A 576,716-nucleotide genomic window follows, 5' to 3' on the forward strand; every position below is an offset into this window, starting at 1 on the left:
CCATTTTGGAGCGAACATTTACAAGGCCATAGAACATATTTTATGGTCAGAGAACACAACTTTTCAATGCTAAAAATTAATTAATCAGTACTTCTTCTTCTTATTATGTGTTAGCCATCTGAGCTAAAAACTTACACTAATCCTTATTTCTTGGGTGGTGGTTTCTAAATTTACATGGAATGGTCCATTGAACCCTTCCATGGGAACAAACCATCCTATTGATCACCAGGGCCATTGTCCATTTTGGGGGGAGAACTCACCAGATACCTTTAAAAAAATACATATTTTAAAAGGTAGAATAGGAATTATTGTTTACTGGGTAGAGTTTCAGTTTGGGATGATGAAAAAGTTCTGGAGATGGATGGTGGTCATGGGTGCACAGCAGTGTGAATGTACTTCATGCCAATGAACTGTACACTTAGAAATAGTTAAAATAGTTAATTTTATGTTATGTATAGTTTGCCCAAATAAAAAGACAATAATTCATGTCTTGATAGCAAATTTCATTAGAAAGTGCACAGCTAAGTACTTAAAAATACATTTGGAACTACAATATCAAGAAACCACACACTTACGGGGTATCTGGCTGGCTCGGTCAGTGGAGCATAAGACTTCTGATATCAAGGTTGTAAGTTTGAGCCCCATCTTGGGGGTAGGGATTATTTACAAATAAAATGTTAAGAAAAAAAGGAACTACACACTTATAACAGTACATATTCTTTTCCTTAGTAGCACACTGTACAAAAACAGTTAAGAATGACTGCTATGGATTATTACTTGCAATAAAAACAAACACCACTAAACACACTTCTCAAATAGCACTGATTAGGCAACTTTAAGTGACATTAACGTGACATACAAAACACTTAGAAACAACTTACGTTATTTAACAATTTTCAGTGAAAGTAGTATTTTTCTGTATAGAGGCTTATGTGATGCTCACACATTTTTAATAAGGAAACTGAAGATCAGAACATATAATTTGTCCAACTTAGTGTTGAACAGGTTCAACCTCAGGTTCTTTTTGTTTTGTTTTACTTGAAACCCAGTTCTTTGGCCATATGTCACCTGAAATATAGACATGCCTAAAATATAGACATGGATGTCATACCATAAACATCACTGTTTCTGATTTCCTTGTTCTAATGGTTTTCAGTTGCAATTACAATAAAATCTGATATCATTTCTGTATTTTCCTAGGAACTGGGGGAATGGGCCCTCAATCACCTCTCCAGGCTCATTCCAGGCTCCTCTCTATACTTTGGATTCCCCAGCACCAAAGACACCACTCATTTCTAATACCTTATTACCACAGATCCTTTGTACATTCATTCCCTGTGTCTCAAACAGTTTTCCAGGACATTTCTCACATTACTGACTCCTCATCCCTCAGACGAGCCTTTCCTGACCACTCTGTTGATGTTGTTTTTTTAATCTATCCTACTATTTTCTCTCCCAGATTTCTGTTCATAACCTTTATACATGTTTTCCCCCAAAATGTGTGAATTATTTATTGTCCCTCCTTTCCCCACTAGTCTGTCAGTTCCATGAAAGCGGGCCTTTTTCTGTTTCCCACTAAGCTTTGTCGCTCAGCATTTGTTTGCATTTCAATGAATGTTTGTTGACTGAATGAATGAATACAATGGAAGAAATGGAGATAGGAAATACAGCGGTAAACTTGGTTAATAAAAGGAATTAATGCCTAATCTGCACAATTTAGAAAGTTGATTTGAAACCAAAGGGATTTTTAGGGTCCTACTTCTGCCTTCATTTGACGACCATGGAGTACTCATTGAGTACTTACTTTCAGGCACTACACTAGGCCTGACATGTATTATACCATTTAACCCTCAGAGCAACCCTGTGGCGGTAATCAAACTTCATTACTCTCATTTCTTAGAGGCAATTTGCCAACACCCACTAATGGTGGAGCCATAGCCAGGTTTAAGTAGGCCATATCCCATTAATCCAATGTAATCGACACCCCTTCAGTCAACAATAGATGTTTTATCAACGTACTTTTCAGAGAACCCCCTAGAATTCCCCATTTTACCTGACTTTCAGTATCTTGGGACCGAAACCTACTAGGTGGTTGCTAAACCCTCGGGGGTTTTCCTGGGGGAATCTGAGAGCCCTTGTTGTAGGGGCAGCCGCTCAGACAATCGTGCCTAGCTCTGGCTAGGCAATGTCAGGACTCCAGGGGCCGCTGGGGAGGAAGGAGGAAACAGGTCGGTTAGCCCAAGACAGATCCCGACGCTCCTGGTGGTGAAAGGGGAAGGGAAGCTGTGTCTCACCCACGCCCGCCTCGGGCTCGGGATCTCCCGACCGCAGGGGGAACTAGCGCGCATTTCCCCAACTACTGCTTGCGTCACGGGTGAGCGCGGCTCAGCCCCGCCCACCTTCTCCGCCCTTTGAAAATCAGGCGCTAGGACCCCACGACCATCAAGCCGGCGCTGCTCCGCCCCCTCGGGCTGGGCCTGGTTCCCGATTGGCCCTTGTGGCCCGCGATCCCCGCCCCTGCCCCTCCGTCACTGCCAAGATGGCACCGGTCGCAGCGGCGGCGGCCGCGGCGGCTGGAGCCAGAGAAGGAGGCGGAGGCAGCAGCGGCTGCGAGGGGAGGGGGAGTCCCGTCTGACTGAGACGGCAGGCCTGGGCGGGCGGGGGTGCCGCGCAGGGCGGAGCGCCGGGCTGGGGATGAGCTAAGCGGGTTCAGAGCGCCGCGGCATCCAGCCCCTCGTGTCCCGCCGCCGTCGGGAGGGGACAGTGCACCACTCTCCAAGCTCGACCCGTTGCTCGCGCTGGAGCCAGCGGTGAGGTGAGTGCGGGGGTAGCGGCGCGGACAGCAGCTGCATGTGGAGCTGTCACGGCCCGGAGCGGTGACAGCGGTGGTCTCGAGAGCGGGGTCGCCCGGGCTCGGAGAGGTGGCACGGATGGCCGCGACCTCCGCCCGGGGGCGTTTCAGAGCCGGGCCGTCCTCCGCGGGCTAGGTCCGCTCTGGGATGGCACGGCGGTGCTGAGAGTAGCGCCCGCACCTCTGTGTCGGACGCATGGGGGGCTCTGGTGTTTTCATTCCAGATTTTCTATTCCGGGCTGGCTTGGGGCTCCGGTTGTTGGGAGGTGGGAGTGGGGTGGGGGCGGGGGCGGTGAGAGGGGAGGTCCTGGAGCTCGGATTTTTGACAAGCCCGTTACGTAAGACGAAGGTGGCCTTCCGGAATCCCACCTGCTCGATATTTTAAACGGGCAGCAGCGGGAGCCTGGCGGGGCCCCAGAGGCCCGATTTTCTCCTAGGGGTCTGCTTAGGTAACCCCGGCCAGCGTGGGCCGGGCTAGCGTTCAAGTTGGTCACTAGCTTTTTTTTTTTTTTTTTCGTTTTTTTTTGGGGGGGGGGAGGGGGTAAACGTTCCTCGTCGCCACCATTCCCTTTGAAGTTTATCGCTTTCGGGAGGGTGGGGGGAGCTTGTGATCTAAAACTGGGTCGCAGCGACAGTTTTTCATTATCGTGCTTTTAAATGACAGATGTGGTGGAAGATTTTTGTTATTGTTCCAGAGTGCTTTTAATTCAAACGTATGGTTACGCCTGGAGCCTTAGAGAAGGGTTTTTGTCTTACAGGACAGTTATTTGTTGTTTGCAACAGCAGGACAGGCATCAGTCAACAGGCATGTATTTATTTGAGGAGAAAACGCGTGTCAGCCAGCTAGAGACTCGTGAGGACAGAAATTGTATTGCTCCCTGAATATGTTATTCTTTAAAATGCATTATACGTTAATGAAAATAATAGCCCAAGTGTAAAAGAAACAATTTTACAAGATTGTAAGCTGTTGTTTGTTGTATATAGTCACTATTTTCTGCTTGCTCTAGCCTACCTCTTCTCGTCTTGGGGGAAGGAGGCAGAGACACCTGTAAACAGCGTAGCCCAGGTTACACTAATCTATTGTAGTACACTTGAGATTATTGTAAAAAGTAGTCTCTGGGGGACCCAAGGTTAGGTAATAAGTGAGGACTCTTGGGCAAGTTACTCAGTTTATGTTTAGAGCAGATAGTTCTGGGATTCAGCTTTTGAAAACTTAAGTATACAGAATTTCTAAGCTATTTGAACCCTGGTTGAACTTATAATGAAACAAAAGATTGTATGTGGCTTCTTTTATGGGAACTTTGTTTTGTTTTGGCCAGAATTAGACATTTTGGGCAACGGTTACTTCATTTTCACAATTTCCCTTTGAATTGCACCTCTTAATAGGAGTCCACAATAGCATATATCCTCCTTCTCCTCATCATTATATATACTATATGTTACATAATTTTCTTTTTCTGAATGAATAAACATAGACTTACTTCATTGTGGAATTTTTAAAGAATGTACTTTTTAGGAAAATTAATTGATCTTGACACCAGCCCAATTGAACTAAATATGAGTAAATTTTGGCCTGAGTTTTAAATTTATGTACACAAATTTGCACTTTTGAAAATTGGTGAAGCGATATAAATTTTTTGTTTGTGCAAGAGAGCCAGGAAGCTGATGCTGATTTGTTCTGAACTTTTCCACATGAATTACCGCTGGCTTAAATAGTTATTGATTCTTAAGCTCCTGGAACTGTTGGCCTATTTATGGTAACTTGAAGAATATTTGGAATAATTGGGAAGCTATAAGAGGGAATAGAGTATATGACATTTATTAACTTGTTCAAAAATAATAAAAATCATGGCAGAATTGTAAAAGAAAACTTTTCTTTGTCGTTGAGTGATATTATTTACACTATCTTTTTGTTTGCAGATTTTTTCTAAGCCATCCACTTACCATGGAAACCTGGATTTAAGAACTGATACAGATAGAGATGTATATTACAAATCTTATATTATTCCTATTTAAGTTGATGGCTCATTATTCCAAGTGGAAAACAACAGGGGCTGTAGCAAGAAAATTGACTTGTTATTTTCATCCTCTCTGATGTCAGAGACTTATCTTGGGACTTTCCTCTTGCTTACTAGATGTGAAAGATGAAATGACTTAAGAAAAGTTGATAAAAACTTCTTACTTGTTTAATACCCTAGATTATTGATCATTGCTCAGTAGAATTTGTGACTTGGGGGAAGTGAAGCACTCCACATTTTATTATCGTACATCATAGCTATCACTTTGAATTCTAAAACAGTGGTGTAGAACTTTACACTAAACAGGATTAATTTACATAGTTTATTACTATAATGGTGAAAAATTTACAGTAGTCAAAATACCATATAATAGAGGAATAGTGAAACTAACGATAATCCATGCAGTTATTAAAAGTCACGTTTTTGGAAATATTTACTGGCATGAGAAAGTACAATATAATGTTGAGAAAAAAATCAGAACATAAAGAATATGCTTTGTTATTATTTATAACATATCACATACAAATGGCAAAATCATTGGCAGGAAATAAATATTTTAAGAAAATATTAAAAGAGGTCTGGATGATGGGATTGTAGGTGATTTTTATTTTAGTGTTTATACTTTTTTCTGTCTTCTGAATAGTATTACTCTGGTAATCACAAAGGTGACATTAAAATATTTTCAAGGGTCATAGGAGAAAATCCTAAAAATCCCACAAAGCCACTGCTCCAATAGACTATCTTATGATTCATTATTAGAAAGATAACTCAAAACATGGTGCTTACGCAGTACACGGTAATGGAAGGAGCTAATAATTTAGGTGAAGGCACATGGTTACCAGCACCAACTTGGTAGTGGTTTTACAGATGTAGTTGCTTATATTAATGCACATTGTTACTGTCCAACCTCTTTTCTGTGTGGATCTTACACCCAAACTACTTTATATTGACAGTGCCACCTATTGATGGACTGCTTGACTCCATCGTTTCCTCTGTACCTCATCAGTGAGTAGGCAGCGGGTTTTGAATGTTTATGAGGTGCCAGGTATTTTGCTAGTCACTGAGGATACACAGGTGAATGAAGCATGATTTCTGTCCTCAAACTCTGGTTGAGAACCCCTTCTTTTCTTCTTGGGCCGTCAGTGCGTACTGTGTACTCTGCTTTCCCAGTATTTTTTTCCTGGTGGTCATACCCTCTTTTAACTTTCTTTATGGGAAAATATATTTTGAGTTCCAAACAACCAATTTAGGAATAAATTTTTGGAGCATTATTTGTGTGCTGGGGAATTTTACATTCAGAAGGGCCACATGTATGTTCATCTGTGGCTATTACTGTTAATTTTAAAGTGTATGACAATTTCTCAGTACCTCCTTGCTTCCTTCTTTTAAAAAGCATAAACAAGTAAAGACCAACAGAGAGAAGAGACCAACTATCAAGGGAAAAGGGGGGGGGGCGCCTGGGTGGCTCAGTCAGTTAAGTGGCCAACTTCAGATCAGGTCATGATCTCACAGTTTGTGGGTTCAAGCCCTGCATCGGGCTCACAGCTCAGAGCCTGGAGCCTGCTTCAGATTCTGTGTCTTCCTCTCCTATGTCCCTCCCCTGCTCATGCTCTATCTCTCTCAAAAAAATAAAATAAACATAAAAAAAATTAAAAAGGTGGAGAGATATCAGGGGAGTTTTCCTACTGGTGTTATACTTTATTTTCACTGAGAATAGTCAGTCATCAAAATGTATAGTATGATATACTGTTTCTGGTATGCTTTTAGTATCTCTTTGGATCCTTATAAAAATGGATTTTCCATATACATACATACATTAACTCACAGTTTAGCTTTTTTCCTTTCCAAATAAAAGCTGAAATAGGAAGATTGGAAATTTCTTAAATTTCTTTTTATTTTTCCTGTAATATTTTGTAGATGAGACATTATTATTTTTGAAAAGCTTTAAAAATGTAGAAAATTACCCAAAAGAGTGGTAAGCACACATATACTCACCATAAAAAGTGTTAACATTTTTTCATTTTTGCTTCAGATATATAGACGTAGGTATAGACCTATATGTGTATATGTATATTTAAGTTTATATATATGAGTATAAATATATATACATATACTCATATATATGAGTATAAATATATATACATATATATATACTCATATATATGAGTATATATACATAAATATATATATAAGTATATTTAATTATATATACATAAATGTATATATAAGTATATATATTTATGTGTGTGTGTGTGTGTATATATATATATATATATATATATATTTAAGTTTATTTATTTTGAGAGAGAGAGATTGAGAATGTGAGTAAGCAGGGGAGGGGCAGAAAGGGAGAGAGAGCATCCCAAGCAGGAGCCTCACTGACAGTGCGGAGCCCAACGTGGGGCTCAAACTCATGAACCATGAGATCATGATCTGAACTGAAATCAAGAGTTGGACACTTAACCCACTGAGCCAACCAGGCGCCCCCAGATATAATTTTAATATAAAAGATTTATGTATATCACAGTTATCACACTGAAGACTAACAGAGCAGGTAGAACTTTATACTGTACTCAAACACTGCTGATCAAGTTAAGGCCCTTTTGTTCTCCCCAGTTTCATCCTTCCTGCCTCTCTCTTCATAATCCCTCCCAGAGGCAATTGTTATAATAAATTTGATGTGTATCCTTCCATTTTACCTTTTCATAAACTTCATATGTGAACAGTACCTGGCATTGTTTTCAGTGCTTTTGAAGAGCTGTGGGCATTGGAGCCATACTCCCTTGATTTAAATCTTGACAGCTATTTAATAGTTTTGTGACCTTAGGCAAATTTTAAAATCTTTGCATGCCTCCAATGTCCTCATCTATCAAATAGGGATAATGGATCTACCTATCTCACAAGGTTGTTTTAGAAAGCAAGTGAGTCTGTTTATATAAGATGCTTAAAACTGTGCCTGGCGCTTATTATTATTTTTTTTAATGTAACTTAAGCAGCTGTTAATGTGATTTTATTGTGGTATACATATTTTGAAACTTGCTTTTTTAATTTTTACCCCCCTCCCCCATCCTTGTCAGCCCTCTAGGTCTAGCTCACTTATGTTGACTGGTGTAGTGTTCCGTTAAATAAATATACTGCAATTTATCATTTGCTAAATCTAATTTAATATTTAGATTGTTTTTTTATTTTTTATGTATTATAACAGTGCCTCATGAACATCCTTCTATCTTCTGAAGCACATACCAGTTTCTCCACGTCATATACCTAATTGTCAAATTGCTGGGTCTTAGGATAGAAGCCTCTTTCCCTGGATAGGATATTTATGGGATATTGACGAATAATTTCTGTTCCTTCATATCCTTACCAACATTTAATGTTGTCATACTTTTGATTTTTTCCCATCTAATTCATGTGAAATCGCATTTCATTTTCTGTTTTTATTTTCTTTCATCTTTCTTATGCATGAGCATTTTTAGTTACCTCTTAAGTGATTTGCCTATACCTGTCCTTTACACATTTTCTATTGGGTTGTATTTTTTTCCTTTTTTTTAATGATTTGTGGGTGGTTTTTTGGTTTGTTTGTTTTTAAATATATTAAGATAGTTACAAATGTTAGTGAAGTTTGTTTGTTGGTAAAGTTTGTTTTTATGTTTTTTGAAGTTTCTAGATTTTTTGAACAGTGACCATTAAGGACCCAGGTTTTTGTAAATTTTATAGTGTAGTATATTATTAGTGAATTTTCCAATGTATTTTCTTACAGTATGTAGCTACATTTTTCTCCTTCTGAAAGTATGGGAAATGTTTCAGCAATGTACTGTGAATATATTTTGCCTAAAACTATTTAAACTTTTAGGACCTCAAAAACCAGGTAGAATCTTTACTAATATTAGTATGACAATTTTTTTTTCTTTAATCCAAAATATGAGTCCTGCTTAGAGGAGAGTTTTCTGCTCCTAAAGTGCATACCAACTAAAAATGTACACAAATTAAATGACTGTAGTTACATGTCCAATATTAGAAACTATTCATCAATATTGAGATTGTTTTGCACAGTATTAACTTTATTTCTCTTGCTGTCCAACCTACTATACATGACTTACAGGACTAAAATCAGTCTGGTTAAGAGAATAGCTTCCCTATTATTACTGTTATTTTAAATAAACCTAATTTTAGAGTAGTTTTATATTTACAGAAAAGTTTCAGGGAGTTACCACTTACCCTGCACCCAGTTTCCCCTGTTGTTAATATCTGACATTTCTGTGTTACATTTGTTACAACCAAGCAACCAACATTGGGACATTACTATTAACTGAAGTCCATATGTTACTCCAATTCATTAGTTTTTACCTAATGTCTCTTCTGGGTTCCAGAATACCACAGTACATTTATTTGTGCCATTTCCTTTGGCTCCTGTGGGCCGTAACAGCTTCTCAAATTTTCCATGTTTTTGATGACCTTGACAGGTTTGAGGAGTTTGGGTCAGATATTTTGTAGAGAGTACCCCAGTTTGGGTTTGTCTGATATTTTTCTCAGTGTTAGCCTGAGGTATAGGTTTGGGGGAGGATGACCACAGAGGTAAAAATGCCATTCTAATTACATCATCTGAAGGGTACATACTATCACTATGACTTAGCAGTGTTATTTTAATTTTTTTATTTTTAAAAAATGTTTATTTATTTTGAGATACAGAACGTGCTCACACGAGTTGGGGGGAGGGTGCAGAGAGAGAGAGAGAGAGAGAGAAAGAATCCCAAGCAGGCTCCGCTTGATGCCAGGGCTCATTTTCACAACCTAGAGGTCAGGACCTAAGCCTGTATCAGGAGTCTTGGATGCTCAACCGCCTGAGCCACCCTGGTGCCCCTGCGCTGATATTTTTAGCCTCAATTACCTGGTTGAGGCAGTGTTGCCAAGTGTCTCTACTGTAAACTTTTCCCATACTCTACTTTTTGGAAGCAAGTCATTTGTGGAAACCATACTCAGTGTGTGGAGAATTGGGTTCCAACTCCTTGAAGGGGAAATATCTGCAAAATTATTTGGAATTCTTTGTAAGGGAGGTTTTTCTCTTTTCCCCCATTATTTTTTATTCAATCCATATGTAGTGCTGGATATTCATTTTATAACTTTGGGTTATGATCCTCTACCATTTTATGTTATTGCTTAAGTTGTTCTGCCTCTTTCAGGTTAGTTCCTGTGACCAGTAAGACATATTGGTATTATTATTATTATTATTATTATTATTATTATTATTATTGGCACTTCTTTACTTTCTGGCACTAGGAACAATATGCCCCAAACTCATCTTGTGTATTCCCTGCCTCAGTCCCCCAGTCAGCTATTTCTCCAAGGATCCCTGGTTACTTCTACTAGAGAATGATATTAGAAACCAAGATCTGGTTTCTGGGTGTGCTCATTGCTGCAGGGATATCATCGCTTTTAGGCTTTCTCAGTGCACAGACCTAGGAAGTATATGTATGCATATTAATGCACATATACAAACATACAACTCTTTTTTTTTTTTTTTAATCTATCTGAAGCTAAACATGAATTTATACTGTTACCTTTGACTCTACTTCACTGCCTTCTGGTTCATCCTACCTGTACACTCTTGCTTAGCTATAACCTCTGTCTCCAAAAGTAAGAAACCGGACTCTCACCGTTTGCCATCTATTTACTTATTTGGCCAGTCCTGTCATACATGTACAATAGAAACAACTGTACCAACTAGAGCAGATTTTTTAGAGTTTTTATTTATTTTGAGAGAGGGAGAGAGCATGTGTGTGTCTGAGTATGGGAGGGCAGAGAGAGAGGGAGAAGAGAGGTGTCCCGCCCCCCCCCCCCCAAGTAGAGCAGTTATATGTACAGTTCTTTTGTCTCTACTCTTAGAGTTTCTAGTGAAAACACTGTTTTTCACAGTTACTGAGGTCAGAACTTTGCAGAACCTTTTTTCCCCCATCTTCCATATTTTAATTTTACTTTTTATAAATTAGTCTAAATTACACAGTAATTACATCTTATCAAAAATTTACCAAAGCTCAGGGGCATCTGGGTGGCTCAGTCAGTTAAATGTCCCACTTCGGTTCAGGTCATGATCTCACAGTTTGTGCTTAACTGGCTGAGCCACCCAGGCACTCCTGTCTTACAGTTTGTGAATTCAAGTCCACATAGGGCTCTCTGCTGTCAGAGAAGAGCCCACTTTGGATCCTCTGTCCCCCTTTCTCCCTGCCCCTGCCCCACTCGTGTTCTCACTCAAAAATAAACATTTTTAAAAATTTATCAAAATTTAAAAAGTCAACAAAACTTCCCTTGCTTAATTATAGACCCTTAGTTTTGTATGGCTTCCCTCCCCTGCTACTTTTGGGGCCAAAAAAAAAAAAATCTCTGAAAGTAATGTTTCTTGAGGTTTAGTCAGAACGGTACTCCTTCATTTGGTTATTAGTTGACATCTTTATGATTTGGACTGAGAGTTTTCATAGCTTCAAATATTTTTAATAGCACATGTTGAGATGTGCCATTAAGTGAAGTAAAGTTTTGGAGATGATTGCAAGCAAACAATTATATAATTGAGTGCTCAGAATGTACCTGTATTCTTACAGTAATTTTATGCGGATTAACTCATTTAATTCCCTCAAGAAGTCTATGAGGTAAGTACTTTATTATTTTGCCTCTTTTAAAGATGAGGAAGACACCGAGAGATTAAGCAGTTTGTCCAATGTCACATGGCTAGTTGGTGGCGGAGCCAGAATGCGAGTGCAGCCAGGCTGACCGCGGAGCCTGCATTATCCATCACTTTGCTGTATTACCTCCAATTAAACAAGAGAGGTGGAAAGAAGGATAAGAGTTATGAAGGAAGTCAACCAGGATGAGAGGAGAGAATGACCGAGAGAGGGTACTTCCTCCGGAAGTCCTTTCTCAGGAGATGATATTGACAGATGAGAGAGTCAGTTATGTGACGAGCTGAGGAAAGAGGGATCCTTGTGGGACAGCATCAGGTGCAAAGCCTTGCAGTACACAGGAGTTTGGGATGAGAATAGAAAGGCGCTCAGGGTGGCTAAGTGTAGTGAGCAAATGCAAAAAATAATAATAATAAACCTGTAGTGCTTATTATATGTGACGCTCGATGCAGTAAGTCATTTAGGAATCCAAATAACCCATTGTCTCAATTTTATAGATGAGGAAATTGACAGAGTACTCTGCGTTGGCTGAAATTACCTCTTCTTCTCCCACTTTTTGTTTATCCACTGCGGTCTACTTTCTACTTCTTCATATTATTATGAAGTATTAATTTCTACTTCTACTTCTTCATATTATTAAACTTGCTCTTGCTGAAGTAAAGAATAATACTTTGGGCCCTTTTCTCATGAAACTCCACCCCTTGGCTTCCACCATGCTGCCCTCTTCTGCTTATCTTGCTTATCCCATAAGAAGCGGTGTTCTTGGGGTTGGCTCATTGCGCTTCTCAGCCTTCACATTTTCCTTGGTAGGTCACAGTTACCTCTGTGGATTCAGTTACCATATATCTACCAATTACTTGCCAAGCTGTTTTCCCAGCATTAGCATCTTTCCAAAGCATCAGATATCTTATCTAACTCCTTACTTATCTTCACCTCAAACTCCACTTGTCCAAACTGAATTTACCTGCCTAAAATTTTGCTTTGATCTATTGTCTTCCAAAGACATCATAATCTGCTGTTGACTTCATCATCCAAGGAACTTAGGAGTCATTCAGGATTCCTCCCCCTCTTTCTCTCTCATTCCCATCCATTCATTTTCTGAATTCTATTGGCTTTATCTCCTAAATATATTTCTGAATCAGTCCCTTCCCTAGCATCCCTGTTTTAACCTCTGCCTTATTAGGATCTACTTCCTTACTTTTGCACTGGTTTTCCTGTCTTCAGTTTCATCTCCCTGAGATTCAACTTATCAGAATTGCCAGATGGGTGTGTCTAACATGCAGTTTGAAGGTTCATCATTGACTCCCATTGTCAGCTGGATAAAGTTGCACTCCTTACCATGTCATTAAGACTGACCATGGTTTGGCCTCTGACTGGTTCTCTAATCTTAACCTTTATAATTTCTGCTTTTCATTTTCCACTCTAGCCATACAGAACTACTTGTTGAAGATTCCTTGAATGTACAGCTATTTCTCGATTGTTGACCATGGCTTACATAGTCTTTCTGCTTGGAATGACTTCATTTTCTCCTTCCCTTTTCCTTTTGCGTATCTAACTCTTTTGCATCTTTTAAGACTCAGCCTAAGCATTCCTTCCTCCAGAAAGTCTTCTCAGACCCATACTCTTGACTGGATTATCAAGTCCCTCGTGAAATAATCTATTACTAACTGTGTTATATCTCAGGCACCTAGAAACAGTGCCTGGCACAGGGAAGGAAGTTACTCCATAAGAGTTTTTTTTTTTTTTTAAGTTTATTTATTTTTGAGACAGAGAGAGACAGAACATGAACGGGGGAGGGTCAGAGAGAGAGGGAGACACAGAATCGGAAGCAGGCTCCAGGCTCTGAGCCATCAGCCCAGAGCCCGACGCGGGGCTCGAACTCACGGACCACGAGATTGTGACCTGAGCCGAAGTCGGACGGTTAACCGACTGAGCCACCCAGGCGCCCTCAAAAGCGTCCCTCCATAAGAGTTTTTTGAGAGACGCCCAGGCGTCCCTCCATAAGAGTTTTTTGAGAGAATGATTGTAGTATTGGAGAGGTAATATAAAGTAGTTGGTTGTGAACCCAGAATGTCAGGGATTGAAACCTGACCTTGCTCTTTGATTATCTGTGTTATCTCTCTGTACCTCCATTTCTTCCCTGGTAAAATGGGAATAGTGAATTCTTCCTAAGATTATTGTGAAACTTAAATCTGTTAATTCAAGTAAGCACTCAGAACAGTGTCTGGCACTCAGTAAATATTCAGTAGATACTCTTTATAGCTCCTGTTGCTATATTTAAAAAAATTTTTTTAACGTTTATTTATATTTGAGAGACAGAGAGAGAGAGAGTGTGCGCACGCACACTTAAGCAGGGAGGGGGCAGAGAGAGAGGGAGACACAGAATCCGAAGCAGGCTTCAGGCTCTGAGCTGTCAGCACAGAGCCCTATGCAGGGCTCAAACTCCCAAGCTGTGAGATCATGATCTGAGCCGAAGTTGAACACTTAACTGACTGAGCCACCCAGGAGCCCCAGGATGTTTAACTTATATATCTGTGTCTCCTCACCAACCTGGAATTAGCAAATGAATGAACAAAGCAACTAATTGTGGGTTTTTAAATGAAAGATACATTACTAGCTTTTGAGACTGTCATGGCAAGTTGACCATTAGTCTTTATGGTAGCTCCAACATTTGGTGTTTTATTACAAATTTGAAGTCGGCATTAATGAGGATTAGTATTTCTTAATTTTACTTAATTATTTAAATTTCACCACACTTAAAAACAAATTTTGAGTATACTTAACACACAACTTTACATTAGTTTTGAGTGTACAACAGTGATTTGACTTCTATATTATGCTCTGCTCACCTTAAGTGTAGCTACATGTGTCACCAAACAACACTATTACAATAGCATTGATTTTATTCACTGTGCTGTGCCTTTTATTCCCGTGACTTATTCATTCCATAATTGGAAGCCTGTATCTCCTTCTCCCCTTCACACATTTTGCCCATCCCCCACTCTCATGCCTCTGGCAAACACAAGTTTGTTCTCTGTATTTATAGGTCTGATTCTGCTTTTTTTAAATTTATTTACTTATGTATTTATGTTTTCTTAGATTCCACTTATGAGTGAAATCATATGGTATTTGTTTTTCTCAGTCTGACTTACATCACTTAGCAAAATATCCTCTAGGTTTATCCATGTTTGTCACAAATGGCAAAATCTCATCCTTTTTTATGGCTACATAATGTTTATACACACACACACACACACACACACACACACACACACACATCTTTCTTATCAATTCTTCTATAGATGGATACTTAAGTTTAGCACACTTTTCTTATTAATCACACTGTTTAAACTCTAGCAATGCCCTTTATTTACTCTTAGTATTCATATAGCCTGTACTATAGCATTTAACCAGCCTTTCCTGTTACGGATTAAGGTGTGTAAGATTGGGCTTTTTATTAATTTTGGAGACGAACTGAAGCATGTTGTGGACAAAGATTGAACAAGGGGGCACAATTGGGTAATTGGAAAACTTCTCAGCTATGGGGTCAAACCTGCACAGTATCCCTTCGGTATTTGGTTTAAAATAAATTCATGGAATATGAAGTACTCATAATCAAATGTAATTTCAACAAAAATTCTAGAAGCAATAAAAATCATTAAAAACTATTGACACCTCTGCTGCTTTCTATTATTGTAAAGAATTGAGACTTGAGACTTGTTTGCTTTAAATCTTTTTTATGGCAATCACTGTTAAATTTTTCAGAACTTTTCCTTTTACCCTAAGTTTGTCTCTCATTTTTTTTTCCGAATGCCACAACTGTCTATATAATCTTGGTGAATTTGATAGAAGTACTGTTTGTTTTGTTTGTTCTTATCTCCAAACTTGCCGTTACATTTGTAGATTTTCCCAGTCTTGCTCAATTTTGATTATGTGAAACTAGTCAGTTTTTCTTTAAAAAGTTATGTTTTGAACTTAAGAATAGTACAAGGTACTGCTATTCATTGTTCTCCACTATCCATTTGAAAATTATTACTGAAGAAACTAGTTGTGTGTTGTTTTTTTTTAAAGTCTGATTTGCCAAAGAAAACTTTTTACTAATGAGCTAATATCAAAGAAACATGAAAAACCTAGTATAACAGTCTTGTTTAAAAAGCCAATGCCAAAAAAATAAATAAATAAATAAAATAAATAAATAAAAAGCCAATGCCATAATGGCAGTACTGTTGTGAAATGATTCCTTTTTTTTTTTTTTTTTTAAAGGTTACTGTCATCTACCACTAAGTATTTTAGTTGAGGACTCTGAAGTAGTATGTTTTTTCAGAGAAATAGGTTTAGATGGATGGGGAAAACTACATAATGATATTTAGGCTTTATTACATAGGACTGGCTATGAGAAGATATAACTCATCTACTCTGTGGTCAAAATTGTAGTAAGCAGTATTATTTTTCTTTAAAAAAATTTTTGTTCTAATAGTCTCTAAAATATTCCCTGTCCCTTAATCTTTGGTTTTTTTTTTCCTGTACTTTGAAATAGAATTTTATTCATACTGACTCACAACTGTGCTAAAATTGGATGTATAGGCTGCTGTTAGAACCTGTTATGGTTGGTGAATAGTTTTCATTTTCTTATGCTGAAGAATGCCTGAAGATACCAATGTAACAGCCATTTTTTAACAAGCCTTTCTCTTCCCTCCTATGATTAACTGACATTTTTATATTTCTAGTTGACCTATTCTTTTTTGAGGTTTTTAAAATCAAATTTGTTTGTAACAGAAATAAAATTCAAACCACTGTACTTAAGAAAAAAAAAAAAAAGAGGAATTAATGTTAATAGCAAGGATCCTGGGGATGTCACAGTGCCTTGAAGATGAAAGTACAGACAGGCTTCGTGAAGGGGAGGGCAACTGGGAGCCAGAAACTCCTTGGTAACTTAGGTAGCCATTTTCTCACCACCCTGGGGCAGCATGATCTCTCTGCCTCTCTCTACTTACCCGGTTCATTTTTCTCTATCTGCATTTTGCTTTTTACTACTGGGCATAGCTGAACAAGTCCTCCAACTCATAAAGTCATACATTCACTCATGGTTCTGTGACCCTATTCTAACCCTCTGGGAGAAAATCCAGTCTGAGGCAAGTGTTTATGTCTAGTCGAGTCAGCTATGGCGGATGAAACCAAGGTTTCATAAAACATATCAGGCCCCATTTTTATGGTTGGGGAGGAGAGCAGGGAATATAACTCTTAGAAGGTAAGTATGTTAGTGTGAAGGTGGTGATTACAAAGGAATACTAAGTAATGTGAAGTGCAATTGGCATTTTTTTGAAATAAAAAAGAGACCACTCACTCATTGGCAATATAACAAAACTATTTCATCCCCAATCCATAGGTGATTATTTTGAAAGCTGTAAAAATCTCTCCCTTTCTCAAATAAAAACCAAGGGAGCTGATTTTTTAGCTTCCGCGTACAGAATTTGAAGTTTGAGTCATGCTTTTTCATGAACACAAATAACCTTATATTAATATCATTATGAATACATCATGTCCGTCTCTCTTCAACAAGAATTTGCTGACTGCCTGTTCTCTGCTAGAGACTGCTGAAACATATTTACAGAGATAGAGATGTAACATTGCCTACTTTCAAAGAATTCCTAATCTAGTTGCAAAGAAGCAGTTACAGTATTCATGTGATAATCATAATAGAGATATGTACAGGGTGCTTTTGAAGCATAAGAGGAGAGAATAACTCTCTTCTGGAGAAAAAGGTTAGGGAAGGCTTCAAAGAGCAGGTCTCAAATACTATGCAGAGGCTGGCCATTTTAACAGGGGCATTCTGGCAGAAAGAAATTAATTTGAGGGGCGCCTGCATGGGTGGCTCAGTCGATTAAGCGTCCATTCTTGATCTCAGCTCTGGCCTTGATCTCAGGGTTGTGAGTTTAAGCCCTGCATTGGGCTCCATGCTGGGCATGAAGCCTACTTAAAAAATAATAATAACTTAACAAAAATTTTTTTTAAAAGAAATAAATTTGTAAAGGTGGTGTGAGGTTTGATATGACTGAAGTGTATTTTTGCACCATTCAATTTGTGAAACTGAAATGACTTATTTTTTCATATCCTTCACATGGTAGTGAATACTGCTTTCTTCAAAGGAGAATTATAGATTTTAGAATATTCAAATCACTTTGTTCTAAAACTTTGATGTCACTTTTGAGAATGACATGTCACGGATCCTTGCTTTCAGCTTGCTTTATCAAATTTTTCTTAGAGTGGTTTGGTTGGTTTGTTATTTTATTTTATGGTGATTTTTTTCCTATTCAAGCATAGATGTCCATACAATGGATGGCTGAAAATGCTAGAGCTTATAAAACCGAGGAAGATCATAGTTTTTATAAAAGTAAACAGTGAAAATAATATGTAAGCCTATAATATATAAATAGTATAAGCCTAATATAATTTTAAAAGGTAAATTTCTAAAAGCGACCTGCGTCAACACTGAAATTGTATAACTTTAGAAGAGTGCGCGCGCACACACACACACACACATACATCAGTTTTTTCTTACCTTTTTTGTACCTACCTTTAAGCAAAACTAGTGTAAGCAGTTGGCAGAATGCCCTGTGCTTCACTACTCTCATCTGTTGATTAATACCTTTACTTCTGTTTTCAATTCCTTTATCCACTCATTCATGATTCCTACACCACCCCCATCACCGAGAAACAACCAAACAACCAAACCCTCCCCCAAAACCCCAGCACTCCCTAGTTGACTGTTCTGAGAAGTGACTGAGGTAGGTGAGAACGATAGAGAAAAGGAAGGTACTTGTGGCCAGCTTTGCGGTGGGGGCAGTAGCGGTGGTGGTGGGTGTGGGTGTGTTTCAGGCATGAGGTTCATTTTCATACAGCAGGCTCAATAACACGACTGTTGTTACCCAGGTCACAAATTATGACTTTCTCATCCCCTTCCACAAGCCCTTTGGTCTGCCTTGTGTCATTTTTGTCCTTCAAATATGCTTTTGCTACTGTGTTGGAAGGAGGTGATGAGCAGGGAGATTATAGGCCTTTTACTTGTTGCTCCTTTTGTTTGTAATGACCTTCCATCTCTCCTCTATTACCCTGGTCATATTTCAAGATTTAGATGACATCCCTTACTTTTCTGACTCCTCAAGCCTAAACGGTGTGTCCTTCTTGTGCTTTCTGTGATTATTCCTGTTATAGACTTACCATTTATTGTAATTGCCTGTTTACTTGCCTTCTCTATCAACTCCTGTAAAGCAGGGCCATATCATTTGTTTTGTGTTCCCAGTGCCTAGTACAGGGCATGGCACATGGAGCGTTACCATTCTTGGTTGTAGACACCAGAAATCAATTCCGGTTAGCTGAAGCAGAAGAAAAGTTATTTATTGAAAGGATATTAATTAGTTTACAGAAATGACTGGAAGCCTGGAGAACCAGTCTCTGGGAACAAATGGGAAAACAACCAACCACCCTCCAGGCTAGGCCATAATCATAGTCATGCCATAGAATTATCCTTTTCCTGTTTAAGACTGCATTGACTCCCCTGCAGGACACGGGATGCCATTGCTTGGACACTGCCACTGTGTGTTGTGTGTTAACTGCCCTAAAAATGAATTTTAAACTGTCTTAGCAGCTATAGGCCTAGATTAAAATTCTGCATGAAAGCATCTAATTGACCAATCTGTGTACCTGGTCCCTAAATAGGGAAGCAACTCTCTGGCCTTTTTGGCTTACATGGTTGATTCTAGGGCCCAACTTCCTTTCAAGACACACACAGTGGCAGATTTCTTTAAGCATTGAAAGGGAGTTCAGATGGTGGACAGTCAAAAATAAAACTGACACGTGTCCTTTTCAGTAAACATTCAATAAATATTTACTAGATGAATGTGAGAGAATCAGAGTCATAATTTCTTATCTTTAAACATTTACATCATCAAGCATTGAAGTGATTATGGTACCACTTCTGTAATTCACAAGAAAATAAATTCCAAACCATAAAATAAGGAAAATATAAGCAAAATCAGCAAAGTGTTTTTTAAAATGATGCTGCATTGTTAAATTATTCAAATAAAATTATTTGAATTAAATTTAAAACATTTTTTGGTTCCCCTTTTTTGTAATACCCAAAGCACATAATTACTTGCTTATCTCATCATCTGACACTGGATAGAGCCTGGATTTGAGCTTGTCAAACTGATTCCAGAGCACTTAACTCCTGTTTTTATAGTCTTTGTATAGTTTTCTTCAGCAATGAATTAAGGCAAACACAACACCAAACTAATATTTAAAAAAAAATTTTTTTTAACGTTTATTCATTTTTGACAGACAGAGAGAGACAGAGCATGAGTGGGGAAGGGGCAGAGAGAGGAGGAGACACAGAATCCGAAGCAAGCTCCAGGCTCCGAGCTGTCAGCACAGAGCCCGACGCGGGGCTTCAACTCACGAACTGTGAGATCATGACCTGAGCCAAAGTCAGACGCTCAACCGACTGAGCCACCCAGGCGCCCCCAAACTAATATTTTAGCTCGGAGGAATATTTGTGCTGGTGGAAAAAAGTTTTTATTTCTAAGCCATCCAATATAAGGTCTTACTTGGGACACATTTTGGCATTATGTACCAAAGTTGAATATAACCATAGACTGTATTCTAGCAGTTTTATTCATAAGTATTTTTTAATGCATACACTTGCACATCAAAGACATATAGAATAATTTATACATGATTTTGTAATTATTTATAATGGCCTAACATTGGAAACAAAGCCAAGTGTCTGTTAACAATAGAATGGATAAGTAAAACTGTGTTATAGTCTCAAAATGAAAAACTATACAGAAATGAAAACGAACAAGCTACTGCTACGCATATGAGTATGAGCATCTCAAACACATACTGTAGAATGAGAAAAGCTAGACCAAAAGAATATATTCTGTGTGAATCCTTCTGTGTTTGGTTTGTATAAAGTTCAGAAACAGACAAGACTCATCTAGCCTTAAAAGTGGGGTAGTGGTTCTTTTTTGGGAAGATTGGAGGAGGACGGAGGGCTTCCTGTTACTGGTAATGTTCCATTTCTTCACCTGGGAGATCTTTATTACACGTGGTACGTTCACTCTGTGAAAATTCATGGAGTTGTGCCCTTTCTATATGTATGTTATATTTGAAGAGCGAAGAACAAAAACCAGACATGGGTATGGACTACTTTGGGAAGCATGGCTCTGTGATCCTCCTAAAGTCATGAAGTTTTATCTGAATATGTCAATGTATTTTAAGGGAGAGAAGATCCTTAACACTACTCAGATTCTCAGAGGGGTCACGACTTTAAAAATGTTAAGACGCTACTTCACCAAAGCCTGAATATTCAGAAAAAGTATTGTTAAACACATAAGCTTGTTTTTACAGTGAGGTAAGCCCTTGCCTCTATAATCAGACTTTGTCTTTACATTCAATCTTCTCACACTTTCTCAAGGCTTTTGCTTTTATACTCATCCTCTTTTTCTCCTTCGTCTTCATTTTGTCTCCCTCTGGACAATTGCTGTTGGCATAACCCCCCTTAATTTCATTCATCTTTTTAAATTTTTTTTTTTTTTAACGTTTATTTATTTTTGAGACAGAGAGAGACAGAGCATGAACGGGGGAGGGGCAGAGAGAGAGGGAGACACAGAATCAGAAGCAGGCTCCAGGCTCTGAGCTGTCAGCCCAGAGCCTGACGCGGGGCTCGAACTTGCGGACCGCGAGATCGTGACCTGAGCCGAAGTCGGACGCTCAACCGACTGAGCCACCCAGGCGCCCCTCGTTCATCTTTTTAAAAACAGATCTGCTGATTCCATGTCTTCTGCCAATTATCACTCTGCTTCCCAACTTCCCTTCACATCAAAATGCCTACGAAAGGTTATGTGTACTTTCTCATCTCCTCTTTTCTCCTCAGCTCATTCCAGTTGGGCTTTCCATCTTACACAGAACTGAAATGAGTCTTCTCAAGGTCACAGTGATTTGAGTTTTGTTAAAACCAGTGGTTAAGTCTCTCTCTTTGAGGGAAGCAGGGTGAGAGCGCCTCAGGTATAGAGACTTCATTTAATCATTATTTCTCATTTCATGGTACGCTTTCATCATTGGCCTGTGCTTACGCGGGGGCCCTGCTTTCATTTTATCTTCTTATATGCTCCACCTTCATACTCGAATTCCCTTTCCCCTGTAGATATCCACTGTAATATATTTAGCATATCATCCTGAATTTAGTTTTGAAAACTACAGTGCTGTTTTGAATATATGTTTTTAATTTATATAAATGATATTTTGGTATATATTCCTTGCTGTTTCCTCTTATCTTCAGTAAATTAAAAAAATTTATTTGTGTGGCTGTGTACATCTATTTAATTGCTCCTAACTTCTACATGGCATTCAAATCATGGTATCTGCCACATTTTAAAATTATTCCTTTACTTATGGGCAACTCAATTTGTTTATTCATTGCTTCAACAAATATTGGCCACACACTATTCTTCAGGCACTGTTCTAGATACGAGTTATAGAGCAGTGACTAAAACCAAAAAATTCCTAAAACCCAAAACTTCCTACCTTCATTGAATTTACAGGCTTGTGGAGTGACAATGAGATAATAAAATGAGTGAGTATATGTACATGTTTGATAGTGAAAAGTAATAAGGTGAGAAAATCAGAACAGGGGAAGAGAATATGAGGTGTTGGATGTGGGAGGTTGAAATTTCAAATAGGGTGGTCATGGAAAGCCTCACTGAGAGGGTGGCCCAGCCTGAGGATGGGCTGGCTGGGCTGGCATCAGGGAAGGCTAGTCCAGACACAGAGAGCAGGTAGAAAAGCTCCTGAGACTGGAACATGCCTGATTTGTTCAAGGATCAGTAAGAACCCTGGCATGTTACCTGCAAGAGGGCTTTCTACGAGTTTCTTTAGTATGCTAAATTTTTTTGTCTTTTACTATTATGTTAGGATTTATTCCCGCCATTTTATTTTGTATTTTCTGTTTACCCTAGTTTCTTTTCCTTTCTTCTTTCTCTGTTACTATTTTCTAAAGAAAAATAAAATTTTTGGTGGCAGTTTAAAAGTTATGTATTCTATTTTTATTCTTCTGGCGGTTACCCTTGGATTCATATTTGTATTCATTCTTGTCTGTCAGTTTTTTAAGGCTTATTGATTATTGGTCATTATTTTAAGTACTTCCTCACCTCCATTTTTTTTTTTTCTCACCTTCTGAAAGACCTGTTATTTCGATGTTGCCTCTAATTTTTCTAGCCTCCACGTTTCGTAAGGGAGGGGTTCAAAACTAATTCTTTAATTTTTTTCTTTTCAATTACATGTTAATTTTTAGAGCAGTTTTAAATTAACAGCAAATTTGAGCAGAAAGTACAAAGTTCCCATATACTCCTTCCCCCAACACAGACACAGCCTCCCCCACAATCAACATCCCACACTAGAGTGGGACTACAATCTCTGAACCTATACTGACATATCATTATCACCCAAAGTCCAAAATTTACGTTAGGCTTCACTCTTTGTGTTGTACATTCTGTGGATTTTGACAAACATATAATGACATATATATGTAGTGACAGATATAGAATAGTTTTACTTCCCTAAAAATCCTCTGTGCTTACCCTATTAACCCCACCTCTCTAACCACTTGGCAAGCCCCGATTTTTTACTATTTCCAAATTTTGCCTTTTCCAGAATGTCCTATAGTTGGAATCATATGGTATGTAGCCTTTTCAGATTGATTTTTTTTTTTCACTTAGTAATATGCATGTAAAGTTCTTCTGTGTCCTTTCAGTGGCTTGATAGCTCATTTCTTTTTAGAAGTAATATTCCATTGTTTGGTTGCACCACAGTTTACCTGTTCACCTACTGACAGATATCTTAGTTCTTCCAAGTTGCCCCCCTCCCTTGTACTCACATAAAGCTGGTGTGAACATGTTTTCAGCTCATATGAGTAAATGCCTAAAAGTGTGATTGTTGGATCATATGGTAAAATTATCCCTAGTTTTGTAAGAAACGGCCAAACTGTCTTCCAAAGTGACTGTATGTACCATCTTGCATTCCCACCAGCAGTGAATGAGAGTTCCTGTTTCCCCACATCTTTGCCATCATTAGGTGTTGTCAGTGTCCTGGATTTTGGCTATTCTAATAGGGGTGCGGTGATATCTCATTGTTATTTTCTTTGAGTTTCTAAGACATATGATGTGGAATGTCTTTTCATATGCTTACTTGTCTTCTGTATATCTTCTTTGGTAAGGTGTCTATTCAGGTCTTTTGCTCATTTTTTAATCAGGTGGTTCGTTTTCTTATTGTTGAGTTTCGGGGATTCTTTATATATTTTGGATAACAGTCCTATATCAGATATATCTTTTGCAAATACTTCTCCCCGTCTGTGGGTTGTCTTCTCATTCTCTTAAGCCTCCATATTTTAAAACTTTTATAATATATTTTTTCCATTTATTACGCCTTCCTAATGCCTCATTTTGATCATCTACTTACTGATTTTATTTTTGACTGTATCCATTTTGTTATTTAACTTGTATATAATAATTTCAGTTATTATATTTTTAACACACAGTATCTATAGTTGGTTCTTCATTATTCATTATTATTTTCCTAATATCCTACTTTAGTTTCCTGAATGTGTTTGTTATGCTTATCTAAGAAATGTGTTTGGTCTGGACCATAAATTCTGTTTCCTCTGGGATAGGTTGTTCTGGTTTTGGCCTTCCCCCCCCCCCCCCCCCCCCTTGTACTCCTGCAGTGTTTATTTTTTCTTTCCTGGAGTTCATACTACCTTCAGAATATCAGCTCCTATGACTGATAATATGTATAGGCAACATTCCATGTTCAAATTGATCCCCTTCCTGGTGAATTTATACAGTATAAGTGTGTGCATGTGTGAGAGAAGTGTGTTTGGGTCTAATGATGGAGCTTTACCAAAGAAATAGTTTAGTTTTGGCTATTAGATATACAGGTAGAGTTATCAAGTAGGCATTTTGGGTCTCAATGGCAAGTCATGGTTGGTGATATAAATTTAAAAGTGGGGAGCAGTCAGTGGGACTAATACATTTTCATGGGAATAAGAAGAAGGGGAAAATCGTGGAGGTTGGTTTGATTGCTGAAAATTTGTTAAGGGATTTTAAAGGATAGAAGATACCCTTTGTCTAGGACTGGTTCTGGCCATCAGGATGTTTAGAAAGAACAATGTGTCATATAGCCTCACTAAGTTGATCTGCTTACCCTTGTCAATTCTGGGTCATTTTTTCCGGCTTCTCTGGAATAGTCTACATGGCATATGTATGCAGTTGACCCTTGAACACCAGTTTGAACTGTGCAGGTCTATTTATTGTAGATTTTTAAAGTACAGCACTGTAAATGTATTTTCCCTTATGATTTTCTTAGGAACATTTTCTTTTCCCTAGCTTATCTTAAGAATACAGTATATAACACATATAACATACAAAATATGTGTTAATTGACTTTATGTTATTGGTAAGGCTTCTGGTCAACAGTAGGCTATTAGTAGTTAAGTTTTGGGGACTCAAAAGTTACATGCAGATTTTCAGCTGCATGGGGCACTGATACCCCTAATCCCTGCATTGTTCAAGGGTCAACTACAGTATCAAGAGATCTAGGATAAGGAGTTTCAGGTCCTGCTCTGCTACTGATGGAGCAGTGCTATTTTGGGCAAGTCCTTTCTATACTTTAATTTCCTCCAACAAAATGATGAGGTTGAATCAAAAGATTTTTAAGGTCCTTTTAAATTCTGAGTCTTTAAAGACATACAGTTGTAAATCCAAGCCAACAGATTGATTTTTTTTTTTTTTTAATATTTTCTTGAGGGGTGTCTGTGTGGCTCAGTTGGTTAAGCGTCCAACCCCAGTTCTGGTCATGATCTTGCGGTTTGTGAGTTCGAGCCCCGTGTTGGGCTCTGTGCTGACAGCTCAGAGCCTGGAGCCTGCTTCAGATTCTGTCTCTCTCTCTCTTAAAAATAAATAAACGTTAAAAAAAATTAAAATATTTTTTTGAGATGATTTCACCAAAATTGAATTAGTTGATAAGAGTATAATTAGTTTTAAGTTCTTGCTGGATTACTTTTCAGAAAAATTATTTTAATTCAGTGCCATCAATAATTTTTAAGTGTGTTTATTTCCCTCTCAGTACTATCAGCACTGGATTTAATGTTTTTTATTCATATTTGTTAATTTACTGGATATGATGTAATACCTCAAAGTTTAATTTCTTTAATTATTTGCAAGGCTAACAGTTCTTCCATGTGTTTTAGTATTTGGGTTTCTTCGTGTATGAATTGTTTGTTATAGTCATTGATCATCTAGTAAGTCCTACAATTTAACAAATCATATTAATCATTATTAATTAGAAGAATAACAGAATTCTCAAAGTTGTTTTCAAGTATTAATTCTCAGAAGTCCTCTTTAGGTGTTATTAACAAATAAATGTATTATTATAGTTTGTGAGGGAAAGTAAAAAAGGATTTTTAAAAAGGCGTTTAAAGTATATTTATTATTATTTTTTTGAAGTATATTTATTTATTGAGAGAGAGAGATTGAGAGAATGAGCAGGGGAAATTGCAGAGAGAAGGGGAACAGCGGGTCCAAAGTGTGCTCCGTGCTGACAGCAGAGAGCCTGATGAACTCAGGGCTCAAAATCATGAACCATGAGATCATGACCTGAGCCGAAGTCGGACACTTAACCAATTGAGCCACCCAGGTACCCTTAAAGTATATTTAAATAGGTGGTAAGATGAAATAAGTCGAAATGCTCAACATTAATCAGATGACAAAACTGTAAATCTTACATGTCTACTTTTTAAGAAAAGTGATTATTTTGGGGACACCTGGGTGGTTCAGTTGGTTAAGCATTCGACTTTCACTCAGGTCATGATCTCACAGTTCAGGAGTTCAAGCCTCACGTAGGGCTCTGTGCACACAGCTCAGAGCCTGGAGCCTGCTTCGAATTCTGTGTGTCTCTCTCTCTTTGCCCCTCCCCCACTAGTGCTCTCTATCTCTGAAAAATAAACATTAAAATTTAAAAGAAAAGTGATATTTTATTCAATTGATTTCAGTTTTATTATATATTTATATAGCTGAATTTTAGATTGCTTGTTTTATATAAATGTATTTTTAATCATGCCAGTGAGTACTGTTTCAAATAGCTTGTGTATGGCTCTGAAAATAGAGAAGGAAAACCAGATACTGTATTGTTTGAGAGAAACTTTTGGGAATATTCCAATGGAGGCAACAGTTCACTTCAGACACTAGCTTAAAAAACACTTATGATAATTTAAAGAGGAAGCAAGAACTTTGAGATGTGGGAGTGGTATGCATATGGGAAATTAAGTAAAAAAAAAGATGGTGCAAGAGACAAAATTTAAAACCAGACTTCCCTTTCACTCTAGACTGGTGTGTACCATATATTTGCATTTCATACACAGTGGTGAATATGAGCAGATTTTCAGTACAGGATTGGGAGTTGGTATTTGTTGTCACCATTAGTTTATATGGAATCTAATTTCACTCTAGGAGTGGTAAATTTCATAATTTCTCTATGTTAAAAGAATGCAAATAACATTACAAATTCTCCAGATAACATTTCCTCATCCCTTTATTTATTTATTTTTTTTAAGATTTTATCTTTTTTTTTTTTTAATTTTTTTTTTTTTAACATTTATTTATTTTTGAGACAGAGAGAGACAGAGCATGAATGGGGAAGGGTCAGAGAGAGGGAGACACAGAATCCAAAACAGGCTCCAGGCTCTGAGCTTTCAGCACAGCCCGACGCAGGGCTCGAACCCACGGATCGTGAGATCATGACCTGAGCCGAAGTCGGCCGCTTAACCGACTGAGCCACCCAGGCGCCCCAAGATTTTATCTTTAAGTAATCTCTACACCCAGTGTAGGGTTTGAAGTCACAACCCTGAGATCAAGAGTCTCATGCTCCGTGGACTGAGCCAGCCAGGCTCCCACTTCATCCCTTTTAACCATTTCCTACTTTTCTCCTTCCCATTTCTGCACTTTTTAACTGTTATTCTTTTTATACCTTTCCCTCCTCATCTTTTTTATTTTCTTGCTGTATCTCATTGTTCACCTTTCTTCCTTTTCTCATGTTTTTGGTCACTGTTCCTTTTCTTACCTGCTGTTTGCCATATATTCGTCAACCAGCTTAACTTCTCCCACTTACCTATTAATTTTTTTTTGTCCATCAAAGCCCATGTTCACTAGTTAACACTTAGATCTCCCCAGGGAATTACTTTCTTCTCTACCATTCTTGAAGCATGATGTAGTAGAACTCCAAATTAAAAGTCATGAGAATTGAGTCATAAATTAATGTATTTAGTCTTGGACAAGTGATTTAACGTTTATGTCTCAATTCAGTTACAGAAAGAAGAATTGCACCTAAATCTCTAAGGACCTTTCCTGGCTATAAAATCCTATGATTCTGTGGTGTCTTAACTTTCCCATTTTTTTCTACTGTGCTGACCTCATTCATTTAATAAATATTTACACACCTATCATGTGTTTATAACTACTTTAATTTATATGAGAGAATCAAAGGAAATAAAAGACAAGGTTCCTGCCTTTGAATTGTTTATAGTCTGTCTGGAGAGACAAGAGGTATCTGTACATTAACACTTAATAATTTCTAGTCTCTTCCTGTTCTCTCCAGACCAGATCCACATTCCCAAGGGAATACCAGCTACTTAGTTCCAACTAATATCTGGGTGAAGGGCAGGGTTGCACCTGAACACAGTAAAAGTCTCCTTTTTATGTTCTTATACACCTAGCAATCCCCGTTGTAGTTGTCCTGTAGCACTGTTTTATATTGTCCACTCAATTCTAGTCTAGAATTTATCCGTAATAGGAAAATTTATCTTAGAACTAAGAAGATTGGTCTTCATTGTATGTTAGTAGAGATCACTCTGTCTTTCTTATATTTTTGTGTGTGTTCATATGTCTGTGCATTTATGTTTGTATAATTATGTTCAAATATAATGTTCCAGATGGCTAAGTAAATGTGACCAACAAGTCTCTTTCACACCGTATATACTTACATGTTTTCTTTGGTTTGTTTCTGCACCTACTTGGTAAGGGGGTATTGCTTTTGGAGACATTATCTTTTCCTTTCATAGACTATATATGTGCTCTCCAGTAAAAAATATACGACTCCACAGGGGTTAAGGATGGTGGTTGAGGGGAGTGGGAGGAAGGTGGGCATACTTATGAAAGGTCAACACTAGGAATCCTCGTGATAGAACTGTTCTGTCTTAACCGTGCATGATAATACATGAAGCTGCGGATGTGATAAAACTACATAGAACCATGTATACGCACATAAACCCACATGAATACAAGTAAAACTGAGTAAATCAAAATAAGATAGGTGAATTCATCAATGCAGTATCCCAGCTGTGATATTGTACTATAGTTTTGTAAGATATTGTCATTGGGAGAAACTGAATGAAAGATATGTCAGATCTTTATTATTTCTTTCAACTGAATGTGAATCTATAATTATCTGAAAATAAAAGGTTTCACTAAAAATAATAGCAATTTATAGGCGTCTGTGCTGAAAGATAATTTAACATATATAGTTGCAGGAAGTACATTGACATATCACGCTGAGTATGAATTCAGTAAAGTTGCAAGATATAAAGTTAATATAACAAATCTATTGTGTTTCCATACACTAATAATGAACTATCATAGAAATTAAGAAAACAGGTGCACCTGGCTGGCTCAGTTGGTTAAGCATCCGACTCTTGATCTCAGCTCAGCTTGTGAGTTTGAGCCCTGCATCTACTCTGCCAGTGCAGAGCCTACTTGGGATTTTCTCTCTCTCCCTCTTGCTGCCCCTCCTGCACACTCTCTCTCTCTCCAAAAAAAAAAAAAAATCTGTAATAAAGGGGAAATACTTTCAAGTATTGACTTCTTTGAAATTTGCTAATGGAAATTACTTGAGTCTATGAATTGTCTTAAATATGTATATTTTATTGTAGGAGTGAGATACTATACATTATGCCCCAGAAATAGGCATTTTTTTTCTTTCTTATACTCCTTGCTCCTGTACACATTTACTCTTTTGTGTCATTATTTATTCTTTTATTTTCTGTCTGTCATTATCTGATTTTTTTGGTTTTTAAGTGTGTTGCTATTCTTGACTGAAAGGTGTTTGTGGAAGAGCTGGTGTTTGAAAATTACTTATTGGGTCTTAAGCATATGCAAATAATATATGCAATAGTTTTCTTTGAAAATTATCATTATTAACAGAACTTTAAGTATCTATGGGCATCTTAGGAGGAAATATTTCAATGGGATTAATTTAACTTCAATTTTTATTCTTTTCAATACAGTCTTTCTCAAATTCTGAGGCTTGCAGAATTCACAAATTGAGATTTGGCATCATTTTCAGAGAAAGACCTTCAGTAATGTGTAAGTAGTTTTTTTTTTTTCCCATTTGATTTGTTTCTATTAGCTGTTTTCTGTGTTGAACACTGTATAGTTAATTTACCAGTCACTTAACAGAATTTGGTCTGGGACCTCATCAAGATAAAAGACTTCAATAATGCAAAGGAAACATTCAACAAAACTAAAAGGCAACTGACAGAATGGGAAAAGATATTTGCAAATGACATATTGGATAAAGGGCTAGTATCCAAAATCTATAAAGAACTCACCGAACTCCACACCCGAAAAACAAATAATCCAGTGAAGAAATGGGCAGAAGACATGAATAGACACTTTTCCAAAGAAGACATCCAGATGGCCAACAGGCACATGAAAAGATGCTCAACGTCACTCCTCATCAGGGAAATACAAATCAAAACCACACTGAGATACCACCTCACACTGGTCAGAGTGGCTAAAATGAACAAATCAGGAGACTATAGATGCTGGAGAGGATGTGGAGAAATGGGAACCCTCTCTCCCTATTGGTGAGAATGCAAACTGGTGCAGCCGCTCTGGAAAACAGCGTGGAGGTTCCTCAAAAAATTAAAAATAGATCTATCGTATGACCCAACAATAGCACTGCTAGGAATTTACCCAAAGGATACAGGAGTGCTGATGCACAGGGGCACTTGTACCCCAATGTTTATAGTAGCACTTTCAACAATAGCCAAATTATGGAAAGAGCCTAAATGTCCATCAACTGACGAATGGATAACGAGGATGTGGTTTATATAAACAATGGAATACTACGTGGCAATGAGAAAGAATGAAATCTGGCCATTTGTGGCAACGTAGATGGAACTGGAGAGTATTATGCTAAGTAAAATAAGTCGGTAGAGAAAGACAGATACCATATGTTTTCACTCATATGTGGATCGTGAGAAACTTAACAGAAGACCATGGGGGAGGTAAAGGGGGGAAAAAAAGTTACAGAGAGGGAAGGAGGCAAACCATAAGAGACTCTTAAATACTGAGAACAAACTGAGGGTTGATGGGGGGGGGGGGTGAGAGGAAAGTGGGCGATGGGCATTCAGGAGGGCACCTGTTGGGGTGAGCACTAGGTGTTGTATGGAAACCAATTTGACAATAAATTATATATTTAAAAGAAACCCAGAATTTGGCATATATTCACCACATAATGATGACGAATAACAAGTGATACAAAATACCTTAGGGGGAGCCTGAGTGGCTCAGTCAGTTAAGCGTCCGACTTCGGCTCAGGTCATGATCTCATTGTTTGTGAGTTCAAGCCCCGCATCAGGCTCTGTGCCAACAGCTCAAAGCCTGGAACCTGCTTCGGATTCTGTGTCTCCCTCTCTCTCTGCCCCTCCCTGCTTATGCTCTGTCTCTCAAAAATAAAAATAAACATTAAAAAAATTAAAAACAAAAACAAAACACCTTATTGTAAGATGTCTTATGATGTGCCCTGGGTCACTATTACTGACCATTATTGGAGGCATCATCCTCAAGTAAAGAATACTGTATTAAAGAACTTGAATTCTTGCCTTGTCTGCCTCTAACTAGCTAGGTATTTAGTTTCTTTGACTCTAAAATGAGGGATTAGTCTAGGATGAGTAATAAGATCCTTTCCCCTTAATAATATCCCCTTAATAAATGTCTATTCCCAGCTTAAGTTTTTTGTTGTTGTTACAGTAAATCTAAGGTTAATGATCGTCCAAAAGGGAGCTCTCAAATTACCTAGTTTTGTTTTGATTTGTGTGTGTGTGTTGGTTTTTGCTTGGGAATAGATATTGAGAGAGAAGGTGGCTCCAAATTAGGAAATAAGTAAGCCCCCCTTGCTCAAGGAATTTACCTTGCATAGTCCATTGACTTGGGTTAAAATGCTTATTTCTTTTTTATTTTATGAAAGGTTTTTTTTTTTGTTTTTTTTTTTTTTAATGTTTATTTCTGATAAGAGAGCATGAGCGGGGAAGGGGCAAAGAGAGAGGGAGATTGAGGATCCGAAGCAGTCTTTGCACTGATAGCAGCGAGCCCGATGCGGAGCTCGAACTCACAAATGCGGTGTGATCTCACAAACCATGAGATCATGACCTGGGTCAAAGTTAGACACTCAACTGGCTAGGCCACCCAGGTGCCCCTAAAAAGCTTATTTTTAAAAATTCATGTTTGGGATGCCTGGGTGGCTCAGTTGCACTCAGATGACTCTTGATTTCAGCTTAGGTCATGATCCCAGGGTCATGGAATCGAGACTTAACATTGGGCTCCACGCTGAGTATGGATTCTCTCTCTCCCTCTGTCCCTCTCCCCCTCTCGTACGTGCTTGCTCTCAAAAAAATTTAAAAAAAAGAAAGAAAGAAAGAAACTCACCCTATTGTTAAATATACAAATAAGGTTTCTTTCCTTTCAGAATCTCCATAGAATGCTGATACTGAAGGAGTGCCAGTTTTCAAGGAGATGGGGGAAAGGGACAGTGAAGTAAGGGTCACGTCTATGCATGGGGCTTTTGGGGGGAAGATCGTACAGAACTTTGGGCAGGTTGAAGGCCAGCGCTTGAAATCTGGAAGGGTGATAGGAGAAAAGACAATGAGAGGTGGAATAAAAATATAGAAAGAAGGAAAGAAAAAGTATAGAAAGAGATGTGGAAAAGTAGAATTAGACAGGAAACTCCTTAAAGGCAGAGGCTATTGCTTTCATCAGTATTGTCTATCACCAGCTTCTAGAATAGTGTCAGATCTGAATAAGTATTTATGAAAATATCGTTGAATGAATTAATGAATCACTTACTCGTAAACTTCTAATTTTGCCTAAGGCCCTGATGGTTATGGTTATTCGTTACTAGATTCAAATCATCTATGTTATCTATGTCTGCTCTACATTCAACAACTACAGACAGTATTTAAGGTATCGAGGTTCAGAAAATTAAGTATGAATTATAGAAAAAAGACCTTACATTTAGTATAATATGCTTCAGGGATTTATTTTTTTAGTTTTTAGTTTTTTATATTGTTTTTATTTTAGAGAGTGTGTATGAGTGTGCAAGCCGGGGAGAGGAGCAGAGGGAGAGAGAGAAAATCTTTTTTTTTTAATTTATTTTATTTATTTCTGAGACAGAGAGAGACAGAGCATGAGTGGGGGAGGGACAGAGAGAGAGGGAGACACAGAATCCGAAGCAGGCTTCAGGCTCTGAGCTGTCAGCACAGAGCCCGACGCGAGGCTCGAACTCACAAACTGTGAGATCATGATCTGAGCCAAAGTCGGTCGCTCAACCGACTGAGCCACCCAGGCACCCCTATACCACATCTTCTTTATCCATTCATCAGTCAGTGGACATTTGGGCTCTTTCCATAATTTGGCTATTGTTGATAGTGCAACTATAAACATTGGGGTGCATGTGCCCCTTCGAATCAGCATTTCTGTATCCTTTGGATAAATACCTAGTAGTGCAATTGCTGGGTCATAGGGTAGTTCTGTTTTTAATTTTTTTAGGAACCTTCATACTGTTTTCCAGAATGACTGCATCAGTTTGCACAAATATTTTTTTTAAGCACCTGCCTATCATACTTTAGGTACTAGCCAGGAATGTAAAAATGTGGTAGTAGTTATAGTGTATAGTTCTATTTGATGGAATATTGTATAGCCCCTTAGTATAATTATGAAGGTTATAGCAGTTTAGAAAAATACTTATTAAATAACCGTATAAATATTGATATCCTATATTGTAATTGTGCATGAGGATGAGAAGGATGTTTTTTGAGGGCACCTGGGTGGCTCAGTTGATTGACCATCTGACTTCGGCTCAGGTCATGATCTCATGGTTTGTGAGTTTGAGCCCCGCTTCAGGCTTACTGTGTCAGTGCAGAACTCATTTCAGATCCTCTGTCTCCCTCGCTCCCTGCCCCTCCTCTGCTTGCACACACATGTTCTCTTTCTCAAAAATAATTAAACATTCAAAAAAGAGGAAGTTTTCTGTTCTCAGAGAAAACTAGGAAACAAATATAAACCAGATTTATTGTTGTGAATGGAATTGTTGAATTTCTTTTCCTTTTGGTTATTTTGTACAATTCATAAAGTTTAAATGAAAATCCAAATAAACTTAAGTTTAAAAACAAATATGATGAATATGTATCAGCCAGAAAGAGGAAATAGTGTTTTGTGAAAGAGGAAGAGAGCAAAACTAAATTTGTCAGACAGTAGATAAGTTGGTTGGAAGAACAATGAGAGATGAAGTTTAAAAAGGATGGAAATGAGGGTCTCTGGTTTTGGTAATGTAAGAAAGGATGAGCTAGATTACATTCTTAACTGTGGAATTACTTTGTAAAAAAAGAAAGTTTTTTCTAGCTTGTTTATTCAAGTGAACTGGAGTGAGGGGTAGTTGAACTGGTCCATTGTGTTATCGCCCATTTTCATATGTAAGTTTTGAGCGTGTGACTTTTTATCATTCCCTAAGAGACTTTTGTTCCTTTTACCATTTGAGTAATAGTTTATAATTTTGCAAAACTTCTATGCTCAACTTTGTTTTTCATATATCTTAAAAATGTTACCTCTGATTTCCACTCTTTTCTTGTCCTTAAAGTTAGCCTAGGTAGCAAATGCTTAACTACTTTGACCTACTGGAGTGATAGAAGAAATACAAAAGACTCTGAATTGATTGGGCAGATATTTAAAGTGAGAAGAAGAACAGGGGCATCTGGGTGGCTCAGTTGGTTAAGCGTCTGACTTCGAGCTCTGTGAGTTTGAGCCCTGTGCTGACGGCTCGGAGCCTGGAGCCTGCTTCAGATTCTGTGTCTCGTTCTCTCTGTCCCTCCCCCACTTGCACTCTGTCTTTCTATCTCAAAAATAAATAAGCATTAAAAAATAATAAAGGGAGAAAAATAAACCAGTCTCTATTAGTTGCTGAATGGGTAAGAGCTTTCTTATAATGATTTCTTAATTTAGTTCTCATAAACCTTTTAGGAATAGAGAGCACATCCTTCTTGTTTGCGATTCTTAAAGAAAATAAATGTACTTTGAAGTGAAATACTAGCTGAGCAGGTATCTGAAATTTTAAGATGGCTGTAAACATTTTATAAACTAACTCCTTAAGCTATCTATATCATGTTGAACAAAGAAGAATTAAAAAACAATGACTGGTTAATGACATAGTATTATCATTATTCCAACTTGAGTAAAGTTATGTCAGGGTTTTTCTATTACTGATTATTTACAGAGCTGTTGGATCAACTCCTTATTTTGTGTGGCCCCCAATTTAAATGCATTCAAAGACATTTACTTCCAGGGGAAAAGAAAAGAAAAGAAACTTACCTATGTACCCTCTAATTTTTTGGGGGGGTTTGCTCTCATGCACTACACTAAAAATCCAAGTTTTGCGTGTAACTAGGAATCCTTTTTCCAAGGAACTGTGGGTAGTTCTTGGCAACGCAAGGCATTTTGTCTTAATATATATGTAGTATTTTTCATGAGGATTGTAATTTTTACACACCAATGGAAGTCTGTTGCCTAAATGGAATTGTCAAAAAGTACAGTTGTGAGATTGTCAGTTAAGTGTTCAACTTTGGCTCAGGTCATGATCTCATGGTTCGTGGGTTTGTGCCCTGCATAGGGCTCTGTGCCGACAGCTTGGAGCCTGGAGCCTGCTTCGGATTCTGTGTCTCCCTCTCTCTCTCTCTCTGCCCCTCCCCTGCTCATTCTCTCTCTCTCTCTCTCTCTCTCTCTCTCTCTCTCTCTCTCTCTCTCAAAAATAAATAAAAATTAAGAAAATACTGTTGTTCACTTTTATATTAAAGATTTTCAGTATTTTCTTTGCCTTGTAATTTTTAACGATATCTTCCCTCTAGGTTCTAAACCTCAAACTTACTTTGATAACACTTGATTTAAAATAAAAAATAGAGATGCATTTTCAGTATTGTAGACTTTATAGACTTTTTTTTGAGTGAATTAAAGGGCATTTAGTTCTTGCAAGAAGTCACCTGGAATGTCGCCAACTATGTCCTTGGCATTATATACTTGGTCAGCAGTGCCTTAAAATATTTTGTTTACCTTCCTAACCACTCTCCCCAAATGAATAAATGGAAAACAACAACATCAAGGCAAGAGAACTGGGATCATTTACTTCTCTGTCAATAAATGTAAGAGGATTTTAGTGCCACTTTAAAATTGATTATTTTCTTATATGTGTTGATGAAGAACAATAATTTGTTCCCTGTTAGTAGTTAACTGTAGTCAGTAAATGAGATCAAATCATTAAAATTTGTGAGTCAGAAAGATATAACAAAATGAATTTTTCATACAAATTTCTCTCAAATATCTGCTTATTAGTATAATAGCTGTTTTTATTTCCAACAGTTAAGGTAGTAGCTTTCAAAAGAACGTATTAAATACATGTATGTTTTCATCATGGTACTGTTTTCATCCTCTTTCCCTTTTTTCTGCATAGAAATACATAAAACTATATAGTATGCAATAGTGACTATATGCTTTAGTTTAAATAATACGAAGTTAGGGGGGTGCCTGGCTGGCTCAACTGGAAGAGCATGCGACTTGATCTTGGAGTCGTGAGTTCAAGACCCACGTTGGGTGTAGAGATTACTTAAATAAATAAATAAACTTAAATAACATGAAATTAGTCTAGGGAAAAGGAGAGTATTTAAATGTCTTCATTATAATGAAAGGAAAGTGTTTTACCAAGGTATTTTTAAGATTTGTATCTACCATGAGCTTATAGCTTAAAATTCATGCACACGTAAAAGCAAATAAACATACATAGAGGCTTGGTTACATAACTTTTGACCTAGAAATTCTAGTTCAATAAATTTATTCTGAAGAAATACTAGGAATTGTAGCTAGGGCACTTAGGTGGCTCAGTCATTAAGCATCTGATATTGGCTCAAGTCATGATCTCAAGGTTCATGAGCTCGAGCCCCACTTTGGGTGAGCCACACCTCTCTCTCTCTCTTCCTCCCTCTCTCTGCCCCTCCTGGGTTTCTCTCTCTCTCTCTCTGCTCTTGTTCACATGTGCCCTCTCTCTCTCTCTCTCTCAAAAAAAAAAAAAGTTGTAGCCATAGGTTTATGTTCAAGATTATTCATCATAGCACTTAAAAATATTAGCAAAGTAAGTAAAAGTAAAAGCGATGAACAATAAAGAAAGAGCTCAATAATGTTCTATTCATTAAAAAAAAAAAATACTCTGCAGGGGCACCTGGGTAGCTCAGTCGGTAGCATCTGACTTTGGCCCATGTCATGATCTCACAGTTCAAGCCCCGCATCAGGCTCTATGCTGACAGCTCAGTCTGGAGCCTGCTTCAGATACTGTGTCTTCCTCTCTCTCTGCCCCTCCCCCACTCATGCTCTGTCTCTTTGTCTCTCAAAAATAAATAAACGTTAAAAAAAATTTTTTTAAATACTATTGCAGCCATTAAAAAACACAAAGACTATGTAATGAAATGAAGAAAAAAGGTTTAATACAGAAGTGCTTTAAAAAAAAGGTGCTTTTGTTCTCCTACTTTTTAGAAATGGATAGATGATCAATTGGGTAAAACTACATGTTTTTATGCAGCACCTGTTACATGTAGTCAGCTGACGGTGACTACTCTGTGTTTAACTCAGGAGACAAGTTATTACTTTCTCTTTACTGTCGGGCTAGGAACCATTTCTGAAAAGTTTAAGCCCTTTATTTTGTGCAGAAATCTTATGTGTAAGGGAATTGCCACATAGGAGTCATATACATATAAAGGAAGTAGGAACATTTGATCCTCTTTAGGTTTGTTTTCTAAGCAAACAGCAGGAATATTTACAGAGTATATTTGAGCAATGGATACAGATTCTAAGAAATGTGGCATGAATTCTGAAAACTCATTGCATTAGCAATATAGGAAATTTGGTAAGTTTTGGGATTATGATGAAAATGGTGATAATTATATTATAAACAAGTCTACCCCATAAAAAATTGTTTGCCCTCAGTTATTTTACAAAGGAAAATTCCTACAAAGGAAATATTCCTTTGTATTCCTACATATTCCTAATATTCCATATTCCTACAAAGGAAAATGATTTAGCATTTTCTAAAGCATGTTTTGAGGGTGTTTTTTCTAGTTTTTAAGTGGGAAAATAGGGTTCACCAGTTGTTCAAATAGACTTGGGAAATCCTGGGCTAAGCAAAGTTAACAGGTACCTTTTTCAAAGTACTGTTGAGACATAAATATTTTTATATATTTTATTATAAATATATGAAAGAGGCATGAAGTGTATATACCCAATTTATTTGAACACGGAATCCTTTCTTTGCATTTATTGAAACTAAGTTTAACATGAGACGTGTGTTGGAAAATATCTGCTCTATATATTAAACTTTTTTCTTATAACTGTTACATAAGCAATGACAGCACTCTGGGGGGGGGCATATTCTCCTAAAGAAACAAATAAGGTTTAAATGACACCTGAAGGAGATTTTGCTATAAAGTGTTTGCAAACACATAATGGAATTTTACTTTGCGTATTTTTTCTTTGAATTTTTTATAAGCATGTATTAACTTTTAACATCTCTGCCCTAAGTACTTGTAGTATTTGAAGTTCCTCTGTTTGTTGTATCTGTTGAGACTCATTCAGGGTGGATTTTTCTTTGTATGTTTTTATAGTTTTGGAATAGGAGGTCATCTTCAGCTGGGGTTTATCTGTGGAAAACCTGGGTTGAGGGTGTTCCCTTCCAGAACTGTTTTGTATTTGCTTCCCCCAGGGTACCACTAGCCTGGGAACACAGTTATTGTTAATATCTGTTTGGAGCTTCTTGGGACAATGGAGATGGCTTAAGGTCAAACTTCATATCCAAGTATGAGTAGGCCTGTTGTTATACCTTCACATAGGAGACTTTTTACCTCCTCCCTTCCAAAAGCTGGGCCCAGATTGAGGCCCAGTATTATCTCACTGTACCAGCAGATGGATTTTTTAAATCCACTCTTTAATGGGGGATATAGCCCTTTGCAGCTCTTGTCTTTATGCAGATGTTTCAGTTCTAATTCCCTATCTTATGTGGTCCCAAAGCCTTGTCTCCGGTCCCTGTAATGCCTTTTAAAACACAAACCCCCTGATTACCGATGAGACGAGATCAGCAAACTTCCCCCACCCATTATCAGCTCATATGCTGCACTCTGGTCTTTGGTTTTCTCAGTGTTTTGAGGCCCTGGGGATTTCATTTTTACAGGTTAGTCTGTGCATTTACAAGATGTGTTTTGTTGTTGTTTGTGCTGTCTACTTAGGTAATCCAAGCTTCCACGTTGTTAAAAATGGAAATTCATGTATTCAGAAATTCTTATATTCAGAAAATAGTGCTAAATCCATTCCTATTTCTTAAAGAGGCCACACATTTTACATATTAAAATGAAATGTGTAATAACAGTACTGTGTTTATCAGGGAAGTGGTGTTCTTTTTATAGATTTTCATTTTTATTTACGCACAAACCACTTCTATTTATTTAGTTTATTAGAGGAGAATGTTAGTCTTTCACTTTCTTTTTAGATGTAACCTTCTGTAATGGAAGATGATTGAAGATAAGGGGCCTCGTGTTGCTGACTACTTTGTTGTAGCTGGATTAACTGATGTTTCAAAGCCTCTGGAAGAAGAAATTCACTTCAATGATGCCTGTCATAAAGTAGCTAAACCAAAAGAACCTATTACAGATGTTGCCGTTATTATTAAATCTCTTGGGGAGGAAGTGCCACGGGATTATATCTGTATTGATGTTACTCCAACTGGATTGTCAGCTGATCTCAATAATGGAAGTCTTGTGGGGCCACAGATTTACCTTTGCTACAGAAGAGGAAGAGATAAGCCTCCACTTACAGATCTGGGGTAAGTTGTTTTTTTTTTTTTTAAGAATTGTTGTTATTGATCCAAATAATATGTCTTGTAGATTTTGAAGTTCACTGTTCAATTCATTCATTAATAGATATGTGGCAGCTTTAGAAAAATAGGGGCATGATTAGAATCCTGTGTTGTCTTTCTGTGTTCCTTATACCATTTGAGTGTTCCTTTGTCCTGCAGGTTCCCAGCACTTTCATCTTGGTGGAATTTCTTTCTGTTAAATAAACTTTTTTTTTTCTTTTGAAAGTTTCAAACTTCTACAGTAAAGTACCAGAAAACTAGTGTTTTTTCCTGACCGTAAAAATTTTAATCATTTAAAAAGTACTAGAAAAGGGTGGCTTTTGAGCATCAGTTGTAATGATCATTGTAGGTGGATACTTAAATCTGTATGCATCAAACAAGGATCTTGGGGTAAATTAGTGCTCTACTTAGGATATGATACAGAACTTAGGGCTTCTTTTTCCCATAATAGCTTTATTGAGATAGAATTCATATACCATGAAATTTACCGATTTAAAATGTACAATCCAGGGGCGCCTGGGTGGCTCAGTCGGTTAAGCGTCCGACTTCAGCTCAGGTCACGATCTCACGGTCCGTGGGTTCGAGCCCCGCCTCGGGCTCTGGGCTGATGGCTCAGAGCCTGGAGCCTGCTTCTGATTCTGTGTCTCCCTCTCTCTCTGCCCCTCCTCCGTTCATGCTCTGTCTCTCCGTGTCTCAAAAATAAATAAACGTTAAAAAATAAAAAAATAAAAAAATAAAATAAAATGTACAATCCAGTAGTTTTCAGTATAACTTATAAAGTTGTGCAACCATCACCACAATAAACTTCAGAACATTTTTATTATGGCAGAAAGAAAGCCTGTACTCATTTTAGCTGCTGTCCCATTCTGCCTGACCCCCTCAGCTCAAGGCAATGCTTACTCTGCTTTCTGTATCTATGGATTTGCCTACTCTGGACATTTTATGTAAATGGAATCATATTCTAAGGCAAAAAAATAATACATTTTGTGCCTGGCTTCTTTCACTTAGCATTATGTTTTCCAGGTTTATTCGTGTTGTAGTATGTGTCAGTACTTCATTCCTTTACATGGCTGACTAATATTCCATTTATGGATGCACCATAAATTGTTTGTTTTCACAATTTATTCATCAGTTCGATGGACATGTGGATTGTTCCCACTTTTTGGTTATTATGAATAATGCTGCTGGAAATAGTCATATATAAATTTTTATATGGTCATATGTTTTCATTCATTTCTCTTATATATATATATATATACTTAGGAGTGCAATTGCTGGGTCATTTAATAACTCTGTTTAATCTTTTGAGGAACTGCCAGACTGTCTTCCCAAAAAGCTGCATGACTTTGCATTCCCACTGGCAGTGTATGAAGGTTCCAGTTTGTCCACATCCTAGCCAGCATTTTGTATCATTGTTTTGATTGTGGCTTTCCTAATGGTATCTCATTGTGGTCTTGATTTGCATTCACTTGATGGCTAATAATGTTGAGCATCTTTTCGTGCATTTACTGGCCATCTGTAAATCTTTTGAGAAATGTCTATTTAGAATCCTTTACCCATTTTTTAACTGGCTTATCTTTTTATTGTTGAGCTTTGAGAGTCCTTTATGTATTCTAAATGCAAGTCACTTACCAAATATATAATTTACAAATATTTTCTCCCATTCTGTGGGTTGTCTCTACACTTTCTTTATGGTATCCTTCGAAGCTGAAAAGTTTTTAATTTCAATCAAGTCTGATTTGTCTATTTTTTCTTCGGTTGCTTGTGTTTTGGCATCCTCTCTAAGAAAGCTTTTACTAATCCCAAGTCATGAGGATTTACACCTAAGTTTTTGTCTAAGGGTTTTATACATTCAGCCTTTATATTTCGATCTTTGATCTGTTTTGACTTAATTTTTGTATATGGTCAAGGAAGGGATCCAGCCTCAATATTTTGCTTATGGATATCCAATTGTCCTAGCACCATCCCTTGAGGAGATCATTCTTTCCCCATTTTCAAAAATTAGTAGGTCATAGACATATGGGTTTATTTCTGGACTTGCAACTTCTATTTTATTTGTCAACATGTCTGTCTTTGTGCCAGTACGCAGTTTTCAATACTGTAGCGTTGTATTAAGTTTTTACATTGGAAGTGTGAATCTACCAGCTTTGTTCTTTTTAAAGATTGTTTTGGCCACTCTGGGTCCCTTGAATTTCCATATGGATTTTAGGACCAGCTCATCAGTTTTTGCAAAGATTGGGGCTCTTTTTAAAAGATGAGTATTTGTGTGTGTGCATATATATATACATATACACACACACACACACACACACACATATATATTTACATTTATATATTTCTCTTTTACATGTATATGTAGTTTACATTTTTTAAAAGGAACCCAAATATTTGCAGAAGTTGACATTATATACATTATATAATATGTATTATATATACAAAAGGAGAATATATAAGTGTAAAGGTATCTACATAAGATATAGATATAGATATATCCATATACACATGGGACAAAAGAGGAACAACACTTTAAAGGTAGAAAAATAAGATGCCCACTGAAAAACTGAAAGAAAAAGGCCAAAGGAAAGCTACAGGTAGCTCTAATAATGTCTTCAAAATAGATGAAAAGTTTATAAGGAATGAAGATTAGCTTTATTGTTTTCATTACTCAGTTGCAAAAAAGGCATGAGTTTAACTTACAATCTTTGAGTTAAAATTGGGAAGGGGGTGCCTGGGTGGCTAAGTCAGTTAAGCATCTGACTTCGGCCCAGGTCGTGATCTCATGGTTTGTGGGTTCGAGCCCTACATCAGGCTCTGCGCCGAGATTGGGGAGCCTACTTGGGATTTTCTCTCTCTGCCCCTCCCCCGCCTGTGCTTTCTCTCTTTCTCTCAAAGTAAATAAATAAACTTCAAAAAATAAAAACAGAGAAGATATCAACATCCCTACTGATGTTACCAGTAGGGGCTATAAAAGTTTCATCTCCTATTATATTAAGTCTGAAAGGGGATAGTCATGTTTACTAATGCCTAAGGGGAGATAGAATGAATTGGAATTGGAAGAGCTCCTGAAATTTCTTCCACTTTAAAAATTCTGTCACTTAATGTTTGATATCAAAAAGTTATACTAAAAATCAATTTTTGGGCGCCTGAGTGGCTCAGTGAGTTAAGTGGCTGACTCTTGATCTCAGCTCAGGTCATGATCTCGGGGTCATGGTTCAAGCTCCATGTTGGACTCCATGCTGGGCATGAAGCCTACCTAAAAAAAAAAATAATAATTTTGGTTCTATTAATTCATGAATGAATTATAGTAATTTTAAGTTGGTTTCAGAACAGCTACTATATTGCTTCTTCTAAAGCTTATATATTTAGTAAATGGCTTGGGAAAGTAAGCCAGCTGTTAGATCTTCTTTTCAAAAGATTAGGTAATTTGCTCCTATGATCACTGATCATCATCACAATTCTAACTTGTGAATAAAATGAAGGGAATGTTGCAGATTCTCGTTAAGGTGTTGAAGTTTCCTAGTTTAGAGGTGAGGACTTTTCCAAGCACATGAAGGATTCTCCAATAGTGAAGAACTTAAACTGGAATGTAAATTAACCATCCTTTTTTTTTTTAATTTTTAAAAATTTATTTTGAGAAGGGGGGAGGGGCAGAGAGAGAGGGAGAGAGAATCCCAATCAGGCTCCATACCCAGAGCAGAGCCCAACTTGGGACTCAGTCTCATGAACCATGAGATCATGACCTGATCTGAAACCAAGAGTCAAACACTTAACCCACTGAGCCACCCAGACACCCCAAATTAACCACCCTTACAACTATCCTAACTTGTTGTCATTGGGGAGGATAGAGCATCATTTTTAACAGCCTTTGAAAAGCTTAGTTTAGTTAGACAAGAAAAGTTCCTAACAATTTAAAAATCAAAAGTAGTAATGCAAGTACTGGATTTAACAACACAATACCTGATTAAAGAAAATCGTTATCAAATATATATTCCATATCTTTAAAAAATTTGAGGTGATGGTAGTTTGTTGGTGGTGGTTTGTGTTATATTTAGATTTCTTATTTTCAGTTGAGCAGCTGTTTTCCAGTTCTGTCAAGATCCTGTGAGTTAGATTATTTTTAATGTTTATTTATTTTTGCGAGAGAGAGAGAAAGAGATTAGGGGAGGGGCAGAGAGAGAGGGAGACATGGTATCTGAAGCAGGCTCCAGGCTCTGAGCTGTCAGCACAGAGCCCCATGTGGGGCTTGAACCCACGAGCAGTGAGATCATGATCTGTGCTAAAGATAGATGCTTAACCCACTGAGCCCCCCAGGTGCCCATGTGAGTTAGATTTTTCAATGTTGTAGCCTCTCTGATTAGTGCAAGGCTCAGAGAGGTTAAATATCTGCCCAAGAGAATACAGCTAGTAGCCAGTAGTAGAAATTTGAATTGAAGTGTGTTTAATTTCTCTCTGTTATAGTACCTTTTTTTTTTAAAGATTAAAGAAAACAAAACAGAAAAGCAAGATCAAAAGGGAGAGAGGGAAGAATAAGCATTTAAGCTAACATTAGGATAAACATAGTTGCTATAATTCTAACTATCAAATCTAACTCCAAATTTTCAAAATAGAATGTTCAGAGAAAAATTTCTTTAAGTTTGCAGATGGTCATGACATAAAGGGAAATTAAAAATTATATTACAGTGAAATAATTTGACCAGTTTTTGGCACTTAATTTTATTTGAATTATGGGATTTTATAAAAGGAAATACTGACTGATGTTGAGGATATTGCCTGTTACAACAGTTTTTATAGCAAATGCAGAAACACACTTAGTGTAGTAGAGCTTTAAATTTTCATTGGCTCATGCCAAGTACAAATCAGTGAATTCTCTGAGGGAATAGACTGATGTTACTCCAGTATGACATTTTCCTTGTATCCCCAAGTACTTTTTAGAAGACTTAAGGAACAGATGCCTGGCCTGCCCTTTAATAAAATCCTACCATTTTACCACAATAAAGAAAAAGAAGAAGGAAAAAAAGCCTATGTCTTTCACCCATCCTTTCGATTAAAGGTGGATTTGAGGTTATTTTCTCTTTTGAAAACCTAAAACTGTCTCTTAAACCTGAGGGAAGCGTTGGAAGTAAAAGTGTGTAAGCAGGTTCTATACTGTCTGGCAAGGAGCCTTTTGTAAAAGTATAACTTTGGCTAAAACCAAGTTGCTTTTTCTAAAAAAGATGCTTGGTTTTAGAGACAAAAATAAACACATCTGTTAAATGGAGTGCCACAGCAGGTGCGTCTGCACTTAATCCTTGCCTTTCTGTGGTTTATGCCAACAAACCTAAGAGGTAATCTGACTTTTCCTTACATTATTTTAATTTTGGGCAGGGAAACCATTACCCTTTAGTTTTACACGGGATGGTTCAATTCAGACTTGCTGTAAGATTGGAATATCTGCTACGTTTAAGGATCAGTTGATGATACCTGAAAATATTACCTATCCTATTTGAAGATGTTTTGCATTTGTGTAGTTATTTATGTATTTTTGTTTTAGGGTTTTATACGACTGGAAAGAAAGATTGAAACAAGGGTGTGAAATTATTCAGAGTACTCCATATGGACGCCCTGCAAATATTAGTGGCAGTACCTCATCACAAAAAATTTATATCACTTACCGAAGAGCCTCTGAAAACATGACTCAGAATACGTTGGCTGTCACAGACATATGTATTATCGTACCCAGTAAAGGAGAAAGCCCACCACACACATTTTGCAAAGTCGACAAGAATCTCAATAACAGTATGGTAAGTGACTTGTTTTGTACTGGTAAAATTAGCCACTGATGAAAAGAACATGATTTAAAATCTTTGAAAAACAGCAGAGCATAATAACTGAATTAAAAAATATGTTTTTAAAGATAGTGGATCTTTCCTTTTTGGGAAAATAGTTGTACTTTGAAAAGGAACTGTGCAAAAAGCAATTTGGCTTTTTTTTTTTCTTCCAATTTAAAGATTATTTTTCCCCTTACTGGAAAAGTAATACACTAGCCAAGGTTAACCCCTTCAGTTGTGCGCTAGATCCCACATACTTACGTATTTGAGGACATGGCTTCAGCAATGTTTCTACTTTTTAGGAATCATTGGTCTTTCTCTATTGCATTATTTATTCCAGCACGCAAAGCCTACTGCAATATTTCCCATCTTTACAAAACTTCTTGACTCGTATGTTTGCCTCTGTCTATTGCCTCATTTCATTGTTCTCCTTTACAGTAAAACATCTCAAAAGACGTGACTATATTCTGTCCCCTTCCTCACTTTGACTCTCTCTAGCTTAGGGTTTTGTCTCTACCATTCCACCAATATTGCTCTTGCTGTTGAATTCAGTGGTTTTAATTTGCAATTTTTCAGTAGGTTTTGACATAGCTGATCACTTCTTTCTTGAAACAGTGGCAGGAAGGTAAGATGGATTCTCTTCCTGAGTACTCTGTAGCTCTTTCCTCCTACCTTACCCATCATTCCACTTCTGCCTTTGCTAACTCCTTCCCTTTGCCCTAATCTCTATATGATGCAGTGAAAATTGTACTCTTCTAGTTACTCAGGCTAAAAACCTTGAAGTAATCCTTAACCTTTCTCTTCTACTTTTCATCCAGTTCTTCTGTAAATTCTGTTGACTCCAATTTCAGAACATATCTTGAACTTGACCAATACTCAGCCTCTCCATTGCTACAACTCTGGTCCAAGCCATAATCCCCTTTTAACAGGATGGTTGCAATAGTATTCTAATTTAGGAGACAGGCAAATTTTCATTTAAAGGGCTAAATAATAAGTTTTGTGGGTCATATACAGTCTCTGTCACATATTCTTTTTTTTAAACCCCTAAAAATTAAAAACTAGTCTTAGCTCAGGTGTACAAAAACAGGCCTTGGGTCAAATGCAAGCCATTGTGTGCCAGATCCCTGGTCTAACTGATCAAGGCTTCTACTTCTTCCTACAGCCTATTCATCATGTAGCAGCAAGAGCGATCCTTGTAAAACATAAATTGCATCCTATTCACTCCTCTGCTTACAACCCTTAATGGCTTCCCATCTCACTCTTAGTCAAAGTCCTTTCAGTAGCCTTAAGGCTATGCATGATCTGTAATTGTCTTTGTTCTTTTATTGCTGTTTTAAATTTTAAAAAGAAATGTGTGCCACCCCCCAAAACATTGAGAGGGGGAGCAAATTGTAGGCCTATGAAGTGAAAGTTCTTGTTCTTACTTTGATCTTTTGTAATCCCTTTCCAGGATTACCAATTACTGATTTGGCTTGTGTCCTTTCAGGCCTTTTGTCCTTTCAGATATGTGTGCAATATACATAATGTGAATGAATTCATCCTTTATTTTTCAAAAATTGGAACTTTCTATATATTCTGATAGAAGCTTTTTTCCACTATCCACCTTCATGAGTTAATAGAACTCTCTATTTAATTCTTATAATAATTATATACTATTCCAGAAAATAAGAATAAAAAGTAATGATTACAAGTTATTTCCAGTTCTTCCCATTATTAGTGATGCTGCTTTGATCAAGCCTGTACCTTTTTCTTTGTGTATTTTTTGGAGTGTCTCTGGAAGAATAAATAATTATAAGTGGAATTGATGGGTCCCTGGGTATGCTGTACATTTTGAAAAGTGTTGACACATTGCTCTGAAAGGGTTGTGGCACTTTCATTAAGAATTCCCTTTCCTGAGGTACCTGGGTGGCTTAGTCAGTTAAGCGTCTGACTTTGGCTCAGGTCATGATCTCACGGTTCATGGGTTCGAGCCCCGCATTGGGCTCTGTGCTGACAGCTCAGAGCCTGGAGCCTACTTCAGATTCTGTGTGTGTCTCTCTCTCTCCCCTCCCCCCACTCACACTCTGTCTCTTTCTCTCACAAAAATAAACAAACATAAAAAAAAAAAAGAGAGAATTCCCTTTCCCTTGGGGTGCTTGGCTGGCTCAGTTAGAACATGTGACTCTTGGTCTCAGGGTCATGAGTTCAAGCCCCATGTTAGGCATGGAGCCTACTTTAAAAAAATGGTTGTTATCAATCGCTTTTTAATTATTGACTAATAAAGCAAGAAATCATTCTAATTTTAATTTGCATTCATTTCATTACTGTGGAGGTTGAGCATATTTTAATATATAACTGCATTGAATGGCATAATATTACTGCATTAAATGGATTTTGCCACAATGTATTTATTCCATCTTCTATTGTAAGACATTTAGATTCAATTTATTTATATTATAAGCAAAGCTGTTATGAACATAATCACAACTAAATTTTCCATAGAATAATTTACATTTATTGAGCTCTTATGTGCTATTCACTATTCTGAGTATTTCATATCCATTAATTCAGTTAATTCACAACCCCCTGGGTAGTGTTTCCCACCCACATTTTACAGAGAAGGAAATTTGAGAGTTAAAAAGGTTGTTTGCCCCAAGGTCATTCATACCTTCAGTAAGCAGGTGAACCAAGATTCGGACCCAAACTATAGAACTCTAGAACCAAACTCTTAAACACTATACGGCATTGCTAAATTATTCCCTTATGATATGTCCTGAAATTTGTAGATCAAAGCTTTACTTTTAAGATTTTTATCCAGAAAGGCTTAACCAATTATAATCCTACCAACAAAATATGAAAGCTGGGTTTTTTAAATATAACTTTGTAAATAATTGGATTTTTAATCACAAATTTTCAAACTTAATTTCTTAATTATCCCAAAACAGATATGTACATTGTCCTGTTATAACTATGTAAATGAATACTTTGCTGAGATTTAAGATATTTTTTAAATGTTTATTTATTTATTTTGAGTGAGAGAGAGTGAGTGCGTGTGAGCCGGGTAGGGATAGAGAGAGAGAGGGAGAAAAGAAAAGAGAGAATCCCAAGCAGTCTCCTCAGTGTCAGCATAGAGCCCAACGCAGGGCTCAATCGCATGAACAGTGAGATCATGACCTGAGCCAAAATCAAGAGTCAGACACTTAACCTACTGAGCCACTCAGGTCCTCCAATATTTAAGATTGTATACATACTTATTAAGTTTTTATTATGGGAAGTTGATTTTTTTTAATTATTATTCTCTTTTCTGTTAAGCTAGCAACATGAGAAACACTGAAGGTTTAGATAAAGCTAGAAGAGGAAGAACTGGGGTGTATTGATCTGTGACTGGATATAGTACAGATTTTGAGACCCTGAAAAATATTTTTAACTCCCTCAGTAAGACAGTAAAATAGATTGGTGTTATAGTGGTTAAGGTCAATATAGCCGAGTGGTTCAGAGCACAGACTGGAGCCAGAGTGTCTGGCTGTGAATCCTAATTCTGACACTGGCTCTGTGACTTTGGGCAAGTAACTTTGTCTCTCTATGCATCGATTTCACAATGGTAAAATGAGGATGATAATAGCATCTAAGTTATTGTGATGATTAAATGAATTTACAACTGTGTCCCAGTACACATGGGATGTGTGAAAGCACTAAATGTGTATTATCTGTATCTTTCAATTCTTTAAGAAAATTTTCTTTAAGAAAAACCTGCAACTTTAGGTAGTATCAGTATCTGTTTAAAATTTTTATTTTTTTTCAACGTTTATTTTATTTTTTGGGACAGAGAGAGACAGAGCATGAACAGGGGAGGGACAGAGAGAGAGGGAGACACAGAATCGGAAACAGGCTCCAGGCTCTGAGCCGTCAGCCCAGAGCCTGACGCGGGGCTCGAACTCACGGACCGTGAGATCGTGACCTGGCTGAAGTCGGACGCTTAACCGACTGCGCCACCCAGGCGCCCCTCTGTTTAAAATTTTTAAATAGGTAATTCAAAAAATAGATATTGACATGATCCAAATTGTATCAAAAAAGAATAGTCTGCAGCAGTGTTACCCCTAATTAGATGACCTTTTTTTTTTTCTTGTCAACAGCCATTCACACACAAAATGCCCTATCCTTTTGTGCCATCCTTCCATATTATTTTGATTTGGTGATAACATGTGATAGTTGGAGAGATTATGATGGAAAAAAAAGATCATGGTAGCAAACAGTTTTACAAGCCTTATGTGGTACTGATAGTGATGTCAAGAAGAGTTTTTTTTTTTTTTTTTAATTTTTAAAGCTTATTTATTTATTTTGAGGGAGAGAGAGAAAGCATGAGCAGGGAAAGGGCAGAGAAAGAGGGAGAGAGAGAAAATGCCAGGCAGGTTCCATGTCAGCACAGGGCTCGAACCCATGAAATGTGAGATCATGACCTGAGCCAAAGTCTGATGCTCAATTGACTGAGCCACCCAGGCACCCCGTAAGAAGGGTTTTTAAGCTTTTATGACACAATGTCCTGCTTAATATCATTTCAGATTTGGGTTGGAATTTTAGCAAGATTATGCAGGCTCACAGGTAACTTGCCATTTTCCCATTGGTGAATTTTCCATTTATTTTGTGGATTTGTTGGGTTTTGACACAAAGTAAATTGATAATGTCATCAGAACCGTTTCTAGGTTTTATTAGTTAATCAGGGTGCTCAAGGTAGACTTACTGCATTGAAACTGAACCCAGAGATAGGAATTTTCTATGTTTTCTTATCCTGAAACATTGGTCCCAATGTTGTCAGCATTTATTCTCTACTAAAAGAAGGAAGAGGAATGTAACACAGTGTGAACAGAAATGGACTCCACCTAAGCTAGTGGATTTGAAATCCAGATATGTGATTAGACAGGTTCCTTGATTCTTTGTGCCTCAGTTTCCTCGTCCACGATATAGGGATAAAGTTGTACTTTATTTTTGTGAAGATTAAATGAATTAATATTTTTAACTAACTTAGGATACTGTCTGGTACACAGAGAGTGCTATATAAATATTAGCTATAAATTTGGTTAACTCTGCTTCATCAGTCCCTTTTATGTGTACTTAATGTCTGGGGAAAAGCTTTTGTTTCCTTTTTTCAATTGAGATACAATTGACATTCAGCAAGGAAGAGCTTTTTAAATTTAATTTAATTTTTTAAATGTTTATTTTGAGAGAGAGAGGGAGAGAGGCAGGCAGAGAGAGCAAGAAAATCGCAAGCAGGCTCTGCACCCTCAGCACAGAGCCTGACACAGGGCTCCATCTCATGAATCGTGAGATCATGACCTGAGCCAAGATCATGACCTGAGCTGAAATCAAGAATCAGACGCTTAATCGACTGAACCACCCAGGCACCCCAAAGAAGAGCTTTTTAAATTTTATTTTTGCCCAGTACTTAAGCTCCTCCTAAAATTTTTAAGAAATATTACCGGAATAAAATCCCTTAAATGTTTATTTTCTTATCCATACATGTATCGGTCCTGAGTATAGGGAAACTTGCCTGATCTTAGCAGTTGATGTCTTTTTTTTAAGTAGTGGGTTGTGTTTATTTTTGTTACCAATCTTTGTTTCCATCGACTGTAAGGTAGTAAAAGCAAATTTTGTTCTTTGAAGCAGATGTACAGGGACTTCTAACTCAGAAAATTTTAAATAAACATCCAATATAGAAGACTTATGTTCATATCTGTCTAATGTATATGTAAAGAATTAGGAAGTGGTAGGGATTAAATTAATGATGTGTTGATAATACCCAGCAATAGTTACGTAGCTGACTCTTTTTTGAAGGTTAGGTAGCTTGAACAAAAGTCATCTATCAGGTTTCTAAACCAGGGAAAAAAACAAAAGACCAAGGTAATGGATGTGAGATGTGTGGTGAATCTTTCCTCAAATTCCTACCTGATATTTTGTACCAGGCTTATAGCTTTGGCCTCAAAAAGAATCTTCCCCACCCTCCCATTAAGCTTGTGGAAAGACTTTGCAAGAACTATTTGTTTTCAAGTTTTGGACTGTAAGACTTAAATGATTTAGACTTTGACTGACTTACAATGGAAGCATATTTTAGAGCCAGAAAAGATCTTAAACTGCTCATGTGGTTTAAAACTGCTAGTCTGGATGCTTTGATTCACACAGCTAATTTCTGGCAAATTTGTGACCATCTCCTCACTTTTTGACTCATCGAGAGTATTTTTTTTAAATATTCTATCCAAATGGCTTTTGTTTTACAACCATTTAAGAATGTTCATATTTGAGGGGAGCCTGGATGGTTCAGTCAGTTGAGCGTCCAACTTCAGCTCGGATCACGATCTCATAGTTTGTGAGTTCAAGCCCCATATCAGGCTGTCAGCACAGAGCCTGTTTCAAATCCTGTGTCCTCTTCTCTCTCTGCTCCTCCCCTGCTCACTCTCTCTCTCTCTCAAAAATAAATAAACATTAAAAAAAAAAAAGAATGTCCATTAAAAAAAAAAAAGATTTATCAGGATTGTTTAGAAAAGTAGAGTTAGTAACTAAGCAAGTAATTAAATCATGTACCTATTTCCTAAAAAAAAAAAAAAAAAAAAAAGACATTTGAAAGTGTGTACCACAAATGGGTACTGAATTTATAAATTAAACTTTTATTTTATTATTACTATCTTTATTTTTTATAGAGAGAGAGCAAGTACAAGCAGAGGGGAGGGGCAGAGGGAGGCTAAGCAGGTTCCATGCTGTCAGCACAGAGCCTGATGCCATGCTCAGTCTCACGAACTGTGAGATCATGACCTGAGCTGAAATCAAGAGTCAGTCACCCAACCAACTGAGCCACCCAGGTGCCCCAACTTTACGATATGTTTCTAGTTATTAAGAGACTACTATAATAGGGTGCCTGGGTGCCTCAGTCAGTTTAGTGTCTGACTTCAGCCCAGGTCATGATCTTACAGTTTATGAGTTCGAGCCCTGCGTCAGGCTTGCTGCTGTTAGCACAGAGCCTGCTTGGGATTCTCTGCCCACCGCACCCCCCACCACCTGACGTGCTCTATCTCTCTTTCAAAAATAAATAGCCATTAAAAAGGAATTTTAAAAAGAGACTACTATAACACCCTGTGCTCATCCTCTATATTTAACAAATGTAAACAATGTAACATATTTGCTTCAAATGTTTTAATTTGTAAAAAAAAAAAAAAAAAAAAAAAAATTTAAAGGTTTAGCCAAAGCCTCATCTTCCATCCTTTTCTGTCCTCCAGAGTTAACAACTAGCCTGAAGCTAGTGCATTTCATTCACATGTATTTTAAAACTTTCTACTATACATCTATAAATATATATTATTACTTTGTGTACCTTTACATTTCACATAAACGGTGATATACTAAATATATTCTTCTGTGATTTGCTTTTTTTAACTCATTAATATGTTTTTGAAAATTAGTAAAGTTGATACAGATTTTATTTCTTCATCTGAACCAGTGGCAAGCATTTCATTAATAAATGAACCACAGTTTATTTTAATCATTCACCTACTGATAGACACTTGGATTGTTTCCCTTTTGTGGGGAGGATCTATTATGAACAATGATGCAATATGTTGACTCTTCATCTAAAAATTTTTCTTGCTTTCCTAAATATTTTTCATGTGTCTCCAGCAGACCAGTATGTTAAATTGTGCTCACGACATTAAATTATCCTCATTACCGTGTTGGCATTTTGTTTTTATAAATGGTTTAGTATTTTTGCATCAAAAGAATGGATGTATAAAAGTCAAGTGGATATTATGAATGTAGGCGAACTAGGCTTTTAGTTTCTGAGATGTGTACAAATGTATAAATAAGACTTTCTATTGATAAGTCCCAACTCCAATTCCCAATAAACCAGTTTTTCAAGATAACAAAAAACCCTCAATGATAACCTTTGTGATGATAAGAAGGGAACTATATGACCACTTGAATATGGCAGAAAACAAAAGGAATATTCAAAAATAAAAAACAAGGACTTGGAGATAACAGTAAAAGTTATGGGACTCTGGAGGAAAAGAACCACAGATATCAAAACTAAAAGAGGGTTTTCTGAAGTTTTTCACACACAAGGTTCAGCAAAAAGAAAGAGGAACCATTGTTCTGGAAATGCTTTTAATGTTTAACTTATAGAGTGCCTGGCCGGCTCAGTCAGTAGAGCATGTGACTCTTGATCTAAGGGTGGTGAGTTTGAACCCCAAGTTGGGTGTAGAGATTACTTAAAAATAAAATCCTGGGGTCCCTGGGTGGCTCAGTAGGTTTAAACCTCATTCGGCTCAACTCTTGATTTTGAGTCAGATCATAATCCCAGGGTCATAGGATTGAGCCCCGTTTTGGGCTTTGCACTGATAAGTAAGACAATATACAATATGCCAAGTAGTAGTAAGTGCTGTGGAGGAAGAAGAAAGCAAGAAGGGATGATAGGGAAGACGGGACAGGGTAGAAGGAAGATTGTTATTGCATGTAAGGTGATGAAGGAAGGGCTCTCTGATGAAGTGTTGTTTGGAGTTGAGCCCAGAGGAGGTAAGGGAGTGTCTGTGTGCATGTATCTGTCATCATCTAATGTCAAGTAGCAAATCTCCCAAGTCACATCTTCATTTCAGACCTCACTTTAGCTCCATTTGATTCTTCACTTGGATGTCTAATAGATGTTTCAAACTTATGTCTAAAACTGAACTCCTTTTCTTCACCCCCAACCCCCAAGTCTGCTTTATCCACAGTCTTCCCCATTTCTGTTGCAGCTGGGACTAGAAATTTGAGACTCCTTTGGGAGTAGCTGTTCTCCAAAACGATGGGACTAAATGTATGAGATCATTCACAGAAAGAAAAGGAAAGAAGAGATCACATTTAATGATCAGGGAAAAGGGGAGGAGGAGACTGAGGAGTAGCCAGAGGTTTGGTGGGAAGGCACCAGGAGAATGTGATGCCTCAAAAGGCGAGAACATGTTTTGGGAGTCATTAGTGCTGTCCAGATCTGTGCTGAGAGGTTGGAGAAGATGTAGTCTAGGAACCAACTGTTAAATTTGGCATCATTAAAGTTGTTAAATTGTTCTTTTAAGGAATGGTGTGATTAAAACCTGATTGGGAATGAATTCAGGAGAGAATGGGAAACACGGAAACAGATATAGGAAATTATAACTCTTAAGTTTTGGTATAAAGAACTATAGAAAGAGGCTGTGGAATCTAAAGGAAGGTATACCCATGGGTAGATATTTCTTTTTTTTTTTTTTTTTTAATGTTTATTTATTTTTGAGACAGAAACAGAGCATGAACGGGGGAGGGTCAGAGAGAGAGGGAGACATAGAATCTGTGCTGAGTTGTCAGCACAGAGCCTGACGCGGGGCTCGAACTCACAGACTGTGAGATCATGACCTGAGCCAAAGTCAGACACTCAACCAACTAAGCCACCCAGGCGCCCCTAGATATTTCTTAATCATTTCTGCCCAAAGTTTGGAGTTGGAATAAAATCTAAATTGTCATGACTTAATTATTTTAAACAAATTTTCCTTAGGTTATTGCTGTTACAGTGGGGAAGAAAACATGAAATATTACTTCTGAAAGAAAAGTGGGCAAAAACTCTGATAAAATCATGACAAAATAACCAACTGAAAATAGCTAACAGAAATCTGTTACTACATCTTAGACAATATGTACTGGAGATATCAAAGAGTCCATTTTATTAAGTTACTACCTTTTAAAGTTAAATGATATTTCCTTTTTTTTTTTTTTTTGATTCAGTGGGGATCAGCAGTGTACTTATGTTATAAAAAGTCAGTGGCAAAGACTAACACTATATCTTACAAAGCTGGTAAGTATAATTTTTCATGCAATACTTAATATATACATGTATTATGAAGGCTAGTAAAATTTAAGGAAAAAGAAATCTTATAATGTATTAGTGTCAGGACTGTCACCACAACCCATGGGTTTTGTTTTTTTTTTTCTGTTTGTCTCATCCTTAAATTTATTGGATACTCAATGGAAGATTGATTTTAAAAGAAGATGGGTAACCGTGTTGAAAATGTCAAAAAACGAGTTTTTCATTTGCTTCAAGGTAGTATGACCACAAACTAAAGTTTTAGGATTCTGTTTGTACCTGTGTATGTTTCTTTAGGATAATCTTTTCTTGTTTGTCTTACTTAGCCTTCATGGATGAAGCTTGATAAATATTAATTAGTTATTATGAATAGTTATAATGTTTGAAGATAAAAATCTGGATGTATTCTACTGAAACATTCAGAGCTATTTGATGAACATGTATGTAATATAATGTTAAGTAGTTATAAAACATTTTAGCATCATTCAGATTTTGAGTACCTGAATTCAAGAGATGATGACCTAATATTTATTATTGTTTTTATAGGTCTAATTTGTAGATATCCTCAAGAAGATTATGAGTCTTTCTCACTCCCAGAATCTGTTCCCCTATTTTGTTTACCAATGGGTGCAACTATTGAATGTTGGCCACCAAATAGCAAATACCCTCTCCCTGTTTTTTCTACATTTGTGTTAACTGGAGCCTCAGCTGAAAAGGTACTGTGTGTTTTAACAACTGTCGACAAATTTCTTGTACATTTTCTTTTTTTTTTTAAGTTTATTTATTTTGAGAGAGACAGAGACAGCATGGGTAGGGAAGGGGCAGAGAGAGAGAGAGAGAGAGAGAGAGAGAGAGAGAGAGAGAGAGAATCCCAAGCAGGCTCCATGCTGCCAGCACAGAGCCTGATGTGGGGCTCAGACTCAGAAAACTGAGAGATCGTGACCTGAGCCAAAACCAAGAGTTGTACGCTTAACCGACTGAGCCACCCAAGTGCCCCTCTTGTACATTTTCAGGTCTTAAGTTTTATATAATGTAAGGAACAGTAGGAAAAAAAAAAAACTGGTTAAATTGAATCTATTACACATACCTCTTCCACTTGGTTGAAATAACTATATTCAGAGATAAAGGAAAAGAGAAATTTCATTCTGTCCCATACACCCCAGTGCTTTTTTGTGAATATGGCAAAAGATTTTTTTTTTCATTGTCAAATGATGATCTTTCATTGCTTCATTTTGTGTCAACCAGATGCTTTGAGAGTAATACAAAAGACATTATTATATATGCAAAGCTATTCAGAATCATAGAGTATGATAGTTGGAAAAGACCTTGGAAATCATTTAGTCTAACATCCTCATTTTATAGATTGGGAAATTGAGGTCCACAGAAATTTAGTGAATTGCCTGAAGTTGGAATATATATTTCCTTGTCTAGAATTCTGTCCCATTGTCTACTAAATATTTTCAGTCATTTTGTTATAGAGAATATTGATTCAATTGCTTTCGCTCTTCAGAAAACAAACTCGATTTAATTGAAACATCTTTTTTTTCAATAATGAGATGTGAGAGTAGCACTGTGTAGTGTTTTCTGTTTTATTATTATTATTTTTTTTTTAAACATACTCCGAGAAACCAAGAGAGATGTTTGTTCACCACTGTGTTCCTGCTACCTGGCACCTTGCCTGGCTCATGGGCATCTAAAAGGCTTTTAATGGCCTAGCTCGTAATGGCTCCTCCATTAAATATTTAATGATATGATTCGAATAAATGATATAAGGTGTATTTATTAAATATATTTCTTGTTTTCCAGGTCTATGGTGCTGCTATTCAGTTTTATGAACCATACTCTGAGGAAAATCTCACAGAAAAACAGAGACTTCTCTTGGGTTTAGCATCATCAGCAGATGGGAAATCTGATAGTTCCAAAACAATTCACACTAATAAATGCATCTGTCTTCTTTCTCACTGGCCTTTTTTTGACGCATTCAGGAAGTTTCTGACTTTTCTGTATCGTTATTCTATCTCTGGACCTCATGTCCTTCCAATTGAGAAGTAAGTCAGAATCCTTCTTGGTTCAAAATTTAGCAGATAATTCCATTATGTGTGGTATATTTGAACTGGTAATTCAGTAAATTTTATATGGAAACTAGATTTCTCGAGAGTTATTTGAAAAAAGAATTTGGTTATTTCAATTAGGTAATATTTCTCTATTATACTTTTACAGCCACATTATTTTAAATATATCTCTAACAGAATGAAATGAATATTTCATTTTTTGATGCTCTTGTGAAGTTTGGAGATCCTAACTGGTTTTTTTTGTTTTGTTTTGTTTTGTTTTTTTGCTGGTTTTGTAATTCTTATTTTCCAAATAATTTGGGTTTATCATGAACTTTTAAAAATATTCCCTACTACTTTTAGACATCATGAATTTAAAGAAAAAATTAGATAAATGTATTCTTTATTCTTTTTAAAAATTCAGTGATTTACCTTAAAATCACTAAAAGTGAATAATGTTTTATGCAATAAGATCTGTTGCAAATGAGATCCAAATATCTTCATGCCTATTTGATTATTTATTCTATACCATCTGTCACTTAAACTCTTTTGTATTCTTTTTTTTTTTTTAATGTTTGTTTATTTTTGAGAGGGAGGGAGAGAGAGAAAGAGCAGGAGAGGGGCAGAGAGATGGAGACTAAGGATCTGAAGCAGGCTCTGCCCTGACAGCAGAGAGCCCTATGCAGGGCTCAAACTCACAAACCGTGAGATCATGACCTGAACTGAAGTCAGACGCTTAACTGACTGAGCCAACCATGTGCCCCACCTCTTTTGTATTGTTAAGAAGTTGTTCAGTGATTGTTGGGAAGTGATAGAATTATCATAAGAACATTCAGTGTACAATATTAATATTACTCTTTTTCACTTTCATCTCAGTATTTTGCTCTAGCAGTTAGCAAATTTTTTTTTGGTGTCAGGACCCTTTTATACTCTTAAAAAATGAGGACCCCTGAAGAACTTTTTTTATGTGTTATATCTGCCAATATTTGCTACAATAGAAATTAAAATGGAGAAAATATTTAATATTTTATTTTATTTATTTATTTTTTTTAATTTTATTTTTGAGACAGAGAGAGACAGAGCATGAACGGGGGAGAGTCAGAGAGGGAGGGAGACACAGAATCTGAAACAGGCTCCAGGCTCTGAGCAGTCAGCACGGAGCCCGACGCGGGGCTCGAACTCACATACCACGAGATCGTGACCTGAGCTGAAGTCGGACGCTTAACCGACTGAGCCACCCAGGCGCCCCAATATTTAATATTTTAAAATAATTTCATGTTAACAAGTATTTTTTTTAAATAACTCTTTAAAAAATTAGTGAGAAGAGTCATTTTTTACATTTTTGCAAATCTCTAATGTCTGGCTTAATTGAACACAGCTAGGTTCTCATGGATGCTTCTGCATTCAATCTGTTGCAATATGTTGTTTGGGTAAAAGTATATGAAAAAGACCTGGCCTCACACAGGTATGTAGGTAGGAAAAGGGAGAGCCTTCGAATAGCCTTTTCAGAAAATCGTGTGGAATTTCTGCTTTGACACTGCCCCAAATTTGACAAGTGAAGTTTGTTATAGGTTATTCACAGTGTGTAATCTAAAGCTTTAGTAATGGACTTTTTCTGTTACATTAAAATCTATTGATTTTTCTCACTCTAAGTGGAACTTTTACACATGCATGGTTTTGTAGCATCATACGTTGGTCATTTGGAAATACCAGTTCATGGCGTTTAACATAGATAAATTTCATTTGTTAATAGAACCACCTATTTGATCAGAAAATTTTTTTCAGTATCAAGAAGTTATCAAGTACATGGTGGCAACATTAGAATTTTCACTTAAAATTTTATTTATTGAATTAGAATTGAATTGAATTTACTGGCTATAATACCATGAGTTCTTTTTCTTTTTTTTAAAGATTTCATTAAAAAAATTTTTTTTTAATGTTTTCATTTTATTTCTTAGAGAGACAGAGTGAAAGCAAGGGAGGGACAGAGAGAGAGGGAGACACAGAATCTGAAGCAGGCTCCAGGCTCTGAGCTGTCAGCACAGAGCCCGATGCAGGGCTCAAGCTCACAAACCGTGAGATCATGACCTAAGCTGAAGTCACATGCTTAACTGACTGAGCCACCTAGGCTTCCCTAAAGATTTCATTTTTAAGCAATCTCTGCACCGAATGTGAGTCTTGAATTCACAACCCCAAGATTCAGAGTCATACGCTTCACTGCCTGAGCCAGCCAGGAGCCCTTATGAGTTATTTTTCTTGAAGCAATAGGCTCACCTTATTCATTTTTATATAGAAAAAATTTGCTGAGTACCTAACATTGGATAACTTTATCAATTGTTATTTCAAGGAAAAATGGCATTCTGTGACAACAACAAAACAATCATTAAGTTCTTTGATCACTGTCCACATAATATGTTGTATATTACCTACTGAGGAAGAGGTAAAAGTTAAACTGGCTTTTGAGATGGTGATAACACAAACATTATTGAACCTGAGGAACTATTCATATGAAAAGCCACTGGAGTTAGGTAGAAGCAACTTTAATGGGACAAATGATTTTTGGAGTTTGTTCACTTGTTTTTGTAGTACCAGGGATTTCGAAATTATAAGTACACAGAGCATTTGACTCAACTTGGACTTGTGGTGACATGCTGACCTTTATAGTATATGGTGTTCACTTTGGAATCAATTGGGTTTTTGTCTGTTTGTTTTTAAGGCATATTTCTCATTTTATGCATAAAGTTCCTTTTCCATCTCCTCAGAGGCCGCGGATTTTAGTTCAGGTAAGATTTTCTTGATGTAAGTGCCTTATTAAATGATTATTAGCCCTGTCAAAACATACCATAAGAATAACAATTTTAAATGGAGGAAAAGATCAAATGAGAACCAGATGGTAGTTCATGTTGGAATTTGGGCCCTTATTGTTTTATTAATTGTCTCCCAGACAGACATCTAATGTTTCCTCTTAGGTAAAAGGTTGAAGAGTTAAAGTAGACAACAGTAGACATTTTGAACACACCAAAAGGGACTTCTTTCCCTAAATTTGTTATAGGTAATTGAAAGTTTGTGTTTTTGGCATTTATTCCCGAAGGGGTGCTTGTGTGTGTGTGTGTGTGTACATATTTTTTTCTTTTTTTTTTTTAGAATAAATAGAAGAAAAAGTGGTGTGCTTTCATATATTATGCAGGGAGAAGTGTTCATATCTTTGTGATGGGGAAGTTCAAAATGAATAATTTTTTTCCCTATTTCTTTTCCCAATTGACTATCTTTTCTCTTTTGTTTACATTTCTTATTTATGGTCTTGATTTGTAAGATATCTGCTTATTTAGTCACCATTTACAAAGTGATTTATATAAAGAAAATATTTTTATGTGTTATCACTATATGTGCCTTACTGTATTTATCACAACCCTTAATGGGAGTGCGGTGTCATTCAAAATTAGAAGTATTTGGCAAATAGGTATTTACAAATTTGTGGAAATGTGCATAAATTTGAAAATGTAGATAAAAATAATTGCATTATTATATTGATACAGATAAAATGTCTAGAAAAAAAGTCATTTTTTTAATCTTTATAATCAGTCTGTATATCCACATATCCTCCCTCTCTTCTTGATATTTAGTGCCAGGATATACACACACACATATATATATGTTGGTAAGTTTTTCTTTTGAGGACCAAACAGTACATATTTTAGTCTTTATAGGCCATCCTGTCTCTGTCAAAACTACTCAGCTCTTATTGCACAAAAGCAGCTATAGATAATTCCTAAACAAATGATCATGGCTAGTGTTCCAATAAAACTTTATTCATAAACACAGATGGCCTGTGGATTTGCCCTGGAGACCATAGGTTTACTAGCCCTGACTCTGTGGTACTAAATGAATAATTTAGTCTCCCAATAAAATTTTGTTAAAACGACATTAGGGGAACATTGAGGAACAGGAGAAAAGAGAATTCAGAGTAGGGGAAGTTAGTAGTTAGGTCAGTGGTTAGGATGTACTTTTCAAGATCTTATTAAGTGATATAAACAGTTCCTATACAGGTTAATGGTTATTTTGAAACTTGATGGATGTCAGCATTAGCCAAAAAAAATTTTTTTCCAGAAAGTGGTGTTTTAAAGCTCATCTTTATATTTCAAACACTTTATTGTAAATCTTCTTCCAGTTATCACCACATGATAATCTGATTCTCAGTCAACCTGTTTCTTCACCTCTTCCACTAAGGCAAGTAGAATTTCCTTTCTATTTATGTTTCTCTAAATCTAGTGTGAGCTAAAGTGACATTCAAATATTTTCTCTTTCCTAGGAAAAATTGCAAATGTTGTTGGAAAGACTTCTCATTTAATTGTTTGTTATCTAAATTCCTTTTACTTAAAGAAAAAAGAAAAACCTTTACAATAGTTTGGTATTTTGTGTATCCATTTATTATCAAGTACTTATTATTGCATAAATAAGTATATGTGTATATAGATTATGAAAACAATGGTTTTTAACTTTAAATACCCTCTGAAGAACATTCAAATGTAATTAATTTTAAATTTAACCCCCTAATAAAATGGTACTCATAAATACTAACCATGGAATAAAATAATGTATTTCATCCCTTAAAAGTTCCAAGAAATTATGAAATAAATTTTTTCTAAAGTATCAGTTCTTGAAATTTAATTAGCAGTGTAATTTTCTAGCAGAGAAATCGTTACAATATAATTAAGTTATTTTGTAGCACATACCTGAGGGAGACCAGCTGCCATCTTTGACATTAATTTTGTAAGAATTGCAGATTATTTCATCACTAGGTCTCAGTCCAGAGCAACCAGTGTTTTCTTAACCTTTGTTTGAGTGAAAAATAAACTAGAAATACTGACTGTGACTATGTATAAAAAGATCCTAAATTACCCAAGAGGCCTTTTTTTTAATTTTGGTAACAGCTTTATTGATATAATTCACATACTGTACAATTCACCCAGTTAAATCGTACAATTCAATGGTTATATTCACTCTGTGAATAGAGATATATGGAGATCACTATAAACAACATTTACATCACTCTAAAAAGAATTTCTGCCATTTCTACTCACGCAAATACACACACACACACACACACACACACACACACACACACGTGTGTGTGTGTGTGTGTGTGTGTGTGTGTGTGCGCACAGACAAACACACCTCTCCAGCCTAAGGCAACCACTGATTAACTTTCTGTCTCTACGGATTTGCCTATTCTGGAGATTTCATATAAATGGAATTATATAATATGTAGCCTTTTGTGTGTGACTTCTTTCACTTATTATAATGTTTCTGAAGTTCATCCATGTTATCATACTTTGTTCCTTTCTGTTTCCAACAAATATTCCATTGTATGGATAGATCACTTCTATTTATTCATTCATTAGTTGAGGGACATTTGGGTTGTTTCTACTTTTGCCTACAATGAATAATGCTGCTACCAACATGCACAAGTTTTTTGTGGATGTGTTTTCCTTTCTCCAAGAGAATTGTTACTAGTTTTGCTTTATTTAAAAAAAAGTTAAGTGGCGCCTGGGTGGCTCAGTCGGTTAAGCGTCGACTTCAGCTCAGGTCATGATCTTAGATTTGTGAGTTCAAGCCCCGCATTGGGCTCTGGGCTGACAGTAATCCCTCTCTCTTTCTCTCTGCCCTCCCTCACTCTGACTCTGTCTCTTTCTCTCTCAAAAATAAATAAACATTTAAAAAGTTTTTTAATAAAAAAATAAAAATAAAGTTAATTTGGTGAAGCCAATTATTTAGCCAATTATATAGACAACATACTGATTGGCTTACTGAATTACTTAGTCCAGTATTTTGTTACCACACAGAGTGTCTCAGTTTGGGTTATAAATTTGCTTTGTATGTATATACCATCACTTCGTACCTCTCAATTTCATATTACTCTTTTCATTACAATAGTAAAGATAATCTATTTGTAAATCCAAATCTTAATGTATGTGCTTGCCTTAAGGGAGGTGGGCCTGTAAGTCATATTTTTTCTGACAATTAACAATGAAAGGTGAGCCATTTAACAAAAATTTCATTAAAAAATTTGCTTTCAACTAAAGCATCCCTCTATAGATTGAGTCCTTTATTCGGACATTATCTACCCAGCAGATCTTTTTCTGAAAAAAAGAATGACTTTTCATTTTTCCATATTGAATACACTGTAGAAAAATCTGATGATTTTGAAACCTCAGAAAACTTCATTGTTTTCATAGTATATTTCTAATGTTTTCCACACATAAGGACAGCAATCGCGTCTAAAGTTGAATGTATAATATAATCCTAACCCAATCATGACCTTGTTTCATTATTTTGGATAATGAGATATTTGAATATATACACTTTTAATTATATATTTTTGTTTGGATTGACAGTGGTGGCAAGTTTTCAACACTACTTCAAAATTTAGGCCCTGAAAATGCTGTGACACTACTTGTGTTTGCAGTAACAGAACATAAGATTCTCATCCATTCCCTACGCCCTTCCGTGCTTACTAGTGTGACAGAAGCATTAGTGTCTGTGAGTATTACAGGTTTTGTCATTGGCAGTCAATTTCATTTTAAGCATAATTGATTCATCTAATTTAAAGTTACTTTTTAAAAGCCTAACTAAAATTCAGAGAGTAATGAATTTTTATGTTGTGAAAACAATTTTAATTTTCTGACACTTCATATTAGTTGTAATTATTTCACTGGTTATCAAGTGTTAGGCTTTAGGTATGAATACTTAAATACAGTTTTTTGTGTGTGCTGATAAATTATGCTTCAATGCCAAACAGCTAAATATTCTCCTGTCTTTTGTTTATCCAAGATGATTTTCCCTTTCCACTGGCCATGCCCATATGTTCCTCTCTGCCCACTGGCTTTAGCAGATGTCTTGAGTGCACCATGTCCATTCATAGTAGGAATTGATTCAAGATACTTTGATCTCTATGACCCTCCACCAGATGTCAGTTGTGTTGACCTAGACACCAACACCATTTCTCAGTAAGTACATTTTAGTGATTCTCTACTCAGTAATTTACAACTTAGTAGTATATGTATGTAATTGTATATTTTATGAATGCGAATTAGAATTCTTTTGAGCTGTATTGTTTTTGTTTTGGGGTTATACCATCTTTGAATCAACCCGTTCTGTTCTCCAATGGAATAGATTTAGGGTATTAGAGAGCTTGTACTGTAAACAAATTATACCTTTAAGCCTCAGATCTTTAAATATTTAAGAAACATTATAATCTTATGTAGAAATTTAGCAGAAGGGAAATGGAGGTTAGAAACAGAAAAATTTAGGGGCGCCTGGGTGGCTCAGTCATTTGAGTGTCTGACTTTGGCTCAGGTCATGATCTCACATTTTTGTGAGTTCAAGCCCTGCAGTGGGCTCACTGATGTCAGTGCAGAGCCCACTTAGGATCCTCTGTCCCCCTTCCTTTCTGTCCCTCCCCCGCTAGCACTCTCTATCTCAAAAATAAATAACCATTAAAAAAACAAAACAAAAATTTATTTACCATTTTCCAGATGAGTACAGGTGAAATCACAAATTGAATTGGAATACTATACCAAGGTATAGTATTGGTATTCCAGTATCCAAGGTGTATCCAAGGTATATATCCAAGGTATAATTGGTATTCCAATTGAATTGGAATACTATACCTTGGTATAGTATTCAAATTCTGTTTCTAGTCTTGTGTAATACTATTAGTATACTAGTACTTCAAAAAAAATTAAACAACTTTTAAGTTATAAATGATTTTATCACCTTTATACTTTTAGAATATAAGGGTTTTATAAGTCTTCCTCTCTTTTTATTGGAATAATATTTAAGTTGTAGCTACTGGAGCTATCTTTTCATAGTTTTTTTATAATTCAGTTGTTCGCTCATATCCCTTATTTTCAGTTGAATCATACTTATGCTATTCAGGGAAAAGGAAATTGGTGCACTGAACACACTGCATTCACAGGACATATTTAAAATAACTACAAGTTAGTCTGTTAGTAAAGCCCAAAAGCTAGTACACCTTTTACAACTTAAATATGTATATGTGCAATAGGTTCTTCTCCATTTTTACTAAGCGTGTTTCATATTAAAGCGTTTTGATTGAATTCTCTAACCTTACATTAATTCTAGTCTTGTCACGTATGTCAAATCCTCAAGTGCCTAAACCATTAGAAAAGATGGTGTTCTATTAAATAGATAATATAAAAATAATATAAAATGATAATATATTACAGCAAAAAAATACTTCTTTTAAGGTTTACATTCAAGAGAGAGAGAATGCCTGTGCGCAAGTGTACAGGGGAAGAGCAGAGAGAGAGCAGGACAGAGGATCCCAAGCAGGCTCTGCGCTGACAGCAGAGAGCGCAATGCAGGGCTCCAACTCACAAACCGTGAGATCATGACCTGAGCTGAAGTCGAACGCCTAACCTACTGAGCCAGCCAGGCACCCTGAATACTTTTCTATTATAAAGTATATACGTTGTCAAAAAGCTTTTTTTCAGAGAATGCCTAACCAAGTAAATATGGGATGTACTTTGTGCATAAAAGCCATTTTATACATGGGATTGATAGAGTCTAATATTCTTTATCAGGAACATTTCACTCATTACCAGGAATATTTAATTCTTTAGATATTAAAGTATTATCTTTTTTTTGGCCAGTTGTTGATGTTACATGACATAATTTTTTTTAATTTATTTTTTTTATTTTTAGGGAGAGCATGAGGAGGGTAGGGGCAGAGAGAGAGGGAGATGGAGAATCCCAGGCAGGTTCTGCACTGTCAGTGCACTGTCAGTGCACTACAGTGTATAGCCCTGTATAGGGTTCGAACTCATGAATCATGAGGTCATGACCTGCGCGAAAACCAAGAGTCGGACGCTTAACCAACTGGGCCACCCAGGCAACCCCAATGACATAGTATTTTTAAAAAATGAAATTCAGGGTGGTGAATTGGTATATACTGTATTTATTGTGGTAATAAATTACATTTTCCCTCTTCTTATACTTTCCTTCCGGTTTGTTAAAAGAATTTTTTTTATTTTTGTCTTTTTCTTTTGATCACTAGTGAGTTAAAGAATCAAAGAAAACATGAGTTGTTGGCACTCATTAGTAGTATTCCTTCTTGATATTATCACCCTTCCAAATGTATGGAAGGACTAAGCTAGTGAACTAACAGCTTTCTAGTTTCCTTTATCCAGAATTTCTGGATTTTATTTTTAAGTAATCACCACATCCAACATGGGGCTCGAACTCACAACCCCAAGAGTAAGAGTGACACACTCCACCGAGCCAGCCAGTCACCCCCAAAGCTTAGATTTTTAAGTAATTTATCAGAAGGGGCACATAGCATCTACTGCCCGCTAGATTTTGGAACCATCACCATCCAGGTTTAAAACTAATTCCTCTGCCACCGATTATTGGTTATTTTGGGAATCACCATGAGTAAAAACATGAGTAAATAACAGTAATTAGGTGTAATGAATGGACACCAAGATTCTGTTCATCTATCTTCAGCACCCTTTTTTGATAGGTACTGGAAATAAAGGGGCAACTTGGTGTACTTCTTTCTCTTAAGTACACTTAAGTACACTTCTTTCTCTGAAGTTGCTCATAATTTAGTTTTATAAGGCCAGCATGCACACAGTGAATGATAAAGTACAGTGGGAGTGCTGTGTTGCAAAGTTTTATCCAGAAAATAATGTAAAAAGTGTTCCACATTGTCTTCTCACTGTAATGCAGGATTCCGTGCTCCCGGCCACATTATAAAATAAAACCTTCGCAGTGGGACATCTGCAGGTGGCCCTGTTCCATCTATCTGTATTTTTATCCTCATTTGTGGAAAGATAGGGTAGATTCCAAGACAGTGGTTCTTTTTAGCCTAAGCTTTCCCATCCACTCCTTTTTCTTTGTTTGGTTTCCAAGGTGATGATTTTGCCCTTTTTGTTCTGTGGGAGGTACAGGGAACAGAAAAATAAATTCAACTTCCACTACACACGTGTGCTGTGTTGTTTTTGGTGGTTAGTACATGAGTGATTCACTTTTCTTCTCCTTTTTCTCTACATTTTTCAAGTTTTCTAAAAATATATATATATGGCTTCTGAAGTACAAAGAAAGATTTAATAAGTAAAGAATGGAATCAAAAAAGCTATAGTGAAGTCCAAAAGGTTTATGGTATTTTATCACCATGCTCTTTTCTTACTGCACGTGTGGTTGGAAGAACAACTGTGTCCTAATAATTTTAATAAAAGAGATTATAGGAGTTTGTTGTAGAAACAAAGATAGCACTTTCAAGCAGATATCCTCTTTTATAGTTATAAAAGTACTTTGGAGTATTATCCTTTGCTCAAATAATTTAATATCATGGATTAGTTATTTTCTGAAAGAAACAAAAGCAAATTTTACTTCCACTTTTAGGAAACTAAGAAACTAAATACTTAAATATACCGCAGTATTTTGATAAGCTTTCTGGATCCTCAGTTCATTTTGTCTTTACAAGTGCAAGTTTTCCACAGTGCTTGTTCTTAAAGTCAGAGTCTATAAGAAAAAAACCTCCTGTTGCTAGGATTTTCTCAGTATTGAGGTGTCTAAAGACTCTTAAATGGGGTTTGAGAGTAATGACCACCATATTAAGTTTGTAGTGATTAGCATGATTCCACTGCAAGTCGAATTTACCCAATACCAACATAATTATAATTTTTTGCGCTATGTTTGTATAAGGTTCTACTCTTGTGTAAGTTAATTTTTAAATATTCTGCATCCCAGTTTATCCTTGTAGTATTTTTCTCTTATTATAATATTTTATTTTTGTATATATGTACATACATTTTGTACGTATGTATTTTATTTTTTATTCAATATATGTTTTCTTTTACCTTTTATATATATATAGCAAAAAAAAAAACAAAACATCTAACAAATACATTGTTGTTGTCATTTAATCTCAGAACTGGTGACAAGAAAAATGTAGCCTGGAAGATACTTCCAAAGAAACCATGTAAAAATCTGATGAACACACTGAATAATTTGCACCAGCAGCTGGCAAAATGTAAGTGTATAACTTAATTAAAGGAAGTAATTTAATCTGAGAAAGGACTCCAGTTACTTTGCCTTGCTAGTGAAAGGATATTGTTTATTTTATCTAAGGGAAATGTTTTTATAGTCTTAAGGGAAAATGAACATTAAAGCAAACTTTGTTAGAAGCTGAATAGATTTATAAAATTTATTATATTTTATTTTATATCTGCTACATGTTCATAGAGCCATTTTAGAATAGTAAAATTGAAAAAGAGGTTGAGGTAATTGTTTTCCTTACTTTTACCATTACTGAAATACCATGGAAAAAATAAGGGTTTCCTTCCCTGATGAATGTGGATACAAAAACCCTCAACAAGATATTAGCCAACCAGATCCAACAATACATTAAAAAAATTATTCACCACTACCAAGTGAGATTTATACCTGGAATGCAGGGCTGGTTCAGTATCCGCAAAACAATCAGTGTGATTCATCACATCAATAAAAGAAAGGACAAGAACCACATGATCCTCTCAATAGATACAGAGAAAGCATTTGACAAAATAGAGCATCCTTTCTTAATAAAAACCATTAAGAAATTAGGGATAGAAGGATCATACCTCAAGATCATAAAAGCCATATATGAAAGACCCAATGCTAATATCATCCTCAATGGGGAAAACTGAGAGCTTTCCCGCTAGGATCAGAAACAAGACAGGGATGTCCACTCTCACCACTGTTACTCAACATAGTATTGGAAGTCTTAGCCTTAGCAATCAGACAACACAAAGAAATAAAAGGCAGCCAAATCGGCCAGGAGGAGGTCAAACTTTCACTCTTCACAGATGACATGATGCTCTATATGGAACCCCAAAAGATTCCACCAAAAAAAACCTGCTAGGACTGATCCATGAATTCAGCAAAGTTGCAGGATATAAAATCAATTCACAGAAATCAGTTGCATTCCTATACACCAACAATGAAGCAATAGAAAGAGAAATCAAAGAATCAGTCCCATTTACAATCACACCCAAAACCATAAAATATCTAGGAATAAATCTAACCAAAGAGGTGAAAAATCTATACACTGAAAACTATAGAAAGCTTATGAAAGAAATTGAAAAAGATACACAAAAAAATGGAAAAATATTCCATGCTCCTGGATAGGAAGAACAAATATTGTTAAAGTGTCAATACTACCCAAAGCAATCTACATAGTCAGTGCAATCCCTATCAAAACAACACCAGCATTCTTCACAGAGCTAGAACAAACAGTCCTAAAATTTGTATGGAACCAGAAAAGACCCTGAATAGCCAAAGCAATCTTGAAAAGGAAAACCAAAGCAGGAGGCATCACCGTCGCGGACTTCAAGCTGTATCACAAAGCTGTATTCCTCAAGACAGTATGGTACTGACACAAACAGACACTCAGATCAATGGAACAGAATAGAGAACCCAGAAATGGACCCACAAGCATATGGCCAACTAATCTCTGACAAAGCAGGAAAGAATATCCAATAGAATAAAGACAGTCTCTTCAGCAAGTGGTGCTGGGAAAACTGAACAGCGACATGCAGAAGAATGAACCTGGACCACTTTCTTACACCATACACAAAAATAAACTCAAAATGGATGAAAGACCTAAACATAAGACAGGAAGCCATCAAAATCCTCCAGGAGAAAGCAGGCAAAAACCTCTTTGATCTTGGCCGCAGAAACTTCTTACTCAACACATCTCCAGAGGCAAGGGAAACAAAAGAAAGATGAACTACTGGGACCTCATCAAAATAAAAAGCTTCTGCATAGCGAAGGAAACAATCAGCAAAACTAAAAGGCAACCCATGGAATGGCAGAAGATAGTTGCAAACAACATATCAGATAAAGGGTTAGTATCCAAAATCTATAAAGAACTTATCAGACTCAACACCCAAAAAACAAATAATCCAGTGAAGAAATGGGCAAAAGACATGAATAGACACTTCTCCAGAGAAGACATCCAGATGGCCAACCGGCACACGAAAAAATGCTCCACATCACTCATCATCAGGGAAATGCAAAGGAAAACCACGAGGAGATACCGCCTCACACCTGTCAGAATGGCTAACATGAACAACTCAGGCAACAACAGATGTTGGCCAGGATGCAGAGGGAGAGGATCTCTTTTGCATTATTGGTGGGAATGCAAGCTGGTGCAGCCACTCTGGAAAACAGTATGGAGGTTCCTCAAAAAAACTAAAAATAGAACTACCCTACGACCCAGCAATTGCACTACTAGGCATTTATCCACGGGATACAGGTGTGCTGTTTCGAAGGAACACACACCCTCTAATGTTTATAGCAGCACTATCAACAATAGCCAAAGTATGGAAAGAGCCCACATGTCCATTGATGGATGAATGGATAAAGAAGATGTGGTACCATAAAGAAGATGATATACCATTGTATATATACAATGGAATATCATTCAGCAATCAAAAAGAATGAAATCTTACCATTTGCAACTATGTGGCTGGAACTAGAGGGTATTATGCTAAGTGAAATTAGTCAGAGAAAGACAAATACCATATGACTTCACTCATGTGAGGACTTTAAGAGACAAAACAGATGAACATAAGGGAAGGGAAGCAAAAATAATATAAAAACCGGGAGGGGGATGGACATAAGAGACTCTTAAACATGGAGAACAAACAGAGGGTTACTGGAGGGGTCGTGGGAGGGGGGATGGGCTAAATGGGTAAGGGGCATTAAGGAATCTACTCCTGAAATCATTGTTGGACTATATGCTAACTAACTTAGATGTAAATTAAATAAATGAATAATAATAATTAAAAAATAAGGGTTTCCTCTTGTATAACATTCTCTTCATACAGAGAATAGAAGTTTAATTTTGAAAATTTAAGACAGATGGTTTAAATTAGAAAGTGCTGATGATTTTAGTGGGGTGAGAGCTGGGTTTTAAGCTTTCACCTTCAGTGGATCTTAATGCCGTCCTTACCTCAAATAATTTGAAAATAGAAGCCTACCAAATGCATTAGGAAATTAATCAAAATGAAAATTGATTGGGATATAGAATGTTTCAGTAAAAAGCTTATATAAGAATACCTTGACAGTGATCCAGAATTACCGATAAGAAGAATTAAACCTTCATATACTTAATCTCTTGGTATTTTAGAACAATGGCCCATTCAGGGTCCATGATTTAATACTTACTGTTTAAAAAATGGTCAGTAATGGTATAGCAGTATTTGAGGTTCTCTTTTGTGTATTAGGTGAAATACAGACAGCGGAAGGGGCCTATATCCTTGAGGGTTCAAAGTGACCATAGAGTTGGAAATAGACATGGAAGACGACAGTGTTTCCCAAGTAAACCTTACAACAAGCAGAGAATCTGGAAGTGGCTCATAAGTACTGGAATAGGAAAACAGTGACATGAAATAGAGCAGCATGTCATCTTAGGTGGCAAATAAATTATGTATAGAATTTTATTTAAGCTGACTAGTTAACTGCTTTCTAACAAGGCATACACTTCTTGTAAATAGCTGAGAAGTCCAGCAGCTTTTGTAGCAATATTTAAAATATTATTAAAATCTGTGAAATAGCCCGTCCAGCTGTATTGAAGGGCAGAACCTTAAAGCTGAAAATTATAAACTTTTAAGCAATACTGATAGTTGAGGACTGTGTAACACTTTATAGCTTCAGAACACTTCCACATATATTTTTTATCTTTACAACTCTGAAGATAAATTGAGGGAGGTTAAATAGCTTGTCAGAGATTATACAGTTAACCCGGATGAAGCTAGGATTAAAATCTAGATCTTCTGTATAAAGGCCCATGTTCTTTCTAGTACTGTTACTTTTTTCGACAATAAGAACTCCAGAAAAAACTTTGTAAGATGATTTATTGTTCCTCGTATTTTGAAAAGTTTTTAAATTTTGAAACAATCACAAACATGTTCCCTGATCTTTGAGAATAGATGCGCCATCACCTCCAAATGGAATATATCTCCTACCCAAAAATACATTCTCCTCCACCACTACATAACCATGAAAATCAGGAAATTACCAGTGAGCATTTCTGCCATCTTTACCTGCAGACCAGATTCAAGTTTTATTATAATAATGTTCTTTCTAGCAAAATAATCCACTTCCAAATCAGATGTCTTTAGTTTCAAGTCTCTTTAGTCTCCTTTTCTGCAAACACTTCTTCGATTTGTCCTTCTTTTTTTTTTTGAGACTTTTGAAGATGGTATTTGCTATCATAGAATGGTCCATGATGTGGGTTTGTCTTGAGCGTCCACATGGTAAATACAGGTCATACATTTTTGGCAGGAATATCACAGAAATGACACTATGTTCCTTTCCTAGCATCCTTATCAGATCGTGAACTACTTTGATTTGTCCCATTATTGATGAAGGTGTTCACTTTGTACACTTGATTAAGGTGGCATCTAGCAGGCCTCTTTTACTTGCGTTTATTCTTTTACTACCTAATGGCTTTAGCGTTGAGTTGTTCAGGAAAAGGAAGAGCTGTTTTTCACATTTTAATCCATGTGTGTTTTTCCTGTCGGCACTTACATTTTTTTAAAAGGGGGGGAGGGTAGAACTAATGCATTTAACCCTGTTTCCTGTTGATATGGTTGCTATGATTTTCTCTTATTAGTTTATATATAGTTACTTCAGAACATGATTTTTTTTTATGGTAGTCAGACAAACAGGAATAATTTTATATTTACTTTGGTTGAAACGAACTCAGCAGAGGCTAACAAATGATGTAGCAAGCTTTGCTGGGGTTTACATATTATGAAGTTATGTAAACAAAGAGTTAAGTAGCTTGAGCCCTTTTGAAAACAATAACTTACTTCTTTCAATTTTTTTGAAATCTAATTAACATACAGGACTGTATAAACTTAAGGTGTACAGCGTGACTTGACATACATATAGAACAGATTTATATTGATACCATTATTAACATTGGTTTCAATAGTTTGGAGAAAACCTTCACCCTGTATTTTTTCACAGTGCAGCAGAGACCAAGAGACGATGGACTAATGGACTTAGCAATGAATGACTATGATTTTAATTCTGGAAAGAGGTTGCACATGATAGATTTGGAAATCCAAGAGGCATTTTTGTGTTTCATGGCCTCTATTTTAAAAGGCTATAGATCATACTTAAGACCAATAACACAAGCCCCATCTGAGACAGCCACAGATGCGTCCTCTCTTTTTGCCTTGCAAGGTGAGTGATTGTACAGTTTTACAGCTTTTGTATCACTGAGTTTAACCTTATGATGATACAGTTTTTCTGTGTTAGTAGCTCTTGTTTATCAAAATACGTAGCTATTTTTGAAGTATGTGAATCTACCAATTTTGTTGGTAATCCATTTCCACACAGCTAGTTATTTCTCAGACAAATTAGAAATAATCCCATTAACAAAATATGTCGAAGAAACTATTTGAAAAGCACAGAGCTTTGTAACCATGTACTGCTTCACTCTTTTGTGCCACAGATGTGTTAGGATATTGACAGTTTTAGTTTTCAGAGCAGCTGGGCAATGTTGAACACTCAGAGGAGCCTCTGGGATGGTCACCTCCAAGCATGCACAGCCTCATTCATTTTACTTCATTACACTTTATAAATATTCCTTTCTTTCTGTTTGTGCCCTGAAACAAAAGAAGTTGGAGAGCCCCCGAGTGCAGTTTGTGTCAAAATACAGATTTATTTTCTTTTGTAGTATATAACATTTGGAAGAGAAATTCATTTAATAAGCATATATTGAGTTCCTCTAAATGCTAGGTATATAGTGGCATGCAAAAGATACATGGTCATAAAAGAGAGAGAGCGAGAGGGAGAGAGAGACATGGTCACTTCTCCCAATGAGCTTATAGTCAAGAAGATAAGCAATTTGAAGGGCACCTGACTGGTTCAGTCAGAGGAGTATGTGAATCTTGATCTCAGGGTCAGGAGTTCAAGCCCCACATGAGGTTTAGAGATTACTTAAATAAATAAAACTTAAAAAAAAAAAAAAGATAAGCAATTTGAAAATAGTATGAATGAGGGGCACCTGGGTGGCTCAGTCAGTTGAGCATCTGACTTCTGCTCAGGTCATGATCTCACTATTCATGAGTTCGAGCCCTGCTTGGGGCTCTGTGCTGACACCTCAGAGCCTGGAGCCCACTTCGGATTCTGTATCTCCCTCTCTCTCTGCTCCTCCCCAGCTTGTACTCTGTCTTTCTGTCTGTCTGTCTGTCTGTCTCTCTCTCTCTCTCTCTCTCTCTCTTTCTCTCTCTCAAAAATAATAAAAACAAACATTAAAAAAATAATATGGATGAACAGTTTATTTCACAACTTCAGATCACAGAAAACCCTTCTGAGGAATTTATCTCTGAGCCATAATCTCAAGGATGAATACAAATGAGCCAGGCAAAAGAAAAGTAGAAAGTTTTAGACAGAGAGAACATTTGGAAATAGTTTGAATTTATGGGCCCAAAAGAAGGCCCAAGTGTAGTGTAACTGATCATAGTAAGCAGTGTGGAGCGCAAAATCAGGAAATAAACTTTTCCTCTGTTTCAGTAAGACACAGACATAATCAAACACTAGAGAGGTTGTAACTGTTGCTCTTTAAAAATGCTTTCACATTTACAATTTTATATATAATCCACAAGGTAATGAGAGGACAACAGAGACAAGTCTGGGTGAAGATTTGAAAGATCTGGGTTCAAGTTCCTTTCCTATTGCTGTCTTGTCAGGTCACTTCCCCAGGGGTCTTAGTTTCTTCTTCTGCAAAATGGTAGGTTGAGGAAGTACAGATGACATGATTAATCAAGTTCCTTCTGGCTTAAAATTCTATGAATCTTTGAATGATCCTATATTTTGTGACATTATGAATTTATGTTGAACAGCTTTCTTAAGAAGCCGGGACCGATCACATCAAAAATTCTATAACATGATGACCAAAACACAAATGTTCATTCGCTTCATCGAGGAATGTTCTTTTGTCAGTGATAAAGATGCAAGCCTGGCATTTTTTGATGACTGTGTAGATAAAGTAAGTAAGAGTATGTCTACAGTGCCCTAAGTTATTTTGTGTGATTGTTTTACATGTTATGAGTTATAGTTTCTATTTAACTTTTATCAGCGCTTAACAGAATCTAAGTTCATTTCATTTCATCATTGACTCTTTATATTATTAAAGTTTTGTTTGGACTGCTAGATATTATAAACCACAAACTCTTAGGAGTACCTTGCAGGATTTTACTGAATCATGAGTTTTATTTTAGCAACCAGGTCTATAACTTTGCCTGCCCACTTACAGACTATGGGAGTTCTGTCCAAGTCTGTGGACCTCCAACTTGAGCATCTGTAGTTTTCACCTCTCCTTATTGTACATTGCCACATGCTGAGAGTAGGTATAGTGCATAATGAATATATCACTTGAATACTTCTACAATTTGGAAGTGAGTTTATAGCATAAATTAAGTGAATTAATTCTATTTTATTTTTTATTTTTAAAAAAAAATTTTTTTTAACGTTTATTTTTGAGACAGAGACAGAGCGTGAACAGGGGAGGGGCAGAGAGAGAGGGAGACACAGAATCTGAAACAGGCTCCAGGCTCCAAGCAGTCAGCACAGAGCCCGACGCGGGGCTCGAACCCACGGACCGTGAGATCATGACCTGAGCTGAAGTCGGATGCTTAACCGACCGAACCACCCAGGCGCCCCAATTAATTCTATTTTAAATTCGTGTATGAAACCTTCTCTTCCCCTCAGTCCTAATATCATAAGGTGGTTATCTATGCTGAACATAGAGGAGGTTGGGGAACAGTGATCTAGAGTGGGGTGTTGAAACCTGAATGGGGTGAAGAAGGAGGAACAGACTAGCATTGGGTGTTGGAGCCCAAGCCAGGTGAAGACAGCATCTATGTAAGGGGTGACCTAGCATGGAGAATCAGAGGATGAGCAGGATAAAAAGAGTGCCCAGGCTGGGGGACAGACAGCTGCAGGGGGTCAGAATAAACAAGATGAGAAGAGTATCCATGCCAAAACAGCATGGAGTATCAGAGGCTGAGCAAGGTGAGGAGAGTGTCCCCACAGGGTAGGGGCAGCAAATGGAGTATCAACGTTTGATCTAGATGAGGAAGATGCCAGCTTGGTGGGGACAGAGGGTAGGTCTGGAAGTAGCTGTTGAGGCCAAATTAGGATGAAGAAGTTGTATGTGTGGAGAGGGGTGGTGGTGGAAATGGGAGAATGTAAAGAGGAGTGGATCAAATAAATATATTAAAGATAATGAAGTTACCGTCAGAGAAGGGACTTACAAATACAGAAAAGGAGAAAACCAGAATGAACCCTGTGTTATTAGAGTGGAATAAGAGGTTTGATATATCATTGGTTTTCAGTATGTATAGACAAATATAGAAATAAGTACAGATGTAAGTATGTATGTCTGTGTGTGTACATACATATATTCCCTAGCTCTGTACACCTAGAGAATCTGGAAGCAGCCATACCCCAATAGTGGTGAGTACACCTAATGAACAGAATTTGGCTTCTAACGCCGATTCTCCACTAAAAGGAATTAGGACTCCTTGGAGAATAATTGGGTCTAGGGCAAGGAAAGTACAGGATGAGCCCTGAAGTAGCTTGTGCTAGAACATAAGGAATTGCTCCAAGAAAAATGGAGATATGTTTTTTAAAACAACAACAACAACACACACACACACACACACACACACACAAAGGTAAGTCAGCTTGAAGGAACCCCCACTGGCTATATCTGAGACAATTTGAACATCAAATCTAAGTAACAGATTATAACCCATTGAATAAAATAGGAAACTGTGAGTTTACACAGGTACTGAGAGTCTGATGAGAAACAGGATTTTCGTTTCAAAGTACCTCTGCACAAAATACGTATTAATTACAAAATGGGCAAGAGGAATTTTATAGTGGAACAGAAAGCCTGGCAGACACCACTTTTATGTAGTCATCAAAGTGAACATTACAAGTAGGGAAACAAATCAACATCACATGCCTATAATAGTCCACGGTGAGAATACAACATCAACTCTGTGATATTTCTGCCAAGGATGCATGACCTATAGAATCTCAAGGACGTATGAGACAAACTCAAATTAAGTGACATCCCTCAAAATACCTCTTCTGTAATCCACAAATTTTCAGGGTTAAGAAAATAAAGGAAAAATTAAGAAACTGTTCAAAAGTGAAGGAAACTATAGAGACTTGACAAGCAAATACAAGGCTCATCATTCAGAACTGGATGCTCTTGGCATACCATCATTAATATAATCAGTAAAGCTCGGATGTAGTTTGAGGATTAGACAGAGGTAGTAGTATAACATGTTGGTTTCCACAATTTGTTGTATTATGGTTAGATAGCAGACTGTCATTGTTTTTAGGAAGTACACACTAAAGTATTGAAGGGTGTTGGGTCATCAGGCCAGCAATTTACTCTCAGACGATGAAACGGAAAACATTATATGCCCTTGAAAAGTTATTGTACTTGTAACTCCTGTAAATTTGTGAGTATATATGCATACAGTGTTCATGATTTTATGCCCATGACCATAGAAAAAAGGAGGAAAGCAAAGTTTTGTCATGTATTTAGTCAACAAGTTATACTTGTAAGGTTTTTTAAAGAGGTCCATCACGTTCAAATTTATGTGACTTAAAGAAAATGTGATTGATTGATTATTTTTTAAATATAATTTATTGTCAAGTTAGCTAACATACAGTGAATACAGTGTGCTCTTGGCTTCAGGACTAGATTTCCATGATTCATTGCTTACCTACAGCACCCAGTGCTCATCCCAACAAGTGCCCTCCTCAATGCCCATCACCCATTCCACCCCCCCCCCACCCCGAATGACCCTCACTTTGTTTTCTGTATTTGTCTCTTATGGTTTGCCTACTTCTCTGTTTGAAACTATTTTTTCCCTTTCCCTTCCCCCATGGTCTTCTGTTAAGTTTCTCAAATTCTACATATGAGTGAAAACATGTAATATTTGTCTTCTCTGACTGACTTATTTCACTTAGCATAATACCCTCCAGTTCCATCCACATTGTTGCAAATGGCAAGTTTTCATTCTTTCTCATTGCCAAGTAGTATACCACTGTATGTATATACCATATCTTCTTTATCCATTCATCAGTTGATGGACATTTGGGCTCTTTCCATAATTTGGCTATTGTTGAAAGCGCTGCTGTAAACATTGGGGTACATATGCCCCTGTGAATCAGCACTCCTTTATCCTTTGGATAAATTTCTAGTAGTGCTATTGCTGGGTCATAGGGTAATTCTGTTTTTAATTTTTTGAGGAACCTCCACACTGTTTTCCAAAGTGGCTGCACCAGTTTGCATTCCCACCAACAAGAGAAACAACATCTGTTGTTTCCTGAGTTCTTAATTTTAGCCACTCTGACCGGCATGAGGTGGTATCTCCTTGTGGTTTTGATTTGTATTTCCCTGATGATGAGCAATGTCAGGCATCTTTTCATGTCTGTTGGCCATCTGGATGTCTTCTTTGGAAAAGTTTCTATTCATGTCGTCTGCCCATTTCTTCACTGGATTATTTGTTTTTCGGGTGTCGAGTTTGGTAAGTTCTTTATAGATTTTGGGTACTAACCCTATTTTCTCCCATTCCATCAGTTGCCTTTTAGTTTTGTTGATTGGTTCCTTTGCTGTGCAGAAGCTTTTTATCTTGATGAGGTCCCAATAGTTTATTTTTGCTTTTATTTCCCTTGCCTTTAGAGACATGTTGAGTAAGAAGTTGCTGGGCTGAAGTCAAAGAGGTTATTGCCTGCTTTCTCTTTTAGGGCTTTGATGGTTCCCTGTCTCACATTTAGGCCTTTCATCCACTTTGAGTTTATTTTTGTGTACGGTGTAAGAGAATGTTGCTGTCCAGTTCTCTCAGCACCATCTGCTAAAGAGACTGTCTTTTTTCCATTGGATACTCTTTCCTACTTTGCTAAAGATTGGTCATACGTTTATGGGTCCATTTCTGGGTTTCCTATTCTATTCCATTGGTCTTTGTGTCTGTTTTTGTGCCAATACCCTATTGTCTTGATGATTACAGCTTTGTAGTACAGGCTAGAGTCTGGGATCGTGATGCCTCCAGCTTTGGTTTTATTTTTCAACGTTACTTTGGCTATTTGGGGTCTTTTATGGTTCCATACAAATTTTAGGATTGTGAAAATCAGTGATTTTTGAGGGGAGGGAGCACAACAGCCAAAATACAACTCATCCTCACATTCAGAAATTGCCTCAGTTCTTTTTGTTTTTTAATTTTTTTTAATGTTTATTTATTTTTGAGAGAGAGAGAGAGAGTGTGTGTGTGAGCGGGTGAGGGGCAGAGAGAGAGAGACACAGAATCCGAAGCAGGATCCAGGATCTGAGCTGTCAGCACAGACCCCTACGCAGGGCTCGAACCCATGAACCATGAGATAATGACCTGAGCTGAAGTTGGATGCTTAACTGATTGAGCCACACAGGCGCCCCAGAAATTGTCTCATTTCTGAGTTTGACATGAAAATGTCCTTTACTAATTGTTAAATAAGTACCAAAAATGTCTTATAAAAATGAGATATGATTCTGACTATGCCAGATGTAATAGGAAAAACACTGCATTGGGAATCAGGACAACCTGAGTTCCAGCTCTTACACTTGTAACTTTTGTTGAGTCATCTAGTCTTTCTGTGTTGTTTTCTTATCTATGTTTAAAATATATTGTGAGTAGAGATAATTATGCACATCTCACAGTGTTCAGAGTAGTGTAGTATGAACCGAAAAGTAGAAAACATTATGAGTCTATTTATATTTTGCTGATTTTTATTTGAGTTTATAGATTGGTAGTTTATTCACTATCTTAATCAAATCTGTAAGTTTGCCTTAGTTGGTGCTTAATAGAAAGAATAAATAAATAGAAAGGTCTGTGGTAAATAGAAAACTGTGCTTTAAAACATATTTTCTTTAAGTCCTTTTTTATAGGAATAATTCTGTTGGTTTTGTAGGTAAAAATGATTATTTCTGGGGGCACCTGGCTGTCTCAGTGGGTAGAGTATGCAACTCTTGATCTCAGGGTCGTGAGTTCAAGCCCCACATTGGGCATGAAGTCTGCTTTTTTAAAAAAGTGGGGTTTCTGACTAGCATTATGCACTTCGAATGTTTTTCCCCTGTGATGCTGGACTTCCACTGGTCATCTTTAGGTGCAATTCAGCTTGCTTTGTGAACTGTGGCATACATTTGTATAACAGTTTTTTCCTGTGCCAAACTAACTGAATCATAAGGGACTAAACTCACGATCAGAGATTGGCTAATAGCATACTTTAGCCAATACATTGATTAATCTACATGGGAACACTGAATTTGTTGTAGGAATCCAATTAACTATGCAGAGGACAGAAATCTTGTATTGTTCCCTTTTATTTTTACTTATTTTGTGCACCTTGTTCATAAGTTTGTATTTCAACTAAGAACTCATACAGTAGTGTCCGTATCACATGGTTTTTAAAATACTCATTAATATTGTAAGACACGTAACACTTTTCCTAGGTACCTAGGGCATCGTGTTCTGAGGAGGATATTTTATTATTGATAATTACTACCTTATATTGTCTAGGAATTTCTGAAAGTAGGACACCTGCTATTTACTTGATAAGAGTCTGTGCAGGACATGCTTAGAATAATTGCACAAAGAATGTAAGTTCTGTTGAGAAAAGCCAATCCCATTAAATGTGTAACCATTGTTTCCAGGCAGATTATTTTCCTGCAATGCTATTTACCTATTCAAACTCTAGATCCAACAAAAGATCCAATGGAATCACGTTATAATTAAATGTTTTAATGACTAAGAAAATTAACACTGAAAATTAACTCATTAAAACATAGTTACTTGTATTTCCTTTATTATATAATTCAAAGGAAGTTTTTTATTAGAGAAAATAACAAAATGTCACAAGATTCAAAATATACCTAAATAACCTTCATATACACTTAGAGGTTCATTGTATTTCTAGTATCATTAAGCAGAACTCTCTGAAATAGTAAATATGCAGTACTGTTGCTACCTTTCATATTTTAGTACCACAATTTAAGTATTAGTACTTGCTTTTAATCTGCAAATGTTTTCTGAATATCAGTAATACCTGAGATTTTTATAATGTTTGTTTATTTTGAAAGAGAGAGAGAGAGCACGTGTGCAAACAGGAGAGGGACAGAGAGGGGGAGAGAGAGAATCCTAAGCAGGCTACACACTCCGTGGAGAACCTGACGTGGAGCTCGAATCCACAAACCGAGAGATCATGACCTTAGCCAAAATCAAGGGTTGGATGCCCAACTGACTGAGCCACCCAGGCGCCCCTGAATATCAATAATAACTTAAAAAATAATCATTTATGTTGGGGTTCTTAGTTGGGTGACTTTTTTTTTTTCAAAATGTATTTATTAATTTTGATAGAGAAAAAGCGTGCCAGTGTGTGCATGGGAGGGGGGCAGAGAGTGACAGGGGGAGAGAGAGAGAGAGAGAGAGCAAGGATCCCAAGCAGGACTTGATCTCACAAACTGAGGATCATGACCTGAGCTGAAATCAAGAGATGCTTAACTGACTGAGCCACCCAGGTACCCCTTTTAACTTAATATTTTAAATGAACAGGTCCTCTTACTTTTGGCAATTTAGCTATGGAAAATAATATTTACTTTTATATATTTATATATAAATATTTTATATCAAATATATATTATATATAAAATGTTTTTGTTATATGTATATAATAATGTTATATTATGTTATATATAATATATTATTGTTATATTATTAATTATATATATATATAGAGAGAGAGAGAGAGACTACCTAAGTCAATCTATGACTAAGAGTGAACAGGAATTAGACATATCTTTTGATCTTAGCATATTCAAACAGAAAACATTTCCCCAACTTTTTTAAAGTTGTTTTTTTTTTGTTTGTTTGTTTTTTTAACATTTATTCAGTTTTGAGAGACAGAAACAGAACACAAGCAGGGGAGGGACAGAGAGAGAGACACACACAGAATCCAAAGCAGACTCTGGGCCCTGAGCTGTCAGCACAGAGCCCAACACAAGGCTCGAATTCATGAACTTTGAGATCATGACCTGAGCTGAAGTGGGCTCAACCAACTGAGCCACCCAGGCGCCCCACATTTGCCCAACTTTAAAAAGCTAGGGTGGGTAATGCTGAATAGGAATAAGAAAAACAGTGTGTGAGAATTGTATGAGTTTCGTTTATGACTAATTTAGGAACCATGTGTTCTTCATATGATTATGTTTTGAATTCTTACAATCAGTTCCTATAGGATTGTGCTTAATTAAAGGCAATTTGGGGTTTTTTTAAATGTTTTATTTTATTTTACTTTTTTAATTTACATCCAGATTAGCATATAGTGCAACAATGATTTCAGGAGTAGATTCCTTAATGCCCCTTATCCATTTAGCCCATCCCCCCTCCCACAACCCTTCCAGTAACACTCTGTTTGTTCTCCATAATTAAGAGTCTCTTATGTTTTGTCCCCCTCCCTGTTTTTATATTATTTTTGCTTCCCTTCCCTTATGTTCATCTGTTTTGTCTCTTAAAGTCCTCACATGAGTGAAGTCATATGATATTTGTCTTTCTCTGACTAATTTCGCTTAGTTCCATCCACGTAGTTCCATCCACCCTCTAGTTCCATCCACATAGTTGCAAATGGTAAGATTTCATTCTTTTTGATTGCTGAATGATATTCCATTGTATATATGTACCACATCTTCTTTATCCATTCATCCATCAATGGACATGTGGGCTCTTTCCATACTTTGGCTATTGTTGATAGTGCTGCTATAAACATTAGAGGGTGTGTGTTCCTTCGAAACAGCACACCTGTATCCCGTGGATAAATGCCTAGTAGTGCAATTGCTGGGTCGTAGGGTAGTTCTATTTTTAGTTTTTTGAGGAACCTCCATACTGTTTTCCAGAGTGGCTGCACCAGCTTGCATTCCCACCAATAATGCAAAAGAGATCCTCTCCCTCTGCATCCTGGCCAACATCTGTTGTTGCCTGAGTTGTTCATGTTAGCCATTCTGACAGGTGTGAGGCGGTATCTCCTTGTGGTTTTCCTTTGCATTTCCCTGATGATGAGTGATGTTGAGCATTTTTTCATGTGCCGGTTGGCCATCTGGATGTCTTCTCTGGAGAAGTGTCTATTCATGTCTTTTGCCCATTTCTTCACTGGATTATTTGTTTTTTGGGTGTTGAGTTTGATAAGTTCTTTATAGATTTTGGATACTAACCCTTTATCTGATATGTTGTTTGCAACTATCTTCTGCCATTCCATGGGTTGCCTTTTAGTTTTGCTGATTGTTTCCTTCGCTATGCAGAAGCTTTTTATTTTGATGAGGTCCCAGTAGTTCATCTTTCTTTTGTTTCCCTTGCCTCTGGAGATGTGTTGAGTAAGAAGTTTCTGCGGCCAAGATCAAAGAGGTTTTTGCCTGCTTTCTCCTGGGGGATTTTGATGGCTTCCTGTCTTATGTTTAGGTCTTTCATCCATTCTGAGTTTATTTTTGTGTATGGTGTAAGAAAGTGGTCCAGGTTCATTCTTCTGCATGTCACTGTCCAGTTTTCCCAGTACCACTTGCTGAAGAGACTGTCTTTATTCTATTCGATATTCTTTCCTGCTTTGTCAAAGATTAGTTGGCCATATTTTTGTCTGTTTGTTTGTTTGAGAAAGAGACCATGCATGGGGGAGGGGCAGAGAGCGGCAGGGACAGAGTATCACTGCCTACAGCAGCGAGCCCAATGCAGGGCTGGAACTCAGAAACCGTGAGAACATGAATTGAGCCAAAGTTGGATGCTCAATGAACTAAGCCACCCAAGTGCCCCACTAAGGGCAGTTTTGTGTAACAGATAGTCTGGTAAGATTTTTCTCAGTCTCCCAAGCATCTGTCTGCAGTGTTTTCTGAGCATATTAATGTGGAAAAAAATATGAAGAGAATATGAAAATTCTTTTAGTTTTATCCTGTCATGGGTGTTGGATTTCTTTTTCTCCTAATGGGCAGACATCACTGTGCTTTCCAAAAGACAGAAATGGCCAACTGATGCATGTAGGACGTATAGCATGGCTGTTTTTATAATGTTGAAATGAGATTTTACTGGTATACAAGTTAAGAGAAATATCTTTTCCCAAGGTACTGAATCTGTGGTGCAAAATTTTAATATTTTAATAGACTTTATGATACTGAGAATTAGAGCAGTTGTGCTCATAAACAGGTTTTTTCTTTGTGAGCAAAATGGCTGGGGAGTAGGAAGTAGGCACAGGTCTGGAGAAGAAGAAGCTGTTAAAAAATAAATAAATAAAAATTTAAAAACATATTGTGTCCATGGGGGGATCTGGGTGGCTCAATCAGTTAAGCATCTGACTTCAGCTCAGGTCATGATCTCACAGTTCATGAGTTCAAGCCCCACGTCAGGCTCTGTGGTGATAGCTCAGAGCCTAGAGCCTGCTTCGGATTCTGTGTCTCCTTCTGTCTCTCTCTCTCTGCCCCTCTCCCTCCCTCCCTCCGTCCCTTCCTCCCTCTCTCTCTCTCTCTCAAAAATAAACATTTAAAAATTATTTTAAAAATAATAATAAAATAAAAACATATGATGTCCATAGACAAGCAGTTCTCTTGTAATGTTCCATCATGGAGACAGGAGTGGTTGCCAGCTTTCTTTCCAGTGACCTTAGGTATTTGTTTTAACCTTTTCATTCTGGTCCATCTCTTCTTTTTCATTATCAGTGGTGCCCTTGTAATTAGATTAACCACATATCATCTGCATAAAATATTTGTGGGTAGAGCTTCTCATTTGTTCTTGGGTTGCCCATGGACACCGTATCCTACTTAGGCATACCTATGATTTTGAGTTATAATTGACATATTCCTAATGTTTTTAAAATATTGTTAGTTTGCTAATAAGGGCTCAGGTGCTCTATGATTTTATTAAAAGTTTAATTTTTAACACTTTTATTAAATGTTGAAGAAACAGTGTGGGAAATAAAAGTGAGAAAAAAACTCTGTAAAGCCTGGTACCCTAATACCATTTCACATTTACTGTCAGTGTTTTTTACATAATTATCATACATACTTTCCTAATTTTTTACATAACCAGATCTTATAAGCATTTTTAATATCGCTGCCAAATCTCATAAAAGGAGATTTTCATTTTTAACACAGCAAAACAACAGTTTAAAAAGTCAGATAATTGTCCAAGCTTCAGGCCCATTCCTTCCTGCCCCTAGTCTCTACTCCCCAAAGGCAACCACTTTTCTCTTTCAGCAATTTCTTCATTTACCTTAAGATTTCCAAATAATGTGATTTTATTGTTGTTTATTATTTTATGTATTGTACATTAATGTCTTATCTACCATACCACCTGAATTCTCCCACTGTCATTATAATGAATTTTGGTCAAGAGGTGTTCAGTGCTTGTGGTTTTTTGTTTTAATGTTTATTTGTTTTTTGAGAGAGAGAGAAAGAGAGACAGAGCGTGAGCGGGGGAGGGGCAGAGAGAGAGAGAGAGAGAGAGAGAGGGAGACACAGAATCCAAAGCAGGCTCCAGGCTCCGAGCTGTTAGCACACAGCCTGACATGGGGCTCACACCCATGAATGGTGAGATCATGACCTGAGCTGAAGTCGGACCTTAATTGACTGAGCCACCCAGGTGTCCTGGTGTTGTGTTAATATTACTGTTACTTTGTATGTAATCCCAGCTAGACCACATATGTGTATTTTGTAATATATTATAATTAGATGTACTTTCATGCATGGATTTTATTTTCTCTGAAGTTAATGCTGTATTTCTTGTTTTATGTCTACTATTAATTCATCTCCAAACTCTTCCAAACTCACAAAAGTGAAAAATCTAACCTCAATTTTTCCAACATATCCGTAATTTTTTTTTCCTGGAAATTTCCATGTGTATTCCAATCTGAACTGATTGCTTTCTAGTCTGTCATCCTGGGATTTTCCTTCACCATCATCTTGGGACTTATATTGATTTCTCTTCGGAGTTGGTACCCCTGCTTTCTGGCTTCAATAACTTCTTTCTTGGCATATTTCCTTTTAATGGTGGAGCACAAATTCTGGTAGCTTAGTGAGAGAGAGTATGTGGGAGATTCACATTTTTTGATGCCCTACTTATCTGTAAATTTCTTTATTCTCCCCTAAGATTTGATTGCTAATTTGGTTGGAAGTAAAATTTTGAAGTCTTCTAGCTTTGATTGTTACTGTTGAGAATAACATCTGGTCTAATGCCATGTTCATTTCTGACCTTTTATACCTGATCTCTTTTTCTCTCTGAAAGCATTTAAGATCCTTGATACTCTACTAAGGTTGCACAAGGATATGCCTGGTAGATGGCTTTTCTTCACTGAGTTGAACACATCCAGGCCCTTCTACTTACTCTGTGGCCCCATTTTCTTCAGATTCCGGGCAGTTTTCCTACATCCCCTTTCATTCCTCCATTTCTTTGGTTCCCTTTTCTGAAGTATGTGTTGTTTTGATTATTGGCCTTCCTATCCTGATCCTCTTAATTTTCTTATATTTTTTCATCCCATTTCTGTCTCTCTGTTTTTCATCTCCACTTTCTGGGAGATTTCCTAAAGTTTATCTTTCATCCTTTATAATAAACTTTTTATTTCTGCTATCATATTTGTAATTTTTGTTACGTCTCTTCTTCATAGCATCTTCTTATCATGGATGTAGACTTGTTTATTTTAGTTGTTTTGAAGGGTTTTTTTCCTCCTGCATTGTGTCTATTTTTTACTCAGATGTTACTTTTAATATTTGTTTGTTTTGTCCTCCAAGTGATTGGCTTTCCTCATGTGATCTTTGGTTGGTATTTCAGTGAGGAACAAAGAACTCATTGGAGCTTTTCTGGGAAGCTGAAACTTGGAGCTTCCTTAGGTATGAGATTGATGATCATAGAGGAACTCAACTATTCATTCATTCACTGCCCTGTTTGAGCAGTGTCTATAATTTTTTTCTTTTAGGCTATTTTAGTTTCCCCGAGAGGTATCTACAGTCTTTAGCCTGAGGACTGTCAGCCTGACTGCCAGTATTCTCCCAGCTCAGTGGGGAAGGTAACTGAGGTTTTCCCTTGTTGTAACATGTAGGCTTTTACTCACTTCACCTGTTTTATTAACCTCCTTCATCTCCCACAGCTCTGCCTGATATCTTCAAGTCTAGAGTCCCTCTGGTTCACGTAAAAAGACTCAACCTCGTCTCGGGCCACAGTGGGGAGAGGTAGTAGCCTAACTGCACTGGGCTGAGTCAGGGATCTGGGAGTCCTTGAATGTAGGCTTTTAACTAATTCTCCTGCTTCCGCCCCATGTGTACTCCAGTCTTCCGGGTCATCAAGCACTTTTAATTCCCGACCTTTCTGGGACTCTGCAGAGCAAATGGCTTGCTTTTTTGGCTCTCTCCTTTATCCCCTCCCCAGTGCCAGAGATGTGGCTTTCAGCTTTCACGGGTCACATCAGTCTACTTTTCAGCTTCTGAAATGTTCTGAACTCCAGCTGCGCTACTGTCCTCTCTCCAGTTCATTTTGTCTTCGTTGGGTTTTTTTTTCAGTCCCTTACTTCTCATTTTGGTGAGATTTCAAGAGGGATTGAAGGTAAATTGTTGTGTTTAATTTGTCTTACTCAACCAGAAGTCTATGTGATCTTTACTATTTTAATTTTTAGTGATTGTATTTTCCAACCATTTATCATAGTTTATTCATTTGCCTGTTTTTTGAAAACATAGGTAACTTCCAACGTATTCTTTTTTTTTTTTTTTTTAATTTTTTTTGGGGGTGCCTGGGTGGCTCAGTTGGTTAAGTATCCAACTTCGCCTCAGGTCATGATCTCACGGTTTGTGAGTTCAAGCCCCACCTCAGGAGCTTGCTTCAGATTCTGTGTCTCCCTCTCTCCCTGCCCCTCCCTCCACTGACACTTTTTTTTTTTTTTTAATGTTTATTTATTTTTTGAGAGACAGTGTGAGAGGGGTAGGGCTAGAGAGAGAGGGAGACACAGAATCTGAAGCAGGACTTCCAACGTATTCTACTTTAAGTTTTTATTCTGAGCATTTATTACTTTTGTAATATTTGAAAAACCAATAAAAGTAATACATATTTAGGAGCTCCTGGGTGGCTCAGTTAAATGTCCGACTTCAGCTCAGGTCATGATCTCGTGGTTCGTGAGTTCAAGCCCCACGTCAGACTCCGTACTGACAGCTCGGCGTCTGGAGCCTGCTTCAGATTCTGTGTCTCCCTCTCTCTCTGCCCCTCCCCTGCTCATGCTCGCTCTCTCCCTCAAAAAAAAAAAAAACATTTTAAAAAATTTCCTTAAGTAATACATATTTATTATTTTTTAGCTGAAAGATAACAATATAAAGAAGAAAAGTAATTGCAGTAATACCATTACTCAGAGGTAACATTTGATAAGAGTGTGTATGAGAGAGAGAAACGAACAAAAGTATATATGTGCCCATATATACAGAAATATGTATTATATATGGCATATATATTCACTCCTAAAAATTAGAATCATACTATATATATAGTATGCTTTTTTTTTCAACTGTCATTATTTTGTGAACATTTTTTCATGTCGTCATTCTACACCATCTTTATTGTTATTTAGTTCACTTTACGGATTTACCATTAAAAACATTCTTTAATCTTGGAGATTACAGCATGTCATACTATGAAATTATAACCAACACTTAATGTAAGAACACTCTGAATGTTTAACTTTTTTATAAGAGTTAGAAAAATTTAAAAGCTATCCCTGTCCTTTTTTGGTAGATTGTGCCCTGAATCCTTATCTTAAAGATTTGACTTGTTGGAGCACCTGGATGGCTCAGTCGGTTAAGTGTCTCACTTTGGCTCAGGTCATGATCTTGCTGTTCATGAGTTCGAGCCCTGCATCAAGCTCTGTGCTGACAGTTTGGAGCCTGGAGCCTGCTTCAGATTCTGTTTCCCTCAAAGTCTGTCCCTCCCCCCGCTCACACTATGTGTCTTTCTCTCAAAAATAAATAAACCTTAAAATTTTTTAAAAAATAAAGATTTGACTTGTTAATAATTCTTGTCCTCCCGTTTATTTCCAAGTGATACTTGATATTCTCTCCATCCTAATAAAGTGCTGTGGGTTATTTTTGTGATACGTATGACATTTTGGTTTTCTTGTTTGTTTTTTTTCCAATGGATGTTGATGTGTGCTTTTTTGTTCATGAGCTCCTTTTGGGCAATTTGGACTCTGTTTTCAGTTTTTTTACTATTACCTTGCCATAGAGTATCTAGGGGAAATTATACTACTACAGTACTTTTAATACTGATATGACTGGAATTTTAACTCCGTTATGCTTCCACCTAAACTGGAAGAACTTAGGGAAATATGTTATATTGAGTATAAATGAAACAAAGATCCCAGTATTCTCAACAAATACACACATGTATTTGTGGATTTTTAAAAATACTACTTCTTGAGTACATTCTCATGATTCAGAATGCAAAATAATATAAAAAGGTACACATTGGGAAATGTGGGTCCTATCCCATCCTTGTCCATTCTGTTCATCTCCCCTTCCCCATACAGGTAATTGCTTTTCATAATATTCTTTAATATTTCCTTATGTGAATACAAACAAAAATATGAATATGTGTTTTTAGTTTTCTCTCTTACTCAAAAGACAGTACACTATATACAGTGTTCTACACCTTATTATTTAATTATCTTGGAAGTCTTGTTTAGTGGTGCATAGAGAACTTGCTCTTTTTTTTTCTTCTTAATAGCTCTTTAGTATCCAGTTATGTAAATGGTTTATTTAACCATTCCCCATAGACAAACTCTTGGCTAACCAATGTATTATTTTAATGTATGTTTTTTAAACTTTTTCAGGTGGATATGGACAAGAGTGGTGAAATGCGACTTATAGAACTGGATGAATCTTTCAAAAGTGAACATACTGTTTTTGTAACACCACCTGAGATCCCCCATCTACCCAATGGTGAAGAACCCCCTTTACAGTACAGGTATTCAAGAGGCAGAATGTTTGAGATTGAAAGAGAGAAGCAATCCATCATCTGTGACGTAGCTTTCTAAGGACTGTGGTATTTTCAAAAATCCAAACTTTACAGATTCCTAATTTTTAGGTGGTAAGCAAGCTTATCCCACATCCATTATTAAGTTTTGAGGTATAAAAAGAAAAGAATTATAATTTTGCATAATCTAGACTTGGGAAGCTCTATATATCTACATAAGTATCTGTTCTCATAAATGTTGGCTAAATTCAGTTAGGACTCACCCCACCAAAATGCAGCACTTTTATTATAGATTTTGATTTTTGTTTCTCACTAAAGCTGATTTCCTCCCTTTCATCCCCTTCCCCACACACATATTGATTAATGTAATCTGTTTACAAAAATTGAAATAGAGTCAATATTTGTGGCCTTGATTTTGACGATACAATTTTTTAGGCTATTAATTTTTTTGTGAGTGTTTCTTTTAAGCTGTGGAAATTCAGAACTATTGGGAATTGATCGTTGTTAACTCAGGAAGTTTGTTCAGACACTGTGCTGAGTGCTTGGGACATAGACTTGAATGATACATTGTTTACTGCTTTCAAGTCTAGTGGAAAAGAGAGGAAAGTTCTGAGATAGGGTTATGATAGAGTTAGATATATTATAATCTGTGTATCTAGAGGTATATTATGTGCATACACTTGTTATCTACTAGAGGTGGTTTCCAGTATGCATTTATTTTTACTTAGAATGGTATTTCCTTCTAATAAATGGTATGTATGTATGTATTTATTTATTTATATTTTTGAGAGAGAGAGAGAGCATGCAAGTGAGTGAGGGGGAGAGAGAGAATCCCACGAGGGGCAGAGTGAGAGGAAGAGAGAATGTGGAGTCAAAAGCGGGCTTGAACTCACCCGATGCAGGACCTTGAACCCACAAACCGTGAGATCATGAACTGAGCCAAAGTCAGATGCTTAACTGACCTAGCCACCCAGGCACCCCTATTTATTTATTCTTTAACATTTAAAAAAATTTTTTTTTAATTTTTTATGTTTATTTATTTTTGAGAGACAGAGCATGAGCAGGGGCGGGGCAGAGAGAGAGGGAGACACAGAATCCAAAGCAGGCTCCAGGCTCTAGGCTCTGAGCTGTCAGCACAAAGTCTGACGCGGGGCGGCTCCAACCCACAAACCATGAGATCAAGACCAGAGCCAAAGTCAGAAGCTTAACTGACTAAGCCACCCAGGTGCCCCTATTTATTTATTTTGAGAGAGAGAGAGAGTTGGGGAGGGACAGAGAGAGAGGAAGAGAGAGAATCCCAAGCAGGCTCTGAGCTGCCAGTGCAGAGCCCCACTCGGGGCTCAATCTCAGGAACGGTGAGAACATGACCTGAGCTGAAATTAAGTGTCAGTCACTTAACCGATTGAACCATCCAGGTGCCCCTAAACTGATATTTCGTTTTATTTATTTATTTTTTTAATTTTTTTTTTTAATGTTTATTTATTTTTGAGACAGAGAGAGACAGAGCATGAACGGGGGAGGGTCAGAGAGAGGGAGACACAGAATCTGAAACAGGCTCCAGGCTCCGAGCTGCCAGCACAGAGCCTGACGCGGGGCTCGAACTCACGGACTGTGAGATCATGACCTGAGCCGAAGTCGGACGCTTAACCGACTGAGCCACCCAGGCGCCCCTGATATTTCGTTTTAGATAATAAATGATTTCTTTCTCCAATAATATTTTCTTACTTTAAAGCCATTTCACATCTATCACTGATTAGGTCATAGTTTATTTTCATTGAAAAAGGATTTTTCAGAACATCCTTATTTGTAACTCGGATTAAATTCTTCCTTTTACAGACAAAAAAGCGGTGCAACAGGTGTTTGTGAATGTCAGTTAATTCATAGGCCGCTTGGCTCCTGCCCTTACTTTTTGTCTATTGATGAAGTTGCTCAGATCACTTTTTAAAATTCTGCCTTTTGTCAAAGGTGTTCAAAATCTCTCTCCTAATTTCTTTCTCACTTTTTTTTTTTCTTTCTAAACAAGATCTCATATCTTTGATCCCTTTGGTACATTATACTTCTAAGACTTTTGTGGGGAGACATTTTTCACTAATAAAGTTTTGTTTTTTTATGATTTGCTTTTAACTTTTTCAAAATTTAACTTTTAGATTTACGTTAATAAAAAATTGCTTAGCTTGGAAAGTTTCTATTTTTTAAAGAATCTAAGTCACTCTTTGAATTGAGACTAACAATATAATTCTGGTGTAATCATACCAATCATTGGAAAAACAACTTAAATGTCTTTAATGAGTACAGTGGGTCCTCTTAGTGAGAGGCGACTCATATTCTTACATTGTCTGTGTAAAATGATAAGGTAGCAAGCAAGTTTCCATAAGACACACAGAATGGTCTCATTATCACACATATACATACAATGAATTTTTTAAGGGGCATAGTTTTCCTGAACTCCTTTGCTATTTTATTCCTACTTAACATTCAATATTTATCAATATTTTTTCATTTTACTGAATTTGCCTATAGTAATGTATAATAGATATAGTTTACTATCTTTTATTATAACTGGTTTTCTCAGTTAATTGAAACTATTTGTATGCCCTTAGGAAGATTTTAAAGTAGGTTCATTGTGATGCTCAGGGGCTTCTTCTATTCTTTTCAAAAGCATGTCTTTTTCCTAGCTGCTGCTACCTTTTAAACTCCCAAAATACTTTGCTCTAGCACCCACATTAGGCCCACCTCCTCATTGAGCCGCTCATTCTAATCTTTTCTTCTTCTCCAACCTCTTCAATTTTCTTTCTCATAAATGAGGGCCTGAACCTACTTAACTAACGTGATAAACCAATTCATAATAATATGTTTGTCCTGGAGCACTAATACGTTATTTGTATCTTTTTAAGGGGACAGTTCAACAGTAATATTTTAATCTAAAGCAGCGATTTTAATGACTGTCCTGTCTGAAAGCGTATTGATCTGGTGGACCTTTTACCATCATATTATCTGATATGTTTGCTGTGTATCTACATGAATACTAACGTACAAAGCTTGCTTGATTTACTTTAGGGTTTGATGTTAAGTTCAACAAAATTTAAATATATTTTGCTTTTTTAGCTCTAAAATATATACTTGAGTTTGTATTTGACTATTACAAGGCAACATTAGCATGAATATTTGTTAAGTATATATCATTGTCTGATGGAGAAAAATAGTTGAAATATTGGTCAGAATATTTTTTAGATTGTAACCAGTATGATCATCTATGTGTGCTTGAGATTTTTTTTTTCTTTTCAAAAACAGCTATAATGGATTTCCAGTTCTTAGAAACAATTTATTTGAGAGACCTGAAGGATTTCTACACACACGAAAGAACAAATTGCCTTCAAAATCAAGTAGTCCTAGTAGCCCTTCTCCCATGTTCAGAAGAACAAAACAGGTAGTTTGACAATTTTGTGCTTTTCATATATTCAAGTATTAGAACAAAATTAATGTGATACTCTTTCTTAATATATTTTACTGCCCCATATATATGAGTAGGTTATCATGCTCCACAAGGCGTCCTGAATTCATAGTAATGTGACTTCAAAACATTAACTAATTTTCCTATCTTAGAATTTTATTTTACACATCTTATAATACACATTCAAGCAGAGGCTTGACTGTATAGTAATTACAGACAGATTTTGTGAGCGAAATATTATAAAAGCATATGACCTGCCCTTATTCAGCATTCAGTTAATAAATAAGAATACTTAAATGTGTATATTTATTAATGAGATCCTTGCATTGTTTTTCTAGGAAATTAAATCAGCCCATAAAATTGCCAAGAAGTATTCTTCCATTCCCCAAATGTGGTCTAGATGTCTACTGCGTCACTGTTACGGACTATGGTTTATTTGTCTGCCAGCTTATGTGAAAGTATGTCATTCAAAAGTCAGGGCCCTGAAAACAGCATATGATGTGCTTAAAAAAATGCAGTCAAAGAAGATGGATCCCCCTGATGAGGTAACAGTTTTTTTCAAATGCATTTTAGGAGCACCTGGGTGGCTCAGTTGGTTAACCATCCAACTGTAGCTCAGGCCGTGATCTCACGGTTGGTGCGTCCGAGTCCTGTAGCAGGTTCTGTGCTGACAGTGCTCTTTCTCTGTCTCTCAAAATAAATAAATAAACTTAAAAAAAGTAATACATGTATTTTAAACATGTTTTTTAACGCATTATTTTAAAAACTTAAAAACGGGAGAAACAATAGCAACTATAAAAAATGAAATAAAAAGCATTACTTTATTTTGGATTTATGTTCATGCGTACTTTGTTTCTGTACACTCTGCGTTTTGTGTTTCAGGTGTGCTACCGCATTCTCATGCAGCTCTGTGGACAGTATGATCAGCCCGTGCTTGCAGTTCGAGTGCTTTTCGAAATGCAGAAAGCTGGTATTGACCCCAATGCCATTACTTATGGTTATTATAATAAGGTAATTACTTTGATTTAGTGGAGAAAAAGTATAACTTTTGTGATTATACACCCTTAATTTGTTGGCAGAAATCATTGATTCAGGCCTTGTTTGGCATTAATTTTGGAGTACTAAAGTATATTTTGTAAACCAAATAAGATTTTTTATTCTATTTTGTGTTGTACAATCGATTTAGATCTTCTTTAGCTTAACTATAAAGCCAATGTACACTCACTTATCAATGTTATTTTACTAATTATTTTATTTTGTTGAATGCATAGGCTGTTCTGGAAAGTACTTGGCCCTCAAGAAGTCGTAGTGGCTATTTTCTTTGGACAAAAGTAAGAAACGTTGTTTTAGGAGTAGCACAGTTCAAAAGAGCTTTAAAGAAACACGCACACTTATCACAAACAACTCTCTCAGGTAATTAAAGGTTCTTAAAGGATGTATATGTTTTACTTTAAAAAAAAAAATTCATTGACTAGTTACACTTTACATTTCTTTAGAAATTTTACATAGTTTCAAAATATTAAATGTTTTCTAGTTTTTATTGCCATTAAGCAAATTCTAATATTAGAGTATTTTCCCCTTTGAAAGACACCAAATTTCACTTTTTTCCTGGAACTGTTAAATTATGAAGCTCTGGTGATCTTGCTTTAGTGTTCAGTAATAATTCACAATAGTTATAGTTGGTATAGTTGTATTTTGCTAATTATGTGGCACATTTCGTGTTCAGTATTAGTGGATTATTAGCTTGAGCGACAACTAATGTGTATTTTTGGTATCTCCCTGAGTAGTAAAATGCTGTCACATTGTGTTCTTAAGCAGATGGCAGTGACCTGGATGCTATTAGTCATGGCAGCATGGATAGTGGTCATGGGACACAAACTGTGGAGCAGGCACCTTTTAATACGGGTTTAATCAAAGTATATGCTACTGATGATAGATCTAGTACAGGTTTGTGTGTGCTTATGTATACATTTATTACAGTACATTTTACAAACTAGATTTGCTCATCTGTCTTTTTTAGATTTTAATTTTCAATGATGTATTTAAGTTAACTGTCACTTTTTAATTTTATATGATAGGCATTTGGTTTGATACTGTGTTTAATAATTACATGCTGTTTTATTCATTCTTTATTTGAATAGAAATAAAAGTTTGAGAGTTTATTCAAGTATTTAGCCGATGATAATCCAATTAACTCTGGATAGCACACAGATATCTTTATCATGTAATTTTTAAGGATAAATTCTTCCTTGTAATTGTGAAAATGTTATTAGAGGTTTTTTAAAGAGAAACTTTATAGCCCTGATCTGAGTTAATAGTACATATCAACATCAACTTCCTGGTTTTAACAGTGTATTATATTTCATGTCAGATAGTATCATTGAGAGAAGCTGGGTAAACAGTACACAGGAACTCTCTGTACTGTATTATTTTGCCAGCTTCTTGTGACTCTTATACTATAGTAAAATAAAAAGGCATTATAAAAAACTTTTCAAATATATATAAAGCTTGTAGTCTTCTAGCACTGAAGATGCCATTAATTTCATTAAAATATCAGATTTGTACACAATCTTCCTCTAAGAATTAAAACTGACACACTGAAATTTGTTGAATAATTCTGTTCTTTTCATTAGGACATTTAAAAAAGATACATGACTTTTGTGCATAGTGTAAGAGCCACCTCTTAACAGACAGAAATTTTAAATTAAAAATCTAAGCATTAATAACAAAATATGAAGGCTTCTTTCTCTACATATGGTAACATTATTTTGGTCTGTCTCCTTTTATGCCTACTTTTTGTGTTGCAGTGTAATTTTCATAGTTGTTCTTACTTGGCTGGTTTTATATTTTGATCATGCAATATGAATTAATCCGGGTTATAGTAGTCATCTTCAGGCATTCTCTCTTAAAAATGAAGAAATCAATTTTATTTTTTAGTTTTATTTTTATTTCAGTAATTTCTACACCCCACGTGGGGCTCGAACTCACAACCCTAAGGTCAAGAGTCGCACCTTCTTCTGACTGAGCCGACCAGAGGCCCCTCTATCTTTTGTTTTTAAGTGTGGCTTTTGAAAAGTTTATTTTAAAGCATTGCAGAATCTAACAAAAGCATGAATTTCCATCATGATCATCTCCATATTTTTAAATTTGTATTTTCTGTACAAATGGAGCCAAAAGTTTGATTAGAAAAAATACAAACTCAAAATTATAATTTTAAAGTAAATACCTAGTGATACTTAATACAGTTTCTTTACACAGTTCTTTATAGGTTTATAAAACCGTTCAATATATAGCCTCTCTCATATAGTCATAACTGCTTTGTGTGTTATAAATCTGGAGACTTGAAATCCAAACCAAAAGGTTGAGTGGTTTGCTTAAAATCGTGTCTCCTAAGATGGAGAAATAGGATTTAAAACCTTGTATTTTGATGCTATTCTAGTGAAAACAATTTGCTGAAAATTACAGAGGACTTCTTGAACAGCAATGTATTAGAAGTTTTCTTCTATCAGTGCAGGGTTTGCTTAACAGTGACACATTTTTTTCTCATTCCCATGTATCTGTACTCAAGTGCAGTTCAGTAATTATTCCGTTGAACTTGCAGAAAAATAATTACCTATCAATAAAGTTAAATAAACCCAAACCTAAATGATTTTTGGGTAGAATCATTTATACATTTGGCTTCAGTGATCTGCGTGTGAATGTTCTGTCAGGAATTCCCTGCAGATTTTTCTTCTCCATTGCTTAGCTGGAACTTAGACTTTAACCTGGAAAGGTCATGGGCTTAAAGAACATCTGGTTAGTCTGTACCTTTAGGATCCCAGACAGTAGTGTGAATGTACATAGTCTCTTTTGACTGCGGTGTGGAGCCAGAAATGTTACTTTGCGATCATACCTCTCTTGCATTAGTAGAGATGGAGGAGGGGGGCTGACAAAATAATGCTTTCAATTGTAAGTTATCCAGAAAATTTCTCATCAGGAAGTCTAAACACTAGTGTGTTGCTCCTAAATCCAGTTGTTCTCACTAAAGAAGCTTATGATGAACAGCAGAGGGTTTTTGTTTCTTTTTTTTTTTTCTCTTTTTCCTAGGTGGCCAGTCTGATCTTGGGTATAATTCATTATCTAAGGATGAAGTTAGAAGAGGGGATATATCTACTGAAGAAATTCAAGAAGAAAAAGATAAGAAAGGGAGTGATTCTAGTTCCCGTAGGTATTATTTAAGTTGATATTGTATAAATTTGTGCACGTCTATTAACGGAAAACACAAGTGGCTTCAAGTATAAAAGTACTGATTTTATTTTCCAAGTTCCCATTATAACTCCTCTTTCCTCACATTACAGGCTCTCTTCACCACCTAATGTTCCAACACACAAATACTTTATGTGTAAAGTGTCTCGTCTCAGTGGCACAACACTCTCCAATCAAATTCTCTTCTCATAGTACAAATATACTACAAACAGTGGCTCTTTTCTAAGGTTTAACAATATTTTTATGTAATGCTTTGTTAATGGTCTGTGACTTCTATTTTTCCCCTTTGGCCACCTCCATCAAAAGCAGTGTTTCACAACCAAAAAGAAATACAAAATGTGTGGACCTCACACATGACCAGTACTTAGTAATTTGATACACGTCTTGAGGCCTCAAATAACTGCAATCATCTACTTGTGATTGACAAATAGATGTAGAGGTGTTTGGTATTTTCTAATCACCTATTTTAAGATAGAAATATTTAGGGGGTGCCTGGGTGGCTTAGTCGGTCGGGCGTCTGACTTTGGCTCATGTCATGATCTCACAGTTCGTGAGTTCGAGCCCCGCGTCGGGCTCTGTGCTGACAGCTCAGAGCCTGCAACCTGTTTCAGATTCTGTGTCTCCCTCTCTCTGCTCCTTCCCCACTTGTGCTCTGTCTCTGTCTCTCTCAAAAATAAATAAATATTTAAAAAAAAATTTTTTTAAGATAGAAATATTTAGAACTGAAAGCTTCTTCTCTTTATACCTTCTATGAAGTACATAGCTTTTATCTTAATGATTCATTTTAATCTTACAGTATCAGAGAGCGAGAGTGCAAAAGGAAGTGCTGATTGTCTTCCTGAGCTTAATTATCAAAGTTCTTCCAGTATAGTTCGCCCCAGTGGCACCGGTAACAGTGGTGCTGATAAAATATCAGAAGAAGGCGCTGCTGGTAAGTTGAACAGTACACATCTTTTGAGTTTGGAATGATGGACTTTCTGGAAGGGGGAAGTGGGAGCAAGTGAGATGATCCATCTGAGGGTACCTTACACTTACCAGTTTTTAAATGAAGCATATAGTTCTTTTTGTTGTTGTTGTTTTAAGTTTATTTATTTATTTTGAGAGTGAGAAAGTGAGCACGAGTGGGAAAGGGGCAGAAAGGGAGAGAGAGGATCCCAACACGCTCCGAGCTGTCAGTGCAGAACCTGACATGAGGCTTGATCCCACAAACCATGAGATCATGACCTGAACCGAAATTGGGAGTCAGACACTTAATTGAGCCATCCAGGAGCCCCTGAAGCCTATAGTTCTTTAATCGTCATTATTGTCCCTGTTTTCTCAGAAGCAAGAGGATAGTCTTCCAGTTAGGTTAGATAATAATACCTAATATTTTTTTTTCTTTTCGGAGTGCTTTTTGCATATTATTTTGTATTTGTTAATAGAACAATGCTTAGATTAAGGAGAGAGGATATAAGCGCTCTTTTATAGATGAGAAGACTAAGGCATATTCTGACAGTTGACAGGTCATATAAGTTATCACCTAATTAATGGAAAAGAGTGTTTAGGATTTGGGATAATATTTGGTCTCACAAGTTTTCATCAAATCATTTTTGGGGGAGGGGCGCCTGGGTGGCTCAGTCGGTTAAGCGTCCCACTTCAGCTCAGGTCATGATCTCACAGTCCGTGAGTTCGAGCCCTGCATTGGGCTCAGTGCTGACAGCTCGGAGCCTGGAGCCTACTTCAGATTCTGTGTCTCCCTGCCCCTGTCTGCCCCTCCCCTGCTTGTGCTCTGTCTCTCTCTGTCTCTCAATCATAAATAGTTGTTAAAAATTTTTTTAAAAAAACAAAACATGTACTGTCTCTCAACAGAAAAAGTTTGCAGCGCCCCCTGCTCTAGCTATCAAAAAAAAAAGTTAAATGATCTATAGCCATCTTACTTTGCATTTCTTTATTAGATAATTGTTAAAACTAAAATGTTAACATTTGTTTCATTGGCGTTGTGGAATTGCCTCACCACCATTTAGTCCCTCCTAGTCATTGTCTAATTATAACTCTTAATACCTTGCCTTTGGTAGTCTTTGCTCTGTAGTTCTTCCATTACTATCTATTCATGCTTTCCTTTTTCCTAAGATCTGCTTTTATGACCTTGCTGTTTTAATATGATTATAAACCATCCTTTGATCCTGACATTTTGTCAAAGTAATCAGCAGCTGACTCATCGTCTGACTTTTGTCTTTGCTGAACAAGTCAGGTTTTAAAAGCCTATGATAGGACCACCAGCCACATCTATCCCCTTTTATCGGGAAAGCAAAAACTTTTCCAGAAACCCTCAAAGACTACTGCTTTAACATTACTGGCCAGAATTATGTCACAGAACTGCCTGGTCCAAGGAAGTTACGTAGTTTGTGGCTCTGTGTCAGAGGCATGAAGCATCCAGCGTAGTCTGGTGGACCTTAGCATTTATATGAACCAAGGATTGGACTGATTTAACTGTAAGTAGCCAGATAGTATTTTAGGCCTTGCAGGTCACACACAGTTCTGTCACCTAATCTTCTTTGTGGGTGTGTGATTTTTACAACCTTTTAAAAATCTAAAAACCAGGGGTGCCTGCGTGACTGAGTTTGTTAAGCATTCCACTCTTGATATCAACTCAGGTCATGATCTCATAGAGATGGGATTGAGTTGCCGGCCGGACTCTACGCTGAGCTTGGATCCTGCTTGGGATTATCTCTTTCCCTCTCTCTCTGCCCTTCCCCCATGTGTTCTCTCTCTCTCTCTCTCTCTCTCTCTCTCGCGCGCGCGCACGCGCGCGCTCTCGTTCTCTCTTTCTCTCTTAAAAATAAATAAACTTAAGAAAAATGAAAAAACCAGGGGTGCCTGTGCAAAAACAGTCAACAGACCAGATTTGGGTCAGAAGCATAGTTTGCCCTCCCCTGGTATAATTTGATAACCAGCTTTATTTGCCTTCAGGCTGTAGCATGGTTTTGACTTTGCAAGGGAACCCTTACACAGCTATTTAAATGCAATCCCAGAGTACTGTCTTTGGGTTGTAAAATTCCTTCAGGTCCAGGTGCCTGGGTAGCTCAGTCGGTTAGGCCTTCAACTAAGGTCACAGTCTTGCGGTTTGTGAGTTTGAGCCCCGCGTCAGGCTCTGTGCTGACAGCTCAGAGCCTGGAGCCTGATTCAGATTCTGTATCTCCCTCTCTCTCTGCCCCTCTCCTGCTCGTGCTCTGTCTCTCTCTGTCTCTCAATAATAAATAAACGTTAAAAAAAAATTCCTCCAGGTCTTTGATAATATATAATCTGTCAAGCAGGAGATTTCTCAGAATATTAAAAGAAAGCATATTTTTTATTTTTTATGTCCTTAATCGTAAGGTGATATAGAAGCAAAGAATAAATTTTACCTTTCTGTTACGCTGTTTTCCCTGTTAATGATATATGCTTATTATATTATTACTTGTTATATTATTACCTTTATCTCCTATCCTGTTAAATGAATGCATCACATGGCAAGAAAAAGGCACATTTTTAATAATTGCCTGGTGATAGCACACTAATTCTGTTGGATAAACATATAAAAAGAATAGTTAACAATACCATACCTAGGCTACCACTTTAGAGAAGACTCCCACGTAATTAGAACAATTAAGGTGATCAGAAATCTAAATGTCTGCTTTCAGCCTTGGTATCTAAGTAATTTGGCAAAAAGCAGTGAAAAGTGTTTCTGAGTAGAAAGTAGCCATTCACATTTGACTGTTATAAACTTGCAAACCATATGTAAAACAAAGGTAAAATTATTTAGCCATATCTATAGTCCTAGGATTTAGAGCTTTTTTTTAAAATAATTTTTCTATATGGGGTAAAACTAACGTAGCTGCCTTTTATTTGGTTTGGTTTAGCATTTTTTGTTTTGTTTTTCATTTTTACAGGCAGAAGTCTTAGAATCTCAAGGTCATCTAGTACAACCACGATTGCATAACTGTTGCTTAATCAACTTAGTAGAATTAATATAAATTTATTATTAAATATAAGAAAGGTACATTTACAATTTTTTTTTTGAGTGCGCACAATGTTACAATAGTTTCAGGTGTACAACAGAGCGATTTAGCATCTCTAGACGTATGGTGTGCTCCCCACAGTGGAGCTACCGTGTATCACCATACGACACGATTACACTATCACTGGACGTATGCCCTATGCTGTGCCTTTTATTCCCATGACTTCTTTCTTCCATGGTTGAAAGCCTGTATCTCCCACTCCAAGAAAGGTAAATATTAATCTTAATTTATCAGTTTTAAAAAGCAGTACACGCTGGGGGCCTGGGTGGCTCCATCAGTTGAGCATCGGCCTTGGGCTCAGGTCATGATCTCATAGTTTGTGAGTTCAGGCCCCACGTCAGGCTTTGTGCTGACAGCTCAGAGCCTGGTGCCTGCTTCAGATTCTTTGTCTCCCTCTCTCTCTACCCCTCCCTCACTTGCACTCTATTTCTGTCTCTCAAATATGAATAAACGTTAAAAAAAATTTAGGGGTGCCTGGGTGGCTCAGTCGATTGGACATCCAACTTCGGCTCAGTTCATGATCTCACCACTCGTGAATTTGAGCCCCACATCGGGCTCTGTGCTGACAGCTCAGAGCCTGGAGCCTGCTTCGGATTCTGTGTCTCCCCCTCTCTCTGCCCCTCTCCTGCTCATGCTCTGTCTCTTTCTCTCAAATATAAATGTTAAAAAAGATTTTTTTTTATTTAAATAAAAATAATTTTAAAAAGCAGTACATGTTAATGTCTCAGAGCATACCTTTCATAGTCAGTCATGTCTGGACTTGAAATCCCACTTCTTTCACTTAAGGGCTGGGTAACTTTGGGCTAGATAATTAATCTCTCTGAGTGTCAGTTTCTTCTCAACCCGTAAGGATGTTGGAATGATTGTAGTAAGTAATGCGAGGGAAGTGCCTAGTTATGGTGTCTGTCAACTAAGACGGTACTCAGAGGAAATAATTCAGTGAGTACTTGCTATTATCACTTTCATTACTTAGTATTTTCAAAATGTAAGACACCTTACATTTGCACATGACATTTTTCGTGGCTAAAAACACTTGACTTGTTTTTCAGAAAGCACATCTGAGCTGCTCTTAATGTCACCCTTTGAGGGTCCAAATGAAACAGGAAAGAGTCCAAGTAGATGCTTCAGGAAAAGACATAAAAGTGACAACGAAGCTGATTTGCAGCAGCGACTCTCCTGGGGAAGCAGAGAGCGCAGTCTTAGCGGAGGAGTACTGGTGGGACTTGTGCTCAGTAGAGTGAACCAGGAAGCAAATCCTGGAGACATGGCCGAAAAACTAGGAGCTGACGCAAAAATACTTTCAAATGTGATCTCAAAAAGCACAAGACCAACTAGTCTTGATATTGGAAAGCCACCTTTGAGATCAAAAAGAGACAGTCTAGAAAAGGAATCTAGTGATGACGATACACCTTTCGATGGTTCCGATTGTTTGGCAGATAAAGTGGATTCTCCCGTTATTTTTGATTTGGAGGACTTAGACGGCGAAACAGATGGGTCAAAAGTGGGATATGTTGCTTCACAAAACCCCAAGAGGACTCAGCGTCTCAGCAGCAGCTTTTCAGTAAAACCCTCTGAGAAAACGGATGTCGCCACGGGATTTGATCCCCTCTCCCTTTTGGTGGCTGAGACTGAACAGCAGCAAAAAGGGGAGGAGGAGGAGGATGACGATGACAGCAAAAGCGTTTCAACACCATCCGCTAGGCGTGATTTGGCTGAAGAAATTGTGATGTATATGAATAACATGAGCAGTCCGTTGACGAGCCGCACGCCAAGCATTGATTTACAACGGGCATGTGACGATAAATCAACTGGTAAGAAAAGTCCAACACTGGTCAAGGCGTGCAGAAGATCCAGCTTGCCTCCTCATTCTCCTAGGCCGATGAGACTTACCAAATCTAAAAGTTACACGAAAACGGAGGAGAGACCAAGGGACAGACTCTGGTCTTCTCCGGCCTTCTCACCTACTTGCCCATTTAGGGAAGACTCTCAAGATGCATTAACCCATTCGTCACCTTCATTTAATTTAGATACACTGCTAGTACCTAAACTAGACGTTCTGAGGAACAGTATGTTTACTGCTGGGAAAGGAGTTGCAGAGAAAGCCAGCAAATGGTATTCAAGATTCACCATGTATACCACCTCATCTAAGGTAAGTTCTGTTTGTGTTTTCTACTTTTCCTTTTACCCTCCTCCACCACCAAAAGCCCCTTCCTTGCAAAGATGTCCGTTTTCACCATTCTCCTTAAACACAACTTGACCAAAAAGGAATCTTGGGATGCGTAAGGTTTGTAAATATCAGAACCTGAACTTGAATAATAACTTCGAAAGAAAATTCACTAACCAAGGGTTATGTTTTTAGTTCACTTTCGAACGAAAATGATTGTAGCTGGAGTAAAAATTAGTGTTATATGAAAATGCCTACTGAACTTCATTATTTCCTTCAAAATGGGGATTTTTTTTTTTCAGGTACTGTCTAGCATGCCTTCAAAATTATCAGCCGACATAGGATTTTTCCTCCTAGTTAGGATGCAGTAGCTTGTGATGGACCCACTACATATCTCTCGAGAGCAAAAAGCTAAAGGAAATATAAAGTATCTGTTTAAAGTCATCAGACATTTGCTAAAGCAACTAGAAAGTACTGGGGCAAGATCGTAGCAAGAAGAGAATAGCAGAGAGGAGCCGGACACACTACAGCTACGTTTCCCCTGAGGGCATTTGTTGAATCTGAGCTCAGAACTGGGAGTTGCAAATCCCTTATCAGAGGACTGAGGAGAGGTGAGGGGCCACAGAGCTTTGGGGATCTCGTAAAACTGGGAAGACAAAATTAGAGGCTTGAGGGTCCTCAAATAGCACCAATTTTTTTCCTTCAAGATATGTTCCAAATACTGATAGTGCATGAGACAAGAGGCTAAAAAGGTAAGCCGAAAGTCTCTGACGAAAAAGAGTTTTCAGCAGTTTCACGGTGTCGGGAATACAGTTGCAAAGAGTTCCTAAGTTCTTAGGGGGCGGGAGTGGAGGCAGGGAGCTTCGATAAGCACACGGAGCCCTTAGTCAGAAGTCCTACAGAGCCATGCTGTTGGCAAACCAGAGGTGGACTACACCTGACCAGAATGGCACCCCGGGCTTGTCTCAGCTCAGCCTGTGATTAGATGAAGATAATCAGCCTTATCTAACACATGAAAGAGTGTGCCCTTTCTAGAGGAAAAGAATATCATTAGAGTCCTCGTGATTTTTTACATATAATTTTTTATATTCTATCATTTAATGAAAAATCGCTATACCAAGAGATGGGACCGTAACTAAAAAACAAAAGAAAAACAGGGAGTGGGAAGAGACCTTCAGGTGGTCCAAATAGTTAACTTAGCAGGAGACTTTTGAAATACTTTTAGTATGTTCAAAAAATTGAGGAAAAAGTGAAAAACAGCTGCAAAGGTAGAAAGTTTCACTGGATAATTATCCATTAAAAAGAATCAAGTATAAATTCTAGAACTGAAAAAGATTTGAAATTAAGATTGCAGTAGTTCAGTAGTTGGATTTAACAGCAGACAAAGCACAGAAAAAGAAAGTAGTAAACTAGATGGAAACTCAGTAAAAAATATCCACTCTGAAGCACAGACGGGAAAACAAATGGAAAATACAAAAACAGAGGTGGGATTTAGTGACAATGCCTAACACTGATGTAACTGAGTTCCAAAAGAAGAAAGAATGAGATAGAAGGAACATTTAAAAAGCGAATTGCCAAAGATTTTCCCGAAGTGACTAAAGATGGCAACTCACATATTTAGAAGATCTACAAATGTCAAGCAGAATAAATGCAAAGAAAACCATACTTAGGCATCTCCTGTTAAAATAGATGGAAATGGAATACAAAGAGGAAATCATAGAAGGAGCCAGGGACAAGAGCTGTCTTACCTTCAAATGGAACAACAGTAAGAAACCGACACTTGTCTTCTGAACAGAAACTTTGATGTCCGGAGATCCTGGAAAGACCCTTTTAGAGCGCTGAGAGAAAACTGTCACCCTGTTTTCCTACACCCAGCAAATATCATCTCTAAAAATTAGGGTGAGAGTCCCAGTTCCACTGTGGTAATTTAAGGCCACCAAAGCCCATCCCTCCCCCTGAATGTAACTAAAATCTCCAGACAAAACACAAAAAACAACTAAGAATTCTGAAAAAGCAGGCAGGTTGTGGGGAGGGACCCAGACAGAGGTGAATTCCCCATTTTCTTTTCTCCTGCATCTTCACCCCAAGAGCAGGTCCAGTCACTGTGTGGCATGACAGCCCTGGCAGCTGAGACTTCAAGAGAAACCCCACAGTTCCTGGGCAGAGGAACCAGAGAAGGGGGGCAGCTGTGAGCTGGAGAGTTTGAGGGGAATCTGAGAGAAGGGGATTCCCAGATTCTGTGAATGCCCCAAACAAGAGTCCCTTGAGCGACACGTGCACGGGATAAATGCAAACCAGCAGAGACGAAGCTTAGAGGACTAAACTAAGAATTGTCACTGCCTATAAAAATTGAAACACAAATTATAATCAGAACATAACCTTATTGCCAGCCTGCTGTAGCAAAAGCATGTGTTCTCCAAGAGATTATAACAGTACCCAGACTCCAAAACATAACGTTCATGGTGTCCAAAATAAAATCCAGAATTGCTTGATAGGTAAAGAACCAGGAAAATGTGACCCAATTCTCAAGGGAAAGACAACCCTGAGATGACCCAGATGTTGAAATTATCCAACTGAAACTCTAAAGTAGGTATTATAACGAGGTTTCCTGAGGTTAAAGAAAAACACATTTGGATAAATGAAAAGGAATTCTCAGCAAGAAATAGAAACTATTTTTGAAAAACACAATGTATAACTAAAAAAAAAAAGTCTGAAATAAACTCATTGGATGGGCTCAGCAGAATGGAGAGGGTAGAGGAAAGAGCCTCAGAGACTTGTGGGACAATATCAAAAGATCTAACATATAATTGGAGTTCCAGAAATATTAGAGAAAATGATTGTGGTAGAAAAGATATCTGAAGAAATAAATAATGGCTCAAACTTCCCAAACTTGGTAAAAGATTTAGATTTACAGGTGTAAGAGGCTCAGTAAACTATTAGGATAAACTCGAAACCACATCTATACACACATAAGCAAAACTGCTAAAAAGCAAAGATATCCATCTACTAATAAAATGACTGCTGGGGGTGGGGGGAATTAATAGAAAATATCCTGAAAACTGTTAAAGACAAATGACACATTACCTACAGAGGAATGAGGATTTGAATGACCATATATTTTTTATCACAATCCGTGGAGGAAAGAACACACTGGAACCACACCACGAATGTGCCAAAAGACCTGTCAACCAGAATTCTTTATCCAGTGAAAATACTCTTCAGGGGTAAAGGCGAAATAAACACATTTTCAGATAAAGGAAAAGAATTCATGGCCAGCAGTCCTGCTGTATAAAATATGCTAAAGGAGGTTCTTCGGGCTGAAGAAAATGATACCACAAGCAAAACTGTATCTGCAGGAATGAAGGAAGAACAAAATACATGGTAAATAGTTGTATAATATAAAAAAATATACTTTTTTATCTCTTAAATTCCTTAAAATGCTTATAATTCTCCAACCTAAAACTTATGACATGTTACGGAATATGCAACATAGGTACATGTTTTACAGTGGTGAAGGGATTCACTCTGCTGACATTCATTAGTTATTATATATGAAGTGGTATGATAAGAACCTGAAGTAGGCTGTAAATGATTAGGTGTGTATATTCTAATTCCTAGAGCACCCACTTTAAAAACACAATGCGATGTAGCCAAAAAAAGCCAATAAAAATGTTCAAATAATCCTAAAAAAGAACAACTCAACACACACACACACACACACACACCATGACTAAAAAAATGTAAATTGTATTATCTGGGCAGTAGAATTATAGATATTTAAATTTCTTTTAAGTTTATTTACTTATTTTGAGAGCAAGAGCAAGCTATGGAAGGGCAGAGAGAGAAAGGAAGAGAGAGATTCCCAAGCAAGCTCTGTGCTGCCAGTGCAGAGCCCAGCCCAAAGTGAGGCTTGATTCTGTGAACCTCAAGATCATGACCAGAGCTGATATCAAGAGTTAGACGCTAACTGACTGAGCCACCCAGGCACCCCCCCCTCCAATATTTTTCTTTATACAAAAATTCATACCTATCAGACGTTCATATGTATTGTTGATGTAACCAGCAAAATATTTAACTTAACATTTTGGTGTTGTCAAAAATGAAAACTGGAAATACATGTCTTTGAAACCTAGGTTATTATGGAAAACAATAAAATGTAAACATAAATTTTAATAGAATGCAATTCTAATGGTATCATCCTGGGCTGGGATTTGCAGGGAGGAAAAGGAACAATAAATGAAGAGATTCAAAGTCAGCCAAGGGTATCTTACTAGCAGGTATCTGCTTTGATCTAACTCCAAATGTTATCTAAATGATTTCCAGCCCGCTGTTTGTCCAAATTAGTAGCCCTTGTGAAATCGGTTGTTTTCTTTCTGTAGACATTGTAATGTTGATTAATCGATCATCTGAGTAATTAGGCATTTCCTCTGCCTTAGGAGTGACATTTTAAATAATTAACTTTAAATATGAAGGAAATTAAGCTTATAATTATGTCCTCAGGATCAAAGTTCTGATCGTACCAGTCTTTCTTCAGTGGGAGCCCAGGATTCTGAATCTACCTCTTTAACAGATGAAGATGTTTGCCAGGAGTTGGAAGGAGCCACTTCCTCCCAAGAGAGCAGTGCCACTTCAGGGACTAAGGGAATTGATTTCAGCAGAACAAGCCTGGAAAGTTCTGCCTCCTTAGAAGGTGTGTCCACACAGCTTGGTCATACTGCATTTTATATGTGGTGCCTTTACTTGTTTTCCTTTGTTTTAATTTTGTAAAAGATTTGCGTAGCTCCAGATCTCCAAAACAATAAGAAACCCAGGCACTTTTAGAGAGGTGTGCCTTCCAGCCCCACCCCTTCATCTGGTTTTCTCCCTGTGCCTAGAAGTAACCATTTTTATTCATTTTGGTTTATCCTTCATTGCTGCTGCTTTAAAAATATAGGGATGTGTGTGTTCTTACTGCCTCCTTGGCTTCTTACTCAAAAGTAACCTACTTTCCCACTCCTTGTTTTTTTCACTTAACAATGTATCTTAAAGATCATTCCATATCATCACATAGCATTGTCCCCTGTTCATTTTTACAGTTGCATGGTCAATCATCTGTGGATATGTCATAGTTCATTTTAATCACTTCCCTGTTGACGGACATTAGGTGTCCAGCCTTTGACTAGTATCAGTGATGCTATGATGCATGTATGTCATATTATATTTTTGACAGGGTATCTTTGGAAGATACTCAAAAAAATTCTCCCTTGAAGTGGTATTGCCAAGTTGCCTTCCTCGGGGGTATGCTGTTTTGCACTCCCACTGGCAGTATATAAGAATACCTATTTCCCCACAGCCTTGTCAACAAAATATGTTAGCACACTTTTGGATTTTTTGCCATCTGATAGGTGAGGACTGTATTCCAGTTTGGTTTCATTTATATTACTCTTGTAAGTTGAGTAACTTTTTATGTGTTCAAGGACTATTTGTATTTCTTTTTCTATGGACTATCTTTTGCCTGCATTTCACTTGTTGGCCCTTTTTTTTTTAAGTTTTGATAGTTCTTTTTTTATATTAGGGAATCCTTTGTGTCATATAATTGTCAGATATTTCCTTCCAAGTGTGTTAAATTTCTGTGGGTATTTTTGCCACACAGAAGTTTTTAATGTTATGTCATCAAATTTCTCAGCATTTCCCTGACTACTTCTGGATTTTGAGGTATTAGGAAAGATTTCCCCTTCCAGAGTTCGCCAGTGTTTTCTTCTGACATTTGTTTAGTTTTCTTTCTAACATTTTCTGAGTTCAGCAGACTTTCTCTGTAAAGGGCCTGCTTTAAATAGTTTAGGTTTTGTGGGCCACATACATCTGTCACATATTCTTTTTTCTCATTTTCTTTAAAAAAAAATTTTTTTTAATGTTTATTTTTGAGAGAGAAACAGACAGAGCATGAGCGTGGGGGGGGGGGGGGTGGGAGGGGAGGCAGAGAGACAGGGAGACACAGAATCTGAAGCAGGCTCCTGTCTCTGAACTGTCAGCACAGAGCCCGACACAGAGCCCGAACCCACAAACTGTGAGATCATGAGCTGAGCCGAAGTCAGACACTTAACCAACTGAGCCACCCAGGTGCCCCCATCGTTTTCTTTTTATAACAACAGTCTGAAAACCATTCTTAGCCCTTGGCCATACACAAGTAGATTTGACACCCGATTTAGATATTTAATACATTTGAAATTTGTCCTAATGTATGATGTGAGGAATGGACGCATTATAGTATTTTTTTCATTTGCACCTTTGCTATTTTAAAAAGTTTTTGTTGTGGGGATTTTCAAATGTACACAGGAGTAGAAAGAATAGCACAATGAATCCCCATTACCCTTCACCCAGTTGCAACAATTGTCAACAAATGACCAGTCTTGTTTTATCTTTCCCCCTCCTATAGTCCCAACATTTTTTCCTTCCCCACTGGATTATCTTAAAATAAATCCCAGGGGCGCCTGCTTGGCTCAGTCGGTGGAGTGTCCGACTTTGATTCAGGTCACGATCTCATGGTTCATGGGTTCGAGCCCCGCGTCGGGCTCTGTGCTGACAGCTCAGAGCCTGGAGCCTGTTTCAGATTCTGTGTCTCCCTCTCTCTCTGTCCCTCTCTCGCTTGCACTCTGTCTCTCTCTGTCTCAAAAGTAAATAAACATTTAAAAAAATGTTTTTAAGTAAATCCCAAACAGCATATAATTTTATTCATCAGTACTTCAATATGTAGCTCTAAAATATAAGGACTTTAATGTTTTATATTGTTAAAAAAACGGAATTCAACCAAGTAAATTTGAAGATCTAACTGGCTTTCTTAAACGATTCATGAATTGGGCAGCATGCCATCTAGCAAGTAGACGGGAGCTCCAAATTATACAAAACAGAAGGTTTTTATAGAAGGGTGGGGCAAGAAAGTTATTAGCAAAAGAAAAAGAATTTTCCAGGCGAAGTCACTTTCCCTTGGGAGAAGCAGTCTTACCATGCAGATGACTTCATCTTCCTTTGTGAGATGGAGGGGCCCATGTGGCAGACTCCTTGGCACTGGTTGCAAAATTCCTGACTGACTGGTTAAAACTATACTCTAAGGGAGGTTGAAACTGCAATTAGATTAGATATAAAGCCCTTTTGGGAATTCAGCCTTAGTGATGCGTTTTGGGGCCGGGGGTTTTCTTTTCAAAAAAATTTTTTTAACATTTTAGTAAAATCATGTATTTCATAAACTTATTTTTAATTTTATTAATATGCATGTAATGCGTATACTTTTATGTATGTAAATACATTTCAGGTTACTCAGTTATCAGTACTCAGGTTACCCCTAAGTAACCAGCACTCAGATCAAGAAACAGAACATTAACAACATCCAGACCCTCCTGTCCTGCCCACGTCTAGTCACTGCTCCCTTCACAGATGAACGTTGTCTTCTAACACTATATGTTAGCATGGCCAGTTAGGAACTCTTATAGCATGTGTCTTTTGTGAAGCATTTGCTGTTTGAAAACATAATTATAATATTATATTTTAATGTGATAATATATAACATTTTATATCAAATATTCACTTAGTTTAAATTTTCATATTTATCTCATAAAGCTCTTTTTATAGGTGGTTTGTTCAAATTGGGATCCAGACAAGGTCCACTTGTCGCATCTGGTTAATATGTCTGTTAACATATGTTTTCCTAAGATATGTTTTATCTTTGTTACCTCTCTTTTTTTCCATCTTGTCATCCATTCATGAAGAAATCGGCTCCCCCCACCTCTTTTGAATAGACAAGAACAATTTATTATGCTAAGAAATAAAAGTTACCTTATGGCCTGATTCGTATTTATCACAATGAATATTTATTCTGTGCTCTAGATTAATTAGATACAAAAGGTAGGCTGCCCACATAAATAATTACAGTACTCAAGCCTAATAGAAGGTATGAGAAGGCAGTTTTCAACTAGCTTTAGCAGAGAGGAATTACAGAGGGTTATGGGGAACCATGCAGGAAAGGACTGCAATACCACCAGCTCTCAGTAGCTTAAAGGTTGATGTGAGGCTTCAGCTCTCCCTGTCCCTCTCAACGCACATGTGAGGCACAACCTAGGACCAGTGGTGGCAGATCTAGAACAATTTTTTTTTCATCGTCATTTATTTATGGAAGCAATCAGGTCATTCGTCTGGATTATGCCGATTGCATCCCCATGACTGGTGTTTAACACGTTTTCCCTTCTTTATTTCTTGTGAACTGGTAGTTTATCCCATGACTTATTTTTACCTTTACTTTATAAAAATGAAGTGTTTATAACATTTTGTAACTATTGAGAAAAAAAAGAAAAGAAATGGTATGGATTACCTCCAGTTTTACTAACAACATATAATAGCCACTGTCAACAAGTGATTTGACCACAGAACTCCCCTTTGTTGTTGTTTTTGTTGTTGTTGTTTTAATACCAACTAATATCCATTACTCTGAAGAATACATTTGGAAATTCTTCCCTCATGTTTAAGAACAAGATTACTGCACCAGATCTTAAAAGATCCTTACAAGACAGAGAATTGCTAGTAAATCTTTTTTATGATGGGAAATAAAATTAGCTATTTTACATTTTAGACCTTAAAACTGAACACATTCTTGTATTTTTTTAATGTTTATTATTTTTGAGAGAGAGAGAAAGAGAGCACAAGCCAGGGAGGGACAGAGAGAGAGGGAGACACAGAATCCGAAGCAGGCTCCTGGCTCTGAGCTGTCCACACAGAGCCTGACATGGGGCTCGAACTCATGAACCGCAAGATCATGACCTGAGTCGAAGTTGGCACTTAACCTACTGAGCCACCCAGGCGCCCCCACATTCTTGGATTTTAAACATGGAAAAATAGAAACAGCGAAATGGTAATGACAAATAACTGGAATGCCTTGTAGCCTGTATGCACAAAGCGCTTCCTCAGTGAGTAGTGAATGAACACCCCTAGCATGTGGGGATCTGTAGGATTAGAGCACATGTCCTTAGGTTTGTACTCAAAACAAAAATGTATGCCTTGAAAAGCATTTTTTCACTATTTATTTGGTTTATTTCTTAAATTGCTATTTTAAACAGAACAGTTTGACATTTTATCAGAGGATTTATGAAAGTGAAAGATTTTCATAGCCTTTGTCATTAATTGTAATGGTTTTGCTTTTTGTTTTTTAATCATGAGCAGGATCCCTGTCGAAGTTTGCCCTACCTGGGAAGTCAGAAGTGGCATCTTCCTGCAACACAAGTAATACAAATATCTTCCAGAACTATGCAATGGAGGTACGATTTGAATCAAAAGAGCATCTTCCTGTACTACTTATACTACTTAGAAAACTTCTGTTTCTTAAGTATTCGTGGCTTGGGGTAGAGTAACTAAAAAGTTAAACAGAGCATCTGAAAATTTCAGAATGTATATGGCACCTGAATAAACTGAAAGTATCCCGTTCTTCAGAACACTGAAGTCCTACTGCTTTACCTTTTTAGAAAAGTCCCATGCTTCCTTTGCATTTATTAACATATAAAAGCATTTTCATTTTCAGTATTTCTAGTTATCCCTTGTTATATGTATGTTCCCTTTGAATTAAAAAAATAATTTTTTTTAATGTTGATTTATTTTTGAGAGAGCATGCAAGAACGGGAGGGGCAGAGAGAGAGGGAGACAAAGAATCCAAAGCAGGTTGCAGGCTCTGAGCTGTCAGCATACAGCTGGATGAGGGGCTCGAACCCACAAACCGTGAGATCATGACCTGAGCCGAAGTCGGACACTCAACCAACTGAGCCACCCAAACTCCCCTGTTCCCTTTAAATTTTTATTTTACATCTGAATCCCTTACAAACCAGCTTTGCTGTGCAAGCACGTGGCATAGCAGTGTTGAGGAGGGGCATGGAGCAGTTTAGCATTTGTGTGCCATTTTTCCATCATGTTTTTCATTCTTTGTGTCGGTTTGACGTGAATAACTGTTCAATATGCTTCTTGTATGTCCTATTTGCTCACAAGGAAAAAGTTACACTTTTACACTTTAAAAGTTGTCCCTAAGTTGTAAAAATGTTTTTAGTGTTTTTAGTTTATTTTGAGAGAGAGAGAGAGAGAGAGAGTGTGTGTGAACGGAGGAGGGGCAGAGAGAGAGGGTGACACAGAATCCGAAGCAGGCTCCAGGCTCTGAACTGTCAGCACAGAGGCCAGCACAGGGCCTGAACCCATGAACCATGAGATCAGGAGCAGAAGTTGGACGCTTAACCGACTGAGCCCCCCAGGTGCCCTGTCCCTAATTTTTGTGTCAAATTTACTTCCAAATACATTTGTGAGTGTTGTTGCTTTTCTAAGCCAATTGGCATAAATTTGGAAAATAGATTTGTATGTGGCTGGAAAATAAATGATGAGCACTGGTATTACAATTGGCAAAGTTTCTGATGGCTTCAGGAATTTCCATATTAATGTAATCACAGCATTTACATTTATCTATGGCAACACTTTTTTTTTTTTTTGAAAGAGAGTGCACATGCTTGTGCAAGCCAGTGGGGAGGGGCAGGGGGGAAGAGAGAGAGAGAGAGAGGGAGAGAGAGAGAGAGAAAGAGAATAAGCAGACCCCATGCTCAGTGCGGGCTCTATCTCATGAACCTGAGCCAAAATCAAGTGTCAGACACTTAACTGAGCCACCCAGGTGCCCTTTGTTGCTGTTTTTAATTTCCAGTCTATCATGGCTAGTAGTCTTATAAAATACGGTATGTTGATCACAAACTTAAATATTGAAGCAATGACCAATTCTTTTAAAGTTTCTAAGTCCTCTTCTTAGTTTCTTTACTTACCCCTAACCACTAAGAGTTTGTGGACCCACACTTGTCTGGTGACCACACTGTGAGTAGCACACAGATTCATAATGTGTAAGTACATGTACTGATTTGGAGTATTAGCAAATTAGTGTTTGGGTTCACTTTTTCATTAATACAGCCATGGCAGGCTTAACATTAATTATAATGGTAAAAATGCTTACTTAAGTGCAAGGTTCCCTTGAGGTAAAAATTTTGAAATAGATTTAGCTGAAATAGTGAAAGATGAGTATATTATATAATACACTGAATGTAATCTATTTTTTCTTTTGTTTGTAACTTCTGAATCCTTCTGAGTTTTAGTTTTCCAGTAGATTTATGGATTGAAATAATTTTTAATTCATAATATCTCCAACAGGCTCACTTTATAATGCTGTTTTCTCCCATAGGTCCTTATCTCAAGTTGCTCTCGGTGTAGAACTTGCGATTGTCTTGTCCATGATGAGGAAATCATGGCTGGCTGGACAGCAGATGATTCAAATCTCAATACTACATGCCCGTTTTGTGGCAATCTTTTCTTGCCTTTTCTGAATATTGAAATAAGAGATTTAAGACGACCTGGAAGGTAATGATTTATGCTTTCTCTTTCCTTCATGTTTAAGGATCATATTGCCCAGAATATTTCTTTTCTCAAGAAGTTCCTTTGATTCACATTGCAGGTACTTTCTGAAGTCAAGCCCATCTACAGAAAACATGCATTTTCCATCCTCCTTTTCAAGTCAGACAAGGCAGTCTTGTATCTCAACATCAGCCACTGGTCTTGACACATCTGTTATCTCTGTTCAAGGGAATTTTGATCTCAATAGGTAACTATGATCATGGGGAACTATATTTTAACAACATATATTACACGTTTCTGAAAACGACAGAAAAATCAGCTGAACATGTAAAATTTCTGTGTATAACAGATTCGTAATCAATCTTAAATTTTTACACCTCGTTAAAACATTATTAAACTCTCTAAAAACCTAAATGTTTGGGGTGCCTGGGTGACTCATTTGGTTGAGTGTCTGACTCTGGGTTTCAGCTTGGATCATGATCTCAAGGTTTGTAGGTTCAAGCCCTGAGTTAGGCTCTCTGCTGTCAGTGAGGAGTCTGCTTCAGATCTTCTGTCCCTCTCTCTCTCTGCCCGCCCTCGCTTTCTCTCAAAAATAAAATAAACATTTATTTATTTGGTCACTAGCAGTTTCAAGTTTTATTCTACCAGTTTAACATCAGAGGAATGAGAGCAACTCCTTTTTTGGGGGCGGGGATGAGTAGGGGGTGGTAAGAGCTTTCTTGGTATATAATTCACACGTTAAAGTTCCCCCAGTTAACATTCTCCCATTTATATAAACCAAAGGTTTTTTGTATATTATTCACAGAGTTATACAACCATCAACACAGTTGGGAACAAAAAAATAAACATTTAAAAAAGAAAACCTAAATGTTTAAATAGTTATGGTTTATGCTTTATGAATCCCCAGAGTTTAAGCTGTGTAATTCTTTTTATTATTATTTTTTTAGACAGAATGCGAGTGGAGGAGAGGGGACAGAGAGAGAGAAAGAGAGGAAAAGTACAGAGCCCAACATGGGGCTTGATACCCCAACCCTGAGATCATGACCTGAGCCAAAATCAAGAGCCAAATGCTCAACTGACTGAGCCACCCAGGTGCCCCTAAGCTGTATAATTCTTGTATGACAATGTTTACTAGTGTTTTAAAAGTAAAAATTCTAGGGGCGCCTGGGTGGCTCAGTCGGTTGGGCGTCCAACTTCAGCTCAGGTCACGATCTCATTGTCTGTGAGTTCGAGCCCTGCGTCGGGCTCTGGGCTGATGGCTCAGAGCCTGGAGCCTGCTTCCGATTCTGTGTCTCCCTCTCTCTCTGCCCCTCCCCGTTCATGGTCTGTCTCTCTCTGTCTCAAAAATAAATAAACGTTAAAATAAAATAAAATTAAATTAAATTAAATTAAATTAAAAAAAAGTAAAAATTCTAGGGGTACCCAGCTGGCTCAGTCAGTGGAGCCTATGACTCTTGATCTTGGGGTTGTGTGTTTGAGCCCCATTATTGGGTATAGAAATTACATAAAATTGTTTAACAATTTTAAAAATTACAAAAATGAAAGTAAAAATTCTAGGGACACCTGACTGGCTCAGTCAGTAGAACATGTGACTCTTGATCTCAGGGTGGTGAGTTCAAGCCACCCCATGTTGGGCATAGCACCTTCTTAAAAAAAAGTAAAAATTCTGTAGAACACTTGAAGTTTACAGTGAACATCTTTCTCTTATCCCTTGTCTCTTCAGGAATTAAATGAGTACTAACTTACTTCTACTTTGGAATATTTAATAATCTGAGAAAACATTTGGAGCTGCTAGAGGAACTGTAAAATCAAACTAACACTTATACAGTAAGCCTAATATAAGTGAATTTACACTGAAAACAAATGCAGAAATAGACTCCATTTTGGAGGCGTGCCAGATACTCAATCTATATAGCTGGGCAGGTTGAGTCATATAGGTAACTGCATGTGCAAGAGAAAGTGCCTGCTTAGTACTAGTAGGCTGGCGTGACCTGTTTGATCCTGAGTGCTTAGGCAGCAAACCCACAAATCTGTGTGCGCATCTCCTCTCATAGGTTAAGTACAGCCCTTTCTCTGACTGAGACTAGCTTGTGACTAGCTTGTGACTCCTGAAGTAAGAGGTGCCCATTTTCTCTGCTTTGTATCCTCTGGGCCTGCTGTGGCTCCTGCTGTGATAGAATTGTCCACTAGGGGCGCCTGGGTGGCTTAGTTAGTTAAGCATCTGACTCTTCAGTTCAGGTCGGGATCTCAGGGTTTGTGAGTTTGAGCCCCACATCAGGTTTAGCGCAGAGCCTGCTTGGGATTCTTTATCTCTTTCCCACTCCCTCTGCCCCTCCCCTTCTCATGCTCTCTCTCAAAATAAGTAAATAAATAAATAAATATTTTTTAAAAAGCTGTCCACTAAATGTTTTTAATAAGTGAATAACTTTTGAGTATTTAAAGTTCTCTGGAAACTTAACATGATCAGACTACTTAAAAGGGGCACCTGGGTGGCTCAGGTGGTTAAGATCTGACTTCAGCTCAGGTCATGATCTCCCAGTTTGTGGGTTCGAACCTGTGATATATATATGATATACATGTATATCATATATATACATGTATATCATATATATATGTATATCATATATAAATATGATATACATATATATCTCTGTTTTATATATATATATAAAATATATGTATGTGTATATACATATACATATATACATATATGTATATATATATATATCCATATCCTGTTTACCAGATGCAGCTGAAGTAACATCTTTCCTTTGATAACTTTGCTGCATATCCAGTTCTGATACTAAAGAGCTGGTCTTTCTGGATAAAATAAAGTAAATCTAAAGAATGATGTGCTTTTTTTCTTTTGTCAATGCCGAAGCAAATCTAAACTGCTGGAAAATACATGTGCCCGAAGTATTCAGATCCCTGCTGATAGATCAAAAACAGCTGTGTCAAAATGTCCACTATTTCCAATGGCCAGGAGTGTTAGTACTTATGGCCCCTTGGATAAGGAAGACCCTGGAGGGCAGAAACTCATTTCTACAGGCAGCCTGCCAACTACTTTACAAGGAGCTACAGTATGTATTTTGGTGTCTTTTTAAATTTGGACATTGATGATTTACATATGATTTTGTTCCCTTTGTCCTAAATAGCCTTACAAGCTTCAATTTTGTGATTCTCAAGAAGAGTTTCTAGTCTCATGATACAATTATAGTATATTTCCATTTATATGGAAATTATTGACAGGAATTCTGTTTTGGTTTTTAATTGATTTAGTATCACCAATCTTGTATTTTCCATTTATGTTTTTTTTAATTTATTCAACAGGATTCTTTAGGATTAGAGTGGCATCTCCCAAGTCCAGATCCTATCACTGTTCCCTATCTTAGTCCTTTAGTGGTATGGAAGGAACTCGAAAGCTTATTGGAAAATGAAGGTGATCATGCCATAACAGTGGCAGACTTTGTGGACCATCATCCAATTGTGTTTTGGAACCTGGTGTGGTATTTTAGACGTCTTGACTTACCCAGTAATTTACCTGGATTGATTCTTTCTTCTGAGCACTGTAACAAGTATTCAAAGGTATGAAAATGAAAATTCAATCTAAAAGGCAATGCTATCATCACCATTGGAATATTTGCATATTCCTAATGACCAAAAAAGTATTTTTATGCTAAATATTTTAAATAATTATCGGAATCATTAGATCAATAAAATGTCTTAGTCATATTTACAGATAATGTTTCTTCTCACAGCCTAGCAGTAAGACAAGATCATGTTTTTAGACTCCTTGTAAAATTTACACAAAATGGGCTGTGTTTTCATCATAGCCTCAAGAAGAAACTGTAAATGGCTTTTATGAGAAGAGTCTGTGAGTTGGCCCCAGTCATGTCTCCTACCTCCTTCAAAAACGAGCCTTACACGTTTTTAGGAGGATGTCTGTAATTCCTTTTTCAGCCGAGTGCTACCATTCTTTTCAGTCCTTTAGTCTGAGTTTTTGCTTAACATTTAGATAGGTTGTTGTATGTTTACTTGTATTTTTGATATATTGTCCTATAAAAGTGTTTTACTTCTTCATATGTGTCACCACCACTAAATCGCCAAGTTTCTACATTCAGGAACTTTTTCTGCCTACTTGTATTCATGTCTGTGATGGTGCATGTGCTTTGGATTTTCAGTACATGATGAAGGAATGACCAAGAGGTTATCTCAGTGAGTTATCTAGGGTAGGGTCGTGGACTGATGTATCATGAGGCTCCTGGATTCCTTTTTCTGTGGACCCCTCAATCATAAGCTGGTCAGGATTAGACCTTCATGGCACCCTTTCTTACTGATCTCAGTCCTTAGTTAAATCTGTTACTTTAGAGATCATTAGCTTCTTGGCTGATCTTCCTTCAGTAGAGACAAAACCAATCATTTTCTGTTCTCTTTTCTCTCTTGCACACATTTGTCCTAAAAAGTATTTGTAAGGATCATTAATGAATATTTGTTGGTTCTTCAACACAGATTCCTCGCCACTGTATGTCTGAAGATAGTAAATATGTTTTAATACAGATGTTATGGGACAATATGAAATTACATCAGGATCCGGGACAGCCCTTGTACATCCTCTGGAATGCCCACAGTAAGTACTGTCACAGAATGCTGACTTTGTTCATATGAGAGTGATCTCTACTTGTTTTACAAGCCTAAACTAATGCATAATAACGTTTATTTTACTATACTACTTTTTGTCTTACAGGTCAAAATCGTACTCTTTTATTTGAGAGTGAGTGTTAAGTTTGATGTTTTTAGTGCTACCTTCCGTGGAGGTCAAGGGTTTTTTTGTTTTTTTGGTTTTGTTTCTTGAGTGGTGCTTTGTATGTGCTGAAGGGGTTATGTTTTGTGGAGTTTGCTTTTAGCACATTGCTTGTCCCAGCTGCTTCTTTTTACACATTTGTTTCCATCCCAAGCTGCTGACTTAGAATTTCCTCCAGGGGCTGTATTAAGGAAAACAGCCCTTTTAGTTTTTGTCTGAGGCCACAGAAAGCTTTAGGCCTATTTTTATCATTATGTGTCTTATTTTGTTTCCCTTTTCTTTTCTTTCTTCATTCTTAGATTTCTGTTCCTTTATCTATTGCCCTTAATTTGTTTTGGGGGCTTTGTAACTTCTTGATTAACTGTCAGTTGCTGCTTAATTATGTTGTCCTTTATACACGTTTTCCTTCATTTGCTCTTTTGTTCTTTTGTAGCCCAAAAGTATCCAATGGTCCATTTATTGCAAAAAGGTGATAATTCATTTAACCAGGAACTATTGAAAAATATGGTAAAAAGCATTAAAATGAATGATGTCTATGGACCAATGAGTCAGATTTTAGAGACCCTGAATAAATGCCCTCATTTTAAAAGACAGAGGTAAGTCTGTCTTAAATGAATGTATTGTTCCTCCAAGCAGATTCCTGTTACTGGCTTAGTAATTTGTTTGATTATTTCACGCTTAAATTAGCATAAATATTTTGTACAGAATATAGAGACCAATGAGTAATAATATCTTCTCCACTCCTTTTCCCCCCCTAGGAGTTTATATAGAGAAATACTATTTCTCTCTCTTGTGGCACTGGGAAGAGAAAACATTGATATAGGTAATTCAGCATAATATCTAACATGTAATATTTATAGATCATGATACTGTTTTCAAATTATTTTTATATTGATAGTCTTTATTATTTTTATATTAAATTATACTAATAGTATATAATATATATTAATATTAGAAGAATTCTTTCTTTGATTTTTTAAATTTTAATGTAATAAATAGATACTTTGATAGTTTGGTCACGTTAGTGATAGTAATGTTAAATGATAAAAGCTAACATTTTTTGAAGGCTTACTATGTGCCTTACACTGTAGGAAGTACTTCCCATGTATTATCCTGATAATTCTCCCCAAAGCCATATGAGATAGGTACTGTTATCGTTTCTGTGTTATTAGTGAGGCATCTGAGGATCCAAGAGGTTAAGTAACTTGAACTTGGGTTTCACAATAAATAACAGAGCCCTATTTGAACCAAGCAATTTTATAAAGTTCTTTTTTTTTTTTTTTTAATATTTACTTATTTTTGAGAGAGAGACAGAGTGCAAGTAGGGGAGGGACAGAGAAAGAGAGAGGGAGACACAGAATCTGAAGCAGGCTCCAGGCTCTGAGCTGTTAGCACACATCCTGATTTGGGACTAGAACTAACAAAATGCGAGATCATGACCTGAGCCGAATTCAGACGCTTAACCAACTGAGCCACCCAGGCGCCCCTTGAATCAAGCAGTTCTAAATGCCCATCCATGCTTTTCACAGTTGGGTCATATCAAAAATTACATTAAGCTTGTTTCGGAAGGGATATAAGGTAGCTAAATATATATGTCAGGAGGTCCTAAACTTTTTTAACTGATCCTCTCCTTCTCCCAGTTACTGTGCTTGACTTCCTTTTGGTTTCTAAGTCTCAGGAAAGGGCAGAAATAGCCCCCGACAGACAAAAAGAAGAAAGAGGTAGCTGTCAGGCATCGAGAGACTCAAGAGAGTTTTGGCGTTTTGTCTGGGAAATTCTAATATGAATAAGTTGATGAAAATGATAATGATACATATAATTCACCTGACTTAAGTGGTATCTAACTTGGGTGCCCTACTTAATTAAACCCACTCCCAGTTAATGAGAGAGTATGCAACAGGCCATACCTTTTAGGTGATTGTATACTATCTTAACAAAATATATCTAGTTATTTAGTGCTAGTCAACACTTCAGTTGACTTTTAGAGTGCCCATGACGTTTGCCACAGATATTTATTAGTCTCATCAGAGTCATATACATACATATATCATTCATACATATATCATACATATGTATATCATATGTATAGTAAGGTTAGGCCCTATTACAGGCTACTCAGCCAGACCTTAGGGATCATGAATAGAGAACAAGAGTACTCCCTGTGGTGCTGGCTTCCCAACAAGTTCACTAAAGGATGGGAAAGAGCAGGAATTAGTGAGTGAAGTAGAGGGCTTAGAGCAGCCATCCCTAACTGGGTCGCTCAAGAGGTTATCACGTGCCATCTCACCAAAGGTGACTCATATCATTGGGAATTGTCTGCTTTGATGCCAGGAGAGAAGTTGTTGAATCCAGAAGCCATGATGTGTATGCGTGAGATGGTGAGCATTTTACAGAATGGAATTATACGTTGAGGTTAAATTTTTTTTTTTTGTACTCATTATCTAAAAGGATTAACCTTTATTTAGCACACTCTTCAGAAAAGCCAAATTTATTTAAAGTTTAAAGTCAATTTCCTGATCCCCTAAAATAATGCTGAGAGAGGGAAAGCGTAAAAGGCTTTTCTTTATCTCAGCAATCTGTCATTTACTTTGTTCTAGCTAAGACCAGCATTGCCTGACCCCTGCAGTGATGGTGTTCAAGTTCCTTATCTTTGTATATTACCAGCACCCCTCCCCCAACCAGAGCGAAATTTAAAAATAGACAATTTTAATCGTCCTCTAGATCTGCTTGGAGATTATTATATGGGTTTACTGGTACCTTAAAGGAATTTACCATTTCATGAATTCAATAGCTCTTTTCCTCTGACTCTCTGTAGGATTACAGACCTGATATCAGCTTCCTTTGCCAGTTGTTTGAAGGTTTCTGGAAGCATCTGGGTTCTATGGCCTCTCTTTTATGCCCTCACTGGGGGCAAAGCTCTTCACTGTCTATATATGTTGGGTGTCCCTCAAAAAACTATCACTTTCTGTGTAGACCAGAGTTGATGCCCAAGGAAATTTTAGAACCCAAGGGGAAGGATTGGAGACTAGAGCAATAATGGGAAAGAAAAGCAAGTGTGAAACAAATATAAATGAATAAGTAATTGGTATTAGGATGGACTGATGGATGGAGAATCTGGATGTTGAAGAATTAATTTATTGGAGGCTTCTGCAGAGATGTAGATTGGACTATGGGGAGAAGGTACCAAAAGTGCATTGTGACCAGGAAGGAGTGTGGAGAATGACAAGTTTGAAAATAAGGAAGGCTTCTGAGGAAATGACACTAAGTTGACAATGTAGCCAGAGTATCAATGGGGGAGAAAACAAACAAACTTTAAAGTTTGTAGGAAGACCCTGAGGTGAAAGGTCTGGCATTTTTGAGTAATGGAAAGGCCAGGGAAGAGAGGGATCACAGAGAAAGGGTAGAGTGTGGGGTGAAATGAGTTTGGAAAAGCAGGCAGGAACTAGATTGTGTGGTGTCTGTAGGGTCTCCCAACTATCTTGGACTGAATTCTAAGGGCAGTGGGAAACATCTGGGGGATTTTTAAGCAGGAGAGAGACATAATCAAATATATGGTTTACCAGGATCTGTAGTCTATGGAGAACAAATTGTGTGGGGACCCAGTAGATAGTGAAAGGGGCAATTAAGAAGCTAATGAAATAGTACAAGTGAAACTTATACAAGTGTGTTATTTTAAACAAAACCAATGTTTAAAGGACAAAGAGGGGCACCTGGCTGATCTTGGGGGTCATGAGTTCAAGCCCCCACATTGGGTGTAGAGACTACTAAAAAATAATAAATAAACTTTTAAAAAATACAGAGAGACTGGTTTGATTAGAAAGAAAATAAATCTAAAAAAGAAAGAAAGATTTAAAAGCTAGGAATTGGACAATTGGCCTTACACTAAAATGGCTTTTAAAAATTTTAGCTGTATAACAACAACAAAAAATTTAGCTATAAAAAAAAAATGTTTAGCTATAAATCTGAGCCCGGTAGAGATCAGTGTTTGGTATCTTTGCTTGGGAAAAAAAAAGTATGATGCAAAGAAATATAACCAGGGAACGTTGTACTCGAAAGTCACATTAAGTCATTGATTTTCCTAGTTGAAATAAAGGTGGGAAATTTTGGACAAGTTCTAATAATAATAGTAAAACTTAGAAGTAAGGACTATTTGGTGGAAAAGACTAACAGAAGTACAACTGTATTTAACCTGTAATTTTGTTTGTAAACAAATGTATGAATGTGTTGAGCTGCACTTTCCATTAGAAAGAGGAAAAGAATGAATGGATTCAAATTGCATCTAGGGAGCTTTGAGCAGAATGTTGTGAATATTTGCTTTTTAACTATGATGGTTGTGAAACATTGGAAATCATTAAAAATAAGAAATTTGACAAGTGATTCTGATGCTCAACTGGAAATTTAATAAGGTAGGAACTTCTATGTAAATACCTACATAACCTTCTACCTTAAGAAATGGAAAGGGGCGTCTGGGTGGCTCAGTTGATTAAGCGTCCAACTTCGGCTCAGGTCATGATCTCATAGTTTGTGGGTTCAAGTCCTGCGTTGGGCTCTGTGCTGACAGCTCAGAGCCTGGATCCTGCTTCGGATTCTGTGTCTACCTCTCTCTCTGCCCCTTCCATGCTCATGCTCTGTCTCTCTCTGTCTCTTGAAAAATGAGTAAACATTAAAAAAATTAAAAAAAAGAAAAAACCGTTTACTTTGGGGCACCTGGGTAGCTCAGTCAGTTAAACCTCTGACTTCGGCTCAGGTCATGATCTCATGGTTTGTGAGTTCAAGCCCTGCGTCAGGCTCTGTGCTGACAGCTCAGAGCCTGGAGACTGCTTCGAATTCTGTGGCTCCCTCTCTCTCTGCCCCTCCCCTGCTCATGCTCTGTCTCTCTCTGTCTCAAAAATAAATAAAACATTAAACAAAAATTTTTTTAAGAAATAGAAAAAGAAGAGCAAATTAAACCCAAAGCAAGCAGAAGAGAGGAAATAATAAATATTACAGCAGAAATCAATAAAATAGAGAAAAAATAGAAAATATAGGGGAAAACAATTTTTAAAATCAAGAAACTCATCAAAATCAAAGTTGGTTCTTTGAAAAGAGCAATAAAATTGAAATTTGGTTAGACTAAGAGAAAAAGAGAGGACTCAAATTAATGAAATGAGGAATGAAAGAGGAGATATTCCTACCGCCCTTCCAGAAATAAAAAGAATGATAAGGAAGTACAATTAATAACTATATGCCTATCAAAATTGGCAAAGATGAAGTCAAGCTTTCGCTTTTTGCAGATGACATGATTTTATACATGGAAAATCCGATAGACTCCACCAAAAGTCTGCTAGAACTGATACATGAATTCAGCAAAGTTGCAGGATACAAAATCAATGTACAGAAATCAGTTGCATTCTTATACACTAACAATGAAGCAACAGAAAGACAAATAAAGAAACTGATCCCATTCACAATTGCACCAAGAAGCATAAAATACCTAGGAATAAATCTAACCAAAGATGTAAAAGATATGTATGCTGAAAACTATAGAAAGCTTATGAAGGTAATTGAAGAAGATATAAAGAAATGGAAAGACATTCCCTGCTCATGGATTGGAAGAATAAATATTGTCAAAATGTCAATACTACCCAAAGCTATCTACACATTCAATGCAATCCCAATCAAAATTGCACCAGCATTCTTCTCGAAACTAGAACAAGCAATCCTAAAATTCATATGGAACCACAGAAGGCCCCGAATAGCCAAAGTAATTTTGAAGAAGAAGACCAAAGCAGGAGGCATCACAATCCCAGACTTTAGCCTCTACTACAAAGCTGTCATCATCAAGACAGCATGGTATTGGCATAAAAACAGACACATAGACCAATGGAATAGAATAGAAACCCCAGAACTAGACCCACAAACGTATGGCCAACTCATCTTTGACAAAGCAGGAAAGAACATCCAATGGAAAAAAGACAGTCTCTTTAACAAATGGTGCTGGGAGGACTGGACAGCAACATGCAGAAGGTTGAAACTAGACCACTTTCTCACACCATTCACAAAAATAAACTCAAAATGGATAAAGGACCTGAGTGTGAGACAGGAAACCATCAAAACCTTAGAGGAGAAAGCAGGAAAAGACCTCTCTGACCTCAGCCGTAGCAATCTCTTACTCGGCACATCCCCAAAGGCAAGGGAATTAAAAGCAAAAGTGAATTACTGGGACCTTATGAAGATAAAAAGCTTCTGCACAGCAAAGGAAACAACCAACAAAACTAAAAGGCAACTAACGGAATGGGAAAAGATATTTGCAAATGACATATCGGACAAAGGGCTAGTATCCAAAATCTATAAAGAGCTCACCAAACTCCACACCCAAAAAACAAATAACCCAGTGAAGAAATGGGCAGAAAACATGAATAGACACTTCTCTAAAGAAGGCATCCGGATGGCCAACAGGCACATGAAAAGATGTTCAACGTCACTCCTTATCAGGGAAATACAAATCAAAACCACACTCAGATATCACCTCACGCCAGTCAGAGTGGCCAAAATGAACAAATCAGGAGACTATAGATGCTGGAGAGGATGTGGAGAAACGGGAACCCTCTTGCACTGTTGGTGGGAATGCAAATTGGTGCAGCCGCTCTGGAAAGCAGTGTGGAGGTTCCTCAGAAACTTAAAAATAGACCTACCCTATGACCCAGCAATAGCACTGCTACGAATTTATCCAAGGGATACAGGAGTACTGATGCATAGGGGCACTTGTAGCCCAATGTTTATAGCAGCACTCTCAACAATAGCCAAATTATGGAAAGACCCTAAATGTCCATCAACTGATGAATGGATAAAGAAATTGTGGTTTATATACACAATGGAATACTACGTGGCAATGAGAAAAAATGAAATATGGCCTTTTGTAGCAACGTGGATGGAACTGGAGAGTGTGATGCTAAGTGAAATAAGCCGTACAGAGAAAGACAGATACCATATGGTTTCACTCTTATGTGGATCCTGAGAAACATAACAGAAACCCATGGGGGAGGGGAAGGAAAAAAAAAAAAAAAGGTTAGAGTGGGAGAGAGCCAAAGCATAAGAGACTCTTAAAAACTGAGAACAAACTGAGGGTTGATGGGGGGTGGGAGGGAGGGTAGGATGGGTGATGGGTATTGAGGAGGGCACCTTTTGGGATGAGCACTGGGTGTTGTATGGAAACCAATTTGACAGTAAATTTCATATATTAAATAAATAAATAAATAAATAAATAAATAAATAAATAAATAAATAAAATAACTATATGCCTACAAACTCAGTAACCCAGATAGGCAAATTCCTACAAAGACGTAAACTGCAAAACTGACTCTAGAATAGAAACCCTTACTAGAGCTGTAATAAGTAAATAGATTGAATTAATAATCAAAAAGCTTCCCAGAAAGAAAAACCCAGGACCAGATGGTGAATTCTATCAAATGTTTAAAGAAGGATTAACACCAATTGTGATGGACTGCATATTGATGCCCTGCCCCTACTCCTATGTTAAAGCCTTAACGTGATGGTATTTGGAAGTAGGGCCCTAGGGAAGTAATAACATCATCTGGTTGGAGCCCCCACAATGGGGTAATATCCTTAAGAAGAGAGCTATCCCTCTCAGTCATGGAAGGATACAGGGAGAAGACAGCTGTTCGCAAACCAGGAAGAGCGCTCTAACAAGACGCCAGATCTGCTGTTGCCTTGATCTTAGACTTCCCAGCCTCCAGAACTGTGAGAAATAAATGTTCATCATTTAAGCCACCTAGTCTATGGTATCCTGTTATAGCAGCCTGAACTAAGACATTAATCCTTCACATACTCTTACAAAAGTAGAAGAAAAAGGAGCACTTCCTAACTCATTCTGTGAAGCTAATATTATAAGACAAAGACATCACAAGAAAAGAAAACTACAGAGCAATATCCCTTATTAATATAGGTGCAAAAATCCTCAACAAAATACTGGCAAATGAAATCCAGCAACATTTAGAAAGGATTTTGTTCCATGACCAACTGGGATTTATCCCAGGAATGCAGTGTTGGTTCAATACACAAAACTCAATCAATGTGATATACCATATTATTGGAATAAAAGACACAAATTCTCTGGGGCATTTGGCTGGCTCAGTTGGTAGAACATGCAGCTCTTGATTTGGGGGTTGTGAGTTCAAGCCCCATGTTGGTTATAGAGATAAATAAAATTATTTTTAAAAAAAGACACATGTCTCAGTAGATGCAGAAAAAGCATTTGGCAAAATCAGCAAACTAGGAATAGAAGGGAATGTCCTCAACTTGATAAAGGACATTTATGAAAAACCCCAAATTAACACCATACTCAATGGTGAAAAACGGAAAGATTTTCCCTTAAGATCAGGAACAAGACAACATTGTATTAGAAGTTCTAGCCAAAGCAGCCAGGAAAGAAAAAGAAGTAAAAGGCATCCAAATTGGAAAGGAAGAAGTTAAGCTATCTCTATTCATAGATGACATGATCATATATATAGAAAATCCTAGATATTCCACACCAAAAGCAAAACAAAACAAAACCACCTAGATTGTTTGAGTTAATAAATGCTTTCAGCAAGGTTGCAGGATAAAAGATAAGATACAAAACTCAGTCATATTTCTGTAACTAGCAATGCATCATCCAAAAATTGAGAGCAATTCCATGTACAGTAGCATCAAAAAGAATAAAATAATTAGGAATTTGTTCAACCAAGGAGGTGAAAGACTTGTACAATGAAAACTGCAAAACGTTGTTGAAAGAAATTAGACATAAATAAATGAAAATACATCCCATTTTCATATACTTAGAAGACTAAAATTTTTAAGATATCAGTACTATCCAAAGCAACCTATAGATTAACGTGCAATCCCTATCAAAATCGTAATGATTTTTTTTTTTGCAAAAATAGAAAAACATATCCTCGAATTTATATGGAATCTCAGAGGGACCTCAAGTAACCAAAATCTTAGAATAGACCTGGATGACTCACACTTATTGATTTCAAAACTTACTACAAAGCTACTGTAATCTAAACGGTGTGGTACTGGCATAAAGACAGACATGTAGACCAATGGAATTGAATAGAGAGCCCAGAAATAAGCCCTCATATATATGGTCAAATGATTTTTGACAATGGGGCCAAGAACACCATTGGGGAAAGGACAGTCATTTCGACAAATGATGCTGGCAAAACTGGATATCCATATGCAAAAGAATGAAGTTGGAACCCCTTGTAAAACAAATTAACTCAAAGGGAATGCAAGCTGGTACAGCCACTCTGGAAAACAGTATGGAGGTTCCTCAAAAAAATAAAAATAGAACTACCCTACAACCCAGCAATTGCACTACTAGGCATTTATCCACGGGATACAGGTGTGCTGTTTTGAAGGGACACATGCACCCCCATGTTTATAGCAGCACTATCGACAATAGCCAAAGTATGGAAAGAGCCCAAATGTCCATCAATGGATGAATGGATAAAGAAGATGTGGTATATATATACAACAGAGTATTATTCGGCAATCAAAAAGAATGAAATCTTGCCATTTGCAACTATGTGGATGGAACTAGAGGGTATTATGCTAAGTGAAATTAGAGAAAGACAAATATCATATGACTTCTGAGTGAAGTCATGAGGACTTCAAGAGACAAAACAGATGAACATAAAGGAAGGGAAACAAAAATAGTAAAAAAACAGGGAGGGGGACAAAACATAAGAGGCTCATATATATGGAGAACAAACTGAGGGTTACTGGAGGGGTTGTGGGAAGGGGGATGGGCTAAATGGGTAAGGGGCACTAAGGAATCTACTCCTGAAATCATTGTTGCACTATACACTAATTTGGATGTAAATTATAAAAAAAAAAAAAATTAAAGAAAAAAAACAAATTAACTCAAGATGGATTAAAGACCTAATGTGAGATCTGAAACTATAAAACTCCTAGGAGAAAACAGGGCAAAATCATTGATGACATTAGATTTGGCAGTGATTTCTTGGATATTACACCAGAGGCCCAAGCAACACAAGAAAAAATACAAAAATTGGAATTCATGAAAATTTAAAATTTTGTGCATTAAAAGGTATCAGGAATGTAAAAAGGCAACCCATAGAATGGAAGAAAATAATATCCAGAATAGATTTGAAAAATTTCTAAAACACAACGACAACAAAAAGCCAATTAAAAATGGGCAAGGACTTGAATAGACATTTCTCCAAAGAAGACATATAGGTGGCCAATAAGCACAAGAAAAGATGCTCAACATCATTAATTACTAGGGAAATACAAATCAAATCTATAGTGAGATTCCACCTCACACCATTAGGCTGGCTACTGTCCCCCCCCCCCCCCCAACAAAAACAAAAACCAAAAATAACAAATGTTGGTGAAGATATAGAAAATTGGAACTTTTATACATTATTACTGGGAATGTAAAATGGTACAGCTGCTGTGGAAAACAGTATGGCAGTCCCTTCAAAAAATTAAAAATGGACTTAAAAGCAGGGTCTGCAAGAGAGATTTTTACATCCATGTTCATAGCAGCATTATTCATAATAGCTAAAGTGTAGAAACAACCCATGTGTCCATTGAAGGATGAATGAGTAAGCAAAATGTGGTCTATACGTACAATGGAATATTATTCCTCCTTAAAAAAGAAGTTAATTCTGGCACATACTATAACATGGATGAACCTCGAGGACATTATGTACATGAAATACGCCAATCACAAAAAGACAAATACTGTACAATTCCTCTTATGAGTCACTTACTAGAGTAGTCAAAAATCATACAGACAGAAGTAGAACGATAGTTGACAGCAGTTGGGGCAGGGGGCAACGGAATTAATGTTTAATGGGTATAGGGTTTCAGTTTCACAAGAGTGAAGAGAGTTGAGGTGGATGGTGGTGATGGCTGCACGTTATGAATGTACATAATACCACTGACCTACAAGATGGTTAAGATAGTAACTTATGTATGTATTTTACCACAATCTTTAAATTTGAGAAAAAGAATTTTAAAAGGAAGCCATCTTAAAACTTTAAAATTCGTTGGTCTGTGTGATCTAGCTCTAAAATGCTGAGAGCTTTGAGGTCCTTGTTTGAGCTCTGAAATTCTGTATTTCTTTAGTTGGCAGAAATGACCTAGAGATGCCTTCTTGGCCTCTAATTTTTTAGTTCTGTGATATTTTAAAATCTTGATTGTTGTTAATATCGAGTATAAATTGCTAAATGCCCTCATTTCTTTATGAATTTTTACAGATGCATTTGATAAAGAATACAAGATGGCATACGATCGCCTCACACCTAGTCAAGTCAAGAGTACACACAACTGTGATCGACCACCAAGTACAGGGGTGATGGAATGTCGAAAAACCTTTGGAGAACCTTATCTTTAAGATATGCACGTGCGTGTATACTTTCAATATGTATTGTATAGTCAGTGTATAAAATAATATTTGGAGATTCTAAACTCTTTCTCTTCAATTTTTGAAAATGCATTTGTAAATGGTTCAGAAAGCCCAGATAGTTCATGTACAGAATGTTCTAAGAAGAGAAGAGTGACAAGTGAAGAGAGAGCCATTTTGTTTCTCATCTCTTTGTTTTTTTTTTTTTTTCTTTACTTCTCCTGTAACCAGTAATTAAGTATTTTTGTGACAAGGAAATCCCTAGACAAAATTACTTCTCAAAATAAGACACCTGTTTTGTGGTTTCTCTTGGAAGAAACATGTTGAAAAAATCATGAATGGAACTCGAAGTATTTCCTGTTTTCATAGACTATTCAAATGTTTTGACCATGAAGTTGTATTATACATATTTTAAATTGTTTATAGTAAGTTGATATTTTTTTAATTTTTAAACTTAATATAGCAAACAAAATGAACTGAAACTTACGAAGCAAGCAATTAAGTGCTTATTTTCCTTGTCTGCTGCTATTTGAAGTAATTAGTACAGCTGCAGATCTCTATATGTATAGCTATCTATATCTATCTATCTATCTATATATATATATATATATATTTTATTACTTGGGAGAATGATTCAAAACTGTCAGCGCTAGTGTCAGTGTTGTGCTAGGATTGCATGTTAGTACCGCTAAGCCTGACTGCAGTGAGTGGATGAAAGCCAGGGTGCGCACTGCCCAGACTGACTCATTGAGCCTTGTCGAAGGAGAGCCGGGGAGGTTCCAAGTCTGCTTCTGCAAAATCAGGTTCAGTATACCATGAATGAAAATGTTCTCTATTGCTAACAGATACAGACAGTACACAGGGATAGCTTACAAAGCCAAAAATCAATTTAGATTTTAATATTCTATACGAACACTTGTGTTGGAAAATATGTCAGACAACTTATTCCAGATTTTACCCTTATTTTAATATCTAAAATGTGGCATATGATGCAGATTGTATCATATTTATCTGGAATATGACCTATTGGAGTATTCTGTTCATATTATATATATATATATATAAATAAACAAGATATTTTTTCAAAAATAGAAAAATAATAACTCTCTAAAAGTACAGCCAGATAGAATTTCCCATATTGAGGAACTTGGCTTTTTCAATAAGCCTTCAGAATCTGAAGTTTATGGAATCTAAAATCCAGAAATACCCAGAAATCAGACAATAAATTGAACGTTTAAACACCATGGGTATTAGAAAGACTCTTAAAAAGTATTTTTAGTCCCATTATTTCAAATATCACTTTCTTTGGTAATTTCTGATAAAAAGTATTCTTTGGCTATTAGAGTTATTTATAGATTTCCAGTATGTGTGTGTGCGTGGTTGCACACATTGTCATGAAGGAAAGAATTCTCTAGACAGTTTCATAGAAGAAAAATGTGGATGGTTCCAAATCTGGTGTGTAAGCCAGTAGAGCCCAGGACACTTGTCCTGGGGATATCTGAGACTTAGAATCAGTTTAGCTGCGCAAAAACTACCTTGTGAGTTCACACCATTAGTGAATAGCATCAAGCTGAAACATTTCACAGCTTTCTACCCTGGGAAGTCATGGGGAGAGTTTAAAAAATGTGAAATTTTAGTTCGAATTAGTTTGGGACTGACCTTGCTTACTTGAAAAACCTGGTGCTATGCACATTTATATGCCTTTCCTTTGTAAATACAACTCCAGTCTCCTTCACTCTTCATATCCGAGTTTCACATCCTAAAGGAGTCTTTTGTTCCCTACATCGCTTGATAATTGTCAAATGAGAGAAACATTTGATAGGTGAGTCTTTTGGCATTGGCAGCAAATATCCCTCCAAATAGGGTTCTGGGGTTCTATTCTGTTTTTGTGTCCTGGGGTTTTGTTTCCCTTATAAGAACAGCTTTCACTGTTGTTTAACTTGTCTTTGACACAAACTATATGTAAGAATTATAGTTTATTGATTTCAAGTACCTAACCAGAAAAAAAATGAGGTAAAGCCCATTCATTATGGTTCAAACTCATATGGGGAAAGGTGAGTATAGTTTTTATCTCCTCCCATACACACAGAGTTTTTGTTCTGTTTTTCATTGGGTTTTATTTCCTCTACTTTTAATTCCCAGGGAATATTATTTGTGCAAATTTAGTCTTTAAAAATAAAACCAAAAACATGAGTAGAAAGTAGTAAACCCTGCTCAAAAGAAAATTAAAATCTAGATCATCCTTTAAAATAACTCTATACAACCTTCTCTTCAATTTTCTCTCTGTTGAAGATACATTTTGAAGAATCATGGCCAACCAATCTTGTTGGAGAGAAATACACTTTTGCTACATTATCTGTCTCTTGTTTTCTTACTCTTAGTTTTGTTTATATGTTTAATAGTTGAAAATAAACCCTGCTGTGTCCTGGTATAACTTGTTCCTACTTCGTCTCACAGTGTTAATGTCATACATTTGTATTTTGTATCTTATTTCAGTATTCCGCTTTTTCTTCCTACTGTCAGATGGGGAATTATGCAGCCTGTTCATATTCTGATTTTTGTCTTTTCTCCCCCTGATTTTTTTTTTTGGGGGGGGGGAACGGCGTGAGGTTGTGATAAATCCCTAAAACTACCAGCTTATTTTGTTTTAAGGTTTTCTAAGATGTTTATACATTTTTGTATATAGAGAAATGGCCCCTGAAAATGTTGGTTCAGCATTTTTAGTGGTAAATACTTATTTTATTTTATGCTGGTCATTACCATGATGCTTAGTGAAACTAGCAAGTGTTAGCCTGCCCTATAGAGAAGCTGTTACAGTGTATTTCTAAATACGTTTTAAGTATATGGTTAGAAAATACCCGTTTGTATGGTAATGTGAGGTAGCCCAGTTTTATTTTTATTTTTCCCACTAGAACTTGAAAGCTGGTATTAGGCACTTTCAAGTGCCTTGGGAAAGAACAGGCTGCCTCTTTAAGAGGGCCCTTGGCCCCTTTGTGTGGTAGAGTTGGTGTGCTCCATCTTTCCTGTTTGGATACAAGACCAAGTTTTATTTCAGAATTGAACCACTAGCAGTTACATACCAGTTTACCTTAATATTCTCAGGCTTATTATCTTCTTATCCCTTCACACTAGCCTCTTCCTCTGGCCTCAAAGCAAGTGCATTTGCTGGCTTAATTATTGTCGTTTACAAAATTAGCAGTGCACAAATTAGTATAGGAGTTTGCCTCTCACTCAGGTGGGTGTGCATGTGCTTATCCTCTGAGATGGCAACAGACTTTCCTGATGAAGTCTCTGCGGCCTTCCCACGGTTGCTGTCCTTTGCATGGCTCCCTCCTTTTGTCTGTAAAGATTTTTTTCAAACATTGTGCTGTGATAGAGCCACTGGAGCAACTGACAGAATTTTCTGTAAATGAAATTCTCCAGGCTTTGCCTGCTCATCACAGTGAAGACCTAAAGCTTGCCTTTGGTTGCGAAGGCAACCATGTTGTCTTAGGCCAGGGTGGCCTGCTTGGCTCCAGTACCCCCCACTCCCCACCCACACCAGGCAAAGACAGCCGTGATCATGAGCCCTCTCTGCACCTTCCATAGTGACCAGTCCCAAAACACATCGCAGGTGGCACCTATGGAGGGACCCTCCCGCAAAAAAAGGAATCAGATCCCCAGGGTATTCTTTGGCACGGAAGGCCAGCCAGTTCTTCAAATGTATCTACGAGGCTGTGCCCTACACAGTAAATTCCAGTTCCTGACCTCTTTGGTATCAGTCTTTAAAGAAATGATCATTATGATATAGACAACGGTGTCCTAAAGGGCCAAGCCTATAATTTGATGAAAACATTTTCAGATCTATTGATGAAAGTAACCATTTAACCATGTATAGTAACCATTTAAACATAACACCATTTTTCAAAAATTTGGAAGGAATCTTTTCTTAGTACTATATAGAAACTTAACCCATTAAATTAGGAAGACCCTCACATTTTTAGAAATTTGACCCAAACCCATTACCAGGGTCATCAAGGAAATGGAACCTCCAGAGGGAGGGAGCAGTCATCTCTGCAGCCACTGTCTTCCAGCTGAGATGCCCAGCTGGGACACTTCAGACTTCCTGGGCTGAATGAGTGATCTAGTATGTGTCCCTTGTAACTCAGTAGATCATTTTGCCTACCAAATGAGAGGGCCGTGTCACCATTATCTTGACATTTTAAGATGACTCTTTATCCTACAACAGCATAATTCTAATAAACTGTAGGCTTATAAATATGACAAAAAATTTAATTTCCAAGAATAACAAATTGATCTTATAAAAGTTACATAAGTTTTCCATCTCCCTGAAATCTCCTTTCTCCTGCCCACCCCAGTGACTTCTTACTCATCCATCAAGACCCAGCTTTCATTTTACTTGACCCTTTCTGTCATAGTGTGAAGTGATCAGATCATCCTTTCTAAGCAAAGAGAAATGCCAAAAATCCAGCAAGCTAATCAGAAAAAGAATGTTAGATCATTAGAGTTGACTCTAATCATGAAATGACTGTCCAACACTTTTTCATGACAAAATGTTCCACTGTCCATCACTCCTTATCAGTCATTCTGGGGAAGGCATCAGATCCCAGACTCTCAGGTGATGCCCCTGAAGCTAGCTGGAATTAGACACAGATGCCCAGAGTTTGGGCATTGGGGTCACCCTTCTGTAGGCATTGTTCTCTCCTGTTCCTAGGCCATGGCATATGGAGACTGGGCAAATGCAGCAGCAACGGCAAGGAGGATAAGTAAGAAAATGGAATGTGAACATGATTCCATATTCTTCTTCTTGAGCATTCTGACCCAGTGACCTAAAGATACAGATGAACTCATCCATGTTGGTAAAATAAAATACCATGGGGACTCACAATTTATTGAAATTTAATAAAAGTCATTTCCAAAGAATGTGAATCCTGGGGTAGTGAGGCCATTAATTAATCAGCCCATCTGAAGAGATGGATTATGGACTAAAGTATTTTCAGTACAGCCCTTCAACACCAAAATGTTTGATTTTTTTTTTCCACATCACATCTGTCCTGTTATATTCCAGTCTGAATCCTCTCACGTTTGTAATTAAAGCCATATTTGCCGTCATAATCTATAGTCACCTGAGCTCCTTTTGCTCTGAAACCAGGAACACGGAACTGCTTCATTTCTAGCGGTCCCCTAACTGAGTGCTAGTAAAAGCAGCAAGCAGTGGTATTTAACATACAAGCACTTCGAATTGCACAAGCACTGCTTAAATAACCACACAATTTTTAAAAACACAGAAGTCCTTTACACTAGCTATTAGAAGTAGTAATACTCTTTTTCTCACTGTGTTGTCGTTATGTTAAGCATTTTTGGAATTTCTCCTTTGTAATTGCCTTAAGAGCCACATGTAAGCCACACGGGAAATCAATCTGGCTTTATCATCCAATGTAGGTTGGCATACAGAAGTAGCATTACCCCACAAGATCTCTTACTTTATATAGCAGACTTGGCCCTACTGATTTTGGACTCTTTTTAAAATCACTCCCCTGGGGCGCCTGGGTGGCTCAGTTGGTTGAGCGTCCAACTTCGGCTCAGGTCATGATCTCACAGTTTGTGGGTTCGAGCCCCGCATCGGGCTCTGTGCTGATGGCTCGGAGCCTGGAGCCTGCTTCGGATTCTGTGTCTCCCTATCTCTCTGCCCCTCCCCTGCTCGTGCTCTGTCTCTCTCTGTCTCAAAAATAAATAAAACATTTAAAAAAATAATGAAATAAAATCACTCCCCTTCTGACTCACTAGTAGCATTTGTCACTGTTAGGTGAGAATATGCTGGAGGAGCAAAGTCAGGACAGCTTTGTATGACTGTCTAATCCCCCAAGGTGACCACTTGATGGAGACAACACTAATTTGGATTTTCTAGTAAGTACATATTTTTAAATAGCCCTCCCTAATATCCCACCCCCCTTCTGGTACAACGGCGAATTACACATTTTCATTTGGGGGGCTACTTATTTTAATTTCACGTTTCAGAAGTGCAAAAGAAGAGCTAAGGGAGTCTTTTTAAGCTATCAAATATCAGTACACATTTTACTGGGCTACAGTGTGTAATGATCATTGATTCCTGTTATACTTTTTTTTTTCCGAGTCTTAGCTCCTTAAACCCACCAATAACTGGACGTGTAATGTTTACAACCCTGGTGGAACCTCATGTTTTAAACAGAAAAAGAGAGGACGGCAAGTTGCAGTGTGTGCTTGGGACAGGGGCCAAAGGGTGGGGTGTAGACCACATCTGTGTCTTTGGGTCAGCAGCCTTTCAGGAATGATCAGGGAACTGTGAGTATAGGGGCTTGTCCTGCTACTGTGCCTGTCCCAGCCCTCACCCCCAAATGATCCCTCATTCCGAAAACCCTCTGGCTCCAGAGGTCCTTCTACTGGCCTCCACGTGATAGCTGCCAACATCAGGCAGGGGTAAAAACTCCATCCCTCCAGAGGTGAGACAATCCACAACGAGCTGCGGGTGTTTCCAAGGCTAACATTCAGTCCCCGATCACATTCCCATCAGTGGCTCTTTGCCACTCTGGTCTCTCTCATGGACCACGTTCATTCTTTTGTTAATGTAACAAGAAGTATGGTAGCTTCTGGCATGGTTTTCTGATCCACGTCCATTGTGAGCAACAGTGACTCTGCCTCAGACAGATACAGGACAGGAAATGATTCGATCTTCTAACATCACACTGATTATCAGGAATACAAAGTAAAGGAGGAACATTGTGAAGCCCAGGATCTTGTTCATTCTCCATTTGCATGATGCAATTGAAGAGATCACAAACAGGAGCATGAGAAAAAGCAAAACAATTGCACAAAATAAGCCGTTGCTGCTGACTGGAACAGGCTGTAATCCATTGATAAGAGAGAACAGCAACCAAGGGACAGGCAGGCTGCAAGATTGAAGAAACAATGTGAATATTCTGAATGTCTGCACTAATCCCATAAACATAAATAGTATTTTACAATTTACAAAGCACTTATTTTTCCACACACACGAGAAAGCTTATGAAATAGAGCAGAAAATAATAGCCCCATTTCACAGATGAGGAAACGAAGTTCATGGAAATTGAATTACATGCCCAAGGTCTCACAGCTAATAACAAGGAGTTCTATATTAAAACTGAAATTTTCAGGGTCTGAGTGGGTATTTTTTTCTTTATAATTCATGACTTTCCTGTGAGTAACCCAGGTGAGCTGATGTGTGACTCTTCCATCTGTAAATTTTTGTGATCAGTCCTAGCTCAGGCTAACATGTCTTTACATTTAAATTAGCCTGAGCTAGGACTTACCATAAAAATTTAGAAAAATCAAAGCCACCACCCAAATCCAGGATATGCCCGTGGAAATGAAAATAGCCCAGAGGTTGGGCTCTGACAAAGTTGGGAGGAGGGGGCAAGAGAATGGGTACAGGAGGATGCGGCATTTGCTTGTTTAGACAAAATGCTTTTAGAGCCTCTGAGCTGGCAGGATCCCAAACACAAAGGAGCAGAAGTATCAGCGAGTGAGATTGAGTCATTGCTCCTTCCAGCCCCACTTCCACCACCTTGGAGGTCAGTGAGCAGAGCATCTGACTGAATTTGGGAATGAAATTTAAAGGACTTTGTTTTTCGATTCATCTATAAATTCTAGTCAGTTACATTTCAGACAGCATTTTTGTTCTGTTATCCCCTCAGGCTGTGATGAACGAAGGGAGGACACTTTGATGCCTTGTAGAAACTAATAATGCCCTTTTATTCCATGTATAAATAATGAAACCAAAAACCAGCAAACAGAGCCAACACCGTGTTTTCCAGTCATTCTTAATATGCCTTGGAAAGCAACTTTGCCACTCACCCCACGGTGATATCAAATATGTTACTGCCCACAGAGCTGGACACAGCCATGTCTCCCAGGCCTTTCCGAGCGACAATCACACTGGTGATGAGGTCAGGAATGGACGTGCCTGCTGCTAGGATCGTCAAACCCATGATCTCTTCTGAAATCCCTATTGTTTCACCAACCTAGTAAAAAGTAACAGCGATGATAAGCCATGGCAACAGCAAAAGGAAAAATCTGAAGCTCTTCAAAGCACCAACCACATGCTACTTTGTGCAAACCCAACACTTTTCCGGAGAGCTCAGCATACTCCCGCGGCCTCGGAGGGAGGGTATGGCGAACCGACAGCTGGGGAGATGGGCCACGGAGAGAAGGAGCAGGGCCCCTGCTCAAGGCTGCAGGGAATGACGCAGCTCCTTTCTGGAGTACACGTCTCTCCCTGATACCAGCTGTCACTGATATTCCAGCTATAACACCTGCACCTTCTCAGAACTGCCCCTCCGAACACCTGTTCGTGTCACGTTTCCATCTCCAGAACCACGGACACCTGCTATGTGCCAGTTAGAGGCTGGAAATAGAAGTATGGGCACCACAACACTGCCCCTACCCTCAGCCTACTGAAAGAAAAAAGCTCGTGAACAACAATTACAGGTAGAACAGGAAAGCAATGGGCACTCAGAGGAAGACTCACTGGATGCCAGAGACAAGGCAAAATTGAGCTTCCTCTCGCAAGTGTGTCCAACATCGCCAGGTGGGGAGGAGCAGGGCATCCATGACAGAGAAAGCCTGGAGTAAGGCTAATAAGCAATGGTCAGTTGGGTCAGACTGTGAAGGGCCTTCTCTGCGAGGCTACAGCATGAGCGTTAAGACAGAAGAGCGCACTTGAAAACACTACACTCACTGGAAGAAAAAAGGCAAATTTGACCCTTCGTAAACAATCTAGAAACTACAAAGTCACTTGAGCCTCACCGTTCCCTGGGTACTGGCCATTGACCCTGAAGGTAAAAATTGTCCTTGGGCCCCACTGACGTTGGATATAGTTCCTGCTGTTCACTCACCTGGTGAGCCCACCAGACCATGAGGTATGAGAAAATGGCTATCCACACGATGGATCCCAGGAAGGTGATAACAAAAAACTTCCTAGACTCCTATTTGCAAGTTTGAAAAGGAAGAGAAATAAGTTGCAGATGCTAAAGGTCATTGGCCCTTCTGAGGGAGCCCCAGAATCAGGGACGGGATCTGCTGAGTGAGTGATGGAGAGGATCTGGGGATGTGTCAGCTGAGATCTGGATCTCCAGTGAGGACCCTGGGATGGTGGCCTGCAGGGGAGTCCAGCCAGCAGGGCATTCAGCAGTCACCAAACTGAAGAGGACTGTTTGCTTGCCCTAGAGCCAGACTTGCCTAGGTGTTTGGTTTGGTATCTGCCACCTCCCCCCTACCCCACCCATCTCTGGACCTAGAGCGTATGGATGGCCTTTGGGTAGGGTATGTTAGCGCTTTCCCTATAAATGAGAATACTGGGTAGAAACAGTACTTTCCCCCTAGGTTTTCAGAATATCCCTGGAAATACAGGGGCGGAGTGGGGGCGTCTTGGCATCATTCCCATATTAAAATCGAGAAAACTGAGAATAGGAGTTGAGGGACCAGATCACATGCTGATAGTGAGGAAATAAGCATGTCTTAGGGTCTCCCAAGCCCACCGGTATGTCCCCATAGGTGCATGGTCCCATCTGGAGCTACAAGTTGCATCCCAGATACTCTCTGTGGTTGAGCCCTGCCAAGCTGGTTTGCCTTCTTGAGCGGGAGTGCCTAGAGACTCCACAGATTCCCTGGGGTACAGCTGGGCAAACTCACCAGCCTCCGGACATCAGGCACCGTCAACCACAGTGGGAACACAATGGGCAGGAGGAAGAGGTAAATGGCTTGCTTCTGCCTGGTGTCGGGCCACTCCAGGGACAAAGGCTCCTCATTTGCCTCCTCTTCTTCCTCATCGTCCTCTTCTTCCTCATCGTCTTCCTCTTCCTCATCGTCCTCCTCTTCCTCTTCGTCCTCCTCCTCTTCTTCCTCCTCTTCATCTTTACTGTCACCTCCATCACCTCCCCCTTCACCATCTGTACCTTTCTCGTCACTTTTGGCTTCACCTTGACTCTCAGCATTGAATTCCTGCTCTTCATTTTCACCCTCATCAGCTTTCATTTCACCCTCTTCTGCTTGGAGTTCACCTTCACCTCCACCTTCATCAGCTTTCACGTCCTCATCTTCTGCTTGGAGTTCACTGCCATGTTCACCTTCTTCTCCTTCTGCTTCAATTTCACCTTCACCTTCCAGTTGAGTCTCACCTCCACCTTGCTCCCCATTTTTGCCTTCACCAGGAGCTTCACCCTCTTCAGCTACTATTTCACCTGTGCTCTCAGCTCCAGCCACATCTCCTCCCTGCAATCCAAAGCCAACAAATTAATGTGTAATAACTGCTGGGTTTGTTTTCCCTCCCACTTTTCCCCCACTTTGTTGTTGTTGCTGTTCTCAGAATGGATCTAAAAACTTGATTAGGAGGAGAAATCATTCAGCAAAATTACTCCACAACCACAACAGTGGTTGTCCTTTCTTCAGGGATGGAAAACTCACCACCTAAGGCACCCTCTGTATCTTGGCAACTCTGATTAGAGTCCATATTTGTAACAAGGTTCTACTCTCTGTGCATAGGTTGACTCTTTGGAGCCACACAGAACAAAGCTAATCACTCTTTCATGAGGCAGCTCTTTCCCCTGAGTTAAAGATTCCCAGTCCCTTCCTTTATTCTGTGCTATGGCCTGGAGCCTCCTCCCCATCTTGGTGAACTCATTCTAGTTAGATTATACCCCATGAGGAAGCTTTAAAAACTGAAACAGAACACCACACGTAATAGGATTGGACCACAGAATGGAATAAGATTATCACTTCCCTCTCTTGGATACCTACTTCCATTAATGTTGCCTAATATTGCATATCTTTTGGTGGTTACATTGCTGAGCCTCCTAAAACTTCTAAATTGTTATATTACCTTATGTATGTAAAACTATGATGGTAATACCTATTTACTGGGGGGTTTTATGTGCCAGGCACTATGTTAAGTGGCTTCAATAATAATAGCTAGCACTTACTGTGTCTCATGAGTCAATTAACTTATGATATAGATGGAATTAAACCCATCTGACAGATGGAGAAACTAGGGTACAGAATAGTTAAATAACTTGCCCGTGGTCCACACAGTGGTCCACATGGTGTAAGTGATAAAGTTGGGATTTGTCATATGGATAGTCCAGCTCTTGGCCTCTTAACCACCAAGCTACCCCTCTTCGCAAATGCCAGGGCTGAATGAGATCTTTGGTTCTCAGTTGGGGAGCTTAGTATAAATACTAATTTTCAAAATAAGTTAATAAAATAAAAGAAATCCAGATGTCCTGGCCCCTCCGGGACCAACTGAATTAGAATCTCTGTGATGAGAACTAAGCCAAGAATCTATTTTAACATGCTCACAAGTGCTCCTAATAGATGCATTTGCAGACAAGTGTTTGGGAACCAAACACTGTGACTCCATGCACTCTAAAAGGCATTGATTCTGAGTGTCCTCAGATTAGGTGCCCAACTAACCTATAGCAACATGCCTGGCCTGTCCCTTGAGCAAGTGACCTGCGCTGTGTGCTCATAGAGTATGTCATCTGTAACGAAGTTCACACAGCCAACCCCAAGGGATACTCAGTGATTCTCAACTCCACTGCATATTCAGATCACCTGAGGGTTTTAAAAACATTCATACCCACCCCAGATACTCTAACTTAATGGTCGAGAGTACATTTTTTTAATTTTTAATGTTTTTTATTTATTCTTGAGAGAAAGGGAGACAGAGCATGAGCCAGGGAGGGGCACAGCAAGAGAGACACAGAATCTGAAGCAGACTCTAGGCTCTGAGCTGTCAGCACAGAGCCCGACACAGGGCTCGAACCCACGAGCCGTGAGATCATGACCTGAGCCGAAGTCGGATGCTCAACCGACTGAGCCACCTAGGTGCCCCTGAAATACTTCCTGCCCTCCCTCCCCCAGCCCCATCAGGAGAGAAGGCTTACTGGGGGAGATGACAAGTCATTTAAATCCATAGGTGTGGGAGTGTCTGCCCAGCCTGCACCCTTTTCTCTGAGAACTGTCACCCCTAACACCTCTGAATTGGTGGCTCCGTTCTTCTGTGTTGGAGTCAGAGCACCCCAGCACTCCCTGTCACAGCTTAGACACAGGCTGGATCCCTGACCTGTGACCTGGTTTAAACAGATTCTCTCTTCTGACACTGGGAGCCGGTCATCGGTTGACCCCCATAATGGACTGGGGCCTAGAGTGGTGCTATGTGTGCTAATAAGAAAGCAAATGCGGGGCACCTGGGTGGCTCAGTCGGTTAAGCACCCAACTTCGGCTCAGTTCGTGATTTCACGGTTCATGAGTTCAAACCCCACATCAGGCTCCGAGTCTGGTTGGGATTCTCTCTCTCTCCCTCTCTCTCTCTGCCCCTCCCCACTCGCACTCTCTCTCTCTTCCCAAAATAAATAAAAATTGAGAGGAAAAAAAGTCTGCACACAGGGAAGGGAACATGAGGGAGCAAAGACAGACAGTGAGAAGCCACTAGGGTCACAGCTGCCTGCTTAGAACTGGGGGCAGTTCTTTGTGAAATGGAGCTTCGCTTCTGGCCCTGGGATTCCAGGAGATCTCTCTGTCTCCTCTTAATCCCTTGTACTTGAGCTGGCTGTAGTGGGTCTACTCAGGACACTCATGATACCATCAAGAGGTCTTAGACACTAAACCCAAAGTTGCTGACTTAAGGATGAGGTATAATTGACTATTTCTGGGTGGCAAACTAAAAAAAACAAACAGGGGTGGAACCTGCAAACTAAATGCAAGTCTATCACTGACCGTCATCGACTCCCTTTCTGATTGGGCTGCTGGCCCGAGGGAGGCCCCACACCCTCACTGTCATCTCTGAACCCTTACTGAGCACAGCCGCGTGTGCCAGGCACCACACTTCTCTCTATGGGACAGACAGACAGTTCAGGAGTGCATCCTGCCCTCAGGAACTTCACTCAGCAGCGAGCTGAAGGAAGAGAGACTCCTAAATGGAGTGCGGGGAAGGCAGTGATAAGAGCCCTGGGACAAGGACAAAGCCCATGGGCATTTATTCATCAGATCGGGGTGGGGGGTCAGGGAAGCTTGAGGGCAATGGAGGCATTTACAGTGGCCTGGAGAGGTGGGTGAGGTGATACATGCAGGTGGGGTGATACATGAGGGGGAGGAAACCAAGGTCCGGAGGCAGAAGAGCACGGAGACAGGAGTCCAGTGTAGCTGGAGCGTGGTGGAAGAAGAGGCTGTGTGGCTGTAAAGGCAGCGGCAGGCCCTGTAGACAAACCTCAGGGGGTTCCGAGGCATGGAGCTACGCTTTGAGCTGCCTGGTCTTACTGCCCCCTAGTTTCTGAAAGACCCCCTAACAGTTATTCCTTATGTTCTCCTAGCACGTGACCCGTGGCGGCACATTCTCGTGTGCATATACCGCACTGACACTAAGGTGTTAACGGTGAATTAATTGGCCCCATGAGATATTATTTGATCTTCAGAGAAAGGGCCATACTTACTTCAGAGGAATGAACCTCAAGCAGCATTTCAGACCTTCACGAAAGAAGACTCTTTGGTCAGCAACTCCTTCCCTGGGCCTGTTCAATCCCCTCCACCTGGGAAGAATCTCGTGCCTACCTGACTGCCAGGATCTTCCTCCTGATCTCCCTCAACATCTGGAGCAGGGGCTGGTGTGACCGTGACCGCAGGAAGCTTGGCTGACTCCTCCTCTTTAAAGGACAAACACGGAAAAGATCAGAAGAGTGTGCCAGTTTTTGAGGGCAGCTGGCAGAGCCAGTGTGAGGGGCTACAGGACGCGTCCACCCCAGGGTCTCAGTAAGTTTGGGGAATTTCTTGTTGTTAGGAAAAGTAACATGATGTGATAGGAATTATTGTTGCCCTGTCCACAGAGATAGCTGCAGATAGGACAGCCGGGAGCTGGCCATCCTTGCTCCCCCTGTATTCACACATATTTCCATCCCGACCAGTGGGGCCAGGGATCCAACCTATAAAAAGCTTGGGGAACTGGGACCAAAGAGAGGGCAAAGCCCCAGCCCTCAGGGTCTGACCTTGCCCCCTACCGCCTACATGGAGAGGATCCTGATGACTTCAAAGGCAGCACAGCAGTTTGGAAGCCTTGAAATAGGTGGCAGGGAAGGGAGACTCAGAAAGCCTGGAGAGCCGGGTTTAGGAGCAGACCCTCTCACTTCTTCAGACGAGTCAGTTGACCTCTCAGCCTGGGTTTCCTTGTCTATTGTATGGAAAAAATGGCTGCCGCTCTCCCTCCTTCCGCAGGTCGCTGGGTGCATGGGGCAGGCCCGGTGTGCTGTGCAGAACCCACAGGGGCAGGAGCTTCCTCATTCCCTCCATCCCAGGTGCCACATGGATGCTGGACTTCTGCATCACCAGACCCCTGGTGTCCTTCCCTCCTGGGGTTGCTGGTCTCAGACCAATCCCTAAGAGCACTGTCCTTTTGTAGAAGTGACAGGAAGAAGAAACAGAGGTCCCATGGAGTCTCATTTGGGATGAGATTTAGTGAAAGAGAAACGGGCCTTCAATAACCCCTTGGCCTGGCCTGGCCTGGCCTGGCCCATCAGAGGAGAGTGCGGAGGGGCTGTCCAGAGCCTCCCTAGGGCCAGCAGCCCAGTCAGAAAGGGAGCATACGGGAAGGAGGAGGCTAGAGTGCAGTGGCACTCAGGGCAGCACCAGACTATCACTCCAGCTGACTGGCCCAGACAGGCCGAGAGGCACGTCTCAGCCCCTGGCCAACAGGAGGGAGGAAGGTAGCATGAGGAAACCCACCAGTTTCACCATCCTCTCACCTGGTTTGTTCTCTGCATTAGCATGAGGCTTGGCTTTGGTCTCCTGATTCAAGCTCTCCTCCTCCTTATCCTTGGAGGGATGGGCTGCAAATGAGAAAGGGGAACACATCTTATCCGAGGCCCTTCAGTTACACTGGTCAGCTGAGCAACCAGAGCAGCTGAAGTGGGTGGGAAGAGGCTGGCCTGGAAGTCATGGTCTGGGTTCCGGTCCTACTGCGCATGTTCCTGCTGCCCGCTCCCAAGCTTTCGCCTTAAATTCCCTGTATGTTACTAACTGGCTGTGACCTTAGGCAAGTCACCTCCCCCCTCTCTGATCCTATTTCCTCTCTGGTAAGATGACATGGTTGGACTCAGAGGCAACAAATAGGATTTATTTCCTTTACAAGCTCGAATGAGTGCTGGATTGAGGAGGATTCTGATCCAAGGATAGTGGAGGTTTTACCGTGATTTATTGGTGATGTCTGCAATGAGCAGGGAACGGACGAAAAATGGCGGGGAGACATTTTTGCCATCCTTGGACTGGATTATCTGTAAGGTCCTTTGTAGCTTGCTTTCTTCAATGAATTTACCAGAAGCTCTGCTATAGTTCCAGGAGCACTACTGGTGAGACTTTCTTCTCTGGTCAGAAAGGGGAAAGAGCCTACCACCAACCTCCCTGCCACACCATTTTGACCCTAGGTACCCGGAGCCTCCTTTCGGATCTCTATGAACACACTTTGCCAGAGGCCCAAAGAGAACTATGGACAGAATAGTGCTGCTCTGATTTCCAGGCAAGAAAACTAGGGAGGGCAATCTTTTTCAATGTGATGATGCTCCAGGCAACATGCAAAGTTTACATGTGTAATTCAAGGTGGGAGGCACAGAGAGAGGTGCAGGGGCTCCTGCGGGTCCTCACAGCTGTGTAACCTGGGAGGGTAAGGACAACGGCACAAGCAAGAAAAAATGTGGCACCATGGAATCTATTCTGGAGTCCAGGCTGGCTCTCCCCTGTGAGCGCTGGGTGACCCTGGGAAGCCTGTGTGCCCTCTCTAAGCCTCAGCGCCCCCCTCTAAAAAGGCAACATCATGATACACTGAGAGCACTGATGTGGGGGTCTGTGAGACGAAAATAAATAAAAAGGCTTTAATGCTACAATTAAATATTGCTATGTTAGCTGGGATTCTGATACCAGATAGTCTGGGTTTGGATCCTAATTCTGCCACTTGATAGTCAGGGACCTAGCTCAGTGATTGCTTAACCTCTCTGTCCCTCAGCTTCTTCATCTGTAAAATCTTACAGAGTTGTTAATGGAATAAATAAGTTGATACATGAATGTGCTTTAAACAGTGCCTGGCACCTAGAAAGCACTATATAAGCATTAGCTACAACAAGGACAAAGTGAGTAATGGAGAGCAGCTGTCCCACCCAGGAAGCATCTCTGCAGTGGCCCAGCATTCCAGAGCGTTTGAGTTAGAAGGGAACCTGAAGATCCTCTAGTTTATGACAGACAGACTGAGAAGGTACAATATGGGAAGCTGCTGGGACCAAACTCTGCCTGGGTCCAGGATGGACAGGAAGCATAAACGGGTCTGGAATTTCCTCCTTTCAGCCTGTCAACTAAGCTCTCAGAGATGGTTCAGCTGCAGCTGCGTCTGGCAACAGGCTCCATCCTGCAGGGCCACCACTCTGGCATGACTTCCAAGTGTCCTGGTGGGCCAACCCAGCAGGTGCTCATCAGAGCTGAGATGTCGGGAAGCAGGCCCTCCGCTGCCTCCTTCACCCACACACCTTTAATGCCCCCCTGGCGTGGATGACGCATTGCAATCTTCTGTTGAGCAACGAACACAGAGTTGTTACCAAAGAAGAGAGTCCCACTCGTTCTGGTCCTGGTGCTGAGAATATCTGCCGACTGTTGGCTGGAAGGGCTGGCAAGAAAAACCAAGTCCCCCTGTTTCCTTCTCACTCCTCATCACACACCCTAACCTCTCATTTCCCTTGCCACTGAGGAAAGCAGGTCAGCTGCAGAACCTCTTTCTGTCCCTCTCTCCCTCTCTCTCTTACATATGCACACATCCATAGATGTGAAGTCACCATAGAAGGCATAGGATCCTGGAGAAGAAAGGCCCCTTTACAGGGTGGGTGAGAGTTCAGACCACACACATCAGCTCTGTGGAAAGAGTTGGAACACCTGGAAAGGGTGGAAACATCTGGACAGCCATTTGGAAACAGCATATGGAAACACAAACATGGATCTGGAAAGTCTTGGGAACAAAGGCCTTCACCACAGTTCTGCAAGGTCCCAGGCCCTCCTGGATGGGGTCTGGGAGTATAGAATCCGGGTTGGCTTCTCAGAGCAGGACTTCGTCCCAGAGCGTATCAGCAATTACCTGCCACGAGGGCCTTTCCACGCCTTCATGCCTGCCACATGTACCCACCATATACCAAGCTTGCTTGTCTTCCTAGGGATGACTGTCGCTGGCTCCCCCAGCACTTGTTTCCTCACGTGGCCTCTCTACTCTCAGCGTGGCCGGATCATCTCCTACTTAGTATCAATCTCCTCTGACCTCTGCCTGGCCTGGCCATCACATAATCCTGTTAGGACAAGTAGGTCAGCTGTTGGCAGGCTGCCAGTCATGGAAGTGGCCCAGGCAAGGGGCCCTGCAGTCCCATTCAGGAGATCTTTATCTTCAGGACTTTGCTAGAGTTGGTGATTCTACAAGGAGTGGCCGAGTACTCTCGGCCCAGAGATACAGCTTCCTTCACCGCCCCAGGCCAGGTACGCCCCCAGCACGATCACCCACAGGCTACTGCGTAATGCAAACTCCACTCTCAAAACTCCAGGGGCACTGTTTTTCTGGAGTTGACACTTGGGAGTAGCCTCTCTCAATGTCTGCAGAGGCTCGCCCTGAGGATTTCCTGAGGAAGGTTTCATCACCTCTGCTTTTCCCAGTACAATAGCCTTTTAAATACCCTAAACCCAATACTGTATCTGAAGGGGATATTTCAAGGCCTGAGGAAATTCTGAGCCCCTTCCCAACCTCTCCCCCTGCCACTCCTCTCCCTCCCCCCCTCCCCCCCCCCCAAGATTTGTCCCTGAACCAGAAAAGTCAGTGAGGGTGTTTCCCGATGCTCATGGGCCAGTCTCCAGTGTCCTATTCAGCTCAGCCCTCAGCCCTCCTTCCAACTACACTCTGACCCTTGGCTTCTGCCCACAGGCCAACCTGGGCTCCTAGTTTTGCACCAGAGATCCAGAGATGAAGGGACCCAAGGAGAACAGGAGTGTACCTGAGGGTGCCCTTTAGGGGCCTGAGAAACATTTTAGGAACAGTTCTCTGGGGAAGCGGGCCAAAAGGCAAGACTTGGTAAGGTGCATGGAGAGAATCTTAGCTACCCCCATCATTTGTCAATCAGGACCCACTCTACTTTGGACCCCTGTCATCCTCCAGAAGTGGTCCTGGCAGCTCCTTTGGGGTTCCTGGCTAGGGAGAGGGTTAGCAGTTTCCCTAGGACTCCAGAGCTAGACAAAGAGCAAGGGGAGGTGCTACTCAAAGCTTCTGGGCTGTGGGGCCCTACAGGAGGTACCCCCAGAAGTGGCCCTGGCAGTCAGCCTGGGCCAAGCTGCCTGGCTGGAGGTTCTGTGGGACACTGGAGACGACTCGTGGGTGGTGGGCTACGCAGGAAGTCACTGAGGACAGCCCTGACATCGACCAGAGCAGGGCACATGGCACTCATGGCCTCACTAACTACAAGTGGACCTTTTCACAGGAGGGGACACACAGACATGGAAGCCATGGGATACGGATGCCTAACCTTAGCTCCTTGGGGCCCTCTCCTGTTGAGTCCCATGTCCTCTCTCTACCCTGTCTCCCAGACAGTTGGCTTCATCCCCCCACTCCCCCCATTCCCCACTCCGTCCTCATCCTACCCACTGCCTCCTAGTTTTGCATGTCCCAGGGCTTGTCCACCTGCGGGAGGGAGGGAGGGAGTGGACAGGAGACCACGCAGGTCCAGGGAGGCCTTGCTTACCTTCTCCCAGAGGGTCCAGGCTGTGAAGCATGAGCCGGTAGATGGTGCTGCGGATGGTGCTGTTGTGCAGAGAGGTCGAGCTGCTCCCTCGGGTCAGCATTGCTGGGAGCTGAGCAGGGGAGAGCCGCACAGGCCTCAGTGAGCCCCTGCCCAAGCCAGGGGAGGAGCCACACAAGGGCCTCCCTAACCCTGCCTCCCTCCCATAGAGCTCAGAACAAAGCACAGGAGCCTTCTCCTGGCCTCCCTTCTCCCTTCCCCTCAGTGAGAAGAGTTACACTCTGCTTTCTTTCTCAGGCTCCTCTCATTTTTCCATGACTGGCTAATTCTACATACCGAGTAATTCCCCAAGGTCTCAACAGGGAGCAGACAATGTGTACTAAGCATAACACATTACCAAGGGTTTGTCCTTCCCTGAAAATGCACTGTCATAGAAACACACACCCACACACAGCACAGACGGACCCCTGTGCATGGGCACAGCCCTTTACAGTCCACAAAGCATCATCGCGCTTTATCGTTGCCCCACCCCCAGATAAGCAAGGCTGTGACCCCCTTCTACAGAAAAGGACATGGAAACTCAACGAGGCTAGGTGATTTATCCAAGGTCGTGTGGGGAGTAAATGAAAGTATCAAAATGGGCACTCAGGTCTTTTGATTCCCAGTTCAGTCCTTTTTTCTACGCACAGGTGCTCAAGAGACCTTCATAGGTGCACACATACACACATCTGTACATGCAGATACCCAGATGTGACACACATAGAAATATCATCTGATGTCCAAGGGAACATCCAAAGACAGACTGACACTTGCTCTGTCCCTCCCCCACGCTCCCCACACCACCCCCATCCCTCTGGATCTGAACTCTTCTGCCATCTAGTGGCTGTGGTAACACAGTACTTCACAACAGCTCTGGGGATTTTCTTCAGATGAAGAAGGTTTCAGTCAGGCCCCAGACTCTCCCTTCTAAGGTTCCCATAATTCTCCCCAAATATCCCATAGGCCAAAGCATCCAAGATACAGTTTTTCAGAAGCCTCAGACCCCCCCCCCCATGCCCCCAGTGCCTCTCCTATGTTTCTCTTATTTCCAGGGCATTCCAAAGCCACAGGTAGTTGGGCTTTGAGATCAATTCTAAATGTTGGGGCTTGAGTTCTTCTAGTCCAAACAGTCATTTCACAGATGTAAAAGCTCACACAGCAAGCTACTGGTGGAGCGAGCAGTGATGTTCTGGCCTCAGCTCCCAAACAAGCACCTCAAGCACCTCGTCCAAGGCCACCTTAGAGGTGACAGTCCTGTTGGCAGAGGAGCTGGCGCCTTCCCTGGCTCATCCTGACAGCACTCCCTGGGGCTTCCCAAGCCTGAACCCGGCCCAGCACCCCCAGCATCAGGGCCACAGGACCTCTGAGACCCTGCAGCGCCCCCTCTGGGCAGACTCCACATGGCACCCACCTTTAGCTTCTTGTTTTCCTGCAGCTCATCCACCGCAACTGCCCCATTGCCTGGCTGCAAACAGGGACAGGAGTCACGAGATGTCTGGAGAGACCCTTGCTCTCTCTCCCTAATTCTCTCTCTCTCCAAGGAACCCTCAGTTTGAGAAACACACCCAGAGAGAACCTGGTCTCGGGACATGTTTTCACATGTGCAAACCCCAGTCTGGCCTTTCACAGTCTGGCTTCAGCCCCACCCCCCACCCCCCAGCCCCCCACAGTCTTCTTAAATGTGTCCACTTACGACAGCCCAGTACCACCAACCGTCTCTCAGTCCCTCAAATGCACCGTCTTTACCTGCTGTGAAACCCTCATCACAGGGTCCCTCCTCCCATGTTTGGAACCCTCTCTTCCTCACTCCCCATAGTTCAGGCCTCCATTTACATGTCACCTTCCTCTGTGAGGTTAAGGTGCTAATTATTTTTTATACACTCCTGTTCTTTTCCTTCATAGCACTTTCCTCAATGTAGTCTTGTATTTAATAAACAGACAAATAAATCAACTGCCCCACTAGCATCTTGAAGGTAGATTGCCTCTTTCATTCACCACCATGTGTTCAGCGTGAAAACACTCTTGAGCACTTAGCAAAGGTTCAATAAATATTTGTTGAATTAATGCATGAATGAACCATCCTGTAACTACACCCAATCTATTCTAGCTCCTGTTCCCTTGTTTACACCTTTTCCCTCTGCATAAAATGCCTCATCCATTCCCCCATGTCTCCAGTTTTTCAGCAAATTCACGGTGAATACTTCTATAAAGCTTTCCTGAATGGCCCCTTCCCCCGCCCCCACTCACTCCAGCTCACTACAATACCTCTCTCTTCAAAAGCTGTATAACAAGAGTAAGCACATTTTGTGTTACCAAAACCTGGCTCTGTGATCAAGTAAGTGCTAGTGTCCTGGGGAAGCTGTAGGGCAGCCATCTGGGAAATGAGACAGCCCTAGAAAAATCCAAGATGAAGAATCATTAAACCCACAGTAACTGTTGTCTGGACCACTAGCTTTCCACTTGGCATTTATTGCTTTATAATGCTGTTTGAACTTTTAAAAGAATCATTTAAAAAAATTTTTTTAATGTTTATTTATTTTTGAGAGAGAGAGAGAGAGACAGAGGGGGAGGGGGGAGGGGCAGAGAGAGAGGGAGACACAGAATCCGAAGCAGGCTCCGGGCTCTGAGTTGTCCGCACAGAGCCCGACGCAGGGCTCAAACCCACAAACCATGAGATCGTGACCTGAGCCTAAACTGGACGCTGAACCGACTGAGCCACCCAGGCGGCCCTAAAAGAATCATTTTTTTAACTTTGCCATATGTGAGTTATCTACCCAGCTTTGACTCCATATTTTTTTGAACTTACGATATAGTCATCTGTTCCCCAAGCCTGTGGCATAGGTTCTTGTACACAGGAGGTGCTCACTAAAGGTGAGCTGAATGAGGAGCTACTCCTAAGTGGCTTCCAGTACTATCTTCAGGTGGCAGGGTCACTGATAGCTGCCCCCAGGAATGGTCTTCCCCTCCTCACTGCTGGCCTCCATGGCCAGAACTAGAACTAGACTTGCTCTGTATCTCCTGTCTGTGTTTCAGCTCAGAAAATAAAGAAAACACTGACTGGGCCAGAAAGGAATCGGGACCAATTCTATCTCCAGATAGAAAACAGAACGTGATTCAAGAAATGAGGTCAGATAAAGGTGCGGTGGTTGGAGGGACGAGGAGGCTTCCAAAAGTAAGTAGAACTTGGGGTGCCTGGGTGGCTCAGTTGGTTGGGCGTCCGACTTCAGCTCAGGTCGTGATTTCACAGTTTGTGGGTTCAAGTCCTGCTTTGGGCTCTGTGTGGACAGCTCAGAGCCTGGAGCCTGCTTCAGATTCTGTGTCTCCCTCTCTCTCTGCCCCTCCCCCACTCACGCTCTGTCTCTCTCTCTCTCAAAAAAAATAAATAAAGATTAAAAAAAATGTTTTTAATGTAGATAGAATCTGAGTAAGCTTTGAAGGATGGGGGAGGTCTGAATGCTGGATATACACTTGAATAAATAAACAGATGGATGAACAAATGAACATGCAAATGAATGAAATGGAGCAGAAATAACCAATCTGCATCTGAAGGGAGCACTCTAGATTTCTTGAACAAAGCCCCTGACTCTTTCGTGACACACCTGTAAGTTCACTGGGATACTGGAGGCTATAGCACCGACCCCCAGTGGCCCAGCCATCTCACTGTTTATCATGTCCCACCCACACCCAGTGAGTTTTTGGAGGTAACAAACTGTGAGGAGCCAGGCTGCCCTTTGGGGTAGCCAGTTCTGTCCTCAGAGGAGCAGGAGAGATTGACTTTTGCCCCACGATGTACAGGCCTCGTGATTTTTCTGCTATTCAGGTTTACTCAAGCCAAAGTACTTCTCTAGGAGCGCATCATTCTTGGCACACACCAGTATCTTCTCCCTTCAGCATGTACTTCTAACCTTCTGACACCTTTCACATCCACTTTCTCATCCAATACCACCAACCCCGTGAAGTCGACAAGGTTAGCGCTATTACTGCTTTTTGATAGATGGGAAAACTGAGATGCAGAAAGAGCCCGGGGCTTGCCCACACTCACAGAGACAGTGTCAGAACTCCGATCTCCACTGGAGGGAGATATTTGTTGCTGTTGTTGTTTACGAACTCCTATTTCTTTTCCCAAGGTATTGAGGTAAAAATCTCTATTCCCTAGTGGCTCTGCGAATTATTGACATTTTAGATAAATGGACATAAACGTTTGCCTACTTTTAGGTGTGGACGATGGGTCCACTTACAGGAAGCAGTCCGGCAAGTGGGTGCATTCAGAATATGCCCTTAGTACAAATACATTTCATATCCACCTCTCACACCCACCCAGTGCCCCTCCTCTTTCTTCAGCCTCATCACCCCACCTTCCCCTTCTCCTCATGAAAACTGGCAAAGGGGCTGAGGAAACCAAAGAGGATGTCTCCATGCCAGCCAAAGCCCCCAGCACCTGCATGGTATCTTGCTGAGGTTGAGCAATAGGACCCCTTGCTGCCATTCATGGGAACCTGGGATGGCAAATATGGCAGGCCCTCAGGGGGCTTCCCCTCCTGACTTCCAGTTTCTGTTTCCCACTGATGTAGCAGTTAATCATTGACCCCTCCCCTTCTAGACCATCCATGACACATTTTCTGAACCATGTATTTTAGTCTCTGTTGTTATTGTTGTTTTAAGATTCATTTAACAAATATTTACTGAGTCCCTGGTCTGAGTCCTGCCTTCACCGAGGTTAGACTCTAATAGGGGACTCTTCACTCTAGCCCTTTGCTGAGTACAGTCTTGCATCCGGATCCACTCATTTGTCTAGGCTGGAAACCCAAAAGTCTACCCAAATTCCTCCCTCTCCTTCACAGCCCAGGTCCAATCAGCTGTCAGATCTAGTTACTCAAAGTCCTCACTTGTGGCCTCATGTCTTCACTCTTCCTGCCTACAGTCCTGCAAGCTTCTGACTCCTGATCTGTTTCTCTTGCAGCTCATTCTCCACCCCTCAGCCAGAGTGATTTTCTGAACAAAGCACAAATCATGTCCCTCCCCTACATCCTGGGGGTTTACTGTCCTCATGAGGGCGTCCAGACTCCTTGGCTGAGCACACACTAGCCTCCTGCTTACCTCCAGTCCAGCACTGTCCAACAGAAATAGAATGCAAGTCATATACGCAAATGTAATTCCTGTAGCAGCCACATTTTTTTAAAGTAAAAGAAATGAGTGGAATTGATTTTAATAATATACTTTAGCCCAATATACTAAAAATATTATAATTCAACATGTGATTAATATCATTGAGCTATTTTACTCCCCCCCCCCTTTTTTTCATCATACCAAACCTTTGAAACCCAGTGTATATTCTATACTTAACAGCATAACTCAGTCGGACCAGCCCCATTTCAAGAGCTCTGTAGCTACATGTAGCAAATGGTCCATATTGGACAGTGCGGCTGTATCTCCTCACGGTGTCTCATTCCCTCGGCCTCTCCACAAGCCCAGGAGAGTCCTGACCCCAGCTTCAGTCAGCCACCCCCTGCTGGTCCTTCAAGATTCTGTTAGACATCACCTCCCGGAGGAAGCCTTCCCTAACTCTCTGGTCTGTTGAGCTGTCTACTCTCTGCAGTACTAAACCCCTCAGCGCTTTCCTATACCATTACAGGTGGTATTAACTTTATTTATTTACTTTGGGGCGTGGGTGGGGGAGAGAGAATCCCAAGCAGGCTCCACACTGCCAGTACAGAGCCCGATGCAGGGCTCAACTCACAAACCATGAGATTACGACCTGAGCCCAAACCAAGAGTCAGATGCTCAACTGACTGAGCCGCCCAGGTGCCCCTGAAATTATATTGTTTTTACTTGTTTATCATCCATATGCCCTCTCCCCCACACTATTAATGTTGGTTTTCTATTTCCAAGTTATTCAGGTGGTAGAGCATCTAGAAATCATGCTGTTACTTGTAGAACACCATGTATATCTAATCTCATATTTAATCCCATCATTTTCAGTATGAGAAAATATTACTGTGTTGCATGAATGCATGTAAAATCTGAATTATAAGCACACATGCATTCATGGAAACAAGCTATTAGACCAGGCATGATCAGGTTCTTGAGTTCTGTTCATATTTGTTTCTTACACATTCATTTTGTCATCTGCCAGCACTGACTAGCAGGTGAACACTAAAAAAATTTTATGACGGAAAGAAGGCTTAAAATTGAGAATTCTACTCATACCAACTTTTTGTGACAACTGGGGGGAAGCTAAGTATTCAAGGAGTTGAAGGAGGGAACCCTGGGGCTCCTGCCTGGCTCAGTCACTAGGGCGTGCAACCCTGATCTCAACATTGTGAGTTCAAGCCCCACAACGGGTGTGGAGCCTATTTAAAAAAAAATAAATAAAAATAGGGGTGCCTGGGTGGCTCAGTCGGTTAAGCATCCAACTTCAGCTTAGGTCATGATCTCATGGTTCGTGGGTTCGAGCCCCGTGTCGGGCTCAGTGCTGACAGCTCAGAGCCTGGATCCTGCTTCAGATTCTGTGTCTCCCTCTCTGCCCCTCCCCTGCTCTCTCTCTCTCTCTCTCAAAAATAAGTAAACATTAAAAATTTAAATTAATTAATTAATTAAAAATGGGTGAATGCTAAGGAAGGAAGGAAGGAAGGAAGGAAGGAAGGAAGGAAGAAAAAAAAAAAACCTCAGCCCAGGCTAGGATGCTTAGTGGATTCCCTGCAGCCTAGAGCAGGGACGGGGGAGGGGGGTGGTCCACAGAGACTGAAAAGGCTTTCCTATCCACATCCCCCTTGTCTCCACAGCAGACAGGTACCATATAAGCCACTGATAGAAGCCCTTGGAATAAATGTCAACCCTGGCAAGAAAGGGAAGGGGTGGCTCCTTAGGAGGTACTTGGTTTGCCTGCTTGAGAGTCATATTGGTTGGTTTAATTAAAAAAACCTTGCCAGGAAAACAAAACAAAACAAAACAAACAAAAAAACAGGCCTCAATGCATTTAGGAAAGAGTGGCAGACTTTTCTCCAGAGTTTCACATTCTGAAGTATTCTTGAGGGCATGATGTGGATAGAGACCCAAAGGGACCCAAAATAGGTCTGTTACCCTCCCCCCCACCTCCTCCCTCGGATTCCTTTTCACCACTGGCTCCCCTCAGGCCATATTGCCAATTAGCATCTCCTGCAGATGGCTGGTCCTTTCTAGCTAAGCTGGGAGCTCTCTCTGTAATGGCCAGAGGTGCTTCAATCGTTGAGAGATAACGCTTTTAAAGCCAGGCTAGTGCATCGGCTTTGCTGTTTATTGGCTTTCTGTGACTATGCATGGTCAAGGCAAGTCAGATATTTATCATGTCAGGCTAGAACAAATACATGGACAGGTGTACACTTTATACTCAGGCATACTTTCTACTCAGGTATAAAAGTTCAGAGCAAGCTAAGTTAGCCTATATTGATAATAGGGGTAATAAAAGGTATCCCAAACCAATACATGCCAGTTTGACGATGTTGTCTAAAATATCTTAGCCCAGTGGTGCCTGGGTGGCTCAGTCGGTTAAGCGTCTGACTTGACTTCCTCTCAGGTCATGATTTCACAGTTTGTGAATTTGAGCACCGCGCATCGGGCTCTGTGCTGACAGCTCAGTCAGCACAGAGCCTGGAGCCTGCTTTGGATTCTGTGTCTCCCTCTCTCTCTGCCCCTCTCATGCTCACACTCTGTCTCTCTCTCAAAAATAAATAAATGTGAAAAAAAATTTTTAAAGAATAATTCTCTGATCTTGTCTCCAAATTGTTCACATAGAAAAACACCTGCAAGTATGTTGCAATTGGTAAAACACCATGTGGCCATTTCCGTGTGTTTATGTACTGTCTGTGGCTGCTTTCATGCTGCAACAACAGAGCTGAGTAGTTGTGACAGAGACTGTATGGCCTGCAAAGCCTGAAATACTTACTATCTGGCTCTTTCCGGTAAAAGTCGGCCAACCCCTGCTCTGGGTCATCCCATTCACTTTATAGACAAACAGTCTAAGGCCTGGTTGAAAAGCAAAGTGACTTTGTAGCACTTTGTATAAAGCTCGTTTTATTACAATTACTCTTGCCTAGCCTGTCCTTTCTACTGGAAGGGACACAATCTTTTTCCCACACTGCTTTTCATCTAAGTGCTTAATAATAAAGGTTTATTGAATGGCATTGACTTTGCCCAGGGCAACGGGGAGAGTCTACAGTGTAGCCTGGATTAAAATCCAAAAGTACAGCTTCAGGAATCAGTGGTAAGAACCACCAACTCGCTGTGAAACTAGCTGAGTTAAATATCTGCTGGGGGCCTCACTTTCCTCTACACTGGAGTCCCTGAACTGTTAGGATTTCCTGAGGAAACCAAACCAAATACTTACGGATCTCCTGCTAGAGACAAGACCCTGGGAGCACCTCTTTGGGAGATGCAAAGACTGTTTCCTGTTCAGAGGCAATGATGAGCTTGATGCTGTAGCCACCCCCTCTACCCCTCACCCCAGGCTGTTAACAGAGGCAGGGGGAGGCCCAGGTGTCTTTCCTATTCCTATTTCTCTCCAAAAGGAGCTGGTTCACACTGCCCTCCACTTCTCTTCCTGCTGCTTAGACTTCCGGAGCACCTGTGGCTCTGACCTGGCCTACCCCGCCTCTCCTTGGCTCCCTACCACCCTGTCTGGGTATGCCCCACTTCTCTCTGACTTCTTCACTTTGGGCCATGGCAGACTGAATAAGCCCGGTTTCCCTGGATGCCTGCTTTCCAGAGGTGATGCTCAGAGAGGAACCATTAGTCGGGGAGAGGTGTGCGTCAGTATGTCAACATTAGTGAGAGAGCAAGGCACGTTCATTTTCATGTTAAAGTCAAACAGTTCACAGGGGAAAACTGCAAAAACAAATGCCAACACAGTTTACTAGATCAACAATTGGATTTTCGAGAATTGTTGCATGAATTCAAAACCGAATAGCTCGCCCTCAGTCTATCAGTGAAGTGCAGGATAATTTATCTCCCTCTGACCAAATCATAGGTCTTGGCCAGCCAAACATAGACATAAAGGTAGAAGCAAAGACAAAGACAGTTCTCTCTATATATCTATCTATCTACCTCTATCTCTATCTCTAGAAGCATCCAACTTCTGCTCAGGTCATGATCTCACAGTTCATGAGTTCAAGCTGCATCGGGCTCCCTGCTCTCAGCACAGAGCCTGTTTTGGACCCTCTGCCCCTCCCCTTCCCACACTATCTCTCTTTCAAAAATAAATAAACATTAAAAAAAATTTTTTTAAAGAATGCTCTATCTCTCTTGCTATTAGAAACTTGAGGTGAAATTCAAATCCAGATGCTTTAAAAACCATGTCAAAATAGCTATAGTTCTTGTTACTTGTACTAATTTTCAGTGAGGAGTTGTTAGTGCTGGAAAGTACTAACTATAGGTTTTTATTTTATTTCATTTTTTAAAAGATTTTATTTTTAAGCACTCAACATGGGACTGGAACTCACAACCCCAAGACCAAGAATCGCATACTCTACTGGCCAAGCCCACCAGGCTAGGTTTTTAATTTTTAAAAAAATTTGTTTGAATGTTTATTTATTTTTGAGAGAGAGAGAGAGACAGAGCACGAGCAGGCAAGGGGCAGAGAGAGGCAGACACAGAATCAGAAGCAGGCTCCAGACTTTGAGCTATCAGCACAGAGCCTGACATGGGGCTTGAACTCACAAACTGTGAGATCATGATCCGAGCCAAAGTCAGATACTTAACCGACTGAGCCACCCAGGCACCCCATAGGTTTTTAACTTTAAATAAATATAAATTTACTTTTAATGATAACCCGTAATTCAACCTGTTTTTTTAAATAACACTGTCAATTAAAATTCATGCTGGATTTGTTTCAACAGATAAGAACAGAGCTGTAACCGGCACCACTCTTGGTGGTTGGCAAAGACCTGCTACTATTGCCCTTGAAGAATCTCTTTAAGTAGATTACAAATTCTCCTTTAAAATCATGATTATGTTTCACTGTTTGATGAGCTTTCCTTTGATGGTCTAGCCCTGGAAAAATGGAAAACTCAGAATTTGGAGACTTGAAATAAAAACAGCACTGAGGGGCGCCTGGGTGGCTCAGTCTGTTAAGTGTCCAGCTTCGGCTCAGGTCATGATCTCATGGTTGGTGAGTTCAAGCCTCTCGTCGGGCTCTGTGCTGACAGCTCAGAGCCTGGAGCCCGATTCAGATTCTGTGTCTCCCTCTCTCTCTGTCCCTCCCCCGCTCATGCTCTGTCTCCCTCTCTCTCAAAAATAAATAAAACATTAAAAATTAAAAACAAAAAACAAAAAACAGGGATGCCTGGGTGGCTGGGTCGGTTAAGCATCTGACTTCAGCTCAGGTCACGATCTCACGGTTTGTGAGTTCAAGCCCTGCATCAGGCTGTGCTGACAGCTCAGAGCCTGGAGCCTGCTTCAGATTCTGTGTCTCCCTCTCTCTCTGTCCCTTCCCCGCTCACACTCTGTCTCCCTCTCTCTCAAAAATAAATAAACATTAACAAAAATTAAAAAAACAGAATTACTGATAAGAATTAGGAGGCAAGTCAGAGGCATTTTGAAAATGGCTGGCCTGTGTGTACCAAGGCATTAGATGCTTTTCTCAGGGGAGACTACCAGGCTTATGGCCACCCTCAGCAAGATGCGCCCTGAGGACCTGACTAGGAGGGAGGCTGCTGTTTCTTCATATTAAATTATGTAATGCTCTGAGCCTCCCTTTCTTTTTTAAGCCTCTGGCTTCATGGAGTAGTAGCCTAATAGAAAATAGCACTGAATGGGGAGTTAGATCCTGGATTCTCATGCCAGTTCTGACACCTGCTAGCTGTACAACCTTGGGTAGGACATTCTTCTTTGGAGTCATCTGCAGATATGGCAATTGGAGCTTGGTTGACCAGACCGGACAAAAAAACCACGATGCGGGGCCTGCCAGAACTGAACTCACTTGGACAATGGTTGTCAGATAGGACCTTTTGGTGGCCAGTTGGACTCTGTCATTTCCCCCAGAGAAGGGAAGGGACCCATCCAAGGTCACACAGTTAGTTAGAGGCAGAATCAGAATAGAACCCAGATTTCCTGACTCTTAATTCTGTGTTCTGTCCAGAACACCGCATCATCTCAAAAATCCTAGAGGAAGTACATTTTCTCTTCCTTTCATCATAGATCTCCCAGACATGCTGCTAAATGTGGTCTCCATCCTGCCCACTCATCAAAACTGCTCTGGATTAAGTAGCTAAGTCCTTCCACTCTTTGCACACAAAATTATGTTCACACCAGTGGTTTGTCTGAGACCTGAAAGAGGCAGGCTGAGAGTCGACCTTTGCCCAAACTCACTGTTTAGGAGCAAGAAAGAAACGAGATCTGTGTTCCCTAGGGTATCTCACTTTGGAGTCAAGGAACAAAAACTCTGAGATGAATCTTCAGAAATCTCTTCCCCAGTCTAATCTCATCTTCCAGGTTATTGAAGCATGCAGTGAACTTAGAGGGAGGGTCCCTCATGGGGGCAAAGAAATTCTTAAAAAGGAAGTTGAGGGTCAAGAGAAAGCCTTAGGGTTAGAGCCTCTGATATCTGGTCTCCACTCAACACGCAGAGAGGGCTCTGTACGCAGGGCTAGCCTATCATGGATGAGTGGAGCTCTCATCTTCTCCAATATATCAAAAACACAACAAAACCCAAAAACCTCCCCCTGCCAGACCCCATCCCAGCCACTAGCCCCTCCACATCTGGAATGTGAACAAACAAGATTAAGTGAAAGTGAAGGTGCTAGACAAGCCCTCAACTCCATGGACAGGGAAGAGATTATCATTTTTCCCTGCCTGATATCTTCCTTGGATATTCTCCAAAGCCCAGCTCAAATGCCATTTCCAAAGACCCAGTCAGACCAGCCCAAGTTCAAATCCTGGCTCCACTGCCTATTTGCTGTGTGACCTTGAACAGTGGTTTGACTTGATTAGGCCTCAGTTTCTTCCCCTACCAATGATAGATCATGATAATAACCACTGGGTGATTGGGGGCTGAGCCAAAGTCACTCTTGCAAAGGTCCCAGCATAGTGCCTAGAAAAGAATAGGACTTTAAATGTTGAATGAATAGCAAAGGGAACCAAAGCACCCATCTCTTGAGGTCTGACCCAGCACTCTCCTCTTTAGTCACTGGCTTCTCCCCCCTTTTTGCCCCCAAGGGGCTGCAGAAGCTTGAACCATCCTGTCCTTACCTTGCTGAGGTCCCCCAAGGCCATGACCTTGGCCACTGGCCTCCTGCTGAGCTGCTCCTTCACCCATATCTCTAGTTGTTTATTCCACTTCATGGTGAACACATAGAAGGCATAGGCCAGCAGCAGCAGCAGGCTTTCCCACCAGGCAATGAGGCTGTCCAGGAAGAAGAGAATGAGCATCATCAGGTCAAGGATGTAAAAGGAGACGTCACGGAACAAGGGCCACCACGTGAGATTGAGGATCTCCCGGGAGAAGAGGGCACAGGTGCCGATGACAAAGAGGATGTTAAACACAGCAGAGCCCACGATGGTACCAATGCCCACATTGCTGTGGGAGATGAAGACACCAATGAGGGAGGTGAAGAGCTCAGGGGCAGAGCCTCCAGCAGCCATGAAGGTGGCACCTGCCACATCATCAGAGATCTGTAGCTTATCTGTGATGACACCCAGGGCTGGGACGAAGTACTCATCACACACGATGGCCAAGGCCACAAACACGTACATCATGCCAAAGATGTGCAGCACCACCCAGCCCTGTCGCCGCTCCTCTATGCTGAACAAGTCTGGGGGGTACTCTGCCTTGGAGTGAAGGTCTGGCCAGCCAGGGGGCAGCTCTGAGGGACCGGAACTGGGTGCCTCTGGGATTGCAGCTGTTGTCAGGTTGGGGGAGGAAGCAGGGGGCACAGCCGGGGCTGCCTCCACAAAAACACAGTGATGCACATGGATCTTTGGATTCACCCTGACCTTGGAGGTTGATGAGGTCCCGGGTGCTATGGAAGGTTTCTTTGCCAGCCCCCTGTAGGTGGCTGAGGATATTCCCATGGTCAATGCACTGGTCCTAGACAAAGGATCACTAACACTCCAGGTAGCAGTAGAGGCTTTGATTTCCTCTGGGCTACTGCCTGTCATGGTGCTTATCATCACTTGCCCCTCAGAGATGGCTGTGGTGCGCTCAAGGACCGTTCCCAGAGAAGTTGTCAGCCTGTTCTTTCCCACTAACCCCCGCGGCTTGGTCGGGCTCTTGCTGTCCACTGTTCTGGGGGTAGTCACAGTGTTCTTTTCCGTTATACTCCTTGGAGAAGTCAAGATGTTTGTTTCTATACCACTTATCTGGAAAGTTGGGGTGTTAATTATTCCCTTGAGAGTAGCTGGGGTGGTTTCCTCCACCATTCTCTTAGAGGGGTTAGTCTCCAATATTTTGGTGGTTGTCATAGTTTCACTGTCTTTCACTGTTGTTCTGGGGGTGACCCCATGTCTCCTTGTCATTGTCATGAGTGTGGATGGGGCATAATTGCCTACTAGTCTACCCAGTGGAGATGGGGTGTATTTCTTCACCTTTCCCTTGGCTTGAATTGGATTGTAGCTCTGCATTTCTCCCCTGGGTGGTGGCGTTGGGGTGTAATTCTTCACTGTTGGTCTGTTTGAAGTTGGGGTGTAGTGACTCAGTACTCCACTGGGTATGGTTGTGCTGTCTGCCTTCACTCTTTCTATGTCTCCTGCTGTGTACTTAATCTTGGGTATTGTTGGAGTGATGTTGGCTGTTCTTCTGGGTGGATTGTGTGTATTCTTCATTGTTATCCCAGGTGTTGCTTCACGAACCCTGCCCACCGTGGCTTGGGGCACCGTGGCTTGGGGCACCTCCATTTCAGAGCTAGCTCTTGGAGGGTCACTGCTCACCATCATCATCTCATTGTCAGGGAGGTCACGGCTGGCCAGTTTTACAGAATGTTGGGAGGAGACTGCTGCCCACAATGAGGGGAGGCCCCGGGGGCTCCTCAGGTGCTGGTAGGTGGAACCGATGACCAACATTACCAACAGGAAGAGGAGGCGACTCCAATGAAGCCGCTTTGGCCGGAGTAACCGCCTCTCCCGTGCCCCCATTCTGATCAATTTCCCCATGATGGCCAGCTATGCCTGGCTACGGAAGGCCTTTCATTCTGTCCAGGGAAAGAGGGGGTCTGTTCTGGGATTCAGGTTGGTGATCAGTGAAGAATTCTCCATGAAGCCCAGCCAGGGGGTATCCACAAACCTGCAGGGGGAAAAAAGAAGAGGTTATTTGTCCCTTACGAGGAGAGCTGAGAACCATCAAACCATCATCTAGAAGAGTGGACCTTTGTGCTAGGAGGCAGTTGTTTCTGCTGGAACAAAAGTACCCCTGCCGCCTGTTCCCAGAGAAAAATGCCTGCTCTTCGGAAAAAGCATTAGAAGTCCTCTGTGTAGACATGCCAGCAACCAGGTTCCTGAGCTGGGACTACCTAATCCTCTTTGGGATCCCCGCAAGAGGTCTGCCAGTATCCCCCAAGTCCAAGCCTGACATACTGGGAGCTCAGTCATCCATAGTTGGTGCCCCAGGCCACAGATCTCACCTTGTCAAAGGCAGAGGAAGGGAATGATTTTAAGCTTCAGACAAAAACAGGCAGCAGTGGAAGGCAGCGCTGGGAACTCAAGTCTCTGTGTTGGTGATTTTTTGTTTTCTGGTTTTGGACTGACTTAAAACAATTCCACCATATCATCCAGAGAGGACAAAATCTAATGCCATAGAGCTTCCCAGACAGTGTGGTGTGGTGGGAAGAACACGGAGAATGGAGTCAAAGGCCTGGATTTCCAGCTCAGCTGCTTACCGGGTGTGCCTCCCTGGACAGGCCGAACCTCATTGCCTCCTCTGTGAAATAAGCATGATAATGTATATGTTGATTATGCAAAGAGGGTCCCTGGAAGGACATGTGGAGAGAGGAAACTGAGGTCAGGGGTCTGAGGAAGACTTACTTTTCAGTATATCCTTTTTTAAAAAATGTTTATTTTTATTTCTTTTTGAGAGAGAGAGAGAGAGAGTAGGGGAGGGGCAGAGAGAGAGGGAGATGCAGAATCTGAAGCAGACTCCAGGCTCTGAGCTGTCAGCACAGAGCCTGACGTGGGGCTCAAACCCACAGTCCGTGAGATCACCATCTGAGCCAAAGTCGGACACTTAACCAACTGAGCCACCCAGGCGCCCCACTTTTCAGTATATCATAATGTTCAGATTAACTGTTTAACCTTTTTATCCTGTGCCATTTAATTGTATTTTTTTAAGTTTATTTATTTATTTTGAGAGAGACTGGGGAGGAGTAGACAGAAAGGGAGAGAGAGAAAATCACAAGCAGGCCCTGCACTGTCAGTGCAAAGCCTGACGCAGGGCTTGAACTCACGACACCATGAGATCGTGACCTGAGCCAAAACCACAGGTCCAACCACAGGTTGGACGCTTAACTGACTGAGCCACCCAGGTGTCACTATGGTATTTTAAACTTAAATTTAACAGGGGCGCCTGGGTGGCGCAGTCGGTTAAGCGTCCGACTTCAGCCAGGTCACGATCTCGTGGTCCGTGAGTTCGAGCCCCACGTCAGGCTCTGGGCTGATGGCTCGGAGCCTGGAGCCTGTTTCCGATTCTGTGTCTCCCTCTCTCTCTGCCCCTCCCCCGTTCATGCTCTGTCTCTCTCTGTCCCAAAAATAAATAAAAAACGTTGAAAAAAAAATTAAAAAAAAAAAATTTAACAGAAATAACAATAGTAATAACAATATCTATCCATGTAAATACTAATAACAATACCTATGTCACAGGAATGTTGAGAGTAAAAACACATAAGGTCTACAAAAAGCGTTGTAGAGAGTCAAGTGCTACGTAAGGGTTAATTTTATATAAAGGGTTAATTTTATGTAAAATTTTAATTTTCTAATCTTATACAAAGGTTTAATTTATATTCTTCAGGAGGGAAGAAGAACGTGAAGGGCCCTCATAAAATCCTCAATTTATAAAGAACTAAATATTCATTAAATCTCTCTTTAGTGTCCACAGATTATTATAACACAATAGCTAGAAATGGTTGTTTGCATATAAAGTAATATATTAGAAGACTCTAATATATTAGAGTCTAGACTAATAGACTCTTAGGACATTAAAGGTAGACTCTTAGGATATTAAAGACTCTTTAGGACTCTTAGGACATTAAAGGTAGAAGGAATTGCAGACACTGCTTAGTGCAGCTCCCCATTTGAGACATGAAGAAACCGAGTTCCTGAGAAGAGATGGGACTCTCTCAATACGACACAGCTAGTGCGTAGCAGAGCAGGTGAGCCTTCTAATGCCCCATTCTTTCCAGCATACCATGCTAACTAGAGACGCAAATGCATTTATCTTTTTTTTTTAATTTGTTAATGTTTATTTATTTTTGACAGAGAGAGACAGAGAGAGAGAGACAGAGCATGGGGGGGGGGGGGTGGGGACAGAGAGAGAGGGAGACACAGAATCCGAAGCAGGCTCCAGGCTCCAAGCTGTCGGCACAGAGCCTTATGCGGGGCTTGAACTCACAGACCGCGAGATCACGACCTGAGCCGAAGTCGGACGCTCAGCCAACTGAGCCACCCAGGCGCCCCATCAAATGCATTTATCTTAAAAACCAAAACAGGGGGCGCCTGGGTGGCTCAGTCGGTTAAATGTCCGACTACGGCTCAGGTCAGGATCTCATGGTTCCTGAGTTCGAATCCAGCATCGGGCTCACTGCTGTCAGCGAGCTTCGGATCCTCTGTCCCCCTCTCTCTCCCTCTCCCTCCCCACTCCCTCTCTGTTTCGCCAAAATAAACATTAAAAAACAAAACAAAAAAGGAGCAAGCTAAAGGAGAAGTACAGAATAAGCGACTTTCCTTCTCTGTCCTTGATTCCTGTAACTGTATTTCCACCATCTCCCTGCAGCCGCCCTGTCCCTTGCCAGAAGCTCAACTCCTTAGCAACCCGCTTGACTCTCCTCAAGACCTTTGGAGGGTCTTCCTATTCCTGGTGTGCCTGTGTTGTGTAACAGAGCTGAGCTGGCACCCCAGCTGATCCCTCCTACCTAAGCACATCATTTACCTTCAAACCTGGACATCTGAGTGTCTTCTCAGTTCTGGAAACTTGTCAGAACCCAGGGTCTCAAAGAGTGAGTCTGAAGCTGGACAGCAGGGCACACCCCATTCTCCTGTCCCCAGCTCCCCTATGGAATCCTAATTCAAAGCAGGGTCGGGTGTGAAGGGCATCTCAGGGAAAGAATATCCGATCCCTGCTAATACCCACCTCTAAGAAGCTTATCAAGGCATTGTACAAGTTCTGGGTCCCAGTGCCTCTGCCAGAGCCTGAGAGGGTGGACCTTTCACCCGGGAAAGAGATGGGCTCTCTAGTGGCCCCCGGCAGTCAACAGGGAACCGGGGGAAACTTCTCAAACTTGGCTCTTAGCTCTAGGAATGAGACATGGTGCAAGGTTCCCAGGCTTAGTGTGAGGAAAGATCTGGAAAGATTCAGAAGGCACTCTGAGGTAACCAAGAGAAAGTACCTGGGGCTTAAGAGATCAGAAGACCTCAGTTAACACCAGGCTCTGTTACTGTGAGTCTAAATGTAACATAAATGTGGAGATAATACCCCTTCTATCTATTTGTAAGGTAGATGTGACAATCAAAACTAAAAATTAGGGAGTATCTGCTCAATTTCACTGTGAACCTAAGACTGCTCTAAGAAATAAAGTTTATTTAAAAATATGAGAGGGGCCCCTGGGTGGCTTAGTCGGTTAAGCATCCAGCTTAGGCTCCGGTCATGATCTCACAGTTCATGGGTTCAAGCACTGAGTCCGGCTCTGGGCTGGCCGTGAAGAGCCTGCTTGGGATTCTCTCTCTCTCTCTCTCTCTCTCTCTCTCTCTCTCTCTCAATAAATAAATAAATAAATAAATAAACTTTTAAAATAAGGTAAAATATGAGAGAATGTGGGGAAAATACTTCAAACTACCTTAAAGTATTTCACACATAAAAAATATTTTATTAGGCCAGAGGGAAATCCTTGGCGGAGAGGGCACTGACAGAACTCCCCAGAACAAGCTGGGACATCCCAAGATACCCAAGGAATTATGCCTCCAGCTCATGGCTGGAGCTGCTGAAGTGAAGGTGGGGTGAAGCAATGGGGACTTATGACCCTACCCATTGACCTGGAAGCCATTTTAATCATTCACCTAGCTTTGCTGGATTGCTGATTGCGCCTTTCTCCCTCGCTGTTTCCCCCAGGGACTAGAGAGCATGCAGTTTTGATTGTTCTCATCTGAAAAAGCAGGTAATCCCTCACAGCCTCACCCCTGCCCTACTTTATCCAGAGTGGCCTGTCAGAGTCAGAAGGTAGCCAGCTCCCCCTGCTGAAACACACAGGGGTGCCTGCCCCCTGTGGAAGCAGAGAGATGGGGGCTGACCTCTGCAAGTTAGCACATCCTTGCCTTCAGGCTGCTGCAACCAGCCCCAGATCTAGTTACTTCTCCTCCCACACCAGCTCACAGTCTCCATGTGGCCTGGAAAGATGAACAAAGGAACCAATTCACAGGTGGAATTTTGAAAGATCTTTTTTTTTTTTCTAGATTAATTCCTCTATTTTTTACAATGTTATTTGTGCCATACAGAAAATTCAAAAAAGCAAATTCCCAGAAAAGGAATTCCTTTTCTCATATGCTTTATTTATTTATTTATTTATTTATTTATTTATTTTTTTTTTTGAGAGAGAGAGAGACAGAGAGAGAGCGAGCGCAGGGGAGAGGGGCGGAGGGAGAGAGAGAGAGAGAGAGAGAGAGAGAGAGAGAATCTTAAGCAAGCTCCACGCTCAGCCTGGAGCCCTACACGGTGCTTGATCACACGACCTTGTGATCATGACCTGAGCAGAAATCAAGAGTCAGCGGGTCTACCAAATGAGCCACCCAGGCGCCCCAATTTTTCTCATTTACTTATAACTAACTGTTGCCAAGGAGTTCTTTCTAGTGTCCAACCTAAATCTCACCTGCTGGGGGTGAACCTGGTTCCTTCTGTCTTGTTCTCATGGGGTTATGGCACATTTTGAAATTCACCGGGCTGTAGAAAAGTTTGCTGCTCAACCAAGAGTGGAAGCATTGTCTGTCCTGGCACGGTGAATTTGGGCAATCTCTTCCCCTGTAAAATGAGGATGATAATGACACTACCTGCTTGGTAGGCCTGTTACGAAGATCAAGTAAATTAATATGGAAAACACGTCAACAGTGTCTGGTACTGTTGTTATTCTTCTTCCGGAGATCATAGGCTCCGAGGGGCGCAGCCGGTCCCCATGCATTCCACCGTGACAACACTGTACTGTGTCCTAAGTGTGATCACCTGATTAGCGTTCTGAATCTCTTACTAGTTAGTGGCTCTAAGACAGGGACCTTGCCTGTCTTATTCATGACTGAATCAATCCCCAGAGCCCAGGACAGTGGGCTGTATATTTATTGATGGAATGAAAAAGTACATCCCAGTGAGCAGATGCTCTGGGATAGGGTACCTGAGCTACACATGAGATCAGGAGGGTGTGGAGGAAATGCCCACTCACATAGGTTTATGTCATTTTAGAGACAAGTGCTGGAAAAAGACCATGACCCCTGAGGAAGAAAAATTGATATACTTTGTTCTACAAAGCTGCCTCATTTGATACTCTCCCTGGAACAGGGTGGCAGGACAGATATGGCCATTCTGGCTCTGACCCTCATAGTAACATCAGGGACTGAGGAAGGCAGGGTTTAGAGACTGGACAGGACAGCACAGAGGCCTTTCCTTTCCCTCTGCATCTCAGGGCTTTTCCTGTGGTTCTTTTAGAACAGGAGGAAGAGGGAATGGGATTTTTTGCCTGATGTAGAGGGTTTCTGGCTGAAGCTGGTTTATTTCTGGGCTACATCAGGAGTTGCTATTGACCCAACAGTTTCAGAGTGGAAAGTAGACAAGATTGGGCAGGGGTTGCAAAGTCAAATGCCTTTGGTGCCTGGGTGGATAAAATTAAGTTACATTAGTTCTATTCAAAGTCAGTGGAGAGTAATGAGGCCTGTGTCTGGACAGAGAATGATTGACCTATCAATAGGCATTCCAACGTAAAGCAATTTTAAAATATTAAAATGTAAATGAAATGGGCCAAATTTGACCTACAGGTACTACTTTACAACATCTGATAAAGGAAAAAGCCAGAACAGGAGCAAGTCTCCTAAGGTCTCTCAAAGTCAGCTTTCTCATTTATAAAACCTGTGGGGGTGATGTAAGAGGTCCAGTGGGAACCTGTGGAAAAGCACTTGGATCTGTCAGGCACTGAACTGTGTCACAGCCCAAGACCTTTTGTTTATATTGTTTTAATTGTTTATATAATACTGTGTATAAGAGGTCAAAAAATGACCACACAGCTGTCACTGTGGGAATAAGCAAAACAAGCCCCAAAACATCCCATAACACCCTGTAATACTTCATCTCCTTAAACCAGTGGCTGGGGCCCTACCTGAGGCAGGGAGTTTGCAGGTGGTGACACTTCAGGTTAGTAATGGTTCAGAGTCAGGGCTTGGGCCTTCTCAAGGACCCATCCGGGTCCTCTAGGCCTGAGGTCTAGAGGAGAAGTCAGACAGGCACTATCAGAGGGCTTCAGTGTGGCCATACGGGAACCCACACAGTACCAGTCTGATTAACAGCTCCCCACTGAGCAAATGAGAAACAGCCTATTAAGTAAAACTCACTGTCAATCTGGGGCGCCTGGGTGGCTCAGTCGGTTGGGCGTTTGATTTCGGCTCAGGTCATGATCTCACTCTTTGTGAGTTCAAGCCCCGCATCAGGCTCTGTACTGACAGTTCAGAGCCTGGAGCCTGCTTCAGATTCTGTGTCTCCCTCTCTCTGCCCCTTCCCCACTCATACTGTCTCTCTCTGTCTCAAAAATAAATAAACGTTAAAAAAAAATTAAGAAAAAAACTCACTGTCAATCTGATTTTACAAAGGAATACCAACTGGGGGTTGTTGGGTGGCTCAGTCGGTTAAGCTTCTGACTTCAGGTCAGGTCATGATCCCACAGTTCACGGGTTCAAGTCCTGCATCAGGCTCTGTGCTGACAGCCTGGAGCCTGCTTTGGATTCTGTGTCTCCCTCTCTCTGCCCCTCCCTTGCTTGTGCTCTTTCTCTCTCTCTCTCTCAAAAATAAATAAACTTAAAAAAAAAAACCCACAGAGGAATACCAAATGAAGCAATGGTGAGATTGTATTTTTCTTTTTTTTTTTTTTTAACGTTTATTTATTTTTGAGACAGAGAGAGACAGAGCATGAACGGGGGAGGGTCAGAGAGAGGGAGACACAGAATCTGAAACAGGCTCCAGGCTCTGAGCTGTCAGCACAGAGCCCGACGCGGGGCTCGAACTCACAGACCGCGAGATCATGACCTGAGCCGAAGTCGGCCGCTTAACCGACTGAGCCACCCAGGCGCCCCTGTATTTTTCTTATCAGTTGACAAAGACTAAAAAATGTATTATCCAGTGCTGATGAAGTGTGTCTCAATCTGGTACAGTAGCACATGAGACCTTGTTAAACTACAAGTTAGATCATGTCCCTGGTCTACTCCAAACTTTTCAGTGCTTCTCCACTTCAGTCAGAGGAAAAGCCCCCACAATGGTCTACAAGGCAATGCTTGTAAGAGCAGAAATGGAAAGCTATCTAAATGTCAATGGAAAACTGATTACATAAATGGTGTCATATCTTCCCAGTAATCAATTATATAGCAGTTCAAAGGCAGAAATATGATGCCTAAGATATACTAATGAACGAGAAATAATAAAAACAAGACATAAAACAGTATATATAACATTACTGCATTTAGTTTAAAAATATTATATTCCTGGGGCACCTGGCTGGCTCAGTCAGAGGAGCACGTGACTCTTGATCTTGGGGTCATGAGTTCGAGCCCCACGTTTGGTGGAGAGAATACTTAAATAAATAAACAAACTTTAACAATTTTAAAGTATTATATATTTAATACTATTATCTATATGTGCATATATACATACATAAATACATGTTACACACAAGTATAGACAAAGTTGCAAAAAGTATGTATGAATGGCTGTACTTTTGTCATCAGTAGTTACAGAATGAACAAAACCAAACAAAAGATTCTCTGATATTTCATGCCTTAAAGCCAGTGGTTGGAACCACCCTTGAGGCAGGGAGATACATATGGTTACTTTCAGGAAGGGAAACACTTACTTCTCACTTTATATATTTTAAAACTGTTTGAATTTTTTCCCTTTATAAATGAATTACTTTTATAATAAAGAAGTTTTGTTTTGCTTTATCTGCTTTTTCACTGAAAGATGCTACCAAAGTGTGTTTTTTTTTTGTTTTTTTTTTTTCATTTAAATCCAAGTTAAGGGGTGCCTGGGTGGCTCAGTCGGTTGAGCAGCCGACTTCGGCTCAGGTCACGATCTCACGGTCCGTGAGTTCAAGCCCCGCATCGGGCTCTGGGCTGATGGCTCAGAGCCTGGAGCCTGCTTCCGATTCTGTGTCTCCCTCTCTCTCTGACCCTCCCCCGTTCATGCTCTGTCTCTCTCTGTCTCAAAAATAAATAAATGTTTAAAAAAAATTAAAAAAAAAATAAACCCAAGTTAGTTAACATATAGTGTAATGATGGTTTCAGGAATAGAATTTAGTGATTCATCACTTACATATAACACCCAGTGCTCATCCCAACAAGGGCCCTCCTTAATGCCCAGTGCTCATTTAGCCCCTCCCCTGACCCAATACCCCACCAGCAACCCTAAGTTTGTTCTCTGCAGTTAAGAGTCTCTTATGGTTTGTTTCCATCTCTGTTTTTAACTTATTATTCCTTCCCTTCCCCTACGTTCATGTTTTGTTTCTTAAATTCCACATATGAGTAAAATCATATCATATTTGTCTTTCTCTGACTGATTTATTTTGCTTAATATAATACATTCTAGTTCCATTCATATTGTTGCAAATGGCAAGATTTCATTCTTTTTGATTGCTGAGTAATATTCCATTGTGGAATGTCAATTCACACTTGGGCGCTTTCCATACTTTGGCTATTGTCCATAGCGCTGCTATAAACATTGGGGTGCATGTGTCCCCTTTGAATCAGCATTTTTGTATCCTTTGGATATAATACCTAGTAGTGCAATTGCTGGGTCGTAGGGTAGTTCTATTTTTAGTTTTTTGAGGAACCTCCATCCTGTCTTCCAGAGTGGCTGCACCAGCTTGCATTCCCACCAACACTGCAAAAGAGATCCTCTTTCTCCGCATCCTCGCCAACATCTGTTGTTGCCTGAGTTGTTAATGTTAGCCATTCTGACAGGTGTGAGGTGGTATCTCATTGTGGTTTTGATTTGTATTTCCCTGACGATGAGTGATATTGCGTATCTTTTTATAAGATGCTACCAAAGTTTTAAGAGGGTGAGGGTGAGCCCGGCAAGATAGATGCAGACCCAGATCATGAGGAGTCTTTAACAATTTAGAGTTTTGTAACACTTCTCAAAGGACAAGGTATCCCAAATAAAGAAGTTCAATTCTACTTTCTTAGACAAATGTAGTATCAAATTTTCTCTGCTTTCCCCTTTGATTTTTTCCCCCAAATAATCTCCTCCTTCCTTCCTATCTTCTTTCCACAAATGCATACTCGGTGTCACATGCCAGACCCTTGGCAACCAAGGCTCACCCCTATTTGCAGAGCACAGATGAAGTCAATTGGAATTGGAATTGTATAAAATCCCTTCTTTGTTCAGTGAGTCTTTCTATAATTTCAGAATAGAGAGAAACTTTTCATTTTCTCAAATGTTGTGGAAGGAAGGATTGAGAGCAATTAAAAGAGAGAATGTTATGGTTTCTTCATCAAATACTTTGCAAGAGAAAAAAGACATGGAGGGAGGGAGAAACCTATAGATGATCAGAGACTTCAGGGATTGCAATGTCTGGATCATACTTGGATCCTGACTCAAGCAACCGAAGTGTAAAAAAAGTAAAATTTATTTATTTATTTATTTATTTATTTATTTATTTATTTAACGTTTATTTGTTTTTGAGATAGGGAGAGACAGAGCATGAACGGGGGAGGGTCAGAGAGAGAGGGAGACACAGAATCTGAAACAGGCTCCAGGCTCTGAGCAGTCAGCACAGAGCCCAACGCGGGGCTCGAACTCCCGGACCGCGAGACCGTGACCTGAGCCGAAGTCGGACGCTTAACCGACTGAGCCACCCAGGCGCCCCAAAATTTATTTTTTTAATGTTTATTATTTTATCTTTGAGAGAGAGTGTCAGAGCATGAGAGGGGGAGGGGAAGAGAGAGAAGATCCCAAGCAGACGCCATGCTCAGCACTGAGCCTGACTTGGGGCTGGATACCACGACACTGGGATCATGACCCGAGCCAAAATCCAGAGCTGGATGCTCAACCGACTGAGCCACACCCTGTGCCCCCAAATTTATGATATTTATGAGACACCTGGATATTTGAAAACTGACTGGGCATTTGACGATATTAGGGACTTATTGTTCATTATTTTAAATTTTATAAGGATATTGTAATTATTGTGGTTTTAAGTCCCTCACTGTCAAGAGAATGCAAAGGCAAGCCACAGACTGGCAGAAAATATTTGCAAAACACATATCTGACAAGTGTTATCAAAAATACACAAACAACAACACTTAAAATTCAAAGAAAAGAAACAATCTGATTTTAAAATGTGCAAAAAAACCTGAACAGACCTTCACCAAAGAAGATATACAGATGGAAAGTAAGCACATGAAAATATGTTCGACCTCATATATCATTAGTGAATTACAAACTAAAACAACGAGATAGCACTACACGCCTATTAGAATGGCCAAAATCAAGAACACTGACACCACCAAATGCTGCTGAGAATGTGGAGCCGCAGAAACTCTCATTCATTGCTGCTAGGAACGCAAAACAGCACAGCCACTTCAACTTGGCCACTTCAGCTTGGTGGTTTTTCACAAAACTAAACATACTCTTATCATACGACCCAGCAATCTCTTTCCTTGGTATTTATTCAAATGAATTGAAAACGTATGTCCACGCAAAACCTGCACAATGATGTTTATAGCAGCCTTATTCATAATTGCCCAAACTTGGAAGCAAGCAAGTATTGCTAAGCAAAAGCAGCCAACGTGAAAAGGCTACATACTGCCGGATTGCAACTCTACAACACCCAGGGAAAGGCAGGACTATGGAGACATTAAAAAGATTAGTGGTCACTGGGAATCAGGCTAGAGGGAGGGATAAAAAGGCAGAACACAGGATTTTTAGAGCAGTGAAAATATTCTGAATGGTGCTACAATGGTGGATATCTGAACCTCCCTCTGAGCCCGAGTATCTAGCACCTATGAGTGGTTCTGTCACTAACCTTTACTTTGCCACTCTGACTTTTAAAGCCTCTGTTGACAGCAGTCCACTCTTTTATGGCAAAAAAATAAAAAAAATAAATTAAAAATGAAAGGATGATAGATTATGCAAAGGAAGTTGTTTATTGATTCTCTTTAATGTGTGTGTGGAAACATGCAAATGAGGATCCCTGGAGTGGGACAAAGAAATTCATTAGCCAGCTACAGCTTGAAAGACATCTCCTGTAAGACCTTCTAACTCTTTGTGTTGATGTTCTCTTTTTTTATAATCACTGAACAATTTTCCAGTTTTTAATGGGATTCTGCTAAGAATTTAAAAATAAAAACAAAAGCACTCAACAGTTGCCTTAAGTGACGCAGCCCCCTTGGTAGGTCTATCTTTTACCATTCAATTTTAGTAAATTGCCCTTTTGCTTCCCTAGTCTCCTGAAAGCCTGTATTCAGAACTAGGTTACCAAAATCTGATCAACCATCAGCAAACTAATAAACGTAAGCTTTAGGACTGAGGAAGGTAACGAATCAGTCCATGGAGCTGAGCTGGAACTACCAGGAGAACAGCGACCCTATGGCTGAGCCATCACCACTTTAAGTGTAACTAGACGACTCCCTTGCCCGTATATTCTGGGCCACATCCCTCCCACTAGGGAAAAAGTTAGAAATTGTGACTAAGTAGGGGTGCCTGGGTGGTTCAGTTGGCTAAGCATCTGACTTCAGCTCAGGTCATGATCTCACCGTTCAGAGTTTGAGCCCCACATTGGGCTCTGTGCTGACAGATGGGAGCCTGGAGCCTGTTTCAGATTCTGTGTCTCCCTCTCTCTCTCTCTGCCCCTCCCCTCCCTCTCTCTCCCTCCAAAATAAATAAACATTAAAAAAAATAAAAAAAGAAATGGTGACTAAGTAATCAGAAAGCACCCTTACTTACTCATTATGCTCAAGCATTATAAGGTTTTGAGACAGTGAGGCTGGCCAAGTTGGGGAAAGAAGTTCTGAAGCAAAAAGGACAGTCTGTAGGTGCTTGGGCCTTGGTGCTGGCAGGGACAGTCCCAGGGACTGACTCCTCTTCTGCCACCTTGGATAGAAGAAGAAGAAAGAACTATAAGCACATGTGATGAGGGACCATAAGGCAGGCTGAGGGCAAAGTACAAGCTAGCATACACTCCCCCTACAGGTGACATATGTGTGATATTCCTCAGGCACTCCTGGCTGCCCAAGGACAAAGGAAAGGACAGAAAACAAATGGTTAAACTGATAGGGTCTCCATCAGTATACAAATATCTTAGTAAATTACAAGAAAAAGGCAATCTTATCAATAACTTAATCTCCAGTAAACTATAGACTCAGTTTCCTGGAGCCCCAACATCACTCCTCCATAGTAATATGGGGAACAAAGTCAAAAAGGAAATGGCAGGTAAAATTAAATTTCCTTATAACCTGAAGGCATTGACATATACTTGAGGCAGGCAGAGTAGAACTCCAGGAACTCCCTACTGTCTTAATGTTAATACTTTGCTAGAGGGAAAAACAATTTTAGCTTGACAAGAGATAGGCCTCCAGTAATCTGTGAGTCCTCTTGGGGCACCTGGGTGGCTCAGTTGGTTAAATGTTAAGCATCCGACTTTGGCTCAGGGCATGATCTCACAGTCTGTGAGTTAGAGCCCCATGTTGGGCTCTGTGCTGACAGCTCGGAGCCTGAAGCCTGATTTGGATTCTGTGTCTCCCTCTCTCTCTGCCCCTCCCCCACTCATGCTCTGTCTCTCCATCTCTCAAAAATAAATAAACATTAAAATAATTTTTTAAAAAAGAAACTTCCTCTTGACCTCACCTCTCCCAGCCCCATAGTGTATAACGAGTCACTCTTCACAACCACAGTGCAGTTCTTTCTGCCCACAACCCTGTCCCCATGCTTTAATAAAATCACCTTTTTTGCACCAAAGATGTCTTCAAGAATTTTTTCTTGGCCGTCAGCTCAGAACCCCCATCTCCCCAAACCCCATCAACTGGACCCTGTACTCTCCCACAGAACAAGCTGTGAAAAGTCAGACAGACTGGGTGGTTCAGTTCAAAGCATCCTCCCTCCTGGACTCAACCTCCACCCCTCCCACCCCTGCCCCAATTCACCCCATCCCACCAACTAAAAGAAAGAGGCAGAGGCCTTTTTCTGTTCTCACTTGTAACCTGTGTGGTACAACATGATTTTTTGAACCACATCTACCCACGGCCTGATGGCATCCATTCAGGCCTATTTCTAGCTGGCATTTCCTGGCTCCCTACGTGGCTAGACCTGGCCCACAGGTTGCTGTGGGACACCAGGCGGCCAGAGGTGAGGCAGGCGAGGGCTCATGGTGCCTCACGGGTAAGTTTAAGTGCAATGCACCTGGCATTGTAGGGAGAGCCCACTGAACCTTCCCCCCGCCCCCTCCCCCCCACCCCGTTCCCTTAAAGAAGGAGTCGGGGTGGGGGGTGGGGGGATAAGGTGAGTCTCGCGCTGAGGAGACCAAGAGAGAAAGTCTTGACTTGTAAACTGGCTCAGGTCAGCTAAAAAAAAAAAAAAAAAAAAAAATGTGCTTAGCCGTTAGGAATTGCAGTTAAAAAAGAGTTTGGAGAGGATTCTGTCAACTGGTTCGTAGGAAATTGACTGAGGGGGCTGAAGAGTGCGGGCGACGAGGAACAAGTGCCAGCGAGGGAGAGGCTGGTGCACCAACGGGCCTAGGTGCGTGAGGCGAGAGGAGTGTGAAGAGCTCAGAGTTACCAGAAAGGGGAGGAGGTGGGCAGGAGGCCAGGAGGCCAGGAGGCCAGGGGTAAAAAGGGAAGCACCCGAGAAAGGACGGGGAGGGAAGGAGAAATGAAGGCGCGCCCCCTAGCGGCCCGACTGCGCCAGAGCCCTGCCCCTCATGCCTTAAAGCCCCGCCCCAGCTCCGTGAGCCGTCTGGCGCAGGCTTCCCTGCTGTCGCGCGGCACTATAGTTCCGGCCGTGGTGCACGGGCGGAAAGTTTACGCGGACGGACTGCGCCGGCGATGGGCGCGGGGTGAGTGGAGGTGGCTGCGGTCTCGGGCCGTCCTTCGTTGCTTGTTGGAGCTGCAGGAGAAGGGGTCAGGGGTGAGGAACCACGCGGAACCAGCGCCCGGCCTTTCCGCCGCCCCGCGCGGTCTCTGCGGCACCAGTTCCGGGCCCTGCTTCGCGGCGTCTGCTCCCGGGCTCCCCTCGCTCCGCGGCTCGGGGTCGTCGGCCGCGCGTAAACACCACGATTTCGGCCCTTCCCTGGGCCCTGTTCGTCCCCTCTACCCATGAGAGACTTCCCGATCAAAAATTTTGTTTTGGGCTGATTTTAAGGTAAAAATACACCCCTCCAGCTGCGATTCAAATGCAGGCGTGCTGTATTACAGGCTGAAGGTTTCGAGATGAAGTTGTATCTGAGAACCTCAGGGCAAGGGAAGTCAGGCTGACTCAGAAACCTGAGGGTAGGTGAGGACCGGAACGTGAATGGGCGGGCGCCTAGAAATCCGAGTGGAATCAAAACTGCTGAGAACCAATTCTTTACGAATGAGCCAATTGTCACCTGCTGGGAAGAATTGCAAATGTGTACTTCTGTGACTTGGCCCTAAGGCCAAATCAGGTGGCTAGGGTCTATTCTCAGCAGTAGACTGACCTTGAGAAAGGAGACCTACAGTTGTCTTTAGCCATGTATGTAAACAGTACTTACGGGGAAAGGCGGGGGTGGGGCGGGGAGGTGAGCATTAGCCCAAGTGAGAAATGCTTCGCGTTCTCACAAAATTGCTGGACTGTGGTGGGCAGGATTTTTTTTTTTTTTTTTTTTTTTTTAAATCGGGGCTAGACTGCTTGAGTGAATCATCCTTCAAGAACATGCAGTTCCCTCTTTTACTTCTGTGCTTACAACCTGGGTACTAAAATGGTTTCCCATGACATTGCCACTATTAAGAAGGTGGATGGACACACACGCATCAGTAAGGGGAAAGAGCCAGCACTCGAGGTGTTCGCAGAGAAGGCAGGACTGCCAGCCGTGGTCGCCCAGTGCGGTGTTAACAACCGATTTCGTGGGCGAGAGATGCTTTCGTGTACCTGATCTAAATCTTTGTAGCCTGTTTCTCAGTTTCCTCTAAGAGTTGAGGAAGTACTTCCCATAATCCCCAACTTTCAGTAACAGGTAGGCCTCCACGCAGGAATAGGTCTACCCATGAGATTCTACTTGTGGGAAGAGGCTTAGGTGTCCCTAGTATCTCTGATTGAATGAGGAGAGAAGGAAATGTGTTCCTAGTGTCCAGAGTTAAAATTTATCATGTGTTTTGCCAAAGAATTAATGTTACATCTGATGATGAGGGGTAGTCATTATGAAACATTTGTCTAGCTCACACTATGTGCCAGTTACTGTGATAGGTTCCCAGGAGACCATTGGTGGGCAGTGCCCTTTTATTGAATTTATGGCCTAATGTAGTATAGTTGAACCGATATTGTACGGAACCTCACCTTTGAACAACACAGCTAAGACCCAGAAAGGAAATAAAAAAGACTGAGGAGGTGAAATATTACCAAGTTGACACACATAAGCCCATACATTTGACAGGAGAAGAAACCCACAGACTCACTTTGGACGCAGTTTTAACAAGCTTGATTACCTGACTTTCCAGCCCATAGTAGCCAAGAAGCAGCAAATTAGAAAGAGGAGGATGATTATAGGGGATTACTGAGGAAAGTAGAATGCAAACTTATAGGCTAAAAATTAATTATAAAAAGACCAAAACAAAACACAACAGCCTGGATACCTTGAATATAACACATTGTTTCTTTTCTTTTTTTTTTTTTCTTAAGGCATTGTTTCTGTGTATGTTCTATATAAGCCCTGTTTTTTGGGGCCTTAATGATAATTATGTAGAAAAAGGTAAAATGGGAAACACAGGGTTAGCAAATTAAACTGAATTCTTTGCGCTGGTACTTTTCAACATCTTTAATAAGGCCTGAACTCATTTTTCTTGGAGCATTTCTCCAGAACAGTGTTCCGCAGCATGTACTTGGGGGAATGTTGGTGTAAAGAAACCTATCAGAGTACTAGGGTGTTGGGCAGTATTGGTGTTTAGACGGGTGATGCCAAGTCATCATAAGAGATAAATTATGTTCAGCACACAGTGTTTAATGAGGCAGAGAAGAAAGATACACATTTTAATTTTGTCTATCAAAATGGTGAAACATTTTGGAATTTTTTTTAAGTTTACTTATTTATTTATGTATTTATTTATTTTGAGAGAAAGAGAAAGCATGAGTCAGTGAGGGGCAGAGAGAGAGAGAGAGAGAGAGAGAGAGAGAATCCCAAGCAGGCTCTGCACTGTCAGCACAGAGCCCACTCGGGGCTCAAACCCCTGAACCACAGATCATGTCCTGAGCTGAAGTTGGGCGCTTAACTGACTGAGCCACCCAGGTGCCCCAACATTTTAGAATCTTGAGGAGTCTGGAAAAGTAATTTATATCTCTCATTTAATCTTTGTTGATGTTAGATACATGAGGCATTACTATATTTGAAATGTATCTCGGGCCACTATGTGGTAAAAAGGCTTTTCCTACTTGAGTCCCTGACTCCCATTTATAACATTGCTTCCCTGAACCAGTATGTTCTAAGTTCCCAGCAGCCTATGTAGAAATGGAATTTTAGAATATCACACATTAGCAGTTGGATATTTTAATGAAACAAGCAGCCTGGCTACTGTTAAATGTGTTTAAAGAAAGTTCTAAAAAAGAAACTAATGAGTTTTTAATGAGTATTATCCATCCAGTGTGTTCCCTAATTGTATATGCAGTATAATTTTTATGAAGTTGTAATCAGTATATACATAGAATGCTATGACCTGCTTTTCTCAGTTACTGGTATTTTGTGTAAATATTTTTCATATTTACATACGTGTCTTTTATTTATAGCTATATGAGATTTGATTATGTCAATAGAATGTAGTTTGCTTAGTAACAGTAGCAGCAAGTTGTGTCCCCATGAACAGGTCTGTATATCTATGAACTATGTTCTCTATTTTTGAGAATAGAAATGTTTTCTCCATTTATTCTGCATATTGACTTCTATACACAATTTCATGAGATAATGCCAGCTGTCATTCACATTCTTTAATTTTGTGCTTTTCCTTCAATTAAAGTACTGTTGCCTGATTTATGTACAGTGCATACTACTGAGTGTGTTGCTTTTGTAATAGTTAATGATTTCCAGCTTTGTCTGATTTGGATTATGACTCTTCTAACCCTTTCATTTTTATATTTTGCATTCATTTTAATAAAAAGGGCACCAAGCAACACGATAATTAAATAAACACATATACAAATACTGCTGTATTCATTAAGATAGTAATAATGCCCGGGGCCCCTGGGTGGCTCAGTCAGTTGACCATCTGACTTTGGCTCAGGTCATGATCTCACGGTTTGTGAGTTTGGGCCATGTATCTGTCTCTGTGCTGACAGTGTGGAGCCTGCCTGGGATTTTCTCTCTCCCCCTCTCTCAGGCCTTCCCCCCACCATGTGTGCCTCTCTCTCTCTAAAAATAAATAAATAAATTGAAAACAAGAAAAATATTTATGTGGTCCTTGATTTATGGCCATTTAGTGGGTGATTCTAGGAGTCTTCCTCACAGGGAACTAAGCTGCTTGCTTCCCTCCCATTGAACTCTCCACAGATTTGCCTTCACCTCAACTTAAATGTGGTTTGCCTTCACCCATTTCTGCAAAGTTTGGTTAAATTATGGTGGGGTAAAAACAAAAAACAAAAAACCTTTTTCTCTCTGTGACATGTAAGACCTAATCATGTTTATTTTCTACAGCATTTTTCTGTTCGTAGCTGTGTGTTTGCACTCTGACTGGGAACACTGGGATCACTTTCATCATGCCAACAGTGGTGGTAATGGACGTATCCCTTTCCATGACCCGACCTGTGTCTATTGAGGGGTCTGAAGAATATCAACGCAAGCACCTAGCCGCCCATGGTTTGACGATGCTGTTTGAGCACATGGCCACAAATTATAAGCTCGAGTTTACAGCCCTGGTGGTTTTTTCATCACTCTGGGAGCTGATGGTTCCCTTCACAAGAGATTACAACACACTTCAGGTACAAAAAGGAATAAGTGTTTGCAATACAAGGCTCAAATTTTTAGGGAGGAAAACAGTGTTACCATATTGCACTGAATATTTAGAATTTGGGATTATTTAATGTTAAGTCTATAGATAAAATATCTATAAAACAAAGATTCATAAACTGTAAGCCTTATGCCTTTGGTAGAGCTATGAGTTCGAGCTGTGAGTTGTTACTTTATTTTCGTCTCTCGGTTTTCTGGAATTTTTCTGTGGAAAGGAGAGCATGTGCCCCATTTTCTAAATTCAAGGTCTTTAGGTGCAATACTTGATTATTTTCTATTTTCCTATAAACCAAGTAGTTGAAAAATGGCCTTTCTTATAAAAACCTTTATTCTAGAGTAATTCAAAATTATATTTCCTCTCCAATAAATAGCTTTGATTTACAGATGGCAAGAAAGTATAATTTTTAAACCTTAATTGTTAGGTGTCAGTTCAAAAGATGTTGTCTGTGAAATGCCAGAAAATTTACTTTCTGACAACATCTCTAAATCATATTTCCAGCAGTACCTTGCATAGTGCCTTGCCTATAGTCAATAAGTGTTGAATTAAAACAGTTTAGGGGCACTTGGGTTGCTCTGTTCGTTAAGCCTCTGACTTGATTTTGGCTCAGGTCATGATCTCAGGGTTGTGAGATTGAGCCCTATGTTGGGCTACGCACTGGGCTTGGAGCTTGCTTGGGATTCTCTCTGTCTCCTTCTACTGCTCATGTGCATGCATGCGCATGCTCTCTCTCTCTCAAAATCAATCAATAAAAGAAAAGAAAATAGTTAATAATTGCTGGGTAGGTTAGAAATCCAGGATCAGTGTAATGTGATTTTTTTTTTTAATATAAGTAATAGCATTTTGTTAAATCATTTCTTTTATTACCTCACTTTCTTAATGTTACCTAAAAGCTTTTTAAAAATTGCACTGGATTTTTTTTTTTTTAAGTTTATTTATTTTGAGATAGAGAGGGAGCGAGCATGAGCTCAGCACGGAGCTCAACACAGGGCTCGACCTGGGGCTTGATTCCACAACCACAACATCATGATCTGAGCCACCATCAAAGGTCAGACGCTTAACTGATTGAGCCACCCCAGCACCCCTGCACTGGATTTATTATAAATGAGTAGTAAACTAAGAGTTTTTGGATGTTCAGTAGTTCTGAAATTTAGAGAATTACTATCTAAGTTGTTCATAGTAGTGATTAAGATCAGGAGCCCTAGAATCCAATTAAGTGGGTTTAAATCTAAACTCTGCCACCTCTAGGCATGTGACCTAGGAAAGTTACCTCATCAATCTGTACCTCAGTTTCCTCATTTTAAAAATAGGTTAATAATCTGTACCTTACAGTGTTGTGATAATTAAATGCATGTAAAGTGCCTAGGTTGATGTTTAGGATATAGTACTACTCAATTTTTGTCATTTTTTTTGGTGTGTTTAAAAGTTCTTCATTTTAGTTACTTTCTTCAGGGTTCCCTTACAAAGCTATGAACTTGGTGGATTGTTCACTCATACTTGATAAGAGAATAGAATAAGGGGAAGTTGTTTTAATTGTCCTTTGTGGTTGAGGAAGCCTGTCTTACCATTTTTCTTTGAGAAACTATGCTTTTGGGCTCTCAGAAACACAATGTCCCCTGTGTAACGTTCATGATTTGAATGGTTTATGTTGTTTTCTAATAACAGATTAAGACAGTAAAGAATAATGAGCAATTTTATCTTTTATTCAATTAGGAAGCACTAAGTAATATGGATGATTATGATAAAACCTGCTTGGAATCTGCATTAGTTGGTGTTTGCAATATTGTTCAGCAAGAATGGGGTGGTGCAATTCCTTGCCAGGTAATGATCAATTCTTTTTCATTGCCCTAAGTTAAAACCATTAACCACTGAGGTGCTTCGATTTTCTTTAGGCTCTGACACAGCATGCATTGTAATTTCTATAAACTACATTATACACGATTGGTATCTTTTTAAAAGAAGGCACTAAGTCAACACTACCATGCTCAGAAAACAGCAAAATTATGCCTTGAGGAAAGCATTCTCCTAGTAAATTGGCTTATTGCAAACCAATATTGTTTGTATAAAACACGAAGTGCTCACAGTAGAATTTTAGAACACTTCCTAGAAGGGGTAATTATAATTTTGAATGATACAATTATAAACATCAGTACATTATACTCTGTCTTCATTATCTCACTGTAGCATTTATTTAGCAAACTTAACCATCTCAACTGAGTTGTCTAAAAATGGGGGGAGTATGAATGTCATATATCTGTTGCCCTTTACTTAGAGTCCACAGCAGGGTCCACATTAGCATCAAGTCAGAACAGAGTATTAAGATGAAAAGAGAATTGGAAGTTTGCTATAAATATTAGGTACAGACATACCTCAGAGATACTGTGGGTTTGGTCCAGACTACCAGAATAAAGCTAATATTGCAGTAAAGTGAGTCACATGAATTTTTTGCTTTCCCAGTATGTATAAAATTGTTTATACTATACTGTAGTCTATTTAGTGTATAATAGTATTATGTCTAAAAAAAAAGTACATATCCTAATTTAAAAATACTTTATTGCTAAAATGCTGTCAACTGAAAGTTGTAATCACTGACACAGATCACCATAACAAAGATAGCAATAATGAAAAAGTTTAAAATATTGCAAGAATTACCAAAATGTGGCACAGAGACATGAAGTGAGCAAATACTATTAGAAAAATGGCACCGATAAACTTGCTCAGTGCAGGGTTGCCACAGACCTTCGATTTGTAAAAACTGTGATATCTGTGAAGCACAAAACAAAAACAAAAAGAAATACAATGACGAATATGCTTGTGCTTTGAGAAGTGGTACCATATTTTAAAGGAGAAAACAAAAAATCACTGACAAAAATTATAGTAATCTACAACAGGAGTCAGCAAGCTTTTTCTTTTTCTCTTTTTTTTTAACTTTATTTATTTAAGAGAGCGCATGCACACACATGAGCAAGCATGAGCTGGGGAGAGGCAGAGAGAGAGGGAGGGAGAGAATCCCAAGCAGGCTTTGCAGGGCTGTCTCACAAACCATGAGATCATGACCTGAGCTGAAATCAAGAGTCAGACACTTAACCAACTGAGCCACCCAGGCACCCCAGCAAGCTTTTTATGTATTTTAGATGTTGCAGATGTCTGTGACGACAACTCATTTCCACTGTCATGGCATGAAAGCAACCATAGATAAAAAGTAAATAAATGAAAAGCCTGTGTTGCAATAAAATTTTATTTACGAAAACAGGCAGTGTGCCATAGCATATGATTTTTTATTATATGGTCAAACATGGATTCTTTAGTAGTGTCAATGGCATAACTGGTATTTATTTTTTAAGATTGTGGTTGCCTGGGAGTGAGGGATGGGTTAGGGGATTGACTTAAATGAAGCACAAGGGAGAATGGAAAGTGACAGGACAGAACTAGCCTTTATCTTGATTGTAGAAGTCGTTGCTCACTAAAGGCAGTTGTTGGAATTCCTAGAACTGTATACTAAGAAGGATGAGTTTTATTGCATGTGAAGTCTGTCTCAAGAACCCAACTTTTTTTTTTGGTTTTTGGGTTTTTTTCTTACTGTCAAACCACCCTGTTTTACAGAGTATGAACTCATGGGTTAATGAAGACCCTGAGCTGCTATAAAGGTTAAATCACTTTAGCAAATGCCATAAATGCCTTTAGATCAGTTTATTTTCAGAAATAAACATATTTGGCACCTTCATAAACATTTATTTGGTAAATCTGCATACAGAATTTCTAATGTCCTAACAATATACTGAATAAATGAAATTTTGTTGTATCTTCTGAACTAGAAGCTAGCTGGTAGCACAGTTTCCTTTGCTACTTCAGTCATTTTAGAGAAGAAATTCAGAAAATATGTAACAAGCAAGATCTTGTGTACCATGCAGACTTCTGCCTTTTAATATTTTTTCTTCCTTTGCAAAAGGAAGAATCTGAATTTGAGATGTACTGTTCCCTGAGGTCATGGGGCTAGGCCTGGATCCACTTAGATTTGTTTGATGAGTTTTGGAGTGAATCAGGTCCAAAACAGTGTGCTAGGTGTGGAAGTTATTAGTGATTGTTTTTATAATCCGTTGCTATCATATAGATTTGTTTTAACATGGAGTTTTATTAACCAAGGTTTTAGACAGCTGGACCATGTCTTCATTATCTCAGTGAAGTCTGTCTCATTTTGATATTACATGAAATATTTCCATTATCACAAAGCATCTGAAAAAAGTAGGGGCAGAAGTAAATCATTATATAGCATTTGTTCATAGAAGAGGACATTGCCTTGTAATAAATTGACTATCTTCCCAAAAGATGACATCCCTCCAGAAGACTGCCATTGAGCATTCTTGGGCTTTAGAAACAAGAGCCAATCTTGGTACTTCACATGGTTGCAGTCACCTAATACTGCTTTAATAGCTGTTTTATCAAGTACAAGTCTAGAATAGGAAAAGCCAAAACAGTCCTCCTCTGGAATGCTTGGAAAGTCTACCACCCTGTAGGGTCTCTGAAGCAATGAGGAAAATGATTTGTAACCACTGTCTATTGTTGGTATAGTTCGAAGGCATTTTCAAATTACAGGTTGATTAAGAATGTATTTTAAAGGTCTTATACATGTCTGGTTAAATGGTTTTTATGGATACATTTTTAAAACACTTGTCATTTTTAAAAAATATTTTTAACGTTTATTTTTTGAGAGAGAGAGAGAGAGACAGAATCTGAAGTAGGCTTCAAGCTCTGAGCTGTCAGCACAGAGCTCAACACGGGGCTCGAACCCACAAACCACGAGATCGTGATATGAGCTGAAGTCGGATACTTAACTGACTGAGCCACCCAGGCACCCTGAAACGCTGGTCTTTTTAATTGACCAGGTAGAGTTTGACATCTCTGAAAATAGTGTCAAGGTTCAGATTTCCTAGGTCCACGTAAAATAGATCCTCATGTCATTCTTGACGTCCAGTGCCATAGGGGCCCACCCCTTAGCTAAGAGATCGAGTTCTAGTTTTAATACAATTAAGTAAGAATTGATTATATGATTTTAAGTATTCATAGGTAGGTACTAGTTTTTATGTTTAATTATATAAAATACAGTAAAATGCGTAGATCTTAAGCACACAGTTCCCTGAGTTTTGACAGACGCATACACCTATATAACCACTATTCCAGTAAAGGTCTAGAACATTTCCGTTATCCAACAAAGTTTCCTCAACCCCCTTTCTAGTCATTATCCCCCTATACCCAAAGTCTCCTGTTTGATTTATCTTAGCTTTGTTGCATCTGTACTAGAACTTCATATAAATAGAGTCCTACATTGTGTCATCTTTCACTTGACAAAATGTTTTTGAGATTTATTTACCTTCTTGCTTATCTCCCCGAAGAGATGGGCTTTTCAGTGTAGGTGCAATTAGGGAGAAATGAAAACATTGCTAAATGAGACTGCTTTAAATAAATATGTTATTTCATGTACAAACCTCTCACGCTTTGCAAACAGGTTGTTCTGGTGACAGATGGCTGTCTTGGCATTGGTAGAGGGTCACTGCGGCATTCCCTAGCTACTCACAGTCAACGAAGCGAGAGCAACAGGTTTCCACTACCTTTTCCTTTCCCATCTAAGTTATACATCATGTGCATGGCAAATTTGGAGGAGGTAATACCAAGTTCTTTTTAGTTTGGTTAGATACATCTTAGGATTTTATTTTTTAGTATATTCCATTAATAGTAATATTGTGTATACTATAGCATTGAACTCCATTGGTTTCAGCTGAGGCTGGTCACTAAATTATATTTGAAAAGACTCTAGGTCTGTAATGCTCTTTGGAGGTTTAGAGGTTGCCCATCTCGGGAAACATAGCTGGACTTGTTGTTTATCCTACTTCCCACAGAGACTCTTCAGATGCCTAAAAGTCAAAATGTTCTTTTTGGTGTTAAGACATTTCTCTCGTTTAGGAATTCTTATGTCCATTCCACCAGAAATGTTGACAGAAGTGTGCTTGAACTTTTTCAGTAAAGTAACACTACTGATACATGTTTTATTAAGCTCTACTTCCTGCTTTTCTCATTTCTTTGGGAAAGTTAGTTAACCTTTCTTCACCTCAGTTTTTCTGTCTGTAGAATGTAGATAATGATGGTTCTCACCAAAAGATGTTAGAAACGCCTTGGAGGAAAGATACTGTAAATACCAACTGTGGTCACTTCTGAGAATCTTAGTAAAACTTTTTGAATGAAATAGCTCTACTGGTATCATTTTATATAACATTCCTCTTAGTAACCTTGAATCAAAATTGTTATAGTTATTTTTCTCTCACATTGTTAAAAAAATCATTTCTATTACTTATTGGCTGTGTTATTGTGATGGGTTTGACCTTGGTGTGCTGATAATAATCTGTCATTGTGTGCCACTTTACAAGGGTCATCTGTTTTGCCTTGTAGCTTCAGAGTACTGATTCTTTGGATTGCCTTGAACGTCTCATAGATTTAAACAATGGTGAAGGGCAGATTTTTACTATTGATGGCCCCCTGTGCTTGAAAAATGTGCAGTCTATGTTTGGGTGAGTATATCCTTTGAGCTTTTTTTGCCTTCTTACAATCTGTTGTTATAATTTGATATTCCACTATAAGATCTGTTTCATTATTTCTAATTGTTATTTTATTTTTCCTGAGTTGCACAATTGTCAGGTAAAAATTAATGGTAGTAGTGGTTTTTTAAAGTTCATTCCCTTTTAAATTAGGCATGACTGAATCAGCGATGTCTATAGATATTGACCTCCTTACAACGACTCAGCAGTTTCAAAAGATTAATTTGCTTTTGGGCTATTCAGGATTGAAATTTGCTCACCAAAAGTGTCAGACTTTGTTCTATTTCACAAATGGTCAGATCATAGTTTTGGAATCAACTTGAAGGGAAAATAAACTTAGCGTCTTGAAAAAATTACATGAAAAAATATGTATCATATTACTCTTCTAATAACAATTAATCCTCATATTCTAGAAAACTAATAGATCTAGCATATACGCCTTTCCATGCTGTTCTCAAGTGCGGCCATCTAACCGCTGATGTGCAAGTCTTCCCCAGACCAGAGCCTTTTGTTGTAGATGAGGAAATCGATCCCATTCCTAAAGTCATCAACACAGGTAATGTGTTTTTTAACTTCCTTCTTAGTTCTTCTGTCATCCTTACTTTCTTGTAACTTCTGACTTCTACTCTTCTCTATCCAAGAGGATTGAAAAGAAATGTAAGTTCTCATACCAGGGTGCTCTTGTCATCACCAGTATGTATATTTTGGGTGGGAGGAAGCATTGCCTAAGGGGTGGCAGGCTGGTAATCTTTCATGGTGAGGTCATGAATTAATCTCCAATCCTAGATAACTATAGCCCACAAATTAAATAGAGTTAGAAATCATGACCAGATTTACTAGTGACGATATCCTTGAAGTAATTCTTAAGAGATACTAAGATTGATTAGCATCATAATTAAGATCATCTGTGAAGAGCTAGCTTCTAAACTTGGCTGTGTGGTTCTTCCTGTGTGATGCTGGACAAATCACTTCCTCTAATTCTGATTGCCTAGGTGCGTGAAAATCTTTAGATGAATCATGGTCTCTCTGAGGTCTCTGCTCTGATATACTATACCCCTTTAGCCCTGGTGCTTATATTATAACTAAAAGGAAGAGATGTGCTACTGCTTTTACCTGGTTCGTGCTGATAGTGCTGTGCTTAGCTGAGATTGGCAAAGTGAGTCAAACCTAACAAGAGTGGAGAGGAGAGTTGTCTCCTATTGGTGGGTGTACCACTCGAGGTGGTGGGTGCACGTTATATCATCATTGTCCCTTCAGTGCCTAGCACAGTATCTGATGCTTATAGGTGTTTACTAGATAATTGCTCAGTCAACAAATGATTAAGATTAAGTGCACAGTAAATGTTCATTTCACTCATGGGTGTATAGATTTGAAGGAGTCTTGAGAGTGAAGGGCTGTGCAAAGGCTTTTTATTTTTTGTGTCTTTAAGCTCCTGGCTGTCTGGAAGTAGGGCATCCCTCTCTCTCACTGTGGCTCCTACACTGTGTTAAGCTGTGTCAAGTGTTTTGTTGCCTTCAAAACATCTAGATTCTACTCCCTCCCGTCTCTTTTGATTAGTACCTTTGAATTGGTCTTTTCTTTTCCATATAAACTTTTGGTCCAAGATCTTTGTCCATAGCTTATACTTCTTCTAAGCCACTTTAAAATGCAGGCCTTGTGCTACTCAAATGAAAAATATGTAACTGCTTTATGCTGATTCATTTGTTAGTAAGCTGAAGAAGGTAATGACAACTCTCCAGAGAAGCAGATTTCCTGGTGTGTTTGAAGTACAACGTACTCACTGTGACTCTGATTTTTTTTAAAAATCGTTTTGAGAATATGAGTATGTCTGTGCCTAGGAGAAAGACTTGAAAAGCAATTCAATAAAATATTAAGAGAGGTTTCCTTTGACGGTGAAGAACGACTGACTTTTCTTCTTTACAATTTTTAGTGTTTTTCCAAGTTTTTCTATTTATATAATCAGAAAACAAACTTTAAAAAAAAAGTACTTTGGGATAAAACTTTCATTTTTTACCTATTAGGTTTTCAACAAATACCCGTGGTCTTTAATACAGCTTCTATAAAGCAATCATTGTCATGGTTATACTGCTACCTTGGGTTTATAGATAATATATTTCTTTCTCACAGAAATGTTTTTAATGATAGCTTTACTGTCCCAGGATGGCAGTTCCTCCTGCGACGGTGGCTTGGTGGATGTGCTACACTGCGATGCCCCCTGCTGACCAGAGCATCCCTGACTAAACAGGGATTCAACCTTGAAGCTTTCGTCTTGGCTGGGGACCCAGCCTCATAAAAATAAAGTCTAGCTGATTTGTCTTATAACTTAAATCATTAAATGAAAGGCATGTAGTATTATTTCTTCAGCTATTTAAAATGCAAATTATGAAATCATCCAGAGAAACTTCTAATAACATTCCTAGTCAGCGCATCTGAATTCCTTACCTAAGTACTGTATTTGTAAAATCTAGTACGTAGAAAATAATGTACTTCTCTATAGCATGAATTAATTGTGTTGATTCCATTTTTTTTCAGATTTGGAAATAGTGGGATTTATTGATATAGCTGATATTTCTAGTCCCCCAGTTCTGTCCAGACATCTGGTCCTACCAATAGCACTTAACAAAGGTGAGTTCTTTTCCTATTCTGGTTATAAAGATGAAGCACCTTATGATCTGAAGAATTGGGGGAAAGGAATAGTTATTGGATCGGGTTTTTTTTTTTTTTATTTTTTAATGTTTATGTATTTGTTTTGAGAGAGAGAGAGAGAGAGGGAGAGAAAGCGCATGAGCAGGGGAGGGGCAGACAGAGTGGGAAAGTCCCAAGCAGGCTCCACACTGTCAGTGCACAGCCTGATGTGGGGCTCAAACTCACAAACCGTGAGATTGTGACCTGAGCTGAAATCGAAAGTCATATGCTTAACCAACTGAGCCACCCAGGCACCCCTACTGGATTGGATTTTTTAAAAATGGAATGGGGGCCTGGGTAGCTCAGTCATTTAAGCATCTGACTTTGGGTCAGGTTATGATCTCATGGTTGGTGAGTTTGAGCCCTACATCAGGCTGTCTGCTGTCAGTGCCAGGCCCGCTTCGGATCCTTTGTCCCCTTCTTTCTCTACCCCTTCCCTGCTCACATTCTCTCAAAAATACACATTTAAAGAAAAAAAAAAAAAGGAATGTCTTGGGCACCTGGGTGGCTCAGTCGGTTAAGTGTCTGACTCTTGATTTCGGCTTAGGTCAGGATCTCACTGTTCATGGGTTTAAGCCTCATGTTAGGCTTCATGCTGACAGCATAACCTGCTTAGGATTCTCTCTCTCCTCTCTCTGCCTCTCCCTCCACTCACATGCGCATGCTCGCTTGCTCTCTCTCTCAAATAAATAAATAAGCTTAAAATTTTTTTTATATAAAAATTGAATGTTGCCTAATATACTAAGAAACTGGTTCTGCTGTTTTAATTTCACGACCATAAAAGGAACCCTTTAAGCTGTCAACCCCTAGCTTCCCATATCCCTCAAGCCCAGGTAACCAGTAAATGTCCTTTTTGTTTCAATAGATTCACCTATTCTGGATGTTCCATATAAATGGAATTCATATAATATGGGAAAATGGGTTTTTATATGGATATAAGAAAACCAGAATAAGAATTTTTCTTATTTATTCCCATATAAGCAATTTATAAGTAATATTCCTTTATAAGCAAATACTCTCCTTCCAAGGCTAGAAACAGCCTAGGAGTATAATTGGGGTCTGGAAGTTTTGTAGCTAATCTCAGTCTGACCTGTTTTCTCTTCACAGAAGGTGATGAGGTGGGTACTGGAATAACTGATGACAATGAAGATGAAAACTCAGCCAATCAGATTGCAGGCAAAATACCCAACTTTTGTGTCCTGCTCCATGGCAGCCTAAAAGTGGAAGGAATGGTGGCAATAGTTCAATTAGGGTAAGAAACTTTGTTTACCTTTGGTTGAATGAAAGGGAGAATCAATTTACAAAGTAAAGGATTTCCTGGACTCTTCTGAAGGAAATAGAAATATTCTTGTCATCTTTTTCCTCTCCCTGCCATACCCTTCCCACCTACCATCACCTTCTAAACTGCTCTTTAAATCATCCCCTAAAGTCAGTATAGAGTGAGCCTTTTTTTATTTATATTGCTTTTATATCCTTTCTCTATTTTCCTCTTTTCTATTTTTATCTAGGAAATCTGGACTTAGTTATAACAGTGCTACTGCTTGCTATGATATCTTATGCAATCTTCACAGACTCCTTAGCTATAAAATGAGGAGGAGGAACTAAATGAAAAAAGATGCCAAGAACATTGGTTGAACATTGTATTATGTGCCAGGCACTCCTGTAGTCACTTTACATGTATTAATTCATTAAATCCCTCACAACAACAGTTGTATATAGTGTTATCCCTATTGTATAGATGAGGAAACTGAGGCTTAGGGAGGTCAGGGAACTTGCTCAGGGTCACACAGCTTGTAAACCAAAGAGCCAGGGTTCTTAACTCATGCATTCTGACTCCAGAGCCCATGCTCATAACCACTGTGCTATAACCCTTCCCATGAGGAAAACCTTTCTAGCTTTCACGTGTGCTGCAGTCTTGAAATTTGCAAAGCCGTCTGCTTCCCTCTCTATAATACTTATTGTTAGGAAAGAAGAGGTGACTGATCATCTTCTGGCCATCACCTGGGGTTGACTGGTATAGAAGATGAAGAGATTAGGAGTACTCAAATGAAGCTCCATTTCTACTTGAGTTAAAATTACCTGGTCCAAAAAGAAGAATACAATTCTTATTAGGTATTAGTTTGCTGAGTTACTTGTACTGGCTCTGAATATGAGAATCCCTTGGGGCCCCTTGAGAGGCGGGAACGGAGTTGGGTGATGGCTTTGTGCCCTTTGTTAGAAGTACTCCCTGTGTTGGTGTTGCTGTGAATGACTCAAGGAGGCAGCTGAAACATAGGTTGCAGCCCTTACTCCTTCCGACCTCTGTGGCTATTTGCTGCCCTTGTGATTTTTTTTTTTTTTTTAATGTTTATTTTTAAGAAAGAGAGACAGAGTGCTAGAGGGGGAGGGCAGGGAGAGAAGGAGACAAAGAATCTGAAGCAGACTCCAGGCTCCAAGCTGTTAACTTTACAGTCCCAGGCTTGACATTCTTCTGGTCTTCCATCTTCTCTCCATCTAGTCCTGAATGGCATGGAATGCTCTACTCCCAAGCTGACAGCAAGAAGAAATCAAACCTCATGATGTCTCTCTTTGAGCCTGGCCCAGAACCTCTCCCATGGCTAGGGAAAATGGCACAGTTGGGTCCTATTTCAGGTATAACCCAGATCAGATTTTACTTACCTTGACTTTGTTTTCTGTCTACTATTCTGAATGGCTCTGACTGTGTAGTCAGAGAGCTGTGTGATCTCCCTTAGGGGTGTGCTGTGGTCTCTGATGCTGGATATGTGCATGGAGAACCCCAACAGAATTTGATGTTTGAACTTTTAACTTTATGTCAAGGAAAACCAACATTTAGGTTGCTTTAAGTAAATGTAAATACTTTCGCTGCTTAGGGTAAAAAGATACTGTCTATAAACTTTTTTTTCTCCAGTGCACTATTTTCAAACCAGGTAACCTCAGTCATTCCTAGAGAATTTAATTCCCTTCCTTCTGGAAAGTGTTTTCCCTCACCTTTCCTAACATTACATTCTCCTGGTATTTTCTTGTCCTTTTGTCTTTTTCTCTTGCCTCATGATTTTCAGAATGCTGTTTGCCTTCTTCTCTTAGCTTATTATTCTCTCTTGGTTATTTCGTCAGCCATTACAGCTTCAGCTTCCCCTAGATCCATCACTCTGGTCCTACTCGATCTCTCCCTGGAACTTGCATATTGTATTTCCAGTTCCTAGTTGGACCTGTCCACCTAGATATTCTGCCTTAGTACTAAGCTCAGCATGTTTGTTACAGAAACCAGTGTCTCTCACCCTTTCCCTCACTAAACGATTACTTCTTCTGATTTCCTTGCCCCTACCGATGGAAGCCTAAGTACTTCTAGGTACCCAGGCTCCAACTGTAGAGTCATCCTTGACTTATTTGGGCGCATTTCAATTTCAGGTACATCTACCAAGCAACCTTTCAGGGGATAAAAGAGTTAGCAGGAGTTAGTTGCTCAAAGTCTAGTGGAAAGTGGAATAATAAACATAGACTGGTACAAGATCAGAGTTGGCTTTAATGATCATCTCTGCCAGAGAACTCAGGAGAATCTTCACAGAGGAGGGACACCTTAGCTGGAGTTTGAAGAAAAAGATGTACTGAGCTGATGAAGGCAAAGGGGGCATCCTGGACAAATGGAACACCTATAGAAAAACAAATCTGGAACACAAAGGATGAGGGTAGTGGTGGGAGGGCCAGATGTTAGGTTAGAGCTTGGCAATGGCTGGAATAGGGCAGGCTTCATTTGAAGTGTGAAGAGCTAAAACTATTCTGCAGGTACCGGGAAGCCACTGAAGGAGGTGCATGTGAGAACAGTGGAGATACCAGTTGGGAGACTTTGTGTTCTGGGCAGTGGAGCCTCTGGAGTTGTGCAGTTTGGCTGAAATTAAGTGAGAGCTAATGAATTTACGTTTAGAAAGATAATACTGTGGCGTGTGGATTTGGAAAGGTAAGGGCATCCTGCAGTTCGAAGTCTCCTGTGACATTCCTAAAGATGAGAGCCCAGAACAGGGCAGTGGCTGGGAATAGATAGGGTGGGGATCCATGCAAAAGATATTCAGGAGGTAGAATCAACAGTCTTTAGATATGGGAATAAAGGAAATGGAAGTGTCAAGAATGATCCCAGGTTTCTGAACTAGACTGCAGGGTGAAAGGTGATACTGTTGATTGAAAGAGAGAAAAGGATGCCTGGGTGGCTCAGTTGGTTGAATATACGACTCTTAATTTCAGCTCATGTCATAGTCTCATGGTTTGTGGGCTCAAGCCTCGTGTTGGACTCTGTGTTGACAGCACGGAGCCTGCTTGGGATCCTCTCTCCCTCCCTGCCACCTCAAAATAAATAAAACTTTAAAAAAAAATGAACAGAACAGAGGAGGAAGAGTAGGTTTGGGAAGACATCTTTTGTGCATTTCGAGTTTATGCCTATGAGATTTAAGTGGAGGTGCCTAGAGACAACTCCTGGAAGAGTTCTAGAGAGGGGGCAGAGTTGGATGTATAATTTTTAGTTATAAGCATATCACTGATAGTTAAAATGGTGAAAATGAGCATAAGCTTAGGTAGTGGTTTCACACATTTGATTTTTCGTATGCATTAAAAAAAAAACAAAACTTGTTTAAAAATTGTTTCCTGGGCCCCACTTAAAGATGGAGTAGGACTGATTCAGTAGGTCTGAATTCTGGCCTAAGAACTTACAATTTTAATATAACCCAAGTGATAACAGTCCAGGTGATCCATAACCACACTTTAAGAAGCCCTACCCTCAGGAAGCTGTGTAGTTAAGGCAAAAAAGGAGCAAGGACCAAACCCCTAGGAAGGACTAACTGGTGGGGACAGTGGAAAGGGCGCTGGCTAGTAAAGGAAAATGAGAAGGAATAGGCAGAAGGAAAAGGAGAAAACAGTGATGTCACAGAAACCAAAACAATAGAGAGTCAAGAAGAAGGTACATTGTCTCATACACATGTAAGATACATGACCTACATACTCTGTCTTATACATATGTGCATGCATATATGCACATATATGCCTAGAAAAGAGTTTGACTAAATATACACCCTAGATGCTAGACCAAGAGTCAACAAGCTTTTTCAGTGAAGGGCAAGATAATAAATATTTTAGACTTTGCAGGTCATGTGCTCTCTGTTATAACTCCTATTAACTCTGCCATTATAGCACAGTACATAAATGAATGGGAATGACATATTCCAATAAAATTTTCTTCATGGACACCAAAATTTAAACTTCATACAATTTTTGTGTGTCATGAAATATTATTTTGATTTCCCCCAGCTATTTAAAAATATAAAAACCATTTGTAACTCAAAAAGAAGGCCATAGTTGGCCAGCTCTTGATCCAGGATGCAGGGGCTGGTGTTTTAAAGCTTACACAGGGAAAGAGAATATGACTTTGCTTCCAAATAAGATAAAACTGAAAACTCTGAGTAAAGCTAGGAATGTGGAACGTCTACTCCCTTAGTGAGAGGATGACAAGAACCCATTGTTTCTATCTGCTTTTCCAGATATTATAAAAATTAAAGTCTCCTGGGGTGCCTGGATGGCTCAGTCGAGTAGCTGACTCTTGGTTTTGGCTCAGGTTCATGGGTTTGAGCCCTGCATTGGGCTCTGCACTGGGCTCTGTGCTGACAGCGCAGAGCCTGCTTGGGATTTTCTCCCTCTCTCTCTGTCTCTCTCTCTCTCTCTCTCTCTGCTCTTCCTCCTCCAAGTAAATAAATAAATAAACAAATAAACTTAAAAAATTAAAAGTCTCATGAGTCATGCACCATGCAGATTGACACTCCCAATTCTGAAGTGGGGATCCCCAAAACCAAGCAATGCATTAACCCGTTTCTGAAGCAATGAAACCCATGGTGCAACCTCCAGAGTTAATATAATGGCAACACAGGGCATAAAGACTTGTGCAGAAAAACCATCCTCGCTGAAGATGAGTTCCTGATTTAAAGAAAAGCCTTTAAATTATATGAGCATTATATCTCCTTTGAATGGAGACCAACAGGAAGATTAGGATTGCCACCTTGAGAACTTAATGTGAAAGAGGCCACAGAATGTTGTAAATGACTAAAGACTTTTAGGAAGGAATGGAAATGAAGAGGAGAGAATCATTTGACGTCGACAGGACATTTTTTGTGGCTTTGTTAAGAGTAGCTTCAGTCGTGGTTAGACAGGAGGCAAGTTGAGGAATGAGTGAGAGATGAGGAAACGAAGATGACAAGTTTGCCACAAGAGGAGAGAAGTAAGGCAGTAATTGGAGAGCACCGGGCGCAAGAAGCCATGTGTATGTGTTAGGGTGAAGAGATTGCTCACCTCCTGGTCTCTGTAGCATTCCTGAATTTATTCTACCTTTTTGTTTGCACTGCTCTTGCCTTGGTCTGGTTTTCTTTTACCTTTCATTTAGATCAAAGGTCGGCTAACCAATGCCTGCTGGCCACACTAGCCCACTGCTTGTTTTGTAAATAAAGTTCTACTCTAAAGGTTTATTACATGGTCACATGCATTAATTGATGTTTATCGAGGACTGCTTTCCTGCTTCAGTGGCAGAGTTGAGTAGTTACAACAGAGACCATATAACCCACAGACTCTAAAATATTTACTGCCTGCCTTTTTGCAGGAAAAGTTTGTCAACCCCTGACCTAGACTTGTGACATTCTCACGCAGATACTTGTCGATGATCTAAGATGTAGCATTTAAGTTCCTTTCTAATCTAGTTTCCAATCTAGTCGTGCTTGGTTTGTTACACATGTTCTTTATTCAAATTGAACTGCTTTTTACTTTGCCCCATATTCATTTTTTTCTCCCTCAGGGTCTGTTCTCTTCAAATGAAGATAATAAGAGCTAACATTTTGTTGAATTTAACTTTGTACCAGGCACTCTGCTAGACAATGAAGTGCGTAATCTCCTTTAATTCTCGTGACAGTCTTATGAGGTTAGAATTGCCATTATGACAGCAAGTAATAATTGATAATAAAACTTACCTTAGTGGGTTGTTGAGAGAATTTATTGAGAGAATGTGCATAAAGCGACTGACACACAATAGATATATAAATGGTAGATCCTGCTGTTTTTATTGTTTTCTTTTCCTTTTTTTAAAGTATAATGTACACTGTTAGTTTCAGGTGTACAATATAATGATTCAACAATTATATTACTCAGTGCTCATCATGATAAGTGTACTCTTAGTTCCCTTTATCTATTTCACCCATCCTCCCACCCATCTCCTATCTGGCAACCACCAGTTCTCTGTATTTAAGAGTCTGGGCTTTTTTGTTTTGCCTTTTTCTTTGTTCATTTGTTTCTGAAATTCCACACATGAGTGAAATCATATGGTGTTTGTCTTTCTCTGACTTATTTCACTTAGCATTATACCCTCTAGGTTCATCCATGTTGTTGCAGATGGCAAGATCTTTCTTTTTTATGGCTGAATAATAGTCCCTTGTGTGTGTGTATATATATATCACGTCTTCTTTATCCATTCATCTATCAAAGGACGTGAGTTGCTTCCATATCTTGGCTATTGTAAATAATGCTGCAAAAAACACAGGGGTACATATATCTTTTCAAATTAGCGTTTTCATTCTCTTTGGGTGAATACCGTAGTGGAATTGATGGATCATATGATAATTCTGTTTTTAGTTTTTTGAGGAACCTGCATACTGTTTTCCACAGTGGCTGCACTAATTTGTATTCCCACTAGCATTGCCCAAGGGTTTCTTTTTCTCCACATCCTAGCCAGCACTTGTTATTTTGTGTGTGTGTGTTAATTTTTTTTTTTTTTTTTTATTGTAGACATTCTGACAGGTACAGAGTCAGCATATATAGCTGACTATATATATAGCATTGTGGTTCTTATTTGCGTTTCCCTGATGATTAGTGATATTGAGCATCTTTTCATGTGCCTGTTGGGCAGTTGTATGTCTTATTTGGAAAATTGTCTGTTCAAGTCCTCTGCCCATTTTTTAATTGGATTATTTGTTTTTCTGGTATTGCATTGTATAAGTTTTTTATATATTTTTAATATTAACCCCTTATCAGATATATCATTTGCAAATACCTTCTCTCATTCAGTAGGTTGCCTTTTTGTTTTGTTGATAGTTTCCTTTTCCATGCAAAAAGCTTTTTATTTTGGTGTACTCCCAATAGCTTAGTTTTGTTTTTGTTTACCTTGCCTGAGGAGACATACCTAGAAAAATATTTCTATGGCCTATGTCAAAGAAGTTGTTTTTATTTATTTATTTATTTATTTATTTATTTATTTATTTATAGTCACAGCAAGGCATGCAGAACAATACCATTGTTTATGCCTTTCCCTCCTACTTCTCATTCTGTTCCTAGAAACAACCACTAACAACTTATAATTTGGGGATGGGTTTTTTTTTTTATATTTACATTTCTAAGTAATATACATATATAATTATTTCTTAACTTTTTTTTTTCATTTTAAATGTCATATTTTTGACTTTTTAAGGTTCACTACTTAGCTCTCTTATCAACACCATCCCAACCCACCCCTCCAAGAAGCACATTTTCCCTTTCTGTATCCTTCCAGTGCGGTTATAGTGTTCTTGGTTGTTCCAGTGTGGTTATAGTGTTCTTGATTGTCCTTGTTAGACAATGTGTTAATTACACCTAAGCCATGTGGTGTATACCAAGTTACATTTTGTTTTGCAATTCCTTGTTCTCTGCCCCACTTTTTTTTTTTTTCTAGCAGGCAAAATAAATGTGCAGGTGACCCTTGAATAATATGGGGGTTATAGCTTTTAACTCCTCCAAAACTTAACTATTAAGAGCCTACTAATGACTAGAAGCGTTACTGATAACAAACAGTTAACACATATTTTGTATGTGTACTATATAATGTATTCTAGAGAAAAGAAAATGTTATTAAGAAAACCCTCAGGAAGAGAAAATACACTTACAGTACTTGTATTTATGGAAGAAATTCTGTGTGTAAGTGGACCCATTTCAACCCATGTTGTTCGGAGGTCAGCTGTTTCCTAACATGAAAAGGAAGGCAATAATCAGAGAGATACTCCGATCTCTGAGGTTGCTCAGAGACTTCAGGAAATAACTGGGCAAGTAGGCTTTGGGGGCAGCCAGTGGCAGATGAGAGCAGTCCTCCCTCAGGGTTCTCATGGCCTTCCTCTCTACTTAGTTTTTCTTTGCTCCTTTTTTTGTGTACTTACTGCTAATTCCTACTTTCCTACCTTCCAGCTACATTCTTCCAGTATGTATTTTTGTCAGTTTTCTTTTTTATTCCCCTTAGTATAATTTCCCTTCCTCTTGTTTCATAAAGTGAATTGGTTGTTCTCGAGGCCTGTTGGAGAGCGGTCAGCCTTCCCATCTCTCCTCTGGCTCTCCTGTTTCATGACTCCTCCTGAGAAAAGGATACATGGGAAGTAGATGTTTGAAACCTTGCCTATTTGGCAATGTTCGTATTTCATCCCTTACACTCAGTTGATGGTTTTGTTGGAGTTATGGGTTTGGAATCACTTTCCCTTAGAGTTTTGAAGCATAGCTCTATTTTTCCTTTCTGGCTTCTAGTGTTGCTGTTAAGAGTCTAGTGCCATGCTGTCAGGGCTTTGATGCTCTGTTTTCTCTGCACTCCTGGAGGTGCTTCTTTGTGTCCCTTGTGTTCTGGATTTTCAGAATGATGTCCTTAGTTGTTGGTCTCCTCATTCATAGTGCTGGGCATTCAGTGGGCCCTTCCATCTAGCAATTCATGTTCTTCAGTTCTGGAAACATGAATTATGTCTTTGATTTTCCCCTCTCCGTATTCTCTCTTCTCCCTTTCTAGAACATCTGTTTATGATTTTTGTGTATAATTTTCTTCCACCCATTTTTCCATTTTTTTCTAATTCCTGTAAGTTATCTTCAGTTTTACCTTGCAACTGTCTTTTTTTTTTTTTTTTTTTTTTTTTGGTTAATTCTGCTATCATATTTCTTATTTCTGAGAGTCTCCTGTTCTTTATTCATAAATGCAGTATTTTCTGTCTGCCAAGCCAGTTATCACATAAAGTCCCCAAACAATTAGAGGCAGTACAAGATAGACTTCAATCAGGTGTTGAAATGTTTGGTACTGATACTGGGCGCTATAGTAGAAAAGGGTCTAGAGAAAGTACCGTGTGCCAGGAAAACTTGGGACAGATCATGGAGAAGGTGGGATAGGATCAGGACCTAGAGTGTAAGTTTATGCGAGGAACAGTGGTGTTCAGTGGTAGAAAACCTGTTGCTTTTGCAGCCAGGCCCAGCTGGGTCACTGTGAAACCCGTGAAGGTCCAACCTGTCTAACCCTCAGTTTCCTCATCTTTAATGGGACTGATAATATCTACCCTGTAGGGTTGCTCTAAGGAGAGAAGGTCTATATGTAAAATGTTTGACACATAGTTGGAATTTAATAAATATTCTTTATTCTGTAAGTTCCTTGAATCCAGAAAAATATCTTCTCCGGTCACATTAGCAGGTGCTTGCTACATGGTGGGTCGACCATATAGCTCATGAGTGAATAAGTGAGTAAGGGAATAAATGAATGAGGAAAGGGGAGCACCCCAGGCAGAGGAAATAACAGAAATAGTGGCAGAGAAGTTGGAAATAAACATGTTACATGGAAAAAGACTGCTGGGACCTTGGCCTGGCTAAAAAAGTGTGTGTGTGTGTGTGTGTGTGTGTGTGTGTGTGTGTGTGTGTGTGTGTATATATGTATATGTGTATGTATATATATGTATATATGTGTATATATATATATATGTACATACACATATATATATACATACATACATACACATACATACATATATACATACATACATACAAGTATTTACGGAAATAGGTCTGGAAAGCTGGACCAGTACTTCTGGAGGGGCTGGGAGGAGAAGGGACTGACAGGAGTTGTGGGGCCAGTATAAAACATTAAATTAATGACCAGATTGGGGTTAGAGAGCTTCTCACTCAGAGAAACTAGGCTAATTCCAGTTTCCAACATGAACATTTGGGCAAGGGAGTTAAACTCCCTGAACTTGGAGAAATGATCCCTGCTCTGTCTACCCCAGAAGGTGGTAATAATCAGCATAAAATGAGCCAGTAGATGTAAGTATGCTTTGTAAGTTTGTGGCAAAGTTTCATTGGCTCAGGAAGCAAATAGAAAAACCGAAATCCTTGTTTATTCACATGACTGAAAAACAACCTGGCTTTTAATCTTTGGAAACAAGAACTAATAAACTATGATGACCAAAAAATATTTTTTATGCTCTTTCTTTAATTTGGCTATATGTAATTTTCCTTTGGAATTTTCTCAGTGCCTAGACTGATGTCCAACCCACGAGCCATTAGATACTTGAGGATATTTAAATTTAATGAAGATAGTAAAATTTAAAATTCAGTTCCTCACTCTAGCCACAAGTCAAGTGTCCAATGGCCGTGTGGTCTAGTGACTGCCATTTGGTCATTGTAGTAAATTCTGTTGGAGAGTGCTGGGCTTGACTATATAGAATTGTACTATGTATTTTTATATATTTTTTAAATACGTACTTCAGTATTGTTGCATGTATTTGTATTATTCTCTCTGAACTCAATTTATAAAGCAGATAAGTGAAGCTTGTCTCTTTGAAAACATTAAGCTGTTTTGTTTTGTTTTTTTACCTACATGGGCCTCAGTTGATTGTTTATAGACTTCTACATCAGTGGCTTTCTATTGCAAACAGATTCCCTAACCTGAGGGAAGTTAATAGATTTTCTTAATTAGGGAAGTAACAGGATGTAGAAGATTGAATGATTCAAAGAGCTTTTAGCCTAATTGGAAATGTAATTGTATGTTTTGCCAGATATCATTTTAACAATGTCTTTTTCTTTTAAGATGCTAAAGAAAACCCTTATGGTGAAGATGACAATAAGAGCCCATTCCCCCTGCAGCCCAAAAACAAACGCAGTTATGCCCAGAATGTGACTGTCTGGATCAAACCCAGTGGCCTACAGGTAATACTACCATTCAAGTTGCTTTCCACTGGGGACAGGAGGAGGGATTCTGGCAAGCAGGCAGACCTTTGATTTGATTTTCCTTTCCTTTGATACTTAGTAATTCATTTACTTCTAATGTTTGTCATTATTTCCAAAAAAGAATTGAGGTGGCCTACAGTAAAACACGTATGCAGCAAAATCACTTCTTAGAAAATTTAGAGCAGTAAAAAACCTAGAGGAAGAGGAGAGAGAATTGTGCCAGGAACCCAAGGCAAATGATAATTATATTTGAGCAATTTGGCTCTGAGCTTCCTGCTGCCAAGGTCAAAAAAGCAACATGTAGGATTATATGGTTTTTCTGGTCTGATAAAAGGAAGCATATCAGTTCTAGAGAGATACATTTTCCTGGCATTGAATTTCAGTGTAAAATTTTTGACATAGTGAGGCATTGACATAATGGGTTTTTATCTTTAACAACAGTTTTGAGAAAGATATAAAAATCTCTATGGGGTTATTTCTTCTGTCCCCACAGTAGAACCCAAGCAATGGCATTACACTTTAATTCTACAAACACACTTTCTTGGGAAGCTAAGATGATACTGTCACAAGGTATGTTGCTTTCAGGCAAGGTACTCAGTGATGCTTCTCCTTCCACTGACGTATAGTCCTTTCTGCCTCTTTTTAAAAATCATTTTTGAACCTTTTTTCTCATTTGAGCACCATCTTCTTTTTCTTTGTTCCTCCAATGAATTCAACCTAAGCCAAATGAGAAGAGGCAGTTAGGCCACCTGACAAGGGAAATAGCTTTGGCTGATGGCACAGTTTCTTTTAGCCCCCTCTCCGTGGAGACTGGACACGTCCTGTCGTGGCTAAGAGGGTAGGGGTTTTGTTGGAAAATCAGGTTCTCTCTTTCCTGCCATCCTTGACCCCAGCACTCCCCTGTCACAAAGATTGCTGATTTTTTTCTTAAATTACTTTTTATATTTTGTTTTGGTCTGGTTGTGTATATTTTTTAAGTTTATTTATTTTGAGAGAGAGAGAGAGCAGGCAAAGGAGGGGCAGAGAGAAAGTGGGAGAGAGAGAATCCCAAGCAGGCTACACGCTGTCAGTGTAGAGCCCGATGAGGGGCTCATACTCATGAAACTGTGAGATCATGACCTGAGCCAAAACCACTTAACCTAACTGAGCCACCCAGGCACCCTTGGGTGAATTTTTTAATTGTGAAATACACATAATATAAAAGTTATCATTTAAGCCATTTTAAAGTAAACCATTCAGTGGCATTTAGTACAACCATAATGTTATACAACCATCATCACTGTGCAGCTCTAGAACATTTTCATCACCCCAAAAGGTAACCCTGTACCCATTAAGCAAGTCACTCTACATTCCTGACTTCCCCCAGCCCATGACAACCACTAATCTGCTTTTTGTCTCTATGGATTTGCCTAGTCTAGATATTTCATATAAATAGCCTCATATAATGTGTGGGTTTTTGTGTTTGGCTTCCTTCACTTAGCTTAATGTTTTCAGTGTTCATATATCTTGTAGCATGTATCAGTACTTCATTTCTTTTGATGATGGCTACATTTATCCATTCATTCAGTTGACAAACATTTGAATTGTTTGCACCTTTTGACTATTGTGAATAATGCTCCTGTGAATATTTGTCAGAATTTGTTTTCTTTTGTTGCTGTGCTGTTGTCATAACTAAGAAATCATTACCAATCTAAGGTCATGAGAGTTTACCCCTGTGTTTTCTTCCAAGAATTTTGTAGTTTTTCCTCTTACATTTAGGTCTCTGAAGCATTTTGAGTTAATTTTTTTGTATATGGTGTGAAGCAAGGGTCCAGCTTCATTCTTCTACGTGTGGATATCCAGTTGTCCTGGCACCATTTGTTGAAGAGACTATTATTCTTCTCCCCCAGGTCCTGGTGCCCTGGCCAAAAAGCAGCTGGCCATAGATATATGAGTTTACTGGGTTTGTTTTTGTGAGACAAGTTCATTTCTGTCACTAAGGGGATTTATTATCAAACATTTTGAAGGAGGGAGGTGCTTTACTAATGTTGAACAGAATAGTGACATTAACTCACAAGAGATTCTCTGTTCCCATATTCATTTCTCTAAACATTTAGAGATATCCTTTTGTATTCTTACCCCTGTTACCACAGAATCCTTATGTTGAAATCTTTTTACCCTTGATAGACAGATGTACAGAAGATTTTAAGAAATGCAAGGAAACTACCTGAAAAAACACAGACATTCTATAAGGTAAGACTGTCAGAATTACAGTGGAAAAGGGTGGGCCCTGGGATGTGTGCCAAAAATAAATGGTTCACAGTAGTTATGAATGTGGGGTGGCAGAGTGAACATGGACAGGAATTAGAAATGTTTAGCTTATGCCTCAGTTTTTTCCTTGATAAAGTCAATAGAAATGATAGGTCCACTGCTGACCCAAAATCTAAGAAGTGGATGTGTTTAAATGGCCTGGTTCTGTGCAGAAGGGCTCCTCCGTATTGGTGCTGCTGTGAATGGCTGAGGGAAGGAGTTGAAAGAACCTGTGGGTCAAAGCCCTTAACCCCTGTCACCACTCTCCTGTGAGTATCCAGCCAAAGCCCAGGCAGCCAGGATGACTTCCTGGGATGGTGATCTCCCAAAGCATTCTTACTGTACCAGAGAAGCTGCTCTCAGGAATGACTATTAACATTGCACTTTTATGAGTTGCAAAAGGACGGCCCTCTGGAATCCTGTCTAGCTGAATCCAGAACAGTTGGTGGAGGGGATAAAGTTACAAGGAGGGGAGTTGAGGGGGTAATTTAAGTACACTCCTTGTTTCTCCCCTGTCCATTTGGTGTTTGGCCAAAATTAAATTAAGTGGCAGTGTGAGGTATGCCGTGTTGTCACTTGTAGCCTAGCTACTAATATATTATGGTGCACATAACGTACCCCAGGCTAGCATCTCTTCCCGGAGAATATACATGCTACTCTGTCTGAGTGTTATCTCGTTACCTTCATGTCACTGGTGTCTTCAAACCTAATTGTGGCAAGGAAGAGCAACCTTAATCAGAGTTCAAACAGCTGCTCAGTCCACCATGCCCTCCCTCCCCATGAAGCTGAGCTCACACAGGCCCTTGATGACCACTATTTGGCTATAGTCCCTTTCTCCCCTACACACGATTGTTGGCCGTCTATCCAGGTGGCACACTTTACTTTCACCTTCTTCTGAACTTTTCACCCATTCACAGATGATAGTAGAGAGGTGGTCAGAAAGCCCACTTCTTTTCTGGTTTTATATAATCCCACATACCAGATGTGGAAGGGCCTCTTTTTGTTGGGCAAGAGTCAGCCCCTCCTGTGGGCAAGGACGAGGTCATCCTTCTTATTTTATAAATGAGACCACTGAGACCTGGAGAGGCTACACAGCTTGCCTAGATTGCACTGCTAAGTGGTTTTAGAGGCACTTTGTATTTCTCTTGTTTCCATCCACTGCCCGGCCCTTCTTTTTGTGGCAGTCTCTCAGGTCAGACTTCTTGAATTCTCCAGAGCCTCCTCTAAGCGTGTTGTTCGGCCTGAGGCCCATCCAGAGAAGAGGCACCAGAGGGTTCAGAGCCCTCTGAGGTTTGAGGCATGCCTTTTCCATACCTGAGTAACAGGGGAAAGGTAATCCTCCTGAGAGTTACAAGTGAATGGTGTGTGACAAGGGTCTCTTCATGTTTGGTGTAAGCACTCAGTCTGCCAGCTTTCTGATTGCCTGTAGAGGACCTGGTCGTGTCATCACATTCTCTTGTTATTGGCATCTCTGTATGAGCATTTGTTCTCCTATAAAAATGCTCACTTAAGTTCGGAGATCAAGGAAAACTTATTCTAAGCTGAGCGTTTAGAAAGTACATGATAAGGAAAATGCATTTCAGGAACATTGGTTTTTTTGTTTTTGTTTTCTTTTTAATCTTGTTTCAGGAGCTAAACCGTTTACGAAAGGCCGCCCTGGCATTTGGTTTCCTGGACCTGCTTAAAGGGGTGGCTGACATGCTGGAAAGGGAGTGCACACTGCTGCCCGACACAGCGCACCCAGACGCTGCATTCCAGTTGACCCATGCTGCCCAGCAACTCAAGCTCGCCAGTACTGGCACCTCCGAGTATGCTGGGTATGAGCACAACATCACACCTTTGCACACAGACTTCTCCGGAAGCAGCACCGAAAGAATGTAAAGCCGACTTTGGGAGCCTTCCTTCTTTTGTCATTCCAGGTGAAAATGATTTAGGGTAAAAACTTTTTAGTTTGTTCACCTCTGCAGGAGCCACCCGAAGAACTCCGAGGCTGTCTCAGAAGCACCACTTGCTGGTTTCAGTGACTCTGCTAGAGTCTGAGGGAGGTTCCGAAGAGTGGCTGCCAGTTTGGGCTTTGACTTTAGCTTTTGGGGGCTGAGTCTTTAAGCCCAAAAAAACGCTGTTGCTCCCACAATGGGCACATCTCAGAAACTTAAAGGACTGTTGAGCACAGAGCTCTTTCCCACTTCCTCAGGAAATCTAACCAGCAAGGGCTCTCCAGCTTCCTGAAAGGCACCTTTTTCCTCTCCTCTCTCAACCATAAGGACACTTTCAGGCTCCTGTCCTTAGAATGAGTAGCCCAGACTGTCTGGGGCTTGCTAAATACAAGCCCAACACCTAATTAAGCTTCAGAACTTTCCTTAGAACTTGGGCAAAAACTTGGTGGTAACCCTTTGGTGCTTTTGGTATGTCTTGAGATACAGACTTTTAAGCGGCAACCGTAAATGTATAAAATGATTCCTGTTTAAGTTTTTTTTTTTTTTTTTAATGAAAATAAAATACTTGATTTTCTATGAAATGGATTCACTGGGAAGCTAATGGGTCTTTGCCTTTTGGTCTGTCCTATCACCTGTGTATAATTTCGGCTTCCTAAGCGGCACAGGTTCATAAGTCCCCAGAGTTCCTTGGGTTCCATATGGACTTCCTTGTTTCTGACATTGGTTAGGTCTCTGCCTAAGCCAGGTTCCACCCGTGGATTCTGACGGATCACTGTGGTCAGTTACAGTACCTTTTCATTAGCTAGCTTCATGATATTAGGCAAGTCACATAACTTCACTAAGCTTTGTTTATGTCATCGATACTTTTCAAATTGTTCTGTGGACTTCCTAAGGTATTACTCCCTCCCTCGGGCTTTAACCCGAGCAACCATTTTAACATGCTATATAATGTTTTCCCTGAACAAAGGACTTATCATTAACAACTTGAAAACCTATCAGACTAAATGATCTTTAAACACAAGTTATTAGGATTTTGATTGTAAATGTTTAATAGAAATACACAATCTTTTGCTTTCTCAGACAGCAATAAAGGAGTTTTAACAATCACTAAGAATACAGGATTCTGCCACAAAGATGCAGCATATACTGCAAAGCTGATCTGTCCAAATAAACATAGAAAGTCAATTGAAAGAACAACGGAAGTTAACACAAACAAGTGTTGACAGAAGTTACAGACATGCAAAATACCCCTCAGTGCAGTGAACTTATAAAAATAAAAATCAGCCAGCCTATGCTAATCAGATGTTTTTAGGTCAAACCAAGTTTCCATATTGGACTCAGAGAAACAGCATAACTCACTGAGTCCCCCTTTCCCAAGAACAGTAGGAATGGCAGAACAGAAAGAGCTATCATGCTCTTAAATTCTTTAATACAAGCATTACTTCTAACATATTTTACTTGGTTAACTTGGAATGTATTAGAGGAAACAATGTTTTTGACAATGACCAAACTTTACAACGTCTGGATTTTCCTCAGTTCCTCTGTTGGTGGGTTTCCTGCCAGGAAGCTTTGTTAAGCTTCTCCAGCCAAAGTTCTCACTCTGTTTTTACTGTCTGACGGCAGACAGGTGAAACCAAAGAATAAAGCAGGTGTTTTGAGGTCAGTTCTACCAGTCACTCTGACAGGTACACGAGTAAATGGACTCAGCCAGTGCGGAGGATGATAGCAAGGTTTTTTATGTATGTGCACAGCCTGAGGCCATTTTGTACGTCTGTTTTGTCTGCTCCCAGGTTGCCACAGGCTGCACTGCCAGCTGCTGTCTTACTGCCAGTTTCACCCTCTGACACCCTGTAGCCATTTGGGTTTGGAACTCTTATAATCTCATTGTTTTCTAATTAATGTTTCATCTTTCTCTAGTGTTGAAAATAGTTCTGATTTAGCCAGGAATGAAGTAAGTGATCATGGTGTTCCAAGGTTCTGACCGGTTTCTCCCAAATCCTTCCATGCCTCTCCCGTGCACACACACAGGTAAGCACGTAGCAGGTGGTGTTAGAGGCCAAAAGATTCAGAGGTAATAGGTGTTCTCTAGCTCCACTCAGACTCAGAAATGTTTTATCAATGACTGAGTTGAACTTGATTTTCCAAAAATCAATGCCACCCCACTTAACAAGCAACTCCTTGGATACAGAATATATCCAAGGTCCTGCCTGAGTCACTTTCACAGCCCCCTGTAGAGGCAACAGTGGTTTTTTTCTTGCAAGCAACAGCTGAAAAGAACAATTCCCAGCTATAAGAATGGCCAGTACCTGGTAGGGTTAGGGCACTGAAGAAATATCTCTGGCCTGTGTGAGAGTGACAGGACAAGGAGTGTGTGGGGGTAGGGCTGAGTCTTTTGCGGTCATTAATGGAACACACAAGAACAAACCTGTCCTCAGATACCAGGAACCCATGTCATGCTAGTACTACACTAAGATAGTTCGGTAAATTCAGGAATGTTATGGGGGAAAAGGGAAGATAGCTTCACTGAGAATTTAATCATTTAACTTTAAAAAAACTTTCACATCAGTACAAGAAGGTAAAACTGTAAGAATTATAGATTAGGCTCAAACTGGCAAGGAATCCTCTCAATCTTTGTTTTCAGTGGACCTTTTTCTTTTTTTGTCCATAGCGCCGCCTGCGCTGTTTATAAAGGTGACGAAAATTTATGTACAACCCTGAAAAAGAAAAGAAGCCAGTGAGAAAAGGGAATCTTGGTCTGTATTTATAACCAGAAGCTCTTGGGGCAAGGACAGTCTCTAGATGTCTGCCTATCCTATCCACCAGCACTGTGCTCACTGTAGGTGCTCAGAAATTACAGCTTTGAACCAAGTTATTATCAATGCACTGGAGACCCTTCATTTTTTCCCCAGAGGGTTTATAATTTAACTTCCCTCCCATATTCTAATATGAAAATTTTCAAACATGCTGCAAAATTAAAATACTGTACAGGGAACACCACCTAGGTTTAAACTTTAAGTTTTTATTATATTCGTCTGAGCACATGCCCACTCCCACCTCATCTTTGATGTATTTCACTGAAAGCAGACATCAGTATACTTCACCCCGAAACATTCCATCAATTAGAGTTCAGTTTTCTTTTTTTCTTCCTTTTAAGGTAAGATTTACACAAAATTAAATATACAAACCTTAAGTATAAAAACAGCCCTATTTTTAGTTCAATTTTTAATATAATAATGTGTATTAAGCACTAGTCTAAAAGGTATGAAATGCTTTTCTAGGAAGTAAATTCGAAAACGCAGGATTTCAGAGTCAGAAAAAACTTTCCAATCCTACTTGACTACTAACTAGTTCTATGGCTTAGCCTCACCTCAGTTTCCTCGTTGTACAAGGTTAAAAACACCTATTTTACAGGATTACTAAGCATGTGTATTTGGAAAAGCACCTTGATCTATATGCAAATGTAACTGTAGTACTGCTTCTAAATTATGCAAATTTGAGATTTCATTCTGACAAATAAGAACCACATTATTCATTGCAAGCAAACTAAATAGGAGTATAAAACCTTGTAAATTAGAGTGTATAACAATATAACCTGAAGAAAAGCCACTAAAGTTAATGCACATTAAAATACTTCTACTCTTCTAACTTTTCTAGTAAAGTATTTTAAGGGTCTTTCCAATACTTCTTCCTCTTTTAACACTTTCAGTATCATGCCTCATGGAGCCTAGTTGCAGTAAACCAGATTTATTTATCCAGTAATAGGGATAAAGAATTTTTTTAATGAGTGCATCTTCCAAATTGAAGCTTACTCCCTTCAAGGGCTAAACATTTTAACATTTCTGGTTAGAAATCTTTCTAAAATAAATGATACCCTCTCTGAAATAGGAAAGGAGAAATTGCATAAAATTTAACCTTTGGCAAATGATCTACACCCATACTGTGCTTCTGCCACGTGCTGATACCTGGAGGCCCTCCTAAAGGGTATGTGATCAGTACTAACTGATCAAGACCACTGAGCTTTTGGGGTTCTCGGGTTTACTTTTTGTGGTCTTCCTCTCACTGGGGTAGCCACCACGATGGTCCCCAGTGATCCTACCTTCTGGGATCTCATACCCTTGTGTATCCCCTCCTGTCCTCTACTAGGTTGGTCTGTGTAGCCAACAGAATATGGCAGAAGTGATGGTATGTCACTTCTGAGACAAATGAGTCAAATCAACATGGTGTATACCTTAACTTTACGCAATGTTATATGTCAAATGTATTTCAATAAAAAATAGATAAAATTCAAAAACAAAAAAGAGTGTGGCTTCTGCCTCTCAGACCACTTGTTCTGGGGGAAAGCCATGCCACGAGCAGCCGCATGGAGATGTACTGTGGCAAGAAACTGAAGCCTCCTGTCTACAGCTACACGTGTGAGCTTGGAGCAGATCCTCCAGCCCCAGTCAAGTCTGCAGAAACTGCAGTCCCCACTGGGCTGACAGACTGACTGAACCCTCAGGAGGGACCCTGAGCCGCCCAGCTAGACTGCTTTCTGACCCTCAGAAACACTGTGAGATAACAAATGTTTGCTGTCTTAAGCAACTAAGTTTTGGGGTAATTTGTTACACAGCAATAGATAACTAACATAGTATCCGCTCTCATATCCTGTTGCTAGAAGAGCAGGCAGCCATACTTATTTAGGGCCACCTTAAGCTTTTTGAGAACTAAAACAGAAATATATAGATTAAAATGCATTAGAACTTTATCTAAAGTAAACAGTCCTTACAGTTAGGAAGACTTTTAAATTTCTCATATTTTCAATAATTAGGTTTGCTTCTTTTAATTCTTAGTTTTTATGAATTAAGGCAAGAATTTATGATTTTATATAAAAGTAAATTAATATATAAGCAGGTTTTACATAAGGAACAGGGTGGGGGCTAAGGGAGCTTTCCTATTGTTAAGTAGAAGGCTTTATGACATCTCTTGGCTGCTCAGAAGCCTTTACTGCCTTCTTCCTTCCTTGCTGCCGGTGGTATTACCACCTCTGTGAACTCTAGATAAGGAATGTGTCAGTGAAATTATTAAAATGAGCTTCTTAAAAGAGTTTCTTACATTGTTTTAAACATGAAATATGGTGAACTCCCAATGACCAAGAAGATAACCCCTGGAGATTTGGAAGATACACGTAGCATATTCTTGTGGGTCCGTTTCATACAAGTAATGTTTTTCTAACTCTACACTACTCTTCTAGAAAGAAAATCCCTAATAAGGACTTGGAAAACTTTGAATCATTTAATTCTACTCTCTAAGAAGTGACTGGAAAAAGTCTATTACAGAGCCAATACTTACCTAAAAATAATATTATGAGATAAATCTGAAGAAAAAAGGAAAATCTAACTTTGATTTTCACTGGATATGGCAATGTGAAACTGAATCTTCCTGTTTCATTGAATACTGGAATGGACTGGATCACTGAGACAGCTGAGAGCAGAAATAACTTGTCAGAAACAAATGAAATACAGTCCCATCTAGCCTCCTTAATACAGAGGGCTCGTGCCTCTTCCGTTCCCCACCCCCCTAGTTTTCACGTGATAACCCTCCACGCTGACAAAAGGAAGATGAATGAAGAACAGTCATTTTGATAGCACTGAGATTCAGTCTTCTCTAAAATGGAGAGAAAAAGCCCTACTTGACCCACCCACTAGGTGTGTGGTGGATAAAATGAAGTTGTCGCTAAGAACCTGCTTTGGAAAATTTTAAATACCGTATAAATAGGAAGCATACAATACATGAACACCCAGCTTCCAAACTTTACAAAAACGAGCTACTTCCCTGAAACAGTCTGGGTACCATGAGTACTATGGAAGGAAGCCACAAGAAAGAAATTCTTAAAAAGTCTAACACCCATATATCAGACTAAGGCTGGCACAGGAAGAAAGAAAATTTAGCTATCTTTTAGCTTAGCTATCTTTAGAACTAAGCTTATAAAACCCAGTGTTCTTGAAAGTACCTTCTGCCAAACATCCCAGAGGATACAAGGGTATCCACACAGTGTAACGAAGCCATGTGAGCACCTTCCAATCCATGTCAATGCAGGAAAGCATGTAGAAGGGGTACCTATTGAAAATAAGGAATTCAGATGTGAAAAGCCACTTCAGGTCCTGAATGCAACCCTAGAACATCATTCAAGAAGAATCATTTCACAATTAGCCACACATGGCTTCTTCAGAACAGAATTCTAATCCTGGGCTCTCTACCCACAAACTCCCATCACACCCCTCCTCCAATTTTCAGTGGATGTGAACTCTGATGGCAGACTAAGTTTAGGTCCTAAGACAACCTTCTTTGGAATAGTTCAGTACATGGAGTGAATGCTCAGAAGCTCTTTGGCTTCATTCCTAGTTCTAAGTTCCAAGAGGTAAAGATGACAAACACTGTGACAATTTATCCCTGGATCAACGAATGTCATCAAAATTTCAGTATACAAAAGACCCCTAATCTAGAGTCAGACACTCTATTTAAAACACAAGGGGCACCTGGGTGGCTCAGCCAGTTAAGCAGCTGACTTCAACTTGGGTCATGATCTCATGGTTCGTGAGTTTGAGCCCCGCATCAGACTCTGTGCTGGCAGCTCAGAGTCTGGAGCCTGCTTCAGGTTCCGTGTCTCCCTCTCTCTCTGCCCCTCCCCAGCTTGCACTCTATCTCTCTCAAAAAATAAGCATTAAAAAAAATTTTTTTTGATAAGAGATAACACAAAAGAATTTTTAACAGAGTTAATATTAAGTACTTATAATCTCTTTCACGTTTGTATTAGCAGATTTAAGAGGATATACGGGATACTATGGGACCAGACCACTGTTAAGATAAATCTAGGATTGCTAACTACTTCTCCCTCTCAACTATTAAGTTTGCAAAATACTAGAGCTCAGGAGTCAATGTGCAAAATCCTTTCTCCACCTGACTGAAAAAGAAATGGAATATGTATGGTCTGGTAGATAAGAACACCTCTACTATTAATGGATATATTTTTTAAAGATATTTTTTTCTGTGACAGTTGAGAATGGAAGAATCATAGAAGGCTGATTCAAATTTCAGTAATCTTGTAGTAAAAGATTTCTATCATTCCTTCTAGAAGGCTGGTATTCACTGTTTCCATCCAGCCTGACTACTCCTTCAACCCCATGTTTCTTCAGCTTTTTCAAAAATATTTCCATGTGGATGAGTCCTCTCTTTCCAACAAGACAGCAAGAAGGGTAACACGGGTCTTTCATTTCTCCAGATCTCTCCTCCCTCTGTTCTCCAGTGCCTACACTGGTATTATGATTGCTTTAAAAAAACAAAACAAAACAAAACAAAACTGCGTGTCTCCTTTGCAGAGCTCACAGATTCAGCTAGAACTCTCCACATAGGTGGAACCTTAATTTCAAACCAAATGAGACTCGGAATAAAACAACTCCCTCCAGAAGAGAGCTGTTCCAGAGAAAGGAGAAGCATTCAAACAACCATGCTGGCATTTCTACCCACCTGAAGATTTCAACTGCGCTCCATGTATAAAACACAAAGAAAACCACAGCTTTGTTTTGCATTTCTTCCATGGTGCCAAAGATGATAAACAAAATGAAATTTCTTCCAAGAAGCTATTAAAAGAACCCAGAAGAGAGAAAAAAAGTTTAAAAATATATTCCACAAAAACTATATAAAAGTGTCACCCAAAACCAAGCCCCACTAAATTCAGGGTAAATAGGAAAAGACTGAGCTCAGCTAGTTTAATTCTCTGTTCCAGCTTTGGAACAAGTTAAGTATCCAAATCAGTCTTTCTGACTGTGTGCATGTATGTAAATACATATCATCACGAATAGTTCAAACACGGTTTAAAGGCTACTGCCAAATGGACATCCGTGTCTGCGTAACCCAAGAACAAGAACATCACCATTGTGGGGGCGCCTGGGTGGCTCAGTCGGTTAGGTGGCCGACTTCACTTCAGGTCATGATCTTGCAGTCTGTGGGTTCGAGCCCCATGTCAGGCTCTGTGCTGGCAGCTCGGAGCCTGGAGCCTGCTTCCGATTCTGTGTCTCCCTCTCTCTCTGCCCCTCCCCTGCTTGCTCTCTGTCTCTTCTCAAATAATAAACATTAAAGAAAAAAAATTTTTTAGAACATCACCAGTGTGGCAGCCCCTCATAAGTAACTACTATCTTGTCTCTCTAGAGGTTTACTAGTTATGTACATATTTCTAAACAGTACACCGTTTCACTTTGCCTGTTTTTAAACTTTAAGAAACAGAATGTATTATTCTGTGACTTCTTACTCCATGTTTTGTTTCCGAGATTCGTCCGTGCTAGTGCGCATGGCACTGTCCGACTCCAGGAGGTTTTACTCACACTGCATTCTATGTGACTGGCACTCCCTGGGGCCATGCATTATGACAATAACTCAATCTGTCCCTTCCATCTTGCCCTAGAAATGCTATCCTCATTCTTATCACAGTAGTCCTTGATGTACAAAAAATATTATTCCATATTAGTGGGTCACTTTGTATCCTCTTTTATTTTTTAGACTGAACAAAACAGCCTCTCTCTGAGAACAGAAAACCTAGAAATAATAAGGCCACTGTATTAACACACTTTACCATGCAATGGATACTCTCAGAATGCCGGAGCAGGTGTACCATAAAAGAATAGAAGTATAAAAACAGTACACCAGGGGTGCCTGGGTGGCTCTGTTGGTTAAGTGGTCAAGTTTGCTCAGGTCATGATCTCGAGGTTTGTGAGTTCGAACCCTGTGTCGGGCTCTGTGCTGACAGCTCAGAGCCTGGAGCCTGCTTTGGATTCTGTGTCTCCCTCTCTCCCTGCCTCTCCCTCTCTCTTGCTTTGTCTCTCTCAAAAATGGATAAACAGGGGCGCCTGGGTGGCTCAGTCGGTTGAGCGTCCGACTTCAGCTCAGGTCACGATCTCACGGTTCGTGAGTTCGAGCCCCGCGTCAGGCTCTGGGCTGATGACTCAGAGCCTGGATCCTGCTTCCGATTCTGTGTCTCCCTCTCTCTCTGCCCCTCCCCCATTCATGCTCTGTCTCTCTCTGTCTCAAAAATAAACATTAAAAAAAAAAATTAAAAAAAAATGGATAAACAAACAAAAAAAAATTAAAAAAAAAAACAGAAAAACAAACAACAGTACTCTGGAAAAGACTAACCAACCATCACCTGGTTCCCCCCGACTCCAGGTGGGGGGTATTTGATAGTATACAATCACATAGGTAGGTAATAGGGCAAAGAAATTAAAAGACTTTGATGTCCTATTCCTGATAGCAATCTTCCAAATGTTAGGAAATAACACAGATGTATGGTGAGGGGGAGAATCCCCACACAAATCAAAAATGTTACCTTCATATATGGAAGAAGGTCCAAAGTGAAAAGATCTCCTAGGATCACACTGCCTTCACCTACCCAAGATGGGAGGAGACTAAGCATGTCTCTACCTGAGAAGACTGTGGGTGAGGTCTTTCTGCTCCTGCTTGAAAGTCAAGTTTTGCTAGTTTTAAAGCCCTTTTTATCACTTTATAATTTCATGAAGATATTATAAACAAGCAAACAAAAAAAAGAACACAGATCTGAAATGGCAAAAATCTACTTTGGAAATTATCCCTGAGGCTTACAGTTTTCCTCTTTTTTCAGATAAAAACAATGCTATTCTTGTGTAAAGAGATTTTTACTAACTGAGACTTCTCAGCAAATTGTGGTGTACCTACTAAATTCTGAAATCTTTCATTCCCCACCCTAGAAGTCAATTACTCAATACCTGGATAAGACAAGGTATCACTGGTGACTTAATGACTCCAATTGCTGCATTGATAGTTTCCACAACTGACAGCATCTGGCAGAAATACATCATGTCGGCCAAGGTGTGGAACGTGTCATAGAAGGACTCTAAGGGACAAATATACATTAAGGGTAAATCAAATGGCAAATTCCAACAGAATTATTTCTCAAACTAGATACCTCCTTACAAGAAAGGAATTTAAGGAAAAGTAAAATAAACAGCCCCTCAGATTCGAGCTTAGTATCCAAGCAAAGCTGGCGAGAAACAGGCCTGTGGAGTCATAAATAGTAAACTCTACTGGTTAGCAGAGAGTTAAAACACATAAACCCTGTATGTCCTTCTCATTTTAAAAGGCAAAAAAAAAAAAACTTCAGTTATTATAAGCTGAAAAGTCTATGTATCAGGAACAGTGGCTAAGTCTTTTCAGATCCATTATCTCATTGAATTTAAAGCTAAAATTATGTCACATATATTGAATGCAATCTAGCCTCTTAAAAACCTCAAAAGTGTACAATCATAAACAAACGCAGATGTGTAAAAATACTAAATAAAATTAACTTTCAAAAACCTTATTTATGTCTATTTCGTCCCTATAATTCTTATTCTAAGAATCTATCCTAACTAAAAAATCTAAAATGAAAAAACCAAAAGCTTTTTAGGAATAAGGCTGCTCTCTGAAACATTTCTAAGTGCATTAAAGTGCCAAGAGTCTAAATGCCTAAGCGTATGGAAAGTTTGAGTAAACTACAGTTTATCTACTTCATGGAATAGTATGTAATATTTAAAGTGACAGTTATTGCCTATATGACATCAGCCAATGTGGTATCAGTTCTGAGTGGACCATAATATAAAATCCTTTACTTTTCATATTGATCCTCACTTGACCTCCTGCCTCCCCACATTCCTCTTTGCGTGCTACTCAACCAGGGTACTGCTGACAATTTGGGCAGGACAATTCTTTGGCCTTAGGAGTTTATTAGGATTTTTGGCTCCCTGCCTATCTTTTAAAAAACAAATTTTATGTTTGTTTGTTTGTTTATTTATTTATTTAGAGACAGAGTGCGAGCAGGGGAGGGGCAGAAAGGGAGAGAGACACAGAATCCGAAGCAGGCTCCAGGCTCTGAGCTGTCAGCACAGAGCCCGATGCAAACCCACAAGCTGTGAGATCATGACGTGAGCCGAACTCAGAAGGTAAACTGACCGAGCCCCTCAGGCGCCCCATGGCTTCCTGCCTATTAAATACAAGTAACGCCTCCAAGGATCTGGCACAGGTAGGCCAGGTGCCAAACAAAGATGACCCTTGTAGGATCCTCGAAAGAATGTGGTTTAAATATTAGTTAAATAAAAGAGGCCCTTCCAAAAACTTAAACCATCTACTATTTTTGCAAAAATGATCCACTTTACAATCCTACTACAAAGTCAAATGTGAAATGAAGAATGGTATATACAGTATTATGTAATTTTGCCAGAAAAATTCCACTAGTAATTTAGTTCAAAATTTGACTAATTCTTTTCTTTGAAGAATTAATGCAAAATTACAATGTGAATTTTGCTATATATAAGATAAAAATTTTATTCTAATTTTAAATCTCCCTGTTTCCAAGACAAAATCCCAATCAAATCACAGTGAAATCCGGGTGTCCATTTTAAGGGAATTCCCTTTAAGGTGGCATTTCTCCTGGACAAATCTTTGAAACATGAGAACCTCCCATGTTGAAATAGAAAGCTGTGACTTAAGATTTGGTATATATGGGGGGGGCGCCTGTATCAGACTTTGGCTCAGGTCATGATCTCACCATCTGTGGGTTCAAGCCCCGCATCAAGCTCTGTGCTGACAGTTTGGAGCCTGGAGCCTGCTTTGGATTGTGTGTCTCCCTCTCTCCACCCCACCCCCCACTCGTGCTCCGTCTCTCTCTCTCACAAATAAATAAGCATTAAAAAAAATTAAAAAAAAAAAAGATTTGGCATATGGTGAACAAAAACTAGATCTTGTGGCTTTGCTCTGATTTTATAGGAAATTCATCCCTGTTTCAATTCAGGACTAGAAATCTGGCTTCTAAAATGATAGTTACAAAGAATACTAATAACATTAAAATGGTTATAATTTTTTATTTAAAAAATTTTTTAATGTTTTATTTTTGAGAGACAGAGAGCAAGCGGGGGAGGGGCAGAGAGAGAGGGAGACACAATCTGAAGCAGGCTCCAGGCTCTGAGCTGTCAGCACAGAGCCTGATGCAGAGCTTGAACCCACAGACGGTGAGATCATGACCTGAGCTGAAGTCAGACGCTTAACTAGCTGAGCCACCCAGGCGCCCCATTTATAATTTTATTTTTAAAACAAGACAGAAATTTGTGTACACAGTATGACTATAACTTTTTAAAGTTTATTTATTTTGAGAGAGAGAGTGTGTGCACGTGGACACGCGTGAGTGGAGGAGGGGCAGAGAAAGGGAGAGAAAGAATCCCGAGCAGGCTCTGCACTGTCAGCAAGGAGCCTGACATGGGACTTGATCCCACAAACTGGGAGATCATGACCTGAGCCACAATTAAGTGTTGGCAGCCCAACCAACGGGCTGAGCCACCCAGGTGCCCTAAAATTTTTAACTGTAGGAGAACAACAACTAAAAGGAAATGTATGGATATATTAAAGAGATGGACAATGGCTTATTCACCTTCCTTTCTTTTCCCCCACACCTCCACCTGGTTTCCCTCACTTTCCAAATTTGCTTCAATCAGCACACTTACTTTGATGATTTGGAAAAAAAAAAATTGTTTTAAGTAGCAAAAGGCACTCATCTGTCAATGAGATACAGATTTAAATAGTGGTAGTATAATATAGTATATCTGCACAGTATACATGAAAATCCTTAAAAACAATTTGCCATTAATCCTGCAATTCCATATCAGGAATTGCTCCTAAGGAAATTTTGTGGGTTGGAAAAATATACATCAGGATGCCAAGAATCTGTTGCTGTCATAGATGGGATTATAGGAGAATGTCTTAAGTCTTTATTTTCTGATTTTTCTATAACACATTTTTATAGCTAGAAAAAAAATAATTTTACTAAGAAAAAAAAGTATTCCTTTGGGGTGCCTGGGTGGCTCAGTTAAGCATCTGACTTTGGTTCAGGTCACGATCTTGCCATTTGTGGGTTCGAGCCCCGTGTCGGGTTCTGTGCTGACAGCTGACAGCCTGGAGCCTGCTTAGGATTCTGTGTCTTCCTCTCTCTCTCTCTCACAAAAATGAATAAACATTTAAAAAAAAAAAAAAAAGCATTCCTTAACAGGGAGCTAGATAAGCTCAAACAAAGGTTTCTACATAAGCCCAAGAATTTGCTTCTGTTTCCTTAGCATAAGAAGTTTGGGAAATACGTGCTTATGTGAAAAACCAAGTATATATGTGTGGTATTTGCTATTTCCCAACACCCTTTGTTCAAAAGGAGAAAAGTGTTAAGGGCAAATTGAGTGCCAGGCCCCAAGTCCTTACTACGTTTTTGAGGGCTGATAAGGGAAGAATTAAACCAGCAGCTCCATTCCAGAAGGGGGTTAGGAAGGGGTTGAGCGCCAAAATAGAAATTACAAATCCAAGCAGCTTAAACACATGACCCAAATAACTTAGGAGCTTCTGGACTAGATCACTTGATGGCCAGCAGGCTTGCACGGGAACGTGGAGAATCCATCTAACTATGTTAAATTATTTATGTATTTGCATGTCCCTATTCATTCCATGGACCTTGGGATAAACCCAGAGAAATAAAAACTACAGGTCTGAGACTTGCCTTCTTTTTTTTAAGTAACTCATCTGTAAACCTCTGATCACTTGGGGCTGTAAGACACTAGGCAGCTGGGAAGTTTTTCCTGCCACTGTGCTTTGCAGGATTCTAAGGTGTTGAGAAGGCTGGAAAAACAACATGCGCTTCTTTCAAATGACTCTTGAGCTAACTGCAGTTCACGTACTACCAACCTCAGATTGGAAAATTTAGGACTGAAAATTAAACAGACTCTAGGACTTTTTTTCCCTCTTTTAAAACAGAGTTTATATATTCCATTATACTTATATTTTTCCTCATTTTTATTTTATAAAATAAGGGAAAATGTCTAAATTATCCACATCCAAACCATCTGAAATGGTGCATTTCCTTCCGATCTTTTTGCATGTATTGGTTAAGTTGTTTCCGCTTTTTATGCAGATGTGATGAAGCTGGAAGAACAACTTTATATATTACTTTCTTAGCCTATCATATTTCTCCATGTCACTACAAACTCCTTGAATATTTTATATCTGCTTCTCATCATTCCACTGAGTAAGTATTCTAAAGTAATCCCTCGTTGGCGGACATCTAGGTAGTTTCTAACTTGTCATTAATAAAAGTAATGCCATAATGTATATCTTTTTGAAAAAGCTGTTTTTGTAGTTTCAATGATTTCTTTAGAACATATTCCCAGAAGTGAAATAACCAGGGTTAAGGATATGAACAGTTAAGGTTCCTGATGTGCTTTGCCGAATGATTTTCCAAGAGAGTCATATTTATGTACCCTCCCAGTAGCCACTACTGTGTATTTTAGCATATGTCCTCTTGAATTAGGTATCTTTTTTAACTTTGAAAAACTGATAAAAATCTTATTTTTATTTCCTTCACCATTATTGAGTTAAACATTTTCTGTACATTAAATATGGCTTTACTTCCTTTTATGAACTGCCTGCACATGACTTCTGTTTATTTATCTATTGGATGAAGTCACATTTTTGGATCAATCTGTAACATATTCCTTATAGGTAATCAACCCTTGCTGGTATTTGTTGCAATTTTCCACCAACCCTTCATCCCCATGCTACTAGCTTCAATAGGCTTTTAATCTTTAGTGTTGTTTTAGCTGGGGTATTTTTAGATACACAGGAATTTAGGTATTTTACTTAGTCAAATATATTGACCTTATTCTTCATGATTTCCGCTAACACTTTTAACCTTGGAAAGTACTAACCTTCCACATGAGACGGTTATAAACATTAACTTATATCTTCTGTTATGTTTTAAAATTTTGATACATGACTCAAATCCTTTGGGGGAATTTATTTTTGTATACAATGTAAGGAAAAGAGTCAAAGAGATTCCTTGCCTGCCTCATGTATCCAAACCTAACCAATTGTCCCTGGAAATATTATTAGAATTCCCATCCAGTAAAAAAGTATTGGGTAATATTTCCCTTTCCATTGATTCATTATTTTTTTTTATAACATTTATATAATTTATATATATATGTGTGTGTGTGTGTGTGTGTGTGTGTGTGTGTACATATACATACATACATATATTATAATGTAAGAGCTATTTGTGGACCACCTAATCTGCTCTACTGATCATTCTATTTTTTTAATAATTGCTATGTTAATTATTCTCTCCTGTCAGGCAGAGAAAGTACTCTCCCATTATCCTTTCTTCCTCCAAATTTTATTACCTATTTATTGTTCATAATATAATTTTAGATCACATTCTCAAAAACTTTCCATTGTCTTTACTTTTGCCAGAATTCTGTTAAACATATAAATTAATTCATCAAAAACTAACATCTTTATGATAGTCCTTTCATTCAATTTTGGAATAGGACTTGCATAACTTTGTCACTGAAATTACCACATAAGTCTATTTGGTTATAAATGAACTGTCATATAGTGAACAGAGAAAGGAATGCTAGCCCAAGATGTGCCTCCGGCCAGCTGTGTGAATGGGGACCATTTCTAAGCCTGTTTCTGCACATGTTAAGTGCACACAATCTCCAGTCTACTTGTGCACACAATCTCCAGTCTGCCTGTTTCACAAGGTCAAGGGAAATAAGAGACATGAAAGTAGAATGGAGGGCATGTGTGCTACACAAACATGGGGGGTTATTATTAACACCAGAGGCAGGGTATTATTAGTACCTTTGGTGAGTAGTAGGTCAAACTACTGAAAACAGAAAACTAATGTTGAAATTTTGTGCTTGCCTTTTCCCAAAATAAAGAACCTCACAGTCATGTTGACAAAGATCCAGGAGAATCCCAAGAACTGCACAAGATTATACATGAACAGGTATCCTTTCTTCAAGCTTGTAAGAGCTGAAAAGCAAAACAAGACAATAAACTGTTACAAGCGGTAGGTGCAGCAGGAGGGAGTATGGGGGGCATACCTGGGTGACCTCTCCCCACTTTCCCACTGGGTGCCCTAAGCTCCCAAAAAGATATCTGGCCCAGATCTGTGCCAGCCTGGGCTCCTAGTCCCACAGAGAAATGGGTAAAATTATGAACATTGCACTCCAAGGTATGTTTTTAGCAGTCTTTCCCCTCATAGCCTTGAAGGGTAAGTACACAGACATAAGTCCAAGGAGAATAAAGACAAATTACTTCTGGCAAAGAATGACCACCTTAGAGGGCATTAAAGAAGGTAAATAAAGCTATACTCAGCTCCTGCTCTTACCATTTTTATATTATCTATAGTTTCTTCTACCTGGAATTTTTTTAAGGCCATGCAGGTCAAACTAGCTCAAAGAAATAGGAACACAATGAAAAAAAGAATTCTGACATTTGATCATATATTCATTCAACCAAGTATTAACTGAACACCTCCAACATGCAAGGTACTGAGGGGCACTACTGGGATTCAAAGATGTTAAGACTTGATGTTGCCCTCAAAGAACTTATAATCTGAAAGCTGTAATACAAAATAGAGAGTAATAGGTAATGTCTTGTGACAATTTCGAGGTGAGGAAATGACATTAGGCTGGGGAAGTCAGAATCAGGCAGTCTGCATAGATGAGACGATGCCTGCTCTGGGCTTTGGAAGATGGGTAGGGTGAGGATATAACCAAAGAAGGAAAATTACAGACTGAGATGCAGGAGGATAAGGAACATTAATTTTGTCTGCAGCCTAAGGCTCATGAAGACACAGCCAATTACAGAGTTAAGGAAGGAGTAAGGAGCTTAGAGTCATGGTTGAGTCAAAGGGGTAGGACACAGGAAATGGGACAGTTCTCAAGAGAAGAGCTATGGAGTTCAAATTTTCCTGCTACATATTTATTCCTAGGCTACAGATATTCTGCATATAACCCTTGGCTGATGCTCACATAATCACACTAAATAGTGTGCTCAATTAAACGCAACCCAGTCCTGCGAAGCCAAAAGAGTCAGACTTTTCGCAACATGTAACTACACTTTTCTCTTCAAAACTACAAAAATGTATTATACTTCCCCATCCTAAAGAATTCATTTCATCAGGGAGCACCTAGGTGGCTCAGTTGTTCGCACCCCTCCATACCCCCATCTCTATCATTAGTTAACTGGTAACTCCCACGGCCGTGGGGGCAACTTACTTTCAGGGGAGCCTTGGCTTTCAATTCTTAGTTTATTTAGGCGTTCTTCTTCCTAGAATTTGGACAGATTTCCAAGAACACAGGTTAGGATTCCCAGATGCTTGCAAAAGTCCACATGCAGGATAAGTGATCTGACTCCCTCAAAGCCACTTCCTCCAATTGTGTTCATATTTCACTGGGGCAAACGGCCTAGCTAATGATGCCAGAAAGCCTGACTCCTCCTACTAGGTAGTGCTAGCATCATAGAATGCCCTTCCAATGCTCACAGAATTAAACCAATCAGCTGGCTTCCAAACTACAAAGTGGATAGTCTTAGAATCATGGAGCTGGAAAAGACACCCAGAAGATGTGTCACGGTCGTAGGAACTAAACAGAATTTTAAGGCAGTAAATAGACAGCAGTTTTGGTTGTTGTTGTTGTTTCTGAGACTTCCAGATTTTTAGTATAATTTTTCCAGAAGCTAAAATCATGTCGCCAACATCAGTAAGAACCCACATCTGGTCGATATATAGATAGATACATACAGAAATATTTATAAATATAGGTAGGATTTGCATGCACGCATATAGTTAGTTGCTCATTCGTTACCTAAGAGGGCCTAGAAGCAATATCTAGAGCCCAGATCTTGGTTTCCACTATTATCCTTCAATAAAAAGAACAGAGCTCCTTGAAGAATGGCTGACTCTAGGGCTGGAGCAGGGAATATACAAGATAAGCCTGGAGCAGCTTATAGTGCTAGAAATTAAGAATGTCAAAAAAAAAAAAAAAAAAAAAAGCACCCCACAGTGATGGAGCTTTGTCAAAGGGACACAAGAGTCAACTGAAAAAGCTTCCAATAGCCAAAGCTGGAACAACACAAACAACAAAATAAATAATATAGTACTGGGTTATAACCCAAATATAAAATATTCACCAGTCCATACTGATATAAACAAATTATTGAATAAATAAATGGAAGAGGAGATAAATCTCCCATGTGGAAAAATTCCAAATAAAGTACGTAGACACTCTACCCTAACGTTGGAAAGCATCACTCTTCACTCCTTTGGCATGGGCTATGCACAGTGACTTCCATCCAGAAAGTACACAGTAGGGGCACCTGGGGGGCTCGGTCGGTTTAAGTGTCCGACATTGGCTCAGGTCATGATCTCGCGGTCTGTGGGTTTGAGCCGGGCAGCTCAGAGCCTGGAGCCTCCTTCAGATTCTGTGTCTCCCTCTCTCTCTGCCCCTCCCCTGCTCACGCTCTGTCTGTCTCTCTCAAAAGAAAATAAACATTGAAAAATATTTTTTTAATTTAAACAAAAAGTACAAAGTAAACAAAGGTGGGGGAGTAACATTACAGTGGAGAAATCTGACAAATGTTACCTCAGCCAGATGATCAAGATCAATATCAACAGTGATAAGTCATGCTGATAGTATGTGCCCTTGATATGACACAGTAAGAATTAAACCTCTGTGGTCTCCCTCCCCCCAAACCCATCACCCCATCTAATCACAAGAAAAACATTCGACACACCCCAGATGAGAGACAAAATACAAAATACATGTCCAGTACTTCTATAAAACCATGTTTCCAGGTCTTTAACTGAATTTGTGTCTTTAACTCAATCTGTCTTTATTCTATCAGATAGATAAAGACACCTACCAAATAGGTATCTGAGGTAGCCCAAATAACTTGTGTTCTTTATGATTTGTCTAGATCTTTACTAGGATCCAGGTCCTTACTGACCTTGGCTCTGAGCTCCATTTCCGCATCAGACTCGTCCAGCCAGCGATCAAAGTCGGGGGCCAAAAACAGTGGGCGCTTCTCCTGCTTGGTGAGTCTCTCCCACCAGTGACTCACTTTCTTCTGTACTGTAATGTTTACCTGCCTTTGGGTCAGTTTGTAAACCGGCTAGAAGAGAAAGTGAGAATGTGAGAGTGCCCTTGCCTTCCCATCCCTCACTCCTCCTGCGACAAGTGCACCAAGCCAGTGTAGCTACCCAGAGAAGCTCACAATATATGCTCACTCCCCTTCCTCCTCCGTTCCTACAAGCCGTGATGCAAGGAGAACATCTGGACCAAGGGCTGGGATAGCCAGGAACTGCTAAGAATGGCGCTCTGTTTCTTTGATTCCTCCAGCAAATGACTTCAGAGGAAATCAGGGTGAGAAAGGCATATGGTTCCGGTTTTCCTGGAGGAAACCAGGCGAACCTCCTGCCAGACCTGTATCATGCAAGGCATGACTTCCAATCACTCTCTCAGTGCATCCTCACTGTCCACATTTCTCTCCCATGAAGATGACTGAATTCAAGTGGTCAACACTCCCTGGCCTAGCGAGCCCTCGTTTTTTAGAAAGGTCTACTCAAGACTGGAACTTAGTGGATACTTGGTGGATAATGACAACTCTATCACAAGGGCCAGCCTAGGGCATCTTCCCAACAAAACTCAAATTCTGAGAGGCTGTTCCAGTTCATTATTCCTCCACATAGCCTCTTCCTTCCTTACCTCCAAGGCAAGACCTATGACAGGTTCTCTATCCCTTACACTATTGCTGGCTATTAAAACAACCAAAACAACGGACCCCTCCTGCACAGAGAGGTCAATATGCCCAGGCCCCCAGAGATAAGAGAGTAATTCCAGAAACTTCAATACACCATCTGTGAGATTCTCTCTCTTCCTGTCAGAAAAACTTCCTCGAGTTCTGAGAGAAAGGGAACTTCAATTATACTTCCAGCATTCTTTCTGAAGGTCAGCTGCCTCCACCTTTTCGGATTTCTACTGCCCCTGTGACAAAGTCACATGAAAGTAAGCCCCTGGCGTGGGCTTTACCTAGCTTACGTAACTCTGCTCCCTGTGAGCGCCACACCCCTCTGTCTTCACTAAAAACCACAGAACATCAGAGCTGGAAAGGACCCTAAAGATTACTTAGTCCAATCATCCATTTAACACACACGAGGAAATTGTAACTCAAAGAAGTGAAGAGACTTGTTTGCACTGCTAATCACCTCAGGTTCTCTGACTTTCCTACTCCTTTGCAGCTAAAATCTGGGCTCAGTTCCCAATAAAAGAACCATATTCTCCTTTGGTTTTCATCTTATTTCCCCCCACAACCCTTGCCCTCCTATTTTACTAAACTACTAGCATTTATTTCCTAAAATGGAAAGGGAGTGAGAAAAGAGAAAACATACCTCTGGTTTCACAGGGTCTAAGAACTCCAAGTGAAATTCATAGACATTGTCTCCTTTGGCACCATGTCCCTGAGCTAAAAAGAAAGAAATGTGGGTTACAATGTGAACAGGCAGAGCAAGGCCATCCAAAAGCTTGGTGCAGTTCTTTCAGAAGCATACAAATAATAATGGGTCCTTCCAAAATGAGTAGGGGCTTGTGAGCAGAGCTACTCGACAGCTAGATAAGCCGAATCCCAGACAAAGTTTTGTCTCCACATGTCCTTCTAATGATCAGTTCCAGAATATTTACTGAATCTTCCAATGTGGCCTTGATAATACCCAGTACAAATAAGAGGCAGGAAAAGCAATACAGAAAGCAAAGCCAAAGGTATCACATAGATATAAATTTAACTTTCACATTTACTTTGGTGCTGAATTCAGAACAGAGAAATATCAGGTGGGCGTATTCTCTTGACTGCAGTTAAGGAGAGTTGTGTGGAGAACACGGAAGTGCTGGACTGTCTCAGAGAAAGCTCTGAATCTAACATCTCCCTACCAACGACAGAAAAAGGAGATGCTCACTTCTCCTTTAGCACATCCCAAAAGGAATGAAAAAGAGAAATATAATTTCCTCGGCTCATTTCTAAGAGAGGATAAATGGATCTGGGATGAAAATCCCTGGGTTGCCCATTACACCATTCCTGTGCTTTGACATGGCTCCTTTCCCCAAATCAAGCAGGTGCCGTGCCTAGGTGCCAATGACTGCTAGACATCCCTTCCTCTCTAACTCTCTGACTTGTCTATCATTTGGTTCCCTCCTGGATTCTCATTCCTCATCTGGCCATATGTGGTACAACTTGCCTAATATCTGCTATATACAGGTGGCTACTGTTCTCTAGGACCATAAATTCCTTAAGGTTGAGCAGTCCATAATCTCCAACTGGCAAGATACACTTTCATCACTCAACTTCCTCTCCCAAATGTATAACACCCCAAAAATCTGAGCTGCTACAAATGTTCTCATCTTGAAAAGCAGATACGAAAGCCAGGCTGTGCTTTCATGCAAATATACCAAGGTAGATGGAATCTCAAGTAAAGCAGAAACTCGTCAATATCCCATAACCCCAGTCTCTTAGTAATGGCATTCCAAAGAACTAGAACAAAGAGAGAGCAGGGAGAATCCCATCCCATTGGGTGACAATGAATCTGGACCTACCCTCTCAGGCTCAGCAGCATATCTGCTGACAAACTAAGGAGAAAGGAGACAGAGGCAAGTTCACAGAAACAAAGACTGTCAGAGCAACAAAGGCTCGAGGTATCATCCAGAATGCCATGTTTCTTAAACTGGCCTTTGAGTGTACCATATCAGGGAGCTGCAAAATCTATTCAGAAAATTTCTATTTTTTGTTTTGATTATAATCTTTAAAAAAAAATCATAGTCTGGATCATCTAGATGGCTACATTATAATCAACTACTGACATACAAGTTTAGCGGCTTTGTTTGTGGCCATGTTCACAGCTGCAATAGAGCCAAGTATCACTTAAAGTGACCATATTTAATTCTTAACATGTTTTCTCAAACTGGGGCCTATGGCCTGGGAGGATCCTTAGGACATATTTTCAGGTGTCCATAGGTCCTAAAGTTTGAGAAACACAGATTATAACCAAATACCTTCATTTTATAGGTCCACAGAAGGCAGTAAGTTGTCCAAGGTGATAGCGGGATTAGAACTAGAAGATAGATCTCCTGATTTCCAGCTCGGGATTCTTTCTTGCTCTATCTACTGCCTCTCCAAGAGAAAAGTGGGACTTTAAATAAGTTCTTTGACTTTTTCAATCATGTATTTCAAAACGATCTAGTTTACCCCAAGAGCAGCAGAGAGGTGAGCATCAATAGAAAGTGAATAAAACAAATAGACAAAAAGAAAAAGAAACCACCACCACACCTCTGTAGCTGTGTAGAAAGCGGGGAGCATTTGCCCGGATACTGACCTTTGAAATGCAGCACATTTTCAGTGATGCTGATGGCAGGATTCTGTGAAAAGAGACCAAGGATGCAAGAAGGGCATTTTAATAAGAGAAAAATGAAATTAACACCGGGCTTACTTCCCTCCATCCTTCCCCCTTAGGGACTTGACCTCCTACCTACGCCTCCTCCAGAAAATACATCTAGTTGTTTATTCACAGCTCTGTACGGGATTTCTCCGTGCCTATCCGTACCCATCTGAGATTGCAGGCTTCTGCAAGAAGAACCCTAAACTGTTCTCACTGTGCAGAACTATCAGATACTGAGTCAGTTCGTTCTGCTAATGGCAAATGGCACAAGGTGCTATGTGAGGTGCTTCCAGGGAATACTCAGATTTCCAAGACTCAGTCCCTGAGCTGTGGAGGCACAGAATCTAGTGGAACAGATGAGTCATTTCCTGTGAGAAGATATCAAATAGTATCAAATAACATATGCTCAAAACCAAGAGAGTAGTAAAAAGCAGTGAGTATTATGGGCACTAATAAGAGAGCAAGCTCAAGAATCGAATGGCTGGGGCAAGTTTCACCAAAGGTGGGGCCTATAATGCAACATGAAGAGTCAATTAATTCCAACAAGTAGAGAGAAGGGCTGACAGTCACAGGGGATTGGTTCAAATTGAAATGTACAGTGCCCTCACCTCATGCTCCTCATGCTCTTAGCCCCCATCCAAACCAACACTAGAAGAGATTAAATTCTCCAAATTGTTCACTTATTCCCAGAAGTTGATACGTGCCTTTAACTTCATAACTTAAAGTGAAACTCTTTTATCAATGGATAAGAAACTACTCACCTCCTACCTCCCAGCTCAAAGTTAATAATCAGGGAGCAGCGTGTTTCCAGTGACATAACTAATTCATTTAATTTTTCCCCTGTAGGCTCAGTTCTCTGTGCTGAGAGCTCCATCATGCATTGAAGGAAACCGACAAGACAGAGAGAAGGTTGGAGAGGGGGTATACTCATGGGGAGTGGGAGCCTGCAGGGTCTATTCACAGCCAAGAGTGTTAAGAAAAGGGAAAGAACAAAGGCTGGGGTAGGTGGGGGCGAGCAACTGGGCCGAACTTTATGTTAAGAACCTCCCTAGTGGGAGTACAGACTTCAGGCTGAGATGCTCACGGAAAGGAGCTAAAAATCTAGATGATCTTCTCTTTCACAGGAAGAGGCAGTTAGGAAACCTCAGTAAAAGAGGCTACACTTCCAGGGACATAGTCCCTCAGTAATGGAAACAGGGTTTTGATATAGCTGTTCTCATTAAATCTAAAGTTCTAGAATGTCTGGAGGTAAATTTCCTACCGAGGTCACTTCTTGCCCAAACTGGGTATGTTTCCTATACTCTAAATCACTTGGAAGGAAAAATGAATAAAATTGAATCAGCAGCCAAAAAACTACTAACAAACAAAAGTCCAGGACCAGATGGCTTCACAGGTAAATACCAAACATTTAAAGAAGAGTTAATACCTATCTTTCTGAAACTATTCCAAAAACTTGGAGAGGAGAAGCGCTTCCAAACCTATTCTGTGAGGCCAGCATTACCATTATACCAAAACCAGAGAAAAGAGATTATACACACACACACACACACACACACACACACACACACACACACACACAATTACAGACCAATATCTCTGATAAATACAGAAACAAAAATTTTCAACAAAATATTAGCAAACTTAAATCAACAGTACATTAAAAGGATCATACACCATGATTGAGATTGATTCCAGGGATGCAAAGATGTTTCCATATACTAAAATCAATCAACATGATACACCACATTAACAGAATGAAGGATAAAAGCCACATACATGATCATCTCAATAGATAAAAAAAACATCTGACAAAATCCAACATCCAATGATAAATACAATGATATAATTTATTATCATTTATGATTAAACTTCTCAACAAAGAGTGTACAGAGGGAATACACCTCAACATAAAAAAGGCCATATAAGACAAACTCATAGCTAATGTCATACTCAATGATGAAAAGCTGAAAGCTTTTCTCTAAGATCACAAAGACAAGGACACCCACTGTCCCCACTTTTATCTAACATAGTACTGGAAATCAGACTAAATAAATAAATAAATAAATGGCATCCAAATTGGTTAAAAAAAAGAAGTAAAATTGTCACTATTTGCAGATAACATGAAGCTAATAAATACAGAAAATTCTAAAGACTCCACCAAAAAAACTACTAGAATTAATAAATGAATTCCATCAAGTTGCAGGATACAAAATCAATATACAGAAATCTGCTGCATTTCTATACACTAATAATGGACTATCAGAAATGGAAATTAAGAAAACAACTTCATTTACACTTGCATCAGAAAGAATATAATACCTAGGAATAAATTTAACCAAGGAGGTAAAAGACCTGGATTCTGAAAACTGTAAGACACAGGTGAAAAAAATTGAAAGATGATGTAAATAAATGGAAAGATATTCCAGGCTCATAGATTGTAAGAATTAATATTATTAAAATGCCCATACTACCAATAACAGTCTACAGACTAAATGCAATCCCTATCAAAATACCAATGGCATTTTTCACAGAACTAGAATAAATAATCCTAAAATTTGTTCAGAGCCACAAAAAGACCCCAAATAGCCAAAGCAATTTTGAGAAAGAAGAAGAAAGCAGGAGGCATCATGCTGCCTGATTTCAAACTATACTACAAAGCTATAGTAACCAAACAGTAGAGTACTGGCACAAAGATAGACACAGATCAATGGAACAGAATAGAAAACCCAGAAATAAACCCAAGCTTCCATGGTCAATTAATCTATGGCAAAGGAGGCAAGAATATGCAATGAGAAAAGGACAGTCTCTTCAATCAATGGTGTCAGGAAAACTGGACAGCTACATGTAAAAGAATGAAACTGGACCACTTTCTTATACCGTATACAAAAATAAACTCAAAATGGATTGAAGATTTAAATGTAAGACCTGAAACAATAAAACTTCTAAAAGAACACATAGGCAGTAAATTCCTGGACATTCATCTTTGAAATACTTTTTACATCTGTCTTTTCAGGCAAGGACAGCAAAAGCAAAACCAAACACATACATCACACCAGAAAGCTTTTGCACAGTGAAGGAAACCATTAACAAAACAAAAAGGCAACTTACTGAATGGGAGAAAACATTTGTAAGCGATATATCCCATAAGGGATTAATATCCAAAATATATCAAGAACTCATATACAACTCAACACAGAAACAAAATCCAATTTAAAAAAGGGGCCCAGGATATGAATAGACATTTTTCCAAAGAAGACATACAGATAGCCAACAGACACATGAAAAGATGCTAAACATTACTAATCATCAGGGAAATGCAAATCAAAAGTACAATGAGATTATCATGTCACACCTGTCAGAATGGCTATTATCCAAAAGAAAAAAAAAAAAAAATCTTGGTGAGGACGTGGAAAAAAGGGAGCCCTCATGTACTGTTGGTGAGAATGTAAATTGGTGCAGCCACTATGGAAAACAGTATGGAGTTTCCTCAAAAAATTAAAATAGAACTACCATACAATCCAGCGACTCTTCTTCTGGGTATTTATCCAAAAAAAAAAAAAAAAAGAAAAAAGAAAATACTTTGCTAAGATTTAAGAACTTTTTAAATGTTTGTTTATTTATTTATTTTGAGGGGGAACAGGGCAGAGAGAGAGAGAATCCCAAGCAGACTCTGCGCTGTCAGTGCAGAGCCCGATGCAGGGCTGATTCTACGAACCGTGAGATCATGACCTGAGCTAAAATCAAGAGTCAGACACTCAGCCAAGCCCCTGTCAACTACAATTTTTTAAAAAAAGAATATAAATTTCCTGCCAACCTCTACTTTGTTGCATCTCTCAAGCTTTGAATTATTATTTTCATTATCATTCAGTCTAACATATTTTCTAATATTCATTACTGTTTCTTTCTTGATACATGGGTTACTAAGAAGTATTTAATTTCCAAAATACATGAGATTTTCTAGTCATCTTATTATCAATTTCTACCTCAACTGCATTGTGGTCAGAGGATATTCTCTGTGTGATTTGAACCCTCTCAAATTTGTGGAGACTTGCATTAGGAAGCAGTATACAATCAAATCGTGTAAATGTTCTGAGTGTACTTGAATGTGTGTTCTAGAATTGTTAGACACAGGGTTCTACATATGTCTACTGGGTTTACTGGTAACTATTTACTCACATAATCTATATCTTTACTGAATTTTACCTTGTTATTCTATCAATTACTGAGAAATCACACTACTGTAAACGTCTATTTCTCCTTGTACTTCTGTTACTTTACATAATACTGAAGCCACGTTAGTTACCTACAATACTGTTTTGCCTTCCTGGTGAACTGAAACCTCTATCATTATGAACTGACCATTCAATCTCTAAAAATACATTTTGTCTAAAATTCTTATCTGATATCAGCATCGCTATACCACAGGGATCCGCATTTGCTTCTGCCAGGCACCTATGGGCTCTACCAATTGAGACCACTTTAAACTAAATTCATGACTTGAGGATTTTTAGATCTCCAAAACTGTACAGTGTATTTGAGCTACATAATCTTTTAAGAGCCAACTAATGATTTTAACTCTTCAAGGACCTTTTCCTCCACTTTACTCAGTGCTAATAAGACATCTGGGGAGGAGGGGATGGGATGGATTTACTTCTAGGTCATCGCTACCCTAAGAGTATAGTCCTCTGAAGTAGTTTGTGCAAAGAAGGGTTTCCTGTTACATATTGCATATTCGATGGGGTTTGGTCTTATTCTGTCCCCTGCACTCTGTCGGGCAAAGTTCAAGTGTACTCAGTTGAGCAAATGTTCTCAGGGCAAAGCAGTTTCTATATTCGGCTTTACCAGAATTCCCACTTTAATTTCTAACCTGTTCACTCTTTGATGATTTGAAGATTTTCAGATTTTCACTGAATATTTTTAGTTGTTTTTAGGATCTGCACAACCTAGCCCATCTTTCACTAGAGAAAAATTGTACTTTTACTTATGAAAAGAGGAGTGGTTAGGGAAAAGGGTAAAAGGTGACTCTGAAGTTAGATGGACCTGAGTTCAAATCCTAATTACACCACTTTTTATTTCTATCATTCACTTTCAAATCCATAGCAACTATTTTTTTTTAACTTTATTTAGAGAAGGAGCGCACGCACACACACACACACACACACACACACACACACACACACACGTGAGTGGGGGAGGGGCAGAGGGAGCGGGACACAGAGGATCTGAAGTGGGCTCCGCACCGACAACACAGAGTCCAACACGGGGCTCAAACTCGCGAACCTGAGATCATGACCTGAGCCAGTTCAAGACTCAGACGCTTAACCAACTGAGCCACCCAGGCACCCCAGCAGCCATCATTATTTTTAAAACAACAGTAACACCACTTTTTTCACAAAATTGTTGCAAGAATTGAACAGTAACATGCACAGTCTGGCAGCTAGTAAGCACTCATATTCCGGTTGCTTTTCTTCCTCTGACTAGAATGCCCTTCTAAGCTTCCTTATCTGTTGAATACTATTCATCTTTCAAAGTCCAGGCCAAATATTAATTCCTCTTCTCTCCTACTCACCTCCAACATTAATAGTTTCCTTACTACTTTGTCTTTATTGTCATTATAATAATTGTCACACTGTTCTGCAATTATTGTTTATTGGTGCATGGGCCCCTCTAGACTTGAGCTCCATGATGGCAGGGGCTATCTCTTATTCATCTCTGAATTCCTACTATCTCAACAACTAGTGAACTGAAGTTAAATCAATGCATCCCATTTTCATAATTTCTGACAGAGCTACAGAGTTCAGGGAACTATCTGCTACCTAAGCCTTTAGACATTTAGATCTCATTTAAACCATTCGTATTTCATTTTGCATGTGTGTGATTAATATATGCACAAAAAAGTTACATAGCAACCATGGGGCTGCTGTCTTTAAAAGGGACTGTTTCCAAAATGAGCCCTTGGCTGGCATCTGGGAACCTGGCTTTCCTCCATCACCTAACAGTTGGTTCACTGTGCCTAGATTGTGCTTACAATGTGATTAATGGTGAACACCAACTTTCCTTCTGGGAGTCTACAATTTTGGTACATGGATGCTGCATCTGTAAGGGGCTTCCATGGACAGAAACATTACATAAAAGTCACTGCATTTTTCACTGCTGGGAAAAAGAGCAACTCAAGTATACAACCTCACAGGAAAGAGGAGGATGAGGAGCCCTGTGTGTGGATTTCTCCACGCTCCACTGTGTTTTTATCCTTTGCTGATCATATACCCTTTCACTGTCATAAACCTTAGCCAGGAGTACAACCATATGCTGAATCCCATGAGTCCTTCTAAGTGAATTAGCAAACATAGAGGTGGGTGTTGGGCATCCGTGCCAAAAAGCGTCTCAACCCAGTGTTTTATTTTGGAAATTTTTAAGTTCACTTTAAAAAGTGAGGGGAAAAAAAAGAGTGTAATGAATACTCATATGCCATTCATCAATTGCTTGTATTTAATCACACTTGCGTTTTCTACTACATGATTTTTCTGAATCATCTCACAATGAGTTGCAGACATCGTGACGCTTCACCCCTAAACATTTGAGCACGCTTCTTCTAAAAAGGACGATATTCTCCTACATACTTACCACAATTTTCTCACACTGAAGAACAAAAATTCTGTATCATCTAACAACCAGTTTATATTCAAACAACTGTCTGAAAAAAACGTTTACTTGTTTCAGTTCTCTACTGTAACGCAAAACTTGGAGGCTTGAAGCGAAACTATGCAGGTTGACTGGGCTCAGATGGATGGCTCCCCGGGATGCTGGCTAGGCCTATATATAGTATATTGGGCTGAACATCCACTCACATGGCTCAGAGTTGATGTTGCTTGTCATCTGGGAGTTCAGCTAGGGCTGCTGACCAGAGTACCTGTGTGTGTGACCTCTCTCTGTGATCTGGGTTTCTTACAGTGGGGCTGCTGAGTTCTGGGAAGGAATGTCTCAATAGCAAGTGTTCTAAGAGAGAGAAAGCATAAGCTGGCAGTTCTCTTAAAAAAAGTTAGGTCTGGAACTGACTGCAGCATCACTCTGCAGCATTCTACTAGTTAAGCTGCCACAGGACCTGTCCAGATTCAAAGGAAGAGAAAATAGAGTCCACTTCTCAACTGAGCTCTTGATATGGGTGCCTTTAAACCACTACTACATGTATACTTTTTTAAAAAAACCAATCCAGAATCCAATCAAGGATCATAAATCCCATTTGACTGTTTAATGTCTATCTTAACCTAATACAGACTTCTACTTTTATTATGTTTAATCCATGCCAGTTGTCTTAGAAAATATATCATGTCCTGGATTTGTCTGTACATTCCTTCATATTAACCATTTTTGACAAGAATACTTCATAAGTGATATAGGCACTTCTTTTTTTTTCTTTTCTTTTCTTTCTTTTTTTTTTTTTTTTTTTTTTGATATGGATACTTCTTAAGGTATCATAAGAAGAAGCCAATACTGTCATATGGGTGATACTAAGTTTGATCATTTGATTAAGAGACGGGGACTGCCAGAACCCTCTACTGTAAAGGTACTTTTTCTTTTGCAATTAGTAAGTAATCTAACTGTCATCTCCTATTCTCTCTTTCCTCCAGCTGTCACCCACTGTTAATCCTTGCCTGATTTGGAGGCTCCACAACGATTTTCTAATTCAATCATTCCTTCATTTTTTTTTTTTTAAGCTGGCATTCTTGTGTAAGGAAGAGCTTTTTTCCCCTTTCTCTCTCCCTTCCCTCTTTTATTTTAAATTGAAATTTTTATTGAGATCATTGTAAATCTACATGCAGTTATAAGAAATAACACTGAGAGATCCTTTGTACTCTTTGCCCAGCTTCTCCCAATGATATTTTACATAATTATACATTGTATACATATTGCACATAACATACATAATTATACGTATTGTATAATATCACAATCAGGATATTGATATTGATACAATCCACTCAACTTCTTCATAGTTTCCCTGTTTAACTTGTATTCATTTGTGTGTATGTGTGTGAGTTCTATACAACTTCACTACAAGTATAGGTTCTTCTATCCATCACAGTCAAGATACTGAACAGTTACAGATCCCTGGTGCTTAACCACGCCTACCTCCTGTCCCCTTCCCCCGCCTCCCCCATAGCTCCACCTTCATTTCTTTTTGACTATCACTATGAACTGGTGGATCTTCTTTTTTACTCCTCTCTACCAAAATCCACTACTATTCTTATTCTTTTTGATGTTCAAATTATCACAAATTTGGCCAGTGGAAATCTCTTCAAACTGGCTGCTATGTTATTCTGACTTGACCTTGTAGCTTTTGAGGATGTACTTTTCTCTAGCACAGACTTATAATACTCTGCCATTTCTTCAAGGAGCCTTAGTGCATTTAGTGGGAAACAGGATCTGGCACATTGAGGTATACTCCATGCTCATTTTTAGTGTCTAGCTAGGAATTTTTAAAATCACATTGTCATATTTAAATTTCCAATTCAAATTTACTATTATAGAGCTTCTCATCTTCTGTCACTCAACATTTTTATCTTTTTACTTACAGTGAAAATCTTGGTTCCTAATAGCATTAACCTATTTACTTATTTGTGTGATCCTCAAAAAGTTTCTGAATTATATATCTATTTTTACTTACAATAAACCTACTGAGTAAAGTATAACATTTTTTTGCAGTTCTTTTTGTTCTCAGAATGTATTCTACTGAAGAATCAGAGTACTGTGTTCAATCGTTACTTGCATTAACTTACTCATCTGGATGGCTATGGTATCCACTTGAAATATAGTTAGGTCCTTTTGATTCTACTTTTGAATTTCAAGATTTGCCACTGTATTCTTTTTTATTGAGTTCTATTTTTGAATACGTAAAATACTCACATTGTCCAAAAGTCAAACTTTGTAGAAATGTATCTTCAGAAGTCCTGTCTTAAAGCTATCTCCCTCTACCACATTCCCGCTCACCACCTATAGGTAACCATTTCAGTAGTTTCCGGTGAATCTTTCCTTTATACGTATGCGTACACGTCTTCCAAAAAATAAGTAAATACACCCACATATTCTTGTATCCCTTTCATTCTACATTAAACATAGCATATAATATACATTCTCACATACCTGCTTTTTTCACCTAACCCAATCCTCACCAGTTCATAGAGACCTCACTTGTTCTTTTTACAGCTGCATCATATTCAATTGGGTAAACATAACAGTACATATCCCGGTCAATCTCCCTTTTTGGAATCCAAATTCTACTTACACTTTAAAACGCGGGGCGCCTGGGTGGCTCAGTCGGTTAAGCGTCCGACTTCAGCTCAGGTCATGATCTCACAGTCGTGGGCTGGAGCCCCACATCTGGCTCTGTACTGACAGCTCACAGCCTGGAGCCTGCTTCCGATTCTGTGTCTCCCTTTCTCTCTGCCTCTCCCCTGCTTGTGCGCTCTCTAAAAACAACGCAGCTCAAGGCCCACATCTTTTAGAAAGAAAGCCTTCCTCTTATCTCTGAACTCCAAAATGCTGCACCACTGATTTCTCCGCCCATCCCTTCCCCCCTCCCAGAAAAAATTTCTTTAAAAGTTATCTATAATTATTACTTCTTCCTCACCATAAACTTACTCTTAAATCTACTCTGATCTAGCCTCCATCCCTGCCATTCCACTGAAACTGTTATTATCAAGATCAATAACCTCCATGCTGGCAAATCCAATAGACATGTTCAACCTCTGAGCATCACTGGACACAGCTGAATACACCCCACAGAAACACCCCTATCCCCTGGCATCTAGAATATCACAGGACACTGGGTTTTATGCCTCACAGGCTACTCCTTCTCTATCTTTTGCTGTTCTTTCTCCTCTGCTCAACTTCTAAATGGCTGAGTAGCTCAGGACTCAACGCTGGGCTGCTTCCTATCTCCACCAGTTTTTTTGTTTTTAATTTTTTTTTAACGTTTATTTATTTTTGAGAGAAAGAGAGACAGAGTATGAGCAAGGGAGGGGCAGAGAGAGAGGGAGGCACAGAATCCGGAGCAGGCTCCAGGCTCCTAGCTGTCAGCACAGAGCCCAACATGGGGCTCAAACTCACGAACTGCGAGATCATGACCTGAACCAAAGTCAGACACTTAACTGACTGAGCCACCCAGCTGACCCTCTTCCAGTTTTTAATGTCTATCAGTTTTCTGTCATAAACTGGCATCGGGCCAAATTACACCCACAATATTTTATATGGCCTGCAGAAATTATTTTTCTTTTATTTATGTATTAATTTTTCATCTGAATTCACCAGCAAGTACTTCCCACCCAGGGATTCTGCAGGAGCTGTTCCCTCTCTCTGTGACATTCAGTCCTCATCATTTTGCATGGCTTCTTCACATTTAGGTCTCTGCTCACATGACACTTTCTCAGACAGCTTCGCTGACAACCCAGTCTGAGGCGGTTCACATGATACTTTCTCCTATTTGTCTTGTTTGGCTTTCTCCGTAACATTCACTATTAGCTCAAACTATTCGATGAACTTGTTTACTTCTATTATCACTCTTCCACCACCACCAGTGTCAGCACATAAACTTCATAAGAGGAGGGACCTCCGTCTGCCTTGGCTCATGCCCAAGTCCCAGAATCTGAGTCTAGAAGACTCCCAAGCACACAGTAGGCATTTACATACATTTGTTCAATAACTTCAGTGTAAAACTATGACTTTTTTTCATTAAAAAAAATCTGGATTTCCAGCTTCTCTTCCACAAATTAGAGAATTAGATGCCAACCTCAGATCTGCATTCTTGCACAACAGTAGCTCCCTCTGTAAGATGAACCCTATTCTCTCCAACTGACCACACTCCCCACCCAGCTCACTTCACATTTACTGGCACTCACTATATGCCACATATCGTTTAAAAATTTTTTTTAAGTTTATTATTTATTTTGAGAGAGAGAAAGAACACACACGAGCAGGGGAGGGGCAGAGAGAAGGGGAGCGAGAGAGAATCTCAAGCAGGCTTCGTACTGTCAGTGCGGAGCTGGACTCGGGGCTCAAACCCTCGAACCGTGAGGTCATGACCTGAGCCGAAACCAAGAGTCCGACACTTAACCAACTGAGCCAACCCAGGTGCCCCTGCCAGGTATCATTTAAAGTGTTTCACATTACTAGCTCACACGCAGAAACACACAAAGCCCTATAAAATAGGTACTATTACAACGATTTTACAAATGGGAAACTAAGGCTTACAGAGGCTTTGTAACTTGCCCAGGATAACAAGATCAGCAAGTGGCAAAACCGAGATTCAAATCAAGGCAAAAAGAGACACCCAGGCTCCTAATCGCTACGCGGTATTTTGGGCATTTGAGTTGGTAACCTCTGATCTACAGTCTCTACCTGGGTGAGCTCATCCTGTCTCAGGAATTTAAATACTACAACTTATTAGCTGACAACTCCAAACTCTGCCATATTTCAGCAATTCTGAAGTGCACATTTTTTTCACATTTAAAATCTCTAAAATCAGGATGTATACTACCATAGATAGTGGCACCTTACAAGTGCTCTGGTAAAGTGGCAGCCATGACGTGGTTGTCACTGCCTGAACCTGTGAATTTGGCTATTGTCCCAGATGGCATGGCGACACGGGTATAACTCAGTTTTTCAGTCAACAAACCACTTGCAGGCCATCTGAGGAAGGAGTAGGAGTCCTGATTCTATTCTGGAAATGTTCTGTTGACGTCTTCTGGTAACATCAAGAAGTGCCCGCATCAAAACTTATAAATAGGTCCTGATGACTTGAAAAAAACAATGCTCATGTAGAGCACTCTCTCAGAAATGCTGCATTTCTGGTCCTCTTAATGGCACAGAGGATGATACCATGTGGAAAGCAGGGACAGTGACATCTCTGAGCTGAAGGTGATTCAGAAGAGTGAGTCCTAAAATATGAAGATGGTTTAGAAATAATTTCACTCATTTATTTTGCTTAAACTTACATGTACAGAAGAGTGAACTATATATATAATGATATTTAGGACTTTTAAAACTGTTTTTAAAAAAAGAAAATAAGCAGCCCTGACAGCTGAAACTGATCTGACATTCACAGCTAGATCTCAAAATTATTACAAGCTGTTCTAAAGCTCACAGCAAAGCCATTTTTGCTCTCCTACACAAATAGTCTCAAATAAAACCAGCTGACCTCAGGTTTCTCTGAGACCATGATAAAATGACACAAAGTAAGGTCAACTCATAATTTTGTCTAAGAACAGGTCACTATGCCATCCACAAAGTATCCAATCATAGAAATGTCCCCATTTTCTACAGCATCCAATCTAAAATGAATCCCTACTTCCTTAGACCCTTTCCCAAACATCCAACCAAAGCCCAAATCCTATTATCACTTATTTCTAACACCCCCTTACTGAGATACCCCAAGAGTCCCCAATACGTGTTCTCCCTCGTTGAAACAAGCAATAAAGCCACTTGTTAAAACAAGGTGTTTCTGGTGGTCTTTAACAGAGGGGGACTTGTATAAAAATGTCCCATTGCTGAACAATCTCACCAACAGCCGATAATGTTAGACTTTTCATCTCTCCCAATCTAAGAAATATCGGTTTACTAACAAACACTATCCCTTCAATTTACATGTCCCTGATTATAACTAAGATCAAGCATCTTCTCAGGTATACTGGCCATTCTTGTTTCCTTTTACTCTGAATTGCTTATATTTTCTGCCCCCTTTTAAATGGGTAATATGTCTTTTCCTAATTGATCTGTAGTGGTTCTTTATATATTTCCGACGTTAATCGTTTGTCGGTGATATGTGCTGTAAATATCTTCTTCAGGTTTGTCTTAAATTTGTTAATCTTTAGGGTTTATGGTTTGTGTGTCTTATTTAACACATTCTTCTCTGGTCCAATACGGTAAAGACAGTCTCCTCTATTTTCTTTTAGTAGTTTTGCTTTGCATTCAGGTCATTAACCCACCTGGAATTAACTTTTGTGTATGACATAAGGCAAGATCTTATTTTATCTTTTTGCTATCTGTGTTTTGTTGTTGTTGTTGCCATTGCTGTTGTTGTTTGGGGGTTTCTTATTTTTTATTTTGGAGAGAGAGAGTGTGTGCAAACAGGGGAGAGGGGCAGAGGGAGAGAGGGAATCTTAAGCAGGCTCCTGACCTGAGCCAAAATCAAGAGTCAGATGCTGAACAGACTGAGCCACCCAGGGTCCCCTCATTTTGTTATCTGGATTACCAATCATCCCCAAATAATTTCCTGAATTGTTCATCCTTTCCCCTATTAATACGCAAAGCCACCTCTGTCGTACAATACGTATGATACCATATACGGATAACTCTGCTAATAGACTCTACCTTGTTCTACTGCTCTTTGGTTTCTCGCATCTAAGGTTTAACATCACAATATAATCCCTTTCATTTGAATAGCAAACTAGAATTTACAAAGCACTTTCAAATCCATGATCCAATTCAAACTTCAAAAAAATCCTATGAATGAGGGGTACTCAAAATTTGTGTGAAGAACCTGAGACACATAAGGGTTAAGTGAATTATCCATGGCCTCTAGACGGTAGGTAGAAGAGCAAGAACCCAACCTCATGTCTTCAGTTACCACTCTTTCTAACAGACTGTCTAACAACTAAGGACAACAACAGTATCTGCCAAACAGCTCCCGAACAGAGGTATGCACTTTGTTCCCATATAACTTTAAAACAAACAAAAACCTTGATAAATGAACAAATGCTCTAACAACTATAGTTGCCGTGGCTGGCACAAACCTGTATGTTATGCTTATCTTGAAATTAAACTCTTGTGAAAAGGACTCTGCCCTAGCCCCCTGGACTCCAGCTGGCATCTTTGCTACTGCTTACCTCAAACTCAGACAATGCTGCAGTTGAAGCCTTTACTGTATACTATTCCTCCTCACATCAGTAGTGGTTTCTCCGCAGCCACTAACCCTGTACCTCCAAAGACAGAATGGAGACGTGAAAACTGGACAGTTCTTTGTGTCTCAGAAAGGGAGGGGAGGGGAGCTGCTGCCCCCAAATTGGAATTCAACACAAAAACTCACTAACCTAGAAGCTGTGAAACATGCCAGAAAGCAGGGAGCAACAGAGAGCTGTCCAAAAACCCAGCACCTAGCTTAATGAGATAAGAGTAGTAGGCAGGCTGCAAATGGTTTTCACTGAATAAGTGCATTGCTTCACTCGGACCCTGAACCACAGGTCCACAGCCCTGCACTGGGCAGTTAAGTGAGAAATTAAAAAGAAAAGAGCAGCCCCTGACATTCAGAGGGTGGCCTGTCACAGCTTGGCCACATTATTCTCCTATTAGGCATAATGGCACAGAATACCAACCTCGGACAAGGTTATTATGAAATGTTAATGAAATAAGACAAAGGTCATTTCATAATTTTGGGTAAGCACAGACAAAAACATGGCCACTACGCTACCCACAAAATACCAGACACCCTTTCTCTCTTGGCCAAAATGAGTGACTGCTACTTCTCTACCAATTATTTTTATTCTTTTGCTAGTCTCTCCTCCCAACAGATAAGATGTATGCAGATAACCAACCACAGAATTGTCCCTGTTTTCTGACAGCATCCAAATCCTACAATCAGTTCCAACCCCCTTAATGAGACACCATTGTCCCCCATGGGCTATACTCTCCTTGCTGGAATGAATAATAAACCCAACCTGTTCAACTAGAGGTGTTTCTCTGGCAGTCTTTGGCTGTCATGCATTGACACGGTACAAGTCAGAAAACCCAAAAGTTTATGCCTTTCTCTTTCTGGAAAGTTCTTCCAATCTCAATTTGAAAAGAACACTTCATCTCATTTCTGAAGGTCATGTCTAACTAAACAAAAGAGAGGTAACAAATTCCTTTAACACCAGGTTAAAGGAGACCTGGTTCATAGTCAACTCTAATTCTACCAATAAACATATCCATACACAAAACTTTTTGTTTGTATAAGATAATATGCTTCTTCTAGACAGTATGCCCTTGGAAGGCTGAGACTATCTGACTCATCTTTATAAATCTCTAGTACCCCACACAAGGTAGAGGATTTCTTTTACGAACGGTACTAACATGTTGCTTTTGGAGGAAAAATGTATTCTTTCCCAAACATAAAAGGATTCTCTATCCAAAAGAAACTTCCATTTTCTTCCTCCACCTTTACATTTCCTTATCTATAACACATTTCAAATGTAAACTTTTCGTGTTTCTAAACATACCAAGTGTGATGAACATGTGTTCATACTTCTTAACTAAGAGGTTGAGATCTCTTAAGACAAACATAAGTATGATGCATTCTTTCATTTGTCCAACTAATTTCTATTTCTTTCCACCACCACCCCCCTATGCCCTTAAAACACCTTTAGTGTTTGCAGCTTCAAAAGTATCCCAGAATAGTACATCCTTATTACATGATAACATCTAGAGAGGACAGGGCCTGAGTTTAACTGGTCTACATAATGCTTGACTAAATACTTTTTAACAAGAGACTGTCATAACTAACACACATTCCACACTCATTGAGTGAGAACCCTCTCCAAATGGGGACTTTGATTCCCATCAACAAAGATTTTGTTTGTTTCCTTCTTTATTACAACACCATGAAGAGCACAGAACATTTACTCATCTTCTGACGCAAAAATATAATTCAGTCTGGTTTAATACATTAAATGACACACCATGCAATGTCACATCCTATTTAAAGGCATTCTGGCCAGTATTGTCTTTATCTTTCAACGGGAAAACAGGTTTAAATTCCAGAAACAGATTCAATTCAACAAATTCAAATCTACACTGAAAGAGCACCTACGCGCACTTCACAAGACAATATGCCAGGCAGGCAGAGGGACAGAAGCACAAACGCCTGACTCAGAGGCAGTGAGCTGAGTGGAGTGAAGGAGGTTACAAATTGCCATAGATATCAGGGAGAAGTAGGGAGTAAGGATGACTGGAGAAAGAACATTCCAGACTGAAAACTCCAGTTTCTCAAAGACTGGAATCCTGGATGCTCTGGACAGAGGCAGGGGCTACACAGGTCCTGGGATCTCCACCATTTAGGAGGCAACAGCTTGTTCATGGAGGAGGCTAAGGAAATCAAACATAAATGTTCGATGTAACTTAATTTTTAAGTTCTCTATGCAACTCCTCAAACCTGAGCTCATAGCCTTCAGAATGGGGGGGGGGGGGATCACTTTCTCAGGGTCCCCCGGATTTTAAAATTAAAATTAACAAGAATGATTTCCATCACTGAACGGTTGGAAGGTGGGTGTGGCCCCTCTGGGGCAGCGGCGGGCCGTGTGAATGTCGGACAGGCCCAGCTGGACCTCTCAGGCGAACGCCAGGCGTCCTAGCAAGCCACGGTCACTCTGAACCCCTGGCCCAACGTGCTCATCCCACGTCTCCAAGGGCCTTGGCGAACTCGAACCCCGGCGGCCAGGCCTCCAGGGCCGGGCTCGGGCTCCATCAGGCCTCAAACTGCGAACAAAGAGAAGGCCCGGGCAGCCTCTGAGACCCGCGCAGGACTCACGCAGCACCCGAAGGTACCTGCAGCCTTCAGGGGGTCGCGCCCCAGGCCCGTGGTGTGCGGGTGCGCCTCGACCAGGGCCAGTCCCTGCCCGGGCCTGGACGCCGAAAGTGCACCGCGTCGCCGAACCCGTTGGTGCACTGCAGGCTCTCCAGCGCGCACTGGGACAAAGAGAGTGGCGGGGATCGGCGGGTCCCGGGAGCTGCGACCCCGCGTTCGTCCCGCCGCCCGCAGCGGCCTTTACCTGTACGTCACTCAGCTCCACGCGCAGATACAGCTCGCGGTGTCGCTGAGCCCAGTAGACGTGAGGCGTCAGCACCTGATTCTCCATGGCCACACCGCACGGGGCGCGGGGAGACGGATCGCTGCGCCTCGCTGCCTCGGAGAGTGAGAGACTGGTGCCGGTCGAACGCAGGCCACAAACCCCTGCGCTCTTGAGCGCCGGCAGCCGCCAACCTCGAGACACCCCACGCTCGCAGGCTGCGCCTGCGCAATGACGGGGGAGGGGGACGGTGGCGCGAGCTCTAGACCTTGGCGCGAGCAGGGCGGGGGCGGCACGGGGCGCAGAAGTGGGAAGGGGCGGGCCCAGCACGAGTGACGCCAGAGCTTGATACAGCAGTTTGGGGAGTTGGGAGTCAGCAGGTGCATGCAAGGCCCTTTCCCCTCTTCTCCGGGGCGATGTTTTAAGATAGGCTTAAAAATGAAAAGTCCCGGAGACTCGTAAAGAACTAATCAGCATGAGAAAGGGATTGGGACTGATGTATCTGGAAGATCGCCCCGTTCTATCACCTATTTATTTCAACGTTTACTGAGAGCCTATTAATTGCGCTGGGCTTCGAAGCTAAACACTGGAACTAAAGCAGTAAGACACAGTCCCTGCTGTCTCGAAATCCTGTAATTACAGACACAATAAGAATGATGATATTATAGGGGAAGGAGTATGGGAAGAGGGTGGAAAGGTGTTCTAAGAGGGAAGAGTAAATGTAAAGGCCCGAAATTTTCAGCGCAGTCTCATAGAACTTTATGCGGTGATAGAAATGGTTCCATTCTGCGCTGTTCGATTTTGGTAGCCACCAGCCACATGAGACTTTGAGTACTTGAAATGTGGCTTGTGAGACTGAGAAATTGAATTTTCTATTTTATTTACTTCTAATTAATTTATTTTTTAATATGTATTCAGTTTTGAGAGACACAGTGTGAATGGGGGAGGGGCAGAGAGAGAGGGAGATACAGAATCTGAAGCAGGCTCCAGGCTCTGAGTTGTCAGCACAGCGCCCACAGACCGGGAGATGATGCCCTGAGCTGAAGTCGGAAGCTTAACTGACTGAGCCACTCGCGCCCCAACGTCTAATTAATTTAAACAGCGACATAATAGTGGCTATCCTATTGGCCAGAGCAGGAGACTTTTCTCTCTTAAAGTAAGGGACCCAGACTAGATACAGCACTAATTTATGTCTAATTTAAGCTATCTTGTCTGTATCCACTTTCATCCCTAAGTCTGCTGCAGTGAAGAGTTTAATAGGAAGCAACATTACTATGAAAACCAGAAGTCTGGGACAAAAATGAGACTTATAATTCAGTTCTGTTGGCACCTATTTATTTAGCAAAGTGTTGAGCACAGGGATCCAGAGATGAAGAGCTATGAGACAGGCTCGGGGCGCCTGGGTGGCTCAGTCAGTTGAGCTTCCGAGTTGGGCTCCGGACATGATCTCACAGTTCGTGAGTTCCAGCCACTTGTCAGGCTCTGTGCTGACAGCTCAGAGCCTGGAGCCTGCTTCAGATTCTGTGTCTCCCTCTCTCTGCCCCTTCCCTGCTAATGCTCTGTCTCTCAAAAATGAATAAACATTAAAAAAAAATTTAAAAAAAAGAAATGAGACAGGCTCTTGGGAAACAATTCAGGGGTGGATCACATAAAATACAGAGGGTTTTACATATGGTGAATGTGCTGAACTTACAAAGGCAGGAAGGTGGGAAATGAGGGTTTTGGAAACCAATGGGTGGACATTTGAGAGTGAATCCTTAAAAGCTGGACAGTGAAATGTGAGAAGGAAATTTGATAGAGAAAGAAGCAGAGGTAGGATAGCGGAAGCATAGAGCCAGAGTCCAAAGGTGAAGAGCTATGGAAGGTTCTGTGTACTGGGGGTTAAGGACATAGAGAATAGAGGTCACCCTGGATCTGGAAAGGCAGATGGGAAATGAAATAGGAAAGTCTTTGCTTCAATCAGGTGTTTGTACTATGCCCCACAGACACATGGGGGTCAGAGAAGTTTGTTAAACTGGAGCCAAATCAAATATGTGCTTGGCAGGTCCACCTGTCAGTGAGGAGGAACTGGTAATAGACAAACCTGTTGGAGGTGAAGTAATCTGCTGGGTATGGGGGATGGTGAAAGCAATAAACTTGATAGTCTTGAATTTTAAAAATGCTTTTGAAATGGTAAACGTGTTTTTATTGCATGGCCTTTAATACAATGCAGATCCAATATAGGGCACTTTTTTTTTTTAATGTTCATTTATTTTTGAGAGAGAGAGAGAGAGCAAGTATGAGCGGGGGAGGTGTAGAGAGGGGTGACAGAGGATCTGAAGTGCGCTCCACACTGACAGTAGAGAGCCCGATGCAGGGGTTCAAACTCATGAACTGTGAGATCATGACCGGAGCTGAAGTCAGACACTCAGGTGCCCCCATTTATAGGGCATTAAAAAAAATTGAGGCATACAGGAAATGAGCAAATTTTAAATGTTTAGCTTAAGCTGAATATTTACTTACATTTATATCTGTGTAATTAATTACCACCTAGATCAAGATCCGGAACATTTCCAGCATCCCAGGGGTTCTTTCATATCAATACACCTTTGCCTCCCATCTCTCCCCCCCCACCCCCAAATTTCTATGCTGACCTCTCTCACCATAGAGTAGCTTTTGTCAGTTCTTGAATTTCATATAAATGGAATGGTTTTTGTTGGTATCTGCAGTATTGCATTTCATTGTATGAATATACCACAAATTATCCATTCTCTTGATGAAGAACATTTGCATTGTTTCCAGTTTTTAGCTATTATAAATAAATAATGGGATGCAATCAACATTTATGTAATTATCTTTTAGTGTATAAATGTGCTTAATTCTCTTGGATAAATACATAGGAGTAGAAATGCAAGGTCATAGAGTAGGTGTATGTTGAGCTTTAGTAGATAAGCAGTTTGGGGGTTTTTTGGTTCCTGGTTTTGTTTTGTTTTGTTTTGTTTTTCGTATAGTTGACACAGGAGATAAGCAGTTTTACAAAGTGTTCTGATCAATTTACATACTACAAGTAATTCTTGAAAGTTCTAGTTGCCTTATATCCTTGGTATTTTCAGTCTTTCTAATTTTAGCCATTCTGGTAGGTGTGTAATAAAAAATAAAATCATTTCAATCCAGCATTCTTGAAACCTGAGGCTTATCAGCTACCTCCATCCAAGATGAGAGCTATTGATAAGCAAGAAGAATGAATCTGGACATTTTGCTTCAGGTCCTCCTTAAGAAAGATACAAAGGAAGAGGGCCTATGCAGCCTGGTTCAACTGAACACCAGTAATGTACTGGAAACTTCTCTGGGCCTGAGTTTCCATATCCATCAAATGAGAGTGTTAGACTCCATCCTCTCTGATGATCTTACTGGCTATTTCTAAATTTTCCTGCAAGGAGGCCAGCTCTTGTGGACTCCTCTCTCCAGGGGAAATCCATGAAGAAAAAAAATTGAAATGGAGAGGGTACTGAGTAGCATCAGGGTAAACTATAAAACAAAAAGATAGCAGAGGGTATAAAAAGGCAGACCCGGGGCGCCTGGGTGGCTCAGTCGGTTGAGCGGCCGACTTCGGCTCGGGTCATGATCTCGCGGTCCGTGAGTTCGAGCCCCGCGTCGGGCTCTGTGCTGACAGCTCAGAGCCTGGAGCCTGTTTCAGATTCTGTGTCTCCCTCTCTCTGACCCTCCCCTGTTCATGCTCTGTCTCTCTCTGTCTCAAAAATAAATAAAACGTTAAAAAAAAAATTAAAAAAAAAAAAGGCAGACCCAAGCAGCACCGCCAAGCTTAAGTAAGTAGGGCTAAGGGTTTTATGATAATACTAGTCAAATAAAAATGCAAATTAAGTACTTTCTGTGTGTCCTGCCTTCTAGATGTAGCCTTCCTAGCCCCAGGGCCAGGGCCATCTCTCCCTTCTCAGGCCACAGGAAGCATTTGCTGAGTGCTTGCTACCGATGAAGCATGTATTCAGTGCTTAAGGCTGTTTTCTGGCTTTGGACAAAGGATCATGCACATTCTCCTTATTCACCTTTTTACAAAATCTTCTGTTCGTGGAAGAAGTTTTAGAAAATGAAGTGTAGAATTTGGCTGTTTTGTGCCTCACCCAGAATCACCCAGCTAGATATCCTTTTTTTTTTTTTTTTTAATGTTTATTTATTTTTGAGAGGGGGGAGGCGGGGCAGAGAGGAAGGCAGAGGATCCGAAGGCTGCAGGGCTGGAACTCACAAACCGTGAGATCATGACCTGAGCAGAAGTCAGTCGCTGAACTGACTCAGCCACCCAGGTGCTCCTAGACATCCTTAACCAAAATCATGTTTGTCTATCTAGACAGCACAAAGCTGAAAGTGGAGCTGGAGACTCACTGGGTCAATCCAGGCACACACTGGGGCATCGTATGAACCCAGTTAGTAGATCTGTAACCTCCTAGCTATTCCAGGAGGGTGGGCCTTGCAGCCAATCATTGACAGAAGAAAAAGAAAAAAGAAAAAGAAAGAAGACCCTTCCCCTTAATCCATAGTTCAGAAAAAGGTACAGAATGACCCCACCTCAGGCTCAACCTTACTTGGGTATGGGGAGTGGCCTTTCCACCCTCTTCAGTTTGATCTGCCTGATAAGTCCTGGTTCTCTGAACCGCATACATGGTTGCAGGTGCAAACAGTTGGTACGCTACCGTTTGTATTAAAAATAGTGGAATAGTGGGAGGAATAATGACCTTTCTATCTATCTATCTATCTATCTATCTATCTATCTATAGTATTTGTTTTTATATCAAGGAAACAGGGTGAATTGGAGGAGCAGGATAGGAGAATCTTTTTTTACTATAGACCTTTCCATTTGTCAAATTTGGGGTCATGTGAGAGTATTACCTACTCAAAAACTTAAATATGGAAAAGAAAATCAGCAGGAAAGGCCCTTTTTTGTTATTGCAGCTTGGTCTGTGCTAGTCCCCAGAAGGTACAAAATATGGGGGAAGTGGAAAAACAAACTTTAGCCCACCATATCCTGCAATCAACTGTTATTAGGGTGTTCATTATTTGCTTATAATCTGTTTCCTCAACTAGATTATAAATCTCTCTAGAATACAGACTGCCTCCTTTTGGTACCCTATAGCATGTAGCACAATGTGTTTCAGAAAATAGATGCTTAAAATACATTTGTGGACAATAATGCCCAGTGCTAGAAAAGTTTTAGTGAAATTGGCACACCCATGCTGACTGTAGCTAAGAGCAATATACAATCGTGGGATCATTTTGGAAAACAGTTGTGCAATATGTAGCAAATTCCCCTCTGGGGTCTTTGTTCTAAAAATAACTTCAAGAAAGGAAGAAGTATATATGAAGATGTTCATGATGTTACAGGGTGAAACACTGGAAATTACACAAGGAGAATGACCAATGAAGAAACGATACAGCAGCGCAAAATGGTGAATTAGAAACTAATAATATTTGCGGCGCCTGGGTGGTTCAGTCGGTTAAGCGTCCGATTTCATCTCGGGTCATGATCTCATGGTTTGTGAGTTCAAGCCCCGCATCAGGCTCTGTGCCCACAGCTCAGAGCCTGAAGCCTGCTTCGAGTTCTGTGTCTCCGTCTCTCTCTGCCCCTCCCCCACTCACACTCTGTGTCTTTCTCTCTCAAAAATAAACAAACATTGGGTCTGAGGATCCGCCGCCGGATCCGCGGACGGTTTAGTGAGCCCGTTATTGCCCCTGCCGAGACTCACGTGGCCGTCATGTCCCGCTACCTGCGCCCCCCCCCCCCCCCAACACGTCTCTGTTCCTAAGGAACGTGGCCGGCGATACCAGGTCCGAAGATTTACGACGAGAATGTGGTCGTTATGGTCCTATAGTTGATGTGTATGTTCCACTCGATTTCTATACCCGTCGTCCAAGAGGATTTGCTTATGTTCAATTTGAGGATGTACGTGATGCCGAAGACGCTTTGCATAATTTGGACGGAAAATGGATTTGTGGACGCCAAGTTGAAATACGGTTTGCACAGGGGGATCGGAAGACTCCAAATCAAATGAAAGCCAAGGAAGGGAGGAATGTGTACAGTTCTTCACGCTATGATGAGTATGACAGATACAGACGTTCTAGAAGCCGAAGTTATGAAAGAAGAAGATCAAGAAGCCGGTCCTTTGATTACAACTATAGAAGATCTTATAGTCCTAGAAACAGTAGACCGGCTGGAAGACCACGGTGCAGCAGAAGCCATTCCGACAATGATCGATTCAAACACCGAAATCGATCTTTTTCAAGATCTAAATCCAATTCAAGATCACGGTCCAAGTCCCAGCCCAAGAAAGAAATGAAGGTTAAATCACGTTGTAGGTCTGCATCTCACACCAAAACTAGAGGCACCTCTAAAACAGATTCCAGGGGCGCCTGGGTGGCTCAGTCGGTTAAGCGGCCGACTTCAGCTCAGGTCACGATCTCGCGGTCCGTGAGTTCGAGCCCCGCGTCGGGCTCTGTGCTGACAGCTCAGAGCCTGGAGCCTGTTTCAGATTCTGCGTCTCCCTCTCTCTGACCCTCCCCCGTTCATGCTCTGTCTCTCTCTGTCTCAAAAAAAAAAAAAAAAATTAAAAAAAAAAATTAGGGGCGCCTGGGTGGCACAGTCGGTTAAGGGTCCGACTTCAGCCAGGTCACGATCTCGCAGTCCGTGAGTTCGAGCCCCGTGTCAGGCTCTGGGCTGATGGCTCGGAGCCTGGAGCCTGTTTCTGATTCTGTGTCTCCCTCTCTCTCTGCCCCTCCCCTGTTCATGCTCTGTCTCTCTCTGTCCCAAAAATAAATTAAAAAAAAATAAATTAAAAAAAAAATAAAACAGATTCCAAAACACATTATAAGTCTGGCTCAAGATATGAAAAGGAATCAAGGAAAAAAGAACCACCTAGATCCAAATCTCAGTCAAGATCACAATCTAGGTCTAAGTCAAAATCTAGATCAAGGTCTTGGACTAGGCCTAAGTCCAGTGGCCTCTGATAGTATAAACCTTGATATTTTTAGGCATGTATCATTCATTTACTCATAGTTTGGTTTACTTAAATTATCAGGAATACAATGTTGCAATGACGCTTAAAAAAAAACACTTGTCAGTTTTCCCTGTACCAGGCAAATGGTTATAATTAAAATGATATGCTGTTGAGAAGCCACTCTTAAGAGTCCAGTTTGTTTAATGTTATGGGCAGCTACCAATCTGTGGTTTCTCTGTATATTTTTGTAAAGATTCTCATCTTTTTATGCTTGAAGTATTGGTGAAAAGATGTTGGTCGACCATAATTTGCAACATTGTCTTATTAAAAATAAACTTTCACATCCATATTTGCTAGAACTGTTAACCTAGAAATGTAGCTTGCTAATAAGATAGAATGATACAAAAGTGAGTTGTAGCCACAGTACAACACTGACTGGTCAGACACATTTAGGTTCAGGGTGGACCTTTTTGTCTTGTTGAGATGTTTAGGCCCGTGATAATACTAGTTAATTTATGATAGCATGGAATAGTTCTTTTGTTAACCCCACTGTCTTGGGGAATGATGCCAACTGGGTTAAGTAGGATTTGGGGGACGATTGAGTGTTTTGACCGAAACATGGAGCCTTCGCTGCTGTTTCCTGTTTTCTATGAAGAGTTGGAACATATAAACACGGGAAGAACGCAAACCTTAAAATTTGAGCAGGTCAATGATGGCAGAAATAATTTCAAGGGGAAAAAAAATGCTCTCATGTAGTTGCTCTAAACTTTAAGGAGCATTGTTGGTCGTATCGCTTACTTTTCTTACTGCTGTTAAAAAAAGCAGCAAGTAAATTGTTTCAGAGTAGGTTTTGTTTATGCAGATGCATAGTGTAAAACTGAATTTTGATGCTTCTAGTACTCGGCCTGTGCGTTTGTATCAAAATTTGCCTGCTACTTTATGAAGGAGGCTTGTTCTTCACACTTCAGTTTATTTCATGTGAGGCAAGTTGGAGGAGAACACTCCCACTCTAGGTGATTCTGTGGTGCCATGAAATTTAAAATATTTTGGAAAAAGAATTTTCAGTAGGAGTCTCATCTCTTGAGTTTGATTATCAATGTAGTACCTGGCAGTACCTGACTAAAACAAAACAAAACAACAATAAAAACCCCAATACCCTAACCACTTATAATTTTTAGCATTTTTCTGAGAGATCTTTTGGGGACAATAAAAGGGACATGTCCAATCTCATTTCAGAATAAAATTTCATCTTTAAAATTTTAGATTGCTTGCTTGCAGGTATAAGTAAATATTGTGGGGAAACGATTCCTTTTAGAGGATTACTTTTTTTGATTTTGGTTTTAGTAATATAGGCCTTGCCTGTAAAGAACAAAAGATGGTTTTTAAATACTGTTTGTGGAATGTGTTTAAAGGATTGATTCTAGAACCTTTGTATATTTGATAGTATTTCTAACTTTCATTTCTTTACTGTTTGCAGTTAATGTTCGTGTTCTGCTATGCAATCATTTATATGCACGTTTCTTTAATTTTTTAGATTTTCCTGGGTGTATAGTTTAAACAACAAAAAGTCTATTTAAAACTGTAGCAGTAGTTTGCAGTTCTAGCAAAGAGGAAAGTTGTGGGGTTAAACTTTGTACTTTCTTTCTTATAGAAGCTTCTAAAAAGGTATTTTTATATGTTCTTTTTAACAAATATTGTGTACAACCTTTAAAACATCAATGTTTGGATCAAAACAAGACCCAGCTTATTTTCTGCTTGCTGTAAATTAAGCAAACATGCTATAATAAAAACAAAATGAAGGGAAAAAAATAAAAAAATAAACAAACATTCAAAAAAATTAAAAAAAAGAAACTAGTAACATTGAAAATGTTTATGATAAAAAAATACAAAAATTCCAACCACAGGGGCACCTGCCTGGCTCAGTCAGAAGAGCATGTGATTCTTGATCTTGGGGTCAGGAGTTAGAGCCCCATTTTGGGTGGAGAGATTACTTAAATGAAAATAAGAAAACGTAAAAAAAAAATTCAATTACAACTTTACATAGTGCTATAATACAAGGAAATATCTTGTGTTTTTGTTTTCCTTCTTTATAACCCTTGATCCTTCCCAATTTAGGGGGCTAGGATGTGGCAACCATGGCTCTTGGAGAATTGTAATCATGGAAACGGAGAATAGAGACATCAGATTCTTCTCTTTTAAACCTGGCTGCACATGTAAAACAAAATATTTGGAATAATATGCAGACTAAATAAAAAATTTCCAGGCAGACTAGGGGGAAGAAAGTCAAAAGAGAACTAAGGGACTCTGCTCAATGACATTTACATAAATGATACAACCTGACTTTGGAGTTCAGTAAACCCCAGGAGGATTTTTTTTTTAAAGGGGCAGGGGGAACTAAGGGAATACCCTTGAGAAGGAGCCTCAGTCTTGCCCTCACCTCCCCTTAAGAGCTTATCCAGAGCTGAGGGAATCCCCCCTCAACACCCATGACAGGTTTAGGGATCTAGGGAAAGAAAAGACCTGTGCTCTTGCCCAAGCATTAGTGCAAGGCTCTAGAGCAGCAGTTACCTAGTGGAGATAAAGGTTAAAGATTGGCAAGAGGGCCACAGGCTTCCTGAATATGGGTTAAGGTGCAGGAACAAATGTGAGAAGGGCCAGCAAGTGGAACACAGTGTGGATTCATAACTAGAGACTGACAGATAACAGCTATCTCACTGAGTACTTCATGATGGGGGGAAGGTCATACCTGAGGATTAGCTGGTATATTCGTATCCTAGGGCAGCCATAACAAAATACCACAAAATCACATGGCTTAAAACAACAGAAGTTTAGGGGTCGGTTAAGTGTATGACTCTTGATTTCAGCTCAGGTCATGATCTCACGTTCATGAGATCAAGCCCCACACTGGGCTCCACATTGGCTGTACTGAGCCTGCTTGGGATTCTCTCTCTCTTTCTCTGTCCCTCCCTCACTCCACATACACACACACTCTCTCTCAAAAATAAACTAACTAACCAACTAAAATAAAAAATAAATAAATAAATAAATAAAAGCTTATTCTCTTACAGTTCTGGAGGTTAGAATTCCAAAGTCAAGATGCTGGAAGGACCATGCTCCCCCTGAAGGCTCTAGGCAAGAATCCAACCTGGCGGTTGCTGGCAATCCTTGATGCCCTATGGCCTGTGGCAGCATTGCTCCAATCTTCCCCTTTGCTGCCAAATGATCTGTGAGTATATCTGTTCTTATTTCCTCATATGGCCTTCTTTTTGTTTGTTTGTTTGTTTATTGTTTTGTTTTTTATTTAAAAAATTTTTTCTAAGTGTTTACTTATTTTGAAGGAGAGAGAGAGTCAGAGTACAAGCAGGGGAGGAGCAGAGAGAGAGAGAGACACACAGAATCCGAAGAAGTCTCCAGGCTCCAAGCTGTCAGCACAGAGCCCGATGCAGGGCTTGAACTCACGAACTATGAAATCGTGACCTAAGCCAAAGTCGGATGCTTAACCAACTGAGCCACCCTGGCACCCCTCCTCATATGGACTTCTTATAAGGACACCAGTCAACAAATTTGAGACCCACTCTACTCTAACATGATCTTAACTAATAACATCTGCAAAGACCCTATTTCCAGATAAGGTCACATTATGAGGTTCTGGATGAACATAGATTTGAGGAGGACACTATTCAAACCAGTACAGCTGGGATGAAGGTCTAGAGAAGGCATTGGCCGTCACACCCTTCACCAGAAAGCATCCTGAATTGAATGACTGGGTTTGCCTAGAGTTAATCAAGATTACACTTTTTAGGGGCGCCTGGGTGGCTCAGTCGGTTGGGCGTCCGACTTCGGCTCAGGTCACGATCTCGCGGTCCGTGAGTTCGAGCCCCGCGTCGGGCTCTGGGCTGATGGCTCAGAGCCTGGAGCCTGCTTCCGATTCTGTCTCCCTCTCTCTCTCTGACCCTCCCCCGTTCATGCTCTGTCTCTCTCTGTCTCAAAAATAAATAAACGTTAAAAAAAAATTAAAAAAAAAAGATTACGCTTTTTACTATTAAAGGAAATGGGTCATATAAATATAGGTTGGGTCAAATTATGGAAAAACTAAGGGAATTAAATGCAGTACAAATCTGTAAGTGGCTTGAAAATATTGCTCCTGCTACATATGTAAAATGTGTATATAAAACAAGAAAGTTATGATAGGGTAGTGGGAAGATTGGTGGATCTTTCTGTAATGAATGTCAGAATGTTGTGTTCAAATTGACGCTTGTGAATTGTGACAAATGATGCTTATTGTCGCATGGATAGTGCTACCAGGCGAGGCTTTGGGCATGCCCCTCTGGGAAAGGTTTTTGTTGTTATCTTTATCATCATCACCACCATTCATAAATAGAATTAATAAACGGAATGCTTAATGTGCACCACGTGTTGTTAAGCACTTTAAATGCATTATATATTTCATTTATTCATTTCAGTGATGTCACTGAAGACATTTTACAGATGAGAGAAATAAAACTTAGAAAAGCCTGGGAGTAAGGAGTATCTCCTTCGTAAGGAGAGGAGCCAGGATGTGATCCCAGGTATGTCTGATTCTGGGAGTGCACGCTTTTACCTGTGAATACCAGAGGAAAAGTACCACTGCCTGAAGATCATGGAGTGTTAGACACAGAAGGACTCTTAGGCTGGTCTCTGAGAAGGCCCAGTGTGGAAAACTCTCAGGATCTCTAAAACATAAGGCTAGACCCAGACAAGGACTTGACTGCCTCAGACGGGCATGGCTCCAGGAGGCAGCCCAGATTTCCCTAGGAAGCGTTCTCACTTGGCCTTGCCATCCCAGCTTTCACTCACACTTACTGCCCCCTGCCCATTATGCCAGAACCCGACTTTTTAAATGCAAGGATGAATTTGTATCAACGCCGCCATGTTAACACAGACTACTTACTCAGATGTTGTGTGCTAGACAACTTGCCTTTTCCTGATGAGTTCCTAGAGTGCCGGATGGTGACAAGCTGGCTAGGCTTTGTCAAGCACATACACAAGGTTGGCAAGACCCCCGCCTGACTGAGTTAGCCAGTAGAGATACAACGGGCCACTTCAGATTCGGATAGTTTAATACTTACTTACACAACAAAAGGAAGAACACATTAAGGTGCCAGCTGCCAGTGGTCCTTGTCCCACAAATCAAAATGGAGAATACTCAAACAGAAGGGGTAAGATGACTGCAGGGTAAGTTGTGGCATACCCAGCTGCTGAGAAGCCAATTCTAGACTGCAGCTAAGTGGTTCTCATATTCTGCAGCAATATTCTGAGTGGGTGGGGCAGAGAGCCCACATCTCAACAGAACCTGGGAAATGAGAAGCTGCCAGGGGAGATTGGCTTGAGATCCTTATAAGCCTCCCATCCTCTCCTGTTCTGGGAAGATCACAAAGCATTCTGCTAAGACTCAGATAAGCTTTGATTCAAAGACTGCCCGTGAGGCCTGTGTGAGGCAACATGTGAGGTTGCCAGGGTGCAGGGTGGAGATGTTCCCTTACAGCTTCCTCTGGTTTGAGGCTTGTTAAGCTTGCCATAGAGAAAGTGAGATTGAAAACCAAGAAATCTGAATTCAAGCCTAGATCAATCCATAATTAGTCAAATGACTTAAGCAGGTACTTAACCTCTCCAGAGCTTGCTTTTTAAAATCCATAAAATTATATATTGTTTTGTTTGCTTGCTTTTGGGGAGGTCTTTTTCCTCTTCTTAGAGTGTAAACCACACAAAGGGATCTTGTCTACTTTATTCACTATTGTAGCCCCAGTGCTTAGAACAGTGACAGGCACATGGCAGCGATTCAACAAACACTTGGTTGAATGAAATGAACTGCAAGATATTTCATTGTGTTTTGTTAGTATGTGCATGTGCATTCAAAGCCTTAAAACCTACTTTCAGGTCATTTGCAGAAAATTCACAGAGGAGTCCCAGTGAAAATGCCTGTACCTTTCTGTTAGGGGAGCTCAACTGAAAAAAAAGCCCGAGGGAAGACTCATTTAAAGTGAAAGTGAGTAATTACAATGAGGAATGGAATCTTGGCACCCAAATGGATCTTTTATTAGTGCTATTATAATAAATCCTAATGATCCACACCTCTGACACATGGTCCCTTGAGTAATAGAAGAGAGGGGAGGCCAGCTTTTCCACTGTTTTGTTATACACCTTCCACTTTCCCAGTCATCTCCCCAGCCTCCCTTTTTCTCTTTCTTTTTCTCAGCCAATGCATGGTGTGAAATAGGAAGAGACTACAGGTTAACAGACCTGCCTCTGGTTGTGATTACAGCAAGTTGGTCACCTCCCTGCCGGAGCCAGTTTCTTCCTCTGTAAGTGTTATTGTGACACATACGGTTTTCCTTAATTACAACTACATAATGTGTTCTCTCTCTCCTACAGATCAAGAAACCATGGCTCAAAGAGATCGACTGACCTGCTAAAGATCACTAATTAGTACCAGAGCCAAGCTTTCTGACTCCAAGTTCAGGTTTCTCTCCACCACAACAGTGGGCCGCTCAGAAGTTCACTAAGGCCTTGGTCCCTCCCCTCTGTCATCTTCAAGAAGGGGCAGGGATTTTTACTGGCTTGCTCCCTGCTCTGATCTCAGCGTCTACAAACTCTGCCTGGTACATAGCAGGCACTCAATATATACTTGTTGAATGAAAAAAAAAAAAAAAAAGATGGATGAGCAGACACGCGCCACAATGCGTCCTGCGACTTCAAGCAAGTCGCCACCCGTTTCTGGATTTCATCTCTGTCCCCCACCGCAGCGGTGTCCGTTCCGCGCCGCGTTCGTTCCTCCGGCCACTAGACTGCACTGTGGCAAGGGACCCCACCCAGCAGGGAGCGGCGCCCTTCTTGGCCCCGCCGAGCCTTCGCTGGTCGGAGGGCGGGTCGCGACGAACCGGAAGTTCCGAGGCGCCAGCGCCGCCGCCGCCGCTGCCGCTGCCGCCTTTAAGTGCCGCGTTCGCCGCCTGGGTTGCCACCGGCGCCGTCGCCGAGGAAGCCGCTGCAGCCGGGTCGGGAGTGGAGGCGGCGCGGCATGAAGCGGCGCAGGCCCGCTCAGTAGCACGCGTCGGGACGCTCCGGGCGGGGCCGGGGGGGAAGGTGCAGTATCCGCCCCCTCTCCTTCCCCTTCGCCCGCGAGGCCTGGGCCCCAGCCCGGCGGGCCCGCTCCGCCTTACGGAGGAACCGCCCGACGCGCTCTCCCGGTTAGCCCGCTGTGCGGTTTATCCGGCGCGCCGCCCTGCGCGGATCCGAGCCGGTGGCGGGGCCCCGCTTGCCGGAAGAGGAAGCCGAGGCTCTGAGATTCCGAGTCCACCAACGTTCACTGGGCGCCCCCTGAGCGCTGGGTGCTGGCCTCCCGGCTTCCACGTCCGTTATCCTAATTGAGCCTCGCTGGGGTTGGAAGCCGGGTAATGCCCGGGCTTACGGATGAGGAAACAGAAGCTCGCAGAGGCGAAGGGATCTGCCTAAAGTTCGACTGTGGCGGATCGGATTCGGACTGAGATTTTTCTGGTTTCCCAGCCGGTGTTCCTTCCTTTTTCCTGTCCCACTCTAGGTCGATTCCCTCCCTGCTTCACTGGCCCCCGCTCATTCTCTTTCACCCACCCGGGGCAGGATATATACATTCCTTTCCCGCTCCCCCACCTCTCCCTCTCACACGCTTTTCTCCTAAGACTTCTAAGACTTGGCATTCCCTCCCCTCCCCTCCCCCGCCCCCCCCCCCCCCCCCCGCATTCTCCTCAACATTCTCTGCTACACCTATCCTCTTCTTCCCCATTCACACCTTTCAAGATCTTTGCCCAGTCTGTGATAATCAACCTCTCCACTAGCTCTGGACCCAGAAAAGTGAAATGGCTAGGCTCAAGTGACGCGTGGGGTGTTCAACTGGACGACTGGTTGACTCTTGGATTGAAAATTAAGAATGACGTTTTAGTGGGTCCAAATTCAGGAGTCCGGAAGCCGTTCTCTAACCCAACATGCTCTTCTCTGAGTGAGGGGCTTAGTGCATGGGAACATGTCTTGACACCTTAGTCCATCGTTCGTATGCTAGCATAGCTTCACCCTTTTCCCTCCATTGCCACTGACCTTTTCTCACCGCATCTCCCCTTCACCTACTTGGTGAGCCCAGAATTAAAACTGATAACAAAGTAACAAGTGTCATCACAGCTCCTCCTTTCTTTTTCCTTTTACTAAGCGAAAATTTCAACAAGCTTAATGCTTCCTTTTAGGGAAAAGTTAGCTAATTCGATTGTTTTCAGACTATAGGTGGAAAGGAAAGGAGCAAAAGTGGAGTGCACTTTAAACGGATAGCACATTCTTCATCTTATGAAAAAAATTATTAAATGCAAGTTAGTTCCCTTTCCATGAAAATGGCCTGTTTTATAATTTTTACTGGTTATTCTACGGAGTCTGTCTCCACCCAGCTCAGTGTGTATTATAATGTAAAAAAAAGCAGGAACAGGAACAAGCACAGAGAAATAAATTTTATTAATCATCTGTCATTTTTGAGGATTTACAGTAGCCACTGAGTAACCTCACATTTGTATGCCTTTTATACTTTTGAAGGTCTTCCATAATTTGCCTTTTAATGTATATATACATGTCAGGATTTAGACTGTGTTTGGATATCCTTTTGAGTAAATTAGGCTGTACATTTCTGAGATTTTTAAAAAATTGTAATTATAATAATCTAAAATGTAGATAGAAAATAATTCAGGCATTATATATTACACCAAGAAGGTTATTTCTGTATCAGTTTTAAGTACTATTTGAGATTTGAGATTTAATCTTTTTGGCCACATATGCTCCGTTTTAATAATGATCAACAACAGCCTTGTATCTTATTTCATTATCCTGGTGAGCAGGATTGGATGGTGAGAAAAGGAAAGACTCCTGTGAGAAGAGAGCAAGATGAGCAGAGGGATCTATGCTTGAAGTTGAGTCACTTGAAAAAGATCTCTTTGAATGTGGAAGAGATCTGAGCAGATGAAAATACAATCAGGTAGGCATGAGGGAAGGTCCTTAAGTGAAGAGGTAGGGGGGCAGTGAAATATATGCACTGTGCTGAAAATGTATGCTGACTCTCTCTTCTAATTTTTGAAGTTAGAATCTTAGGAATGTATTTGAATATAAGATGTTATGGAAACCTGGAACTTAAGTCATTTAGTTACACACTTGTGTATATTACTAAAATTATATAGTATTAGATGTATCCTGGAAAATGCAGGATGTACATTTACTATAAGCACATAGAGTAGTAGAATGTCATTTGAACTGTGAAGTTTGTGTGTGTGTGTGTAGACAGAGACAGAAATAGTCCAGAGACCTAATACAACTTAGGAATAGCAGGTAATTTGCTATTAATAAGTGCGCGCTAACACAACTTTTACATAGGAGAGATGTCAAGTTAATGGTGACTCAGGAAGCTGGGCACTAAGCCTTGGGAAGTCTGCCCGCTGAACTTCCCTCTTCTGTTCCCTAGCCTTATTCTTGTGAGCAATGGTTTGAAGGTGAAGTTCCAAATTTAACAAATGGGGAGTTGAAAAAAATGAGCACGGTTTGTGTAGCTTCTCTCACTTGTCCTTCACTCTGTTAGGAATCGAACTAGATCCACTTACGTATTTGATAGAAAGTAGGCCTCCCATTGGCTTTTAGGTGGGGAGTCACCACTGTCATAAACTGCTCCTTACTATCTGTGTGCTAAGTAGCAGTTGAGCTAAATGACTTTTCTCTACCGAACTGTTTGGATTTTGGTCATTGGAGGTAAATGTCCTGTCCTAGTAGCATTGCAAGTTGGATACTTGATAAAACTCTTGAGTGGGTTTTTTGTCCACTTGTGCTACTGTTACATTGAAAATGGTAATACGTTTCGCTGTAGCATGAAAAAAAGACACACTGTTCTGGCCACACACTGTTCTGCCATAAAGCTTGCCTAGTGTAGTAATTCATAACCCACACCTGCTAACTAATTACTTTTTCTCTGTGGTTGGTAGTTACCACGAACTCTTGTTAACCTGGGAAGCTGAGCTTTAAAAAAGACATCGTATTAAATATACAATCATGTACTGATTGTTGCTTTAGAAGTAGTTAATAATTATGTGAAATCCGTTACATAAATGCAATCTATTTATCTCCCAAATCGAAAAGAGCAGGTTGCTCCAGAATTTTTATGTTGCTTCTTTTTGGTAGTTTCATGAATAATGCGTGGCAGAACATCACACAATGGCTTATGATAACACTTCTTGATATTTTCTCTGATACTTTGCTTGTGTTACATTTAAGTGTTGAAATAAAGGAAAATACATCCTCTTCTGAATTTGTAAAATGAAAAGAAACACCACTAGTAGATGAAATGTTAATATTGTTTTGGGGTTGAACTGGTAAATTGGGTTCCCACTTCAAATATCGATAGTACAAAAGTTAAATGCTTTTTGCATAAACTATTTCAACTAATTAAAGCCGCTTGAAAATAGTATCTTTTTCCTCTCTGAGAGTAAAAGTTGTATAATCTATAATCATAGTTACATAAATTCCTTATAGTCACCAAAAGTGATGGTAAGATAGTGATGTCTAGGCAAGAGCAGAAGACAAAGAAAAATGTACCAGCCAGTTAAGTCTTTTGTTGTTTGGAGTTCTATTTAAAAGGATACAGTATTTATATTTTCATGGGTAAGTGCCCTATTACATTACATTGTATTCTTACAATACATTGTTGACAGCAATTTTATCACTGTTCTAATTGGTCACAGTTATTTCTGTTAACTGAAGAAGTTCATGTTTATCAAATGTGTTACTTTTTTAAGTGCAAAAACACTTAGCTCCCTTAGCACATTTAGCTTCACTATTGACATGCTCTTGGATGGAACATAGCAGCCAACTGGCATATGGCCTGTTTCCTTCCAGTGTGGGAAAGAAAAAAGGAATTTTGGCAAGAGATATGTAAGGACAGCCTTTTATAAAAGGTCCTAAAGCGATTTATAGTCATAGTGAAATAGACATGACCTCAATTTTTTAAAAAAAATCTCATTTTTAAACTGAACCGAGAAGAGGGAGCTATTACTTTTGCTAGCTTTCATTGCAAATGTGCTGAAGACCATCTTTTTCTTGCCTTTTTTCGGGGGGGGGGGGGGAGCACTATCAAACTGTCATTCCGATTAATATAAAAGAAGGCAGGCCTGTGAACAACTAACTTCACGTGCCTTATTTTTCTAGGAAAATGCAACATGGCAGCAGCAATGGAAACAGAACAGCTGGGTGTTGAGATCTTTGAAACTGCAGAGTGTGAGGAGAATATTGAATCACAGGATCGTCCTAAATTGGAGCCCTTTTATGTTGAGCGATATTCCTGGAGTCAGCTTAAAAAGCTGCTTGCTGATACCAGAAAATATCATGGCTATATGATGGCTAAGGCACCACATGATTTTATGTTTGTGAAGAGGAATGATCCAGATGGGCCTCATTCAGACAGGATCTATTACCTCGGTAAGTATGAAGTCATAGTTTCTAGGGGAAATTCTTTCTTGATTCAAACTTACAAGCTAGATACAATTGGTGAACAAATAAATGAATCAGTAATGTTCCATTCAAGGGAAAAAAACGATTGGAAGAACTTCAGTTTTGGTGCTGTTGTCATTTCGGTTTGTCCCATTATTTTCACTTGCAGGTATGAAACCACGAGTTGATTGTGGCCTGCCTTTCAGAATCAAAGTTAAAGATGCCAGAAATTACTTCTTCCTAAAGCTAGTTCAAAATGCCTTTCCTTGGGAATGGTCAGATTAGGAACACAAACAGTAAAACCGCTCTCATCAGTTGCTACTTTCATTTTTTTTAAACCAAGACTGGATTTGGTGTCTTTTTTTCTGAGCCTGTTCACTCCAGATTTAAGATCCATCTAAATTAAATATATTATGCCACTGACTTACTTTTTTGTTTATTAACCTTTTAAAAATAAATTTATTCCTCTTCTTCAAGGTTATTTCATTCATATACATGCATATATTTTTAGAGCTATTCTCTGGATTAGTGCACATCAGTAATTATAGATGCATTTTTTTTTTTAACAACTCCAGAGTATTCCATTATATAATTGTGCCATATTTACTTAACCATGCCCCTAATAATGGGCATTTAGGTTTTTCTATTATACTGTTAGAAAAGATGATGCGATGAATATTTTCTGTGTTAGATCAATTTGTACATTTGTGAATTTTATTATGTATAGGACTGATTCCAGAGAGTGGGAATGTTGGGACAAGAGTTGTATGTATTCTGAATTTTGGTTGATATTGTCAAATTACCCTTCCTTCGAGGGTTTATATTCCTGTCAGCATTGTCTGAGAGTATCTGTTTCTACACACCTGTACCAGTAGTGGGTAATCAGATTTTTTTATCTTTTCTAGTCTGATTAGTGAACAGCCATCTCATTGTAGTTTTATAAATTACTATTTTTTTAAGTTGAAGTATAATTGACATATATATTAGTTTCAGGTGTATGGCATAAAGATTGGATATTTATATACAATATAAAAGGATCACCAAAATAAATGATCTAGATATTTTATAATGTCTAGATTTTAACTAGATATGTTTCACCTTACATAGTTAACAAAAATTTTTTTCAATGATTTTTTTTTATGATAACTTTTTTTTTTAGTTTATTTATTTATTTTGAGAGAGACAGAGTACCAGTAAGGGAGGGGCAGAGAGGGAGAGAGAGAATCCCAAGCAGAGCTCAAACTCATGAAGCTGAGATCATGACCTGAGCCCAAACCAAGAGTCAGACACTTAACCAAGTGAGCCACCCAGGTGCCCCACTTACCTACTTTTAAGATCTGTTCTCCTACCAACTTTAAAATATGCAATACAGTATTATGAATTATAGTCACCACTCTGTACCTTATATCCCTGTATCTCATTATAGTTTTAATTCCAGTTATAAGTGAGGTTGAGCATCTTTTTACATATTTAAGAGACCTTTATATACCCTTTTCTGTGACTGATTTATTTATAACATTTGTCTGTTTTTTTGTTGGACTGTGGGTGTTTCTTATTAAAACTTTTTTTTTTTTTTTTTTTTTTTTTTTTTTTTTTTTTTGTATAATGAGGGAATTAAACCATTGTAGTATTTTCCTCTGAGGTTTAATTTGTCTTTTGCCTTTAGTGCCTTTTGCCACATAGAAATTTGTGATTTTTTTTTTTTTTTTTTTTTTTTTTTTTGATAGTTAAATTTGTATTCTCTGTAGGCTTTGGCATCGTATCTACAAAGGCTCTCCCTGGGGCGCCTGAGTGGCTCAGTCATTTAAGCTTCCAACTTCGGCTCAGGTCATGATCTCACAGTTTGTGGGCTCAAGCCCCATGTCAGGCTGTGTGCTGACAGCTCAAAGCTTGGAGCCTGCTTTGGGTTCTGTGTCTCTCTCTCTCTCTGCCCTTCCCCACTTGTGCATGCGCTCTCTCTCTCTTTCAAAAATAAATAAACATAAAAAGAAAAAATTAGGCTCTCCCAACTCCAGGATTATGTCATTTAAAATCTGTATATATTTTGGACTTTCTGTTTTGTTCCATTGCTCCCTCAGATCGAGTGCAGCATAGTATTACTATTATTGTTATCATAGCTCTATATGTTTTCCTGTTTGGTAGCACTAGTCACCTTTCATCACTCTCTTTCATATTTGTTTTGGCTATTTTTGTTTGCTTGTTTTTCTATGAACACTTAAAAATAGCCTACATAGCTTTTTTTTCCTAATGCTGTTTAAACTCTTTTAGGATTGATGTTACATTTATAGGTGAAGTTAGGGAAAATTGACAGTCTTCAAAATTTTGAGCTCTTCAAGAAAGTTGTATGCCTTTTCATTTGTTCAAGTCTTTTATATTCATCTGAATTTAAAATATTTTTTTATATACATCCGTTGTTCTAAAAGTTTTAATATACTTTGAACACCCATAAGTGTGTTCTAGTGTGTCATCAGGAGAGAAACAATGGGAAAAGTTTGTTTTGTGCTTATATGGAACTGGTGTGTGTGTACCTAGAATGCCTTGGAAGTTTTTATTGGTCACATATGAAGCCAGGGGAGACGTGGAACAAGGCACAGTTTCAAGAGGTTCAGCTGAAATGATTATGGGGAATGGTTCTCATTTGAAAATAGATGAGAACCAAGTTTTTCATATTTGAGGGCTGAAGACTCAAATCTTTTTTTTTTTATGTTTATTTTTGAGAGAGAGAGACAGCATGAGTGGGGGAGGGGCAGAGAGAAAGGGAAACAAAAATCTGAAGCAGGCTCCAGCCTCTGAGCTGTCAGCACAGAGCCTGATGCAGGGCTTGAACTCAGAGACCACGAGATCATGACCTGAGCCGAAGTCGGACGCTTAACCGGCTGAGCCACCCAGGCGCCCCAGGGCTGAAGACTCTTAGAAGGAGAAGGCTTAAGGAGGATATGATCACGTTTTATAAAATTATGAATGGTATAGATAGGTGACTGCCATTCTGATAATTCTTTAACAAAGTAACTCTAGAATTACAGAATACATTTAAGACAGAGTCAAGTTCTAAAGTGAATGTCAGTTGATATCTTTTTATTCCAAAAGACAGTACAAATTAAGAAAGCTTAAGAACAGTTTAGGAAAATAAAGAAATAAAGGAAGACATGGATATTTGGGAGTTCATCCCCAGCCTTTGCAGGGGTTAGCATGGAAGTTACCATGCCCTTCCATAGACTACCTCCTCTGCCATTATCACAAACACTAGGCTAAGGGGGCGTCTGGATCGCTTGGTCGGTTAAGTGTCCTACTTCGGCTCAGGTCGTGATCTCACGGCTCTGCTTGTCGGTTCAAGCCTGGTGTTGGGCTCTGTGCTGACAGCTCAGAGCCTGAAGCCTGCCTCAAGTTCTGTGTCTCCTCTCTTTGTCCCTCCCCTGCTCATGCTCTGTGTCTGTCTTACATAAATAAACATTAAAAAAATAAATAAATAAAACAACACTAGGCTGAGGATCTGTTCTAGCTGAGAGTTCCTTGGTCTTCTTGTTGTGCTTTATTTTCTTCTTACTTCACTCTCCCCTAGATTTTTTGGAAATGATACCATTCTAGCACATTTTATGGTAGAAGGGATTTGTTTTTACTTTGAACTTTCTTTGGTTCACATCTTCATAATCATAATGTGTTTCTATTACTTCTCTTTTGTATGTAGCTCATTCCACACTGCTGTGATATTCCCATTCAGTTACTGCATGATTTCACAGAATAGACCTGACTTCTACTTAGTATAGACCTCTTTACTTCATCCTTCCCCAATAAAGAACAAAGAGATTTTTAGCAAATCAAATAGTAGATTTTTGTTTTGTTTTAATGAGTATACTTAGATCTGAAATGTATTACATTTCAGTAATGTAAATGTATTACTGACTATGGTTATAGGATATTTATAATAGGAAAAAGTAGTATTCAGTTAGATCTATGTATACTTATAAATAAGTATTTTTTAGGGGCACCTGGGTAGCTCAGTTGGTTAATTAAGTGTCCGACTTCGGTTCAGGTCATGATCTCATGGCTCTTTGTGCATGCACTCTCTCTCTCTCTCTCAAAAATAAATCAACATGAAAAAAAATTTTTATTCAGAGCATTAGCGGGGAAAAGGCAGGGAGAGAGGGAGACACAGAACCCAAAGAAGGATTCAGGCTCCAGGTTCCATGCTGTCAGCACAGAGCCCAACATGGGGCTCAAACCCACGAACTGCGAGATCATAACCTGAGCTGAAATCGGAAACTTAAATTAACCGACTGAACCATCCAGGCAACCCCTGGCCCCTAATTTTTTTTTAATAAGTATTTTTATTTTTTTGTTTAGTTTTTTAATGTTTTATTTATTTTTGAGAGAGAGAGAGAGAGAGAGACAGAGCGTGAGCGAGAGAAGGGGCCGAGAGAGAGACAGACACAGAATCCAAAGCAGCTCTAGGCTCTGAGCTGTCAGCACAGAGCCAGACGTAGGGCTTGAACTCATGGACCATGAGATCGTGACCTGAGCTGAAGTCAGACGCCTAACCACCTGAGCCACCCAGGCGCCCCAATAAGTATTTTTATTTTTTTAAGTTTATTTATTTATTTTGAGAGAGAGAGAGGGAGAGAGAGAATACCAAGCAGGCTCTGCACTGCCAGCACTGAGCCCTCCGTGGGGCTTGATCTCACAAACCGTGAGATCATGACCTGAGCTGAAATCAAGAGTTGGATGCTCAACTAGCTGAGCCACACAGGCGCTCCTAAATAGGAATTTTAAATGATTCAGGCGAAAAAGAAACTTAGTAACCTGAAGTTGCCACAAAGCTCCGTGCTTTTGCATTTCATGAATCTACTGCCAACTTGTAAGAGGACTTAACAATTTTCAAAAAACTAAAAAGATATTTGTCCTTAACATCGTCTTACACACTTTCACGTTTGTTTTGAGAGGGTCCAGGATCTGAATATTGAAATGAAACTTGAGCATTCTTCTGTGAAGCCTGGGTTTTACTGAAGAAAATTCCCGTGGCAAATGGCATGTGCATCTCCTACCTGTTAACCTTCTCAGAGAGTGCAAAACTTCGCATTATGTGGAAGGCTTTATGTACTTACTGCTACGATTGCAGTAGACTGCTTTTTCTGGAAATGATTTTTAAATGATTATTTTCTTTTATAGCTATGTCTGGTGAGAACAGAGAAAATACACTGTTTTATTCTGAAATTCCCAAAACCATCAACAGAGCAGCAGTCTTAATGCTCTCTTGGAAGCCTCTTTTGGATCTTTTTCAGGTAGGATTAAACATTGCTATTCCTGTGATTTGGTGTACATTTTCAGATGCCTTTATTAAGAGGCAGAAATTCAAGTGGGGTTTTATATTTGAAGTAGATGTGAATCAAAAAGAATGAAAACATGTTTATATTTTTGAATGTATGACTGTTAAATTCCATTTAATTCTCAACATCTGAAACTAAGGGATGTTACAATTCAGGTTTTAAAACTACTTTCTCCCTGTTAAACCACCTTTCCCTTCTATAAACTTGTTAGTTATATAGTTCTCACATTTTGGGGGAGGAGTTATTCATATAAAGGCAGTAATGTATAGTTCCAGAAAGCTTTTTGTTTAAATTTTTAAATTGAATCTTTAGTTTTACTGCTTAGTAACAGTGCTAATGTAAGGACGCGAAGTTCAGTTTTTATTTCTAAATAGTATAATTCAATTTATGTAGAATCAAAAGCTTAGGGGTTGTTAGGGGGGTTTTTTTGTTTGTTTTCCTCAATATTTATCTTTAGACAAAAAGCAAATAGTTGAAAACATCCCAAGAACAAGATGATAGTTTGGGTGTGATCGTTTGCCCTTTTGGTTCTCATTTATTATTTTACATTGAATATTTCCTTATTAAATAGCATTTTGGGTTAAATGAACTAAATGTGATATTATTCTTAGGAATTAAAAAAAATAATTTCTATGATAACTAATCATTTTGACTGCAAATATATCATTGTTGTTTTTTACATAGACTTCATGACTTTTCTTTAAAACAGAAAAATTCCTTTTTTTAAGAACCAAAATAATGGTAGGTTTCTAATGAAACAGTTTGCAAATTAACAAATCAAACTTTTATTTTAAACTTTTATTGTGGAAAATTTCAAACTAGTAAAATTGTATGTAATTATCAAGAATTATCAAATCTTGGCCATTTACATTTTATTGCAGCCCTACCAGTCTCCCCTTGCAATCCCTACCCCCACTTCTTGGATTATTTTGAAGCAGAGCCAGATATGTTGTTTCACTCGTAAATAAGTCAGTGTGTGTCTAAAAGATACAAATTCTTTTTAGAAATTACCACACCATCATTATCATAACTTTAAAAACTGCTGATCTTTTTTTCATATGAAATATTCAATTGGTGTTCAAATTTCCCTGATATTTAAATAAAATTTCTCTTTTTTTACACTTGATTTGTTCAAATCAAGATCTAAGTAAGGTTCACGTGTAATAATTGATTAATAGGTCTCTTTTAATCTATTGGTTTTCCCTCTATCCTTTTTTTCCTCATTGTACTTTATCCATTGAAGAAAGAAGGTTTTGCTGATTGCTTATCTGTGGTGCTGTTTGATATGTTTTTTGGCCCCCAGTATTTTCTGTAAATATGAATAGGTAGTTAGATCTAGAAACTTGATCAGACCCAGGTGTGGTTTTTTTTGAAAGCAGGGTCTCGAAAAGATATTTGTACACCCATGTTCATAGCAGCATTATTCACAATAGCCAAAAGGTGGAAACAACCCAAGTGTCCATGGACAGATGGATGGATAAACAAAATGTGGTATATACATACAATGGAATATTATTCAGCCTTAAAAAAGAAGGAAATTCTGACATGCTACAGCATCGATGAACCATGAAGACGTTATAATAAGTGAAATAAGCCAGTCACAAAAGGACAAATACTATATGATTCCACTTATATGAGGTACCTAAAGCAGTCTAATTCATGGAGACAGAAAGTAGAAGGTGGTTGCCAGGGGCTGGGGGAAGGGAAAAATGGGGACTTGTTGTTTAATGGGTATAGAATTTCAGTGTTGCAAAATGAAAAATTCAGAGATGGGTTATACAGCAATGTGAGTATACTTAACACTACTGAACTAAACACTTAAAATAGCTAAGATGGCAAATTTACCACAATTTAGAAAAAAAGAATACTTCTTAGATAAGGTTTGCTTCCATCAGGAGGCATATAGAACTTTATTTCTCTTCTTGTGATGATAGCACCCTTTGGATCATTGCCAAAATCCATTAATTTATGAGGAGTTAAAAAATGGTGGTATTTTATCATTCCTTCTTCATTTATTAACTGAAATACTTCTATAAAAAGAAATTGCTATTCAAAAACTCAAAAAACAATGGAAAAGCAGAATAAATTTTGATTCTTTCCCCTTATTTATCATTGTTCAAATAATTTGTTTCCTGTAGTCCTTCATAGGTGATCACTTAGGTTTTTCAGAGGAATGTTTTTTTGGTGTGTGTGTGTGTGTGTGTGTGTGTGTGTGTGTGTGTGTGTATCCTCATAAACTTGTAGAGTAAACCTATTTGATGTTTTTTGATCCACTGACAGTTATTATTCTTACTGTGCAAATTGTCTTATTTTTGGCTGGTGACAGCCCCTTCAACTTGACGTGTCAAATCCTTTTGGCATGATACTTGCTGCTATAATGAAGATTTTCCACCTTACACATTGCCTATTGCGTGCTTGGAGTCCATCATTTCTGCAAGGAGCTCTAGTTCCTTTAGAGGAAATTGGTATTAGGAGACTACGATGTGGGTACTAGGAATGCTCATTATTATTGGGTTTGTCATCGTTTCTAGGGTTTTTATTGAACAAACTAGGGAATATATACATTCTGTGTGTGTGTGTGTGTGTGTGTGTGTGTGTGTGTGTGTGTGTGTTTGAAGTGTAGGTATCAATATGTATCCAAATCAAGTCAGATAAACCACAATGTCAGACTGATGTAACTAATTGGAATTTTACATACAGAATTTTTCTTTAACCTCATTTATTTTACATATGAATCTCCTTTCTCTGATGCTAAATAACAGTTTAAATAACATATTACTCATTTGCTTTACTCCATATTACACACACAAGTTTCAAGATAATAAAGGAATCAACACTATGATTACTTATAACAGTAACTTGGAATTGTTCTTCTCTGTGTGGTTATGTTACCACTTCTATCCAGTTAGGTGCATTTGCTTCATTTTGTTTTCAAGTGTTAGGAATTCCTTTTTAAAAATTTTTTAATCTTTATTTTAGAGAGAGAGAGACAGACAGAACTCAAGTGGGGGAGGGGCAAAGAGAGACGGAGATACAGAATCTGAAGCAGGCTGTAGGCTCTGAGCTGTCAGCACAGAGCCCAACGCAGGACTTGAATCCACAAACTATGAAATCATGACCTGAGCCAAAGTTGGACGCTTAATCTACTGAGCCACTCAGTTGACCCAGGAATTCCTTTAATTTTTAATTGAATTCTGTTGTATAAAATAGTTACAGGATTCCAAATTCAAATCCACAGAACAATGTATTCAGAGAAGCTCCCTGTCTCCTCCAATCTGTTGCCCTCCCTCTCTTTCTAGATAACGGTTTTGTTTCTAAATAGCTTATCCCTTTTAAACAATGTGAGTATATAGACATTCATATCCCCCCTTAGAGAAATAGTAACATCCAATATACATTTTTCCACCTTGCAATTTTCAAGTAACAGTGTATCCTTCAGATCACTACACAGGGATACATACGTACATCATTTTTATTTCTTTTTACGTATGTTGTGTTGTGCAGACTAATCATAGTCAACCAGTTCCCCATTGGTGGACATTTCAGTTATTTCCAGTTCTATTATAAATAGTATCACAGTGGAATGGCTTGGGCATATACCTCTTTATAATTTTGCCAGTATGTCTTTAAGCTAGATTCTTAGAAATAAAATCACTGGACCAAAAGGTGTATTCTTTTGTAAATTTTCTAGATAGTACCAAATTTCCCTCCATAGGAACTGTGCCGTTCGAATTCCCACTAGCAAGATTTGTAAGTGTGCCTGTTTTCCCGTAGTTCTCCAACACAATAAATATATGGTTGTACATTTGGATTTTTGCCAGTCTGCTAGATGGAAATAGTGTCCCAGTATAGTTTAATTTGCATTTCTGTTACAGGCAAAATCGATCATCTTTTTATACAGTTTAAGGCTACTTGCATTTCTTTCTCTGTAAATTGTTTATTATATTTCTAACCCACTTTTCTGTGGGGTGATCGGTCTTTTTCTTCATTCTTAGAAGTCTTTAACCTACTTAAAGAGGATATTAACCTTTTGCCTGTGGTACAGTTGGCAAATATTTTCCCCAAGTTGTCATTTGTAATTTTACTCTCTTTATGGTAGGGTGCGCTGGTGTGTGTGTGTGTGTGTGTGTGTGTGTGTGTGTGTGTGTGTGTGTTGGTCATGTGACAGATTTTTATATAATAAAATATATCAGTCTTTTCTGTATTTCTTTTGGATTTTATTGCTTCTAGAATTTGTGTCTTCTGTCACAGTTAGAACAGTTTTTTTCCACACTCAAATTATAAAAGAATTCAACCATGTTTTCATCTGGTACTTACATGATTTCATTTTTTAAAGCTTTATTGAGGCGTAATTGACATGTAATACACTGCAAATATTAAAGTATACAATTGATAGATTTGGGCATATGTATGTACCTGTGAAACCATTACCTCAGTCATTACCCCCAAAAGTTTCCTTGTACCCTTCGGTAATCTTCCTACCCATCTATCCCCAGGCAGCTATGGTACCAGTCATGTACAGTCTTTGATAAGTTTTATCTCTTAAATATTTCAGAGATTTTTTTATTCTACTGTAAATGGTATTTTCTAATTTCAGTTTCTGGTTGTTCATTGATAATATTTAGAAATACAATTGATTTTGTGTATTGATCTTGTCTTGTAACCTTGATTAAACCCTTTTATTGGTTCCATTCGTTTTTTGTAGCTTCCACTGGATTTTTCTGTATAAACAGTCATACTGCCTGCAGACACTGGCAGTTTTACTTCTTGCTTTCCAATATGATTTCTTTCGGTTTCTTTTTCTTGGCTTATTGTGCTGGCTAACTCCTCCAGTGCCAAGTTGAATAGAAATGGTGAAAGCAGATGTTCTTGTGTTCCTAATCTTAGGGGAGGAGTCATTCGGTCCTTTGTCAGTAAGCCTATTAGCTGTAGGTTTTTCATAAATGCCCTTTGGTAGCTGGAGAAGTACTCTTATATTTCTAGGTTGCTTAGAATTTTTATCAAGGACAGTTACTGAATTTTGTTAAGTGTTTTATTCTGTGTTTGTTGAAAAGATCATAAGGCTTTCTTTTTTATTTGTTAATATGGTAAAGCATCATTTGATTATTGAATGTTAAATCAATAATCACTTGGTTATGATTTATTATCCTTTTTAAGTATTGTTGATTTAATTTGCTATAATTTTCTTGAGATTGTTTTATATGTTCATGAGGGATGTTGGTCTGTCAGGTTATTTCCTTGTAATTAAAAATTTTTTTTTAATCTTTATTTTTGAAAGAGAGAAACAGAGTGTGAATAGGGCAGAGGTAGAGAGAGAGGGAAACACAGAATCCGAAACAAGCTCCAGGTTCTGAGCTGTCAGCACAGAGTCTGATGCGGGGCTTGAACTCACAAGCTGTGAGATCATGACCTGAGCCAAAGTTGGATGCTTAACTGACTGAGCCATCCAGGTGTCCCCCTTGTAAATTTTTTAAGTGTTTATTTATTTATTTTGAGAGAGAGAGACAGTGCATGTGGGGAGGGGCAGAGAGAAAGAGAGAGAGAGAGAGAGAGAGAGAGAGAGATTGGGAGAGAATCCCAAGTAGGCTCCACACTCAGCACAATGTAAGCCTGACGTGGGGCTGAAATCAAGAGTCATACACTTAACCTGAGCCACCTAGACGCCCCTTTTCTTGTAATTTCTATATATGATTTTGGTAATGGTGTTATGCTGGCCAAGAATAAGTTGGAAGTCATTTCCTCCTTTTTAATTTGCTAGAAGAATTTGTTTGGTAGAATTCACCAGTAAAGCCATCTGGACCTGCAGCTTTCTTTGTGGAAAAGTTTTTAACTGCAAATTCAATTTCTTTATTAGATGTAGTGCTATTCAAGTTATCTATTTCTTTTTGACTGAACTTTGGTTGTTTGTGTTTTTTAAGGAATGTTTCTATTTCACCTGTGTTACTGAATGTTTTGACATAAGTTTCATAATATTCCCTAATCTTTTTAATGTCTGCAGAATCTGTGGTGATGTTCCTCTCTCATTCTTGATATTCTGTGTAATTTGTGTCTTCTCTCTTTTTTTTTTTTTTCTAATTAATCTAAGGGTTTATCAGTTTGGTTTCATTAATTTTTCTGTCATTTTCTATTTTCTGTTTCATTGTTTTATCCCCTGATCTTCATTATTTCCTTTATTTCTGCTTACTTTGAATTTCATTTGTCTTCTAGTTTCATAAGGTAGTGGCTGATGTTACTAGTTTGAGACCTTTCTTTTTTTCACTAAATAGGCATTTAGTGTTACACATTTCCCTGTAAGTGCCATCGTAGCTGCATCCCATATATTTTGATATGTTGTGTTGCCATTTTCATTTAGTTCAAAATACTTCCTATTTTCCCTTTACCCCATGAGTTATTGAGGTGTGTACTGTTTAGTTTCCAAGTATTTGTGTATTCTCCAGAGATTTGCTTTCGAATCTAATTCTGTGGTATTCAGAGAACATAATTTGTATGACTCGAATCTTTTCTAGTTTTTGAGTCTTGTCTTATGACTCAAATATGATCTATCTTGGTGAACGTTCTGTGTTTACTTGAGAAAAATATGTGTTCTGCTATTACTGCATTTATAAACGACTTGGATCAATTAGTTTATTGTATTGCTCACATCTCCTATGTCCTTACTGATTTTCTGTTTGCTTTATCAGTTATTTTTTTTTTTTTTAATTTTTTTTAACATTTATTTATTTTTGAGACACAGAGAGACAGAGCATGAACAGGAGAGGGTCAGAGAGAGGGAGACACAGAATCCGAAACAGGCTCCAGGCTCTGAGCTGTCAGCACAGAGCCCGACGTGGGGCTCGAACCCACAGCCCTCACGGACCGCGAGATCATGACCTGAGCCGAAGTCGGCCGCTCAACCGACTGAGCCACCCAGGCGCCCCTGCTTTATCAGTTATTGAGAGAGAATGTTGAAACTTCCATTTCATGATTGTAGGTTTAACTATTTCTCCTTGCAGCTTTATTAGTTGTTGCTTTATATATGTCGAAGCTATGTTGTTAGGTACATAAGTGGATAGGATGGTTATGTCTTCCTGATTAATTGGCTCATTTATTGTTACAAGATGACACTCTCTGTTTCTAGCAACATGTTTTACTCTGAAATTTAATAGTAATATAACCACTCTAGCTTTCTTCTAACTAGTGTTAGCACAGAATGTGCTTTTCCATTTTTTAATTTTTTTTTTTACCAGCTTTATTGAGATATAATCCACATACCATATTCACTCATTCAAGTATAGAATTCACTGGGTTTTAGTATATTTACAGAGCTGTACAGCTATCCTCCCAATCTAATTTTGGAATATTTTGTCATCCCAAACGGAAACCGATCAGCAGTTACTCCCCATCCTCCTAGCTGCTCACCTGCAGACCTGGGCAACTATTCATCTATTTTGAGTCTCTATAGATTTGCCTATCCTGGACATTTCATATCAATGGAATCGTACAATATGTGGGTCTTTGTGACTGGTTTCTTTCACTCAGCACAGTATTTTCTGGATTCATTCACATCATAGCATTTAACAATATTTGTGTGGCTGAATAATGTTTAATTTCATGGCTGTACCACATTTTATTTATCAGCTTATGGATATCTGTGTCATTTTAGCTTTTGGGCTTTTATGACTAATTCTGCTTTTACCATATATGAGATTTTTTGTAGACTTATGTTTTCAGTTCTCTTGGGTATATATATCTAGGAGTAGAATTGCTGGGTCATGTGGTAACTGTCTAAAATTTGTACATTTTTTTTTTTTTTTTTGACCTGAGCTGAAGTCGGTCGCTTAACCAACTGAGCCACCCAGGCGCCCCTAACTGTCTAAACTTTTAAGGAAGTATTAAATTGCTTTTCCATAGCAGCCGCACCATTTTACATTCCCACCAGTAACGTATGAGGCTTCTAACTTCCTACATCCTCACTAACACTTGCTATTATCTGTCATTTTGGTTATAGCCATCCTAGTGAGTGTGAAGAGGTATCTCAGTCATTTGATTTGCATTTCCCTAATGATCAGTGATGTTGAGCAGTTTTTCATGTCTTTATTGGCCATCTGTATATCTTCTTTGAAGAAATCTCTGTGCAGGTTGTTTGCCCATTTTAAATTGGGTTTTTCTAATTTTGAGTTGTAAGAGGTTTTTTTATATATTCTGGATACAAGGTACTTATCAGATATTTGATTTACACACATTTTCTCCCATTCTGTGAGTTGCCTTTTTGCTTTATTTCTTGAATTGCAGTAGTCATTAATTAGTATGCGACCAGTCATCATTACCTTTGGCAAGAGTTTAGTACTATAATCATTAATTTAGATCTGTATATTTAAACACAATAGCTTTGGTCTCTCCTTTATGGAAGATAAGACATTTTTGAGACTTCCTTTTTCTTCTGTTCATCATTTACCTTAATCTGAAGTTCTTACATCTTCATTACAAAAAAAATTGCACTGAAATACGTGTAATATAAAATTTACCATTTTAACCATTTTTAAGTGTACATTAGTGCACATAAGTGGTATTAAGTACATTCACATTGTTGTATATCCATCACCATCATCCATCCATAAAACCTTTTCATCTTGCAAAACCGTAACTCAGTACAAATGAAATAATAACTTCCCATTACCTTTCCACCTAGCCACTGGCAACCACCATTCTACCTTCTGTTCCTGGGAGTATAATTACTCTAGGTGTCTCATATAAATAGAATCACACCGTGTTTGTACCTGACCTATTTTACTTAGCATAATGTACTTAAAGTTTATCCATGTTGTAGTCTGTATCAGAATATCCTTTTTAAAGACAAATAATATTCCACTGTGTATGTATGTATGTACACACACACACACACACACACACACACACACACCCCTCGTGTTATTTATCCACTCATCATTAATAGTCACTTGGGTTGCTTCCACCTTTTCACCATCGTAAATAATGCTGCTATGAACATGGGTGTGCAAATATGCTTTCGTGTTCCTTTTTTAATTCTTTTAGGTATGTACTGAGAAATGGAATTGCTGGATCATATAACTCTGTTTTGTTTTGTTTTGTTTTGTTTTTGAGAGATTGCTGTAATATTTTCCATAGCTACTACGCCATTTTACATTCCCACTAATAGTGTATGAGAGTCCCAATTTCTCCACATCTTCACCAATACTTATTATTTTCTGGCTTTTTATAGTAGTCATCTTAATGAGTATGAAGTGGTATCTCATTGTGGTTTTGATTTGCATTTCTCTAATGATTAGTGATATTGAGCATCTTTTCATGTGCTTATTGGCTATTTGTCTATTTTTGCAGAAATGTCTATTCAAATTCCTAGCCCATTTTTTAATGCAGGTTGTTTGGGGGTTTTTGTGGTTTATTTTCTTGATAGTGTTGTATTGTTTGAATAGTCACCACCAAAAGGATATGTCCAAATCCTAAAGGTGTCTGTGAATGTGACCTTGTTTAGAAATAGGGTCTTTCCAGATGTAATTAAAGATCTCAAGATGAGATAATCCTGGGTATAGGGTGGGCCCTAAATACAGTAACTGGTATTCTTATATGACAAAGGAGAGGGAAATTTGAGACAGACACAAAGGGTAAAGACCATCTGAAGACATAGAAAAAGATTAGAATTATGTTGCCATGAGCCAGGGAACCCTGGAGCCACCAGAAGCTGGGAGAGGCAAGGAAGTATTCTCCCCTAGAACCTTTGGAGGCAGCCTGACCCTGCTGAAATCTTAATTTTGGGCTTCTGTCCTCCAGAACTGTGAGATAATAAATTTCTGTTGTTTTCAGTCACTAAATTTGTGGTAATTTGTTAAAGCAGCCCTAGGAAACTAATAGACATTCTTTGATGCACAGTTAAGTTTTGATAAAGTACAGTCGTGCTTTTTTTTTTCCTTTGATTCCTTGTGCTTCCGATGTCGTATCTAAAATACTGTTGCTTAATCTAAGTTCACACAGTTTTGTCTCTTATATATGAGTTTTATAGTTTTAGCTCTTACATTTAGATCTTTGATTCATTTTGAGTTAACTTTTTGTATGTGGTGTGAGATAGGGGTCCAAATTAATTCTCTTACATGTGGAATCCAGTTGCCCTACCATTTCGTATGGAAATCTATTCTTTTCCTGATGGAATGGTCTTAGCACCCTTGTTGATTAGCACCTTAGCACCTTTGTTGAAATTCAATTGACCATAAATGTATAGGCTTATTTCTGGGCTCTCAGTTCAATTCCAGTGGCCTGTAAATCTGTTTGTATGCCAGCACCATACTGGCTTGATTAATGTAGCTTTGTACTATTGAAATTTGAAAACGTGAGTCCTCCAGTGTTGCTTTTTTTCAAAATTGCTTTGAAATTCCATATCAATACTATTAAGATCAGCTCATCTATATCTGGAAAAAAGGCAGATATGATAGGCAGTCTTTGAATCTCTAGATTAATTTGGGGTATATTGCCATCTTTATAATCTTAAGTTTTCCAGTCATGGATATGGGATATCTTTCCATTTATTTAGATGTTTATTTTACTTAAATAGTGTTCTACGCTTGTACTTCTTCAGTTAAAATTATTCCTAAGTATTTTATTCTTTTTGAGGATATTTTAGATGAAGTTATTTTTTTATTTAATTTTTTAATGTTTATTTATTTTTGAGAGAGAGACAGAGGGTGAGTGGGAGAAGTGCAGAGAGAGAGAGAGAGAGGGAGACACAGAATCCGAAGCAGGCGTCAGGCTCTGAGCTGTCAGCACAGAGCCCAACACGGGGCTCGAACTCACAGACTGTGAGTTCATGACCCGAGCCAAAGTCTGAGGCTTAACCCACTGAGCCACCCAGGCACCCCTTTGATGAAGTCATTTTCTTAATTTCATGTTCATACTGTTCATTACTAGTGTACAGAAATGCAGCTGATATTTGTGTATCAATCTTGTGTTCTGTAGCTTCGCTGACGTCATTTATTAGCTCTAATACTTTTTGTAGGTTGTTTTAGGGTTTTTCACATATAACATCATGTCATCTCTAAATAGAGATGTTTTTCTTCTTCCTTTCTAACCTTAGCTAGAACCTCTAGTACCTGTTAAATAGTGGTGATAAAAGCAGACATCATTTCTTTTTCCTGATCTTGAGGAGAAAACTTGTGGTTTTTCCCTTTGAGACTGATTTAGCTATGGATTTTTTATAGATGCCCTTTATCAGATTGAAAAATTTCCCTTCTATTCCTAATTTGTTGAACACTTTTATCATGAAATGGTGTTAGCTTTTGTCAAATGATTTTTCTGTGTCTGTTGAGAAGATCACTTTTTCCCTTGTTATTGTATTAATATCATTGATTGGTTTTTATACGTTGAACCAAGCTTACATTCCTGGGATAAATCCCACCTGGTTATATATAATTCTTTTAATATCCTGCTATATTCAGTTTGCCAGTATTTTATTGAGGATTTTTGCATCTATAGTCCTAGGGCATGTTAGTCTGTAGTTTTATTTATTTATTTTTTGTGTGATGTCTTGGTCTGGTTTTGATGTCAGGGTAATACTCACTTCATTAAATGAGTTGGAAAGTGTTTCGTCCAAGAGTTTGAGAAGGATGGGTATTCATTCTTTCTGTAGAACTCATCAGTAAAGCCATCTAGTCCTGGGCTTTTTGTCGGTAGTTTTTTGAATCCTGACCTTATCTGTACTCATTAGAGGTCTATTTAGATTTTCTGTTTCTTCTTTTCTTTTTTTTTTTTTTTTTTTCTGCTTCTAATTATTTCTCTTATTTTTATTTTTTTATTTTATTTTTTATTTTTTTAAATTTACATCCAAATTAGTTAGCGTATAGTACAACAATGATTTCAGGAGTCGATTCTTTAGTGTCCCTTACCCATTTAGCCCATCCCCCCTCCCACAGCCCCTCCATCAACTCTCAGTTTGTTCTCCATATTTATGAGTCTCTTCTGTTTTGTCCCCCTCCCTGTTTTTATATTACTTTTGTTTCCCTTCCCTTATGTTCATCTGTTTTGTCTCTTAAAAGTCCTCGTGTGAGTGAAGTCATATGATTTTTGTCTTTCTCTGACTAATTTCACTTAGCATGATACCCTCCAGTTCCATTCACAAAGTTGGCAAATGGCAAGATTTCATTCTTTTTGATTGCCGAGTAATATTCCATTTTATATATATACCATATCTTCTTTATCCGTTCATCCATCAGTGGACATTTGGGCTCTTTCCATACTTTGGCTATTGTGGATAGTGCTGCTATAAACATGGGGGTGCATGTGTCCCTTCGAAACAGCACACCTGTATCCCTTGGATAAATGCCTAGTAGTGCAATTGCTGGGTTGTAGGGTAGTTCTATTTTTAGTTTTTTGAGGAACCTCCATACTGTTTTCCAGAGTGGCTGCACCAGCTTGCGTTCCCAGATTTTCTGTTTCTTCTTTTTTTTTTTTTTTTAAATCTATTTTTTTTTTTTATTTTTTTTATTTTTGGGACAGAGAGAGACAGAGCATGAACGGGGGAGGGGCAGAGAGAGAGGGAGACATAGAATCGGAAACAGACTCCAGGCTCCGAGCCATCAGCCCAGAGCCTGACGCGGGGCTCAAACTCACGGACCGCGAGATCGTGACCTGGCTGAAGTCGGACGCTTAACCGACTGCGCCACCCAGGCGCCCCTTTCTGTTTCTTCTTGAGTCACTTTTGATGCTTTGTGTTTCTAGGAGTTCAGTCATTTCACCTACATTATTGAATTTGTTGGCATAGAATTGTTTATATTGTTTCCTCATAATCTTTTTTTTTAATCTCTTTAAGATCATTCGAAATGACCTTTCTTCATTTTAGCTAAATTTGATCTTTTCAAATAACCAACTTTTGGTTCGTTAGGCTTTGTTGTTTTTCTATTCTGTATTTTATTTCCTGTTTATTTTAGAATATTTTCTCACTTCTGCTTGCTTTGGATTTAGTTTGCTCTTTCTTTCTAGTGTCTTAAGGTAGAAGATAGGTTATTGATTTCAGATCTCTCTCTCTCTGTCTCTCTCTTTTAAGATTTTATTGTTAAGTAACTCTTTACCCAACATGGGGCTTGAACCTACAACCCTGAGATCAAGAGTTGCATGCTCTACTGAGCCAGTAGATGCCCCGATCTCTCTCTCTTTTTTTAAGTTTATTTTTTTTAATGTTTATTTATTTATTTAGAGAGAGTGGGCACATGTGTATGTGAGCAGGGGAGCGGCAGAGAGAGGGAAAGAGAGAGCAAGCAGGCTCCACGATGTCCGCACAGAGTCCAGTGCGGGGCTTGATCCCCCAAAACATGAGATCATGACCTGGGCCAAAATCAAGAGCCATCCAGGTGCCCCAGATCTCTTTTTTAATGCAGATACTTAGAGTTACAAATTTCCCTCTCAGCACTGCTTTTGCTGCATGCTTTAAGTTTTGATACAGTGTTTTCATTTATCTCAAAGTATTTTCTGATTTCCTTTGTGATTTCTTCTTTGATCCATTGACTAACCCTTCTTGTGCCAATATCTGTAAACTGTCAGAGCAGTTAGCTGTGACAACTGTAATGCTCACCTCATTTGGTTCCCATTTCTCAGAGATCACTGTCCTTTGTTGTCTAATGTCCAGTGTCTTAAAAACATTATTTCATATATTTTGTTCAGTTTTTCAGTTGTTTCAGGTGGGAGGATAAGCCTAGTCCCTGTTACTCCATCTTGGCTAAAAGTGGAAGTTGGTTTCCATTGGTTTCCATCTCCAGTGACATTCAGGGAGAATAGGAAGGGAGAAATTAAAATATGATCATATTCTCAGAATTGCTCTAGGCTTCAATGGAAACAGTTTAACAGAGATTTAAAACAAAGAGATCAGAATTAATAAAACTATATGTTCATTGAATTTGCTGTTTTTTTCTTTTAGAGTCTAACACACACAGGTACGAATGTATACATATATATGTAATTAAATATTCACTAAAAAGTGATACAAAGAATACAAAAAACTAGATGGGTTTTTAGCAAGATTCCCAGGGTGTTTCATTTTTAACCTCACCTAACCTTGTTTTAGATTTGCAAGTACACACATGTATTTGCCATCCTTGAGCAATGTTTACTCTCATTGTGCTAGCTTAGTTTTGGAGTGATGCATTCCTGCCAATAAACTCAATCTAGATTCCTTTTTAGGGTATCACTCCTTGATAGCAGAAACCACGTCTTCTTTCCTTATTTATCATAATCAAATAAAGTATAAAGAGCTCTTAGGGAAAATATGGATGTAATTTTTTTGTTAGCACTTACTAAATTTGTTTTCTTTATATTCCTTTTTAAATTTTATACCTCTATCAAATAATATTTCTAGCTTAGGAAATTATTATCATTATCAATCATTAGTTACAAACGGTCTTTGAGAGGGATTTTAACAGATCCTGCAGGTAGGAAAACGAAATGACACAGATTCTGGTCTTAAGTTGTTTGTTTGTTTGTTTTAACTATTTCTGGTCAGAAATACTGAAAAAAAAAAAAAGTGAAAAACAGTACCATGGCCAAATAAGTAAAAGAGGTAGTAACTCTTATATCAGTTTCACAGAAGAAATCCCTGTACACCATAGTGGATCAGGAAAATTTCCTTGCCAAGGTTAAATTAGAGCTAAGGTTTTGGGATAGTGGTAAAACTTGGATGAAAGAAAAATAGCCTTTCAAAGGAGGACAGTGGAACAAGGGCCAGGAGGCAGAACCTCATATGTTGGGTTTTATGTCAGTGATGTGACAAGCCTAATCTAGGATTTTATTAGAAGAGTATTAATAGATGTGTTGGAAAAGTATTAATGACAGCTGATACTTGAGAACTTAACTCTATGCCAATCATTGTATTAAACACTTGATATGTTTTATCTAAATTAATCTTCACAAAGCCGAAGTAGATGATAACAAAACTATTTTAAAAGTGAGGAAAATTACTTTTGAAGAAATTAAGCCACTTCCCAAAGTCAGACTTCTATTGAGGGTCAAAGCCTAGATTCAAACCGCTTGGTTTCACAGTCTGTGCTCTTAACTACATACATCACTGCTCAGTTAGGTTGTAGAAGATCTAGAATGCCAAGCCAGGGTGATAAAACAATTCTTGTTCTCTAATGTATGCAGTTATCATCTAGAGATCCTTTACCAGGAAATCTTTCCACAGACTTCTTGGAATTAGTTTGCTTAAAGTTGCTGACACATTTTAGACCCCCTCAACATGTACACTCCATAGTATGGGAGATACTAGGATTTCAGTGGAAAGTTTTTGCTAAAAGCAAAAAGCAAGCTTTCAGAAGACCAAATAGGTGACTTCTCTTTCCTTTTGCATTAGGCAACACTGGACTATGGAATGTATTCTCGAGAAGAAGAACTATTAAGAGAAAGAAAACGCATTGGAACCGTTGGAATTGCTTCTTATGATTATCACCAAGGAAGTGGAACATTTCTCTTTCAAGCTGGTAGTGGAATTTATCATGTAAAAGATGGAGGGCCACAAGGATTTACTGTAAGTTGGTGTTACTACTTGTTAAATCTGTTAAATACTAAAGGCTGTTTGCATCCAAATCAGGAAGGTAATTAAACCAAAAAATTATATTTACCCACCAAGTGAAAAATTTAATAGTAAAGAAAACAAGATAAATGGGCATTAGTTTCCGGTGGTAAGAGTTAATCCTTTTTACACTGACATTAATATGCAATTTTTTAAAAGCTAAAGACACTTGCTCTGTAGGAAGATATGGTAAAGGGCATCAATGCCCATTTTCTGAGTAAATGCTGAGGGGGATCTTGGAAGATAATGTTATCACAAGACAATCTATTTTTGGTTCCCCTAAAAGCTTAATTCATCTTTTTTTTTTTTTTTTAAGTTCTGTTTATTTATTTTGAGAGAGAGACAGCACAAGCAAGGGAGGGGCAGAGAGGAGGAGAGGAGAGACAGAATCCTAAGCAGGCTCTGCATCATCAGCACAGAGCCCGATGCGGGGCTTGAACTCCTGAATCATGAGATCATAACCGGAGCCGACCTGACTGCGCCACCCAGGCACCCCAGCTTAATCCATCTTAATAAATGGTTTTTAAATGTTTGGTTTTAGCCCAGACAATTTTTTACATGGTATTAGACCTTTTGTTAAAATTGTATGATTCTGGCTTTTGTTGTATCTTTTTGAGCAAACTGTTTTATATTGGTAAAATTAATTTGAAATATTTAATAAATATTCAATAAATAAGTGCTTAATAAAAGTATTTAACAAACAATAATTACTCCATTAAACAGGTATGGACAACAAAATTTATGAAGTGCTCTTATATTGTCTTTACTGTCCTATTACCCTTAGCTTTCTAATTTATAGGAAAAAAAAAAAAAAAAGAGTCCGTCCTTTTAAGGAATGCAAAAGTGTATTTTTCTTTTTTATTAATTTTTTTTAATGTTTATTTTTGAGAGAGAGAGAGACAGACAGACAGAGCGTGAGCATAGGAGGGGTAGAGAGAGAGGGAAACACAGAATCTGAAGCAGGCTCCGGGCTCTGAGCTGTCAGCACAGAGCCTGACATGGGGCTCAAGCTCACGAGCTGTGAGATCATGACCTGAGCCGAAGTCAGCTGCCCAACCAACTGAGCCACCCAGGCGCCCCAAAAGTGTATTTTTCTGAGGAGCAATTACCATAGTTGACATTTTACTTGGAATTATTTTTCATTGAAGGGTGTTGGCAAATGAGTATGTATGTATCAACCTGATACTTTCCTAAAAATGTTTTTTTCTTTTCTAGCAACAACCCTTACGGCCAAATTTAGTAGAGACTAGTTGTCCCAACATTCGTATGGATCCTAAATTATGCCCGGCTGATCCAGACTGGATTGCTTTTATACACAGCAATGATATTTGGATATCCAACATTGTAACCAGAGAAGAAAGAAGGCTCACCTATGTGCACAATGGTAACACATAGTTCTGCAAATCTGCTTTTCTGAAAAATATTTTTAAAATTTTGCTCTTGCTTACTTTATGAAATGGAGGCACGGTGGCTGGCCTTCATATTTTAAATTCAGATCTTTAAAATTAATAAAAAAGTACAGAGGATACATAGTACTTACCACATGCAAAATGCTACCTTGTTTGAATGTTCATTTTCAGAAAGCACAACAGTAATGCCTCTGACATGATTGTTCCTTTAGCTTAATAAGACTGCCAGAATTACCCCAAAACGGTTCTCATTAAAATCAAATTTCAATTTAAAAAATTAATCTTGTTTTTGGGAAACAAAGACCTAATATGCACCAAAAATTTATCTCCCCCTTTTGGAGAGGCTACTTAGTTATTTTGTCATAATAGGAAAAACAACACTTGGTAGAACTGTATTATGGAAATACTTAATTTTCATTAAGTGATTATAGTAATACTAAGCACTACTGAAAGCACAGATGTGCTTTGTTTTCCTCTAAAGATGTGAATGTTTTCCTCTAAAGCTTTCATACAAATGAAATATGGGAAATAGTATATTGCTTTTTCTTTGAACACATGAAACAACTTAAAGTTAGTAAGTTTCATAGTGAAACATTTGTTCAGGGGTGCCGGGGTGGCTCAGTCTGTTGAGTGTCCGACTTCAGCTCAGGTCATGATCTCATGGTTCTTGAGTTCAAGCCCCACATCAGGCTCGCTGCTGTCAGCCGGTCAGCACAGAGCCCACTTTGGATCCTCTGTCCCCCTCTCTTTGCCCCTCCCTCCACCAAATAAATAAAACATTAAAAAAAATTTTTTTTTAACATTTATTCATTTTTGAGAGATGGAGAGAGATAGAGCGTGAGTGGGGGAGGGGCAGAGAGAGAGGGAGACACAGAATCTGAAGCAGGCTACAGGCTCTGAGCTGTCAGCACAGAGCCAGAAGCAGGGCTCAAACTCACGAACCTTGAGAATGTGACCTGAGCTGAAGTCAGACACCTAACCGACTGAGCCACCCAGGAGCCCCAATAAATAAAACATTAAAAAAATAATAATAAATAAAATTTTAAAAATTCATTTGTTCAACTCTTACTTAATCTAATGTTCACAAATCTGATTTATTGGGCATCTTTTTTTTTTTTTTTTTTAAATGTTTATTTATTTATTTTGAGAGAGTGAGCAGGCGAGGGGCAGAAGGAGAGAAAGACACAGAATCCCAGGCAGGCTCTGCACTGTCAGTGTGGAGCCTAACATGGGACTTGAACTCATGAACCATGAGATCACGACCTGAACTGAAATCGAGTTGGATGCTTAACTGAGCCACCCAGGCGTCCCTGGGCATCTTTCTTAATAAATTATTTTAGAATACAATAGTGTATTGACAACAAATATTTTTTTCATTATTAGGATAATCAGTGTTATAGAAGAAGGCTTTTCCTGAACAATTTACATTGGTAGAAAGAACACTGAATTAGGAGTCAAGAAACCTGTTCTAACTATTCAGTCAAGAAAAATACATTAAGTTCCTGTGTGCCAGGTAATGCGGCAGGAACTAAGAATACAGAGTTGAATAAGACATAACCCAGGCCCTCAAGGAAACTACATGAATAATAAAACAGTGATAAGCAAACATAGGGTGTTATAAGAGCATCAGTGAGGGTAGTGTTCAGGAAGGGCTTCCCAGAAGAGACGACACCTAACTGGCACCTAAACTCATCTTAGATACGAGTACACATTAGCCTGTACACTCCAGGCGAGGGGACCACATGAGAAAGGTCTTGATGCAGAAAGTGATGTTTGTGAGGAGTTAAAGCAATCTGATGGTTCCTAAAGTGTAAGGTATGAGTCAAGAAGAAGGGAAAAGTAAGGCTGGCATATCAAAAGAGCCAAGACAGGGGTAACCTGTATCTCATGTAAATCAACAGGGTCTCTAGAATGATATGGGGTCCACGGAAACATTTTTATCAGTTGGGTGGTATGGGCAGAGTCATATGATAGATAAATTGTTTTGGATACTTTGTGAAAGTTATATTTGACTATATTTGACTAGTTATATATAGGACTAGAGACAGGAACACCAAAAGTTGACTGTTGAAATGATCTAGGTTTAATGATCTAAAACTAGAACATCAGTTAAAAGGGGATGGAGTAGGGAAGTTTTTAAGTGAAAAGTACATGTTTTGGTGTTTAATGGGTCTCCATTTGGAGTCCGGGAATCAGAACAGCTGCTAGTGGCAGTGGAAGGATTAGGTCGGTGATTCGTAAATCTGGGTTGGAAATCCTAGCCATTTGTTCATGCTTTCAACAGACCTTGAACACTCACTACATACTAATTATTGTACTTGAGTCTGGGATTACAAAGTTCTGACAGTAACTGATAGAATTAAGGCATTTTTAAGTCTATTTTTTCTTCTGTAGAATTGTTTTTCACACAGGATTATGGTGAGGATTGACAGAATGTAAAGTAGAAAGCACCGGAGCCCTGTGTGATGCTATAGTATTGTTTCTATTATTTTTCCTTTCTGTGCACGTAGGTATGTGATATGTCTGTCATTTTCAAGATTAGTGTACTGGTTAAAGATGTAGTCTAGAACCAGAGAGCTGAGTTTGAGTTCCATATCTACCAGTTTTTAGTTCTGTGACCTTGAGTAAGTTATTTAACCTCTCGGTTTCCATATCTAAAAAGGCAGGTCATTATAGTGCTGTTACGAGGTTTTAATGAATTAATGTTTGTGAAGTGTTTAGGATGGTGTCTGATACATGGTAAGTGCAGTGTGTTAGTTTAAATAGAAAAGTAAATACAAAGTAAGTGTCTTCACTCTTACTCCTCTTATTCACAATAAGTTTCCAAGTGAAAGTCTGCTTGTAGGTGAGTTTAGTCAATGAGCAAGTGCATGTGTTTATTTTCTGCCTGGTATGATAAAGGAATGTAAAAGTAATACAGTACCAGCCTCTACTATCAAATGATGTATCAGATGAACAAAGCGATAGCTTTTATTCATTTAATAAATAACTCTTAATAATTGAGGTCTGTAGTCAGTGAAAGGGAGATAAAAATGAGTGGTACCTGTTCTCACATCCAAAGGAGAACAAAATATAAAACAGTAGCGTGGATACACCTTTGGGGTAGTTTAAAGATCCAGGAAAACTGAACACTGGTTTTGGCTATATCATTCACTCCAAAATTCAAAAAACTCTTAAAAACTGAGCTTACTTTTCACTGGCTTGGTGCTAAAACTCATTTGGTGGCAAAATCTGACCTGAACTGACCTGAGGATATTTATAATCTTAATCCTACTTAGTGTGTCTATTCATAAGTTTGCTGTAGGAATATTGGTGTATTCAGTTACAGGGTATTTGATTCCCCTGCTGGAGATGTTACATGATTTTATGGTAGATATATATAATATATATGAAAAATCACCCAAATTCTGAGTTCCAAACACTTCTGGGCTCAAATTTTTGGGTAGCGTGTTATGGGTTCATTTTGCATATCTGTTTCAGACAATATATAGAAAATACAGATAAGCAAAAATAATACATTGAAACTGGTATATAATATTGAAATCACTATGAGGTATTACCATACACTCATTAGACTGGCTAAAGTGAAAAAGATTAATTCTGAACACAAATACTAGAAAGGAACCTTCATCCATTGCTAGTAAGAATATAAAATAATACAAATACTTTGGAAAACTGTGGCAGTTTCTTATGAACACTTACCATACTATCCAGGCATTCCACTCCTGGGTCCTGATTCAAGAGAAATGAAAGCATACACCCACAAAGATCCCTATACAAGAAAGATTAACATCTTTCCTCATAGTTGCCAATAACTAGAAGTAGCCCAGATACGCATTAACAGGTGAATGGATAAAGGAACTGTGATATACTATGGGATACTACCCAGCAATTAACAGAAGTGAATTATTGATATGTGTAACAACATTGATGAATTTCAAAAAGCAGACAAAGTATGAGTTCACTTATGTGATATTTTAGAATATGCAGAACTAACCTATGATGATAGAAATCAGATCATTGGTTGCTTCTGGGGTGATAATGGGCATTGACTGAGAAGAGACATGAAAATACATTCTAGGTGTTGGAAATATTCTGTCTTGATGAGGTGTGGTTACACAAGTATATACATTTATCACAAATAGTATACCTAAGATGTTGTAAATTATAAAGCAATTTAAAAAATGCTTGTCCATAGTCTGTCTCATTACTTGGAGAGAACCACATTTTGATTTATATCCACAACATTTTTTTTTTTTTTTTTTTTTTTTTTTTTTTTTTTTTTTTTAGAGAGCGCAGGCTGGGGAGAGGGACAGATGGGGAGAGAAAGAGAGATTCTCAAGCAGGCTCAAGCAGGCTCTACGCCCAGTGCAGAGACTGACAAGGGGCTCTATCCTGCCACCCTGGGATCATGACCTGAGCCGAAATCAAGAGTCAAATGTTCAACTACCCGGAAACAAGCATTTTAAAATCTTGGGGATAGGGTGCCTGGGTGGCTCAGTTGGTTTAAGCATCTGACTTCGGCTCAGGTCATGATCTCATGGTTCATGAGTTTGTACCCTGCGTCAGGCTCTGTGCTGACAGCTCAGAGCCTGAAGCCTGCTTCAGATTCTGTGTCTTCCTCTCTCTCTCTGCCCCTCCCCTGCTCATGCTTTGTCGCTCTCTGTCTCAAAAATGAATGAACATTTAAAAAAATTAAGAAATAAAGTGTTGGGGAGTGCCTGGGTGGCTCAGTCGGCTCAGTCCAACTCTTGATTTCAACTCAGGTCATGGGATCAAGCCCTGTGCTGGGCTCCACACTGAGCATGGAGTCTGCTTGAGGTTCTTTCTCTCTCTCTCTCTCTCTCTCTCTCTCTCTCTCAAATAAATAAAAATAAAATATATGTTTAACATTTTTTAAATGAAATTATAGTGTACATGCCATTTAGTAATATGGCTTTTTAAAATTCAATTACATTGTAAACATTTCTCCATGTCATGAAATCTTTAAAAATTATGGCTTCATGGTTTGGGGAGGTTTTATTTATTTATTTATTGAACCAGTGGGGGAGGGGCAGAGAGAGAGGGAGACAAAGGATCCAAAGCAGGCTCTATGCTGATAGCAAAGAGTCCAATGTGGGGCTCAAACTCACGGACTACAAGATCATGACCTGAGCCAAAGTTGCATGCTTACCCAACTGAGCCACCCAGGCACCCCATTGGGGGGTTTAGTTTTAAAGCAGGAGTTCCCTTCAAATTATATGCTGGAAACTATTTGCTGGAAAGTGTAAAACAGATGTAAGCTGAGATGTTCTGGTTGAATGGAAGAAGGGGAGGAAGAGTGATGAATTACCTGATCTGTAAGAGCCATTCTAGGTCTAAAGTTGGACTTTTCTGTGTAGAAGATACAAATCACTGTGACACTCTACATGTATTCTTGTTTCCTATGACCCCAGCTAAATGGGGAAATAACCAACATTTATGTTCTGGCTCAGGCTTTGTTCTAAGTGCTTTATGTGAATTAACTCATTTAATTCTAACAACCCCATTTACAAATGGGACACTGCGGTGGAATGAGGTTGGGTGATTTATCCAAGGTCAGTCAGTTAGTAAATGATGGAGCTCAGATTTAAATCCAGTCCATTTATTTCCAGAGTTCACCACTGTACTACAGCTGCATTTCACAATAAACTAAATCATTGTGCTTAGTATCTATGAAAAGAGAATTTCCTGTGGTGATTTTGCCTTTTATGTTTGTCTAGAGCTAGCCAACATGGAAGAAGATCCCAGATCAGCTGGAGTTGCTACCTTTGTTCTTCAAGAAGAATTTGATAGATACTCTGGCTACTGGTGGTGTCCAGAAGCTGAAACAAGTAAGGGAGTTCAAAATATTATAAATCAAAGTATTATGAGATTTAACTCCCAGTTAGTTAAGTGCATAGATTCTAAGTCCTAAATAGTAGCTTATGAAGTCTTGAAAATTGGATCCTACCAGTAGTTATTTAAAATATACAGGCTATATCCCACCATAATGAATTCTAATAAAAATAATTCCATTGCAGTTCAGTGCCTCAGGTCCTTCAACTCTTTACCACTTTTTCTTCTAGAAGCTGATCTTGCTGGCAACATTGGTGGAAAAATAAAAAATACTACACCTGAATGCATTGTTATAAAAATGTAGGATTGGCTAGAGAGTCTGCGTGAGCATATGACCAAATTAGTGTATGAATGGATCAGAAAAAAGGACACAAATTCCTCCGTTTTCTGGGTGAATTCACAAGTGTTTTCTGCCCGAGAAGCAGATCTCGTGAAGCAGTGGCTTTCAGATTTTTTTGTCCATGATCCACTTAGAAATTTGCTTTACATTCTAGCCTAACAATTCATATATGTATTATATACAAAAACTGAAAACAAATTTCATGGAGCAATATTTATCCTTATGTGAAAGGCACTCTAATATTGTATTTTTTTTGTTCATTATACATTTTAAATGCTGGTTATTACCCATTAATACATTTCATGACCTAGTAATTATTTGCAGCTAGCTTTTGTTTTTTTTTTTTTAAGTAAGCTTTACACCCAAAGTGGGGCTTGAATTCACGACCCCAAGATCAAGAGTCTCATGCTGCACTGAAGGAGCATCCTAGCAGCTCATATTTTAAACACTTCTCTAAGGGACTATTAAAAATACTTATTTTTAAGCCATGTCTTAGATTTGGACATTTAATTTTAATATGTAAAATGTTTGCCATAATTGCCATAATTGTGTTTGTTAGAACAAGATTTTACATGAGTTAGAGTAACTATTAAGAGAAAACTGGACTCTTTAAGTTGCATCTATTTTATCAAAGGAAATGTTATAATTAAGTAATTCACTTTTCAACAAGGAATGCATTTTAAGGTACGCAGGGACTGAAGACCTTCACAAATGTGTTTCTGCTGGGTTTTTTTTTTTTTTTTAATTTTTTAATTTTTTAAAGTAGGCTCCACCCCCAGCATGGAACCCAGCATGGAGCCCAACTTGGGGCTTGAACTCACGACCCTGAGATCAAGACCTGAGCAGAGATCAAGAATAGGATGCTTAACCGAACCACCGAGGCACCCCTCTGCTGTTTAAATATGTATATGTACAGGGGTGCCTGGCTGGCAGTCTGGGTGCCAGTCTGTAGAGCATGTGACTCTTGATCTCAGGGTCATGAGTTCAAGCCCCATGTTGGGCATGAAGCCTACCTAAAATTAAAAAAAATATATATATATGTACATAAGTATCTTCAGGTTTTGCCTTCCAAAAGGAGTAACCCTTAACCAGCAAAAGTGATTTAACAATAATTCACCTTCTTAGTACAAAGGCTAGTGATAGTTTCATACACAAAATGCAGTATATTTTATACATAAATTATTTCTCACTATGGGAAATATACTACTAGAGGAAATGGTCAGTTATGATTACTCTATGGAACAGTTCTTCTAAATTTACAATATTTAAATTCCTTTTAAGCTCCCAGTGGCAGCAAAATTCTTAGAATTTTGTATGAAGAAAATGATGAATCTGAGGTGGAAATTATTCATGTTACATCCCCTATGTTGGAAACAAGGAGGGCAGATTCATTCCGTTATCCTAAAACAGGTACTATATTCCATTGGCATTTATATTCACTCATTTCTGCTTTCCAAACAAGATTCTTTCTGCAGTCATCCAAAGGTATGGTCAACATTGATCATTTACAGACTTAGTAAAAGTGGGTTGTTCATTAAGTGTCACAGAAGAAAAATTAAAAAAATTTTTTAAGTTTATTTATTTATTTTGAGGGAAAGCGTGCACACTGAAGAGCACAGAGAGGGGACAGAGAGAATCTCCATACTATAACAGTGTGGAGCCCAGTGCAGGGCTCGGACTCAAGAAACATGAGATCATGACTTGGGCCACAATCAAGAGTTGGCCACCTAACCAACTGAGCCACCCAGGTGCCCCTGAAGTAGATTTTTTAATTACAGGCTGATCTTTTTTTAATTTATTTTCAAAGGTTGGGAAGTGCACAAAGCTGGTTGGTTACTTCAAGGAATGAATAAAAAGGTGTCTTTGCTAGGAAATAAAGATTTTTAAGGGATTATGTTCTTAATAAATCAGTAATTTTTTCCCATTTTGCTGTTTATAGCAATTTTTTAAAGTTTATTTATTTATTTTGAGAGAGAGAGTGCAGGGGAGAGGCGAGAGTGCAGGGGGAGAGAATCCCAAGCAGGCTCCACGCAGTCAGTACAGAGCCCAATGCAGGGCTCTGTCCCACCAACCATGAGATCATGACCTGAGCCAAAACCAAGAGTCGATGCTCAACCAACTGAGCCACCCAGGCAACCCCGTTTATAGTATTTAATTACAAAATGATACAGCATTTCCTTCCTTTATTTCGTACCTACTCTTGATGTTTTTAACCTCTTTTTTTTTTATATATACCAATGGTGAAAATTATGAATTTGAGATGGAGTTCTGAGATTCTTATACAATAAAGTCCTGACTCTACCAAGTTCCCAACTTAAAGAAAGTGTAAAGGGGATTGATCTGGCAAAATTTGTTTGAATAATTTTGGATCTGCATTACTGTTCATTTCTATCTCTTTCTAAAGGCACAGCAAATCCAAAAGTCACCTTTAAGATGTCAGAAATAATGATTGATGCTGAAGGAAGGGTAAGTATAAAATGTGGAGTTGACTTTTTGTGTCCTTTGACTAGTCAGTCTAGTAGATATCTTAGATTCACTCTTTAATTTTTTGGACTTGTTTAACTTGCTGAGACATTTGTGGACCATCAGTTTCAGGTTGACCTAATTTTCTGCTTTGAAAACTTTTTGCTGGTTCTCAAGATAGGAATATGGGGATATGCATATTTACCACTCTTTCAAAAGTTTTTCCTCTTTGCCATTGTTAATGCCAGATCAATATTTTTAAAATAGCAGTATTGACTAGTGATTTACCTTGTGTGTTGGATAGATGTCCCACATGTCTCTCGTACTGGGGCTTTCCATTTGGATAGTCAAATTCTTATAAGCTGAATGCCCAGAGGATTACTTAAAAAAGTCTTCTCTGCTAGACTTTGTTTTAATAGTTTTATTGAGATATAATTCAAGTGTGATTCAGTTCACTCATTTAAAGTTTAAAATGGCTTTTAGTGTATTCACAGAATTGTGCAACATTTTCATCACCCCAAAAAGAAACCCCACATCCCTTAATCATCACCTTCCAACCTTCCCACGTCCCTTAACCCTGGGTAACCACTAGTATATCTACTTTCTGTCTGTAGATTTGCCTATTCTGGACACTTCATATAAATGGAATCATATAGTATCTGGTCTGGTTTCTTTTGCTTAGCATTTTGTCTTCAAGCTCCATCTATATTGCACCATGTATCAGCACTTTCTTGCTTTTTTTTCTTCAAGTTTTTATGTATGTATGTATGCATGTTATCTCTACACTCAACATGGAGCTCAGACTCAGAACCCTGACGTCGAGAGTTGCACACTCTTCCAGTTGAGCCAGCCACATGCCCCAACACTTTATCTACTCATCAGTTATGGACATTTAGGCTGTTTCCACCTTTTGACTGTTGGGAATAATGCTACCATGAATGTGTGTGTATGTTTTTCACTTCTCTTGGTTAGATACCTAGAAACAGAATTGTTCAGTCACACGATAGCTATATGTTTAACCTTTGAGGAACTGCAAGACTATTTGCCCCAAGTGGTTGCACTATTTTACATTCCCATTGTGTGAGGTTTCCAATCTCTCCACATCCTCATCAACACTTTTATTCGTCTTATTGATTATAGCCATCCTAGTAAGTTTGAAATTGTACTCACTGTTATTTTGACTTAAATTTTCCTGATGGCTACTGATGTTGAGCATCTTTTCATGTGCCTATTGGCCATTTGTGTATCTTCATTGGAGAACTATCTATTCAGATCCTTTGCCCTTTTTTAAAAAACTTACTTTTTGTGTTGGCTAGATTTTTAAAGGAAAAAATTTGCTTACCAAGGGCCATTTCATTAATACATTACACAAATCCTATTTTAGGCTCAAATATAGGAAATTAGGAACTATTATTTTTCTTTGATACTAGACTCTAAAGTGATTAAAACTTGTTGTTACCACTTATTAGCAAGGGCTCTGTCAGTGTAAACTCCTGGGAAAAGACTTTTAGACTGTGCTAATTCTCGTTCTTAGAACTTTGTTAGACATAAAGAGTACACTAGTGTAGGTAACCCACAACTTACCGCTAGTTTTTTTGTATCCCTCATGCCTATTTAAATACCTAAGTCTGAAAAAGTGTCATGCTGTTAAAGATAATGATTTAAGGGGCGCCTGGGTGGCTCAGTCGGTTAAGAGTCCGACTTCGGCTCACGTCACGATCTCACAGTTTGTGAGTTCGACCCCCGCGTTAGGCTCTGTGCTTACAGCTCAGAGCCTGGAGCCTGCTTCAGATTCTGGGTCTCCCTCTCTCTCTGCCCCTCCCTGACTCATGCTCTGTTTCTGTCTGTCTCTCTCTCAAGAATAAATAAACATTAGAAAAAAAACGATAATGATTTAAGTAGACTAGTAAACTGGTTATTGATCTATGTCTTCTGTAACTAGAATCCTTTTTTTTCTTTTTTAAAAGATTATCGATGTCATAGATAAGGAACTGATTCAACCTTTTGAGATTCTCTTTGAAGGAGTTGAATATATTGCCAGAGCTGGATGGACTCCAGAGGGAAAATAGTGCGTATGTTAAATTGTCACTTCTTTACGAATAATTTAGAATCCAGAACTTTAGAGATTGCCCCTCAATTGGAGATGCCTTCACATGTAAATTTGCAGAGTAGTTATTTCTGCACAGAGAATTTTTCCTGAGCTAAGTGGCCTTGTGGATTTTTTATTCCTATAAGCATAGGGGCACTGCATTTCAATTCTCTCTTTTACATAGCCACTCGTGGTTTCAGTGTTTTTTTGTGGTTAAATTGTATGACTTTAGGGCTCACATGTAAGGGTGTGTTCTTTTTTTTTTTTTTTTTTTTTAATTTAAGCAAAAATTTTTGTAGAGTTTCATGTGAAGATGGTTGCATATAGTTCCTAATGTAGACAACAGGAGTTTCACAAGGCTGGCAATTGGTGACACTAAAGGGAGAAAACAATTTCACAGGCTAGTTGTGGTTTTAGGAGTTTAAAGAAAACCAGTTTAAAAAAAAGCTTTATTCAAGCTTAACTTTAAAAAATAAATATAGAGTAAGCTAATACTTCTAATTGGCCATTTGTAGGTGATAATTTAATATCTTTTAAAGCAATTCTTTAATGTGATTACAGACATAACTGATGGGTACCAGGGGAGAGAGTAAGGGAATATTCATTTTCTGAGAGCCTGCTTTATTTTTGGTGCTTTTTTGTTTTGTTTGTTTAAATAGTGCTTGGTCCATTCTACTAGATCGCTCCCAAACTCGCCTACAGATAGTGTTGATCTCACCTGAATTATTTATCCCAGTAGAAGATGATGCCATGGAAAGACAGAGACTCATCGAGTCGGTGCCTGACTCTGTGACGCCACTGATTATCTATGAAGAAACAACAGACATCTGGATAAATGTATGTTTTCTGTACTTGGTTAAATATTTTCTCAGAATGCTAAAGCAAGTGAAGTTTTATAGCAAACTATCAAAATGAATTTTTAAATTCAAGTAACCATGAATGTTATGTGCTAAGTTTGAACATTTCAAATTGGAATGATGGTTCCAGAATGGAATGGCTTATAGATAGAAAGTAGATGTCATTGAAATGACATCTCCTTGGCTACAAATTTCCCCTTTTCCTGGACACATGAAGTATTGAAAACAGCCTCATGAGTGCTTCTCAGGAGGACCTCAGTAGAGGTCTGGAAAAGACTTTCTCTTTTAAGTTGGCAGACTATATTAAAATTTACCAATTTTCCAATTTAGTGGAAAAAATTTAAACAAGATACAAAAATTAATAAAGCCAGATCACTCCCTGGATGAATACAGGCTTCATATGATTCACCCTTCAACTGTTAAAATATTTCTCTTTGGAAAAGAAAAGTAGTAAGGTTTTGAATTAGAGTAAGTAATAAGGGGCCCCTGGCTGGCTCAGTTGGTGGAGCATGTGACTTTTGATCTCCTGGTTATGAGTTCAGTCCCCATGTTGGGTATAGCAATTACATGAACAAATAAAATCTTTAAAATAAAAAAAAAGAATAATAAGATTCTATGATAAGATTTGTATAATTAAACCATCATGCCGAGTTTCAAAGGATTACAGAGATGGTGAGTAAGAAAAGCTTTTGGTCGTATTTTTCTTTTTTCACCTTTTGGAAACATTTATTTCTCAATGGAGGAAGTCTATGTCTAAAGTGAGATAAATCTGAAGGGCCCAGGCAAAATCTATATCATAAATATACATTACCCCCAGCACTGACAGTTGCTTATATTTCAGAATGTATTTATCAATTCTTCTTTCTCTAACTTAATTGAATTGTTTGTGCAGTATTTTCATTAATGTGTGTAGTAAATTCAGCTATTCATTTTACAGATCCATGACATCTTTCATGTTTTTCCCCAAAGTCATGAAGATGAAATTGAATTTATTTTTGCCTCTGAATGCAAAACAGGTTTTCGTCATTTATACAAAATTACATCCATTTTAAAGGAGAGCAAATATAAACGATCCAGTGGTGGGCTGCCTGCCCCAAGTAAGAAATCCTTTTTTATTTAAAATATATATATATATATATATATATATATATATATATATATATATATATATATATATATATATGTTGGTAGAAGGTGGGAGGGGCAAGGTAATGTAATGTCTCTTTTGTATACTTTGTAAGCATCGGTACTTGCTTCATCAAATTTTATACATAAGTGTGGCACCTGGGTGGCTCAGTCAGCTGAGGGACCGACTTTGGTTCAGGTCACGATCTCACGGTTCGTGGGTTCAAGCCCTATATCGGGCTTTGTGCTGACAGCACAGAGTCCGCTTCAGATTTTCTCTCTCTCTCTCTCTCTCTCTCTCTCTCTCTGCCCCTCCCCTGCTCACGTGCCCTCTCTCAAAAATAACATGAAAAATAACTTAATACAGAAGTTAAACTAAAATATAAATACGTGCACGTGTGAAAACACAGAACAAAGTTCTTGATGGATATGTATATTAATAGTGGGTAATCTCTGGGAATGGAATTACTTACTTTTGCTTTTTACTTTTGCTTTGACTGTAATTTTTTTTGTTTAAAGTGAGCCCATGTCATATTTAGATGTTAAAAAGCTACTGTTAAAATGTTATTTGGTTATTAGATATTTTTATATACTAGTTTGTTCTTGGTTTGTTTTTTACATACTAGGTTTTTTTCCTTTTTTTTTTTTTAATATTTATTTTTGAGAGAGAGAAAGAGTAAGTGGAGAGGGAGACAGAGAATCCAAAGTGGGCTCTGCACTGACAGCAGAGAGCCTGATGCAGGGACCAAACTCAAGAACTCAACAACTGTGAGATCATGACCTGAGCCAAAGTTGGACGTTTAACCAACTAAGCCACCCAGGCGCCCTGCCGCCATACTCATTTTTTTAAATACTGTCTGCATCTACACTGAAGTCAATATGGTTGTAGCTCTTCACATTGATACAATTATATTGCCCAAAGTGAAACTAAACATTGTGTCAGCTGAAGTAATTTCTCTTTAAAAAGTGATGGTTTTGGGTGTCGAAGTCCAACTTTGACTCAGGTCATTATCTCATTGTTCGTGGGTTCCCCATATCAGGCTTCTTGCTGACAGCTCAGAGCCTGGAACCTGCTTTGGATTCTGTGTCTCCCACTCTCTCTGCCCCTCCCCCCGCTCGTGCTCTGTCTCTCTCTCCCTCTCTCAAAAATAAATAAACAGTAAAAAAAATTTTTTTAATAAAAGTGATGGTTTGGGGTGCCCTGGTGGCTCACTTGGTTAAGCACCCAACTTCCAATTTTGACTCAGGTCATGAAGTCCTGGTTCATGGGATTGAGCCTCACACCCCGCTGCCAGCCTGCTTTGGATTCTCTCTCCGCCCCTCCCCCACTCACGTTCTTTCTCAAAATAAATAAATAAAAAGCTATGGTTTTCCTTCTGGGGAATGTAATACAGAATGGATATGTAAGCCTAGAAAAAGTGAGATGGTTTATCTAATAGTTTTCCCACTTATTTGTTTTAATGGAGTTATAATTTTCTACTTTAATAATAGAGTTTGTTTTGGAATAGTAGGCACTTTATGGTAATGTTATATGCTTAACTGCCCTTTGTAACTTAATTGACTCAACATAGCCATTTTTTAAAATTGTGGCAAAATGTGCATAACAGAAGCTACCATTTTAACCATTTAAGTGTACTGTTTAGTGGCATTAAGTATATTCATATTGTCACGCAACCATAACTACCATCTGCCTCCAGAACTTTTTGCATCTTCCAAAGCTGAAACTGCCTAACAAGTAATACCCAGTTCAGCTCATTGCTCCCTCCCCTCAGCCCCTGGCAACTACCTTCTGTCTCTATGATTTTAACTGCTCTAGATACTTCATATAAGTGGAATCATACCGTATTAGCCCTTTCATGTCTGACTTATCTCACATCGCATAATGTCCTCATCCATGTCATAGCATATGTGAGAATGCCCTTCCTTTTTAAGGCTGAATAAATTCAGTGGTGTGTATACACCACATTGTGTTAATTAACATAGTATTTGGGGGACAGTAGTAAAAAGGTGGTAACTTAAAATTTCTTAGTCCGATTGAAGAGTGTCAGAACCATTACCTCAGTTAACATTCATCTCAGAAGCTTAGCTTCTTTGTTCCCTTTTCAGTGTCTTTCTAGGTCCCTCAGTTTATCTACCTCTTCTTTCTCTTCCCTTACTTTTTTCTTAGTTTTTCTTGCCCCATTGTTCCTTTTTCTTGATACCCTTTTTATTTTCCTCCTCCCTCCTCTTTCTAAAGTGGCTATAATGTGAAATAATTAGTATTTGTTAAATATATGTTAAGTACTATTTATTTTCTGGTCATAAAGTTTAAAGTACTAAGTTGAATTTTTGCATCTAAGGAAAAAAATAAATCAACTTTTTTAACTATAGTGGGACCCTAGTTAAGACCCCGTACTATCTCACCTTCTCATCCTTTCCCCAGCTGTCTCTCCCCATAGTGCTGCTAGGCAAACAGGAATGGTTTTCCATTTTTGAACCTCCTCCTTAGGCCACTGAGAGAGTCTTCTCTATCTGGAGAGAATCTTGTAAAGACAATGGGGCATGTTGGCATTTACTGTGTTTATACCTAGTTTACTTTTTAGCAGATGAAGAACAATTCTATTAAAAATTTTCTTCTGTGGCTTTTTAAGGGTTTTGTTGCGTTTCTGGAAGAAATGCCTTGTTAACCCATTAGACTTCCTTGTCTGATCAAAGGTCTAGGAATACAAATCCTTTTGAATTCTTTTCTGGCTTTGTAATGAGAATCTATTTTGTTGTTTTCACTTGATTTACGTGGATCCTTCCACTATTATTGCAGAGTATTGTGAAAACTCATAATTTGGGGTTTTTTTAACTGTAGACTTTTTTTAAAATTAAGGTGAGGGGCGCCTGGTGGCTCAATCAGTTGAGTGTCTGGCTCTTGATTTCGGCTAAGGTCAGGATCTTACGGTTCGTGAGTTCTGGCCCCACGTCAGGTGCTGTGCTGACAGCATGGAGCCTGCTTGGGATTCTCTCACTCTCTCTCTTTGAAAATAAATAAATAAATTTTAAGGTGAAGTTCACATAACATTAAATTAGCCATTTTTTAAAAATTTTATCTTAAGGTTTATACGTTTATTTTGAGAGAGCGAGTGAGTGCACAACTTGGTGGGGGTGGGGGACAGAGAGAGAGGGAAACCAAGATCCCAAGCAGGCTCCGCTCTATCAGCACAGAGCCCGATACAGGGCCTGAACTCGTGAACCCTGAGCTCCTGACCTGAGCCAAATCAAGAGGTGGACACTTAATCAACTGAGCTACCCAGGCACCCCTGAACCATTTTAAAATAAACCATTTTAAAATAAACATTTTAAACAAACATTTTAAATTAAACAGTGGTGGAGCGCCTGGCTGGCTCAGTCAGTAGAGCATGTGACACTTGCTATCAGAGTTGTGAGTTCAAGCCCCAGGTTGGGTGTAGAGATTACATGTATGTATGTATGCATGTAGGTAGGTATGTGTGTATGTATTTATTTTTAATGTTTATTTATTTATTCTGAGAGAGTGCAAGCGGTGGAGGGGCAGAGAGAGAGGGAGACAGAGAACCCAAAGCAGGCTCCAAGCTCTGAACTGTCAGCGCAGAGCCCAACGCAGGGCTTGAACCCACAAACTGTGAGACCATGACCTGAGCCAAAGTCAGATGCTTAATCACTGAGCCACCCAGGCACCCTTAGAGATTACTTTAAAAATAAAAATTAAAATATTAAGAAGTAAAGGAAAATGAACAGTACGTTCAGTGTTGTGCATTCACCACCTCTGCTGAGTTTCAAAACATTTTATTACCCCAGATATAACTTGAATTTTTTAATGTACGTTTTTGGAAAGAAGAGTTTTAGAATAGTGTTCTTTATTCTGTAAGTCATTTGCTTATAGTCTGATAGAGTGCTGACTTGTAATTATGTTTCTCTTTAGGTGATTTCAAGTGTCCTGTCAAAGAGGAAATAGCAATTACCAGTGGTGAATGGGAAGTTCTTGGCCGGCATGGATCTAATGTATGTTCTCTTATTCTACTGATATGTTTGGTCAACATCTGCTGTGTTTATGCGGTACCGAAAAGCAGTAGTGCAACTTCATATGACCCCGATGTTTTGAAACTATTAAATTAGGGACTTAAAGGACTCAAGTTGTTAGAAGGGAAAAATCTTCGGTTAAGTTCTAAATCTCCCCCATTTTATAGCTCTGGTATCAGATGTGTACTGGTTACTTAAGGTCAGTGTTTTCAAATATAATGTTGCTACTTAACAAGGAAGGGGCTGGGCCATACTTTCTGAGTCTGCAAAAGTGAGTTGGGATATTGTTTGAAAATTATGTTTGTGTCTCTTAATAGACTGCTCATGTCATTTCTACATTAAAAATTGCATTTATTACTTCTGAGGTAGTGATTCTCTTTTACTTACCTGTTTATCTCACAAATGTAAAATTTTATCCACTACCTGCCAAGAGTGATGGACCTATGTACAGAGTGTAGACCGATAGGGAAAAGGGGGAAAATGTTTCTTCTGTTTCCTCTGTTTCCTCTCAGTGTGCGGTTTTCTGTATCATTTCGGTGAATTCTCATTCTTTTGCCTTTCACAGTATTTTGTGTTTGTTTCAACTTTCAGTTAGGTGGTCAGTTTCATGAGATCTCTAAGAACTTCATCCTTTATAGGTGTGATACATAGTTAAGTTGATACATGCTACCAGGATTTAGTGAAGGCTTATGATTCCCTCAAATTGATTTGGAGATTTATTGAAGGATTATGTATACTGGTATACTGGCTACTCTAGAAGTCACTCATAGTCCCCAATGTGATGAAGGAGAAAAAGTGAAGATCCACATCTCAGATTTGGTTTTCTTGGTAAAAATTTTAGAATATCATAGGCAACTGTTAAAGTTTGATTTCCACTGATAAGAAGTTCTGATAACAAAAAATTACACTGATGTAAACTTCCTGCTTTGTAATTGTTGGATAATACTTAAGGAAACCCCAGAATTGTATTTATGTAAATCTGAACCTCATTTGGGCAACCTAAACATCTTCCTGCTACTTGCCGTTATGTGTATCAGTTTTCTTCTTTATGTTATGCTTACTTATGTAATGTGTTTGTGTCTCTCTTTCTTACCCTTCTGTATTCCCCTCTATCCCTGTTTTATTTTTTTAAGTTACCTCTTCATTCTCTGCTTTTGCCAGTGACCTTGTTCTCACCCAAAGATTTTTTTTATTATTATTTTTTTAATGTTTATTCACTTTCTGAGAGAGAGACAGAGCATGAGCCAGGGAGGGGCAGAGAGAGGGAGATGGAGACACAGAATCTGAAGCAGGCCACAGATTCTGAGCTATCAGCACAGAGCCCAGTGCAGGGCCCAAACCGTGAGATCAGGACGTGAGCCAAAGTTGGATGCTTAACCAACTGAGTCACCCAGGTGCCCCTCCCACCCAAAGATATTTAATGGCAGTAATTGGCTAATGCTTTGAGACTTTTAAGCCCATGTACTCATTATTGAGGTGGTACTCAAAGTATGGTCCTTGGACCAACTGCCCAGCCTCAGTATCTCCTGGGAACATTTTAGAAACGTAAATTCTCAGGCCCACCATAGACCTTCTGAATCAGAAATAATGGGGGAGGGGTGCCTGGGTGGCTCAGTCAATTGGGTGTCCGACTTCAGCTCAGGTCATGATCTCACGGTTCGTGAGTCTGGGCCCTGCGTTGGGCTCCGTGCTGGAAACTCAGAGCCTGGATCCTGCTTTGGATTCTGTGTCTCCTTCTCTCTCTGCCCCTCCCCCGCGCTCTCTCTCTCTCTCTCTCTCTCTCTCTCAAAAATAATTAAACATTTAAAAAAGAAAAGAAAAAAGAAATAATGGTGATGGGATCCAGCCCTCTGCTTAACAAGCCCCTCAAAGTGATTCTGATACTTTTCTTGAATAAGGTAGTTACATGAAACAAAGAAAAATACCATTATAATCCGGGGTGAGAAATTAACCAGTTATTTCTTCAGTTTTGAAAGGCCTGACCCCTAGCTGCTAGGTCCAGAGCAGAACCTGTCCTAACCTTTTGCACAGATCAATGCATACCTGTGAAGCTTCATGAATGTTTGTTCTGGCATTTCCTATCACTTGTATCCTTTCTGTATATCTCATATGGGCTTACTTAATCTCAACTGTGTTTCTGTTCATGTGTATGCTAAAATATATTTGATAATGAAGAAGCTTCCTGGAGAAAATGTGGCATTTGAAAATACTTGCTTTTGTAAATGTATCCATGTTTTCTTTGCTGTGTTAAAAAATTTGAATTTCGTTGAACACTGAGTAGGTTGGTAGATTTTTTTAAAGAGACAATAAAAGCCATTTATTTAAACACTTACTGTAATTTGGGAAGAATATGAAGTGAATTCAGCTGTGAGTGCACTTAGTTTTTTGAGTTCTGAATAAAGACTTAAAAAGATCTTACCTACATTTATTTACAAACTATACCAGTATTGAAACTGAGTTCACTTATTTCCCAACCCAATAGATAAAATACTTCTGCAAGTTTGTACAAAAGGCCAAAAAAGTACTGCCTAAGTTAATACTGCACTGAGAAAAATACAGGATGTTACAGTTAGAGTCTTTTAAGTACGTATGAATGGTTGGCCTAACCTGCAATGTAGGAATTTTTTTTCCCTATAAGGTATGTTTTATTGAAATAACTCCTGTATTTTAAGAAAAGCACACATTTTTACCATATAGGAAATTCTAATAATAGCATGCAATTCAAGTGTCCTTTTTCTTTCCGGGAAAGATATATTCTTAGGTATAAGTCATAAGCAAAACCAACTCAGGTTTATTAACATTTGTGGCAAAATTTTTTAAGAGGCACAAGTCAAAGGGTGACTCAAATGATTGGAAATTGTTTGTTGAATTACTGGCCCTTGCCAAGGTCCTGCTAGCACTGGTTTTTCTGTTGTTGTTTTTTTGGCAGATCCAGGTTGATGAAGTCAGGAAACTGGTGTATTTTGAAGGCACCAAGGACTCTCCTTTAGAACATCACCTGTATGTGGTCAGTTATGTAAATCCTGGAGAGGTGACAAGGCTGACTGACCGTGGCTATTCCCACTCTTGCTGCATCAGCCAGGTATTAAGTCCCTGTTGGAAAAGGGTTTCCTATCAATTAAAAAACTCTCTGCTCATATAATACTCCATTTGAGTAATGTGAAAATCAGTGAAATTGGCCTACAGAAGTCTGACTCTCTGAAGAAAAACTTTAAAAAGTCAGGTTTTAACTTTAGCATCATATATGGACATAAATGATCAGACTCTTAACCATACTCCTGCTCTGGCACCATGAGGGAAAAAGTAATTGTTTTTCCTTTCTCTAGCATTGTGACTTCTTTATAAGTAAGTATAGTAACCAGAAGAATCCACACTGTGTGTCCCTTTACAAGCTATCAAGTCCTGAAGATGACCCAACTTGCAAAACAAAGGAATTTTGGGCCACCATTTTGGATTCAGCAGGTACTCATTTCCCTGAACCTGATTTTAAGTAGGATTAGTACATAAGTGCACTAAACCTGTCTCATATGTCCACATTTCTCATCTCTTACCACCACTTATCCCTGAGCTGCTGAGTTCCTGATTGATCCCACCCTTCCTATTCTATCAACCACCAAATAAGATGCATTAACCTCCCACTCAGGCAGGAGCAGGTCTGGAAGGCCTTTTTGAAGATTGTGTTTTGTTTTGTTTTGTTTTTGTTTTGTTTTAAGTTCAGTAATGTCTGCACTCAATGTAGGGCTCGAACTCACAACCCTGAGATCAGAAGTCGGACACTCTTCCAGTTGAGCCAGCCAGGTGCCCCCTGGAAGACCTTTTTTAGTTGTTTGTTGTTTGTTTGTTTTAACGTTTATTTTTGAGAGAGAGCATGAGTGGGAGAGGAGCAGAGAGAGGCGGGGTGGGGGGGTGGACAGAGGATCCAAAGCAGGCTCTGCACTGACAGCACAGAGCCCGATGCAGGGCTCAAACTCATGAACCATGAGATCGTGACCTGAGCCGAAGTCGGATGGATGCTCAACGGCCTGAACCACCCAGGCACCCCTGGAAGGCCTTTTTGAAAATAAGAATAAAATAGTCACAATATCAGCTTGAAAACTATTTGTTCACATGTTTGGATGATTTCCCAGATAAACAAATAACCAAGTGGCAGCTTTCTTTCTTTTAAAGCATTTGCAATGGCCATCTTAATAAAAGATAGAACGCTTGTTCTATGTAAGAGTGAAGAACACAGAATTAACTATTTTTTAAATGCTTAATTTCTTAAAAAAAAAAAAAAAAGGACTAATTTTGCATATCTTTAGTCTACTTTCTCCCCAAGTTCTTTTTCCTGTTAAGTATTTTCACTCATGAATATGTGCTAAGGGATTAAGAACTTAATGCAAAACCACAGGGTATGTTCTGTTGTCCACAAGTAGGATTTGTAATATGGTGACGATCTCTGCTTAGGTTGTAACATCATCCAATATACACTCTTAGGGTAGATCTCTATAGCTTTGGTAAACCAAAGACTGATTGTGGCTTTCTTTTTTTCTGGGTCCTGGTTAGGTTTATTCTCTAATGATCAGAAACAGATGTTCATTGAGCACCTGCTATGAGCAAGTTAAATTGACTGAGTTAAATTTGTGCTTCCAATTTCTAATCAGATATATGGCTTAACCATCATTAAGTTACACTGAACCAAGCACTAAGTATTTGTATAGTGCTGCATCTAAATACCTCCTCGGCTCCATGGACTAGTCAGAATACATTGTATCTGCTTTTGAAATAGGTAATGTGATATGTTCAGTAGATTTTCTTTTTTAAAAATAAATGTTTTTGCTTAATTTCTTGCTGACCACCTGAAAGGGAGATAGTCAGTTATTTGTGTGTAGAGTTGTGGGTTATGGTTTCTTTTCCTTGCTCGCAGATTTTAGAGCTCCCGTAAGAACTCGCTTTACATGCTCATTTTTGTTATCTCCTCATAGGTCCTCTGCCTGACTATACCCCTCCAGAAATTTTTTCTTTTGAAAGTACTACTGGATTTACATTGTATGGGATGCTGTACAAACCTCATGATCTACAACCTGGAAAGAAATACCCCACTGTGCTGTTCATATATGGTGGTCCTCAGGTGGGCCTGTTTATTTATTTTAATTTTTTTATTTTGACTCCAGTATTGTTAACATACAGTGTTATATTAGTTTCAGGTGTACAGTATAATGAATCAACAATTCACATCACCCAGCCCTCATCACAGGTACACTCCTTAATCCCCTGATATCACCTATTTCACTCATCCCTCCACCCACCTCTCAGGTGGGCATATTTATATGCATACGTGTGTGTGTGTGTGTGTGTGTGTGTACACACATATTTTTGGGGGGGGGGTGATTTGTATTTTAAATGTCTCGTCAATTGTTTAAGTTAAGATGTGAACATTGTTGGGCCTCTGCTGTTATTGACTCTGGCTTATGTTCTAATTCCTGTTTAGAAGTTGGATTTTGTTACATGGCTAATGTGTAAATAAGTGTCAATTTCTTAATTTACAGTAGGACTGTAACAGTCATTGGAGAATGAAATATTCATGTCAGTAGGTATATATGTTGTCTTTTATGTAGAGAAAAATCTTGTTTGGGAAATGAAATTAAATAGTTAACTGTCTTGGTAAGTAAAAAGAATCTTAATAGATATTTGCAGAAGCCTTGGTAGCCTAATGAGTTACCTCTCTCCATTCTAAGTCTATATCTCTCAAGCAGACTAGAATATTTTTATCATCTAGTTAAGGCAACTGTTATACTTCTATTCAACACTATAAGAGTTTACACTGTGATATTCCTTTTTCTGGATGAAATATTAGCATGTAAATATTAAGTAAATTCTGTTGACTATCAGAGTAAATAAAGTATTTGGGGTAGGTGCATTGGTTAATTGGCACTTTTTAAAAATGTCTATTGACTATCTTAAACTGGGCCCTTGAAGAAATTAGAATATAATTACACTGTTTTTATAGTGCAGCTCTTGACACAGTAAATATCCTTTATAATTATACCTAGTTATCCAGTATTTGGAAATGTATTTAGATGCTAAGATATCCAAAAATTGGAGTGCCTGGCTGGTTCAGTTGGTAGAGCATGCGACTCTTGATCTCAGGGTCTTGAGTTCAAGCCCCACATTGGGTGTAAAGCTTTATTATTTTTTTTAAGTTTATTTGTTTTGAGAAAAAGAGAGCAGGGGAGGGGCAGAGAGAGAAGGAGAAAGAGAGAATCCCAAGTGGACTCCACACTGTCACTGTGGGGCCCAACATGGGGCTGAAACTCACAAACCATAAGATCATGACCTGAGCCAAAATCAAGAGTTGGACACTTAACCAGCTGCACTTAACCAGCTGAGCTGCCCAGGCTCCCCAGAGCTAAAGAAAGAAAGAAAGAGAGAGAGAGACAGAGACAGAGACAGAGAGAGAGAGAGAGAGAGGGAGAGGGAGGGAGAGAGAAAGAAAGAAAGAGAGAGAGAGAGAGAAAGAAAGAAAGAATGAGAGAGAGAAAGAGGGAGGGAGAGAGAGAGAAAGGAAGAAACAGAGAGGGAGGAAGGGGAAGGAAGAAAGAGAGAGAGAGAAAGAAAAGAAAGAAAAGGACATCCAAAAAATAAAAGCAAAATAACTACATAAGCCACAAAATCTCAGCAATGACGATCATATATCAAGTTAAATCACTTTGCCATCGTTAAGATTTTTTTCAAACATGATTCACATTTGTATTATACTCATCTACACATAAATCATAAACATTTAAATTAGCCTTCCATTAAAAACATGAAGCTGAATCTTTGTAAACTTTAAAAAAAGGCTTAAAACAAAGAAATTCAAGAGAGAAATTACAGGATACTCTCAGAAGCTTTACATGTTTTTGTTACGTTATTTTGATATTAAGGCTGAGTAAGAAGGATGTTTCTCCTTTCCAGTGAAGAAGTGATATATGAGGTATGTGACAAACACACTATAAAAACTAACTGCTTGTGTAGATTTTTAAGCCAAAAGGAATCCTTATATTATTCCTCATTACTAATTATGTTTAAAAAGTCTAACCCACAAAGAAGGATACTCAGCACCACTAGTCATTAGGGAAATGAAAATCCAAATCACAATGAAATACTACTTCACACTCATTAGGATAGTTATTATGAAAAAAAAAGAAAGAAAAAAAGGAAAATAACAAATGTTGCTGAGGACGTGGAGAAATTGGAACTCATGCATTGCTGATGGGAATGTAAAGTGGTGCAGCTGCTGTGGCAAATAATATGGCAGTTCTTTAAACATAATGTTAAGTCTGATGCAGCACTTCCATTTCTGGGTGTATACCCAGAAGAATTGAAAGCAGAGACTTGGACAGATACTTGCGCACCAACGTTCATTGCAGCATTATTCCCAGTAGCCAAAAGCTGAAGCGCCCCAAGTGGCCTTTGACATATGAATGGGTAAATAAAACGTGGTATATAATGGAACGTTGTGCAGCCTTAAAAAGGAGGAGATTCTAGGGGCGCCTGGGTGGCTCAGTCGGTTAAGCATCCGACTTCAGCTCAGGGCACGATCTCGCGGTCCGTGAGTTCGAGCTCCGCGTCGGGCTCTGGGCTGATGGCTCAGAGCCTGGAGCCTGCTTCCGATTCTGTGTCTCCCTCTCTCTCTGCCCCTTCCCCGTTCATGCTCTGTCTCTCTCTGTCTCAAAAATAAATAAACATTTAAAAAAATTAAAAAAAAAAAAAAAAAAAAGGAGGAGATTCTAACACATGGTACAGCATGGGTGAACCTTGAGGACATTATGCTAAGTGAAATAAGCCAGACACAAAAGGACAAATATTTTATTACTCCACTTGTATGAGTACCTAGAAGAAGCAAATTCATGGAGACAGAAAGTAGATAGAGGTTGCCAGGAACTGGGGAAGGGATAGGAAGTTATTTAATAAGATACGGAGTTTCTCTTTGAGGTGATGAAAAGGTTCTGGAAATGGATAGTTGTGATGGTTGCACAGCAGGGTGAATACTTAATGCCATTGAATTGTACACTTCAAATGGTCAAAATGGTAAATTTTATGTATATTTTACCATAATAAAAAATCTTAGCCAATGCAGTTAAAATAAAATTGTTTAATTGTTTAGAGTACTTTATGAGTACAACTATACTTACACTTACAGAAACAGTTTCTTCTCAGAATACTCTGTTCAGTTTGCAAGATTTCCCCAAGAGACTTTGCATGATAGAATGCCTCTGGCCCTTCAACGCACTGGGATTATCCATCCTCTTGTTGACTCCATTTGGGTTAATTATGAAGATATTCCTTAATACAAGAGCAGACCTTTTTTTAATTATTATTTCTAAGTTTACTTATTTATTTTGAGAAAGACAGAGACAGCACAAGTTGGGGGGGGTTGGGGGCAGGGCGGGCAGAGAGAGAGGGAGAGAGGGAGAAGCCCAAGCAGGCCCAGCACTGCCAGCATAGAGCCTAACATGGGGCTCAAACTCACAAAACTGAGATCAAGACCTGTGCAGAAACCAAGAGTTGGGCACTTAACCAACTAAGCCACCCAGGCACCCCAAGGCCACATCTTTTTTAATAGCACAGAAAGCCTTGTGAACTTTGATTAAATCTTGTAAGCAATCCAAACTGTGTTCTTTCTCCGAGTATATTCAGTGCAAAGTGGGAATCTGTTGATTGGCAACAGTATCGCAATTTGTAACATGAAGTGGATTACTTTGTCACTAAATGCAACAATGCCTGCAGTTGGACAAAAGTGAAATCCAAGAAAAGCAACAAATATTTCCAGTTAAAGTCATCCAGGCTTAGTTCTTTAAACTCTTCATTGATAACAGCTGTATGTTTTAAATGTTCATTTAACAAATCCTTGTGATGTTTCCTATGTGCCACATTCTGTAAATAGAAGTGCCCAACAGAGCGACCTAAGTGATAGCAGGACACAGGTTTTGAAGAGTGGATACTGAAGAAGAACTTTGAATCCTCAGTGCCAGAGGTCATTACGTTTAAGTTCCTTCTTCCAGAAGTAGCAGGGCTCTGGCTACAAAGGCAGAAACACTGGCTCTCAAGGGAAATTCATATCAGGCAATTGAGGCCATTTTTTTTGCATGACAACAGGCAAAGAAGTGAACTGAAGTAGTTTTCTTTACATAGTTATTTTGTGTTTTATGTCTAGTACTTTTTTCCGCTCCCTTCCTTTTTGCCCCTTCTCCCAAGATAGAAAGGAAAAACATCATTAACTATACTGGAATTCAAGTTTTTAAAAAATAATTTTTTTTTTTAAAGAAAGGGAAAACATCATTCTCCTGTCTGTATTTTTTATTCATTCATTCAGCAAATAGTTATTGGAGTTCCTAGTGTGTCCCAGGTACTATTTTAGGCAGCGAGGATACCATAGCGAACAAGTCTGACTAAGGTCCCCACCCTCATGGAGCTAAATAAGGAAAGTAATAAATGAGTAGACATATAAAGGATATAACTTCATATAATGGAAGTGCTCTTTGGAGGGTGGCTCAGTCGCTTGAGCGTCCGACTCTTGATTTCATCTCAGGTCATGATCAAAGGGTTGTAGGATCAAGCCCCACTTTGGGCTCTGTGCTGAGCATGGAACCTGCTTGAGATATTCATTCTCTCTCTCTCTCTCTCTCTCTCTCTCTCTCTCTCTCCCTCCCTCTCTCTCTCTCCCTCCCTCCCTCCCTCCTTCTCTTCTCTTCTCTTCTCTTCTCTTCTCTTCTCTCTCTCCCTCCCTCTCCCTCCCTCCCTCTCCCCCCCATCTGCCCCTCTCTGCCAGTCACACCCTCTCCCTCTCTAAAATAAGTAATTAAAATAAAACAAATTTAAAAAAAATTTTTTTAAATAGTAATTGTTGGGAAAGACAATGGCAAAGTGACTAAAATGGAAGTTCTGATAGGAAGTTCAGAGAATGTCTCTGAGGGTACATAAGATGAGAAGGAATGACCATGTTAAAGATCTGAAGAAAGAGTATTCCAGACAGAGGGAACAGTAAATGTCAAGGTCCTGGGGATTAGAGTCAACTTGATATGGTTGATAATAGGGTTAGAGTCTAGTAAGTAGGGATTTGGTATGAGATGAGGTCAGAGAAATAGCCAAAGGTCAGATAATATAAGATTTCAAAGGCAATGGTAAGGACCTTAGAATAAGATCTAAACTCTTTACTGTTTCAGGGAGCTAAGCTATAGTCTTACCAAATTTACATTTAAAAATCATCCCTCTGCTACCAAGTGAGTGGACTGTAGGAGAGCAAGAGTAGAAACAGGAAGACCAGTTTGGCCGTTGTTACAGTGGTTACAGTGGCACTGAATATGCAGAAGTTCAAAACGAGAAGAATCTCTAGACACACAGCACACGCACACCAGTCTAGCCCAGTAAATGCTCAGTATATAGTTATTGTGTGAAGATGTGTTGATTATTTTTTAACTTGTGGCTGACTTGGTTTTCCCATTGGTTTCAGCCAGAAAAAAACTTCTTTCATTTTTGCCAGAACCGTTTTTGTCGTAGTTTAATGTGTGGTCTTAGTGTCCACCAAACACTGAACTTCTCTCAGTTTCTTTCCTCTAATTAAAGTCCTCTTTTCACTAGTTTATTTCTGTTGAGGCACTAAACTACATTTAATTTCTCAGTCATTTTGAGGTGTAGGTTCTAGGGTGATAAAGCGATTTAAGAATTATCCTACCTTTTGCACTGATTTGTGTCACAGGAGAAAGGAAGCTGAGCTGGTCACAGTGTTTCATTAAAATACTGAATTTTTCCACTGCTAGTCAGGGACAGTCCCAGAAGAGAGAGATAGGGAGGAAAAAATGATCCTTGTCTCTGTCATCTGAATGGCATAGTTCTTTAGGGTAGCGGTAATGATTTTATCAAATTTTTTATGGGATAGGTTAAATCTCTTGTCTTGTATGTAATGAATATCAAGTTAATTTAAAAACAAGTCAGGGAGGGGGGAAATGGGGAGTTCCTAATCAACAAGCATAAAGTCTCAAGTATGCAAGACGAATAAGTTCTAGAGATTTCTATCCTACTGTCCTACAATTAATGATGCTATATTGTACATTTAAATTTTTGTTAAGAGGGCACACCTTGTGATAAGTGTTCTTGCCACAAGAAAATAAAATTTCGTTCTAAAAGCAAAATAATACAAAAAATTCAAGCTTTCTACTTTTCACAGCATCCTGTCACTTAATGCTTTTTTTATATTACCATATAATAAATTTCACTGAAATTGTATTTCTTCCTCAGGTGCAGTTGGTGAATAATCGATTTAAAGGAGTCAAGTATTTCCGCTTGAATACCCTAGCCTCTCTGGGTTATGTGGTTGTAGTGATAGACAACAGGGGATCCTGTCACCGAGGGCTTAAATTTGAAGGCGCCTTTAAATATAAAATGGTGTGTGAGCATACAAACATTTTTCTTTTTTAAGACATTTATATTTTTTTGGTTCATTGTTTGGTGTGAAGTCCCAGAGAGAGAGAGAGAGAGAGTGAGTTGGGGGAAGGGGCCGTAAGAGATGGAGAGAGAGAGAGAGAGAGAGAGTGAGAGTGTGTGTGTGTGTGTGTGTGTGTGTGTGTGTGTGTGTGTGTGTGTGTGTGACAGAGAGAGAGAGAGGGAGGGAGAGCGAGAGTGTTCAGGGGTGGGAGGGATGATGCAACTTGATATTCACTAGGCTAGTTCACATCCACCTGTATGTAACTTCGGGGAGCTGAGATAGAACCACTTTTACACAGAAGTACCTTCTCTTTCTATTTGGTATGTCCAGCTTAGCCAGAAGGCAGCACCATTTAGTTTTCAGCATCCTGTCCCCTATTGAGAGGAATAATTGAGATTTGTTCTGTCCTCTGTGAAGAGAGAAATCAACTGATTAGTGCCTTCCTTGTGACAAGCCTCTTTCTCTCTACAGGAAGCTTTAAATGCTACCTTTTAGAGATGCCCCATGTCCTTTCTGCTGCTTTGGGAAATGATGAGAATCCGATGTTCCTTTTACACAGTAAGGCAGTTACTGTGTTTGCCAGTGTATTGGACATGCTGAGTAAGACATGGGATTTTCTCCCACAGCCAGTTCTTTGACCTTATGTTGTATTCTCATGTAAGTTTTTTTGTTTTTATTTTTGTTTTTGGCTCAGTGAAGTGAGATTGTGTGCACTGGCAGGCCTAGTAATACAGACAGGGTGGTGGTGGTAGGAATTAGGACTTAATAGGACTTTGAAGAAATAGTGTATGTTCAATTCCTAGAAATCGATAACGGGGAAATAGGAGGAAAGACCTCAAGAGTGATTCCTTCTGCTTTAGTGCATTAAGTTTTAAAAAGAAGTAAAATTAGTCAACCACTTAAGGGGGCTAATTTTTTGTCTTTGGGTATAGGAAGGCTTGTTACAAGGAAGATGCTGACCTCTTAGCAGACAACAGAACAAATGGAAAGGGGAGATACCCATATACCAGGAACAGTTTGGGTCTTAGTAGGAAAGAACTTTATGACTAAGGGGTTACAAAACTCTGGACTGGCTAGCAATGGAAGCTATAGGCCCCTCTCTCTAAATAGAGTTAAAAATTTTTTTTTCGGCCAACAGAATGTCAATTGATAATGAATTCTTTAAAAACTACAGGTATTTTTTAGTAAAACCCATTTATCAGTTTTAAAAGCACTCTTACAAGGAGACTTCTATTTGTCAGTGAGTGAAATGTTCTCCCTTTTTTGACAGGGTCAAATAGAAATTGACGATCAGGTGGAAGGACTCCAATATCTAGCTTCTCAATATGATTTCATTGACTTAGATCGTGTGGGCATCCATGGCTGGTCCTATGGAGGATACCTCTCCCTGATGGCATTAATGCAGAGGTCGGATATCTTTAGGGTATGTGACTTCCTATTGTACTTCTTTTTGTAGTAAGGGTAGAATTTTCTATAAATTGAGGATCTGAGAAAATGCCTATTTTTTGAAGGCTTACAGGGTTGGCAATATTATGGAATGTTAGAGTTTGTGTATCTGCAGTCATGCGAGATAATAGATGATCTTGTCAACTTGTGATAGCCATGTGAGATATATATTTACTTGTCTGTCTGTATCTAGAACAAAAAACACATGTCAACTTGATAACCAGTTATTGGCTATTTATAGACATGCAGAGATTATGGGAGATAGCCATGATTAGTAAAACACACACAATGTGGATTATAATTATTTAATTACTGGACTGAAAGCTCTGAGGGCTGGGATTGTGTGCACATCACTGTATCTATCCTCAGTAGCCAAGCATACTGCTTGGCACATAGTAGGTCCTAAATAAATCTTTATTGAATGACTACTGTATTAAATGTGTAAACGTTGGTTACAATTTTATAAACAACTTCTTTGAAAAATACGCCAGAAGGAAATAAAGATGCTAAAAGTTGTTAAGAGAATGGCAATTGTCTCCCTCTCTCTCTGCCCCTCCCCCGTTCATGCTCTGTCTCTCTCTGTCCCAAAAATAAATAAAAAACGTTGAAAAAAAATTTAAAAAAAAAAAAAAAAAAAATGGGGCGCCTGGGTGGCGCAGTCGGTTAAGCGTCCGACTTCAGCCAGGTCACGATCTCGCGGTCCGTGAGTTCGAGCCCCGCGTCAGGCTCCGGGCTGATGGCTCGGAGCCTGGAGCCTGTTTCCCATTCTGTGTCTCCCTCTCTCTCTGCCCCTCCCCCGTTCATGCTCTGTCTCTCTCTGTCCCAAAAATAAATAAAAAACGTTGAAAAAAAATTAAAAAAAAAAAAGAGAATGGCAATTGTGAAGTGTTTTTCTTTCTTAATATTTGAATAACATGATTTTATCTTACACTGAAAATAATTTTTAAGAATTAAAATAATAGAGTTTTTGTTCTTGCATGTATATTCACATAAGCTTTATAATAACCACAAAATGAACTCTGAAAACTGTCATAATTTTCCCAGGCTTGCAGCTGTCAAAATAATTAGAATATTTAAATGTAAAACTGTTTGTGGGGACCTTAAAATGAGGGAAGTATTTAGTGCTTAAATATATTTGATTCATAATTTTTGTTAAAAATTCTGTACTCCCAGTAGAGGCTGAAAAAAAAAAAAAAAGAAAGAAAGAAATGACTGCTTTTTGGATATAAAAGCTGACACTCGTCACACTTTTTTTCCCCAGTAGCAGGAATGAGTTTACACTGAGGCATTCATATGTTCTAGTTCAGTCTCCCCGTTCAACAAAGTGTCCCGTGTATATATTTCAACTAGCCCAGGTTAGGGGTTTGGTATGTGGCATGCCTGTGGAACTTGAAGCTAACTGACTCACAAAGTATCAAATTCTTGACCTTGGCACTCCACTTTGATTTTCTGAGTTGCCTAACTCAGAAATGTATGCCCCAGTTGGGCATGTGGGGCAAAAGCCTAAGGATAATTTTAGCCTTTAAATTTGTAGTTAAACATTCTCATTGCTAGCCATTCTTTTCTGGACCACACTTGATTGTCATTGTTGTCTTATGTAGGTTGCTATTGCTGGGGCCCCAGTCACTCTGTGGATCTTCTATGATACAGGCTACACGGAACGTTACATGGGCCACCCTGACCAGAATGAACAGGGCTATTACTTAGGATCTGTGGCCATGCAAGCAGAAAAGTTTCCCTCTGAGTAAGTTCAAGCTTTAAAGTTAAGATTATAAATTTAAAACTGTAGTGTCAAAATTTGTCTTTAATAATAATGAAAACTACAAATACTGCAAAACCAAGACTAATATTCTAAAGAATACTCGAGTGGCATAGCTCTTTCTCAGAGCTGAGTTACAGGCCAGTTCATACACTTAGGTTTTTTTATAAGTTATATTTGAAGCAATGAGGGTGCTGAAAGAAGTTTAATAAGTACGTAACTGTTTCAAGGTGGAAAATACTCTGTTTCTGCTTAAATATATTTTATGGATAATGTTTATGATTTTTCTTTCCCTATGGACAGGCTGTAATTATTATATTGATATATGCTAATATCTTCATAAGAAATTGAACACGTGATATTTAAAATTTTTTTAATCTTTCGTTACATGTAGTGTCTGGTTAATATATTATAAATTTATTGAAAATGTTGAATTCTTATTTTAACATTTATAGTAGAAGTTAACTTTATTAACACTGATTATATTATACAGTTATATGTTTTCATATAATTATGTTACATAACTGTATATAGTTGTATATATTACATAACTATAATGTTTACTAATAGGTAATTGTGATTAAAGGAGGTAAGTGGTTTTTTTCCCCAAATACTCTATTTTGCCTAATCCTCTGATATTTCTATTTCTCCAGACCAAATCGTTTACTACTTTTACATGGGTTCTTGGATGAGAATGTCCATTTTGCACACACCAGTATATTACTGAGTTTTTTAGTGAGGGCTGGAAAGCCCTATGATTTACAGGTGAGTTCTTCATCTTCTGATGGAATTAAGTAGTGATTAATGATTGATTATTTTGAAATATAGTAAACTATGGAGTAAGGCTAGATTTTCAGCTGTGGCCACTCTCTGCTTAAGAGATATAAAGTCATAGACACAGATAGCAGTGCCTCCAGTTGCATAAAAATTAAGATTCTGTGGAAGTTGGACTAAAAACTGGCCTATTAGAATATATGACTGGTGTATCTGTATCTGCTTTCAGTTTGTAATCACGGAAAAGATGACAGGAGTCCATTCAGTGTCCTTTGCTTTTCTTCTTCCCCTTGGAAGGGTGAGGAAGTGCTACTTGATATCATTGGTTTTTAAAGATCTTTTAATTTTATGTTATATTGACATTGGAACAGAAAGCAGCAAAGTAACCACCTCTGTTGCTCCTTAAAAAAAGGGGGTTTTAAAACTTGTTCCTTCTTTCTTCCTCCTTTGTACTTCTTTCACAGATGATGTGCTCCTAAGAAATGAAAAATATTGTTTTTCCCTTTTTAAAAAAGAATTTTTTTCAATGTTTATTATTTTTGAGAGACAGAGACAGAGCACGAGTTGGGGAGGGGCACAGAGAGAGGGAGACACAGACTCGGAAGCGGGCTCCGGGCTCTGAGCGGTCAGTACGGAGCCCTAGGTGGGGCTTGAACCTCTGAACCGTGAGATCATGATCGGAGCCAAAGTCAGATGCTTAACCAACTGAGCCATGCAGGTGCCCCTACTTTGTCCATTTTTATGTCTCAGTTGACATTTATGTAAGTAAACTGCGAGATATTTGTCTATAGCAGCAGTTTTCAAGCATTTTGGTCTCAGGATCCCTTTACATACCAAAGAACTTTCATTTATGTGGGTTGTATCTGTCACCATTTTCATATAAGATATTAAAACTAAGAAAAATTCTGTTTTTTTTAAATTTACTTGTTTACTTAAGTAATCTCTGTCTGCATCCAACATGGGGCTTGAACTCATGACCCCAAGATCAAGAGCCTCATGCTTTTCCAACTGAGGCAGGCAGCCCCAAAACTAAAACAAATTTTAAATATATTTTTAAATAACAATAATAAACTATTATATGTTAACACAAATCACAGTTTTTGTGGGAGAGAAAAACTATTTTCCAAAACAAACAAAAAATTACTTAGAAAAGTAGCATTGTTTTTACATTTTTGTAAAATCCCTTTAATGTCTGGCTTAAGAAAGACACCCAGATTCTCCTTTCTGCTCATATGCAACACATGCAACCCGTTGGGAATTGTTGTTTTGGCTAAAGTAGAGAGTAGTTTCCCATTATGTGCAGTTTTACTTTATAAGGTTTCAGCTAACCCGTAGTCAGCTGCGATCAATCCAGAAGCAGACGATCCTCTTGATCTGACATAGCGTCAGAAGGTCAATAGCGGCCTAACGCTCTATCACAATGCCTGCATCATTCACCTCACTTCATCTCATCACATAAACATTTATCATCTCACATTATAAGAAGACTGAGCATAGTACAAGATACTTTGAGAGAGAGACCACATTCACATAACTTTTATTACAGTATGTTGCTATGATTGTTTCCTTATTAGCTATTGTTTATCTCTCACTGTGCCCAACTTATAAATTAAACTTTATCATATGTATGTATAGATGGAGGGGAACAGTACATACAGGGTTTGGTACTACCTGCAGTTTCAGGAATCCAGAGTTGGTCTTGGAATGTGCCCCCTGCAGATAAGGGGGGGACTACCGTGTGCAGAAACTACAGCCTCCCAGAATATGTAGTTAAGAAAGGGGAGGAATATTTTAGCCTTTTCGGATAATTGTGGATATTCTTCTTTGATACTACACCAAAACTGGACAAATCTTAGTTTCTTAAAGGTTAGTTTTAGTGGGGAATCTGAAGCCATATCTATAAATGTTTCATACTCTGTTACGTTAAAATTTGTTGGATCTTATATTTGAAATGGATCTTTTGTACATGCATTGGGCATCTGGAAAATACTGGTTCACTGTGTGACGTCAGTCTTCTAAATGTTGACTCCTTTCATTATAGAATATTTTTAAGGTCACATATATTAATATTACCTCTGATCTCACCAGAAATGTTTGTAAGTTTGGGGGAGGCTCATGATACAAGTTCTCCAAAATTCTTTTTTTTTTTTAATGTTTATTTTTGAGACAGAGAGAGACACAGCATGAGCAGGGGAGGGGCAGCGAGAGAGGGAGACACAGAATCTGAAACAGGCTCCAGGCTCTGAGCTGTCAGCACAGAGCCCGACGCGGGGCTCGAACCCACAAACTGCGAGATCGTGACCTGAGCTGAGGTTGGACGCTTAGCCGACTGAGCCACCCAGGCGCTCCACAAGTTTTCCGAAATTCTGATTTCCACTCAAAAGCTCAAAGTTTATCATTGGTAGCAGTGTTGTCCTTGAGGTGACCAGCTCACTTCATTCATTTTTGAGCAGGTGTTTGCCAGACACCCCGGTCTGAGTCACCATGGTTGTCAGTCATTGTTCCAAACTGAAAATGGAGCTCCGTTTACGAAGTGGCATCTCAGCCTGCAGCTGGGCCTGTGGTGCTTCTCCTTGAGACGTCCTGGAGCAGACTTGCTTTCTGCACTCTTTTCGCTTTATCACCACAGAATATTTAAAAAGACAACTATTCAAGGGTTGCAGTTTCATAAAATTCTAATTTTTACTGCTACCTAAGTGAAATTGATATTTTTGTTTTTACTACAAGTTCAGTACAATTTATTGTCACTGCCTTGATTCATACTAAGGCACTGACACTTTTTACCCATCATTGCTTTTGCATTATCGGTGCAAATGCCAATACAATGAATAAAGGTAAATTGTTCTGAAAGTGGTTTTGACCTTATGTATCCCCTGAAAGGGTTTCTGAGGACCCCAGAAGTCTGTAGATCACACTTGGAGAACCACTGATCTATAGAGAGGTTGTGTGTGTGTGTGTGTGTGTGTGTGTGTGTTTAAGTTTATTTATTTTGAGAGAGAAAGAATGTGAGCCGGGGGGCGGGTGGGGAGGGGGGTGGCGCAAAGATAATGGGAGAGGGAGAATCCCAAGCAAGCTTCATACTGTCAGCTCACCGCCTGATGCGGGGCTCGAAGTGCTGAGCTGAAATCAAGAGTTGGTCCCTGAACCAGTTGAGCCACCAGGCACCCCAATGATCTATAGATAAATCCTTCTGTAAGCCTAATGGTATATAGGAAATTATAGGGGTGCCTGGGTGGCTCAGTCAGTTGAGTGTCTGAGTCTTGATTTCTGCTCAGGTCATAATGGTGGTCATGGGTTCCAGTTCTGTATCAGGCTCGCGCTGAGCGTGGAGCCTGCTTAAGATTCTCTGCCTCTCTGCCCCACTCGAACACTCTCTCTCTCTCTCTCTCAGATAAAAGGTTTTTTCAAAGGGGGAGGGGCCTCTAGATAGGATATATGTGTGTATTATCTGAGGCTGTGCTCCATATTATTAATCCTGTTGAAACTCTCTGGAAAGCTTTGGAAGGAGGTGTATGATTAAATTCTTACTTTTTGTATTTTGATTTTTTTGTTGTTGTTTAAGATCTATCCTCAGGAGAGACACAGCATAAGAGTCCCTGAATCTGGAGAACATTACGAACTGCATCTTTTGCACTACCTTCAAGAAAACCTTGGATCGCGTATTGCTGCTCTGAAAGTGATATAATTTTGACCTGTGTAGAACTCTGGTATACACTGGCTGTTTAACCAAACAAGGAGGTTTAATCAGTAGAAAACACGGAATTGATCGACACATTTTGGTACCTGCCATGTAACATCTACTCCGGAAAGCATAATCGGTGCCGTGCAGGCGTCTACAGCTTGTGGATAGTAATCTAATACCTTAACCATACACACACAAAATTGAATGACACGTATTTCTAAAGGACCCAGCAATACCATGAGAATTACTGAAGGAAATAAGACATTAGCACCATATATCCATACTACCTTATTTTCACTTCTAATAGCATTATAAACCTCATGGACTTAATTAGTGTATTTTTACAGTATACTTCTGAGTTTGTTAAAATATGATGATATTAGTGATTGGTTTGGTTCAATTCCAGAATCTCTGACTAGTTACAGATTTGATAGCACTTAAATGTAATTGAATAGCTTATGCTTCATTGCTTGGGGTGTATCCAGCATGTTATGAACTAATCACTATTAAACCTATGACTTAACCAGTCATTAATGATTTTTCAAGGATAACTTAGTGGCCTCCTAAAGACACTTATTTTGTTTCATTCAAGCTCTGACCAATTTTAGCCAATTTCAACTGTATCTGGTATAAATAGTTCTCTCTGATGATATGACAGAGTGGGCTTTTCCTTTCATACAAAGGCAAGTAACTGTACATGTAGCATGGTTTAATTAGTCTTACAATATTGATAATTACAGGCGGAAAAATTTTAAATGGTTAGAGCTTAAATATTTGCAGGCAATTTCTTCTCCTTTAAGAAAAGGAAAAAGTACACCTCACTCTTCAGAAAATTTAGTGGTGCCAGTTTCCATTGGGTATTTCCTTATTGAAAGGTTTCAGAATTTTAGGTGATGGAAGGGAATTGTGGTAGGGTTGGGGATACTAGGGTGTGTAAAATGACAGGGAGAGGAGAAGGGTCTGCTTAACAACTAAGTAGAAGTATAATTTGACCAAAAATACTCATGAAAAAGTTTTGGGGGGGTGAAATTGAAACTCCTAGAATGTTAGTTACAGAAACCAGAATTAAGAAATCACTCTCTTACCAGCGCAGTTACAGACCGATGTTATTCAGGGAGAAAAAGTTACTTAGTTACTTTTCTAATTCTAAGTTTTTGTTATTTTCCTCTTAATTTTGGAAACTTTACAAATTTAAACTTTCTCTATCCTTTTTAAATTATTTGAGCGTAATTTAGGTATTGTGAGCTTAAAGAGGTTTCCAGACAACTTCTTTACCACAAACTGATCCCCAGCCAGCCATGGCTCTCTTTTTCAGTGTTCAAAGCCTCTAAGCAGCTTCTTGAATGGCCATGACATTTCCTGGTTTAGCCCTAGCACTTGACTGTTAAGGGAGCTCATAGGCTTTTCAGGTGCTGATTGGAATCTGTCATCTTAGAGTCTTGGGGTGTTAGATGGGTCACACTGCCAGCGGCAAAGAAGATACCTATGAGTTTGACCCTTTTTATCACAAGCCTCAGTGTTTGGAAAGTTGTTACCAGTACTTTTAAACAATGCTCCAAAAAAGTTGATGTTTTTCTTTCTCACCACTACAGAGTAGATTTCTCCCATAGAGAGCACAGCCTCCATCAGGAAGGATGATGACTGTGCGTCAGAGGTGAATTCATCACTGAGGGCTGAGTGGGAGGTGGGGGAGGTCCAGAAATGGCAAGGTGACCTGGTGGCTCTGTCCTTGGGAAGGGGATTGTGTTTTGCTCTTTGTGTATTTATACTGTATCATAGGTACCACACTTTTCCTTATTGTCTGTGTATGTATTGATTTCTTTGTTTATGTTTTCCCATGCCAAGGTCTGTTTATATTTTTTTCAATGTTAAATTAAATTGATTTGGGTAATTTTTCTTCCCAAGAAAGTATTTTCCCCCTTGATTTAAGTATATATCTGACTATCGAAGGTGGTTTTTGTTTGTGAACTGGTTGGCCCCCAGGGATCTATCCTTATATAATATGCAGAGTAGAAATGGTATACAGTGGCTTTTAGACATCTACTCATTTGAAACCTCTTGCCCGTTAAAGCTATTTGTTCAAAACGGCGTCTCTCATTTTACCAAAACAAACCTAAAAGAACCTCATGTGCTCTTGAATTCACCAGTGTTTTCCTTTTGCATCTTCCTTCTCCTTTCCTCATATCACAAGGAATGCCTCTGTTATAATCCCCACTTCATTAAATGCCATTCTCCTTGTGTAAGGGGGAAAAATACAGGGCTGAATTCACTTGCAGAAAGACAGTTTGAGTTTTATTTTAAAAACCTATGAGGAAAACATCCTAGTCCATCCAAGCAATCAGTAGAAATCTCACTGAAACTATTTGTACCCTGTCAATGGGGAACATTGTAAAAGGCAAGAGTATATAAAAGTAGCAACAGTTTTGGTTAAGAACCAAAAAGCAGTAGGTTAAGTATCAAATGGGGCGGCTTTTGCAGGCTTGATAAGTAGGTGCACTTGAGCAACCATCGGTAGGGGTGGTGGCTTACGTGTTGAGCGCGAGGACTCAATCTAAGAATCTTCTGGGTCGCTTAGAAAAAGAAATGCAGTCCTGAACCTTACGCTTAGAACTTTAAATTTGGTTGATTTGGGTGGAGACTAGGAATCTGCATTTCTCACCGCCTTTCCTAGGTGATTCAAAGTTGTTTGTGGGCTACTTTCACAGACTCTTCTGTAGAGAATGGAATTGGATTAAGAGTATAATAGGTGATTTTTACACTGGACTGATTTACAAAAACCTAAAGCAATAGTCAAGTACAGCTGCTCGTCTGTGATCATGACTGGGCCCTTCTCACTCTGAAAGCAGCAGAAAGGTATCGCTAACTATGTCTCCTCTTTGTTTGGAGATTTCGTTTTGGAATGAAGGTTCTAACCTCAATGCCGTTCCTGGCTCATTTCCAAAGCCTCATACTAGAGGATGGAGTCACAAGGCATGCATTACTTTGTAAAGGAATGAGATACAGATATTGATGCTTCCTTTTTTTACTACTTGTTTTATTCCTTACAGAAGGTGTAGCCCACCTGTCTGTAACATAATTCTCTCTTTAGGTGGAATGATTCCTATAAGATCTCCCATTATTATAGAAGCCTAAATTTTTAAGCTGTTGCATCTTTGATATAATCTGATGTTCTCATCTGTTGGAGGAGGAACCGACATAGAGAGAGAAGAGAAAATATACCCATTGCCACGCGGCCAGTTACTGCTCAGCTGGTACTAGACTCCATCCGGATGCCCTGACTCACGGTAGTTAAATGATAGATAGAAAAGGCAAATTTTTAAAGAAGTATTTATTAATATATTCCTATGAAACATTTTAAAGATAACATAAAATGGTTAATTTTTCCATTCTGAAGTAAATGCTAAGCATGCTTATTACTGAAGCAGTACTTCTAATTAGTATATGACATTCTGAAGTTAATTAAAACTGTTAGACTAAATGTGTCTTCCTAGTAGTGAGGGATTTGGGAATTGGGGTGTAGAATAGAGTGCTTGCTTAAGCCTGAGAGCCTAACTTAGAGCTAGTTGAAGTAAGAAAAGAGACATGGCCATATCTAACTAAGATTTTGAGGTGAGTGTCTGCTTCCAGCAGACATAAAGGAATAAAGAAACTTGCCTGACTCCCACTTTCCCAACTCTCCCCAGCCTCACCTATCCGTCTTGCAGCCTAAAATACGGAAACATTAGTGCAAGGTGCCGGTTCCTGCTTTTCTTATTTCGTCAAGAGACGGTTCTAGGTAATCGTTTCAGAAGTCCCTCGCAGAGAGAAAAAGGAATATTTGTATGTTTGTTTCTGGATAACCCAAATACAAATTTATGTTGTATTCAGCACAATTGGAGTTCAGGTCTTTAATTTTAGAATATAAAGTGCCTGCTGTTTTAAGCATTGACTTGTATAAAAAGAATTGCATGTCTCACTCCAGTAAGTTTATGGGTTTTCTCATTTTCAGCTACATGGCTTTTAATCATGTAAAGTGAAACATTAGTTTTGTTGCATTTTATTACAGGTTCTTTGTTGCAATAAAGATGCTGCTAAATTACTTGATGTAAATGTTCCTTCCCCCCCGCCCCCATTCCCTATTTGTACAATCTTGCCTTGATTAGTGGCAAATGTGGAGTGATTAATACACGTGTCCAAGGTCATGTGCTTGCAATGGAGAAAGGAAGACTGCAAGGTGATTACATGGGGTTTCTAGTACAAACCCTAGCCAAAAATGCATCCAAACCCACACGGAGGTGTGCCGAGAACTGCTCTGTGCCTGCCAGTGGTGCCCAGCGACCAGCACTTTCTACTGCAGGGGTAGGGTAGGTGGTGCCTGGAGCCAGTGCCCTTCCTGGACAGCTGGGATTTTCTTAGGGATGCCACTTGGAGTTGATGGTGGTCTCTGCATGCTCCCTGGAAAATTTCTCGGGAGTTCAGTGTAATACTTTCTTCAGAGCTTTCTTTGACGATTCTCAGGTCTGTTGAAACTACTGGAGAAAAGATGAACTCCTCTGAAATTAGTAAATTTGGGGTTTGTCTGATAATCCTTCCAGAACAGACGCTTAACCTGGATTCTCTAATCCTCTGAGGTGGTATGCAAAGTATTGCATGAATGAGTGGAAGTGCATTCTGGGGAGAAAGGCTTTGGCTTTATCACATTCCCAAAGGGAGGGTGATCCCCACCCCAAAAGAACCACTGCTGTGTTATATGTTAGGTTCATAAACTTTTAATTTTTTAAAATTTCCTATGTTTTAAAAATGTTTATTTTTGAGAGAGAGAGAGTAGGCGAGTTGGGGAGGGACAGAGAGAATCCGAAGCAGGCTCCAGGCTCTGAGCTGTCAGCACAGAGCCCCATGTGGGGCTCAAACCCGTGAACCGTGAGATCATGTCCTGAGCCGAAGTTGGACACTTAACTGACTGAGCCACCCAGTCGCCCCTTTATTATTTTTTTAATGCCCCCTTTGTTTATTTTCTTAAGTAAACTGTACCCCCAACGTGAGGGTCGAAGTCATGACCCCAAGATCAAGAGTTGTGTGCTCTACCAACTGAGCCAGCCAGGCACCCCGGGGTCTTAAGCTTTTAATTTGTATACAAAAATTATTAGAAATAAAGATGATCTTTAAGCAGGGTAATGCTACAGACCGTGCTTCCTAACCTTTACCTCGTTACAGACACACACACACACACACACACACACACACACACACACACACAAAGGTATTTGTATGATCCTGAGGTAAACTAGGATACACCGGGTTAACTAACCTGTTGAGGCTGCTTGCAGCGGGAAGTAACCAGCCAGGCCCACCAAGGCTCTAAAGCATACATATAATCCCATTTATGGCACGCTTTTATAGACTACCTTGGTCTCTCTCTTTTTTTTCCTGAGTTTATTTTTTTCGTAATCTCCACCCAAATTGGGCCTTGAACTCCCAACCCTGAGATCAAGAGTCATGCTCTTTTGTCTCAGCCAGCCAGGCACCCCTACCTTGGTCTATTTAGCCTGGATCTATTGCCAATAAAAATCAGCTTTCTAGGAGCGCCTGGGTGCTTGGATGGCTCAGTTGGTTGACTCTTGATTTCGGCTCAGGTCATGATCTCAGGGTTTGTGGGTTCAAGCCCTGCGTTGGGCATGGAGCTTGCTTGGGATTCTCTCTGTCCCTCCCTTGCTTGCTGGTTCTCTCTCTCTCTCTCTCTCTCTCATAAATAAATACATACATACAGACATAAATAAATAAATAAATAAATAAATAAATAAATAAATAAATAAACAAACTTTTAAAAAGTCAGCTTTCTGGGGGCACCTGGGTGGCTCAGTCAGTTGAGGGTCCAACTTCAGCTCAGGTCATGGTGTCCCAGTTCGTGGGTTCAAGCCCCACGTGGAGCTCTGTGCTGACAGCTCAGTGCTTGGAGCCTGCTTCCAATTCTGTTTCCCTCTCTCTTTGCCCCTTCCCTGCTCACACCCTGTCTCTCTCTGCCTCTCAAAAATAAACATAAAAATTTTTTTTTTTCCAAATCAGCTTTGTTGGGTGCCTGGCTGGCTCAGTTGGTAGAGCATGTGACTCCTGATCTCGGGGTTGTTAGTTCGAGCCCCATTTGAGTGTAGAGATTACTTAAAATATTTTTTAAAAATTAAAATAAAAAAAAAAATCTGCTTTCAACCTGGCCATAAGCATCCTGCAGATACTGTGTTGGAAGTGCAGACCTCCCAGTGGCTGTAGGGCTTCAGGGCTCCAGAGTCCTATCCGGGCAAGTGCTATGGCCCTGAAGCCTTTGGACTTCCCTTTGGCCTAACCTCACCCACTCAGTGATTATGGGGAAACAATGATTGATCCCATGGTGCTTTCGAGGGAAACAGAATTGAAACAACTGCAGTATGAGAATCTCATGGTTGTAATTTTATTTTGGGCTTGGAGTGGTTTGAGGAATTACCAGGATTTAAACGTTTATCGGCCTAGCTCTGCCCACAGCTCTGGTGCCCTGGCCTTGCCACTCTGGAAGAGGTTGAGGTCCCGTTGAAATGGCTTAGGTGGGATTCAGCTCTGGCTCAGCTGAGTTGTTGAGTCTGCTGTGTGTGCTCCTTACTGAAAGATGCTTTCTCTAAATTGGCTCCCAAACTTGAGTCCTTGAAATAAAGAGTTTGGGGAAACAATTAACCAGTCCCAGAACTCCCTACACACACACTCCGCCCCTTCCCCTTCACCCCACCCCCACCCCACCCTGGCAGTCCTCACTGGAAAAGCATCCCGCAGAAGTGGCATAGATTAGTTTAACATTCCATTCACAGGTGAGAATTCTCTGCAGGAAGGTCCTCTGGCCAGGTAGGTTCTGGAAAGCACATTGCTCTTCTGTAGAAGGAGCTCTCCATGTTGGCTGGGTCTCTGGGGGTGTACGTGGTCATCGTTGCATCCCTAAGCATGCATGTAAATGCTACTGCATGTGATGCAGTTGGGAGCTTTGGGATGTGTGGCCCTGCCAGTTAATTGCGTTGTCTCCACTGTCCCTTCCTCCTCATTCCTATTGCTGCCCTTCCTACCTCAGTCGAGGACCTGTAAGGTCATGGTGAGTAACTGTAGCAGCTCTCTAGCCTGAGTTGGAGGAGAAGATTAGGAATTCCAAGTGACTTCAAAGAAGCTGCTCTCAGCTTTCATTCAGCGAATATTTAGTAACGATCAAGTGCCAGGCCTTTGATGGGCCAGGAGAAAACAAAGATAGAAGAGGAACAGCCCTTGTCCTCCAGGTTCTCAGGACCAACTCACCCCACCCCCCACCCCCACCAACCCCCCTCACTAGCACACCCAGCAGGACACTTGCCAGTTGCGTAAATGTACTTTATATTCTCACCTTCCTGCTCCAGGCCCTAATCCAATCCAAGGCCCCGTGTCACCTGACCTTTCCTCACTTTCCCCCACCTGGGCTCTTTGGTCCCCACAAGCCTCCTGAGGGGTTCCTCTTCCAGTTAGTAGAACATATACTTTGAAGTCAGGCCCAGGTTCTTCTAGGCACCCTACAGAGCTTATGGGAATGTCCCCACCCAAAGATAAGTGGGTTGGCAAAATGATACCTGCATTGGCTTTGGAGCCTGGCTTCAACCTTTGCTACTTGCTAGCTTTGTGGGCTTGGGCACGTTTACATAACATCCTGACCCTCAGTTTCCTAAAGTAGGAAATCGGAATAATAACAGAACCCTCCTCAACAGATGGTTGTGAGGATTAACTCTGTTTGCTGTGAAGAACTTGGTGCCTGGCGTATGCAACAGAAGTGCCCAATAAGGTCATCTCCGATTTAGCACTTAATTTTACACCGTAATTTTGTCCACTCATTCTGTTTCTCCAGTTAGATTACACACGCTGAGAGTACGCACTGTATTGCATTTGGCAAATTCTGGACCGGCTTATTAGAAACTTTAAACAATTTTCAAATGAATATTTTGATGGTGCTTCTTAGGTTCCCAAGTACCTATCTACCAATTCACTAATAGGGCTGCCAAAAAACAGCCCAAATTCTCCCTAAGTTAAGTTTTTAGGACCCTTTCTTTGTTTTGAATCATTTTTAAAAAAATGTTTATTGATTTATTTATTTTGAGGGGGGTAGGGACAGAGAGAGAGGGAGAGAGAGAATCCCAAGCAGGCTCTGTGATGTCAGCACAGAGCCCGACACGGGGCTGGAACTCATGAACTGTGAGATCATGACCTGAGCCTAAATCAAGAGTCAGACGTGAGTGAGCCACCCAGGTGCCCCAGGACCTTTTCTTTGAAATGTCACTGGAATTTTTATTCTCTGTCCCCCATCGGAGGAGTTGTGCCTCTTAGCCCTGGTGGCTATCACAATTGCCTGGGGAGTTTTAACAATGTTGATGTCTTAGTCCCTCCTATGATCAATTACATCAACATGGAGGGCAGTGAGGAGACCTGCCATCTTTTAATTTTTCTCATAAGCTCTCTAGGTAATCCTAATATGCAACCAAAGTAAAGCACCTTTGAGGTAGAGCATTGGAAGATTGTGATCATGGAATGTTAGCACCAGAACAGATTCTTAGGAAACATCTCATCTACTGCTGACTTTGCAGATGAGAAGCTGACACCCAGAGCCAGGAAGTGATTATACTTCACCATCCCAGCGGCTCAGAGTCCATACTTGAGCCCAGATCTTCTAGCATTGTCTTCGTTCACTGTTCTCCCAAACCAGGGCTCAACAGAGGAATTTGCCAAACTGAGAAGGCTGAGGGGGCCGCCCGAATGGCCCTGACAGAAGTGGAGGGAAGTAGAGGAGAAGTAGAGGAGACCCCAGGGTTCCAGGCCCTCCAGCCATTACTTAATCCAGAGCAGTTGAGCTGTTTATTTACCTGTGACTGGGGAAATGTATGCTGCAGCTTAAAAGAAGAGATACAAAATTAGAGACCCCTCCCATCATTTTACATATGGGGAACCCGAGTCCCAGAGAAGATTGCAAAGCTGTACAAGCTGTCAAGTGGCAGAGCTGACAACAGTCAGGCTGATTAGACTCCCTGATCTACAAGCAAGTAAGGTGACTCCTTCAAAGGCACAAAACCAGTTGGTAGCTGAACAGAGAACTGGAATGCGGTCTCTAGGACTCCTACTAAATTTCCTAAAATCTAAGATATTACCATCTGTAAGATCCCGATATCAGAAATATAAAAATGTGAATAGGAATGTATTTTAAATCAAGGAAATATGGTGTTTGCCTGAAATCTGAGCTCCTTCAGGGACTGAGCTCATGCTGAGAAAGCATGTCCTGGGTGGATCTTGGATATAAATCTCCTTGAACTTGCCCAGAGAAAGAAGGAGGAGCATGGGAAAGACTAGAGAATTTGGAACCTGATAGACTTGGGGTCAAGTCCAACAGTCATGATTTTGAGTAAACCCTTTGCTTCTCTAATCTTGGGCAAAGTGAGGTTCTAATACCTCCTTCACAGAGTCGTAGTGAGGCCAAAGTGCCGAACGCAGACCTGGCATGCGACTGGGGCCTGGAGGTGGTTGATGAAGCTAATGCTGGCACTCCTGCCATTGGTCTAACCCCACTCCTCCAAAGAGTGCAAGGCTGCGAGTGGGAGCAGTCCACTCTCCAGGACCTGAATTGTCCGGCCCGAGCTCTGGGGAGGAGGTAGATGCTGGGTGGGGAGAGGAACATGACTCAGCCCCAGGGATCTTGGGAGAACAGCAATTTCTGGGATGTGATCAAGGAGGGTGGGTACAGAAGTCTGCCAGGGGGGTGAGTAGACTCTGCCTGGGGCTCAGACATTTCCCACCTGCCTGACCCAAGGGCTGATTTTCCAATATTGCACATGGTTAGGATGAAGTTATCATTAACTGTAAGGCCCTTGCAGGAATAACATGTTTTGCCTATGAGCAGAGAACACATTGCCTTCTGAGCACCAACTGCTACCATTTGTAATTTGTAAGAGCACTTACAGAATATTTCCTCATGACAGTGTCTTGTTCCATTTGATCTCCACAATGAGTTAGGAGACATCAGTTAGATATTAGTATTATTCCCCACTGTGGCTGCCTCACCCTACTCCCCAGAGAAAGAAATTAGAGCTCAGTGAGGTTGTATGTCTTTCCCAAGGTCATGGTGCAGAAGTGGAATGCTAATTCTGGCTCTACTCATCCATTAGCAAGCAACATGAATTGAACAGCTGCCATGGGCATGGCTCATGCTGAGGGATCCAGGGATCTGAGGATGTTCAGAGGAGCCAGACAACGTTCTCTACTCTCAAAAGATTTCAATCCAGGCGTGGAGATGGACTGTAAACAAAAAAGGGTAAGCGCAAAGAGAAATATATCGAGTGCTGTGGGAGCTCCACGGAGGCACACACAGCAGGACAGCAGTTAGGAGTGAGGGCTTTGACCTGTCCTGACTCCCGCTGAATCACCTCCGGCTGTGTGATCTTGAGCAAGTTTCTTAAACTCTCTGTGCTTCAGCTTCCTCTTTTAGAACATAGGACTGATGATGGTACTACTTGATGGAGCTGCTATAACTCTGCTATGAGAAAACGCATGCCAACCTGCTAGTATCTGGTACACAGCACTCAACAAACACAAACTATTAATTTTTCTGGGCAACGAAGAAAAAGGTGGTCAGGGAAGGCTGCACAAAGGAGGTAGCATTTGGATTAAGTTTTATTTATTTTTTAAAGTTTATTTATTTATTTTCAGAGAGAGAGAGAGAGAGACAGTGCACCGGGGAGAGGGGCAGAGAGGGAGAGAGAGTCCCAAGCAGGCTTCATGTTCAGCGCACAGAGCCTGACACAAGGGCTCGATCCCGTGATCCCAGGATCATGACCTGAGCCAAAATCGAGAGTCAGATGCTGAACCAACTGAGCCACCCAGGTGCCCCTGGATTAAGTTTTAAGGATAACTTTCCCCAAGTGGGAGGAAGTCATTCCAAGCAGAGAAAATACTTTACTCACAGGCACAAAGGGATAAAGCAGGGGCTGGGAGAGATAGCTGGCTCACTGGGAGCCGGGAGCGGGCATGTGGGGGCAATGAAAGGAACAGACTCTAAGGCTAGGGGTGGGCCATGAAGAGCCTTGAGTAACAAGTACTCAGGGGGCTCTGCCTCTGCCCTTAGCTTTCCTGCTTGCTGCACTTCAACAGGCTGTCTATTTGACAGACCACAGGAGAGGGCGGGTCTTTGGGTAGACATGCTTTGATGGGGAAAGTGAGGAGGAAAAAGGCCACTGGGTAGGACAAGCCTGTGGGGAGGGCCCTGACCCTCAGAGGCTGTGGGTGGACACAGTCTCCAGTAGTAGGGGGTACAGCTTCCAAAGAGGGGTAGATGGGTGCCTGCCTGGCTCAGTCGGTTAAGCCTCCAACTTCAGCTCAGGTCATGATCGGGCGCTTGGTGGGTTCAAGCTCCAAGTCAGCCTTTGAGCTGACAGCTCAGAGCCTGGAACCTGCTTCAGAATCTCTGTCTCCCTCTCTCTCTCTTTCTCTGCCCCTCCCCTGTTTGTGCACTCTCTCTCTCTCTCAAAAATGAATACACATTAATAAAAAAAAACAAAAGCGGGATGGGGGAGGTGGACAAGGTGACCTGTCTCACCTACCTCTCAGTTCTGATGAAGGCAGTGTGCCCATCCTGCCAAGGTCAGTGTGTCCAGCTACAACAGGGCATCCAGAACCCCTGGGAGAGAGCAAGTCTTAGCCCATTACGCCAGATGTGCAGGGGTCCTCCTAAAGGGGTACCAGAAAGGAGCCATCCGAATCTCAGACTCGCCGGGGCGGGCTGACCTTGCACAGTGGAGCAGTGGCTGCAGACAGGAACTAGCTGCCGGGCGCAGCAGGGCAGTGATGGGAATGGGGCAATGGATCAGTGTCTGCCTGGAGAGCTGAGGGGGAAGGCAGGTTCTGACTGAACCATACAGACATTTGTGTCACTTTTTCTTTTTTTTTTTTTTTTTTAGGTTTACTTTTATCCCAATTTCACAGGCACGTGGCTTTACAGAGTCAAGTTCTAAAACAAATCTCTAAATAAAATGTATATAATGTCACTGGTTATTTTCAGTTTTCATACATTATTTAGTGGCATTCCACGATGAAAGCTTAGAATTTACCTGTTTTCCTTCCCATTTTCACCAAACACACACATTTCCCATCCCCCTCATCTTTTCAATATAATTCTTTTTTATTATTATTATTTTCCATTTTTTGTTCATTTATATTTGAGAAAGAGAGAGAGAGAGAGAGAGAATGTGTGAGTGAGGGAGGGGCAGAGAGAGACAGAGACAAAATCCAAAGCAGGCTCCAGGCTCCAAGCTGTCAGCACAGAGCTTTCACGGGGCTGAACCCACAAACTGTGAGATCATGACCTGAGCCGAAGTTGGCCACTTAACCAACTGAGTCACTCAAGCGCCCCAGTTCTTTTTTTTTTTAATGTTTATTTATTTATTTTGAGAGCGAGAGAGCATGTGCGCACACATGTGCATGAGCCGGGGAGGGGCAGAGAGAGGAGAGAGAAAATTCCAAGCAGGCTCTACTCTGTCAGCACAGAGCCTGATGCAGGGCTTGATCTCACCAATTGTGAGATTGTGACCTGAGCTAAAATCAAGAGTGGAATGCTTAACCGACTGAGCCACCCGGGTGCCCCTCAATATAGTTTTATTGCAATTTCACTTAAACCAATATCAGTGCTTATGTTATTGTAACTATGTAAATGTGTTCAGACATGAGTCATGTAATAAACTTTGAGTCATTTTCATTCATGCAGAACTTGGTTTTACCTTGTTAATTATGATCTCTGTTTAAATATATGTATTTATTACTAATTCAATCCCGAACTTGTCGACCTTTCCATTGATTTTTCTGTTTTGTTTAATTGCTCGTATTTTCAGTGTGTTTCTGCAATATATTTTCATTGCCAATATACAACATTTCAGCTATTTAATGAGTTAAACAGATTTTGATTGGCTAGTCTGAGAACACAGCCTTCATTTGTGGTGTCGATTCTTTAAGGAAATGTGTTCTGATTTCCAGGCAATTGTTTTATAAAGGTACTGTGGGCATGACCACCTGTATAATGCCAGTTTCTGCCCTCAGGGAGCTCCCAGTGTCATCTGGGACACAAGACTGAGACAAACTGATTTACACAATTAATTTACATAATTAAACTTCATTTGCATAATGAAATCCCTGTCGGAGGCAGAAATAATCCAGTGCCTATTGAGTGATACAGATGAATGGGTAAGAAAGATCTAGATGATCTATCTTGAAGTAACTAGCACTTGAGTTTTTAAGGGACTGTATATATATTTTTTTAGTTTTTTTAATGTTTGTTTATTTTTGAGAGACAGAGTTATATTTTGAGAGACAGAGTGTGAGCGGGGGAGGGGCAGAGAGAGAGGGAGACACAGAATCCAAAGCAGGCTCCAGGCTCTGAGCTGTCAGCACAAAGCCCGCCGCGGGGCTCGAACCCACTAACCTCGAGATCATGACCTGAGCCGAAGTCGGACATTCAACCAACTGAGCCACCCAGGCGCCCCAGGAACTGTATATACTTTTTCCATCGTGATGAAATATACACAACAAAATTTACCACGTAGCCATTTTTCAGTGGCCACCGCAGTGGCACTGAGTACATTCGCACTGTTGTGCGACCATCACCACTGTTTATCTCCAGAACTTCTTCCTCATCATCCCAAACTGAAGATTATATTTTTCTCTTCTAAGTTACATTTAATATTTCTGATTGCAAAAATAAAATGTGTTCAGTGCCGACAACTTGTTTAAAACATAGAAAAGCACCAAGACGAAAATAAAAATATCCTATAATTCTATGAATCGGTTAGCGATTTTGTGGTGAGGGGTGAAAAGGCATCTCAGGTGGAGGGGCGAGACATCCCATGGGCTCAGAGGGTATGAGCAGAGATGTAGTAGGGGAGATAGTTTTGAATATGAAGGGTGAAGATATTGTAAACATATTTAACTTTTGCATCTTCCTTTAAAGGGGCTGAATGGGGAAGGCAGTGAGTGGTTCTAACAGTGAACCCAAGCCAGTAAGATTCCCGCAGCTGTTCTGATTATCCAGGACTATATAACAAGCCACCCCAAACTTAGTGGCATAAAACAACGACCATTTGTTATTATTACTATCTCTCACGGTGCTGGGGATTGACTGGTCTCAGGGTCTCCTATGTGGTCGTAGTCAGATAGGGGCTGGGGCTGGACACAGGGAAGGTTTCCTCACTTACCCGTTTGGCTCCTTGGGTGCAAGAGCTGAGGCTACCGTAGCGTCCCTTTGTCCGTGTTGTCTTCCCACGTGGTCTCTCCAACATGGCAGCCTCAAGTGGCCAGACTTCCGACAGGGTAGCTCAGGGCTCCCTGACGCATGTGCCTGAGAGTAAAGCCAGGTGGGACTTGAGTCTTCTTTTATGACTAACCTCAGAAGCCAAGCAGTATCACCTCCATTACATCCTATCCTTTAGAGCTGAGGGCCTAAGGCCGGCCTGTGTTCAAAGGGAGGGCAAGTAGACGGTACTCCTCGAGAAGTGCCAGAGAACTTCTACATATTTTTTTTTTATTTTTTTTAACGTTTATTTACTTTTGAGACAGAGAGAGACAGAGCATGAACGGGGGAGGGTCAGAGAGAGGGAGACACAGTATCTGAAACAGGCTCCAGGCTCTGAGCGGTCAGCACAGAGCCCGATGTGGGGCTCGAACTCACGAACCGTGAGATCATGACCTAAACTGACCGAGCCACTCAGGCACCCCGACGAGTAACTTTATCATTCACTTTTAAAACATTAATTGGGGGGCGCCTGGGTGGCTCAGTTGGTTAAGCGGCCGACTTCGGCTCAGGTCATGATCTCACAGTCCGTGGGTTCGAGCCCCGCATCGGGCTCTGTGCTAACAGCTCAGAGCCCGGGGCCTGTTTCAGATTCTGTGTCTCCCTCTCTCTGACCCTCCCCCATTCATGTTCTGTCTCTCTCTGTCTCAAAAATAAATAAACGTTAAAAAAAATTTAAAAAAAAAACATTAATTGGGATCTTACTATATGCTGTGCACTGTGCTAGATGCCAGGAAAAAGTGAGCAAGATACGTGTGGTTACTGCCGCAAGGAGCTTACTGTCTTGCAGGTCAGCCAGACAGTTGAATAAAGAATGTTATAATAAGGTGGGTTAGGTGCTCTGCTGGAAGTGCCAGCTCACAAAATAGTTTCCCCAGTTCTGATCTCTCTGCTCAGATGAAAATGGCATTGCTGGTGATTTGATATTTTCACCTGGATGCCATGTAGGCACCTCCCCCTCAGCATGTTAACTTGAGAGTCCCACGCCACTGCCCGGCTCTTCCCTGGGTCGTCTTTGATAGCATCCCACCCACCTGGGCAAACCAATAGAAACCGCAGGCCTCGGTGGAGCCTATGCCAGGTCTCTCAGCCTCTACGTCGGCTGGTCTCCAAGATGTTACTTCCGTCTTAGAATTTCTCACAGAAGTTATTTTAAGAAAATAATAAATTATAGGGACAACTGGGTGGCTCAGTCGGTTGAGCTTCTGACTCTTGATTTAGGCTCAGGTCATGGCCTTGTGGTTCTGTGGGCTTGAGCCCTACGTCAGGCTCTGTGCTGATGGTGCAGAGCCTTCTTGGGATTCTCCTCTCTCTGCCCCTCCCCTGCTCTCTCTCTCTCTCTCTTTCTCTCTCTCTCTCTTTCGCAAAATAAATAAACTTAAAAATATGTAACAGTATATGGTGAACTGAAGGCACTTTTAACACATTTAATTGATGATTTTTTTTTAAAGATTTTATTTTGGGAGGTGCGCCTGCGTGGCTCAGTTGGTTAAGCACCCGACTTAGGCTCAGGTCATGATCTCATGGTTCATGGGTTCGAGCCCCACATCAGGCTCTGTGCTGACAGCTCAGAGCCTGGAGCCTGCTTCCAATTCTGTGTCTCTCTCTTTGCCCCTCCCCTGCTCACACTCTGTCTGTCTGACCCTCTCTCTCATAAAGATAAATAAACATTAAAAATTTTTTAAAAGATTTTATTTTTTAAGTAATCTCCACATCCCATGTGGGGCTGAATCTCACAATCCTGAGATCAAGAGTCACATGCTCCACCCACTAAGCCAGCCAGGTGCCCCTAAATTGATGATTTTTTTTTTTTTTTTGAGAGAGAGAGAGCAAGAGCAAGACTTGGGGAGGGGCAGAGGAAAAGGGAGAGATATGAGGTAACTCTAATACACCCTGTACCCCTTCACAGCCTATATATCACACAGTATTAGAGTTACCTGCCTACTTGTCTGTCTCCCTCACTAGACCAAGCACCATGCAGGCAAGAACCATCTTGTTCACCATTATGCCCCTAGTGCCCAGAGCAGGGTCTGACCCATAGGGGTCATCCATGGATATCTGTGCCACTAATGATTGGATCTGCCATTTCCTGTGCTCTTATACCACTGGGCCTCTTCCCCCACCATCAGTTCTATCCTCCTTAAATTGTCAAGACCCAGGTCAAACATTTGTAACAAGCAATAGTTCCGTGAAGCCTCCTTCCTCACCCCCACCCCCTTAGACACACACCACTGTTCTTCTCTTGTTCCCATTCTCCCTGCCACCCCATGCCACTTAGGACACTACCCTCCCTGTGGGCAGTGACTTGTATCTTTTTTATCTTGACCCCCTGGTACCTACACAGTGACAGAGATACTGGTCCAGCTGCTTAGAATTCAGCAGGGAAGGGGCGCCTGGGTGGCTCAGTCGGTTAGGCGGCCGACTTCAGCTCAGGTCATGATCTTGCGGTCTGTGAGTTCGAGCCCCACGTCAGGCTCTGTGCTGACAGCTCAGAGCCTGGAGCCTGTTTCAGATTCTGTGTCTCCCTCTCTCTGACCCTCCCCCGTTCATGCTCTGTCTCTCTCTGTCTCAAAAATAAATAAATGTTTAAAAAAAAAAAAAAGAATTCAGCAGGGAATCTAGCAGACAAAAATCCCTGTCCTCATGAAGCCCTCATTCTGTTGAGTAGACAGACTATAAATAAAATAAGTAAAATGTAGAGCATGTTAGAAAGAAGGGGGGTAGGGAGAGGGAGCACATTGTGAGGAAGGAGGGATGGGGAGGCAGAGTTCCACACTGAACTAGGTGGGCAAAGGTCTAGAGGCTGGAGGGAGGGAACTGGCCACCACAGCCCTTCTCATCACAGGAAGGACTTTGGCTTTTGCTCTGAGATGGAAGGTACTGGTGGGTTTTGAGCAGAGAAGTGACATGATCTTGTGCACACTGTAACAGGATGCCTTTTGCTGTATTGGGAAAAGACAGAAGAGGTACAAGGACAGAAAAAAGGAGACCTAAGGTGGGGTGACAATCCACACTTGATCTTAGCCAAAAGGCCGAGAAGCGATATGGGGTGACAATCCAGATGAGAGTTGATGGAGCTTGGATCCTGTGGTAGGGGAAGGATGGAGCTGCTAGGACCTCAGACAAGGAGACTGTGGGAGGCACAAGTTTGACAGGGAAGGTCAAGGCTCAGATGTGCATGTTAAATTTAGATGCCTATTAGACATCCAATGGGAATATTGAGCAGGTGGCAGGATATGAGTCTGGAGTTCTAGGGAGAGGGTCCAGGCTGGAAGTATATATTCGGGCATCTTTAGCATAAATATAGATGTCATTTAAGCTGTTATCCTCCCTGGCTGCCTGAAGCTTGGCCATCATCATGATTGACATGATAACTATCCAGACCAGGAATTTCAGCAGAAACAAATGGTCATCGATATTCTTCACGCTGGAAAGGCAGCAGTACCGTACTAAGACAGAAATTTGGGGAAAACTACCCAGAATGTATAAGACCACACCAGATGGCATCTTTGTATTTGCATTCAGAACCCATTTTGGTGGTGGCAAGACAACTGGCTTTGTCATGTTTTATGGTTCATTGGATGATGCAAAGAAAAAGGAACCCAAACATAGACTTGTAAGACATGACCTGTAGAAGATAAAGACCTCAAGAACACACAAAAGGAATGCAAGAATGGAACGAAGAAAGTCAGGGGGACTGCAGATCCATGTTGGTACTGGCGAAAAGTGAGCTGGAGATTGGACAACAGAAGGAGTAAAGATTCTGCAGTGACTTTCTCTGTGGTGATGGTGCAGATTTTTCATGAAAGAATAAACTAAGAACTTAAAAAAAAAAAAAAAAAGATGTCATTTAAAGCCTTGATGACCAGATGAGATCACTAAAAAAGAAAGCGGGAGTGCTCACGTAAGTCAAATGCTGCCGATGGGCCTGACAATAAATGAATACATGCCAGGGCCCGTTAGATCTGCAAAGTACAGGCCATAATTAAAGGTAACTTGCAACAAATGGGTAAGGCACCTAGCAGGTACAGAGATGAAATGGCTCTAAGTCATGGGAACACTGGACACCTAAGGAATGAAAAACCATGGCATCTTGGGGCGCCTTGGTGGCTCAGTCGGTTAAGGGTCTGACTCTTGATTTCAGCTGATTTCAGCTCAGGTCAGGATCGCACTATTCATAAGATCAAGCCCCGCATCCGGTTCTATGCTGACGGAGCAGAGCCTGCTTGGGATTGTCTCTCTCTCTCTCTCTCTCTCTCTCTCTCTCTCTCTCTCTCCCTCTCTCTCTCTCACTGCCCCTCTCCCCACTCATGCTTGCTGCTCTCTCTCTCTTTCAAAATAAATAAATAAACTTAAAAAAAAAAATCATGGCATCTTGGACTTGGAAGGGACCTTAAATAGGTCATTTAATCTGGACCCCTCCCCTACCCTAGCCCTGATAATTGAATCCCCGGCTTTGGAACAAGAAATATTTGTGGGATATTGAGGCAACCCGTGTGGCCAGGTCAGGGAAGGCACCATCGAAGAACGAGTAGAAAATGATGCTCCTGAGTCTGAAAGCTCCCTAGCCTCGTGTCCTTAGGCAAGTCACTTCACCTCCTCTATCTTCAGTTTCCCTGTTTGTAAAATGGGAGCAAAACCTTCTTGTCCCTCCCAGGGGTGTAGAGAGGTCTAAATGTGCGAGGGCTTGGGGTAGAGTATGCTCTGCCTAGCTTGATAATTGCAAGAGCAAGAGAAGGAGGCCAAGAGAAGTCTCCCGCTTGGAATGGCCATGCGAATGAGGATGAGGAGGGAACTGTCCTGTCCTCAGTGCATCTCCTGGTGCAGCCTGTGGAGAAGCTAACTAGGATTCAGGCCAGGATCTGGGCTGGAAATGGACTGGGCTCAGGTGGCAAGATGGGCCTGCGGGACGGACAGAGACCTTGACTCTGCCTCCACAGAGCCTGGAACCGAGTTGGAGGAGACCCTGAGGCAGCGGCAGGGAAAAGAAACGGAGACACCGAGGCAGAAAGAGACTCAGAGATAGGGAGACCAAGAGACAAACAGACCCAGAAACAAGCGGCCCAACTGGGGCCCAAGGCGACCCAGAGACCCCGGCAGAGCAGAGCCCCGCGCGGAGCAGGGTCACGGAGCGCGGGGCCGGGGTCCCCGGCGGGCCCTGCGGCCGCACTCGCCGGGCGCCCCCGCCCCGGCTGTTCGCCCAAGATGGCGATGGAGGGGCGGGCGAGGCGGCGGCAGCCCGGGCCCCCGCGCCGGCCCCCGCTCGGGCCCGGGCCCCCGAGGCCGCGCCCCCGCCCGCGGCGCCGCGCCTCCCCGGGCCACTGACGCCCGGCGCGCCCTCCCCCGGCGGCGGCGGCCGAGGCGCGGGGAGGCGGTGGCGGCGGCGGCGGCGGCGGCCCGAGCCGGGCCCCATGGCGCGGGGGGACGCTGGCCGCGGCGGCGGGCTCGTCGCGCTGACCTTCTGCCTGCTGGCCGCGCGCGGTAAGGGCGGGCGCCGCGGCAGTGGCGGGAGCGGCTGCGGCGTGTCGGTGCGCCCGCGCCCCGGGCTGCGCCTGGCCGTGGGGCTGGCGTGCGTCCCGGGTCCCGAGCGAGTGCGGGGCCGCAGGGCGCGGGCGGCCCGTCCCGGTGCCGGTGATGCCTGTGCTTGGGGGGCTGCGGGCTGCGGCCGGGGGGGCGTCTGCGGCACGGACTTGGCCGCAGGGGGTGTGTGTCCTTGCTTTGCGGAGTCTGGAGTGTGTGAGTGTGAGTGTGTGAGTGTGAGGGTGTGCGCGCGCGCGTTCAGAGGGTGGGGACGGGGGGCTTCTGCGGGCGTACGTGTCCGCAGTGCGTGTCACAGTCGCGGCGTGGCATCGCGGGGCCGCGGCTGCGGCGTTGGTGGCTTGCGCCGGGCGGGCTCTCCTTGCCCGCGCGTGTCGTGGGTTGAGAGTGTGTGAAAGAGGGGTGTTGGGGGGTGTGTATCTGCACCTCCATTTGTGTCCAGATTGTGTGTAATTGTGTTTACGGGGCTGAGCTAATATTTGGCCTTGGCTTTTGGGGAGTGTCCTTGCCCGTGGTGGGGGGGACAGGGCAGGCGATTCCGGACTGAGCGAGGACAGAGGTGATAAAACACTCAACTTTGCCCAGTGGGTGTGGTCCCTGGGGCTGGTTGGGGCGGTGTGTGTGTGGGGGGGACAGTTAGCTTTGCTCCCCCAACCCGTGGCTCCGAGTGGACGGGGGGAGGGGGGCAGGAAACCAGTTGCTTTCGTGGACTTGTCCAACACTCGCTCTCGTGATGGGACGCGTGTCACTCCTGCCCCACCCACCAGGGGCAGGTCAGGGAAGCGTTGACCAGGTCAACAAGGCCTCCTCCAGCTCCCCCCCACCCCACCACTTCTGTGCGGGGTGGGGGTGGGGTAAGGGTCAGAGTTGTCCACACTGGAGAAAGGGCTGGGGCTGGGGTGACGGAATCCCAGTGCTCTGTGCCTAGGGCTCCTTCTTCCACCCTAGTCCTCTTGCTTTCCGTGTTGTGTGCGTTTGGGGGACGGCCCAGGGGGAAGGTAGGTGGCAGAGCTGGGGAGGGGGATGGGCTGCCCGCTTTGTTCGCCTAGTTCTTGCCTTCTCTGGCGAGGGGGGAGCTGAGGATGTGTCCGGGGCGAGTCGGGGAGGGACTTAGAGGTGGGGGTGGGGAGGGGGATTTCTCTCCAGCTGCTTCGGCTTTCCAGAGAGACTCAGCCAGGCCACGTGGGAGGGAGGCTGGGACGGCGGAGGGAGGCAGGGACCGCGGAGGAACCTTGGTCTGGCCGGCCCCAGGCCCATCTCCAGGAAACCCAAACAGCGGGTGGGAAAGTGCCCGGAAAGGCTCGGACCCCTTCTCTCCCCACAAAGACACGCCCCTCTCCAGCCCTGGCTCGGAACCCGGGATTGTCAGGTGAAGGGGGCGGGGAAGTGCGGGAGAGGCCTCCGTCCTCCGGGAGCCCAGGGGATTAAGGAATAGTTGTGCCGACTCTCTTACGCTCTTCCAAGAGCTCCAGGAACCGGCTCTGGGTCACCCAGCAAAGCGGGATGAGGGCTGGGAGCTGCGCTCGATCGTTACGGTATATCTGTGGGGCCTCCTGCAAGGGGTTCAGTTTGCCTGGGAGACCTGGCCTCTCCCTGCTCTTGAGTGCACAAGGCTGGGGCAGGGCCCGAGCTGGGGCTCCCTTGGCAGCAGTGTGCATGGCCAAAACAACGAGGCTACTGGCCCTCAGTCCCAAACCCTTTGAGTGCGCAAAGTTTAACAGGCCTAGGGACACTCCTGTAGGGTTCTGACTAGCCACCCTGATCTGGACCGAGGTCATTCATTCATTCATTCATTCTACAAATATTTACTGAGCACCCTTTTTGACTAGCATGTGCTTGGTGCCTAGCATATAGGAAATAAAGGAGGCAGACCTGGTCCCTGGTGCAGAGCTTGCTGTCTGGTGGAGGGAGACTGACATGACGGGTAGTCTGGAAAGGTCAGGAAAAGCTTCCTCCAGGAAGTGATGAATAATAGAGCTCCATGCAGAGGGTCAGTTAGCCCTGTAAAAGGAGAGTGATGATGGGCAAAGTTTTCCAGAGTGAACTGCCCATGTAAGTGCTCAGAGTGACTTCATTTAGAACACTGAATGAAGCTAAGCCTGGCAGGAGAGGAGAGCACAGGGATGAGAATGGGGCAGGATGGAGTGGGATGGGGGGGAGCGGGGTTGGTACCACAAGCGTCAAGAGAAAAGGCTGAAGATGGGGGCTGGGCCCAGCTCCTGAAGGACTTTATAAGTCCCGCCAAGGTTTCTGGCCTGAGAGCCTGCCTGAGCCCTTGGCAAGTTTTAAAATCAGCTATGCATCAGCTCCTGCAGCCAGTGTGGAGAATCGGTCGGTTGGGCGGGACTGGAAGCAGGAAGCTCCAGCTTCTTGGGAGGCTGTTGTAGTAATCCAGAAGAGAGGATGGAGGCAACCGGCGTAGTGGCAATTGGTGTGGCCAGGCTTCTAGAGATATTTAGAAAGGAGAATTAGTAGGATCTGAAGATAGATTGAGTTTGCAGGGGGTGAGGGAGAGGGAAGTAAAAAAATAATACATGCTTCAGCAACCTCAACATGGCAGAGCGAAGGGGCTGGTGTCCCCCAACACGGCTCCAGTCAAAGATTGGAACTGGGGAGACTTATAGGAATGGGGCTTCTGTCTGGGGGTGGTGGGAGAATGCTGAGTGCAAGAAGTGGGGCTCTCCCTTCCACCCAATCAAAATTTGGGGAGTGGGGATGCCACAGGTCAGTAATAAGAAGGCTCCAGGAACCTGAGAGCTGCTTTCTCTGCCCCATCTCTTTCTCAGCCCGGAGACACCGAGGTCCACCTCCCTTCCATTGGGGTGGCTCTCTCTGACCCCATATCGAGGTTAGGAACGAGGTCAAACAAGTTCCTCTTAATAGTGAGTTTTCTCCAGAATTTCTCCATACCTTCATCGGTCCTTTATGAACTTTCAGGGCCCAATTCATCATACATTATGTGTAAAATAGCAGTTCCTTTCTTTTCTTCTAAAGGTACCTCTTTCATGTTAAGCTATCTCACAAGTAGAGTAAATGGCAGCACTGAAGGGAATTTAGAAGTAATTTTAGCACGAACCCATTTTCCAGACGAGAAAGCCGAGTGACTTCCCAAAGCTGCATGGATAGGGACTGAGCTGGGGCTGGAACTAGTCTCCTGGCTCTTGGAGCCACATTTTCCCTGGGTTTGGTACACACATACCCAAGTTCAGTTTCTCTGCACCCCTTCCCCCTCACATGAGAAGTTACCCACTTTGGGCTTGACCTCCCTCAGTTGGTGTGTCTGAGTCTGGGCTCTGGAATTCACCCTTCTCCATTCATCCCTACCCGCTGCCTCCTGTTTGGCCTCCACTGTTTCTGAGGTACAGCAACCAGACTTGACACAGAATTCCAGATGCAGAACAGATGTCATTGCCAGGTGGGCTTTGGGGCTCCCAGCCCCCTGGAGTGTGCGGAGAGGGGAGGAGTAAGAGCAGCTCTGATGGGGGAGGAAGCCAGCCCTAGCCTGGTTGGAGGAGGGTGATGGGAGCTGGGGTTGGGAGGAAAATCAAAGAGCTAATGTTCTGGCCCTGACATGCAGAGAAATAGAATCGAGCTGGGCTGTTGGCTACCTCACTGCTGAGGCTGACGCTGAGGCATCCTCTGGATTTGAGGCGCTTTGGAGTCATTGAGGTCAGGGAAGCAGAGGCTCAGTAAGCTCTCTTTCAGGTGCAGACCTGAGTATGTAAGCTGGTGCAGAGCCAAGACTTCTGGATGGTTCCCATAAGAGACTTACTAGCTTGTCACATAGTCTGGAGGAGAGAGTTCCAGCAAGTGATCAGAGCATACAGGGAGAGAAAGGCGGGCACAGGAGAAATATTTTTAATCATATGAGCCATACAGCAGGAGAACTGGTAAGGTAGTGAGCTCCCCAGTGATTGTAATGTTTAAGTACAGAGTTTCTTTCAGTGTGAGTTTGCTTTTCTGTCTCTGTGCTTTCTAAGCATTTTGTTAAGTGTCTACTAGATGCCACATAGGCAGTTTTCCACATACATCATTCACTTCATGTCCAGACTTTAAAGGAGTTCCTATAATTTTTACAGATAAGGAAAGTGAAGCTTAGAAAAGCATGATGGGGCTGTGTCTCCACATGTCCCCTTGTCTGTTCAAGGAATATTTATTGAGCACCTAGTATGTACCAGGCACTGTTTCAGGTACCAGGGATCTAGAAAGCTGCCGAGGACATGATTCTGAGCTTGTTGCCTCGTTGGGGAGAAAGAAAGTAAAAACTCTAGAGTGATAACTGCAATGACCAAGGTGCTCAGGATCCTATGGGGCAGAAAAGAGGCAACAACATCAGAACCAGGGATAGCATGGCTGTCGTAAGGAGAGGGAGCAGCAGGAACAACATATGGAATAGCAGTGTGCTTTCAGAGAGCTGAAAGCGGTTTGATGGGGATAGAGGGTCACAGGGAATGGGAGGGAGGCAGGAGCTGACTGTGGCTTTACTGTCAGGTCCACTGAGGCCGGGCCTCTCAGGATCACAGATGAAGGGAACTGTGTGCCCATCCTTGTGTCCCAGGCCACTGTCCCAAGCTCTCCTTTCAGCTGTTGGTGGGAGGGGTTTAGTGTGTCTGTAAGGGAAGCCACCAAGGTTGGGGGGGTGGGGGGTGGGGAAGGAAGTTTCTGGAAGACACTGACTTGGGTCTCCTAGGAAAAGACATAACAGCATCATGGAGAACCGGCCCCACACTGAACACAAGGTGTAAATCTGTTGGGCCCCGAAATTCAAAAGTGACAAGGCATTGATGTTTGTGGCAAGTTCTTGGCTTCCTGGAGGAGACATCTAGGCTTGGTTTCCCTCCCCCACCCTCTGGCCCCTTTCCTGAGAGTTCACGGGGAAATGGAACCCTGGCTCACACCTGGCCCCCACTAACCGCACAAAACAGCATCGAGCTGGCTCTGAGACTCGGAAGCGAATCTCCTTTCTGTCTGGGTTCTAATTGGCCTCACAAAATCTAATTTATCCTGCAAGTGGGTAAAATAACCTGTTAGAAGAAGGAGATCGAGAGATGACCTCAGGGTTCCCAAGCATAGGAGCTCCGTGTCTCTGGTAGGGTCTCACCAAGGAAGCTGAGGAGAAGGAATTGTGGCAGAGGAGCCCCCATCGAGGCACAAAGCTGGTGGGCAGCAAGCGTCCACTGTGAATGCCCCAGTCCTGAGAGGGATAGCTGAGAAAGACTCATGGGAAGGGCTTTGGGGGTCAGCCATGACAGTGGCTGGGGGTGGCAGGAAAGGGGTGGCCAAGAAGCCACCGGACAAACAAGGTCCACTCCTCAGAGAGTCGCTTTTATGAAGCGATTTGGTGGTGTAGGGACCAAGTTTATGTGAAAAGAAGCATTGCTATGTAATGGAGCACAATGCAAAATTCGCCACAGGTTTAAAAATCAAAACATTTGGGGGCAGTCAGCAAGCCTCCTGAGCGTGCTGTCCTCTGCTTCTGGCAGAATTTTGGCGAACATGAGAAAAGTGGAGACTCTTCCTTTTCAGGCTGGGGAAACTGAGGCTGGAAGGAGTAAAAGTAGTGGGCCCAAGGTCATGTAACAAATGACCCAGGACCTTGACTCCGGACCAAGGCTTGTCCCCACCCCCCTCCCCACCCAACACCCTGGTGTCCGTCTAGGCAAGAGGAAGGATGGGTAAGGGACCCGCAAGCGGCTATGTGATGTAAAGCATAAAAAGCTTCTGTCCGAGGAGGCAGGGCCAGCTTCATGCATGGCTGGCGCCTGAGCTGAACCCCTGGGGATGCATGTCCTGGGCACAGAAATTGGGTTGGGCACTGAGGCAGAGAGAACCCTCATATTCAAAGGCAACTGTCTCTTCAGTGCTGGGTTCAGCCCCCAAAGGTCAAAGGACATTTCCCCTACTGTCTTCCGGAGAGATGAGACACCCCATCCCCTCCACCTTTCTGGGCCTCAGCTTCCCCACTTATAAAATGAGGCATCTCAAGCTTCAAAGACATTTCCACCAACCTGGGCCGGGGTGGGCTGGTTCCCTCCTCATCTACATCCCTGTTGGTTTCCCTGTTCTACCTTGCTGGGTGCTTGGCTCCTCAGAGGTGGCGAAGCCAGACATCTGCTGATCCATGAATATTCAGGAAGGGAATCGGAGCCTCCTCTGGGCTCCCCAGCCAGCCACCGGCCTCTCTGGCTGCCGTCCTGCCCGCCAGAGCCCAGGCTGCTGACATACCCAGCAGCTGCTCAGGCCCCAACTGTTCACATTGTTTGTTCAGCGCGGCAGGGGATTTTCCAGGCCCCGGACGTGCTTTGGGGGGCGGGGAGGCTGCCGCAGGGCTCAGGGATTCGTGTCATGTGGGGCTTTTCTCCCTTGAAACTCAAACTGACTGCTCAGCGGCTGGAACCCGGCAATTGGAAGCCACTGGGCTGAGAGCCCGGGCTTGTCTTCCCCCTACCCTATGTTTGAATCATAGAATCTAGGACTTTAGAGGTAGAAGGGACTGGCTGTTAAGAACTGTAATTAACATTTGTGCAGTTTTTTTTTTTAAAGTAACATCTTTCATTAAAAAAAAAAAAAAAACACGCAAACATTTGTACAGTTTATAAAGAGCCTGTAAAGAATGAGCTCCCCTTCCTTGATTGATGCGCCGACACCCATCATCTTGTTTACTCCTCACAGGCTTGGTCATATGGGCTTCATTTTACAGATCTGGAAACTAAGGCCCAGAGAGGTTAAGGGGCTTGTCACACAGCTGGTAGGCAGAGCAGCAAGACTGAAAACTACATCTTTGGCCCCAAGGTCAAGTGCTCTTTCCACCACAGCAAATAGCCCAAAGTGATATCAAGGCCAGTCTGGTTTCTCCAGTCTGGATGGAAACCGGGTGAGGACGAGGGCTGCCTGTCCCTGCACTCACTAGTGATGCTGAGGCTGGTTGTGCGATTGGAGGTGCCAGCAGAGCCTTTCTGATGAATTAAGAAAGGCAGAGACCCGGGGCGTCTCCCTCTCTCTCTGCCCCTCCCCCACTCATGCTCTGTCTGTCTCTCTTGCTCTCAAAAAATGAGTTAACATTTAAAAAATTAAAAAAAAAAGAAAAAGGCAGAGGCCCTGTTCAGGCCCCATTGGTGTCAGAGCCCTGGCTTCTGCCCTGGCTTCCTTACTCAGCCAGTTGGGACTTGTCTTTGCCCCTCAGTCTTATTTTGCTCTAGGAGTGATGGGAAGAGAGCCTGGAGACAGACAGGGGTTCTAAGTATGGACATCTATATGTCCAGGTTATGACAAGTATGGCAGAAACTGGGGCACATATGTTCAGGTGTGGAAGGTTGTGTCTACGGTCTGTATGTGTGCCCAAATGGTGTTCTATATGTTCGGGAATAGGTTTATCCACGTATGACTCTTCACTGAATAATCCTAAAGTCTTAGAATCTCAGACATCACCTGCTAGCTACGTTTGAGTAAATTAAAGTCCAGAAGAAGTGACTGGCCCGAGGCCACACAGCTAGACTGTGACAGACCCAGGTCTAGAACTTGAGGGTTGCCTGATTCCCAAGCCATTTGGCTTTCTGCATGCCCTCATGTGGCTATCAGCCCAGACCTGCTCTGTACTAAGTATGTGCCATTGTACTCATCTTTTTCCTCGGTCCATTCTCAGATGTGCCGTTGTGCCTGTAAGCAAAGTGTCAGGCCTGAGGATAAGAAGGGACCTTGGGTCATTGAGCTTGTATGGGACGGGGAGGTAGCAGGTCGACCTTCTGGTCAACACAACTGGGAAAACCAAGCATTTCTCTATGAATAACTATTACTGGGCCTTGTTGAAATGGTAGTTAAGATGATAAACATTGGCCTTTGTGTATTTTTGCCTTGACCCTGGGATGACATTCCCCTCCCCCAATTCCCCCCTAGTCCTCCCTTTGTGGCAGGGGCCGTGTTGGAGCTACAGGCTCTTCTGGGGCTCCTGGGGATGGGCTCTGGCTTGCTGCATGACCAAGGGGAACTGAGATGTAGGGAGGAGTGCTTAGCCTCTCCTGTCACTGGGACAGAAGTGGGTTGGGTGATAGTGGTCAAGATGATCTGTAAGGTTCCAGGGAGGAGTGACATTTCCGAGGGCCATTTCTGTGCCAGGCCAGGCACTGTGTTCCTTTTCCACACCTTGTCCCACTTAATGCTCCCAACAGCCCTATGAGGAAGGGGTTACTGTGTACTTTTTTTATTGAGATGAAATCCACATAGCACAGATTTCACCGTCTAGAGTGTACAAGTCAGTGGTCTTTCTGATGTTCACAGGTTTGCACGACCATCACCACTGGCTAATACCAGAACATTCTCATCACCCAAAAAAAGAAACATCATATCCTTTTGCCATGGTTCCTCATTCTTCCCTCTCCTTAGCCCCCGGCAGCCATTCATCTACTTTCTGTCTTTGTGGATTTGCCCATTCTGGACATTTCCTAGAAATGAGATTGTATAATATGTAGCATTTTTGTGACTGGCTTCTTTCACTTAGCAGAAAGTTTTTAAAGTTCATCCAGGTAGCAGATAGCGGTATTTTCATTTCTTTTGATGGCTGAGGAATATATTTAGCCACTCATCAGGTGCTGGGCATTTGGGTTGTTTCTCCTTTTCACCTATTATGAAGAATGTTGCTGTGAACTGTGTTTTTTGGCTGATGAAGAAATTGAGCAGCCAGGGAAGGTGGGCGCGGAGAAGGGCGGCAGACTGCCCAAGATCACAGGTGATGGGGCGGAGCCAAGGATCTGGATGCAGATCTCTCTATGGGACCTCTTCTTCCACGAGCTGCCCCAGCCTCTGGGCAGGTGACCGAGGATCTGGAGGCTGTGGAATGCGGGAGGACCCACACTAACAGCCCTGGTCCTTGCCCTCTCTGTGCAGGTGAACTGCCGTGGCCCCCGGAGACAACAGTGGAGCTGAGTTGTGGGGCAGGGCCACTGCAAGTGATCCTGGGCCCAGAGCAAGCTGCAGTGCTGGACTGTGGTCTGGGGGCTTCCGGACCCCCCACCAGCATCACGTGGAGCAAGGATGGAGGCTCTCTGCCTGAGCACGACCACCTGCGCCTGCTACCAAATGGCTCCTTATGGCTGTCTCAGCCGCTAGCACCTGATAGCAGTGACGAGGCGAGCCCTGGGAACTCAGAGCTCATTGAGGGCAACTATTCCTGCCTGGCCCATGGTCCCCTTGGAGCGGTGGCCAGCCAGGCCGCAGTGGTCAAGCTCGCCAGTAAGTGCCTGCAACCGGGGGCTGAACTGAGACCCGGGAGGCCTGGGGTGCGGGCAGTGTGGTCCCCATTAGCTCCTTGCACAAAGGCCTATCTCTTGAGCTCGCTCCACTTTCCCTCTGCTCAGTAGGTCCTTTCCTGGTGTGGCTGCCTTTCCCCCCGCCTCACCCCTTTCCTTCCTCCTCCTTTTCTTTCCCTTTGAGTTTGAGAGTCTAGAGTTGTGCTCTCCTCCAGGAAGCCCTTCAGAAAGGCTTGTAAGAGTGGGGGGCACTGGAGCAGGTGGAGTACCTGGACAAGCCCCATCATCCAGCCCGGGTGGGGGGCGGTTCTCAAGAGACACAAGATCACCGTGAAGAAATTTTAGGCCAGAAGAAATGTGCATCTTACTGCAGTCTGGCCATGATGGTGATGTTAGGGGTTGGGGGGCAGTGCTTTGCGCTTCATTCTGACATGGCATCTGACCAGTAGTCTCCACTTCTTACCCCCCCGGCTGCCTCTTCAACTGTGTCTCTGTTGGCTGGCATTTGCTCTGCTTGTGTTTCTGTCACCTTGTACTTCTCTGTCTCTGTGTGTGCATGTGCGTGTTTGTGTGTGTTTCACTTTCTGTGCCCCCTATCTTTTCTGGGCTCCTCTCCCGTCTCTGCCCACGCGTCTCTGTCCTCACCCCCAGCACTCGCAGGCTTCTCTCTGCACCCGGAGTCTCAGGTGGTGGAGGAGAACGGGACTGCTCGGTTTGAATGCCACATTGAAGGGCTGCCAGCACCTGTCATTACTTGGGAGAAGGACCAAGTGCCGGTGCCCGAGGAGCCTCGGTGAGTGTCCTATAGGGGAGTGGGCGGTGGGTAGGCCAGAGAGGGCTCTGGGATGTGCTCAGGAACTGGGATTCTTACAGCCACAGTGGCTCCATTTGCCTAAACTGGTTTAGGGGCCAACCACTGCCTGACTCTCAGCTCACATCCGGTCCCCGAGAGAAGTTGGGCAGAGTTTTTAGTCCTTGCAAAGAATGCCACCCACTAAGCTATGGAGCTTGGGTATGGCGTAGTGATAGAACCCTTCAGAGCATATCTAACCCAAGCACTTGCCTTACTGAAGAGGAGATTGAGGGCCACAGAGGAGCAGAGGCTGGTCCTAAGACTTGATCCCTACTGTGGCCTCCTGGCTAGGCCCAGATGTACATGCAGCACGAGCAGAGAGCACGAGGCTCATTTGCTTCTGTGGACTCTGAGTTGGTCTCATGACGCGGTTGTCACCCCATGGATTCTTACATCTTTGGAAATGCAGCTCCAAGACCTTTCCCAGTCACCCTACGGTCCTCTGCCTACATCTCTCTGGTTGTAGTTACCAGCTCACTTTCTCCTTCTCTCCTGGTGGAGGTGGGGCTCCTTGGCCTCAGAAACACTGGTTTCCAGGTCTCTCTGCCCTGGGACTAATCTGTCTTGAGTGTTGAGTTGTCCCAGCTGCTCTGACTTTTGTTCACATCTAGGTAAGGGGTACAGGTATAGGAGAAACTTCCATTTGGTAGAAGGGCCACAGGGCATATTCCTGCAACAGAAGTGAGGGAGGAAGAAGGGCAGGAGGTCAAGCTGCTGATTCAGGTGGTTGCTTAGCCTGATCCTCCTCACAGAGGCCCTTCACACTCAGCTTCATTCTCCCCACCCATGAAACTAAAAAAATAAATAAATGAAAGAGTTAGATTAGATCATCGTTCTTTGTAAAACAATAGTCACTAAAGGTGCTTCTCGAAAAAAAGTACTCCGTGGTCAAATAAGGCTGGGAAAACTACCTACAAATCCCCTTCTTGGAGCTGGCAAGGCTCTGACAAGTCCTGTATGGAAAATCCATTAAACTTGTTGAACCAAGCACTTCATAGTCTCATCTGCCCACAGCCCCTCTTGCAGCAACCCTGTTAACATCCCATGAATGAGCATTCTAGGGAGTGACCTTGGAAATGCTGACCTGGCCTTTCTAGGGCTGAGATTTTAACTTCTGTGGCTTCCAAAATGTGGGCCCCTTGCTGCTGTGGGTCGGTGCTTCCTGAGAGTTGCTGGGCAAGAACCAAGTGAGGGCCTACTCTTTTTTTTTTTTTTTAATTTTTTTTTTAACGTTTATTTATTTTTGAGACAGAGCATGAACAGGGGAGGGGCAGAGAGAGAGGGAGACACAGAATCGGAAACAGGCTCCAGGCTCTGAGCTGTCAGCACAGAGCCCGACGCGGGCCGTGAGATCATGACCTGAGCTGAGGTCGGACGCTTAACCGACAAAGCCACCCAGGCGCTCCGTGAGGGCCTACTCTTGACAGCCACCAGAGAGTAGGAGAGAGCAGAGAAGTCTCCCCCTGTCAAAAGGCACAACAGGTCCCCGTTTAATGAGGGCTGTGTTTTCTCACTTAATTCTTCCCATCATCCTTCAAGGTAGATGTTTCTTATTTTCCATATTTTCCTCTACTTACTTTTAGTTTATATTCCTAGAAGATGCGTTTTTCATGTTCATGTAAGCAAAAAAGAAGAAACCCTTATCATCCATAGAAAGCCTCTGTTAGTTTCGATGTCTGTCCTCTGGAATTTTCCCCTATATGTTTAGAAATACCCTCTTTTAAAATGTGGATTATACTGTACATACTGGGGTTTTTTGTTTGTTTGTTTTAAGTAAACTCTATACCCAACGTGGGGTTCAAACTCACAACCCCAAGATCAAGAGGTGCGTGCTCTACCTACTGACCCAGCCAGGCCCCCCCATACTGGATTTTTTGCTCAATCACCTTTTTTTCCAAAACAAAAATAGAATTATAGCGCAACTTTTACTTTTTTTAAATTTAGCACATCACGAACATCCTCCCAGGTCTATACATATGGCTACGGCAGATAGTATTATTTGGATCGTTAAACAAGAGACCTAAGGATCAGAGGCAGAAGTAACTTGGCCCAGGGGCACCTGGGTGGCTCATTCGGTTAAGCGTCCAACTTTGGCTCAGGTCATGATCTCGTGGCTCGTGAGTTTGAGCCCCGCGTCAGGCTCTGTGCTGACAGCTCGGAGCCTGGAGCCTGCTTTGGATTCTGTGTCTCCCTCACTCTCTCTTACCCTCCCCTGCTTTTGCTCTCTCTCTCAAAAATAAATAAACATTTTAAAAAAAGAAGAAGTAACTTGGCCCAGGTCACACAGCTAGTACACAGAGTGTGGGATGCTAGAGACTTGGCATGAATGACACACAAGCCACCTGTGATTTGGTGGTTGGGGTGGGGAGGCTGCGGGGTCTGAAGAAGTTCATGCTACAGATGGGCTTAAAGGTCGGGTGGTCCAACTGTGGCTCCGAGCAGAGAAGTTACTCTCCCAAAGTTTCTCAGCAAATAGTAGGGCTCCCTTGCCTCCCAGCATCTAGTCCGGGCATCACCCTATGAAGCCGCAGGCCTCTTCTAGGAGTATGGAGCTGCCAGTTCCTGGGCCCTGGGAGTGTTTGCCCCCAAGTTCTCTGAAAAGTGATCCTCATCTATAAATAAGCCAGGCTCACATGTCCCAGCACATTGTGTAGGGGGAATAAAGAAATGTCTAAAACAGCAACTTGATTGTGCCCAAGGTATGTATTTTTACACATGCCCAGATATAGCACATGTACAAATATGCTATTCATAAACTCGGCCCAGGGTGTGAAGGAGCCCGTATGCCTCGGTGTAGGGTGTGCGCGTGTGCAGTTAATCAACACACTCTGTCAAGGTATATGTACATATGTTTGGAACTGATGGCGAAGACTAGACCCTGAGGCAGTTCCCTGGTACTTATACTAATTTCTAACAATAGGGGATCATTTTCCTTCCACGGCAACCAGTAATCAATGAGAGCAATGTTTCCCAAATCCCAGGCTTTCACAAACCCCCCTTATAATTTTGGCCATCCCTAAACCATTTATTCAATCGCGTACTCAATACATGTCTTTAAACCAACCCTCTTTTGTAACTTTAACACGAATTGAAAAGGAGCATTATTTCCCCACAGTAAAAAGGAAAACCAGCAACACTTGACATAAATAGAAGGTAGCCATAAAAATAAATACATAACCACTGGAATAAAAAATGTGTGTCTGTGTCTGGAGCCACATGAAATAATTTTGTTATCACCATTCACACTTGAAAAACGTGGCACCGCCTGGTTAAGCATCCGATTTCAGCTCAGGTCATGATCTTGAAGTTCACAAGTTCAAGCCCCATGTTGGGCTCTGTGCTGAGAGCTCAGAGCCTGGAGCCTGCTTCAGATTCTGTGTGTGTGTGTGTGTGTGTGTGTGTGTGTGTGTGTGTATGTGTGTGTGTGTGTGTGTGTGTGTGTGTCTGCCCCTCCTCTGCTCACACTCTTGTCTCTCTCTCAAAAATAAACATTTAAATACACAAATAAATAAATAAAACATGACACTAATGGACCTCAATACCTTAGGATCCCTAGTCCAGTCTCCTGCCCTACCCATCTCCCAGTGCCCAGGGTGTCTGTCAACCTCAAGTGACCCTTGGCCAGTGTCCTTTTTCTCTAGGTGGATCTCTGAAGGGCTCAGGGTCGGGGCTCCTTGGCCCTTATGAAATTCAGAGCAGCTATGTCATTTCTACTATGTTCTTTTTGTTATTGTTAAGTAATCTCTACACCCAACGTGGGGCTCCAACTCATGACCCGGAGATCAAGAGTCCCATGCTCTACCGACTAAGCCACCCAGGTGTCCCTCTACTGTATTTTTAAATCCCTGGTTCCAAGTAGCCTTTCGGAGGTGGGGCAGCAGGCTTAAGCTCAGGCTTGGAAAGAGAATGATCCTTTCCTTTTGGAGAGAGGTTGCTTTTCATTCTGTAAGTAGCTATTTTTATTTGAAATTTGAATTGATTTTAAAATAATAAAACATAAAGGGACACCTGGGTGGCTCAAGCAGTTAAGCGTCTGATTTCGGCACAAGTCATGATCTCACAGTTCGTGAGTTCTAGCACCACATCGGACTTGGCTGTCAGCGCGGAGCCTGCTTTGGATCCTCTGTCCCCCTCTGTCTCTGCTCCTCCCCCACTGTTCTCTTTCTCTCTCTCTCTCTGTCTCTCAAAATAAATAAATAAACTTAAAAAAATAAAATGAAATAATAAAACATACCAATTTAATGGAAAAAAGTCATCCACCAACTGAACACAGACAGTTGTTACTATTGTGATTATTCCCTCCCGGTCTTTCAAAATATGGGTATAGTTTCTATCATTGTAAGTATGTGTTTAGAATTTGTGATTCAATAGATAATATTTTTAATGTGAGATGATAACACATTAGGGTCAGGGTTGGGAAGGAGGCAGGACAGAATTATTTAACCCATTTTTCAGATGAGAAAGCTGAGGCCCAGACATATGATATCACTTGGTAAAGTCACATATGCTGGAACGAGTTCTCCCCACTATGTCACAGCTGCTTCTATGTTAGAGCTTGGAGTTTTGAAACAAAGTGTACAAGGGCACATGTTTTTCCCAATTGAAATTTTTAAAAGTTTTATATTTCCAAACTAATAAATATTCAAAATTTTCATTTTTTAATTTTTTTAATGTTTATTTATTTTAGAGAGAGAGACAGAGACAGACAGAACGTGAGCAGGGAAGGGGCAGAGAGAGAGGGAGACAGAATCCGGAGCAGGCTCCAGGCTCTCAGCTGTCAGCACAGAGCCCAACGTGGGGCTTGAACTCACAAACCTTGAGATCATGACCTGAGCCTAAGTCAGATGTGTAACCGACTGAGCTACTCAGGCGCACCCCCCAAATTTTTTTTTAAAACACAACAAATAAGAATTTCCAGTAATCACACTGCCAGAGAAAAATCTCCTTGAATGATGTTAAGCTTCACCATCCTTGACTTTTTCTGAGCATATCCTAACATATCATTTATCTGTTTTCCAAAAATAGAACTGCTTCCTAAAAACACTGTTTTGTGACTTTTCCCCCCACTAACCAAAATATCTTGCATATACTTCCAAGGACAGAAAAAGATTTTAACAAAACAGAAAAGATTTTAGATGAACACAAAAGTGGTTCCATCCAGCTTTTGCTGGCTGCAGTGACAGCACCACATGTGAGGAAAGATATCCCTTCTTTCCTTCCTTACTCCCTCCCTCCCTCTGTTTTCCTCCCTCTCCCTTCCTCCCTCCCCGCTCCTTCCTTCTTTCCTTCCTTCCTTCCTTCCTTCCTTCCTTCCTTCCTTCCTTCCTTCCTTCTTCCTTCGTTCCCATACATAAATAAGGAAATGTTACTTGTCCAAGGAGGTATTGGCTCTTGGGTACATGAAGCACAATTTCCGTGGAAAGCCTTGGAAACTTTGGGGTTAGGAAACGTGAACTGGTCTGGCAGAAACCCTGCAGGCAAGTTCAGCTAGCTAGAGTGAAGGAAGAGGAAGGATCTTGGAGGCAGAGTATATTAAGTGGAGGAAACCTGGACGGGGATAGAGGTCTTGTTTCCCATGGGTTCTGCTTGTCCTTCCCCACTGGTCCTTTCCCATCAAATTTTCCTGGCCTAGGATTTTACCTCCAACTACCCTTTGCCTCCATGTCCCTTTTCCCCTGCTGGCCCCAGCACTGACATGGGCAGCTGCTGGAGCTGAGGGTAAGATACTGGGGCAGAGGTGGGCTTACCCATGGAATGAGGGAGGGAGTAAAGCAGGTTTATGTTTTTTCTCTAAGTCTTTGGGCCATAGTAGGTCTCTAGGCCTGTGGCCAGAGTTTTCTCCCAATACCCTGAGCCAGTCCCCCTCTCCTGTGTTTAGATTTTTTCATAGCCCATTTTCCAGTGAGCCAAGGGACCTTCATCAACCACACTGCTGCCCCACTCCCTCTCTAACTTTGGCCCAGTCTACATCGGGGGACCAGCGCCATTTGCTCTATGGAGAAACTAGGACTCTCAACCTTGAGCTGACCCTTCAAGGATCACGGTTGGAGGATTCAGGAAGACACATTCCCCTGCTACTTGGGCCAGAGCCCATTCTGCCTACCACATCCCCAGACCCATGGACACTGCCTTGCCCGGATTGCATTATCTCTCAAGCAAGGTCTCTGAGCCTTTCTAATCTGAGTGGCTTTTCAGCCTCTAACCAAGAGGGCAGAGAACACCCCCTTCATCCATTACCCCTCGTAAGTAATGTATGCATTGACTGGGGCTTGCTAGGGACCTTGTCCCTTCCACGGGTATTCTCAACCATTTAATGGCTGGTGGGACAGGCAGGTAGGAAGAACATGGGATTTGGAACCAGAAGACCTGGGTTCAAGTTTCAACTCTGCTCCAGCTGTGAGACCCTGGGAGAATACCCTGCTGCCTCTGAGCCTTAGTTTTGTCACCAGTAAAATGGAGGTTGTGATGTCCTCTATCTCTTCAGATTGTTTTGGCTCAGATGACACTGTATGAATAAAATGGATTTTTATCAGGGAGGGAGGAGGTAACATAGGCAGGGAGTAAACAAATTGACACTGTATAGAAGGCTGTGTAATATAAAGTAAGTCTTGCATTGTCAGCTCCCAGAATCCCAGGTCCCCTCCCTGGAGACAACCACCATTACCAGGGGCCTTCAGTGCAAGCATATTAAGTGTACATATCCCCACACACTGTTCTGCACCAAACATACTTTGGAAATTGTCCTGTTTCAGCACACATGGAGGAGCCTCCTTTTTTTTTTTTTAAGTATTTTTTTTTTTTTAATGTTTATTTATTTTTGTGTGAGAGAGAGAGAAAACCAGCAGGGGAGAGTCAGAGAGAAGGGAACAGAGGATCTGAAGCAGGCTCGGAGCTTCCAGCAGAGAGCCAGACACGGGGCTTGAACTCACAAACTATGAGGTCATGACCCAAGCCAAAGTCAGATGCTTAACCGACTGAGCCGCCCAGGCACTCTGAGCTGTCTCCTTTTTAACAGCTGCCTAGCATTCCATTGTATGAATGTACTCAAACCGATTTAGCTAGTTCCCACCCTACAGATGGACACTTGGATCGTTTCCAGTCTTCTGCCTTTGTAGTTACAGTGCTGGAGTGAATATCATTAAACGTTTTTGTGTACATGTATGAGAATATCTGTGGGTTAGAGTCCTCGAAGTGGCGTTGCTGGGTCAAAAGGCATGTGCAGGGTTGATTTTAAGATCTTACCAGCTTGCCCTTGAAGGAAGCTGTATCCATTGGCATGGCGATCAACACAGGAGTGTCTTCCCTCCATTACCTCATCCACAGAGGGTGTTAGAAAACACCCAAAGTGATCTTTGCCAACCTGATAGGTGAAAATGGCATCTTACAGCTTTAATTTGCATTTTTTTTATTATAAGAAAGGCTTGAAAGTAAAATGCTGTCAGTAGTTCAGGCTGGAGAGAGAGGTAGACCTAGGACAGCTCCCTGCAGAGCTCCTGCCCACCTCATAGGTGCCCTCTCCCCCTTCCCAAGGCTCATCATTCTTCCCAACGGGGTCCTCCAGATCCTGGACATTCAGGAGAGTGACTCAGGCTCCTACCGCTGCGTGGCCACCAACTCAGTCCGCCAGCGCTTCAGCCAGGAGGCCCTACTCAGTGTGGCCCCCAGAGGTAAGGGGGCAGGCTGGATGGGGAAACCTGGGGATTTCTGGACCAGCCACCTCAGAGCTGGGAGGCACCTCGTGAGGTCCAAGCTCTGCCTTCAAATAGGTGACAGTGTATCAGTCCCACTGGGCAGGTGTGGAGTACCACCCAACAAGTCAGAAATAGAACTGGAGCTGGAACCCAAGACTCCAGACTCCCAGTCCAGCTCTCTTCCTGCAGAGGCTCTGTGTTCCCTTGGGTTGGGTGGAACATCCCGGGCTGGGGACAGAGGTGGGGAAGGGAGGCATCTGAAGAGGGTGTGTCAGTGCCCTGAAGCCATGGTCCCTGCCTTTCTGTGTCTCCTGAGGACTCTGGGCATTAGGGGATTGCCTGGGCACCGAGAATCTGGTTCCCTGCAGTCTGGTGCTCCTGTCCTCTCCATTTCTCCGAAAAGTTCCTGTCCCAGTGTAACACAGTAGGAAAGGCACAGGCTTTGGGGTCGGAAAGACCTGGTTTGAATCCTGGCCTCTCTACTTGCCATCTATGTGACCCTGGGCTGTTATCAAACGTCTAGCTCAGGGAGGTTGTGAGAATAGCTGAGATAAGAGTGGAAAGCGCCTGGCACCCAGCAGGTGCACAACAGATCTTAGTTCAGGCCTCCCCGAAGGGCCTTTCACTTGCCTCCCTTTGCCATGACATCTCCCCCGAACCCTGAACTTCTGCACATCTCTTCCCATCCCCCCATCTCAAATCCCCCGCTCAGGTAAGTAGGTTTAAGTCTGGTTCACTCCCTGCGCCCAGGGTCTCTGCCTCCACCTGCTGGACAAACCAGGTATTCGCCATGCTGACCCAGGGGGCCAGGGTCACAGTGAGAACTTGGCAGGGAATCCATGCTCAGGGAGCTGCCAAACTGGAGGAAACTCGACCCCTACCTCCTACCTTTCCCACAGGGGAACCCAAAGCCCTTTGAAGAAAGGACTTGCCTAAGGTCACACAGTGCCTTAATGGCAGTGCTGGAACCAGAAACTATGACTGTTGACTCCACCTCCAGGCTCCAAGTCTTCTCACGACCCTGATGGTCCTCTGCCTGGAGGGAGGGTTTGATTTGGCAGGCAAGAATGGCGGTGGTGTGCCAGAGGCCAGGTTTTTCCTCTCCAAGCTCCAAGAGAAAGAGCTCTGCAGAACTATGTGGCTGCTTTTGCCACCTGTCAGATGAAACCCTGGCTGTTCTCTGCCCCACCTGCTTCACCAGGTGATTCTGAGCATCAGGTGAGCTACTGCATGTATGGACACCTAATAGTAAGGCTGCTTGCTGGCCTGCCCTCTCTCCAGGGTCCCTGGCGTCCACCAGGGGGCAGGACGTGGTCATCGTGGCAGCCCCCGAGAACACCACAGTGGTTTCTGGCCAGAGCGTGGTGATGGAATGCGTGGCCTCAGCTGACCCCACCCCTTTCGTGTCCTGGGTCCGACAGGGTAAGTGGAGGGAGGGGACTCAAGGTCATGGGAAAGGAGAGGGTAGCATCTCATGTGTCCCCAAGTTGGGAAGCTATAAGGGTGACCACTCTATAGTCACCTACCTTTGGTGTGGTGGGAACTCCTCTTCTAGGGCCGAGTATGGGGATGGGGGAAACCTGGACAAACTTAATCATCAGTCTTTGAAGTGCATTTCCTCTATGAAACACTCTGGTTCTGCCACTCACGTAACCATTATTGAGACCCTACTTAGGGTGGTCTCAACAGTACTGCAAGTGAATGTGTGAGAGCTAGAAGGGTGCCGCGCAGCCATTGAATCAGGTGAAACCAGGCCCCCACTGCTGGTCTGCAAAGCTGCTGCTGTGTATGCTTGGCTTCACGCTGGGCACAGTGAATTTAAAAAATCAGATGAGACAGACAGGGACTCTGTGGTCTGAACTCATCATAGTCTGGGTGAGGGTGATAAAACACACACCATGAAAAGAGGTTTGCCTGTATTGGGCAGCAAGTGATAAATGCCAGGTAGGACTGTGTTGCTCTCAGGGTAATGAGGATGCTGGCCAAACATCACCTTGCAGTCTGCTGAGCACTTCCTGCCAGAGCCTGGAAGAGCCCTTTGAAGGGGATAGGGGTGAGGACTATTATTCCCAGTGGACAGATGAGGAAGCTGAGGCTCAGAGAGTCAAGACCCAAACTTTAGAGCCTGTTCTCTTTCTGGTACACCACTTCCTACAGTCCTAAATGGAAGAAAAGCAAGGATTATTGTTGTTTCCATTGTCAATGAGAAGTGACTTACCTCAAGTTGATAGCAGAAGTAAGTCTTAAACCCTGCCCTTTTTACCTTTCTTCCCTGACGCAGTCTACTACCCTACACTGGCTCCTTTACATAAGTTTGTATCTCACATTCAAAAGAGTATGCAATCGGGGTGCCTAGGTAGCTTAATCAGTTTCAGTTAAGGTCATGATCTCATGGTCGTGAGATTGAGCCCCATGTTGTGTGAGGCCTGCTTAAGATTTTCTGCCTCTCTCTCTGCCCCTCCCCTGTGTGTGTGTGCTCTCGAAAGAAAAGAAAGAAAGAAAGAAAGAAAGAAAGAAAGAAAGAAAGAAAGAAAGAAAGAAAGAAAGAAATGTATACATAGAGTTTAAGGAAAAATAATAAACTGAACAAGTATGTATCCCCCTGCCCCCCAGGGACATGTGAGTGGCTCAGTCAGCTGAGCGTCAGACTTCAGCTCAGGTCATGATCTCACAGTTTGTGAGTTCAAGTCCCACGTCCGTCTTTCTGCTGTCAGGCTGTAGCACAGAAACTGCTTTGGATCCTCTGCCCCCTCTCTCTGCTGTTTAAAATAAACAAATATTTTAAAAATGAAAAATAAATAAAAAAATAAAAAGTATATATTCCCCCACCCAAGCTGGTGAGATGTAACAGTGCTGGTGTCTTTGGGCCTCCCCAACCTGCACACCTCATTGGATTTGTGATACTTAGTTATTGGGATCCTGGGGCCAGCAGGACCCTCATACTATTATTGGGATGAGCCTGTGGTATCACCCAGAAATTCTAATATCAGTGTTTCTCAAATCCTGACTTTGTATCATGATGACCCAGGGAGCTTATTAAAACTGCAGACCCCCTCCCTTCATGCCTGGTCACTTGTGAACCAGGAATCTTAATGTTTAACAACTGCCCTAGGTCCTTGCTGCTGAAAGTGTGGTCTTTGGACCTACCACCTGCACCTACTTAGAAATGCAGAGTCTGGGGCATGCCCTAGGCCTCTGCATCTTAACAAGTTTCTTTGAGATTCTGTGATTCGCGTACACAGTGAGGGTTTGAGAATTGCTGTCCCAGAGAATCCTGACACCTACGGTCCTGGGAGCTCCCTTACAGAAAGTCTGCTAATAGCACTCCTGGACAGAGACTGGGAAGAGAAAGCCTGGAAAAGGATTTCCTTCCTGATATGCTGGTCACTGTTCCTTTCTTAGACACTTACTCCACAAAGTCAGGGAAGAGACATAGCTTTTTGTTTTGTTTTCTTCTGATTACAAAAGTTGTGTGTGTTCATTGTAGAAAACTAGGGAAAAGCAGAAACAGAAAACATTCCATTTAATCTCTCTTCGAGAGATTAAAATTGTTAACATACAAGTGTATTTTCTTCCAGATTTTCTTCTATGCATATGTGCATTTTTCCCTAAAACTGGGAGTAGTTCCAAATCTTACTTTCAGTCCACAGCATATCATAAGCATTTTTCCATCTCTAAAACTTTTTTTATTTTTATTTTTATTATTTTTTTAATTTTTTAATGTTTATTTATTTTTGAGACAGAGAGAGACAGAGCATGAACAGGGGAGGGGCAGAGAGAGAGGGAGACACAGAATCGGAAGCAGGCTCCAGGCTCCGAGCCATCAGCCCAGAGCCCGACACGGGGCTCGAACTCACGGACTGCGAGATCGTGACCTGAGTCAAAGTCGGACGTTTAACTGACTGAGCCACCCAGGCGCCCCTCTAAAACTTTTTCAAAAAGTAATTTTATTTTATTTTTTAAGACTCCATGCCCAACATGGGGCTTGAACTCATGACCCTGGGATCCAAGCGTCAGATGCTCTACCGACTGAGCCAGCCAGGTGCCCCCCAAAAAGTAATTTTAATGACTATATTCCATCATTTGAATATAGCCATAATACAACTTGCCAGTTTCTACTGTTGAATTTTTAAGTCCTTTCCAGTTATCCACTATTACAGTTAACATTACAGTGATCAGCCCTGTTCATATCTCCCCAGGACAGCTGCCCACAAATGGGATCCCTGGGTCAAAGTCAAAGTGGAGACTCCATTAGCATTTACCCTTTCTCTGGCATTGCAGCTTACCTTTTTAAAAACCTTTCCTAATTTGGGGCACCTGGGTGGCCCATTTGGTTAAGCATCTGACTTTGGCTCATGTGTTCAGTTCAGGTCATGATTTCACAGTCCATGAGTTTGAGCCCTTTGTGGGGCTTTGTGCTGACAGGTCAGAGCCTGGAGATTCTGTCTCCTTCTCCCTCTGCCACTCCCCTGCTCATGCTCATGCTCTCTCTCTCTCTCTCTCTCTCTCAAAATAAATAAATAAATAAATAAACATTAATTTTTTTTTTAACTTTCCTAATTTGATAGGTGAAAATTAACATCTGTGTTTTGATGTGCATTTCTTTGATTATGTAAAGCTGAACACTTTTTTGTATTTCTTGGTCATTTGCATTTTTTCTCCAGATTTTCTGTTCATGTTCATAAAGCACAGGCTTCTTTTTTTTTAAGTTTATTTATTTGAGGGTGGGCATGCAGAGAGAGAGAGAGAGAGAGAGAGAGAGAGAGAGAGAGAATTCCAAGCAGTATTGGGACAACACCATACAGGAGGAGTGAGTTCTTGAGAGAAATGAATTTAATAATAATGGTAACGGTAATAAGTGACTAGTTTACTGAGCACCTGTTAGGTGCCTGCATTGTGCCAGGCCTTCTCACAAACCTTATTTGTTTCAGCCCCACAGCAGCCCTTCCAGCTAGGGGCTATCTCCCTCCCCATTTTACAGAGACACTAGGGTTCACAGAGGGTCACTTGTCTAGCAAGGGGAGGAACTGAAATTCAAATAAGGGAATGCTGTGTTCCCTGTTGAGGGCCCCCCCCCCCCATGCAAGGAGTAGATGGAGGGCCAGTCCTCGGTGCCCCCCTCCACCGCTCTTCCTCTCCTCCCCTAGACGGGAAGCCCATCTCCACGGATGTCATCGTCCTGGGCCGCACCAACTTACTAATCAGCAGCGCGCAGCCCCGACACTCGGGCGTCTACGTCTGCCGGGCTAACAAGCCCCGCACGCGCGACTTCGCCACGGCCGCCGCCGAGCTCCGCGTGCTGGGTGAGGCGGGGTGGAGGACCCGGTAGTAGGGGCTCAGGGGGACCGGATTGGGCCGGGTCAGCTAGGAGTGGGGAAGGGAAGATGGGGAGGGGGGAGGGGCAAGCGGGTGTGTTAGAAGGACTGAGGGGCGACCCTGGACGATGGAAAAGGGCTGGAGCTAGGGGGACGGCGCTCAGGGGAGGGGCCCTTCGTTAGGGTGGGTAGTGCAGGGGACAGCTGGAGGAGGGGAAGAGCGGGAAAGGAAAGGAGAAAGGGGTGGGGGAAGTTGAGGCAGGGAGAGAAGCAGAGGGGTGGTTAGGGCATGACTTGGGTGATTGGGGGGTGGCGACGGGTGGTCTGAGCGGGACCTAGGTAATGGGGGAGAGGGGTAGGACTGAGGGTTGGGGAGACGGTGGAGTCGTCTGGGTGGCACGAAAAACTGGGGGACGGAGTTGCTCAGGGCTGGGATAACTGTGGCGAGGGGGGAGTCTCCCCGGTGTGGGAGACACTGGAAGGAGGGGAAGAGGTTACGGTACCTGAGGGAGAGGGGTGAGGCCCAGGAGGAGCTAGGGTACTTAGGGGAGGCTCGGGGACAACTGGGAGCGAGGAGGAGTAGGCTGGCGGCGTGGGGCTGGGGTAAACGGGGGAGGAGCAGGGGTAGGGCGGCGCCGCATGCGAGTATTTGGGGGCGGGGTGACTCAGGGAGAGGCTGGAGCGAGCGGGGGGGGGGGGGGGGGGGGGGGGGCGCGGCCGCCGGCCGGGGTATGAGGAGAGGCGGCAGGACCCCTGGCGGCCGGAGCGCGCGGTCAGCGTCCCCCTCCCCGCCCCCAGCGGCCCCTGCCATCTCGCAGGCGCCCGAGGCGCTGTCGCGGACGCGGGCGAGCACGGCGCGCTTCGTGTGTCGAGCGGCCGGGGAGCCCAGGCCCGCGCTGCGCTGGCTGCACGACGGGGCGCCGCTGCGGCCCAACGGGCGCGTCAAGGTGCAGGGCGGCGGCGGCAGCCTGGTCATCACGCAGATCGGCCTGCAGGACGCCGGCTACTACCAGTGCGTGGCGGAGAACAGCGCGGGCACCGCGTGCGCCGCCGCGCCCCTGGCCGTCGTGGTGCGCGAGGGGCTGCCCAGCGCCCCCACGCGGGTCACGGCCACGCCGCTGAGCAGCTCCACCGTGCTCGTGGCCTGGGAGCGGCCCGAGCTGCACAGCGAGCAGATCATCGGCTTCTCCCTCCACTACCAGAAGGCACGCGGTAAGTCTGCTGGGGACCCGCGTGGGGGCGCCCTGAGGGGGGCACAGGTTAGAAGACGGATGGGTTGCCGTGTGGGTACCTTTGGGGATAGGGTGGGATGGGGTGGGAGCCCGTGGAACAGACCCGCATAGGTATGGGCTAGGCAGTAGTCTTCGATGTGCTGGAAAGGTCAAAGTGTGCAGCACATTTCCCCCTCAGCCACAGCCTGTTATGATAGAGGAGGAAGAGGATGCTTTTCCTCCCAGAGAAAAATGCCTTGGCACTCCTGGAGCCAGTTTATTATAACTGCAGCAGGAGCCACTTCAATTAGACGCCAGAAAGAACTTCCTAGCCGGCAGAGGAATTAATACAGTGGGACTAGAAGCCAGGGAAGTCTGTACTCTGGGGCTCAGATGATCTGATGATTTAGTTACAGACTATTCCAGAGACTGGGGCAATGTGAAGGATCCCTAGATAACCTCCAGCTGGTAGGCCTCTGGGGGTGGCCTTGTGACAGTTTCTGTCCCTGTGTCACTGCCCCAGGCATGGACAATGTGGAATACCAGTTTGCAGTGAACAATGACACCACAGAGCTGCAGGTTCGAGACCTGGAACCCAACACCGATTATGAGTTCTACGTGGTGGCCTACTCCCAGCTGGGGGCCAGCCGCACCTCTACCCCAGCACTGGTCCACACACTGGATGATGGTAGGGCCTCTAAACCTGCAGTGGGCCCCTTGGGTTCCAGAGAATTCCCTGGGGATGGTAGTTCGGCTTCTCTTTACTAGTGTTTGCCAAGGGACTTTTACCTGCCTCATGTCATCTTTTGTGCCCTGTAAGGGGGTGGGTAATGGTTCTTCCCAATTTACAGTTTAGGAAACTGAGGCCCAGAAAATGAGAGTGACTTGCCCAAGGTCAGTAGTACAGTGGGGACTTGAGGACAGGTCTTAATTCCCTCTGTCATATGGCCCTTCTCAATATCCATGTACCATCCAGTCAGGCAGGGGCCAGTGACATGAAACCATTGGATGTGGAAGATTGTGCCCCAAACCTTTTTCTGGCTTTGGGGTGGGAAGGATGTCCCCTCATCTCCAGTTTGGGGCTCCCCTGAGAGGCTCCCTTTCCTCCCTCAGATCCCGGGCCTACTTCTGACTTGCTGTGTGACCTGGGCAAGTCTCTGATCGCTCCTGGGCCTCACCTTCCACGTCGGTGGAGCAGAGCTCACGCTGATGTTCTTCTGTCTCAGTCCCCAGTGCAGCACCCCAGCTCTCCCTGTCCAGCCCCAACCCCTTGGACATCAGGGTGGCGTGGCTGCCCCTGCCTCCCAGCCTGAGCAATGGGCAGGTGGTGAAGTACAAGATAGAGTACGGTTTGGGAAAGGAAGGTAAGTGGGGTCAGGGCTTCACCTGCCTGGGAATTATTGATGCGAAGGGCTGGCCAGAGCAGCTGAGGACCCAAGTAGAGGTGGGGAGAGTCTGAGGAAATTAAGCAGAGAGGTAGAGTAGGGAAATATGAACTTGGACAAGAGGAGTGTGGGCTAGGTGTAGGGAAAGGTAAAGAGGCAAAGCTCAAGACAGAGGCCTGGGTTCTAGCCCGACCTCCTCTACAGCTATAGTGGGTAATGTGGTTAAGTCCCTGCCTCAGTTTCCTCATCTGTGAAATGAGGCAGGTAGCCTAGATAATCCCTGGGGTCCCTTCCAGCTCAAAAAGCAGATGAGAGAACAGGAGGTAGAGGGTGTGCTTGTGGGATTGGGGAAACAGCACTGGGGACGGCATGTTAGAGCAGATGTAGATGATCTAGGGGAGAGGGTGTGAAAAGGATAAAGAGTTAGGAGAAGGCAAGTGGCTGGGGGGGGGGCAGGGTGAGAGTGAGAAAGGAGGGAAGCACGAGGAAGGGGGCTTGGGGTGGTCATCAGAGCTCCAGAAGGCAGGCGGTACCTGATGGCCTTCAGAGACAACCCCTTGTGCCTGCGTCCTAGAGTGTGTATGAAGGGATGGTCACAGACAGTTCATGGGGAAGTGCAGAGTGCATGCTGTGGTTCTCTCCACTCTGAGCTGAGGCTGATGGCCTGTGTCAGCCCAGGCTGGAGGCCCAGGAGTCAGCTCTGGAGCCATGACTGAGGGGTCAGTGCTGAGAGGGCCTCAGGCTCCCATGGGCGCCGAGGAACCAGGATCTGGGGTGGAATAGTTGGTATAGGGGAGTTTAGGGGTCCTGGTCTTTAGGTGGCCACCCAGCAGCCATGTTTCCTGTCCCAGCAGATCAGGTTTTCTCCACCGAGGTGCCTGGGAATGAAACACAGTTTACGCTGAGTTCGCTTCAGCCCAACAAAGTGTATCGAGTACGGATTTCGGCTGGCACAGGGGCTGGCTATGGGACGCCCTCCCAGTGGATGCAGCACAGGACGCCCAGTATGCACAACCAGAGCCACGGTAGGGGGTCTGAGGGGAGAGGAAGGACCGTGTGTGTGACTGGAGTGTATGTGTGCCCTTAGAACTCAGGCCCAAACACCATCTCCTTCAGAGACCTTCCATGGCTCCCCCTGCTTGAGGGGTAAGGGAGGCCAGGTGTAGAGGCAAAGGGCTGGCCTTTACAGGACACACCTGGGCTACAGTGTCCCTTCTACCTGCGTGATCTTGGACAAACCATTCACAACTCTGAGGCTTCATTTATTGCCAAAGGTGGCATAGGGATTAATAATGCATTGTGAACAAGTGTTCAGCATGTAATAAGAGCTTGTTAAATACTAGTTGCTTTTCATTGATCGTGATTGTTGGTTTTGTCAAGAGGCCCGATAATACAGTGATTAAGTGCAGACAGAACCTGGCACATATGCTCTCTGTGTGACCTTGGGCAAGTCGCTTAACTTCTCAGTTTTCTTATCTGTAAAATGGAGATAGTAGTATTTTTGTTATTTTGTAGGGTTGTGAGAATAAAACACATGTACAAAGGGCTTAGAACAGTGTCTGACACATAATAAAGCCCCACTCTTAGGCTCCAAGTCGGCTCCCCACACCAATGGCTCCTTCCCTCCTTTCCAATCTCAGCAACCCCTGCGACCCCCTTGCCTGTCAGTATCCACGCATGCATTCCTTCAGAAGAATTATGGAGCCCTACGCTGTGCCAGGTACTATCAGCACCGCCCCAGAGGTGCTCCTCACTGACCTCTTTGCAAGCGCTCAGGAGACACGCCTACATTCTCAGCACTCTGGGTGTGTAGAATAGGGAGTTCACCTCTAGACTGAGCCCAGGCCTGGCACAAGGAGTGGTGGCTGAGTGTCCATTCACTGCAAGGAGGCTGGCAAGGCTCTCACTCAGTGCTGGCTTCCTGCTTTTGGCTTCCTCCTACCTGTCCTCCTCTCCCACCTCTGGCTTCCTTCTCCTCACTTCCCATTCTCTCACCCCTTCTTCCCATCCTGCTCCTTTGCCCCCAGTCCCTTTTGCCCCTGCAGAGTTGAAGGTGCGGGCAAGAATGGAGTCCCTGGTCGTGTCGTGGCAGCCTCCCCCTCACCCTGCCCAGATCTCTGGCTACAAACTGTACTGGCGAGAGGTGGGAGCCGAGGAGGAGGAGGCCAATGGTGAGAGTCCCCCAGGGGGCCGCGGAGACCAGGCTTGGGATGTGGGGCCTGTCCGGCTCAAGAAGAAAGTGAAGCAGTATGAGTTGACCCAGCTAGGTGAGGAGGGCTGGGGGAGGGAGGGAGATGGGCATAGCCTTGGTTGGGAACGGGGCAAGCTGGGCATGGGAGTTGGGAATGGAGTGCTATCTGGGGATGAAAGAGTGGCCTCAGAGGTCCCTCTAGCCAGTGACCCCCATGACCTTCCCCAGCCCCTGGCCGGCTGTACGAGGTGAAGCTTGTGGCATTCAACAAACATGAGGACGGCTACGCAGCGGTGTGGAAGGGCAAGACAGAAAAAGCTCCCACGCCAGGTGAGGGGGCTGGGGAAGGAGAGGGAGGAGGGCTCTGTTGAAGGGTCTGTGAGCCTCTTCCTTTCCCTTCCCTCTGGGCCAGCCTTGGTGGTCAGGCCATCCGGTAGCCTCAGCTACCCCCAGACCCATGCTCTTAGGCTCAGAGGTCCTCTTCTAGCCCCAGACAGCCTCTGTCGCAGACAGAAGCTTCAGTTGGTGCACTTTCAGGACTGCTACCATATTTTCATTACCCATGAGCAGTGCTAATTTGGAAGGTTTGGACAGAGAGAAACCCCATGGCTAATCGGTGACTCCTGACCCTGTTTGACCTTTAAACATGTTTTAAAATACATCCACCTACATCACACTGCCTATCAGATTATCCCTCCACTCTAGGCAGGGAGAGTGTCCTTATGTGGCCCATCAGGAAAGTGAGACTCAGAGAGGTAAAGGGACTTTACCCAAGGTTGCACAGAGCCTAGACTAGAACCAGGACTCTGGGCTGCCCAACGAGTCTTTCCACTGTAGTACACTGCCTACTGGCTTTGTATGGGCCACCTTGGGTGCCCATCATGGATCCCCTCACCCCTGACTTCCCAGGCTGATTTTTAACCATGCGGTTTTGTCAAAGGAGCCCTCAACCAGGAGCCAGGAGACCTGAGTTCTAATTCCAGTTTGTTCATTCAGCAAATATTTTACTAAGTGTCTACTGCCCTGTTCTGGAAATTTAGTGATGAACAATACAGATAAGGTACCTGCTGTCATGGAGTTTATTTTATTTTATACTTATGTAATGAACACATCATCCTATAGTACTCACTATATATGTCTTAGTTCGGACTGCTATAATAAAAATACCCCAGACCGAGTGGCTTAAACAACCATTTATTTTTCACAGTTCTGGAGGAAGTCTGAGGTCAAGGTGCCAGTAGAGTCAGTGTCTAGTGAGAGTCCACTTTCTGGTTTACAGACCATAGGCCATCTTCTCACTGTATCCTCACATGGCAGAAAGGGGGCTGGAGGGCTCTCTGGGGGGTTCTTCTACAAGGGCAGTTATGTGCTGAAAGTTTGTGTCTCCCCCTCCATCCCCACAATTCATACATTGAAACTCTACCCTCCAATATGATATACTAGGAGGTAAATAGGATTAGATGAGGTCGTGAGGGTGGGGCCCTTACGAATAGGATTGATGCCCTTATAAATGTCACAAGAGAGCTCACTTCCTCTCTCTGCTGTCCTCCATAATATCATACAAGAAGTCGGCAGTCTGTAGCCCACAAATGGGCTCTTGCCAGAACTTGAGCATGCTGGCATCCTGATCTTAGACTCCAGCTTCCATAACTGTGGGAAATAAATTTCTTTTGTTTATAAGCCAGCCAGTCTATGGTACTTTGTTATAGCAGCCTGGATGGACAAAGATAGGAAATAATCCCATTCATGAGGGCACCACCATGTGTTCAAATGTCAACATAGGAATCTGGCAGGAGGCGCAAACATTCAGTTCATAACAATGTGAAAGATGCTTTTCTTTTTTTTTTTTTAATTAAAAAAAAATTTTTTTTACATTTATTTATTTTTGAGAGACGGAAACAGAGCACAAGTGTGGGAGGGGCAGAGAGGGAAGGGGACAGAATCTGAAGCAGGCTCCAGGCTCTGAGCTGTCAGCACAGAGCCTGATGCGGGGCTCGAACTCACGGACCGCGAGATCATAACCTGAGCCAAAGTCGGACACTCAACCGACTGAACCACCCAGGTGCCCCTGCAAGATGCTTTTCTGTGTACTTAACAAATAGTAACTGATTTAGTCCTCATAACAATACTATGAGGTAAGTATATTATCAGCTCCACTGACAGAATAGGGACTGGAGGCAGAGAGAGGTTAAGTAACTTCTCCCAGGTCACACAGCTAGTACATGGCAGAGCTAGAATTGGAACCAGGGTAACCTGGCTCTAAAATCTGTGCTTTTAATTGCCATGATTTGTTGCCTCTCTCTAGACAGTTTGCTATTTATATGACCTTGGCCAAAATCACTTAAATTCTTGGGAGCCTCGATTTCTTCATCTGTGAAGTGGGAATGATGCTACTCAACTCTCAGGATTGGAGGAGAGAGGGTGAAAATAAGTGCCTTGGGAACTGCAAACCACTGCCCATATTTCGGGATGAGTGTCCTCCCTCCTTTCCCCACACTCAGTTTTCACCTTCCAGACTTGCCCATCCAGAGGGGACCACCCTTGCCCCCCGCCCACGTCCATGCAGAATCAAACAGCTCCACATCCATTTGGCTTCGGTGGAAAAAGCCAGACTTCACCACGGTCAAGATTGTAAACTATACTGTGCGCTTCAGCCCCTGGGGGCTCAGGAATGCCTCCCTGGTCACCTATTATACCAGGTAGGGAAGCCAGCTAATGCTGTGAGGGGGGAGGAAGGCAGCAGCTGGTGATGGGGGGGGGGGACCCCAGGGATTCAGGAACCTTTCATGGCTCGCATGTTGCACTGTGGCACACTGAGGGTCTGATGCCCTGATGGTGACAGGTGGAAAAGGGGAGTCCTGTTATCCCATCCCCTCACACAGAACCTCATACTCAACCCCAGAGAATGTGATGCAGGACAGACCCATTTCTTTGACCTCAGAGGCCTCCTGACATGATGGGGAGGAGAGAGCCCAGATGCTATGCTGAGAGGGCCCCCAGTCAGATTGGAAGGCACAGCCATTGCCCTGAGGAGCTATTGGTTTGGCAGAGGAAAACTTGCATAAAAATATAATAGAAAACACTACAAAGCAAGTAAAATAGGCTAAAGTAGAAAAACACGATAGTTATGTACAGCTGCAACTAAAGGACAATTAAGTCAAGGAAAAGATGCATCAGAGATGGTTCCTTGGGTGCTCAATGACTTGGATTAATCCAGGCAGGTTTCCTGGAGCAGGACGCCTAGTTCGGAGATTGGACAGAATACCTTGGGAGCAGCGTACATCCGGACCTCTCTATAGGGCCCCTGGGTGGTGTCAGCGGCCCCCATGCCAGAGAGTAGATTCCCTGCCCAGGGTGGGGCCTGGAGCTGGGCTGGGCTGGACTGGGGGAGTGGATTTGGAGGGGATGCCCTGCTAGGAGGGGGTGCCTGAAGCACCAGTCACATTTCTTGCCTCAACAGTTCTGGAGAAGACATCCTCATTGGTGGGCTGAAGCCGTTCACCAAATATGAGTTTGCAGTACAGTCCCACGGAGTGGACATGGACGGGCCTTTCGGCTCCGTGGTGGAGCGCTCCACCCTGCCTGACCGTGAGTGGCCCCCTTGCCAGCAGTCCATCTTTTACAAGCAATCCTTCTTGCCCAACGGCCTTCTTTTTTTTTTTTTTCTTAATTTTTTTTTTTACATTTATTTATTTTTGATAGAGAGACAGAGCACAAGTGGGGGAGGAGCAGAGAGAGAGAGAGAGAGAGAGAGAGAGAGAGGGAGACACAGAATCCGAAGCAGGCTCCAGGCTCCGAGCTGTCAGCACAGAGCCCGACGTGGGGCCCGAACTCACAAGCTGTGAGATCACGACCTGAGCCAAAGTCGGGCGCCCAACCGACTGAGCCACCCAGGCACCCCGGGCCTTCTTTTTTGATACGTCCCTCAGAGCCCCATTTCTGTCTATCATTGACTTTGCATTTGTGTAGGCCAGTCCTGTGCTTTAGGCATAAACATAATAAGATTTAGAGGAGTGGCTTCTTTTATGGGACTGCCAAGACCTCACTGAGTTGGTGAAGAGGGGCAGGTCAGGGAGGCGTCGTGGATTCTACACTTGGGTCCCCATCCTGCCCCTGGCACACAGGAAACCTTGGGCAGATCCCTTCCCCATTGGGCCTATGTTTCCCCATCTGTAACAAGAAAGGATGGGGCCACTCACTGTCCAAGTCTGTGACTGTGTAACCTCTAGAAATGGCATTCCAAGACAAATGGGTTTTTGTTCTCATAGCAGAGGCTCTTCAGTTCTATCAGCCCTAAAACTGTTTACCTTCCCATAGACAAAAGACCTTTGTCCCAGGATCTGATATAGGAAGACGTTTGGGGGGTGGGGGTGAGAGTTCTGCACTCATGGATTTGTTCTTTAAAAGCACTCCTTACAAATTGTTTCTCACCTACTTATGACTTCAGTTATTGTGGTCTTAAACTGCATAGGAAGTTGAGGCGGCCCCATTGTTTTCTCAGAGGAGACTTTATGACATTGGCTCCCCAGCACAACTGGCCGTGCTACAGACAGGGGATGTTTTCTCCTTTTGCAGATGGGGGGGGTGGGAGACTAGAGCTGAGAGTCAAAGAGGGTTCTGACAGCCTGTAATGCTGTGGCTGTCTTGCACCTTAGAGCCTTGGGTCCCCATCTCATCCTCTGCCAGGACTTGAAGACCTGAAACCCCAAATATCTGACCCTTTCCAACTCATTAGTCACCTGTGTCCCTACTTCTCACCCTTCCTCATTCACCCCCATCCCCCTGGATCAGCTTCTTCTCTAAAAACAGAACACAAAGACTTCCAAGGTTGTACTTCTCACACTGGGCTTCCCATGACCCTTAGGACCTGTGTCAGGGGCAGACATAGACAAAGGCTACATAGGGCATCAATGAATTTTACTTGAAGACTTGGAGAGTTTCTGGAAGGGGAGAAATAGTGAAACCTTTCCAGCTGTTTTCCAGAAACTCCCCAGTTAGAGATCAGATCTCATTTTGTTTTGTGGTTTGTGGTTTGTCCAGTGAAGGAGGAGAAAGGGAGGCCATGTCCTCATGCCCCTTTTCCCAGCTGCCCCCAGAGCTGGGGCTCTCAGTGACTGTGCCTCTCCTCATCTCTTCCCCTGCACCCCAGGGCCCTCAACGCCGCCATCCGACCTGCGCCTGAGCCCCCTGACGCCATCCACCGTTCGGCTGCACTGGTGTCCCCCGACGGAGCCCAATGGCGAGATCGTGGAATATCTGATTCTATACAGCAACAACCACACCCAGCCCGAGCACCAGTGGACCCTGCTCACCACGGAGGGTGAGGGCTCCCACACCAGGGCATCTGAGCAGGAGCTTCCACACTCTCTCTCCCTTTCCCAACCTCTCCAGTGGCTGGGTTAGTGGTGAGAGTGTGGCTGAGGTTTGTCCCGGGGCTTTCTAGAAGGAAGAGGCAGAAGCTAGTGCCTGAGTGGGAGAGCATACCTTCCGAGTCCTGCTTTCCAGGCTGTCTCTGCATCCCATCCCCACTCAGCCCCCCAACCCTGCTCTCCCTGCTTCCCCCTGCCCCCAGGAAACATCTTCAGTGCTGAGGTACACGGCCTTGAGAGTGACACGAGGTACTTCTTCAAGATGGGGGCACGCACAGAGGTGGGGCCTGGGCCCTTCTCTGGTCTGCAGGATGTGATCACTCTCCAGGAGAAGCTCTCAGGTATGAGGGCAGGGAGGGAAAAGTGGGTCCATCCTGGGACAGCCTAAGTTCTTCTGAGGCCCCTCAAGTTGACCTCTAATCCTAAAGTTATCTCTTCCAAGGCCCTGTTCCCAGGCACAACTACCATTTCATTGTTTTGGACAGCTGGCCTCGTAGTTTGGTGCAGAGAGGACAAATTTGAAGGGGAAATTGGGTGTAGTTCAGTGGTGATTCAGTCGAGAGGTCAGACTTGTGGGAGACTGGCTTTGTTCTTTGGGAAATTGCTTTGATTGGAGGATTGGTTTGGAGACATGACGAGCCTTATGGGGTGGGAGTGGGCAACAGAACTGGCTATATAATTTGCAGGGCCAAGTGTGAAACGAAAATGTGGGGCCTTTCTTTAAAAATCAGAATTTCGGGGCACCTGGGTGGCTCAGTTGGTTAAGCATCTGACTTCAGCTCAGGTCATGATCTCACCATTCGTGAGTTCGAGCCCTGCATCAGGCTCTGTGCTGACAGCTCAGAGCCTGGAGTCTGTTTCGGATTCTGTATCTCCCTCTCTCTCCTTCCCCCACTTGCACTCTGTGCCTCTCTCTCTCAAATATTATTTTTAAAAAATTAGAATTTCAAGATGGGGACAGCAGAGCATTAAACCAAGCACGGAGCCCTTCCAAGTGTGAGCCCCGTGAGATCACCCTTGTAGCACACCCACGAAACCAGTCCCAGTTGTGTTTCACTGAAAGGCCAGGTTGACAAACAGGGACCATAACTTCAGATTTCCAATGGGGAGGATAGTCAGAGAGGCAGTGGTGGACCCCTTCTTGCATTCTGAGTGTCAGGGGGCACCTGGGTGGCTCATCCGGTTAAGTATCTGACTCTTGATTTTGGCTCAGGTCATGATCTCACAGTTCGTGAGATCAAGCCCTACATCGGGCTCTGTGCTGACAGTGTGGAACTTGTTTGGGATTCTCTCTCTCCCTCTCTCTCTCTACCCCTCCCCTACTCATGCTCACTCACTCTCTCCCTCTCTCAAAATAAATAAACTTAAAAAAATACTTGAAAAAAAAAGATTTTGAGTGTCCAAAGGGTGAGACTCTATGAACCCTGAGCCTCTGGCCTTGACCTGTTCTGTCCCCTCTGTCTCCACCACCAGACTCCTTGGACGTGCACTCAGTCACAGGCATCATTGTGGGTGTCTGCCTGGGCCTCCTCTGCCTCCTGGCCTGCATGTGTGCTGGCCTGCGCCGCAGCCCCCACAGGTGGGTGAAGAAGCCAGTCTGACTACAGAGAGGAGAGATTTCCAGAAGGGCTCCAGAGACGAGAAAGCAGGGAGAATGGCCACGATTTGCCAAGGAACCCTCAGCACCTCCATTAAAATTAGGATTCTAGGATGGAGGGATTGGGGGTGATATCCTCATGAGAGTGGGGAGTGGGTTTAGGGGAGCCCCCAGCCTACCTCCTCAGCAAGGGCGGGCATAGGCAGAGCTGCCTTCTCTCACTCTCTCTGTAGGTACCAGCATCTTGGAAGCAGGGACCCCAAATCTTCAGATACCTGGAGTCAAGGGAGGGAAGGTCCCATTTGCAATGTTTCAGCTGTTTTGAACAGTTTCTTAATCATTACACAGACAGGGAAACCAAGTTCCAGAGATGGGCAGGAACCTGCCCAAGGACATAGGCTGAACTAGATCCCAGTCCTGCCTCTACCCCTCACTTTTTGACCACTGTGCCTGATTCCCTATCTTCCCTTCCAGAGAAGCCCTCCCGGGCCTGTCCTCTACGGCCAATGCTGGGAACCCTGCACTGTACTCTAGAGCCCGCCTTGGGCCCCCCAGCCCCCCAGCTGCCCATGAACTGGAGTCCCTTGTGCACCCCCGTCCCCAGGACTGGTCTCCACCGCCCTCAGACATCGAGGACAGGGCTGAAGTGCACAGCCTTATGGGTGGCGGTGCTTCAGACTGCCGGGGTCACTCCAAGAGAAAGGTAAGCCTGGAGCCTGGGCAGGTCAGAGCCCCACACCACAGCTCATTTCCAAATAGGACACCTGGGGGCGCAAGAGTACAATGTGTGTACCCAGAGAGAAACTCCTCCACCCTCCTCCTCCCCTTCCCTGGACCAGCTGTAGAAGAAAAGGCACTCTCTCCTTCCTCCTTGAAAGGGTTGGCAGGGCAGGGAAGCAGATGGGCCTCCATCCCTGGCAGAATAGGTCAGTCTGGTTCTCCTGGAAGGAGGGAAGGGCCTCCTGTGGACTGTTTGCCGGTGACTCAGAGTGGCCACAACGCCCAGATCCCTCCTTGTGCTGGGAGCTGGAGAAACCTCTAAGACCCATTCCTCCCAGTCCTGACCAGGACAAGAGGCTGGTCAGCTTGGCTGTGGCCCGGTGAGACCAGGACCGGGATAAGGTAGGCCGACATAGGGCAGGTACCTTCCACGCCAGCAGCGGTGGCTCATCCTGCCCTTCTCTGAAGAGCCTGCTCACACCCATGAGTGCTTCTTCCCCCTTTCCCTGCCCCTGTGGTGAAGAAGAGCCTGCTTGGCTCGGACACTTCTAGGCTTTGCCAAAGCAGGTGGTATTTGGCTTTTCTGCAGGAAGAATTCTCCATCCTCAAATTCACCCCCAGACTCTCAGGCCCTCCCCACAGCCCTAGTGGGGAGGTAGCAAGAAGGCCAAGAGTCTCCATCCACTTCCCTCTCTTCTGCTCTCCTCTTCCACTCAAGCCTTCAGTGCTCCTGTGTCTTTCCCCCCTTGCAGATCTCCTGGGCTCAGCCAGGTGGGCCAAGCTGGGCAGGTTCCTGGGCTGGCTGTGAGCTGCCCCCAGCAGGCGCCATGCCTTCTCTGACCCGGGCCCTGCTGCCCCCTGCTGGAACTGGGCAGACACTGTTGCTGCAGGCTCTGGTGTATGACGCCATAAAGGTCAGTGTCCTGGGAAGGAGGGGCAGGAAAGGAGAGAAGGGGCTCTGTGCTTGTGAAGAGTAAGTAGTGAGCTTTCTGGTGACCTCTGAGGGTAATTTCCCTGGGGATGGAAGTCTAGCTAGGAGAGACCCCCTGGAGCCTCTGAAGGTGGGCGGGTGGAAGGCAGGCAGTTTCCGGGAATCTGTTTCACCTGAGTTGAAGACAGTCGCTCCTCTCCCCATACCTATGTGGGCCGGCAGAATCACCATGGATCTGAGGGTGGGCCTGCCCTCAGTGCATTCTGCCCTTCCTCCTATGCACTGAGGCTCTGACTAAATCTGGTACTTCTGAACTCTGGGCAAGGGCAAATGGGTAGTATTCCATTCTTCTCTGCCTTTGCGTCGGCCTGATCATCATCTCTTGTAGGACAATCATTGTACTTCCTTTACCAACTCCCAGGTGATACACACTCTGGGGCTTGGGGGAGTGGGTCAGTCCTCCTCCACGCCAAGTATGTTGGTCGTTCTTCTGATGATCATTGTCAGTGATGATTACCTCGTCTTTGTGTTCTCTGCTCTGACCAGGGCAATGGTAGGAAGAAGCCACCCCCAGCCTGCAGGAACCAGGTGGAGGCTGAAGTCATTGTCCACTCTGACTTTAGTGCATCCAAAGGGAACCCTGACCTCCACCTCCAGGACCTGGAACCTGAGGATCCCCTGTCTTCGGAGGCTCCTGACCTCACTTCGAGTGTCGTGGATCTAGGGCAAGGGGTAGACTGGCTGGACAGGGAGCTGGGAGGGTGTGAGCAGGCAACCACGGGGCCAGACAGACTTACCTGCCTGCCAGAGGCAGCCAACGCTTCTTATCCATACCCAGACCTCCAACCTAGTGAGGCTCTGGAGGAGACCCCTGGGAACAGCTGCCAGCCAAAGGCCCCCTGCCCTCTAGGAACCAGCCCAAGCCTGCCCAGAACCCCAGTCTCCTCCTCTGCCTAGCTCCCCTACAGGGTGCAGTTTGGGGCAGGCTGGTGTGAATCATGGCACGTGTGGCTGAGTATATACACATGTGTACCTGCAGCTCCTGAATATCGTCAAGCTGTTTGGAGCTTCCTGGGGTGCTTTGGCCATGGGGAGAGGAAGAAATGGTGTTTTCACTCCCCCCACACTCTGTGACACATGTGAGGGACCTGTGAGGCATGGCCGTATGTGTTGTACTCATGTGCACGTGCTGGCTGGTGAGCTGAGGAACTCTGGTCTAGGCAGTGGTCACTATGGCCTAATTGATCCTCCAGGTCAGGACAGTGACCCACAGTGGTCAGTCCCCAGCCCAGTGGGCCTTCCCCCACCCCTCCCCCCCCCCCCCGCCCACCTCCGTCACCTAGCTGTTTATTACACACTCTGAGAGTGTCTGCAATGCCCTGTCTGACAAAGACAGCCCCGGCCCATTTTCTGGTCTGGCTGGGCTGAGTGCAGTAGGCTCTGAATGCCTAACATTTCAGTTGCATCGCTACCCATCTCCCTTGCCCCTGTCGCCCAGCCCAGATTGAGAGGGTGACTCTGGCTGCCCTCAGAGCAACTCTGCATTTCATTTTGTAATTTGGGAAGTGCCTGGTTTTGGAGATCCACTCCCTCGGGCTCTCCTCTCCCCCCTTCCCCTTCACTACTCTTGTGCTCCTGTCAGCCCGCTCTCCCAGTTCTGCCCTGCTTCTTCCCCCTGATACTCTTTCCTTTCCTCTCCGCTGTCCATCTGTCTCCTGTCTGTCTGTCTCTGCTGTCTCTCACACCTCTCCCAGACTGCATCGTGTGGTTCACCTGCCTGGGTTCAATCTCTGCATCCTTCCCTAACAACATGACTACCTCATGTCTGCTTTGAGGCCATAGCGTGACTTCTGTGTCCGCCATTCACTTCACTCGCCATCTTCCTGACCCTCTTCTCTCTGTGCCAACGTATGTCCCCCCCCCGCCCCCCCCTGCCCCCCCCCCCCCCCCAGGCAGACTGCCGGCCCCAGTGCAGGTTTGGAGAAGACCTTCCAGTTTCCCTTGCATCTATCTCTCTCCCTGGGATTGAGACAGGAGGATTCTCCTTGGAGGTGATGGATCCAAGTTCACGCAAGGGGATTTCTGAGACGGAGAAAGGGGAATGTGACCTAGAGGCTCAGGATAAAATGATTCCCTCCCTTCTAGGCAGGGAGGCAGGGTTGCTAGATGGAGGGGGTTGGGGCCCTTCCTTCCCTGCTGCAGCCAAAGCTGGAGAAGGAGAGTGAGGATTAGGGGGCACCACAGCCCAGCGACTTCCCACTCTGTGCCCTAGGAACATGAGCTGCTGGACGGGGGTGAGAGGAATTTCACCCTCTAGGTGCTGGAACCGAGGTCTTTGCACAGGACAAGGGTAATAGGCTCATTTCATTTTTTTCCTTTAAAGTCAATCCTAAAGTCATTTTCTGTGACCTGTCACACAGGGACAAGCTGGACTTCTATTTCCTGTGTAGAGAAGATGAGCCATTAATGTGATTTTGCACCCCAGCCTCTCATAGGAGCATAGAATGTGGGACTTTTCTCCCTAAATGCATTTTTTTAACTGATTGGCACATAAAGGGTTAACTCTGGCTTCTGGGCCAAATTGGAAATAACCAGTCTATCCTTTCTTTTTCTTTCTTCTTCTTCTTTTTTTTTTTTAAATGGTGAAATGTCTCTCAGCAGAGTTGCAGCTTCCTCAGACCCTTTCAGCATCTGTGTTTATTACACTCAGGCGTCACTCCCGTTTGACACGCGCACCTCCATTTCCTCCTCCGCCCCCTCCCCCTCCTCCAGCCAGCCTATGATAACACTAAAGATTATTCATGCTGGTTTGTCTCTCGTTTGGGACAGAATTGTCACTTGTACTATTTCTGTAGCGTTCGGCGTTGCTGTAGCTAACACCACTGTATATGTTTCATCATTGCTCTGAAGGTCAAAAGCTTCGTTTTATTTCTCTGGTTTGATTTTTTTTTTTTTTTCCTAAAGGGGAAAAAAAAACTGCCCTGAATTAAAGGGCTGTTTTAACAGTAGGCTCTTAGCATTACGCCACATAGTCATTTTTCATGTTCTTGTTTAACAGGCACTGAGGCTCTGGTTTAAATTAAATAGCTGCAAATAAGACAATTTATAACCCATTAGGTTGGGTGGAAAATTGTTTCTCAAAAGCAAATAAGTAATAAATCTGGTATCTGCCTATAACTCACACTTGATAAGAAAGTGGCCATTACTCACTAGCCTTATATATGATTTGGGCCCTGGGTAATTTGGAAGTGTTAGGTTTGTGTCTTAGTAGCAGTATTTTTATTAGAAAAGAGTCTATTGGCCTTTTACAGGGTATTAATCCCTTTGTCACCTACCATCGATGCCTTACATTTTTTGAGTTTCATTTAGAAACCTTCCTTTTCTTGATGCATGACATGTGTAATCGGTACCTGCTCATTATTTGTCTGTATTTAGTTTATGCTGTATTATTTAATTATTTTTCCAGCATATTTTCCCCTCCTTACAAATATGATAGTCTTTAGTGTTAAGCCAAGGCATTGATCATGTATCTGTCCCTATAATGAATTAATAAACTATTTTCCAAACACGTGGAATGACTAGAATTTCCTCAGCCTTTCTCCCCTAGAGAACGTATTTCCTGCCAGGAGGGGAAATGCTGGTTGTGGAAGGTAGAGAGCAGGTGGTTCTGGGAAAGAACTGAACTATCTTCCTCCCACAACAGGCACTTAACCTAGGAAAGATGCTTTCTTTGATGGCATTCTTTTAGGCTTTCTGGGGACCTCTTTCCATCTGGGCGCACATTTGTTTAACTTTCTTGGGTGCAAAAGAGGAGTGAAGGAGCAACTCCAGAGGTTTGGGCTTAACGACTATTCCTTTGTGTAACTGTGGTCTCCAGAGTTGCTCATGGCTGCATATTCACACATAGGGGCACTGTGCCCACGCATGCACACTCACTGTCACGAACACCCTGGTGTCCATTAACTCAAACCTGGGCACACAGCCACATACAAAACTCTGCACCCACGCCCCACATGCATCTCAGGTTCGTGGTTGGCAGTCGCTCTGCTAAGATCTTTACAGAGCCTGCTTGGTGCCTGCTTTTCTATTTGAAGGAACCAAAAGCCAGGGGCTGCCCTGCCCTGGACCACCCCCAAAGTGGCTGGTGGGCCCAACCGGTGTTAATTGACAGATCATAGGGAGAGATATGCACATTTTGCATGCAGCAGAATAGCCATTATTTGCATATCACTCTCAGACCAAGCGTTGTGATAAAGAAGAATTAAACACTTGTCAAAATGAATTTAAAATGACAGCAACTCAGGACACTGATTTGACCTCTCCGAGTCTAGGACAAGCCAAGAAGGGGTTATTGAGAATTCAAGCCCGGCAGGAGGGAGTTCCAGGACTTTGGGCCCAGGGGGCCCCCCCTTCTGTCCCTTTCCGATGGCCAGTAGAAGCCCATCATTCCTGCCTTTCCTCACAATGAAATAGGTTTGGGGCTTTGGTGCATCTCCTGATCCTAAATTTCTTTGGTGTGCCCCCTGACCCTGAATTTCTCCATTACCCCTCATTGCTCACTCATATGCCTCAAGCTGTGCCTCTCAGACTCATCTTCCAATTGCTACTGCAGAGTAAGGAGTCCCTGGGCTGCACAAACCCCGTCATTAGTAAATTTATCTGATCTCTGGAGGCCTGCACTTCTTTATTCATTTGCACCAAAGTTCATGTATGGTTAACACTCCTGATTGCAAGATTCCACAGCTGGTATTAAAAGAGAGACGTAGTTATTCTGCCATCCCAGCCCAATGCCAGAGGAACAAACAGCTGAGTGAGGCAAAGACTACCCTCTTTAAATCTCCTTCTCCTAGAACTTAGTAGATGGACTAGCTCATCATGCTGGACTCAGCAGAATATCATTTACTAATGAGTGGCCAAAAGAAAAGGTCTCTGAGGGCTAGCATGGGTATGCGTCTCATAAGAGGTGATACGTGCCTATATAGCTTCTGTAAAATTCTTACTGGTTGCCTCATGTTCTCTGACATGAAACACCTAGAATCTTCTTTGTGACAGAAATGTTATTGAGAATTTTAACTTTCAGTTTGCCAGGTCATTTGTTAGGACCTGTGTTTTTAAAAAATCCCTAGGGGTGAGCAGGAGAGAGATAGGATTATCTATATCTTTTAGATGAGCTCAGAGAGTGACTGCCTGGGTTGGCTGGGCTAGACAGCAAGCAGAACTGGGGTCGGAACCCAGGTTACTTCAGCGTTCTCATTGTCCTGTTGGGTCTGCTACCCCAGGGCTCTGGGAGAAGCTGCTTCCTAACCCCTTCTACCTCCGGTCCACCCAAGCGCCAGAACTCTGCAGTCTAGAGAGACCAGTCTTGCAGCTAAACGTCCTAGCCTTTGGGTGGCAGGACCAGAAACCATGGAAAACCGAACCTTTGACAAGTTTGTGCAGCTTTTAGGGAATTATCTCGAAAATACACACTTGGACACGGTGGAGGAGGGCGCAGCAGAAAGAGCGGGGTCAGAGCAAATCTCATGGCTTTGAGTGCTTCTCCGCAGCCCGGACCCACTTGACAGTCTGCTGGGTCTCCACTTCCCCAGTTCCCCAAGTCCGGGGATGGCCCGCGGGTAGGGGGTACCGGGCAGTAGCCCGGGACGGCGCCTGCCGCTCGAGCCACAGTTCAAAGCGCAGGGGGCGCGTCCGCCGCTCAGCCGGGAATGTCCGGCCGCTTAAAGCGCTCGCCGGCTCTTTTGTTCCCCAGACCGGGCCTCCGGGGAGAGGGGCTGGGGGAGGGGACCGGGAGGGGAGGGAAGGGGGGCGGCGGGCAGAGGGAGGAGGGCGGGGCGGGCGCGGGCGGTGCGAGTGCGGAGCGCGCACCCCGGGCAAGGCTGACAGATCACCGGGGTGGGTGCAAGATGGCGCAAGCGTCGCTCCCCCTGCGCCCCCGGCGCTCCTAGGCAGGCATGTGGCCCCAGCCCGCCGCCGCCCGGGCTCGGCCCCGGCCGGAGCCCCGGCCCCGGCCCCGGCGCCGGCCCCGCGGGACGCTGTGAGCCGCCAGAGGCCCCGGAGCCGCGCGTCGCCGAGCCGAGCGGACCGAGAGCCCCATGGCTGCTCCGCGCGCCGCGCCCCCGCGCAGCCCGCCCGCGCCGCGCCGGCCCCGGCTCCTACTGCCGCTGCTGCTGCCGCTGCTGCTGCCCGCGCCGAGCGACGGTGAGCGCCCCGGGGGCCCGCGGACCGAGCCCCGGGAAGGGCGAGTAGGGAGTAGGTGGGCGCTAGAGGCGGACCTGGGAAGAGCTGCGCAGACCTGCCGGCGGACTCAGGGCCGGAGGGTCTTGCCGGAGAAGGGGAGCCGAGCGGGACGGGGCGGAGCCGGGGGAGAGGGCACTGAAGCCGGTGGCAGGGCAGGCAGGGGGATGCTGAGGACCCGGCTCTGGAAGAGAGACTGCGGTTCAGTGCGCTGCGGCTCCAGGACTCCGGCAGGACGCGAGCCCGGACCGATATGCGAGGAGCGCGGCAAAGCAGGAGCTAGGCGAGCGGGCTGAGTTGGGGAGAGGGGGAAACGAGCCACGGAGCACCGCAGGGCTGAGTCTGTCGGAGTGAGCGAGCCGGGTGGACCAGAGTAGCCCGAGGCTGCTGAGACCGAACGCAGCAGATCGGGCGGGGGGGGGGGGGCGGAGGCGGGTCCGAGAGGGCACATCCTGGATTTAGAGCTGGGACTGGCACCGGGAGTGCTCAGCGGAGACCAAGGAAGGGGACGAAGCAGAGTCCCGGAGGGCCTCGCCAGGGGAGGGGGAGACCCAAGACAGACCCCGCGAGCCGGGGAAGGGGAAGGGGAGCTGACTGAGAGGGAACGAGCGGCGGGGACACCCACGTGCCCGCCCTTCCCCGGAGGGTGCACAGGCGGAGCGCCCCTGTCCCCAGGCTCGGGGGTCCGCCTGCGTTACTGCTCAGAGCTCCGTCATCGCCACCCTTTCCCTCTGTAGCTGTATGGGCCCATCTCACGGGAGAGGAGTGCAAGTCTAGTCCCTTCCCTTCCCACCCCACACACTCAGCGGACACTCGTCCGGGCGGTGTTCTCTCTTCTCTCAGCTCCGGAGAAGAAAGATATCGCGTCCGCATCTACGAGAAGAAACTTTATCCCTCAACAGCTATACCGGGGTTGGGTTGGGGGCTGAGGCGGCTGAAACGCAGGACAGGGGGAGGGTTGGTAGGGGGTCGAAGGGGTGTAAACCCTCAAATGTCTTAAAATATTACATATCCCTGTGTTTGGGGGAATCGTCCGTAACCCCAGCCCCCCTCCTCCTTTCTCCCCACCCACTTTCCATCTCCCCCAACCAGGGAGGGCGCTGGTCTGTTGGGGAGGGGCCAGCTCCAGGATCGCTAGTTCCCTGGAAATGTGACGAGGGCTCTGTGGCTGCCCTTTCAGGCCAGGTGGGTTCATTCCTCCTGGAGTGAAGTTGTAACTGGTCTGGTAAGTGGCTCGTTGGAGAAGTTGGGGACTTGGCGTCACGCCTGGGATTGGAGCGTTTGTCCTTCCTGTCGAGATTCTCCTGATTCCCGGATCACCTTCTTCCCCTTCTCTTCTTCCAGCTGTGTTTTCTTCTACAGGAGTGGTGAGGTCGCTGAGAGTAAAGGTTCTAGAAACCTCCCTGTTCCTGAATTTTGGGAAGTCTGAGTTGACGCTTGGTATCCCCTCAATTCTCCTTATGGCAAAGGCAAAACAGCCAGAACAACCCAAACTCAGAGCATCCTAGGGGAGAAGCAGCCAGGCTGGGCCATAACCTAGCCTGTACCTGGTACCGCACCCACACATCCTGCTCCCTGCCAGGCAACAGACCAGGCCTCAGATGGTTTTGCCAGCAAAAATAAGCAATGATTTATTACTGTCTCACTATACTTTTGCTTAGAACATCTACCTTTTCTCTCTTTTTTTTTTTTATCCTAAATGTTTATTTATTTTAAGAGAGAGAGAGAGAAAGCCAGGCAGGGGCACAGAGAGAGGAAGAGATTGAATCCCAAGCAGACTCCAAACTGTTGGCACAGAACTCAACATGGGGCTTGAACTCACAAACTATGAGATCATGACCAGAGCCAAAACCAAGAGTTGGAAATTTAATCACCTGAGCCACCCAGGCTCCCAGAACTTCATAGTGACTTTGAATCTGTTCATCTTGTTCAACAACTCTATGATACAAGCCACATTGTGTTCCTGATTTATTTTTTCTTAAGTGTTTATTTATTTATTTATTTGGGGGGTGGGGAGGGACAGAGAGAATCCCAAGCAGGCTCCACATTGTCAGCGCAGAGCCCGATGTGGGGCTTGATCTCAGGAACCCACTGAGATCAGACCTGAGCTGAAATCAAGAGTTGGCCGCTTAACTGATTGAGCAACCCAGGGGCCCCTATGTTCCTGACTTAAACAGATGAGGAATGGGAAGCTAAGACAGGTTGAACACTTTACCTAAGGTCACACCCTGCAAGTCTGTGAGGCTTCAGCATTTAGCCAAAGTGACTGCAAGAGAGGCAGCAGTTGTGTTGCAATCGGTCTTACTTTTGGATCTCAGATTTGTAACTGTTAATTGTGACACCCTGGACAAGTTGCTTAATATCTCTGGACATCAGTTCCTTATCTGTAAAAGAGGGAATGGTACAAATAATCTCTCTCCCTCTCTCTGAGATGGTCTGCTGACTGAGTAAAATACTGCATGAGACGGCACTTTGTAATGCATAAAGTAAGTTCTGTATATAATAGAGATTTCTGTTAGCGTTACAGAAAGGTGGGGTGGGTGTGCAGATCCAGGGAACTTGGAACACCTGTGCATGGAGTTCTCCCTGCCTGTTCATTCGACACTGACCTCTCCTTTTCCTCTCATCTGCCCGGCCCGATACAGGTCTTGGCCACTCTGCTGAACTGGCATTTGCTGTGGAACCAAGCGATGATGTTGCAGTCCCTGGGCAGCCTATAGTGCTGGGCTGCAGAGTGGAGGGGACTCCTCCAGTGCGAATCACCTGGAGGAAGAATGGGGTGGAGCTGCTGGAGAGTACCCACTCCACCTTGCTGGCCAATGGGTCCCTGATGATCCGTCACTTCCGGCTGGATCGGGGAGGCAGCCCTTCAGACGAGGGTGACTATGAGTGTGTGGCTCAGAACCGCTTTGGGCTGGTGGTCAGCCGGAAGGCTCGAATCCAGGCTGCAAGTAAGTGGACACCCTTTACTGTTCTTTCCCAGACTGGGTATCCAGGGTCAGCCTAGGGGTTGGGGGCAGGGGAGCAGTACTGTCAGCCTTGTGGAGGACGGATTTCTTAGCGTGGGTCAGTTAAAAGGTACATAGTAATCATTCGTGGTGGTAGAATTATATCACATATTCTTTCAATTGATTGGAATGTAATTTGACAAGAATGTAGCCAAACACTGTTGCTGGGAGAGGGAGAGAAAGAGGGTGAGCCTTAGCCAATTCTTGGGCTGGTGTGCCTTAGCTTCCCGTATACTGTGAGCACCCAGGCCATTGAGTAGGATTCTCGTGTTTAAAGAAACAATAGTTGGGGCGCCTGGGTGGCTCAGTCAATTCAAGCGTCTGTCCGACTTTGGCTCAGGTCATGATCTCACAGTTAGTAAGTTCGAGCCCCACGTGGGGCTCTGTGCTGACAGCTCGGAGCCTGGAGCCTGCTTCAGATTCTGTGTCTCCCTCTTTCTCTGCTTCTTCCCAGCTTGCACTCTGTCTCTCTCTCTCTCTCTCTCTCTCTCTCTCTAAAGAGTAAGTAAATACTAAAAAAAAGATTTAAAAAAAAAAAAAGAAAAAAGAAACAATAGTCATACTTTATGGGTGATTTAAGAGAATTTTGAAGAGTGATTTAGCTACATGCCATTTTTAATTATGTGCTGACTTTCAAATCTTTTGGGTAGGATAAGACTCACTATACAGTAGTGATATTCTGAAGCTTGTCCACAATTTGTTTTGCAAAAAAAAATATGGCAGAATAATTTCAGGGTCACCACAATGATGACGTCACTCCCATTCACCTTCGTGCTAATGTACTTGGTTTTTTTTTTTTCAATTTCAGCTTTATTGAGGTATAACTGACAATAGAATTTTAAGAGATTCAAAGCGTACATTGTGGCGACTTGCTATCTGATGTGTTTTGGATGGAGGGAAAAGGCCAGGCAAGGTGTTTCTGTTCTAGAATTGTGCTCGGCTTGCACTGACGGACCACCAGTTGTGATGAAGTGATGGCTGTGCTCTGCTGCCCCATTCTGCAAAAATTCTGTTGTTCTTTGTGCACACTCGTGGGTGTCTAACCCAGACTTACCTATGGATCTGGTGGGTGGCAGGCTGGGGGGGGGTGGGGGCGGGGCGGTCCTGGCTGAGAACTGCTGCTCTTGAGAGAGGGCAAAAGTTTTAGAAGTGGTGAGTGTTCTCTGCCCCATAACTTCATACATCTAGGGGAGGGGGTGTCCACTAAAGAGGCTGCTTAAAGAGGCAACACCTTAAAGGTGCTGGTAATAATTCTAGGTAACACTTAGCAAGCACTTGCTGTGTGCTGAGCTCCCTGCCTCAGTGTTTTTACATAAATGATCTCATTCAGTCATCATCGTGGCCCAGGGAGATAGGCAGTTTCTGCCCCCCTTTTACAGGTGACAGCACTGAGACTTAGAGGGATTCCGTGACACTGCAGTAGGCCGAGGAGCCGGACTGCAGTCTAGGCTGCCTGAACCCTCCCCCCTCCCCCTGACTCCTGTGGCATGTTGCCTCTTCCCTGGCTGATGGCTGCCGAGTTTCTCCCTGGCTCTGAGGGCATGTGCACAGTTGCTGGGAATGACTGGTGAGTGATGAATCGTTCTGAGGCAGGAGCCCTCTCATTGAGTTTAAGATGCCCCTTTGTTCTAAAGAAGGCTGATCCAGGCCCCCATATGGAGCTCTCTGGACCTTGAGACGGAATCACTTCTGGCTCAGTGACCCCGCAACCCCAGCCCTCGGCGGTGTAGGGAAGGCTGGCGCATCCCCTGAGCAGATGGCTGGGTGTGAGGAAGAGAAGCGTGGACGTGGACACAGGGGTGGGGCCCCCGGGAAGATCTGCCCATGAGAGAAAGGAGATTTCTCAGGGTGATGACCCCCACACTCTCCCTGGCTTGTGTCAACACTGGCCTCTGCATCGCTGGCCTAGAATTCTGGGAGATAAACCCCAGGTGTTTATATATAGCTAATTGTAAATGTGCTTTTCTATAAATGGTAATACCTTCAAGATGTTTGGTTTCCTTAAACTCCCACAGTATCAGAAACTGAGCTGTGGCTCTAGCTGGGGGAAGGGCCGGTGGGTGAGGTCAGCCTAGTTAATCCTTTGGGGTCCTGGGGACAGCTGGGGGGTTGCCTCCAGGCTCTGGCAGTCTGATGCGGCCTCCCTCTCCGCCCCCCCTCCCCGCAAGGCTTGTGACCCCGTGGGGGAATGCTTGGATACCAAGCAACCGGGTGGCTGGATCTCCTTTTCTCACTTCACAAGCTGATGTCCCTAGAAACCTCCAAAGCTGATTAGCTGCCTGAGTTTTCTCCTTTGGTAATAACTCCCTGCCCATGTGCCTGCAGGCACTGCAGATGTTGTGTGACATGGGAGGGTGCCTTGCTGAAAGGTGTGAGGAGCCCTCTGGAGCCCCCTGCTTCTCCTGCCTGCTCCCTGGGGGCTGATGGGGAGGGGCCATGCTAAGCGCGGCTCACAGACACAGTCCGCCCAGCCCCAGCGGATTAGCCTGTTAGGGCAGATAGGGGTCCAGGTCTGTGGGGGCAGCCCTGGGGGGCATCTGACCTTTGGGCCAAAGGCGACAGCTAGGAACGCCCCCTCTTCCATCCCAGTGGTCTCAGATGCTGTCATTCAAAGATGGCCTGACCAGGGTGGACAACACCGCAGGCTGATCCCTTGAGTGCTTCAGGTCCAAATACCTCCTTTTCAGGATGGAGTGGCTCAGGGCCCTGAGAGTATTCATGAGTCCAGCATGTCTGGGTTCTCTGCCTTGCTGTTCCATGTGCTTACAGTCTGGAGGCTGCAAATTAAGACATTCGTTAGTAATAAGACAGACCCTGGACAAGTTAACCTCTCTGGGGCTCAGTTTACTCACCTGTGAAATGTGCATTTAATCCTACTCTGTGGGATGATTGTAAGGACTAACACACCCCACTATTTGCCTGGCCCATAGGAGGCTCTCAGTAATGGGAGCCAATACTGTAGTCTTCATTTAAAGGCGATTTACCGACATCACCAACAAGAGCAAACTGCCTGACTCTGCGCCCAGCCCCCAGCTTTCTCCCTCACTGGGATTCAGTTAGGAAGTACTCCAGGGAAATCTACCAGGGAGTGGAATTATTGGAGCCAGAGTGCAACTTGTTCTGTTTTAACTCCTTCCTGGTAAGGCCTGGGGATTCTCCCAAACCTCAGAGTGTGGGCCTCAGAGTGCAGGCTGAAGCTGGGTTGGCCTGTGAGACCCTCTGCCATCCCTCTGGAGGGCTCTGGGGAAGGCGTGTGCATCACCTGACCCAGTGGGAATATGTGCATTGGCTCACACCTGTTGAGGTCTGTGCCCCTGGATGACCCCAAAGTGGGATGGGCTATGGGGAGTCCAGGCGGCTCAGTCCATGGAGTATGCTCTTGATCTTGGGGGTGTGAGTTCGAGCCGCACGTTGGGTGTAGAGATATTTTAAAAATAAAGTATTTTTTTAAAAAGAGAGAGATAAATGGGCTAGATACAAGGAGGGGAGATGATTGGAGCACCCACCCCCCACTGATATTCTCAGTCCCTGCCTTCACTTCCTGGTCTCAGGTCCCTTGGAGAATTGGAGCAAAGATCTATATGATCTAGACCAGGACTTCTCAAATCTTACTCTGCCCATGAAGTACCCAAGGAACTTGGTAAAATTCATATTTTGAGTCAGTAGGTCTAAGCCAAGGCCTGGGGTTCTGCATTTCTAACAAGAGCCCAGATGAAGCCGACTGACGCTGCCAGTCCAAGGTGCTAGAGCAGAGCCCACCCCCAGGTCATGATCACTGTGGGGGAGGGGGCGGGTATGTGGGTGGCACAACAGTTGGGAGAACACGGGTGCAGGGCCAGACTTTGAACCCCAGCTCTGCCACTCACTGATGAATTACTGACCCTCTTGAGCCTTTGTGCCCTCATCTGACAAAATGGTCACAATCTCATCAGCCTATCAGGGCTACTGGAGGATCAAATGAGGTGATGGATATAAACCTCTGGCACAGGGCCTGACACCTAGAAAGTGATCATCAAGTAGTACTGTTAGTGCTAGGTAAGTGACCACTAATTTAGGGTGTGGCCCAGCCTATCTCCATGGTGGCCAGGTTCTCAAAGAGCCAGGATGGCCTCCCTCCCAGCCTGGGGCTGTTCAGCCTGGGTGGGCCCAGCGGTGGTTGTGAGGGTGGGCCGTGGAAGCAAATATACCCCAACTGGACGGACTTGGGCAAGTCACTTAACCTCTGGGAGTCTTTATTTTATAGATATAATATATACTTTTTTATCTTTTTAAATTCCAACACAAGTTGTTTACACCCCACTTCTTATTTTATTTTTTTTAACGGTTTTATTCATTTTTGAGAGACAGAGTGCGAGAAGGGGAGGGGCAGAGAGAGAGGGAGACACAGAATCTGAAGCAGGCTCCAGGCTCTGAGCTATCAGCACAGAGCCCGACTCGGGGCTTGAACCCATGAACCATGAGATCATGACCTGAGCCAAAGTCGGATGCTTAACTGACTGAGCCACCCAGCCTTCTCTCCACTTTTTTTTTAAGTTTATATATTTACTTTTTAGAAATCTCTACACCCAACATGGGGCTCGAACTCATGACCTGGAGATCAAGAGTATCATGCTCTACCAATTAAGCTGGCCAGGTGCCCCCTTAACCTCTCAGAGTCTTTATTTTTTTTAATATTTATTTATTTAGGGTGGATGGAAGCAACAGGGGCAGAGAGAAGGAGAGAGAGAATCCAAAGCGGGCTCCGTGCTGTCAGCACAGAGCCTGACATGGGACTCAATCCCACGAACTGTGAGATCGTGACCTGAGCCAAAATCTAGAGTCAGAGGCTTAACCTACTGAGCCACCTGGGCAACCCCCTCTCACGGTCTTTAAAATAGGGGAAATAGTGCTTACCAAGGAGGAATGTTGTGAGGATTACCCATGTTAGTATGGGTAAAGAACTTAGCACAGTGCAGGGCACCTAGAAAATGTTCCTTAAATGTTAACATTGTGATTCTGAGAAATGAGAAGTTCTGGGGTGCCTGGGTGGCTCAGTCAGTTAAGCGTCCGACTTCCACTCGGGTCATGATCTTGAGGTTCATGAGCTCGATCCTGGCACCGGACCATCTTCTGTCAACATAGAGCCCACTGTGGATTGTCTGTTCCCCTCCACCCACCCCCACCCCCACACTACTGTACTGTACATTTAAAAATGGTTTAAATTACTAAAAATAAAAATATTAAATGAGAAGAAGAAATGCGAAGTTCTAAGCTCCTCTAGTTGTGGTGATTCCAGGAAGGCCCCTGGTTTAGCCCAGACTCCTAGAAAGAGGCTGTGGGGGGTGGCAAGAGAGAGAAAGTCCAAGTCTAGGTTCCTGCTGCCTCCATCTCAGGGAGGCACTTACCTCTCAGGCCCCCAGGTACCTACTTCTAAAGTCCGATTCATTCTCAACCAGGCTGAGGGAAAGTGGTTTAACCAGCTACTCTGGAACCCTCTTTCAGCAGCAAGATCCACGGTTGTGTGCATCTGGGGAAGGGTCAGAGTCTAGATCTGTGGAGCCAGGTTGTGGGGGCAGGGGGTGGGAGAACTATGGGCTGGAGCTACTGGGGAGTACAGCTTATGCGGGGAGGTGGGGCTCAGTGTATTTAGGGGAGGGGACCCTGGAGTGTTTCTGGGGAGGGCAGTGGCTGTGGAGGGAAGTGGTTTCTGGCACAGTGGCAGGTAACCTCAGAGGCCTGTGTCACCTGGAGGCTGTATGCTCGGACCTGGGGTATGGAACCCAAGCTTTTTCTCCTCCTTGAAGGGCAGCTCAGCCGAGGCAGCCCTGAGGAAGCCTCCCCACTGCCTCTCAAACACAGACATCTGCCCACCTGGTAGAGCAGAACCAGGTGTTGCTGAAACGTCACTGGTGTGATGAGGAGATGAATGACAATGACTAGGCCTGCTCTGGTACAATGCCAGGCAGCTCGCCCATAACCATGCCAGAGGTCGTTGCAAATGGCCAAAAGTCAGGCCCTTTTACACACCCGTCAGCACGCCACACTGACACTCCTCTGACACTCCTAAGAAGCCGTGAGGTGTGATGGCAAGGCCCTTGCCCGGACACCAGGAGTCCTGCGTGGCTCTGGGCAATCACTCACCCTCTCTGGGGTTTGTTTTTCTCATTGTAGAGTTGAGTGGTTGGACTCAGGTTCATCTCAGCTCTAAGGTGTTAAGGCTTCCTTGCCATGCATGCAGCCAGTCCTTGGGACACACTTGCCTCTGCTGGGCCTTTTCCCGGTCCATTCTTGCCCCTGTTTGTCCCTTACCCAACCCCTCCCCAAAGACCACTTAGCTTACAGTAATTCTTCTTCCCCCTCCTAAGGCGGCGGGGGGGCAGAGGGGGGAGCGGTGGCAGCACAGTATTTGCGGTCTGTGGCATTCAGGCCCAACCTCCCTTTCAGTGATGGCTGCTTACATTGTTAAGTAACTGTTTTGGGGCTGGGTATTCCATCTGTCTCCTCGACTAGATTTTAAGCTCCTAAAGGGCTTCTCTTTTGTATTTCTCACGTCCCCTGCCTGTGGAGCTTGGTAAAAACTAAATGGACATGTGGCTCTCCGGGTGGAAAGCTCTGTCTCTCTTGTTTCTCTTGCCGCTTCTCTTTTGCTTTCTCCCTCTCTCTCTGTCTCTTCTGGCTTTGTAATTGATAGCATAGCTCAAAGGAACAGAAGCTTGTGAACAGGGCGGATCGGCAGGGGAATATAACACACTCAGGGCACGATCAGGGGGTGGTTGCTGCTGCATGTTTATCTCCAGAGGAGCTGAGACTCTTCCTCGCCAGATGGGGCATGAAGCAGAGACCATACTGCTCGGTACCCTTCATGCCTGGGTCTCGGGGTCTCCTGCCTTGGACTTTATTCCCTGGCAGGATGAGGCCCCTGTCCCTAGCCACACTGGCCCCAGCTGAGGGGGGAGGGCCCCGCTCACCCCCACCCGCAGGACTTGAATGTGGAAGTCGAATGCTTCTGGTTCCCACACCTTGGCTCCACTGTCGCAGGCAGCCAGCTGGCCCCTTGAACACAATGTGCAAATCTCCTCTGTTCCTGTTCCCGGCATTGTCCGTGGCTGGGCGCCTTGGCTGGGAATGCAGGCCGGTGAATAGGAGAGGCATTTGCAGCCTGCAAATGAAACAGGCCCCCAGCCCCCCTTAACCCCCTGTCCCCTCCCCACCCCCAGGGAGAAAGGACTTTTTCACTCCTGGCTTTCTTGTATTGCCTTTCCCTCTCCTCTCTAGAGTCCCTGCGGGTGTGTGTGTGTGTGTGTGTGTGTGTCCATGTAAGAGAGAGAGAGAGAGAGAGAGAGAGAGAGAGAGAGAGAGAGACTTTTCATAGCAGCTTGAAGGCTGTTCTACACAGCCTTCAAAAAATTAGAATGGAACAGAAGGGCACCCAGGATGGAAAACCAAAGAGCTCACTGTTGTCTTTGTTTAAACAGGACCAAGTGATTCCAAAAGTGTCTGCCTTGTGTAAATAACCTATGGCACCCTAAGATTCTCTGGCCATAGCCTTGTTGCAATAAGGAATGTAGACATCAGTAGTGTGTGTGTGTGTGTGTGTGTGTGGCCACCTGGAGCTGTGTGGGTACCTGAGCATACAGGTGCGTGCCTGAAGGATGTGCATGGGGCCCAAGATTGGGGTCTATCTCTTCTCTAAGGGCTTTGCTGTGGGAATCCCACTTCCCTTGGACATTGTGGCCAGACTGGAAGGCGAGAGTGGACAGGACAGGACAGGTGCAGGGCAGGAGGTTGTGGTAGCCAATTTGTAGGTCCTATGAAGACTGATACTTAACCAGCTGACTGAAGTGAGAGAAGAGGGAGGCAAGTCCTGGGTCATTGGTGGAGGGTGAGGGCTTACCTTATGGGCGTGCGGTCACAGCTATAGCACCTTGGGAGCCTACACCGTGCTCTTATTTATTCATTAGGTAGGTGCCAGCAATCTGGCTGCGATAGAGCCTGCTGGCCTGTGCTGCTCCTTACCCCCACAAAGCACTGCTCTTTGATTTCTGGGCTTGTTCCCCTGGCCCCCAGCTTTGTCCAGCCTGCTCCAAGAAATGCTCGCTCTTTGTGATGGCCCTCAAATATAAGGGAAGGACAGAAAACAGATGGGAGCAGCCCCAGTGGCTTCCTGAGGAGGGGTGCCTGGACACGTGATATCAGGACCAGTGAAGGTGGGAAGGCAGGGGTTGAGCAAAGGTGGTTGGCCAGACCCCAGGCCCCAGGGAGATGGAGGGAGTTGGAGAGTGTAGGCTTAATAGCAGCCAGACAGCCACCTGATTCAGGCCCAGGGAGGGAAATTGGATGCCAAGGGCTCACATCCCAGCTTCTCCCACCCACTTTTGTCTATCTCATCTCTGGATCTTGGTTCAGTGCCCTTTGACACTCTTCCACAAACTGCCCTCCGCCTCTGCCTTCTTGTGAGGCCACGCCTAGGGTCTTTGTCTTTATCACCCCTCAGCCCTTGCTTCTTCTGCCCTGTCCTTTCTCCAACTCCTCTCTCTATTGTTCTGTCCTTCTTCCTGCCTCTTTCTCCAATTGTGGCAATTCCTGTGTCCACCATCCCCTGCTGTGCTGGGAGAGAGATCCCTCTGTTTCGGCAGCACAAGTAGGTGAGCGCAGGCCTGGGCACAGAACAAAGATAGGAAGAGGAGAGGCTGAGAGGATGAGGTTCGAAGATGACCCCAAAGGAAAGGGTCCATGGCCTCCCCAGCAAGCCAGAGCCCCCCCTGGGGGCAGACCTTCCCTGGGAGGAATCTGAGAACACTGGCCCCTGCTTGGGGCCTGTCTCTGAGCCCGGACACTGACCACGGTGGGTGGTGGGGGCAGCCCTAGGCTGCTCTCTGGAATGCTGGTGTTGGGTTGCAGTGCAGATGCAAGCAGTGATAATGGGCAGGAACTGGACTTTCTGGTCTGGCTGCTGCCCCAAGGCCATTGGAATGTGAGGGGGGACTAGCAAGAGGCTCCAGGGCCCTAGGGTGGGCAGACGGAGACCAGACCACCTAAATGGAGAGGAGGGGCAGACCACCGTGAGAGAGAACCAATCCTAGCTCTTTCACTGAGTTGCAGGCTACAGCAAAAGAACCCTTAAATTCCCAGCCTGGCTAGGACCTTGGCGGGCTTCCCAGCCTCCAGTGGGATCACAGGCATCCAGAGCAGTAAGACAAACTCTGGAGCTCATCTAGTCCAACCTTGTCATTTTACAGACTTGAAAACTGAGTCCCCAAGGAGGTAACCTGCCCAAGGACATGGCTCGTCCTCCAGCCTGGGCAGGTTAGAGGACCTCTTGGGTGTGTCATACCTCTCGCCTTCCCAGGTGCCTCTCTAGTTGGGGAAGGGAGGGATCTTTTTATATGCTCCTCCCCAAGGGGAAACTGGTACACATATATGTATATTTCTGTTTTTCTTGCGTCCTGCCCTGCCCCAGGGGCAGTTGTAGTTCTGGATGTGAGCGTTAACCAGCAAACCTTGGGTGTGGGCTCCTGACATCCATGGTGTATTTCAGGGGCCTCCAGGTTTCCAAAGCACATTGGGCGCTGAGCTGAGTGATTTGAGGGCTACCTATGTGCTGGCACTTGTGGTGAACTAACTAGTAGAAGTATTGCTAGCAATTTGGGGGCTGTGCTGTCCTGAGTCCTTTATGTATTAACTTACTTAATTCCCACAACATTTGCATTGATAGGTATTACTAGTCCTATTTTACAGATGAGTAAACAGAAGGCCAGAATGGTTAATTAACTTGCTCAAGGGCACACAGTAAGTAAGGAAGCTGGGATTTAAACCCAGGTCTCCCTGACCCAAAGTTCAATGGCCTGAGGATCCTTAGAGGGGACTAGAGTCCCTTGAGAACATAATCAGTATTAATGCCTCAGAAATAGAGCTGGGTACTAGGGCACATACAGGGTGGAGGCAAGGAGTGTTGGGAGCAGAGAACAGCTTTGAACCCTGGCCAAAGTGGGAGCCACTTTCAGGTGGGCCAGGCGGGGCTCCATGCCCCCCACCCCCAGTGGCTGCTGGAGGCCCATGGTGTGGTGGGCCAGTTAGGCTGTGAGGCTCTGTTGCCCCAGATTGTCTGGGGCAGGGTGCAGGGTGCAGGGTACAGGTTCCTGCAGGGAAAGGAAGTTGGGAGGGTGCTGGGGCTGCTGGCGGTGGAGGTGGGAATTGCCTCTTCCCGAGGAGGAAAGACAAGTTACCCTCCCCCGTGGGGCCCCCTCAGCTCCCTTTCCCTTTCTTGTTTCCGCATAATGACGCTGATTGCTCCACATCTGTCATAATTACTCTTTGTTTGAAAATTCAGAACAAATCACAGGAGAGGAACTGGTGTGGCTAGAGAAGGATCTGTCTCCCCAGGGGTCCTGTTGGAGGGGGGGAGGAGGAGTAGAGAAGAGCCATAATCAGCCTCCAGGAGCCAGGCTGCTGATTGTCCTTGTGCTGTCCCCTTGCTTGGGCAAGGTGGCCTAAAGCCTCATGGAGTTCCACGCCATCCCGCTCCCCAACCCAAGGCTTCGGGCCCCTGCCTGCTGTGGTGGCTGGGGGAATCTGCCCCCACCCCAGCCGGGAGGAGGGGTCTGCGTTTGGGCCCCTGCCCTCCTGGCCTGAGGAACAATGGGTTGGATGGCAGGCTTTCCGTGGCAGGCTTCTTGGTAACCCGAGCAGCACAGCAGGAGGGGCAGGCTGTGCCAGCTAGAAGGGTGCAGGGGACCTTACAGGCAAGGGGAGTGGGACATTTGTTGCTGGGGTCCTTGGATCAGGGCGGGCAGGTCTTGGGGTGACAGCCAGGAACAGGGGACGGGTACTTCCAGGAAGCACAAAGCCAGATCCTCTTGGGAATCCAGCAGCGGCCCTGGGCACTCAATGCTTCCTCATAACAATTCTCTGGCAACCTGGCTTCTGCTGAGTTCTGGTTCCTGCTCCTCCTCCCCAGCCTATAGGCTCTTGGTATGGGGAGGCTGGTAACTCCTGGGGCATGTGCTCTGGCCTGTGGCCCTGCCTGTCATGGGCATGTCCTTTCCCAACCTAGCCCCTTCCCACCTGGGATTGTGCCTGCCAAAGACTGCACAATTTTGTGGGGAGAAGTCAAGGACAACCTAGAATTCGTCCCCAGACCCCACCTGTAATAAAACTCCACTTGCTCTCCACCATGGGACCGTGGTGGGACTACAGACATACCCTGGAGCTGGAGGAGCTCCAGTGACAAAGAGCTGGAGCCAGTGACAGATGCAGATAGATGTGCACTGAGGCCTGGCTCTGGGTTCAAGCTTTCTTCCTTCTCTTAAAGCTGCTGGGCCTCAGTCTGTCTTTGTGGGAAAGGGGAGGGAGCACTGCCCTGCCTGGTCTTTGAAGGGGAGAGAATGGGTAGGATCCAGGCATTTGTGGAGTGTAGGGTCCTGCCCTCCCTCCCCACCCACCAAAGGAGGCACCCTTTATTCAGGCTTTAGTGGGCTTTGGTGTCAGCAAGGCAGAGGAGCTGGAGGGGAAGGCTGAAGACAGGGCCCCAAAGGAGGTGCCTGGTTTGGACTGGTTTGGAGGGGACACCTCCGGGCCCCACTGCTGATTGAGGGTCATGAACATGCTTGGAGTGCTTGGATCCACTCAGACACCATTGTCCTTACTTCCGTGCCCTCCCTGGATCCCACCTCCAGCTTTTAAAATCTAAGTGTTCAACTCATCCCGGTGTGACTTTGGACCCATCAGTTCCTTGGCCTCAGTTTCCTCATAGGTGGAAGGTGGTGTGACAAGCACCAGATTAAAAGATTCCTCAAGTCCCTTCTCACTTCTGAGGCTCGGAGACACTGACTTGATTTTGTCTTGCACAGCGTCCCTCCTCCCAACCCTTCCCCTCCGTGCCCCTCTCCAGGCTCGCCCCAGTTCTCTCCTCCACCTCCCTCTCGCTAGGGCCCTCCTGGCGCGCCAGGACTGGCCGCCTCCATTTTTAAATGTCAGGATCAAAGTTTGGCAGAAAAACTCTCCGGCCGTTCTCCCTAGCTCCTGCCTCCCCCCCCACCCCCACCCCTACCCCTCGCTCCTGGCCGCGCACGTGTCCCAAGACCCTGGACTGCGGGCCGGCCCAGCAAAGTTCCCGAGGCGCGCGCGCTCCAGGAGCCCGGCCGCGCGCAGGGACCGGTTCCCCGCCTCGCCTCGGGACGAGCGCAGTGTCACGAGAGGAGGAGGGACGTCCCCACCCCGGGCGCTCAGCTTCTCGCCCACGCCGGGCCGGGCGGGCGGCAGAATCAATGTGCATTCAATTAACCCCGCGCCGCGCAGTCGCCGGCTGCCGAGGCACAGTGCCCGATGTGTCTGTGTGGGTGTGAGTGAGGACATGCGTGCGGGTGCAAGTGTGAGCGTACGTTGTCTGTGAGTGTGAGGGCACTCTCACTTTCAGGACCCGGTGCCTCGGGCCGCTACCCGCCCTCCCCCCTCGCACTGGGCTGCCGTGGCCAGGATGGGAAGGGACATTTGACTTGGGAACTTGGGAACTCGCCCCTACCAACTTGGAGCCTGGAACTGGTCTGGGGGCGTGACAATGGAGAATAGTGGAGGTCTGGAGGTCCCCCGCACCTCCTCCCCATCATCTTGGGGTTTTAACCAGGGATTTTTGACAAGGAGCTAGAGCTAGACAAAAGTTTGTGGGCAAATCTTTAAACGGGCCAGTTCTAGGAGGGAAAGGAAGCAGAGAAGGTCCCAGAGCCTTTGCAGAAGGGCGGACTTGAACACAGGGATGCGTGCTTGGTACCCTGACAGTGCTTGGGAGTGTTTGCACCCCAGGGTAGACAGGAATGGGGAGTGGGTCAGCTCTCCGGGTGTTGCTCATTCACACTCACTCTACTTTCCACTCTCCCCCAGCCTCCCACCTTGTTTCTCATAGGACTGCTGTGGGAACTGAGGCCCAGAAAAGGCCTTGCCCCAAGTCCTGGGTGTACACAGCTGGGACACAAGGGGTCTGATGTTCTTTCCAACATGCTGATTGGCCAAACAGGATTTGGGCTCTAATTCAGAGCCGAGATCTTAGGAAATTGAAATCCAGTATTTGGCTTGTGATAAACAATTCTTGGATCTTTTTCTGCCACCTTCACATCTGGTTTGTTTTTTCCTCAAATCTCCTTTGGGGTCACTGTTTTGTCCCTTACATTCTGGCTTATATGGAATGTCCCCCTCTTTTCTGCAATAATTCAATTCACCCTAACTTTTTGAAGTCCCTTAAAATTGTATTTCAAACCTCAAGCACCTTAGAGAAGCCCTAATTTAGTCTCCCTCGCAGATTGGGTTAGAATATTCTTGATTCCATTATGTCAGATCACCAGTCATATCACATAGAATAAGCCTCACGATTGAGCCTATTTGATATTCCTGCTCTCCTGTGTTTCTGGTTTTGCTTCTCAAATCAGTCATTTTCCCACCAAACTGTGACAAAAATCAAAATCAAGCAAGCTGGCAAGTGTACCATGGATGGGATCAAGGCTTTCCTGAAATAAAACAATGCAGTGTTTAGTACATCAATTAAAGAAGCATTCATGGGGCTGTTTGCCCAGCTTTGTGTTTTGGAGGTGGGAGGAATTAGGAGACGTACCTGTCCATTCTGGGACAGTTAGTATATAGCTTGTCCCTCCCACTGGTCTACAAACTCTTTGAGGGGAGGGACTAGCTCCTCTGTGCATCCTTAGTGCTGAGCACAGTGCTTGGCCTAGAGTTGGTGCCCAATGAGGGTAAAAGACTGGGGAGCCACAGATACATGAAATGGGAGGCTAGGAATACCTCCCGCCTGCTAGGAGTCACTTATCCTCTGGGGCCCAACAGCCAGGGTTGGAGGAGGACAGATAAAGTTAAATCAGGGATTATTCCTCCAGAGCCTAAAGGTGTGGTTTTGCCTAAGCCATTCTCCACTACCTTCTGAGTCCCTCTCGTCAGGAGGTGAGAGTGGTCCTGTCTGCGTCTGTGTCCTATGTCTCCCATCCCAACCTCTTCTGGTCTTAAAGGGCACCCCTATCTCCCTCCTCTGTTCCCTTCCTTGAAACATCCAACTTCTAAGATCCCACCGCTTGCCACCTAGGGGAAGTGAGAGAGACCCAGGTGTTACTACTTAGTGCGACTCGAAGGGCTTGGCCTGGCAAGTTCACACCTTGGTCTTGCCACCACAGGAGAGGTGGCTACCAGGTACTGGGTACTTGGTCCTCGGTCACCTGAGGGTGGGACACCCTCCCAGGCAAGCTGGAGAAAGTCCCAGGATGCCAGACCAGTGGCTTTACTCCCAAAAGAGCTAACAGGCCATGCCAGGTTCTCTGCTAACCAGCATCCTTCTGCTGTCCAGCTTCCTGTGCTTCCCGAACTTTGGAAGAGCTCTGCCTGCATGTACATGCCAACCTTCCTGTTATCTTGAAAAGTCATAACCATGATAACAAAGTCCCTGTGAATATTCACATGTGGGAATGGATAAGGGGAAAAAGGCACACTGTCATTATTATACTCATTATCTTTCTATCAGAAGTCTCACCCGTGGAGCGTTATTTTTAAAGTTGCTTACGGTGTTCGGTTTGGGGAAAGAAGAGATGTGAAGAGAAATAGGCTTCCTTTAAAAGCACTTTTTCAGTTAAAAGTATTGAGTCTCTAATTTGGGCCTGGAGGCTCCTCTCACTTTTTGAATAGTGGATCATTTTCCAAAGTATAATTTATCTGGGGATTAGACATTCAGGCATTCTGGCTGAAATCTGGGCAAACCATAAAGGCACACGTATAGGGATAATTATATTTGTAGTTTCTGTTTGAATGGTCATTTTAGTCTTTTAAAATGAAGCTAGTGGCCTGTATAGCATTAGAATGATGTTTGATCTGCTAACTACTTTTTTTTCCCCCTTTCAAGTTTTTATTTAAATTCCAGTTAGTTAACTGGTATTAACTGCCTTTTGTTTCCTTGGATAAGTCCTTTTTTCCCTCTAGATCAGGGGACTTGAAGCATCATTCCTTAGAGTCCCTGGGTCTGTGGAGGGGGCACAGGGGCTGGAGGTGGGGAAGGGGGGGGCAGATTGGTGGGGCTTCAGGCCTCCCACATTGACCCCATCCACAGCAGCTCTGCTTTATCTTCTTGTTGTTTTGAAGTTCTCTAAATCAATTAACTAGGCAGATCAACTAACTAGGCAGATTGGCCTAAGCAGGGAGTAGTTCAACAGCAGCAGGTGCTGTGATGCCTAGCAAGCTTAGTTCTAGAGCCTTAGGCAGAAAAAATATGACTTTAACATAAAGATTTAGGAGAATTATAAAGAAAAACATTCTGACCACATCCAAGGGGATGACCAGGGTTAGATTAAACCTTGATTCAGGATTGTGTCAGAAAAACAGTGAGCTATGCTTAGATTTTCCTCTCCTTTAAAAGCATGCTTTTCATGTATCCCTGTTACAGCTAGTACTTGTTAACGTTAAATAGGGTTGGTGGGTCAGAGAAAAGAACAGTTTTGACTCAACAAGTGTTTTTCATTCTTTAATTTTATTCTCAAATAAGTGGATGAATGGGTAAGTAGATGGTTGGTTCTGTTAAAGAGTCTGGCTATGGGCTGCCTATAACGAATTTATAATCTAGTTTATAGTCTATTTTATAATGTAGACAATTAGAAAAGACTGCAGCCTCAGAAGGAGCTCTATGATATGCACCAAATGAGTGGTGCTAACTGGTTCAGCCCAATAGCCTACTGTTGATCAGGGCAACGGACCGGACCCTTTTATCATTTGATAAGCCTGATAGGACATCGAAGCATATGTATAACATTCTTCCTTCAGGCAGAAAGAGTCTAAGATCCCATCAGAAGGGATGAGGAAGTATGTGCTTCCAGGAAAAGGAAATGTGGAATTGAGGGATATTAAAACAGCTCATTTCTCCTATCAACAAATCTCAAAGAGCATCTATCTATCTTGTACCTACTTGCCTCTGAGCTAAGGACTCAGGGATAGAAAGATAAGACATTTCCTGATGTTGAAGGATATAATTTTCTGCTCCCTCCCCACTAAAAAAAAACCCACCTTACTTGGTGGTGATGATAAAGAGAAGGAAGCCTGATAGAGCCCACCCGCATCTGTTGAATGGGTCAGCATGCTCATCTGCTTGCCCATCTGCATGGTCATTTCCTTTAGTCCTGATTTCTCAGCTGAGTTACCTTATATCCTTATACCTAAAAGATGGGGGAGATTGCCTGAGGCAAGTAGGGTTTCTGATGTTGAGTGGGTTTCCTTGCAGCTGTAACTGCAGTCTTAACCCATCAGCCCACCACTCTCCCTGACTGAGAACAGTAGCCTCCTTGCACGGGGCACTCCGTCCCGACCCCAGGGTCTGGTTTTGCAGACCCTCTATAATTCGGACCTGTCCTTTCCAACCATTTCCCTCTTCCTCCCTGAGGAGGCCAGTCCCTCCATCAGTCCAGGCTCCCCACAGCTCATCTCCCTTCCCATTCTCTCCGGAGTCTTCCTCTCGCGCCTCCTGTAATCGTCTCTCCAGCCACCGCCCCGAAATTCCCCAGCCCTGTGGGTTGATGGCACACAGCTGGGCACCGAGGTGCGGAAATAGCTGCTCCCTCGACAGTTGTCTCACGCGTTCCCAACGACGTCTAATCAGGTTGGTGGGCGCAGGGCCGAGCCTGGTTTTCGGGGCTGGGCGAGCCCAGGAGGCGCCCTGAGAACCTGCGGGTGGAGAAGGCAGGTGAGGAGCGGGTGGTGGGGCGGGAGGGAGCCTGGGGCAGTTGCACCCTCCCGGCTTCCTCAGTTTCCCCCGCGGCCGCAGGGGCCGGGCCCAGCTTGGGGAATTTGCGCCGCCGGGGTGGGGGTGGGGGTGGGGGGCGGTGGGAGGAGGCGGCGGGAAATGGTGCCTCGCTCGCCCCAGCGACATCAAACCCTCGTTTGGCGTGTGAGGACAATGGCTGTCTTATTTTCTCCATTCGCCGCGCACAATGCCGGATTCTCTCATTCACCCGCGGCGGTGCGAGCGAGGTAATTAGCCAGCGCCATTCAGCGCGGACACTACCGCTATGCGGGGGGGCGAGGGCGCCCGCCCCGCGGGGATTAGCGGCGGGTCGGGGTGTGCAGCTGCGGCCACTTCAAAGGGGCCCGGCGGCCCGGCCGGCTGTGGGAACCGGCGCTGCCTCCCGCGGGAGCCGCCCGCCCGCTCGGCCCCGCGGCCGCTGCGCGGGACCCCGCGCTCCTCCCGACCCGGCCCTCGCCCGCCGGCCGGGGGCCTGCCCGCGCCCCGAGCTCGGCGGCCGCTGTCGCTCCCCATCACACTGCCACTTTCATCAGGACCTCGAGGGCTTCTTTCTTTCCAGTCCCGGGAGTCAGAGGGCACGGGGTGGGGAGGAGGGGGGAGGAGCGAGGGGGATGGGAGCTTGACACAAAGCTCTGACCTCCGAGGAGAGGAGCAGATGGTCCCACTTACTCCTGCCGCCGGGAGAGAGCTGCTCTCAGGGCCTCAGGCTCGGGGCGCTGACCCCGCCCGCCATCCCGGGGACTGAGCTGGGGGCCCCCGCGGGGGCCGGGTTCTCGCACGTTCGTCCATCCGCCCGCTGCCCACTCTGCGCCTCTCCTCGTGGCATCGGAGTCACACGTCCTGGACCAGCCGGCCTCGAACAAGGCTTGAGGGGGGTGGGGTGGGGGCTTGGGGGCCAGGCTGGGCTGAGAATCTGCCCTTGTGGGATGCTGGAGCCTTAGGAAAGATCAGATTCTCAAGAACCTGCCAGACCAGGGGTTCCCAATCCTGACTGTGCATTTGAGACACCCTGGTGAGCTTTAATGGAGATACAGATTCCTGAGCATCACGCCAGACCAAAGGATCTGAATCTCTCTGGCGGTGGTGTACAGAAATCTGCATTGTTACCCAGCCTCCTAAGTTATTCTGATACACGGCCCAGTGCCAGACGGTGGCCAGTCTAACTGACTCATTTTCATCGGAGAAATTGAGACTCAGGTAAAGGAGTAACTTGCCCAAGAACAGACACTGGATTGTAGTGGGGTAAGGGACTTGGATGGAAGAGAAGATGATGGGGAAGGACCCCCCCCCAAACCATATGCCCCTTAAAGTCAACATTCAGGAAATAGTTTATGAGGAATTATTATTTACCTAGTATTTGTTCTAGGTGCTCGAGGTAGAAAGGTACAGCAGGCCATTCTTAGTAAGGGACTCCTAGGCTAGTAAGTAGATTGATGTGTGAACAATGGATTCTAATACAGTCCAATAAGGACAAGGAGAGAGGCACAATTAATTCTGCCTCCTTTGGGGGATGTGGAGAATGGGGGTGCTGGTAAGAGAGAGGATCAAAAAGTTCCAGGCAGAGGGGACAGCAGAATGCAAAGAAATAGCAGTGTGAGCATCTATCATATATCCAGGGAAGGCAACCTTGTCTGACATGGTCAGAGTACAAACCACATGAAGGCAGAATGAGCTGGCATTTGAGGCTAGAAAGAGCAAACAGGACCTAATAGTGAAGACCTCGAATGCCATCTCAAGGAGAGTGCTTTGATTCAAGGCAATGGAGAACCACCAAAGGTGTTTGATGATCATATTGGATGTTTAGGAAGACAATTATGGCTTCAGTATGAGGGAAGAAGAGGAGGGAGCGGGGAGGCTATCACAGAAACAACAGAGAGTGCTCAGAGCCTAAGCCAAGTGGTATGCAAAAGAGACCATACACCTGGGTTTGGTGACCAGTTTGTTGTGGGAGAGAGGGAGAAGGATGGGTCAGTAACCCCTGGGTTTGCTTGTAGCTTGGGCAGCTGGTGCATGTTGTGCCATTAGTAAGAGAGGGAGAGGAAGAGGTTAGGGGTGGGTGTGGTGAGGCCTTTGAATGTATGGGAAAGCTTTGGAAATCCTCTCTGGAAGATGGTTCCCAGGGCTTTGGAAAACCTCTGACAACTGGAGGGCAGTAGTGGGGTTCCCCACATAAGTCTGTTTCAAAGAATTGGGAGCCCCATAGCAACCAAGAAACTCTATGATCCTCCTAGGGAGTGTAGGCCTCCCTCTTCCCCAAACAGATGAAGCTTATTCTGGAGTATTGTTGGGGTGGAGGGCCTACAGGCCTTAATCTCCTGTGGTTTGGTTTTGAGCCACCAGGGATTCTGCAGAGTCATGAAACATAAAAGCAGCATCAGATCAAGGTTTGAGAATAGGAGAAGGGCCTTCCATGGATGCAGAGGAGACCACTTTACCCAGTGTTATCCTAGAATGTTAATGTTGGTGTGGACCTTAGAGATTATCTTGTCTATCCTGTGCCACTCACATTTCACAGATGAGAAAACCAAGGTTGGAATCGAAAGGTCACATAGGGAGTCTGTGACAGAGCCAAGCATGATCCCAGGTCACCTGTCCACTACCTGACCCCTGCAGTATTAGTCCCTACAAAACCTAATATATGGCTCTGGAAATTTAGGGGAAGTATCTGTTTTTGTTGAGTTGTCCTCATGGTCATGTGAAAGCAATTTACTTAATAGCTCCAGCCTGGGCCGCCTAACCAGACGCCCTTCCGGGAGGTGAGAGAGATCCGGTGTCTTGACCAGAACGACGGGAAGTTAAGGATGTTGTGGGCCTGGGCAGGTTTACATAAGGAAGATTGGTGACCCTGACACGGGCAGAGACGTGCAGTCTGTGGAGAGGGGCTCTGCTGGGCCTGGATATTCTCAAATGTAAGGCAGAGAGCGATTCCCCAGTTGGCTCCTAGCCCCTGACTCTGTACCCCTGGCTAGCGCTTGGAAGCAAATGTGCCTCAAAGGCTGAAGCTGGATAAGCCTTTATAACTTGTCCAACTCAACTTCCTAATTTTACAGAAGAGGAAACAGAGGTCCAGAGAGGGGCTTTGGTTTTATCAAGATCATACATCCAGTTATGACAGGTCTGAGTCTGTCTCACAACTTCCCCTCCCTTTAGCACTTCCTCCCCCTGCCCCACACCCCACGAAAGCTACTAGTATTTCACAGTGCCTTGCCCTCCTGCCCCAAATCAGGAAAATAAATTACTCCTCTATCTTCTAAGGCCCAACCCTCTCAAGGCCCTACAGTTCCGTGTCCTAGATTGCTGATTTGGAAATGCTCAGGGAAGAGCTACCCTGGGACAAGCACCTGTGTTCACAGAACTTAGGAAGCATGTGTGGGCTCCATGACCATTAGTGGGGTGATAACCCCACCTTATCAAGGTGCTTATCTGCATTAGTTATATTCTGTGAAACCTGCCCCCAAGCCCTGGGCGAGTACCATTAGCATGGAGCCTGCTGGACCCTGGTGTCTCTGAATGCGTGTAGGCATGGTGCTCATAAGGGTCTAGGATGCTGTGTGTCTCTGTGTTTTTCTGTAAGCGTGTCTGCAGGGATCATCAGTCTTGTTTGAGCAGCATTTGAATACGTGTGCCCATCCCACCCCAGTTCTGATGCAGAGAAAGAGCACTGGGTGTGGAGTTAGGCCGCTCTGAGTTCAAATGTCTGCTTTAACATCACTAAGTGGCTGTGTTAATTAACCTCTCTGAGCCCCAGAACGGGTAGCAATCCCCACTTCTCGGGGTTATGCTAGCAAGTATAACATGTAACCTCTGACCATCAGAAGCTTCTGTAGGTCTGTTTTTCAGAGTGGTACTGTGATAGTACCTGAGATCCTGGCTCTGTGCTCTCACCCTTTTGATATTTCTTAGGAGCTTGGGTGGGGATATCTAAGGACAGGGCCTGTGGGATGGAAGGCATTTGCTCATAGGGTGCCAGAACATCCTGACACATTAGAAGTCAATAAGGATCTGTCGAATGCATGCTTAGAGTCCACTCAGTGGGTCTGCTGTGTAAACATGACAAATGACTATTTCCCAAACCAAAAACCAGGACACATCCTCTGATGTGATATTGCCTGATATATGAGATGAAAACAGGGCAAAATATTTGAATATGGGCTGCTTCTGAAAACCTAGCAGTGGGGTAGGGTAGGGTGGTCACATGGGGTAAGTGATACTTCCCTCTCCTTCCCCTTCCCTGAATGTGTCCGGGGCCACCAATGAAAGCAGTGGGCACACTCACCCAGTGGCATGTCCACCAAGCTGCATAAGGCAGACACTACCTGCCCCGCAGCACATACCCCCCCAGGCACACATCATACCCTCCACTGAAGGCCGGAGGGTGCAGAGAGGAGGAGCCTATGGCTTGATCTGGAGGAAGAACTGGAGCCCCCGAATTATGGGCAGAATAATTAGAAGTAGGGCTTTGAGAGGTTTTATTCTTCTTGGGTCATAAAAGCCCAGCCCAGAGGTGCAGAGAGGCCCAGATTGCCTCCCCTGCAGCTGTGCCTCGGGCCTTACAGTCCATTGGAATCAAAGATCAGGCCGTAAAGGTTCGATACTCGCCAGCCCTACAGCAGGCCAACAGCTGGATGCAGGGACTTTCCCAAGCTGAGCCTGGCCTCCCACTGCTCCCTACCTCTCCCCATCCAGGCCCCCCCATTTGTCAGAGGTGGCTGCCAGGAGGGAGGGGAGAAATGTGGATTTATGGCTACTGACTTGAAAGACAAAGTTGCCTTTTGTGTTAGAATTGGGGCTGGGGGGAGTGGTGAGCTGGTGTTGGGGTGGGAGGGGCTGGGGTTCAGAGCTGAGGCAGGGGGTAAGGGGCTTGATGAGGCAGACAAAAGGATCCAGAGGCTTCTCAGAGCAGGGTCACCAGGCAAAGACCCAGAGGAATCAATCACCCCCCAGTGAAGCTTGAGCAGGGCCTCTGAGACCTTGCGGTCCTCTGGGGCTGTTTGTAAGCAGACACCATCCACCCACACCCATCCAACACCCAACCCCACAAAGCTCCCCCAAAACATATTCTTTGGATTCACCATCTTAATTCGACTCTCAGACTCCCCTTTGGAGGCCCAGGGAAGCAAATACAGGTCTCCTAAGTTCATACTTTCTCCTACCCCAAGTGACAATGGCCAATCCATGTGGAGCTTCTTCCCTAACAGAGCAAAAGTCGGGGGCAACGTGGGGACTGAGATAGTGAGGAGACAGGGACAGAGTGCTGAGGAAGGTGAGCCTGGGCCAGATAACCCTGAGGACAAGTCCAAGACCCCACTGGGGATTATGGCAAATCCCCAGCACTTGGGGATTCCTCCTTCCTTCCCATACACATTTAGAGATAGGACATTTATAAGCTTTGAGAAGTTTAAAGAGTATTTGAGGTGGGACTTGGCTGGTCTCCCTGCCCTCCAGGGGTCACTCTGCCTGGTGGGTCTGGGTGGAGGCCAGAGTAGCCCTCGGGTGCCTGAGTTCAGCAGGTGCTTTAACTACACCTCAGAGAGCCACATCCATCCCCTGGAATGAGCCTGGCCAATAAAGGCATGAGTTTATGGGCTTCATAAACATTTTACTAGAGAAATCAAGGCCTCAATTACCCGATGGCTTCTTCCAGCTGACAGCTCACTATTGGGGCCTCTGTGGAGCCCCCAGGCAGAAGTGAGAAGAAGCTGGGCTTGCTTTGTATCTGGCTGCCCCCCTCCCCTGGTACTGATGCCCCCTCACCACACAGACCTTACAAATTCTGTCTTTATTCACTTCTCTGGAGGCTTTGAGGTCCTACCACTAACCCTTTGAGGGAAGATGGCTACCCTTTTGGGGAAGACTGCTTCTACCTCTCCCCCCCATTCCCACTACACTCTTCCCTCTCAGTTCCCTTTAACTCAAGATTCTACTAATTTCCCTTAGCAACAGCTAGCAAGGATTTAACTATGTGCTAAGCACTTTACAAATATTTCACGTTGAATCCCCTAGTGCAGCAGCACTAGCGACATGAGCTATTCGTCCCTGTTTTATAAGTGACAACATAGAGGTTCAGAGAGATTAAGTAACTTGCCCAAGGTCACACAGCTAAGAGTGGTGGTGTTGAGTTTTGAACCTGGTACTATATGACTCCAGAGCCCATACCATTAACTGTCCCACTACCTCAAAAAGCTCTTAGCAACTATTTCCTCACTGGGAGCTAAAATCTTGCTGTGTGAGGCTTTCTCTGCCATGCAGTGTGATAGACCAAGGTATGATCAAATATGGCCCTTGTGGGGAGGAAGCCAGCAGGGGCAATGCTAGGCTAGTGAGGTATGAGGAAGGGGGCCTCTCAGCTGGGGTGGCAAGAGAGAAGGCAGCTGGGCATCTGAGGCCTTGTCTTGGACTTAGACCAGCAGTGTCCAATAGAATTATCTGTGATGATGGAAATGGTCTATTGGTGCTGACCCATAATGTAGCCAGTAGCCTACTCTTGGGCACTTGAGAGGTAGTCAGTGAATCAGAGGAACTGAATTTTTGAATTTTGTTTAAATTTAAATGTGGTTAGTGGCTACCATACTGGACAGCACAGGGGTACTCACTACAGCTGATGGCTGAAATCTGCTCTAAGTCCTCAGACCATCCCCAGGGGGCTCTGGCCATTTCTAGACACCCCACTGTAAGGGGGACTTGCCTACCTAGAGCTTGGCTAAAGGAGGGTCTCCAGGCTCAAGGCATCTGAACATCATTCCACATCACAAACAACTGAAAGAGTTGACGGTGTTTTACCTCAGATGTTTCTCTCGGAACAACTCAGACCTCAAGTATTTGAAGGGCTGTTATGTGAAGAACAAAATTTTTTATCTTCTAGAGCAGCTCTTTCCAGTGGAAATACAATGTGAGCCACATAGGTAATTTAAAATTTTCTAGGGGTCAGTCACATTTACCAAAAACAAACAAAAACCAGGTGACGGTGCCCTGGGTGGCTCAGTCGGTTGAGTGTCCGACTTCAACTCAGGTCACGATCTGGTGGTTCATGAGTTCAAGTCCTGCACCGAGCTCTGTGCTAACACCTCAGACCCTGAAGCTTGCTTCGGATCTGTGTCTCCCTCTCTCTCTGCCCCTCCCCCACTCACACTCTGTCTCTCTCTCAAATCTAAATAAACATTAAAAAAAATTTTTTTTAAACCAGGTGAAGTTAATTTTAATAATAAATTTTATTTTACTTAGTATATCTAAAATATTCCAATATATAATCATTATTTTTATTTTTAAACATTTATTTACTTTAAGTAATCTCTATGCTCAATGTGAGGCTTGAACTCATGACCTTGACTGCATGCTCCACTGACTGAGCCAGCCAGGTGCCCTAATGTAATCATGATTTTTTTAATTATTAGTAAGGCTTTTGCATTTTTTGAGCCAAGTCTTTAAAATGCAAAATATTATTTGCACTTGTAATAAATATTTTAAATTATTTATTCCTATCGATTACAATTATTTGTCCAAGTTTTTTTTGTTTGTTTTTAATATTTTATTTTTGAGAGAGCACAAGTGGGGGAGGGTCAGCAAGGGGGGGACAGAGGATTTGAAGCGGGCGCTGTGCCAACAGTAGCGAACCTGATGCGGGGCTTAAACTCAAAAACTGCGGAATCATGATCTGAGCTAAAGTCGGATGCTCAACCGACTGAGCCACCCAGGGGCCCCTGTAAGTTTTAAATTGTGGTAAAAAACACATAAAATTTATTGTCTTAACCATGTTTCTAAGTGTACAGTTCAGCGGCATGAAGTTCCTTCATATTATCATACAAACCATCCCTACCTTCCACCTCCAGAATTCACCTTCCAAAAGTGAAACTCTATTTCCATTATATAACTGCCCATGTCCCTCTTACCCCAGCCCTGTGCAACCACCGCTCGACTTTCTGTCTGAATTTGACCACTCTAAGTACCTCATGTAAGTGGAATCATACGGTGCTTGTCTTTTTGTGTCTGGCTTATTTCACTTAGCATAGTGTTCTCAAAGTTTATCTGTGTGGTAGCCTGTGTCAGAATGTCCTTCCTTTTTAAGGCTGAGTAATGTTCCCTTGTGTGTATGTGTTTATCCACTCTCCACTGATGCACACTTGGCTGCTTCCACCTTTTACCTATTCTGAATAATGCTGTGGCACATGCAGGTATACAAATATCTCTTTAAGACCCTGATTTTCATTCTTTTGGGTATATACCCAGAAGTAGAATTGCTGGGTTATAGGATAATCCTATTTCTTTTTTGAAGAACCGCCATACCGTTTTCCTTAATGGCTATGCCAGTTTACATTCCCACCAACAGCACGCAAGGGTTCCGATTTCTCCACACGCTTGCCAACACTTGTTATCTTCTGTGGTTTGTTTTTGGTTTTGTTTCTGTTTTTGCTTTGACAGTAGCCATCCTAATGGGTGTGAGGTAGTATCTCATTAGGGTTTTGATTTGCATTTGTCTAATGCTTAGTGTCTTTTTATACTAAATCTTTGAAAACCAATGTGTAGTTTTTACACTTCCATCACATCTCAGTTTGGACTGGCCACATTTCCAGTGCTTAAAACCTGGCTCCTATATTGGAAAATGTGAGTCTGGAGGGGACAGTTGGAGGCAGTGGGTAGAAGCAGAGGGGATTCAGGAAGGTCTGGAGTGTGAGGAAAAACATTACAATCACCTGAGCTGCCTGAGGAAGGGCTAGGCATCTGGGGCGTTTCTGATCCTAGCAGGAATGGATACAAGGAGGGGATTGCTGTGGTGGCCTTTGGAGGAATCCGTGGTTCGTGGTTGTTGCTCTTGAATGGCTGTGTGAGTGGTGGCAGTTGGTGCCTTTAGACTCCCTGTGCCACCGACTTCTGCAAACACTGTGTTTTGAACTCTCCATCCTAAAGTGCCACTGATCTGTTTGTCATCACACATGGGATAGGAGTGTGGCTATAGTCAAAGAGTGGGAGGCTGGGCTCCGGGGTTGCTGCCAGCTTCCTTCCCAGCACTCTGCCTCGACCCTTCCCTGCCCTGCAGCATCCCCCTGGAGCCTGTCTAATCAGATCCAGGCCTGACCTTGCCAGAGGTCCTGGACCAGGAGGAAAGTCCTCCCTCCCCTCCCTGAGCTGCTCTAGATCTGGCTCTCAGGAGACCCCCCCCCCCCTTGGGTAATTTATAGGGGGTGTCCAGGAGCCATTTCCTGCCTGTTCCTGCTCCCTTTCAGCCCGGGTGGATTGCTGGGCTCTCTCTGCCCATCTTTCCCCACTGTCTGGCTGTACCCATGATGGGGGCAGGGAGGAGCTGGGAGAGTCCCTCCCAGACTGCTTGGGGACAAAGGTGCTTTTTCCACAAAGTCCCCCAAACAGGCCTTTGTCTTCCCTGTCACTGTCTCCGGCCCTCACACTGAAAGGGCCCTCCAACCACTGCCCTGTACTCCCTCCCATTACCAGCTGGCAGTGAGGGACCCAAAACTATCCCTCCGTAACCAAAAGCATCAACAGCCACAAGTTACAGCACCACTTTCATGTACACCAGCCACAGGCACAATACTGACAACACCCGCCACACACAGTGTCTCCAGCTACAACAGTAGCCTGTGTATTCCATTACTAATCACCCAGTGGCCCCAGGAAGACTTGTTCAGGGCTCAGTATGCTCCGAGGTCCAGTCCTCAGGCCCATATGCCTATGGTTGCCCAGAGAGACATGATGAAGGACATCTTCCCTCTGGCTCCATGGCCTGCTAGCATAAGCCAGGACAAAAACAAACTTGTGAGCCAAACCTGTCCCACCCTGAGAGACTAGAGGAGGCCTAAGTGGCCCCTAGAAACTTTCTCTCACTTCTTAAAGAAAAAACATGTTGCCTGTGAACTAGGAGTGAATGGAAGATTGTGCATGTGAACAAGGACCTATTTATGAAGGCAGCGGGAGTCAGAGCTGGAAGGGCCCTGAGAAGTACCTGTTCCCCTTGACGGATGAGCAGACTGGTGCTCGGACACTGTCTACCCAGGGTCTCAAGGCAACCCCCTTGGACGTCTAAGGAATCCATAGGGCTGACCAGACCAAAGGGCTGGCTAGGAGTGAGGAAGGGGAGGCAAGAAGGAACCTCAGGAAGGGGTGCCTAGGTGTTTCCGTCGGTTAAGTGGTTGACTTTGGCTTTTAGCTCAGGTCATGATCTCATGGTTTGTGAGTTCGAGCCTCTGGTCAGGCTCTGAGTGTGCTTGGGATTTTTCTCTTCTCTTTCTGCCCCTCCCACCCCCCCAATAAATAAACATAAAAAAAAAAAAAAAAGGAGACTCAGGTAAAAAGGACCACCCCCTTCTATCACACCCTACTCCCCCGGACCACACCTGTGCAGCCAGCTGGGCTCCAAGGGATGGGACTGATGAACCATCTCTGAAGCTCCCTACCCACCCCCCTCCCCCCCAACTTGGAATACAGTACCATCTCCCAACCAGTGAGAAGAGGCTGGTCTGTCCTGCAGTCCATTCTGGGCTTACGTGCCCTTGGAGAGTGAAAAAGTTGCTGGAGATCTAAGAGACCCCGGCAGAGGGCCTAGGCCTCAGTGCCCCCTTCATAAAATGAAGGGGTTAGCTTCTAGATGAGTGTTTTTCAAGCACTTTTAAAGGCAAAGCTACCCTTCAAATGAAATGTTTGGCAGAATTGCAATGAAGCAAAACTGACAGGTACAGCAAGGTGCTGCTCTGGTGGAAGGGAAATGTGGAGCCCTGGGCAAAGGGGGTGCAGCTGCATCCAAGGGGCCCCGGGGGACCCCAAGGAGTCCTGTTGGCCACCATGTGAAGAGGAGTATTGGGCTGGCTTCTTACCTCTGACTGCTTCCTACTTGAGCATTCCTCTCTAGTACACATTCAACCCATGCTGTTGTCCTTGTATAGTTTTGAGGGGAGGAGGAGGGGGCAAGATGGTAGAGGCCAGACTTGCTCCATGTCTAGCGCCCCGAGAAGCAGCAGTCCTTCCCCTTGTACTCTCAGGCCAGCCCCTCAGTCGAGGCTCCCCCGGGGAGCCCAGGCTGGGGGCTAGAAACACAAAAGGATTGGACTCCTTAATGAGGAGGCATCTGTAGTCAGCAGAACCATTAGTCCCCGCCCCAGGTCCCTGGGGGGCTGCAAGCTCTTCTCCAGCTGGAGTGAGGAGGGGGAAGGTAGCGCCCCAGCTCCTGAATGGGCAGAGCCCAGGGCGCACAGACAGCAAATCCAGGAGCATAGGTGCCCCCTCCACTCCCTAGGCCTGCATCCAGCCCTGCCCTCCTGGAGGTTGAGGTCTGCAGGCAGCAGAGGGGATCCAGCAGTGACTTGGCCCCCTCCTACGCACTCCTGGGCTGACCTGCAGGTCCTTGGCCAAACATAGCCTTTGGCCTGAGAGAGGGCAGGCTGACCCTCTGGGGATCCTCTCACCAAGCCTGATGGGGACACCAGCTGGGATACTTGCCCCCACCTCCTGCTCTGAGGGCCTCCTTTATAAGACTTCTACCTTCGTGGGAATACATGAGATTATCTGCACAGTACCAGAATCACACACTAGCCACAGGAGCTGAGAGATACAAATTCCCATTCAAATCCAGCCATAGACACTCAGCCCACATCCATGGACACAGCCACATCCTCCCAGAGAAGACAGCTCTGCACACATGTGCAAGGAGCTGCTCACACCCATCAGCTGCACTCCCAGGAGGCCCTGAAAGAGGAGGAGGCAGGGCGGGGGATTTTTATGCATGTTTATATTTAATGAACCACATGCAAATGAGATGGAGACTGTGCCACAAAAGAGTCAGCCCCCAGAGACTCTGGGAAGAAGGGTACAAAGGCTCAGCCTTCTGGGGCTGCCCTGGAGTCCTGAACAAGCCGGTGGATTGAGGGGGCCCGAGATGGGGTGTGCCCACCCACACCAGGGAGCCAGGGGCAGGAGCCAGGACAAGCTCCAGCGCCCAACCTGCTGTGGGGGGAGGGCTCCTTCTGGGAGGGGATGACTGTCCCAGTTGATGGAGTGCCGGAGGGGAGGGGCTGCCTGCCTGGACAGATGGTGAGCCGCCTTCCCGCACTTGAAGCAAAGTGGATTTTAATGAAATCGCAGCCCTGGTGCTGAAGCTGGGAACCCACGTGGGAGGGGTGCCTTCCCTGGGTTTACAGCGTGGGGTTGGGGCTGGGTGGGAGTGAGGGTGGGTAGACACACTTAACTAGCCTGAAATGGGGTGTGGGGTGCACCACAGCCCCTCTGCCCTGGGCTCTGCAGACCAGAGTTCAAGCAGTTCAGATCCCCAAAAGGTGGGGAGGGGGTGTCCCTGAATATTTATGACACATTGAAATGTAGATTGTAGGTCTGACAGTCTTCTGTGAAGCTTGTCACCTTGGATGGATATACCACTCTCTCGGGGTGCATCGAGAGACTGCAGAAGAACTGGAGACAGGGATGATGAGGAAAGGCAAAAGAGGCTGCTGGGCGTGGTCATAAAATGGGGTTTAATGACTGGTGTCTCTGCTGGGTGACACTGGACTGTTTCCCCTCTCTAGCCTCAGGTTCCTGGTCCGTAAACCATGCAGCATAATCCTCCAGCCTTGGATACCTTAGAGGGGGTTTATAAAAATAAATCTGGAAGCAGCTGAAAAAGTGGGGAGTGGGACTTGGGAACAGGGCTTTCTCTGACTGGCCTTTGTGGATCGTCATCCCGAGATCGCCTTGTTTGAGGTCTGGATCCAAGAATTTGTCCAGACCTTTCTCAGAGTGTTCCAGCCCTATGCCGCCCTGTACAGGGAGATGCTTCCCAGGGTAGGAGGCAGGGTAAGTGACGAGGTGTCCCCCACGCTGTTGCCCTGTGTCTACCAGCTCCAGGAAAACTCCATGACCCTCGGCAGTGAGTTCCAGGGCTCCAGGAAATAGGACTATGACCCACACACCAACACTCTTTCCCCTCGCACCTTGGCCATATGCCTCTTCCATACACACATCCCTGTGTTTCCCCAGCCATGTCCGACTTCCACGTGCATCCTCAGGCCACCGTGGGAGAGGAGGGCGGTGTGGCCCGCTTCCAGTGCCAAATCCACGGGCTGCCCAAACCCCTAATCACGTGGGAGAAGAACAGAGTCCCCATTGACACGGACAATGAGAGGTGAGCCACATGAGGGAAAGCTGGAGGGAAGACGGGGAGGTAGGCCCAGTGTCTGGGCTCTGAGGGACCTCATGCAGCCTCTGGGCTGGTGCTGTGTGGAGATTAAGTATCCACGTGGCTGGCAGGGCCCAGATTTGATGCTCGGTGGATTTTTAAAGACTGCGTGTGACTGTCGTCAGGGCTAGAATTGTGGTGCATCCACCTGCCAGAGTCCCAGCTTGTGTGTGTGATGACGATGATGACAGTGTTGATCTCGGGACAGCACCTGCAGACTGGGCTGTGATGTCAGTGTCCATGTGGCCGACGATGGTGATGGTGGTTGTGCTGGTGGTTGACTGTGCCCTTTGCTCCAACAGGTACACACTGCTGCCCAAGGGGGTCCTGCAGATCACAGGACTTCGGGCTGAGGACAGTGGTGTCTTCCACTGCGTAGCCTCGAACATTGCCAGTGTCCGGGTCAGCCACGGGGCCAGGCTCACCGTGTCAGGTGAGGCTCTTTTGCTCTGCCTAGTTCTGCCCCCAACTGCCTCCTGACTTATCCTCACTCTCCAGTCAGTCCCTCTTCAACTGACCCCTGGAGACTTATCAGCCAGGTGTATGTAGAGCACCTGCTAAGCACAAAGCTCTGTGTTCCTGGTGGTGAAGGTTCGGAAGGAATGAGGCCTGCTCTCTGGCTCAGCTCTACCAGGGGAAGCCCATCCTCTGCTTAACCCGGGCTGGGTTAAGCTCTCCCATTGCCAGAGGGCCTGGCCGGGCTGGGTGAGGAGGGGTGGATGTGGCCCCTGGCATCTTCTCTCTGCCCACAGGACCTGGCTTCTGGGCTGGATCTTGTTGCCCATTCCCCATGTCCTGGGTTGTGGGTGGGATGAGGTGGGAAGGGTCACAGCTGAAGTGAAGAAACATGGCATCTTCCTCCCAGGCTCAGGCTCCGGGGCCTACAAGGAGCCAATGATACTCGTGGGGCCTGAGAACCTCACCCTGACAGTGCACCAGACTGCGGTGCTTGAGTGTGTCGCCACGGGCAACCCGCGCCCCATTGTGTCCTGGAGCCGCCTGGGTGAGCCTCATCCTATAGCCCCAGCCTCTCCCACCCTATCCCACCCTCTGGGAGGGCGGTCTCATCACCCAGCTGTGGGGGGGGGACGGACTTTGAATCCTGTTTGTTCTCCATGGGGGTCTGTGCTCTCTGGGGCCTTACGGAGGGGCTAAGTTTCCCTCTCCTTGGCAGGACTGGGGAGGGTGGCCTGCCCACCACATTCTCCCTCCCCCTGCGAGGATGGCTTAGCTCCCTGGGTTACCTCATCCAGTCCCCAGCAGTCCTGCCCTGTTCCCGCCTCCAGGCTCCTCTCTCAGTGGCATCAGGCTCTCCAGAACCCCTCAGCAGCGTTCTTTCCCCAGGTTCTTTTCCCTCCTGTGTGTCCCTGCCTTCTATACCCCGGCTATATTCCCCAGTGGTGCAACTCCAAACCCCTCCAAGTCTCAGCCAGTTGTCACACCCTGTCTCTGGGCCCCCCAGTCTCTAGCCTGGCCCCCTAAATCCCCAGCCTAAATCCCTAGGCAGCTGAAGGAGAGAAATGAAAGGGTGCAGATGGGCCCACATTGTCTGAGTGGAAAGGTCACTAGGGGAAGGAGAGTCTGGAGGGGATGGGGTGGGGTCGCATTCACAAGGAGACTGTGCCACATTGTAGCAGCTGAGTGATTGGGGAAGGAGGGGGCAGCAGGCAGGATAATGGAGTAGATTTCACCACTTCAGGGACTGAATGGGGAGCTGTCTCCTTGCATTCTGACTGTGCTAATCTGATCCTGGGGTGAGGGCGAGGGGGGGGCGGGGGAAGGGCCCAGTCCCTGGGAGAGGCTGGAAAGAGTGGCCTCACCATTAGGAGGAGCCCATAGGCACTGCAAGGACCATCTGGTCCAACATTTCCCAAAGCATGATCTGCAGGGAGGAAATAATGGCTTGGTGGTCTAACCTCTCACAAGTTCGGGAAACAGATTTAACCAGGTCTCTTTGCTGTGGGACTTCTCAGAGGCTTTATATTAAAGGGCAATGTGACAGTCCACGAGTAGAATGAAAATTTGAGCATGGAATTTTTTTCAGGAGAGACAAACCAGGCTGGGAAACCACCCACCTAATCCAAACCCCCTACTTTCCTGAGAAGGGACTTAAGGGTCACCAGTGAATCAGTAAAAATGCTAGAATTAGGGCCCAGGTCTCTGCTGCTAGGCAAGAGTTTTCAGTGCTGCTCCTGCTTTTTCCACAATACTGTGATGCTTGGGAGAAAAGGTGCAGAGGTCAAAGATTGAGGTTCCTTGGGGGCACCTTGATGGCTCATTTGGTTAAGCATCTGACTTAGGCTCTGGTTCATGAGTTCGAGCCCCACATTCGGACTCTGCTGTCAGCACAGAACCCACTTCGGATCCTCTGTCTCCTCCTCTCTCTGCCCCTCCCCTGCTTTCTCTCTCCTCCTCCCCCCAAATAAAAAACATTAAAAAGTAAAAAGATGGAGGTTCCCTGGAAGACTGGTGGAATGTCCAACAATCTGGACCATTCCTCACTTCCCCCTCTTCCACACTTACCTCCCTGACCCTTCCTCACTCCTGCTTCCCCTTCTCAGATGGCCGCCCCATTGGGGTGGAGGGCATCCAGGTGCTGGGCACTGGCAATCTTATCATCTCAGATGTAACCGTCCAGCACTCCGGCGTCTATGTCTGTGCAGCCAACAGGCCAGGCACCCGGGTGAGGAGAACAGCACAAGGCCGGCTGGTGGTGCAAGGTACGGACCTCCCCGGCCCCACATCACCCTCCTCCTGCCCCATTCCTTCCTCCCTTCATCAACATCCCTGGCACACGCTCGGGGCCCTGTACTAACCCTGTACTAACCTTAACCGTGGCTCCTGCTCCTCCCCAGGCCTCCAGGCCAGGCCAAAAGGCGGCTCCCACCTTGCATTCACAAGAATGGGAAGGCATTCTTGGTTATCGACCCCCTGTGGGTCCCACTGGCTGTCCCTGCCATCCCTCCACCCCCCCACCTCCATTTTATAATCTCCACTGATTCCCCCAACCCCATGTTCTTCACACGTGTCCCCCCTCCCACGTGCTGTTTTCACACACATGTGGCACCTGCAAGCTCACACCTGCTTGCACACTCTCAGGTGTTTGTCATTCTCACACTCACACCCAGCCACATGCACACACACAGCTGGTCTCCATGCGCAGGGTGTGTGGGGAGGGGGCGGGTGTTAGCCTCTGAAGCTGATCAGGTCCTTCTGTCCATTCCCCTGTCCTGGGGCTCAACTGTCCCCATGAACTGGGCTGAGATCCCATTCTCAGGGGTTTTCGGCGGTGGCTCCCTCCCAGAGAGCTGGGGAAGGGGTGGGAGATAGAGGAATTAGGACCTTAAATGCCTGTTTGTTTAGCATTCCATGTGCCGTTAATCTGTCCAAATGAAAGTGATGGAGCATTTCATTTCTCGGGTGTTAATGGAAGCTGGAGAACTGGGATTGGAGGAGGGCGGAATTGAATGTAGGGGTGAGGGGAGCTAGTTCGGAGGGCTCATCCATCTCCCCGTCATTACCGCCTTGGAGGTGCAGCCAAACCTATTAGCACATTTATTTATTTAACAATTTCCTGAACAGGGAGCTCAGCTTGATTGCTTTCGGATACAAATGTCAGTCTTTTAAATAGTCATTAAAATGGAGTCCTCTCCTGGGTCTGCCTCTCTGGGGCTAGTGAGGTGGGGCCTGCCATCATCTCCTGGAGCCTGGGCCAGGGTGAAGGGTGGGCCCCATCTGGAAGATTCTCCCCAAGGAGGTAGACCCGTGTTTCCTGAGGCTACCCTGTCCCCATCCGCACCCCATCCCTTCACTCACAGCTGTCTTGTCTCCCTACACCTACCCCTCACGGCTCCTTGTGCTCCTCTGTGTCCCCAGCCCCAGCTGAGTTTGTCCAGCACCCCCAGTCCATCTCCAGGCCAGCTGGGACCACAGCCATGTTCACCTGCCAAGCCCAGGGTGAGCCGCCCCCTCATGTCACATGGTTGAAGAATGGACAGGTGCTGGGGCCAGGAGGCCACGTCAGGCTCAAGAATAACAACAGGCATGTGTGTGGTGTGTGTCGGGGTGAGAATGGGGGAGGATGTGGGAAAGGGGGCCTGGATGAATGGCCAGAGCAGGCTGTGCCCCTCGTGCAAGGAAAGAGCTCTAAATTAAATCTGGAGACTTGGGTTTGAGTCCTGGTCTGCCACTGGCTTGTGGCAAGATCTCAAGACAAGTCATGTCTTCTGGAGAGGCTCAGTTCCTCCACCTCTCCCGTGGGGTAATTTGGCCAACTTTTAGGGGTACTCTGCCAGGGAGAGGGGATCTGAGGCTCTCCCTCCCCCTGCAGCACCCTGACAATTTCTGGAATCGGCCCTGAGGATGAGGCCATCTACCAGTGTGTGGCTGAGAACAGTGCTGGCTCCTCACAGGCCAGCGCCAGGCTGACCGTGTTATGGGCTGAGGGGCTGCCTGGCCCCCCCCTCAATGTGCAGGCAGTCTCTCTGTCACCCACTGAGGTCCGTGTGTCCTGGAATGAGCCCCTGGTCAACACCAAGGAGATTATCGGCTATGTCCTGCACATCAGGAAGGCTGCTGGTGGGTGAGGGCTCTGCAGCCCCTTCTTTTTATTCACTGTTTTTCATCCCTTTCAATACTGCATGTCCTGACCAAACACCTTCCCTCCACCGTACCCCCTGCACACCGAATGCCCTCATTTCACCAGTGCTGGTAAGACTGTCTCATGCCCCTTACATTGCCCCTCCCTACCCTTCACCTCCCCAGACCCTCCGGAGCTGGAGTACCAGGAGGCAGTCAGCAAGAACACCTTTCAGCACCTGGTGAGCGACCTTGAACCCTCCACTGCCTACAGCTTCTACATCAAGGCCTATACCCCAAGGGGGGCCAGCTCAGCCTCTGCCCCCGTGCTGGCCAGCACCCTGGGTGAAGGTGAGGTCCAGGTATTAGAGCAAAACACCACACACGCTTGTTCAGGTTGTGCACTACACTGGGCGCCTGGCCCTGAGGCTGAGTGGGGGCTGGGTCTACTTGGAGAAAGGGGCGTCCTTTTCCAACTCATGTAAAGGTATCTTTGAGCAAGTGGAGGCCTGGGGGGCAGAGGCCAGAGAGCTGCCAGACTCGTGAGGGTATGGGTCACGGTGGAAGATGGCAACCCCCCTCACATCTTGGTCTCTGCCTGCAGCACCTGCCCCACCCCCGTTGTCCGTGCGGGTCCTGGGCGGCTCCTCCCTGCAGCTGCTGTGGGAGCCCTGGCCCCGGCTGGCCCAGCATGAGGGAGGCTTCAAGCTATTTTACCGCCCAGCAAGCAGGGCCTCCTTCACCGGCCCCGTCCTGCTGCCTGCAACAGTCTCCTCCTACAACCTCAGCCAACTCGGTGAGGCGGACACAGACCATGCGTGGGGAGCTGGGCAGGGGTGCGGTGCCTGGTGCCAGGAGGTGGGGCGCAGGGGTTCCCTGTGTTTCCCTGCTGTGACAGAGCTGCCTGTGGGGGCTGAGGTCACTCAGCACAGCACTGCCTTTCCCTCAGACCCCACCACGGTGTACGAGGTGAAGCTGCTGGCCTACAACCAGCATGGGGAGGGCAATGCCACAGTCCGCTTCGTATCTTTGAGAGGAGCATCTGAGAGGACAGGTAGGCGTTGGGGAGGGGTTGTGGGGCTAAAGACTGGTGCTCAGGAAGGGAGGCCAGGTGTTGAGTGGGGAGGGGGACAGGGATACAGGGAAGGTAGGAGAGTGTAACAGTGCATGTGGCCCTTGAGAACATAGGCTTGGATTGGAGTTTGAAGTTCAATGGAGTGATATTCTAACTGTGTGACCTTAGGCAAGTTACTTAACCTCTCTGAGCCCCAGTTTTGTCCTCTATAAAACAGAGATAATAATACCTACTTTATAAAGCCGTGGTGAGGATGAAATGGTCCTTGTAAAGTGTTATTCCCAGTATCTGGCACAAAGTTAGTACTCAGTAACTAGTAAAGAGAACCGAAAAAGTAGGCTGGAGTCCTATAGGCAAAGACTATGTAGACATGGAGGTAGCTGTGGCTGAGGGAGGAGGAGCCCCAGAGGCTACGTGTCCCAGGTACTTCAGGCCAAGAGAGCCACAACTCCCAACCATCACCTGCCCCTAGCCCTGAGCCCACCATGTGACTGCTGGAAGGAGGAACCCACCAACCAAACGTCCACCACAGGCATCGTCATTGGCATCCACATCGGGGTCACCTGCATCATCTTCTGTGTCCTCTTCCTCCTGTTCGGTCAAAGGGGCAGGTGGGTCCTGGGCAGGAGGGGCAGGGATGGCCTGGAGAAGGTGCTGCTATACTGGAAAGCAGAGTTGGGGGCTCACTGTGTCCATCCTTCTGTTTTTGTCCCATCCCCCCCCCCCCACAGCCCTCCCCCTAACTCTTGGCTCACCCCCTTAGGGTCCTCTTGTGTAAGGATGTAGAAAACCAGCTCTCCCCTCCTCAGGGCCCCCGGAGCCCAAGGGATCCTAGCATCCTGGCACTGAATGGGGCAGGACGGGGAGAGCGGGGCCGAGACAAGAAGCGCGTGGACATGAAAGAACTGGAACAGCTGTTCCCCCCAGCTGGGGCAGCGGGGCAGCCGGACCCCAGACCCGTGGTGAGTGCCCCCACCTCGAGCAAGCCTCTGCTTCAGGCTCTGACAGCTTCCCAATCCTGCCCTCCCTTCACCTCAGTCATCAGCCTTCACCAAGCTCCAGGCACAAAACTCATGGCTGGTGCTTCTGTCTGAGCATCTGAATCAGGCAGAGTGGTCTAGAGACCCTAAGTCCCAAGTGGGATTGGGTCCAGAGCCTGACCCTCTGGCTGGGGACTCATGGGCTCTGGCCCTCATGCTGATGCCAGTGTGACTGGCCCTTTCCTCAGCAGGATCCTGGGGACCCTGCCCTGTGTGAGGAGACCCAGTTCTCCATGCTGCCACTTGAGGGATTCAGCCTTCTGGAGGAGATGACATCAGAAGCCAAGTCCCCCTTCGCAGGCCCCGCAGCTGCCCTGCCACCCCAGGACGGAGGCCCCGGGTTCCTCAGTGAAGGACAGGCTACTCGGGCCTCCACAGCACCAGCTGCCCAGCCAGCTCACTCAGGCCAGTAGCCAGTGTCTGGCAGGCTCTGGAGGGGGCAACCCCCCATTCTCAGGTCAAAGGCAAGATTTCTCCTGTCATGTGGGACTCGGATGGGGGCTTCCCAGCATTTCTGTCCTGACTGCCCCTCAGGTTGTCAAGACCTAAAGTAGCCTCAGCAGGGACCTCCCTCCCTAGAACTTGGAGGGGTTCCTTCAGGAGCCCCTCCCTTGGACTAATGTCCCCCCTCACCTCTGCCTGGTACCCACATGACTTGGAACTGAACTAATGTTTTCCTTTAAAAAAAAAAAAAAGAAAAGAGAGGGCAAGGTGAATTAGACTCCAAAAATACGCCCCTGCTGTGGCTGGGCCCCTGACACTGTCACCCTCCACTGACCTTGTTTTCTCAGGATGGATTTTTGCTGTTTGGCTCTCAGCACCTACCTCAGCCGGAATGAATGTTCTTGGGGGAGTTGGGCCGTGGCCTCAGCCCCCATCCCCAAACAGAGCCCCAAATGCACTCCTACCTCAAGCCCCTGTAGGGGCACCCCCCCTCCCTTCCCATATTGTTGTCAAGAGTTTAAAAAAAAAAAGAGAGAAAAAAAAAAAAAGCACTTCCCCATTTCCAGGTGTGAAAGAAAACATCTACCTCAAGGCTCGCTGGCTCTCCGGGCCTGGTTGTATCACTGGACCCTCCTCCTGCCCGCAGCCCCTCTATTGCTCCCCCAGAGAGGAGGCTAAGTCATCAAGGGCAGGCCTCTCAGGAACTACAGAAATAAAAATGGAATTGGTCAAAGAAAATGTGAAAAAAAAAAAAAAAAGCCAAAAATGAGAGGAAAATTTGTTCCTTAAAGTATAAATTGCTCCAAACCAGCCACCTCCCAGCATGCTGCCGTTGCTCCTCCTTGTCCGTCTGTCCACTCCCGTTCCTACCCCTCAAGCCAACTGATCCTCAACTTGGATCCCCACGACCCTCTCTCGGCCTGAGTGGGGGCGGGGGGATGTCACCATGCGGCCTGCCTATTCTGCCCAGAGACACGGAGACCCTGGAGCGGACTGGGCGTGTGACAGGTGTGTGAGCATGTCGGACAGGGAGATTTCCCTGGCACAGATGCCCAGCGCTCTATCCCATGGGACATGGCCTGTTTGACCCAACCCCCGAACAGTGGAACGACCACTGTCAGCAGATGTGGCTGGAAGATATTTTTATACAAGGTGTGTTTAAAGATTTATGTTCTTGTGACTTCTTGTTTTTCCTTTCTGTTGTGTTGTTTTTCAATATACTTAAAGTAGGAGAAAAAAAAAAAACAAACAAATACCTATTTTTGGTTAATTAATTTTTTTAAATAGAAGTAAAACTTTTTTTTAAAGGAAAAAAAAAAGATAAGTGTATTCCTTAAGTATGAGATTAGACCATAAAGTCCCTGACCCCCAAACCCTAAAGTTTAGTTAACTAGCTGAAGAAGGTAGAATTTGTGGTGTTTTCCTAGGAGACTGGAGTCATGTCCACGTGGACTCGGGAAAGGGCAGCCTGCCCCTTCTCCCAAATGCTGGGCCTGTGCCGACGGCCCCTCAAAACTCCCACTCTGTCCCTGCATTGGCCTCTCTGCACCCCCCTTCATCCTGGAACCCCCTCTCCCATGGGAAGAGCGGTCTGGGGTAGGAGAGGGATGGGAAGCCCGCTGGCCTGACTTGACCTGAGTTTTGTCACACTCTACTCATTCTGACTGAATAAAAGTCCTGTTGCCAAAGTGAACCTCGAGTTTGGTGGTGGCTGTGTCAGGTCCTGGGGAGGGTGGGAGTACAGGGATTAGGGCAGCCAGGGGTGGGCCAGGCCGACTCGCCCAAGTCAAAGCCCAGGATAACAACAGCCCCCTGTGTACCACTTACAGGCACCATGCACGCTGGGCTCTCTCCACACGTAGGAAGCTTCCCTGGGTCCTCAGGACCTTCCCGAGCGGTAGTCTAGTTATTGTCCCCTCATTTTACAGATGATGAAATGGAGAAAGGATAAGACAGATGAAGGAAATGTCTAAAATCTCACATAGCCAGTTACGGCAGGATCAGAGTTTGTATCCAGACCAGGCCACGTGATTCCACAGTCTGTATTCTGACCACTGCTCTGTACCTCCTCAGCTGGCAGTGAGGAGTCTGAGACTAGCCCCTTGGCCCTAGTGACAGCTCACCAGTACTGAACCAGGTACTTTTCATGCACTGTCTACCAGAAAGGACCATTTTCGTCTCCACTCCAAAGTTGAAGAATGGCATCTGGCTGATTCTTTCCAGGTCACACAACCAGAACTCGTGGCCAGCCCTCTCCATTACTCCCTGTCCGCTCCTCAGTCCAGGCTCCTGAAGCCAGGTGTCTGGAGCTGCCAAAGCTTGGGGTAGGCCAAGAGAGATTTGGCTTCAAGGTGGTTGTACGGACAAAAATCTGGAGGTCTCAGAGGACCTTAAGCTTAGTAGAAGGCAACAGTGCAACTGCTTAGAATGTCCGTGTTGCCTCTACTGCAGAAATGGAGAGTCAAGGCTCAACCTGGGAAGTTCCGCAGGTCTAAAGGGCTGGGATCTGTACCCAGAGGCACCTTTTGGGAGGAGCAAACCAGCCTAGTGGTTTGCAAGCTGGGCTTCTCCAGCTGTGGCTAGAGGTCGGGGGGCAAACCTCTCTGCGGGGGGATTCCACTCTCCCTGCCCACACTCAGCCAGAGCAGCTCCACTTTTATGTCTTACATGTTGTACTTTTCATGAGATTTCATTTGAAAGCCCCTGGCCTGGCACTTCTGCCCACGGTCAGACCAGAAATGGTGTTGTGGATGCTGAACCAAGAAAGAGAAGCCTGAGACCACCACAGCACCTGTTCTGAGTCTCCAGGGGAAGTGGTTGATTTGCCCTGATTTTCTCAGAGAAAAGATCTAAGCCCAAATAGAGACGCAATACCTCACCTTTCTTTACATGGAACTTTGCAACACAGGAATTCTTCAACACAACCAGCCGTCCAAGGGCTGCCTGAGAAGATGGTGGGTTTGTCATCTGTTCAAGCAGATCCTGCAGGGGGTGAGAGTAGACCAGGTGAACCTCCTGCAGGGGGTGAGAGTAGACCAGGTGAACCTCCTGCAGGGGGTAAGAGTAGAACAGGTGAACCTCCAGTGTCCCTTTCCCCTCCAAGAGTCCAAGATACCAGTACCTTCCCTCGGGAGACATCCAGAAACATTTAAAAACCACCTAATATGACCCATGTAGGTGTATGCAAATTACATACAAATTACATGCAAATATAGGCAGGGCCTGTATAACAAGGCCAAACCAGGCTAAGGTAAAGGGAAGCAGAGTTCCAATTAGGAAGATTCACAGAACTAGGCGTCAAAGCCGGAGGGGCCTGGCTGGAATCTGAGTCCTGATCTCAAATAGTCCCACAGCCTCAGGCTGAAAACACCCGTCCCCATCCTCCCCCCACCACACACTATCTTTGGGCAGAAAACAGTAGCAGCTAGGACTTACAACCTGCTCCAATTGTCTAATGCTCTATAACAAGCCACCACACAACTTAATGGCTTAATCTAACATTTATTTTATTCATACCTTTGCAGTTTGGGCAGGGCTCAGCAGGGACAGTTGTGGGGACATCAGCAGTGGCAGCTTGAAGCCTGGGGCTGGAATTATCTGAAGGCCCGCTGGCTCTCATGTCTGGTGGCTGATGCTGGCTGTCGGTCCCAACACCCGCATGTGGCCTCTCCATGTGGCCTGGGCTTCCTCACAGCATGGTGGCTGGGATCCAAGGATAAGCAACTAGAGAGAGCCAGGCAGAAATTACATCATCATTTCAAATCTAACCCTGGATGTCACATGGGGTCACTTCTGCCATGTTCTACTCATTAGAATCAAGTCACTAAGCCTGGCCATGTTCCAGGGGAGGGGACTTAGGGAGTAGAGTCAAAGTTATGGACATGTTTTAAAACTGTCTCAGGACCACTTTGGGGGACAAGTGGAGAACAAGTGAGCTGGGGGGCTGGGTGAGCAGGAAAGCTCCCCCTCAGAGGACATGGCATGAAGGGGCTGCTGCTGGGGCTGCTCCCAGGGCTGCTCCCGATGCCTACACAAGCCCTGTATATGGGCCACATCCCAATTATTAGTGAAGATGGACACTGGTGTCCAGTCCTGAGGCCAATGCGGGGGGCAGGGGGGAACCAGGCCCATGTGAATGCCTGGAAAGGCGCTTCTCTACTGCCTGTTCCCTCTCCTCGTGCAGTAAGGGGGGAAGCTGGTGCAAGCCCAACAGCCCCATCCCAGCCTGGGATGCTAGACCCCAGAATGACAGAGCCAGAAGGGACCAGTGACTCTCTCATGAAACAGCTTGTGTCACCCTGTGCCGTGTGCCTATTGCCACAGTGCAGGGTCTGGTCCTGGCCATCACTCCAAAATGCTCACTGCCTGGGGCTCCTTCTCCCCTGAATGCCAATGTCCTGTGCTGTTCAACTTCCTGCATTTATTTCCTTGCCTCACAGTCTGACTCCCCACTATAGGAATTTGTGTTCCCAGGACCCACTTAGTACCTATTGAATGAAGGCATGCAGGAATGGGACATCTAACTGGAATGCTGGGGACACTGTCATGAAGTTACAAAGAAAAAATTCTTTGGGCCAATCCCTGGCTAGCATGGTATCATCTTGGGTTAAACAACAGGGGAGTTTTGCACCTGGAAACTTGGGGTCATTCCTCCCGTGACTAAGCCTCCAATTATTGGGGATGAGGTGGGAGGAGGAAGAACTGGAGTCCCGGGAGGAGTGATTTCTCTTCCATGCCCTGCTCAGGTATCAGCTTAGAGAGGTCCTTCTTTAACTGGAGTTTAACTGGTGGCTCAGTGGCCACATACCCTCAGATTTTAGCTACCTGGGAGCTAGCCCAGAGCTCACACTCTGTTGTTGAGAATGATGAGCTCTGTCTCCTAGTGAGAAGCATGGTATGTTCTGGAGCCAAGGTGGTGCTCTGGCCCAGCTGGAGTCTGGCTGATGTGGTCTGAACCCTGTGCTCAGCCATTTCCTAATCACGCGACCACAAGCAGATGACTTAACTTCTTTAGGCCTCAGTTTTCTCATCCGTAAAATAGGGATAATATGCTCCTACCTCAAAGGGTTGTTAACTCAGTTGGCTTCTTTACAGAAACTGATAAGCTAAGCCTAAATTCATATGGACCTTGACTAGCAAAACAATCTTGAGAACAAAGAACAAAGTTGGAAGACTCACACTTGCTGATTTCAAAACTTACTACAAAGCTACAGTAATGAAGACAGTGGGGTACTGACATAAGGACAGACATACAGATCAATGAGATAGAATTGTGAGCCCAGAAATAAACACTCACATATATGGTCAATTGATTTTTGACAAGGATATCAATACAGTTCTTAGGGGAATAAGAGACTTTTCAACAAATGAACAAGTCGATATTCACATGCAATGGAATGAATTTGGACCCCTACCTCACACCATGTAAAAAGAAATTAAAATGGAGCAAACACCTAAATGTAAAAGCTAAAACAGAAGAAAACATAGATGTACATATTTGTAACCTTGGATTAGGTGATAGCTTCCTTGACATCATGCCAAAGGTACAACAGATAAAGTGTGCATCATCAAAATCAAAAATGCTTATGTTTCAAATGAAACCATCAAGAAAATGATAAGACAAGCACAGAATGGGAGAAAATATTTGCACGTCATATTTCTGATAAAGGATTTGTATCTGGAATATATAAAGAACTCATGATTCAGTAATAATAGCTCAATAATAAAAAGACAAGTAGCCCAATTTAAAAATGGGCAAAGGTGGGGCACTTGGCTAGCTCAGTCAGAAGTGCACACGACTCTCGATCTCAGGGTCATGAGTTCAAGCCACACATGGGTGTAAAGATTATTTAAAATCTTAAAAAAAGATAGATAGATAAAAATGGGCAAAGGATCTGAATATACATTTCTGCAAAGAAGATACACAAATGGCCAATAAGCACATTGATGAAATAAATAAACAGTAAAACCACAATGGCATATGACTTTGTTGCTAATAGCATAGCTGGAATAAAAAAGTCATGTAATATCAAGTGTTGTCGAAGATGTGGAGAAATCAGAACCCTCATACACTGCTGGTGGGAATGTGAAATTGTGCAGCTATTGTGAAAAGCAGTCTGCCTATTCCTCAAAAGGCTGAACATAGAGTTACTAGATGACCAGCAGTTCTATTCCTAAGTATATATTGAAGAAAAATGAAAAAACAAAAGTTTACAAAAAAACTTGTACATCGATGTTCATAACTACAAGAACTATGATGGGGCTCCTGGGTGGCTCGGTCAGTTGAGCATCCAACTCTTGGTTTCAGCTCAGGTCATGATCCCAGGGTCGTGGGATTGAGCCCTGTGTTGGACTCAATGCTGAGCATGGAGTCTGCTTAAGATTCTCTCTCTTTCCTGCTGCCCCTCTCTCCTGCTTGCTCTCTCTCTCTCTCAAAAAAAAAAAAAAAAAATCTGTGATAGATAAAAACTGGAAATAACTTAAATGTCCACCAGCTGATGAATGGATACACAAAATGTGGTATATCCATACAATAGGATATTATTTAGCAGTAAAAAGGATGAACCTTGAAAACATTAAGCTAAGTAAAAGAAGCTAGTCACAAAGGACCATGTATTGTGTATGATTCTGTTTGTACAAAATGTCCAGAGTAGGCAAATCTATAGAGACAGAGAACATATAAGTGGTTGCCTAGGGCTAGGGGTTAGGGGAAAATGGGGAGTGACTGCTAATTGGCACAGGGTTTCTTTTTGGGGTGATGAAAATGTTTTAGAATTTTCTATGGTAATGGCTGCACAACCATATATTAAGAACTACCAAGTTGCCTACTGTAATGGGTAAGTTGTATGGTATATGAATTACATTTTGATAAGGCTGTGATTTATTTTTTTTAACGTTTACTTATTTTTGAGAGAGAGAGAGAGAGAGTGTGAGTGGAGGAGGTACAGAAAGAGAGGGGTACAGGATCAGATGCAGGCTCTGTGCTGACAGCAGAGAGCTACATGTGGGACTTGAACTCAGCCACCCAGGTGCCCAATAAAGCTGTCATTTAAAACATTTAAAAGCAGCTGAAAGGACTCAATGAGTTTGTAATAAGGGAAGTGTGCAGTTTGTGTTCAAATAATCCCATTGTTACATACAGAGAAACGGGTGGGCAAGGCAAGGTGACCCAAGTGGAAGGTGAAGAGTGGGATAAAGAATAAAGTAAGCAAGTGGCCAACTCTTGATTTGGGCTCAGATCATGATCTCACAGTTCATGAGAGGTAGCCACTTGATGGGCTCGTGCTGACAGCATGAAGCCTGCTCTGGATTTTTTCTCTCTCTCTCTCTCTCTCTCTTTCTCTCTCTCTCTCTCTCTCTCTCTTTCTCTCTCTCTCTCTCCCCCCCCCTCCCCTGCTTGCGCTATCTCTCCCTCTCTTCCTCTCTCAGAATAGATAAACTTTTTAAAAAGAAGAAGAAGAAGAAGGAAGGAAGCTTGAAGGGACCTCTGCACCTGTCCTGGCATGCATGTGCTGGAGGGAGTCTCTGGACACAACATCCCAGCCTGGACGCTCCGCTCTCCCAGGAGAAGGGCTGTGACTGGAGGGGTTTGCTGCCACCCTGTGGAATTAGCAAGGATTACAGTTATGGGGACTTGGGTCTGATAGAAGCTAGCTGCTATGATGTGCTCACCCCGTACAAGAGAGAAACAGACCAGGCCTTCAGTGAACTTTCTGTACAGGCTTGAAAAAAAATAATTGCAATCTATCCAAATACTTGGATGATAGCAGCAACAAGCTGTGGAAACAGAAGAAAATGCAATTCAGGGGTCCCTGGCTGGCTCAGTAGAAAGAGCATGTGACTCTTGATCTTGCAGCCGTGAGTTTGAGCCCCATGCTGGGTGCAGAGATTACTTAAAAAGAAAACACAATTCACATAAGTCTAGGATTAAGGAAGGCTTCAAAGAGGAATGGTGAGGGAGGCAAAGGCTCTGAGGCTGAAGGCACAGCAGGAGCAAAGGCATAGAAGTGTAAAAGGACATGGTGTGCTGCTTGAGCAGCCAGGAAGCTATCATCGGCTGCATGGAGCCTCTGTGGAGTCCTGAGTGCCCCCACGATAAAGATGATACCTCCGTTATTATTTCTTGTGGCATTTTGTAGAATACCTCCATATCACCTCATCTGAGTCTTCTCTAAGCCTCGTGGGGGGCAGGGCTGAACTTAATGTCATCTTTTCGTTTAACAGAAGTGGAAACTGAGGCCTGGAGAAGTGAGGTTGTAGAGCTAGGGCTGGAACATGGGCCTCCCTGTCTGCTGACTTGTTATCTGTGTACTGAGGAGAAAGGGGCAGGGGAACCCAGGGACAGGGAGGAGAGGGAATGGTCTAAACTGGCTGAGATGATGATTTTCTTTTTGAATATTAAGGAGAGACCCAGGAATGTCAGACCCAAGAGTAGGATGGTTGACAAAGTTGGGCATGTCCTAAAATGCGGGTTAGATCAGGAACCTGCCATAGCTTCCCATTGTTCCCAGAGCAGTACAACAGCTTTGACCTAGCATTCAAGGCCCCCTCACAAGAGGCAGTGTAATCCAGTGGCTAAGAGCACAGGCTTGGGTTTGTAATCCCCACTCAGCCGCTGTCCAGCTGTGACCCAGTGAATATCCCTTAACGTCTGGTACCATTTCCTCCCCTATAAACTATGGATAAGGATAGCACCCACCTCACAGGTTGTGAGCAGTAAACAAGTAAGTTATATAAGGCATTCAGGACCTTGGTTGCTATTAATTATTATTATTATTATTATTATTCAGAACAGAGCCTAATTCTTGGCTCCTATCATTGAGTCCAATCCTTCAAGTTGGACTCCTGGCTTCTCTAGTACACACTATGCACAATGGTGCCTCCAAGCCTTTCCGCAAGAAGTTTCCGCACCCTGGAATGAGCCCACTCCACTGGTCCCTTTTTTCGAGATCCTTTCAAACACTGCCTCCTCCTGATGTCTTCCCTGATCCTCTCCAGTTAGAACCACTTCTGCTTTTGCCCTTCCTCTGCACCTTGCTTAACCCTCTCATTCAGAGCTACTTCCTTCTGCAACAAATATGCACAAAATGTCTGTCATCCTTGCCTGGAGAACTTAGGAAGTGAGTTTCCTAAGGACAAGCATGGTGTCTTACATCTCTTTATGACTCAGGGAGAGCTGACATGGAGTAGCACTAACTCAATAAATGCTTGTGGAAAGAAAGCTAGAAAGCAGGAAAGCAAAGACAAAGGGAAGGGGGGAGGGAGGGAGAGAGGAAAGAAGGAAGTGGGGGGAGGAAGAGGAGAGAGAGGGGAAAGGTGACCTGGAAATGAAGCCAAGAGAGACTTTAAGAGAAACCAGCCCTGGCCATGTTTACCAAAGACTTTGGGGAAGAGACAGGAGACTGGGTGATTTGCAGCTCAGGTTCCTGGGCTCTTATTTTCACTCCTTAAGCCACAGCACTGAAAAGACTTTGAAAACCTCACAGTGGCTCTGGACTTGCTATTTAGCCCCTCTGAAGCTCCATTTCCTCATCTGTGACACAGATAATAATGGCACTTAATCTAATTGGGCTGTTGGGAAGATCAAATGAGAAAATAACTAGAAAAATCCTGGCCACCTGGGCCACAGTAAGTACTCAATGAACGTTATATATTAGGATGGTGATGGTTTGGTAGTTCTAAGAATTCCAGACATGTCCAAATAAAAGACTGCTCACTGCTGGGGAGGGTAGGTGCTTCCTAAGCTTGGAGAGATGCCTTTTGTCCTAGAGGCCTGCCCAGTGGTCACACAAAGGTCACTGAGTGTTTTCTCCAGGGCCTTCCCACCCGCCCCTGCAACAAGATACACAATAAAGCCTCCTGATTGCTTGATTAAAGGAAGTGGATACACAATTAATTTCAATTTTAGGCCTAACCCTCCTAGCCTTTCAAAAAGAATCACACACCCTATTCCAATTTACACACTGAAACAATATGAAATTTTCCAGCAGGTTCTGAAGCCTTTGAAGTGACCAGACCAGACTATTGATTTATTTCCAGCTAACCTTTCTCTTTGAACCCAGAAGGGTCAAGGTTAATTATACAATAAAACACCCTGTGCCCAGCTGCCCCCTTTGAGGGCTCAGGGAGCCCCCAGACCTTTCCAAGCCGGCAAGCGGCGGATCGTATTTCTGATTCCTTCTCTGCATTCATTTCCTTCATCAGGACCCATTAAGGAGAAGAAAAAAACCTCAACCCCCTCATTTCCTCCCTGAGAGATAAATTTTAATTTGCTGGAAACCAACAAAGGGGATCTAAACCATGTTTCTAGGCTGCACCCTCAGGTTGAAAACTCTAGTTGGGAGCACAGCACCTATTCTGGGCTGGCTGGGAAAAGGGGGGAGAAGTGGTAGAGGGATGCAAAGGGGTACACACGCACCCCCATTTGCCTCTCCCCCACAGGGGGAAGGGAGTCCCTGGAGGGATCGACTCTGTGGATGCTACCAGCGTGACCAGGTGCCTGACATGGGTTAACCCACTGGCTGAGGCTTCTCCTGTGTGCACTAGGTTGGCCCTCAACAGCCTCACCAGGTGGGCACCATCTAATCCCTGCTTCCCATCACTGAAACAGGCTCGGATTGGTAACACACCTGGTTCCAGTTATCATAGGCAGGCAGTGGCAGGGCCAGGATTGGAACCCAAACTTTTGTTCTCCTTGTAAAATAATGGGTTCTCTTCCCCTGCGTCTTCCCACCCCAGGGAAACAACATAATGTAAAAGTTCTTTTTATTTCCATCATTAAAAGAAAAAGAAAGAAGATTCAAAGTTGTGATCTAATGTATAGTCCATTATCCAGTGTCCTCAGTTATCCCAACAATGTCCACCTTAGCTGTGTTTCCCAGATGCAGGATCCAACCAAGGCTCACACACTCTCTTGGCTGTCATGTCCCTTTACTCTGTGTTGTCCCAGAACCGACCCATCCTTCTCTGCTCTTCCTGACACTGACATTTCTGAAGGGACAAGGTCAGTGGTCCTGCAGAGTGACCCATGGTGTGGATTTGTCTCATGTTTCCTCCTGACTAGAGAGTCAGATAATATTTTTGCCACAAGCAATTCACATGTGATGCTATATTCATTTTAGCATCTGGAGTCCCATGATGCCAACAGTTTGTGATGAGGGACTTAGACTGATGTTTGTCCTTGGCCTTCTAGCGGCTTCTCAGGGTGGGCGTGCCTTTAGCATTGGCCACAAAGGAACATGCTTCCTAGGACTCTTCCGACCCACAGACTACAACGTAGAACCTTGGGAGGAAGTTCACCAAACAGCCCAAGACACATTTTCCCAGTTCTTCTCGCTGGAACATTCCCGTGTTGGTGTCAAGGCTCAACACCCATGTCTCCACCCCCATGAGGCCTTCATAAGTCTCAGAATAAACGCTCCCTCCTCTGCTCCACAACCCTCTGTTTCTGCCTCATTGTGTGATTTATCTTAAGGCAGTAAAGGTCACTGGGGAGCTCTTACCGCCGTCTCTATGTCCAGGGCCCACCATAGAAAGTTCTCCATAAAAATTTGTCAAAAAAGCTATAATCCAAATAACACCAGCCTGCCTTGGGGGCAACCTCAGTTTTACATTTGAAAGAAAAGCCCAATGTCCAATAACAAATTGAAAAGCTATTTAAGTCTGCTGAAGAACCTGGAAGAGGTGCCAGCGGATGAATTAGACCGCAGGTCACATACCAGAGTCCTAAATATCCTCTTCACCCATCTTTCTCCCTATCATCTCATGGTCTTCCTTCACCTCCAAACCTCTCTGCTTTCTCTTCTTGCCCAAATCCCTCCTCTTTCACAATCAACTTGGTTCATCCTCAAGTGTAAGAAAAATGTATTGATTTAGTTCAAACAAGCAATACACAGAAGCATTCTCCTTGTCTGTTTATTTTTAAAGTTTATTTTGAGAGAGAGCACGTGTACATGCCAGCAGGGGAGGGGCAGAGAGAGGGAGGGAGAGAGAGAATCCTAAGCAGGCTCCACACTGTCAGCACAGAGCCCAACGTGGGGCTTGGTATCACAAACCGTGAGACCATGACCTGAGCTGAGATCAAGAGTCAGATACTTAACCAACTGAGAGACTGAGCCTCTCCTTGTTTAAAGGGAAAAAAAAAAATGTTGTGTAAGTTCCCTCTCAACCATTCCAAGCCCAGTTCCCTCCTAGGGATAATACCATTATCAGTTTTGCGTATCCTTCCGGGCCTTTTTCTGTGGAATACAGACTTTCCTATATGGATATGCTAAACAATGTTTCCAATTTCCAGTGCTTCACGAACATCCTTGCACTGTTTCCCTGTGCTCATCAGCATGTGTTTCTGTACGGCAGAAATGAGAGGATTTGCTGGGTGTGGGGCACGTGCATTGTGAATCTAATCCAGCCCACCTAATGATTCCCTCCACCCCAAGACACTGTGCATCCTTACTCTCCGCCAGCAGTCTAAGATAGGACCAGGGCTGTTTTTCTTTCCTCTCTCCCACGGCTGCTCTGAGGACCTTGGTGCAAGCGTGGTTTAACTTCTGTAAATCAATATGATACACCACATTGACAAAATGAAGGATAAAAATCATAGGGTCATCTCAACAGATGCAGAACAAAAGCATTTAACAAAATTCAACATCCATCTATGATAAAAACTCTCGAGGCACCTGGGTGCTCAGCTGAGCATCCAACTTCGGCTAAGGTCATGATCTCATAGTTCATGGGTTCGAGCCCCGTGTCAGGCTCTGTGCTGACAGCGTGGAGCCTGCTTCAGATTCTCTGTCTCCCTCTCTCTGCCCCTCCACTGCTTGTATTCTCTCCCTCTCAAAAATAAATAAACATTAGAATAAATAAAAAAAAAAACTCTCAACAATGTGGGTAGAGAGGGAATGTACCTAAACATAATAAGGGCCATATGTGACAAACTGACAGCTAACATCATACTCAATGGTGAAAAGCCGAAATCTTTTCCTATAAGATCAGGAACAAGACAAGGATGCCCACTTTTGCCTCTTTTATTCAGCATAATATTAGAAGTCCTTGGGGTGCTGGAGTGGCTCAGTTGGTTAAGTGTCTGACTTCAGCTCAGGTCATGGTCTCATGGTTCATGGGTTCAAGCCCCGTGTCAGGCTCTGTGCTGACAGCTCAGAGCCTGGAGCCTGCTTCAGATTCTGTGTCTCCTTCTCTCTGTGCCCCTCCCCGACTTGTGCTCTGTCTCTTCCTGTCTCTCAAAAATAAACATTAAAAAAAAAGGGGGGAGGGTCCTAGCCATAGCAATTTGGCAAGAAAAAGATATAAAAGGCATCCAAATTGGAAAAGAAGAAATAAAAGTGTCACTATTTGCAAATGACATAATACTATAAATAGAAAACCCAAAAGACTCCACTATAAAACTGTTAGAACTAATAAATGAACTCAGGGGTACCTGAATGGCTCAGTTGGTTAAGCACGTGACTTTGGCTCAGGTCATGATCTCATGGTATGTAAGTTCGAGCCCCACACCAAGCTCTGTGCTGACAGTGCAGAGCCTGCCTGGGACTTGCTCTTTCTCCCTCTCTCTCTACCTCTCCCCCAGTGACACATGCGTGCATGTGCGTGCTTGCACACACTCGCTCTCAAAATAAATAAATAAACATTAAAAAAAAGAATAAATGAATTTGGTTGCAGGATACAAAATAAAAATACAGAAATCTGAGACATTTCTATACAGTAATAATGAACTACTAGAAAGAGAAACCAGAAAAACTAGGAAAACAATCCCATTTACAATTACATCAAAAAGAATAAAATACCTAGGAGTAAATTTAAGAAGCGAAAGACCTGTATTCTGAAAACTATAAGACACTGATGAAAGAAATTGAAGAAGACACAAATAAATAGAAAAATATTCCGTGTGCATGGATCAGAAGAATTAACATTTTTAGAATGTCTATACTAGTGTAAGCAACCTACAGATTCAATGCAATTCCTAGCAAAATTCCAAGGGAATTTTTCACAAAACTAGAATAATTCTAAAATTTGTCTGGAACCACAAAAGATCCTAAATAGCAAAAGCAATCTTGAGAAAGAAGAACAAACCTGGAGGTTCGGAAATCTCATTCTCTGCTTTCAAACTATACTTATAGAGCTCTAGTAGCCAAAATGATAGGGTTTGGCAGGAGAACAGATGCATGGATCAATGGAACAGAATTGAGAGCCAGAGTTAAAACCACATATATATGGACAATTAATTTATGACAAAGAAGCCAAAAACATACAATGGAAAAAAGGCAGTCTCCTCAACAAATGTGTTGGGAAAACTGGACAGCCAGAATGCAAAGAATGGAAGTATTCCACTATTTTACAACATACACAAAAATTAACTCAAAATGGATTAAAGATTTGAATGTAAGACCTGAAACCATAAAATTCCTCAAAGAAAACATAGGCAGTAAGCTTCTTGACATCAATCTTACTGACTTTTTTGTGGATCTGACTCCAAAGGCAAGGGAAGCAAAACCAGAATGGGACTATATCAAATAAAAGGCTTCCACAAAGCAAAATAAACCATCATCACAATGAAAAAGACAACCTACTGAATGGTCTAAGATTTTTTTCAAATCATATCTGACAAGAACTCATATAACTCAGCAGCAAAAAAAAAACAAGCAATCCAATCAAAACATGGACAGAGGGGAGTGCCTGAGTAGCTCAGTGGGTTAAATCTCTGACTCTTGGTTTGGGCTCAGGTCATGATCTCACAGTTCATGAGTTTGAGCCCTGAATCAGGCTCTGCAACTGACAACATGGAGACTGCTTAGGATTCTCTCTCTCTCCCTCTCTGCCCCTCCCCCACTCAGGCTGTCTCTCTCTCAAAAAAAATAATTAACTTAAAAACAAAACAAAACAAAACAGGGTGCCTGGGTGGCTCAGCTGGTTAAGTGTTCAACTTTGGCTCAGGTCATGATCTCATGGTTCGTGGGTTCAAGCCCTGCGTCAAGCTTTGTGTTGACAGCTCAGAGCCTGGGGCCTGCTTCAGATTCTGTGTCTCCCTCTCCCTCTGCAACCCTCACCCCCCACTCACACTCTGTCTCTCTCTCTCTCTCAAATAAACATTAAAAAAAAAACAAAAAAACAGGCAGAAGACCTGAATAGACATTTCTCCAAAGAAGGCATATAGATGGCCAACAGGCACATCAAAAGATGCTCAACATCACTAATTTATTAGGGAAATTATCAGGGAATTCAAAACCAAAATGAACTATCACCTCACACTGGTTAGAAAGGGTGGAATGGGTGTTACCAAAAGACAAGAAACAACAAGTGCTGAAGAGGATAGAGAGAAAACAGAACCCTCATATGCTGTTGGTGGGAATGTGAACTGGTGTAGCCACTATGGAAAACAGGAAGGAGACTCCTTTAAAAAAAAAAAAAATAGAACTACCATATGATCCAGCTTTTCTATTTCTGGGTATTTATCCAAAGAAAATGAAAACACTAACTCAAAAAGATACCTGACCCCTGTGTTCACTGCAGCATTATTTACACCAAAAAAATGGAAACAACCTAAATGTCTATTCATATTCACATATATATATATGACATCTTCTTTATCTATTGATCCAAAGATGGAAGGATACACACACACACACATATACACATACATATATTCATACATACAATGGAATATTACAGCTGAGTAATATAAAAGTAATAAAAAAGAATGCAATCTTGCCATTTGTGACAACATGGATGGACCTTGAAGTTATTATGCTAAGTGAAATAAAAGTCAGAGAAAGACAAATACCATATAATTTCACTCATATGTGGAATCTAAAACAAATAAACAAAACAAAAACAAACTCATAGATACAGAGAACAGACTGGTTGTTACCAGAGGGGAAAGGGAGTGGGGAGGGGGTGAGCAAAATGGGTGAAGGGACTCACTTGTATGCTGATAATGGTAAGTGGACTTTGAGTGGTGATTATTTTGTAGCACATACAAATGTCAGGTTATAGGGATGCCCGGGTGGCTCAGTTGATTAAGTGCCTGACTCATGATTTCAGCTCAGGTCATGATCTCATGGTTGTGAGATCAAACCCTACATTGGGCTCCATGCTAGGAGTGGAGCCTGCTTAAGATTCTCTCTCCCTCTCCCTCTCTCTCTCCAACCCCCTAACCAAAAAGTCAAATTATAACGTTATATACATGAAACATACAATATTATATACCAATATTACCACAATTTAAAAATAAAAGAGATCCTAGGAGCTTTTCCTATTGGTAAACACCTAGTTCAATCCCAACAAGCCCCATCCATTGATTTTAGCTGGTTTAGAAATGATTGAATCTCTAGATATTCTTGTTTCCAAGTTGGAATTATCATCTAGTTAAAAAACAAAATTCAACTGAGTACATTCTGTTTTAAGTAATTTCTGTACCCAATGTGGGATCTAATTTGTGACCCTGAGATCAAGAGTCACATGCTCTTCTAACTGAGCCAGCCAGGCACCCACAACAGAGAACATTCTCAACCTCTTACTGGCTTTTTCTCTTTTCTTTTCTTTTTTCTTTTCTTTTCCTCCTCTCTCTCACTCCCTTTCTATTTTCTTAAGTAATCTCCATGCCCAACATGAGGCTTGAACTCACCATCCCAAAATCAAGAGTTGCATGCTCTACTGACTGAGCCAGCCAGGTGTCCCTCTTACTGGCTTTCTTCAATGATTTATGAACAGAGTGGCATCTAATCTAGCAGATAGAAAGGAGCTCTCAGGAGCTATAAAAAATGAACTTTTATAGGGAGAAGAGTGTGGGAACAAAGAAGTTACACTAGCAAAAATCTGGATTGGTTGTGGCAAAGTCCCTATCTTTTAGGAGATAACAGGGGTCTATCTATCAAGCAGATGACCTCACTAGTGCTGATCTGATAATTTCTGATTGACCGGTTTAAGATTGCATTTCTAGGAGAGCCAAAACTGTAAGTTAAGTCTTGGTTTGGTGATGAGGGGCTTGGCATAAATGACTCTATTATGGGCCTGTTGTCTTCTTTTTAACACTCACCGGGCCTTTTTCTTGTTTCCCTGTGTCCTTCTTTTTCCCTGGTCCCTGTCTACCTGTTTCTCTGACCCTCCAGTTCTCCTTGGCCAGGCTGGACAGTGCCCCTGGAGCCAGGGCTGGGAGTGAACCTGCTGTTTCTGGGCCAAAACCCCACTCAAGTTCCCACCCTTTGCTTCTGCCCAAAGCGGGCCCAGGATGCATGCGTGAGCCAGGCACAGGCTCACCCAGGAATCCCACCTGCCTAAGCCATAGCAAACCTTGCAAATTGTGTACCCTGGGGATGTATTACCTATTCAAGAACATTAACTAAATCTTTAAAAAAAATTAAAAAAAAAATTTTTTTTAATGTGTATTTATTTTTGAGAGAAAGGGAGAGACAGAGCGTGAGCAGGGGAGGGGCAGAGAGAGAGGGAGACACAGAATCTGAAGCAGGCTCCAGGCTCTGAGCTTTCAGCACAGAGCCCGATGCAGGGCTTAAACTCACAAACCACCACCCAGGCACCCCTAAATCTTTAAAAAATTTAAATCACCAGGCAATAAGTAATGAAGCTAAAACATATGCATACAAATACTTAGCATTTGGGAAATTTTTAAATGAAAAATAAAACAGTGTTAAAAAAAAACTAAACTGAAGGGCCGCTGGGTGGCTCAGTAGGTTAAACGTCTGACTCCGGCTCAGGTCATGATCTCCCGGGTTTGTGGGTTCAAGCCCTATATCAGGCTCTGTGCTGACAGCTCAGAGCCTGGGGCCTGCTTTGGATTCTGTGTCTCCCCCCTCTCTCTGCCCCTCTCACCGTCTCTGTCTCAAAAAGAAATAAACATTAAAAAATTTAAAAAAAATTTTTTTTAATAAAATAAAAATTAAACTCTAGATAAAACACTGTTGGGGCACTTGGGTGGCTCAGTCAGTTGAGTATCCTACTCTTGATCTTGGCTCAGGTCATGATCTCATGGTTCATGAGCCACCCAGGCTGCCCTGTCTTTCCACTGTAATGTGGGCACATCATCCCTGTAATAAGGCACATATGTTTGTTTTCCAAAGCACCATTCTTATTCCATTATTTCACTTCATGATGACCCTTTGAGGGAAAGGAAGGCCCAGCTTAGAGATGGGAAAACTGAGGCTCTAAGAGAGATCGCCCAGGATCACAGCATAACAGGGACAGATTTTATCTCAAGAGAAAATAGGAAGGAAAAGAAATGCCATGTTCATAATTTAATGTTCTTACCAAGTCCTACAGTGTCAGTACAACCCCTTTTTAATTACCATGTGAAAAGAAAAGCTCCCCCCGCCAGGCCTGTCCTCCCTGGCTTAGGTTTATTCATCTCCCCTCTCCTACCAGCCTCCCTCCTTTTGTGTCTTTGTGTCACATCTAGTTAGGCAATAATTTATCCTTTCAAGAAACATCTCTTGAGCCCAGGGGGTGCAGGGTAAATGAGGGGATACAGATGTGAATGATGGGCCAAAATGGAGTCAGCTGCTCTCACCTGCCTGTTGTCTGTCCACCGTGCCCCCCCACCCCCGTCTCATTCCCTCTCTCCCCTTCTCCTACCCATCAGCAATGTGAGTCCCCATTTTGCTGGGTTCCATTACCCTGTGGCCGATACTGAAGAAAATAAAGATTAATGTGATATTAGCAAATGGGAACCAACAGAGACCCAAAGCAGCACATTTACAGAGGAAAGCCTGCATCCTGTGCCTGATTTCTGCTCTTGAAAAGCAGGCTGCAGACCTGTGGGCTCAGCCCCACCCACAGAGGCTGACACATCTGGGCCAGCAGGATGCTCCACCCCAGCCTCACAGACAAACCCCAAGAAATAGTAGCTGGCAAGCTAGGGCAGAGAAGAGGGCAGGTCTGCAAACTTGGTGGTGCTGTGTAGCATGCAGCACTTGGGATGAGTGTGTTTGTGCATATGTGTGTGTGCGTGCACATGCATTTGTAGATGAATGGGCACATGCACGTTTGTGTGTATTTATACACAGGTGTGTGCACGATGTGTGTGTGTACAAGTGTGCATGTGTATAAGCATGCACCAGCATGTCCAACCTGGCCATCTTGGCATGACCATACGGTCCTGCTATGGCCCTGTGGGGTCTTTCATCTCCATAGGGAGCAGCGTCTCTGACAGGCCTAGTGGGACCAGCTGTGGAACCAAAGTCAGGGGCAGTTACAATCACAGGCTGTTTGTTTCTGTCACACTCTTATCTCCACTTTCCTGAGCCTAGGGTTTAGCATCATAAAAAGTCAGAGCCTGGAGGGAAACCTGGAGATTACCTAACTCAGGCCATCCCCAGACAGATGGGGAAATCAAGCCCTGGAGAGGGTACCCGCAACGGGAGGAGGTCACACAGCTGGGACAAGAACCCACATCTCCCCACCCACTTTCACCCTCTTGCCACAACTGTACTACCTGAACTTTTGTCTGCCCCACAGTGTGCAAATGAGAGGCCAATGGTTCCCAGCCTAGGGCTGAGGACACAGCAAGGAGAAGGTGGTCTCGGAGTTGGGAGGTGTTTCAACATGTCTGAAAGAGGTCTTCAACTACCTCTATTTTGACCTCAGTCTGAACTTTCTAATTGATTAAATTATTTCCAGCTTATCTCTTGACTCAGGCAAAAGACTGTGGGCAAAGCATCCCTTGATGGGAACTAAAACTATCCCCTCAAGCAATAGGGACTGTTCTGTGCCAGCGAGACCTCACCCTTGACTGACCCCAAGACAATAATGGACCTGTACTACCCACCTGCGTGTACCAACCTTAGTCCCACATTTGCCTTACGTAAACCTGCAAGCATTTTCAACACTTTGGAGATGCTAGTCCACTGTCTTCCTGGTGTTGGCCTCACTGAAATAAATTCCTTTCTTGTTCCACTTCCACTCTTCTCTCTGCCTCTGTATTTTATCAGCAGTGAGTGGCTGAGCCTGGTCTGTTTGAATCCCCAGAGCCAAGTGCTCTTGCACCCTTGGGCCCCAGTTACATGTCCATGGCTGTGCCCCTCCCCATGGTCCTCCCCAACTTAGGCTGGTATTAGACTCGCTCTGGGAGAGCACTCTATTCTCATGCTAATCAGAACTCTGGCTGGTGGTCAAATATGTTTTTGATTAATTACAAATGGAAATGAATAAATTTTTACTTGATAAATGCAGTGGGCAAAACTCTTTCAATATGTGGGGGTCATGAGAAAAAATATTAAATTATGTCTTTGATCAAAGTCTTGAAAATGTTTGTAGAATGAGTGGATGAAGGATGACAGTGTAACAGGAGCCTTAGGAGAATGAACTTAAGTGCTTTTTGGTCTCTTCATCAAGAGGAAGTGTCAGAGAGGGGGAATGATGGTGGCAGAGTAGGAGGACCCTAGGCTTGCTTGTCCCATGAACACAGCTAGGTAACTATCAAATCATCCTCAATACCCCAGAAATCAACCTGAAGATTGACAAAACAAACTCCACAACTAAAGGGAGAGTAGAGACCACATCGGAGAAGGTAGGAAGAGTGGAGATGTGGTTTAGGGGAGAAACAGATCACAGGTGCTGTAGAGGGGAAGGACACGTGGTCGTGGAGAAGGGCTAGAGAAAAGAACACTCAGAGGAACACACAGGAGAGCATTTCCCCATAGCCATTGGCTTAGAAAGCGAGAGGGGTTGAATTTTGTGAATTTTGCAACCAGTGAGGCTTAAATCCTGAAATCTGAAGTGTCAGTGGGTTGGGCTGGGCTGCAGTGCAGAGTTATCCAGGCTGCTCCTGGAAAGAAGGCAGACAAACAACCCATGGGCAGACAGTGAGGAAATAGCAATCTGAAGAGCACCTGGGGTACAAAGGAAGATTCTTTACCCTTCTTGGAGTGTGCCCCTGAGAGACACTGTTCAAAGAGATGGAGAACAAAGGAGCTGGCTAGTGCCATTCCCCCTCCCCCAGAATAAACACAGAGCCACCTGCATGAAAAAGTGCAGCATGGACACTGGCTACCTAACTTGCTTACACCAAGTCCCACCTCCCTGTGCTCTGGTAGGACCATCCTTCTCAGTGCCAGCACAGTGGGCCCCTTCCCTAGATCAGCACAAACCCCTATCTATACCATATCTCCCAACCAAAGAGTTCTGCAGGGCCTTAGTTCTGGTAGAGGTGGTGACAGGTCTCATTTTACAAGCAGACCAGAGCACACCTTGTTAAAGCCCACCACATTTAGGCCAGGGACCAAACACTGCCCATTGCAGGCAAGGAGAGCCTCTGCAGATGACTGGCCTGAGGATTAGAGCAGCCAAAACACTATAGCAGATTGAATGCAGCACCAGAGGTACTCCCTGAAGTGCCAGGCTCTGGACACTACATGATCTCTTCTTCATAAAGCCATTACTTTCAGGAGCAGTAGACATAACTGGCTTTTCTAACAAACAGAAGAAGGCAGAGACTTAGACAAAATGCCAAGGCAGAGGAAATTATTCCAAATGAAAGAATAAGATAAGGCCACGACCAGAGATCTAAGTGCAACAGATATAAGTAACAAGCCTGATGGAGAATTTAAAACAACAATCCTAAGGATATTCACTGGGCTTGAGAAAAGAATGGAAGACTTCAGTGAGACCCTTACCACAGAGACAAAAGAGTTCAAAAAGAATCAGAGATGAAGAGTATAATAAAAAAAGATTGGAAACAGGCTTGATGCAATGAACAGCAGGCTGGAAGAAGCAGAGGAATGAATTAGTGACAAGAGAAAATAACGGAAAATAATGAAGCTGAACAAAGGAGAGAAAGAAGAATTATGGGACATGAGAATAGACTTAGGGAACTCAGTGACTCCATCAAATGTAATAACATTCATATTATAGGAGTCCCAGAAGAACAGGAAACAGAAAATTTATCTGAAGAAATAATAGCTGAAACCTTCCCTAATGTGGGAAGGAAACAGATACTCAGATCCAGGAGGCACAGAGAACTCCCCTCAAAATCAACAAAAACAGACCCACACCCAGACATATTATAATTAAACTGGCAAAATATAGTAATAATGAAAAAATCTTAAAAGCAACAAGGAAAATGAAGACAATTACTTATAAGGGAAAATCCCTAAGGCTATCAGCAGATTTTTCAGCAGAAATTCTCCAAGCCAGAAGAAACTGGCATGATATATTTAAAGTGCTAAGTGGGGAAAAATCTGCAGCTAAGAATACTCTATCCAACAAAGTTAAAATTCAAAATAAAAGAAGAAATAAAGAATTTCACAGAGAAGCAAAAAATTAAAGGAGTTCATGAGCATGAAGCCAGCCCTGCAAGAAATACTAAAGGGGACTCTGTGAATGGAAAAGGAAGACCAAAAGTGACAGTATGAAGATAGGAAACTCAAAAGCAATAAAAATGAATGCTTCTATAAAAAAATCAGTCAAGGACCTCATAAAAAAAAAAAAAAAAAAAAAAAAAAAAAAAAAAAAGATGGAGCATCTGAGTGCCTTAGTCGGTTAAGCATCCGACTCTTGATTTCAGCCCAGGTCATGATCCCAGAGTCATGGGATTGAACCCTGCATTGGGTTCCATGCTGAGTGTGCAGCCTGTTTAGGATTCTCTCTCTCTCTCTCTCTCTCTTTCTCTCTCTCTCTCTCTCGCCCTCTCCCTCTTGACCCTGCTCTTTCACGCTTTCAAAAAAAAAAAAAAAGAGGATATAAAATATGACAACATATATGAAAAACATGGAGAGAACCAGAGTAAAGAATGGGTTCAAGCTTAAACAGACATTAACTTAATACAGACCACTATATGCAGAAGATGTTATATACAAACCTAATGGTAAACAATAAAAAATTACAAATAGGGGCACCTGGGGTGCCTGGGTGGCTCAGTCGGTTGGGCATCCGACTTCGGGGCTCAGGTCATGATCTCGCGGTCCGTATGTTCGAGCCCTGCATCGGGCTCTGGGCTGACAGCTCATGGCCTGGAGCCTGTTTCGGATTCTGTGTCTCCCTCTCTCTCTGACCCTCCCCTGCTCATGTCTCAAAAATAAATAAATGTTAAAAAAAAAAAATTTACAAATAGGGGCGCCTGGGTGGCTCAGTCAGTTAAGCGTCTGACTTCAGCTCAGGTCATGATCTCACAGTTTGTGAGTTCAAGCCCCGCGTTGGACTGCATGCTGACAGCTCGGAGCCTGGAGCCTGCTTCAGATTCTGTGTCTCCCTCTCTCTCTGCCCCTCCTCCTCTTACACTCTGTCCCAAAAATAAACATTTAAAAAATTACAAATAAATATGCAAAGAATAAAGAGAAAGAAATCTAAATATATCACTAAAGGAAATAAACAAACCATGAGAGAAAGATAAGAAAGAATCAGAGAAAAATCTCCAGAAATAACCATGAAACAAGTAATAAAATGGCAATAAAACATATCTATCAATAATTACTTTGAATGGGAGCACTTGGGTGGCTCAGTCAGCTAAGCATCTGACTCTTGACTTTGGCTCAGGTCATGATCTCATAGTTCATGGGTTCAAGCCCCACAGTGGGCTCCACTCTGTCAGCCCAGCTGAGCCTACTTTGGATTCTCTCTCTCTCCCTCTCTCTGCCCATCCTCCACTTACACACATGCACACTCTCTCTCTCAAAATAAACAAAATTTAGTAACAAATAATTATTTTTAATGTAGATGGACTAAATGCTCCAATCAAAAGACATAGAGATTAAGACAATGGATTAAAAAAAAAACAAAAACAAAAAACAAGACCCATCTATACGCTGACTACAAGAGATTCATTTTAGACCTAAAGACACCTGCAGGTTGAAAGTGAGGGGTGGAGAAGCATCTACCATACGAATGGATGTCAAAAGAAAGCCAGAGTAGCAATGCTTATATCGGACAAAATAGACTTTATTTTGTTTAATGTTTACTTATTTTGAAAGAGAGAGAGAGAGAGAGAGAGAGAGAGAACATGAGAGGGGAAAGAGGCAGAGAGAGAGGAAAGAGAGAATCCCAATCTGGGAAAGAGAGCCCCAGAAATGGGGCTCAATCTCATGAACTGTGAAATGATGATCCCAGCCAATATCAAGAGTCACATGCTTAACTGACTGAGCCACCCAGGTGCCCCATATATCAGACAAAATAGACTTTACTTTCTATAATTTATTTATTTTTTATAACTTACATCCAAGTTAGTTAGCACATGGTACAACGTTTTCAGTAGATTCCTTAAGCCTCTTACTTACCCATTTAGCCCATCCCTCCTCCCACAACCCCTCCAGTAACCCTCTGTTTGTTCTCTATATTTAAGAGTCTCTTATGTTTAAACTAAATAGACTTTAAAACAAAGACTGTAACAAAAGACAAAGAAGGGTACTATATAATAATAAAGGGGACAATCTGACAAGAAGATATAATAACTGTACATATTTATGGACCCAACATCGGAGAACCCGAATACATAAAATAATAGTAAACATAAAGGAACTAATCGATAATAATACAATAATAGTAGAGGCTTTAACACACCACTTACATCAATAAACAGATCATCTAAACAGAAAATCAATAAGGAAACAAGGGCTCTGAATGACATACTGGACCAGATGGATTTAACAGATATACTCAGAACATTCCATCCTAAAACAGAATACATATTCTTTTCAAGCGCACATGGAACATTCTCCAGAATAGATCACATATTAGGCCACAAAACAGGTCTCAACAAATTCAAGAAAACCAAAGCCATACCATGCACCTTTTCTGACCACAATACTATGAAACTAGAAGTTAATCACAAGAAAAAAATCTGGAAAGACCACAAATACATAGAGGTTAAGTAATATGCTACTAAACAATGAATGAGTCAATCAGGAAATAAAAGAAGAAATAAAAAAGATACATGGAAACAAATGAAAATACAATGGTCCAAAACCTTTGGGATGCAACAAAAGTGGTTCTAAGAGGGAAGTACATATAATACAGGCCTACCTCAAGAAGCAAGAAAAATCTCAAATAAACAACCTAACCTTATGCCTAAAGGAACTGGGGGGGGGGGGGGGAGCCTAAAGCCAGCAGAAGGAAGGAAATAATAAAGATTAGAGCAGAAGGGGTGTGTAGGTGGCTCAGTTGGTTAAGCATCTGACTCTTGATTTCGGCTCAAGTCATGATCTCACAGTTCATGAGTCTGAGCCTTGCAAAGGGCTCCATGCTAACAGTGCGGTGCCTGCTTGGGATACTCTCTCTCTCCCTCTCTCGCCCTCTCAAAAAGTAAATAATTTTTTTAAAAAATCTAAGAAAAAAATATTAGAGCAGAAATAAATGATATAGAAACCAGAAAAAACATTAGAACAGGGGAGGCTTGGCTGGCTCAGGTGGTAGAGCATGTGACTCTTGATCTTGGGGTCACAAGTTTGAACCCCATGTTGGGCACAGAAGTTACATTAAAAAAAATAATAAATAGGGGTGCCTGGGTGGCTCAGTCAGTTGAGCATCCAACTTTGGCTCTGCTTATGATCTCACGGTTTGTGAGTTCAAGCCCTGCATCAGGCTCACTGTTGTCAGCTCAGAGCCCGCTTCAGATCCTCTATCTCCCTCTCTCTCTGCACCTTCCCCACACACTCTCTCTCTCTCGAAAATAAACATTTAAATAATAAATAAAAGAACAGATCAATGAAACCAGAAGCTGATTCTTTGAAAAAATTAATAAAATTGATAAACTTCATTCCAGATTTATCAAAAAGAGAAAGGACCCACATAGATAAAATCACAAATGAGAGAGGAGAAACAGCAACCAACATCACAGAAATACAAACAATTAAAAGAGATTATTAAAACTATATGTCAACAAATTGGACAACTTAGAGGAAATTGATAAATTCTTAAAAACATATAAATTACCAAAACTAAAACAGAAAAAAAAAAATTTGAACAGACCAATAATGAGCAAAGAAATTGAATCAGTAATGAAAAACCCCCAGCAAAAGTCCAGAACCATGGAACACCTGGTTGGCTTAATTGGTAGAGTATGCAATTCTTGATCTTGGGTTGTAAGTTTGAGCTCCATGTTGGGTGTAGAGATTACTTAAAATATTTTTAAATAAATAAATAACTAATAAAATAAAGAACAAATTTGAGTCACCTAGCTGGCTCAGTTGGACGAACGTGTGACACTTGGTCTCGGGGTCAAGAGATTAAATAAATAAACTTAAAAAAAAAAAAAAAAAGTCCAGGGGCCCCTGGGTGGCTCAGTCAATTGAGCATCCGACTTCAGCTCAGGTTGTGATCTTGCAGTTTGTGAGTTTGAGCCCCCCATCAGGCTTGCTGCTGTCAGTGTGGAGCCTGCTTCAGATCCTCTGTCCTCCTCTCTCTTTGTCCCTCTCCCACTCATGCTGGCTCTCAAAAAAAAAAAAAAAAAAAAAAAATCCAGGACTAGTTGGCTTCACAGGCGAATTCTACCAAATATTTAACAAGTTAATACCTAATCTTCTCAAACTACTCCAAAAAATAGAAAAAGAAGAAAAATTTCCAAATTCATTTGATGAGGCCAGCATCACCCTGATACCAAAACCTGATAGAGACACCACAAAAAAAGAGAACCACAGGCCAAATCTCTGATGAACATAGATGCAAAAATCCTCAGCAAAATACTAGCAAACTGAACCCAACAACACATTAAAAAACTCATTCACCAAGGAGCGCATGGATGGCTTAATTGATTGGATGTCCGATTCTTGATTTTGGCTCCAGTCATGATCCCAGGGTCATGGGATGGAGCCTTGCATTAGGCTTGGTGCTGAGCGTGGAGCCTGCTTAAGATTCTCTCTCTCCCTCTGTCCTTCCCCTGCTCACAAGTGCACATGTGTTCTCTCTCTCAAAATAAATAAATAAACAAAACCTTTAAAAAAATCACTCATCACAATCAAGGGGATATACTCTTGGGTTGCAAGGATAGTTCAATATTCACAAATCAATCAACATAATACATCACATCAATAACAGAAAGGATAAGAACAATGTCATTTCAATAGATGCAGAAAAAGCATTTAACAAAGTACAACATCCATTCATGGTAAAAACCCTCAACAAACTAGGTTTAGAGGGAACATCCCCCAATATAATAAAGCCATTTATAAAAAATTCACAGGTAATATCATCCTAAATGGGGAAAAACAGAGAGCTTTTCCTCTATAGTCAGGAAAAAGTGGTGTCCACTCTCACCACTTTTATTCCACATAGTACTGAAAGTCCTAAGCACAGCTCCCACAACAAAATGAAATAAAGTGCAAGATATTTGCAGATAACATGATACTCTATGTAGAAAACTTGAAGGTCTCCACCAAAAAACTGCTAGAACTGATAAACAAATGCAGTAAAGTTGTAGAATACAAAATCAATGTAGACTTTCTATACACCAATTTCTATATACCAATAATGAAGCAGAAAGAGAAATTAAGTAATCAATCCCATTTTATAACTGCACCAAAAATAAGATAGTTAGTCCTCCTTCCCAACATGGTATAGTCAGTTAACATCACCCAGCTGAACCTGCTACAGCTATAAATGCTCAAGAACAAGCTGGACCAAGGGGCACCTGGGTGGCTCAGTCAGTTAAGCATCCAACTCTTGATTTCAGCTCAGGTCATGATCTCATGGTTCGTGAGTTTGAGCTGTGAATCGGGCTCTGTTCTGACAGTGCAGAGCCTGCTTGGGATTCTCCCTCCCCTCTCTCTGCCCCTCTTCTGCTCACACACTCTCTCTCTCAAAAATAGAAAGGAAGGAAGGAAGGAAGGAAGGAAGGAAGGAAGGAAGGAAGGAAGGAAGGAAGGAAGGAAGGAAAAGAAAGAAAGAAAGAAAGAAAGAAAGAAAGAAAGAAAGAAAGAAAGAAAGAAAGAAAGAAAGAAAGAAAGAAAGAAAGAACGAACTGGACCAAGAACTGGAGTTCTTGCCCACGTCCATTGCCCAGCTCAAGGTGGGGCAGACCAAGTATGTGGAACCTGCGGACTGTTTGAACATGCTGTAACAAGAACAATGAGGGGGAAGAATTACTCCTCCCACTGCTGAGTTCTATGTATGTCCTTGGGAGGTGACATGATGTGGAACATGTACTCATTGATGTGGGAAGAGGCTACTATGTAGAAAAGACAGCTGAGGATTTCAGGGACTCTTTCAAGAGGAAGATAGACTTCCTCACCAGCCAACTGGAGGAAATCTAGCCAGCTCTGCAGGGAAAGCATGCTGTCATGCTTCATGCCAGAAGATTCAGCAGCTCACTGCCAAAGCCTGAGAAGTTATTTCAGAAATGGGGCAGAGGGACCCTACTTCAGGAGCCTGAGACTTTGTGGGCATGGCTTCCTGGGGTCAGGGAAGAGAAGTGTCTTGTGTTTAATGCTAATAAATGTGCCAGCTGGAAAAAGGAAAAGGGGAAAAAAAAGTAATAATAATAAGATACATCGGAAAAAAACCTAACCAAAGAGGTGAAAGATCTGTACTCTGAAAACTATAAAACACTGATGAAAGAAATTGAAGACACAAAGAAATGGAGAGAGATATTCCATGTTTATGAATTGGAAGAATATTATTAAAATTTTTAAAACATTTTTTATTTATTTTTGAGAGACAGAGACAGCACCATGAGCAGGAGAGGGGTAGAGACAGAGGGAGACACAGAATCCTAAGCAGGCTCCAGGCTCTGAGCTGTCAGCACAGAGCCCGACACCGGGCTCGAACCCAAGAGCCATGAGATCATGACCTGAGCCAAAGTCAGACGCTCAACAGACTGAGCCACCCAGGTACCCTGGAAGAGCGACTATTATTAAATGTCTGTATCACCCACAGCAATCTACACATTTAATGCAATTCCTATCAAAATACCAACAGCATTTTTCACAAAACTGAATAAATTCTAAAATTTGTATGGAAACACAAAAGACCCCAAATAGCCAAAGAAAACTTGAAAAAGAAAAGCAAAGCTGAAAGCATCACAATTCCGGACTTCAAGTTATATCACAAAGCTGTAGTCATCAAAATAGTATGGTATTGGCATGCACACACACACACGCACGCGCACACACACACACACACACCAGACACATAGATCAATAGAACAGAATAGAAAACCCAGAAATGAACCCACAATATTATGGTCAATTAATCTTCGACAAAACAGAAAAGAACATCCAATAGGAAAAAGACAGCCTCTTCAACACATGGTACTGAGAAAACTGGACAGCAACATGTAAAAGAATGAAACTGGGCCACTTTTTTACACCATATACAAAAACAAATTCCAAATGGATGAAAGATCTAAATATGATACCTGAAACCATAAAAGTCCTGGAAGAAAGCACAGGCAGTAATTTCTCTGACCTCAACCATAACAACTTTTTTCTAGATAGGTCTCCTGAGGCAAGGAAAACGAAAGCAAAAATAAACTCTTGGGGCTACATCAAAATAAAAAGCTGCACGGTGAGGGAAACAATCAACAAAACTAAAAGGCAACCTATGGAATGGGAGAAGATATTTGCCAATGACTTATCTGATAAAGGGTTAGTATCCAAAATATATAGAAAGAATTTATAAAATTCAACACCCAAAAAACAAATAATCCAATTAAAAAATGGGCAGAAGACACAAACAGACATTTCTTTAAGACATCCAGATGGCCAACAGACACATGCAAAAATGCTTAACATCACTCATTATCAGGGAAATGCAAATCAAAAGTACAATGAGATATCACCTCACACCTGTCAGAAGGGCTAAAATCAAGAACACAAAAAACAACAGGTGGTGACAAGGATGTGGAGAAAGGGGAACCCTTGTGCACTGTTGGCAGGAACGCAAACTGGTGCAGCCACTCTGAAAAACAGTATGGAGGTTCCTCAAAATGTTAAAAATAGAAATACCCTATGATCCAGCAATCGCACTACTAGTATTTACCCAAAGAATACAAAAATACTAATTCAAAGGGATACATGCACTCTGAGGTTTACAGCAGTATTATTTACAATAGCCAAATTATGGAAATAGACCAAGTGTCCATTGGACTGATGAATAAAGAAGATGTGATATATATACACAATGGAATATTATTCAGCCATAAAAAAGAATGAAATCTTGCCATTTGCAATGACATGGATGGAACTAGAGTATTATGCTAAGCAAAATAAGTCAAAGACAAATTCTATATGATTTCACTCAAATGTGGAATTTAAGGAACAAAACAAATAAGCAATAAACAAGAAAGAGGCAAACCAAGAAACAGACTCTTAACTATAGAGAATAAAGGGATGGATACCAGAGGGGAGGTGGGGGGGATGGGTTAAATAGGTGATGGGGATTAAGGAGTGCACTTGTCCTGATGAGCACAGAGTGATGTACGGAAGTGCTGAATCACTATATTGTACACCTGAAACTAATTTGACTCTGTATGTTAACCAAGTGGAATTTAAATAAAAACTTTTTTTAAATGCCCAAATAAATATCTCATAATAAATGGCTGAATAAATATATTAGACAGAGAGAGAACGGATCTGAAAGTCCCCTGTTACCTCAGGAGGTAAAATACCCTTGAGGAAATGAAGAGGCTGCTCTATTGACAGGGAAGGGGCTCCCCTAGGCAAAAACCCAAATGTTCCAGAAAGGCGAACATTCGAATTTGTAATTCGAATTGCTATGTGTTCTGGAGACCCTCCTGGGGCTGGACGGTACAGGGGTCTTGTAGGGGGCCTTCTGAAAGAAGAGGCCATCAGTGCTTGCTGGTGTGAGATCCCAGGGAGTGCTGAGGGGAGTGCTTCTAGGCCTTGAGGTGACCCTCCTCCCAACATTGCTGAGCCTCTGTGTTACTGTCTAGTTTTGGAAGATTAGAGCAATGCTTTATTTTGCATATCACTTTTAAACATTTCCTTTTCGTATCCATCCTCTTGCCTGCTTCTCATGACATCCTGTGAGGCAGGCAGGGAGAAATCGCTGTTTTCTCACAGAGAGGACTGGCTCCTCTTGAAGCCACTTAATGGGAGATTATCTTCCTCCTATTGCTTCCTTCCACATTTCCTGGGACATACTATTTTCCTGGTGTTGGCCAGGGATACAAGGAAGGATAAGACTAGGGTGTTAGAAGCTTCTAGGAAAAGCAAAACAAGGATAACATCCAGTGGAACATGAGAAACTAGGTATAGTGACAAAGTTACCACTGTGATAGTCTAGGCCATTTTCTTTTCCAAATTGAATTTTTTTTTTTTTTAAGTTTATTTGTTTTGAGAGAGAGTGCATGTGGGCACGCATGCATGCCCATGAGGGGCGGGGAGGTCAGAGGAGAGAGAGAATCCCAAGCAGGCTCCACACTGTCAGGGCAGAGTCTGACACAGGGCTTGATCCCACAAACTGTGAGATCATGACCTGAGCTGAAATCAAGAGTTGGACACTCAACCAACTGAGCCACCCAAGCTCCCCCTAAATGAATTTTTAAAATTTTTTTCAATGTTTTTTATTTCTTTTTGGGACAGAGAGAGACAGAGCATGAACGGGGGAGGGGCAGAGAGAGAGGGAGACACAGAATCGGAAACAGGCTCCAGGCTCTGAGCCATCAGCCCAGAGCCTGACGCGGGGCTCGAACTCAGGGACCGCGAGATTGTGACCTGGCTGAAGTCGGACGGACGCTTAACCGACTGCGCCACCCAGGCGCCCCTCCCCCTAAATGAATTTTTAAATCAGCTTGTTGAACAACATAAAAATTCCTCTTGAAACAATAGAAAAACTACCAAAAAAGTACACAAGAGTATACTGAAGATATAACCAGAAATTAGTGGGCAGTGGGGCAGTGGGGGGGGGGGGGGGGTGCACACTAGAGAGGATCATCAAACTCCAAATTTGGTTCTTTGGAAAAAAGCTAATAAAATTGACAACTTCTGACAGATGTACAAGGTCAAAAAAAGAGAAGGCAGAAATAAATAATATTGGGGATGAAAAAAGGACATTGCAGACAGAGCAGAGTCAAATGACAGAGAATAGTATCAACAACTGCATGCCAATAAATTTTAAAACTGTAGAAAATGTACATATTATATACATAAAACCTAGATATAACTTAGATATATGTATATAACTTGCATATCCATATCTATAAAACTTTAAAAACCTGACTCAAGAAGAAATAGAAAACCTGAATGTCATATAACAAAAAAGACAAGAATTACTGGCAAAACATCAAGCCTCAATGGCTTTGCTGGCAAACATCAAGGAACATCTAGATCATTCCAAGGTGATATAGACTCTTCCAGAGGTTAAGGTGGAAGGGGGTGAGGGAGGAAAGAATACTTTCCAGCTCATCTTATAAATTTCTATATCCTTGATAATAAAACAAGGGCAGAATAATTAAGTAATATTTTTACTGGCCAATCCCATTAGAGAATTTAAATATAAAAGTCTAATCACAATATCAGCAAACTGAGTCCAACAATGTTTAAAAATACAGTGTGATTAGTTGGGTTTTGTGGATTGGGTGTTTGTGTCCCCCACCCCCAAATGAATTTGTTGAAACCCAATCCCAGTGTGATGGTATGGGAGGTAAGGCCTCTGGGAGGTAATTAGGTCATGGGGGTGGAGCCTTCATAAATGGGATCAGTGCCCTTATAAGAAGACAGAGAACTAGCTAGCTCTTTTTTCACTGTGTGAAGAAGATACAAAAAGCCAACTGTCTGCAACCTGGGGGAAGGGGAAGGGCAGCAGCTATCATTTGGCACCCTGATCTCAGACTTCCAGTCCCTTAGAACTGTGAGAAATAAATTTCTGTTGTTTGAGCAACCCAGTTTATGGTATTTTGTCATAGCAGCCCAAGCTAAGACAGATTTATTCTAGAGATGCAAGATTGGCTTAACATTTGGAAATAACTCAATGCCATTCACCACATTAAAAATCTCAAAGAAAAATCAGAGGCACCTGAGTGGCTCAGTTGGTTGAGCATCTGACTCTTGATTTTGGCTCAGTTCAGGATCCCAGAGTTGTGGGATCCAGCCCCAAGCCGGGCTCTGCACTGAGGGTGGAGCCTGCTTAGGATTCTCTCTCTCTCCCCCTTTGTCCCTCTCCCCCAAGCTCACTCGCTTGCTTGCGCGCGCGCGCTCTCTCTCTCTCTCTCTCTCTCTCACAAAAAAAAGTTTCACTATCATTTCTGGAGCGCCTGGGTGTCTCAGTTGATTGAGCATCCAACTTTGGCTCAGGTCATGATTTCACGGTTTTGAGTTCAAGCCCCATATTGGGCTTGCTGCTATCAGCCTGTCAGTGCAGAGCCAACATCAGATCCTCTGTCCCCCTCTCTCTACCCCTCCCCTGCTTTTGCTCTAAAAAAAAAAAAAAAAGGCATAAATATATATATATCTATATACACACATATATATGTGTATATGTGTGTGTATATATGTATTTTTTAAAGTTCCACTATCATTTCTACTTAACATTATACAATAAACATTGTATATGCTGGCTGCTCAATAAGAAAATATATATCTAGGGGTTCCTGGGTGGCTCAGTCGGTTAGCGCGTCTGACTTCAGCTCAGGTCATGAACTCATGGCTCGTGGGTTCGAGCCCCGCATCAGTCTCTGTGCTGACAGCTCAGAGCCTGGAGCCTGCTTCGGATTCTGTATCTCCCTCCCTCTCTGCCCTTCCCCAGCTCACACACACGCGCTCTCTCTCTCAAAAATAAACATTTAAAACATTTTTTAAAAAGAAAATATATATCTAAATAGTAGAAAGGAAGAAATGAACTCAGATAATATATCTTGTAAATAGAAAACTCAAAATAATCTACACACAACTTATTAGAGTTAATGCAAGAGTCAAGCAAGATTGCCAGATATAAAATCCTATACAAGAGTCAACTACATTTTTTTTTAGACTCCACCCACATATGGGGCTTTCACTCAGGACCCAGAAATCAAGAATTGCATGCTCTACCTACCAACTGAGCCAGCCAGGTGCCCCAAGAGTCGACTACATTCATGTACAAGAGCAATGTACAATTAAGAAATGCAACTTTAAAAATTAACAAAGGGTAGGGGGGAAAAGGAAAAAATAAAGGGTGCAAAATCTTTAGTAGACATTTTTAACATTTTTTATTGAAAGATAATAAAAAAAACTTAAACATATGGAGAGAGAAATCATGACCATGTAGAAGATGAAGATTCGATTCTCCCTAATTAATTTACAGATTTAATTCAGATCCAACAGGAATTTTCATAGAAATCAACAAGGCAATTTTAAACATTGAAAAAAATATTATTAAGAGAGAGGGGGTGTGAGAAGTGGAGAGGGGCAGAGGGGAGAGGGAGAGAGGGGGAGAGAGAGACAGAATCCGAAGCTGTCTCCACACTCAGTGAGAGCCTGACAAAAGACTTGATCCCACAACCCTAGTATCATGACCTGAGCCGAAATCAAGAGTTGGACACTCAACTGACTCACTCAGGCCCCTTAAACATTTTTGAAAGATCAAAGGATAGCCAAGTTACTCCTGTATGATATTAGCTCAAGGAAAGACAAATTACACCCATGGAACAGAATAGAGAGCCTACAATGTTTATGGCATTGACTATGGTGATGGTTTCATGGATGTATACTTACCTCCAAACTCATCAAATTGTATACGTTAAATACACACAGCTTTTCCTATGCAATCATACCTCAATCGACTGGTTTAGGAAAAAGACAGAGCCCAGAAACATTCCCATGCATATAAGGAGAGCCGATGTATGTCAAAGTTGTCAAAGAAGATCTAGTGGGGAAAGGAGACATCAATCAATACATAGTGCAGGACAACTGTCAGTGGGGAGGGGGTGAGGGATAAAAATTGATCCATACTTCACACTATGCACAAAAATTCAGTTCCAGATTAATCAAGGACTTAAATATGAAAGACATAACTTGAAAAGATAGTTTCCTAAATAGCTTGAGGTAGTAAATTATTAAACAAAACACTTTTGAAAAGCACAAATCAGAATGAAGAAAAAAATCAATCTGACATTAAAATTAAGAACAGTTCACCAAGACACAAAAGAAGAGTGGAAAGGGAAGCTATTACCTGAAAGAAGTTAACCAACAAAGAATTACTATTTAGACTCTACAGTCTAAAGGTGGTGTTAAAACTTCCAAAATAAGACAAAGATTCACAATCTAAGGAGGAAAAATGGGCAAAAGGCATGTATAGACATTTCAATGAAGATAAACCACGATGACAAAAAAAAAATTTTTTTTCTTTGAAAAGATATTCAACTTTAGTAGTACCTAGAGAAATGTACATTAAAACCACTGTCAGGGGCACCTGACTCAGTAGGGTGAGCGACCGAATGACGATTTCAGCTCAGGTCATGATCCCAGGATCATGAGATCAAGCCCCATCTTAGGACTCTGAATGAGCACGTACCCTGTTTGGGATTCTCTCTCTCCCTCTGCCGCTCTCCCCTGCTCTCTCAGGCTCGCTCTCTCTCAAAACACAAAACAAAAGAACCCAAAAAGCCAAAAAACCACGGTCAGGTATTAGTTCCACTAGATGGGCAAAAATTAAAGTCAGCATACCAAAGACCAGTAAAGATGAGAAGCTATGCGAAATACACAAATGCCATTGGCAGAAATGTAAATGGGTACCTTCACTTGGGGAACAAATTATTACACTTACCTGCCCTGACCCAGTGGTTCCATTCCACACATTAAGAAAAGAAAGTCTTACACATGGTCCCTGTGAGTAACATCATTTTAACAACCCAGATCTAAGGAAAGAAACCAAACCTCCGTGAAGAGAGAATGGATCCATAAATTAGTCCATACAGTGTAATACTATAAAGAGCTGTGTTGCCCAATACCATTAGTTCCACATGCTGGTTGAGCACTTCATTGCAAAGCAGCTAGTACTAATTGAAAATTGCAAAGGGCAACGGGCGCCTGCACGGCTCAATTAGTTAGGCGTCTGACTCTTAGTTCTGAGCTCAGGTCACGATCTTACCATTGGTGGGATAAAGCCCTGCACCTGGGCGGCCATTGAGCCTGCTTGAAATTCTGTTCCCTCCTCTACTCGCTCATACTTTTCTCGCTCTCAAAGTAAATTACGTATAAACTGAAGAAGCTACACAACATAAAGATGATGTAAAATTTCTAAAGTCCTATATTGGCTTCACATTGAAATAAGAGCTTAGATTTAATAGGTCAAATATAAACCCGATAATCCTCACATGCCTTTCTTTTTTAATTACGTACCCAACTTCTCTCTCCGCCCGAAAAAACTACCCACATAAAGGACAAGCGCTTAAAAAAAAAAAAAAAAAAAAAAACCTCAAAACCCAAAGGGGCTGTCTCTAGAAGCTGAAAACATGAAACAAACACGAAATTACAGGAATTAGGCGCAATGAAACACGCCAATGGCAGTTCAGACGAGTTGAACGAGACTCTTACCTATCCTGAAGCTGATAGAAAGCCACAAGTAAAAAGATTCTACTTTTTTGGACGATATATAGCCTTGCTAGTGCAAGGCCTCAAAAAATTGTTTTAAAACTCAGAATTGTTCCTCTCCACGGAAATCTTTAGTAAAAGGCGAAAGATTTATACGATCTGAAGAGAAACCAGAGTATACGATCACTTCTCGTAACCCGCAACTCGGGTAAAATGATCTCCTGGAACACTGATGGTGACTAACTAACGACAAGAGTCAATGCTCTAGTAAAATTTTCTATAATAATATGTATGCATGGGTCTATTTTTAAGATATGCAAGTGGGAGAATTTTTTAATTTTGTTGCTTTAAACTTATATCGGGTGCAGTGCACTGTGGGTATGCAAATCATTGGGTCACTGCTCTTTTGGTTCAGAAAATAGGTTAGTATTCACACGGTACCTCGGCGTCACCCTTAGGGGGCGAGCGGAGTACTGGCTGAGTGGGATCCAAACTCCGTCTTGATTAAGAGACTCGGGTTTGTTATTTGTACACCTGAATTTTATTTTTGTTGAATGAAGACTTTGCCATTAAATGGAAAGAGAGAAAATTAGAGAATAAGTAATTGACCCAAAATTCAGGGCGGTGGTTCCTCCATGGGGAGTGAGGGGTAAGGCTGGGAAGGGCATACAAGAGTTCTAAAAGTGACTTTTTTCTTAAGCTGTGTAAGCACCTGGTGTTTTGTTTGTCCTTGTTTTAATCGTGCACCTCCAGGGTATGTACTTTTTTTTTTTTTTTTTTTTTTTTTTTTTTGCGAGAGGGAGGGAGAGAGAGAGAGAGAGATAGAGAGAGAGCGCCCAAATGAACTAGAGGGAGAGAGAGAATCCCAAAGCTGGGCTCAAGCATATCCCATGTGGGGCTCAACTCAGGAACCAGGAGACTATGATTGGAGCCAAAGTCAGATGCTTAACGACTGAGCCACCCAGGCGCTCCCAGGTGCACACTCTTGAACAGTGTGCATTTTTGCCGTTTGAGAAAAATTCCTGGCAGTGTCCTGTTTAAAATTGGAGCCTAATGTGCTCAGTTTCAGGTTTCCTGCCCCACCTGATACTACTTTGGGAGATGAAATCTTGTATTCTCGTTTCGGATCCCATGTCTCCTTATTCTCCTTAAGAGAATAAGTCTCTTATTCTCCTTTTTCTTTTTTCTTTTTTTTAAAGTAATCTCTATAGGCAATGTGGGGCTTGAACTCATGACTGAGAGATCAAGAGGCAGAACTGGGCCAGTCAGGCACCCCACCCTTATACTATGCTTTTAAAATGGACTGTTCTATTGTTGGGATGAGCACTGGGTGTTGTATGGAACCCAGTTTGACAATAAATTATATTTAAAAAAAGAAAGGGAGCTTAAAATACACACACACAAAAATGTGCTGTTCTCAGTTGTTGGATACAACCTGCGTACAAGGGTCCTCTCTAGCATTTGCGGTAACTGAACAACCTTGAGAAAGGAAATTGCACCTTTTTATTTTTTCTACCTGCTTATATAAACATTTTCCGTCCCAACTTTGACCCCTTCTTTAAATTGGCACTTCCCCCCCACTTTGTCGGTTCTTTTGCTAACAAGTCAATCATATTGGACATATATTTGATTTAAATTTGTCTAATACATTTTAAAAACAGCTTTATTGGATATAATTCACTTGACGTACAATTCATCCATTTAAAGTGTATAATTGAATGGACTTTAGTATGCAATCATGACCACCATCTTATTTTTAGTATTTTTTTTTATTTTTTATTTAAAAATTTTTTTAATGTTTATTTAGTTTTGAGAGAGAGACACACACACAGAGTGTGAGCAGGGGAGGGGCAGAGAGAGTGGGAGATACAGAATCTGAAGCAAGCTCCAGGTTCTGAGCTGTCAGCACAGAGCGCAAAGTGGGGCTCAAACTCCTGTACGGCGAGACCATGACCTGAGCCCAAGTTGGGAGCTTAACCGACTGAGCCAACCAGGCGCCCCTATACTATCTAATTTTAGAACATTTTTGTCACCTCAAAGAGAAACTCTACCCATTGGCAGTTATTTGCCCCCCTCCCCACCTCGTTCCCCAGCTTCTGGGAACCACTAATCTACTTTCTATCTCTAAAGTGCCTATTCTGGATATTTCATATAAATGGAAGCATACAAACTGTGGCCTCTTGTGACTGGCTTCTTTCATTTAGAGGGATGTTTGTGAGGTTCCTCTAAGCATACATTTGTTTTGATACTTTTTTGCAAGCTTGCAATATTTTACAATGTAATGGGAAGCTAGAGATCCACGGACAAGTAAAGTTCACCCTATGTAATAGCTACCCTCACAGGCCTTGGCTAGGGGCTAAGGCACTAATGGAACAGGAAAGGAGCAATTCTGAATATCAGAGCGCTTACCTGCTCCTAAGTTTGAGGGAACCTTCATCTTCTGGACCTTACCCTGCTTCATTCTGGAAGGGTTCTGGGCAGCTTTCACCAGTTAGCCACAAAGTTCATTTTGCCTTTAGCATTCCAGGCTCCATAGGGAGTCACGGAGTTTCCAGGGGACTTCTGATTCCAAAGTGTGAACCCATCTCTGATTGCAAATGTGGAGCTTGAGGGACTGGAACAATGTCATTGTTTATGATGTGGCTGGCAGTTCCATTCCTGGCTGTAATTTATACTGATATTTAATACAAGATATAACCTGAAAAAAAAATACAAAACATAAAAACCATTAGTTGAATTGCGGGGGTGAATGAAAAGAAATTGTTTATTGTCTTTTAATGTTTATTTTGAGAGAGACAGACAGACAGATCATGAGTAGGGGAGGGGCATAGAGAGAGGGAGTCACAGAACCCAAAGCAGGCTCCAGGCTCTGAGCTGTCAGCACTGAGCCCAACATGGGGCTCGAACTCCCAAACCGTGAGATCATAACCTGAGCCGAAGTCAGACACTTAACCAGCTGAGCCACACAACACCCTTTTTTTTTTTTTTTTTTTTTTTTTTTTAAGAGTGAGAGCTCAAGTGAGGGAGGGGCAGAGAGAATGGGAGGGACAGAATCCCAATCCTTAGGTCAGTGCACTCCACTGGGGCTCCATCTCATCCTGGTAAGATCATGACCTGAGCCGAAATCAATAGACGCTTAACAGGACTGAGCCACCCAGGTGCCCTAATTGTAATTTTTCAATTGAAATTTTGATTTGTTCTTGCCTTCTTTCTGACTCTAAAGGGAAAGTTTACAACACTAGGTTACACGTGATGTAACATTAGGTTGATATTCTTCATTAGATTGGGCAGATTCCCTTCAATTTCTACTATGTTAAGATTAATATTTATGTTTATATGAATATATGTATAATGAATGAGTATTCAAGTTTATAAAATACTTTTTCTGCATTCATGAGATTTTTATTAAACGGTTTTCTCTGATCTCTGCCAGTGGAGATCTGCGTTAAGAGACTGTTAATTCAGGGACACCTGAGTGGCTCAGTCAGTTAAGTGTTTTTGGCTCAGATCATGAGCTTGGGGCCTCCTTGGGATTCTCTCTCTCCCTCTCTCTCTGCCCCCCCCCACCCCCCACATGAACTCTCTCTCAAATAAACTTTAAAATTAAAAAGAGATTGTTAAATCATCCTTACCTGTTCGTTATTTTTTTTTTTTTTAAGTTTATTTTGAGAGAAAACAGATAGTATGAGCAGGGACACAGAAGGAGAGAGAGAGAGAATCCCAGGCAGGCTCTGCACTGTCAACAACAGAACCTGACCTGGGGGTCAAAGTCACGAAATGCTGAGATAGTGATCTGAGCCAAAACCGAGAGACACTTAACCCACTGAGCCGCCCCCTTACCGCACCCCTCTACCTGTTCTTATTGATTTTTGGTTCATATTTGTTGTGGCCGGATCCCAGGGGCCACCGCTACAAGTGGCAAGTGTGAGCATAGGAGCAACACCTCACGCTTACCGATCTTGCAGTGGAGAGAGACTCTCCTGCGGAGGTGGACAAAGCCTCTAGAGTCTCAGCTCTCGTCCCCAAATTTACCTACTTTCTGGGACTCCTTGCTCATTCTGCTGCAGCCTCTCTACCGGCCACAAAGGGGCGCTGCTTCTTTTTAGTGCTCAGTTCCTGCCACAAGGCCCAGCTGCTAAAAGTCAGGGAGCCCAAACTTTTACGGTTCCTAAAAGAATTTTGGAAATATTTATTCCTCGTGCACATTATAAAGATCACATGTATAGCTTTCGTGAAGTAACTTACAACAGCATACAGTTAAATAGGTGCGAAGAACAGATACTTTGTGTATTGTAAGTAGTGATGCTCTAAACTGTTAGGTGACTGTAAAACGCAAACAGTGTAAGGTAAATGCCCAAAAGATTTAATACTTACTCTCTCTCAGACCTGCTTTTCCCCCTTCCATTTCACCAAGAATTAAGTACAAACATTTCTTGTAATTGGAAACACTTGCACAATACCTGAAACTCAAAACACCCCACCAATTGTTAATGATTCCTCTACAACTAGTAGCCTGTAAACGTTATAGACACGCTCTAAACTTAACAATAAGAACTAAACAATGTTTCTAAACAACCCAAAAAGAAACGCACATCGGACTTAGAAAATCTTTCCTTTAAACCACATTGGTAGTCCTGTAAATTACAGGACTTCGAAAAATTAGTTTAAAACTCAGAATTGTTCCTCTCCACGGAAATCTTTAGTAAAAGGCGAAAGATTTATACGATCTGAAGAGAAACCAGAGCATACAACACCGGTTTCCTAACTCATTTCCCAAGTAAATGTAACCCCTAGTACGCAAAGGGTGGCTACTTATCACAAGCGTTACTCACTGCAAAAATTTATTCAAGGAATTCTGAAAATAATAGGCTCACACTTAGAAAAGTTGGATAATGAATAAGTTTATTTAACTTGTAAACAATTATACTGTTTGCGGTGTATTATGGGTATGCAAATGAACCTGTGAATCGCCCTTTAGACTCCGGAAATTTAAGTATTTAAATCGGTGCTCTGGGGCCACTTTTAAGGGGCAAAGCGGAGACTCAGCTGCCTGACGTCTCAATTTCGTCCTGGTCAACTGGAGACATTCTGATTTTGTCTATTCCTAAATTGGAGCTTTGCGTATGATTTCTTTCAAATAAAAGAATTTTCTGACAGCTGCGGAAGAGGGGGCAAGCCTTGAGGACAGCAAAGTAATGGTTAATGCAAAATTCAGGGTAGTGTTCACCTGCTGTCGGAAGCGAGGGCTGTGACTGGGGAAAGGCCTATAGAGGGTTTCAAAGGTGTCAGCAATATCCTTTTTCTTAAACTGGGAAGGAAGCATCAAAGTCTCATTTCATTATTTGGTTATGTTCATATATCATGTAACATCATGTGTCATAGTCATGAACGTTATAAATCTTCCCCTTCAGTGAGACCTACTTTTATGTCTTTCAATATAGTCTTACAATTTTACTATAGAGATTTTGTTAGATTTGCTTTACTCTTTTTTTTTTTTTTTTAAGTTTATTTATTTGTGTTGAGAGAGAGAGGAAAAGCAAAAGTGGTGGAGGGGCGGAGAGAGAGAATCCTAAGCGCAGAGCCTTCAGAGCCCACTTGGGGCTTGAACTCAGGAACCTGGAGATCATGACCTGAGCCGAGATTGAGAGACCGAGGCTTAACGACTGAGCCACCCAGGTGCTCCAAGATTTACTTTACTCCTAATATCTTGTACTTTTTGTGATTAGTATAGATTTTTTAAGTTGCATTTTTTTTTTAATGTTTATTTATTTTTGAGACAGTGAAAGAGTGCATGAGCAGGGGAGGGGCGGGGGGGGGGGGGGGTGGCGGGCAGAAGATCTGAAGCAGGCTCCACCTGGACAGCAGAGAGCTTGATGCAGGGCTTTAACAACTCAGGCAACAACAGATGTTGGCGAGGATGCAGAGAAAAAGGATCTCTTTTGTATTGTTGGTGGGAATGCAAGCTGGTGCAGTCACTCTGGAAAACAGTATGGAGGTTCCTCAAAAAACTAAACATAGAACTACCCTATGACCCAGCAATTGCACTACTAGGCATTTATCCACAGGATACAGGTGTGCTGTTTCAAAGAGACACATGCACCCCCATGTTTATAGCAGCACTATCAACAATAGCCAAAGTATGGAAAGAGCCCAAATGTCCATCGATGGATGAATGGATAAAGAAAATGTGGTATATATATACAATGGAGTATTACTCGGCAATCAAAAAGAATGAAACCTTGCCATTTGCAACTACACGGGTGGAACTAGAGGGTATTGTGCTAAGTGAAATTAGTCAGTCAGAGAAAGACAAAAATCATATGACTTCACTCATATGAGGACTTTAAGAGACAAAACAGATGAACCTAAGGGAAGGGAAACAAAAATAATATAAAAACCGGGAGGGGGACAAAACAGAAGAGACTCATAAATATGGAGAACAAACTGAGGGTTGCTGGAGGGGTTGAGGGAGGGGGGATGGGCTAAATGGGTAAGGGGCCTTAAGGAATCTACTCCTGAAATCATTGTTTCACTATATGCTAACTAATTTGGATGTAAATTTTAAAAAATAAAAAATAAAATTAAAAAAAGAAGAAGAAATGTCTCCAGATGGTGACTCAAATCCAGAAGAATATATAAATACAACCAGAAATGATAAATAAGAGTGTTAATATAACAAAAGTGATAAATATATACTTACTCTCTTTTCTTCTCTCATCCTCTTTAAAAAGACATAAAATTATATAGAGTAAAAATAACAATATTTTGTTTGGCTTGTAATATTTATAGATGTGGCCTAACAATAAGACTACAAAAAAGGGTAAGGAAAGAGAGCTATAAGAGTAACATTTCTATATATTGCAGAAATTAAGTTAGTAAAAATATGAAGTTGATTCTGATAAGTTAAGGTGTGTATGGTAAGCTCTAGAGAAATCACTAGGCAAATTACTTTAAAAAATCATTAAAAAAATCACTAGAGGATTTAAAATGCTAAATCATAAAATATTCATTTAATGCAAAACAAGTCAGTAAAAGTATGAATAGAGGAACATAAAAGATCCGAGACATATAGAAAACAAAAAGTATAATATATGTTTAAGTATATCAATGAAAACATTAAATGTGAACCAAAAGGCAGAGATTGTCAGACTTGATTTAGAACAAACAAACAAAGAAACAAACAAGATCCATCTATATGCTGTCTACAGGAGACACACTAGATTCAAAGATACAAGTAGATTGGATATTAAAGGCTGGAAAAAGATTAATCATTCAAACAGCAAACAAAAGAAAGCTGGAATGCTTATCCTAATATCAGACAAAATAGAGTTTAAAACAAAAAATGTTACTAGAGATAAAGAGAGACATTTTATAATTTTAAAGAGGCTGATCCATCAGGAAGATATAACAATTATGAACATATAGTACCCACCAATAAGAGAGCACCAAAATACATGTAGCAAAATTTAACAAAAATTAATGGACAATTCCACAATAATAGAGACTTAAATATTCCACTTTCAATATTAGATAGGACAACTAGATACACAATAAGAAAATACAAGATTTGAAAATATTGTGAACCACTGAGACCTCATAGACATCTATGGAACACTTGACCCAACAACAGCAGAATATACATTTTTTTTCTCAGGTGCTCATGGAACATTCTCCAGGATAGGCATATGGTAGGCCATAAGACAAAGCTCAATAACTTAAAAGGATAGAAGTAATGCAAAATACGTTCTCTGACCACAATGAAATGAAATGTGGTTCTCTGACCACAAAGAAAGAAATTTGAGAAACTCAAAAACAGTCAGAAATTAAATGACACACTCCTATATAACCAATGTGTTGAAAAAGAAATCAAAAGAGAAATTATAAAACACTTGAGATTAATGAAAATGAAGACACAACATATAAAAACTCATGGGATGCAGCTGTAGTGCTGTGCTTAGAGGAAATTTTATAAATTCATAACTTACAAATTTTCTCAAAGAGTGCTTAGAGGAAAATTTATAGGTGTAAATGCTTACATTAAGAAAGAAGAAAGTTCTCAAAACAATAAACTAAACTTTCACCTTAACACATTCAAAAAAGAAGAGCAAACTAAACCGAAACAAGCAGAGTGAAGGAAATAAAAAAGATTGGAGCAGAACTTAATGAAATACAGACTATTAAATAATAGAGCAAACAATGAAACCAAAAGCTGGTTGGCTGATAACACCAACAAAAGTAACACACCTTAGTGCTTCTGGGTGGCTCAGTTGGTTAAGCATCTGACTCTTGATTTTGGTTCAGGTCATGATCTCACAGTTTGTGGTTTGTGAGTTCAAGCCTCATATCAGGCCCTGTGCTGATGGTGCAGAGCCTGCTTGGGATTCTGTCTCTCCTTCTCTCAGTCCCTCCCCTGGTTGTGCACACATGCACATTCTCTCTCTCTCTCTCTCTCTCTCTCTCTCTCAACATACATAAATAAACATTGAAAAAAAAATTTTAAGAGTAGGTCAAATGAGAGACACTATGATTTTGTAGACAGATGCTAAAAAAGATTTAAAACAATTTTTTTAATGAAAAAAAAAAATCAGGGGCACCTGGCTGGCTCAGTTGGTGGAGTATGTGACTCTTGATCTTGGGGTCATAAGTTTGAGCCCCATGTTGGGTGTAGTGATTACTTTAAAAAAATCTTTAAAAAAATCTAAAATCAGAAATGAATGAAAGGACATTACTACTTACCTTGCAGAAAGAAAAACAATTAAAGAGGAATACTATGAGCAATTGTATTCCAATAAGAAAACTTAGGTGAAATAGATAAATTCTTAAAGACTATCAAAACTGATACAAGAATAACAGATGTTTTGAATAGGCTGATCACAAGTGAAGAGATTGAATTAGTAAAAACAAAACAAAACAAGGACACCTGGGTGGGTTAATCAGTTAAGTGTCTGACTCTTGGTTTCATCTCAGGTCATGATCTCACAGTTTGTGGGTTCCAGCCCTGTGTCAGGATTCTCTCTATGACTCTCTCTCTCTCTCTCTCTCTCTCTCTCAGTAAATAAATAAACGTTCAAAACCAAAACAAAACAAAAAAACTACCTACAAAAAAAAGCCCAGGCTCATCTGGCTTTACTGCTGAATTCTACCAAACATTTATTAATTAACAAGAATTAATACCAATTCTTCACCATCTTCCAAAAAATAGAATAGGAGTGACTACTTCCCAACACATTCTATGAGGCCAGATTTATCTTGATATCAAAACCAGAGACATCACAAGAAAACTACAGACCAATATTTTTATGAATATGGATGCAAGAGTCCTCAATAAAATACTAGCAAACCAAATCCAGCAACATATCAAAAGAATCATATACCATAAGTATGTGGGATTTAACCCCACAAATGCAAGGTTGGTTCAACCATCTGAAAATCACTGTAATACACTGTATCAATAGAATAAAAAACAAACATCACATGATCATCCCAGTAGAGGTGGAAAAAGTACCTGACAAAATTCAGCACTCTTACAGTGAGAAAAACACTCAACAACCTAGGAGTAGAACTTCCTCAACCTGGCAAAGGACAGGTCTGAAAAACTCACAGCTAACATCATACTAAAAAAAAAACATGTATGCTTTTCTGGTAAGATCAAGAACAAGACAAGATATATGCTGTCACTACTTCCATTCAACACTGTACTGGAAGTTCTAGTCAGGGCAAGATAAATAAATAAAAAGTATCTGCATTGGAAAGAAAGAAGGAAAATTATCTCTATTCACAGATGACATGATCTTATATATAGATAACTTTAAAGTGTACAAAAAAAACCTGTTAGAACTGGTGAACACATTCACTAAATTTGGAGGATACAGGATTGATATACAAAAAGCAATTATATTTCTATACACTGGTAACGAACAATCTAAAAATGAAATCAAGAGGGGCGCCTGGCTGGCTCAGTTGGTAGAGCATGCTACTCTTAATCTTAGGCTGATGAGTTTAAGTCCCATGTTGGGCATGGAGTCTACTTAAAAAAAAAATGAAATTAAGAAATGATTCCATTCACAATGGTGTGAAAAAGAATTAAATATGTAGGAATAAATTTAATTAAATTAAAGACTTCTAAGTTTTTAAAAATATTTTATTTATTTTGAGAGCAAGAGAGACAGAGCACAAGCAGGGTAGGGGTAGAGAGAGAGGGACACACAGAATCTGAAGTAGGTTCCAGGCTCTGAGCTGTCGGCACAGAGCCAGATGCAGGGCTGGAGCCCATGAAATATGAGATCATGACCTGAGCTGAAGTCGGACGCTTAACCGACTGAGCCACCCAGGCACCCCAAGAAGCACAAGACTTCTATTCACAAAACTACAAAACATTGCTGAAAAAAATTTTTTTAAAGATCTAGATAAATGGAAAAACACCCCTAAGTACATAGGGTTTCCTTTGAATGTGATGAAAATGTTTTAAATTGATTGCAGTGATGGTTATACATATCTGTGACTATATTAAAAACTATTGAGTTTTACACTTTAAATGGGTGAATTGTGTGGGCTGTAGATTATATTTCAGTAAAGCTTTTTTTTAAAAAAATATGAAAAGGAAATAAACAGGGGTGCCTGGCTGGGTCAGTTGGAAGAACATGGGACTCTTGATCTTAGAGTCCTGAGTTTGAGCCCCATATTGGGGTAGAGATCACTAAAAATAAATCAACTTTTAAAAAAAAGGAAGCAAACACAATGGCATGGAACTAGATAGATCAACTTGCTCTGTAGAATGCCCAGACCCTGAGAATTGCATCTTCAGAGGGTTTCCCAAACCCTGTTGCGATGTTGGTGTTTTACTATGATTTTCATTTCATGTGAGAAAACATATCCAGAAAGCACATTTCATGTTTTTATTCAACAAACAATCCTTGAGGCCAAGGAGTTGGCCTTGTCTAAGGGGTCACAGTGAAGAAGAGGCGGAATGAAGGAGGGTTCCCAGGTCTCCTGCCCCACTGCTGCCAGCTCTGCCTTTCTGGGCCTGAGCTTCAGCAGCCATGTTAATTCCTGGGTCCCATAAGGTCCTGGGGGTACTAGGGGTCTTGTCTGAGGACATAAGGGTCTAAAACACTTTTCCATGTGTCTGGACCATTCCGGTCTTCGCAGCAACCAGAGGTTTGATATGGACTCCTGGGAGCAGCCAGCGCTCATTGCCTGACCTGGGAAGCCATGTGGTGTCTGGGAGTCCAGTATTGTTCTTCCTCCCGAAGTCATAGATACAGTGCAAAGTCATGGACCACCTCTTCCCTGAACCCAGAGTCCTGCTCATCCTGGACAGGGAAGGAGGGGAAGCGCTTCTCTCAGAGGATGCTGGCATATGGGAGTTGGGGGCATGGTACCGAGACCGGCTTCGTGGTCTAGGAATTAGCAATTACTTGTGCTTAGATTTCCATGTAACCATGAGGCCAAACTGGGGTTTTCTCTATTGGGGTTGTGAATTGGGAATCTAGTCCCTTCCCTCCTGCAGTTAGGTCAATTTCCCCTCTGGCTTTCCCCATTACTTTCTTTGCCAGGCTGTCTTTCTGACAAGACCCCAAAGGAAAATCTTGCCACACCTTATGGGAGAGGCCAGAGACAAGCAATGCAGTGAATTCTGGAGGTTGAAAAGCCGAGGAAAGGTCTTTTGGTTTTCAGACTTGGATGTGAATTCCAGATTCAAATCCCCATCTGGCTGTGGGTAAGCAGTGCAGCACTTTAAGACGTAGTAGCTCTGGGTGTTAAATGGCGCTGCCAGTTTTGGAGGGAAACGATTCAGGAGGCCTAGGTCGTTAGCAATTCCCCAGGCGAGACACACAGGCTCAGTCCACGAAGCTTGAACAAAGGTAAATCCAAGGGCGGGTCAAAGGGCGCCCGGGCTAGTCCCCAGCAAGGGCTTCTGTGAGGATAGCACGCAGGGGCGTAGGCGACTCCACCGGGGCCGCACACCTTGCGTCTGGGGACCCTTCGGGTCCCGCGGGGCGACACACCCGGCACCCGCGAGGAGGAGGGCGCGGGAAGGGGCGGGCCTTCGGCTGGGCTGGGAGGAGCGCGGAGCAGCGTGGGGAGCGTGGCAGCTAGGGGTTGTAGGCCAGGGCGCGCAGCCGGGCGTCCGCCCCGGAGTCCATCCCGCAGGGAGGGCACCACGAGCGGACGTGCACGGCAGGCGGAACGCAGGCGGCGCCGGGGGCAGCCGGGCGAGCGCCGGAGCTTCGGAGGCGCAGTACTGCAGGCGGAACAGGAAGCCACGGGCGGCACCGCAGCTTCGCCCGGAGCGGAGGGGGGAGGGGGGTCTTCCTCGGCTTCCCCCTGGGGGTGTCCTCCCTCCCCCCGCCCCAGGCTCCTGCAGAGGACACGTGTCAGCACGTTCCCGCCGTTGTCGTCTCATCCCATGTCATAGCCCCTCCCCCAGGCCTGGGACACCCCCCCCTCCGGGCCCCATTATCCCCAGGCCCAACCCCCTAGGCTGACCTGCGGGCCCAGCCGGGTGCCTCTACTCGACTGGTGGGTCTCCTCGGGCAGCGAGCATACCGGCCCGGCCCCCCGCCGAAGACACTCGTCAGCACGTTCTTACCCCGGTCGCTCTTCCCTCGGCCTAGCTCCACCCCGGGCCTGGGAACCCTGGTCTCCTCTGGCCCATTGTCCCTGGGCCCAGCTCTGCGCTGACCGCAGGCTCGGCCCTAGCCCGTGACCCGCGCGTCTCCCCCGGCAACGCGCCGCCACCCGGATGCAGCCAGCAGGCTGGGCGGCCGTCAGGGAGGCGGTGGGCCGCGACATGCTGGCCGCTGACCTCCGTTGCAGCCTCTTCGCCTCGGCGCTGCAGAGCTACAAGCGCGACTCAGTGCTGCGGCCCTTCCCTACGTCCTATGCCCGCCACGACTGCAAGGACTTTGAGGCCCTGGTGAGTGTGCTTCCCTCCACCCCTTCCCGTGCTGTCCTCTGCATCCCAGGCCACGTGGCCTGGGGACCCGTATTAGTAAACATACCAGCCCCCAGACTTAACGTTCCTAGCCAGGCCTTAGGGAAGGTTTCCATGAACTCAGAATACTCACCCATACCCTAATATCGACACACTTGGTGTCTGCCGTGTTCATGACAAGTGACTCCCAGGAGTGAAGTGAAGAATTCAGTAGTTGCATAGGCCTCCACAAAATTTCCTAGCATGGCCAACAGTAGGGTGTTGATCTGAATCAGATGGTTCTGCTAAATCAGAACTTACCCATCCCTTTGCCAATAATAAGATACCAAAAATCACTAAAGATACCCAGACTTCAAATGAGGTTATATATGGGCAGTACTTTTATAAACTGTAACATACAGTACACATATAAGCTGTTATTCTCCTATGAATCATAAGGCACTTAATTTCTTACAGAGTTCACCTAAAGGTCAGCATTCCAGATATCAATTGTCTTTGTAATTCAAATATTTGGAATTACCTAGAAAAATGTAATTTACCAAAATTGATTCTATAAGAAAGAGAAAATCAAAATAACCTATAATCATTAAAGACATTGAATTAGTAAAGATTTTCCCTTAAAGAAAACTCCAGGCCTAGCTGGTTTCCTTGGTGCATTCCAGCAAGCAATGAGGGACTAAGTGTTTCCAGTTTAACTTTGTGTAAAATTCTTCCAGAGTATTGAAAAAGAAGCTAGTATAACCTTGATTTAAATCTGATAAATACAAGAAAAGAAAATTATAGGCCAATGTCACTCAGGAGTATAAATGTAGAAATCCTCTATAAAGTATTATGATCCTGAATCTAGCAGTGTATAAAAAGAATTCTTCATTAACAGAGTGGATTTCTCCCAGAAATCAAAATTAGTTAAACATTAAAAAGAAATCATTGGGGGTGCCTCAGTGGCTCAGTTGGTTAAGCATCCGACTTCTGCTTAGGTCATGATCTCACGGTTTGTCAGCTTGAGCCCTGCATCAGGCTCTCTGCTGTCAGTGAGCCAACTTCAGATCCTCTGTCCCCCTTGCCCCCTGCCCCTCTCCCACTCTCCCACACTCAAAAATAAACAAACTTTTAAAAAGTCAATGAATGTTATGAAGTATGTTAAAGATTAAGGGAGATGTTTAGAATCAACAGATGTTTAGAATTTTCTCTGATGAGGTGGTCAGTGTTGGGTTCCCTCTTTGCTATCACTCCCAGGAGGTCTAGGGACAAAGACCCAGCCTCTTGTCCATTGCAGCCCAGGCTGGGGATGTGTTAAGGACACCACAGTGCACAGGTATTTCAGAGTACAGGGAGCAGGAGTTTGGAGAAAGATAAGCCAACTGACTTCCCCCATGGTTTATTCTGAAAATTCAGATGTTCAATTTTGTGAGTTTCTGATACCAGAGCCTTGGGGATGAAACTTCCTTCGCTTTTGTCAGTAGATGATATGCCTTCTGTGGGCCAGGTGCTAAGGATGCAGAATTAAAGACTCAAGGAGAGGTTAACAAGGTGTTCAGCTGTACTGTGGGTAAGCTCTATATATATAATATGGGAGTCCAGAGCCAGAATCCCAGTCCTTGATAGTGGACTGGAGTCAGGCAGCATTAAGTAGAGGCAGTGGCTGATGGCATGATGAGTCCCTAGGGACATGGAGGAATCGAAGGAGCAGAGAAGAGGAAAGGGGTATTCTAGAAGGAGTATCAGGATGGGCAGAAAGCCAGGTGCTCATCGAGAAGGACAAGTCTGTACTTTAGTGTGGTTCTCGTGGGGGAACACGAAGAGATGAGGTAGACTGGAGTAAAGAGGACTGAGCATGTCTTACCAAGATGTGTTGATTTTATTCTTGGACAGGGGAGGGTATTGGTGAGATCCAGGATGCATTTCTGAAAGACCCCTGGGGTGGCAGGGTGAGAGGAGGATCTGTTCAGGATGGGTAGACAGAGGAGGAGAGATTGGGGTCAGAGGAACCAAACTCACTAGAGATGGTACCCCACAATGCACCTTGTTAATTTTTACCAAGAAACATCCAAGTGGACTAGAATGTTCAGTGTGCTCTTTTCCTGTCTTCTTGGCAAAAAGAATAAGGTTTGTTTGATGAATATGGGATGAATGCAAAGGGAGCTTTGTAATTGTTTGGATTTCTTCACACTCTATAAAAATTTGTTTAAAGAGTATTCATTTATTTATGTTTTTTTAAAGTTTTTTTTCATGTTTATTTATTTTTGAGAGAGTGAAAGCGAGAGACAGAGTGCAAGCAGGGGAGGGGCAGAGAAAGAGGGAGACACAGAATCCGAAGCAGGCTCCAGGCTCTGAGCTGTCAGCACAGAGCCCCATGCGCAGCTTGAACTTGTGGATGTGAGATCATGACCTGAGCCGAAGTTGGACTCTTAACCAAGTGAGCTACCCAGATACCCCTACTTATGTGATTTCTACACCCACTGTGGGATTCAAACTAATGGCCCTGAGATCAAGAGTTGTACTCTTTGAGCCAGCCAGGGGCCCATAAAATTTAATTTTGCAAATAGTGGTTGGATATATTTTTGTTATAAAAAATACAAACGAGGGGCGCCTGGGTGGCTCAGTCGGTTGGGCGGCCGACTTCGGCTCAGGTCATGATCTCGCGGTCCGTGAGTTTGAGCCCCGCGTCGTGCTCTGTGCTGACAGCTCAGAGCCTGGAGCCTGTTTCAGATTCTATGTCTCCCTCTCTCTGACCCTCCCATGTTCATGCTCTGTCTCTCCCTGTCTCAAAAATAATAAAACATTTAAAAAAAAATTAAAAAAAAAATACAAACGATACCAATAAAGGAAAAGTGCCCCTGATAGAGCCCACCCGATTTCACATCCCTCCCCATAGGTATCTGTGCTCTCAGTTTAAGGCACTTCCTTCCTTCCTCTCATACCTGTAAGTCCCTTGGGAGAGCATTGGCAATTCAGGTAGCCCCAAATAGCCACTCCTTTATAGTGACAGACTGTCCAGCCATGGGGCGCACTGTGCCATCTCTAGACAGTGCACCCTTTCTCTTGAGGGCCACTGGAGAAACATGGACAGATTCTTACCACCTTGTTCTGTCGCCATATTCCTTATATGGGCACCATTGTTAGGGAAACTAGCCCAGGCTGAACAGCTTCTTGGCTGTCTGTAGGCATGGTTTTAATGAGCAGTTTCTCAGGAGAAAGCCACTCACCAGGCAGGGCCTGGCATGTCGATGGCTGGGGGCATGCACACATTCTTAAATAAGTATACTTTAGGTTTCGTTTTGCCACGTGTTACATGAATTACAGGAAAGATGCAGAGAACTTGGCATCTGGACCTGTGTCTGATCCAAAGATTAGCTTTTTAAAATTATTAAGTAAACTCTACCCCCCCCCCCAACACGGGGCTGGAACTCACGATCCCGAGACCAAGAGCCACAGGCTCCACCGACCTACTGAGCCAGCCAGGCACCCCTCAAAGGTTAGTTTTTAAAGAAAATGGAATCAGGTCCAGAGTTGTCCTTCTGGATTATATTGTGGTTAGCTGAAGAAGGAAGGTAGGGAGCTGTTAAAAAGTCTCTTATTGTTAGCTGAAGCACTTGGGAACATTTTCATTTCATTTCATTTTCATTGTATCATTTTCAGCCACTTTTAATTCATTTTCTCAGCACTATGAGGTGTCATTACACACCTATCACACATGTGTTGCAGTTTCCAAAATTTAGGACTCTGGCTGAATTACTCTATTGGCTGTTGCTTTCCTGGGAACATCCCTTGCTGAACCAAGCTTTGGCTTTAGGAATGGCTCTGGCCTTATTTCATCACAGCACCCAAATTGTCTCTTACCTCTCATGCCTTATTTGGAGGACATTTCTATTCTTTTTTTTTTTTTTTAATGTTTATTTATTTTTGAGAGAGAGAGAGAGAGAGAGAGATACACACACACACACACAAGAATCCAAAGCAGGCTCCAGGCCCTGAGCTGTCAGTACAGAGCCTGACACAGGGCTTGAACCCACAAACCTGGGCTTGAACCCACAGTCTGTGAGATCATGCCCTTCAGCCACCCAGGTGCTCCAGGACATTTCTATTCTGAGTCAGCTCTTTGATTTTGCACTGGGAGTTCTTTGTATTCCCAGGGCCTGGCCTGAGAGCTGCTTATCAGATATTTGAGGAATCAAATTAGGTATGTGCTGATTGCCTCCAGCTGAGGGTTTCTGACTTTGTTCCTTGGGAAAAGGGTTGGCTAAGCTCTTATCAGGTCAGAGCATTTCTAAGATTCTTGGGATGTCCTGTAGCCATGACCATTGGCTCCCAAACTTCAGGTTGAGCTATCCTGGGCACAGTTCATGTTCCTGAGTCACTTGACACAGAATCTTGTCATTGGTGTCACAACTGGTTTTTGTTTTGTTTTTCCCCCGGTAAATATCATGCCCTGGTTCACCATTAGCCTGAAGACCCTTTCTGAGGGTAGAAGGTCAGGAGGAATGGCTCCTTTGTATCAATTCCAGACCCTTGCCACCCATTGTGTGCCTGAGGACCAGCAGCATCGGCATCACTTGGAAGCTAGTTAGAAGTGCAGAATGTTGGGCCCCACCCCAGACCTACCGAATCAATACCTACATTTTAACAAGATTCTCGGTTCATTCCCTTTTAGCACCTCCACCCACATCTAGTAATTATGACCTCTGGCATCTTCCTAGACAAGGATCTTTTTTTTTTTTTTTTTTCCAGATGTTTTTCTTTCCTGCTGTCAGCCCTTCTGCTTAATAACTAAACCTGAGTATCCCCACCTTTTCCTAGTGATAAGAATCACCTACGGCAGCTTCTGTAAACACATTCTGAGGCCTCCTCATCAGGAGATTATGATCTGGTTGCAGAGTGCCCACTGGGCTGCCCTGTCACTTCCTCACTCAAAGCAAAGACATGAGTTGTCTCTTTCCAGGGTCATTGGCCCTCCCTTTCCTCCACTCATCTCCTCCTGGTTCCCTGCCCTTGTCCTCTCTGTTACCCAAACCACCTGTTTCCTGAGACACTTCCTTTCTCAAACCCCTGCCACCCCCCAGCACGGCCCACTGTTCAAGCCCTGCCCAGGCTCCTCAGCCCCTGCTCCAACTAAATACTTCTTTATTTCTCACAGCAGAGGCTGCAAAAGTGTGGTCTGTGGGATGACAGGCTTTATTTGTTCTTCTGACCTTTTAGAAATTGGGAAATTAAAAAAAAAAAAAAAAAAAAAAGAACAAGCAGGAGTTTGGTGATTTCTTTTTAAAAGAAAAACATCTGAAGCTCCATAGCCTGGATAGAAGTCACCCTTCGGCAGAACCCGGCTGCAGCTGGGTGTTGGTGGCTGGGCCCCTTGTTAAGCCAGGGGGTTCCAGTTCAACACTGTCCTCACCTCGCTTTCCTAGACTCCCCCCATACTCATTTGCATCACCCCTCTGGCTCTGGGTGCTTTTAAGTCTGGGACTACCTTTTGCCTGTCTACCATGCTTTGTACCACTGGGAGTGCCCTCTGCTCTGTCTCTCGGAATCCTCCCCACCACTCCCATCCCAGCCACTCCGTAAACCCTCCCCTCTGCCTTCTCCCCTAAACCCCCAGAAATGCCTTCCTTCCTCCTGAACTCTCATTCTCCTCAGTCAAGTTTTTGGTAAGTGCCTTCTGCTGTCAAGCACTGGGGTTTGTCACTCTTGTCTGCATGGAGGGTTTTCCACCTCCTGACCCTGCTCCGTTCTACAAGTTACATACACCTTTCTCCGTCCCTGTGACAGGGCTTAGGCTCAGCCAGTAGCTCTCTTGGTTGTATTAGCTTCCCAAGCAGCCTCTTAAAGTTCTGCTGGAATTGCTCCTTTGGGCTAAAATAGTCCGTTATAAATTTCTCCATTGAAGGGCGCCTGGCCGGCCCAGTCAGTGGAGCATGTGACTCTTGATCTCAGTGTTGTGGGTTTGAGCCCCATGCTGGGTATAGAGATTACTTAAAATCTTTAAAATACATACATACATACATTTATTTCTCCATTGATTTGGTAGGAGAGACTCCCAGAGAACAGGCTCTGGAGTCAGCCTGCCTGGCTTCATGTCTCTGCCCTGCCGTTGAATGAATAGCTGTGCAGCCCTGAGCATGGTGCTTACATTGTCCAAACCTGTTTCCTCCCTCCTTTAAAACAGGCTGTCGTGATATAAAGAATTGGGGCACCTGGGTGGCTCAGTTGAGTGTCCAACCTCGGCTCGGGTCATGATCTCGCAGTTGGCGAGTTCAAGCCCTGCATCGGGCTCTCTGCTGTGAGCATGGAGCCTGCTTCGGATCCTCTGTCTCCCTCTCTTTCTCTGCCTCCCCCGCTCACTTTCTCTGTCTCTCTCAAAATAAATAGATAAACTTAAAAAAAAAAAAAAAGCAGGCTGTTGTGAGGATAAAATGAGATGATGCATGCACAGCATCTAGCCCAGTGCCTGGTTCATGATAAGACCTTAATACATAGCAGCAGTTACTCTCTTGTTCTGAACTTCATGCCAGCTTCTAGGCCAGTTGCAGGGGGTCCAGCAGGATACATAAGATGTGGCTGGCCCTCGGGAAGTGTTTGTCCCAACCAGATTTGAGGTGGCCCCAGAGAATCAAGTACCAGCATGGGATTCTGCATGGAGCGGTGGGGAGCACAGAAGTCATGGGTGGTCAGGGACAGGGGAGGTGACTTTGAGCTGGCCTTGAAGATGTGAAATGTCACACTAGGCAGCTACAGAAGCATAGAGGAAAGACATAGGGCAGTTGATGAACAGCATGGGGGCAGCAGGTGTGAAGTTTGTGGCGAGAGGTGTTAGGCAGAGAGGCCAGCCAGACCAGATGCAGAAGGGTCTTGTTAAGGGAAGTGTAAGGATAAGCCACCTAGTTACATTTGAATTTCAGATAAGTAACAGATGATTTTGAAAGTGCAATTATGCCTTCAGTATTGTACAGGTTATACTTATACTAAAAAAATTGATTTTGTTGTTTATCTGAAATTCACGTTTAACTGAACAGACTGTATTTTATCGGGCAACTCTACTTATATGGCTCATTCCTCAAAGGCCCTGGTAAAATGCAGACAGGTTTTGGTCATAAGAGGAAGACTCCTGTTAACTTGTTGGAGCAGGTTTATTTTTCAGAGTAGCTTGAAAAGTGAAATGGGACATACGGGAGGTCGTTTGAGGGATTAAAGAGTGGACAAAGTGGGCAGGACACACAGGGGCCCTATCTGGGCAGGTAGCACTGAGAGGGCGTGGGTTCTGGAAGAGATCTTGCTCCAGGGGGAGGCCAAGGTCCAGCTCAGAGCCAGGAGGGATGTCTCCCACTTTCCCAGACTGAACCCATAAAAGGGGCCTGGCTTAGCTAACTGTTCTTTTGCTGCTCCCTGTGTTCTGGACTATTGGCAAGGGCTGTGGCTCACAGGTGGGATTTGAGAACAGGAGTGATGGGGACAGTAATCGTGGGAAGGAGGGCTGAGCTCTGGCTCTGGGATAACAAGTGTGGATCAGGAGTAGAAAAGAAGGTCAGAGGAGGCCACAGGCTGCTGAGGGGTGTCCTCTGGATTGTGCAGGTAGCAGGCTGTGGGGATGGCCCCCGGAGGGTACTGTCAGTGGCTCTCTATTGCCTATAGAACAAAGCCCTGAATCCGCAAGGTGGGTCAAGGCCTTCATAGACTGATGTTACCTTCTCACTCCTGTTCCTTCTGGAGACCCCTCCCCCATACTCTAGCCTCCAGCCACATGGAACTCCCTGCAGCTAACGAGGACAACAGTTGTGGCACTCCTACTAACACAAGAGCACTTAATACCCTCCTACTGCTCTAACACCGTGTTTGTTTAACCTGATTAACCTTCACAGGGATCTCGTGAAGAGGCTACTAATACTATCCAAATTGTATGTTTGAGGAAACTGAGACACAGGATTCAAGGTCTGACAGTTCACAGGAGAGGTCAAATGACTCACCCAGGTCACACAGCTAGTAGGGGTTTAAGAGCCCAGGTTTAGACCCAGGCTGCCTGGGACAAGAGCCTGCACACTTCACCAAGTCACCATCCATCTCCCTGACTACACACCGTACTTTCCTGCTTCTGCTCCTTTGCATTTGAAGCCCAGGTCACAGGGCATCTCCTCTGTGAAGCTTTCCTGACAACCCCTTATTCCCCCAGCCCTCACTTAGCAAAAGTCCTGCCTGGTCCCCTTAGTAGTTAGTATACATCTTTGTTATGACAATGAATAGATTTCAGTCATAATTCTTTACCTTTCTGACTCCCCCACTGTGGAGCAGCAATACTCATGGAGCATTTACACACCCACACATCCACGGTTTTTAACTGGATCCTCACTGATGCTCCACAAGGCATATAGAGACTGTTGTATTAGAAGTCTGAGGCTAGTGATTGATTCTTTGGAAACAGAGACAGGAATAAAGCAATCCTGAAATGTTTCTGATTTTCTACAACAGAGTTAAGAAACAAAATCCTCAAGGTCAGCAACAGCCAGCTTTCTAGACAAATGGAGAAGAAAAGAAATGGACATGTTTAGATCTACTACTTTCTTTCATCTTCTTGGCAACCTGACATGGAAGCAGCGGGGATTCTGTGTTAGAGGAGTTTGAGGTACAGCCTCAGGTCCTGAGGTCCAGTGCTTTGCCTACAGACCAGGAATTCAAACCCAGATCTGTCTGCTCTTTCCTCTACACCCAGGAAAGAGAATTAGAAAAACACAAGATAGGGGCACCTGGGTGGCTCAGTCGGTTGAGCGTCCAACTTTGGCTCATGTCATGATCTCACAGTTCTGAGTTCAAGCCCCATGTCAGGCTCTGTGCTGACAGCTCAGAGCCTGGAGCCTGCTTCCGATTCTGTGTCTCCCTCTCTCTCTCTGCCCCTCCCCCACTTATGCTCTGTCTCTCTCTCTCTCTTTCTCTGTCAAAAATAAATAAATGTTAAAAAAAAAAAAAAAAGAACAAGGAAAACACAAGATAGTCCTCAGCCTCCAGGAGTCTTAGCCATACAGGGGAGGGATTATTGGGACTGAGGGGTTTCAGGTTTAGAGGAGAGAGGGGTGCCTGGGTTAGTAGAGGTGGAGGAAGGAGCATCCCAGGGGACTGAATGAGCAAAGCTTGGAGGTGGTACAACCCAAGCTATGTTCACTCAACATTAGTCTGTAGTGTTTTAAATGCCATGCTGGAGAGATTTGGCTCCTAGTGAGCTGTAATTTCTGAGCAAAAGCTATAGAACCTTGTAGCTTTCTGTAAATCCAGGTCCCCTGTCCCTTATAAGAAATCCTGGCATCAGATGTGTTTCTCAATTCAGATTCTGCCCAATTTTACAAAGGTAATAATGTGTTGCACCCACACAACTAAACTTCCTGACTCTGTTCACATGGGGCACCAGCCTAAACAGGATGGTTCTTGGAGACAATGACACTCGCTGCAGGGCAGCATCGGCATTCTGTTCTTGCTTAAGTCCCCATAGCAGCCCACACAGAGGTCCAGGAGCTTGTCTTTACCTCCTGAGAGTGACAGCTGAGGTGTAAGGAGCGGGGTGGGGGAGTGCCTACCTAAATGAAGCTCCATGTTCCACAGGGGCTGAGCTCTCTTGTAAGAACACCGTAGACACAGCTGCCGGAGTCCTCACAAAAAGTCACCACTCAGGGAAACCCAAAGCCATGGATTGCCTACTCATAGTTTCTTCCAGTCCAGGTCCAGTTTACCATCCTGGGTCATTTTTACCATAAGGAGTGTTGCCTGGTTATGTACGTAGTTGACGTACTACTTCCATCTGGTCTCCGGGAGACAGGTTGACGGGAGGTTAACTGATGCTGAAGGGAAAAGGCCTTGATAGCCCTTTATCCACACTTGTATATACCATGTATTTGGTGACTCCTCCAGCAAGGTGGTATTCCATAATCAGACATTAATATTCCTGCAGCAAAATGTATCACATCAATAGTAATAGGAAGTGGGATAAGTACAGATTAAGGGCACCTGGGTGGCTCAGTAGGTTAAGCGTTCAACTTCGGCTTAGGTCGTGATCTCGCGGTTCATTGGTTCGAGTCCTGCGTCGGGCTCTGTGCTGACAGCTCAGAGCCTGGAGCCTGGAGCCTGCTTTGGATTCTGTGTCCTCTCTCTGCCCCTCCATGCGCACGCTCTGTCTCTCTCTCTCAAAAATAAATAAACTGTGTCTATTAAAACAAAGATTTTTTAAAAATCTTTAAAAAAAAGATTTTAAAAATAAAGACTAAGTGAACCTCACATCATCTCAGGTCAGGTTTTATAGCAAATGAGTTACAAAACAATGTTTCAGCATTCAGAGCTTTTAGAGTTCGGTATTTGGAAAGGGAATCCACACCTGTACCTTTCTTCTTAAGAAATTCCTTGAAACATGAAAGGAGTGCAATTCTATGCTTTACCACCAGAGGGCCCCCTAGTTATCATTTGGTTCCAGATCCTTGCTAATGGAGATTTTTCCTCTTTTCAGCTTGCAGATGCCAGCAAGCTACCCAACCTGAAAGAACTTCTCCAGTCCTCCGGAGACAAAGACAAACGTGCCAGGGATCTGGTGAGCTGGATTTTATCCTCAAAGGTCCTGACAATCCACAGTGCAGGGAAGTCAGAGGTGAGACTTTGGTCTGTAGGACAGCACATTGCTAGAGCTAAAGGGCTCTGGGACCTCCTTGTGCACCAGAATGGCCTGGGAAGCTTGTTGAAAATGCATATTCCTGGACCTTGCCCTGAGAGATGCTGATTCTGTGTCTGGAGTGGCCTCAGGAACTTGCACACTGGCAGTGCAAACCTGTGTTCCCCCTCTTACTGTGAACCTGGTGCAGGTTACTGGGTGCATTTCATTAACTCAGTTTCCTCATCTATAAAATGGGAACAATAATAGTATACTTCCACAGGGAACTAGCTGTGAGAATTGAATGACTTTTCACATTTAGAAGAATGCCTTAAGGCATTCTGCTAAGGGCTCGTAAATGTTGGGTATCACAGGCACCCCAGGTAAATCCAGTAAGGGTGCACCCTTGACCACACCTTAAGAAACATTGGCCTCATCCAGTTGTTAGGAAACAGAGAGGCAGAACCGGAAGTAATGGAAAACTTTAGGCTCTGGGATCAAATCCCACTTCCATCCATTATTGAGTCTCCTTTTCCCTATTTATAAATTGTGAATATTAATAGCTAACTCAGAGGGGAGCTATGATAGAATGTATGCCACCCCCAGTACAGTTTCTGGCACAGATCAGACATTCTGTAATTCGGTTTCCCTTGCCTGGCCAGGATCTCCCAGGGACAGGCTGGGATGGCAGGAACCTGAGTGTAGGAAGGCAGATCCCTGATCTGGTGCTCTTTTCTCTGAGCAGCAGCAGGGGTTTATCTGTACTGGTCTTTACTTAATTTTATTTTAAGAACATTTAATTTTACAAGCTCCTGCTCAAGACAGAAATCCTCCTTAAGTGGCATAGAATTTGGTATCTTTGATTCTGGTGTCTAGGGACGTCCATCTCTGTTGGTAAATGGTAAATAACACACAGAGCCCCACAGTGGGAGTCAGGAGATCCCTATTCAAGTCCAGGCTGGGTTGCTAACTGCTAGATGATCCCTGGGTTTCACTTTTGTCATCTGCTAAATTTAGATTTATTAATTCTTCATGTGGGTATTAAGCACCTGCTAGATGTTGGCTGCTGTAGGTAAAGTAGATAAGGCAGTGTGACTCCTTAACTTTTCATTATGGACCAGTTAAGTTCCATTAAAATATGGAGTGTTGGCGCCATATGGAGTGAGGGTTTTCAGCCTTTTATCATGTCCAAGTAAGGACGTGAGGCTGCCATGTATCATCACTTTATAAAAGGATGTTTTAATATAAAAAAGGAGGATGTTCTCAAAAAAAGGACAATTCTTCCAAAGAAAGGATGGCAGGCAACCTTACAGCAGTATAAATCTATCTGTTACATTGTCCTTATTTTTCTCATTTAAACACAACCCAGAGAAAACTTTGCCACAGATTGGCTTTGGTCTATGACTTACTGTTTAGAAATCACTGAAAAGATGTCATCTCTGCCTTGAAAAGGATTATTGCCTTTTAGGAAGAGCTCATTCTTCTGTATCAATAGGTTTTGTGGCATGACAAATCATTCCAAAAACCTTGATTAAAACAACCTTGATTGTTTCTCATGATTCTGTGAGTGAGTTGGATTGTTCTTCTGGGTGGGGCAGGATGATCTAGTGTCTCAGTCTTCAGCTGGTATGTCTCACATGTCTCCATCTTCCGCTGGGGTGGCTGCTGTGGTTGGGGCCCTCCTCTGCGAGACTGTCACCCTCCTGAAGGCTAGCAGGGCTCATTCACATGGCAGTGAAGCGTTCCCAGCAGCAGATGGTTAAGGGCGAGCCCTTTCAAAGTCTGTTTGCTGTATATTTGCCAAGGTCCCATTGGTCAAAGCAAGTCACATGGCCAAGCCCAGATTCAAGGTGGCACAGAGGTGCCACATCTTGTTGGAGTCCGGGAATTCTACCTGCAGACTCACATTACAGAGGTGTGATAGACAAGGATGAGTGGAAAGGTTGTGGCCATTTTTGCAACTGATCACACCTTTCTACCTCCTGAGACTATTGTAAAGACAGAGTGCAGGAAAGGGATGTGACAGTGTTATGAAAACTAGGGGTGGTGTCTAGTTCAAAGGAGCAGTTTGTGCTTCTTGGCCTAGTGTGGGGAAAAACATTATTATAGGAAAGTAATCTTGAACTAGAAGCTCTAAGCTTATTTATAAATTGTTATCTTTATTCTCATGAAACTAGTTCTCGTGAGCAGACCCCATAGGAATTAAGCCCAAAGCTTTAGGAGGCCATTTTGGCAGCACAACTTAACAGCTTCCCCAATAAAATTGCGACTTCCTACATGTTTTCAAGTTCGAAAAGATCCAAAAGCTGACCGGTGCCCCTCACACGCCTGTCCCCGTGCCGGACTTCCTGTTTGAAATTGAGTACTCCAACCCAGCGAACGCCAAATTTTATGAGACCAAAGGAGAACGAGACCTAATCTACGCCTTCCACGGGAGCCGCCTCGAAAACTTCCATTCCATCATCCACAATGGGCTGCATTGCCACCTGAACAAGGTGGGGCCTAAGCCTAATGACATGAGGGTCAGAACCCTGGGGAGTTGCCTGGGGGAGGCTGGGGGGGATAGGTTCACTGAGGCCACACTCAGGTGTGGTCTGCAGACCAGCACCTGGGAGCCTGTGAAAATGCAGAATCTTGAGCCCACCCTAGACCTTCTGAATTAGAACCTGCATTTTAACAAGATCTCTGTGTGATTCTTGTACTGATTACAGTTTAAGAACTATGGATTTAAAGATGGTTCCCAACCTTGGCTGCCCATTTAGAATCACTTGGGAAGCTTTTAAAAATCCCAATGCTTGGCTGTATCCCAGAAGAATTCAATCAGAATCTCTGGTGTGGGGCCCAGATAACAGTATGCTTTAAAAGCCAGGGGATCCCAAGGGGCACCTGTGGCTCAGTCAGTGAAGCATCCAGCTCTTGATTTCAGATCAGGTCATGATCTCACAGCTCATGAGATCAAGCCCTTCATCAGGTTCTGTGCTGACAGCATGGACCCTGCTTGGGATTCTCTTTCCCTCTATGCCCCTTCCTTTCTCGTGCTCTGTCTCTCTCTCAAAATAAATAAATAAACATGAAAAAAATAAATAAAAGCCAGGTAATCCCACTATGTATCCAACCCTCCCTGTTCAGCATGGTCCCTCGTCCAGCTGCACCACATCACCCAAGAGCTTGTCAGACATACGACATCTCAGGTACACCCCAGACCACATGATCAGAGATGACTTTAACAAGCTCACCAGGTGATTTGTCTGAAGTTTGAGAAGCACTTGCCTAGGGGACAGTCCAACAGAATCAGTCCTTAGAAATATTGAGGGATGCTCCAAGGAGAGGTCCTTTCCTCCCTTTTTTTTTGGAGTCAAAACAGTGTCACTCACCCTTCTCTGCTGGCATTTATTTTGGCTCTTAGTGAGGTATAGGAAGACAACTACATATAGGAACCAGAAAGACCACCTTAGCCACTCTGTGTCCTGGGAAATTGCTTAACCTCTCTGAGCCTCAGTGTCCTCATCTGTAAAATAGGACGTTATCACCCACAGTCTCGTGTGCTGAGAGGATTCAAATAGTTTATATATGCAAAGGGCTCTTCCCGTTCTTAGACCCTAAGAAAGCAATGACTGCTTTTATAGGTGGATGGAGAGGGAATCTAGGCTAGTGGCAGGGCTGCAGCCTTTCCCTAGTCATGCCAACATCTGCCTCGTCTGAGGGGTTGGCTCCATGGCCATGGGCTCCGTTGTGGCTGATGCAGCCCTGAGGCTAGAGAGACTTCCAACACTGCTGTAGCTGATTGGCGTGCAGTTGGGTTTTTTGTACGATGACGGGCCTGTTTATACTGGCTCTCGGCCTATTATTATGGCCAGGCTACTGGAATCTGGGGGGGCTCTGCTTCACAGCATAACTGGCCTTGGAGAAGTTGCCTGAAGATTATACCAGACCTTCTCTTCAGTGTCCAGGGAGTTTGCTGCTTAGAGACATCTTCTCGGAGTCCTTTGGTAAAGCGGATGCTCTTTTGGCTGCTTCTGTCTGGGTTTTCAGTGAGGGGCTTGCTTGAGGGAGCCTACTTGCCAGTTGAAGCTGTGAGATTGTTTTCATGGTACAGATACCCCAGCTTTCCCACTCTGGTGCGCCTCTGCTTACAGCAGTCTCGCTCAAGGCTCTTGAGTCTATGGAGTCTAGTCTGTGTATATATGGCAGCTATAGCTTAGAATGGGTGCAGAGTCAGATCAGACAACACCCAGGGTCCTTGGAGAAGGTCTGTGTCAGCTTTTGAGACATGGGGACACTGCCTAACTTGGCAAGGGGCTTCCCAAAGGTAAAGCAAAGGCTTGTTTCATTTCCCCTAAGCTTCACCTAACCAGCTTAGAATTGTAGAAGCCCGGTGCCACTGAATAGGACATTTCTCAGTTCCCAAGCATAGGCTGTTCAGAGAGCAGTTTGAGTTCACTTAACAGATCCTAATACTGCAGCCAAAAGATAGCAATTGAATTTGAACTTGAATTTCAAATTCCATCCATTGGTAACAGCTACCTGAAATGTTGTGTTGAGAAGGATTCTGAGTCAGTATGAATGAGTGCCATGATTGATATTTTTATGCTGGCCATCATGGTTGATTATAGACCCTTGGCCATGGTCTACCGTGGGCAAAAGATGTATTTGCTCTGCCTGCTGTAGTCTCAACTTGTAGGTATGTCTCCTGATATCCTTCTCTCTCATCTGACATGCTGCTTCATGGAGGACATCAAGTTAGCACCTACCATTAGGGACCTGCCTCCTAGATTTTGGACATCTCCTTGGTTGACACCAACACAGAGTAAAACTTACCATGTCCCTAATATAGGCCTGCCCTATTTGGTTACAGTTTTTTGTCTGAGAGCTTCATTTCTTTTTCAAGTAGCGACTTAGATTACTTCCATCCTTAGGTGTGATCCCACTCGCTGTGCATAAGTGTGTGACTTTGCTTCTGCGAGGCCATTGGTGTAACCATGCTAAATGCGTTCACGTAACAGGAATTGCTAATACATTATAATATAAACGCCCACCCCTCCGATGTGTCAGATGTCCTGCTCGATGCTTTATGTACATTATCTCATTGAATCATCCTCAACCTCATAGAGGAGATACTAACATCACCATTTTACAGATGTAGAAACTGAGACCGAGAGAGTTTACGTAACTTGCCAGCTCGTTGGAGGTATAGTCAGGATTCAAACTCAGGTCTGTTTGGACTCTTATACCTATGTTTTTCTCACTCAACCTTGACCATAGGAACTGCTAGTTTTCTAGGCTAGGTGGGCACATCCACAATTAGTTAAACTGTCATCAGATAGGAATGGGTTTACTAATAACCCTGTGATGATGTCATAGAATAATTTGATATTATATGCCTTTTACTGGGGATAAAGAGGCTTGAGAATTTTGTATTTACAACTCTGTTGAAGAAAGACCTATGTCAGCTTGCTGTGCCAATTTTACATTCACCCAGCCTTGTTTCTTTTCTGTTGACCTCTGCCATTCCAGACATCCTTGTTTGGGGAAGGGACCTACCTCACCAGTGACTTGAGCCTGGCCCTCATTTATAGCCCCCATGGCCTTGGATGGCAGCACAGCCTCCTTGGCCCCATCCTCAGCTGTGTGGCTGTGTGTGAAGTCATTGATCATCCAGATGTCAAGTGCCAAATGAAGAAGAAGGGTGAGTGAGGACTTGGCCTGGACCTAGGCTGCAGGCCTCTGAGTGTGTAGGCTCTTGCCATTGACCCCTCTGTTGGGTGGATCACCCATTGCATGCAGAGGGATGAGCTGGGTCCAAAGCAATGTGGGACAGAGGCTTGCCTTCAAGGAGTGAACAGTCTCCTTGGGGATTGAGCACTTACTACAAGGTGGTAAGCACAGAGTGCCATGTGAGGAGGCTGATGAGGTCCACAAGGGCAGCTCACAGGAAGGTGCAATCAAACATTGTAGGTCCAAGTATTCAGGGGAAACTTTGGGGAGAGGTAAGATTTTTTTAAATGTTTATTTATTTTTGAGAGAGAGGGAGGAAGGGCAGAGAGAGAGGGAGACACAGAATCTGAAGCAGGCTCTAGGCTCTGAGCTGTCAGCATAGAGCCTGACACAGGGCGTGAACCCACGAACGGCAAGATCATGACCTGAGCTAAAGTCAGACGCTTAACCAACTGAGCCACCCAGGTGCCCCGGGAGGAAGTGAGATTTGACAGATAAAAGGGAGCGTGTGAGGCCAGAGTGTGGGCTCCTTGAAGGCAGAAAGTGAGTTTTAGTCACTCTTGGGCACCTGATACCTGCAGAGAGCCTGAAATCTATTTGACATTCAGTAGGTATTCACTAAATAGAAGCTAAAGACGTGGATCCAGACCCTGTCCTCCAGGCTACTCTGGTATGTGCCTGAGCCCCCAGAGGATGTGAGAGGCAACTGAGGCCACAGAGAGTAAATCCTGGACTCTCTGGGGGAGTGGATGACTAGCTAGAGCTCAGTCCACTCCTCCGATATGTCTCTTAGAGTCTGTGCCTTGTGCGCCCTGCTGTTTTGCCCGCAAAGGCAGAAGAGTCGCAGAACTGTTATTCTAGTCTCCAGAACTGGCCTGTTAGTTCCACTGAGAAAAGGAGAATTGAGGAAACTGTCTGTTCCTGGCCTCTAATGTAAAACAACTGGAATCCTGAGGAATGGCCCGTGTCTGACACTACCCTTCCACACCAGGCAGCATGAATATTTGCATTTATAATTCTTAGGAAGTTAGCAAACTGTGACATCAACATCAAAACAAAACCTTGCAGAGTCTACTGTTGCACACAGCTTTGGCTTTGTTTGTTTGTTTGTTTGTTTGTTTGTTGTTTTTATAAAGCTTCATCATATTATTAAAAGGAAAGTTTTAGGTTTTTTTTGTTTTGTTTTGTTTTTTAAACAAATCTTGGTACAAAGCGTGGAACATAAGAGTTCTAAGAAGCTCAAAAATCCAGAATGATTAATTTAAAATGCCTAAGAGACTTGTTTTGGGTCAAGCCCTGTACCTAGGCCCAGATAATTTTTTTGTTATGGCCATCAGTCTGCTTCTTCCCTCTGCTTTTCCAACGCAGGTTTTTTTCCCCCTTGTCTCCCTTTTATCTTCCTGTTCCTTTTCCCCCTCGTCCAGCTTGTCAGACTCTCCTGTATTTTAGTGCTGCTTCACATACAGCACATATACAGCTGAGGCCATTCCTCACCCTGCTGGGGCTTTCCCACCCTCATGACCAGGAGGCTTGACTTATTTCTATTTGTAATTTGCTTTTTTTATTATTGTATTTCCCCCCGGTGAAGTTGTACTTTATTCTCCTTATTCAGATTCTAAGGAGATAGATCGCAGGAGAGCAAGAATCAAACATAGTGAAGGCGGAGACATCCCTCCAAAGTACTTTGTGGTCACCAATAACCAGCTTCTGCGAGTGAAGTACCTGCTGGTGTACTCCCAGAAGCAGCCCAAGAGGTAAGGAGGACAGGCCCTGCTAGAGGTCCAGGAGAACATCTAAATGCTGAGAGTATTGTGTCCCTAGTTATCAGCATCCCTTGCTCCCAGCCTTAGACCTCAGCTATGTGTAAAATATATAAAATGCTGTGCTGCACACGGTGAGGGGTGAGGAAGACAGGTGGAATAAGATGCGGTCCTGGCCCTGAGAGGACTGTGTTCTAGTGAAGAAGACAGAGAGATTTGTAAATACAAATAACATGAGGGACTGAACGAAGCCAAATTGGCTGCTCCAGACCATGAGGCCCCTTAGCCACCCAGGCTCCTGATTGTAGTCAGAAATGCACTGATTTAGGTTAAGCCAAGAGGCAGGGTGGTGCCTGGATGCTGATTGGGAATATGTGCCACTCTGCTTGGTCACTTCCTGCGGTGACTGCTCCTCTCTGGACCTGAGATGCTTCATCTTTATGTCCAAGATGAGGGTGTTGGACTCAACAGCAGACAAGACCTGTCAGCTCCTCAGAACCGTGGTGGATTCCACATCCCATCTCAGCAGTGTGATGGTGGGTGGCAGGGTTCCCCGGGATCAAGGGTCACTTTGAGATCCTGTCACATTGTTGGGGTCTGTGGCAGAGCTTCTGATGGGGACAAGCAGCAGATGAGCAGCTAAGGGGGTCACTTGTAATCCTCCCCACTCCTGGCTGTATACACCAGTGTTTCCATGCTTCAAGATTTCATAAACCGTAAAATCCTCACCCCATCCCCCACATTGGGGAGATTTGCATAGGGTTCCTGAGTCTGAGGAACATTATCCTCTGGTTTAAAATCATCTGGCTTCTTCTACTTGAAAATTCCATTCCTTTCCCACTTCTCCCTGGAGTGTCTCTTCAGTACACACTTGGACGGTTTAGATCATCTCCCAGTGGGCCAGAGAGGATTTCCCCAGCTCGGACTGATATCTGTACATGTCTAAAAGTGAAAAGATTTCTGCTAAATTACCTGCCACCTGCTGCCATCTGGGCAGACACCCTGAGCACAGTCATTCTTCTAGATACCAAAGTCTTGCCTAAGAAAAGATGGGTCACAAAAGGCACCAGAGGAGCTATGAAAGAGAAGATCAGGATGAGCTCATTGCATAGCTGTCTTTGTACATTTAGAAGATGTTCTGGTGAAAGATGTGTCGGTGCCAGGGCAAATAGCCCCAGATTTTTTTGAGCGAAGGAGCATGCACGAAGCTTCATTTCATGGCTCACCCAGAGGATGAGATTCATCATTTCATCATCTTTGAGCCAGAAGTTGTTGCATACACTTAAAAAAAAAATGTTTTTCTCTTCTTGCCAACATCACTTTTTCCCCCCCTTAAGCAGGGCTTCAAGCCAGCTGTCCTGGTTTTCCAGCCATTGGTTTACGGTCATGATATCCCTGTATCTGCTGCTGCTGCTCATTGTGAGTGCCATCAACTCCTCAGCTTTCCAACACTTCTGGAATCGTGCAAAGAGATAATCTCTCTGGTGTGGGGGCCACCTCGACCATGTGCCTTATGACAACCTGTTCTGTACCTCCCATGCGCCGCGTCCAATCAGGTGGAGCCTGGGGGCCAGTTGGGGACCACAGGACAATTATCATATGCCATAAATGTATTGATTGCCTTTGATGATGCTCTGAGCCACACTCCGCTCAGTAGGGACCACGAGTCTCTCGCTCTGGGGCTTCAGGGGAGTCCTCCTGTCTGCTCCTTCCTAAACAGTCCTAGGGAGTTGGTTTTTCTGCCAGGGCCAAAGGAAAAAGTCCTGCTGCATTTAAAAACAAAGTGTCCAAGCTGTCAGTGGGGTGTTTACAGTCACTCCTGGCAGACGTTGGCCCTTTCTCTAATGCCTTCTGGAAGGCAGAATATGTGTAGTGGGGACTATAAATCACTAGGCGGTTGCCTTGTTTTGACCTGAGACACCCAAGAGGAACAGTCATGTTTCTCATAAAAATTGGTGGGATCGTTTTGAATTCCATCAGCCTTTGTATGTGAGTGCAAAACCTTTTCACAGTTTTCTCAGATCAACAAACAGCCTTCTGCTACAGCTGTAACCCCCCTGCTCCAACCATGGACGAGCAAGGAAGGAGCCAGAGACCTGATAAAAAAGACAAATTTAACAGCAACTCAAGTCTTTTTCTAAAAATTACCAACTGCTGATTGTAGTTGAAATGGAAACACATGCTTGTTTTCTGTTTTGTTTTGCTTTTTTAAGTAGCTATTTGACAAATTCATCTTTGGGAGCTGAGTAAAAGGAGAAGATTTCGAGAGCACTCTTTGGTCAGTGCCCATAGTCTCTTTCCTGGCCATGTGTTAGAGAAAGGGATTTGAGTTGCAGGCCTGCCACCTGTTCTTGTTCTCACGAAGCTGCCTTGATTGTGGCCTCCCAGCCACAAGTGCCACGCTGCAGGACCTCAGGACACAGGCCTGCCTCAGTCTGCCGCCAGCGTGCATGGACTGAGCCTCCCTTGGTGGGCTCACAGGTCGTCGGGACCCAACCTGGGCTTTAAAAGTGGGGAAGAAGCCTCTGGCTGCTCAGGGAGCTGCAGATCTCCTTGCTGTGTTCTCTGTCCTTCCTTTCTGCCCTGTTTCAGCCATCATGGAGCCCCATCTGATTTGAGGGGTAGATCTCTGTAAAGAAGGTAGAAAGTCATTTTTCTATAATCTGTGAAGTTGTGAACAAGCCACTATCATGGTTTTTACATTGAATATTGGAAGATTTCAGAGATAATAAAGGTATTTTCCTAATTATCAAGTGGCCTTTGTGACTCCTTTCAGTCTCAGCGGGAGTCTGCCATGTATGCCTTGTTGCTAAAAATCTTATCCTCTCTTCCTTTGTTCAAGGTACAGTTTTCTGGACATCATATATCATCTGGATATCTAGTAGGTATTAGATTGCTAGTCATTGATTTAACAAATACGAGCACCTACCATGTGCCAGGCACTAGAAATAGGAGCAGGATCAAGGTAAAAGTGTCCCTGCCCTCCTGGAGCTGCCAGTCTGGCAAGGTCGGGAGCTAGACAAGCATTCTCAGGAGTGGGGTTGGATTACATGTTGTTATAAAGGAGTTTTGGAAAACACTTGGCAAGAAGTCTTAACATAGTCTGGGGTGAGAAAATACAGAAGTGACACATGTACACCTGCAAAGCACCTACGTGTGCAAATTTCTTTTTTTCTTTTCTTTTTTTTTTTCTATCTTTCTTTGTTTTTTTTTTAGTAGGCTTCACACCCAGTGTGGAGCCCAACTCAAGACTTGAACTCACAACCCTGAGATCAAGACCTGAGCTGAGATCCAGAGTTGGACACTTAACTGACTGAGCCACCCAGGTGCCCCTGATTTATTTAATCCTGACAACAGATAAGAAACGGAAGTGCCAGAGAATTTTGTAGCTTGCTCAAAGCTATGTGGCTGGGAAGCAGCACAGAGCTGGGAGCTGCACATGGCAGGTTTCAGTGTTAATCTCACAACCACCATCCTCTGCAGCACCCCTGGGCTCCTAGAAAAGGTGATATTTAACTGAAGCCCGAAAGAACCACCAGTATCAGGCCAACAAGTGGAGGGAGAGTGTTTCAGGCACTGGGAAAAGCACATGTAAGGACCTAGAGTTCTTGCTGGAGAAGTTAAAAGCAGGAAGGTCATAAAGGAAGAGGCTGTGGTGAGAAATGGGGTGGAAGAGGTGGGCACAGGCCAGATCATGCAAGACCCTCAAAGCTGTGGGCCAGGGAGCGCCATTAGGTTTTAAGCATGGAAATGATATGATCAGATTTGGTTTCCAGGAAACTCATTCTGGCTGGTGGTTGCAGAATAGATTTAGCATTATTTTGAGGATTAAAAGAACTGACACAGTCGGGCTCAGCACAGAGCAAATAGCTGACATGTTTCAGCTGCTATTAGTTTTTAGTGGCCCAGCAGAGGGAATGAGCATGCACAGGACACCTAGCAGCAATGTCCAGGGAAATAGGAGGAAACCAAGACAGCAAAATGTCATGGAAGCCAAAAAGGCAATCTTGATGAGCAGTGTCAAATGGTGCCGAGCCGTTGGGATTATACCTGGGAAGTATCCATTGGATTTACTGAGTTGGAGACCATTAGCGAACTTGCTGGGAGCAGTTTCAAGTAGCATTCAGCAACAGGGGATGCGGACAAAGTCCAACTGCACAGATGTGAAATGTGCAGTTTCCAGCAATTCTCAGGCAATATTTATTTAAAACCTAGTCCCCCCTCTTTTTCCCTGAGGTTTCTGCCCCCACCCCACCCCCAGAGAGTCAATGCAATACCTGATGTGAGCATGGGGCAAACAGTGAGCATGGTAGGAACTTGAGGATGGATGAAGAATGGTCCTATCCTCCAGGTGCTCCTAGGCTAATGGAGAGCCATTGGACAGGTACATTTTGATGTGACAGAAGGAAATCCCTGAGTGAGCAGAGAGTAGGTCAGGACTACATTATGACTTTCATGGGCACTTTTGCCTTCCTGGACTCCTTAATAAATATTTAAAATTATATTTTATGATTGTGTTGGTATAAAAATGAATATATTACTATTAAATACTAAAATGTTTGCTTCCACTTACAAGCTTGTTTTTTCCTCCTGATTTTTAAAATTTTAGTTTTAATTAATTTTTAAATGTTTATTTTTGAGAGAGAGTGAGAGAGCACGAGCAGGAGAGGGGAAGAAAGAGGGAGGGACAGAGGATCCTAAGTGGGCTCTGTGCTGAGAGCAGAGAGGCTGATGCAGGGCTCGAACTCAGAAACCGTGAAATCATGACCTGAGCCAAAGTTGGATGCTTAACTGACTGAACCACCAAAGCACCCCTTTTTTTAATTAAAAAAAAATTTTTTTTTAGAGAGAGAGTGCAAGTGGGGGAGAGGGGCAGAGGAAGGGAGAGACAGAATCTCAAGCAGACTCCACACTCAGCATGGAGCCCAACACAGGGCTTGATCCCATGACACTGGGATCATGACCTGAGCCCAAATCAAGAGTTAGATGTTCAACCAACTGAGCCACCCAGGCATGCTTCCTTCTGCTTTTAAAGGAAATTAAAACATTTTTGTAATGTGGACTCTATGCCCTGTGCCTATGATGCCTTAGGGATGGGTCCACCCTGGACTAGGGTAATGGGGGATAGTGTGAGATCTCTGGGTAGCTAGGAATGGAGAGGCGGGAAGGAGACAAACTCTAAAGACTCACAGTTCTATTTAGCACCAACCTGACCTCTGAAACAGACCCCAGAGGCCAGCCATCTCCAGGAAAGGGCAAATTTGAGTGCTGGAGTTTGGGGGCCCAAGGGGCTCATGCTGCAGACATTTTTTCATGGAGAAAGAAGCAGCACTCTCCTTGCTGATACACCCCCTCTGGGCCAAGAGCTTCACCAGGCCACTGATGGCAGAGGAGACCAGATGGTTCAGTTGGAGCCACCTCACATCAGAGCTGCAGCTGCCTTGGTCTTGTGAAAGCAAACCCATCAACCCTCTATCACTAATGCTACTGTCAGTGGGGACAATTTGGGCAGGGGTGACAAGAAGACCTTCCACAAGTTAGGTCACTGCTTCTGGAAAGTGCCAAGAATCCAATGAGCTGTCAGTTTTCCCCACAAAGGGAAGAGGTTTTACTCTGTGGGCTTTTGGATAAATGTACCTGTGTATGTGAGAGAAACATGGAATAGGAATGTGATTCACTATTATTTCTGATTAATTCATTTCATTAAATACTGATTGCTTACAAAATCAGAGCTGGTAGGGAGTTTGTGACTTAAAGAGCCCAATTCAGATCTTTTTCTTTAGAACATGGCCCCATGCATCCGAGCCCAATCCTGCTGCTAAGCCCTGGAGGTTTGTGTTGGCCTGGAATCAGCTGCACTCACCCTCCCCATTGCCATGGTAATTCTTGGGAAGGTGGAGGGAGCTGGGTTCAGCTCCTCTCTCTCTCTCTCTCTCTCTCTCTCTCTCTCTCTCTCTCTCTCTCTCTCACACACACACACACACACACACACACACACACACACACACACACACCCTCCTTAAGCCCCCTCCACAGCCTCCACCCATCTCTCCTTGCTCCCCTCCTTTCCACCCGGCCCCACCTCGTGAGTTTTCCATCTCTTGGCCTTTGTTTGTTTTTGCTTTTGTCAGTCTCCCTCCTCTGGATGGGTTTCTGTTTGTTTCCAAACTGTCTGGGGCTGTGTACCAGGGAGACAGTGTCCTGGGCTGCCTCTAGCCCTGATCTGGTTAGAATAAGCCCCTCTTCTTTGCATGATCTCCAACCTGACATTTGGAACATCCAAAACAAATCATGACATTCTGAAGCGAGATAGAAACCACCATCTCCACCCACTTCTGTTGGCACTCCTGTCCACCTGGAAAAGGTTTTAGAAAATTTCCAGTGTTCTCCACATCGTGCAGCCCTGGGAAGGGGAAGCAGCACTTTTTGAATACCTATTGAATACCAGCCACTGGGCTAGGCTTTTTGCTTGTGTTAAAAATCTGGTGTGCAGGTGATGTTTCCAGCATTGAGATTCAACTGCAGGCTGTCAGAGGGAGCAGGGCCTGGGCTGTCTTGGCATACTCAGTATCTAAAAGATGATGGAGACTCAGGAAAAGTCTGCTGAGTGAATAAATGGATGAAAGGATTCAAGAAACTTCCCTGCCACAGCAGAGAGTAATGACTGAATGTCAGCAAAGGTGATCGAAATTATACTTGAAGAAAAAACACACTGGCAAGGCTGTGCAGATGAGCAAGGGTTTCAGGGATGGTTGTGGACACTGGTTGCCTGATTTCAGAGTCCCATTTGCTCTGCACCTTTTGGGAACAGTAGGGGGTATGCAGGACAAAGCCTTTTGTTTCACTGAAAAGGCTCAGAGTTAAAATGCACATGGTCCTGAGAAGGGTTAAATTACTGATTTGATGCTGCTTCATACACACATATAAGTGACTGGTGACAAAGTCTTTCCTAAGAAAATGGGATTTAGAAATGAGTTGGGAAGAGGGGTAGTAGAGAGAAAGCAACCAGGGGAGATTCAAAGGCCAGAGGAGACTTGTGGGGGTCAGGAGAGAAAGGGAAGGTTGAGGCCCCTGGAGTCAACCCTCTTTCAGTGCCCATTTAGCCAAGGGAAGTCCTTGGTGAAAATAGCTTACGGTGCTGATCGGGCCTTCCAGCCCTCACAGCATTGGTCAGTTCAGTCAAGCTGCCCACCAGTGTGGACAGGAAGGGAAAAGGCCAGTCTGAATTCCTGGGAAGTATGGATTACAGATTGGTTAAAGATGTAGGTTTACTGTTCTTGGGCAAGTATAGCCTATCCCAAATGGGCCCTATAACACATTGCCTGTCAGAGATCTGTAGGGATTTAAAACTAGCACATCAATTATATATTTTTTTAAACTTAAAAAAATTTTTTTAATGTTTTATTTATTTTTGAGAGGCAGAGAGAGACAGAGCGTGAGCTGGGGAGGGGCAGAGAGAGAGGGAGACACAGGATGGAAAGCAGCCTCCAGGCTCTGAGGTGTCAGCACAGAGCCCCTCATGAGGCTCGAACTCAGGAACCACAAGATCATGACCTGAGCCGAAGTCGGACACTTAACCAACTGGGCCACCCAGGTGCTCCATCCATTACATTTTTTTTTTTTATTTTTTATTATTATTTTTTTTTTAATTTTTTTTTTAACGTTTATTTATTTTTGAGACAGAGAGAGACAGAGCATGAACGGGGGAGGGGCAGAGAGAGAGGGAGACACAGAATCGGAAGCAGGCTCCAGGCTCCAAGCCGTCAGCCCAGAGCCCGATGCGGGGCTCAACCCACAGACCGTGAGATCGTGACCTGAGCTGAAGTCGGACGCTTAACCAACTGAGCCACCCAGGCGCCCCCATCCATTACATTTTTTAAAGGGCTTGGGAGTGCTTGAAAAGTATCTGCTTAGTTCTTTGACCATTGATTTCCTTTGGAAGACACCTGTTCTTTTTGTGGTCCATCGTTCACTCACCCTCCTGGTACCATACCCCAGCTTCCTGCTGGGAAACCAACCTCTTTTCCACTTTCACTGGATCTGGGTAAAGGTGACTGCTCCTTCCACCCACACACCCTAGGCAGGGAGCAGTGGCACAGGCCTGAGCCAATCAACAAGCTGCATTTCTCTGGCCTTAGCGATTGGTTCATATACCAACATGTGACTCCCAAGAAATCTATAAGAAGATTTTTGCAGGGGCTGCTGGGAAAGAGACGTTTTCCTCCCACCCCCATTCTGTCAGTGTGAGAGGCTGGTCCTGGTGTTGCTGCCTTGAATCTTGCTGCCACGGGAAGCCTCCTACTGACACCAACACAGTGGAAGGCAGAGCCAAGAGAGGAAGAGAAACTAAATCCTGATGATGTTGTTTGAGTACTCAGTTTGGTTGTGCCTAAAGCCAGACTTTTCACTGTGTAACCATTAGACTCCTTTTTTATTTAAGAGTTTAAATTGGAACTTGTGGGAGATACAGTGAGGAGGGGTCCTTAACTGATACTCTTTGCCATCCTGGAATTTCATTATTTTTGGCATAAACTCTTTATTAAATATATAGGAAGATGAATTCCAAACAAATGAGTCAGGATTGATGAATTTTTCCTGACCTCCTTAGACAAGGCACTCAAACCTATGCAAAATGAGAGATGGGCAAAACACACCAAAAAACCCCACAAAAAAACAAAAAACAAAAAACACCTAAAACAAAACAAAAAAAACCCCCACCATGTTCTGGGACCTTCTAGAGCCTTGGCATCAAAATGCCTCCTTGGGTCAACTTGGACTCTTCTACAGAGTGCTACGGAACCCCAAAGCACTCCGAGATCTGGGAGCAGCAATAGGTAGAGATGTGACCGGGCACGTGTTATAAGCTACACCAGAGAGGCCTGGCCCTCAGGAATACCAGAGGTGAGGTCTGCACCAATAGAAAGAATGGGAGAGAAAGGCACTACCATTTATCAAGTGCCTCCTGCATGGTGGGCCTATTGAAAGAATTCTCTCATTTAATCTTCAAAATGTCCTTGTGAGATGGATACTGTAATCTTTATTTTACAGAAGAATCAGGCCTGGAGAGGTGACTTGCCCAAGGTGAGAAGGCCTGGAAGAGGCAGCGCCAAAGCTGACTCGAGCTGGAATAATAAGAAAGGCAGGCAAGTACACGGCGGAAGCTAGAGGGACTGCCTGAGCAGAAAGGATCTGGGCTGGTAGCACAGGGAGGTTGGAACGGGTCTGGGGGATGCAAAATGACCTCCCTTCCTAGGCTAAGGCCGTTAGCTCTGACATGTCTCATAAGCAGGGGGCACCTGGGATGCTGGGAGTCAGACTGCAGGAAGTCTCTCCTGATGGCTGCATGATTAAAAGGCTGGGTTCAGCCCCATTCACCTTTCTGCCCTGTCACTGCAGATCCAGGAGGTGAGCTCAGAGGCACATGGCATGGAATGTGGGGCAGGGAGGGGTGGCCCCTCCCTTCCACCTCTGCTGCCTTCTCAGAGCTCAGGCCATCAGCCTGCTCTGATTAAGCTGACTTCTTGGAGTCCTCAAATCCAGGGGTTGCCAGCAGCCAAATCCCCCTGATTGTCTGGGATGTTCCCGACAGCAGAGAATAAACAGTCTCTCCTGTCCGGCCAGCTGTGCTGAGCAGCATTCCTGTCTCTTGGCCCACCCGACTGGGTGGGGCTGCAGCACTGTGTCCACCTCCAGCAGAGGCCTAGGGAACCTGGCGAGAGGGTGGAAAGGGAGAGGAGAGATCACTGTCTCCAGGCCACACAGGACATTGACTCCTGCCTGAGTCCCCATTTTGCCTCAGCGTGAGGCACCTCTGTTTCAAGCCACTGCCTGGTACAAGCTCTGTGGATGTAATAATGACTCTGTGACTTAAGAGGAGGCCCACACCAGGCCACTGTCTCCTGGGATTGGAGCCCCTCACCCTTATCCAGAGACTGCCTGGGGAATTAGAGACTCCTATCTCATTCTGACTACATCTGAAGGCATCACACCCAAAGGGGTCATTTTATGGAGGTGGACACAGCGAGTCAGCAGCAGAAGCGGGACTAGACGCTGGACCTTTCATTGCTGTCCATCACCTTGGAATGCTGTGGATGCTGGGGCTAAAAGTGACACAGGGGCTCTGAGTGAGAGTGGCGGCCCATGTTTTTGGAGAGGAGCAGAGGTGTTTTCATCCTACGCCTGTTTTGGAGATCAGGCTTGTGGCCGAGCCATTTCCTGAGGAAGTAAGTCCTCTGGAAAAGCGCTGTTCACCAGCCCCTCCTAAATCATGCTTTTGGAAGCAGAGCTGGGGCAGCAGGACCTGCGTGGGGCTCTGTCTCTGTCTAGAGGCCAGCACACAGCCTAGGCTTGGCAGGCCACGGGTGGTGGCTGGGGATGGAGGGCAGAGTCCTTGGCAAGGGGGAGCACCCCCCAGCACACACCATCTGCTTCTCTGCCACAGGACTCTGGCCTGGGATTGTGGAGGAGGAGAGAGTAGCCTTTCTCAGCCAGTCTGCAAAAGGAATTCCTCTAGGAGCCCCTTCTGGCCGCAGACAGAAGTGGGAGGGAGGCAGACAGTGTGGGAGCCCAGGGCAGCCAGGGGGTCTCTGTGGACAGGTGTCCCACTCCCAGTCTGTCTTAGGCCTACAGCGTTGTCTTTGTCTAGCTGCGTGTATCGGTGTGAGTTTATGTGACTGTTCTGTTGTTTGCATGTCTGGGCGGCTGCATTTCTGGTTGGAGCTGGGTTCTTCAGTGGGAAAAGCATGTTTGCCAGCATATCGATGAGTCCCTATCTCTGTGTAAGCTCATGTATGTGGGTATCTTCAAGGGAACATGTGGGCCTCTGCATAGTGAGTGGGTCTGCACGTGCCTGCAAGTTTCTGTGGGAGTGTGCATATGAACATTTAGGTTATTTTGTTATAAACACGTACCAGGCTTTCTAGATGTAAGTTTATTAGGTATGTGCATCTCTGGGAGTGTGGGTATATATACTTGTCAATAATGTGTTGGTGAGTGCCTGAAAGTGTATATGCCTGTCTGTTTATATCTGTGCAAAAGCATTCACTCATTCAATTCATTCACTAAATGATTTTCTCGTTTACTAACAGACATCTTTAAAGTGCTTGTTCTGTGAGCACTGTGCACTGGGAACTTAGGGAGGTATCCAGGGCAGCTCCTAATGTTTTTAAGAACCAGGGCAAGACGTACATTTGTACGTCTAAATATTTTTTTAAGTTTTTTTTTTTTTTTTTTTTTTTTTTTGAGAGACAGAGCAGAGGAGGGGCAGAGAGAGAGAGGGAGAGAGAGAATCCCAGGCAGGCTCCGTGCTGTTAGCCTGGAGCCTGATGCAGGGCTCAGACTCATGAACCGTGAGGTCATGACCTGAGCCAAAACCAAGAGTCGCACGCTTAACCCACTGAGCCACCCAGGCGCCCCAGTACATCTAAATATTTAAACGTTATAAGTCAAAACAACAAACTGCTAAATAAAATACTTAATCCCAATAAGCCAGAGGGCTGGGTTTGATTTTGGATTCTTGACTCCTCTGACTTCTGTGCTGGAATTCAGCAATGCAGAATAAGTGGCCCCAGCCTCTTTTTCCCCATCCCGGCTCCGTCCCCTATCTTGAGTGGCCTTGCAAGCATGTATTACTCCTAACGTGTCCAAACTCCATGAATGCACCCCACAAACAGCTGCCCTTTGGCCACCTTTTGGGCTCCAGGGTATGCACACTACTGGCAAAGTCTGCCCAAATGGTTCTACGCAGGAAATAATGGGGTCTCATGTACCTGATTTATAATCTAGAATGGGGGAATGGGCTCCCCATGGATCCATCCTCTTGGGCCCGGTTACTTCTCAGTGTGTGGAATGGAGTGTGGCCAGAGTAGAGCAAGAGCGTGGCCATCTACAGGTGAGCCCAGGGTAAGGGCCCTTTCTGCCTGCTTCCTCATGGAACTTGCAATCTGGAAAGGAACCACCACAGATAGATGAGAACAATACAATACATGGATATAAGTACCCATGTGTGTATCTTTGCCTGTGTGCCTATGCCTCTTCATGTCTGCTTGTGTGGATGTCTATATGTCTGTTTGTTTCTCTGTTCATCTTTGTCTGTCTTGTCTCCTAGAGGGCAGAGCCCACAGCTTTTCTACCACCCTTGTCTTGCCTGGGTTGACTTAGGACTATGAGACAGCTGGGGTGGCTGGAGAGACACTGATCTGAGTTTGAGCCACTGTCCTATGGTCAATTTAAGACTCACTCTGTAGGTTGCCTGGATGGCTCAGTCATTTAAGCGTCTGTCTGTCTGTCTGTCTCTTTTATAGCCTCTCTTTTATAGCCTGTTTCTTCTGAGGGAGAGAGAGAGAGTGCATGTGAGCAGCAGAGGGACAGAGAGAGAGGGAGAGAATCCCAAGCAGGCTCCACACTGTCAGCACAGAGCATGATGCAGGGCTCAGTCTCACGACTGTGAGGTCATAACCTGAGCCAAAATTAACAGTCAGATGCTCAGCCAACTGAGCCACCCAGGCAACACTGACTCTTGATTTCAGCTCAGGTCTTTATTTCAGGGTCATGAGTTCAAGCCTGGCGTTGGGCTCCACACTGGGCATGAAGCCTACTTAAAGAAAAATAAACAAGTAAACAAATAAAAAGACTCACTCTGTGATCTGGCCTCATTTTCCTCATCTGCAGAATGGAGAGACTGTATTAGCACATCTTTAACTTACAGGTCTTGCTTGGTTTACAGAAGAAATGTGATTGATTTCCTAAGTTAATTACTTTCTAGAAGTCAAATGGAAGAATGCATCATTGTAGAATCTGTGGGATCAGACAGAACTGGGTTTGAATCCCAGCTCTGCTGTATACAAGCTGTGTCTCTTTTAGAGTTATTTAATCTCCCTCAGAGTTATGAGGATTGAATAAGATAATGTGTGTAAAGTGTTGAGTACCATGTCAGGCTTATGGTAGATATTCAATAAATATTAGCTTCTGTCCTCATCAAGGGTCTTTCCAGCTTCCTTACTTTATAAATTCTGGGTTCACTAGACATGTTGACTAATTGAAATTATTGGAACCATATGTTTTAGGGAGTTCTGGCCCGGTTGGGGGGCAGGGACAGTTGCGTAAGAAAATCAGTACCTTCCAAGAAGCTGCCAATTCAGATCTGTGTGTGAGACATTCCCTCTATCCCATTCTCCAATGTGGACCCTTGACATTTCCTCAGTCTTTGGTAAAGCACTATGAAATGCAGGTTCAATGCCCTCTTCTGACCTGATTCTGCCACTGGGCCCCTCCCTGGTGCCATAGGATGCTGAGCTAAGTAGGATCAAGCCACAGGGCAGAGCTGGGTCAGGTAAGGCCTCAGACTCCCTGACATGTCTGGGCCTGCGTGACCAGCCCCAATAGTGGGCAGATCCAGCTAGGCAGAGAGCACCTGTCTCTCATGATTGATACTCTTGGGAGGGCATCGCTCTGCTGCTGGCACAGATAGATCCTAAAGCACTGGGGGGACTGAGGACCCCTTTCCTCTCAGGGCCCCCCGGAATGGCTAAGTTCCAGCAGGAACAACAGGAAGAGAATTGGGAGGGACAAGTGACAGTACCTCTCAGCCAGGGCTGGTGGGGGTGGGAATCCCCTGGATCCCGTCTTGGGAATCCCCTGGAGCCTGTGAAAACTGGCGGCTTTGGGGCTCTCCTGAAATATCCTTGACCCGAAGGGAATGAGGGAGAGGTCTAGGGCCTAGCCAGGGTTGCTGAGTTGGGAAATGCTTTGAGTATGAGCTCAGGGTGGCTGAAGCCATGAGGGAGGCCATGAAGGAGAGGGTCTGCTCTTGAGGTCATGCCCGCCATCCCTCTGATCCCATGCACACATGAGTGACTGAGAATTGGTTTGATGATCTCACAGCTCCAGGGATTACTGGGGAGGTGGGAGAAACTTAACCTCTGAAAGGTCCTTAGGGGGTCATTGTGATCTCTCCCCACCACCTCTGGGCTGCTCCATTTGGGGCTAGAACTGGGAATTTTCCTCTTGAAAAAAACTGGAAGCAAGGGAGCAAATGGTGGGTTGAGGCCAAAATAATATGTTTAAGGAAATTTCTGCTTCATGCTGGCTAGGACAGGGAATGTCTAGTCAATGAGCTGCTGACAGCCAGGGTCCCTGTAAGTAAACATACCGCCTCTGATGGCGGCCCTGAGCTCATTTCCCTTAGCAGTGTGTGAGGAGGGTGATGTCACCAGAGCAGAGCCTCCTGGTCATGGAGCTGGTCGGTGAGCAGGAGTGAGTCTCAGTGATTGCTGGCGGCCTGGGTGCCACTGCCTAGTTATTGTAAGCAGCTGCTTCCCACACAAGCAGGTCTGATAGCGTCCTACACGTACTCATGCATGATGAGACTCGAGCCACACCCATAACTCATAGCCGGGACATTCTTCAAGAAACTTGGGATTAACTATGAAGTCTCTAGCTTCCATGCAAGGTCTCTTCTTCAACCAGAGAGCTGGGCCTTCTCTGGTCTATGAAGAGGGGTACCTAGGATGGGTTCAGTTGCAAGGAGTGGCCCCTAGAGGTACAGGCCCATGTCCTGCCCCTGTAGAGAGCAGGCAGTGACAACGTGCATCACAGCCTGTCTCCTGGGGCCAGGCAGCCAGGTCCAGTGGGGCAGTTTCCATGAGCAGAGGACCCAGGTCAGGGGAGGTTGGGAGGTGGGGTGGGGAAGAAGATACAAAGCCCTCTCTGTGTCTCTTGTACAGGCTCTTCCTGAGCATGTCAGTCACTAGGTGAGGTTTTTATGAGGTTTGGAAGGCCTGTAACAGAACTGCTGAGGAGCAGCTGCCAGAGGCTGGACCAGGCTCTGCAACCTTCCCCTGTCTACCCTGTTCTATCCCATTTCACGTTCTGGCTGGGCAGTAGGGAACAGTGAGTCTCCAAGTAGACAGGTGGGCCAGAAGCTTCTTGGGGAATAGACCTCGGCTTTTCACTTCTTTGTGTCCCTCAGAATCCTGGGCTGACTTCACAGGGCGGGCTCATCAGTCACACAGACCCACTCCATAGGGCAACCAGCCCACTCAGTGCCTGCCTGACCTACTCCAGGCTGAGCAAAAACCTCAGACTGATAGGCGGGCTCACAGAAGACTTACTGCCTTCCTCATTGCCTGACTGACCAATAGGCCAAACCACTAAGTAAGTCTACTTATTTAAAAAATAGTAATTGAACACCTCACTTGTGCCAGATCTTGTGTTGGGTGCTGAGGATGAGCAGTGAACAAGACAGACAAGATCCCTGCTCTTAGGGAGCTGACAATAAGCAAACAAAACACTGACAGGATGTGATACATATATTATGGATGGAAACAAGATTCTGTGTGAGAGAGTATCCAGCAGGCCCTACCCTGAAAATAATATTCAGGGAAGACCTCCTTGACATGTAATCTGAGACCTGAGGGATGAGAATAAGGAGCCTATGGAAGAGCTTTCCAGATAGAGGGAACAGCAATGCCAAGGCCTTGAGCTAGGGAAGAGTTTGACATAATCTTGGAATTAACCAGAAGACCAATGTGACTGAAACATGGTGAGTGAGGGGAAGGTACCGTGTAGATGAGGTTGGGGAGGAGGGCAGGAACAGACCAGACAGGGCCTTGCAAGCCACAGCAAGGATGTAGATGTGAGGGGGAAACACTGAGGGCTAGCTATTTATTTATTTATTTATTTATTTATTTATTTATTTATTTATTTATTTATTTATTATTGAGAGAGAGAATGGGAGGGGCAGAGAGAGAGAGAGAGAATATCCCAAGCAGGCTCTGCACTGTCAGCACAGAGCCCAATGTGGGGCTCAATCTCACAAACTACAAGATCATGACCTGAGCTGAAATCAAGAGTCAGATGCTTAACCAACTGAGCCATCCAGGTGCCCCAACACTGAGGGCTTTAAGCAAAAGCGTGACACAATTCAAGAAGAAATAGATAACCTGAATAACCGTATAACCAATAAAGAAATTAAATTTATCATTAAAATTTTTCCCATAAAGAAAACTTCAGGCCTAGATGCCTTCACTGGTGAATTCTACCAAACATTTAAGGAAGAAAAAATACCAATTTTATATAAAATCTTCCAGAACAGTGAAGAGGAATGAACACTTCCCAATTCATTCTATGAGGCCAGCATTACTCTGATACCAACATCAGACAAAACATTCCCAGAAAAGAAAACTACAGACTAATATCCTTTATGAACACAAGTGCAAAAAAAAATAAATAAATAAAAATTCTAGCAAAGTAGATCCAACAATGCATAAAAAGATAATTCATCAGTTAAGTGGGATTTATTGAGAAATGCCAGGTTGAAGAAATATTTGAAAATCAATTAATGTTGGGGTGCCTGGTGGCTTAGTCAGTTGAATGTCTGACTTGATTTTGGCTCAGGTCATGATCTCACAGTTTGTGAGACTGAGCCCTGCATGGGCCTCTGTGCTGACATCATGGAGCCTGCTTGGGATTCTCTCTCCCCCTCTCTCTCTTCCCCTCCTTCACAGACATACTCTCTCTCTCTAAATAAACATGAAGAAAAGAAGAAGCTGGGAGTCCTTGGGAGCCTGGGATAGTCATCTGGGTAAGAGATGCTGGTGGCTGTGGAAATGGAGGAGAAGGGATAGATCTCATTTGATATCTAAACAACAAGACTTGCTATCAGTTGTATATAAGGCATGAGGGAAATGGAGAAATCCAGGATGGCTACCACATTTCTACCTAGAGCACTAAGTGGCTGAGGATGCTTGGCCAGGAGAATCTGTGGGTGGGGAAGTGGGAAGGGTAGAAAACAAGAGTTATCTTTTCATCTACCTGTGAAGATGTTTGGGCTCCATGAGAAGGGTCTGGGAGGAGATAAAATGTGGAGAATTTTAGCAAATAAGTGGTATTTTGATGCCAAGTGAATGGATGAGGTCACAAAGAGAGAGAATAGTCAAAGAAAGCTCTGAGGACTGAGCCTGGGGCATTCCAGCATTTGGAAGTTCCCTGAAGGAGCCAGTAAATCCCATCAGGAAGGAACAACTAAAGAAGTACCCAACCATATTCATTTCCTATGGCTGCTGTAATGAATTACCACAAACTGTGGCTTTAAACTGGCAGAAATGTATTCTTCCACAGTTTTGGAGGCCAGAAGTTCAAAAACCAGATCCCTGGGCTGAAATCAAGGTGTCAGTAGGGCCACACTCCTTCTGGAGGCTCTAGAGGACAATCCGTTCCTTGACTCTTCCAGCTTCTGGCAGATGTTGGCATTCTTTGGCTTGTAGCCATACCACTCGAATCTCTGTCTCCATGGTCACATTACTTCCTCCTCTTCTGTCCATTTCAAATATCTCTTTGCCTCATTCTTACAAGGACATTTGTCATAGGATTTATGATCCACAGATAATCAAGGATAATATCCTAATCTCAAGATACTGAACTTAATTACATTCATAAAGACCCTTTTTCCAAATAAGGTAATAGTCACAGGTTCTGGGGATTAGGATGCGGACATATCTTTTGGGGACTACTCTTCAATCTGCTATACCAACTAACTGACAGACTAAAGGAGTGACTAATTAAGAATGCAAAATGGCAGAACTTCTTGTACCTTAGAAGAGGAAGCCAAGTATAGAGTATCAGAGCCCAGCCTAGAGATATATGATGTAGGCCACTGCTGGCTTTAGCATGTGCATGGGAGTCTCATGGAGAGGGGAGGTATTGCAGACAAGAGTCTCGCAGCCCTCCCAGTCCTGACTCAGCATCTGGCAGGGGCCATCCACACAGCAGCCAAAGTGAGCTTTAGGGTGCAGATCTGCCTACATCACTCGCCAGTGAGTGACCCTCAACAGCTTTCTGCACCTTTAAGGCCAAAGGCCGATATCCTCACCTAGCCTACAAAGTCCAGGGGCCTGGTCTCAGCCCACCTCTGCAGCCCTGTCTCACACCTCTCTCCTCTGCTATCTGCCTCCAGATATACTGGCTGCCTCTTAGGTCACCTTTCCTCCTGTCTCAGGGCCAGTGGCTGTTGGTCTCTTTGTCTGAAAGGCCCTTCTTTAACATGCTTCACAGAGTTAGCATCCACTAATGTTTCAGATCTCAACCCAGATGCCTTTCCTTGGGGAAGTCTTCCTTGGGTCCCTGGTCCATGTCATACAAATATGTGATATAATTTCTCATAGTTCCCTCTGTTCATCTTTCATAGCACTATCAAAGTTTACAATTTTATACATATTTGCAATATTATTTTATTAGTGTGTATCTCTACCATTAGACTGTAAGTACCATAAAGTTAGGGTTTGTGACTTACCACTATCCCAAGTGCCTTGTCTAGTGCTTGGCATACAGAAGGGGTATATAATAGTTTTAAAACATGTCTGCAAATTTTTTGACACTCTTCCACCAAGAGATAGAGCCTAATTGACCTTCCTTTAAATATGAGCTGGTCTAATGACTTGCATGTAATTAACAGAATGTGGCAGAAGTGATGCTGTGTGACATCTAAGGCTAGGCCATAAAAAGTAATATGGTTTCTCCTGGACTGCTCTGCTTAGATATTCCCTTTTAGAACCTAGCTTCCATGCTATGAAGATACCCAGGCCACATAAAGAGGCCAAATGTAGGTGTTCAGCCCCACTGAAAACTTAGCCTACAGCCAGCATCAACTGTGAGACGTGTACTGAACAAGGTTTTGAGATGATTCTAGCCTTAGTCTCCATCAGACTGCAACCACATGAGAGACCCTGAGCAAGAGTTACCTAGTGATCCCAGTTAGTCCTGGAACCATGAGAGATAAAAATGAATGATCGTGGGGTGCCTGGATGGCTTAGTCGGTTAAGTGTCAGACATTGGCTCAGGTCATAATCTCACAGTTTGTGTGTTTGAGCCCCGTGTTGGGCCCTGTGCTGACAGCTCAGAGCCTGGAGCCTGCTTCAGATTCTGTGTCTCCCTGTCTCTCTGCCCCTCCCCGGCTCACAGTCTGTCTCTCTCTCCCTCAAAAATAAACATTTTTAAAAATTTAAAAAAAGAACAAATTAAAGGTGTTGATTAACTTTAGGTTCAGACAAATAAAATATGCATGTTAAAATTTCTAGTATAACCATTAAACCTAGCAAAAAAGGTATAATTTGCAAACTAGTAAAGAGAAAAATGGAATAAGGAAAAACAAGAAAGCAAGAAAGAATATAAAAGGAAACCTAGAAAATAAAAAATAATAGGTTAGAAATACATACATGCATACCAATAAATAAATACATAAATGTATATGTATGTATCACTGTTTTAATAAATGTAAATGGACTTTAGGCTTCAGTTAAAAGAAAAATATTGCCAAACTAGACCAGGTGATGAGTCTACTTATAAGCTATTCATAAAGTCACATTTAAAACATAAGAACACAGAAAGTTTAAAAGGATGGAAAAAATCTTTCAAATAGTAACCAAAGGAAGCTGATATATTTATATTAATCTTAGTCCAAGTAGACTTTAAGACAAAAAGCATTATGAGAAACAAAAGGGTCACTTCATAATGATAAAAGGTTCAATTCATCAAAAAGAATAATCTTAAATGTATATACATCTAGAGGTGCCTGACTGGCTCAGTGAGTAGAACGTGTGACTCTTGATCTTGGGGTTGTGAGTTTGAGCCCCATGTCGGGGGTAGAGATTACTTAAATAAATAAATAAACTTAAAAAATGCATATATACCTAATAACTTCAAAATACATAAAGCAAAAGGAGAAAGCAAGGAAAGCAAAATAAAAACGGACAAATTCACAACACAGTGGAAGATGTTAATCTCTCTCAGTAACTGACAGATAAAGTCAGCAATTAGTAAGGATTAGGAAATTTAGGTCCATAGATGAGAAATGACACACTTTCCTTCATCCTTCTACAGCCCTCGAGTGCCTGCCACATCCCACATACCACACTTACATGCTTTGCCATTAATCCTGAGAGACAAAAGGTGTTTTTACTTTTACTAGGTAGGAAATTTAGTTCCATTTCATAAATTAGGAGGCTGAGGCTCAGCGAGATTAAATAATTTGGTAATTAAATAATTTGGGTAAGATACTCTTCCTCAGAAATCTTAAATGTCAAACCCCACACCCAGCATAGCCTTCCTACTGGTGGACAACCTTAATCCCTTCACACTTCCTCCTTGGCTTCTTTAACTTCCTGGAGACCTCTTGTCCCAGTCTTTGTGTCCCCTCCCATCATACTTCCTTCTTCCCCCTCCTGGATCCCTGGAGGGTGATTTCAATCTCTGAAGCTTCTCTTTCTAAAACCACCAAGAACCTACTAATTACCAAGTCCAGGACCTATTTTTCAGACTTTTTACAATCTGGACTCCTCCATTTATATCCTAAGGCCTCAATATAAATGGAGCTACATGAATAAAAATGAAACAATAAGCACCCAAATTCTACCTGTTCTTTGCATCCACCTGCTGAGGTGAGGTGGATAAAGAACCCCTGGAGTCCCTGAAAAACTACCCATCTATTTCTGAGAGTCCTCAGGCTTCAGCTCCTATGGGCTCACAAGCAACCTGTTCCAGTAGGGCTCCCCCTATCTTTCCCTGCTTTGATTGAGGCAAAGAGCACTTGAGAGGCCAAAGCTGTGAGGAATACCACTGTGGAGGGGGGAATGCTTCTCTCTGCTTTGAGAATTCTCCAGAACAGCTTGCTACTTGAAATCTTTACTCCATAAAAGAGAGGTATATGCAAAATGATCTCTAAAGGCCAAAGGAGCCATTAGTTTGACAAGAAACAATTTATTAAACGGACATAATGGACAGAAGCCTATGTCTTGGGCGACCAAAAGATGAGTAAATGTCCACAACTCTGTCTCCCATAAGGCCTGCTTTTATAGCTTAGAGGCTGGGGAGTACATGCTCTGGGACCACCAGGAGGAGAATTTTTGAAAATAGGTGTCTGTCGTATTCATATCTCCAGAGCATATTGAGGACATTATGCCCTGAGGGTGTACTTAAGGGTGTGGATAAACAAAAAGAAAGAATATGTTTGTGGGGTTGTGCTCAAGAAGGCTTCAGATCATGGAGCAACCATCATGGTGGATTTGTCCAAGATGGTGTCAGTCTGGTTCACACACCCTACATTTTTTTCATTATGCTATGTTCCTCCACAGGACTCAGACATGAATGCAGACTTAGAAGTGAACTCAGATTCTTCACCCTCCCACACTCCCCTGCCTCTCCCAAGCTGTAAGGTATTTCCCTTGGGTCAAGTTCATTATACCAGAGTTCTTCCCTCAGTGAAGCAGACCCTGCTGCTTGGCTCCCTAATGGCCATTCCCTCTTCTGTCTTCCTAACAGCCCCCAACCTCTTTCAGGTATTCACTCTCCTCTAAGAACTATTTTAGGGAAAGTAGTTCAGGGCCTGGGCCTATAAGGAGGGTCACTGTTAGTTTACTGTCATTAAAGCAGTCCCAGTGTCTCTTGCTAGTGATTGTTTCAAGCATGGTCTTCTTTTTTTTAATTCTTTTTAATTTTTTATTTTAGAGAGAGAGACAGAGAGAGAGAGAGAGAGAGAGAGAGAGAATCTCAAGCAGATTCTATGGCCAGCAAGGAGCTGGACATAGGGCTTGATCCTACGACCCTGGGATCAGGACCTGGGCCAAAATAAAGAATTGGATGCTCAACCGACTGAGCCATGCAGGTGCCACAAGCATGGACTTATTAAATGTTGTCCCATTTCCATGAGGCTGAAAAACTGAAGCTCAAGTTCACAAAGTTCAATGTATTCAAGGTAAAAGCTGATTTCATTACTTTTCATTCATTGCCCTCTGAATTCTAGCTTTTGTCTCTTTCTGGCCTGAGCATTGCTTACTTTACCGTCAGTTCATAAGTGTGTTTAATAAGATTTTTTTCAAAAAGAAAAAAGAAGATTTTTTTTTCTTTATCTAGAATTTGGTGGTGTTTAGAAGGTTTATGAGGTTTAGTTGGGTACCTAGGCACTATACAATCAGAAGTGTTCCCCATTTCCTAGTCTATAAAATTATGTGGTTGTACTAGATCAGTGATTCCTGAATTTTTTGGAATATGAACTATACATGCCCAAATCCCCTCAGATTCCCTTTACCAGCCTTGTGCCTCCAACCCTTCATTAAGCGTTCAAGGATTGCCCTTGGGAGCTGGAGACTTCTTTTCCCTTAGGAGAGCTGAAAGTGCCCGGCAGTTTATGACCCACACAAAACTGCAGGGCACCTGGCCCATAGCCAATGACCCACTGCCATGAGAGTACAAAAGCCTAGCTACTTTGTCTTGAGTAGGAAAAAACTTGAAGGTGCAGTTAATGCCCCTGAGTTCCCTAAGCATCAGGCTGAGTGTGGTTTCACACAAAATTACACTCTTCCCTGGCTTCGTCCCCTTTCCCTACTATCCTGCTTCCTTTTCTACCTTACTGGCTTCTCCTGGGAACATTTCTTTACTAAATCATTTACACATGAATCTTCACTTCAGGATTTGCTCCTGAGAGAATATGACCTATAGTGTGGGTTCCTTTGAGAATCTGATAAAAGTCATGGACCTTGTCCCCAGAAAAATACATTTACACCTACTCAAAATATTCTATATATCTTTTTGCTCCCATGGACTCAAGATTAGGAACTATAGACAAAAATGACCTCTGGGGTGCCTCCAGAGCTAACTTTGCCATGTTTCCTGCCCTGTGTGGGTTTGAGGAGTTTAGCTTTGAGATTCTAAACTGGGGCCTCGGATACCTAACTAACTGGCTTGGTCAACCAAGCATGAAACTCTTGATCTCGGGGTCATGAGTTTGAGCCCCATGTTGGGTGTAGAGATTACTTAAACAAACTTTAATAAATCAAAAAGGGCTTCCAGGAATGTGGGATCCAATATCCTTTTAGTAAATTCCTTTTCTGCTTAAACTAGCTAGCATTGGTTTCTGTTGCTCTCAACTAAGAATCTTGACAGAGACACTGCCACATGCTTCATCTCCCAGCAGCTCCTGACACACCATGCTGGTTTTGCTCATGTTGTCTTCTCTGCCTGGAGTGCCCTTGCTCTTCCTTTTCACCCAACTGCTATTCATATTTCAAGCCAACTCTGACAACACCTCCTCTAGGGAGCCTTCCCTGAGATCTGTTTATGGGTCCATCACTCCTTTTCTGGGTAAGTTCTTCAAAGATAGGGACTAGGCTTCGTTTTTGTTAGTAACCCCAGCACATAGCTCAGGGCCTGCTACATAGTAGAAGCTGAAACTATTTTTAGAATGAATGCATGAATACAGGTAATTTGTGGTGGAGGCATGGTTTAATCCAGTTCTTTTGGCTTCAAAGTCTGTGTATTTTCTACCTTAGGTATCAGGAGGCAGGGGCAGACTTGTTGAGACTGAAGTTTTTTCCAGCTCAGTCGTTCCCTGTTGCCCCTGACCTTGCTGAGACTGTAGATGCTTCTCTGGATGCCATAGCATAGTCCAAGAGGCCTGGTGCCTCCCTGTGCCCACCATCAATGTGCCCTCAGTTGGAAAACAAAAGTGGGCAGGATGACACTCCCTAAGGTGGTGGTTGTGGTTGCTGCTATTCCTGGACTCCCTGCTGGTGGGGCCCAGTCTGGCAGCTCTGCTGTCCCCTCCTCCTTCCTGCCTGCCATGCTGTGCCCCACCACACCCCCTTCATCTCCCTCCCTCTCCTTTCCTACCCTGGCCAGGAGCTGGGGACACAGGACAGTGAGTAAACCTCAGAAGAACCACTTCTCCAGCGAGTGCCTGAGGAAAACCAGCCACCTCTCCTGTGACCCCAGTCCCCAGGCCTGTTCACTGCCCTGTTGTAGAACCTCAGGCCTAGCTAGGCTGTGAGCTCTGGCCTCTGCTGGGGGCCTGGACTTTGGCTGAAGCTCCTCAGGCAGGGGCTGTGCTGCCCCCCTGGGGAGAACCTGTTCTCTCCTCCTGTGTCCAAGACCAGACTAACTCTGGGATATGCCGCTAAGGGGTGGCCTGGGGGGTGGGTCACCGTGAGAAGATGTGCTGCTCCCCACTTGCTTTCCCTGAGGGGCCCAGCTCTTCAGCTGTTCTCTTCCTCTGAGCTGTGGAACCTTCTGCAGGTGAAGAAAGCAGATGTCACTCTCCCCACCGGGCCCCTGAACATCCTCTCCTCCCCAGTCTGGGGCACTGCCTCTCTCCCAGTTAATTCTGTAGTGACAGCTGCCCTTTACCCCAACATGCAGTGAGGGGTGACGGGAGCGGGGTCACCTCCACCTCACGGTCCCACTCTCGGGTTCAGGGCCCGTGTCTGGGAGGGAGCCACAGGTCTGAGTCCCTCTGGGGTGGACCTGGCCCACCCAGCCGAGGGGTCACTAGGGCAGGTCTGTGGGGCTCCAGCGTGAGACCGGGCTAGTAGCTCAGATGCATCTGTCTGTGGGCAGGGTGGACTTGGAAAGGCACAGAGTAAACCTGTAGGACTCCTCACCTGCCTTTTCAAAGTGCTTTTCCCTTTACTCTGTCAGGGGATTTCAGGCATCCATGCGATTGCATGTTCGAGAAAATGGGTGGTGTGGTGCCCTTGCTCATCAAAGTAGCAGTTGTACCTGTAACGAGTCCCCAGGACAGTGCTTTCCCATCCAAGCAAGTGGTTTCCAGCTGTGGCTGGAGTGAATCACCGAGAGCTTTTAAAAAACACTGATGTCCAGGCTGCGCCCATATCTTTAAATCAGCATCTCTGATGGGCATGGGCTGGGTGTGTTTTAAAGCTCCCTGCATGACCCAAATGTGCAGCATTCAAGCCTCACAAGGACCCTGAAAGACGGGCACTGTTGTCATCCTCACTGTACAGAGGCGCCAGTAGAGCTCAGCGAGGTAAAGGCAACTAGAAGGGATGGGGCTGGAGTCCCACATAGAACCAAGAAGGTGTCCCCCTGCTTGCTGTGGATCCAGGCTTCCTGTGGGACCGTGAGGCCTCAGACTGGCCAGGGAGCTTGTCTCCTTTGGCTGGGAAGACATTTCTGCCACCTCTTTCTCAAAGCACTGGGCTGGGGCTCCCCCGAGCCCAGAATGCAGTGGGTCACCTCCACTCACCAGCCCTGGGTTCCTTTCACTGGAAAGGCGTGCCCTTTGGTGACGGGAAGGATGCATTTTTGAGGTGAAATGTTGTATAACAGCCAGGAACAGAAAATATTAAAAGCCCACTGGCGCCAACAAGGTTCACAGCAGGGCCAGAAAGTGCAGAAAAGAGGAGGAACGCTTCCTGTGGTGAGGGCCCTAAAACGGTGGGATCAGCCGAGCACCCACACCCTGTATCCCAGGCTGTCTCCATTTTCACAGTTAGAGCAGGCCTCTCCTGGGCCAGAGGAAGGTCTTGGGGTGGTGACCCCAAGGGGAAAGCTCTATGGGTATATTAGGTTTGTTTTACCTCACACTCCAAAGCGGGTGGTAACATAGGGGTATGGGGCCACTGAGGACAGAATGTCCTACTGGGAGTACGTGAGGTGAGGTCACCCCAGTCCACACACAGGTTCTGAACATTCCAGATGCTGGGATGCCAAGGGAATGAGACACGGTCCCTATCCTCTAGAGATTTCACTACAGAGATGGGGCAAGCAAGAAAACAGCATTGGTAGAACGTGATGAATGTTCTACTGGAAAAGTGCTCAGGGCACAGGGCTTGTAGAAAACAGCAGAAGGGCAGTTAGCCCAGTGTGGGGCTATGAGGAGAAGTTCTTGGAGGAAGTGGTACTTGACTGAGTCTTGCTATAAATAGATACTGTGAGAATGTGCACAAAGCTTGTGAGTGGGTACATGCCCTTAGGAGCCTATCTCTGGGAGGTTGGAAAAAGAGACACAGAGACACAAGCAAATGGATTCACTGCCCCCTTGGAGACCCCTGCCATCTCTCCCTTTCCCATGGCCGATCACAAACACACTTGTAGTCACAATTGCACATAAACACACACACATGCACAAGGTAGTGGAGAAAGTTCCAGAATTCTTCTCAGTGAGAGAGTTCCTCCTGTAAAGAAAGGCCTCACTGGGAATTTGAGGTAGAAGATGAGGCCACTGGTGGCTGGACATCTGCAGTGATGGGCTTCAGAGGCTGGAGGAGCTGCTCCGCTGAAACCAGGGAGAAGAGTCTGGAGGGAGGTGGAAGGAACAGTGGTGGAAGAGGGAGGAGTTTTAGAGTTCTTCAGATCCTCTCATTTTACTGTGAAGGAAACTAAGGTCCAGAGAAGGAGATGAAATGCCTCAAGTTACACTGCACTTGGGGATCAGAGCTGAGTACGAGCATATACACATCATGACATACCCAGTCAGCTTTGCACACTCCCATATGGCCACTCTCATTGCAGGCACACAGAGTTATGCACACAGCTATTCCATAGCAGGTGATGTCCCCTGAGTTGCTGCCATTTACATTTCAGGCAGCTCTGATCCCTCATTAAGCTAGAGCAGTTGGGTCATGTCTGCCTGCCCACTTTCCCCCACCAGCTCCAGCCCTCATGCATTATGAAGCCCATAGTGGGAAGCAGAGCATTCAGGAACGTGGGATCATGCAGTCTATGGGTCTGCTGTGAGTATTCCCTGGAAGGTCCATCAAGCAGACAGGTTCATCCCATAACTGACTCAGAGCTGCCCAGGCATCAGGGGTCACAGCTGGACCTGCATCCCCAAAAGAGGAAGTCTCAGTATCTCAAGGCAGAGCCAGAGGCCTCACCCTACCCAGAAGAGGGACTGCAGTCCCCTAGCTTATTTTTAAAGTAACCTCTACACCCAACATGGGGCTCAAACTCATGGCTCCTGAGATCAAGAGTCTCATGCTCTAACCGACTGAGCCAGCCAGGCACCCCAGCAGAAGCTTTATATATCTTGCACAGTGTACTTTCTCCTTCACTGATTATGATCAAGCTAAAATGAAAATCAACAGCAACTTTGACAGGTAAAAGCAACCAGAAAGATAAAGGCAGCTGATGCCTTCTCAGGGCATTCTCTTTCATGGAGGCTGATTAGTTGAGTGCAGATGATTCAAAACCTCTCTGATCAAGGAGCCTCCAGGGGTATATGAGTGTCATCAGAGAAGAGACGCAGTTCTGGACCCAGACTGTGCTTGACAGTCATAGCAATTTCCTGGTGCAGGTCTCAGCAGACTTGTCTAAGTCCTCGGGAGAGTAGAGGGGCTGTAAGTTAAAGCTAAAAGAGCTGTTCATCGAAAAGTCTGTGTTTTATTCGGGCATAAGCAGTTCTCTTTTGGGATCAGGTAAGGCATTCGTCCCTGCTATGCTACTGACTTTTGTGTAAGAAAGCTCTAGAGTGCTGGCATCAATGCCTCAAAGAGCCATAGCGTTAAAAACACATATAGGGGCTGGTCAAGAGAAAGGAAAGTCTTTTCAACAAACAGTGCTGGAATAATTGGACATTCACATACAAAAAAAAAAAAAAATGAAATTTGACCTATGTTTTGCACTATTTGCAAAAACTAGTTAAAAGTGAACCATAGATAAAACCCCAAATGAAAAAACTCCTAGAGAAAACATAGGAGAAAATCTTGTGACTGTAGGTTAGGCAAAAATTTCTTAGATCCAACACCAAAAGCACAGTCCGTAAATTTAAAAAATTGATAGATTGAACTTCATCAAAATTGAGAACTTCTGCTTGTCAAAAGACACTGTTAAGAAAATGAAAAGCAAGCTACAGATTGGGAAAAAATTTTTAAGGTAGGTATTTGATAAAAGACTTATATCCAGAATATATACTCAGTATGGGTTTCCACTCCTATCTGAAAGAGGAGCATTCCCATTAAAACTTTCCTTAGCTGAAATGATGTGAAATGAATTTTACATTAATTTATATGGAAAAAAATTTGAGCCTTCCCAAACCAAAAACTAACCTTTCTTAGGCTTTTCTGATACCTTAGGACACATCTTGCTAGCAAAAGCATAAAATAAATTGAGATAAAGCACAGATGCTTACAGACACAGTTCAAAGCTGTGGCAGCTGGATGCTGAGTGTAGTTCCCAGGGAAGGAGCTTGGCTGCATCACTCTCGCTGCTCAGGTGCCCCGCCTCTATGATGGCTCACTAACAGATGCTGAACACCGTTTTTGCTTTCACTGACATTTTTTGGTAAAACTGAGTATCATCTTCAGATTTCATTCGGTTAGTGAAAATAGGCACTAATGCAGGTCTTTTTATAAAAGTGAAGTGTAAGGTGAATATTTGAGAAGCTGGGGATATCTGTAATTAAGACAACAATCCAGATATAAAGCAGGAAAATATTTGAACGGAAACTTCACCAAAAAAGACCTATGCATGACAAATAAGAATATAAAAAGATGCTCAACATCATTGGTCACCACAGAAATGCAAATTAAAACTACAATGAAATAGGGGCGCCTGGGTGGCTCAGTCGGTTGAGTGTCCGACTTCGGCTCAGGTCATGATCTCACAGTTCGTGGGTTCGAGCCCCGCATCAGGCTCTGTGCTGACTGCTTGCTCAGAGCCTGGAGGCTGCTTCAGATTCTGTGTCTCCCTCTCTCTCTGCCCCTCCCCCGCTCACGCTTTGTCTCACTCTGTTTCTCAAAAATAAATAAATGTAAAAAAAAAAAAAATTAAAAAAAAAAAGCTACAATGAAATCACACCACACATCCTATTAGAAGGGCTAAAAGCAAACATGAAACTTTGATAGAATCAAGTGCTGATGAGAATACTGGGCAACTGAGACTCTCCTACATTGCTGGTAGGATCGTAAATGGTATAATCACTCTGGAAAACAGTTTGGCAGTTTCTTGTAAGATTAAACACACACTTTCTTATAACCCGGCAATCCCACTCTTAGTATTTACCCAAAGAAATGAGAAATGTGTACACAAAAATCTCTACACCAGGGTGCCTAGATGGCTTAATCAGTTAAGCATCCAAACCTTGATTTCATGATCTCATGGTTCATGAGATTGAGCCCTGCGTTGGGCTCTGTGCTCAGAGTCTGGAGCCTGCTTCGGATTCTGTGCCTCCCTCTCTCTCTGCCCCTACCCTGTTGACGCTCTGTCTCTCTCTGTCTCAAAAATGAATGAACATTAAAAAAGAAGTGAATAAAATGTGAAAGAAACTGTTTTAAAAAATAAGTACACAAATATTTATAGCTAAACTGTAACTGCTAACAAGTGAACACAATCCACCCATTCTTCAAGTGGTGAATTGATAGATAAACCACATGTAGCCATACAATGGAATACTACTTGGCAATAAAAAGGAATGAGCTATTGGCACATTCAGCAACATGGATGAGTACACTAAATGAAAGAAAGAAAACTTAAAAAGCTTATATCAAAGGATTCCACTTATAGGACATTCTTGAAAAGACAAAACTACAGGGAAAGAAAACAAACCAGTGATTGTCAGCAGCTGAAGATGGAGGGAGGCGTTCACTACAAAGGGAATTTCTGAGGTGATGGAAATGATGGTGGTTACCTGATTGCTTGCGTTTGGCAAAAATCACAGGATGGTGTATTCAAAATGGTGAATTTTATAGTATGAAAATTATGTTTCAATCTTTTTAAATTTCTTCTTCCCTTTTTTTGCCTTCCTTGTCACTGACCAACATCTTGTCCTCGAAGCTCTTGCTCTCCTGAGGGGAAAGTGTCCCAGTTCAGCCACCCTGAATGCTGCTTGCCTTCTGGGAACAAAAGGTTAGCCCACAAAGAATGCTCTCTGGGGGCCCATGTGTCTGTCTCTCTCCCTCTGTCCCACCCTGTCTGGCTAAGCCTGTTAACCAAAGCCTTTCTAACCTCCATTTCCCCTTCTTCCCTCCTGTTCACCCTGGCCATCTGGAGTCCCAAATCTTCACAGCGTAGGTGCTGTGTGGGCGAAAGAGTCTTCTTGGAAAGAGGGAGGCTCCTCACACTCAATTCTCCATAGCTCTAGCCTGTAAAACAGCTGTGTGTCCTGGAAACTTCCAGCCAGGGAGGGCTTCCACCTAGCATCCATCTCACCTCATCCCTGAGCAAGGATGCCCCCGTCTTTGCTGAAGGCTCTTTTGGACTGCTAGCATCTTGGTCAGAGCTGAGGTCATACCACACACAGAGCCACCAGGGCCCTCTTGAGGGAGTCATGAAAAGAAGCCTTGGGTCATAGGTAGACACAATGGGCTGAGCTTCACAAACAACCAGGGCAAACACATCATGATGAGTGTGACAAGTCAGGGGAGGGGTGTGTGAACACTTGTGAGAGACTACCCTAGTAAGTTGTGCACCCCCTAATCCTTCACAAAATCACGAATGTAGATGTTTCTGAGAAATCCTGGAGGCACTGTGGGGACACTATGATGTCCACATATAGAGTATGAACTCACTGCTTCAGGCAGTAAACGCTACAACATCCCTGGGTGTGAGCAAACGGACTCATCATGGCAAGCTTGGTGAACATCACGGGGACATAGTGGAAATCTCATAGTCAGTCATGAAAATGGGGCATGAACGTATTGTGGTAAGCATGGTGAACACTAGAGGCACTGCTTGTGAACATAAGGCTGTGACTGGTGAATACTATGGGGACAGTGAACCGACCCTATTTGGAGCTGGAGGAGCATTCTGTGGTGACTGCAGTAAACACATTATACAAGGTGGAGTCCTCTAATGGACATGTTCTGGGGTATCTGCTGGGCCCATAGCCCATTCTGAGGGAATCTGCTCCCACCTAAAACCTACACAAAGTAAAACAAGGTGCTGACAGATTTCTTTCTTTCTTTCTTTTTTTTTCTTTTCTTTTTTTTTTTTTTTTAGCGTATTTATTTATTTTTGAGAGAGAGAGTGAGAGAGAGCAGGGGAGGGGCAGAGAATGGGAAAGACAGAATCCCAAGAAGACTCCACACCATCAGTGAGGAGCCTGACATGGGGCTTGAACTCACGAACTGTGAGATCATGACCTGAGCCGAGATCAAGAGTCAGATGCTTAACCAGCTGAGCCACCCAGGGGCCCCTGGGTTTCTTTCTTTTTCTTCCATTTTCTAAGCTGGAGTTATTATGGTTGTTCAGTTTTGCTCAGCTCTTCTGGGGTGTGTTGATGTGATTACCAGGTGAGAAGGAGTCATACATGGGTAGATTTGTAACAAAACAAATGGAGGGTAAACTCTCCAGGTTGATAGCTGTGAAAGTGGTGTCTTGATATCAAGACTCAACTCCTGAGTCTCCTGGGTGGCTCAGTTGGTTAAGCAACCAACTTCAGCTCAGGTCATGATCTCACGGTTAGTGAGTTCAAGCCCCGTGTCAGGCTCTGTGCTGACAGCTTGGAGTCTGGAGCCTGCTTCAGATTCTGTGTCTCCCTGTCTCTCTCTGCCCTTCCCCGACTTGCACTCTGTCTTTCTCTGTCTCTCAAAAATGAATAAAAACATTTTTAAGAATTAAAAAAAAAAAGACTCAACTCCTGATATCAAAGTTAATAGTTAGACATTTTTGATCAATTCCTCCTAGGATAGGAATGCTTGTGTTCATGGTTGTGCTTTTAGTAGGTACATGTTATTTTTTTCCTCCCAGCATCCATTCTTCCTACTTTCAATGATAGCACCACACTTTTCCTTTGGGAAAAATCAGTCCATGTGATTCTAGTGGGGCTGATATACCCCTGGCTCAAGAAGTGAGCTTATCAGAGCTTTCCATCCCATGGTTACAGGGTTTGGGTCAGGAATGGGCCAAGGAGAGCCTTTCTGAGAGCTTCTGCTAGAACAATTCAGGAAGAGACATTTTCTTTCCACTGGAGATTTGAAATGTGCTAAGAGGGAGCCTGAAGCTTCTGGAAGATATGACATGGAAACAGCTTCTATTCCAGTTACTACTGTTGTGTAACAAACTACCCCAAATCTTAGTGGCTTAAATGACAATTTTTTTAATGTTTATTTATTTATTTTGAGAAAGAGAACACACTCATGAGCTAGGCAGGGGCAGAGAGAGAGAGGGAGAGAGAGAATCGCAATCAGGCTCTGAGCTGTCAGCAAGAAGCCCATTGCGGGGTTCAGTCTCATGAACCATGAGATCATGACCTGAGCTGAAATCAAGACCTGGGCACTCAACCGACTGAGCAACCCAGGTACCCTGTGGTCTCTCATTCTTAATGATGACCTATAGGTCAGGATTTCATGGAGGACTTGAGTGGGTAATTGTGCTTTTTGTGACATCAGTTGAGGACACTCAGTGACACTCACCTGGTAGATGAGCTGTTTTGGTCTGTCCAAGATAGCTATACTCACGTTTAGTGCTTTGTTGGGACTACTGACTAGGACACTACAGCAGGCCTCTCCAAGATGGTGGTCTCAGGGTAGTTAGACTTCTTACATGGCAGCTGGCTTTCCCCAGAGTGAATGTCCCAAGAGATCCAAGTGGAAGCTGCATGAACTTTTGTGACTGGCCTTAGAAGTCCACTTCATTTGGGGAGCCTGGGTGGCTCAGTTCGTTGACCGTCTGACTTCTGCTCAGGTCATGATCTCAAGGTTCATGAGTTCAAGCCCTACATCGGATTTGCTGCTATCAGTGCAGAGCCCACTTCAGATCCTCTGTTCCCTTCTCTCTCTGCCCCTCCCCCACTCATACTCTCTCTCTGTCTCAAAAATAAATAAACATTTTAAAAAAAGAAAAAAAAAAAAGAAGTCAACTTCATTCTTGGTTAGAAGCAAGTCATAGACCAGCTTAGATTCAAGGGAGGGAAACAGGATTTTATCTCACTCTCTTTTTAAGTTTACTTATTTATTCTGAGAGAGAGAGAGAGAGAGAGCATGTGTGCAAGTGGGGGAGGGGCAGAGAGAGAGAGGGAGAGAGAGAAGCCCAAACAGGCCCTGTGCTGACAGCACAGGGTTTGATCCCACAAACGGTGAGATCATGACCTGAGCTGAAATTGAGTCAGATGCTTAACCAACTGAGCCACTCAGGCACCCCATGATTCTATCTCTTAATGGTAGATAGCACAGTCATATTGTACAAGAACATGTGCAATGGAAGCTATTGTTGGAGCCATCTTTGGAAAGTACAGACTGCCACACCCTCCTTGAGAATAAATCCATCTCAGAGGAAGCTGTTGAGATATGAAAAGAGAACAGCCCAGATGTTGTCTGAGTACCTGGATCCAATTTGCCCTAGGACTTCAGTTATGAGAGCCATCAGATTCCTTTTCTCCTTAAACCAATCTGAGTTGTGCTTTCGTCTCTTGCAATGGAAAGAACTTTTACTCTTAGTGTACCAGTTATCTATTGCAGTATAACAGACCACCCCAAAACTCAGTGGTTTATTAATAATTTGTTATTTCTCATGATTCTGTGGGTTGGCTGGCCCATTCCTCTGCTAGTCCTGTTTGGGCTCACTCATGCCACTGCTGGGGTGGAAAGTTCAAGATGGCCTCATTCACATATATAGCTGTTGGCTAGGAGCCTCAGTTCTCCTCCATGTGCTCTCTCATCCTCCCATAGGATAGACTGACTTCCTTACAGGGTGATCTCAGGACAATTTTCCAAGGGAGTGAAGGTAGCAAGGTCTCTTGAGGCCTAACCTCCAGAATTTGTACAGCATCAGTTTCTCAAAGTCCTTTGCTCAAAGCAAGTTACAAAGCCAGTCCAGGTCAAAGGAGAGAGTAAATAGAATCCACCTCATAAGGGGGGAATTACAGAGACTTTGTGGCCATGGTGTGATAGACAGCTGTATCATGTTAGATGGGAACACATTTAGAATTAGTGTATGTATAGGAAGTAGGGTGTGTGTGCCAGGCAGGCAGAGTCAGACTATTCTAGGCATATTCTCATTGAGGAGCACATAGTTGGAATGTGATTTCCATGGTGGCTGCTCTGAGCTGAGGGCCTCTCACTGGTTTCCAGGGGCAACTTTGAGTTAAGACCTACTGTGTCTGGGTGACTTCACCTTTCAGAGCCTCGGTTTTTCCTTTGTAAAATGGGTGTGATTGTCACAGATCTGCTGTGAGGCTGAGGATGACGACAGTGAATGTGCTTTATAAATTACAATGCCAACCCCCTGTGACTGAACGTTATCCTGAGAAGGAATAATCAAGGTGGGCCTGGGTGGCCAAAGATGGCAGGAGGGAAGAGATTGAGATGGGGCTTTGAAAGATGGGGACGTTCACACGGGTAGGGAGGAAGGGCTGGATTTCAAGATAGGAAGCTGAGGAATAAAAGTATAAAGGCACAGAGGTTGAACAGTGAGAGACTGAACACAGGATAGGGAAGACAACAATGAGGTCAGAGAGTGAGCTCTTCCACTGCCCTGGACTCTGGGTTTTTGGGCTCCCAAGTATTGGATGAGCAGCCCCTGGTGGTCACTCAGAGCTGAAGTCCTCTGGTGCCCAGGAATGAGCAGCAGCCTATCCCTACCCAGGCCTGCACAGCCTCCTCAGGCCACAGGTGGACGATAACAGGAACATGGGAGAGGAGGTCAGAAAGAATGTTAGAGGCAGAGCACCTTTTTCTGGAGCCACGAGGATCACATCAGACCCCCCCCCCACACACACACACACAAGTGTTCCCAAGCTCCTTTACCCTCAGCAGAGTGGGAACTGTGGCCATAGGCTTAGGTCACAGGTGGCCTGGCTACACTGGGCTCCAAGCCCCTTGATCCCCTGGAGAGTGGTTGGAGTGGTTGATGGGTTTCCAGTGTGTTCCAGGGAGGGGCTTGGAGCTGCTGCAGACTAGCCTGGCCTGCAGAAGCCCCAGGTGGCCACTTGTGGCTGGGGCTAACCTATCCAGGCCAGGCCTTGACTGTCCAGACCTGTGGCCACCTCCCAAGCGCTGCCTATCCTAGGGTCCTGACTGAGGAGAACAGACTCTTCTTCCTCAAAGGAATCCTGGGAGGGGTGGTAGGGGTAGACTCACATTCCCTCCAGTCTATCCCTGCACAGCTCACAGCTCAGTCCCACTTATGACAGGAAAGGATCCTTTGATGGGGGGCGGGGGTAGGAGGTTGCAAGGCAGGGAGGGAGGAGATGGATTGAAGGAACACAAATGGCAGGGTTGGAATTGGAACCCAGGGACTCTAGCTCACAGTCCCTCAGCCCTGTGCCAACCATGGCAACACCCATGGCCATTTGGGGCCAGGGAAGTGGGGGCCCCACGATGAGCTCTGGCCCAAGCAAGGAGACCCAGGCAGGATTTGTGGCCTAAAGGGCTCCTCTTTGCCAAACCCTTACCCCATAGGGTACCCTGCCTCCTACTACAGAAAAAGAAGAGAGGGGTGCAGTTGGGAGGCTGGGGAAGTCCCTTTCACACACCCTTGGGTACATAAAGTGGAGGCCTTGGAAAGCAACTGATTATCCTGCCCTTGACCTCTGGTCCTCTGGTTTATTTCCCCCCATCTCCTGGATACCTTGCTCTCTTTATCCAGCCTCGGTGGTCAGTTTGCTTCTCTGGCCTCCCTCCTGATCTCTGGCCAGACTTCTTACAGCTGTCTTGCCTTCCTTTCTCTCCTCCATACAATGTTTGTTGTCAACATCTTATCAAACATTGCCAGCACTGGAGGGGGCCTCAGAGCTTGCTCTGTCCAAATTTTTGTGGCACAGGTGGAGACACCGAGGCCCAGGGTCACTTGGGTCATTGCTTGTCCAAGGTCACACATCAGAATTAGCAACAAGCCAGTACTAAGGCTTTTGACTCCCAAGTTCCTATTTTTCTCTTGTCCTTTGATCTGGCTATTATGGTTCAGTCTTTGTCTGTCCTCAGACTAGTAGAGCTCTTACGAGATTTACTCAGTTCAGATTTTGCCTTCAAAGTCATGCATGAAGCTGCTTCATGGTTTGGCTCTGATAACAAATTGGACGAGACTGGGACTGGCTACAGAATCTATGAGCCAACGGCTAGGAGCTGGGAGGGAGACCAGGCTCCAGGAGACAAAGCAAACCAGATCTGGGCCTTAGATCAGCTTTGGGGCCATTGCTGCTTAACGTCTTTCCTCTATACCTGCCCTCTCCCCCAACAGTCCATGTCCAGGGTGATGATCAGAGAGGCATAGTTCCTAAACCCCTGCTTACACACATACACACACACTCAAAGAGAAAGACACAGACACATACAAGCACACATACACAGCTCTCTGGATGAGGGTCTGACTGCTCACTGTGGGATCATTACCACATGAGGCTTCTTCCTCTGAATGCGGGAACATGTCTCCTCCCTTGTGTTCTCCCAGTGCCCAACCTAAAGCCTCCCATGAATAGGAACTTAAAGAGGGTATATGGGAAGAGTGAGCTGACACTGGTACTGGAGGCCATGAGGCCAGGCCTCCATCTCTAGGCCCTGGAATGGGGCAGGAAGCCCAGCCCAGGCTGGATGAGCCCGGCACACAAAGTGGGTCCTAGCAGGTCTTGCTGTGGTTCCTAGTATACCCCTCCCCATCTTCTGCCTCCAACTGGGACTCTGATGTGGTCCATGGACCAGCAGCATCAATATCACCTGGGAGGTTTTAGAAATACACTCACAGGCCTCACCTCAGATCACAAACTCGGTGTGGGGCCCAGCAATTAGCCCTCCAGGGAATTCTAAGGCATGGTAAAGCTGTAGAACCGATGCCTGTGACAGTAGGCAGACTCCTGCTGGTAGGGAGGCTGCTAAAGTCCAGAAACACAGGCAGCTGCTTACGCCACCTACAGGTAAGTCTGGTCATGTGCTGGAGGGCCCCATAACTGAAGGCAGACACATGCACACGCACACAAACATGAGCGTCTGGCAAGGTCTCAGAGTCTATCTGCAGTGGCTCTGGGGTCCAGTGGACATAGACAGGCACCCAGGTGGAAGTAGGTAGGGGCAGGGAAGAACTGTTCTCACCAGGTGACATCCTGTGTCCCATAATTCCTTTGTCCTTTTCCCTTGAGGGGGTCAGAGAAGCTGAGTAGTCACCCAGCTCAGACCAGGCACCCCCAGTTGAGAGAGCAGATGATCTGTATGCCTAAGAGAGTTTGGAGTATGTGCTAACACCAGCAAAGTTCTTTCTCTGCATGGGCGGGCCAGGGCCAGGGGAATGTGGGGATCAGTAAGCAAAGCTTAGGCAAAAGCACACCACCCCCTGAGCTATGAAATGCTGTCCAGATGTAGAATAGCCCTTGGCCCTTTCCCAGGGCTGCTCCCAGTGCCCACCTTACCTCCTCTTGCGTCTTTCTGCTCTGGCCTGTGGAGCGCCAAGCAGCTCCCCACCTGGCCCCTCCCCAGGCCCTGCAAGTGAAATCCCAGCCTCTGGGGAGCTCCTCCGGGGGATGTGGGGAGGGGATGGGGAGGCTGAGCTTCCCCATGCTCAGATCTGGTTTCTTTGCGCTTCCTCTGGCGCACTGCCACAGGCTGAGCCACCAGCTGTGCTATATAAGGCCTGGCGGCTAGACGCTGGAGAGAGGAAGACTTGAACCCCCCAGCTGAGGAGTTCTGCTCAGGCCCCGGTAAGCCCCACTCCCATTTTCCTCACGCTATGCTTGCACCCCACAGCCCCACTCAGCTCTTCCCACCCTCCCCTGACCACCCTGCATCTCCCCCAGGGAAGGTCCCCCCACTTCCCCCCACCCTGTTTCTGCCTTGAAGTTCTCTCTTTTCTCCCATTGGTCCAAAGTCGTCCCCCTCCTTCACCTGAGGTCGGGGGCTCTCAAATGGTCCCAGTCAGGGTCTGTTCCTCTGGGTGCCTGCTTTTTTCTTGTGGTCAGCCAGTCTGCTTTGTCCGAGAGTTCTGAGGAGTGTGGAATGAGGAGCCTAACTAACAGAGCATATGCTGAGGAAACTTCTGAGGGCTGCCAGATGGGAAATGATTTTTCCACAAGGTGCCTCAGCCACCTTGGCCTCCCAGACAGTGCTAGAACGGTCTTCAACTGAATGCAGGAGCATTCAGCTCCCTGCTCAGAGCCTAGGAGCCTGGGGTAAGACACACAGTGGGGATCTTGGGGACCCTATGCCTCTGTTCTCTTGGCTGAGAAACAGGTGGGAGAGGGGGTTAGCAGGCTTAGAGCTAGAGGATCCGCAATGTGGGACTGGTTTGTTCTTCTCTGGGACAGCCAAGTGCTTTTGGATCTTTTGTTCTGGAAAGCAGGAATCTCCCCTTTCCCACCACACCCTGGACTATGGTCATTAAAGGGAGCCACTTCTGAATCTCCAGGAACTGGTCAGATTCTGGGTTGGCCAGAACTCTGGGGAGAGATAAAAATGAGTTGGAAGGAGCCTGGGCCACACCCCGTGGATATTTGCCCTTATTGCAGTGCCTGCTTTCCTCTCCCCGCTCCTAGAGCCCCTAACCCATCCTTAGCAGTTATTGGGGAGCCCTGGCTTCTCACAGTGTGTTCCCCTCTGCTCTCCTTCAGTGAGCTCCTGGCTGTGTAACTCCCAGCCAGGCCCCAACAAGCAGGCCAGAAATGTGTTTCAGCTGCAGCCTGTGCACATCTGGGAATGTGTTCATGGAGGTCGTGTGTCTGAAGCATCTGCGCCCTCCAGCTTGCCTGTCCTGTGAGGGGTCACTATAGTCAGGGCTGGGCTGCACAGTCTTAACATAGTCCCTTTGTGCAAGAGTGTGAGCCCCACCAAAGGTAGCAAAACATGCCCCCAAGCCCAGGTCTTGGAAGTGATGAATGAATCACCCAGAGGCTGCTGGGAGTAAGCCTGGGGCCCTCGTCATTGGCAAGGCACCTCCTCACCCCTGCTCTCCCTCGTGCCCCATCTTGATATGGGGTCCTGGCACCCGGTCCCAGGATCTGAATCCAGGTCTGCCTTATTTGAACTCAAATTCTGAGCCTCTGCACCTCTCAAGCTGCCCAGATTCACAACTTGGGCAGGAGTTACCTCCCACAAGACTATTCTGTCTACCCTTCCACCCTGGATAGGTCAAGAAATAGTTCTGTTCTAGCCGTAAGAGATGACACAGAAATGTGGAGCTTGATAAGCATTTTTTTTTCTTTGCAGGTGACTGTATCTGAGAAACTTCCCAGGAGACTACGTTCCAAGGAGGACCTAACTTTGAAGCACTCTCACCCATCTCCTCACCCATATTCCCCACAGGGCCTGAGGGAAAGATGGTGGGGACCAAGGCCTGGGTGTTCTTCTTCCTGCTCCTGGAAGTTACCTCCGTGTTGGGTACGGGCTAAGTATCTGCTCTCTCCCAAGCCTCTACTTCCCATTGTGAAGTCATATCTGGTCTGGGACATAACTGTTTATCTGCCATAAGCCTCAGCAAGGGCCTTAAGACCTCAGGCTGGTTTATAGACTTATTAATAATTTATACACTGCTTGTTTCCCCCAAAGAATTTGAGATAGTTCCCAATATTAAAACTCACAGAACAGAATCTTTTAAATGAGGAGAGGGATTAGCTGTCACTCAAACAGAGGGAAAAAGATAAAAGGGTTATCACTACTGAGTGCTAAATTTAGCTCTGAGATTCCTGGCAGTCAAAGCAAAAGGGAATCACAAGGGATCACTGGGGCCTCAGAAGCAGGTTTGGGAGTTGGTCTGGTTTTAGTTTCATAAAAATTCTTCTGGCCTGAAGCTCAGTTTCATTTAGACCCTGCAGCCAAATTTCACAGACACCAGAACCCCACCCTCTGGTGACACTGAGTTCTTTTTTTGATTTATTTATTTTATTACTGTTTATTTAGCTTTGAGAGAGAGAGAGAGGGAGAGACAGAGCGCAAGCAGGAGAGGGGCAGAGAGAGAATCCAAAGCAGGCTCCAGGCTCTGAGCTGTCATCACAGAGCCAACGCAAGGCTCAGACTCACGAACTGTGAGATCATGACCTGGGCCAAAGTCAGACGCTTAACCCACTAAGCCACCCAGGCACCCTGACACTGAGTTCTTGAAGGGGCAGGTAGAGGGAATTTGCCTGGTGCATCTAAGCATCAGGGCTCCCAGCACTGCCCTGTGTGTTCTTTCCCATCTCCCCTTCCTCTCCTGATTTCTAACCACATACTCAAGTAAGGCAAAAAATGCTCAAAGCCCCCTTGTAAAGCTGCATGTGCTGCAGCCTTTGTGAGTACCCGTGTGGGAACAAAGGCTGTCTCCGCATCTTGCCGAAACTTGTGTGTACCTACCTCCCACCTTGCTCTTTCCACCCTGACGGCTTCTGTTTGTGAAGATGATTAACATTCAGCCATCTGAGGGGAAATCAGATTAGTTTGATTAAAAGTGCTCCTATCACCCCAATTAAGCAGCATAGAGAATTCTGATTTGGCTCCTCACATGAGAAGTTAATTGCCTTTTAAAGCTGGTGCTGCCTTCTGTTCTCCTCCTTCCCCTTCTGGAGACCCCAGATGGGGTGGAACTGGAAGTTGCTTATGGCCTGAAGACCCTCGACCCATCCTTAGGAGTTGCTAACACTAATTGGGCAAACACTATGCTAAGCATTGTCCTAAGTGGGTTTTATGAATGAGCTTATTTAATCTCCACAATCCTCTGAGGCAAGAACTATTATTATCTTCATTTTATGATGAGGGAACACGGGTCAAATGAGTTAAGCATCTGGCTCAAGGTCAAGCAGGAAGTGGCAGAGCCTCTGGAGCTCACACTCTCAAGCTCTGTATAGTTCAGAGATGTTTACTTGTATTACCTCATGAAATTCTCATGCCAGCTGGACCATCACTCTCCGAGATGGGAACTAATATCTCCATTTTACAGATGAGGAAAATAAGGCTCCATTCTGCCAAAAAGGACAGGCCCAGATCGTAACGTAGGAGTCCTGGCCCGCTGGCTGCTTAGCAGCATCCAATGATCCATTTCTAGAACAAGAGAAAAAAGACAGCCATAATTTGCTGAGCATACACTACGTGCCAGGTCTCTTTATATTCATTATCACCCCGAATATGCATCAGAACCCTATGATGTAGCAGCTGTTAATGCAGCCCTGTGTTATGGGAAACACAACTAGAACACTAAAGCTTTTGTGAGGTTGCATAGCCAGTTAGTGGCAGGGTGGAGATTTGAACCCATGTTCAGCATTCATGCTCCATCCACCACATCACTTGCTTCTCTGCATCTTGAGAGGCTGGTAGCAGGACCCTGCTGGGCCCTTGTAACTAACAGTCCTGGCCTCTTCTTTCCCTCAGGGAGGCAGATGATGCTCACTCAGTCGGTAAGAAGAGTCCAGCCTGGGAAGAGGATCTCCAGCCTCTTTGCCAAGCCTGGTGACCCACTGGAAAGTGAGTTGTGGCTGGAGCAGGGAGGGTCAAGAGAGGGGGTCTTTACTGAGCTTGCTGGGAAGATCTTTGAAGCCAGGGCACAATGTCATGGTTTCCATGGAAACCCACTTTTATAAGATATTTGGCCTACATCTCTGTTCAGGCAGAGATACCTAGTATATAGGAGGATAGCTTAGAATGTGAAGCTGCCTGACATATTCAGGAATGCTATAGAGCTTGCTGGGGCCAGAGCATAGGCTGGAGGGGAGACAGGGTGGGAGATGAGGATGGAGAGATAAGAGCTGGAGGGCCAGTTCACCAGCACCCTGAATGCCTGGCTAAGGGATTTAAGCCTGGGGAGTGGTGTGATCCAAGCCACCTGGAGAAAGCTCACCCTGACTGCAGTGTTGGGGAAGGGTGGGGATGAGTGGAGGGGGAACTTGGAGGTAGAGAGACCAGGTAGGGAGTTGCTAACATGGTATAGCCAGGCTGCTGAGAGTGTTAATGGAGTGGCAGGTGCAGAAGGTTAAAAGACTGGAGAGATAGATACAATAGGGCCTGAGACTTATCGGGGGTGGATGAGAGATATCATGAGTGATTTCCAGGAGTTAAGCAGGAAGTAGGATGGAGCTCACCTGGGCCTCTGGGGCCTGGCTCCTCTCTGACCTGCCTCTCTCTCTCAGGTCCTGGTGAGTGGACAACGTGGTTCAACATTGACCACCCAGGCGGGCAGGGTGACTATGAGCGGCTGGATGCCATTCGCTTCTACTATGGGGACCGTGTGTGTGCTCGGCCCCTGCGGCTAGAGGCTCGGACCACTGACTGGATGCCTGCAGGCAGCACTGGCCAGGTGGTCCATGGCAGTCCCCGTGAGGGCTTCTGGTGTCTCAACAGGGAGCAGAGGCCCGGCCAGAATTGCTCCAATTATACCGTGCGCTTCCTCTGCCCCCCAGGTGAGCCTGGACAGTCCCCCACCCACAACCTCCCAGCAGCCTCGGCACAGGGAGAGGCCACGATTGGCACGTGGCCATGGGAACTCTGGATATCACACACACGCACAGGCTTCAGCTCCCTCAGAATAACGCATTAGGGTCAAGAGAGCCATAATCTTCCCTAGAGTGTTCTGTGGTAATGGATACTTCCCATTCAGCCCACTTATTGAATGTGTGTGGCAAGGTGGTGAAGACCACAGGCTCTGGAGTTGGGTTTCATGGGTTAGAATCTTGGGTCTACCCTCTGAACTGTGTTCCTTAGGCAAATTTTCTGAAGCTCTCTGAGACTCAGGTTTTCCGCCAATAGAACAGGGGTAATATTAGTAATTATTAGTAAATCTTGATGTGGGATTTTATGAGGATTAAATAAGATAATGAATGTAGAGGGTTTAACCCAGGTGAACGTTCACTAAGTGTTAGCTTCTATTATAACTCCTATGTGCCAGACACTGGGCTGGTTATCTACTAGTGACAACTGACCTGTGAGGAATCTCCATTTTGGCAAGTTACCCCGGATTCAGAGAGGTTAGGTAGCTTCTCACGATTACACAGCTAATAGGTAGAGAGCTGGGATTTGAACCCATGTCTGTGTTTGCAGAGTCCAAGAGTTCATCTCCACATCCTCCCTCTCCACACAGGATTATACAGAGCCATCTGCAACGCTGCCCACTTCTCAGATAGCCACTTTCCCTTCCTGGGACTCTGCCAGTGCACACAGCCTAACCCTGCAGGCCTAAGTGGGAGTGATGGTCATTCAGAGTGGGAGCCCAGGCTGGGCAAGGTCTCCTAGACAAGGTCTGAGGTCCCCATTCTTGCACACAGGCCTCAGAGCAGAAGTGGGGAGGGAACTTGATATCTGAGTCACTGAGGTCCCAGGCCCTGGCTTCCAGGGACTTCACAGGGAGTGCGTCCATAGGAACATATGGCTGTTTCCACACTGGTGGAGAGGGAAAATGGTGCTATCCCTGTACATCCTAGGACTGCATACTCAAGTCCCAGTGCTTGGCCAAAAAGTCCCTCTCAGAGCCATGCCTAGTCTATATGGTACCTTTGTGCAAATTAGAGACACCATTTCCTCAAGACTCTTGACTTCCATCTGTTGGAAAAGTCACTGCAGTAAATATAAATATCAATGACATGTATGATATAAGCAGAGACGCTGTCTCTCTGAGAAAAACAGCCTCAGGGTCAGATTTCCTGACAGAGTCCCCTTGGGAGGTAAGTCAGACCATCTGCTGATCCTGCTTTGCAGGGTCCCTGCGCAGAGACACAGAGCGCATCTGGAGCCCATGGTCTCCCTGGAGCAAGTGTTCTGCTGCTTGTGGTCACACTGGAGTCCAGACCCGAACACGCACCTGCCTGGCGGAGACAGTGTCATTGTGCACTGAGGCCTCTGAGGAGGGCCGGCTCTGCATGGACCAGGCCTGTACAGGTACTGCTCTAGCTCCTGGTACTAGAAAGACATGCCACTGAGGCTAAAGTAGTCTAGGAGGACAGGTCAGAGGGTCAGACTGAAACAGATTCATTCATTCACTGAAGTATTAAATGAGTATCTATATAATGTACTCTGTAGGGGGATGCAGGGGATAATGTGGGAGCACAGCACAGGGTCAATTATAGCTTAGGAAAACCAAGGATGGCTTCCTGGAGGAGGTGTCCTGGGCTAAGTCTTGAAGGATGAGTAGAAATTAGTCACTCAGGCTGATACGGAAAGGTAACAAAGACCTAAGGAGAAGGGGAAGCATATGTGAGTCCACAGGCTGATATGTGCCTGAAGGAGGGCCAGAGTCCATATAAGCCCTCCTGATGTGGCCCCTTCTTTTACAGCCTGTGATATGACCTGCCCCATGGGCCAGGTGAATGCTGACTGCGATGCCTGCATGTGCCAGGACTTCATGCTACATGGAACTGTCTCCCTACCTGGGGGTGCCCCAGCATCAGGGGCCACTGTCTACCTGCTGACCAAGACACCTAAGCCACTGACCAAGACAGACAGCAGTGGGAGGTTCCGAGTCCCTGGCGTGTGCCCTGATGGCAAAAGCATTCTGAAGATCACAAAGGCCAAGTTTGCCCCCATCATGCTCACGATGCCCAAGACCAGCCTAAAGGCAGCCACTGTCAATGCAGAGTTCATGAGGGCAGGTACTGTTCTCCAGGGAAGGGCTGGACGGGAAGACTGGACTTTTTTTTTTTTTTTTTAACATTTATTTATTTTTGAGAGACAGAGAGAGACAGAGCATGAGTGGGGGAGGGGCAGAGAGGGAGACACAGAATCTGAAGCAGGCTCCAGGCTCCAAGCTGTCAGCACAGAGCCTGATGTGAGACTTGAACTCACAAAACGTGAGATCATGACCTGAGCCGAAGTCGGATGCTTAACCGACTGAGCCACCCAGGCACCCTGGACTTTTAAATAAAGGGATCGTAGTGCTAAGATCTGGCTTCCCAGCTTACAGAGTAAAATTCCAAATCCTTACCATGACCCACAAGGCTCTACATCATCTGGCTCCCCCACTACTTCTCTGCTTTTCTTCCATTATTCTCCCTTCCACCCCCACTGAGTTATTCTACTCCAGCCCTGCCTCAGGGCCTTTGCTCTTGCTATATACTCTGCTTGGAGAATTGTTCCCACAGATGTTGACATGGCTTGCTCCCTCAAATGTATGAGTTCTTCCCTGGCCACATTATCTAAAGATGGCCAGAAAATTCTGCTGGAGGCAGCAGAATGGGAGTATTGCACTATTCAAAACAGCCAGCTCTGTCCCAACAGAAGTGCTTGGGAAGCTTGGTTCACACAAGGTCCCCTTGATTCTTTACTGCCCCACCCAAATGCTGCTTTAAAGGCCACAGAAGCTGGTCCTCGGCCAAGGGGGTGGACTCCATTCTGGACCAGTTCCCTTAGAGAGGAGCTGGGGGTGGGAGTAGGGATAAAGTCATACAATTTTAACACATGACAAAGAACTTGAGGGGCGAGGCTCTAGACAGTCAGCCACAAAGAAAAAAACCAAATCACCATTTCTTGTCTTCTTTCCCAGAGACTCCATACATCGTGATGAACCCCGAGACAAAGGCACGGAGAGCTGGGCAGAGCGTGTCCTTGTGCTGTAAGGCCACAGGGAAGCCCAGTCCAGACAAGTATTTCTGGTGAGTGGTCTGCCAGCTACCTTACCCAAGTTTTTTCTTGGAAACCAGATCTTTCTTGCATTGGGTCTGGTCTTATTAATTGTAATAATAATGAATAGAATAGAGTTATTAGTAAGACCCTGGCACAGAGCCCATAAATCGGCATTTGCAAGTGGGAGCCAGCAAGGTTGAGGCCTCCCGGACAACCAGGAAGCCCTGTCATTACTCTCTTGAAGCTGGGATCCCCACAGAGCAGCTCTAGACTCAGGGTTCTGACTTGCATATCCTTGGGACACAGAACAAAGTTCCCCAGCCTTGCTTCCCTTGACCAAAGCACACAAGGTCAGAGTCCCCAGTGGCTGTGAGTCCCTTATACCCTTCACAGATATTTTACAGCCATTATCTTGTCTGATGCTCCCAACAGTTGTGTGAAGTCAGCTAGGGATCACCATCCCCATTTTACAGACCAAGAGGTTGAAGCTCTGAGAGATGAGATGAATTGTCCAAGGATCCACAGCCAGTTAGTAGTGAGGCTGGGACTCAGAATCAAGTCTCTTGGCTCCCAGGTCAGTCAGTACTCTTGGATGAGCTGAGTCATCTACAGAGCCCCATCCATCATCTGTCTCCCTGACTGCTTGCTCCTGGCACTCTCCCCAGGGATACATGCCCTCCCACTGTCCCCTCAGGCTTCCCCTCTCCATTCCTTGCAGGTACCACAATGACACGCTGCTGGACCCATCCCTCTACAAGCATGAGAGCAAGCTGGTGCTGAGGAACCTGCGGCAAGACCAGGCTGGCGAGTACTTCTGCAAGGCCCAGAGTGATGCTGGGGCTATGAAGTCCCAGGTTGCCCAGCTGATTGTCATAGGTAAGCCTGTCAGCATCCCCGAGTCTGGCACGGGGCGGGGGAGCACCCCAGTGGGCATATCTGGGCAGTAATAGCCTGGGCTTTTCTGCGTTGAGCACAGTGCTCTGCCCTCAAGGACATAAAGATGTCACAGGCCTGAATCCTACCTTCATAGAACTGCCAGTTCAGGAAGGGTGAAGAAATACAAATAAGACACAAATAAGTAAAGATAGAAAAATGCCCTGAAACAGGAGATAAAAGGCCATGGATTCTAGAGATGAGACACAGAGATCTTCCAGTGTGAGTGATCATGGGTGACTGCTTGAGGGGGCAGCTTTACGTGAGCTAAGGTTTACAGGAAAGGGTGACCTGACTAGAGCCAGCTTTAAGAAGTGATCTTGAGGGGGAGAGACTCCAGGCCAAGACCAATCGAGAACCTGTACTTGCAAAGTGGAAGCAGGGTGGGGGGGAAGATATCTTAATAATTAGCCTAAACAAGACCAAACAAAAGGCAGAAAGAGAAAGTTATTGGAAGGACTCTGCAATATTTCACAGACTCCAAGAAGGTTGAGCAACAGACCTCAGACAGACAGGACACAGGGCATTTGGACCTCTGCAGAGGAAGTGTGGAGCCCCCTCTGCAGTGGTTCCCAATCCATAATATCAATGCTCCCACTTATTACAATTAACTTTAACACTGCTTTACCATTCTGAAGTTAAATTGATAATAACTATACCTAATTTCCAAATATATATGTACATGGCCCTAACTATAACATAAGGGTGAAATAAAATAACTTTAATAGAAAAAAGTATGTATTTCATTGTGTAAATGTTTTGGCATAAGGACATGAGAAGGCTTACCAAGTGGTCAGACACTTGCACTTCAATCCAGTCACCATGAATGTGACAGCTACAAATCCTGACGGATCCAGAGGTATCATTTTGGTGCTTCACATTCCTTGGCTAATGTCGCTGCAGGTACATGGCTTTTCTGAATCAAGGAAAAGTTCTTGGTATTGTTCCAAGCTAAACAAGGTATAATCTTAGCTTGATTTATATGGCAGTTACAGTTTTTAAAAATTCAACATATAGTTAAAGCCACATACAAAATTGTAGGCTCTGATCATTTTAAACAGGCTTTCTACCTACATGAATGTCTGCTGGGATATGTGAACATCATGCAGGATGCAGAAAAATTCTTTTTTTTTTTTAAATGTTTTTATTTATTTTTGAGAGAAAAAGAGAAAGAGTGAGAACGAGCGGGGGAGGGGCAGAGAGAGAGGTAGACACAGAAATCTGAAGCAGTTCCAGGCTCTGAGCTGTCAGCACAGAGTCCAACACAGGGCTCGAACTCATGAACCAGGAGATCATGACTTGAGCTGAAGTCAGAGGCTTAACCAACTGAGCCACCCAGGTGCCAGAAAAATTCTTAATGCAGAACAGTGCCAAGCATTACAGGACACAGAGCAACAATGCTCCCCACCCCTGACTAAATGCCAGTAGCACTCCCAATTTTAGTCGTAACTCAAAACAATCTCACAAATTTTCAAGACCCCTTATTGAGAACCATGACTCTGATGGTCTCAGCAACCAGCTCTGTTTCCCCATGTATAAAATGGGATTATAATAGCGATTCCAGAGTGGTTGGGTTGCTCAGTCTGTTAAGCGTCCAACTTCAGCTCAGGTCATGATCTCGTGGTCCCTGAATTTTAGCCCTTCATCAGGCTCTGTGCTGACAGCTCAGAGCCTGGAGCCTGCTTTGGATTCCTTGTCTCCCTCTCTGCCCCTCCCCTGCTCACGCTCTGTCTTTCTCTCTCTCTCAAAAATAAACATTGAAAAAAATAATAGCTATTCCATCTCCCTCAGAAAAATTCAGGAGAATCGGGAGCATGGATATGCAAGCCAAACCATATGGTTTGAAAACCATAAGGCACTGCAGAGAGGTGAGGTAAGGATACCCTTTGTGTAGGACGTGAACTTACTTTTAATATTCATACCATTTCCCTCCACAGCCCCTTATGAGACTCCTTGCAACCCCACTCCTGAGAGCTACCTTATCCGGCTGCCCCATGATTGCTTCCAGAATGCCACAAACTCCTTCTATTATGACGTGGGCCATTGTCCTATCAAGACCTGTGCAGGGCAGCAGGATAATGGGATCAGGTGCCGGGATGCTGTGGAGAACTGCTGTGGCATCTCCAAAACACAGGAGAGGGAGATCCAGTGCAGTGGGTACACGCTGCCCACCAAGGTGGCCACGGAGTGCAGCTGCCAGCGGTGTACAGAGACTCGGAGTATCGTGCGTGGCCGTGTCAGCGCTGCTGACAATGGGGAACCCATGCGCTTTGGCCATGTGTACATGGGGAGCAACCGTGTGAGCATGACTGGCTACAAGGGCACTTTTACCCTCCATGTCCCCCAGGACACTGAGAGGCTGGTGCTCACATTTGTGGACAGGTTCCAGAAATTTGTCAACACCACTAAAGTGCTGCCCTTCAACAAGAAGGGGAGTACGGTATTCCATGAGATCAAGGTGCTTCGGAAGAAAGAGCCCATCATCTTGGAGGCCATGGACACCAACATTATCCCCCTGGGGGAGATGGCTGGTGAAGACCCTGTGGGAGAGTTGGAGATCCCATCCAAGAGTTTCTACAGGCAGAACGGGGAGCCCTACACAGGGAAAGTAAAGGCCAGTGTGACCTTCCTGGATCCCCGGAATATTTCCACAGCCACAACTGCCCAGAGTGATCTGAACTTCATCAATGATGAAGGAGACACCTTCCCCCTTCGGACATATGGTATGTTCTCTGTGGACTTCACAGATGAGGCCACCTCAGAGTCACTTAATGTTGGCAAGGTGAAGGTCCACCTTGACTCAACCCAGATCAAGATGCCAGAGCACGTGCCCACAATGAAACTCTGGTCGCTCAATCCAGATACAGGGTTGTGGGAGGAGGAAGGTGACTTCAAATTTGAAAGCCAAAAGCGGAGCAAAAGGGAAGAGAGAACCTTCCTGGTGGGAAACATGGAGATCCGTGAAAGGAGACTCTTTAATCTGGATGTCCCAGAAAGCAGGAGGTGCTTTATCAAGGTTAGGGCCTACCGGAGTGAGCGGTTCTTGCCCAGTGAGCAGATCCAGGGGGTTGTGGTCTCTGTGATCAACCTGGAGCCCAGGGCTGGCTTCTCATCCAACCCCAGGGCCTGGGGCCGCTTTGACAGTGTCATCACAGGCCCCAACGGGGCCTGTGTGCCTGCCTTCTGTGATGACCAGTCCCCTGATGCCTATTCCGCCTATGTCTTGGCAAGCCTGGCTGGGGAAGAACTGGAAGCAGTGCAGTCTTCTCCTAAATTCAACCCCAATGCTATTGGTGTCCCTCAGCCCTATCTCAATAAGCTCAAGTACCGTCGGACAGACCATGAGGACCCACGGGTTAAGAAGACAGCTTTTCAGATCAGCATGGCCAAGCCAAGGCCCAACTCAGCTGAGGAGAGCAATGGGCCCATCTATGCTTTTGAGAACCTCCAGGCATGTGAGGAGGCACCACCCAGTGCACCCCACTTCCGGTTCTATCAGATTGAGGGGGATCGGTATGACTACAACACTGTCCCCTTCAACGAGGATGACCCTATGAGCTGGACTGAAGACTACCTGGCATGGTGGCCCAAGCCAATGGAGTTCAGGGCCTGCTACATCAAGGTGAAGATTGTGGGGCCAGTGGAAGTGAATGTGCGCTCCCGCAACATGGGGGGCACTCACCGGCAGACAGTGGGAAAGTTGTACGGAATCCGGGATGTGAAGAGCACACGGGACAGGGACCAACCCAATGTCTCATCTGCCTGTTTAGAGTTCAAGTGCAGTGGCATGCTCTATGACCAGGACCGTGTGGACCGTACACTGGTGAAGGTCATCCCTCAGGGCAGTTGCCATCGAGCCAGCGTAAACTCCATGCTTCATGAGTACCTGGTCAACCACCTACCACTAGCAGTCAACAATGACACCAGTGAATACACCATGCTGGCACCCCTAGATCCACTGGGCCACAACTATGGCATCTATACCGTCACTGATCAGGACCCTCGCACTGCCAAGGAGATTGCACTTGGCCGGTGCTTTGATGGCACATCCGATGGCTCCTCCAGAGTCATGAAGAGCAATGTGGGAGTGGCCCTCACTTTTAACTGTGCAGAGAGGCAGGTGGGCCGCCAGAGTGCCTTCCAGTACCTCCAAAGCACCCCCGTCCGCACCCCTGCCGCAAACACTGTCAGAGGAAGAGTGCCCTCAAGGAGACAGCAGCGGGCAAGTAGGGGTAGCCAGAGCTGGCGTGAAGGGGCCACCTCTCTGAGGTTTCTTGGGGTTGCTCAGTAGCCTTTGAGCAACTAAGTCTTGTGGTACTTCTCTTCCCCCACCCCATGCAACAGCCATTGTGAGACTGATGCATAAACTGTCACTTGGTTAATTTAAGCACATCTGTTCTGGTGCAGTTTGCTTGTTTTGGTTTCTTCATGCCTTTATTTACTGTCTTTATTCCATGATACTGATTTGCACAGAGCCCCAAAAATGGCAAAATAAAGTCCTTTTGTCCTGTTCTTTAAAAGAAACACAAGAAAATGACCAGTGGTAAAGTCTGTGGCCATCAATGAAAATGTACTTCCTTTTCTTTTTGCGGGGTTTTGCTCACTTCTACAATAATGATAATCTGATGTTAAAGATCAACTAACCAATATAAGGCATGTTTCTTGGCCTTGGTCTATAGGATGTAAGCAAGGCCTCCATCACAGTTCATGCATATAAACGGTGGTGAAATAAAGGAATAAACTACAATATTGTTACTTGAATTTGGAACTCTGCATTTCCGTTTACATCTACTTTTGTTCTTGCTAGAAGCCCAGTGTACCCTAGAGCAGCTGTCAATAAATGCACATTTTGTACTTGTTTTTCAGGCCCCTGTCCTGTCTCTTAACTATTAAAGTGAGCCAGCTGCTCAGAGGGACAGAGGAGACTCTGGAAAGTGGTCACAAGGTGGCATGAGGCACAGCTCACCCCCCACCCCCACCTCCTGTTACAGGGTTGAGTAACTAGGCATACACTCCAGCGGTCAAGTTTGTTCTCATGGATCATATTTTCCACTTGCAGAGAAGAACAAAGATTCCTGGAGTTGTGAGTATGTTCTGGGCTCCTGAGCAAAGCTAAAAACATGTCCCATTTTTTTTTCTTTCTTTCTTTCCAATACTGGGGAGCTTATACAATGGCTTGGCCCAGGGTCTGGCAAGCTGGCCGAGTGCTCCTTCAGCAACCCCCCATAGCCTGCTGCCTTCTCCAGCTGTGCTGGCTGATCTCACTCAGAGATGATGGGCTTTTTTTTTTTTTTTTTTTAATTCCAAGCTCTTCTAAAGACGCCCACCTTTTCCAGATACCACATCTCTGTTGTGTGTAATAGTCTCTGCCCCTTGAGTAAAACAACTAGTCCAAATGGACAGGGCTTTGTTATTGGAAAAAATATTTGGTTTAAAATAGTAAACCAGAGGCCAGTGGGTGGCACCAGAGTAATCTTGGAGGCATCTAGAGTCAGGGCGGTGGAACATGGGATTGGGTAAGATGTAGACTGCCCCTCTCCCAACCCCTCCAGAATCTGTCCAGAGGACAGAAAAGAGGCCCTGGAGCCTGGGGGAAGAGAGGGCATCATTTATAATCAAGATAAAAAGCTTTCTTTGATTTCCTGGAGTTGCAGCTCCTCTTGGCCACCTCTGGCCTGGACTGGACGTTTATACTCTTGGAAGAGTATCTGCCCAGCTCCCAAGGGTTTGCTTCATAATCAATTAGAAATTTCTCTGGCTGAAGACCCCATTCTCATGAACTCCAAGAAAATGAGTGAATGCAGGGCTGGGGCCTAGTGGCCTTGTGATTATTCCTTGACCTGCTTCCAGACTACACTTCCCAGGGAGCAGCCATCATTGACTATTTGGGAAGCTTGACTGTCCTTGCTGAGGGGTCACTCTTTAGCTAACTGCAGAACAGATGCCTCCCTGCTTCAGGAGTGAGTGCATGGTGCTTCAACCTGACAACCCAGTTCCCTTCAAACTCACAAAGAGGAGGTGCTAGGAAAAGTGAGCTGATTGGGCTCTCACCCCATGCCCTTCCTTTTCTGTTTTCCACTGAGGTGCTGAATAAATGGACTTCAACAGGTGGTAAGTGGTACCTGATGTTTTTCTTCACTCACCAAATATTTATTGAGTGCCTACTGTATGCCAAACCATGTGTGCAAGCAGAGAGGCTTTCATGTGTATATAAAATATGCTACACATGGTGGCACCAGACTTGGAGGTCTTGTGGTCAGACTTGGTGGTCAGAGGAGGTTTCTTGGAGAAGGTGACATTTAATTTGAATGATAGCTAGGAGCTGGTTTGCTGAAGATATGGCTGTCAGGCTCAATGGCACAAGCAGAAACAGCTTATGCAAAAACAGGGGTAGAGGCTGAGAAGGGATGGCAGATAACTCTCTTTCAGACAAGGAAACACTATCAAGTTGAACTCATGTTACCTAATTTCTAAGCATCTTGCTTCTAAAGACAGATGTGCTCCCTGCTAGCAGTGTGACTTTGGTTTCCCCAAGATTTGCCTCATCTATAAATGAAAGAGTTGGTTGTATACTTAAAATATGATGTTATATGTCAACTATATCTCAAAAATGAAGGAAGGAAGGAAGGAAGGAAGGAAGGAAGGAAGGAAGGAAGGAAGGAAGGAATTTTTTAATGAAGGAGTTGATCTAGATTAGAAACTAAACCATCTCTAAAGTCTTTTCCATGATTTTCAGTGAGACTAAGAGAACAGTTTCTTGGATGCCTCTGCTTCATCAAACTGCTGATGATTCATCGGGTGTTCCCTTCCCCTGTGGAGACTCTACACACTGGGTGGACAGAACATTCGTTTTAGAAAAGCCCTGGGGTTTCAGTCTCAGCCTGCTGTACACAGGCTGATCAGCCAGTTACCAAGAATGAACTGTATAAGGATGCATACCAGATGGCAGGGATAAAGGGCATAATCAGATAGGCTGCTTTTGTTTCCAAGCATGGACATTTTCCAGGCAGAGTGCTCTCTAGAGTTTAGACAGCTTTAGCAGCTGAGGTGATAGAGGAAAATATCACCAAGATGTCAGGACAAGAACGGTTTGGAAAGATTGGGAGGACTTAAGCCAATTTGGAGGAGGAACAGGGAAGGTGGGAGTTTCAGGCAAAGGGACAGCTAGAGCTGAGGAGCAGAGGTGGGACTGCACGCTGAAGGCTTTTGTTACAAGTAACAGGGGGTGCCATGTTAGCAGACATCAGGAAGGATGGAATCGGGCACTGCAAAGCCATCAGAATCCAGGTCATCACTCTCTCTGGCTTTGATTCTCTTTTATTCTCTCTCAGTGGTTTTTGCTCTCTCTCAATCTCTAACTCAGTCTTGTTGTACATGCTTTTTGTCTCAGATTTTCTTTGTTTCTAGCTGTCTTAGCTTTCCAGGTCCCTCTGGCCAGTCTATTTCTCAGCCTTTCCCTGTCATAGTGTGGTCTCTACTCTGCAGGATCCCTTAGTTTCTCTTTGCAGATCAGGTTTCTCTGCTCCCCAGGGTTCATAGGAGAGGTGGTCATCTCCTCAAGTCAAAGAAGAGCTCTACTCTAAGCCCAGATTTCTTGAAGAGAGCAACTGATTGGCCCAGTTTGAATCAGCACTCCATCTCTGGTCCAATCAACGTGGCCATAGTGGGGGGTGGGGGCATTAAAGGGCAGTCCTATTATACAGTGATGGTTGCTGGGGGAGGTGGCAGAAATTCAAGAAAAGGAATCCTGATGAGTTGTGGAGACACCCCAAAAGGTAAATACTTCAGCGGGATAGTGAGCAGATAGTGGGTTTACTGGGAGCTTAGGGTTTTTCATTTCCAAACATCAGGGGATTTTAAATACATTGAATAAGATCTGTGTGGTACCTGTTTTTTGAAATCTGTAGAATCTTTTTTTGTGACCTAGTACTTGGTCAGTTTTGGTAGTTTCTTTGTGCACCTGGGAGAAAACAAAGTGTATTCTCTAATCATTGGGTGCCGGGCTCTACATAGAACCATTAACTCAAACTTGTTAATTGTTCAGTTCAGTAAATAAGGCATGTGTTGAAATCTTCCACTAGATGGTGCATGTAATTTGTCCTTGTGATTAAATTTCAGCTTTATATATTTTGAAGCTCTTTTAATGGATGCATATTAAGTATTGAATCTTCGTGCTTTCTTGCAAGTTGAATTTTTATCATTATGTAGTTACGTTCTTTGTTCCTATCATGGTTTTTGTCTTAAAGCCTGTTTTGTCTAATAATATAGCTCCCAACTTTCTTTGGATTAGTAGTTGCTCATATCTTTTACTTTTAACCTTCTGTATCCTTTTATTTATTTTTATTTTTTAATGCTTATTTATTTTTGAGAGAGACAGACAGGTGCAAGCGGGGAGGGGCAGACAGAGAGGGAGACACAGAATCTGAAGTAGGCTCCAGGCTCTGAGCTGTCAGTACAGAGTCAGACACCAGGCTCGAACTCAAGAGCTGCAAGATCATGACCTGAGCTGAACTGACTGAGCCACCCAGGCACCCCTCTGTATCCTTTAAAAGATGTGTTTCTTGTAAGCAGCATTATAGCTGGATTTTAGTTTGTTTTAGTAAATCTAAAAATCTGTATATAACTGGTGAGTTTATTAAATACATATGGTGATTATAGTTATGTTTAGATATGATTTTACCATCTTACTTGATGGTTTCTTTCTAAATCACTTTTTCTCTTATTGTTAGCTTTTGGATTGAGTAATATTTTTCTTATTCTATTTCTTTCCCTTATACTAATTTGTAAGTTTTACACTTTTGTTATTCTTTTAGTGCTTTCTCTTGAATTTTTATTATATATGGTGATTGTAACAAAGTCAAAGTTAGTTGTATCTTCAGCCCTTAAACTATTTTAGTATTTTTGCTGCTCAAAATAAGCATTTATTATTTTGTACAATGTTTGTTTAGATTTATTTAACTGTTTATCACCTCAGACCTTGTTTTAAGGCCATTTTTCTTCTTCCTGAAGAATACCTTTTAGAAATAATTTTAGGGAAGGCCTATTGTTGGCAGAACAATAAGGTTTTTAAAATTAAAATATAATCCACATACAATAAATTCACAGTTCAATGGATTTTAGTGTATTCACAAAGTTGTTTTGTTTTAATGTTTGAGAGAGCACGCATGAGTGGGGGAGAGGCACAGAGAGAGGAAGAGAGAATCCCAAGCAAGTTCCATGCTATCAGTCTAGAGCCCAGCGTGAGGCTCAGTCACACATTACCTGAGCCAAAACCAAGAGTTGGACACTCAACAGAGTCACCCAGGTGCCCTACTGTATTTACAAAGTTGTAAAACCACCATCACTTTCTAATTCCAGAACATTTTTATCCCAGAAAGAAACCCCATACCTATTAGCAATCACTCCCTATCCCTCCTCCACTGAGCACCTGGCAAACCACGTTGTCTTTGTGAATTAGCCTATTCTTGACATTTCATATAAATGCAACCATACAGTATGTGGTCTTTTATGTCTGGCTTCTTTCACTTAGCATAATGTTTTCAAGTGTCATCCATGTCCCAGCATGTATTGATATTTTGTTACTTTTTATGGTGGAATAGTATTCCATTGTATGGACGTACCACATTTATCTATCAGTTGATGAGTGTGTCTACTTTTTGCCTATTTTAAATAATGTTGGCATGAACATTCATATACAAATTTTTGTGTGAAAATATCTTTTCAGTTCTCACAGGTATATACCCAGGAGGGGAATTGTTAGGTCATGTAGTAACTCTATGTTTAACTTTTGTCAAATTATTTTCCATGGCAGCTGCCTCATTTTATAGTCTGACCAGCAAGGGTATTCTCATTTCTCCATATCCCTGCTAGTGTTTGGTATTTTCTGTTCTTTTAATTGTTTTAATTTTTTAATTCTTATTTATTTCTGAGAGAGATAGAGTGTGAGTGGGGGAGGGGGAGAGAGAGAAGGAGACACAGAATCTGAAGCAGGCTCCAGACTCCAAGCTGACAGCATAGAGCCCAATGTGGGGCTCAAACCCACGAACTGCAAGATCATGACCTGAGGCAAGTTGGATGCTCAACCAACTGAGCCACCCAGGTGCCCCTTTTTCTACTTTTTTAAGTGATAGCTATCTAGTGAGTATGAAATATCTCATTATGATTTTGATTTGTTATTTCCCTAATGGCTAGTGATGTTGAGAATCTTTTCATATACTTACTGGTCATTTCTATATCTTTGAAGAAATGTCTGTTTAAATCCTTTGCCTATTTTCTTAATCTGTTTGGGTTGCTATAACAAAAATACCAAAGACTGGGTGGCTTATAAGTAACAGAGATGTATTTCTTATTGTTCTGGCAGCTGTGAAGTTCAAAATTAAGGTGCCAACAGATTTGGTATCTGGTCAGAGTCTGCTTCCTGGTTCACAAATGTGTGGTGCTAGGGACAAATTTATATAAGGGTCCTAATTCCATTAATGAGGTCCCTACCCTCATGTCCTAATCACCTCCCAAAGACCCTATCTCTTACTGTCATCATATTGGGGATTAGGTTTCAACATACGAATTTTGGGGGCACACATTCAGTCTATAGCACCTATTTTTAAAATTAGGTTATCTTTTTATTGTTGAGTACTAAATACCAGACCCTTATCAATACTTGATTTGCAAATATTTTTTCCCATTCTGTGGCTTGTTCAATTTCTTAACAGGGTCCTTTGAAGCACAGAAGTTTTTAATTTTGTTGAAGTCTTATTTACTTATTTTTGGTTACTTATGCTTTTGGTGTCATATCTAAGAAATTGTGGCCTAATCCAAGGTCATGAAATTACATCTATATTTTCTTCTAAAAGTTTTATAGTTTTAGTATTTACATTTAGGTCTTTGAATCATTTTGAGTTAATTTATGAATAGATATTTAGATATAGATCTAGACAGAGATGATATATAGATCCGACTTCATTTGTATATAGATATCCAGTTGACCCAGCACCATTTGGTGAAAAGATTCTTCTTTCCCACTGAATGGGTTTGGCACTCTTGTTGAAAATAAATTAACTGTAAGTGTGAGAGTTTATTTCTAGACCCTTAATTCTATTCTATTGCTGTGTATATCTACTCTTATGACAGTACAAATCTGTCTTGGTTACTGCAGCTTTGTAGTAAGTATTGAATCCAGGAAGTATGAGTCCAACTTTGTTCTACCAAGTTTTTATTATCTGAAATGTCTTTATTTTGTCCTAATGCTTGAAGATAGTTTTGCCACTATACAAATACTAATTTAATTGATCCATATTATTTTATTTTATTTTATTTTTTAATTTTTTTTACTTTTTGAGACAGAGACAGAGCACAAGCTGGGGAGGGGCAGAGAGAGAGGGAGACACAGAATCTGAAGCAGACTCCAGGCTCCGAACTGTCAGCACAGAGCCTGATGCGGGGCTCAAACCCACCAACTGCAAGATCATGACCCGAGCCAAAGTCGGACACTTAACCGAAAGAGTCACCCAGGCGCCCCTCCTGAACTTATTATTGATTCTTTAAAATACTCATATGATAAATTTTCATTCTATGCAGTAACATAAGAGTTGGCATATATGTTCTTAGAGAATTTTCTTTTTGTAAGCCCACCAATGCAATAAAAAATGTGTTTCATCTAAGACAATCTAATAGTGAGTCCTGCAGAGCATAGGGCAGTGGTTAAATGCATGGCGCTAGAACCAGGCCATCTGTGTTCAAATATTGCTTCTTTTATTAGCAATGCAATATTGGAAATTTATTTAACCTCTGTATGTTTTAGCTTCCTCAACTATAAACTTGAGGAAATAATACATACCTTATGTAGCTATTATGAGGATTAGTTGAACATATACATGAACATAGTATATATTAGTTACTGGCATATATAGTAACCACTATATAAATGTTTGCTGTTATTACTATGCACCCACAGCTGGAAATGAAAAAGACTGAAAATGTGTTTAGATTTAACAAGGTGATGCTTCATTTTTGTGGTATTGGAGGAGATTCATTTGTTCTACAGAAGTAGTTTTCCAGAAAATTCAATTTTATTACCTCTCTTTAAGCTCCAAATTTTAACATTTTGATCTATTTTGAGTAGAAATCTTCAAAAAAATTTTTTAATATTTACTTTTGAGAGAGAGAGAGAGAGAGAGACAGAGACAGAGACAGAGACAGAGTACAAGCAGGGGAGGGCAGAGAGAGGGAGACACAGAATCTGAAGCAGGCTCCAGACTCTGAGCTGTCAGCACAGAACCCGAGGCAGGTCTCAAACCCATGAACCATGAGATCATGACCTGAGCTGAAGCCAGACCCTTAACCGACTGAGCCACCCAAGCACCCCTTGAGCAGAGATCTTTGTAAGAAAGCATATATTCTATCTTTTTAAAAACAGAAATAACACAATTGAATCTTTCTTGATGTATCAGGAATGTAATTATGAATGCCAATTATTATGGTAGTACAATAAAATGGCATCCAGGGCTGATATGATATATAAGAAATTTGACCAATACCAGATAAATTCAGACTATATACTCTTCTTGTTAAGTTCTTGCTTCCATTTTTCTGTTTCCTTCTTTTTTGTCAGACTCTTAGAAAACTCTTTGTGATTAATTCACTTGCTTCAAGTGCCTCTCCCCTTTGTAACGTACTCACTTGTGGGATAGAGATACATATGACCAAGTCAATATTTAAAATGAATAAAACAGACTCAGACTCCTGGGTGGCTCAGTCGGTTGAGTGTCCGACTCCACCTCAGGTCATGATCTCGAGGTCTGCGAGTTTGAGCCCTGCGTTGGGCTCTGTGCTGACAGCTCAGAGCCTGGAACCTGTTTCGGATGCTGTGTCCATCTTCTCTCTGCCCCTCCCCTGCTCATGCTCATGCTCTGTCTCTCTCTCAAAAATAAATAAACAAAAACAAATGTTAAAAAAAAAAAAAGAATAAACAGATTCAAAGTGAAATCCTGAATGCCTGGGTATGAGCAAAGCACATGAACTTTGATGTGCCAGCTTTGCAACATTTATTTTGGTGACTCAAAGCCTTTTTTTTTCATTTCCTCAGTATTGACTAATTTACCAATTACTAATTTACTACTTTACACACAAAGCCTAGTGGTTGCTTGTGTATAAATAAATACTGCTTGAAAATAATAAATGATTACAATTGTTACTGAAGTAAATATCACTTTTATTATCTAATATTATGCCTAATGTACGTTAATTGCAAACTGAAAAGGACTTATAAACCAAGGGTCTACTTCCTCTTTCACCTCTCTCTTTCAGTTTTTCCTTTTTTCCCCCAAGTCTTTATTTAAATTGTCTTTCAGTTTTTCATTTGAAATCAAGCAAGCTCCTTACAACACTGAGGTACAATGGAGTAGGGTGAGGTCATCAACAAACTGGCTAAGAAACACAACTAAAAGGTTTTTTACAGGCATAAGAGGAAAGCCCTAAATTACAGCATTGCACAGTAAAAAAGATCTTTATTATTTATTAAGTACCTACTGTGTACTACAGGTCAAAGAATCATTTATTCCTCACATTTAACCCAGGAAGTCAAGAGCATCCAATTTATAGTTGAAAAAAAAAAAACAAAAAAACAAACAAACAAAAAAAACAGGCTTATAAAACTCAGTAACTTGCCAGAAGTCACACAGCTGGTAAGTAACCCAGCTGGAATCACCAGTCCTTCTCCCTCTGACATCTTTGCCCTTTAGAAAATACTAAACAAGGTTTTCTTGGCACTGTCTTCACGATTTGGTACACCAAAAGTTCCAAAAGATTAGCTTTAAGAACACTCCCCTCACCCTCACCCCTTCTACCCTATAGATTCAAAGAGGGAAACTTTGGTGAGTTAGTGCCACCTGCTGACCATCTTCCTGAACATCAGGATAAAGGACTGTCCTCTAATCAAGGACAAAAGGGGCCTTGTGCTATCTGAAGTCATTACCGGCCCCCAAGGGCAGGCCCAGGAGAATGGTGAGCACCCTCCTATAGACCCCTTGGTCTCCCTACAATATCAAGGCTGGGCAGCTGCTCCCTGAGGGGAAAAATGGTGGCAACTGGAGAGAACCTAAAAAAGAGACAATAAGAAATAAAGGCACAGGTTTCTACCACCACAGTGCAAGTGCACTTTATTCATTTCTGCAAATAAACCTTAGCATCTCATGATTCTAGGAATAAAAATAGATTTCTGAGGGGTGCCTGGGTGGCTCAGTCAGTTAAGCGTCCAACTTCAGCTTAGGTCATGATCTCACAATTTATTAGTTCAAGCCCCGCATTGGGCTCTCTGCTGTCAGCACGGAGCTCACTTTGGATCCTCAGTGACTCTCTCTCTCTGCCCCTCCTCCACTCGTTTTCTCTCAAAATAAATAAATAAACTTAAAAAAATCTTTAAAAAAGATAGATTCCTGAGCCCCACTACAGACTATTTTATCAAAACCTTTAGGGGAGGAGCCTACATATATTTTAACAAATACCCAGGTCATTCTTAAGAGAAGGAAGGATGGGGGATCACCGCCTTCATGGAATGGCGGCTTTTTAGTCCCTGATGTGAGATATCTCTGGGTAGGGAGGGGAGACTCTGCAGACCCCTTAAATCTTATCAGATTTTGTAAGAGGATACAGGCAAGTAATGGAAATACTCGTGGAGATTAGGGTGAGAGTCCTGGTTCTGCTGTGACCTTGGACAAGTGTTTTTAAACCCTCTATGTCTTAATTTTCTCAGCTGCTAAGACCAGAATGCAGATAATAACAATACCTTACTGTGTTGCTATGAAAATCAGATGAGAAAGTAGGTGGGAAGTAACTTTGTAGAGTTCTACACAATGTTGTTAGTATTATTTTGAGTCTCAAACTACCTACGAGCATAAACCCCACTTTATTTTTTGTCCTTATTTTTTTAAATATAATTGTTGAGTTCTTGTTACCTGCCTGGTAGTATCAATGTCTGCTAATCTGAAGGATCAGTGTCCAGCCACATAAAAGAAATGTCTTTATTCAGGGGCACCTTGGTGGCTCAGTCGGTTAAGCATCCGACTTCAACTCACATCATGATCTCACAGTTCATGAGTTCGAACCCCGCATCAGGCTCTGTGCTGACAGCCTGGAGTCTGCTTGGATTCTATGTCTCCCTTTCTCTCTGCCCCTCCCCTGCTCGTGCTCTCTCTCTCTCTAAAATAAACATTAGCCAAAGTATGGAAAGAGCCCAAATGTCCCTTGATGGATGAATGCACAAAGAAGCTGTGGTATATATATACAATGGAGTATTACTTGGCAATCAAAAAGAATGAAATCTTGCCATTTGCAACTACGTGGATGGAATTAGAGTATTACGCTAAGCGAAATTAGTCAGAGAAAGACAGTTATCATAGGGCTTCACTCATATGACAACTTTAAGACACAGAACAGATGAACACAAGGTAAGGGAAGCAAAAGTAATATAAAAACAGGGAGGGGAACAAAACATAAGAGACTCTTTAATATGAAGAACAAACAGAGGGTTACTGGAAGGGTTGTGGGAGGGGAGATGGGCTAAATGAGTAAGGGGCATTAAGGAATCTACTCCTGAAACCATTGTTGCACTATATGCTAACGAATTTGGATGTACATTTAAAAAATAAAAATAAAATAAACATTAAAAAAATTAAAAAGAAATGTCTTTATTCGGAAGATACAGTGGTTCCCAAAAGAATCACGGCTCTCTCAGAGGCTGTACCAGAATCTCTGGTGGAGAAGGTGAGATTTTGATGTTTATCAAAAAGAGTCTTTGGTTTAAGAATCGATGACTGAGGAACACAGTTTTAAAATCAGAAGACTTGGGGCACCTGGGTGGCTTGGTGGGTTAGGCAACTCTGGATTTCTGCTCGGGTCACGGTTCATAGGATCAGACCATGCGTCAGGCTTGGGTTCCACAGAGCCTGCTTGGGAGTTTGTCTCTCCCTGCCTTTCTCAGCCCCTCCCCCCACTCACGCTTGCTTTCTCTCCCTTTCTCTGAAAATAAATAAACTTAAAAATAAAATGAAATCAGGAGACTTGGACTCTATTTCTCTCTCTGTTTAGACTCATTATGTGACGTCGGATGAGTCCCTGACTTTTTATAGGCCTGTTTCCTCATCTGAAAAATCCAGTGCTAAATTGGATGACTCGCTGACTCTAACCTATAAAAATCTTTTTCACTTAGCAACTCATAAGGTTCAAAGTCCTGGCAGGTAGGATCAAATATAAAACAGAAAAAAGAATTTTATAAAAAATGCAGACATTACAAGTTATGTGCTTTCAGCTATGTAGGTTATAAAAGGTAAATAACTCAGGATAAGGAGTCAGCTACTTGAATGAAACTATTTGAGCTGGAAAATTGCACTTTCTTTTTTAAGTATCATTAACCTGTCAGAAAAGAGTTGAAAGTAGATGTGATATGGAAGTATTTTGTTCCAAAAAGCTGGTAAGATGTGACTATGCAATGATATCACATTCCTAGTTGAGGATCCATTTTATCACAGGGAAAGTCTCACTCTGTGCTTCCAAATCCAGAATGTGGAGGCATGACCTGAGAGTAACCTGAGCAGGGGTTGTCCACATAGTGCCAAGTGAGAGAGGAGGTCTTAATGTGCCTCTGGAGCCTCATTGCTCTTTGCCCAGACAGCTATGTCTGCTCCATCTTTTAGCTACCTGGCCACACCTTGGAGCAAGAACACTGTCCCAACGTGTGAATTTCAGGTCAGGGAATGTACACTTATAAAATGGAATACGCTCCTTTATCAAACAGCAAAGTAGTTCCTAAAGAATGGTCCTTTACGTTTGAACCCTTTCCCAAATAGATGTTATTTTATTTAAACTTGACAACCTTCTGTGCTCCAATACCAAATGGGAAGTTTTGGTGTATCCCCATGGTACAAGTTCCTCAATCTAAACACTGCTGTAAGACTTACACCATTAAAGACCCTAGCACAAAGTTAGTGTCCCAATCCATGCTTGTTGGGAGCTGTTCCTAATAATCCAGGTATGTTCTGTCCCACCGAGCACCGAATTGGGATGATGCACCAAAACTACCAAATTCATGTTGTCCGTGTGATGAAAATATCACCAGTCTGGTGCCAAAGCCATATGACCCTTGTTCACATTGCTGAGAAAAAGTTAAACTGAGTTGGGTACAGCTCTCTTTGTTTTGCACTTTGTAGGGCAAAGTCTATGTGCTGCTAATCAGGCATCTCCTAGGAATTCCTTCTGGGACACTCATCAGTTGGATTAACCATTGTATAAATTTGCATTTGTATCCATTAACACCTCTTTGTCAACTATAATTTGCTCTGATTATATGTAGGATTTTCTAAAAACACCACCCCAGGTTTCTGCCAAGCAAAAGCATTGTTGGAAGAGGAGTATTTAGTCAAGTACTTACTGATTTTCTACTGTGTATTTAGCCCAAGTATATAATGAAATACCTGCCTTCAAAGAGCTCCAAGTCCAGTTGGGAATACAGGCTAAACACAAAACATCAATCCATAAATAAAATTAAATGCTTCATCATTCTGGGAATAATATAAGGATATATGACACAACAACGTAAGGGTATTCCTGTCATACCAGTAGCATATGTTTTTGTTTTACATGCTTACTGTCTATCTTATCTTTCCCCCACTAGAATGGAAGCTCCATGAGAGAAACATTTTTTTTGATTCAATGCTATTTCCTCAGTGCCTGGCATATAATTGGTGTTCAATAAATATTTGTTGAATTCAAATTTCTCAAGAGTCAGAGAAAGGAAAGCCTCAGGTGAACCTGAGCTATGCTTTTCTTCAGCTTGCAATCTATAGGCTTTAACTTTTTTTTCCTTTTTTCCCCCATTTATTTATTTATTTTTACATATTTTTTTTTAATTTGAGAGAGCGAGAGCACGAGTAGGTGAGAGGGGCAGAGGGAGAGAATCTTGAGCAGGCTCCATGTTCAGCACGGAGCCTGAAGCAGGGCTTGATCCCACAACCCTGGGATCATGACCTGAGCCAAAATCAAGAGTAGGATGCTCAACTAACTGAGCCACCTAGGTGCCCCTTGCAATCTATAGGTTTTTTTTATTAAAAGCTTATTTATTTATTTGGAGAAAGAGCATGTGCAAGTGGGTGAGGGGCAGAGAGACAGAAAAAGAGAATCCCAAGCAGGCTCTGCACTGTAAGTGTGGAGCCTGATGCAGGGCTCAAACTCAGGAACCATGAGATCAAGACCTAAGCTGAAATTGGATGCTTAACCAACTGAGCCACCTGGGCACCCAACCTATGGGTTTTAGGAACAACTTCTTTATTTGTATAAGAAGGAAATTGCATATAATTGAAATAGAAGTGGGGTGGAATGAAAGGAATTTAAATTGGGTGTTAGGGTCAATGTGACTTAGCTCCTTGCTAAAAGAGCTTTGTACCAGAATCAATGGTTTTTGAACCCTGTTATTTATTTATTTATTTATTTATTTATTATGAAATTTATTTATTATGAAATTTATTTATTATGAAATTTATTTATTATGAAATTTATTTATTTATTTGTTTGTTTGTTTGTTTGTTTATTTATTTATTTATTATGAAATTTATTGTCAAATTGGTTTCCCGAACAGGGTTTTAAAGCAGAACAATTCCGGGGGCGCCTGAGTGGCTCAGTCGGTTAAGCGTCTGACTTCGCTCAGGTCAGGATCTCACAGTTCGTGGGTTTAAGCCCCGCGACGGGCTTTGCTGATAGCCTGCTTCGGGTTCTGTGTGTATTCTCTCTCTGCCCCTCCCCTGTTCACACTCTGTCTCTCAAAAATGAATAAATGTTAAAAAAAAAATTTTTTTTAAAGCAGAATAATTCTGTCTTCGAACAAAACCCCAATAAATAAAATAGATAAAAACAGAGCCGCTCTGATTGATGTAGGGGTGGCATGGAGAAGGAGACAAAAGAGGTCCACCCTTTTAAAAGTCTCCTCACCCCCACCACAGAGCTATGGCTTCTGACGGATTTTAGGAACACAGTTTGAAAATACTGGATTGAGGAAACTTTAGAGTCTCTCCTCTCTCGAAATTCAATTAATAGAGGCAGCTAAGGAATACCTGCGCTACCTTCTGGTCTCTACCACTTTAAGTTGAAAAGATAACAGGAGTCAACTCCCTACGAGAGAAAAACACAGAACACGTGTGGCCTGGGCCAAGGCCAACGCCCCTCCTCATGGCCAGACCCAGGGAACCAGATGCTACATTTCTCTGATCCAAGAATAATGAGGGCTAGATAACTTGTGTGACTGGACTTGTCCCTTTTCTCCCTGCCCCCCACCCCCCTCCCTTCACCTAAGCTCACAACTAAAGGCATCCAAGCGCACATGGCAATTTTCCTGAGCTTTGGAGTTGCCAAAAATCTTAGCAAATATTCACAAAATCTTACAAAGTAAATATCTGGTGCCAACCAAAATGTAGAGTCAGATTCATTTGTCACCATCCTCCACCTTGTACACCTGCTTTAGCTGTCCGGAGAGGAATCAGCCTTGCAGACGCTCAAAGGTTAACAGAAAACTATTTACTAGGGTGTGATCAGCTTAAGTCCTTAAGGGAACCGACAAAGGATCACTAAGCATCCAGGGACTAATAACAGCTGGAAGAGTTACCACTTGGTTTGAGAGAACAAGGAAAGAGAGCTGTCTGCCAACAGCTCTTGTTCGGGGAACTAGGTAAAAATACCTCTTCCACGTTGTAAGTGAGGAAACTAAGAAGATAAGGTACAGAAGATGTGGAATCGCCGGTGGAAGAAACTTATTCAATTTGAAGCGTCCAGCAGCAGCCAAAGGATTTTAAAGAGTCCGGCGGCCAACTAAGCCACCAACAGGTCTCATTATGACCTTCCTCACCACAAACCGAAAGTTGCCAGGAGTTGGGACTACAACTCCCGGCACGCATCTCCCCGCATCTGTAGCACTTTTCGATGCTAGGATAAGGGGCTTCCGGAAGCATTGCATGTCGGGAATTGTAGTTATCCCAGTGCGGGTCGGCCGTACGCCGTAGCGTGCTCATTGGCGCCCAGGTTACCGCCCCCCTCCCCTCTCCGCTCTTCGGCGTATCACCCACGTATACGCAGAGCGCGCCCACACCCCCTCCCTAGGCCTAGGACGCAGGCGCGCGCACGCTCCCCGGGCTCGGTAGGCGGAGGGGGTGAGGGTAAGAGAAGGAGGGGGAGGGAGGGAGGGGGGCTAAGTGTCTACAGAGTAGACGGCAGTCGGGCACCGAGAGCGCGAAGGCCTGGCTCCCGGGCGGTGAACTCTGCACTGAGTCTAGGGGCCGGCGGGAGGGTCCGGAGCCAAGTCAGCGCGCCCTGCGAATAGGAGTCGGGCCGCTGAGACCGGAGGGCAGCAGGGGGCAAAGCCCCAGCCTAGGCCCAGCGGAGATGTCCGGCTGCGGCGCTTGTAGTTGCGGCGCCGCCGCCGCGCGGCTCATCACCTCCTCGCTCGCCTCCGCGCAGAGAGGTAACGAAGTAGTCCCTCACGTGAGCCAATGGCCCAGGAGTGTACCGGCCGGGGGTGGGGATCCCGGGGAGGGCAAGAGGTCTACCCTGCCTTGAGGGTGTGATGGGATTTCTCCTGGCACCCCCCTCCCCCACTTTAGGATGGGGTTCTGCCAACCTCTGGAGCATCTGTTTCTCAAATTTGAAGTAGACCTCTTCTGTTCGCCCGCCCGCGCGCGTTCAGGCCTCTTGACTTTGGAGCCGGAATGTGGTCACTTAGCAGAAAGCCTGGAAGAGGCACCAAATGCTCCTTCCGTTAAAAAGTGCCCCACACCCTACTCAGGTCCGCCGGGCACTGCCGCCTTCCCTACCTTCGGCTTTTCCTCCGGAGCCCGGTCGGGTTCCTTTCCGGCCTGTCGGGGGTTCCCGGAAGGGCCCGGGGGAGGGGCTGCTACTGTTGAAGCCCCCCTTCAGGGCGCCGAGCCAGCTGTCCCAGACGCAGGCCGCGCGAGACCCACGGTGTCACTGTCATTGTGCGGCCGCTTCCACCGGGGCATAAGCGGGGCTCATGGCCCTCCCGGAGCCGGGAAAACCTCGCGGCCCGCAGGGAAGCGGCCGGGGTGGAGAAATTCTCGTAGAAGTTGTTTTTGAAGTACTTCAGTGTCTCGGTTGGTCGTTTGCCGGTTTTCCCAACTTGACTGAGATAGTTTTAAGGATGGCGCTTGTTTACCTTTACTTTGTTTATCAGGAGCTGTGAAAGAGTGTCATACCAGTCAAGGGATTCCGGAACAGAAACCATTTTCCTCTTCCCCCAAATCTATGAGTGTCAGACTACAGGCTGGATTCTGTTATTTTATTTTGACTTGTCAACTAAATAAATTAAAAAGGCCCCTCTTTCCTGTATTTTAGGTTAATTATAAAAGCTCCTACCGTATACTTAAGGTATCTCTTTCGACAGTTTATTTCACAAAGAGGGATGAAATGAAGTAATGTGGGCAGAAGCATTTATAAAGTGATACTTAAATGTAAAGGAGTGAATTTAGTCTCAAGACATTGTTAAACCTGAACTCCAGGAATTTGAGTTGGAAACATGTGAAAGTGACATTGAAATTCACTTATTTGGCGTCTTTTTTTGAGGCTGGGCCCTGTTTTGGTGCTGGAGATAGAGTGAATAAGTCCTCAACTGCAAGTGTAAATCTACTGGAGCTCACAAAGAATAATATCATTTCTAGGAGTTGGGTAAAAGGTGTGTGTTCTCTTTGGGCAGAGAAGGCTTCTTTGACAAAGTTCTTCATCTGTTTCAATCAATTTTCCGGTAAAACTATGAATCATAGGCGGTGCGTGGTGATTTTTTTTTTCTTTTCAAAACAACCACTGCTTTAAAATTTTAATGACTCATTAGGTGAAGCAACACAAATTAATGGCTTATTTAGGTATTATTATTTGTTACTATAAGTTTGCCATAAGTTTTCAGAAGTGATTAAACCATTTTTACTGTAAAGGAGTAAATTAAGCTTAAAATATGGGACATAACCTCATATCATTATAGAAGTTAATATTTTTACATGACAAACAGCTTGGTTTTCACATCAATTTAAGACTTTCCTAAGGCTTCATTACACAAAATGTTTCTTTTCCGTAGTAGAAACTCTAAGATTATACACTAGTCTTCAATATAGAGATTTTTTTTAAGGACTTAAAAAACTCCAGAAAAGTTATTTTTGTTTAGGATTCTTGAAAAGAGGAAAAGGGGCAAAAGAGAAAAATCAGAATTGAACTTCAGTTAGTTTATTATTCTTATAAACATAAAGTTAAGAATTTCAAAACTATCCATAAACAAAAAATTTAATCAAAATAGTCTCAACAAGAAATTATACAATGAAGTAAGAATAAAAAGATTTCAGAGCTTTCTTGAAATATAATGCTATTCTCTATCTCTGTTTGTCATGTTAGACTTTAACATTTTTAAATGGATGGCCCCTGGGTGGCTCAGTCCCTTAAGCGTACAACTCTTGATTTTGGCTTAGGTCATGATCTTGAGATGGAGCCCTGAGTTGGACTCTGTGCTGAAGCCCTGACAGCTTGGAACCTGCTTGGGATTCTCTCTTTACCTCTCTCTCTGCCCCTTCTCCGCTTGCTCATGTGCAGTCTCTCTCAAAAATAAACATTTTTTAAAAAAATAAAATTTTTATTTTTTCTTTTTTAAAATACAGAATCTTTTTTTAAATGTTTATTTTAATTTTTTTTTTTTTTTTTTTTACGTTTATTTACTTTTGAGACAGAGAGAGACAGAGCATGAATGGGGGAGGGGCAGAGAGAGAGGGAGACACAGAATCGGAAGCAGGCCCCAGGCTCTGAGCCATCAGCCCAGAGCCTGACGCGGGGCTCGAACTCACGGACCGCGAGATCGTGACCCGAGCTGAAGTCGGACGCTCAACCGACTGAGCCACCCAGGCGCCCCTAAATGTTTATTTATTTTGAGAGAGAGGGAGCACGAGCACGCTCAGGGGAGGGGCAGAGAGGGAGAGAAACAGGATCCTAAGTGGGCTCTGCTCTGACAGCAGAGAGCCTGATGTGGGGCTTGAACTCACGAACCATGAGAGCATGACCTTAGCCAAAGTCAGACACTTAACTGACTGAGCCACCCAGGCCCCCATAAATAAAAATTTTAAATGGTAGTTTGAAGAAAAATTTGGTAAATTGTCATATTAGATACTGGAACTGTTTTCTTTTCCTGGTGGGCTATGTGTATCCTATTTAATGTGTTTTTTCACACTATGCTCTTTGAGTGAAACTTGTAGTAAAGGAGAAATTTTAAATATTTTTTTTCTACCCAAATTGCTGGTATTTTTCAATTTGTTATCTATTTTTGTACATATGTGTAAATACATACGTATTTTAAATGTGCTTTGCATACAGAACAATTAACATTCTAAATATGTGCATTCAGGAATGCTTGATTCCATTAACGAAACTCTGAATGACAGTACTTGGTCTGAATTTGGCTGTGACAATTGTGGAATCACCTGTAATTCCCTTGATTTTTGGCTACTTTAAGTTCATGTCCAGTGAAAGGGTGTCACCTCATGAGGGTGTAAATGTGAAGATGCTCAAACATGTTGGTGCCCATCATAATTTTCATGATAGTTGCATAATGTGCCTATCTTAACAGGTTTTAGCTAGATTTTAAGTCTCGTTATTTAAATACAATACAAATTAGAATAAATGTTAGAGAATCTTTATTTCTGGAATCGCAAACTATTTCTTGATAAACGTTTCTCTTTTCTTGGCATATTCCTCTTCACACCAGCAGACTAGCCTTGCTGAAAACCCATGAAACATTTTTAAACTTGAGGAAAGCTATTATAGGAATGATGGTATTTTTCTTTATTAAGAAGTATTCAGAATTCAGGAAACAATAACGGGCATAAAGTGAATTTTTAAGACTAATAAAAGCAGTAAGCATCTACTAAGTTGATTGGCATTGTTTGTTTTTGTAGAAATTTTTTTCCAATTTTTGTTAGAGGTCTTTAGAGGCTAGGTGGTTAAGCAAGCATTTAACTTGATTTGCCATTTCATCAATTGTTATACACTTAAATATTGTCACTAGAGAGAGATGATAATTTAAAAATTTTCATTAGTTTCTAAAATTTAAAGATTAGTTTATCTTTTAAGCTGAATCATTTATGTTTTTAGAGAAAGCTTGGTTTAAGATTGAATATAGAAATTCAAATATTTAAAAGTTGCATAAATTACTCTGCTAGTTCTTAATAGCTCTAAAATCAAGGTACCTTATTCTGCTGTTTCTTTTTAAAGCAGGTCTAAAACTCAAAGTTTTATCCATATGACAAAAGCTTTGTGAATGGTTTAGCTTTTAACTATCTTCTCTTGTTGCTGCCAAGTATTCTTTCGAAATATACTTTTCAGAAATACTTCCCTTTTTGGCTTTTGTAGGGCTTCTTCACCTGAAATTCACAGGCCTCCAGAGTGTCCAGGGATAGAATTCAGAAGTTCCTGTAACTTTATTTTCACTAATCACTAACTGAAATGTAGCATTTCCTTCAATTTTGCACGTAGGCAACAACCCACAGTAGTATTTATTAGCAGTATCTATGAATTTGTTACCAATCAAAATCACAAATATTTTTGTGTCATGCTACAGTTGTTCATATCTCAAAAAATCGTTTATACTTTTTACTACTTTGAAATCATGGTAGTTATTTAAAAAGCTTTTAAATCTTATTTAATTATGTTAATTAAAAAGCATATTTTATTTTATTTTTAATTTTATTATTATTTTTTCCCATCATAAGTGTACTCTTTAACCCCCAACACCTATTTCACCAATCCTCTCACCCACCTCCTCTCTGGTAACCATCAGTTTTGTTCTCTGTATTTAAGAGTCTGTTTCTTTGTTTCTCTCTCTCTTTCTTTTTCCTTTGCTCATTTGTTTCTTAAATTCCACACATGAGTGAAATCATATGGTGTGATCTGACTGACTTATTTTGCTTAGCTTAATACTCTCTAGTTGTTTTTTTTTTGGTTTTTTTTTTTTTTTTTGGTTTTTTTTTTTTGTTTTTACATTTATTTTGAGAGAGAGAGCGAGTGAGTGAGCAAGAGGGCAAGGGGCAGGGAGAGAAGGAGAGAGAATCCCAAGCAGGCTCTGTGCTGTAAACACAGAGCCCGATACAGGGCTCAAGCCATGAGATCATGACCTGAGCCAAAATCAAGAGTCAGATGCTTAACCCACTGAGCCACCTGGTGCCCTAATACTTTCTAGTTCTATCCATGTCTTTGCAAATGTCAAGATTTCATTCTTTTTTATGGTTGAATGAGTGATGTGTGTGTGTGTGTCATCTCTTCTTTATGCATTCATCTATCGATAAACACTTGGACTGCTCCCATAGTTTGGTAAATAATATTGCAATAAACATAGGGGTGTATCCTTTTGAATTAGTGACTTTGTATTATTTGGGTAAATACCCAGTAGTACTGGGTACTGGATCATAGGGTAGTTCTATTTTTAATGTTGTGGGGAACATCATACTATTTTCCACAGTAGCAGCACTAGCTTGCATTCCCATGAACAATGCAATAGGGTTCCTTTTGTTCCACATCCTTGCCAATGCTTGTTGTTTTTTATGTTGTTGATTTTAGCTAATCTGACAGGTGTGAGGTGATATCTCAATGTAGTTTTGATCTGTATTTTCCTAGAGATGAGTGATGTTGAACATCTTAGCATTTGCCTGTTGGTCATCTGGATGTCTTCTTTGGAGAAATGTCTGTTCAAGTCTTCTGCCCATTTTTTAATTGGATTGGTTTTTGGGTGTTTAGTTGTATCAGTTCTTTATATATTTTGGATACTAACCCTTTATTGGATATATCATTTGCAAATGTTGTCTCCCATTCAGTGGGTTGCCATTGACTGTTTCCTTTGTTGTGCAGAAACTTTTTATTTTGTTGTAGACCCAATAGTTTATTTTTTGCTTTTGTTTTTCTTGCCTCAGGAGACCTATCTAGAAAAATATTGCTATGGCTGATGTCTGAGAAATTACTGCTTGTGCTGTCTTCAAGGATTTTTTTATGATTTCAGGTTTCACATTTAGGTCTTTAATCCATTCTGAGTTTATTTTTCTGTGTGGTGAAAGAAAGTGATCCAGTTTCATTCTTTTGCATGTGGCTGTCCAGTTTTCCCAACACCTTTTGGGATGTTGACAGTTGAAGAGACTTTTTCCCATTGTGTATTCATTCCTGCTTTGTTGAAGATTAATTGACCATATAATTTTGGGTTTATTTCTAGGTTTTTCTTTCTGTTTTATTGACCTATGTGTCTATTTTTATGCCCATACCATACTGTTTTAATTACTGCGGCTTTGTAATATAACTTGAAGTCTGGAATTGAGATCTTTCCAGTTTTCTTTTTAAAGATTGCTTTAGGTATTTGAGGTCTTCGGTGGTTTCATACAAATTTTAGGATTGTTTGTTCTAGTTACTTGAAAAATGCTGTTGGTATTTTGATAGGGATTGCATTAAATCTGTAGATTGCTTTGGATAGTATGGACATTTTAATAATATTTGTCTTCCAGCCCATGAACATGGAATGTCTTTCTATATCTTTGCATCGTCTTGAATTTCTTTCATCAGCGTTTTATAGTTTTCAGCATACAGGTCTTTCTTTCACCCCTTTAGTTAAGTTTATTCCTAGATATTTTATTGTTTATGGTGCAATTGTAAATGGGATTGTTTCCTTAATTTCTCTTCCTGTTTCATTTTTTTGGTGTATATGGAATGCAACAGATTTCTGTACATTGCTTTGTATCCTGTGACTTTACTGAATTCATTTATCAGTTCTGGTAGTTTTACGGTGGAATCTTTGGGGTTTTCTACATGTACTATACATGTCATCTACAAGTAGAGTTTTACTTCTTTTTTACCAACATGGATGCCTTTTTTTCTTTATTTTGTCTAATTGCTGTGGCTAGGACTTCTAGTACTATGTTAAATAAAAGTGGTGAGAGTGGACATCCTTATCTTCCCCCTGACCTCAGAGGAAAAGCTGTCCATTTTCCACCAATTAAGTATGATGTTGGCAAGAAGCATATTTTAAAAATATTTTGATAACCACTTCAATACAGTTGGTTTCCTTTGTTATGTATTTTATTCTATACATTTATAAACATTCTGAGAAGGGGTCCATCCGTACCCTTCACCAGACTCCCAAAGGGGTTCATGGCATAAAAAGGATTTAAAAATCCTGATTAGGTTGTTACAGTGATTTCTGTGAAGATTTTATAGGATTGGTGAGTGACTAATTATTTAAACTGTTCAATACAGTAGTTTAAAAAGTGTGGTCCCAGACCAACATCATCAGTATAACCTGGAATTTTGTTAGAAATGCATTCTTGGTGGGGGTGGGGGGCACCTGGGTGGCTTGGTGGATGGAGCTTCTGACTCTTGATTTTGCCTCAAGTCATGCTCCTAGGGTCATGGGATTGAGCCCTGTGTCAGGCTCTTCACTGAGCATGGAGCCTGCTTAAGATTCTCTCTCTCTCTCTTTCTCTCTCTCTCTCTCTCTGTCTCTTTTTCTCTTTCTTTTCCCCTCCCTCTCCCTTTGCTGCTTCCCTGCCCCCGCTAAAAGAAAATAATTTATCCTGCTTTAAAAAAAAAGAAAAGAAGTGCATTCTTGGGGGCAACCTAGATGGCTCAGTCAGTTAGTTAAGTGTCCAACTTTGGCTCAGTTCATGATCTCACAGTTTGTGAGTTTGAGCCTGGCATTAAACTCTGCTTAGAGCTCGGAGCCTGGAGCCTGTTTTGGATTCTGGCTCTGTCTCTCTCTGTCTCTGCCCCTCCCCTGCTGGTGCACAGTGCACTCTGTCTCTCGCTCTTGCTCTCCCTCTCTCAAAAATAAACAAAACAAAAAAAAGAAATGCATTATTGGATCCCACCTGCAACCTTCTGAGTCAGAACCAGGGAATACCCCTTGCAATCCGTGCTATGCATAGAATGTTAAAACTGCATCAGAGCCAGCCAAGAAATTCTCAAATTTAGAAATTTAAATGACATGAACATGTTTTTCAGACAGTATTTTTTTATGGTAACTGTATGATTGCATTGGTTTTATATGTTACTTGGTAAGTTATTTAAGTGAAGGACTTATTTTTCTTTCTATTCAGAATAAGTAGACTTTGAAAGGTTCTTGTTCGTAATTTTTATTTCTCTTAAATTTTTGAAGATAATTTATTTTCAGCTTATTTTCTAATAATATTAGCTCTGATAAATTGTTAAACACAATTTTAAAAGATGTATTTTAATTTTTTTTTTAACGTTTATTTATTTTTGAGACAGAGAGAGACAAAGCATGAACGGGGGAGGGGCAGAGAGAGAGGGAGACACAGAATCTGAAGCAGGCTCCAGGCTCTGAGCCATCAGCCCAGAGCCCGACGCGGGCTCAAACCCATGGACCGGGGAGATTGTGACCTGAGCTGAAGTTGGACGCTTAACCGACTGAGCCACCCAGGCGCCCCAAAAGATGTATTTTATTGTAAATGGGAATTAATACACTGTGTGTGATACTTGAGGGTTAAGTTTTATTCTAAACATCCAAGTACATAGTCTGATATAAAGCTTGTAACTGTAGTTTTTTTGCATTACAACCAATACGTTGTAATGTTTTGATTAAAAAGTTATACTTGTTACATAGATTATAGTAAATTATTTTATTATGCTACCATTCATTTTAATTTGTGGATGTTTTGAAACATATGCAAAATGGAACAAGGGACACCCAAATACCCATCACCTAGCCTTAACATCCATTAAATTTCGTATTTTTTATTTAGAGAGAGACAGAAACGGTGTGAGTGGGGATGGGCAGAGAGAGAGAGGGAGACAGAGCATCTCACAAACTGTGAGATCATGACCAAAGAGTTGGATGCTTAACTGACTGAGGCCACCCAGGCACCTCAAGTTTCTCTATTCTTCATTTCATCTATCCCTTTCCCCCATTACTTTTCTAGCTTTGCTTTTTAGATTGACGTATTAAACCATATTATGTTTAATCATATTATGTCCTTTGAAAATCATTAATGTTTGGCTTAAAATTCATGAACTACTTTAAATCTCATGCTAATGAGAGTAGTAGCTATCATTTACTGCAAAAAAATGGCAAATGTTATGCTTGAGAAAGTTTGAAATGTCTTTTGAAAACATTACTTAGAAGAAAAACATCAAATGTATTTTAATATTGATATTCATTAATTAAGCATTAATTGATCAGCACTAATTAGTTTAATTAGCATTCAGCAGCATTTTACAGTCTATGGATTAGGGACTAGAGTGTCATAAATCTTATTCCTTTTTTAGTGTTTGTGAATTCGTGTAGAGATGAGAAACTTTGTATCTTTCCTGTTAAGTTTGATGTTTTTATTTTAGTTAGAAACTAGTTCTAACAGTGTACACAAATGTTTTGGAAAACTGGAGTTAATAAAGTCAGTCAGTTATATAACTAAACAATTGCTTTTGAGTTGTTAGAAGGATGTAATTTTAAACCAATTTTTGTGTTTGGATATAGTACATGCATATGTGCATGATCTCTTAAAAGCCCTAACTTGTAAAGAAATAAGAATTTAAAGCCTGGGTTGAAAATTTCGCAGGGAACAAAACGAGGGAGATAAAATCAGTTTCTTAAATTTATTTAAGTATTAACTTAATCCCCTTCCCCCTTTTTGTTATCACCTCCTAATGGCTGTGATAAACTGCTGGGAAACTTCCTTCTTTGGCGATTCATTATAATTCACTAATGTATGTTAACTTATGCAGGGTTCTGAGTAGCCCTACAATATTCAGTACTGAATCTGTGGAATTTTGTTTGATCTAAGATCATTTGATTTTCTTGTGTAGGGAACACTCTTTTAAAGACCAACTTGGGAAATGCTGCCTTACATTATGGCTCTTTTGCCATTGACTATAGTTTATTTAGGAGTTTATTTTGTATTTATATGAGAAAAAAAACCAGGGTTCAGCCAACAGTGATCCTTTGATGGACCAAGTCTGGCCACACCCATTTGTTTACATATTGTTTGTTTTCATGTTACAGACAGAGTAGTTGGAACTGAGACTAGATGGCCCAGAAAGCTGAAAATATTTACCATCCCGGTGCTTTACAGAAAAAGTTTGCCACATAAGTCAGGGGTTAACCTATATCCTTTTTAATAATCTTAACTTCAAATATGGTAAGGGGTGCCTGGGTGGCTCATTCAGTTGAGCATCCAACTCTTGATTTCAGTTCAGGTCATGATCTCACACTTTGTGAGTTCGAGCCCCACATCAGGCTTTGCACTGACAGTGTGGAGCCTGCTTGGGATTCTCTCTCCTCTCTCTGCCCCTCCCCTGCTCACGCTCTTTTTCCCTCAAAATAAATAAATAAATAAACATTAAAAATTTAAAAAAATACATGGTAAAGGTTAAAATGTTTGAAAGCAAGATAGTGGTTTTAGTGTTTACTAAAATTTTTTATAGGATTGAAATGTTTCATTAAAACACATGTGTTTATGTCAATTGCTTATTCTCATTGATAGAAATAATAAAAGAAGAATTAGAATATAGGGTGTAAATGGCCTTTTTCCCCTACAGATGAGGCAGATGTTGAACTGCTCATCTCTCACACTTTCAAAGAGCCACTCATTGCAATAACCCAAATGGTCTTTCCTCACTATCAAAGGACAGGCCCAGAAAGAAACATCTTTATTTACCAGAGGCCCAGGTCTAGCCTATTTTTAAAGGGGCTTTGCCTCTGATGGTGTCACCATTTACCATTTTGTTACTACCTCTGTGAAAACTACAGTTTTTTCAACCTCCTTTATACTTAAGGAATTTTTGTTTTCAGGGGATTTACTGAAGGCATGTTAATGTTTGATGTGTAGACTAATAAATCTCATTGTATTTCTAGGTATATCTTGTGGTCGCATTCATATACCTGTTTTAGGAAGGCTCGGGACCTTTGAAACTCAGATTCTACGAAGAGCTCCCTTTAGAACCTTTACAGAAACACCAGCATACTTTGCATCAAAAGATGGGATAAGTAAAGATGGCTCTGGAGATGGAAATAAGGTATCTTACCTTTATTGGAATATATATATTTTTTTGAGTTCCTTCCTTCAAACAATTAAATGTAATAATAGTTTTCTCTATTCCATTGGTTTATATGTTTTCTGTAGGAAATGTGAAATATATAAAATCAGGTGAAGAATTTTATGTAATTTTATTTTGTGTTTTAGTTTCAACCATAAATTAGTTATATAAGTATTGCACTTAGCATTAACTAAAATTTCTAACACTCCAAAGTATTAAGAAGCTTCATTAAATCTATGCAGTCTGTAGGATTAAATTAGGAATAGCCGTCTTTTTTCACAACTCTTAACAATTCATGATAGTATAAACCCCACCTCATTCTCTACCTAAAAATTTTGGATATCTCTACAACTTAATGTTGGGCTACTCTGTAGCTAGCAAGTAGATGATCAGTGATTGTATTGGATCAAGGAATTATTATCAATTTTTTTCATTATGTGAATTTCACTAACACTTGAGGTAATGTTATATATAAGACAAAATGCTAGGTGCTTTGATATCGACACTTAATCCTAACAATGACTCTCCAAAGTAGGTAAAATTATCCCCATTTTAGAGATGAGAAAATCCCCATTTTAGAGATTGAAGAAAGTTATGAATCACTACTTGTCATGATAGTAGCTCCTGATACAGTTTCACTGAAATGTATTTTACCTGTAGTAACTTTTTTTCCTAGTGTTGATTGAGTCATGGAAAGAAAGCTGTTTATTATATATGCTGGCTCATACCATGTAAAGCAGGAATACAGATAAATACATGTGTTTACCAGAACTGGTTTTGTTTTTGTGGTAAATGGATCTTTTGATACCAGTAATAGTAGAGTTATAAATAATACTAATAATTCCACTATAGAAATTATAAAAATTATAGGGGCGCCTGGGTGGCTCAGTCGGTTAAGCGGCCGACTTGGGCTCAGGTCACAATCTCGCTGTCCATGAGTTCGAGCCCCGCGTCGGGCTCTGTGCTGACAGCTCAGAGCCTGGAGCCTGTTTCAGATTCTGTGTCTCCCTCTCTCTCTGCCCCTCCCCTGTTCATGCTCTGTCTCTCTCTGTCTCAAAAATAAATAAATGTTAAAAAAAAAAAATTATAAGATTAATTACAAGCTAACATGCTTATATTTAACTTACCTATAAATTGGTTGCCTGAAAGTAATAATTGACACTCTTTTTTTCTCCTGTATGAACATTAGAAATCAGCAAGTGAGGGAAGCAGTAAAAAAACAGGCTCTGGGAGTTCAGGGAAAGGTGGAAACCAGCTGCGTTGTCCTAAATGTGGCGACTTATGCACTCATGTAGAGACCTTCGTGTGTAAGTATTACTTCCTCTGTTGTTTTTCTTCCTTACCTTTTCTACAAATCACAAATTGCATAGAAATGTGTAAATTATATAAACCAGAGTTATGTTCTTCCTGAACTTAACATGATTCTCCCTTATGTTCACCAGATACTAAAAATCCCCATAACTGGTAATACTTTGCAATGTGGTATAAGAAATAATTTAAGAAAACTATTTATTTCTTTATTTTCCATGTGTGTGTTTATTTCAAATTTGGATTTTGTGAGTGTTCAAATTTGAGCTATAGGAGAACCAAGGAGTATTTATTCTGTTATTACTCTATTCTTCAAATACCTGTTGAGCATCTCATATAGCTGGAGAGGTCGGTCATTCAAATATTAAGGTGTTTTCCCTCGCTGAGGAACCAGAGGAACTAAACCCTTAATTCTATAAAGTGTGTGATAATTATTAATGATTCAGACACGGAGAGAAGGAAGAAGTCAACAGTCCCACTTTTGCTGTTAGTGTCAGCAGTAATTCTCTGAAATACAAAGATCCTACTACAGATCTTTTGTTTCATGAATCAAACAACTCATTTCCTACATGATTAGAGGTAATGGTAATTCAAGAGTAAATTATGTTACACTACCATGTCAGCCTTTCTGTATAGTCAAACTGAAAAGGTCATTGGTGAGGTTTGTCAGAAGTTTCAGTTTCTGATGATTAGCTGCAGAGGATTCTCTATATGCTATCCCAAATATTGAGATCTCAGTTACAGTTTTATGTTTATTATTAATACTAATTGGCCACTGTATGAGAAAGTAATATGTGGCATGTTTTTACAATTTTTGGAAAGACTTTTAAAGTCGTTCCATTCTATAGGTGGAATGTTTGAGATTCTCTTCGTGGTTTTGCCTCATAAGAGATCCAAGAGAGGAATCAGTCTGAATGAATACTAATTTGGTTGCAACATAAAATGAAAGTGGTAGAACTAGATGATAAAACTTCTAAATAACATTTGCTATTAACAAATCTGGTACGAAGCGATAAAATTCTTTTAGAGAGTCTGAGAATTGCTCAGTTCATAATGGCAATGTCTTATTGGCATACATTTTTAATCAAGAATTTTCTTTTTTTTTCCAGAGAAAGATTTCAATCTTTGTAGACTTAAAGAATAATTTCTTAGAGTAGAAAAGGAAAGAAACTAATATTTAATAAATGTCAGTATATATAATTTTATTCTCACAATCTTTTGTCAGGAGAGAGCATATCCTCATTTTCTTAGCTTAGTGAAGAAGCTAAGATTTTAGCAAGTAAGTAACTCATCCAGGGTCACAGAGCAGTGAAGATTTGCTATTCAGAAGTTCCTATTCCATACATTTTTACTAACTGGAATTCTCTAGGGATAGATGAAATTTATTTTTCTTCTGCACAGTGTTTTCAAAACTTGCCAGGTTGTATTAATCATTGAGGGTGGTTGGTTGTGGTTTTTTTGAGAGAGAGAGAATCCTAAGTAGGCTCCTCACTGTCAATGCAAAGCCCAATGTGAGGCTTAATCTCACAAACCTGAGATCATGACCTGAGCTGAAATCAAGAGTCAGATGCTTAGCTTAACTGAGCCAGCTGGGCACTGAGCCCCCCAGGCACCCCAGGGTGGTTCTTGAACATACAGATTCTCTCCTTCCCTGGAGATAAGATTCTGTAGATGTTGGGTGGTATCCTAGAATATGTATGTTTAACAATGAGACCAAGTGTGGAAAACACGATTTTTAATATTATCTAATCAACTTAGGACTGAAGTGGTTTCCTTTGAGAATTCTAATTGGGGTGGGGGGATGTGGAAGTAGAGAATAGGGAAGAAAAGAGTAAAAGAAGAGTAGATCCTTATAAATAATTTAGTAAGCAAATATCTGTTGAGACTGACACTGCCAGGCTCAGAAAATAAACAGAGATGAACATGACACTGTCTTATCCTCTGGAACTTTACTCCATAGGAGTGGTAGGCCCTCAACAGTGAGATGAGGCCCTCCTCTCTTGGTTTTATTCACCTATAGTACAAGTCTCTTCAGAATGCATCTCTTTTGGATGCTGAGGATCTTCTGTGTCTACTCACTGAAAATTGGAGAGTTTTGTTGACTCTTGGGCCCTTCATTTTGTTTGCATCTGCATTTGTTTAGTTACTGGTTCATAAACATCTTTTTATGTGCTTTTTGGTCATTTGTAGTTCTTTTGTGAATGGCCTGTTTAGATTTTTTTTTTTGAAGTTTATTTATTATTGAGAGTCAGAGCATGAGCATGGGAGGGGCAGAGAGAGGAGGAGACACAGAATCTGAAGCAGGCCCCAGGCTCTGAGCTGTCAGCACAGAGCCCGACACAAGCGCTCAAACCCACAAACCGTGAGATCATGACCCGAGCCCAAGTTGGACGCTCAACCGACTGAGCCACCCAGGCACCCCATGAATGGCATGTTTAGATAGCTATCTACTTTTTTGGTCATTTTTAATTATTTTTAATTACCTGAGGAATGTATGTGTGTATCCCCCTTTATAAAAAAAAAGGTAGAACTTTGTAGGTAAAAGTTAAAGATACATTTCTGTAATATATCTTCATCAAACATGTAACTTTTAAAAAGCATAAATGGTATCAAATTGTTCATGTTTTTACCAATTTTTTCGCCTCAGCAATTTAAAAAAAAATTTTTTTTTTAATGTTTATTTCTGAGACAGAGATAGAGCATGAGTGGGGGAGGGGCAGAGAGAGAGGGAGACACAGAATCCGAAGCAGGCTCCAGGCTCTAAGCTGTCAGCACCGAGCCCGACGCGGGGCTCGAACTCACAAACCGTGAGATCATGACCTGAGCTGAAGTCGGTCCCTCAACCAACTGAGCCACCCAGGTGCCCCTCGCCTCAGCAATTTTTTAAGAGTTGTATGCTGATATATACAGGTCTAGTCCTTTCCTTTTAAGGTGTACATTTCAGGGGTTTTTAGTATATTCATCAAGTTTTAGATTTATCACTACTATCTAATTCCAGAACGTTTTTGTCACCCCAAAGAGAAGCCCCATCCCCCTTAAGTAGTCACTTTCTACCCCTTTCCCTCCCCTCCCTGGCAACCATAAACCTACTTGCTGTCTTTATGGATTTGTCTATTCCAGGTATTTCATATAAATAGAATTATACAATATGTGGCATTTTATGTCTGGCTTCTTTTGCCTTCATCTTTCAGGTTTCCAGGGTTCATCTGTGTTCTATTATATATCAGTATTTCATTGCTTTTTGTGG

The 576,716-nt window shown here is 42.6% G+C and overlaps 11 protein-coding genes, 2 long non-coding RNA genes and 2 other non-coding genes across 35 annotated transcripts in view; 9 read left to right on the plus strand and 6 right to left on the minus strand.

The window, feature by feature from the left end:
• Positions 1-2,539: 2,539 nt before the first annotated feature.
• DENND4A (DENN domain containing 4A) lies at positions 2,540-134,590 on the plus strand. Its single transcript, XM_053888937.1, has 33 exons — positions 2,540-2,815; positions 29,929-30,007; positions 39,495-39,827; positions 45,391-45,640; positions 55,412-55,481; positions 56,037-56,206; positions 57,297-57,538; positions 60,258-60,324; positions 61,710-61,768; positions 63,937-64,081; positions 64,373-64,548; positions 68,500-68,600; positions 73,589-73,807; positions 75,472-75,617; positions 90,512-90,645; positions 93,946-94,081; positions 94,444-94,650; positions 94,988-95,116; positions 95,377-95,518; positions 95,924-96,052; positions 98,192-98,308; positions 99,147-99,281; positions 103,437-104,536; positions 109,052-109,241; positions 113,738-113,832; positions 115,770-115,945; positions 116,040-116,186; positions 118,821-119,019; positions 119,270-119,524; positions 120,449-120,566; positions 121,174-121,336; positions 121,499-121,563; positions 132,011-134,590. The coding sequence occupies exons 3-33, from the start codon at positions 39,517-39,519 to the stop codon at positions 132,145-132,147; spliced, it is 5,730 nt and encodes a 1,909-aa protein (XP_053744912.1). The 5' UTR covers positions 2,540-2,815; positions 29,929-30,007; positions 39,495-39,516; the 3' UTR covers positions 132,148-134,590.
• A 2,448-nt stretch (positions 134,591-137,038) lies between these two features.
• SLC24A1 (solute carrier family 24 member 1) lies at positions 137,039-178,427 on the minus strand. Of its 4 annotated transcripts, XM_019441750.2 has the most exons (11): positions 178,345-178,427; positions 177,349-177,495; positions 163,218-165,246; positions 152,410-152,463; positions 150,963-151,071; positions 146,958-147,041; positions 145,774-145,865; positions 141,862-142,440; positions 141,066-141,155; positions 140,026-140,192; positions 137,039-139,082 (listed from the first exon to the last, which is right to left on the minus strand). In XM_019441750.2, exons 3-11 carry the CDS (start codon positions 165,114-165,116, stop codon positions 138,833-138,835), a joined length of 3,324 nt encoding a protein of 1,107 aa, XP_019297295.2. In that variant the 5' UTR covers positions 165,117-165,246; positions 177,349-177,495; positions 178,345-178,427; the 3' UTR covers positions 137,039-138,832. The 4 variants fall into 4 exon arrangements, with proteins under 4 accessions (XP_019297295.2, XP_019297294.2, XP_019297297.2 ...); XM_019441749.2 differs by lacking the exons at positions 177,349-177,495; positions 178,345-178,427 and adding an exon at positions 168,100-168,236; XM_019441752.2 differs by lacking the exons at positions 141,066-141,155; positions 177,349-177,495; positions 178,345-178,427 and adding an exon at positions 168,100-168,236.
• Positions 178,428-179,356: 929 nt separating this feature from the next.
• On the plus strand, positions 179,357-210,201 carry INTS14 (integrator complex subunit 14). Of its 2 annotated transcripts, none has more exons than XM_019441755.2 (12): positions 179,357-179,452; positions 183,251-183,534; positions 185,274-185,381; positions 189,064-189,219; positions 190,002-190,120; positions 190,561-190,703; positions 192,680-192,772; positions 193,940-194,084; positions 195,330-195,463; positions 204,699-204,817; positions 207,005-207,070; positions 208,757-210,201. In XM_019441755.2, the coding sequence occupies exons 2-12, from the start codon at positions 183,313-183,315 to the stop codon at positions 209,006-209,008; spliced, it is 1,557 nt and encodes a 518-aa protein (XP_019297300.2). In that variant the 5' UTR covers positions 179,357-179,452; positions 183,251-183,312; the 3' UTR covers positions 209,009-210,201. The 2 variants fall into 2 exon arrangements, with proteins under 2 accessions (XP_019297300.2, XP_019297299.2); XM_019441754.2 differs by having other exon boundaries at positions 179,450-179,757.
• On the minus strand, positions 210,087-248,451 carry HACD3 (3-hydroxyacyl-CoA dehydratase 3). Its single transcript, XM_019441756.2, has 11 exons — positions 248,200-248,451; positions 231,341-231,383; positions 229,370-229,443; positions 227,929-228,093; positions 226,200-226,251; positions 224,839-224,949; positions 218,835-218,962; positions 216,568-216,680; positions 215,054-215,160; positions 214,393-214,524; positions 210,087-211,778 (listed from the first exon to the last, which is right to left on the minus strand). Exons 1-11 carry the CDS (start codon positions 248,284-248,286, stop codon positions 211,702-211,704), a joined length of 1,089 nt encoding a protein of 362 aa, XP_019297301.1. The 5' UTR covers positions 248,287-248,451; the 3' UTR covers positions 210,087-211,701.
• Positions 248,452-253,961: 5,510 nt separating this feature from the next.
• On the plus strand, positions 253,962-255,436 carry LOC109262831 (serine/arginine-rich splicing factor 10-like). The gene is given in 3 exon segments (XM_053888938.1): positions 253,962-253,979; positions 253,982-254,612; positions 255,056-255,436. Coding segments are annotated over 3 exon segments (804 nt in total). The 3' UTR covers positions 255,211-255,436.
• Positions 255,437-262,122: 6,686 nt separating this feature from the next.
• Positions 262,123-328,941, plus strand: DPP8 (dipeptidyl peptidase 8). 5 transcript variants are annotated; one of them, XM_019441758.2, is made up of 21 exons: positions 262,123-262,319; positions 264,083-264,219; positions 266,430-266,699; positions 271,875-271,987; positions 287,373-287,546; positions 288,807-288,975; positions 294,742-294,852; positions 296,478-296,606; positions 297,601-297,662; positions 299,627-299,727; positions 300,408-300,585; positions 301,543-301,702; positions 305,659-305,738; positions 308,686-308,838; positions 309,083-309,218; positions 310,721-310,866; positions 317,016-317,162; positions 318,473-318,625; positions 320,250-320,392; positions 321,061-321,172; positions 324,744-328,941. In XM_019441758.2, exons 2-21 carry the CDS (start codon positions 264,183-264,185, stop codon positions 324,864-324,866), a joined length of 2,697 nt encoding a protein of 898 aa, XP_019297303.1. In that variant the 5' UTR covers positions 262,123-262,319; positions 264,083-264,182; the 3' UTR covers positions 324,867-328,941. The 5 variants fall into 5 exon arrangements, with proteins under 5 accessions (XP_019297303.1, XP_019297306.1, XP_019297305.1 ...); XM_019441760.2 differs by lacking the exon at positions 262,123-262,319 and adding an exon at positions 262,405-262,423; XM_019441759.2 differs by lacking the exon at positions 262,123-262,319 and having other exon boundaries at positions 262,593-264,219.
• A 15,559-nt stretch (positions 328,942-344,500) lies between these two features.
• Positions 344,501-384,800, plus strand: IGDCC4 (immunoglobulin superfamily DCC subclass member 4). Of its 4 annotated transcripts, none has more exons than XM_053888942.1 (20): positions 344,501-344,670; positions 353,608-353,952; positions 354,621-354,762; positions 362,353-362,489; positions 363,795-363,935; positions 367,661-367,816; positions 368,627-369,040; positions 369,563-369,727; positions 370,266-370,403; positions 371,276-371,428; positions 372,452-372,691; positions 372,844-372,945; positions 375,131-375,314; positions 376,076-376,203; positions 377,765-377,935; positions 378,188-378,325; positions 379,458-379,563; positions 380,056-380,284; positions 381,054-381,215; positions 381,779-384,800. In XM_053888942.1, the coding sequence occupies exons 1-20, from the start codon at positions 344,601-344,603 to the stop codon at positions 382,187-382,189; spliced, it is 3,732 nt and encodes a 1,243-aa protein (XP_053744917.1). In that variant the 5' UTR covers positions 344,501-344,600; the 3' UTR covers positions 382,190-384,800. The 4 variants fall into 4 exon arrangements, with proteins under 4 accessions (XP_053744917.1, XP_053744916.1, XP_053744915.1 ...); XM_053888941.1 differs by having other exon boundaries at positions 344,502-344,670; positions 371,276-371,449; positions 372,470-372,691; XM_053888940.1 differs by having other exon boundaries at positions 344,505-344,670; positions 371,276-371,449.
• A 2,323-nt stretch (positions 384,801-387,123) lies between these two features.
• IGDCC3 (immunoglobulin superfamily DCC subclass member 3) lies at positions 387,124-429,225 on the plus strand. Of its 6 annotated transcripts, none has more exons than XM_019441765.2 (14): positions 387,127-387,430; positions 390,112-390,417; positions 420,197-420,341; positions 420,698-420,828; positions 421,261-421,398; positions 422,957-423,115; positions 424,272-424,437; positions 424,726-424,973; positions 425,160-425,324; positions 425,578-425,769; positions 425,923-426,027; positions 426,521-426,659; positions 426,812-427,010; positions 427,280-429,225. In XM_019441765.2, exons 1-14 carry the CDS (start codon positions 387,325-387,327, stop codon positions 427,499-427,501), a joined length of 2,421 nt encoding a protein of 806 aa, XP_019297310.2. In that variant the 5' UTR covers positions 387,127-387,324; the 3' UTR covers positions 427,502-429,225. The 6 variants fall into 6 exon arrangements, with proteins under 6 accessions (XP_019297311.2, XP_019297310.2, XP_019297309.2 ...); XM_019441764.2 differs by having other exon boundaries at positions 387,128-387,430; positions 427,277-429,225; XM_019441768.2 differs by lacking the exon at positions 387,127-387,430 and adding an exon at positions 389,484-389,952 and having other exon boundaries at positions 427,277-429,225.
• Positions 428,203-463,424, minus strand: LOC109262835 (uncharacterized). The gene is made up of 5 exons (XR_008417062.1): positions 463,182-463,424; positions 462,190-462,281; positions 431,049-431,255; positions 430,412-430,514; positions 428,203-428,236 (listed from the first exon to the last, which is right to left on the minus strand). It is a non-coding gene; the product is annotated as an uncharacterized LOC109262835 (long non-coding RNA).
• Positions 463,425-464,011: 587 nt separating this feature from the next.
• Positions 464,012-464,127, minus strand: LOC128773114 (U5 spliceosomal RNA). Its single transcript, XR_008417397.1, has one exon. It is a non-coding gene; the product is annotated as a U5 spliceosomal RNA (small nuclear RNA).
• A 4,451-nt stretch (positions 464,128-468,578) lies between these two features.
• LOC128773115 (U5 spliceosomal RNA) lies at positions 468,579-468,695 on the minus strand. Its single transcript, XR_008417398.1, has one exon. It is a non-coding gene; the product is annotated as a U5 spliceosomal RNA (small nuclear RNA).
• A 7,998-nt stretch (positions 468,696-476,693) lies between these two features.
• Positions 476,694-497,718, plus strand: PARP16 (poly(ADP-ribose) polymerase family member 16). Of its 3 annotated transcripts, none has more exons than XM_019441773.2 (6): positions 476,694-476,867; positions 487,357-487,494; positions 489,783-489,989; positions 493,009-493,180; positions 494,822-494,963; positions 496,307-497,718. In XM_019441773.2, exons 1-6 carry the CDS (start codon positions 476,694-476,696, stop codon positions 496,443-496,445), a joined length of 972 nt encoding a protein of 323 aa, XP_019297318.1. In that variant the 3' UTR covers positions 496,446-497,718. The 3 variants fall into 3 exon arrangements, with proteins under 3 accessions (XP_019297318.1, XP_019297319.1, XP_019297320.1); XM_019441774.2 differs by having other exon boundaries at positions 496,310-497,718; XM_019441775.2 differs by having other exon boundaries at positions 487,357-487,437.
• LOC109262840 (uncharacterized) lies at positions 497,065-562,017 on the minus strand. Of its 2 annotated transcripts, none has more exons than XR_002077982.2 (4): positions 561,904-562,017; positions 535,456-535,624; positions 534,941-535,003; positions 497,065-497,598 (listed from the first exon to the last, which is right to left on the minus strand). It is a non-coding gene; the product is annotated as an uncharacterized LOC109262840 (long non-coding RNA). The 2 variants fall into 2 exon arrangements; XR_002077983.2 differs by lacking the exon at positions 561,904-562,017 and adding an exon at positions 560,776-561,146.
• CILP (cartilage intermediate layer protein) lies at positions 532,168-545,821 on the plus strand. The gene is made up of 9 exons (XM_019441778.2): positions 532,168-532,317; positions 533,819-533,989; positions 535,952-536,044; positions 536,707-536,976; positions 538,268-538,447; positions 538,843-539,157; positions 540,048-540,156; positions 540,846-541,003; positions 542,998-545,821. Exons 2-9 carry the CDS (start codon positions 533,929-533,931, stop codon positions 545,349-545,351), a joined length of 3,540 nt encoding a protein of 1,179 aa, XP_019297323.2. The 5' UTR covers positions 532,168-532,317; positions 533,819-533,928; the 3' UTR covers positions 545,352-545,821.
• Positions 561,280-576,716, plus strand: part of CLPX (caseinolytic mitochondrial matrix peptidase chaperone subunit X) — a 40,138-nt gene continuing 24,701 nt past the window's right edge. Inside the window, exons 1-3 of one of the 2 annotated variants that reach the window (XM_019441772.2) lie at positions 561,280-561,554; positions 571,980-572,140; positions 573,351-573,468. In XM_019441772.2, the coding sequence (XP_019297317.2) occupies positions 561,476-561,554; positions 571,980-572,140; positions 573,351-573,468 (358 nt within the window). In that variant the 5' untranslated portion in view covers positions 561,280-561,475. Of the gene's footprint in view, positions 561,555-562,085; positions 562,201-571,979; positions 572,141-573,350; positions 573,469-576,716 lie in introns of those variants that run through there. The other variant, XM_019441771.2, reaches the window with a different exon arrangement.

Source organism: Panthera pardus, unplaced genomic scaffold, assembly GCF_024362965.1.
Source record: "Panthera pardus isolate Hobbes unplaced genomic scaffold, ASM2436296v1 HiC_scaffold_24, whole genome shotgun sequence".
Classification (NCBI taxonomy): Eukaryota; Metazoa; Chordata; class Mammalia; order Carnivora; family Felidae; genus Panthera; species Panthera pardus.

What these genes read in the sequence shown, in the direction of transcription:
- DENND4A (XM_053888937.1), top strand. Translation starts at nt 39,517, where the DNA reads ATGATTGAAGATAAGGGGCCTCGTGTTGCTGACTACTTTGTTGTAGCT. An exon ending in CATCCTCTGGAATGCCCACA is followed by an intron (nt 120,567 to 121,173) that starts GTAAGTACTGTC and finishes GTTCTTTTGTAG; the next exon opens with CCCAAAAGTATCCAATGGTC. An exon ending in AAGAGAAAACATTGATATAG is followed by an intron (nt 121,564 to 132,010) that starts GTAATTCAGCAT and finishes GAATTTTTACAG; the next exon opens with ATGCATTTGATAAAGAATAC.
- SLC24A1 (XM_019441750.2), bottom strand. Translation starts at nt 165,116, where the DNA reads ATGGGGAAATTGATCAGAATGGGGGCACGGGAGAGGCGGTTACTCCGG. An exon ending in CCTTGGGGGACCTCAGCAAG is followed by an intron (nt 152,464 to 163,217) that starts GTAAGGACAGGA and finishes CCCTGTTTGCAG; the next exon opens with CCAGGCAATGGGGCAGTTGC. An exon ending in AGGAAGATCCTGGCAGTCAG is followed by an intron (nt 142,441 to 145,773) that starts GTAGGCACGAGA and finishes TTTGGATTGCAG; the next exon opens with GGAGGAGATGTGGCTGGAGC.
- INTS14 (XM_019441755.2), top strand. Translation starts at nt 183,313, where the DNA reads ATGCCAACAGTGGTGGTAATGGACGTATCCCTTTCCATGACCCGACCT. An exon ending in GTGGTGCAATTCCTTGCCAG is followed by an intron (nt 185,382 to 189,063) that starts GTAATGATCAAT and finishes CTTTGCAAACAG; the next exon opens with GTTGTTCTGGTGACAGATGG. An exon ending in GTGGCAATAGTTCAATTAGG is followed by an intron (nt 194,085 to 195,329) that starts GTAAGAAACTTT and finishes CTCTCCATCTAG; the next exon opens with TCCTGAATGGCATGGAATGC.
- HACD3 (XM_019441756.2), bottom strand. Translation starts at nt 248,286, where the DNA reads ATGGAGAATCAGGTGCTGACGCCTCACGTCTACTGGGCTCAGCGACAC. An exon ending in AGCGCAGTTGAAATCTTCAG is followed by an intron (nt 215,161 to 216,567) that starts GTGGGTAGAAAT and finishes TATTTTCAATAG; the next exon opens with GTACCCCTTCTACATGCTTT. An exon ending in TCTCATAATATTATTTTTAG is followed by an intron (nt 211,779 to 214,392) that starts GTAAGTATTGGC and finishes TTTCTTTTTCAG; the next exon opens with GGTTGTACATAAATTTTCGT.
- DPP8 (XM_019441758.2), top strand. Translation starts at nt 264,183, where the DNA reads ATGTGGAAGAGATCTGAGCAGATGAAAATACAATCAG. An exon ending in GTGTCCAGAAGCTGAAACAA is followed by an intron (nt 294,853 to 296,477) that starts GTAAGGGAGTTC and finishes ATTCCTTTTAAG; the next exon opens with CTCCCAGTGGCAGCAAAATT. An exon ending in TCATATATGGTGGTCCTCAG is followed by an intron (nt 310,867 to 317,015) that starts GTGGGCCTGTTT and finishes TTTCTTCCTCAG; the next exon opens with GTGCAGTTGGTGAATAATCG.
- IGDCC4 (XM_053888940.1), top strand. Translation starts at nt 344,601, where the DNA reads ATGGCGCGGGGGGACGCTGGCCGCGGCGGCGGGCTCGTCGCGCTGACC. An exon ending in CGTGTCCTGGGTCCGACAGG is followed by an intron (nt 363,936 to 367,660) that starts GTAAGTGGAGGG and finishes CTCCTCCCCTAG; the next exon opens with ACGGGAAGCCCATCTCCACG. An exon ending in GTACGGTTTGGGAAAGGAAG is followed by an intron (nt 370,404 to 371,275) that starts GTAAGTGGGGTC and finishes TTCCTGTCCCAG; the next exon opens with CAGATCAGGTTTTCTCCACC.
- IGDCC3 (XM_019441764.2), top strand. Translation starts at nt 387,325, where the DNA reads ATGGCTGCTCCGCGCGCCGCGCCCCCGCGCAGCCCGCCCGCGCCGCGC. An exon ending in GCTGCCCGCGCCGAGCGACG is followed by an intron (nt 387,431 to 390,111) that starts GTGAGCGCCCCG and finishes GGCCCGATACAG; the next exon opens with GTCTTGGCCACTCTGCTGAA. An exon ending in GGCTCGAATCCAGGCTGCAA is followed by an intron (nt 390,418 to 420,196) that starts GTAAGTGGACAC and finishes GTGTTTCCCCAG; the next exon opens with CCATGTCCGACTTCCACGTG.
- PARP16 (XM_019441773.2), top strand. Translation starts at nt 476,694, where the DNA reads ATGCAGCCAGCAGGCTGGGCGGCCGTCAGGGAGGCGGTGGGCCGCGAC. An exon ending in ACAGTGCAGGGAAGTCAGAG is followed by an intron (nt 487,495 to 489,782) that starts GTGAGACTTTGG and finishes CATGTTTTCAAG; the next exon opens with TTCGAAAAGATCCAAAAGCT. An exon ending in GTGCCAAATGAAGAAGAAGG is followed by an intron (nt 493,181 to 494,821) that starts GTGAGTGAGGAC and finishes CTCCTTATTCAG; the next exon opens with ATTCTAAGGAGATAGATCGC.
- CILP (XM_019441778.2), top strand. Translation starts at nt 533,929, where the DNA reads ATGGTGGGGACCAAGGCCTGGGTGTTCTTCTTCCTGCTCCTGGAAGTT. An exon ending in GGAAGTTACCTCCGTGTTGG is followed by an intron (nt 533,990 to 535,951) that starts GTACGGGCTAAG and finishes TCTTTCCCTCAG; the next exon opens with GGAGGCAGATGATGCTCACT. An exon ending in GCCTGGTGACCCACTGGAAA is followed by an intron (nt 536,045 to 536,706) that starts GTGAGTTGTGGC and finishes TCTCTCTCTCAG; the next exon opens with GTCCTGGTGAGTGGACAACG.